At 43.5% G+C, this 576716-nt stretch overlaps 3 protein-coding genes, 1 long non-coding RNA gene and 2 other non-coding genes across 19 annotated transcripts; 5 read left to right on the forward strand and 1 right to left on the reverse strand.

Moving 5' to 3' along the window:
- Window positions 1-12296: 12296 nt before the first annotated feature.
- LOC137377284 (uncharacterized) lies at window positions 12297-36887 on the reverse strand. Its single transcript, XR_010976383.1, has 3 exons — window positions 36786-36887; window positions 16326-16520; window positions 12297-12638 (listed from the first exon to the last, which is right to left on the reverse strand). It is a non-coding gene; the product is annotated as an uncharacterized lncRNA (long non-coding RNA).
- A 50896-nt stretch (window positions 36888-87783) lies between these two features.
- On the forward strand, window positions 87784-297506 carry LOC137376993 (oxysterol-binding protein-related protein 8-like). Of its 8 annotated transcripts, none has more exons than XM_068046065.1 (23): window positions 87784-87945; window positions 88800-89194; window positions 211673-211820; window positions 222668-222741; window positions 230402-230482; window positions 233405-233506; window positions 234375-234578; window positions 236654-236738; window positions 251615-251786; window positions 256799-257033; window positions 257632-257816; window positions 260933-261014; window positions 262883-262981; window positions 263730-263826; window positions 264818-264916; window positions 268179-268276; window positions 268754-268843; window positions 274375-274511; window positions 277282-277467; window positions 283004-283139; window positions 284935-285049; window positions 286200-286296; window positions 296618-297506. In XM_068046065.1, exons 2-23 carry the CDS (start codon window positions 89174-89176, stop codon window positions 296751-296753), a joined length of 2679 nt encoding a protein of 892 aa, XP_067902166.1. In that variant the 5' UTR covers window positions 87784-87945; window positions 88800-89173; the 3' UTR covers window positions 296754-297506. The 8 variants fall into 8 exon arrangements, with proteins under 8 accessions (XP_067902166.1, XP_067902165.1, XP_067902167.1 ...); XM_068046064.1 differs by lacking the exon at window positions 87784-87945 and adding an exon at window positions 102006-102072 and having other exon boundaries at window positions 88683-89194; XM_068046066.1 differs by lacking the exon at window positions 87784-87945 and adding an exon at window positions 208102-208208 and having other exon boundaries at window positions 88683-89194.
- Window positions 297507-300609: 3103 nt separating this feature from the next.
- cars1 (cysteinyl-tRNA synthetase 1) lies at window positions 300610-404564 on the forward strand. Of its 3 annotated transcripts, XM_068046073.1 has the most exons (23): window positions 300647-300713; window positions 309978-310220; window positions 312885-312976; window positions 319980-320068; window positions 322104-322200; window positions 324995-325093; window positions 326609-326758; window positions 346324-346464; window positions 347077-347165; window positions 352629-352750; window positions 354823-354935; window positions 356769-356897; window positions 359126-359255; window positions 366489-366592; window positions 380165-380262; window positions 384679-384868; window positions 388070-388138; window positions 389905-389986; window positions 392172-392252; window positions 394346-394413; window positions 396291-396350; window positions 399290-399373; window positions 403656-404564. In XM_068046073.1, exons 1-23 carry the CDS (start codon window positions 300698-300700, stop codon window positions 403788-403790), a joined length of 2481 nt encoding a protein of 826 aa, XP_067902174.1. In that variant the 5' UTR covers window positions 300647-300697; the 3' UTR covers window positions 403791-404564. The 3 variants fall into 3 exon arrangements, with proteins under 3 accessions (XP_067902175.1, XP_067902176.1, XP_067902174.1); XM_068046074.1 differs by lacking the exon at window positions 309978-310220 and having other exon boundaries at window positions 300610-300713; XM_068046075.1 differs by lacking the exon at window positions 309978-310220 and having other exon boundaries at window positions 300621-300707.
- Window positions 404565-437247: 32683 nt separating this feature from the next.
- On the forward strand, window positions 437248-568622 carry nap1l4b (nucleosome assembly protein 1-like 4b). Of its 5 annotated transcripts, none has more exons than XM_068046080.1 (15): window positions 437248-437342; window positions 474817-474850; window positions 480737-480804; window positions 486895-486994; window positions 494963-495104; window positions 497746-497826; window positions 499223-499354; window positions 512017-512088; window positions 522410-522549; window positions 530060-530205; window positions 538355-538380; window positions 539747-539866; window positions 549413-549448; window positions 556858-556917; window positions 561505-561544. In XM_068046080.1, exons 2-15 carry the CDS (start codon window positions 474834-474836, stop codon window positions 561508-561510), a joined length of 1146 nt encoding a protein of 381 aa, XP_067902181.1. In that variant the 5' UTR covers window positions 437248-437342; window positions 474817-474833; the 3' UTR covers window positions 561511-561544. The 5 variants fall into 5 exon arrangements, with proteins under 5 accessions (XP_067902181.1, XP_067902182.1, XP_067902177.1 ...); XM_068046076.1 differs by lacking the exon at window positions 561505-561544 and adding an exon at window positions 567632-568622 and having other exon boundaries at window positions 437249-437342; XM_068046078.1 differs by lacking the exons at window positions 437248-437342; window positions 561505-561544 and adding exons at window positions 443737-443903; window positions 567632-568622.
- On the forward strand, window positions 519116-519246 carry LOC137377378 (small nucleolar RNA SNORA54). The gene has a single exon (XR_010976411.1). It is a non-coding gene; the product is annotated as a small nucleolar RNA SNORA54 (small nucleolar RNA).
- On the forward strand, window positions 523401-523531 carry LOC137377379 (small nucleolar RNA SNORA54). Its single transcript, XR_010976412.1, has one exon. It is a non-coding gene; the product is annotated as a small nucleolar RNA SNORA54 (small nucleolar RNA).
- Window positions 568623-576716: the final 8094 nt, after the last annotated feature.

The raw sequence follows: 576716 nt of genomic DNA on the forward strand, positions 1-576716 counted from the left end.
CAGAGTTTTTCTTAAATGGTGAGAGGTTGGGAAGTGTTGATGTCCAAAAAGACCTGGGTGTCCTTGTTCATGAGTCACTAAAAGCTAGTATGCAGGTGCAACAAGCAATTAAGAAGGCAAATGGTATGTTGGCCATCATCATAAGGGGATTTGAGTACAGGAGTAAAGAAGTCTTGCTGTAATTGTATAGAGCCTTGGTGAGACCGAACCTGGAGTATTGTGTACAGTTTTGGTCTCCTTATCTAAGGAAGGATATACTTGCCATTGAGGGAATGCAACAGAGATTCACCAGATTAATCCCTGGAATGGCAGGATTGTTTTATGAGGAGAGATTGAGAAAATTGGGCCTGTATTGTCTAGAGTTTCGAAGAATGAGAGGTGGTCTCATTGAAACTTACAAAATTCTTACAAGGCGTGACAGGGTGAATGTAGATAGGATATTTCCCCTAACTGGTGAATCTAGAATGGGGGAGCATAGTATCAGAATAAGGGGCAGGCCATTTAATACTGAGATGAGGAGGAACTTCTTTACTCAATGGCTGGTGAATTTGTGGAATTCTCAAACCCAGATGGCTGTGGAATCTCAATCATTGAGCATGTTCAAGATAGAAATCAATAGATTACTGAATACTAAGGACATCAAGGGATATGGGGATAGTAGGGAAAAGAGGTAGATGATCAGCCATGAATGGCTGAGCAGGCCCGACAGTCTGAATGGCCTATTGCTGCTCCTATTTCCTATGATCCTATAATCAATCCTATGATCCTATGACATGAAGAATTCTTGTCTTTGAAAAATTGAAAGAGACAGGATTTTTAATGTCCTAATCTCATACAGGCCCCCACCTACCAGGAATGGGGCTCAGATATTTTGCCACATGGACATTAAATTTTATAATTGTTGCTGGGAAGAAAAGAAAGCCTATTACAAGAGGTTGCCAAGCCCCTGACTGGAAAGACATTTGCATAGTAACAGACAGTGCTTGGAAAGGACAAAGGGGCCACTCCCTGTTACAATTTAATCCACAATGGACTTTTGATTACCAGACATTGAAGGTGGAGAGACTAGCATTCTAGGTTAACTGCTATGAACAAAGAACAGTACAACACAGGAACAGGCCATTCGGCCCTCCAAGCCTGCGCTGATCATAATGCCTGCCTAAACTAAAACCTTCTGCACTTCCAGGGTCCGTATCCCTCTACTCCCATCCTATTCATGTATTTGTCAAGATGCCTCTTAAACGTCGCTATCGTACCTGCTTCCACCACCTCCCCTGGCAGCAAGTTCCAGGCACTCACCACCCTCTGTGTAAAGAACTTGCCTCGCACATCCCCTCTAAACTTTGCCCCTCTCACCTTAAACCTATGTCCCCTAGTAACTGACTCTTCCACCCTGGGAAAAAGCTTCTGACTATCCACTCTGTCCATGCCGCTCATAACTTTGTAAACCTCTATCATGTCGCCCCTCCACCTCTGTCATTCCAGTGAAAACAATCAGAGTCTATCCAACCTCTCCTCATAGCTAATGCCCTCCAGACCAGGCAATATCCTGGTAAACCTCCTCTGTACCCTCTCCAAAGCCTCCACGTCCTTCTGGTAGTGTGGTGACCAGAATTGCACACAATATTCTAAGTGTGGCCTAACTAAAGTTCTATGATGGTCGAATACACAAACAGACTAGTTTAGTCACATGAGTTTTTTTTTATTTGAACATGCCACAGAGAATTTGAACTGAGAAAGCTGTTTGCTCCTGGACTGAGAACATCTCTCTCCTGTCTGCTCCCATCTCTTTCTCATGGAACTGAAGACCCATTGAAGACACATGAACCCCAGGAGAAAAGTCTCCTACAGTGACAAGGTTTAAGAACAATACTGGGCCCCAATGAAAAGCAAGACCTACCTACAAAAGGACTACAGTGAGCTCAAAACACAGTAACAAGAAACACTTCTGATATTGCCTCAAACCTCTCTACTTTATTTTTTTCTTCTCTTTTCTGTCTCTATTTGCATGTGCATATCGCGAATGCATGCTAGCGTGGGACATGGCGTGTATCCTAGGCGTTAATCGAATTAGAGTTTAAGTTTTAATAAATTTCACTTTTCTTCTTTAAACCTAAGAAGACCTGTTTGTGCTCATTTCTTTGCCTTATAATTGGAAAGTGGTGAACAAGGATTCACCAAGGGGGAGCTCAAAACACAGTATGTTTAAAATTAAACTCTATTACAATAAGACCAGGTGAAGGTTGAGAAAGACCCCGAGACACCTTTCTCACCTGGTCGTAACACCTAGCAAAAGATTTTTGATAAAATGTTTCCACATTTCTTCAACAATTCTTTTGGTGATGGATGTAATGTCTGAATAACTAGAACTTACATTACACACATTCCTTGTTAGCAACTCTACTCAACCAGAGGGATTCATATGACCACCAAGAATTGCCAGTGTTCTAATGACTACTCACCTTATCAAAGCATCAGTTCTGTGTTTGTAAACCTTGGTTTCCATAGTGTTTTCGAAATCCATCACATTCCTTTTTAAATACAAAGTGACTCCTGGAAACACAGCGGCCCGCTGACATCATCAGAGGGTGCCAAGCTCCACATATGCGCAGCTACATCTTGCCAGGACTAAGTAGCGCATGCACGGGATTACATAGGCACGCAGCGCCTGCGTCATCGCATATCAGCACCTGGTCCATCTTTTCGCATGTGTGATAAAGCGTCATCAGGTATCCAGACCCCCACTCGGCTGGAGGAAGCGTCTGAATGGGAGACTTTGAGGCTGTAACTCTCCCCCCTCGGCAACTTGCTCCAGGCCTCGACACTTCCTCCCCTCAGCTGCTCGCTCCGGACCTCGCTGCTCCCCCACCCACGCCCACCCCCACTCCCCTGGCCGATTGTTCCTCACTTTGCACCAACCTGCTCTCCGTCCGCTCGCTCCCCGATTCCCCACTCCCCTCCCCCTGCCGCTAGCTCCAGGCCGCGCCGTTTTCCTCCGCTCGGCCATGTGCTCCTACGTCGCGCCATTACCCCTTGTGGCCCGCCTTGCTTCTTCGGGCAGCGCATGGTGAACGATCAAACGTAGGAGCGAGTGGCCGAGAAGAGGGAAGCAGCACAGCCTAGAGCTAGCGGCTGGGTGTGGGGAGGAGCGAGCGGCCGGAGAGTGGGATGGCGCAAGCAGGGAACAATCGGCCAGGGATGTGGGGGGGAGCAGCGAGGTCTAGAGTGAGGGGGGGTGGGCAGGAAGCGAGTTGCCGAGGGGGGAGAGTGGCAAGTGGGGCGGGAGCTAGTGGCTGCGTTTGAGTGAAATCAGTTCCTGGTCAGTCATATAAACGAATCATAATAACGAATTGGCGGCACATTTTATACTGTGCCCGATTTTTCTTTTCCATCAATCAGGGTGCCAATTCACTATCTTCCAATGGAAATTCAATTATAAAATTCCTTTTGTATTTAATCGAATTACTGCAATATTTAAATGGATCTGAGGATTACAGTTAGTCTCCAAGAACTACATAGTAGCATATTACTGGGCTTCCACCCAACTTAATGTAAGGTTATAATAAAAGCAAAATACTGCGGATGCTGGAAATCTGAAATAAAAAGAAATGCTGGAACCACTCAGCAGGTCTGGCAGCATCTGTGGAAAGAGAAGCAGAGTTAACGTTTCGGGTCAGTGACCCTTCTTCAGAACTAGCAAATATTAGAAATGTCAAAGGTTATAAGCAAGTGAGCCGGGGGTGGGGCAAGAGATAACAAAGGAGAAGGTGTAGATTGGACAAGGCCACATAGCTGACCAAGAGGTCATGGAGCAAAGGCAAACAATATGTTAATGGTGTGTCGAAAGACACACCATTAATGTAAGGTTAGTTTGCTAGAACGATCTAGCCATAAGCATTTCCTGTGATAAATTGAGCCGTGCCATCTTTAATCCTGGCAGCTGCCCGAACATCGCAGACACTGATATTCCAGTTGAACAGCCTGCATTTACGCATGTGTAAGTATTGCACCACCTAGTGGTTGTGTTGTCAGCAAAGGCAGCCTTTTAAATATTCTTACAACACACTGCTCAATTCATTGAATAACACTCAGAAATAACACTCACACCCAAGCTTCCGATTAGTTATTGAAGCACAGATGTACCTCTAACTTAAATCATTTCGCTTTTCAAGGTTCTGTCAATTCAGTATCCCCAAAATACGCCAAAACTCATCTGCAGTCACTGGGTATTGTTAGCTTTGCTTTATGTGACATTCATCTTACATTAGTCTAAGTCTTCCATTGCAAAAACTGAGAATGTTTTTTTCTTGCCAGAAATGTTTTCAAGTGCAGTCCACCACTGGAACATTGCTGAATACTTGTGGAGGGAGGGTCCTTCCCCCCCACCCCTCACCTCTCACTCCTAGAATCTTATAAAAGAAACAGAAAATGCTGAAAATATGCTGCTAGCGTGGGAGGAGGTGAATGATTATCTTGAATCATAGGCTGGATTTTGTACTGGAGGCAGGGCTTCCGGCGCCAGGCCAAAAAGGCGGGAGGAGCCTTGGCTCTGCCTTTGTGTACCCACAATCCAACACCCTACCCCAAAGCTGGAGCGATCCTCTGGTCTTTTAAAATCAAAATGTCATGAGCTGGGATCCCAGTCCCTTTAAAGATGGGGATCCCACCTCCAAGAATTGCCAGCCAATCAGAGGGCCTGCAGCTCAGCAGTATCAGCAGCGTCACCAGGAGTGGTAGCCACTGCCAGTACTGCAGAGGTCTCGGACCCAGTCCCAGCACTGGAAACCCGGACCAGAGGTAGATGAGGTGGGGTCGCCAGGGCCAGTCTGGAAGGCCGCAGCGAGAGGGTTGGGGGGGCTCGTGCAGTTCAGAGGAAGGGGGCGTTCTTGGATGGTAAAGTTGTTCCCAGTGGGGGTCCTCCATGGGCCACAAATCGCCCAAGAAGGAGGGACCTCCCCACAAGCCCACAGGGCCAGCAACTCCTGTTGCAAGGCGTCCTCCCCACGTGATGGAAACACCACCCGCCCCTGGGAAGATCCCAGTGGCAGTGGGAAGGGGCCCTTAATTGCCCGTTAATAGGCCACTTAAGGACTTCAATTGGTCTCTGAGCGGAAAGGCCATCGTCGACCTATCCTGCCCTGGGAAGCTCGCTTGACGACAGGCCCTTCGCCCTCCCCATGCCACCCGGCGCGATACTCCGTGCCGCATCCCCCACTGCCTCTGACCCCTCCTCAGGGGACCAGAAAAAATCGCGGCTATAGTTCTCTCACCTCCCCTACAACCATGACTCACATTTTGTTATATATTGTTATACTATCTGTAAAGTGCTAGGAACTAATCTAGGATCTAGTTGTTAAGTGTAAGTGTTCCAGTGGGGCCACATTCACGGCTAAACTGGAGAGTCATGGGCTATGTGACATAAAACCAGTTTCAGCAGGCAGCATGGTGGATGAATGATTAAACAAAAACTCCAGCCTTTACAAGTTTAAAGTGTGATTATTTCCAACATCTGGCAACTAGAAAACAACAAGAAGATGTAGCACATTTATAAAGCAACTTTAATAGAGTAAAATGTTCCAAGATTCCTCACAGGAGAGTTATCAAATAAAATTTGACACCATGCCACATGAAATATTAGAGAAGATGAACAAATGCTTGAACAAAGAGGTATATTTTAAGGAGAGTGTTAAAGAAGGATAGGGGGGTTTAGGGAGGGAATTCTAAAACCTGGGGCCTTGGCAGCTAAAGTCATGGCCGCCACTGGTGGAGCAATTGAATTTGTGAATGTTCCAAGAGGCCAGAATTGGAGGAGCACAGCAATTTTGCAGGTGTGTAGGGCTGCAGGAGGATAAAAGATAGAGAAGGTTGAGACCATTGAGGCATCTGAAAACAAGGATAAGAATTTAAAAAAAGAGATATTGCCAGATCAGAAGCCAATGTAGGTCAGCAAGCACAAGGGTGGTGGGTGAACGGGACTTGGTGCGAGTTAGGATATGGGCAGCAGAGTTTTGGATGAGCTCAAATTTACAGATGGTGCAAGGTGGGAGGTCAGGCAGGAGAACATTGGAATAGTCAAGTCTAAAGGTAACAAAGGCATGGATGAGGGTTTTAGCAGCAGATATGCTGAGGAAGGGGCAGAGACGGTTGATGTTATGGAAGTGGAAGTAAGCTGTCTCGGTGATGGAGAAGATCTGGGGTCAGAATCTCACCTCAGTGTCAATTAAGCCGCCAAGGTTTCTAATCTGGTTTAGCCTCAGCCAGGGAGAGGGAGTTGGTGGCAGAGACCAAAGACAATGGTTTTGGTCTTCCCAATATTTAATTGGAAGATTGGGGGTCCAAGGGGGAGCGACAGAGGTAATGTTGCAGGAGTGGGAAGAGAAACCATTGCAGGCAATTCTCTGGCTAGAAGTGGATAAATAGAAATGGAACTAGGCGAGGGCAGTCCCACCCAGCTGGGCAAGGAAGGAGAGGTGTTGGAGCAGGATGCCTCTAATCACTCTCTCTAGTAACCCTATTTGATTCTCCTTGGAATTTTTTTCATAGTTATTCTTTTGATGGTTGTGAGGTCAGAGACTGTTGTGTAAAACATCTCCACTCAAGCTTCAATCCGTCCTCTGATTTTTCTCTCTCCATCTGTTATTTCTGTCTTGGGATTTTCTCTATCTATCTTTCATTGGCTTTCTATTTTTCCATCTTAGTTTTTTTTTCTCAAAATGCTGTCTCTGATTTTCTTTCTTGCAATATCATGATTGCTTCTCAATTGCGGGACATCACAGCTCAGCCCAATCTGTTCTCAACTGGCAGCCCCACACATGCACTTTTGATAATGATCAGCAGTCGAAACCCTGTCAGATTTTGCTTTGCCAAACTGGACCAGGTGTACTTTGACTAATCATAACAGTCCCCATTGCCCTGACAGGCAGCAGTCATTTACTGCTGCAGAGGACAGCACTATCTTGACAGATTCCAAGTCCATAGTGTTAGCTGCCTGGGCCAGTTGACTGATATCAGAACATCAAACCTCGAATGTTGATAGTTTTGGACTATCTCACAGTTTGGGACGACTGGCAGTTAAATATATATGTTGTGAGGTTTATCAGTATATTATCATCTCCAAGTTTTCCTCCAAGTTAGACACCATGCTGACTTGCAAATATATCGCTGTTCCCTCATTGTCGCTGGGTCAAAATCCTGGAACTCCCTAATAGCATTGTGGGTGTACCTTCACCACATGGAAGGCAGTGGTACAAGAAGGCAGTTCACCATCACCTGCTCAAGGGCAATTAGGAATGGGTAATAAATGCTTATCTTGCCAGCAATGCCCACATGCTATGAATAAATAACTTTTTAAAAAATCAGACTGTCACAGAATGGCGTGTGGGGTATATCATACAGTGGTATAGTGAGGGATGTGCATATATTGAAGTGTGTTTGAGTGTAAGGGTTGTAATGAAAGTCCATATTGTTCATATGCTACAAAGCTATGTTGTCAATGCATAAGGGACTGTACATAGGGAATTTGGATTCAATAGGTATAACAGAGATTAGATGAGATACGTCCTGGTCGTAACTAGAGGTCCTTCTACCCTACTCCTGATGCCTTGTATCGGATAGATGAAAATGGTTACATCTGGCACTTTAATGTTGCAATAAAGGTTACAATATTTTTTTAAAAAGGCAAGGGCCTCTCACAGTTTAGTCAACATTCTGATAGTACTTGGAGACTATGATGGAGATTTTCCTCTTCATCAGTTATATTTGAAGGAAAGCTATTGTGATCAGAATTTTTGTCAGTTAATGAAGCTGTCAGTTTGTTTTGGGATATCTATTTTTTGTGTGAACATCGACATTCATCTGCAATTGTTAATAGTACTGAATTGGGAAACCTGTTTAGGTGGGAGCCAAGCACCATTTTGGAGATTTGCCTGGAGAATAGTAGTGGCAGTATTCGACATTTTGTGTCTTGAGTTTTGGTCAGGCGGAGTTTCATCTCCTCACCTGTTCTTTGGACATATTAGACTTGGCCTTAGTTTACAGTTGACATAATTGCAACGGAACATTCATCACGGACCCCTAGCAGGCAGCCTTGGAAGAAAGCAAGGTCTAACTTTATTGTATTCACTGTGTAATTCATATTGACTTTGATTTGAGCGTTAAATTACAATACAAAAGTAAAGTGAAATCTTGTTTATCGGTTTTTCGTTGTGGTTGTTTGGTGAACAGTATTCTTTCGTTTGATTGATCCTAACCTGGATTGTAACAGGTTGAAATATAGCAGACAGGGTCGCAATGTGGGGTGTGAGGAATATCAATGTTAAAGTGAAGGATGTGCAGTTTATCAGTCAGGGCTTTGAGCTGGCAGCATTGCATTAGGGACTTGGCAAACAGAAGCTCCTGCTGACTGTAGTCTTCTACATTTCTGCTGGCTGAGGCTGTGCTATTTCATGTAGGTGAAACTGGGACACCAGACAACTCCAGTGTGTAAGGCAAGGATTTGAAAGAACAAGCCAGAACTCCATGCATTACTCATGCCCTGCTGTACTGTAACTACACATAGAACAGCTTACAGGAATGAGAGTGTTCCCTGGTACAAATGTCATGAATGGTCACTTAATAAGGTCAGGAGTGGCATTAGCAATGCGGCAGTCTGCTGGCATCTACAGTTTAGGCCCACGCATGAAGAATATTTACTTGAGTGAGGTCCGAGGGCTGATGGCACCTGTGGAGTTGAATCCCTGAAAGAGTTTTCTCTACTAATGCTGCCAGAACTGCACTACAGGAAGGAACCATGCGTCAGTCTCCATCCTATCCCAGAATAAGAACTTCCCAATTGGTTGTATGCACCACAGACATCTGGCTTGAAAACAGGAGATGGTGAGAAAAGATTATGGGTAAGAATGAACAATAGAGGAAAGAGTGTAATCCAGTTTGCTGCATCAGACACTATCCAGCTGAATGCAGTAAAAGTGAGCTGCAATGATTTAACTGTAGCTTGGGATGCTTGGAGCTGAGTTGACAGTTTGAACTGGGAGCTGTGCACTAGAGACTTGCCAAATAGAAGCTGCTCCTGACGGTGATCTTCCTGCATTTCTGCTGGCTGAGTCTCTACTATTTCATATCGTGAAAACTGGGATTACAGGGCAGCTCCAGTCTGTGAGACGAGGATGTGATGGAACAAGACAGAATTCCATGCAGTACCCATACCCTGCTACACCGTAAGTACACAGAACAGAAGATCTGGATAAATGTTGGCAACTCAGTTAGTTATATTTCTGCTGGGTGTGGGTTTCATGTACATGATGTGATTTATTTATGCATGTAACACTAATACCAGTGCTTTGTGTGTGAGTGTAATTGATGCCAGTGCTTTGTGTGTGGATATAAATGATACCTGTGTGTGTGTGTAACTGTATAACTGATACCAGTATGTCACATGAAGTGTGTTAGGTAATTAAAGAATTGATTACACATGGGAACACAGATAATGGCTGAATTTTACCGGCCCCTCAACGCCGTGGGTTGTGGTGCGGGGACCAGTAAAATTCTGCAGGGAGAGGCCCGCCTCGACCCCTGATGTCGGGAAGGGACTGCCGCGTATTACCGGTGTGGCTCCCCCCCCCCACACCCCACTATTCGGCGGGCGGCACCCCAATTACCATATTCAAAATGGTACTTACCTCTGTGCAGCCCACCGCCTCTCAATGTACACTTCCGGATTTTATGTTGAACAGGCGGCCGTCCCGTTACCGTACAGAAAAGCCGCGGGTCATCAGAGGCAGAAGTTTTCTCTACCAAAGGTAAGTTCAGATATCCAGGGGTCTCACTCTGCATTCTGGAAGGGAGGAGAGATGGGGCGGGGGGGGGGGGGGGGGTGGTGGTTGGGGGGAAATTACAGGGGTCTCACTCTGCATCATAAAGGGAGGAAGGAGGGGGACTGGGATTACTGGGGGGAAAGCTCTGCAGGCACGAAGGGAGGTGCTGTGTATCCTCCCTCCTTAAACAGTGTACGCTCTGCATTTATTTGTATTTGTGTTTGTGAAGGAGCAATGGCACCCTCGTCACCCTGTGTGTGGGAGGATGCCAGAAAGGGCAGGAGCGTGAAGGTTATATGGTTGGTGGGGGCAATCGATGCAGCTGGTAGGATCTTGATGTGGTCATGCTCTGCTACTCTGAATGTTGGCCAAGATGGGCACTGCCATGCCACGCCACTTGGTTGATCCATGAAAGCAACTGATGTACCCGTCAACAATCCCTGCCCTGTTAGGAACCTTCGAATACATGCAGGGCTCAACTTTCTTTATCACATGGAAATGCATATGGTTCATCCAACATTGTGTGATCCTCTGCTCGTGATGATCCGTATGTGCTGGAGCCAAAATCAACAGGCAGGTGCGGTCCGCATAGAGGCTCCTGGTCGTGAGCAGCAGCCCCCAAGGTGAGCTCGCCATTACGGTCGTCGTGCATCTACAGGCCCCACATGACGTGCCATCGTATGTCAGAGCACCAGTGTCAGAGGTGATTGTGCATGTAGAGAGGGTGGTGGCACATCTCTGTGCCCTGCTCAAACATGACCTGCAGCCCATGGGCTTCGGTGGACATTCTATGCCTGTGGTCCTCATAGTGGCAGCAGTTCTCCAGCTTGACACCGATGCAATTTTTCACAGGCCCACCGGAGACCTTTGTGGGGTCACACAGTCAGCTGTGCACCGCTGCATCAGGGAGGTCACCGATGCCCTGCACCAGAGGGCCAGTGAGTATGTCCGCTTCAGGATGGAACTTCACAGCCGGGCCCAGAGGCCCAACGGTTTCGGCACCATTGCTGGATAACCAAAGGTTTTAGAGTTCATAGACTGCACCCATGTGGCCATCAGGCATCCGCCACTCTCCCCCCACCCCCCCCAACCTGCCGCAGCCAGGCTACCACCTGAAGACGTTACCATTAAAGGAATCCTCTCAATCTAAGTGAAGCTGGTATGTGATCACCGGAGATGCTTCATGCAAATCTGTGCCCACTTCGCAGGCAGCTGCCATGATACCTGAGTCCTGCACCAGTCTCAGCTGTCACCGCTGTTAACTGAACTGGCTCAGATGGAGGGGTGGCTTCTTGGAGACAAGGGCTATCCCTTGCAGACGTGGCTCCCGACCTGAGAGAACCCACCACTGCTGCAGATGACAGCCACCATTGAGCAGGCGATCGGCATGCTGAAAGAGTGCTTCCAATGCCTAGATAGATAGGGTGATCCCCTGTACTACGGGCCGAAAAGGCCAGCTCCTTTCTTTGCCGTTCGTTGTGCTCTGCACAACTATGCACCCAATAGGGGGCAGGCCTGGCATGATGAGGAGAGACGTCAACAGGTTTTCTCCTCGGACTATCAGGACGCTGAGGACCTACAACAGGAAAGGCACATGGGAGGGCAGATGGCACCCAAGCTCTGCACGCAGGGCTAGCAGTGAGCTAGGGATGTACGGCAGTGGCTTATCAGACAAAGGCTCTCTGCTCCATAGGAACCGACATCAGCTCTGAAAGCCACACATCACCCTCGCTCACCAGTTATGCAGCAGTCCACATCTGCAGCATCCCTGTGTAAACCATCGGCTCAGTCAGCTGCTGCCTCTAATGTCCATGTCACTGCATCTGTGGAGATGCTCATGAGTAATGGTGGCATGGCAATGATATTATTGCATACGTTTGCTCTCCTGAAAGGCCAATGGTGCAAAGGGATGTGACATTGGCACTACATTCTGGCACACATCATTCACACAGGGAAAAGGACACTCATGTTGGTGATGATGAACATTTAGTGAAAGACATATTTCCATTGCTGTGACACCCATGCATTCCCATTTGTGTCAGTGTGTTCTCTGTAAATGCTCGCGAGTGCCCTGAACCTCTTCTTACTGTCGCTGGTGAAAAGGACCTTCTGCCTTTCCCGCACAGCCTGGAGGAGAGTGAGCAGGGAGGCTTCACTGCACAATGGGGCCACCCTAGAGTACCACTCTGCCATCCTCAGCTTTGGTGCGGTCTTTTAAATGCAAATGTGACTCCACCGTGTAACAGCTGTAACTTCTGTCTGCAAGGTTTGTCTTACACCTGTTTGAAAACCAATGCAGGTCTAGTGAGGAAATTTGTGCTGTTGTCATGGTTTTTCAACTATTACACATCGACACATGTTCAAGAACACTTTGCTTCTGCAGCAGCTGATCATAGTTATTGGTGTAATATTTCTAGTTGGCAATGCAGCTAGAATATGAACATATTTTCCTGTTTCTTAACAAAGATCATTTAATGGCAGTTACATGTATTTTCACATAATAGTTAGCAGAGAAATGAATATAGATGCAAAATACATATTACTCTGCGGTTTTACATCAATGATTAGACGCCCATAGTATGTAAATATTCTTCAATTATAGTTTTATTTCTGTTATGTATTTGCTTTTATGGTACATTTAAGTCTCACATCCTGGAATGTGCAAAATTAAGATTATTCATCCAGGCGCAGCACATCTACAAGAAGCAATTTAACATTTGAGTGGAAGAAGAGTATCACATCTTCACAAGACACTGGAACACAGCAGGGTAAGTATGTGACAGCAAAGGAGAAAGTGCTGGGGAAACTCAACAGGTCAGGCAGCATCTGTGGAGAGAGAAGCAGAGTTAACTTTCAGGTCTGTGAACTTAGTCACGGGGGGGCTCGATGACGGCTGCTGAATGCAGGCTTGCTGCCGAGTTCAAAGGGCGCCACCATGGAGCGTGGCGCCCAAATAAAATTCAGCCCAATATCCAGGAAACACATGTTCTAGAAACGAGTAGGTGGATTATACGGGATACCTCTCTGCATGTTGATCCTTCATAGCTCTGGAAAAAGTCATGTTGGGTATTGCTTAATGTGTTTACTGTGCCAATTCAATGGTTCTGCATGCACTGTCCTGTGTTATTACTGCTGTTTAAATGCCAGATAGTGCTGTATATTATAGAGATTTTCTCTCTATTAATATTTAATGTGTGTCGTGCCATTTTATGGTTTATGAGCGTCATAAGCAGGTCAAACTCAACTCAAAGGGCTGCACCTTTACAAACACACATTTGATTCCACAAGTTGCTCTACTTGTCACTTCTCGAGCTGAAGAATCACACTTGAAGTCACAGATTTAACTTTAACAAAGATTTAACAAGCTTTAATAAAAAGACTTCTGTCGAGTTCTTGCTTACTGCTGCTCACTGTGGCTACAAAACCTATCTGACCTTATAACAACTCCTAGGTGTTTTCCCCAAATCACTGAGTTCCTTTCAGTTTCACTTCCAGGTACCATATTGTCTCTAATACTCAAGCCCACACATACAATCACGACACTACTATCACTGTATATGTCAGTTTGGTATTCATTCATACAATAGAGGAGCCCTGGTTTGAATATTAACCTGTTCTGAATTAACAGATCTCAATTAGAGTAGTATTTGGGTCACTACAATTGGCCTCAGTGCCATTCAGTGGAGGGATCATCACCCAAGATTCCCATTATCCAAATACACAATTGAAAAGTGCAAATTAAATGGACATTAAGTGGCAAAGACAGAATTGGTATCTATTCCCGTATTGGTCTCTAATCCCATTTAGGTTTTCCCAACACTTTTCTTGTGCTAGCAACAAAACACCAGTTTCCAAAAGTAAACTGATACCTGCACTCAGTATACATGATGTGCATGGGTTAGCCTGTCCAGGTTTAACAACTGACATCATCACAATATATCAATCATCAGAGAATATATGGGCTGTCACCAACCTCTCCTCCCCTTTCTAATGCAAAGCAACATTTTGGCAAACCACTGCATAGAGTCTAAAATTACTGAATCAGATTTGTTTATAGACTAAATAACACAGGTCTTAGCTGTGGCTTAGTTGGTATCATTCTCACCTCTTTAATAGATTGTGGGTTCAAGTCCCACTCCAAGCCTTGTCACAAAAATCTATCCTGATACTCCACTGCAGCATTGAGGGAGTGCTGCAGTGTCAAAGGTGCTGAGTTTTGGATGAGACATGAAATTTAGGCCCCCTCAGCCCTCTCAGGCTGGCATAAGAGGCACAATTTTGAAGAAGAGCAGAAATGCAGAGAGGCATTCTGTGTAATCCATTTACTGGATTACAAAATACATGTTTGAAACTCTATTGCCAATTATGGTCTCAAGTGACTGAGAAAGGATTTTCAAAAAGTATTTTGGATTGGATCCCCTTCTGCTCCTTCCTTCTTTTACTGATAGCTGTTTTCTTATTGCTAATATTTTCTTGGTAATTCTTGCTCTCATTACCAATTGCTTATTGGTAGATTCCCTATCAGTTGTGATTAGTTGCTGATTTAGGCATATGAAATTTGACCCAATTAAGTGTAAATGTCACCCAGAAATTTATATCTGAAAAATTAATCAGCCAGGGTGTGACTGACACATATATACACTATGTGCAAGATTTCAGTCTTGAAATTTGGCCACACAAAAAGGAAGCTAATCATGTCCCAAATTTTACGCATATTGTGGCCTTAAATGTTGTTAACAATGTACGGAATTTTATCTCATCCACATAAGCGAGAAAGATCCATCCATGGCTTACTAAGGAGATTAATTCTAGTATTAGATTGAAAGAAGAGGCTTATAATGTTGCAAAGAACACTAGTAAGTCTGGCGATTGGGAGTGTTTTAGAAATAAGCAAAAGGCCACCAAAAAGTTGATAAAATGGGAAAAAACATAGAATATGAGTGTAAACTAGCAAGGAATATAGAACAGGTTGTAAGAGCTTTATAAGTATATGAAAAGGAAAAGAGTAGCTAAAGTAAACGTTGGTCCCTTAGAAGCAGAGTAAGGAGAAATTATCATGGGGAATGAGGAAATGGCAGAGACATTAAACAAGTATTTTGTATCTGTCTTCACAGTAGAAGACACAAGTTACATACCAGAAATAGAGGGTAACCTAGGTGTTAATAAGAGTGAGGAAATTATGGTGATTAAAAGCAGCACAGAAAAAATACTGGAAAAACTCAAGGGACTAAAATACGACAAATTCCCAGGACCTGATGGTCTACATCCAAGGATCCTAAAAGAGATAGCTGCAGAGATAGTGAATGCACTAGCTATGATTTTCCAAAATTCCCCAGATTCTGGACCAGTCCCAGCAGATTGGAAGTTAGAAAATATAGCATCACAATTCAAGAAAGGAGAGAGAGGGAAAATGGGGAACTGCAGGTCAGTTAGCCTGACATCAGTCATCAGGAAAGTGTTGGAATCTATTATTGAGGAAGTCTCAACAATGCACTTAGAAAAGCATAGTATGATTAAAACAAGTCAACGTGATTTAATGGAAGTGAAATTGGGTTTGACAAATTTATTAGAGTTTTTTGAGGATGTAAGTCGTAGGGTAGATAAAGGGGAACCACTAGATGTAGTATACTTGGATTTCCAAAAGGCATTTGATAAGATACCACACAAAAGGTTAATACACAAGATAAGGACTTATGGAGTTGCATGGATAGAGGATTGGTTAATGGACAGGAAGCATAGAGTAGGGATAAATGGGGCATTTGCAAGTTGGCAGACTGTGACTAATGGAGTGCCGCAAGGATCAGTGCTGAGACCTCAGTTACTAACAATCTATATCAATGACTTAGAGGAAGAGACAGAGAGTAATGTATCTATGTTTGCTGACAATACAAAACTAGGTGGGAATGCAAGCTGTGAGGAGGACACAAAGAGGCTGCAAAGAGATACAGACAGGTTACGTGAGTGAGCAACAAGGTGGCAAATGAAGTATACTGTGGGGAAGTGGAACATTATTCACTTTGGTCAGAAGAATAGAAAAGCAGAATATTTTTTATAAGGCGTGAAACATCTAAACATTAATTTTCAGAGAGACTAGGGTGTACTCGTACAAGGAATACAAATAGTTTGCATGCAGGTACAGCAAGCAAATAGGAAAGCAAATAGCATGTTGGTCTTTATTGTAAGACAATTGGAGTACAAGAATAAAGACGTCTTGTTACAACTGTACAGAATTTTGGTAAGACCACACCTGGAAGACTGTGTGCAATTTTGGTCTCCATATTTAAGGACGGATATACTTGGCATGGAGGCAGTACAGCAAAGTAAAGTGTGGCTACATGACCCAAACCCGACGACATGTGTGGGGTTTGGGTCGGGTCTCTCTTCCGGGTCCAGCATTCGGGCTCAGGTCAGGTCGGGCTGGACGTGGACACTATCAGGATATTCAAAGCCAGGCTCTCAGTGTGGACAGTTTTTGTAACCCATTGGTCTGTAAAAAATTTAATGAAAACCAACCCTATTTATCTCCCAGATATATGGAATGGGGAGAAAGTTCCAGTCTATCTCTCAGACACGGTCAATGCAGTTTAGCATCAGTCTTGCCATTATTATTTGCTTTCCTCTTGCCACGCGTAATCGGGTACTTGTAATGATGGATTTTGCGGCGTTTTGTAGTCAGAGGCAGCAAAGTCATTTTCAGTCTCTCTGGAACTGAAAGAAACAGCGTTTTGTGAGCATTATGTTCTAGTGTGTGTTATATCCAAGCGCCTTGTGTCAAATAAAAGCGAACAACTCGTAATTAGCAACGCAGGAACCTCGCGAGGTGGGTTGTTTATATCAGATCTAGCATTATCAAATTACTACAAATCCAATTCTGACTTTGTTAGATTTGAGAATGATGACAAATCATGACAATAACTTCTCTAAAAATCAATCATTCAGTAAGTAGAACAATATGAACCAAGAGCACCAATTCTAAAACTCAATCACAAAACCTTAGGGAAACCCCGTATAAACGGAATATACAGCGGAGTTCATAACAGTTAAATTAATCATGTTGAAAATGGCAATGATGCAGAACAAACGTTTACGAAACAGGAGTATCTGAAATCACAACCATACTGATTTCTGAAGGCCTTTACAATGAATCTGTCACTATATTTTTTGCAGGTCCTGATGAAAGGTTATCAGCCTGAAATGTTAACTCTATTTCTCTCCACTGCCTGAGCCACTGAGTGTTTCTAGAATTTTCTCATTTTACTTTTTGAAGGTTTTTTTTTGTTACAGTTTACAGTCACCACACCTCCATCTCCCAGCAGCATGGTTTGAGAGGACATCATTAGGCAGTGATAGGTACCATTGTCAGAGAGGTGCAAATCCATAATTGTTAAACTGAACGACAGTCGAAAGGAATCTCTATTCAAAATGAACTGTTCATTTATTCCATCTCCTTGGGTCTGTTTATTCAGGGCACTGGCCAAAGGCCTGGCTACCCGATCAACCTGACTACATGTGTCGGGTGTGGGTCAGGTCGGGCATTTAAAAAAATTAAAGAACTCTGACCCAGGTCGGGTTTGGGTTGGATGTGGTCGGGTCGGGCCCGGGTCAGGTTTCAATTTTATACCCGAGCCGGGCTTTACAGCAAAGGTTCGCTTGATTGGTCCCTGGGATGAGACGGTTGTCCTATGATGAGGGGCTGAGTAAAGTGAGCCTATACCCCCTGGAGTTTAAAAGAATGAGAGGTGATCTCATTGAAACATTCCAGGTTATGAAGGGGCTTGACAGGGTAGACACTGAGAGATTGTTTCCGCTGGCTGAGGAATCTAGAACAAGGGGGCACAGTTTCAGGATAAGGGGCCAATCATTTAGGATGGAGATGAGAAGAAATTTCTTCACTCAAAGGGTTGTGAATCTTTGGATTTCTGTCCCCCAGTGGATTGTGGATGCACCATCATTGAATATATTTAAGGCTGAGATAGACAGATCTTTTGGTCTCTCAGGGAATCAAGGGATATGGGGAGAAGATGGGAAAGTGGACTTGAAGCCCAAGATCAGCCCTGATCATATTGAATGGTGGAGCAAGCTTAATGGGCCTTATGGTCTACTCCTGCTCCTATTATCTTATTTCTTATGTGCTTATGTTCTTAAAAAATTCCAGATCCAGAGAAAAGACAGTTAGCTTTGTTTGTGACAATGACTCACAAACTGTCTTAAGCACTTATTAAGTTTTCACTATGTTAGTAAATCCACAAAAAATGTTTTAAAGAACTTAAAATATGCTTCCCAGCTCAGGAACTTTGCAATAAGGGGTTTTGTTGAAGGTTGGACCAGGAAAGGGAATGGGGAAAGGAGGGATAATATGAGAGAGTCCATAAGTGGGGGTAGGGAGGAGTTCAATTGCATGACCACTTGTGATGGAAGAAACCAGGAGGAGGAAAGGTACAAGATTGGGACAGGCCACAAGAGCAATGAGACGCAGTAGGACTGAGCAGAAAGGGGGCAGCAGGGGTGCTCAGATTGGTGGGTGTGCGAGCAAGGTGAAGGTGAATGAAGGCTGTAAGCTTTGTCTTTTGCAGCCCAGAAGTTTTAGTAAGGGATGTCCCAAGCACTGAGCTCTGTTATTTAAAATGCATACAGAGCAATGTTCCCTTCGAATAGCAGAGGCTTCGTTAACTCAGTGCTGGGAAAGTCCTTCTGGGAATCTCCTCCACTGAAGTGCAGAAGTCAAGCAACTAATCATGACCAGTAATGTATTTTAAGTTAAGTGCTTCCCGTATACCTTTATTATGATTGTAAAAGATTAAAACTTGTACGACCCAGTCCCAACCATGGCCATGTATGTTGATTCCTCCCTGTGGACAGTGGGAATTGTATGGGGTGTGCACAGCAATAGTGAGTTGGCAATTGTCACGTTGTGGGGTTGGTGATGGGTGGAAGCAGCTGTCACTCATTGAAGCTGCAGGGACGACAGGCTCAATGCTTATAGGTTTCAGATGCTCTGGATTAAAAAATGTTGCAGGAAGTAATTATGAAGTAATTATAATTGTGCAGGAATGTGAATATATTACCAGTCAATATCCTGTGGTGTTGCAATGGACCAAGTGTACTCTCCAGGAGATGGGGTGAAAGGTCAGGGGCAATTGAACCAGATGCATAGATGTAATTGTATCTCTATTTTAAGAATCACAGAATTGTTACAGTGCAGAAGGAGGCCATTCGGCCCATCTTGTCTGCACGGGCTCTCCAAAAGAGCAATTCACTCAGTTCAATTCCCCTGCCTTCTCCCCGTAACCCTGCACAATCTTCCTTCTCAAATAACAGTCTAATTCCCTTTTAACTGCTTCAATTGAACCTACCTCCACCACAGTCTCAGGCAGTGCTCTCCAGACCTTAACCACTCGCTGCATGAAAAAGTTTTTCCCCTTGTCACTTTTGCTTCTCTTAACAAATATTTTAAATCTGTGTTCTCTCGTTCTCAATCCTTTCACGAGTAGGAACAGTTTCTCTCTATCTACTCTGTCCAGACCCCTCATGATTTTGAATACCTCTATCAAATCACCTCTCAGCCTTCTCTTCTCCAAGAAAACAGTCCTAACTTCTCCAATCTACATTCATAACTGAAATTCCTCATCCCTGGAACCAGTCTCGTGAATCTTTTCTGTACTCTCTCCAATACCCTCACAAATTTCCTAAAGTGCGGTATCAGGAACTGGACACAATACTCCAGCTGAGGCTGAACTAGTGTCTTATACAAGTTCAACATAACTTCCTTGCTCTTGTACTCCATGCCCCTATTAATAAATCCCAGGATACTATACGTTTTATTAACTGCTCTCTCAACCTGTCCTGCCACCTTCAATGACTGATGCATATATTAAAGGCCTGCTCAGGTCAGGAATAAAAAACCCGACTCGAGCCCAACAGAACCACATCGGACCCAAGCCCGAACCAGTCCGAGTCCTTCCATTTTTTCCCGCGCCCCGACCCAACCTGAGCCCGACCCAACCACCAGAATGTTCACTTTACCTACCTTCCGATTCCGAATCCGTTTTTCACTTTTTCAGTTTGTGCAGATAAGCAACAAAAACTGTAATTGGACTTGAAAGATTGTTTAAAAAGATGAAGAATGGAGCCACAAAATCAGTGATTGTTTGGTCACGAGTTAAACAGAAACCCATGGAGTTGTGCCCTGACAGGTTGTGCCACACTGTACCAGTATTGCTTAAAATAAACACAGCAATTGCCTGAAGGCTCAGAAAATATCATGATACATTACCTAGACTCCTGTTTTGCAGGTTGAATTACTTGCTGCAAGTTTATCCAGTGAGTCTAGTACTGTACTGTATGTGTGTAGACCAGAGTCCTGACAGTGATCATTTTATAGTTTTTATATAATAATTAATCACTCAGGGCCTTCCTGGTCTCTGCATCTCAGCTGTTCACTGGATAAACTTGCAGCAAGTATTTCAACCTGTAAAGCAGGAGTCTAGGTAATGTATAATGAAATTTTCTGAACCTTCGGGCAATTGTTGTGCTTATTTTAAGCATACTGGTACAGTGTGGCACAATCTGTCTGAGCACAACTCCAGGGGTTTCTGTTTAACTCATGACCAAACAATCACAGACTTCGTGGCTCCAATCTTCATCTTTTTAAACAACCTTTCAAGTCCAATTAATACTGTGTGTGTCCGACCCGGACCCAGATGTGGCCCGACCCGACCTGAGCCTGAAAGCCAGACCCGGAAGAGCGACCCGAACCCGACACATTCGTCGGGTCCCATCGGGTTCGGGTCGGGTAGCAGGCCTTTATCATATATGCACCCAGATCCCTCTGCTCCTGCACCCCATTTAGAATTGTACCCTTTATTTTATATTGTCTCTCCATGTTCTTCCTACCACAATGAATCACTCCACATTTCTCTGCATTGAACTTCATCTGCCACCTGTCTGCCCATTCCATCAACTTGTCTATGTCCTTTTGGAGTTCTACATTATCCTCCTCACAGTTCACAATGCTTCCAAGTTTCGTATCATCCGCAAACTTGAAATTGTGCCCTGTACACCATGGTTTTGGTTATTAATATATATCAGGAAAGCAAGGGTCCCAATACTGGCCCCTGGGGAACTCCACTACAAACCTTCCTCCAGCCTGAAAAACATCCATTAACCACTACTCTTTGTTTCCTGTCACTCAGCCAATTCCGTATCCATGTTGCTGCCATCCCTTTTACTCCATGAGCTATAACTTTACTCACAAGCCTGTTGTGTGGCACTTTATCAAACGCCTTTTGAAAGTACAGGTACACTACGTCAACAGCATTGCCCTCATCAACCCTCTCTGTTACATCCTCACAAAACTCCAGCAAGTTAGTTGAACATGATTTTCCCTTAAGAAATTCATGCTGGCTTTCTTTAATTAACCTGCATTTGTCCGTGTGACTATTAATTTTGTCCCAAATTATTCTTTCTAGAAGTTTCCCCACCACTGAAGTTAAACCGACTGGCCTGTAGTTGCTGGGCTTATTTTTACACCCTTTTTTGAACAAGGGTGTAACATTTGCAATTCTGCAATCCTCTGGCACCATCCCCAAGTCTAAGGAGCACTGAAAAATTGTAACCAGTGTCTCTGCAATTTCCACCCTCACTTCCCTCAGTATCCTTGGATGCATCTCATCCTGTCCTTTAAGTACAGACAGCCTATCTAATACGTTCTCTTTATCAATTTTAAACCCTTCTAGTGTCTGAATTACCATCTGTTTCACTATTGCCTGTGTTGCATCTTCTTCCTTGGTAAAGACAGATGCAAAGTATTTATTTAATACCTCAGCTATGCCCTCTGCCTCAATGCATAAATCCTCTTTATGGTCCCTAATTGGCTCCACGCCTCCTTTTACCACTCTTTAACTGTTTGTATGTCTATTGAAAACTTTGGGTTTCCCTTTGATGTTAGCTGCCAGACTCTTTCATGCTCTCTCTTTGCTTCTCTTATTTGCTTTTTCACTTCCCCTCTGGACCTTCTATGTTCAGCCTGGTTCGCAATAGTATTTTCTACCTGGCATCTGTCACAAGCACACTTTTTCTTCTTTATCTTAATCTTTACCTCTTTTGTCACCCAGGGAGCTCTGGATTTGTTTACCCTACCTTTCCCCTTTGAGGGAACGTATCTTGACTGTGCCCGAACTATCTGTTCTTTGAAGGTAGCCCATTGTTCAGCTACCGATTCTCCTGCCAACCTTTGACTCCAATTTATTTGCCCAGTTCCATTATTACCCCATTGAAGTTGGCTTTCCCCCAGTTAGTTATTCTTACTCCAGATTGTTCTTTGTCCTTTTCCATAGTCAGCCTAAACCTTATGATACACTGATCACTGTCCCCTAAATTATCTCCTACTGATACATGATCCGCTTAGCAAGGTTAAAGTGATACATTCTGTCCTTTTATAGTTCATTTATAAATTCATAAGTCCCTACATCCACCTTTATAATGGAGCCTGCCTATGTAAGCTTATAATATATGCTCCAGACAGTGGTGGCATTACAGGGTCATCACTGGAAGAGAGAGTAAGTATAGTCTTGCATTAGTAGTTTACATAATAAATGCAGAAATAGGAATTTATAATGGATAAAGATAACAGGAATTGTGTGTAAATGTGAGTTTTAATATATCGTATTATAGATAGATGTCATAAAAAGATGGAGAACTAAAAATTGTATAGTGCTTGTTTTCAGGTGTGGGGATTGCAATTACCTCGTGCCTACTTGAGGTGATGCCTCTTGCAAACTTCTAGTTAAAGCTCGCCAGCACTTCTTAAAGCCAGCCTGTACCTCTTAAAGGGGAGGTGCACTTTGGCTGCAGCAGGTGGTGGAACTGTCTCCAAAAGCGTTTCTGAAAAGGAAGATATGTATCTATGGAGCAGTAGGACAGAGAGAGGCCTCCCAGGTTCTCTGATGCAGCACTGGTGGCCTTAGTCCAGAGGTGGAAAAAAGGAGAGATATTGTGTTTCCACACCGGGCCAGGAGGCCCTCAAGGTATACATTTAATTGCATGTGGTGGCAGGTAGCTACAGACATCAATTCAAGGATTCTGGCCCCGAGGACCTAGATGGTGGTCCCTCATGTAGCTGAATGCAGAGCGCAGACCATGCCGGAAGTGACCAGAAATAGATCAGACCATTTACAGCACCCTGGGGCTCCTGTACTACTGACACCTGCGGCACTACAGAGTCCAATTTTGTAGCTGGACTATGTGATCTGATTTATTTTCCAAAAGCTAATTTGACTATTGTAAACAAAGGCCGCAGCTGTACAGATCCAGAAAGATAATGTACATTGGCGCTATGCTTGTTATTTTGTTGCTTGTATTAGATCAGTGAACTGTGATTTTCTGATTACTTGACTAAGTACATTGACCTGATGACATTGAGGTGTCAATAAATCACCCGCTGTATGTGTTATTGTACAACCACTCCTGCACACAGCACAAACAGAACCTGAATTGTGCCCAAACACTGAAACCACAGTTACACATAAACCTTCCATCCACCCACCTAAAAATAAAAGTTTAAATTGGGGCTGTTTGATTATCACAGCCATTTTATCACACATCTGGTTAAATCGCTGTAGGTATTCCATTCTGGGCATAAACAGACAGGTTGAAGAAGAAGGTGAAGAAGCAAGCCTGTTGGCAAATGACTGACTGCAATCTGTTACTGGAACTCAGCAGTACGTTACTGCCTTCAATAGAAGTGCCTAATGCAATGCTACTCTCTGGCTTCGCAATTCCTTGTTCCAGTTCAGTGCTCTGTTACTACAGCAACTCTAGCTGGAAATGTCACTGTGGTCTCCAGGCCAAACATGACCAAATAATCATTCTTTCCTCTAAGTCCCATTCACCCATCAGCCCCGTGCACGCTGGCCTACATTAGCTCCCAGTCCAGAAATACCACAATTTAAAAATTCTCATGCTGATGTGCAAATCACACCATGGCCTCGGCCCCTTGCTATAACTGTAATGTCCTCCAGTCTTACTACACTCCAACATCTCTGCACTCCTCAGTTCTGGCCTCGTGCAATCCTGATTTCCTTATCCTCACCATTGATGCTTCTTAGGCCCTAGGTTCTGGAATTCCCTTCATAAACCTTTCCATCTGCCTACCTCCCTCTCCTCCTTTAAGATGTTCCTTAAAGGCTACCTCTGACCTGGTCATCTGTCCTAATATATCCTTATTTGGCTTGATGTCAAATTTTGTCTGATAACGTTCCTGTGAAGCACCTTGGGATATTTTACTATTTTTTATTCATTCGTGGGATGTGGGCATCGCTGGCTAGGCCTGCATTTATTGCCCATCCCTAATTGCCCTTGAACTGAGTGGCTTGCTAAGCCATTTCAGAGGGCATTTAAGAGTCAACCACATTGCTGTGGCTTTGGAGTCACATGTAGGCCAAAGCAGGTAAGGACAGCAGACTTCCTTCCCTAAAGGGCATTAGTGATGGTTTTTTACAACAATCGACAATGGTTTCATGGTTGCCATTAGACTGGTTTTTAAGTCCAGATTTTTATTAATTTAATTCAAATTTCACCATCTGCAATGATGGAATTCGAACCCACATCCCCTGAGCATTAGCCCATGGGCCTCTGGATTACTAGTCCAGTGACATTGCCACGACACCACCACCTCCCTTTTAACATTTTACTATGTTAAAGTTGCTAATTTGCAGTTTGGGTTCAGGTCACCATAAAGAACACAGGGTTATAAATTAATTTTAGCCCATTTTCAGTGCATTGGAAGTGTGTGCCAAAAGCCAGTGACTGGAGATGTGATTGAAATCAGGCTTCAAACCTCACCAACATATTTTCAGTGAGCTGCAGACACCAATTGAGCATCCAGAGGCTGTTCGCTAGATTGAGAGGACCAATTTGGCAGGCTAACTTACCAGCAGTGGTTCTCAGGTAAGTTGTGGAGTGGGGGTGTTGACGAGAATGGGAGGGCAGCTAGCAGTGACCTGTAGTTGTGCTGTGGAGCCTAGTGGAGTGCTCCTGCTCCCTGCTACACATGAAGGAAAGTTTAAAATAAAGTACTTAGCTTTTTTGGTAGCGGCCTCCATTGCAAGTTCATCACAGTCCTAACAAATTTCCAGGAAAGGTCCTGAAACAGATGTTAGGTCCCATATTAACATATATACCTCTTCTAGAGGGCTACCAAAGATACTTGCAATATTTTCTGACCCAATATTTTCAGTGCCATTGAGGAGACAATACAGGGAAGTTGGTGCTCTTTGCCCCCATTTTGTGTCCGAGAAATAGGATTTAATTATCCCTCACAGAATTTGCATTGTCTGAAGGCAAATCCAGGGCCTCAATTGTAAGACTACAATGCAGTAGCCAAAATGGTGGAAATTCCTATCCACACTGCTCCACATCAGCGAAGATACTCTATATGATTATATAGCGGTATTTTCTACAATGAGTAGACTTGATATCGCTGCCATTTGTATCTCCCATGTATAAGTTAGAACTTACAATAAGTTCCACTGCCTATCCAATAGACCACTAGCATCCTGCTAAAACCTGTAAAATGAATAAATAAACCTTGAGTATTGATACTGTGGCTAAAACAACAGATAGTATCCATCTACTGACCACCTGTCCTGTGTCCAGGGCCACTTAAAGTGGGCTGTGTATAACTGTATGGAGAAGATGACTACTTAATGGGACAAATAGGGTCTTCAACCAATTAACTTAAATGGGGCAGTCTTCATACTGAGTACTGGTACATCTCTTGGACACAATGTAGGGTTACTCCCACTGCAGACACAACTCCTGGGCTTCCTCCAAGGGCAAATCATGTTGCAGGCACATCTGAGACTCTGCATGGGCATGTCTTGGTTCAGGCCCATTTTCCAGCCATTATGCATGGGCATCATATTCCATCGGTATACCCAAGGATGGTCCAAAATCAGGTGCGCTCTAGCCTCAGTGGAGGTGTCACTAAGGGAGAAGGCACTTTCAGAATCACAGAATCGTTACAGCACAGAAGGAGGCCTCCACATTACAATTCTAATTTAGGGCAGAAATCAGGCAGGTGAAGCAGAGGCTAACAGCAACTCCTTCCCTACCCAACCTTGGCAGTTGCACACCCAAAAGCAGAAGGAAGTGGAGCTGGCCAGGGGATGGAAGCAGAATGTCTGGCAGCAAGAAGCTGTTGGCAGGGACCAAATGAATAGTCCCTGTCACTTGGGTAAGTTGCAGGGAGGGGCTTTTGGGAGGGCATTGTTATTGGGAAGGTATTGGAGACCTAAGTTTTCCTTGTGAGGCCAGGAGCAGTACTTCCTGGCCCTGAAATTAGATGCTTCTTTATGTTGCCTGGTGCAACATAAAATGAGATGTATGGAGTTCAGATAGTTGAAGATCTCTAAACAGGTTTATTAGCAGCTAACTAATATAATACAGTACAGAGCTACCTATTTGCAGGTCTTGCCTCTTAGTATTCCAGTTACAGAGAGGGGCTGGAATGCAGTCACATGACTATGTTCTGGCTCATAGCTCATTAGCACACTAAGATCTTAAAGGTACATTACTCTTAAATACAATCACACAACAGGCCCCACAAGGCAATTTTTTTTAAAAAGCTGTTTGGGCCTCTTCTGGCCCTGACTATTCTTTGAATTAGCTTGCCTGGAGGGAATGCTGCATGGTTTCCCACTCAGGCCACAGTTAAAATAGTAGTTAGGCCCCAATTACATCATTGAAGCCCAACTTGCATATTTAAAGAATGACCCTGCCTGCTCAGAAGATTGCGTGAAGGGAACAAAGTATTGGCAGGTAAGTCTCTTGGTCGATTCTAACTGCCCGTCCGCCCACCCAGTTTCCATTGGATCAGCAGGATTAAAATTGATTCTTGTGTTTCTGTGATGGTCTATAACCTTTGCATTTGGCTTGGAAGTCAAATTAGGTGCAAATTTGGACACCATTAATCACAAATATGCAGCTTTTGTTTCATTAGGCCATAAATAGGGGTGTGGTTATCCTGTACTTCCTCCCCTTCACTTATAGGCTGACCTTGTCACATATCGCCACCTTAATGTCTGTATTCATCAGACTTTCTTCAACTCTTCACTTATGGAATGACATTGAATGGTTCAATCGTCTCTCAGATGGAGAAATTTCACAATAGCAGTCAAAAAATTGTCTGCATTTTAAAAATCTGAACCAGCTTTGCACCGGAAGGATAAACTACAGAAGGTGAGCTCATGTTTCAAGAAGTAGTTAGTTCTGCCTTTGTTGATTCCCAAAAGCTTTTCCTACTATGACAACTGTTTGTTTTTCATTCATGTACTTTATGTAAATAAGCAGCTATCAACCTGAGGCTGTATCTTGTCTTAGTGAAGTGCTGTTTCAATTCACTTCCATGAAGAATGGTTATTAATATGGCAATGTAATACTTCAGTAAGGGTTCTCTTTTATGATCTCTAGGTCTTGGTATAGTTGAATAAAATATCACAGGATCATAGAGGACCTGAGTCCCACTTAGTCGAGTGACCAGAAGCAATGAATCTAAGAGAACATCTAGCATTTGTTGTATGATCACTTTAAGAGTGATGTCCCTTAAAGAACTCTGTATGCTAATGAGCTAAGTACCAGGATGTAGTCATGTAACTAGAAGCTGTAGTCACTCTGCACAGCAACACCCTGGACAAAAGGTTCTGTATATAGTTTGCTCTGTGTTGTATGTACTAGTTCAGCTGTTAATAACCCTTCTAGAGATCTTCAAGGAACTGGAATCCACGTAACCCATTGTGATGCTTAAGATAACACAAAGAAACTCATGATAATATTGAATACCAAAAATTGTGACCGACATCCTTTCAAGTAGTCTTGCCTGTTGTTATGGATAAGTGGAAAGGGGTGTGGGAGGTTCCCACTGTTCACTGCCCAACTGACCGCAATTGTGTTTTGTTAAAATGATGCTTTAGCCCCTGAGTGTCTTTAGGGTCAAATAAACAGATACATGACAGGTTTTCTCGTAGTTAAAAAAATAACTATGTATTTTTAAATAAGTCCTAAAAATGATCGCAACCTCACTCACACACACATTCACCCACACATATGTACACAAGAATAGATAGATAGAGAGAAAAGGGTAAGAGGTAGTTTAGAGTCTCAAGTGTGGTAAATGTTCATGGTTTACAGAAGATTATTGAGTCTTCTCAGGAGGAAAAGTTTTTTTAAAAGCTTGCAGGACTGATCATTCACAGTCTTGAACTTGTGGAGGTATTGTAAAGCTCTAGTGGTTGTAATACAGCCCAAAGCTGGTGGTGTGTAGTTTGTTACCTTCACAGGTGATTAGTCGCAAAGTCACTTTGAGATGTCTCTGCTGTGCTGGTTGTTCTCGGTCAGCAGGGTTCGTCTCTTTCCACTGGATCCTTCTCACAGGCTTTCTGTGATGTTGGCTTGATCTCCCTCTCTGTCTCTCCAGAGATCTAACTTTTAAGGTAAAAATCTCTCACATTAGCTTCTGTTATGAGATACATGGCCGTCTCCCCTATTGTGACCACACAATTGTCCAAGATATGATAACCATGGCCATCATTTGATGTTTTAATGGGAATCATTCTGTTATGATGTTGCTGCTTCACTCCTTATTCATATTTGTTTGGTGATGAGCCAGACTGTTTCCAGCATCCTCTGCTAATCCATTCGTGTTGATCAGAGTCATTATTATGCAATAGCTCCTTTCAGTTTCAAAGGGATTTTCCCGAGAGCTATTTCAGATGAATTTAATGAGCCTTGTCCTTGCAGATGAGTTTGTGGATTTCCAGTACAGGGGGGTTGGGTGTGGGGGGGTGCGGAGGTCACCTAGCCACTACTCCATTTGTGTATAAGTGTCCATGTTCTTTTGTTCAGCATTTGACTTTTTAAAATTCATAATTCTTCCATTTCATTGTTTATTTCATCATGGCTCCTTCTGTGCATAAGACTGTACTAATTGCTCTCTTTAGGATGGCATTGCTACTGCTTGCTAGCATTTTACAATTCTCACTTTTTGAGATTTTCTTTCTATTTAGCTTGGTTTGCGATTAAGTCAGGACACTTCCCCTCTGGTCTCCTAAACCAGAGTTCAACACTTGGCTCCAATAATCCTTGGTTCTGACAATTTTTTGGTTACTCCAATATTACCTGCTACCTCTTCGGTACCCAGAAGGCCACCCTCTGGCCTGCACATTTACATTTTCTGGGTTGGGGATTTTTGCCACATTTGGCAGTTCTTAACTATTGTACTTTTTCCTCTGTCTCTTTTACTACAGGAGGACTATTAAAACCTAGAGCTAGAATAAGATTGGGATAGTAAAACAAGAAAGAGAGACTTACATTTATGCAGCACCTTTCTCAATCTCAGGACGACCCAAAGCGTTTTACTGCCAATTAAACACTTTTGAAGTGTAGTCACTGCTATAATGTAGGAAACACGGCAGCCAGTTTGTGCACAGCTAGTTCACACAGACAGCAATGAGATAATCAGATAATCTGTTTTAGTCATGTTGGCTGAGGGATAAATATCGTCCAAGACACATACAGAAGTAGAGATACAAAATAAATATTCGATAACTAACATTGTGATATTTAACACAAGATTAGCAGTCTTCTTCCCTTGTGATTTTAAAACACTCGTCCACTAGTTTCAGCATTCCATTCATAATCACATTATAGGGTGAGGTGAAGTTAGGTGAAAGGAGGCTCATGTGGAGCATAAAAGCCACCTTTTGGGGCAAATAGCCTTTTTATAAATAACAGATCTCACAATATCATTAAGACAGAGACAAACTCTCCAACTTAACACTGCCTTCTCCAAACTCATTTCATCCAAGAGACCCACCTTGATCCCATTTCCATTAAACTCTTGCCCACCCAACTACCTTTCCTAGCCCCCATGCTAACTGGCATTGTAAATAGTTCTCACTCCTCAAGTACAGTCCCTATCCTTTTCAAAATTACTCTGATAACCTGAACAGCAAAAATTCCATCCTCAGCCCCTCTCCTCCCAATCTCAAAACTCTCTTTCTTCTCCACTTCCCTAAATGTGTTGTCCCAGATCCAGACCCATATTTCCCACATCTGCCGACTTGAATGTTTCCAATCAGGTTTCTGCTCCTTCCACAGCACCAAAATGGCCCTAACCAAAGAGATGAGCAAAATTTCCCATGGCCATGGAGCATCATCTCTTCTCAGCCACCTTGACCGCCTAAAGCATTTAATATAATTAACCACCCCATACTCTTACACTGCCTCTCTTCCATGGAAGTGGAACTCGCTTGCTTAATTTCACTTACCTATCAGATTATAGTCAGAGCATCTTTAACCATGGCTTCTTTTCCTCACCCATGCAGGGGATCAGAGAGGCATTTCTGTGGCAGTAAGCGTGACTCCAGGATGATATATTGCCTCCCTGGTGCCAGAGTCAAAGATGACGGAGTGACTGAAGGACATTCTTCTGGGGGAGGGTGATCAGCCAGCGGTCGTGGTCCACATTGGTACCAATGACATAGGTAGGAAGAGGGATGAGGTCCTGAACAGATTTTAGGGATTTAGGAAGGAAATTAAAAAGCAGGATCTCCAAAGCAGTAATCTCAGGATTACTCCCAGTGCCACGTGCTAATGAGCATAGGGTAGGACAATTGATCGATTCAACATGTGGCTGGAGAATTGGTGTAGGAGGAAGGGCATTGGATTTCTGAGGCATTGGGACCGATTCTGGGGCAGGTGGGGTCTGTACAAGATGGACGGGCAACTCCTTAACAGGACCGGAACTAACATCCTCGCAGGGAGATTTGCTAGTGCTGTTGGGGAGGGTTCACACTAGCCTGTCAGGGGGATGGGAACCTGAGGGGTAGCTCAAATTGGAAGGAAGTAAAGCTAAGGGCACTTTACCTGAATGCACGCAGCATTCGCAACAAGGTAATTGATTTAAAGGCCCAAATAGAGGTAAAGGGGTATGATCTAATTGCCATAATGGAAATGTGGCTACAGGGCGATCAAGACTGGGAACTGTATAGTCAAGGATTTTCGACATTTCGGAAGGACAGGCAAAAAGGAAAAGGAGGTGGTGCTGCACTGATAATAAGGGATGCAATCAGTACATTAGTAAGGAAGGATCTCACATCGGAAGAACAAAATGTGGAATATGTTTGGGTGGAGCTAAGAAACGAGGGGCAGCAAACATTGGTAGGAGTTGTTTATAGATGACCAAATAGCAGTGGTAGTGTGGGGCATAAGAGCATAAGAACATAAGAAATAGGAGCAGGAGTAGGCCATTCGGCCCCTCAAGCCTGCCCTGCCATTCAATAAGATCATGGCTGATCTGCCCCAGACTTCAAATCCTCTTGTGTGCCAACTCCTCATAGTCCTCAACTCTCCGATATTTCAAAAATCTATCTACCTCCTTTTTAAATACTTTCAGTGATCTAGCCTCCACAACTCTGGGGTAGAGAAATTCAGACATTCACTACCCTCTGAGAGAAGAAATTCCTTCGCATCTCAGTTTTAAATGAGTGTCCCCTTATTCTGTAACTATGTCCACTAGTTCGAGATTCCCCCACTAGTGGAAACATCTTCTCAACATCTACCCTGTCTAGCCCCCTCAGAATCTTCAATAGGATCACCCCTCATTCTTCTAAACTCTAAGCAATAAAGGCCTAACCTGTTTAGCCGTTCTTGATAAGTCAACCCCTTCATCCCAGGAATCCCTACTGAATCTCTTTTGAACTGCCTCCAATGCCAGTATATCCTTTCTTAAATATGGGGACCAAAACTGTACACAGTACTCCAGGTGCAGCCTTACCAACACCTTGTACAGTTATAACAAGACTTCCCTATTTTTAAACTCCAATCCCCTAGCAATAAAGGCCAAAATTCCATTTGCCTTCTTAATTACTTGCTGCCCCTGCATGCTAACTTTTTGTGTTTCATGCACAAGAACACCCAGATCCCTCTGTGCTGCACTGCTTTGAAGTCTCTCTCCATTTAAATAATAGTCTGCCTTTTGATTCTTCCTACCAAAATGCATGACCTCACACTTTCCTACATTAAATTCCATCTGCCAAGTTTTTGCCCACTCACTTAACCTATCTATATCCCCTTGCAGGTTCCTTATGTCCTCATCATAACATGCGCTCCCACCTATTTAGGTATCATCAACAAATTTGGATATATTACACTCTGCCCCCTCCTCCAAGTCATTAATATAGATAGTAAATAATTGAGGCCCTGGGACTGATGCTTGTGGCACTCCACTAGTTACATCTTTTCAACCTGAAAAAGACCCATTATTCCCAACTCTCTGTCTTCTGTGAGTTAACCAATCCTCAATCCATGCCAATACATTGCCCCCAATACCGTGAACTCCCATCTTGTGCAATAATCTTTTATGTGGCACCTTATCAAATGCCTTCCAGAAATCTAAACACACTACATCTACTGGTTCCCCTTTATCAACTCAGCTTGTTATATCCTCAAAGAACTCTAGCAAATTTGTCAAATATGATTTCCTTTTCACAAAACCATGTTGATTCTATTTGATTACATTAAGCTTTTCTAAATGCCCTGCTATTTCTTCCTTAATAATGGACACTAGCATGGTATTAATCAGGAGATTAGAGAAGCAAGTGGCATGGGTAATTCAGTAATCATTGGTGAATTCAATCTGCATATAGACTGGGCTGTCTATGAGCACTAATGCTGTGGAGGACAAGTTTCTGGAGTGTGTTAGGGATGGTTTTCAAGAGCAGTATGTTGAGGAACTGACTAGAGAACAGGCTATTTTAGATCTGGTAGTATGTAATGAGAAAAAGCTAATGAATAATCTTGTTGTAAAAGAACCTTTAGGGATGAGTGACCATAATATGATAGAATTTTACATTATGTTTGAAAGTGAGATAGTTCAGTCTGAAGCCAGGGTGTTAAATTTGAACAAAGGAAATTATGAAGGTATGAGAGGCAAATTGGCTGAGGTGGATTGGGAAAATACATTAAAAGGTATGACAGTACATGGGCAATGGATAGTCTGTACAGAAATATTACATAGTTTACAGCAACTATACATTCCTTCAAGGCACAAAAAGCCCAAAAGTAAAGGCAGTCAACCGTGGCTAACAAAGGAAGTTAAGGATTATATAAGATTAAAAGAAAAGGCCTATAAAGTTGCCAGAAATAGTACTAAACCTGAGGATTGGGAGGATTTTAGAATACAGCAATGGAGAACCAAGAAACTGATAAAGGGAGAATAGAATATGAAGGTAAGCTGGAAAAAAATATAAAAACAGACTGTAAAAGCTTCTACAGGTACATAAAAAAGAAACGTTTGGCAGAGTCAGGAGAATGTATAATGGGGAATAGAGAAATGGCAGAGAAGCTAAATGATTACTTTTTGTCTGTCTTCACTGAGGAAGAACCAAGAAATCTCCCAGAATTAAAGATCCAAAGGATTAGGGGGAAAGAGGAATTGAAGGAAATGAGTATTAGTAAGAAGATTGTATTGGAGAAATTAATGGCGCTGAAGGTTGATTAGTCCCCAGGACCTGATATTCTACATCCTAGAGTGTTGAATGAGGTAGCTGTGGAGGTAGTGGATGCATTGGTGATCATCTTCCAAAATTCTATTGATTCTGGAGTGGTACCTGCTGATTGGAAGGTTGCAAATGTCACCCCACTATTTAAGAAGGGAGGGAGAGAGAAAACAGTGAATTACAGACCTGTTAGCCTTACATCAGTCATTGGGAAAATGCTAGAATCTATTCTAAAGGATGTGATAAATGGGCAATTGGATAATAATGATCTGATTGGGCATAGTCAACATGGATTTATGAATGGGAGATCATGTTTGACGAACCTGTTGGAGTTTTTTGAGGATGTTACTAACAGAATTGATAAAGGGAAGTTGGTGGACATGGTATACTTGGATTTTCAGAAGGCTTTTGATAAAATCCCCCACAGGAAGTTGGTTAGCAAAATTAAAGCACATGGGATAGGAGGTAATATACTGGCATGGATTAAGGATTGGTTAACAGGCAGAAAGCAGACAGTAGGAATAAGCGGGCCATTTTTGTGTTGGCAGGTTGTGACTAATGGGTACCACAGGGATCAGTGCTTGGGCCCCAGCTGTTCACAATATATATCAATGTTTTGGATGTGGGGACCAAATGTAATATTTCCAAGTCCACGGATGACACAAAACGAGGTGGGAATGTGTGTTGAGAGGAAGATGCAAAGCGGCTTCAAGGAGATTTGGACAGATTTAGTGAGTGGACAAGAATGTGGAAAGATGTGAGGTTATCCACTTTGGTAGGAGGCACAGATATGCAGAGTATTTCTTAAATGGTAAGGGATTAGAAAATGTAGATGTACGAAGGGACCTGGATGTCCTTGTCAATAAGTCACTGAAAGGTAACATGCGGGTGCAGCAAGCAATTAGGAAGGCTAAAGGTATGTTAGCCTTTATCGCAAGAGGATTTGAGTATAGGAGTAGTGAAGTCTTGCTTCAATTGTATACAACCTTGGTCAGACCGCACTTGGAGTACTGTGTGCATTTTGGTCCCCTTACCTTAGGGAGGATATTATTGCCATAGAGGGAGTGCAACGAAGGTTCACCAGACTTGTTCCTGGGAAGACGGGACTGTCCTATGAAGAGAGATTGGAGAAGCTGGACCTGTATTCTCTAGAGTTTCGAAGAATGAGAAGTGATCTCATTGAAATCTACAAAATACTTAAAGGGATAGAGAGGGTAGATGCAGCTAAGATGTTTCCCCTGGTTGGGGAGTCTTGAACCAGGGGACACAATTTCAAAATAAGGGCTAAGCCACAGAGATGAGGAGAAATTTCTTTACTCAGAGGGTTGTGAATCTTTGGAATTCTCTTCCCCAGAGGGCTGTGGAAGCTCTGTCATTGAGTATGTTGAAATCAGAGATTGACAGATTTCTAAATACAAATGACATAAGGGGATAGTGTGGGAAAAAGGCATTGAAGTGGATGATCAGCCATGATCATATTGAACGGCGGGGCAGGCTCAATTGGCTGAATGGCCTTCTCCTGCTCCTGTGTTCCTAAATGTTCCATGCAAAATCACCACTAGAGAATTGGGTGACACTGAATTGAGCTTCTGATCCCATATCCTTTTCATCACAGAGAACACCTACTTCCATCTCTGTAACCTCACCAACCTCTGTCCTTACCTCTGCCCATCTGCTGCTGAGATTCTCATATGTGCTTTTGTCAGCTCCAGACTCAATTTACTTTCATGCTGTCCTGTCCAGCCTCCCATTCTCCGCCATTTACAAACTTCAGCTCATCAAAAACTCTACTGACAGTGTCCTATCCTGCAATAAGTCACACTTACCCATCACTTCTGTCTTTTCTGACCTACACTAGTTCCTGGTCTCCCAATGCTTCAATTCTCATCCTTGTGTTTAAATTCCTCCATAGCCTCACCCCACCCTCTTTCTGTAACCTCTTTTAGCCCTCTAATCCATCCCCCCTAATTTCTCTGTTCCTTTGACTCTGGCCTCTTGTGCATTCTTCCCCCTCACCAACCCCCGCCCCCCACCCCCACCCCCATCACCACTTTACCCCATTGGTCATCGTGTCTTCAGCATCCATTTCTCCCCAAATCGTAGTGAAACACCTCAGGTTTTATTCAACTTATATTTATCTGGTGAACCTTACCACCAAAGTGAGGGAGTTGACACATTCAAAAGAGGAAAAGAGGTGGACAGGAAAACATCTGCTATCCATAAATGGGTACAGAGGAACTGTAATAGTGTGTTGCATGCCTTGCGTTGTGTTATTTGGAAACTGCAGCATGGCACCATTCAAGTGCCCTGGCAAGATTGCTTGGCAGTGTTGAATGTCTGTAATTTGCTAATGGAATCCACCAGCATCACATGAAAAACATTGCTGCATAATTTCTTTTCTTTCTCTGCTTTTCTCACTGAGTGTCATACATTAACACCCAATCAATAATATCACTGATGAATAACTGCTAGGATTCCACAAATGTCAGGGACCAAATACATTTCTCCACTTCAGCACCCACGCATCCTGGCATTAAACAAAAAGATGTTTCTTTCCAAATATTTGCTGTAGGCTGACTGCACTATGTTCACTCAGTTGAGAACAAATTATTCAACAGGATCCAAAACATCAGAGTTCCCCAGAAAATAATTGTCATTTTATTCCCAACAACAACAACTTGCATTTATATCGCAACCTTAACATAGTAAAACATTCCAAAATGCTTCACAGGAGCATTATAAGACAAAATTTTACACTGGGTCACACAAGAGCTATTAGGACAAAAGCTTGGTCAAAGAGATAGGTTTTAAGGAGAGTCTTATAAGAGGAAGGAGGTGGAGAGATTTGGGGAGGGAATTCCAGACCTTTAGGGCCTTGGCATCTGAAGGCATTGTCAGCAATAGTGGAGCAATTAAAATTGGGGTTGTGCAAGAAGCCAGAATTGGAAGAACTCCAAGATCTTGGAGGGCTGAAGTAGATTAAGGAAAAGGGAGGGATGAGGCAACAGAGGGATTTAAAAACAAGGATGAGAATTTTAAAATTGACGCTTGGTCAGACGGAGAGATCAGTAAGCACAGGAGTGATGGGTGAATGGAACTTGATGCAAGTTAGAATATGTACAGCGTTTTAGATGATCTCAAGTTTATGGAGGCAGCAAGGTGAGAAGCTGGTCAGGAGAGACATTAACCAAACCAAAATGACTGGTGTAGAAGACTTTTTTAGGAACAATGAGGGGTCACCCAAAACCAGGAGCAATTCCAGCAACACACAATGACCCGTAGAATGTTAGGCATTGTGCCCAGCCTCGGGCCTCAAGAATGTTAGATGTAGTGCCCCCTCCTAAGCTCCCTAGAATGGGCAGGCGAAGCGCCCAAACATCCAAGAATCGTTTTAGCAATAGCTATGAAATGGATTTACCACTGATTTAGCAGCTACTAGGCTACAGGCCTTTTTTTTGTGCAGAGTTTCTTGGTAACAGATTTCAAGATTCAGTGCCCTGCTCTCATGGGCAGTCCAGAAATTATGAGAGGATCTTTAACATTTGAGCTTTGGACCTGATGTCTTTGTATTGCACTAACCTTTTTTAATCAGTGACTATTTCTCTTTTATTCATTCACAGGATACAGGCGTTGCTGGAAAGGCCAACATTTGTTGCCCTTCCCCACTTGCCCTTGAGAAAGCGATAGTAAGCCACCTTCTTAAACTGCTGCAGTCCATGTTGTGTAGGTACTCTCACAGAGCTGTTAGGTAGCAAGTTCCAGGATTTTGACCCAGTGACAATGATGCAATTGCAGTATATTTCCAAGTCAGGGTAGTGTGGAACTTGGAAGGGAATTTGCAGGTGATGGTATTCCCATGAACCTGCTGCTCTTGTCCTTCGAGGTGGTAGAGGTCGTGGGTTTGGGAGGTGCTGTTGAAGAAGCATTGGTGAGTTGCTGCAGTGCATCTTGTAGATGTTACTGTGGTGGAGGGAGTAGATGTTTAAGGTGGTGGATGAGAACAAATCCAAGCATAGGACTCTACTTTTATGGATAACAATTTGACATGTAATGAGTAAGTGAGTGTATGTGGGAAGGGGTAATGTGAGGGAAAAGGTTCGGCATCAGTAATTACTGTGCATTTCCACTGGAGCCACCATTTGAACATAGGAAAATGACGGTAGGAAAACACCAGTTGGTCAATCAAGCTGTTCCTGAGCATTACAGCTGGAAATCACTGACAAGGATCTAGACAAATTAAAAGGATGGGTTAAGGAACTATAGGTGGCTTTCAATAAAGATAAATAATATTGTAATGGGCATTGAAACAGGAAATATCAAATGTATGTACACAATAAAGAAACATCTGTTCGCAGAGATTCAATAGGAAAGAGATTGTTGGACTCTAAGTGTTACAATTCATGCTTCTAGTGAAACTTCTTTTCCACTCCAACACAAATGGCCAGTTCCCATAGACAGACCCACATTCCCTGTGAACTGAGGCAAGATCCTGTGTGAAATGTAATCTGCTGTAGTGTGCTGTGGTTCAGCAACATACCTGCTTACTGTTTGTAATCTCCCAGACTCTTTCAAGACAGACTAAACAAACATCAAAAATTGGCTGCTACTTCTTAGTTCTGTGAATGACTGTTTAGTTTAGTTTAGAGATACAGCACTAAAACAGGCCCTTCGGCCCACTGAGGCTGTGCTGACCAGCAACCACCCATTTATACTAATCCTACACTAATCCCATATTCCTACCACATCCCCACCTGTCCCTATATTTCCCTACCACCTATCTATGCTAGGGGCAATTTATAATGGCCAATTTACCTATCAACCTGCAAGTCTTTTGGCTTATAGGAGGAAACTGGAGCACCCGGAGGAAACCCATGCAGACACAGGGAGAACTTGCAAACTCCACACAGGCAGTACCCAGAATTGAACCCGGGTCGCTGGAGCTGTGAGGCAGCAGTGCTAACCACTGCGCCACTGTGCCGCCCCACAGAGAGACGATTCAGAAACTATGAACAAAAATACTTAATTTGTGTCACAATTTGCGTATTGAGTCCCAATCTGGTCATCAAGATATATGCATGAGAGACAAACAGGCCATAGAGGTGCAGAGAAGAGCCATAAGGTTGAGCTGTACGACCAGGGGATTAAGTTTTAAGGAAAAATGAAAAAGTTAGTATTATTTAGCCTGGGAAGTAGGCAACTGGGAAGGGATTTTCTATTGATATATGTTATTAAATGGTAAAGGAAAAGATAAATCCAGAATAGTACTTCAAAGTAAGCCCAGGATAAAGAGACACAAGCTACAAGCAATGGAAAAACAATTTAAGACTGGTGTCAGGAATAACCTCTTCACACAAAGAATGGTCCTTGGGTAGGAGAGAGCAGTAAAATATTAGACACAATCAAGATCCAGTTAAATGATATGGTGTGAAGCTGCAAATTTTTCTAAGATGGACCAATTGACCAACTCATCTGTGTTTGTTCTGTGATCTGTATGTGATTGACCATTCACTAAGAGTTTGCCATTAATGTGAAGCTGTTCCCAACAATCTATTAAAGTGATGCATATTGAGGGTTTTGACTATAAATTTAAGAAGTTATTTATGGTATTGAAATCTGACCTTAGTCAAATCAAACATACAAATAAATCAATTTTCCTAAAGGCCCCACTCTCCAATAATTAGTTACCCATCTTCAACTCATGTTGATTAATGCAGCCCATGATAACTTCCTCCTCCCTCCATTTTAATCCTGTATCCATTAATTACAAAATGGATTAGTGAATGGATTGTCCCAGCTTGCAGGGTTCAGCATACCATGCACACAGCTTTAAAGAGCTCTGGGATAAAGATTTATATTTGCACAATACAACTGTGAGAGTTAGTGATGGGCAGTGTGCCAACAGTGCCATACAAGGTGGCATAATTCCGGACATAACTCTAACACAGAAAACAAAGGCAAAGCTTTTTGTTTGTGTTCACAGATGTAAAGAACACATTACACTAGTTCATTTCAGACAGCACAAGAACGTGCTGGTCCTCCTTCTTCCAAAGGGAACTTGGTGTATTTTGCTGTGGCTTCACTGTCAGAACTAACTAATATAAAACAATTGTATCTTTTCCAACTCTTGTTCTCACTGTAGATTGTAGGTGTGCAATTTTCTTACTTGCTGTGTTGTAATGCAACTTTATGTTATACATAAAGTGGCTCCCCAATTGAGCCATCATAAGGACACCCTTAGTGTGGTACGGAGCCACACACACCAGGAGAGTCCCAAGTTCAGTTCTAGATCTGTGCTGAGTTAGGCAATCTCAGGTAAAGCAACAGTTAGGGTGCTACAATTGACCTCAGCGCCCAGACTATGGACAGGAAATATCAGCAAGGGTTCTCTTTCTTAATCACTATTCGTGATTCTCGCCCATTTATTTAGTGGCCCCTGCTGGAAAGTATATATGTACAGATAGTAGCTGAGGACAGACTCAGGCTTAATTGTGGTGCCCCTACACTGTCCAGGCTGAAAAATGGAGAATGGTTAATCTGAACGAATACCAGAGAGCCTACAGGTTTAACACAGCACGAGTTGCTGCCTCTCCCTTCTCTTTTGCCAATGCTGAATATGTTATATGTTTGTGCCATTGAAGTGTACCAATGTACAAGCTGGGAAAACAGCACCTTGGTCCTTCTGGCTGATCCCAAAGTTCACAAAGTATCATCTTATATCTCCTATATTCATCACTTGCTTCTTTTGCCATAAAACAATCCAGCTTTTCTTTGAATTTACCAACACTATCATTCCCACTGTTGTCCTGGGTAGTTTGTTCCACACCCCCTGAGTGTATTAGTTAAATCTAAACTAACTGTTCACCTCCCCACTCCTGAGTTTGAGTCTGTGCTGCCTAGTTACAGAGTTTGTAGTTATCTTAAACATTTATTATTGTTCTGTTTATCTACACCTTTTAGAATATTGAAAGCTTTAATATAGCCTCTGCAAAGCTGCCTTTCCTGCAGTGTAAATATCCCCACATAATCCAACCACTTAATTCCCAGTATCAGTTTGAATACACCCCCCTGTGAAGACCCAGGATGTCCGTACAGTAGAACGGCAACCAGAACTTCACGTAGTACTTCATGGGGCAATGACTCAACATTCTGTATAAGCTAACTGTTACTCCCTGGGACTTAAGTTCTTTTGCTCTGCTATACACCCCAACAGACTACTCTTACTTTCATATTGAAAATCAGACAACATTGAAATCTCAGTAATAGGGAGGGCAAAATATGATTCAACTCCTCCATTGTTGCTGTATAGTTGTCCTACATTTATCTCAAAAATTTTTGTTTCATCAAGTAGAACTGAAAAGTAGTGGGTGGTCCATCCTTAAGTTGAGTAACCAGGAAGGAGCGTAGAACCAAGACCAAATATCAAAATGGAATCAGTAATATCAAGTGATAAAACTGGCATTTATAAAACACCTTACCATGCTGTCAAAATCTTCTTTGAATCATGTCATAGGATATTTAAAACCACTTGAACAGACGGGTGGGACCTCACTTCAATACCTCAGCAAAACTAAAAAAAAAACTAAAACTAAAAAAAACTAAACCCTGGGGGCATCCAACATTGTGAAAATTCATGGCTTCTTTTGTCAGTTCCTGTTTCTGGCTGGAGCAATGCCAGCCAGTCAGAACTGCCAAGAGCTCAGAACCAGGAGATACATATATTTAAAGTTAGTGGTTGCTTGATACATAGAACTAGAATTTTTTCCCTAATTACTTAAACAGGCACATTGCGCATGTCTATTGGTGTGTGTTGTTGTATTTAGTCGTGTAACAGGGACATTCTGGAGAAAGTCTCAGATTCAGGGTAAGGTCAACTAAGAATTGTTTATTATTTACATAATACTATATACACTCTCATTAAGCCTCCTAAACTAGCATCCTACGTGCTACTCTCTCTTCTCCCCAGCCTAATCTCATGTGACCATGACATCATCAATCTTACAGTGGGAGGGGTTGCTCTCACTGTCTTCAGCGTTAACCCTTTACATCCTTATACTACATCAGCCCCCAAGTTTATATCCAAAATTGTATCAAACATATTTACATACTTGACTTATCTGTTACCATCTCTCCCCCACCACCCCCCCCCCCCCCCCCACCCCCCCAAAGTCACTGACTTCACAAATTTAGTCAGTTAGGAGGTTTGACAACTCTCCCTGATCTGATTGTAGTCTGACTGGGACGATCAGCAGTCTTTCTTGTAAGTCTGGATTGCTGACTTGGTTGCTCTTTATTACGGATTGTAGCTTTCTGTTCAGATTGGGTCTGTTCCTCTTCGTCTGGATCTTCCAAATAAATGACTGGCTGTTGCTTTTGGGGAATAGGGATGATAGTTCTCCTATTTCTTCGTAAGTTTCCTTCAGTCGTGTGTATAACATATGATTGCTGGTAGTTCTCGTGTTTATGGATTACTGTACCTTCTCTTTCCAGTTCATGTATCCATACCCTTTGACCATTTTTTAGTTCAGGTAAGTTTCTTGCTCGAAATCTTCTATTATAATTCCAGGTGTGTTGCCTTCTGTAAGAATTCTCCATGTCTCTTACTTTTTCATAGTCCTGGACATTCAATCCTGGACATTCATGAAGCAAGTTCTTCCGCAATATAGGAAGCTGTGTTCTTATCTTCCTGCACATCGGTAGTTCTGCTGGTGACAATCTACACATCAGCATAGATCTATAAATTAAATGTGAAATAGGAAGATCTTCATTCTTTTTTAGTAATGACTTAATGGTTCTTACACTTCTTTCCACCTCGCTGTTCGACTGTGGGTACCTTAGCGAACTCATGTGATGTCGAAATCCTATCTTCGTAGCAGAGTGAGAAAAATATTCATTCGCGAATTGTGGTCTGTTGTCTGACAATAGTTCGTCAGGGATACCATACGTCGCAAAGATATCTTGAAGAGTCTGATGACCGTTTCTGTTGTCATAGAATGCAATCTTCTGACTTCTATCCACCTTGAGAAGTAATCGATGACGATCATGTATGACTTCCTGCTGAACCTAAATAAATCCATATCCATGGTCTAGTTGGAAACTATGTGGTTAACAGGGGTTCATGTTGCTCTGGTCCCTGTAATGTGCATGTCTGACAGTTTTGGATCACGTTCTCAATATCCTTAGATATTCCAGGACAGCCTACCGAAGATTGTGCCGTCGCTCTGCACTTATACCCAGATGGCCTTGGCGTAAACGATCTAAGATCCCTGATCTCAGTAGACTAGGAATGACGAGTCTGTCATTGTGTACTAACAAGTTATCTATAATGAAGTATTTCAGATACTCATAAAAAATTTTCATTGTTCTCCCACCTTGACATTCTTGTGGCCATCCTTGTATGCAATACTGCCCCTTTCAACTACAGTCCTCATCACTTTTTTGAGCTTGGTGTATTTTCTGCAACTTCTTTGTGCTTGCTGGCCAATTTTGTGCTGGATGTTGCAAATATGATTCTACCTCGCATACAAAATTCATATCCTGCTGTGTTGAATGATCTACCATCGCTCTAGAAAGTGCATTAGCTGATGATTGCAGCTTCCCTTGGACATATACTGTCTCATATGTATACTGCATCAACCTTAAACAGAATCTTTGTATTCGTGGAGGCATTTTTGCAATCTCCTTCTCATCGAACAGACATATCAAAGGTTTATGGTCTGTCTCGATGATGACACTCAATCCAACAACGTAGCCGGAAAATTTTTCACATGCCCAAGTAACAGCTAGCATTTCCTTTGCTATTACTACTGTTACAACCAGATGAGGAAGGGGTCTCAAGCTCCCCTTTCACCCCTTCTCTAGTTTGACCGCAACACAGTGATTTAACTTATCACCTCAGGGAGCACTTGCTCCTGTTGCTCTAATATAATTGCAAATGAACCAATCAGACAGATTTTCTTGAGTTTAAACAAGAAAGATGTAAGTTTATTAACCTTATCACTCCAAACTGATTAAAAATTACTAAAATACACTATGCATCCACGCTTACATTCACACAACAGCCACACGTACGCAAATAGATTACAGAGGGAAAAACAGAGTTGGGAGGTTGGAGTAGTGTCCATAATAAAAATGGAATTTAAATACTGTAGCTTAGCCCCAGAGTCCTTAGTTGAAGTTGTAGACCTGAGGTCCTCGCTGGGCGACGTGCATGGTCGGGCTTGCTTCTCAGGCCCTGGGAGGCAGAAGAGGGACTTCATCCTTGTCCCGTGGTTGCTGACTGTAAGGATCTGTAAACCTGGCGCCCACCAGCTGCAGCTTGAGGCTTCTCTAGAGAGAGAGAGAGAGCGAGAGAGAGGGGGAGGGATCTCAGTTACTGTCTGTCTTCTGAGTCACCACTCACAAATTCCAGAGTCGCCCAAGCAGTCATGTGATGTGACCACCTCTTTGTCTAAATTAGAAGCTTCCGGAAAGGTCTTTGAAATTCAAGGCTCTCCTCTCAAGCTGTTCAAACATACTTGATAGAGGGGTTTCGCTCTTTCAAAGTCAATGGGTGTCAATGGCTTTTGACGACCCCCATTGATAAGGTTTCCCAGATAAGTGAATTGGTCTGGCTAGGCTGGGTAATCACATCTATCTCCAGCTTACTCATTTGATTTTATTTATATGCAAATTGTGCATGGCCATCTTGGCTGCTCGCTGTTCTGTTTTAAAAGTTATTTGTAACAATGTCCAGTAAAAGTCTCAGGCAAAGTTCCACACGATGAAATTAATACTTCCATTTGGCATGTGAGGTGTCGTCACACCATGTCTCTGTGTCTGACAAAGCTCTTGACGCATAGAATATTGTTCTACAGTAAACATCAAGTTGCCCCTGAAAAAGAATGGTCCCTAACCCAGTTGAGGGGGCATCTGCTGCTATCGTTGCATTTAGTGTAGGGTTGTAGTGTGCCAAGATGTCCGGTAATATAAGCATCTCTTTTATTCTCCTTAATCCTTGTTCCTGGTGGGGGTTTCCAACACCATGCTTGCTGCTTTCTGAGGAGTTGTCTCAGTTGATCAGTTATCTGTGCTAAGTGAAAAAGAAACTTTGCTGATGAAGGGGCACTGACCTGAAATGTTAACTCTGCTTCTCTCTCCACAGATGCTGCCAGACCTGCTGAGTATTTTCAGCATTTCTTGTTTTTATTTCAGATTTCCAGTATCTGCAGTATTTTGCTTTTATTATAGAAACTTTTCTAGTTGGTTTACCATTCTCAGGAATCTCTGGAACTACTGAACAGTAGTCAGAGTAGGAAATTCTCGAATGGCTCTTGTCTTCTGTGGATCTGCCATTATGCCTTCTCTGCTCACTATTTGTCCTAAGAAATGAAATGAGGTCTTAAAAAATTCATACTTTGTTTTATTCGTTCATGGGATGTGAGTGTCACTGGCTAAGGCATAATATAGTTCCAAGTCAGGATGATGTGTGGCTTTGAGGAAAGCTTGCAGGTGATGGTGTTCCCATGCATCTTCTGTTCTTGTTCTTCTAGGTGGTAGAGACTGCAAGTTTGTAAGGTGCTGTCAAAGGAACCTTGGTGAGTTGCTGCAGTGCATCTTGCAGATGGTGCACACTGCTGCCACTGTGTGTTCATGGTGAAGGGAGTGAATGTTGAAGATGGTGGATGGGGTGCCAATCAAGCAGGCTGCTTTGTCCTGGATGGTGTTGAACTTCCTGAATGTTGTTGGAGCTGCACTCATCCAGGCAAGTGGAGAGTATTCCATCACACTCCTGACTTGTGCCTTGTAGATGGTGGATGGGCATAGGGAAGTCAGGAGGTGAGTTACTCGCTGCAGAATTCACAGCCTCTGATCTGCTCTTGTAGCCACAGCAGGTATGTGGCTGGTCCAGTTCAGTTTCTGGTCTAGGTAACCCCCAGGATGTTGATAGTGAGGGATTCAGCGATGGTAATGTCATTGAATGTCAAGAGGAGATGGTTAGATTCTCTCTTGTTTGAGGTGCTCATTGCCTGGCACTTGTGTGGCATGATTGTTACTTGCCACTTATCAGCCCAAGCCTGGATGTTGTCCAAGTCATGCTCCAACTGGCCAGGGCTATTTCAGTATCTGAGGATTTGCGAATGGTGCTGAACATTATGCAATCATCAGCAAACATCCCCAGTTCTCCACTTCTGACCTTATGATGGAGGGAAGGCCATTGACAAAGCAGCACAGTGGCGCAGTGGTTAGCACCGCAGCCTCAAAGCTCCAGCGACCCGGGTTCGGTTCTGGGCACTGCCTGTGTGGAGTTTGCAAGTTCTCCCTGTGACCGCGTGGATTTCTGCCGGGGGCTCCGGTTTCCTCCCACACCCAAAGACTTGCAGGTTGATAGGTAAATTGCCATTGTAAATTGCCCCAAGTGTAAGTAGGTGGTAGGAGAATTGTGGGGATGTGGTAGGGAATATGGGATTAATGTAGGATTAGTATAAATGGGTGGTTGATGGTCGGCACAGACTCAGTGGGCCGATGGGCCTGTTTCAGTGCTGTATCTCTCTATGGCTGAAGATACTAGGGCCTAGGACACTACTCTGAGGAACTCCTGCAGTGATGTCCTGGGACCGAGATTATTGACCTCCAACAACCACAACCATCTTCCTTTGTGCTAGGTATGAATGCAACCAGCAGAGAGTTTTCCCCTTGATTCTCATTGACTCCAGTTTTGCTAGGGCTCCTTGACGCCATACTCAGTCAAATGCTGGCTTGATATCAAGGGCAAACACTCTCACCTCACTTCTGGAGTTCAGCTCTTTTGTCCAGTGTATGTCCTGCGTCTTGAAGAACTGTTTGAACTCTTTGGTCATGTTCCTCTACTGACTGCCCGTGTATCAGGATATTATCCATGTGACAAATAACTCCTTTGAGGCCTTCCAAGATGTTAGACACAGACCTTTTAAAGATCTCTGGTGAAGGAGTTATTCCAAACGGTAAAATATTGAAAGAGAATCTCCCAAATGGCATTATAAGTGTTGTCAGTAATCCTGAAGTCTCATCTAGGGTTACGTGCCAAAACCCACTATTGGCATCGAATTTTGTAAACATGGTGCTCTGAGAGAGTTTCGCTAAGCTGTCATCAACTGTGGACATTGGGTGAATTTCACGCACTACTGCTTTGTTGAGCTGTGTCAAATCCACACAAATACGTGGAGTTCCATTCTGTTTTGGGATAGGAACAATGGCCGAACAGCACTCTGTTGGTTGTACTACATGAGAGATAACACCCATTCTTGTCATCTCTTCCAATTGGTCTTGAACTTGGCTTAATAATGGATGAGGTACCTTTCTGGGTGTAAAGAAACACGCTGGCCTGGCCCCTTTCTTGAGTGTGATTCTGTGGTCCATCTTGAGTCTTCCGAGCCCTGTGAACAGCTTTGGGTATTCTGCTTGGATGTGATTCTTTGCCCCTATTAGCTTGACTTCGTCTATCTTCTTCATCAAATGTAGGTATAAGCATGCTTTTCTCCTCAGTAAGGAAAATTCCTGATTATGTAAGACATATAAGGTCTCCACTATTTGTCTCCCTCTGTGTTGGACAGTTGGGAACACAGGAACATAGGAGCAGGTGTAGGCCATTTAGCCCATCGAGCCTGCCCCGCCATTCAATATGATCATGGCTGATTATTCACTTCAATTCTTTTTTCCCACGCTATCCTCATATCCCTTTATGTCATTTGTATTTGGAAATCTGTCAATATCTGCTTTAAACATATTCAATGATTGAGCTTCCACAGCCCTCTGAGGTAGAGATTTCCAAAGATTCACAACCCTCTGAGTAAAGAAATTTCTCCTCACCTCTGTCCTAAGTGGCTTCCCCCTTATTTTGAAATTGTATTCCCTGGTTCGAGACTCCCCAACCAGGAGAAACATCTCAGCTGCATCTTTTTTTTTATTCATTCATGGGATGTGGGCGTCGCTGGCTAGGCCAGCATTTATTGCCCATCCCTAATTGACCTTGAATGATGGGCCATTTCAGAGGGCATTTTTTTAAGGGTCAACCACATTGCTGTGGATCTGGAGTCACATGTAGGCCAGACCAGGTAAGGACGGCAGATTTCCTCCCCTAAAGGACATTAGTGAAACAGATGGGTTTTTACAACAATCGACAATGGCTTCATGGTCACACTAGACTAGCTTTTTAATTCCAGATTTTATTAATTGAAGTCAAATTTCACCATCTGCTGTGGTGGGATTCGAACCAATGCCCCCAGAGTATTACCTGGGCCTCTGGTCTCCCAGTCCAGTGACATTACCACTCCGCTACCACCTCGCCGGTATCTACCCTGTCTATCCCTTTAAGTATTTTGTCGGATTGAATGAGAACACATCTCGTTCTTCGACTCAGTTTCTCCAATCTCTCTCATAGGACAGTCCCGCCATCCCAGGAACAAGTCTGGTGAACCTTCGTTGCACTCCCTCTATGGTAATAATATCCTCCCTACGGTAAGGGGACCAAAACTGCACACAGTACTCCAAGTGCAGTCTAACCAAGGTTCTATACAATTGAAGCAAGACTTCACTACTCTTGTACTCAAATCCTCTTGTGATAAAGGCTAACATACCATTAGCCTTCCTAATTGCTTGCTGCACCTGCATGTTAGCTTTCGTGACTTATTGACAAGGACTCCCAGGTCCCTTTGTGCATCTACATTTTCTAATCTCTTACCATTTAAGAAATACTCTGCACATCTATTCATCCTACCAAAGTGGATAACCTCACATTTTTCCATATTCTATTCCATCTGCCATGTTCTTGCCCACTCACTAAGGCTGTCCAAGTCCCCTTGAAGCCGCTTTGCATCTTCCTCACAACATACATTCCCACCCTAGTTTTGTGTCATCTGCGGATTTGGTCCCCACATCCAAATCTTGATATATATTATGAACAGTTGGGGCCCAAGCACTGATCCCTGCGGTACCCACTCATCACAGCCTGCCAACGTGAGAATGACCCGTTTATTCCTACTCTCTGTTTTCTGCCTGTTAATGAATCTTTAATCCATGCCAGTATATCATCTCCTATCCCATGTGCTTTAATTTTGCTAACCAACCTCTTGCGGGGGATTTTATCAAAAGCCTTCTGAAAATCCAAGTATACTATGTCCACCAACTCTCCTTTATCAATTCTGTTAGTAACATGCTCAAAAGATTCCAACAGGTTCATCAAACATGATTTCCCATTCATAAATTCATGTTGACTGGGCCCAATCAGATCATTATTATCCAAGTGCCATTTATCACATACTTTAGAATAGATTCTAGCCAAACATTTCCTTTTTGCATACCTGTAGGAGCTTTTACAGTCTGTTTTTATATTTTTGCTAGCTTACATTCATATTCTATTCTCCCTTGCTTTATCAGTTTCTTGGTTCTCCTTTGCTGTATTCTAAAATCCTCCCAATCCTTAGGTTTACTACTATTTCTGGCAACTTTATAGGCCTTTTCTTTTAATCTTATACAATCCTGAACTTCCTTTGTTATCCACGGTTGACTGCCATTACTTTTGGAGTTTTTGTGTCTTGAAGGAATGCAAACTTTGTGATATTTCTCCAGGCCGCACCTGGAGTACTGTGTGCAGTTTTGGTCTCCTTACTTGAGAAAGGATATACTGGCACTGGAGAGGGTGCAGAGGAGGTTCACTAGGTTGATTCCGGAGTTGAGGGGGGTTGGCTTATGAGGAGAGACTGAGTAGATTGGGATTATATTCATTGGAGTTCAGAAGAATGAGGGGGGATCTTATAGAAACATATAAAATCATGAAGGGAATAGATAAGATACAAGTAGAGAGGATGTTTCCACTGGCAGGTGAAGCTAGGACAAGAGGGCATAGCCTCAAGATTAGAGGGAGCAGATTTAGGACTGAGTTAAGAAGGAACTTCTTCACCCAGAGGGTTGTTAATCTATGGAATTCCTTGCCCAGTGAAGTAGTTGATGCTTCTTCAGTAAACATCTTTAAAGCTAAGGTAGATATCTTTTTGAACAATAAAGGAATTAAGGGATACGGTGGGAGCGCGGGTAAGTGGATCTGAGTCCACGAAAAGATCAGCCATGATCTCATTGAATGGCGGAGCAGGCTCGAGGGGCTGGACGGCCTACTCCTGCTCCTGGTTCTTATGATCTTATGAAAGACTATCCATTGCCTATGTACTGTCATACCTTTTAATGTATTTTCATAATCCACCTCAGCCAATGTGCCCCTCATACCCTCATAATTTCTCTGTTCAAATTTAACACCCTGGCTTCAGATTGAACTACCTCACTTTCAAAAATAATGTAAATTCTATCATATTATGGTCACTCATCCCTGAAGGTTCTTTTACAACTTGCAGTTTGCTTGCAGTTTGCCTTTTACTCTTAGTTGTTTCCCTCCTGGACCTTGCAACTGTGTATCCGCTGGTTGTAGGCAATGTTTCACCAACCATGTCTCTTGGTCTGACAGAACTATGACACTAGCACCTGTGTCCAGTTTAAAATTTGTGAGGTGTCCATTTACATAAATGTCCATCATCCAGAATCCATGATTTGGGTCATTTATTTCTCCTAAGAAATCTCCTGGTGTTTTATCTTCTGGATACTGATGAACTTGATTCACTGCTCTCTGCATGTAAGCCTTTTGCTTTGCACACTTGAGTGAAGAAGTTTTATTCTGGCACATTTTCCCATAATGTCCAGTCTTTCCACAATTGAAGCACTCAGCTTTATTTGCTGGACACTGCTCCCTTCTCTGGCCCTTCCTAGCTCCTCAGCGTTGGTACAGTTTCTCAGTGTCATGCATCTTCTCACCTGTGTGTGTCTTCTTTTCCACAAAGTGTTTCTCAGACTTTGGCTTCACAAACTGTACCTGTCACTGGACTTCTCATCCACAACTTGTCTTCAGCCCGCAAAATGGCCCTATTTTGTTTGCGAACTTCAGTCTATCTTACAATCTGAATGGCCTTTTCAAGTGTAAGGTCCTCCTTCAACCGCAAAAGGTCTGACAAAGATTCATCAGCTATGCCAACAACTATTCAATCTCTGATTTAGTTCTGCCTTTAATTTACCATATTCACATTCTTCTGTCAAACAGTATAGATTATTTAAGTATCTATGGATTTGCCTATCTTCTGCACCCGGTTATTAAATTTGGCCCTTTCCAGGATTTTATTGCTGCAAAGATTAAAATATTTATTAAAAGCTTGAATGACATCTTCAAATTTATCAGCAGCCTCATTTACCCCTTGCCTCACAATGATGCCGTACTTACTGATTATAAAAGGGTGTTGACCTGTTCAACTTATGACTTTGTCTGGAATTGGGGAGCAATCCTAAATCTTAGGAATCTCTTCCTGCAAAAGACTAATTTTGAACCTGACTGGGTCCTTCTAGATCTTGAAAACGTCGTGGCATTCCGAATTTTGAATCCATATTACTTTCTTTGCTTTAGTAAGTCTTTCTAGGGTGTTCCCCTTTGTTTTAAAATCTTATAGACTTGAATGGAGGTCTTCGCGATCTTTTGTGGACTTGCCGCGCTTTCTCTCCGCAGTTTGGTTCAGCAATGGCTGCCGACTCCACCAGACTCCCGAGATCGATTCCTCTACCTGAGTTTTGACCCAGTGTGCCATTAGCGTTACTGGCTCCGTACAAATCTTTCACCCTATCCTGGACCATCTCCTGGCGTTGAAACTCAAACCCGATTGCTGGATTTGGATATACTGATACAGACCCCCATGCTTCTGTGGTGCGGTCTGAGAGGCTGCAGGGCTTTCTCACTGACTGTCTCCGTCATTTGTGCCTATGGAGCATCTCATGAGTTTGTTGCACTTCACTGACTAGATCTGCTGTTTTCCTGGCACTTTTCCACGAGGTAGGGAGATTTTCAAATTTTCTTGGTCGTTTTAACCGGTGCCACCATATTGTGTGTTGTATTTAGTTCCATAACAGGGACATTCTGGAGGAAGTCTCAGATTCAGGATAAGGTCAACTAAGAACTGTTTATTATTTACATGATACTATATACACTCTCATCAAGCCTCTTAAGCTAGTATCCTTCATGCTGCTCTTTCTTCTCTTCAGCCTAACTTCATGTGTCTGTTACATCATCACTCTTACAGTGGGAGGGGTTGCTCTCACTGGCTTCAGCATTAACCATTTATATCCTTATCTTACCATTGGCTCACTCATTAGTGTGGCAATACATCACACAGGCCAGGAAGGACCCAGGTTTGATATCCAGGCTATGCTGCATTAGCTGATCTCAATCAGGGCAGCTGTTAGCCTCAGGAGTCCCTGGGCTAGGAAGAAGAAAAAACAAGATTCCTTCTCCTGCTTACCTTTCAGTGAAATACATGGATACAAGGTTGGGATTTTTGTGGTGCCATCCACAGTCAAATAGCCCACTGCTAACTCACTGTCTAAGGCCATATGTAGATGTCCAACATTTATGAAACCTAGTTCAGAAAGAGCCAGAACCTTCAAGAGAGTGTGTGGGGAGGCAGGGTGGAGGAGAGAAATGTGTTTTTTTTAAACTGAAGTTTAATTGCATAGTTTTGTAAAAATATGCCATTAAATAACCACAGTTAAATAATTACCAGATGAGAGCTTAGGATTTCTCCCAACAATTTTGTTTTATGCTTGCAGTTTCTGAGCCTCGCATGATCTAAACCTGCAATATTACATATGATAGGCTGAATTTTCTGATCACGCACTGGGAGTAGCGGCGGGTATGCAAAATGGTGGTGCTCCCACTTGTCCTGTGACTGCGATTATGCAGTGGGCAGCCATTTTGTATAATGAAGGTGGCCATTCACTCAATCATGTGGTGGGGGCAGAAATGGAGATGGCATTCACAGCATCACCTGATGTAGGACCAGGTGCTGGCGCCATCTTTAAAAGTCTGCCAGCCCTGCATTCATTGTCTCCCTACATTCTATAGAACCTCACTGAAGCAACATATCTGTGCTGTTCCAAAAATGTAAAATGCAGCAAATCACCCCACTGGGCATCCTTCTGATCATGTCAGAGGTCCAAGCAAGGTTGACCCTATGGTTCAGTGATGCCTCCCTGCTTATTCTCCTCCAGGGTGCAAGGGAAAGGCAGAAGAACTTTTCCTAGTGATGGCAAGAAGAGGTCCTCCCGCTTGACCAAGCAAGCCTGGACATATATCACAGAGAAGGTTAGTAGCTGTGGGGTCACCAGATGAACCTGGGCCCAGTGTAGGAAGAGGGTCAATGACCTCCCGCATTCAGCAAAGGTAAGTGGTGCATTCCAAAATTGCTTGCTGTGATCTGGTTGTCATTACACGGTATGCCACTTGGGTGCCACTGCCATTTCAAAGTCAGGGAGGTCATAGCAGATCGCTGGCGGATAACTGGCTGCATAAGTGAATCAAGCCTCCCTCGTTAATACCTCAAAGCAAGTTAGACCAATGACAGGTTAAGTCCGTATGCCAGACAAATCATCCCCCAGGTGTTGATGAAGCATTCATGTTAGTAGAACCGTGATGCTGAACTTTGGCGATGTTCAATATCTGCATCCTTGCTCTTTAAGGAGAAGAGGGCCCATAACAGGAGGGAGACGGCCAGACAGTGGCAGAGTGCCCGACTTGCATCCTTTAAGTCAGGCCGAAGAAAAGGCACTGCAACTAGCCAAGAGCCAAAGAGGATTCACCATCTCAGACGTGGAGCTCAGGGTCTCGGCGCAAGAGAGAGATTATTGCCGATCAGATAAAAATGCAATAGTCATGGTGAATTAGCTCTGGCATGCTATCCTTAATGGGATATGTGTAGCCTAACCCACACATATGTCGTTTGCATTGCATTTTGCAGGTCGCCGTTCACAGGAGACCACAGACCCCAAGTGTCTGATGACAACCTCTGAGGACAAGGAGCACTCAGAGGATGCACCACCCCGTGACTCTCCTGCACTTTCCACCAGCACAGATACTTTCACCCTGGTGGGAATCCGCGCGGCTTTACAATCAGGGTCACAATATAGTGAGAGCGCAACTTGGGCTCGAGCAGCTGGCTGAGGCTGAGACAGCCGAGGCCTCTGACAGAGGACTGTGGGTGGCCAAGCCCAAGCTGAGCCCCAGACTGATGATGAGCCTCTGGTATTTCAAGGAGAGGTAAGGCAGAGATGCCAGAGGCCATGCATAGCCATGAGCAGATGATGGAGGGGCCCATCCGTGCCATCAGTGCTGCCATGTCCCAGGCATATGAGCACATGGCTTCATTCATCAAAATGTTGGTGACCCTCTTGGAGAGCCACATTCCACAGATGCACAATGGTCTGCAAACCCTCGCCTTGGCCACGAGGTCCACTCAGCAGTGGCAGGGCGAGAGAAGGACCAGGAAGCCAGATAATGTTTCAGCTCCTAGTCCTTCTCCGGTGAGCAGGGAGGCTCCAAGGAGCTTTGACAGGGAGGAGGAGAGGATGCACTCCACATCTCAGGTCTCCCTTCGGCAATTCCAGTATGCACACCGGCTCCTCAACCCCTCCGCCAGTGAGCCAAGCTCCAGCCGCCACGATGCCTGAGTGCACTCCTGCACCAGTGCAGGAATCCTTCAAGAAGCTGGGGCCCTCCAGGCATCAAGCACCCAGAGGACACCTGCCGAAGTCATCCCAAACCAAAGGGAATCATGATCAGCAGCCTGCATCCAGTCCAGCTGCTGTCGCAGGGAATGTATCACACAGGAGTACATGCAAACATATTTTAAAAATTCATTGACACACATGGGTATTCACAGGTGAAATAGATATCTCATGCTTAATGTAATTTAAAGTTCTTTGGTGCAAATCTTCAGCCTTCATTGATGGACAACCGCATTTCACCATGGTGTAACTACTGCAATCCCCTCAAACACCTTACTACATTGACAAAGTGACCACTGACATCATTAACATGCCAATAAGCATGGTTGTTTCATTACTCAAATGATGTCACATGGCACTGGCTGTATAGGTTGTTGCCATTCATGCTGGAGGGAAAGAGTGTATGGAGGCAGAAAACTTGATACGACATGCTGAGGGTTTGGTTGCAAGTATATTTATTGCAAGTCATGGATTTTGGAAACGCTCCGTCATAAACCTCTGCCTTGCCTTGCTTGCGCGCTGCTCAAAATGTCTGCCCTCCATCACTCTGCTAGGATCTTCCATGGCTGCTTGGCCTTATCTGCTGAAACAATCTCGAAGTAACTGCTGGGATAGTGGCCCCCATGTAATTCCGGAGCCATCGGGCCTGATTTTAAGTGCCTCTGCTGGCAATGTCAATGGGACAGCAAGTGGCCTGAATATGGCATCAGGTCACTTCTGTTTACGCTGTTGCTACCATTGCCACATTCTTGGTTAGTGTACTGAGTATGGCAGCTAACGAGCCTGTCTGTTTCAGGTAGATGGCCATTTATAGCATGCAAATCAGGGTCCTATGACATACATGGGATCCCTATTGCAACTTTGAGGTTCAAATGGGAGAAGCATGCACCCATTCGTACTGGCCTTAACCATCTCAGATACTCTATAATGTTTCCTTTCAGGCAAAAAGCCCAGGTTTCTCCAGTCTTTCCTTATATTTCAGTCCATTTACACTAGGATCAGCCTTGTGGCTCTTTGCACTGCCCTTAGCGCTTGAATATCTCCCTTGTTTCCTGGTGTCCTGAACTGGCCTCCGTAATTGAGGTGTGGTCTAACTGGAGCACTCTGCACTTTAATCATGATTTACTGAGATTTGTAGCCTACTGTCTTGTCTATGTAGTACTACATTCCATTGACTTTGTTAACTGCTGCTCTGCATTGGCTGTAATTGTTGCATCGACTGAGGCTCCTCGATCACTTTTAATTTTATCCTTAGCTAATTTAACAGAATTCATGAAGTACTTATGATCCCCATTTTCATCTTACACTGGTCTGCATTAATTTCAACTGCCAGTTTTCTGCCCACATACATATTTTGTCCAATGTGTCCTATAATTTCTGAGCTGCCTTCTTCAATCCCTCGCTGATAACACCTGCAAATATGATAAATTTTGCATTGAATTTCTGAATTTAAACCCTGAATTAAGAATACACCGAGAGGGTTACTGTGGCCTGGAGTGCATTGATGGAGTCCCGAAGTCAGAAGTCACTGTGAGGATGGAATTTTCAGGGACTGGGAGAGGCCATGGGCTCTGATAATACTGGGGACAGGAGGTCCCATGATGTGAAAGCATGAGGGAACGCGGAATGACATGTTATGAAGTTCAAGGGAGTTTTGGTTTGTGCAAGAAATGGAGATCCTAGAGCATAATTGTATTGGCCGGAGGTCTTGGGGGGTAAGTTCTGGTACTACTAGAGTGGAGATCCTGGAACCTGGGAGCTTAATCTACAGGCATATGGAAGCACCATTTATATTGTATGTTTACATAAGTTAGGACCCACGCTGAAGTTCGGAATTTGGGGTTATACTCCACCCCGATGTGCAACTCCCCCATAAAAACTGGTTGCACGGTTGCTAAATTGGCCAGGCCTGTTTTGAATACCTTTTAATACAAAGCTTCTACTGATTCAGTGACTGTTGAAGTCTGTCTTTTTGTTTTGTCAGTGAGCACTTCTCTTCTTGTGAATTGAACACCATGAATATTTTATTTCCTTCCATATTTCGCCTTTTTGTTGAGGCTTTCAGTTTGCGAAGACTTTCCTGAAATCTTTCCAATGACTCCTAAATACAATTGTCATCTAATAAGACTGAGAGGATGTCTCCATAGTGCTGCATGAATTTTCTGAAAAGGTCAAATTTGAGCGAGTCAGCATCTACAGGTTCAATGACGTCTCAGGTGGTATGTTCACTACCATCAATGCCTGCGTTTATAGACTATTTCACTCATGCCTGGATTTGGCAAAGAGGATCTGTCTTCACTGCCTCTACTTCATTACAGTAGTAGTGACCACATTATGCCACCTGCTCTTGTATCATCTTAGGAAAATCCTACAGGAAGAAAAAGGGATAAAGATTTACAAGGTACTCCCCAAAAAAAGAGATCTGCATTGCCTCACATAGTACCTTCAGGAACGGGAGAAAATATGTGGAAAAAATAGAAATAGGGAGGTTGATTTTTATTTTTTCTCAATATTAAGATGCAGATCACCGAGGTAACCTCTTTAGACACTGTTAAAGCTTGCTTTTACATTTGCCATAGCGGGGTGCTTGTGCTACCCATTCCTGATGTGCAGGTCTGATGCAGCCAAACCAATGTAAACCTGTCTCCTAAGATCAATGTAAATGCAATAATAATTTATATCTGGGATTTATAATTTTGTGCTTAGTATACAATAAAGATGCCGGCTGAAGATCCAAACTCTTGGGCAGGGCCTAGGATAATTAGAGGTCAGTGTCCTGTTTTAGGGATGCTATCTCTTGAACAGGGACCCAGGCTGAATCTGACTATCTACATCTGTTCACTAATCCAGAAGATGTATAGCAAAGAATCTGGGCAATTTCTTTCAAAACTGGAGACGACGCAGATACTTTCTTTCTCACGAAACACATAGATGCAGGACAGGGAATAATTACTAATCACAGCCATTCAAGCTGATCGTGTACAGAACCTATTTGCCCTAACCATGGCTCATAAGCAGCTCCTGATCTTTCATGAAAAGCCCTCGACAACAAAAATGCCCTGAACAAAACAACAACTTGTATTTACATAGCAGCTTTAACATAGTAAAATGTCCCAAAGCACTTCAAAGGACCGTTATCAAACAAAGTTTGACAACGAGCCACATAAGGCAATATTAGGACAGATGGCCAAAAGCTTGGTCAGAGGTAGGTTCTAAGGAGCCTTAAAGGAGGAAAGAGAGGTAGAGCGGCAGAGATGGGTAGGGAGCGAATTTCAGAGCTTGGGGCCTAGGCAGCTGAAGGCACAGCCATCAATGGTGGAGCGATTAAAATCGGGAATGTGCAAGAGGCCAGAATTAGAGGAGCGCAGATATCTGAGGGTTGTGGGGCTGGAGTAGATGACAGAAATAGGAAGGGGCGAGGCCATGAGGGATTTGAAAACAAAGACAAGAATTTTAAAAATCAAGGTGTTGCTTGACCAGAAGCCAATGAGCACAGGGGTGATGGGTGAACAGGGCTTGATGCAAGTTAGGACATGGGGCAGCAGAGTTTTGGATGACCTCAGCTTTACAGAGGGTAGAACATGGGAGGCCAGCATTGGAATAGTCGAGAGGTAACAAAGGCATGGATGAGGATTTTAACAGCAGATGAACTGAGTGGGCGGAGTCAGGCAATGTTGCAAAGATGGAAAAAGGGTCTTAGATAATCACCTAAGTTGACTATTAAAGAAAACGAAACCACTTACTGGAATAGAATTTGTGGAAGTCAATTACTCCAAAGTAAAAGCCAGTTTACCTCTAGTACATTATCCAAGTGATGAATGGTGCTTTACACTGAGTATCACTGCTGGTGCAAGAAAATTTCTTCCTTTCAAGTACCTGTCAGATCTTCCACATTCTTTGTTAGAGACCAATTATAACACCCCAGCTAAGATCAGCTAACTCAGAACAACATAGAACATAAAACATAGAACAGTACAGCACAGTACAGGCCCTTCGTTCCACGATGTTGTGCCGACCCTTTAACCTACTCTAAGATCAAACTACCTACATACCCTTCATTCTACTATCATCCATGTACCTATCCAAGAGTTGCTTAAATGTCCCTAATGTATCTGCTTCTACTACCACCGCTGGCAGTGCATTCCACGCACCCACCACTCTCTGTGTAAAGAACCTACCTCTGACATCTCCCCGAAACCTTCCTCCAATCACCTTAAAATTTGCTCCCTGGTGATAGCCCTTTCCGCCCTGGGAAAAAGTCTCTGGCTATCTACTCTATCTATGCCTCTCATCATCTTGTACCCCTCTATCAATTCACCTCTCATCCTTCTTCGCTCCAATGAGAAAAGCCCTAGCTCCCTCAACCTTTCTTCATAAGGCATGCCCTCCAGTCCAGGCAGCATCCTGGTAAATCTCCTCTGCACCCTCTCTAAAGCTTCCACATCCTTCCTATAATGAGGTGACCAGAACTGAACACAATATTCCAAGTGTGGTCTAACCAGGGCTTTATAGAGCTGCAGCATAACCTCGCGGCTCTTAAACTCAATCCCCCTGTTAATGAAAGCCAACACCCCATATGCCTTCTGAACAACCCTATCAACTTGGGTGGCAACTTAGAGGGATCTATGGACGTGGACCCCAAGATCCCTCTGTTCCTCCACACTGCCAAGAATCCTGTCTTTAAGCCTGTATTCTGCATTCAAATTCGACCTTCCAAAATGAATCACTTCACACTTTTCCAGGTTGAACTCCATCTGCCACTTCTCAGCCCAGCTCTGCATCCTGTCAATGTCCCGTTGCAACCTACAACAGCCCTCCACACTATCCACAACTCCAGCAACTTTTGTGTCATCGGCAAACTTACTAACCCAGCCTTCCACTTCCTCATCCAAGTCATTTATAAAAATCACAAAGAGCAGAGGTCCCAGAACAGATCCCTGCGGAACACCACTGGTCACCGAGCTCCAGGCTGAATACTTTCCATCTACTACCACCCTCTGTCTTCTATGGGCCAGCCAAATCTGTATCCAGACAGCCAAATTTCCCTGTATCCCATGCCTCCTTACTTTCTGAATGAGCCTACCATGGGGAACCTTATCCAACGCCTTGCTAAAATCCATATACACCACATCCACTGCTCTTCCTTCATCAATGTGTTTTGTCACATCCTCAAAGAATTCAATAAGGCTTGTGAGGCATGACCTGCCCTTCACAAAGCCATGCTGACTATCTCTAATCAAACTATGCTTTTCCAAATAATCATAAATCCTGTCTCTCAGAATCCTCTCCAATAATTTGCCCACCACCGACGTAAGACTGATCGGTCTGTAATTCCCAGGGTTATCCCTATTCCCTTTCTTGAACAAGGGATTAACATTTGCCACCCTCCAATCATCTGGTACTACTCCAGTGGACAGTGAGGACACAAAGATCATCGCCAAAGGCGCGGCAATCTCTTCCCTTGCTTCCCTTAATAACCTTGGGTATATCCCGTCTGGCCCCGGAGACTTATCTATCCTCATGTCTTTCAAGATTTCCAGCACATCCTCCTTCTTAACATCAACCTGTTCGAGCATATCAGCCTGTTTCATGCTGTCCTCACAAACGACAAGGTCCCTCTCACTAGTGAATACTGAAGCAAAGTATTCATTAAGGACCTCCCCTACCTCCTCCGACTCCAGGCACAAGTTCCCTCCACTATCCCTGATCGGCCCTACCCTCACTCTGGCCATCCTCTTGTTCCTCACATAAGCGTAGAATGCCTTGGGATTTTCCTTAATCCTACCCACCAAGACTTTTTCATGTCCCCTTCTAGCTCTCCTAAGTCCATTCTTCAGTTCCTTCCTGGCTACCTTGTAACCTCTAGAGCCCTGTCTGATCCTTGCTTCCTCAACCTTAAGTAAGCTTCCTTCTTCCTCTTGACTAGCTGTTCCACATCTCTTATCATCCAAGGTTCCTTCACCCTACCATCCCTTCCTTGCCTCATCGGGACAAACCTATCCAGCAGTCGCAGCAAGTGCTCCCTAAACAACCTCCACATTTCTGTCGTGCATTTCCCTGAGAACATCTGTTCCCAATTTAAGCTCCCCAGTTCCTGCCTAATAGCATTGTAATTCCCCCTCCCCCAATTAAATATTTTCCCATCCCGTCTGCTCCTATCCCTTTCCATGACTCTAGTAAAGGTCAGGGAGTTGTGATCACTATCACCGAAATGCTCTCCCACCGAGAGATCTGCCACCTGGCCTGGTTCGTTGCCAAGCACCAAATCCAACATAGCCTCCCCTCTAGTCGGCCTATCTACATATTGAGTCAGAAAACCTTCATGGACACACCTGACAAAATCTGCTCCATCCAAAATTTTTGCACTAAGGAGGTTCCAATCAATATTAGGGAAGTTGAAGTCACCCATGACAACTCTGTTACTTCTGCACCTTTCCAAAATCTGCCTCCCAATCTGTTCCTCCGTGTCTCTGTTGCTATTGGGGGGTCTATAGAAAACTCCCAATAACGTGACTGCTCCTTTCCTGTTTCTGACTTCCACCCATACTGACTCAGTAGACAAACCCTCCTCGACGACCTCCCTTTCTGCAGCTGTGATACTATCCCTGATTAGCAATGCCACTCCCCCACCTCTTTTACCTCCCTCCCTATTCCTTTTGAAACATCTAAACCCCAGAACATCCAACATCCATTCCTGCCCCTGTGATATCCAAGTCTCCGTAATGGCCACAACATCGTAGCTCCAAGTACTGATCCATGCTCTAAGTTCATCACCCTTATTCCTGACACTTCTTGCGTTAAAATAGACACACTTCAACCCATCATACTGGCTGCAACTTTGCCCTGTCAACTGTCTAACCTTCCTCACAGACTCTCTGCACTCTGTATCTGCCTGTTCAACAGCTACCCCATCCACTGATCCGTAGCTCCGGTTCCCATCCCCCTGCCAAACTAGTTTAAACCCTCCCGAAGAGCTCTAGCAAACCTCCCGTCCAGGATATTGGTGCCCCTCCAGTTCAGATGCAACCCATCCTTCTTGTACAGGTCCCACCTTCCCCAGAAGGTATCCCAATGATCCACATATCTGAAGCCCTCCCTCCTACACCAGCTCTGTAGCCACGTGTTCAGCTGCACTCGGTCTCTGTTTCTAGCCTCACTAGCACGTGGCACCGGTATCAATCCTGAGATTACTACTCTGCTCGTCCCGCCTTTTAGCTTCCAACTTAACTCCCTATATTCGCTTTTCAGGTCCTCATCCCTTTTCCGAGCTATGTCATTGGTACCGATGTGTACCACGACTTCTGGTTGCTCCCCCTCCCCCTTAAGAATCCTGTAGACTCGATCCGAGACATCCCTGACCCTGGCACCCGGGAGGCAACATACCATCCGGGAGTCTCGTTCGCGACCACAGAATCTCCTGTCTGTTCCTCTAACCATTGAATCTCCTATCACTATCGCTCTCCTATTCTCCCCCCTTCCCTTCTGAGCCACAGAGCCAGGCTCAGTGCCAGAGACCTGGCCGCTGTGGCTTTCCCATGGTAGGTCGTCCCCCCCAACAGTATCCAAAACGGTATACTTATTATTGAGGGGAACGGCCACAGGGGATCCCTGCACTGTGCGCCTATTCCCTTTCCCTCCCCTGACGGTCACCCAGCGACCTTTATCCTGTAACTTAGGTGCCACTACTTCCCTATAACTGCTCTCTATCACCCCCTCAGCCTCCCGAATGATCCGAAGTTCATCCAGCTCCAGTTCCCTAACGCGGTCTGTGAGGAGCTGGAGTTGGGTGCACTTCTCGCAGGTGAAGTCAGCAGGGACACAAGTGGTGACCCTTACCTCCCACATCCTGCAAGAGGAGCATGCAACTGCCCTAGCTTCCATCCCCTCTGCTCAAAATTGACAAAAGAGATTTAAAGAAAATAAAAAAAGAAAGGAAAACCTTACCTTACTAAACCCTCCACACAAGAGTCCTTTTTTTTTGTTTCGAGGAGGAGGATGGGTGGGAGACACTACACATGTAGTGTTTCGGGTTTAGCCACTGCCCGAATATATAAGTTCACTTACCCAGCAGTCCCCGTGTCCGCGTCCGCCGAATCACGAGGTAAGTACTTTATAGCTCAACTTACCTTCCCGGCTGCCCCCTGGCTCGCGCTCTCACCGCTCCCGCTGCTCAAATGGAAGAACAGTCTAGGATTTGAGGCTGGAACCTTATAAGAGTATAGGAAATAAGAGCAGGAGTAGGCAACAAAACACTTTGAGCCTGCTCTGCCGTTCAATAAGATTATGGCTGATCTTTTACCTCAGCTACACCTTCCCATCCTATCCCCATATTCCGTAATTCCCAATCTGTCTAAAATATACTCAAAAACTGAGCATCCCAGCTTTCTGGGTTAAAGAATTACAAAGCCTCACAACCTTTTGAGTGAAGAAATTTTTCCTTGGCTGGAATTTTATGTTCAGACAGTGGCCCCACCCACCGGCTAAAACTTTGGGAGAGAGCCCACCTCCTCCGAGCCTAGAAGCCACACACAAATCTAGCGTGGCCCAGGCCTTAATTGGCCTCAGTCAGGACTTCCGCCCCTTTGCCACTGCTGGGACTGCACCCAGCAAGAAGAGGACGTTGTCCTTCCGGCAGGTAAGTGGGGTTCAGCCCTCGCCAGGGACAACTGGCTGGTCGCCAATAGGTGTGTGGGGTCAGAGTCTAGGGAAGAAGGGGTAGTTTTAGCGGGGACAGCCTATGCTGCTGAGGGGGTCAATCCGTGGGGCACAAGGTGATTGATCACGCCCCCCCCCCCCAGCCTGCAAGGAGCAATTAATTGGCCACTTAAGGGACTCAATACGCCCTGGGGAGGACGGGCCATTAGCCCCTTGAGCCTGCTCTGCCATTCAATAAAATCATGGCTGATCTGATTGTGGCCTTAACTCCACTTTCCTGCCTGTCCCCCAGAACCCTCAACTCCTTTGTAGATCAAAGATCTGTCCAATTCAGTCTTAAATATATTCAATGACCCAGCCTCCACTGCCCTCCGTGGAAAAGAATTCCAAAGAATAATGACCCTGAGCAAAGAAATTCCTCCTCATCTCTGACTTAAAAGGGAGACCCCTTATTTTGAAACCGTGCGGCCTAGTTCTAGATTCCCCCACAAGGAGAAACATCCTCTCAGCAGCTACCCTGTCAAGCTCCCTCAGAATCTTACATTTTTCAATAAGATCACCTCTCATTCTTCAAAACTCCAATGAGTATAGGCCCAGCCTAATCAACCTTTCCTCATAAGACAACTCCTTCAGCCCATGATTTAGCCTAGTGAACCTTCTCTGAATCACCTCCAATGCAAGTATATCCCTCCTTAAGGAAGGAGACCAAAACTGTACGCAGTACTCTAGGTGCAGTCTCACCAATGCCCTGTACAGTTGTAGCAAGACTTCCCTAATTTTATACTCCATCCCCCTTGCAATAAATGCCAACATTCCATATGCCTTCCGAATTACTTGCTGTACCTGCATGTTGACTTTTTTTGTGATTCATACACAAGGACACCCAGATATTTCTAAACAGCAGCAATCTGCAGTCTCTCCCCATGTAAATAATATTCAGCTTTTCTATTCTTCCCACCAAAATGGACAACCTCACATTTTTCCACATTATACTCCATCTGCCAAATTTTTGCCAACTCACTTAACCTATCTATATCTCTTTGCAGACCCTTTGTGTTTTCCTCACAATTTGCTTTCCTACCTACTTTTCTATCATCCATAAATTAGGCTCCAATACCCTTCATCCAAGTCATTAAAGTCATTATTCTGAGACTTCGATCCTAGTTCTAGACTGCCCCACCAAGGAAAAATCCTCCCAACATCTATTATGTCAAGCCCCTTAAGAATTTTAAGCAGGGTTCAATTCAACAATTAGATATCATTGAAGAATGCTGCATGGTTTATGCAGGTAGTGGCCCATGACATTGCCAAACCCCAGAGAATCGGCGCAATTTGTGTAGCACTACTACGCGAATGAATTTCTCCCCCAGAATGTTTCAATGAGATAACCTCTTTCTTCTTAACTCTAGGGAATATAGGCCTAGTCTACTCAATCTCTCTGAATAGGACAATCTCCTCATCCCAGGAATCAGTCTAGTGAACATTGGTTGCACTCACTCTAAGACAGGTCTCCTTCAGTAAAGGAGACCTAAACTGTACACAATATTCCAGTGCAATCTATCTTTATTCATTGGGCCAGTATGGAACTCTCATCTAACTCCACACATTGGGTGGTATTTTATGCTCTCCCTCGTGGCGAATTTGGAGGCGGGGAGGCCATTTAATTGGGCGGGATGGTGGCCAAAGGGGACCCCGCCACCACCCTGATTAAGTCCATGGCGGGTAGGTCTGTGGACAGTCTTCCCGACCTGCTGCCAATTGAGACCCTTAAGGGGCAATTAATGCCCCATTAAGGGCCTCTTCCTGCCACCGCTGGCATTAACCCAGTGGCAAGTGGGCCTGTCGCCACACAAGGAGCATGATATGCAAACACGTGCAGGTTTACTTGTGGTCTCCCAGGATGTCCCTAATTCAAAGGCACTCAGTGCCTGATCAACAGACCCGGCATCGGGAAGTGGGGGGAGGGCCCACTGAGAGTCACCTCCTCCCCTTGCTGCCAAACCCCCTCACCACCTCCCCCTCCCCTGTAACTCCCACCCCATGAAACACCTCTCACCATCACTTGCCTCTGGCCTGGGTCGCTCTGCAATCCTGGGCCTCTGGTGGCTGTTGTTCCTCTGATTGATTGGCAGCTCTCAGCAGGCGGGACTTCCCACCCCCAGGGTCTTGATCCCGAGAATGGTCCACCAGTGGCCTATTAATTGCCTGATTGGCTCGTCATATGGCAGGCCTTCCCCAAAGGATGCAACTCAGGTCTTGAGACCCCCATCACCTCCATAAAATTTCCCCCATTTAATGGCAAATTTCCACACCCAATGAAGTTTCCACCGATCTCAATTAATACTGGGAAGGCATGGGTCCTAGAGTGTGGTTGGCCCAATAACTTCACTGTTAAACCTTGATTGTATTACAATGGTGAAGATTCAACTTTCAGACTATGAAATCTTTGGACAATTGCAATTAATGTGTACTGGGTTTGATAGCAACAAAATTTTTCCAGGTGTGGAGCTCCTATTCATGACTCACTTAAACCTGCAAGATGAGGGAAGTGTTGCTTCTTATGGCTCGGACTGGTGGATGAGTGAATGGATGAAAATGTTTTATGCATGCATGTTTAACTTTATTTTCCTTTGTTCTTTTTTTATTCGTTCATGGGATGTGGCGTCACTGGCTAGGCCAGCATTTATAGCCCATCACTAATTGCCCTTGAGAAGGTGGTGGTGAGTTGCCTTCTTGAATTGCTGCAGTCCTTGGGGTGTAGGTATACCAAAGTATTGTTAGGAAGGGAGTTCCAGGATGTTGCCCCAGTGACAGTGAAGGAATGGTGATATAGTTCCAAGTCAGGATGGTGTGTGGCATGGCCTGCCATATGATGGTGTTCCCATGTATCTGCTGCCCTTGTCCTTCTAGGAGGTAGAGGTTGCAGGTTTGGAAGGTGATGTCAAAGCAGACTGGGTGACTTGCTGCAGTGCATCTTGTGTTGGTCACACTGCTGCCACTGTGCATCAGTGATGAAGGGAGTGGATGTTCAAAATGGTGGATGGGTGCCAATCAAGCGGCTGCTTTGTCCTGGATGGTGTTGATCCTCTTCAGTGTTTTTGGAACTGCACCCATCCAGGCAAGTGGATAGTATTCCATCACACTCATTGTACATGGTGGCCAGGCACTGGGGAGACAGGAGGTGAGTTACTCACTGCAGGATTCCTAGCCTCTGACATGCTCTTGTAGCCACAGCATTTATGTGGTTGGTCCAGTTCAGTTTCTGATCAATGGTAACCCCCCGCCCCCCAGGATGTTGATAGTGGGGGATTCAGCAATGGTAATGCCATTGAAAATCAAGGGGAGATGGTTAGATTCTCTCTTGTTTAAAATGTTCATTGCTTGGCACTGGTGTAGCATGAATGTCACATGCTACTTATCAGCACAAGCCTGGATGTTGTCCAGATTTTGCTGCATCTGGACACAGACTGCTTCAGTGTCTGATCAGTCGTGAATGGTGCTGAACATTGTGCAATCATCAGTGAACATCTCCAACTCTGACCTTAAGATGGAGGGAAGGTCATTGATGAAGCAGCTGAAGATGGTTGGGCCTAGGACACTACCCTGAGGAACTCCTGCAGTGATGTCCTGGGACTGAGATGATTGACCTCTGGCAACCACAACCATCTTCTTTTGTGCTTGCTGTGACTCCAAACAACAGAGAGTTTTCCCCCTGATTCCCATTGGCTCCAGTTTTGCCAGGGCTCCTTAATGCCATACTCAGTCAAATGCTGCCTTGATGTCAAGGGCTGTCACCTTATTTAAAAACAGAATCTCTCAGTCTTCTAGTTTCTACCTGGAGCAATGGGGAAGAGGTGATGGTGATCCTACAAAGCCTCAGTCAGATTAGATAAGTAGGAGCCCTGTCTTCCTAAGCTGAGGTATTATACTCCAGAAAGCTTGTTGTTAAAGCATTATGCTCATGTCAATCTTTACTTAGTCTTGCCTTTATTTTACAAAGTAAAAAAAATTACAAACAAGCAGCTCCTCACTGAAACCTTCATCCAGTTTCAGTAAGTGACTCCTTATATATACTCAAGTAAGACCCTAATTAACACCATCCACCTGGATATGATTAAATACAATTAACAGATTCCCATCTTTTTCCTTAAATAAAACTTAGAGTTTAACATGCACAAATATTTTTAAACAGATCAAAATAAATTCCATAGTCTGGTCAAAGCATTACATTGCGAGACCCTCCTCTAGGACCCCTAACAATTTCTTTGTGCAAACATTTCTTTTTGTAAAAATCAGATAGTTGATGACTTGCATGTACCCATTTAATATTGGAGATTTCCTTTCTCTCCAGCATTTGTTTCAATCCAGCAAGCTCGATCCATAACCCTTATTCACTCACACCTTTCGTAGAATGTACATTATCCCACAAGGAACGATTATTTATATGACATTCAATGGAAATTTTATCTTCAGTAGGCCCCTTACACAGAATCTCACCTAAACGATTTGACAAATAGAACCCCATATCCACTGCCTCCACAAAAGCCCGTGTTTCTGCAGCTAAAGTAATTTTAACAACCCTTTGTATTTTCTTAACTTCCCAGGCTATAGGACAACATTTCTCATTTTTATCCATCAAAAATATTATGAAACCAGCTGGACTCAAATACCAATCAGTAAAATTAGCATGTGAAGCATCACTAAAAATGATTAGTTTCATATTCTTTGGGTCACCAAAGGATGGGAACTTAAGTACGCATTTCTCCAGAAGTAATTTTTTAATGTTATATTTGCCCTTAAAACATTGTCTCGGTCTTCACTATTGAGGATACAAGTAACATCCCAGTATTAGCTGTAAGTCAGGAAATGGAAGGAAGGGAGGAACTCAAGAAAATTACAATCACCAGGGAAGTGGTACTGAACAAATTGTTCGAACTGTGGGCTGACAAGTCCCCGGGTCCTGATGGACTTCATCCTAGGGTCTTAAAAGAAGTGGCTAGTGAGATAGTTGAAACATTAGTTTTAATTTTCCAAAATTCTCTAGATTTGGGGTAGGTTCCGTTAGATTGGAAAATAGTGAATTCAAAAAGGGAGGGAGACAGAAAGCAGGAAACTACAGGCCAGTTAGCTTACTATCTGTCTTAGGAAAAATTTTAAAAGCTATTATTAAAGATGTTATAGCAGGGCATTTAGAGAAATTCAAGGTAATCAGGCAGAGTCAACATGGTTTTGTGAAAGAGAAATCATGTTTAACCAATTTATTGGAGTCTTTGAGGGAGTTACATGTGCTGTGGATAAAGGGGAACCAGTGGATGTATTGTACTTAGATTTCCAGATGGCATTTGATAAGATGCCACTTCAAAGATTATTACAGAAAATAAAAGCTCATGGTGTAGGGGGTAACATATTGGCATGGATAGAAGATTGGCTAGCTAACAGGGAACAGAGAGTAGGCATAAATGGGTCATTTTCTGGTTGACAAGATGTAATGAGTGGTGTGCCACAGGGATCTGTACTGGGGCCTCAACTTTTTACAATTTATATAAATGACTTAGATGAAGGGACCAAAGGTATGGTTGCTGAATTTGCTGATGCCACAAAGATAGGTAGGAAAGTAACTTGTGAAGAGGACATAAGGGGGTTACAAACGGATATAGATAGGTTAAGTGAGTGGCAAAGACCTGGCAAATGGAGTATAATGTGGTAAAGTGTGAAATTGTCCATTTTGGCAGTAAGAATAAAAAAGAAGCATTTTATCTAAATAGTGAGAGATTGCAGAGCTCTGAGATGCAGAGGGATCTGGGTGTCCTCGTGCATAAATCGCAAAAGGTTAGTATGCAGGTACAGCACATAATTAGGAAAGCTAATAAAATGTTATCATTTATCGTGAGGGGAATTGAATACAAAGTAGGGAGGTTATGCTTCAGCTATAAGGGGCATTGGTAAAACCACATCTGGAGTACTGTGTACAGTACTCGTCTCCTTATTTAAGGAAGGATGTAAATGTGTTGGAGGCAGTACAGAGAAGGTTTACTCGACTAACACCTGAAATGGGCAGGCTGTCTTACGAGGAAAGATTAGACAGGCTCGGCTTGTATCTGCTGGAATTTAGAAGAGTAAGAGGCGATTGATTGAAACATATAAGATCCTGAGGTGTCGTGACAGGGTGGATGTGGAAAGGATGTTTCTCCTTGTGGAAGAATCAAGAACTAGGGGTCACTGTTTAAAAATAAGGGTCGCCCATTAAAGACAGAGATGAGGAGAAATTTTTTCTCTCAGAGGATCATGAGTCTTTGAAATTCTCTTCCTCAAAAGGTGGTGGAAGCAGAGTCTTTGACTATGTTTAAGGCAGCGGTAGATAGGTTCTTGATAAGCTAGGGAGTGGAAGGTTATCGGGGGTAGGTGGAAATGTGGAGTAATCAGTTCAGCCATGAACTTATTGAATGGCGGAGCAGGCTCAAATTGCCGAATGGCCTACTCCTGCTCCTAATTCGTATGTTCATAAATTCGTATTCTCAACTTTTGGGTGTTTCATCATAGTACTTAAGTCCAACACATCTAAACTAGCATCAGGTCTAGTATGAGTGCACAACCAGTTTAATCAACCAATCAAGCTCCGCAATTGCTTTGTCTCTTTTTTAGATATATCATCAACTTTCTGTGGTGACCTAGCACGAAACCAGATGGGAGTAACAGTTTCTAAATAGGAATGTTGATTTAAAGTTATTCCAGACAAACTCTGCTTAATATCTAAACCAAAATATTTCAAAGCCCCACAAGCCTGACTCCCAATCTTAAATTCTGCTTTAATCTGAATAACAACATATTTGTCAAATTCTGCAGTACCACCCGTAAGAAATCATCAACGTGCATCATGAAGATGCCTGCAAGTCTCCTTTTATGATACCAATAAAACAGAGCGGGATCTGCTTTTTGTTGAACACAACCAATTTTCAGCAAAACAGATCTCAACGAGAAATACCACACCCTGGAAGCATCATTAGACCAGAGATGCTTTTGTTTAGATTCCATAGTTTTCCTTCTGCATCTGCTGCCTCTTTAGGCAGTTTCAGAAACATTTCTCTCTGAAAAGTATCACCCTGCAAAAAGGCGGCTTTTATGTCAATTGATCTACACTCCTATGAATATGTCGCCAAAAGAGCTAAAAAGATTACTTTACCAGCTGTAGGAGAGTCCACCCTAACATCTGCATCACCCAGTCGCTCTTCAAAAGCCCTCTCAACTAGCCTCACTTTAGCCTTATATATCCCATCTGCAAGGTATTACAGCCAGATGAGGAGGGGGTCTTAGGCTCCCCTTTTGCCCCTTCCTCTTATTTGACCGCAATAGAGTTTATTCCTTTTAAACAGTGGTTGTGTTTACCACCTCTGTGAGTGTTTTACCATTTTCCTTTACTGTGATCATGAAAGAACCAATCAGACAGGTTTTCTTGAGTTTAAACAAGAGGTAAGTTTATTATACTTAACACTCCAACCCAATTTAAAAATATTGAAAATACACTACACATTCACGCGAAAATCACACACACAAATAGATTACAGTGGGAAACAGATTTGGTGGTTGGCTGTAACACCTTGCAGATCGAACATATAAAGCTAAAGTGAGGCTAGTTGCGAGGGGTTTTCAGGAGTGACTGGGTGATACAGATGTTAGGGTGGACTCTCCTACAGCTGGTAAAGTAATCTTTTTAGCTCTTTTGGCGACATATTCATAGGAGTGTTCAGAATAAATGGAACTTAAATACTTTTGTAAAGTGGATGATCCAGTAGTCCTCAGTTGAAGCTGTATTCTTGAAGTTCTTGGTTGGTCAAAGTGCATTTTGACTGGCTTGCTGTGCTCAGGGTTTTCCTGAAGGTAGAATTTGCAGTTGGTTCGGTTCTCTTCCCCTGGTTGCTAGCTGTAGGCGTGAAGGCTCCACCAGTTGCAAACAGTTTTCACTTGATGTTTTCTAGGGAGAGAGAGAGAAACTGGGAGAGAGAAATGGGGAGCAGCAGCCTTCTTCAGGTCCTGCTGATATAATGCGTGAAAATGCATCCACTGTAATTTGCTGTTTCACAGGAACATATTTTGTTTCAGTGTCGAACCTCATTAATCTCAAACAAAACCTCTGCACTCTAGGAGGTAACTTAGCTAGTTCATTTGTATTTAGCAGAGTAACTAATGGTTTGCGATCTGTTTCAATCTTAACTTGAAGACCTAGCACATAGTCAGGGAATTTCTCGCATGCCCAAGTTGCCGCCAGTGCTTCCTTAAGTCCTCCATTCTTTTTATCACCACAGAATGACCCAACTTTCTCCCAAGACTGCAGGAAATAACTGGTTCCACAGAATTTTTTTAAGGTAGCAGACATCTGATCCAACAGGGAGTCTTTTTCCAGGAACCAAACCCCAGTTAGAACCAGGAGCCTGTCCATATGTGACACCCTAGCACAATCTGTTCTGTTATTGCTTTTATGTAGCAATATGGTACCAAACAATCTTAAGTTGAGTGGTTGTAAAACTGTGGGTTCTTTATTTGTAGAGTAACACATTTACAAGAGAGCTCTGTCTGATACGACTAGCTATCTTGCTCAACTCCAACCAACTGATCACATGCTGAATGAAATCACTTCTTGTAATGTTGTGTGGAGTACTTACATTGTTAATGATATCACAACATCCCCCTTTCCTAAAATGGAAATACACAAAAGATAAACTATGTACACATAATGGAATGAAATGACTTTGAAAAATATTTTCGCATGCATTGACTCTGATGGTCTTTAGTCAAGTGCCTCTAAACTGTGCAGGTGGTCTACTGACTCAACCTGATCTTGTCACAGTGTAGCTCGATGGAGAACTAGACTCAGCAGCTCTCTTTGCTTGACTATTGTGTGTATTCTGATAGTCATCGTGTGCTCAATTGTTGAGCTGGTCATTTTCTCTTGCTACGTTCTGCAGATCTGAGTGTGACCATGTTCTCGATGCAATAGGGTTGTCAGGCAGTGTTGTTAGCTAATTCTCTTAGCTGATTTTGGTTTCTTCTTAGCACTGTTGTGTTGAGGGTGGTTATTTCATAAGACCTCGGCTCGTTGCAGACTTTGGATACTTTGGACTGTTTCCCCAGAAATCTTAGGGCAGCAGATATCTGATCCAACAGGGAGTCTTTTTCTAAGAACCGAAGCCCAGTTAGAACCAGAAGCCTGCCAATATGCAACACCTGAGCACAATCTAGCAATTTAAGTGCTAGCACTGAACCAGGGATCTCCAAATTAAATTTCTTCAATCTTCTATATAGTTTGTTAAAGTTAATGATATATTCCTCCATTGAATAACCATCTGTTTTCCAAAATCTATCAAAGTCTGACCATGTTTCATAGATGTTAATAGATCATCTTTCTTGTAAATCTCATCCAAGAATTCTAACAGAAGATCCAACCTTTTATTAGTATCCAACTGACGAGCATCCAGTTCACAAAATATATTACTTCTGATTTTACTTTTGGTAGGAAGTGACAATGCCAAGGCCATACTTTGTTTCCGCTTTGATAGGGACATAACCCGTGTCCACATATCCACATCATTCTTCCATTGGTCATATGATTCAGACTCAGAGAACATCAGAGGTTAATCATACCCTGACAATTTACACTTGCTTTCCACCATTTTCCACAATAGCCACAGAGATTTTAGTTTTCTATGTGAATTTTCTTTTTCTTAGTTTCCAACCTTCACCTTTAGGCAAGCATCCTCTGCTACCATGTTATACTCCATGAAGCTTGTTGGTGAAGGATTATGCTGGAGTCAATTATTACTCAGTTTTGCATTCATTTTGCAAAGTAAAAAGGATTACAAACATGCAGCTCCTCAGTGAAACCTTCACCCACTTTCAGTAAATGTCTCCTTTGGATATACTCAAATAAGACCCTAAATAACACCCTCCACCTGGATATGATTAAAAACAATTAACATAGTTTGCATGACTGATCTTTTCAGGCTCGGTTTCTTGTCCTTTTCCTCCTGTTTGAACAAACCCTTAACAGCCAGACTCCTTTTTATAGCTTAAATGTACTCTGAACTTCACTCTCATATTATTGCCTACTTACAAAGCTTTCAGTGATACAAAAAGGATATTCCTGATCATGCCACAGTTTGATATAACACTGTAGTCCTTGAGGGAGATTTGCCTCGTTATAGATTTGCAAGTGAATGATTGTAAACCTTTCACTTCTGATGAAAGATCATCGCCTGAAACACTGGGAAATTTCAACATGGGTAAGCAGGCGGGATAAGGTGTGGGTTGTACTATCAGTGTGCTGTTAATAGTAAATGAAGATAGTGGACTTGGGTCAAAGTAACAGATGTTTATTTACATGGGTCTTATTTCTAAGGTATCTACATTAACACTGAGCAACAGGAGGTTCAGACTTGTGACATCACATCCTGTGATGATGCTTAAGGTCTATATACATAATCTACCCAGCAACAGCCTATGCATATTATACTACATGAGTGGGTGTTGTGAAATGGGCAAAATTCTGAGTGTGTCAGGAAGCTGAATCCAATTTGCTGACATCTGGGTTTTACTCAGGTGGGACAAGGGGCGGGCAGCCAACCTGCTCCCAGAAGTTGGGGTAGCATTTTAAATATGTTAATAGCTTTGAAAGCATCAGATATAAGCTGTTTTGTGGTTTAAATGTGGTCAGCTGAGTTTCCAAAGACTCAGGAAACCTGGCAGCTGCAGCGAGGCAAGGACAGCTTCAGGGAGAAGGTAAGTGCCTTCACAGCACTCCTTGTGGGTCATGAGAAACAGGAGTGCTTCCTCCAAGACCCCCCCCCCCCCACAGGCTTTTCCACCGTTAGACCACCCCCCACCTGAGACAAATGCCACCCCCTGGATAAGATCCTCCAGGATTAGGGATCGGACACCCCATCCAGGTTTGGGAATTGGACCTCCAGGGTAAGGAATCGGACTCCCTCTCCCCAAGCATCGAGGATCGGATACCCATTTTGGGAACAGACACCTCCCCCTCCCAGGAGTTCAAGATCAGACACCTCATCAGACCTCCCCACTCCACCAACTAAGGTTGGGGATTGGACCTACCTGGTCTGGTGGCCTCTCCCGTGTGCTTCCTGCCTGACTAGAAGCCACACCTGTTAATCAGGCTGACTTCCGGGTGGAAAACCTGTCAATGACAGAGGACCCATGTTGTGGACACCAAAACCCCCGTCCCCCACACCCCCATCCCACCCCCACTCCTAACATGTCGGTAAATAAAAATTCCCTCAATTAACTCGTTCTCTCTCCACACCTGCTGCCTGACCTTCTGAGTATTTTTCAACATTTTCTGTTTTTTTTTCAGATTTGCAGCAACTACAGTATTTTGGTTTTGATTTAATGATTTCGCTTTTAGGTGTAATTTTGCTCCTGGTAATTTTTTTACAGAGAAGCAATTAAGAATTTCTGACTTCCACCAAAGGCATTCCCATCCCCTGCAATTGGACATTCAGGGTTTGGCACCTACATAGTAAGTAGTAGCTCTACGTTGCTTCATACCTGATCCTGGCTATTCATGTGCCTGAATCTCTTGCTCTGTTAATTAAGTGGATCTCTGAGTGTAGCAAATTTGGATTACTTTTAGCAGCATGACTTTGTTTACATGGAAGTGTTTTATTGCACAATTAAGCATGTACAATGTATTGTTGAGAAATTGAGTAGATGGGCTGGCTGTTTTGTCTCTGTTATGACTTTATCTGCTGCATTGTGTATTAGTCAAACAGTGTGATAACAGTGGCGGAAATTGCATCAAAATTCATCCCATTGCTTACATGTGATGTCACTGCAACAAGTAACAATACACAGCTGTTGTGTTCTTCCTTCTTCAGCTGTCATGAAAATCCCTCTTTGAGCTGGGTCTGGCTTTGAGGTTATACCACGTCTTTTCCAAACATTCAATTTGTGACAATTTCATTTTTGGATTGAATTCCTTTTAGCTGTCTGTTGTTGGCACAGACTTAGATGTTAGATAGAAAATGCTTTTGATGTGCGGTCTCACCCTGTGTGGTGGATGTGCAGCTGCCATCTGCAGCAATTGCGTGTACTTTCTTATAGGAATACAACATAAGTTTTGTTGTTTTTGGTATTCTGTGACTTATGAAGTTGCTATCCCAGTGAGTAAAGAACGAGGGATAACCAAATCCAAACAGACCAGTAGGTGCCTTGTTTAATTGCTGAATTAGCGAAGCCAGTTGGGGCTCTGGTCTGGTTGTGACAATTGACCGCAGCATCCCTGATTTAGTGGGAGGAAGTTCACTAGAATTTCCTGTCCTAGTGACTTCCCAGTGGCTCCTGCTGAAAATGCTTTTGAGACAAAATTGAGTAATGTGGTGAAAACATAGGTAATTGTGATTGAAATCAATAAAAAAAACCTGTGATATTTACAAGAGATGTTTAAGTATAAGTGCATCCTTTATAGCCTAGACAATTCCACTTGCCAGATAGCCTGAGATCAGCTTCCTTCCAGTTTTGGCAAGCTGATGTTTTAGTCGGTACACTGGGCTCAACTTACTGTGTGATGAAACAGTGGGGTTTGGGTCTGTACTGGTGTCCGCTGCATGCTGAATTGCTGTGCACTACAGGAAAATGTCAAGAAGACCCCAACATTTCACACAATGGGAGAGGGAAAAATGAAAGCAGAAGGCCCCTAGTGGGAACTCCTATTGATTGATGCCTGCCTGCTCTTTTAGGTAGGGATTCTGCATGGCATGAGGATATGCATGCTATGACAGAGGACAGACAATATCTCTCTAAGCATAAAGAAATGCCACTTCAATAAAAGAAAGAACTCTGGCAAGCTGTATAATCAAACAATGTACAATTCACTGAGTCCAGAAATGACCATGTGTCTGATCTGTTTCAACTTACTGCGCAGTTTCCAACAATCTGAGACATTAACACTTTTATTATTTCTATTAGGCTTGCTCACTTCACACTATCATGAGCTCCACCGTTGTTACTTTATCCAGAGTGTGTAAGAACAATTAAATACTCTAGATTGCAAATTTACCTTTGGGAGCAAGGAGAAACTTTGTGGGCCCTTTGTTCAGGAGTTGAATGAATTGGATAGAGCTCATGGGAAGGCATGTAGTGGTAGGAATGAGCTTTAATTCTGGAACTAAATTTCTAATTTTGTTTGAGTCTGAACTTAAGATCCAAATACTCCTAGGATGCAGTGCATATTAAAGTTCCTATGGCACTATTCAACAAGGAGCAGGATCTAGTCTCAGTACTGCTCATAAAGGAAGATGGAGTATCAGTTCTAACTGTAGTAGGAGATGAAGGGCCAGATTTTCAAAGTGGAGGCAGGAAACAGGAGCCTGCTCTGGTTTTTGGCCTGAAATCTGCTTCCTCTAGGAAGCTGATTCAAATTGCAATTTTCAAGTGGGAAAGCCTTAAGTGGTATGGAGACCAGTTTCCTGCCCTTTTAGAGCCAATAGGATTGAAAAAGGCAGTGGTTCAGATCAAGTATAGGGCTCATGTAGACTCCCAAGGCAGCCAATACTGAGGCTGCAGGGGAGCTGGAAGCCTGGCACGAGGGGCATTGCAGACCCTTGCTTAATTGATACCCACCTGGATCAAATTCTGGAAGCTGTGTGCGAGAGGAGGGAGGTCCTCTCCCTGGAGGGTGGCAGGAGGAGGCCACCATGTCGTCCAGCAGGCGCACCTCTCTATTCAATGTTATCCCCCTCCACCCTCCTCTTCCTCCTCTCTTACCTCCTGCTTCTCCCCCGATGAGCTGTCTCCTTCCAGAGCCTCACTGTGCTCAAGGTCCACACCCATCCGGAGGACCATGTTATGAAGAGCACAGCAGACCACCACAGTGACTGAAACCCTTGCAGGAGGATATTGGAAGGTGCCAACTGACTGATCCAGGCATTGGAATAGCATCTTCAGAAACCCGATGGCCTGCTCAATGATTGGCCTGCTGAACAGGTGGCATTGGTTGTTTCATCTCTGTGTCTTTGTCAGTAGCCATCTCTTCAAGGGATTTCCCCTGCCTCTTGGAGCCAGCCATGCACTTTGAGGGATGGAGTGAAGCACTGAGGTAGATTTGACTGGCGGAGGATGAAGACGTCAAAGCAGCTGCCAGGAAAGTGAGCGACACATAGAGGAAACTCTTGTTGTGGTTACAGACCAGTTAGTCATTGAGGGACTGGAAGCCCTTCCTGTTGATGGATCTCACTGGCCGGTCGCTGGCTGCCTGGATGGCCACATGGGCACAAGCAATGATGCTCTGCACCTGAAGGAATCAATCGATGGCAGCAAACCCCAATGCCCTCGTTACCATCGCAGGCCCATCTGTGTCAAAGTGGGTGTAGTCCCTGCCCTTCTGAAAAGGGCATCCATCACCTGCCTGATGGACCAATGAGATTCCGACTGCGAGATGCCACCTAGGTCCACAGCTGATCCCTGAAACGACCTGGTTGCACAGAAGTTCAGGATGCAGCTGCAGCAACAGTCGCACTATTTTTTTTTATTCATTCATGAGATGTGGGCGTTGCTGGCTAGGCCAGCATTTATTGCCCATCCCTAATTGCCCTTGAGAAGGTGGTGGTGTGCTGACTTCTTGAACCGCTACAGTCCATGTAAGGTAGGTACACCCACAGTGCTGTTAGGAAGAGAGTTCCAGGATTTTGACCCAGCAACAGTGAAGAAACGGCGATATAGTTCCAAGTTAGGATGGTGTGTGGCTTGGAGGGAGACTTGCAGATGGTGGCGTTTCCATGCATCTGCTGCCCTTGTCCTTCTAGTTGGTAGAGGTTGCAGGTTTGGAAGGTGCTACCTAAGGAGCCTTGGTCAGTTGCTGCAGTGTATCTTGTAGATGGTACACACTCCTTCCACTGTGCATCGGTGGTGAAGGGAGTGAATGTTGAAGGTGGTGGATGGGGTGCCAATCAAGTGGGCTGCTTTGTCCTGTCGAGTTTTTTGAGTGTTGTTGGAGCTGCACCCATCCAGGCAAGTGGAGAGTATTCCATCAGACTCTTGACTTGTGCCTTGTAGATGGTGGACAGGCTTTGGGGAGTGAGGAGGTGAATTACTCGCCGCAGAATTCCTAGCCTCTGACTTGCTCTTGTAGCCACAGTACTTATGTGGCTAGCCCAGTTCAGTTTCTGGTCAATGGTAACCCCCAGGATGTTGATAGTGGGGGATTCAGCGATGATAATGCCATTGAACATCAAGGGAGATGGTTAGATTCTCTCTTGTTTGAGATGGTCATTTCCTGGCACTAGTGTGGCGCGAATGTCACTTGCCATTTATCAGCCCAAGCCCAGATGTTGTCCAGGTCTTGTTGTATATGGACATGGCCTGCTTCAGTATCTGAGGAGTCATGAATGGTGCTGAATATTGTGCAATCATCAGCAAACATCTCCACTTCTGACTTTATGATAGAGAGAAGATCATTGATGAAGCAGCTGAAGATGGTTGGGCCTAGGACACTACCCTGAGGGACTCCTGCAGTGATGTTCTGGGACTGAGATAATTGACTCCAACAACCACAACCATCTTTCTTTGTGTTCAGTTTGACCTACCATACGTGAATCAACTGAGCTTTCTTTGCTGCCTCTGCTTTACTTTAATCAGCGCTTCCCATAGCCCTCATGGCCCTCCACATTGTTCGTGTCTTCACAACTCTATTGTACTCCCCTCATGGTATCTTCCCAGACTTTAAAAACTGTTTCCTGAAACTGACAAACCTGTTAATGAGCTCTTTAATGAGCTCAACAGGGAATTAATTGGATGTGGGTGCCCAACCCCTGCCCTCCTCTCCAGTTTAAGTGTAAAAATAGCATCGCATTCTGGAGGCGGCGGGACCCAGCGCTAACCTCCAAAAACGGGATCTTCAAATCGCGCTCACAGCTGTTCCAGCGGGCTTTGAAAATTCGGCTCAAAATCTCAATACTTGCCACATTGGGACATAATATTTCAGTATTAACTGTTTTGGAAGATGCAGTCTCATTATTACCCTCATTAGGAGATGGGACCTCAGTAATATTTCTACTGGGAGAGTGCATCTCAGCAGTATTCAAATAGCGAAATGGAATTTCACTATTACTAATACTTGGAGAGTGGGCCTCACTAGTACTGTATTGCAAGATGGTCAGTATTATCAGAGAATCCTAGAAAGGTTACAGCACAGAAGGAGGCCTTTTCGGCCTATTATGTCCGTGCCAGTATTACTCACACATGGGACATAGGGTATGGGGTCTCAGTGCTCTGAAAGACAGTGAATAGAAAGTTATAGGAAGAGCACAAGGCAGCAATAGAAACATTGTGGGTAAGGCTGGGATTCCAGTTTAAGCAGAAAACTCCACAATTATCCACTTGATTGTAGCCAGAGCATCTCCAACAATGGCTTCTCTGCCCATCCTACTCTGTTACATCTGGAGTCCCTCAAAGATCCAAGCCTTAACCCTCCTCGCCCTTACCTACACAAGCCTTAACCCTCCTCGCCCTTATCTACATAGCAATATCATCCGCTGACAAGGGGTTAGTTTCCACATGTACAATGATGACTCCCACCTCTACCTCTCCAACACCTGTCTCGACTCATTCACTGCCTCTGTGCAGTTTCACTGCTTGTCTCACATCCTGGATGAGTCTGAACTTCCTCTTACTGAAACACTGAGAAGAGCAAAGCCATCATCATTGTTTCCTATTGGAAACTTTGCTTTTTCTCCACTAACTCCAGCCCCCTCCCTGGCCATTGTTTCAGGCTAAACAAGATTGTTTGCAACTTCAGCATCCTGTTCCAGCTCAAGATTAGTTTCTGACTCTATTCCTTATTCATCACAAAGAATGCCTATTACCACCTCTGTAACACTTTTGCCATCAACACTGAAACTCTCATTCATACCTTAGTCCAATGCTTTCCTGGTTGACCTCCCATCACCAACCTGCCAGAAACTCCAGTTTATCTAAATTGCTGCTCTCTGTATCCGAACCAGCTTCAACCTGCATGCCTATCACACCTCACGAACCTACATCGGGTCTTGGGACTCCAATGTCTGAAATTTGTCATTCTTATCCTTATCTTTAATTCCCTTCAAAGCTTTGATACTTCTCCCTCATTGCAATGTCCTCCAGCTCTGCAAACTCTGTTCTACTGACTCTGGCCTCTCGTGCAACCCTCCTCCCTTGGTCCCACCATTGACAGCCGTGCTTTCAGTTGCCAATAACACACTCACTGCAATTGCTTCCCTAAACCCCTCCACCTCTCTGCCTCCCCCTCCTCCTTCAAAGGCCCTCCTAATAACATACCTAATTGACCAGACTTTTTGGTCACCCCTCCTAATCTCTCCTACTTTGACAGCACTTTTTTTTTTAAACTCTCAATTCTGTGAATCCTTGGGATGTTTTCTAAATTAATATTGCTCTATAAACAGGTGTTGTTTTTATTGAGAAAACAACAGTGGAATGAAACTCCAACACCTGGCAACTACAAAAAATCCTGCAATGTTTCAATGCTTCTCTAGTGTCTGAATAACTGAATTGACTTAAAAATTGTAAAAATTCTGAAGGGTTCAATGAAAATCTTACGATGACAAAACAAGAGTCAACAACAGCTTATTTTAACATTTAAACAAAACAATTGATCGTGTATGAATTGGAACCAAGTTTTAACTTGGTTTTCAGAGTAACACCGTTAAATCCATAAAATAACTGATTTCACAAAGGGAAAATGGGAAAACTAGAAAGGGGAAATCCAAGGTGCAGGGAAAACAGAACAGAGCTGACTACAGTTCAATGTAGTGCAGTATTTGAGACTTAAGAACATACAAAATAAGAGCAGGAGTAGGCTATTTACCCCTTCGAGCCTGCTCCGTCATTCAACAAGATCATAAATAATCTATCTCAACTCCACCTTCCCACCCTTTCCCCACATCCCTCGATTCCTTTAATATCCAAAAAAGCTATCAACTTCTGTCTTGAATATACTTACTTAACGACTGAGCAACCACAGCTTTCTGAGGAAGAGCATTCCAAAGATTCACAACCCTTTGAGTGAAGAAATTTCTATTCATATCAATCCTAATTGGCTGACCCTTTAGTCTGAGACTGTGACCCTGTGTTCCAGATTCCCCAGCCAGGGGAAACATCCCCCAGTATCCACCCTGTCAAGCCCTGTTAAGCGTAAGCATTGCTGTCCTCTCCAAGATGCTGAAAGTTGACACCAACCAAAAAAGCACACTGTGTAACCTCCCCCCTATACATGAAGGAAGTTGCAACAATTTCTTTTCCTGATCTTTGCAAGGCCAGCACTTGGAATGCTAATATTGGCCTCAGCACCTCTAGATCTTAGAAGGGAAATTAAACAGCCAGGGCTCCTGTTCCTCATTACTATCCAGTAACTCTTGCTGGGAAGTGGACATATGTGGGTGTTTGATGAAAACAGGACTGGGCTCAGCTGTAATGGCTGCAGAGTAGAGTAACTGAAGAACACCCACTGCCTGAGCTCACATACAAGAATAACCAGTTGAGCAAGCTGTCAAAGGGTAGCCAAAAAAAAAACAAAGTTTGTTTATACATCAGACATACACCTGAATCTGGCCTTGCCACTGAAGTAGAATGGATGACCCCATCAGAGTGCTAACATTCTTCTCTTAGGTAAACTGGGATCAATTCTCACAGGGTGCCCATGCAGTATTAGATGCAGCATGTCTCCCATGCGCCATGAAGGCCCTGTGTAGAGTTTGACCAGGATTCAGAGATGCGCTAGCAGCGGGGGAGCCTGGTAGCATGGGGAACCCGGAAGTTTCAGCGGTGCATTTTTCAGTGGCTTTTTAAGCCAGCCTTGCATTAGCATCAGACTTCTTGGGTTTCCCAACCAATTAATGTGAGTCAATGTGATGATTCTAATGTCATGAGTCTAATTCAGCTGAACTAGTTAAAGGGACACCGCGAAGATGGTAGTTATAAGATTGTCCAAGTGTTTGAATAGAGCTACAAACTGCAGCGATGTATGCCCAATGTGACAAGACTGCAACTCACTTCAGAGATACCGGGCTGTAGCTGATGCTGTGGATCGTAAGGACCCACAGGGAGATTTTCTCCCTGCCGATGGGAAGAAGAAGCCTGCCTGAAAGAACAAGAAGGAGTGGCTGAGATTGCAGAGAAGATTAGCAACAAGAGTGTGGTGCCATGCTCCTGGATACAGTGCCAGAAGAGGCTGAATGGCCTAATCAGATCAGTAAAGGTGAGTATAATGGCACATTCAAGTACATCATGCAGTGTGTATAATCCCAACATCCTTCACTATGACTTCCTAAGCATCCTCCAGCACATCATTCCTCATACCAACTTACCTTGGAGGTGCATCCATCCCTCTCTATCTATGCACCTCCTCACATCCCCATTTGACCATCCACCACTGACACCCTGATCTTAAAGCAATGTCACTCACAACCTATCTCTCACACTGACCCTCAACAAATGTTGCCCATTCATCCACTCAACACATTCCAATACTCTCACTCATAGGTCTCTTTTTTCCTCCTTGCAGGAGAATAGAGCACAGAACACCCAAAGAGAGGTAGAGAATTAGTAGTGGCCATCCAGTCATCTCCATACTGACAGCTGCAGAGGAGGAGGTGCTGGAGATAAGCTGAGGATAAGCAAAGGATTGGCCCACTCAAGGACAAAGGAGGAAAATTATGCGTGGAGTCAGAGAAAATGGGTGAGATTCTAAACGAGTACTTTGCATCGGTATTCACCGAGGAGAGGGACATGACGGATGTTGAAGTTAGGGATAGATGTTTGATTACTCTGGGTCAAGTCGGCATAAGGAGGGAGGAAGTGTTGGGTATTCTAAAAGGCATTAAGGTGGACACGTCCGCAGGTCCGGATGGGATCTATCCCAGGTTACTGAGGGAAGCGAGAGAGGAAATAGCTGGGGCCTTAACAGATATCTTTGCAGCATCCTTAAACACGGGTGAGGTCCCGGAGGACTGGAGAATTGCTAATGTTGTCCCCTTGTTTAAGAAGGGTAGCAGGGATAATCCAGGTAATTATAGACCGGTGAGCCTGACGTCAGTGGTAGGGAAGCTGCTGGAGAAGATACTGAGGGATAGGATCTATTCCCATTTGGAAGATAATGGGCTTATCAGTGATAGGCAACATGGTTTTGTGCAGGGAAGGTCATGTCTTACCAACTTAATAGAATTCTTTGAGGAAGTGACAAAGTTGATTGATGAGGGAAGGGCTGTAGATGTCATATACATGGACTTCAGTAAGGCATTTGATAAGGTTCCCCATGGTAGGTTGATGGAGAAAGTGAAGTCGCATGGGGTCCAGGGTGGACTAGCTAGATGGATAAAGAACTGGCTGGGCAACAGGATACAGAGAGTAGCAGTGGAAGGGAGTTTCTCAAAATGGAGACGTGTGACCAGTGGTGTTCCACAGGGATCCGTGCTGGGACCACTGTTGTTTGTGATATACATAAATGATTTGGAGGAAAGTATAGGTGGTCTGATTAGCAAGTTTGCAGACGACAATAAGATTGATGGAGTAGCAGATAGTGAAGGGGACTGTCAGAGAATACAGCAGAATATAGATAGATTGGAGAGTTGGGCAGAGAAATGGCAGATGGAGTTCAATCCGGGCAAATGCGAGTTGATGCATTTTGGAAGATCCAATTCAAGAGTGAACTATACAATAAATGGAAAGGTCCTGGGGAAAATTGATGTACAGAGAGATTTGGGTGTTCAGGTCCATTGTTCCCTGAAGGTGGCAACGCAGGTCAATAGAGTGGTCAAGAAGGCATACGGCATGCTTTCCTTCATCGGACGGGGTATTGAGTACAAGAGTTGGCAGGTCATGTTACAGTTGTATAAGACTTTGGTTCGGCCACATTTGGAATACTGCGTGCAGTTCTGGTCGCCACATTACCAAAAGGATGTAGGTGCTTTGGAGAGGGTGCAGAGGAGGTTCACCAGGATGTTGCCTGGTATGGAGGGCGCTAGCTATGAAGAGAGGTTGAGTAGATTAGGTTTATTTTCATTAGAAAGACGGAGGTTGAGGGGGGACCTGATTGAGGTGTACAAAATCATGAGAGGTATAGACAGGGTGGATAGCAAGAAGCTTTTTCCCAGAGTGGGGGATTCAATTACTAGGGGTCACGAGTTCAAAGTGAGAGGGGAAAAGTTTAGGGGGGATATGCGTGGAAAGTTCTTTACGCAGAGGGTGGTGGGTGCCTGGAACGCGTTGCCAGCGGAGGTGGTAGACGCGGGCACGATAACGTCTTTTAAGATGTATCCAGACAGATACATGAATGGGCAGGACGCAAAGAGATACAGACCCTTAGAAAATAGGCGACAGGTTTAGATAGAGGATCTGGATCGGCGCAGGCTTGGAGGGCCGAAGGGCCTGTTCCTGTGCTGTAATTTTCTTTGTTCTTTGTTCTGAGTCTCAACATACGACCATTGGAGGTGGAGAGTTGTGGGCTCCCAGATACCTGGTGACAGAATTAAATATCACACAGCCACATGTTAACATAATGTCAGCAGCCAGTGAAATATGATGTGCAGAATGTTGACAGAACACCGTCTTACCTTGACAGTTCTAACTCATGTCTTTAACCTCCCATAGGCCCATCAAGTGTTCCTCAGGAGGAGAACAAAGACTCCTTAGAGCAGGTCACTCACTTTGAGGATGCCCCGTCACAGGATTCATGCAGACTGTGCAACAGATTAGATACACATATCTCATTGGGACTTCCAAGACAGATAGTTGGGCTTTCACATGTAGTTTCACACATCACAAGTGAGCAAGAGTAGGTGGTGGAGTCAGGAAAAGCAGTGCAGAGGCCCCATCGGAGGGCACAAGACTCGCCAAGCTCTGCTTAGCTAGATTCCGGAGCAGCAAAAAAAAATGTGAGTCTGTATTAACCATGAATGCTATGAGGTCCCAGGCATTCGCATTGATGTCTATATCCATGGAAAGGGTGACAGTCTACATGGAGCATCAGACACATCAGCCAAACGCGAGTTACATGCTGGCCCTCACCAATAACTTACACACTCTGAATACTACCTTAAACAGGATTGAGAAAAACCTAGCCTTGATCCTTCAGTGCCCTATTGAATTACAGCAAAGTGCTCTCCAGCTCATTGCTAGTAGGGAAGTGCAAGTGGGCTGGGAAGATGGAGAATGGGAATATGTAAATGGGAACTCTGCTTGAATTGCTTCCACTTCTCACCTGTTGCCCAACCCAGTCAGTGCTCCAAATCCTGTCCTGATGGCTGAGTCTGCTTCTGTACAGGTGCAGGTTGGGCAATCTTTGGAGGGATCCTCACAGGTTCCAAACCCAGAGGGCATTGTTCAAGAGCATCTCAGCAGTCAGAGCATGGATATGAGCAGCTTGCCTCTACCTCTGCTGACGCCACAGGGGTTGCAGAAAAAGGATGAGTAGAGTTTTGCAGTTGCATGAGGGTGTGCACAAGAGACTTCTCACTGTGTTACATTGTTAAGTTTATTTTCAATTTTTCAGTCAGAAAAAAATCATTTGTTTGCACTATTTTCCCATTTTACCCAGTTTTATTTGCTTATGGCAAGTGGCCATGAATGGTAAAACAAGAGTTAAAGGCTAGCAAGCGTGCCTGTGATAGGGATGCTTTGTTGATTGTAGGTGTGCTTTGTATTGGGGAATCAGGAGGCCAAGTGGTTCAGAATGTGGCTGCCAGATGGACACACTTCAATCTAACTAAATCATGCCAAAATTAGGCCGTGCTGGGCATCCCAGCAGCAATTTGCACCGCTACTAGTGCTCTCACCACATCACGTTCCTCCTCCTCTTCCTTATGTTGCTCCTCCTCCTCTGAAGAGGCACTGCATTCAGCATCTTCTTCCTCTTGAATCTCCAATCCTTGCTATAGCGCTATGTTATGCAGAGTGCACCACTATCATTCTCAAGACCTGGGCTGTTGCTGACTCAAAGGCAGCCCCAGATCTGTCGATGCACCTAAAGTACATCTTCAGCATTCTGATTGCATGCTTGATGATAGTTCTCATGGTCATGAGAATCTCTCCTGTGCTTCATTGTTTAGGCTCCTTGTGGGTGTCATCAGCCACGTCTTCAGTGGGTCGCCTTTGTCTCCAAGGAGCCAGTCGCTAACTTTGCTTCAAGGTCCAAAAAGTTCAGGGAGGGTGGATTGGTGTAGGACAAAAGCATCAAGTCAGCTTTCTCGGAACTCTATACACATGCATAATGATCTGCTTGTAGTTGCACATGAGCTGCACATTGATGAGGTGGAATTTCTTGTGGTTGTCAAAAGCTCCAGGCTAATCTGAGCGTGCCTTGATAGCCAGCTACGTGCGGTCGATGACTCCCTGGACCTGTCGGAAGTCGGCCAGAGTTGGCAATGCATGCCCACCAGGCCTACAAATGGCTGCGACTACTTGACGCGATACTCTTATCCTCCTGACGCATTGGTGTTTGGACATGTCAGGAAACCGATCCTCTGCCTGTATACCCTGCACAGGAGGTATTGCCTCCTGCAAGCTGCACTGCTGTTGTCATCGCCTTTCTCCTGTGGAGTGGTAGGTTGGTGTGGAGAAGGCTGCTGCTTCTCTTGCTGTTGTTGTTGCTGTTCATCTTGGTCCTCATCTGGAATCCAAAGTAAAGCTGCATAAGCAGCAGCCATGCTGAACTGTTGTTTGACATATAAAAAGTGTAGATCAGACGAACAAAACTCTACAATAATAGAAATGATCTATAAAGTAGTGGAAATCACCTCCAAAATAGTGACAGCACACTCTCAGAAAAAGTCTTAGGAGAAAAAGCCTTTTACTTAGGCAAGGAAACAGGTGTGAGGTCTCAGTACTGAAAGGACTTTTTGCCTGTCATTTGGTCAGCCCTCTCGAATCCTGCTGTCCTCTTACCTTGCTTTCAGTGGTGAGTTCTAGGAAGCCTGGGACACCTGTGCACCCACAAAGTTGAAAACCCAAGTTAAAACAAGGTTAATTAGCCTTTAACATATTTAAATTGGAAACCCGTCTCTCCCGGGGGATCTCTCACACACAGCCAAATCCACTGCAATTAAAAGCAGAAATTGGTGGATTCCAGCTGGCTTCCCAATGCAATTTCAATTTCAGCCCTTTTAACCACCCACCACTCCCAAATTCACTTGCTCTATAAGGTTAGATTTCCCCCACTGTGTATTTTGGTATCTGTGATACTGGCACCTGCCTGTTTAGCACTACTTCCTGTCACAACATAATCAGAGTTCAGACAGAATATGCATTGTGGGAGAGAGAAATAGGGAGCTTCCTGTTGTGACGTGAGGTCTGAAATGCTGCAAGGGTTTTGTGAATGGTTTATTTATATTTATTTTATTTAGAGATACAGCACTGAAACAGGCCCTTCGACCTACCGAGTCTGTGCCGACCATCAACCACCCATTTATACTAATCCCATATTCCTACCATATCCCCACCTGTCCCTATATTCCCCTACCACCTACCTATACTAGGGGCAATTTATAATGGCCAATTTACCTATCAACCTGCAAGTCTTTGGTGCTGTCAGTTTGTCAATCAATGCTTGATGGACTGTCTGGTCTGATGGTACAGCTTTCAGTTTGTGCTATTTTCTTTTAATGTGCTGGTGGGCAATCAGCTGGGCCACGGCTCACTGAATTTTGAATAGTTAATTTTTAATTGGAATGCATGGAAATTTCTAAAATGTAAACGGGACACCAATAGTATGATTTTTCCACTTGCTCCTGTCTCATAATTTGGAGATACTGATGACTTTTTAAGGTTTTTAGTTAATTTCCATTATCCCAGCCTTCTATCCTTCCACATTGCACTCCTCCCCTATCCTGTTCCTTTCATTTTGGATTTATCAAAAGGTTTATTCATGAACATATATAGGCATATGAAAGGATGCTACACATATGTTTGTCTACTAATATGTATATTTATATATCATGTAAAAGTTCCCCTTCACCAGGTATTCTTTTGTAAAGATATCATTCGGTCTGTGATGCGAGGACACTTTCTAACAACCTTATTGGTTGGCGTGAGCCACGTGACTGCATTATCTTCCCTGTCATTGGTTTCTACTAAACACATGCCTAACAAGATCAATCAGATTAAAGAGTCAGAAGCAATTGAGAAGACGAGAATTGCATTTCTGTTCAGAAAATGTGTGGCTACCTAACAATAGTGACTACACATTAAGGGTATTTCATTGCCGTAAATTACTTTGGGACATCCTGAGGATATGAAAGATGCTGTATAATTGCAAGCTGTTTTCTTCGATTAATGTAAGTTAGCTGTCTGTCAATTATCTTTTTTAAAAATGAACTCTGCCCACACACGAGTCATGAAGAGTATGGGAAAATATATTTTATATAATTAATGCAAATAATTAAGAAAAGGTAATATTTAGAGGAGGGGAAAAGAGAACTATCAAATATTTGCAACTAATTAAATATCACTTCTACAGTGGGAAGTAGAGCAAAACCAAACATGTAAATAACCAAGAATAAGAGTTTTTTGGAGAGAGAACATACATTTACCCACTACTTTACAAAGTTAAATGTATCTTAAGCACGCTTTGTAAGTAGTGGTTCACCGTTTTATAAATTTAACATTTGTGGGGCCTGTATCTTTAAGGATCCGCAAGGGATGTAATATTTTACCTCGTCAGTTCTGTGATATTTTGCTTCAGTCAATTTGCTGGACCACAGCAATGGCTGAACAGCTGTCACTTTCAGGCTGTAGTGGAACCACGGTAAACCTGAAAATCCACCTTCGAGCTCCTGGACTACGCATGATCGATCTACTGATATTGTATATAGTAATTTGCATATATTTATTTATGCAACAGAAGCACATAAATCTTATGTAACTATAATCGGTTTCTATAAAAATAAATGTAGATATGGGTCTTTAAATATTTACATAAATAGACATGGATTCTCCATTCCTAATCCCTGAAGCTGAACTCCTGGCCAGATTTTGCCATGTGCCTTGATTCCTCCCAGTTCTGGCCGTCTGGTGGTATTTCCTGCCACAGGCTCCCAGACAGCTGTACAGCTTTGAGATGCGAATGCTTGTAGCCAGCTTGTACTCCGACTCTCTTCCAATGAAGCTGTCTTTGTCGCCTGTCTTCTAGATTTTTTCCCCTCCATTTGTGCCCGGGAGAGAGAGAAAAGGAGGTGACACTGCTGTGTCAACAACAGAAATTGGAGCTGAGCGGAGAAAAAGGCACAAGGAAAGGTGGCTTTCCGCCTCCAGCCACCCGTCTCTGGGAGAGACAGGAACGGGGAGGAGAGACATTCCCCTGGTGAACATCCCCAGCAGCAGCTAAAGCGAGGTTCCGTCCAGCAACTGTCCTTTCTGTCCTTTGAACCGACAACATGGTTTCAGATCCGTTCGTGAAATGGGTCTTTGGGAACTTTTCAGTGTTTAAGAGTCAGCTTAAGAGAACTGGGATTTAAAGCGGAGTTTCCAGCCAGCTGAGGGTTTTCTTACACATTGATCTGTGAGATGCCTTCCATGTTGCAAGAGGTAAGCTCTATCTGGCCACATAGTAAAATCAAAAACCCGTTCTCGTTCTACAGCCTGATCTGTGAATCAGTGAGCATTATCAGCTCTCTCAGTACCTTACACAAAGTTTTTGCATGCGCGAACGATCCATAGTGATATTCTTTGCTCGGGTTTAAAAAATATGCTGGAGGGTGATGTTAGGGTCAGAGCAATAAAGTACGATGGAGATTTTTTTTGATGCCCTACCCTCACGCATAAATGCTGTTCATTTAGGTGCATTGAGTGAAAGTGTCGGGGAAAGTGAGCTTAAGGAATGATTAAAACCGTGTACTGCGAACAAAGAACATAATACTGCTCCCAGAAATAAACGAAGGAGCTTCGGAGAGATTCCATATATTGTGTTACACAAACACAATGATTCATTCACAACCCGCCTGCGTATGTTTGTAGCCCTCCTCCATTTATCTTGAGCCGAGCCAGTGTTTGTGCCCACTCACTGTAACCCCCATAATACCAATGAGCAGTAGCTGGCAGCCACTGGGCGTCAAACATCTCTACCACAATTGGGTTCACACGCCAGGAATAATGTTTTGGCAGGAATTCACTTTTGCGGTGTTGATTTATTTGGCTCTTGCAAAGAAGCAGGATTGTTGGCATTAGTCCAACATGTTTTGAGTTTTGGGGTGATCCCTTCAATTTCTCAAGGGTGGATGCTTTACTTCAACATGTTGATGCACTGTCAGGTACGGCACGGCTTGGCATCCCATATTTTCCTCCACTGAGTTCACAGTCTCAACCTGGGCATCAGGGGCAGCAAGGGTCCCTTCACAGAGAAGGGGCACACGTCAAGTTGGACTGTTCTTTCGCAACTGGTAATAACTAGTCACAGGTGACATTGCAAAAGATCTGCAATCACAATCCAGTAGATTTTCAATGCAAGTATGATAGTTTGTTTAATTATTGCTTCCCTTAAAGACGCTAGGGGTGAAATTCATTTTGATCGGAAGTTCAAAATGGGCAATAGCGAATAATTAGTGCAAAATGGCCTGTACTGCAGAGTTGGAGGTAATGATCGAATAGTGCAAAATTGGCAGTGCATTTTACACTTGGCCAGATATTCGAATATTAGGCAACAAGCTGCCGATTCGTTACCGTTTCGCCCTGTCGCCCAAATTTGAATTGATGAATTTCACCCTCACTGAGTTACAATGGAGAGCAAGTACACGAGTATCAGCAGCTACCCGATACCGAAGTGATGTTTTTCATGCGTTAAGTCCAGATTGACATGCTGTTTGACCACAGGGAGAAAAACATCACAATTGTCCTCATGCAACGCCCATACTTCTCCTCGGCATGCACTTTCCAACAAAAATTATGCTACCTCACCCAGTGCTATGTGTCAGATCCACCCAAGTTTCAAGCCTGGCATTGTTCTTGACTGTAAATGTGGTTCAGTTCCACACTGGGCGGGTTATTTGCCCGCTGAGTTATTGTGAGTGCAGAAGTACTCAGTTAAAGAGTGAATGGATCAGAAGACAACAGGATTTGATCTATTTCAAAACATGACCATCTGAGTGTTGGTGGCTACAACACAATAAACTTTTTTAAACTGGACTGGTGATCCAAAAGCCTGGACAAATAATTTAGGGAATGGGAGTTCAAACCCCCCTATTGTGAATTCAGTTAAATTAAATATGTAAAAAGAAAGCTAGTGTCAGTAAAAGTGACACTGCCATATCAGATTGTTCATTAATGTTCTGTTAAGGAAGGAAACTTGCCATCCTTTATCCAGTCTTGCCTAAATGTGACCGAGGTCGCACACCAACGTGATTGACTTTTCATTGACGTCTGAAGTGGCCTGGCTGACTTGTATTAGAACCTGTGGTTCAGGAACGACCCACCACCAGTTCCCAAGCAACTCGAGATGAGCAATAAATACCAGGCTTTTCAGTAATGCCCATATTCCAAGAATAAATTTTAAAGAACAGCAAGCAAGACTTTAGTAAGTTATGATGAAAGGTCGCAGAGCTTAAACGTTAACTTTTTCCACAGATGCTGCCAGACCTGCTGAGTATTTCCAGCACTTTGTTTTTATTATAAGCAAGACTGCATGTCTTTTGCTCCTTCACTAAAGGCAACAATAGATTCCATTAACAAGCAGTGCAGAAACTCCTCCATCAAAACCCCGTCCCCACCCCACAGAAGTGCCAGGCTGTGTTTATCTCACAAAGTATCGGGCTATTTCTGCTCCCCCCGCCCTCAACCCCATGAAGTACAGAGTAACTCTCTTTAGTGAATGTAACACAAAGACAAAATACTGTGGCTGCTGAAAATCTGAAACAATGCTGGAAATACTCAGCAGGTCTGGCAGCATCTGTGGAGAGAGAAACAGAGTTAACATTTCAGGTGATGAAACGTCACAGACCTGAAAAGTTAACTCTGTTTTTCTCTCCACAGATGCTGCCTGACCTGCTGAGCATTTCCAGCATTTTCTGTTTTTGTACCTGAATGTAAAGGTCTGTGATTACTCTCCCTCCACAAAATATATGTTTACCTGACCTCCATGTAGAAACACAAGCCCCGATTTTAACACTCAGCATGTTCAGGGTGGGCTGTGGGACTGGGCGGCAAATTCCACGGACTCATGGTAATGAGACCATTTTAACACCCGGGCTTCCTTTCAAAAATGTAAACAGCAGCTACTTAGCTGGGCCTCTCATGGCTCGGTGCTGTTTGCTGCTAACATTTTTCGGCAGCGCGGACTGTGCGTAACTTTTCCACGTTAAAATTGGAGGTCTGAATTATATCCTCAGACCCAGACATTTCAATATTTGTGAGGTCTCCACCTGCCTGCAGCGGGTGTCCTCTACGCTCCCTAAAACATAGAAGTTAAAATTGGAGGTACGAGAACGGAGTGCGAACCTGCCCCCACCGTCAATTTAACAACCTGCTGATTCTGGATGGACAGGGTTACAGTAGTGACTACATTGTTTAGTTGCTTACCACTGAAGTAGTCATGTCATCTTTCCTCTGATTGTGGAAAAATAATCCCATCCCTGCCCCGATCAGGGCACCCTTGAGGTTGCTCTTTATTGTCCCAATGTCTTCAATCACAGTCACCCATTAAAGCTGTGTCTACACGTCACACTCCTGAGAAGATCGCATCGCTAGATTGTGATCTGAGGCAATCTGATAATAGTTTAGCTTCTTACTGCAAGGGATGGGAAGGAATTCCCATAAGTGCTCACATGCAATAGACTGTCAGGAATCATGAATATACCCCCCAACAAGAGAGGAACACCAAGGTGCACAGAGAATTGGCAGAGATAGATAGCACTGGACTAGGAAATGGTAAGTTATTAAGTGGGGTCAGAGTAAGAGGGAAAGTAATAAAGTCCAAATTAGAGTTATTATGTACATTTGTGAATGTGTGGTAGGGCGGCGCAGTGGTTAGCACCGCAGCCTCACAGCTCCAGGGACCCGGGGTCGATTCTGGGTACTGCCTGTGCAGAGTCTCCCTGTGACCACGTGGGTTTTCTCCGGGTGCTCCGGTTTCCTCCCACAGCCAAAAGACTTGCAGGTGATAGGTAAATTGGCCATTATAAATTGCACCCAGTGTAGGTAGGTGGTAGAGAATATGGGATTACTGTAGGGTTAGTATAAATGGGTGGTTGTTGGTCGGCACAGACTCGGTGGGCCGAAGGGCCTGTTTCAGTGCTGTATCTCTAAATAAATAAGGTTGGTGAGCTGCAGGCACAGATAGCTATGTGGAAGCAGGGATAGGCACCAACATGTTGTACCACAGACATCTGACAAAATTATTGACTCAGTGACAGACATGGAGGCAAGTGTATAGCTAATCTAATGCCATCAAAGCACAGCCTGTTTTAAAACACATTTCTCCCTATTTAGTGAGATCTGGCATTGTTTTTGCTTGCACAAGTAGTCAATATCTACCCGCACACTTGACATAGCAATGCAGAGAATTTGGATAGATGTCCATCTGTAAGGAGTGGCCATGATCTCTCCTTCTCCCCCTCTCTGTATGTCCAACCCCTCTCCCCTCTTTGTGTGTCCATCCCCCTTCCCTCTTTGTGTTCATCCCTCTTCCTTCTGTGTGTCCATCCCCCTCTCCCCCTTTTTGAGTCCATCCCCCTCTCCTCGATGCCATCCCACCTCTCCCCTTTGTGTCCATCCTCCATTGTGTTCATCCCCGTCTTCCATCTCCACTGCGTCCCCCCCACCGCTCCCTAGGCTGATGCTTGTTCAAAGGGCTGCCTGACTCCCAGCATGCTCCCTCCACTCCACGCCACGGCTCTGGATGTGTGTTGGCCACTACCTGCTCTCCCCTCAGCCTCTCTCCCTCTTCCCAGCAGCAGCCATTCCTGCTCACTCCTGAACCGTGCAAAAACAGCAGGGGCAGCCTGTCGCAGCGCGCTTGTGACGCGAACCGCCAATCAGTGCTCATCCCACCCAGGCAGTCCGCTATCAGTCACAGATACTGAGCAATCTCAGACAGGTATCTGCCTCCGTTAGGCGCAGGTCCCACCTCCACCTGACATACACTTTAACAGGAGAGCCATCAATCAAAGCCGAGCCACGGCAGCCCACTGTCAGTCCGAGGATTGGCGGGCTGGATGGAAACCAGGGACCTCAAAATTTTTTACCACGGATACTGGTGTCTGGGTATGGATGCATCACCAACCCATGCATAGAAGTATGATGCTTTGGCAATAATGGAGACCTGGCTCAAAGAAGGGCAGGACTGGGTACAAAATATTCCTGTTCAGGAAAGATAAGAAAGGAAGGAAAGTGGAGGTGTGGCAGTTTTGATTAAGGACAACATTGCAGTGCTGGAGAGAGAGGATGTCCCAGAGCGGCCAAGGACAAAATCTATTTGGCTGGAGCTGAGGAACAAAAAAGGTGCAATTACATTGCACTGTGTGGTAAAAAGGCCAATGACCAGTGGGAAAGATGTAGAGGAACATATTTGCAAGAAAATTAGAGAGAGGTGCAAGAATTATAGAGTGGTTATAATGGGGGACTTTAATTATTTGAATATAGACTTTGGCCTCCTTGTCTCAAGAGACAATGGGTAAGTGCCTGGAGTGGCTATAAAGGCCAATTCTAGAGTGACAGGCTCTTCCACAGGTGCTGCAGATAAAATTGGTTGGCGGGGCTGTTACACAGTTGGCTCTCCCCTTGCGCTTCTGTCTTTTTTCCTGCCAACTGCTAAGTCTCTTCGACTCGCCACACTTTAGCCCCGCCTTTATGGTTGCCCGCCAGCTCTGGCGATCACTGACAACTGACTCCCACGACTTGTGATCAATGTCACAGGACTTCATGTCGCGTTTGCAGACGTCTTTAAAGCGGAGACATGGACAGCCGGTGGGTTTGAGACCAGTGACAAGCTCGCTGTACAATGTGTCCTTGGGGATCCTGCCATCTTCCATGCAGCTCACATGGCCAAGCCATCTCAAGCGCCGCTGGCTCAGTAGGGTGTATATGCTGGGGTTGTTGGCCACCTCAAGGACTTCTGTATTGGAGATACGGTCCTGCCACCTGATACCAAGGATTCTTCGGAGGCAGCGAAGATGGAATGAATTGAGAATTCGCTCTTGGCTGACATACGTTGTCCAGGCCTCGCTGCCATAGAGCAAGGTACTGAGAACACAGGCTTGATACACTCGGACTTTTGTGTTCCATGACAGTGCGCCATTTTCCCACACTCTCTTGGCCAGTCTGGACATAGCAATGGAAGCCTTTCCCATGCGCTTGTTGATTTCTGCATCAAGAGACAGGTTACTGGTGATAGTTGAGCCTAGGTAGGTGAACTCTTGAACCACTTCCAGAGCATGGTCGCCGATATTGATGGATGGAGCATTTCTGATGTCCTGTCCCATGATGTTCATTTTCTTGAGGCTGATGGTTAGGCCAAATTCATTGCAGGCAGCCGCAATCCTATTGATGAGTCTCTGCAGGCGCTCTTCGGTGTGAGATGTTAATGCAGCATCGTCAGCAAAGAGAAGTTCCCTGATGAGGACTTTCTGTACTTTGGTCTTCACTCTAAGACGGGCAAGGTTGAACAACCTGCCACCTGATCTTGTGTGGAGGAAAATTCCTTCTTCTGAAGACTTGAACGCATGCGAGAGCAGCAGCGAGAAGAAGATCCCAAACAGTGTAGGTGCGAGAACACAGCCCTGTTTCACGCCACTCAGGATAGGAAAGGGGTCTGATGAGGCGCCGCTATGCTGATTTGTGCCTTTCATATTGTCATGGAATGAGGTGATGATACTTAGTAGCTTTGGTGGACATCCAATCTTTTCTAGTAATCTGAAGAGACCACGTCTGCTGACGAGGTCAAAGGCTTTGGTGAGATCAATGAAAGCAACGTAGAGGGACATCTGTTGTTCGCAGCATTTCTCCTGTAGCTGGTGAAGGGAGAACAGCAGGTCAATGGTGGATCTCTCTGATCAAAAGCCACACTGTGCCTCAGGGTAGACACGGTCAGCCAGCCTTTGGAGCCTGTTTAAAGCGACTCGAGCGAAGGCTTTCCCCACTATGCTGAGCAGGGAGATTCCACGGTAGTTGTTGCAGTCACCGCGGTCAGCCTTGTTCCTGTAGAGGGTGATGATATTGGCATCGCGCATGTCCTGTGGTACTGCTCCCTCATCCCAGCACAGGCAAAGCAGCTCGTAGAGTGCTGAAAGTATAGCAGGCTTGGCACTCTTGATTATTTCAGGGGTAATGCCGTCCTTCCCGGGGGCTTTTCCGCTGGCTAGAGAATCAATGGCATTACTGAGCTCCGATTTTGTTGGCTGTACGTCCATCTCATCCATGACTGGCAGAGACTGGGCTGCATTGAGGGCGGTCTCAGTGACAACATTTTCCCTGGAGTACAGTTCTAGGTAGTGCTCCACCCAGCGGTCCATTTGCTTGCGTTGGTCAGTGATTGTGTCCCCTGATTTAGATTTGAGGGGGGGCGATCTCCTTGATGGTTGGCCCAAAAGCTCTCTTAATGCCATCATACATTCCTCTGATGTTTCCTGTGTCAGAGGCCAGCTGAATATGACTGAATAGGTGTTGCCAGTAGTCATTTGCGCAGCGCTTGGGTGTTCTTTGTGCAGTGCTTCTGGCTGCTTTAAGTGCTACGGATGTTAACACGCTGGGGGCTTTCTTGTAGTTCAACAGTACAATGCGCTTAGCGGCTATGACAGGTTCCAGCTCTTCAAAGTGAGATTGAAACCAGTCTGCATTCCGCTTCACACGTTTGCCATAGGTGGTCATAGCTGAGTATTAGATGGTGTCTCTGATGTGGGCCCACTTGGTCTCTGCATCCCCTGTATGAGTGTTTTGAAGGGCTTTTTCAAGTGAATTTAGAAACTTATGTAACAGCTGTGGATAAGAAATTCTGCTAGTGTTGATGCGCGGGCGGCCCTTCTGCTTGGAGTGATGCAGCTTCTTTGGTTTGAGTCTACCCTTGCTGCACACCAGGGAGTGGTCGGTGTCGCAGTTCACACTGTGGAAGCTGCGTGTGATTTGAACGCAGTTTAAAGAGGCTCGCCTTGTGACGATGAGGTCCAGCTGGTGCCAATGACGTGATCTTGGGTGCCTCCAAGAAACCTGGTGACAGGGTTTAGTGTGAAAGAACAAGTTGGTGATGCAAAGGTTATGATAGGTACACAACTCAAGCAGTCTCTGTCCATTCTCATTCATCCTTTCAATGCCATAGCGCCCAAGGCAGGAGGGCCATGAGTCATGGTCAACCCCAACCCTGTAACATGATATCAGGTTAAATAATTCATTGTCCATGATTGCACATGAAAGATAACCACTCGGGCAAGGCACCGAACCTTAAACCCAATAGGAGTTGCTGTTTTCAGCAGAGGAGAGGTAAACAAATATGAAAGGTAATTATATTAAGTTTTGGGTGATTTCCAGATATTTCTGAGTGGATTAAAAGCTGCCCCGGAGTGATCTGTGCAGATACCAGATCTCAGCAGAACAGCTACTCCTGGATCATGTAGCTCCGCCATTTTGAGAATGAATTAGTTTCACTCCACTGAATAACATGCAGTATTTCAGTGCAGAGAGGAAGGAACAGCAGAACCCAAGGGAAATAAGATCAGTACAGAGGGGAAGTATTGAGAAATAGGTGCCCCTGAACACGAAAAAAGCCACGTCCCGGCCCCAGTTGACTCCATCGCGGAACAGCTCCTCTGCCACAGCTTCAATGCGCCCGCGGGCGGTGTCTGACTCGAAGCGCATCTGCAGTGCAATGTCGGCGAATTCCTGCTGGTACTGGCGCTTGAAGCTGTCTCCCACCTCCCGGAGGACGCAGTGAGCTTTCTCGGCGGCGATGGTGGGAGCTGATGAAATGTTTTATTACCTGCACCCGCTTCCTCCACTCCCTCGCGCCCTCCCTCCCAGCTCCCCCCAAACACCATCTTCCCCTTGCAGCCCCTTCCCCTACACCAGCTCCCCCTCGCATCCCCTTCCCTCCACCCTTCCAACCACACCCCTCCCCCTCACACCCCCTACCCCCCCTCCCCGCAACCGCTTCCCCCCCCCTTCCCCCTTTCCCCCCACCTCCTCCCACCGGCATCCACCTATCCCTGAGCAGGGGCCCTAACAACCCCACTGCCTTGTGGGCGTCTCGGGAGAGACCAAGGCTAAGGGAGTAAACCCTAACAGAAAATCCGGAGCGGAACCCCGAAGGCGGTCATATGTCACCTTTGGCATGTTTCCGGCAGTTCCTGCAGCCATACCGTTGCCAAACGTCGTGCTCTGCACTCCTTTGAACCCCACCAGGAAGGCTGAGAGGGGGGTTTTGATGCTTGGGCAACTCACAACCTCCATACTTCCGCCCAGGCATGCGCCATGGAGAGGTCACTCCATAGTCGCCTCACAGCGACCAAAACAACACAGAAGGCAGCAGTTACGTGTTATAAGTCCAGCTCAATTGGCGTCGTGATTGGGTGCCACGGGTTGCCTTTGTCGATGGGAAAGGTCATCGCATCTCACTGGACAGCTACCACCTGCCTCAAACCGGGCAGCCCCCAGTCAGTAAGGTTCTGTCCCACCACAGTCCACCTGCTTCAATGGGTGCTTCGAGCTCAGGGTCATTGCCCGAAAGTGGACTGCAACACCGCACCAAACAGCACGACAAAAATGGAAAGAAGGTACCAGCCCTTCGTTTTGCAAGCTGGAACGTCAGAACTGTGTCCTGGCCTGTTGGAAGACCTTACACAAATCAACGATTCTCGGAAGACCACCATCATTAACAACGAGCTCAGTAGACTCAAGGTGGACATTGCAGCACTTCATGAGTTCAGACGTGTGAAGGGTTTAAAATTGATAAGGAGGAGGTATTGGATAGGCTAGCTGTACTTCTAGTTGATAAGGCACCAAGACCAGATGAGATGCATCCAAGGATACTGAGGGAAGTGACAGTGGAAATTGCGAAGGCACTGGCCATATTTTTCTGGTCTTCCTTAGATTCAGGGGTGGTGCTATAGGATTGCAAATGTTATACCCTTGTTCAAAAAAGGGTGTAAAAATAAGTCTAGTAACTACAGGCCAGTCAGTTTAACTACGGTGGTGGGGAAGCTTCTAGAAACAATAATTCGGGACAAAATTGATAGATATTTGGGCAAATGTGGGTTAATTAGGGAAAGCCAGCATGGATTTGTGAAGGGCAAATCGTGTTTAACTAACTTGCTGGTGTTTTTTGATGAGTTAACAGAGAAGGTTGATCAGGGCAATGCTGTTGGTGTGGTGTACATGGACTTCCAAAAAGCATTTGATACAGTGCCACACAACAGACTTGTGAGCAAAGTTATAGCTCATGGAATAAAAGGGTCAGTAGCAACATGGATACAAAATTGGCTGAGTGACGGGAAACAGAGAGTAGTGGTTAATAGATGTTTATCAGACTGGAAGAAGGTTTGTAGTGGAGTTCCCCAGGGGTCAGTGTTGGGACTCTTTCTCTTCCTGATATATATTAATGACCTAGATCTTGGTGTACAGGGCACAATTTCAAAATTTGTGGATGATATGAAACTTGGAAGCACTGTGAACTGTGAGGAGGATAATGTAGAATTTCAAAAGGACATAAACAGGTTGGTGGAATGGGCAGACAAGTGGCAGATGAAATTTAATGCAGAGAAGTGTGAAGTGATTAATTTTGGTAGGAAGAATGCCGAGAGACAATATGAAATAAAGAGTGAAATTCTCAAGGGGGTGAAGGAGCAGAGGGGCCTGGGTGTATATAGAAAAATACAGCACAGAACAGGCCCTTCGGCCCACGATGTTGTGCCGATCCTTTGTCCTCTGTCAAGGACAATTTAATCTATACCCCATCATTCTCCTTTATCCATATACCTATCTAAAAGCCGTTTGAAAGTCCCTAAAGTTTCTGACTCAACAACTATAGAACATAGAAAAATAAAAAATATGTGCATAAATTATTGAAGGGCAGGACAGGTTTGCAGAGCATACAGCATCCTAGGCTTTATTAATAGAGGCACAGAGCATAAAAGCGAGGAAGTTATGTTAAACTTGTATAGAACACTGGTTCAGTCTCAACTGGAGTACTGTGTCTAGTTCCGGGCACCACACCGATGCAAAGGCATCAGACAGAGTGCAGAAAAGGTTCATGAGTATGGTTTCAGGGATGAGGAACTTCAGTTACATGGATAGATTGGAAAAGTTGGGACTGTTTTCTTTGGAGAAGAGAAGGTGGAGAGGAATTTTGATAGAGGTATTCAAAATCATGAGGGGTCTGGTGTTATGACCAGTTGAGAAGAGGGTCCAGAGGTTCCCTCTCAGCCTTTGCTTGGTTTAATCGTAACAGGTTTAATTTTTAAAACACCATGTTTTAGCTCCCCCTCAGTGATTCCTTGTTCACTGCTTTCCAATTGTAAGGCAAAAAAAATCAACAAACAGGTTTTATTAGATTTAAACAAGAAAGGTGGAAGTTTATTAACCTTAAACTCTAATCCAGTAAATGACTACGAATACGTGACGCGACCATGCTAGCATGCATACACAATAAACACACACGCAGATAGAGACAGAAAAAGTAGAAAGAATAAAGGGAAAAAGTTTGAGGCAATAGCTGGGTGTATTTACAGTCCTTTGAGTTCAATGTGGAGTCTTTGGTTGCCAGTAACTCTTGCTGTACGTTGGAGCTCGGTGCACACTTTAACTTGTTTCAATGTAGGAGTTTTTTCTCTCTTGAGGTTTAAGCGACTTCAGTGGGTCTGGAGGTTTATGAGAAAGCAAGAGAGAGCCAGCTAGGAGAGAGGCTCTCTTGTTCCAGGTTCAGTTGCAATCTGCAGTCTGTCTTCAAACTGGCCTGTGTGTAGTTCAAAAGCCTGGGCCAGCCGGTTAGTCATGTGACCAGCTGGTTTAACAACTCCTGCGTTTGTGGATTCTCCATCTTAACGGACAGTGGAATGTGAGCTTCCTTGCACCTTCAATGGCTGTTGATCAAAATCCATTTGGGTTAATTGGAGCAGGGAGTAGTTGCTTTGTCTCTCCAAGCAAATGTCTGGTGATCTCTTTAAACAAGTCATTTCTTCACTCGAGCAACAGTTTAAAATTAATGTTCACATGACAAAATTAATAACCTCATTCTTAGCAGGTGGGGGTCTTCATGACACTAGACAGGGTAAATAGGGAATGACTGTTCCCATTGGTGGAGGGATCGAGAAAAGAGGGAACAGATTTAAGGTAATTGGCAAAAGAGGCAATAGCGACATGAGGAAAAACTTTTTCATGCAGCGAGTGGTTAGGATCTGGAAGGTACTTCCTGAGAGTGCGGTGGAGACAGGTTCAATTGAGGCATTCAGGAGAGAATTGGATTGTTACCTGAAAAGGACGAATGTGCAGGGTAATAAGGAGGAGGCGGGGAAGTGGCACTAGGTAAACTGCTCTTTCGGAGAGCCGGCGCAGACATGACAGGCCGAATGGCTTCATTCTGTGCTGTAACAATTCTGTGATTGTGTGATTCTGTGATTGTGTTACAAAGCCACAGAGCAATCAGAAGCAGACTATTTCCCACAGTCCCCCCAATTTTGTTCTTTTCTTTCTTGAAGGTGTGAACTCATTCTGGAGTCCAGTTGCGTGGTTGCTGGGAGCTCTCAAATATTTTTCCCAAATGGTCACATTTTATGTGTGAGCTAAGGTGGTACATAAGTGCCAAGTTAGGAAACAAACTACAGCTGACCAACAGCTTCAAGCAGTCCTGGGATGACGGGATTGACCAATAAGGAGAGATTGAGGTGACTGGGCCTGTATTCTCTAAAGTTTAGAAGAATGAGAGGTCATCTCATTGAAGCATACAAAATTCTTACAGGGCTTGACAGGGTTGATGCAGGAAGGATGTTTCCCATGGTCTAAAACTGGGGGACGCAGTCTCAGAATAAGAGATAGGCCACTTAACACTGAGATGAGGAGAAATTCTTCACTCAGAGGGTGGTGAGTCTTTGGAATTTTCAACCCCAGAGGGCTGTGGAGGCTGAGTCACTGAGTGTGCTTAAGTCAGAGATCGATACATTTCTAGATATTAAGGATATCAAGGGATATGGGAATAGTGTGGAAAAATGGCATTGAGATCAAAGATCAGCCATGATCTAAATGAATGGCGGAGCAGGCTCAAGGGGACGAATGGCCTACTCCTGCTCCTATGTTCCTATGACACAGCCCGAATAAAGCTGGCAATTCAAGTACTGTCTCTATTACAAGTCTATGACCTGTGAAATCAAGTGGTTACCAGGGTTTTTTAATTTATGTTTTAAGTTTACCCAATATTCCCTTATTTATTTAGGAGTTAAAGGAACATGCATGCATGAAAGACTAAGGGAAAAATACAAATGTTGAAAGCACAAAATTTAGTAAGTATCTCCGCTCCTGCTCCTGCACCACTCCTAAAAATGTTCACATTAATGCTTTATTTGCCACAGTTCCAGTATCCAGTGTGCTTTTATTGTTTTCTTTGCCTTCATTGAAAAAAGATGGTCCTGAATTTCCTGTGGTGGTATAACTGGAACCCATTGTTATACCCATTTTGCCAAAAGGAATTTACACCAGAGTTTCTTGTCAATTTTATTAGCATACGCTGGGGTGTAAACAATCAGGGTCTGAGGAAAGTATGGAACTCACGCCATATATTCCTTCTTTATATGAAAATTAACAGGAAATTCCAGACTGATTTTTGGAACTGAAAAAATAATGAATTTCCAAATGACAAGTACATCATTGAAAGTTAACCTCTGCTTAGCATTTAGGAATGGATTATGTTCATTTATACTTTAAAATGTATTTCTGTCAGTAAACTTGGGTAATCTATTACTGTGAGAAACAGTTTTAATTTTTTTTAAATGGCGAATACAAAATAGGATTTGAACTGTACTTTATTGATCATGGCTCACTACAGTCAGGATTGTAGGGAAAAAATTCAGAATCGTGCACATTCCTTTCAAATGTGCCCCACCCCCAAGCACATGTGCCAACTTGTACATTTTGAGAGGAATTTCACTCTCAGTTAAAGCTGGCACACTCACTCCCACATCCTTCTCAGTAAAAGCAGGCCCTCCTCTTTCTTACCTTACATCAAAGCACCAGTCCTTCCTTTTCCCCACTTCTCCATCTTCCAAAAAAACACCACTGGGCTTCTTCATTCTTCCTCATCAAAGCACTGATCCCAGCATTTCCTTTGTCTCCCCTCACACAGGACCACTCTGGTTTCTTCTCCCTCCCCCCTTTCCTTCAGCCTTTGCTTCATATCACTATTATGCCTCCACTTTCACTTTCCCTCCGAGTTGGTATGTATAATAATGATGGTTGGCAGTTGTTCTCAAATGCTGATTTTTTTCCAGAAGTGACTGAATACTGACAAGGAATAGAAATCCTTTCTCTTCAGTACCTCATGGGCAATTGCAGTTATATACCAGGGACTGAACGTGGCACCTTATTTATCTGTATGGCTCAGCTGAAAATCAGGCACTGCTTTTGCACAGCTTTTATTACTGGAGGCATCAAGAAGGAGCATTCATCTTTTTAATAGAGTTGTTTTGCTTGAAAGAGCAGCTGTTTGCTCCCCACATGACAGATTGAGTACAATAGTCATGTGTACAATTCCAAGAAACTATTCTTCTGTGCAAATCAGCACCTTTACAATTGTAGATGACAAACCAATCCAAATTGTCTGAAATGGCTCAACAAATTACGACCACTGACGAAGCCCATACTGGGGTCAAGATCGGCACATGCCACAGGTAACCCTGGAAAATGATGTGATGTAATTATGTTTTTGTGCACTTACACATGAGGTTGGAGTGTCTGTGTGTTAACAACAGTGTGAGGTTGGAGTATTTGTATGTTATGGCAGTGTGAGGTTGGCATGTCTGTGTCAATGGCAGAGTGAAATTGGAGTATCTGTATGATTATGGCAGTGTGAGATTGGAGTGTCTGTGTTAATGTCAGTGTGAGATTGGAGTGTCTGTGTTAATGTCAGTGTGAGATTGGAGTGTCTGTGTTAATGTCAGTGTGAGATTGGAGTGTCTGTGTGTTTATGGCAGTGTGAGGTTGGAGTATCTGTGTGTTCATAGCAGTGTGAGGTTGGAGTGTCTGTGTTAATTGCAGTGTGAGCTGGAGTATCTGTGTGTTTATGGCAGTGTGAGGTTGGAGAATCTGTGTTAATTGTAGTGTGAGGTTGGAGTGTCTGTGTTAATTGCAGTGTGAGGTTGGAGTGTCTGTGTTAATTGCAGTGTGAGGTTGGAGTGTCTGTGTTAATTGCAGTGTGAGGTTGGAGTGTCTGTGTTAATTGCAGTGTGAGGTTGGAGTGTCTGTGTTAATTGCAGTGTGAGGTTGGAGTGTCTGTGTTAATTGCAGTGTGAGGTTGGAGTGTCTGTGTTAATTGCAGTGTGAGGTTGGAGTGTCTGTATTAATTGCAGTGTGAGGTTGGAGTGTCTGTGTTAATTGCAGTGCGAGGATGGAGTGTCTGTGTTAATTGCAGTGTGAGGTTGGAGTGTCTGTGTTAATGGCACTGTGAGGTTGGAGTATCTGTGTGTTAATGGCACTGTGAGGTTGGAGTGTCTGTGTGTTAACGGCAGTGTGAGATTGGAGTGTCTGTGTGTTAACGGCAGTGTGAGATTGGACTGTCTGTGTGTTAACGGCAGTGTGAGATTGGAGTGTCTGTGTGTTAACGGCAGTGTGAGATTGGAGTGTCTGTGTGTTAACGGCAGTGTGAGATTGGAGTGTCTGTGTGTTAACGGCAGTGTGTGATTGGAGTGTCTGTGTGTTAATGGCAGTGTGAGATTGGAGTATCTGTGTGTTAATGGCAGTATGAAGTTGGAGTGTCTGTGTGTTCATGGCGGTGTGAGATTGGAGTATCTGTAATTATGGCAGTGTGAGGTTGGAGTGTCTGTGTGTTAATGGCAGTATGAGATTGGAGTGTCTGTCTGTTCATGGCAGTATGAGATTGGAGTCTCTGTGTGTTAATGGCAGTGTGAGATTGGAGTATCTGTGAGTTAATGGCAGTGTGAGGTTGGAGTGTCTGTATGTTAATGGCAGTGTGAGATTTGAGTGTCTGTATGTTAATGGCAGTGTGAGATTGGAGTATCTGTGTGTTAATGGCAGTGTGAGGTTGGAGTATCTGTGTGTTAATGGCAGTGTGTGATTCGAGTATCTGTGTGTTAATGGCAGTGTGAGATTGGAGTATCTGTGTGTTAATGGCAGTGTGAGGTTGGAGTATCTGTGTGTTAATGGCAGTGTGAGGTTGGAGTATCTGTGTGTAAATGGCAGTGTGAGGTTGGAGTATCTGTGTGATAATGGCAGTGTGAGGTTGGAGTATCTGTGTGTTAATGGCAGTGTGAGGTTGGAGTATCTGCTAATGGCAGTGTGAGATTGGAGTATCTGTGTGTTAATGGCAGTGTGTGATTGGTGTGTCTGTGTGTTAACGGCAGTGTGAGGTTGGAGTATCTGTGTGTTAATGGCAGTGTGAGGTTGGAGTATCTGTGTGTAAATGGCAGTGTGAGGTTGGAGTATCTGTGTGTTAATGGCAGTGTGTGATTCGAGTATCTGTGTGTTAATGGCAGTGTGAGATTGGAGTATCTGTGTGTTAATGGCAGTGTGAGATTGGAGTATCTGTGTGTTAATGGCAGTGTGAGATTGGAGTATCTGTGTGTTAATGGCAGTGTGAGATTGGAGTATCTGTGTGTTAATGGCAGTGTGTGATTCGAGTATCTGTGTGTTAATGGCAGTGTGAGATTGGAGTATCTGTGTGTTAATGGCAGTGTGAGGTTGGAGTATCTGTGTGTTAATGGCAGTGTGAGGTTGGAGTATCTGTGTGTTAATGGCAGTGTGAGGTTGGAGTATCTGTGTGTTAATGGCAGTGTGAGGTTGGAGTATCTGTGTGTTAATGGCAGTGTGAGGTTGGAGTATCTGTGTGTAAATGGCAGTGTGAGGTTGGAGTATCTGTGTGTAAATGGCAGTGTGAGGTTGGAGTATCTGTGTGTTAATGGCAGTGTGAGGTTGGAGTATCTGTGTGTTAATGGCAGTGTGAGGTTGGAGTATCTGCTAATGGCAGTGTGAGATTGGAGTATCTGTGTGTTAATGGCAGTGTGTGATTGGTGTGTCTGTGTGTTAACGGCAGTGTGAGGTCGGAGTGTCTGTGTGTTAATGGCAGTGTGAGATTGGAGTGTCTGTGTGTTAATGGCAGTGTGAGATTGGAGTATCTGTGTGTTAATGGCAGTGTGAGATTGGAGTATCTGTGTGTTAATGGCAGTGTGAGATTGGAGTGTCTGTGTATTAATGGCAGTGTGTGATTGGAGTATCTGTGAGTTAATGGAAGTGTGTGATTGGAGTATCTGTGTGTTAATGGCAGTGGGAGATTGGAGTCTCTGTGTGTTAATGGCAGTGTGTGATTGGAGTATCTGTGAGTTAATGGAAGTGTGTGATTGGAGTATCTGTGTGTTAATGACAGTGGGAGATTGGAGTGTCTGTGAGTTAATGGCAGTGTGTGATTGGAGTCTCTGTGTGTTAATGGCAGTGTGTGATTGGAGTATCTGTGTGTTACTGGCAGTGTGAGACTGGAGTATCTGTGTGTTAATGGCAGTGTGTGATTCGAGTATCTGTGTGTTAATGGCAGTGTGAGATTGGAGTGTCTGTCTGTTAATGGCAGTATGAGATTGGAGTATCTGTGTGTTAATGGCAGTGTGTGATTCGAGTATCTGTGTGTTACTGGCAGTGTGAGACTGGAGTATCTGTGTGTTAATGGCAGGGTGAGATTGGAGTGTCTGTGTGTTAATGGCAGTGTGAGATTTGAGTGTCTGTATGTTAATTGCAGTTTGAGATTGGAGTATCTGTGTGTTAATGGCAGTGTGAGATTGGAGTATCTGTGTGTTCATGGCAGTGTGAGATTTGAGTGTCTATATGTTAATGGCAGTGTGAGATTGGAGTATCTGTGTGTTAATGGCAGTGTGAGGTTGGAGTATCTGTGTGTTAATGGCAGTGTGAGGTTGGAGTATCTGTGTGTTAATGGCAGTGTGTAATTGGAGTATCTGTGTGTTAATGGCAGTGTGCGATTGGAGTATCTGTGTGTTAATGGCAGTGTGAGGTTGGAGTATCTGTGTATTAATGGCAGTGTGAGGTTGGAGTATCTGTGTTAATGGCAGTGTGAGGTTGGAGGATCTGTTAATGGCAGTGTGAGATTGGAGTATCTGTGTGTTCATGGCAGTGTGAGATTTGAGTGTCTATATGTTAATGGCAGTGTGAGATTGGAGTATCTGTGTGTTAACGGCAGTGTGAGATTGGAGTGTCTGTGTGTTAACGGCAGTGTGAGATTGGAGTGTCTGTGTATTAACGGCAGTGTGAGATTGGAGTGTCTGCGTGTTAACGGCAGTGTGTGATTTGTGTCTGTATGTTAATGGCAGTGTGAGGTTGGAGTATCTGTTTGTTAATGGCAGTGTGAGGTTGGAGTATCTGAGTGTTAATGGCAGTATGAGATTGGAGTATCTGTGTGTTAATGGCAGTGTGTGATTCGAGTATCTGTGTGTTACTGGCAGTGTGAGACTGGAGTATCTGTGTGTTAATGGCAGGGTGAGATTTGAGTGTCTGTGTGTTAATGGCAGTGTGAGATTTGAGTGTCTGTATGTTAATTGCAGTGTGAGATTGGAGTATCTGTGTGTTAATGGCAGTGTGAGATTGGAGTATCTGTGTGTTCATGGCAGTGTGAGATTTGAGTGTCTATATGTTAATGGCAGTGTGAGATTGGAGTATCTGTGTGTTAATGGCAGTGTGAGGTTGGAGTATCTGTGTGTTAATGGCAGTGTGAGGTTGGAGTATCTGTGTGTTAATGGCAGTGTGTGATTGGAGTATCTGTGTGTTAATGGCAGTGTGTGATTGGAGTATCTGTGTGTTAATGGCAGTGTGTGATTGGAGTATCTGTGTGTTAATGGCAGTGTGAGGTTGGAGTATCTGTGTGTTAATGGCAGTGTGAGGTTGGAGTATCTGTGTTAATGGCAGTGTGAGGTTGGAGGATCTGTTAATGGCAGTGTGAGATTGGAGTATCTGTGTGTTCATGGCAGTGTGAGATTTGAGTGTCTATATGTTAATGGCAGTGTGAGATTGGAGTATCTGTGTGTTAATGGCAGTGTGTGATTGGAGTATCTGTGTGTTAATGGCAGTGTGTGATGGGAGTATCTGTGTGTTAATGGCAGTGTGTGATTGGAGTATCTGTGTGTTAATGGCAGTGTGAGGTTGGAGTGTCTGTGTGTTAATGGCAGTGTGAGGTTGGAGTATCTGTGTTAATGGCAGTGTGAGGTTGGAGGATCTGTTAATGGCAGTGTGAGATTGGAGTATCTGTGTGTTCATGGCAGTGTGAGATTTGAGTGTCTATATGTTAATGGCAGTGTGAGATTGGAGTATCTGTGTGTTAATGGCAGTGTGAGGTTGGAGTATCTGTGTGTTAATGGCAGTGTGAGGTTGGAGTATCTGAGTGTTAATGGCAGTGTGTGATTCGAGTATCTGTGTGTTAATGGCAGTGTGAGATTGGAGTATCTGTGTGTTAATGGCAGTGTGAGGTTGGAGTATCTGTGTTAATGGCAGTGTGAGGTTGGAGTGTCTGTCTGTTAATGGCAGTATGAGATTGGAGTATCTGTGTGTTAATGGCAGTGTGTGTTTCGAGTATCTGTGTGTTAATGGCAGTGTGAGATTGGAGTATCTGTGTGTTAATGGCAGTGTGAGGTTGGAGTATCTGTGTGTTAATGGCAGTGTGAGGTTGGAGTATCTGTGTGTTAATGGCAGTGTGAGGTTGGAGTATCTGTGTGTTAATGGCAGTGTGAGGTTGGAGTATCTGTGTGTTAATGGCAGTGTGAGGTTGGAGTATCTGTGTGTTAATGGCAGTGTGAGGTTGGAGTATCTGTGTGTTAATGGCAGTGTGAGGTTGGAGTATCTGTGTGTTAATGGCAGTGTGTGATTCGAGTATCTGTGTGTTAATGGCAGTGTGAGATTGGAGTATCTGTGTGTTAATGGCAGTGTGAGGTTGGAGTATCTGTGTGTTAACGGCAGGGTGAGATTGGAGTGTCAGTGTATTAATGGCAGTGTGAGATTGGAGTATCTGTGTGTTAACAGCAGTGTGAGATTGGAGTATCTGTCTTAATGGCAGTGTGAGGTTGGAGTGTCTGTGTGTTTTTGGCGGTGTGAGATTGGAGTGTCTGTGTGTTCATGGCAGTGTGAGTTTGGAGTCTCTGTGTGTTAATGGCAGTGTGTGATTGGAGTATCTGTGAGTTAATGGAAGTGTGTGATTGGAGTGTCTGTGAGTTAATGGAAGTGTGTGATTGGAGTGTCTGTCTGTTAATGGCAGTATGAGATTGGAGTATCTGTGTGTAAATGGCAGTGTGAGGTTGGAGTATCTGTGTGTAAATGGCAGTGTGAGGTTGGAGTATCTGTGTGTTAATGGCAGTGTGAGGTTGGAGTATCTGTGTGTTAATGGCAGTGTGAGGTTGGAGTATCTGCTAATGGCAGTGTGAGATTGGAGTATCTGTGTGTTAATGGCAGTGTGTGATTGGTGTGTCTGTGTGTTAACGGCAGTGTGAGCTCGGAGTGTCTGTGTGTTAATGGCAGTGTGAGATTGGAGTGTCTGTGTGTTAATGGCAGTGTGAGATTGGAGTATCTGTGTGTTAATGGCAGTGTGAGATTGGAGTATCTGTGTGTTAATGGCAGTGTGAGATTGGAGTGTCTGTGTATTAATGGCAGTGTGTGATTGGAGTATCTGTGAGTTAATGGAAGTGTGTGATTGGAGTATCTGTGTGTTAATGGCAGTGGGAGATTGGAGTCTCTGTGAGTTAATGGAAGTGTGTGATTGGAGTATCTGTGAGTTAATGGAAGTGTGTAATTGGAGTATCTGTGTGTTAATGACAGTGGGAGATTGGAGTGTCTGTGAGTTAATGGCAGTGTGTGATTGGAGTCTCTGTGTGTTAATGGCAGTGTGTGATTGGAGTATCTGTGTGTTACTGGCAGTGTGAGACTGGAGTATCTGTGTGTTAATGGCAGTGTGTGATTCGAGTATCTGTGTGTTAATGGCAGTGTGAGATTGGAGTGTCTGTCTGTTAATGGCAGTATGAGATTGGAGTATCTGTGTGTTAATGGCAGTGTGAGATTGGAGTATCTGTGTGTTCATGGCAGTGTGAGATTTGAGTGTCTATGTTAATGGCAGTGTGAGATTGGAGTATCTGTGTGTTAATGGCAGTGTGAGGTTGGAGTATCTGTGTGTTAATGGCAGTGTGTGATTGGAGTATCTGTGTGTTAATGGCAGTGTGTGATTGGAGTATCTGTGTGTTAATGGCAGTGTGCGATTGGAGTATCTGTGTGTTAATGGCAGTGTGAGGTTGGAGTATCTGTGTATTAATGGCAGTGTGAGGTTGGAGTATCTGTGTTAATGGCAGTGTGAGGTTGGAGGATCTGTTAATGGCAGTGTGAGATTGGAGTATCTGTGTGTTCATGGCAGTGTGAGATTTGAGTGTCTATATGTTAATGGCAGTGTGAGATTGGAGTATCTGTGTGTTAACGGCAGTGTGAGATTGGAGTGTCTGTGTGTTAACGGCAGTGTGAGATTGGAGTGTCTGTGTATTAACGGCAGTGTGAGATTGGAGTGTCTGCGTGTTAACGGCAGTGTGTGATTTGTGTCTGTATGTTAATGGCAGTGTGAGGTTGGAGTATCTGTTTGTTAATGGCAGTGTGAGGTTGGAGTATCTGAGTGTTAATGGCAGTATGAGATTGGAGTATCTGTGTGTTAATGGCAGTGTGTGATTCGAGTATCTGTGTGTTACTGGCAGTGTGAGACTGGAGTATCTGTGTGTTAATGGCAGGGTGAGATTTGAGTGTCTGTGTGTTAATGGCAGTGTGAGATTTGAGTGTCTGTATGTTAATTGCAGTGTGAGATTGGAGTATCTGTGTGTTAATGGCAGTGTGAGATTGGAGTATCTGTGTGTTCATGGCAGTGTGAGATTTGAGTGTCTATATGTTAATGGCAGTGTGAGATTGGAGTATCTGTGTGTTAATGGCAGTGTGAGGTTGGAGTATCTGTGTGTTAATGGCAGTGTGAGGTTGGAGTATCTGTGTGTTAATGGCAGTGTGTGATTGGAGTATCTGTGTGTTAATGGCAGTGTGTGATTGGAGTATCTGTGTGTTAATGGCAGTGCGTGATTGGAGTATCTGTGTGTTAATGGCAGTGTGAGGTTGGAGTATCTGTGTGTTAATGGCAGTGTGAGGTTGGAGTATCTGTGTTAATGGCAGTGTGAGGTTGGAGGATCTGTTAATGGCAGTGTGAGATTGGAGTATCTGTGTGTTCATGGCAGTGTGAGATTTGAGTGTCTATATGTTAATGGCAGTGTGAGATTGGAGTATCTGTGTGTTAATGGCAGTGTGTGATTGGAGTATCTGTGTGTTAATGGCAGTGTGAGGTTGGAGTGTCTGTGTGTTAATGGCAGTGTGAGGTTGGAGTATCTGTGTTAATGGCAGTGTGAGGTTGGAGGATCTGTTAATGGCAGTGTGAGATTGGAGTATCTGTGTGTTCATGGCAGTGTGAGATTTGAGTGTCTATATGTTAATGGCAGTGTGAGATTGGAGTATCTGTATGTTAATGGCAGTGTGAGGTTGGAGTATCTGTGTGTTAATGGCAGTGTGAGGTTGGAGTATCTGAGTGTTAATGGCAGTGTGTGATTCGAGTATCTGTGTGTTAATGGCAGTGTGAGATTGGAGTATCTGTGTGTTAATGGCAGTGTGAGGTTGGAGTATCTGTGTTAATGGCAGTGTGAGGTTGGAGTGTCTGTCTGTTAATGGCAGTATGAGATTGGAGTATCTGTGTGTTAATGGCAGTGTGTGTTTCGAGTATCTGTGTGTTAATGGCAGTGTGAGATTGGAGTATCTGTGTGTTAATGGCAGTGTGAGGTTGGAGTATCTGTGTGTTAATGGCAGTGTGAGGTTGGAGTATCTGTGTGTTAATGGCAGTGTGAGGTTGGAGTATCTGTGTGTTAATGGCAGTGTGAGGTTGGAGTATCTGTGTGTTAATGGCAGTGTGAGGTTGGAGTATCTGTGTGTTAATGGCAGTGTGAGGTTGGAGTATCTGTGTGTTAATGGCAGTGTGAGGTTGGAGTATCTGTGTGTTAATGGCAGTGTGAGGTTGGAGTATCTGTGTGTTAATGGCAGTGTGTGATTGGAGTATCTGTGTGTTAATGGCAGTGTGTGATTGGAGTATCTGTGTGTTAATGGCAGTGTGTGATTGGAGTATCTGTGTGTTAATGGCAGTGTGAGGTTGGAGTATCTGTGTGTTAATGGCAGTGTGAGGTTGGAGTATCTGTGTTAATGGCAGTGTGAGGTTGGAGGATCTGTTAATGGCAGTGTGAGATTGGAGTATCTGTGTGTTCATGGCAGTGTGAGATTTGAGTGTCTATATGTTAATGGCAGTGTGTGATTGGAGTATCTGTGTGTTAATGGCAGTGTGTGATTGGAGTATCTGTGTGTTAATGGCAGTGTGTGATTGGAGTATCTGTGTGTTAATGGCAGTGTGTGATTGGAGTATCTGTGTGTTAATGGCAGTGTGAGGTTGGAGTGTCTGTGTGTTAATGGCAGTGTGAGGTTGGAGTATCTGTGTTAATGGCAGTGTGAGGTTGGAGGATCTGTTAATGGCAGTGTGAGATTGGAGTATCTGTGTGTTCATGGCAGTGTGAGATTTGAGTGTCTATATGTTAATGGCAGTGTGAGATTGGAGTATCTGTATGTTAATGGCAGTGTGAGGTTGGAGTATCTGTGTGTTAATGGCAGTGTGAGGTTGGAGTATCTGAGTGTTAATGGCAGTGTGTGATTCGAGTATCTGTGTGTTAATGGCAGTGTGAGATTGGAGTATCTGTGTTAATGGCAGTGTGAGGTTGGAGTGTCTGTCTGTTAATGGCAGTATGAGATTGGAGTATCTGTGTGTTAATGGCAGTGTGTGTTTCGAGTATCAGTGTGTTAATGGCAGTGTGAGATTGGAGTATCTGTGTGTTAATGGCAGTGTGAGGTTGGAGTACCTGTGTGTTAATGGCAGTGTGAGGTTGGAGTATCTGTGTGTTAATGGCAGTGTGAGGTTGGAGTATCTGTGTGTTAATGGCAGTGTGAGGTTGGAGTATCTGTGTGTTAATGGCAGTGTGAGGTTGGAGTATCTGTGTGTTAATGGCAGTGTGAGGTTGGAGTATCTGTGTGTTAATGGCAGTGTGAGGTTGGAGTATCTGTGTGTTAATGGCAGTGTGTGATTCGAGTATCTGTGTGTTAATGGCAGTGTGAGATTGGAGTATCTGTGTGTTAATGGCAGTGTGAGGTTGGAGTATCTGTGTGTTAACGGCAGGGTGAGATTGGAGTGTCAGTGTATTAATGGCAGTGTGAGATTGGAGTATCTGTGTGTTAACAGCAGTGTGAGATTGGAGTATCTGTCTTAATGGCAGTGTGAGGTTGGAGTGTCTGTGTGTTTTTGGCGGTGTGAGATTGGAGTGTCTGTGTGTTCATGGCAGTGTGAGTTTGGAGTCTCTGTGTGTTAATGGCAGTGTGTGATTGGAGTATCTGTGAGTTAATGGAAGTGTGTGATTGGAGTGTCTGTGAGTTAATGGAAGTGTGTGATTGGAGTGTCTGTCTGTTAATGGCAGTATGAGATTGGAGTGTCTGTCTGTTAATGGCAGGATGAGATTGGAGTGTCTGTGTGTTCATGGCAGTGTGAGATTGGAGTGTCTGTGTGTTAATGGCAGTGTGAGATTGGAGTGTCTGTGTGTTAATGGCAGTGTGAGATTGGAGTGTCTGTGTGTTAATGGCAGTGTGAGATTGGAGTATCTGTCTGTTAATGGCAGTGTGAGGTTGGAGTGTCTGTCTTAATGGCTGTGTGAGGTTGGAGTATCTGTGTGTTAATGGCAGTTTGAGGTTGGAGTGTCTGTGTGTTTATGGCGGTGTGAGATTGGAGTGTCTGTGTGTTCATGGCAGTGTGAGATTGGAGTATCTGTAATTATGGCAGTGTGAGTTTGGAGTGTCTGTGTGTGAATGGCAGTGTGAGGTTGGAGTATCTGTGTGTTAATGGCAGTGTGAGGTTGGAGTATCTGTGTGTTAATGGCAGTGTGAGGTTGGAGTATCTGTGTGTTAATGGCAGTGTGAGGTTGGAGTATCTGTGTGTTAATGGCAGTGTGAGGTTGGAGTATCTGTGTGTTAATGGCAGTGTGAGGTTGGAGTATCTGTGTGTTAATGGCAGTGTGAGGTTGGAGTATCTGTGTGTTAATGGCAGTGTGTGATTGGAGTATCTGTGTGTTAATGGCAGTGTGTGATTGGAGTATCTGTGTGTTAATGGCAGTGTGTGATTGGAGTATCTGTGTGTTAATGGCAGTGTGAGGTTGGAGTATCTGTGTGTTAATGGCAGTGTGAGGTTGGAGTATCTGTGTGTTAATGGCAGTGTGAGGTTGGAGTATCTGTGTTAATGGCAGTGTGAGGTTGGAGGATCTGTTAATGGCAGTGTGAGATTGGAGTATCTGTGTGTTCATGGCAGTGTGAGATTTGAGTGTCTATATGTTAATGGCAGTGTGTGATTGGAGTATCTGTGTGTTATTGGCAGTGTGTGATTGGAGTATCTGTGTGTTAATGGCAGTGTGTGATTGGAGTATCTGTGTGTTAATGGCAGTGTGTGATTGGAGTATCTGTGTGTTAATGGCAGTGTGAGGTTGGAGTGTCTGTGTGTTAATGGCAGTGTGAGGTTGGAGTATCTGTGTTAATGGCAGTGTGAGGTTGGAGGATCTGTTAATGGCAGTGTGAGATTGGAGTATCTGTGTGTTCATGGCAGTGTGAGATTTGAGTGTCTATATGTTAATGGCAGTGTGAGATTGGAGTATCTGTGTGTTAATGGCAGTGTGAGGTTGGAGTATCTGTGTGTTAATGGCAGTGTGAGGTTGGAGTATCTGTGTGTTAATGGCAGTGTGAGGTTGGAGTATCTGTGTGTTAATGGCAGTGTGAGGTTGGAGTATCTGTGTGTTAATGGCAGTGTGTGATTCGAGTATCTGTGTGTTAATGGCAGTGTGAGATTGGAGTATCTGTGTGTTAATGGCAGTGTGAGGTTGGAGTATCTGTGTGTTAACGGCAGGGTGAGATTGGAGTGTCAGTGTATTAATGGCAGTGTGAGATTGGAGTATCTGTGTGTTAACAGCAGTGTGAGATTGGAGTATCTGTCTTAATGGCAGTGTGAGGTTGGAGTGTCTGTGTGTTTTTGGCGGTGTGAGATTGGAGTGTCTGTGTGTTCATGGCAGTGTGAGTTTGGAGTCTCTGTGTGTTAATGGCAGTGTGTGATTGGAGTATCTGTGAGTTAATGGAAGTGTGTGATTGGAGTGTCTGTGAGTTAATGGAAGTGTGTGATTGGAGTGTCTGTCTGTTAATGGCAGTATGAGATTGGAGTGTCTGTCTGTTAATGGCAGGATGAGATTGGAGTGTCTGTGTGTTCATGGCAGTGTGAGATTGGAGTGTCTGTGTGTTAATGGCAGTGTGAGATTGGAGTGTCTGTGTGTTAATGGCAGTGTGAGATTGGAGTGTCTGTGTGTTAATGGCAGTGTGAGATTGGAGTATCTGTCTGTTAATGGCAGTGTGAGGTTGGAGTGTCTGTCTTAATGGCTGTGTGAGGTTGGAGTATCTGTGTGTTAATGGCAGTTTGAGGTTGGAGTGTCTGTGTGTTTATGGCGGTGTGAGATTGGAGTGTCTGTGTGTTCATGGCAGTGTGAGATTGGAGTATCTGTAATTATGGCAGTGTGAGTTTGGAGTGTCTGTGTGTGAATGGCAGTATGAGATTGGAGTGTCTGTCTGTTCATGGCAGTATGAGATTGGAGTCTCTGTGTGTTAATGGCAGTGTGAGATTGGAGTGTCTGTCTGTTAATGGCAGTATGAGATTGGAGTATCTGTGTGTTAATGGCAGTGTGTGTTTCGAGTATCTGTGTGTTAATGGCAGTGTGAGGTTGGAGTATCTGTGTGTTAACGGCAGTGTGAGATTGGAGTGTCTGTGTATTAACGGCAGTGTGAGATTGGAGTGTCTGCGTGTTAACGGCAGTGTGTGATTTGTGTCTGTATGTTAATGGCAGTGTGTGATTCGAGTATCTGTGTGTTAATGGCAGTGTGTGATTGGAGTCTCTGTGTGTTAATGGCAGTGTGTGATTGGAGTCTCTGTGTGTTAATGGCAGTGTGTGATTGGAGTATCTGTGTGTTAATGGCAGTGTGTGATTCGAGTATCTGTGTGTTAATGGCAGTGTGAGATTGGAGTGTCTGTCTGTTAATGGCAGTATGAGATTGGAGTATCTGTGTGTTAATGGCAGTGTGTGATTCGAGTATCTGTGTGTTACTGGCAGTGTGAGACTGGAGTATCTGTGTGTTAATGGCAGGGTGAGATTTGAGTGTCTGTGTGTTAATGGCAGTGTGAGATTTGAGTGTCTGTATGTTAATGGCAGTGTGTGATTGGGGTATCTGTGTGTTAATGGCAGTGTGTGATTGGAGTATCTGTGTGTTAATGGCAGTGTGAGGTTGGAGGATCTGTGTGTTAATGGCAGTGTGAGGTTGGAGTATCTGTGTTAATGGCAGTGTGAGGTTGGAGGATCTGTTAATAGCAGTGTGAGATTGGAGTATCTGTGTGTTCATGGCAGTGTGAGATTTGAGTGTCTATATGTTAATGGCAGTGTGAGATTGGAGTATCTGTGTGTTAATGGCAGTGTGTGATTGGAGTATCTGTGTGTTAATGGCAGTGTGTGATTGGAGTATCTGTGTGTTAATGGCAGTGTGTGATTTGAGTATCTGTGTGTTAATGGCAGTGTGAGGTTGGAGTATCTGTGTGTTAATGGCAGTGTGAGGTTGGAGTATCTGTGTTAATGGCAGTGTGAGGTTGGAGGATATGTTAATGGCAGTGTGAGATTGGAGTATCTGTGTGTTAACGGCAGTGTGAGATTGGAGTGTCTGCGTGTTAATGGCAGTGTGAGATTGGAGTGTCTGTGTATTAACGGCAGTGTGTGATTTGTGTCTGTATGTTAATGGCAGTGTGAGGTTGGAGTATCTGTGTGTTAATGGCAGTGTGAGGTTGGAGTATCTGAGTGTTAATGGCAGTGTGTGATTCGAGTATCTGTGTGTTAATGGCAGTGTGAGATTGGAGTATCTGTGTGTTAATGGCAGTGTGAGGTTGGAGTATCTGTGTTAATGGCAGTGTGAGGTTGGAGTGTCTGTCTGTTAATGGCAGTATGAGATTGGAGTATCTGTGTGTTAATGGCAGTGTGTGTTTCGAGTATCTGTGTGTTAATGGCAGTGTGAGATTGGAGTATCTGTGTGTTAATGGCAGTGTGAGGTTGGAGTATCTGTGTGTTAATGGCAGTGTGAGGTTGGAGTATCTGTGTGTTAATGGCAGTGTGAGGTTGGAGTATCTGTGTGTTAATGGCAGTGTGTGATTCGAGTATCTGTGTGTTAATGGCAGTGTGAGATTGGAGTATCTGTGTGTTAATGGCAGTGTGAGGTTGGAGTATCTGTGTGTTAACGGCAGGGTGAGATTGGAGTGTCAGTGTATTAATGGCAGTGTGAGATTGGAGTATCTGTGTGTTAACAGCAGTGTGAGATTGGAGTATCTGTCTTAATGGCAGTGTGAGGTTGGAGTGTCTGTGTGTTTTTGGCGGTGTGAGATTGGAGTGTCTGTGTGTTCATGGCAGTGTGAGTTTGGAGTCTCTGTGTGTTAATGGCAGTGTGTGATTGGAGTATCTGTGAGTTAATGGAAGTGTGTGATTGGAGTGTCTGTGAGTTAATGGAAGTGTGTGATTGGAGTGTCTGTCTGTTAATGGCAGTATGAGATTGGAGTGTCTGTGTGTTCATGGCAGTGTGAGATTGGAGTGTCTGTGTGTTAATGGCAGTGTGAGATTGGAGTGTCTGTGTGTTAATGGCAGTGTGAGATTGGAGTGTCTGTGTGTTAATGGCAGTGTGAGATTGGAGTATCTGTCTGTTAATGGCAGTGTGAGGTTGGAGTGTCTGTCTTAATGGCTGTGTGAGGTTGGAGTATCTGTGTGTTAATGGCAGTTTGAGGTTGGGGTGTCTGTGTGTTTATGGCGGTGTGAGATTGGAGTGTCTGTGTGTTCATGGCAGTGTGAGATTGGAGTATCTGTAATTATGGCAGTGTGAGTTTGGAGTGTCTGTGTGTGAATGGCAGTATGAGATTGGAGTGTCTGTCTGTTCATGGCAGTATGAGATTGGAGTCTCTGTGTGTTAATGGCAGTGTGAGATTGGAGTGTCTGTCTGTTAATGGCAGTCTGAGATTGGAGTATCTGTGTGTTAATGGCAGTGTGTGTTTCGAGTATCTGTGTGTTAATGGCAGTGTGAGGTTGGAGTATCTGTGTGTTAATGGCAGTGTGAGGTTGGAGTGTCTGTCTTAATGGCTGTGTGAGGTTGGAGTATCTGTGTGTTAATGGCAGTTTGAGGTTGGAGTGTCTGTGTGTTAATGGCAGTGTGAGATTGGAGTATCTGTGTGTTAATGGCAGTGTGAGATTGGAGTATCTGTGTGTTAATGGCAGTGTGAGATTGGAGTATCTGTGTTAATGGCAGTGTGAGATTGGAGTGTCTGTGTGTTAATGGCAGTGTGAGATTGGAGTATCTGTGTGTTAATGGCAGTGTGAGGTTCGAGTGTCTGTCTTAATGGCTGTGTGAGGTTGGAGTGTCTGTGTGTTAATGGCAGTGTGAGATTGGAGTATCTGTGTGTTTATGGCGGTGTGAGATTGGAGTGTCTGTGTGTTTATGGCGGTGTGAGATTGGAGTGTCTGTGTGTTTATGGCGGTGTGAGATTGGAGTATCTGTGTGTTTATGGCGGTGTGAGATTGGAGTGTCTGTGTGTTTATGGCAGTGTGAGATTGGAGTGTCTGTGTGTTCATGGCAGTGTGAGATTGGAGTATCTGTAATTATGGCAGTGTGAGATTGGAGTATCTGTGTGTTAATGGCAGTTTGAGGTTGGAGTGTCTGTGTGTTAATGGCAGTTTGAGGTTGGAGTGTCTGTGTGTTTATGGCGGTGTGAGATTGGAGTGTCTGTGTGTTCATGGCAGTGTGAGATTGGAGTATCTGTAATTATGGCAGAGTGAGTTTGGAGTGTCTGTGTGTTAATGGCAGTATGAGATTGGAGTGTCTGTCTGTTCATGGCAGTATGAGATTGGAGTCTCTGTGTGTTAATGGCAGTGTGAGATTGGAGTGTCTGTCTGTTAATGGCAGTGTGAGGTTGGAGTATCTGTGTGTTAATGGCAGTATGAGATTGGAGTATCTGTGTGTTAATGGCAGTGTGTGTTTCGAGTATCTGTGTGTTAATGGCAGTGTGAGATTGGAGTATCTGTGTGTTAATGGCAGTGTGAGGTTGGAGTATCTGTGTGTTAATGGCAGTGTGTGATTCGAGTGTCAGTGTATTAATGGCAGTGTGAGATTGGAGTATCTGTGTGTTAATGGCAGTGTGAGGTTGGAGTATCTGTGTGTTAATGGCAGTATGAGATTGGAGTATCTGTGTGTTAACAGCAGTGTGAGATTGGAGTATCTGTCTTAATGGCAGTGTGAGGTTGGAGTGTCTGTGTGTTTATGGCGGTGTGAGATTGGAGTCTGTGTGTGTTAACAGCAGTGTGAGATTGGAGTATCTGTCTTAATGGCAGTGTGAGGTTGGAGTGTCTGTCTGTTAATGGCAGTATGAGATTGGAGTCTGTGTGTGTTAATGGCAGTGGGTGATTGGAGTGTCTGTGAGTTAATGGCAGTGTGAGATTGGAGTGTCTGTGTGTTAATGGCAGTGTGAGATTGGAGTATCTGTGTGTTAATGGCAGTGTGAGGTTGGAGTGTCTGTCTTAATGGCTGTGTGAGGTTGGAGTGTCTGTGTGTTAATGGCAGTGTGAGATTGGAGTATCTGTGTGTTAATGGCAGTTTGAGATTGGAGTGTCTGTGTGTTTATGGCGGTGTGAGATTGGAGTGTCTGTGTGTTCATGGCAGTGTGAGATTGGAGTATCTGGAATTATGGCAGTGTGAGTTTGGAGTGTCTGTGTGTTCATGGCAGTATGAGATTGGAGTGTCTGTCTGTTCATGGCAGTATGAGATTGGAGTCTCTGTGTGTTAATGGCAGTGTGAGATTGGAGTGTCTGTCTGTTAATGGCAGTGTGAGATTGGAGTATCTGTGTGTCAATGGCAGTGTGAGATTGGAGTATCTGTGTGTTAATGGCAGTGTGAGATTGGAGTATCTGTGTGTTCATGGCAGTATGAGATTGGAGTGTCTGTCTGTTCATGGCAGTATGAGATTGGAGTCTCTGTGTGTTAATGGCAGTGTGAGATTGGAGTGTCTGTCTGTTAATGGCAGTGTGAGATTGGAGTATCTGTGTGTCAATGGCAGTGTGAGATTGGAGTATCTGTGTGTTAATGGCAGTGTGAGATTGGAGTATCTGTAATTATGGCAGTGTGAGTTTGGAGTGTCTGTGTGTGAATGGCAGTATGAGATTGGAGTGTCTGTCTGTTCATGGCAGCATGAGATTGGAGTCTCTGTGTGTTAATGGCAGTGTGAGATTGGAGTGTCTGTCTGTTAATGGCAGTATGAGATTGGAGTATCTGTGTGTTAATGGCAGTGTGTGTTTCGAGTATCTGTGTGTTAATGGCAGTGTGAGGTTGGAGTATCTGTGTGTTAATGGCAGTGTGAGGTTGGAGTGTCTGTCTTAATGGCTGTGTGAGGTTGGAGTATCTGTGTGTTAATGGCAGTGTGAGGTTGGAGTATCTGTGTATTAATGGCAGTGTGAGATTGGAGTATCTGTGTATTAATGGCAGTGTGAGATTGGAGTATCTGTGTGTTAATGGCAGTGTGAGATTGGAGTATCTGTGTGTTAATGGCAGTGTGTGATTGGAGTGTCTGTGTGTTAATGGCAGTGTGAGATTGGAGTGTCTGTGTGTTAATGGCAGTGTGAGATTGGAGTGTCTGTGTGTTAATGGCAGTGTGAGATTGGAGTGTCTGTGTGTTAATGGCAGTGTGAGATTGGAGTGTCTGTGTGTTCATGGCAGTGTGAGATTGGAGTGTCTGTGTGTTCATGGCAGTGTGAGATTGGAGTATCTGTAATTATGGCAGTGTGAGATTGGAGTATCTGTAATTATGGCAGTGTGAGATTGGAGTATCTGTGTGTTAATGGCAGTTTGAGGTTGGAGTGTCTGTGTGTTTATGGCGGTGTGAGATTGGAGTGTCTGTGTGTTCATGGCAGTGTGAGATTGGAGTATCTGTAATTATGGCAGAGTGAGTTTGGAGTGTCTGTGTGTTAATGGCAGTATGAGATTGGAGTGTCTGTCTGTTCATGGCAGTATGAGATTGGAGTGTCTGTCTGTTCATGGCAGTATGAGATTGGAGTCTCTGTGTGTTAATGGCAGTGTGAGATTGGAGTGTCTGTCTGTTAATGGCAGTATGAGATTGGAGTATCTGTGTGTTAATGGCAGTGTGTGCTTCGAGTATCTGTGTGTTAATGGCAGTGTGAGATTGGAGTACCTGTGTGTTAATGGCAGTGTGAGGTTGGAGTATCTGTGTGTTAATGGCAGTGTAAGATTGGAGTGTCTGTCTGTTAATGGCAGTATGAGATTGGAGTATCTGTGTGTTAATGGCAGTGTGAGATTGGAGTGTCTGTCTGTTAATGGCAGTGTGAGATTGGAGTATCTGTGTGTTAATGGCAGTGTGAGGTTGGAGTATCTGTGTGTTAATGGCAGTGTGAGGTTGGAGTATCTGTGTGTTAATGGCAGTGTGAGGTTGGAGTATCTGTGTGTTAATGGCAGTGTGAGATTGGAGTATCTGTGTGTTAATGGCAGTGTGAGGTTGGAGTATCTGTGTGTTAACGGCAGGGTGAGATTGGAGTGTCAGTGTATTAATGGCAGTGTGAGATTGGAGTATCTGTGTGTTAACAGCAGTGTGAGATTGGAGTATCTGTCTTAATGGCAGTGTGAGGTTGGAGTGTCTGTGTGTTTATGGCGGTGTGAGATTGGAGTCTGTGTGTGTTAACAGCAGTGTGAGATTGGAGTATCTGTCTTAATGGCAGTGTGAGGTTGGAGTGTCTGTCTGTTAATGGCAGTATGAGATTGGAGTCTGTGTGTGTTAATGGCAGTGGGTGATTGGAGTGTCTGTGAGTTAATGGCAGTGTGAGATTGGAGTGTCTGTGTGTTAATGGCAGTGTGAGATTGGAGTATCTGTGTGTTAATGGCAGTGTGAGGTTGGAGTGTCTGTCTTAATGGCTGTGTGAGGTTGGAGTGTCTGTGTGTTAATGGCAGTGTGAGATTGGAGTATCTGTGTGTTAATGGCAGTTTGAGATTGGAGTGTCTGTGTGTTTATGGCGGTGTGAGATTGGAGTGTCTGTGTGTTCATGGCAGTGTGAGATTGGAGTATCTGGAATTATGGCAGTGTGAGTTTGGAGTGTCTGTGTGTTCATGGCAGTATGAGATTGGAGTGTCTGTCTGTTCATGGCAGTATGAGATTGGAGTCTCTGTGTGTTAATGGCAGTGTAAGATTGGAGTGTCTGTCTGTTAATGGCAGTATGAGATTGGAGTATCTGTGTGTTAATGGCAGTGTGTGTTTCGAGTATCTGTGTGTTAATGGCAGTGTGAGATTGGAGTATCTGTGTGTTAATGGCAGTGTGAGGTTGGAGTATCTGTGTGTTAATGGCAGTGTGAGGTTGGAGTATCTGTGTGTTAATGGCAGTATGAGATTGGAGTATCTGGAATTATGGCAGTGTGAGTTTGGAGTGTCTGTGTGTTAATGGCAGTATGAGATTGGAGTGTCTGTCTGTTCATGGCAGTATGAGATTGGAGTCTCTGTGTGTTAATGGCAGTGTAAGATTGGAGTGTCTGTCTGTTAATGGCAGTATGAGATTGGAGTATCTGTGTGTTAATGGCAGTGTGTGTTTCGAGTATCTGTGTGTTAATGGCAGTGTGTGTTTCGAGTATCTGTGTGTTAATGGCAGTGTGAGATTGGAGTATCTGTGTGTTAATGGCAGTGTGAGGTTGGAGTATCTGTGTGTTAATGGCAGTGTGAGGTTGGAGTATCTGTGTGTTAATGGCAGTGTGAGGTTGGAGTATCTGTGTGTTAATGGCAGTGTGAGATTGGAGTATCTGTATGTTAATGGCAGTGTGAGGTTGGAGTATCTGTGTGTTCACGGCAGGGTGAGATTGGAGTGTCAGTGTATTAATGGCAGTGTGAGGTTGGAGTGTCTGTGTGTTTATGGCGGTGTGAGATTGGAGTGTCTGTGTGTTCATGGCAGTGTGAGTTTGGAGTCTCTGTGTGTTAATGGCAGTGTGTGATTGGAGTGTCTGTGAGTTCATGGAAGTGTGTGATTGGAGTGTCTGTCTCTTAATGGCAGTATGAGATTGGAGTCTGTGTGTGTTAAAGGCAGTGGGTGATTGGAGTGTCTGTGAGTTAATGGCAGTGGGTGATTGGAGTGTCTGTGTGTTTATGGCGGTGTGAGATTGGAGTGTCTGTGTGTTCATGGCAGTGTGAGATTGGAGTATCTGTAATTATGGCAGTGTGAGTTTGGAGTGTCTGTGTGTTAATGGCAGTGTGAGATTGGAGTGTCTGTCTGTTAATGGCAGTATGAGATTGGAGTGTCTGTGTGTTAATGGCAGTGTGAGGTTGGAGTATCTGTGTGTTAATGGCAGTGTGAGGTTGGAGTATCTGTGTGTTAATGGCAGTGTGTGATTCGAGTATCTGTGTGTTAATGGCAGTGTGAGGTTGGAGTGTCTGTGTGTTAATGGCAGGGTGAGATTGGAGTATCTGTGTGTTAATGGCAGGGTGAAATTGGAGTGTCTGTGTGTTTATGGCGGTGTGAGATTGGAGTCTGTGTGTGTTAACAGCAGTGTGAGATTGGAGTATCTGTCTTAATGGCAGTGTGAGGTTGGAGTGTCTGTCTGTTAATGGCAGTATGAGATTGGAGTCTGTGTGTGTTAATGGCAGTGGGTGATTGGAGTGTCTGTGAGTTAATGGCAGTGTGAGATTGGAGTGTCTGTGTGTTAATGGCAGTGTGAGATTGGAGTATCTGTGTGTTAATGGCAGTGTGAGGTTGGAGTGTCTGTCTTAATGGCTGTGTGAGGTTGGAGTGTCTGTGTGTTAATGGCAGTGTGAGATTGGAGTATCTGTGTGTTAATGGCAGTTTGAGATTGGAGTGTCTGTGTGTTTATGGCGGTGTGAGATTGGAGTGTCTGTGTGTTCATGGCAGTGTGAGATTGGAGTATCTGGAATTATGGCAGTGTGAGTTTGGAGTGTCTGTGTGTTCATGGCAGTATGAGATTGGAGTGTCTGTCTGTTCATGGCAGTATGAGATTGGAGTCTCTGTGTGTTAATGGCAGTGTAAGATTGGAGTGTCTGTCTGTTAATGGCAGTATGAGATTGGAGTATCTGTGTGTTAATGGCAGTGTGTGTTTCGAGTATCTGTGTGTTAATGGCAGTGTGAGATTGGAGTATCTGTGTGTTAATGGCAGTGTGAGATTGGAGTATCTGTGTGTTAATGGCAGTGTGAGGTTGGAGTATCTGTGTGTTAATGGCAGTGTGAGGTTGGAGTATCTGTGTGTTAATGGCAGTATGAGATTGGAGTATCTGGAATTATGGCAGTGTGAGTTTGGAGTGTCTGTGTGTTAATGGCAGTATGAGATTGGAGTGTCTGTCTGTTCATGGCAGTATGAGATTGGAGTATCTGTGTGTTAATGGCAGGGTGAAATTGGAGTGTCTGTGTGTTAATGGCAGTGTGAGATTGGAGTATCTGTGTGTTAATGGCAGTGTGAGGTTCGAGTGTCTGTCTTAATGGCAGTGTGAGGTTGGAGCATCTGTGTGTTAATGGCAGTATGAGGTTGGAGTGTCTGTGTGTTTATGGCGGTGTGAGATTGGAGTGTCTGTGTGTTTACGGCGGTGTGAGATTGGAGTGTCTGTGTGTTCATGGCAGTGTGAGATTGGAGTATCTGTAATTATGGCAGTGTGAGGTTGGAGTGTCTGTGTGTTAATGGCAGTATGAGATTGGAGTGTCTGTGTGTTAATGGCAGTGTGAGGTTGGAGTGTCTGTGAGTTAATGGCAGTGTGTGTTTCGAGTATCTGTGTGTTAATGGCAGTGTGAGGTTGGAGTATCTGTGTGTTCATGGCAGTGTGTGATTCGAGTATCTGTGTGTTAATGGCAGTGTGAGGTTGGAGTATCTGTGTTAATGGCAGTGTGAGATGGAGTATCTGTGTATTAATGGCAGTGTGAGGTTGGAGTATCTGTGTGTTAATGGCAGTGTGAGGTTGGAGTATCTGTGTGTTAATGGCAGTGTGTGATTCGAGTATCTGTGTGTTAATGGCAGTTTGAGGTTGGAGTGTCTGTGTGTTTATGGCATTGTGAGATTGGAGTATCTATAATTATGGCATTATGAGTTTGGAGTGTCTGTGTGTTAATGGCAGTGTGAGTTTGGAGTATCTGTGTGTTAATGGCAGTGTGAGGTTGGAGTATCTGTGTGTTAATGGCAGTGTGAGGTTGGAGTATCTGTATGTTAATGGCAGTGTGAGATTGGAGTATCTGTGTGTTAATGGCAGTGTGAGGTTGGAGTATCTGTGTGTTAACGGCAGGGTGAGATTGGAGTGTCAGTGTATTAATGGCAGTGTGAGGTTGGAGTGTCTGTGTGTTTATGGCGGTGTGAGATTGGAGTGTCTGTGTGTTCATGGCAGTGTGAGTTTGGAGTCTCTGTGTGTTAATGGCAGTGTGTGATTGGAGTGTCTGTGAGTTCATGGAAGTGTGTGATTGGAGTGTCTGTCTCTTAATGGCAGTATGAGATTGGAGTCTGTGTGTGTTAAAGGCAGTGGGTGATTGGAGTGTCTGTGAGTTAATGGCAGTGGGTGATTGGAGTGTCTGTGTGTTTATGGCGGTGTGAGATTGGAGTGTCTGTGTGTTCATGGCAGTGTGAGATTGGAGTATCTGTAATTATGGCAGTGTGAGTTTGGAGTGTCTGTGTGTTAATGGCAGTGTGAGATTGGAGTGTCTGTCTGTTAATGGCAGTATGAGATTGGAGTGTCTGTGTGTTAATGGCAGTGTGAGGTTGGAGTATCTGTGTGTTAATGGCAGTGTGAGGTTGGAGTATCTGTGTGTTAATGGCAGTGTGTGATTCGAGTATCTGTGTGTTAATGGCAGTGTGAGATTGGAGTATCTGTGTGTTAATGGCAGTGTGAGGTTGGAGTGCCTGTGTGTTAATGGCAGTGTGAGATTGGAGTATCTGTGTGTTAATGGCAGGGTGAGATTGGAGTGTCTGTGTGTTAATGGCAGTGTGAGATTGGAGTATCTGTGTGTTAATGGCAGTGTGAGGTTCGAGTGTCTGTCTTAATGGCAGTGTGAGGTTGGAGTATCTGTGTGTTAATGGCAGTATGAGGTTGGAGTGTCTGTGTGTTTATGGCGGTGTGAGATTGGAGTGTCTGTGTGTTTACGGCGGTGTGAGATTGGAGTGTCTGTGTGTTCATGGCAGTGTGAGATTGGAGTATCTGTAATTATGGCAGTGTGAGGTTGGAGTATCTGTGTTAATGGCAGTGTGAGATGGAGTATCTGTGTATTAATGGCAGTGTGAGGTTGGAGTATCTGTGTGTTCATGGCAGTGTGAGTTTGGAGTCTCTGTGTGTTAATGGCAGTGTGTGATTGGAGTGTCTGTGAGTTCATGGAAGTGTGTGATTGGAGTGTCTGTCTCTTAATGGCAGTATGGGATTGGAGTCTGTGTGTGTTAAAGACAGTGTGTGATTGGAGTGTCTGTGTGTTAATGGCAGTGTGAGATTGGAGTATCTGAGTGTTAATGGCAGTGTGAGGTTGGAGTGTCTGTCTTAATGGCGGTGTGAGATTGGAGTGTCTGTGTGTTCATGGCAGTGTGAGATTGGAGTATCTGTAATTATGGCAGTGTGAGTTTGGAGTGTCTGTGTGTTAATGGCAGTGTGAGATTGGAGTGTCTGTCTGTTAATGGCAGTATGAGATTGGAGTATCTGTGTGTTAATGGCAGTGTGTGTTTCGAGTATCTGTGTGTTAATGGCAGTGTGTGTTTCGAGTATCTGTGTGTTAATGGCAGTGTGAGGTTGGAGTATCTGTGTGTTAATGGCAGTGTGAGGTTGGAGTATCTGTGTGTTAATGGCAGTGTGAGGTTGGAGTATCTGTGTGTTAATGGCAGTGTGTGATTCGAGTATCTGTGTGTTAATGGCAGTGTGAGATTGGAGTATCTGTGTGTTAATGGCAGTGTGAGGTTGGAGTGTCTGTGTGTTAATGGCAGTGTGAGATTGGAGTATCTGTGTGTTAATGGCAGTGTGAGATTGGAGTATCTGTGTGTTAATGGCAGTGTGAGATTGGAGTGTCTGTGTGTTAATGGCAGTGTGAGATTGGAGTATCTGTGTGTTAATGGCAGTGTGAGATTGGAGTATCTGTGTGTTTATGGCGGTGTGAGATTGGAGTGTCTGTGTGTTTATGGCGGTGTGAGATTGGAGTGTCTGTGTGTTCATGGCAGTGTGAGATTGGAGTATCTGTAATTATGGCAGTGTGAGGTTGGAGTGTCTGTGTGTTAATGGCAGTGTGAGGTTGGAGTGTCTGTGAGTTAATGGCAGTGTGTGTTTCGAGTATCTGTGTGTTAATGGCAGTGTGAGATTTGAGTGTCTGTATGTTAATGGCAGTGTGAGATTGGAGTATCTGTGTATTAATGGCAGTGTGAGGTTGGAGTATCTGTGTGTTAATGGCAGTGTGAGGTTGGAGTATCTGTGTGTTCATGGCAGTGTGAGATTTGAGTGTCTGTATGTTAATGGCAGTGTGAGATTGGAGTATCTGTGTATTAATGGCAGTGTGAGGTTGTAGTATCTGTGTGTTAATGGCAGTGTGAGGTTGGAGTATCTGTGTGTTCATGGCAGTGTGCGATTCGAGTATCTGTGTGTTAATGGCAGTGTGAGGTTGGAGTATCTGTGTTAATGGCAGTGTGAGATTGGAGTATCTGTGTGTTAATGGCAGTGTGAGGTTGGAGTATCTGTGTGTTAATGGCAGTGTGAGGTTGGAGTATCTGTGTGTTAATGGCAGTGTGTGTTTCTAGTATCTGTGTGTTAATGGCAGTGTGAGATTGGAGTATCTGTGTGTTAATGGCAGTGTGAGGTTGGAGTATCTGTGTTCATGGCAGTGTGTGATTCGAGTATCTGTGTGTTAATGGCAGTGTGAGATTGGAGTATCTGTGTGTTAATGGCAGTGTGAGGTTGGAGTATCTGTGTGTTAACGGCAGGGTGAGATTGGAGTGTCAGTGTATTAATGGCAGTGTGAGGTTGGAGTGTCTGTGTGTTTATGGCGGTGTGAGATTGGAGTGTCTGTGTGTTCATGGCAGTGTGAGTTTGGAGTCTCTGTGTGTTAATGGCAGTGGGTGATTGGAGTATCTGTGTGTTAATGGCAGAGTGAGGTTGGAGCGTCTGTCTTAATGGCTGTGTGAGGTTGGAGTGTCTGTGTGTTAATGGCAGTGTGAGATTGGAGTATCTGTGTCTTAATGGCAGTGTGAGTTTGGAGTGTCTGTGTGTTAATGGCAGTGTGAGATTGGAGTGTCTGTTTGTTAATGGCAGTATGAGATTGGAGTATCTGTGTGTGAATGGCAGTGTGAGGTTAGAGTATCTGTGTGTTAATGGCGATGTGAGGTTGGAGTATCTGTGTGTTAATGGCAGTGTGAGGTTGGAGTATCTGTGTGTTAATGGCAGTGTGTGATTCGAGTATCTGTGTGTTAATGGCAGTGTGAGATTGGAGTATCTGTGTGTTAATGGCAGTGTGAGGTTGGAGTGTCTGTGTGTTAATGGCAGTGTGAGTTTGGAGTATCTGTGTGTTAATGGCAGTGTGAGATTGGAGTGTGTGTGTGTTAATGGCAGTGTGAGATTGGAGTATCTGTGTGTTAATGGCAGTGTGAGGTTCGAGTGTCTGTCTTAATGGCTGTGTGAGGTTGGAGTATCTGTGTGTGAATGGCAGTATGAGGTTGGAGTGTCTGTGTGTTCATGGCAGTGTGAGATTGGAGTATCTGTAATTATGGCAGTATGAGATTGGAGTCTCTGTGTGTTAATGGCAGTGTGAGATTGGAGTGTCTGTGAGTTAATGGAAGTGAGTGATTGGAGTGTCTGTCTGTTAATGGCAGTATGAGATTGTAGTGTCTCTCTGTTAATGGCAGTATGAGATTGGAGTATCTGTGTGTTAATGGCAGTGTGTGTTTCGAGTATCTGTGTGTTAATGGCAGTGTGTGTTTCGAGTATCTGTGTGTTAATGGCAGTGTCAGATTTGAGTGTCTGTATGTTAATGGCAGTGTGAAGTTGGAGTATCTGTGTTAATGGCAGTGTGAGATTGGAGTATCTGTGTATTAATGGCAGTGTGAGGTTGGAGTATCTGTGTGTTAATGTCAGTGTGAGGTTGGAGTATCTGTGTGTTAATGGCAGTGTGTGATTCGAGTATCTGTGTGTTAATGGCAGTTTGAGGTTGGAGTGTCTGTGTGTTTATGGCATTGTGAGATTGGAGTATCTATAATTATGGCATTATGAGTTTGGAGTGTCTGTCTGTTCATGGCAGTATGAGATTGGAGTCTCTGTGTGTTAATGGCAGTGTGTGTTTCTAGTATCTGTGTGTTAATGGCAGTGTGAGATTGGAGTATCTGTGTGTTAATGGCAGTGTGAGGTTGGAGTATCTGTGTTCATGGCAGTGTGTGATTCGAGTATCTGTGTGTTAATGGCAGTGTGAGATTGGAGTATCTGTGTGTTAATGGCAGTGTGAGGTTGGAGTATCTGTGTGTTAACGGCAGGGTGAGATTGGAGTGTCAGTGTATTAATGGCAGTGTGAGGTTGGAGTGTCTGTGTGTTTATGGCGGTGTGAGATTGGAGTGTCTGTGTGTTCATGGCAGTGTGAGTTTGGAGTCTCTGTGTGTTAATGGCAGTGTGTGATTGGAGTGTCTGTGAGTTCATGGAAGTGTGTGATTGGAGTGTCTGTCTCTTAATGGCAGTATGAGATTGGAGTCTGTGTGTGTTAATGGCAGTGGGTGATTGGAGTGTCTGTGAGTTAATGGCAGTGTGAGATTGGAGTGTCTGTGTGTTAATGGCAGTGTGAGATTGGAGTATCTGTGTGTTAATGGCAGAGTGAGGTTGGAGCGTCTGTCTTAATGGCTGTGTGAGGTTGGAGTGTCTGTGTGTTAATGGCAGTGTGAGATTGGAGTATCTGTGTGTTAATGGCAGTTTGAGATTGGAGTGTCTGTGTGTTTATGGCGGTGTGAGATTGGAGTGTCTGTGTGTTCATGGCAGTGTGAGATTGGAGTATCTGTAATTATGGCAGTGTGAGTTTGGAGTGTCTGTGTGTTAATGGCAGTGTGAGATTGGAGTGTCTGTTTGTTAATGGCAGTATGAGATTGGAGTATCTGTGTGTGAATGGCAGTGTGAGGTTGGAGTATCTGTGTGTTAATGGCGATGTGAGGTTGGAGTATCTGTGTGTTAATGGCAGTGTGAGGTTGGAGTATCTGTGTGTTAATGGCAGTGTGTGATTCGAGTATCTGTGTGTTAATGGCAGTGTGAGATTGGAGTATCTGTGTGTTAATGGCAGTGTGAGGTTGGAGTGTCTGTGTGTTAATGGCAGTGTGAGTTTGGAGTATCTGTGTGTTAATGGCAGTGTGAGATTGGAGTGTGTGTGTGTTAATGGCAGTGTGAGATTGGAGTATCTGTGTGTTAATGGCAGTGTGAGGTTGGAGTATCTGTGTGTTAATGGCAGTATGAGGTTGGAGTGTCTGTGTGTTCATGGCAGTGTGAGATTGGAGTATCTGTAATTATGGCAGTATGAGATTGGAGTCTCTGTGTGTTAATGGCAGTGTGAGATTGGAGTGTCTGTGAGTTAATGGAAGTGAGTGATTGGAGTGTCTGTCTGTTAATGGCAGTATGAGATTGGAGTGTCTCTCTGTTAATGGCAGTATGAGATTGGAGTATCTGTGTGTTAATGGCAGTGTGAGGTTGGAGTGTCTGTGTGTTAATGGCAGTGTGTGTTTCGAGTATCTGTGTGTTCATGGCAGTGTGTGTTTCGAGTATCTGTGTGTTCATGGCAGTGTGTGTTTCGAGTATCTGTGTGTTAATGGCAGTGTCAGATTTGAGTGTCTGTATGTTAATGGCAGTGTGAAGTTGGAGTATCTGTGTTCATGGCAGTGTGAGGTTGGAGTATCTGTGTTAATGGCAGTGTGAGATTGGAGTATCTGTGTATTAACGGCAGTGTGAGATTGGAGTGTCAATGTGTTAATGGCAGTGTGTGATTGGAGTGTCTGTGAGTTCATGGAACTGTGTAATTGGAGTGTCTGTCTGTTAATGGCAGTATGAGATTGGAGTCTCTGTGTGTTAATGGCAGTGTGAGGTTGGAGTATCTGTGTTAATGGCAGTGTGAGGTTGGAGTATCTGTTCATGGCAGTGTGAGATTGGAGTATCTGTGTGTTAACGGCAGTGCAAGATTGCAGTGTCTGTGTTAATGGCAGTATGAGATTGCAGTGTCTGTGTTAATGGCAGTGTAGGATTGGAGTGTCTGTGTGTTAATGGCAGTGTGAGGTTGGAGTATCTGTGTGTTAATGGCAGTGTGAGATTGGAGTGTCTGTATGTTAATGGCAGTGTGAGATTGGAGTATCTGTGAGTTAATGGAAGTGTGTGATTGGAGTGTCTGTCTTAATGGCTGTGTGAGGTTGGAGTGTCTGTGTGTTAATGGCAGTGTGAGATTGGAGTATCTGTGTGTTAATGGCAGTTTGAGGTCGGAGTGTCTGTGTGTTTATGGCGGTGTGAGATTGGAGTATCTGTAATTATGGCAGTGTGAGTTTGGAGTGTCTGTGTGTTAATGGCAGTATGAGATTGGAGTGTCTGTCTGTTCATGGCAGTATGAGATTGGAGTCTCTGTGTGTTAATGGCAGTGTGAGATTGGAGTGTCTGTCTGTAATGGCAGTGTGTGTTTCGAGTATCTGTGTGTTAATGGCAGTGTGTGTTTCGAGTATCTGTGTGTTAATGGCAGTGTGAGATTTGAGTGTCTGCATGTTAATGGCAGTGTGAGATTGGAGTATCTGTGTTAATGGCAGTGTGAGATTGGAGTATCTGTGTATTTACGGCAGTGTGAGATTGGAGTCTCTGTGTGTTAATGGCAGTGTGAAGTTGGAGTATCTGTGTTAATGGCAGTGTGAGGTTGGAGTATCTGCTAATGGCAGTGTGAGATTGGAGTATCTGTGTGTTAATGGCAGTGTGAGATTGGAGTATCTGTCTTAATGGCTGTGTGAGATTGGAGTATCTGTGTGTTAATGGCAGTGTGAGGTTGGAGTGTCTGTGTGTTTATGGCAGTGTGAGATTGGAATCTCTGTGTGTTAATGGCAGTGTGTGATTGGAGCATCTGTGACTTAATGGAAGTGTGTGATTGGAGTGTCTGTGAGTTAATGGAAGTGGGTGATTGGAGTGTCTGTCTGTTAATGGCAGTGTGAGGTTGGAGTATCTGTGTGTTAATGGAAGTGTGAGATTGGAGTGTCTGTCTGTTAATGGCAGTGTGTGATTGGAGTATCTGTGTGTTAATGGCAGTGTGAGGTTGGAGTATCTGTGTTAATGGCAGTGTGAGATTTGAGTATCTGTTAATGGCAGTGTGAGATTGGAGTGTCTGTGTGTTAACGGCAGTGTGAGATTGGAGTGTCAGTGTATTAATGGCAGTGTGTGATTGGAGTGTCTGTGTGTTAATGGCAGTGTGAGATTGGAGTATCTGTTAATGGCAGTGTGAGATTGGAGTGTCTGTGTGTTAACGGCAGTGTGAGATTGGAGTGTCAGTGTATTAATGGCAGTGTGTGATTGGAGTGTCTGTGTGTTAATGGCAGTGTGAGATTGGAGTGTCAGTGTATTAATGGCAGTGTGAGATTGGAGTATCTGTGTGTTAATGGCAGTGTGAGATTGGAGTATCTGTGTGTTAATGGCAGTGTGAGATTGGAGTGTCTGAGTGTTAACGGCAGTGTGAGATTGGAGTGTCACTGTTTTAATGGCAGTGTGAGTTTGGAGTGTCTGTGTGTTAATGGCAGTGTGAGTTTGGAGTGTCTGTGTGTTAATGGCAGTGTGAGTTTGGAGTGTCTGTGTGTTAACGGCAGTGTGTGGTTGGAGTATCTGTGTGTTAACGGCAGTGTGAGATTGGAGTTTCTGTCTTAATGGCTGTGTGAGGTTGGAGTGTCTGTGTGTTAATGGCAGTGTGAGATTGGAGTATCTGTGTGTTAATGGCAGTGTGAGTTTGGAGTGTCTGTGTGTTTATGGCAGTGTGAGGTTGGAGTATCTGTGTGTTAATGGCAGTGTGTGATTGGAGTATCTGTCTGTTAATGGCAGTGTGAGATAGGAGTGTCTGTATGTTAATGGCAGTATGAGATTGGAGTATCTGTGTGTTAATGGCAGTGTGAGATTTGAGTGTCTGTCTGTTAATGGCAGTGTGAGGTTGGAGTATCTGTGTGTTAATGGCAGTGTGAGGTTGGAGTATCTGTGTGTTCATGGCAGTGTGAGGTTGGAGTATCTGTGTGTTAATGGCAGTGTGAGGTTGGAGTATCTGTGTGTTAATGGCAGTGTGTGATTCGAGTATCTGTGTGTTAATGGCAGTGTGAGATTGGAGTTACTGTGTGTTAATGGCAGTGTGAGGTTCGAGTATCTGTGTTAATGGCAGTGTGAGATTGGAGTATCTGTGTGTTAATGGCAGTGTGAGATTGGAGTGTCTGTCTTAATGGCAGTGTGAGGTTGGAGTGTCTGTGTGTTTATGGCAGTGTGAGATTGGAGTGTCTGTCTTAATGGCAGTGTGAGGTTGGAGTGTCTGTGTGTTAATGGCAGTATGAGATTGGAGTGTCTGTCTGTTCATGGCAGTGTGAGATTGGAGTCTCTGTGTGTTAATGGCAGTGTGAGGTTGGAGTATCTGTGTGTTAATGGCAGTGTGAGGTTGGAGTATCTGTGTGTTAATGGCAGTGTGTGATTCGAGTATCTGTGTGTTAATGGCAGTGTGAGGTTGGAGTATCTGTGTTAATGGCAGTGTGAAGTTGGAGTATCTGTGTTCATGGCAGTGTGAGGTTGGAGTATCTGCTAATGGCAATGTGAGATTGGAGTATCTGTGTGTTAATGGCAGTGTGAGATTGCAGCGTCTGTGTGTTAACAGCAGTGTGAGATTGGAGTATCTGTCTTAATGGCTGTGTGTGATTGGAGTGTCTGTGTGTTAACAGACAGACATGAGATTGGAGTCTCTGTGTGTTAATGGCAGTGTGAGGTTGGAGTATCTGTGTGTTAATGGCAGTGTGAGGTTGGAGTATCTGTGTGTTAATGGCAGTGTGTGATTCGAGTCTCTGTGTGTTAATGGCAGTGTGTGATTGGAGTATCTGTGTATTAATGGCAGTGTGTGATTCGAGTATCTGTGTGTTAATGGCAGTGTGAGGTTGGAGTATCTGTTAATGGCAGTGTGAGATTGGAGTGTCTGTGTGTTAACGGCAGTGTGAGATTGGAGTATCTGTCTTAATGGCTGTGTGAGGTTGGAGTGTCTGTGTGTTAATGGCAGTGTGAGATTGGAGTATCTGTGTGTTAATGGGAGTGTGTGATTGGAGTGTCTGTCTGTTAATGGCAGTATGAGATTGGAGTCTCTGTGTGTTAATGGCAGTGTGTGATTCGAGTCTCTGTGAGTTAATGGCAGTGTGAGATTGGAGTATCTGTCTTAATGGCTGTGTGAGATTGGAGTCTCTGTGTGTTTATGGCAGTGTGAGATTGGAGTCTCTGTGTGTTAATGGCAGTGTGTGATTGGAGTATCTGTGAGTTAATGGAAGTGTGTGATTGGAGTGTCTGTCTGTTAATGGCAGTATGAGATTGGAGTCTCTGTGTGTTAATGGCAGTGTGTGATTCGAGTTTCTGTGAGTTAATGGCAGTGTGAGATTGGAGTGTCTGTGAGTTAATGGAAGTGGAGTGATTGGAGTGTCTGTATGTTAATGGCAGTGTGAGATTGGAGTATCTGTGTGTTAATGGCAGTGTGAGATTTGAGTGTCTGTATGTTAATGGCAGTGTGAGGTTGGAGTATCTGTGTGTTAATGGCAGTGTGAGGTTGGAGTATCTGTGTGTTAATGGCAGTGTGTGATTGGAGTATCTGTGTGTTAATGGCAGTGTGTGATTCGAGTATCTGTGTGTTAATGGCAGTGTGTGATTCGAGTATCTGTGTGTTAATGGCAGTGTGTGATTCGAGTATCTGTGTGTTAATGGCAGTGTGAGATTGGAGTATCTGTGTGTTAATGGCAGTGTGAGATTGGAGTATCTGTGTGTTAATGGCAGTATGAGATTGGAGTATCTGTGTATTAATGGCAGTGTGAGGTTGGAGTATCTGTGTGTTCATGGCAGTGTGAGGTTGGAGTATCTGTGTTAACGGCAGTGTGAGATTGGAGTATCTGTGTTAACGGCAGTGTGAGATTGGAGTATCTGTGTTTATGGCAGTGTGAGATTGGAGTATCTGTCTTAATGGCAGTGTGAGGTTGGAGTGTCTGTGTGTTTATGGCAGTGTGAGGTTGGAGTGTCTGTGTGTTTATGGCAGTGTGAGGTTGGAGTGTCTGTCTTAATGGCAGTGTGAGGTTGGAGTGTCTGTGTGTTTATGGCAGTGTGAGGTTGGAGTGTCTGTGTGTTTATGGCAGTGTGAGGTTGAAGTGTCTGTGTGTTTATGGCAGTGTGAGATTGGAGTGTCTGTGTTAATGGCAGTGTGAGGTTGGAGTGTCTGTGTGTTTATGGCAGTGTGAGATTGGAGTATCTGTCTTAATGGCAGTGTGAGATTGGAGTATCTGTGTGTTAACAGCAGTATGAGATTGGTTTATCTGTGTTTATGGCAGTGTGAGATTGGAGTATCTGTCTTAATGGCAGTGTGAGGTTGGAGTGTCTGTGTGTTTATGGCAGTGTGAGGTTGGAGTGTCTGTGTCTTAATGGCAGAGTGAGATTGGAGTGTCTGTGTATTAATGGCAGTGTGAGATTGGAGTGTCAGTGTTTATGGCAGTGTGAGGTTGGTGTGTCTGTGTGTTTATGGCAGTGTGAGATTGGAGTGTCTGTGTATTAATGGCAGTGTGAGATTGGAGTGTCTGTGTTTATGGCGGAGTGGGATTGGAGTGTCTGTGTGTTTATGGCGGAGTGGGATTGGAGTGTCTGTGTGTTTATGGCGGAGTGGGATTGGAGTGTCTGTGTGTTTATGGCAGTGTGAGATTGGAGTGTCAGTGTATTAATGGCAGTGTGAGATTGGAGTGTCAGTGTATTAATGGCAGTGTGAGATTGGAGTGTCAGTGTATTAATGGCAGTGTGAGATTGGAGTGTCAGTGTATTAATGGCAGTGTGAGGTTGGTGTGTCTGTGTGTTTATGGCAGTGTGAGGTTGGTGTGTCTGTGTGTTTATGGCGGTGTGAGATTGGAGTGTCAGTGTATTAATGGTAGTGTGAGATTGGAGTGTCTGTGTTTATGGCAGTGTGAGGTTGGTGTGTCTGTGTGTTTATGGCGGTGTGAGATTGGAGTGTCAGTGTTTATGGCAGTGTGAGGTTGGTGTGTCTGTGTGTTTATGGCGGTGTGAGATTGGAGTGTCAGTGTATTAATGGCAGTGTGAGATTGGAGTGTCTGTGTATTAATGGCAGTGTGAGATTGGAGTGTCTGTATTAATGGCAGTTTGAGATTGGAGTGTCTGTGTTTATGGCGGTGTGGGATTGGAGTGTCTGTGTTTATGGCGGCGTGGGATTGGAGTGTCTGTGTGTTTATGGCGGAGTGGGATTGGAGTGTCTGTGTGTTTATGGCCCTGTGAGGTTGGCGTGTCTGTGTGTTTATGGCAGTGTGAGATTGGAGTGTCTGTATTAACGGCAGTGTGAGATTGTAGTATATGTGTGTTATTGGCAGTGTGAGATTGGAGTGTCAGTGTATTAATGGCAGTGTGAGATTGGAGTGTCAGTGTATTAATGGCAGTGTGAGATTGGAGTGTCAGTGTATTAATGGCAGTGTGAGATTGGAGTGTCAGTGTATTAATGGCAGTGTGAGGTTGGTGTGTCTGTGTGTTTATGGCAGTGTGAGGTTGGTGTGTCTGTGTGTTTATGGCGGTGTGAGATTGGAGTGTCAGTGTATTAATGGTAGTGTGAGATTGGAGTGTCTGTGTTTATGGCAGTGTGAGGTTGGTGTGTCTGTGTGTTTATGGCGGTGTGAGATTGGAGTGTCAGTGTTTATGGCAGTGTGAGGTTGGTGTGTCTGTGTGTTTATGGCGGTGTGAGATTGGAGTGTCAGTGTATTAATGGCAGTGTGAGATTGGAGTGTCTGTGTATTAATGGCAGTGTGAGATTGGAGTGTCTGTATTAATGGCAGTTTGAGATTGGAGTGTCTGTGTTTATGGCGGTGTGGGATTGGAGTGTCTGTGTTTATGGCGGCGTGGGATTGGAGTGTCTGTGTGTTTATGGCGGAGTGGGATTGGAGTGTCTGTGTGTTTATGGCCCTGTGAGGTTGGCGTGTCTGTGTGTTTATGGCAGTGTGAGATTGGAGTGTCTGTATTAACGGCAGTGTGAGATTGTAGTATATGTGTGTTATTGGCAGTGTGAGATTGTAGTATCTGTGTGTTAATGGCAGTGTGAGATTGGAGTGTCTGTGTTTATGGCGGTGTGGGATTGGAGTGTCTGTGTGTTTGTGGCGGAGTGGGATTGGAGTGTCTGTATTAACGGCAGTGTGAGATTGTAGTATCTGTGTGTTGGCAGTGTGAGATTGTAGTATCTGTGTGTTAATGGCAGTGTGAGATTGAAGTGTCTGTGTATTAACGGCAGTGTGAGATTGGAGTGTCTGTGTGTTATTGGCAGTGTGAGGTTGGAGGATCTGTGTGTTAATGGCAGTGTGAGATTGAAGTGTCTGTGTATTAACGGCAGTGTGAGGTTGGACTGTTTGTATGTTAATGCAGTGTGAGATTGGAGTGTCTTTGATGGTATAACATTTAAGACATTGTACATGTTGTCGGTGTTGATGTTACTAGTTTTTGTGTGCTGCTCAAGATTGAGCACAAGCTGTTCTGAGAACTAGTGACAAAGTGGACATCTGGACAAGCTTCAGTTCCAGAGAGCAAAGGATAAAGATCTGTGGGTTTGTGCTGAGTATAGAGGCCCATCAGCTTTCATTTCATAGCTAAACTGTTCATTACCTTTCACGTGTTAGCCGTCACTGGGAATCATTTAGTTCTTTTTGCTGGTCGATGAAGAGGTTTGAAAGAATATGAAGTAGTTCAAACAGGGATTACCCTGTTTGATGAGGAACATTCTTGAATCACATCCCAAGGATTTCCCTTGCTGCCTTTAATTGGCACTGTTTGGTATTGCGATTCCATCTTTGTTGCCATTTACCTTTGCTACAAGTGTCTCAGGCCTCTGGTGTTCATATTAGAATCAATTGCACCCCAAAATAAATTAATCACATAATTTAGGCTGTCGCTCCAGTGAGGTACTGGGCAGTGCTACGTCTTTGGAGATGCAGGCTTGCCCTTTGTGATTTAGGTGGATGTTGTAGGTCCCACAACATCTTTCAAAGGAGAGCAGGAAGTTTATCTTGGTCTTGGTCAACATTTGTCTTCCAAATATGACCATCAAACACGGAATAATTGCTTATTCTGTAGAATCATAGAAGTTCACAGCATAGAAGAAGGCAATTAGGCCCATCATGCCTGTGCTTGCTCTTTGGTAGAGCAATCTACAACTGTTCCCACTGTTGCACTCTCCCCATAGCTTTGTATTTTCCTCTGCTAGAAACGTCTATCCAATTCTCCCTTAAAAGAAGCAATAGTTTCTGCTTTAATCACTCCCTGTGGCAAAGAATTCCATGCTTCAACAGCCGTTTATAAAGGAATTTCTCCTAACCCCTCTCTAGTTTATCTTGGTGATAATTTTAAGTTGATGGTCCCAACTTTCCAGCCAGTGAAAATATACTTTGCGTATTCAATCTATTAAAACCCTTCATAATTTAAAGCTCCTCTTGGCCTTTTCTACACTTCTTACCAATTAATTAAATGTGAAGTGTTGGGAGATGTTTCCAAGAAACAAGATAATGTGCTTTGCTTGTCTCACCCTCATATCATTGAGCTGCACCCAAATTTTTTAACAACCTGGCTTATCTCATTAGTGGTCTTCTTGCATATTTTGAACCAAAACAGAATGACCAAAGGGTTTGTGATGCTCCTCAGTCCCCTTGGTACCAGTGCAACTAAAAGTAGGAATTGCTCGCTGCTTCTGAACTTGTTCCCTTCCGTTACCTTGACACCAACCAACCAAATAGAGAGTTCCACAAGGAATGACAGAAGAGATGTATCTAAAGGGCACCTATCAAAACAGTGGAGAGGTAGGATACAAGGGCCTTCAAATTCCTAGTCTCCCACCATAACTTCGGTTTGACATCCAGAGGAAACACTAAACACAGCTATTTGCATCATTTTTCTGGAGGTTCAGCTGGTCCCCAGACAAGTTTACAGGAGGATCCCCATGGAATCTTCAGGTTTGGGACTCGATGGACCAGTCAGCACATGAGGCAGGCCGTGGAGAATTGAATCAGTTTAAATGCCAAGGGCAGATCTCTTATGTAGAGGCTGATACACAAAGTTTAAATGCAAAAAGAGAGAAGCCTATGTTGCATGGATTATTGTATTTGGGGTGTGTCAGAGTTGTCACCCTCAAAACACTTCCTCAGGTTAGAATGACTGGAGAATACAGCAAAACACAATCACACATTTCATCACGTCAACCTTTCCGCAGAAGATAATTCCCAAATGGTTCAGTGGGTAAAACCATGCTCAATGCAGCACTAAGCCATACAGACCACAAAATCCCATGTTCAATTTCTAGTTTGTGCTAAGTTAGCTGAGCTAGATGGGATGCAGTTGGGGAAGTAATACTGGCTTCTAACAAAACTGATATATATATTCACTAAATAATACACCAACTAGCAACAGACACAGACCACCCACCTACCCACCTAATACACCAACAAGGAACTGACACAGAACCTCTCCACAACTAATACACCAACCAGGAACAGCCAGAACCCTCCCTTCCCTCCAACTAATACACCAACCAGGAACAGACAGAACCCTCCCTTCCCTCCAAGTAATACACCAACCATAAACAGACACATACCTCCACCCCTTCCAAATGACATAATTGTAAAACAACCAAAAGACATAACCCGCCACCCTCCCCTCCATTTAACAGACCAACAACAGGCACAATCTTTCTATCACTAGCTGCCTACACTTATCCTACAAGCAACCTCTGAAAAATATTAAAACTTGCATCACCGACTTTTAAAGCAAATATCTTGTGAAGATCTGTCATCGTCATGTAAAACTGTGAAGCAATGTGTAAAATTACAAGGCAGCCTTTGTGCCCCTTTGGAATTCATCATTTTTCATAAATCATAAGTGACTCCTTAGTCAGGGCCTCTTGCAAACCAAGTGTGTCCATAGTTCTGTTGCTTCCCTGGCTCCTAGAAGGGGGAGGTTTCTGTCCATCCATAACGTAGTTTAAAAGTGGCTACATATGTGCTTGGCCTGCTACTTTGTCTTCAGAAAATCTGTCTTGGTTCATAGATTTCGAGTTGGAAGTTTAAATGTGCAGATGTTGTGGGTGAATGTGTACCATTATTGCAATCATATTTTAAAGCCAAGCACCAAATAACCACAAGATACCCAGCATAAAATTAGGGTTTGGGACTGCAGATATAGTCCATGGTTTTTTAAAACATTATTTTTAATTTTACAAATGAATTCTCTGACATAGTTAATCCCACAGTTTTATTATGTATAACTGCAAAGGATTGCACAGCAGATTGTAACCCAATTCTGTTAAAAGCATTTGCCTTCTCTGGGTTTAATTCTGTTGTACACAACATCACAGGCAGTTTGACTGGGAAAAGTTGCAGCTCTGGAATGGTCTTTAAACATCTGTATCATGAGATCTATACAGACAAGTAGTACATTCAGAAACCAGGAGTGGGCCACGATCTTAGATACAAGGCAATGGAAGGTTAGCATCTGTTATTCTCTCCAGCTGTTTCTCAACATATCTGTCTTTTTTTTGTTTGTCATGCCTCTTACTAATTTTGCCTCCATCTGTTGCTTTCTACCTCTTCCTGTATGTCTATTCGTTCTTCCGCATGATTCTCTCTGGCTCTTTCTGTGCGTCTACCTGTACCTCGATATATTTCTGTGTGCCGCTTTCAGTGTATGTTTCTCTCTATGTGTGTCTCTTCTCTTCCTGCCATCCCCATTTCTTCCTGGTGCATGTTCTCTTAGCTGCTGGTGAGAATATTGATTGTGCTGATAGGAGTGCCAGTTTGGCAGAACAGTGATACTGTTGCCTGTCTGTGTTGCTGACTGGGAAATAGTAAGTGACGCAGGACACAGGGAGATCTAAAATGGGAAGAAAGTAATAGAGGAAAAAACTATGGATAAAGAAATAAATCAGAGCAAATTCAGTCATGAGTTTAAAAAAATGATGACATTGGTGACCTCAGTAATTATTCCTGGCCAACCAGAGAAAGATGCTGTGTGCATTGTGAACAGGGAGTGCAATTCCAGGCAGCCTGGCCTGACAGCATTTGCTGTAGGTACCATGCCCATACATATCCCTTGTATCAGTTTACAGTTGAGGAGAAGCAGTATCAAATCCAGAGTTAGTCGTTTCTGCACTGGGAGTTCTTGCTATTTAGTGACTGGGGGCCTTTGACACTGGAGTCTCAAGTGTGGCAGAGGCTTTGCTGTTCAACACTTGCATCAGTAACATGGAGCTAATAGTTGGGAATGCTGAACCGATAAGAGTTAAACAGATCTTCAGTGTTTTCATACCACACTGAATGGTGAGAGAATTTCCTTATAAACGCATAATAAAAAGGAGCTAGAGTAGGCCATTTGACCCTTTCATCATGTTCTACCATTCAGTAAGATCATGGCTGATATTCTACCTCAGCTCCACATTTCTGCAGTACCTCCATATCCTTTAATTCCCTTACCATCCAAATATCTATCGACCTCCCTCTTCAATATGCTCAATGACTGAGCATTCATGGCTCCCTCAGGTAGAGAATTCCAAAGATTCACAACCCCTTTGAGTGAAGAAATGTCTCCTCATCTCAGTCCTAAATGGCTGACCCCATATTCTGAGGCTGTGATCCCATGTTCTGGATTCTCCAGCCAGGGAAAACATTTTCTCGGCATCTACCCTGCCAAGTCCCATAAGAATTTTATACCTTTCAATTAGATCACCTCTCATTCTTCTAAACTCTGGGGAATATAAGACTAGTCTACTCAATCTCTCCTAATAGGACAATCCCTTCATCCCTGGAACCTGTCTGGTGAAGCTTCATTGCACTCTCTCTGGTGCAAATAAGTCCTTCCACAGGTAAGGAGAAAAGCTGCACATGGTCCTCCAAGTGTGGCCTCACCAATGCCCTGTATAATTGTAGTGAGACTTCTTTACTAAGGGATTGAACTATAAACATAATAAAAACAAATGTACCATTTGCCTTCCTAATCGCTTGCTGCACCTGCATGTTAACTTTCTGTAATTCATGTAAAAGGACACCCAGGTCCCTTTGAATGCAAACATTTTCCAGTCTCTCACCACTCAAAATTATTCTGCCTTTTTATGTTCCTATTGAAGTAGATAACTTCACACTTTACCACATGGTATTCCATTTGTCATGTTATTGCTTAATTCACCCAACCTGTCTATAGCCCTCTGCAGCCTCTTTTCATCCTCCTCACTTTTGTATCGTCAACAAACTTGGATAGGTTATTCTCAGTTCTCTCATTCTAAGTCATCAATATACATTGTAAATAGATGAGGCCCAAGTACTGATCCTTGCATTATCCTGCTAGTTACAGCCTGCCAACCTGCAAATGTCTTGTTTATTCCTACTCTCTTGTTTTCTGTCCATTAACCACAGGGCATGGTCGTATAGTGGTAATGTAACTGGACTAGTAATCCGGAGGCCTGGACTAATGCTCCAGGGACATGAGTTCAAAACCCACCATAGCAGCTGGAGGAATTTAACTTCAATAAATTAATAAATCTTGAACAAAATACTCATTAATGATCAGGATTGTCATAAAAAACCATCTGGTTCACAAATGTCCTTCAGGAAAGAAATCTGCCATCCTTAGCTGGGCTGGGCTACTCATGACTCCAGACCCATGGCAATATGGTTGACTTTTAACTGCCCTTTGAAATGGCCTAGCAAGTCACTCAGTTGTATCAAATTGCTACAGAAGAAAGCATTGTGGGTGTACCAACACCACACAGACTACAGCAGTTCAAGAAAGTGGCTCACTCCCAACTTTTCAAGGGCAAATAGGAATGGCAATAAATGCTGGCCTTGCCAGCAATGCTCACATCCCAAGAACGAATTTTTAAAAATCCGCAACCCATATGCTAATGTATTACCCCCAATCCCACGAGTCCTAATTTTGTGTAACTTCTTATGTGGAACCTTATTGAATACTTTTAGAAAATCCAAATACACCACATCCACTGATTTCTTTTATCCATCTTACTAGCTGCATCCTCAAAAAAACTCGATAATAGATTTGCCAAACGCAGTTTCTCTCTCATAAATTTGTGTTGTAATCATATTATGACTTTCTAAGTGCCCTGTTACCATGTCTCTAAGAATAAATTCTAGCGTCATGCCTACTACTGATGTTAGGCTAATTTACCTATAGTTCCCTGTTTTCTCGCTTCCTCCTTTCTTAAATAGTGGGGTTATGTTTGCAACCTTCCAATCCTTTGGAACTGTTCTCGAAACTAAGAAATTCTGGAAATTGCAAAATGTATGCATCCATAATCTCTGCGGCACCAGTTGGCTTTGTGCAGTTGTGTCTGACGTCAGTGGTTTTCTTTCTTGAACTCTTCAACACAAGGAAGAGCAACATCGGAATGGATGTTTGGCTCCAGGCTCAGGACCAGCAAGGGCAAATTGTGGAGGTGGGGGGTGGTGGCGTTTGAAAGGGTTGGTGTTGGGTGTCTGGTGGAGGGAATGACCTAGCGTTCTGCGTGTGGAGTCGGTGGTGGTGGAAAGATCAAAGGAGAAAGTGGTGATGGTGTGGGAGAGGTGTAAAGACGGGTGAGGATGGGTTAAAAATATAAATAATTTAAGGGGAAGAACCTAGAATTCTCTGCCTGAAGAAAATCGGCCATGCTGATGAGCCTCCATGATTGCACTGAAGAATGATTTATAGCCCTGCCATACATGGTGCTTAGCTGAATGACGGCAGGTTCCAACAATGAAAAGCGTTCCCTGCCACATGATTGCACATGGCTCCCCTGTCCACCACCGGAACTTTAATTTTAAATAATAATTGTGTGGGAACCAGAAAAAAGGGAGACAGCGGAAGTGCTGCCATAGGTTTGATACCTAGGCTGTATTAAGTTAGTAGAACAGAAGCTACTATAGATCTCAGTGTCTATGGACTAGGGAGGTTGAGGAAAAATCAACTAAGTGCTTGCTCCTGATCGCTATCTGCGAGCCACACTTCAAAGTGGGTGTGCACTTTGCAAGGGCAGAGATGGGTTTAGCTGTGGTGCCCTCAAAGCAAAATAGGGTGTTAATAATCATAGAGTGATTTTAATTCAACCCACATGGTGGGAACACACAGTTAAAATAGTCTCCGACAATTTCCCACTGCTGCTGCATTCTTGTCTGTCGACACTTTACCTGAGCCCTTTTTATAGGCAATCGAGATGCCATCTTACTCGGACGGGAGACTCATTAATAGATGCAAATCAGGGTCCTACGGTATCATTATATTCCTGGTGGCATTTTAAATGCTGATTGACTGGAGCAGCTGCCCCACTCAGTAAAACCTGTTGGGGAAGAAGTGGAGGCCCTGAGAGGTAACTTACCCTTGTGTCATCAGGAGGAGTAGAAGTGTTCCTTCAGGCTCTGCATGGAAAGTCTGGGTCTCTGCTCCACCTTCCCACCTGTGAGATCTTGCCAAAATAGTCCTTTCAACTCCCGTAACTTACCCGTGCCAGCCGGCAGCCTTCGGGCCACCTGAACTTGCACTGCTAGCAGCTGGTCAGCTGTCTTAATACAGCTGAATTGGGTAGGCACCTGGCCAGTGCGATGTAAATGAAGCCTGAGCATTAAAATAGCCTGGGCATCAAATTGATATTGGGGAGGGGGGCTTTGATGGTCATCCCACCTCCCGTCTGTTTGAAGCCCACTCCTAGTTAAAATCCTCCTCTCCACCCACCACCCCGCACCACTGTGTCAAAATTCATAGGTGAAGATGTTCCACTTGGCCAAGGAGCAGAAAGCTGCTGTTGCCCATAGAGACATACCAAAGCAAGATGCAGTGCTTTCAGGACAGGAGAAAGCTAACAAAAAATATTAAAAGTTAAAGAAGTGATTTGCACCAGTGCACTTGAACAGGGATTGTTTGCGTTGAAGACATTTCAAATTGGACTGGGTTTAAATGGGTCTAAAGTCCCATGTAAACATAAGAAAGCTAATTCCTTCAGGAGAACAGCTCCTTTCACATTTCATGTGGAACAAGATCATTCAGAGTCCAAGTGAGAAAAGACATTCCAGCACTTTAACCCATTAATGACCATTTAGACTATTTATTATTTAATTCTGGGCATGCTATTTATTCAGCAGGGTACGGGTTACTCACTATGAAACTCTGTGGAGTTCCTGTATATTCAGCAGGGTAAGATTCAATACAGTTTTAATAAAATTGCTGCCAGGTTTGTTGGTGTCATTGAATAATGCAATGAGAACAGAACTAATTATACTTCCTTTTTAGTGTCAGTCACAGTTTTCTGCTGTGTAACATCTGTGAGATAATATTCTTTAGACATATGGGCGCTGCACTTGAAAACCCGCTGGGTCATGATCCCAACAGTTCCGCCAGGATAGTGGCACCTACAGAACTCCACCACTGACCTCACCGAAATTCACAGGGTCAGAGGGAGGGACTTCCATGTGTAGGCCTTTGGCAGTTTGGGGGTGAATCTGCTGCGCCCCTTGCTAAGGATTCTGGAAATGCGACTGTAAGCTGGCTAGCCACAGGTGAAGGGGAATGGCGAGTTCCCCTGGTGGAAGAATCTGGCTGCCCTACAGCCCCAAACATTAAAATAAACTTTTATCCCACGCACCCGCCCAGTTTTCAGGGGTTCAGGTCCTGACCTCAGCCTCACTTTGGCCACTATCAGCCAGGCACACCAGATTTAGAGGGAGTCCCTGGTCCTGGCCCTGCCCTGTATCCTTATTTCAACAGCCTTGTAAGAGCAGGTGAAAGCTTCATCCCCACAAGTCCATGAAGGAAATTTGCACTTAAAGCCGGGGCCTGGCCAAGTTTGAAGTTTTGAACGCACCAGAACTATGACTGGAGTCCTTCAGAAGAGCTGTGCAATTTAGACTGCTGTTTGTATTTCCATACTGCACAGCATTGTTTACTTGGTGTCATGTTTTGTAATGTGGAAGTAGGCAAGCAGCAATCATGTAGCAGAACCTGTTTTTTAATGTGATGATTTGGATCTTTGCTGTCCGGAGGTGGCTGCATGAAATGTGTAATCATGTAACTGACCATTGCTGCAGTTTGCATGTGGTTGGGCACAGCGGAAGCAGTTACCAGTAGATAGTTAAGGCTCGCATCTCAAGCATGACTATATAGCTGCAGCATGAGATCATTAGTAGGTAGTCTTGTGTTGCATATTCTGTATGACAGTTCAAATGCCCCTCTCCCCTCCATGCGCTGTAGGTCCCCCACACCCCCCACCTTTGATTATTTTCTCTCCTTTCCTGAAGGCACTGCGGCTGGGGTACCAATACACGGACATCAGAAGTCCCTCCAGTATCTTACTCAAGTGGCCGTTTTTCTTGTTTGAATCTAGTATCCTGTATCCGTATCCTAACACACCCCAAGTTCTTTGCTCCTGTCATCTCTGCCCTTGCTAATCTGTATTGGCTCCCAGTGCAGCAACACCTCAAATTTAAAATTCTCATCTTTGTGTTCAAATCCCTCCCTGCAACACAAGCTAATTTCTCTACCTCTGGACCACAGAGGCTGAATTGTCCCCTACCGTCTTCCTGGCTGCTATCAGCTAGTTTTTGGTAGACTGGGGATCAAACACTGGACCTCTGGATTCTTCGCAGTTCTGATGAAGGGTCACAGACCTGAAACGTTAACTCTGTTTCTCTCTACACAGATGCTGCCAGACCTGCTGAGTATTTCCGGCACTTTCTGTTCTCATTTCAGAGTTCCGACAGCCGCAGTATTTTGCTCTTATTGTGAAGAAATTTGAATCCATTGCCACAAAAATTAATTACCCTCAAGGAAAAGAGAAACTCATGGGTAAAGGGACATCAGGATGATGAGAAAACATTTAGTTTTCTGGAGTAAACTATTCAAGAGAGGGTGAATCTCCCTCTACACTGCTTCATCAATCTTTATCAGCTAAAGTATATTATGGGATAGGTGCAGAGTGATGCTCCCTCCACACTACTGCATTAATCATTGCCAAGCTAGGTATAGTACAGGATCAGGGCAGAGTGAAGCTACCTTTACGCTCTCAAAGGATCCACCTCAAAGCAAACCTCAAAAGTGTACCCCTACTGAACCAGTCTGGTATTTTTCTGTTTCCTACGTCAACCATCCTGAGGCTTTTCTGAGTGAGACAAATTTTAGACAAAGTTTAGTACAATTTAATGCAATTTTGTGCTGTGCGTCCAATCGCCAGGCACCAGATTTGACTCGAGTTGTCCAAACTCATTTCATATAGGACCTAACTATAGTCTTTCAGAGTTCCCTAGATTCAGGAGTGGTCCCTCTGGATTGGAAAGTTGCACATGTCACTCCACTTTTTAAGAAGGGTGAAAGGTGGAACCAAGGAAATTACAGACCAGTTAGCCTGACATCTGTGGTGGGGAAGTTGCTGGAGTCTTTAATCAAGGATAGGGTGACTGAACACCTAGAAAAATGTCAGTTAATCAGGGACAGCCAGCATGGATTCATGACTGGAAGGTCATGCCTGACAAATCTCATTGAGTTTTTTGAAGAGGTGACCAAGGTAGTGGACAGCGGAATGTCTATGGATGTTATTTATATGGACTTCCAGAAGGCATTTGATAAGAGACTGTTAACTAAGGTAGAAGCCCATGGAGTTGAGGGCAAATTATTGACATGGTTAGGAAGTTGGTTGAGTGGTAGGCAACGGAGAGTGAGGATAATGGGTAAGTACTCCGATTGGCAGGATGTGACTAGTGGTGACCCGCAGGGATCTGTGTTGGGGCCTCAATTATTCACATTATTCATTAACAACTTGGATGATGGCATAGTAAGTCATATATCCAAATTTGCTGATGATACAAAGTTAGGCGGCATTGTAGACAATCTAGATGATAGCATAAAATTGCAAAGAGATATTGACAGACTAGGTGAGTGGACAAAACTGTGGCAGATGGATTTCAATGCGGGCAAGTGTGAGATTATCCATTTTGGACCAAAAAAGGATGGAGCAGTGTACTTTCTAAATGGGAAGAGATTAAGTACAGTGGATGTCCAAAGAGACTTGGGGGGTTCAGGTGCATAGATCTTTAAAATGCCACGAGCAAGTGCAGAAAATAATCAAAAAGGCTAATGGAATGCTAGCCTTTATATCCAGAGGATTGGAGTATAAAGACACAGAGGTTATGCTGCAGCTGTACAAAACCCTGGTTAGACCCCACTTGGAGTACTGTGAGCAGTTGTGGGCACCACACCTTAGGAAGGATATATTGGCCTTGGAGGGAGTGCAACGTAGGTTTACAAGAATGATACCTGGACTACAGGGGTTAAGTTACGAGGAGAGATTACACAAATTAGGTCTGTTTTCACTAGAATTTAGAAGGTTGATGGGTGATCTGCTTAAGGTCTTCAAGATATTAACAGGAAAAGACAGGCTAGATAAAAATAAACTATTTCCACTGGTTGGAGATTCTAAAACTAGGGGGCATAGTCTAATAATTAGGACCAGACCATTCAGGAGAGATGTTAGGAAGCACTTCTTCACACAAAGGGTGATCGAGGTTTGGAACACTCTCCCACAAGCAGCAGTTGAAGCTAGAACAGTTGTTAATTTTAAATCTGAGATAGATTTTTGTCAAGCAAAGATATTAAGGGATATGGGCCAAAGGCAGGTATATGGAGTTAGGCCATGGATCAGCCATGATATCATTGAATGGTGGGACAGGCTTGAGGGGCTGAATGGCCTACTCCTGTTCCTATCTTCCTAGGTTCCTATGTTCCTTTGCAGCCAACAGACACAAATTCTATGTGTGAAAGGCAAGTGTTTCATCCATTGCACCAGCCAGTATGCCAAAATATAAGATTTTAAAATGACATCCAGAGGCTGTCATGTGTAGCATCCTAGGAAGTTGTAGAAAACAGAGGTCCATGATTTCTGTGCGACTGAATAAGTAATAAGCATGGTCACTAAGCTTTGTCCCTATACTGCTCCACTGTTCAGGAGAGGGGAGATTTGACTGGAAGCTGTTGAAAGCTGCACCTTTTGCAATCAGGATGTCCATTTATTTTCATTGAAAGATAATGGCCTCCATTTTATTTTAAATGAAATTATTTTGCCTATTAAGAAAAATGCCTGCAGGGAATGGAGAGAGTTCTAATTACAGCTGAACTCACTGCAGGAGACAGCCTTCCACCTACTGGGACATCATTACCGGCAGCTCCAGCCCAATCAAGTTGCTAAAGCAGAAACGCAGCAACACATCTGAGCGAGATTTAATTGGAGACTGGGGAGACGTGGAGGTTCAGAATCAGGAAGCTTTTTGAGTGCACTCTTGCAGAACTGCTGGTCCACATCGTGACAGAATCCCAAGGAACCATTTGTAATTGTGTAAGATTCTTCAATAACAAAGGGCTTTTGCTCACCAGTTTTTGCCACTCTTTACATAGTACTACCAGGCTACTTAACCATGGACACGATTATAGCTCAGCCAAATCCTGCTCATGATTCGTGGGCAGAAGAGAAAGGGGAAAATGTTCTTTTCTTTGCTTTTCTATCCTGGTGAAACTCATGGGTTAAAACCATAGAGAAAAAGCATCAAATTGTTGGTGAGATCCCAAGTGTTTGCAAAGCTGTAGTGTAAATAGAAATAGTTTTTAAAGTTCAAGTTCTTCCACCACTTGCTCTCTTATTCACAACGAGGCATTAGTTTCCATAAGCAGACAAGGGTCCTTACCCACAAAAACACCACATCCTTGTTCAAACTGCGTACAGGCCAGTTACTGTACATGACTCACTGGAGAATACGTGGAATGTACGCCACATTCTCACCTCAGAGAACAACATGTCTCCAGACCAGAACATAACAATTAATACGACCTTGTCAATTTTATTTTCAATTTAAATAATACACAGATACCAAAAGGCACAGAAATGCTTAAATAAAACAATAAAATTAGAATTCATTGACCAGAAATTAATATGCCTTCTTGTTATGGTGATTCCTACTGAGTCTGACGAGCAACAATACATTTGGATGAAATGCTCAGGGTGTCTCTTGCTTCAGGATGAGTCATTGCCCATGAATGGCACAAGATCCATTTCACCCACTGTGCTTGGATGCTTCGAACTCTAAGGCCGGAATTTTACACCACCCCAGCGAGCCAGATGGTAGCAGGGGAGTGGTGTCAAATTGAGCGGGAGGTTCCAGGAGGCCTTCCCAATCTGCTCCCGCCTCTGTCTCTGCCCCACTTTACATTGGGTGGGGGGTGCGGGCGAGAAACAGAGAAACAGGCTGCCCACCCCAGGCTATTTAAGACCCCTAAGTGGCCACTTAAGGGCCTTCGCTTGCCTCCATGGGGATTTTACCCATGGCAAGTGGGCATCCGAGAGATGTGAAAGGCCGCCTGGTGAAACCTGGTGTCCTCTCAGCGCACCAGGGGGAGCCCGGACAAACGGGCACAGGGTGCCCGATTGAGGGCCGCCCCCGCTTCCCCAACCACCCCCAGGACCGAGACGCCCCCCCCCCCCCTTCCCCACACACGGCCACTCTTGCCTCGCCGATGATTGGCTGGCAGCTCAATGAGGCGGGACCTCATCCCTCAGAACATTTACAGCCCGGGCCGGGCGGAAGTGGGTTCGCCACCGACTTTTACGTCAATGGCCAACTCCCGTTCGTCCGACATAAAATCCAGCCCTAATGGTCAGAGCTGTGATTGATGCCAAGGGATTTTATTTTATTTAGAGACACAGCACTGAAACAGGCCCTTCGGTCCACCAAGTCTGTGCTGACCAACAACCACCCATTTTATACTAATCCTACATTAACCCCATATTCCCTACCACATCCCCACAATTCTCCTACCACCTACCTACACTAGGGGCAATTTACAATGGCCAATTTACCCATCAACCTGCAAGTCTTTGGCAATGGGAGGAAACCAGAGCACCCGGCAGAAACCCACGCGGTCACAGGGAGAACTTGCAAACTCCGCACAGGCAGTACCCAGAACTGAACCTGGGTCACTGGAGCTGTGAGGCTGCGGTGCTAACCACTGCGCCACTGTGCCGCTTTTGTTGAAGCAATTTTTTTCAAGTTAATGTATAAATTGCTATGTACTTCCTATACTTCCCCTATAATGCACTCCCAAAAGAAAATAGAGTAAGTTCCATGACTGTCTCCAATGCACATTTATCAACTCTTCAAGTAAGCTATTTTAGTTGTCAAGACAGTATTAACTAATGGTTTCTGAGCACAACTATTTGCTACTTGATGATATTAGCCTATATTAGCCTGTTATTCCTTTGAAAAAATCAATTGCATTAAACTCAATATTTGGGGCACGTTTTTCATTAAAAGCTCGTACAGATAACTGCTGCTCCTGTAGGTGGTTAGATGATGGGTCCGTTCAATGTTAAACATGTTCCATTGACACCCAATAACTGCTATTTTATGATTAAGAGCATATTACCTCGAGATTACTTAATCTAGTCTCTGGCTTTCCAAAACTTATTCAGATTGGGCCCCGGAAGTGCAGAAGGTGTTAGTTTCAGCAGGCATCAAGATCGGCGCAGGCTTGGAGGGCCGAATGGCCTGTTCCTGTGTTGTACTGTTCTTTGTTCTTTGTAGGTTAGGTTACATAGAATTCCAGTGTTTTCTGAAAATTTTCAGCTACCATCTTTTTCACAGTAACTGAAATTTCTAATATCCAGAATAAGGGTTTATCATTTTTACAGTAGTTAATAAAAGCACAGTTAAATTTATTCATTGAATTACCATTTGTATCTTTTAGTAAATTGATTAAAGTTATTACTTGGCTCCAGCCTCTCCCAAAACACCTGGGCTTAGACTTGATATTTTTGCCCAGAGCTATGATTCTGAGTTTAAATTGGACTGGGAAATCTGTCTAATTTCCCTGGATGCATCATCACTAGTCAGCCAGCTGTACTGAGGGAATATTTTTCTTTGCCTGCTTGCATTTTTTGCTCAGTAGCTATTCAAATAATTTTGAAAAACTAGGGTAAATTTTAAAAGCTTTACTGAGGTAAAACATATGTTGAGTATTTTCAAAAACAGAAAGGCTATTATGTGTTAAAAATAACTTCTAATTATACATCAATTATAGCTTTTATAATTTAAGTTTGCATTTTTTAAGTTTCTAGAAATGTATTAAATTAAGTGGGAAATGGACAAATTGGTGGGAGAGAGAAACTGTGGTCAGAAGGAAAGAGATAGATAGCACTTTCTTTCTTTAATGATACTTCAATTCCAAAACTCACCAATTAAATTTTGAAACTAACTAATTTTTCCACCTATGTTTTGTTGACAGTAAAGGTCCCTTACACCTGTGAAACAGGGAGAGAAAGGCACAAATGGAGAAAAAGTCTGTGTGGTACTCTCTGTTCCTAATTTGACTTTAAAAAAAGAACAAGTTGAATTTTGAAAAGCAAAACTATGCCTTTTTGATGGTAACAGATAGGAAGAGGAGGGAGAAAGGAAACTGGTTGTAGTTGAGGGGCCTCTGGTCTTTCAGCACCCATATTTTGTGGGAACAAGAAGGAATGGGGGTAAATGGATGGAGGGTTAAAGGTGAGGTGAGTGGCAGTGAAGCAAGATGAGGATTCAAGGGTTGAGTGAGTCATTCAAGGAGGTAGGGTTAGTGGTGAGACTGTAGGTATGATAAGAAGGGGATTCAGTAGTGGGAAAGTGAAAGGTGGGGTCTGCAATAGGAGTGGGGGGTATGGAAACGAGAATGGTTCAGGAAGGAGATTGAAAGGAAGCCTCTGAGGGCCATACTTTACCCACAAATCCACCACCGAATGCAGCCTACAGCCACTTGTGGCTATAACATGCCAAATGACCTATTATCTGCTACCCTCCTACTCAAATCGAGAGAAAAAGACAGGAAGAAACGCAGCAATAAGAGTTGGGGAGGGAAGCCAAAGAGATGAGAGAGAATAAGCAAAATAGGAGATTCAGAGCGAATCAGACACAAAGACATCAGAGACAGTTGAGAATGAAAGGTCATATTCTCTGACCCAGAGGAGATCATCTAGTGTAAAATAAAGACAGAAATTTTCACTATTGTTACAGGAGCTAAATCAGATATGTGTTCTGCTTGACCTGCGAGCACTTAGTGGGATAGTATAGCACAAGCTTTACTCTGTACCCAACAAGATTGCAATTCTAACCTGGGAGTGCTTGATGGAACAGGGTAAAAGAGTTTAATTCTGCATCTATTCTTTATTCTGCCTGATTGGAGAGTGATTGTGAAACACAGGAACATTACTTGATATCTAGTCTCTGTTTTATCTGACCTGAGAGTGTTTCATGCAGCAGCAACAACAACAATCTGCATTTATATCGCACCCTTCACATACTAAATATGCTTCACAGGAGTGTCTGAAATAAAATTTGACACAAAGCCACAAAAAGAGATATTAGGACAGGTGACCAAAAGCTTGGTCAAAGAGGTAAGTTTTAAGGAGCGACATGAAGGAGAAGGAGGTAGAGAGGCAGAGAGGTTTAGGGAGGAAATTACAGAGTTTAGGGCCTAGGCAGCTGAAGGCATGGCTGCCAATGGTGGTTGGTGAAAATTGGGATGAACAAGTGGCAAAGTGAGATTTATTGTGCCTCTAACTGTTTACTACCTTACATGAAATTATCTGATGATCCAATGTAGGAGGAGTTTAAACCTGACAAAGTGTGTGACTGGACAGTGTAAAGGGGGGCTTCGTTTTCCATCTGATCAGTATTGGCCTGGGAGTGCTCAATAGGATAATGTAGACGGACCTTCAGTGTGCACCTTCCCGATTTTCTGCTTGACTCAAGAGTGCTTGATGATATAAGGCATTCGGTATGTAGTTCACACCCGGTGCTTGTTGCTGATACTCAGCGCCTGCATTAAGAACTCTGACCTTGGTGGCACAAACAATTCACAAGATAAAGTTCTCTTTGCTGATGTGTTTGTCAAAGCACCAACACAGGATTATATTGGTGAGTTTGGAATTCACTCCCCTTTTCCAGAGAACCTCACTGATCACTAACACTGCTCAGTTACCTATACCCTGCAGTTACTGTGATAGCTGCACAGACACCAGATGTACCCTTGTCTTGCCATGTCCTGCCGATCCCTGGCTCATTAATTTGATTCCAATGTAATTTTCTAGGACCAGTTTTGAACTGCAAATGCAGTTCAACAGCAATTAGTGAGTGTTTAATTGTAAAATATTCCCCAATTGCGTTACTGTAAGGAGTGTGAGCGCCAGCTGCACCACAACTCCTGGAACGATCAGAAGTAGAACACTCCTTATTCTGGGTGGGGTTCCCAGCTCAGCTCAGCTCAGTTCAGCTCAGCTTGCAGTTTGCTTGGATCAAATCAACCACAAATAGTCCACGCTGGATTTTATTTTATTTACTTGTGCAGCAGGTGTATTCAGAATGTGGAAAAGAAATGGAAGCTGGGATGACGAGGGTAGGCCTGCAGCTCAAATAGTGAATGGGCAGCATTTGGAAGTATGAAGGTCCAGGAATCAAATGAATTGTCAATGGACCGATTACATCCAACACCTGGCCTGAACAGAAAAAGACTGTCACGACTTTAGAACCCAGGACTGGATACTAAATATTCCTGGATACAAGGTATTCAGGATATATAGGAAAGGAAACAAGGAGAATATTACAGTGCTGGAGAGACAGCATGTCCTAGAGGGGTCAAGGACAGAATCTATTAGGTTAGAGCTAAGAGAAAATAGAGGTATCATTACACTACTGGTGTAGTAGTCCACCAACTAGTGGAAAAGCTATAGAGGAGCAAATTTGCAGGGAAATTACAGAGAAGTGCAAAAACTGTGGAGTAGTGATAATGGGAGGTTTTATTTATCTGAATATGAATGGGGATAGTAATAGTGTACTGGCCAGAGGAAGGAAGAGTTTTTGAAGTGTGTTTCTGGCCCAATAAGAAAGGAGGCATTGCTGGATCTGGTTCTGGGGAATGAGGTCTGTCAAGTGGATCAATTGTCAGTAGGGGAACATTTAGGGAACAGTGATCATGGTATCATAATGTTTAGGTTAGCTATGGAAAAGGACAAGGAGCAATCCAGAGTAAAAATACTCATTTTGAGGAGGACCAATTTCAGTGAGGTGAGAATAGAACTGGACCAGGTAAATTGGATAGTTTGGGTACAGTGAGGTACATTCCCATGAAGGGGAAAGGTAGGGCATGCAAATTCAGAGCTTCCTGAATGACAAGAGAGTAAGATGAAGCAGAAAAATGGTGTGTAAGGCAAATGTCAGGTTGATAACACAAGTGAAAATAAGGCTGAATATAGAAAGTTCAGAAGAGAAGTTAAAAAGGACATGAGAGGTAAAGAGAATATAAGAAGAGACTGGCAGCTAACATAAAAGGGAATCCAAAAGTCTTCTATAGACATATACATAGTAAAAGGGTAGTAAGTAGAGGGATGAGGCTGACTAGAGACCAAAAATGGGATCTATGCATGGAGGCACTGGACATGGCTGAGGTACACCTTACGAAGGAAGAAAATGCTGCTGAAGTCATAGAGAATGAGGAGATAGTTAAGGCACTGAATGGACTAAAAATTGATACAGGGATGGTATGGTGCCAGTGGACTGGAGAATTGCAAATGTCACACCCTTGTTCAAAACAGATGTAAGGATAAACACAGCAAATACAGGTCAGTCAGTTTAACCGAATTTTAGTAGGAAGAATTAGAAAGCTTTTATAAACAGTAATCCGGGATAAAAGTAACAGTCCTCCTTACTCACATCTGGGGACTGGTGCCAAAGTTGGGAGAGCTGTCCCACAGACTAGTCAAGCAACAGCCTGACATAGTCATACTCAAGGAATCATACCTGACAATGTCCCAGACTCGGCCATCACCATCCCCGGGTATGTCCTCTCCCACCGGCAGGGCAGATCTAGCAGAGGTGGTGGCACAGTGGTATACAGTAGGGAGGGAGTTGCCCTGGGAGTCCTCAACATCGACTCTGGACCCCATGAAGTCTCATGGCATCAGGTCAAACATGGACAAGGAAACCTCCTACTGATTACCACCTACCGCCCTCCCTCAGCTGATGAGTCAGTACTCCTCCATGTTGAACACCACTTGGAGGAAGCACTGAGGGTGGCAAGGGCACAGAATGTACTCTGGGTGGGGGACTTCAATGTCCATTAGCAAGAGTGGCTTGGTAGCACCACTACTGACCGAGCTGGCCGAGTCCGAAAGGACATATCTGCTAGACTGGGTATGCGGCAGGTGGTGAGGGAACCAATAAGAGGGGAAAACATACTAGACCTTGTCCTCACCAATCTGCCTGCCGCAGATGCATCTGTCTATGACAGTATTGGTAGGAGTGACCACCGCACAGTCGTTGTGGAGATGAAGTCCCGCTTTCACATTGAGGATACCGTCCATCGTGTTGTGTGGCATTACCACCATGCTAAATGGGATAGATTTCGAACAGATCTAGCAATGCAAAACTGGGCATCCATGAGGCGCTGTGGACCATCAGTAGCAGCAGAATTGTACTCAACCACAATCTGTAACCTCATGGCCTGGCATATCCCCCACTCTACCATTACCATCAAGCCAGGAGACCAACCCTGGTTCAATGAAGAGTGCAGGAGAGCATGCCAGGAGCAGCACCAGGCATACCTCAAAATGAGGTGTCAACCTGGTGAAGCTATAACACAGGACTATCTGCGTGCCAAACTGCGTAAGCAGCATGCGATAGACAGAGCTAAGCGATCCCATAACCAACGGATCAGATCTAAGCTGTGCAGTCCTGCCACATGCAGTCATGAATGGTGGTGGACAATTAAACAACTAACTGGAGGAGGTGGCTCCACAAATATCCCCATCCTCAATGATGGGGGAGCCCAACACATCAGTGTGAAAGATAAAGCTGAAGCATTTGCAACAATCTTCAGCCAGAAGTGCCAAGTTGATGATCCATCTCGGCCTCCTCCTGAAGTCCCAGCAGCACAGATGCCAGACTTCAGCCAATTCAATTCACTCCGCGTGATATCAAGAAACGACTGAAGGCACTGGATACTGCAAAGGCTATGGGCCCTGACAATATTCCGGCAATAGTACTGAAGAACTGTGCTCCAGAACTTGCCGCGCCCCTAGCCAAGCTGTTCCAGTACATTGCATCTACCCTGCAATGTGGAAAATTGCCCAGGTATGTCCTGTACACAAAAAGCAGGACAATTTCCTTGACATTCAATGGCATTACCATCGCTGAATCCCCCACTATCAACATCCGAGGGGTTACCATTGACCAGAAACTGAACTGGAGTAACCATATAAATAGAGTGGCTACAAGAGCAGGTCAGAGGGTCGGAATCACGTGGCGAGTAACTCACCTCCTGACTCCCCAAAACCTATCCACCATCTACAAGGCACAAGTCAGGAGAGTGACGGAATACTCTCCACTTGTCTGGATGGGTGCAGCTCCAACAACACTCAAGAAGCTCGACACCATCCAGGACAAAGCAGCCCGCTTGATTGGCAGCCCATCCACAAACATTCACTCCCTCCACCACCGACGCACAGTGGCAGCAGTGTGTACCATCTACAAAATGCACTGCAGCAACGCACCAAAGCTCCTTAGACAGCACCTTCCAAACCCGCGACTGCTACCAACTAGAAGGACAAAGACAGCAAATGCATGGGAACACCACCACCTGCAAGTTCCCCTCCAAGTCACACACCATCCTGACTTGGAACTATATCGCCGTTCCTTCATTGTCACTGAGTCAAAATCCTGGAACTCCCTTCCTAACAGCACTGTGGGTGTACCTACCTCACATGGACTGCAGCAGTTTAAGAAGGCATCTCACCACCACCTTCTCAAGGGCAATTAGGGATGGGCAATAAATGCTGGCCTGGCCAGCGACGCCCACATCCCATGAATGAATTAAAAGAATGAATCTTGGAGGTTATTAGCTGGAGAAAATTAGAGATAGGGAGGGGTGAGGCCATAGAGTGCTTTGAAAAACAGGATGATATTTTAAAATCGAGGTGTTGCTTAACTGGAAGCCAGTGTAGGTCAGTGAGCATATAGGTGATGCGTGAACAGGACTTGGTGCGAGCAAGTACATGGGCGGTAGAGTTTTGGATGACCTTAAGTTTATAGAGGGTAGAATGTGGGAGGCTGGCTAGGAGTAATTTGTAATAGTCAAATCTAGAAGTAACAAGGGCATGGTTGAGGGTTTCAGCAGCAGATGAGCAGAAGGGGCGATGGCAGGCAGTGTTACTGAGGTGGAAATAGGGGGTCTTAGTAACAGTGCGGATGTGTGGTTGGCAACTGCTCTCAAGCTCAGACATGAAACCAAGTTTGCAAATAGTTTGGTTTTGACAGTTGCTAGAGAGAGGGATGGACTCAGTAGCTCGGGAACGGAGTTTGTAGCGGGGACCAAAGACAATAGCTTTGGTCTTCCTGTATTTAATTAGTGGAAATTTCTGTTCATCTGGTACTGGAAGCTGGACAAGCAATCTGACAATTTAGAGAACGCAGAGGAGTTGTGGGAGGTGGTGGTGAGGTAGAGCTGGGTGTCATAAGCATACATGTGAAAACTAACACTGTGTTTTCGGATTATGTCACGAAGGGGCAACATGGAGATGAAAAACAGGTGGAGGCCAAGGATAGATCCTTGAGGGCACCAGGGGTCACTGTGCAGGAGTGGGAAGAGAAGCCATTGCAGGTGATTCTCTGGCTACGATTAGATAAATAAGAATGGAACCAAGCAAGTGCAGTCCCACCTAGCTGGAAAACAATGGATAGGCATTGGATGAACATGGTGTGGTCAACTCTGTCAAAGACTGCACACTGGTAGAGATGGATGAGAAAGGATAATTTACCTTTGTCACAGTCACACAGATGTTATTTGCAACTTTTGATTACAGCCATTTCAGTACCGTGTCAGGCGCAGAAACCCAATTGGAGGGATTCAAATATGGCATTCCGGGAAAGATGGGCACGGATTTGGGAGGCAACAACACCATCAAAGACTTTGGAGAGGAAAGGGAGATGGGGTGATAGTTTGCAAGCACAGTGGGGCCAGAGGTTGGTTTTCTGAGGAGACAGTTGATGACAGCAGTTTTTAAGGACAGAGGGACTGTACATGAAGAGAGAAACACCGACAGTATCAGCTAACATAGGGAATAGGGTGGAGGGAGCAGGATGTGGGTCTCGGGCATGAGGGGAAATAGGAAAGAAACGAGAGAAAGATGCAAGTTCAGGGCTGAGATGGGGGTTGGGGGGCTATAAAGGAAGTTTGGCCCAGATGGCCTGGGGAAGGGAAGAAAGCAGCATATCGGATGGTTTCAATCCTAGTGGCAAAGAAGTCTATGAGCACTAGATTATGTGTTGAAATCACGGAGGGGGACATTTGGGGAGTTTAATAAGAAGAGTTGAGTTGCACTATCAGAAGAGAATTGCTGGATTGGCAGTCTAAAGGGGAAAACTAGGTTAGTTGGTAGAGAGGGAAACAGGGCTGGATTAGGGGCTTGGGGCCAAGAGAAGCAGATGGTTTTGGGGTGGTAGAAAGGAGGCTTGATTCAGAAGCAGAGAGATGAGTAGCTGGGTTGGGGTCATCAGTGGGGGGGGAAGTCTCTGGGTTAGAGGCCAGAAAGGGAGTGGTTGCATTGGAGTTTTGGGAAGGTTGGGAGCAGCGGGGTTATAGATGGTACGGGGGAAAACTGGGGGGAGGAGCGGGGGGTTAGAAATTCGTCTCTGGCTTTAATTTCAGCCGATAAATAAACGGCTAGTCCCGAGGGACCACCATGTTTAAAATGTTGGTTTTGTCCCATTCAACCCTAAAACGCCCCAGGGCCTCAAAACTGTTTCCAATGTCAGTGCATGGTTGCTGTCTTGTTAACTCAAAAGCTTCTCTTCCTACAGCTCCCCACGAGCCTGTTGTCTTATTTAAATAACTATAATGTGTGTGCTGACCGCAACTTGTCAGGTTTGTTCCAAATAAGCCTGCCCTTGCTCAGAGACACTATCTGTTGTCAGATCGCAACCACTTGCCTACCATGGTGACGCAGCCTTGGTAAGAAATAAAAAACACCTGCCCCCGAGACAATATCTTTTCCCTGAAAGGAGGCTTTGTGTTTCGTTTCTGCCATTCACGTTTAATTGTGCATTAGCTGAGGTCTTGGAGGAGGAAGGCGGTTGTAACGGCGACGCACCAGTTCCACAGATGGTATTTTTGAGTCCTTTCCGTGGTCTGACATCATGAGGACCTGGGAAAGCCACACGTTCAAGTAAGCTTCTGGATGTTTGAAAGGATGTGAATGAAGTTTATGTATCTGGCAAACAGTCATGTGGAGAGAAGTTCTCCAGTTTGTGCGGTTATTGAGCAAGGGTTCAGAGTACTGCGGAGTCTGCACATAATCTGCTGTTCGTCTAAGATCCATTTGATTGGTGGACAGCCCAAGTAACACTGATAAAGAGTTTCTATAATCTGACAGGGCCGCGAGTCAGTTGGAGAATAGCACGTAGTCCATACTTGGGTGATTCATCGATGTTTTGTATGGTAGATGACGCACAGTAGTATATCCGTGCTTGTCTCCAGCTGACGAAGGCTAAAAACAACAGTAGGCTTGCTCAGTGTAACGGGAAAATACCCAAGCTGGTGGGGGACTATGACCAAGGGAACAATTGGAGTGACAATAATGGACGTCCAATCTCTCTACACCTCCATCTTGCACCAGGATGGTTTGAGGGCTCTCTGTTCTTCCTTGAACAGAGGCCCAACCAGTCCCCATCCACCACCACCCTCTTCCGCCTGGCTGAACTTGTTCTCACATTGAACAACTTCTCCTTCAACTCTATTCACTTCCTTCAAGTACAAGGTGTTGCTATGGGTACCCGCATGGGTCCTAGTTATGCCTGTCTTTTAGTGGGATATGTCGAACATTCCTTGTTCCAGTCCTTCTCAAACCCTCTCCCCCAACTGTTTTTCCAGTACATTGATGACTGTATCAATGCCGTTTCCTGCTCCTGCCCGGAACTAGAAAACTTGATAAACTTTGCTTCTGATTTCCACCCTTCTCGCACCTTTACATGCTCCATCTCCGACACTTCCCTGCCTCGATTTCTCTGTCTCCATCTCTGGGGATAGGCTGTCCACTACTATTCATTATAAGCCCACTGACTCCCACAGCTACCTGGACTACACTTCTTCACACCCTGTCTCCTGTAAGGACTCCATTCCATTCTCCCAGTTTCTCTTTCTCCGACGCATCTGCTCTGATGATGCAACCTTCCACGACAGCGCTTCTGATACGTCTTCCTTTTTCCTCAACCGAGGATTCCCCCCAACTGTGGTTGACAGGGCCCTCGATCGTGTCTGGCCCATTTCCCACACCTCTACCCAGAACTGTGACAGGGTTTCCCTTGTCCTCACTTTCCACCCCACCAACCTCCACCATCCAAAGGATAATCCTCCGCCATTTCCGCCTCGTCCAGTGTGATGCCACTACCAAACGCATCTTACCCTCCCGTCCTCTGTCAACATTCCAAAGGGATCATTCCCTCCACGACACCCTGGTCCATGCCTCCATTATCCCCACCATTTAGTCCCCTTCCCACAGCACCTTCCCATGCAATCGCAGGAGGTGTAATATCTGCCTATTTACCTCCTCTCTCCTCACTATCCAAGACCCCAAACACTCCTTTCAGGTGAAGCAGCGATTTGTACTTCTTTCAATTTAGTATACTGTATTCGCTGCTTACAATATGGCCTACTCTACATTGGGGACACCAAACGCAGATTGGGTGACCGCTTTGCGGAACACCTCAGCTCAGTCTGAATGCATGACCCCGATCTTCCGGTTTCTGGCCATTTGAACACACCCCCCTGCTCTCATGCCCACATCTCTGTCCTGGGATTGCTGCAGTGTTCCAGCGAACATCAACGCAAGCTCAAGGAACAGCACCTCATTTACCAATTAGGCAAGCAAACCCTACCGGACTGAACATTGAGTTCAATGATTTCAGAGCATGACGGGCCCCCCTTTTTTATTTTTAGTTATTTTTTCTTTTTTATTTATTTTATTTTAGTTTGTTTCTACTGTGCCTACCCATTTTTTTTCATGTTTGAGCTTGGGTCCAGGACTGTTCATTTTTCTGTCAATTAACACCTCCTCTGTACTAATGCTTTGTCTTTCACCACACTGTTAACATACCGTTTGCCATACCTTTGGGTCAGTTATTCTCTGTGACCTTGTCCTATCAACACCTCTTTTGTTATCTCTTGCCCCACCCCCGCTTTACTTGCTTAAAACCTTTTACATTTTTAATATTTGCCAGTTGTAATGAAAGGTCACTGACCTGAAACGTTAACTCTGCTTCTCTCTCCACAGATGCTGCCTGACCTGCTGAGTATTTCCAGCATTTCTTGTTTTTATTTCAGATTTCCAGCATCTGCAGTATTTTGCTTTTATTATATAATTGGAGTAACAACATTACATACCGAAATTAATCCGCATCATTCAGGCAAATAGTGTGAGACATAACACTTCAGATCACAGAAAAAAATTTCATCTTATTGATTATCTGTAACATAGCTAATTATGCAGAAATGATTTATGAGAATGGTTCCAGGAATGACGAACTTGACTTACGAGGATAGATTGGAGAAGCTGGGGTTGTTCTCCCTAGAAACAAGAAAGTTGGGAGGAGATTTGTTCAAAAACAGGAGGGGTCTGGACAGAGTAGATATAGGGAGAAACTGGAGGGGTCAAGAACCAGAGGACACCAATTTAAGGTGATTGGTAAAAGAACCAGAGATGACATGAGGGAGACCCCATTTTTACGCAGCGTGCTGTTTGGATGCAGGATGCCATAGATTTGGGCCTGAATATTGAAGGGTACATGACATTTAGGAAGGACAGGAAGCTAGGAAAACTTGGAGGCCTGGCTTTGTGCTTTGTTAATTAATGATGGTATTAGCACAATAGAGAGGGATGAGCTAAGTTCAGGAAAACCAGGATGTAGGAGTGGTTTGGGTCGAGGTGAGAAATGATAAAGGCAAGAAATCACTTGTGGGAGTGGTGTACAGGCCCCCTAACAGTTACCACACGGTAGGACGGGTTATAAAGCAAGAAATAATGGGTGCCTGTCAGAAAGGTACAGCGATAATCATGGGGGATTTTAATCCACATATAGATTGGAAAAATCAGATGGTCAAAGGTAGCCTAGATGAGGAGTTCATAGAATGTTTTCGGGATAGTTTCTTAGAACAGCACATTCTGGAGCCAACCAGAGAGCAAGCTATACAAGACCTGGTATTGTGCAATGAGATAGGATTAATTAATGACCTCATAGTGAAGGTGCCCCTAGACAGCAGTGATCATAATATGATTGAATTTTACATTCAGTTTGAGGGAGAGAAGAGTGGGTCTATGACTAGTATTTGAAACTTAAATAAGGGCAATTATGAGGGCATGAACGCTGAGCTAGCAAAAGTGAACTGGCAAATTAGGTTAAGGGATAGGTCAATAGAGATGCAGTGGCAGATATTTAAGGGGATATTTCAAAATACACAGAATAGATACATTCCAACAAGAAATAAAAATTCCAAGGGGAGGACCCACCATTAACTAAAAAAGTTAAAGATTGTATCAAACCTAAAGAAAAAAACATATAATTGCACGAAGATGGGTAGCAGGTCAGAAGATTGGGCAGCAAAGAACAACTAAAAAATTAATAAGGAGGGAAAAATTAGAGTCTGAGAGAAAGCTGGCAAGAAATATAAAGACATAGTAAGAGTTTCTATAGATATTTTAAAAAGAAGAGTTAACAAAGTGAGCATTGGTCTGAGAGAAAGTGTGTCTGGGGAATTAATAAGGGAAAATAAGGTGATAGCAGATGAATTGAACAGGTATTTTGCATCAGTCTTCACCGTAGAGGATACAAGTAACATCCCAGAAATAGATGTAAATCAGGAAATGGAAGTGGGGGAGGAATTCAAGAAAATTACAATCACCAGGGAAGTGGTACTGAACAAATTGTTGGAGCTGCAGGCTGACAAGTCCCTGGGTCCTGATGGACTTCATCCTGGGGTCTTGAAAGAAGTAGCTAGTGAGATAGTTGATGCGTTGCTTTTGATTCTGCAAAATTCCATAGATTCGAGGACGTTTCCATTAGATTGGAAAATAGCGAATGTAACTCCTTTATTCAAAAAGGGAGGGAGACAGAAAGCAGGAAATTACAGGCCAATTAGCTTAACATCTGTCATAGGGAAAATGTTAGAAGCTATTATTAAAGAGCATCTAGCAGGGCATTTAGAAAAATTCAGGGTAATGAGGCAGAGTCAAAATTGTTTTATGAAAGGGAAATCATGTTTAACCAATTTATTGGAGTTCTTTGAAGAAGTAACATGTGCTGTGGATAAAGGGGAACTGGTGGATGTTCTGTACTTAGATTTCCAGAAGGTATTTGACAAGGTGGCATATCAAAGGTTACTGTGGAAAATAAAAGCTCATGGTGTAAGGAGTAACATTTTGGCATGAATAAAAGATTGGCTAGCTAATAGGAAACAGAGAGTAGGCATAAATGGGTCATTTTCTGGTTGGCAAGATGTAATGAGTGATGTGTCACAGGAATCAGTGCTGGGGCCTCAACTTTTTACAATTTTTATAAATGACTTGAATGAAGGGACTGAAGGTATGGTTGCTAAATTTGCTGATAACACAAAGACAGATAGGAAAGTAAGTTGTGAAGAGGACATAAGGAGGCTACAAAGGGATATAGATAGGTTAAATGAGTGGGCAGAAACCTGACAAATGGAGTATAATGTCGGAAAATGTGAAATTGGCCATTTTGGTAGCAAGAATAAAAAAAGAAGCATATTATCTAAATGGTGAGAGATAGCAGAGCTCTGAGATGCAGAGAGATCTGGGTGTCCTGGTGCATGAATCACAAAAGGTTAGTATGCAGGTACAGCAAGTAATTCGGAAAACTAATAGGGTGTTATCATTTATTATGAGGGGAATTGAATACAAAAGTATAGAGGTTATGCTTCAGTTATCTAGGGCATTGGTGAGACCACATCTGGAGTACTGTGTCCAGTATTGGTCTCCTTATTTAAGGAAGGATGTAAATGCATTGGAAGCAGTTCAGAGAAGGTTTACTAGACTAATACCTGGGATGGGCGGGTTGTCTTATGAGGAAAAGTTGGACAGGCTAGGCTTGTATCTGCAGGACATTAGAAGAGTAAGAGGTGACTTGATTGAAACATATAACGTTCTGTGGGGTCTTGACAGGAAAGGATGTTTCTGCACTGTTTAAAAATACGGGGTCGCCCATTTAAGACAGGGATGAGGAGAAAGTTTTTCTCTGAGAGGGTCGTGAGTCTTTGGAACTTTCTTCTTCAAAACGCAGTGGAATCAGAGTCTTTGAATATTTTTAAGGCAGAGGTAGATAGATTATTGATAAGCAAGGAGGGTGAAAGGTTATCAGGGGTAGGTGGGAACGTGGAGTTGTGGTTACAATCAGATCAGCCACGATCTTGTTGAATAGCGGAGCAGGCTCGAGGGGCCGAGTGCCCTATTCCTGCTCCTAATTCGTATGTTCATATGTATGTTGGATCTGGAATGCACTGCCTGAGAGTGTGGTGAAGACAGATTCAACCATGGCTTTCTAAAGGGAATTGCATAATTACCTGAAGAGAAAAGATTTGCAGGGCTACGGGGTAAAAGCAGAGGAGTGAAAGCCAGCATGGACATGATGGGCCGAATGGTCTCCTGTGTTGTAATCATTCTATGATTCTATGGTAAGAGCCCCCTTTTCACAGGAAAAGTTGATCAGCAGGAAGTTTGTTAGCTCCATGGGATACTGCTAAACCAAACCCAAGGAAACTTGTTGATTCCATTGACAAATCTCAGAAAAATATTTGATGGTCACTTGGTTGCCTCTCAGATTTTGTTTTTGGCAGATGCTGGTTTTCTGATGTGGGACACTACTCCACAAGTCCCATTGGTTCTGTAGTCGCAAATGGACTCCTCCGTGTGTGAGTGTTGACAACCTATTCCGCCATGCGGCATCACAGTGAAGCCCAATTCTTTCTTGATCTGATGTCCGTACGCACATATTTTCCAGCAGGGAACTGAAGTCAATTGTAGCTCCTTAACTGCTGGCCTGACGGAATGCGAGGCAGGGATTAAACCTTGGACTTTCGAGCCTGTGTGACCTGGGTTTCTTAGCCTATGAAATCAGTCATAAGAGGAGCAAACAGGACACAGACTTATTGCTGGTAGCAAGTTCAGGCTCCCTTCTATAGATTTCAGGAAATCAATTATATATGCTGTTAACGAAGTGGATTATTTTCATCTGATTCAGGCACTATGCCAAAGATCACCTATTTCCAGCTCCATAAGATTGTTTGTCTCAGTGTACGGACTGCCCACCTATGCCTCTGTCACCTCCAGATTCAACTAGTCCTACACTCTCCTGGCCAGCCTTTCATCTTTCAAACTTCAGTTCATCCAAAACTGTGCTGTTCCTATCCTATCATGCACCAAATCCTGTTTATCCATCACACCTGAACTTGCTGGATTGTGATCCTGCTCCCTAACACCTCCAATTGTAAAATTCTCAGCATTGTGCTTAAATCCCTCTATGGCCTTAGCATTCCCTTCTTTGTAATCTCTTACAGCCCTATAACCACCACACCCCTCCCCTGTTGAACTCGCCATTCCTTTGATTCTGGCCCCATGTGCATCTGCCCACCACTGACAGCTGTAAATTAATTCCTCTAGGTCTCAAGCTCTGGAATTTGCTCCCTAAATCCCTCCAGCTTCCTCTCCTCCTGAGATCCTACTTAAAACCCACCACTTTGACCAAGCTTTTGATCACACTTCCTAATAACTTATTCTTTCACTTAGTCTCTTAATTTTGTCTGATTACACCTTTGTAAAGTGTCCTTTTCTATGTTAAAGGTTCTGTAATATAGTAAATTAAGTTGCTGTTTTGGTTGTATCAGTTTGTGTGTCCAGTAGGGAAAAGTTATCAGCATCCTTTGCATTTATTTGATTTGTTGCCAACACACAGCAACTCGCTCATTAAAATCCCTAAGCCTTCATTTCCTGTGAGACTGGACCTGTATCTGAACATCCACACAGAGCAGGGTTGCAGTCTGATTGGTCACAGAGCCATCAATTTAATGTTTCCATAATTTGTCTTGAAACAGCCTCACCCAATGTACTATTCTGATTCAGATTTGGGCTTTGTCCTGACACACCTTGGCTGCAAGATTCTGTTCCTGTTAGTCTCAAAGTAATTTCAAACATTAGATTAGGTCTATTTATTCAGTCTGTTACATTCATTTAGACCTTTTCTTTGTCACTGACTTGCATTTATATTGTGCTGTGCCTTTGTTCTCCTATGCACCTGCTGCAGGCCAAATCACAAAATGGAACCCAGTCTTCTGGGCGTGTGAAATAGGCTAATAGAAGCAAGTGGCAATGTAACTATAAAGAAACTGTTTTTGTTCGCTCAGTTGTGCCAGTGAACTAATTTAAAACCTGGATTTGGCAGGCCTGGTAATAGCAGCAGGATTTGGCACAAAGTTGGTTTCATGCATCAGTGTCGCCAAGCCCTGATTCTATTTTGTGTAAAGAAAGAACTTGCATTCATATAGCACCTTTTACAACCGCAGGACATCCCAAAGCGCTTTACAGCCAATGAAGTGCAGTCATTGTAATATAGGAAATGTGACAGTCAATTTGTGCACAGCAAGGTCCACAAACACCTGTGTGACAGTGACCAGATGATCTGTTTTAGGTGTTGGTTGAGGGATAACTATTGGCTAGAGTACCCAGAGAGCTTTCATCTTCTTGAAAATCGTGACCTGGGATCTTTTGCATCCATCTGTGAGGACAAATAGAGCTGCTGTTTAATGTCTCAGAGAAATGGTACCTCTGACAGTGCAGCACTCCCTTAGTACTGCAGCAGAGTATAAGCCTAGATTTTGTGCTCAGCTTTCTGGCATGGAACTTGAACCCACAACCATCTGACTCACCGGCAGTGACCACTGAACATCGGCTGACACTGTAATAATGCAATTGCCTTACGTGTTAAACCAATTTAGTATGTTAAGCAGGCAATCAGGATGGGGTAACTGATGAGGTAGCAAATGCAAGAGCAACAAAAATCATGGGGCGACACAGTCCACAGAAGTTGGATCATTTATCTTTGAGACAGCCATTGATATAGCAGGAGTACTGCACATTGGCACCAGCACCACTCACATAGGGTTAATGACAGTTTGAAGAGACTGCACAGCAGAGTAGATCACACACTGTCCTCTCATCCAGGGTGCAACCCATGCATTTACAGGGCTCCTGAGAGTTAGGGCTCATGAGTTGAGCCAGTCCATGTGATCGTCTTTCTGCAACTGGCAGCATAGATCATTCCAGGCTGGCTGAGCTCTTGGCCTAACATATTTCATTTCTCCAAAGGATATTGACCTGAAACATTAACTCTGTTTCTCTCTCTACAGATGCTGCCTGACCTGCTATTTCCAGCATTTTTTGTTTTTATTTCAGATTTCTAGCATCTGCAGTATTTTGCTTTTTTATACTCTATTTCTGCTTGACTGGTCTGTATCAATCTTGCCCCATCGTTGAAAAGTCAGGGGCTGAATTAGGGCCCCGCAACTTTGCCAATTGCAGTCTGGGGCCCTGATCAGATTCAGTCCCCAAAATGCACCTTTGCCTTGTGGGGACCCATGTAAACACCGCCCCTATGTACACCTCTGGGGTTTAGATTTCAGTTCAGCCCAAGCCAATGAAATGAGTATCTTCCATCCATTTATTCTAATGCCCCAACTCAATCAAGCTCCTAATAGTAACTCACCTGCTGACTCCCCAAAGCATGTCCACTATCTACAAGGCACAAGTCAGGAGTCTGATGGAATACTCTCCACTTGCCTGGATGGGTGCAGCTCCTAAAACACTCAAGAAGCTCGACATCATCCAGAACAAAGCAGCCCGCTTGATTGGCACCCCATCCACAAACATTCACTCCCTCCACCACTGACGCACAGTGGCAGCAGTGTGTACCATCTACAAGATGCACTGCAGCAATGCACCAAGGCTCCTTAGATAGCACCTTCCAAACCTGCGACCTCTACCACCTAGAAGGACAAGGGCAGCAGATGCATGGGAACACCACCACCTGCAAGTTCCCCTCCAAGTCATACACCATCCTGACTTGGAACTATATCACCATTCCTTCACTGTCGCAGGGTTAAAATCTTGGAACTCTCTTCCTAACAGCACTGTGGGTGTACCTACCCCATATGGCCTGCAGCAGTTCAAGAAGGTAGCTCACCACCACCTTCTCAAGGGCAATTAGGGATGGGCAATAAATGCTGGCCTAGCTAGCGACGCCCACATTCCATGAACGAATAAAAAAAAGACCGCAATTGTTGACAACGCGATCGGTAGGTGGCGCTGTTTTGGCACATGCGCAGATACAGCATGTGCCACGAAAACGTCACAGCCTGCGACTGTTGCAGCTGCCAGGACTAAAGATGGCGCTGCTCAAAAAATCACAGAGATGAAACCTAACAAACACCGCAGCGCATGCGCAGGGGGCATGAGACCGTCTGCGCATGTGCGCACTGCGGCGCATCCTGATGACGTTCTCCGATGAAGTAGCGTTGTCATGAATTACTTTGTTTCATAAAGGTAGTACTTCTTTAAAAAGCATTTAAGAGCTCGGCACTTAAAGGGTTAATTAAGAATTTGATCATTAGCAGTTCATTAGCATCGACCACCAATTGTTGGTATTAAACCAAGTTAAACACACAGGCAATATATTTCCCAGAGGATCTGTGTCCAGGCATAAAATTACCTAGAGACAGAGTGAAAACTGACAGTGTAGTCTTTCTTAAACCATTTTTAGCTGCTTCTCATCATGTAGAAAAAGGCTCAGTTCAAGACTTGACCTTTAAAGTTACTGAGAGGAGGAAATGACAGCTGCAGAGGAAGGACTTTTCAGGAGGTGCGTGTTGGGGTCAGACTAGGCTTGTGTTGCGTGTTGGGGTCAGACGAGGCTTGTGTTGCGTGTTGCGTGTTGGGGTCAGACGAGCCTTGTGTTGCGTGTTGGGGTCAGACGAGCCTTGTGTTGCGTGTTGGGGTCAGACTAGGCTTGTTTTGTGTGTTGGGGTCAGACTAGGCTTGTTTTGTGTGTTGGGGTCAGACTAGGCTTGTTTTGTGTGTTGGGGTCAGACGAGGCTTGTTTTGTGTGTTGGGGTCAGATGAGGCTTGTGTTCTGTGTTTAGGGCTGGGAGTAATTTGTTTGTGCTCTTCAGTAGCAGTTAAAAAGGCAGGAGAACATCATGCTAGTGACACAATCATGAAGGTTGCCAAACCAGACAGGCAGTGAGATCATTGCTGCAGGACTGAGAGCTGCTTTGCTGCTGATGAAAATCCATTAAAAACACTTTAATAATCTGCATAACTAACCATGATTTATAAGAACGTAAGAAATAGGAGCAGGAGTTGGCTATATGGCCCCTCAAGCCTGCTATGCCATTCAATAAGATCAAGGCTGACCTTCTGCATCAACTCCACCTTCCTGCACTATTCCCATATCTCTTGGTTCCCTGAGAGCCCAAAAACCTTTCAATCTCAGTCCCGAATGTACTCAATGACTGAGGATCCACAGTTTTCTGGAATAGAGAATTCCAAAGATCCACAACTCTAGGGGGTCAAGAAATTTCTTCTCATCTCAGTCTGAAATGGCTAACCCTTTATTCTGAGACTAGGACCCCTAGTTATGGATTCTTAGACAGGGGAAACAGCCTCTCGGCATCTACCCTGTCAAGCCCTCTAAGAATTTTATACATTTCAATGAGATAACCTGTTATTTATCTAAACTTCAGAGATTATAGGTCCATTCTACCCATTCTCTCCTCAAAGGACAGTCCTTTCATTCCCAGAAATTAATCTAATGAACCTTTGTTGCATCCCCACAAAGACAACCCATCTTTTCTTGGGTATGGAGACCAAAACTCCAGATGTGGTCTCACTGAAGCCCTACATTATTGCAGCAATTACGGAAGTGCCAGGTAGTGACTATCTCCAACAAGACAGAATCTATCCATCTCGCCTTGACATTCAATGGTATTACCATCACTGAAACCCCTACTCTCAATATTCTGGGGGTTACATTTGACCAGAAACTGAACTGGAGCAGTCACATAAATACTGTGGTTACAAGAGCAGGTCAGAGGCTGGGAATTCTGTGGCGAGTAACCCACCTCCTGACTCCCCAAAGCCTGTCCATCATCTACATGGCACACATCAGGACTGTGATGGAATACTGTCCACTTGCCTGGATGAGTGCAGCTCCAACAACGATCAGAAAGCTTGACACCATCCAGAACAAAGCAGCCTGCTTGATTGGCACCCCATCCACCACCTTAAACATTCACTCCTTCCACCACGAACACACAGTGGCAGCAGTGTGTACCATGTACAAAATGCACTGCAACAACTCACCACGCCTCCTTCAACAGCACCTTCCAAACCCATGACTACTTCTACCTAGAAGGACTAGGGCAGCAGACTTGTGGGAACACCAACACCTGCAAGTTCCACTCCAAGCCACACACCATCCTGACTTGAAAATATATTGCCGTTCCTTCACTGTTGCTGGATCGAAATCCTGGAACTCCCTCTCTAACAGCACTGTGCATGTACCTGCATCAGATGGACTGCTGCAGTTCAATATGGCAACTCACCACCACCTTCTCAAGAGCAATTAGAATGGGCAATAAATGCTGGCCTAGCTAGCGACGCCCACATCCCATTAAACAAATAATAAAAAAAGAAATGGATGTTTGTTTTCAAAAAACAGATTTTTACATTGTTACGACCAGGTGAGAAAGAGGTCTAGGGTTCTCTTTCAGCCTTCATCTGGTCTTACTGTAACAGGGTTTTATTTTTAAACACACCTTGTTTTGAGCTCCCCCTTGGTGGATCCTTGTTCACCACTTTCCAATTATAAGGTAAAGAAACGGGCACAAACAGGCTTTCTTAGGTTTAAAGAAGAAAGGGGAAATTTTATTAAACTTAAACTCTAATTTGGTTAACGCCAATGGATACATGACGCGCCCACGCTAGCATGCACACATGCAGCTAGGGACAGAAAGAGCAGAAGAAAAATAAAGTGGAAAAGTTTGAGGTAATCTCTGAAGAGGATTTTTTTTGTTACTGTTCTTCAAGCTCGCTGTAATCCTTGATTGTAGGTAGATCTTGCTTTTCGTTGGGGCCCTTCTTAAACCTTGTTCACTGTAGGAGACTTTTCTCTCTTAGGGTTCATCTGTCTTCAGGTGCTTCTGGAGTTCCGTGATAAAGCAATGGAGCAGACAGGCAGGCAGAAGGCCTTCTTCAGTCCAGGAGCATTCTGCTTTCTGCCAGTTCAAACACCGTCTCTACAATTTAAAACTCCCCAAGTTTTCCAGCAGGGTGGTCATGTGACCAACTGGTATAACCACTTCTGGCTTTGTATACTGTGTGTGTCAGGGAATGGCCTTTTGTCTACAAACACTGTTTGTTAATATGCAAAAATGTCTTTCCAGCCAGGGGCCTGGCAACGCCTTGTAACAGGCCTTCTCTTCCTCCCAGCAACAATTTGAAATTTAATGTCCATGTGGCGAAACTAATGTGCCTCATTCTTGGGGGGGGGGGGGCCTGCATGACAACATGTTAAATGAAAAAGGAGCTTTCTATATAGCCTGTTGCAAAAAAGGATGGACTAGTCCAAAATGCAACAAACTGCAGCCCAAGATGAACCACTGGTGATTCAGTTGCAGCTGTTAGCTGGTCTCCTAGCACTGGAGATGCTGGCTAGTATCCCAGTAGGCAGAACATTCCTCCAGTGCAGCTCAGAGGAAATGACTCGTATTATAGTGGTTTGCTGCATGCTGCAGTAGAACATGTTACCATTGGATGAAAGCCAATGACTTTAAGAATGGTGAAGAAGTGGGAGGGCATCAACACCAGCCTGCAGCTTGAGCTCTTTGTCAGCAGCTCATTGAACAGCACAGTAACTGAAAAATCCCTCCATGTCTAGCAGCTGCCCCAGGTTTTCCAAACACGATAAACCAGTTCTGCCTAAAAAGCTTTGGGATTCTTGTCACCTAACACTGCAAGGTCATTAGATTACGACAGGAACACTTGGGCCACACAGATTTCAAAATGGTTTCTAATTTTAATGCCTTAGACAGATGTGTGTGTGCTGGAGAGTTAAATGGAAATAATAAAGGAAGGGCAAATAGGCTGATACCCTGATGTGCATAGCCTAAGCCTTGTCATCTCCCAGGCTATGTGTCCTCGCTCTGCCAGTGATGCCAATAGTGGCATCCTATATTGGATTGAGAGCTTGCAATATGGCTGCATCTTCCCTGGTTCTGCCAGTCTCCTTTCTGTTATGTGCAAGCTGGTCCTGTAAGCAGAGTGGGAGTGGGTTAGTGTGTTGCCCGTGAAAGAACTATGGGCAGCTGAGAGGGAGAAGCAGCAAGTGTGGGCAAGAAGGGGATCATTGAATGAAAGAAAGTGCTTTTAATATGAAATATCAAAGAGCTTGGAAGAAATATGAGAGTTAATCTAAGTGTAACTTTAAAAAAAAACAGAATATCTGTTCCTGTCTTGAAGGCACTAGCAGGTGTTGAGCATAAACAGAAGGAGGTGTAATGAAATGCTCCTTTGTGGTTACAGCAAAGGGGTCAGCAGGCTGGGAGAAGGGGATTGGTAGTGCTGACAAAAATATATGGAGATGCAGGGCTTTATTCAGAGTAAGAGGTGTAATGGGGGGTTATTTTTCAGCTTGCTGCCTAGGGATAAAACTGACATTGCGGATTTGCCGGCAGGTAGAGAAACATTCCAATTTTAATTTGCAATTAAAATGGTATCTATAATGGGTAAGTAATCTGCCCCCCTGTTTTACTGATAAGCAGTGAAGATGAAGATTTTTTTTAACAGCCCTGGTAAGGACATTAATTTTTTTGGCACTGCAGCTAGGATCTGGGAATGGATGGTACTGGTACTGACCTGTTCACCCACCTCTTTCCATATCTACGTCATATACAAATATGTAAGTAATGAGACAGGAGCTTCTCTGATGACTGGTGCATCAGGTGCACTCGAATGTGTGACAGTCATACAAACCTTATGTCCTCAGTCATCTGTTCCTCTTACAATCTAAAATTTACACTTTGGGTTAACTGTTCACAGTTGGGTGGCTGGTAAGGGTCCTGCTCCATTTGCTCTCACTGCTCCTGGACAATAGAGGTGATAATCAATCAGTCTTCTCAATCTTGATCACTAACTATTACCCTTGCTGGAAATTGCATATGTTTGGAGAATTGGGCTTGGCTGCTATGTTTCAAACAGTTGGAATAGCCTACTAACATTCGCTGTCTGGATTCACATGTGAAAGCCGGCCACTTGGCTGAGTCTCTTCAGACTGACTCCTGCACTACTCCAAGTTCAGGATTCAGTTTTACATGATACAACCCCCTTCCCTTATACAGGCCACACTTGTGCTGGCAACTGTCTATAATGGGCAATTTTCCATCACCATAAAGGTACTACATATGACGTAATAAGCGTGCCAGCTATTTTGGACAATTCAGGAAATCCTTTACACCTTGTTGAAGTACCATCACTATAATTACTTAATCCTCTCCATGAATATTTTGAAAGTTCTGCTGATTTCAGGAAAATTGAAGTGTTTCTTTAATATCTTTTGACTTATACTGCAAACTATGCAGAAGCCGAGTGCCTAAGTACTGCAGTGTAGTTAGAGACTAAATAGTGGCTGAGCAATGGGATTACATGCATTTACTCATTGTAGGCCTTGAATTTTGTTGTCCTAACACTCAACATCAGCAACAAATTACATTTATATAGCACCTTTAACATGGCAAAATATCCCAGGGCCCTTCACAGGAATGTTATCACATCAAATTTGACCTGAGCCTCTTAAGGATCTATGAGGACAGGTCAAAGGGGTAGGCTTAAAGGGAGGGGGGAATTAGAGATGCAGAGAGGTATAGGGAGGGAATTCCAAAGTTTATTTGTCTAGACATCTGAAGGCAAAGCTGCCATTGGTGCAGCAGTGAAAATCAAGGGTGCACAAGAGGCCATAATTGGAGGCATGCAGAGATCTTAGAGATTTGTAGGGCTGGAGGAGGTTACAGAGATGGAGATATTGATCCTCCATGTACAAGGTAGAGCTGGAAAATTGTGCCACGATGCAGTTTTGGCCTGGGAACTAGCGCATAACTGACACTGATTGGTTAAGTGATTAGGCACGAAGGTGACTGATGGAATATAATATGGGGATGTGTGAAATTGGCACGAAGAATGGAAAAGCAGAATATTTTTTAAAAGGTGAGCGACTGGGAAATGCGAGTATTCCGAGGGATTTGAGTATCCTTGAAGACGAATCACAGAAATTTAATTTGCACATATAGCATGCAATTATTGCAAGGGTGTTGGAGTGTAAGAGTAATAAAGTCTCACTGGAATTGTTTCAGGCTTTTCTGTGGAGTACTGTGTTTAGCTTTGATTTTCTTATTAAGGAAGGATATACTTGTCATAGAGGGGGTGCAACAAAGGTTCACTAGTTTGATTCCTGGGATAAGAGGGCTGTCATCTGAAGAGAGAAAGGGCCTATATTTTGAGTTTCAAAGAATGAAAGGTGATCTCATTGAAACAGATAAAATTCTTAGAGGGCTTGACACAGTAGATGCTGAGAGGCTGTTTCCCTGGCTGGAGAATCTAAAACTAGGGGTCATCATCATAGGATAAGGGATCGGCCATTTAGGACTAAGATGAGGAGAAATTTCTTCACTCTGGGGATTGTGAATTTTTGGAATTCTCTACCCCAGAGGCCTGTGGAAGCTCAGTCAATGATTCTGTTCAAGATTGAAATGATATATTTTTGGGCACTAAGGAAATCAAAGGGGGTTGGGATAGGGCAGGGCAGTGGAGTTGATATAGAAGTTCAGCCATGATCTTACTGTATAGCGAAACAGGCTCAAGGCATCATATGGCCAACTCCTATATCTTATCAGCTATTCTCAATTTTATCATTCACCACTCATAGCAGGCAAATCCCGTTAACACAAATGCATCTGCTATAAATAGTGGAGACTGCAGTTATATTTGCTGAAGAATTTTAAAAAATAATTCAGCATTGTGCAACTTAATCTCCTCCTGTATTAAGAGGGAATTAACTGCGGCTTCAGAGAGCTCAGCCACAGGATTAAAAACAACAGCTTAACCTGTGTTGATTGTATAAAAGCTCACAATAAAGCACCAACATATCTCCCTGGTTGGTCTGTTACTTCTACTCAAGATTATTAAGATAATTCCCAAATCTCTGCTGATTGCACCAGTTTAGTGCATCCCACACAGATGTAGAATTGCTCTCCCCTTTCATCCATTAATACAGTAAGCCTCTGAAAATTTCACAGGAGAGGGAAAGTCTTTCTGGTCATGTTGAGAAGTTTCTGAGCACTTACATAGACAGGGGCAACTGTTAATATCCTGTCTGCTTTGTAGAGCAATTCACTTAACCTGTACTTACCCATATTACCTCTTGGATCATATCTCTTTCTCGTGTTCTTCAGCTACAAACACACAGTCCTACATACTTTTTCTTTCTCCCTATTATCCTTACTGTGTTGAAATTAAGAAACATCAACATCTTCGATCCTATTATTCTTTTCTAGGACCTCAAAACTGTGGAACTCCTTATGCCTTTAGTGTTCCTTTTTCTACTACAATCTGCACGCTTTGAAAACTCAAGCCTGATTACAGTTTCCTTCCTTGATGTTGTCTTATCTTCTTCCATTGTTGACTCTGAATGATGTCCTACACTGTGAGTCTTAGCACACACATAGTCTTATTAGGTTTCTCAATAATAATTACAAAAACCTTGCCAGTACCTTTCCACAAACACTTCCACAATCTTAGCTAGACAGAATTCCGAGGGTACTTTGTGGTATTTGACTGTCTCAGCCTCTACTAAGTATTCAGTTTTGTTCCCAACCGATACATATCCATTTTTAATAGTTAATTGAGAATAGGATTAACTTCTTTTACTGGTATTGTGCCTAGTTCCATGATCAGGATATTCCTTGTAAGTTCAGAACTTGAAAGGAAGTGAAAGCACGGTATCATCAATAACTTCTATTTCTATCACTCCTTTAAGCACTTTGAGGGGGTGGGGGGGGTGTCAAATTGGTCTTAGGTGGTAATGCAAAATGGGTAATATCGAAACAGTCACCATTCTGCCCAATTTTATTTCCCATTGACTTCATGAACAAATTGCCATCGATAGTGGGGAGGAAGGAGCTGGGAGCAAGCAGTAATCCGATGACAGAATAGCAGAGAGTACCTGTGGGAACATGGCTGGAGAAGATCAATTCAAGTCAGGTTGGATAAGCTGTTGGAGGCATTTCAAAATGAGGATAAGGATCTTGAAATCAATTTGCACATGAAACCAATATTGCTTGGTAAGAACCAGGATAGGAACTGGAGGATGTCATTAAGTCCCTCGAGCCTGTTCCGCCATTCAGTGAGATTTTATTCATTCATGGGATGTGGGCGTTGCTGGCAAGGCCAGCATTTATTGCCTTGTCCCGAATTGACCTTGAGAAGGTGGTGGTGGGCCATCTTTACATTGTAATGTGTATAAGTTTTGTTGGCGTGGTAAGCAAGAGCAGATGCAACTAAAAGATGCCATTGTACTACCTGAGCTTCAGAGCACAGGCATTAAGTGCCATATACATTTATTACAGCACATGGGATGGCATCCACGTTATGTGGTCCTCTCTAATCCAAGATGAGTTACAGCTCTGTTTCTACATTAATTCTTTTTAGTGCGTAAAATTTGTTTTTGCACCAAGAATGGGATTCTGTGTATGGAAGCTAGACCAGGGTCAAGTTGTGATGCTAAATGTACTGTGGTGGTCAAGGTGCTGTGACTAAACCCCAGCCGTATCCTTCCATTGTGATCAGAAATAGAATAGCATTTGGCTGTGGAATCCCCTGAAATTCTGATCTCCCAGTCTTAGTATTCCTGAGGGGTGGCCATGGGTGATTGCAAAAGATCACCTAGCTGCACTGTCCAGCTCCAGTAGCAGGCCAGAGTGCTACACATCAGGGCCTGGCTATAGGAAGAGTATGGCTTGGGAATACAAAGAGACCAAAAGGACAGTGGGGTAACATACCTTGAGATTTCCTTTTATTACTTCTTTAATCTTTGAATTTCATTGTGCTGTCCCCCACCCCCATTGTCCCCCAGCTGTTTGGACACCTGGTGCAGTACTGAGCTTTCCAGGCCAGAAAGTGCTTTGGTCAGTCCCTGATCTGTGGTGAGTTATCTTATCACAAAAAGGGAAACAGCAATTGTTCTCAGCTTCTGTGAGCTAAAGAGGCCAAAAATTCAGATCCAGATCATGATTCTGGTGACTCCTGTGCATGTGGGATGAGGACAGGATCATGATGGCGCCGACAGTTGAATTGTTGACATTCACTATCTGGGCTCACACTTGAATAATAGTGACCTAGGTAAGATACAGGAAGGCCTATCGGATCTTATTTTTGGTTTAAATCAGTTACCTATATTTATGTTAAAAATAAACTCAGTCATATATATTACTCTTATTAGTCATAAATATCCTCACATTTCTTTAATGCTAATTCTTCTTAGAAGGCAGCAAGTGCCAATCAGCAGTCAGTACCTTTATGAAAGAAGGGGGTAGCTTTATTCCAAGAATGTAACCAGTGAAGGAACTTGGGTGGAATCTTGCCACCTTTGCTTTTAAACGTGGACTGGGACCATTTCTGGGTCCCAACCCCAATGGTTTCTGAGGTCTGCCTTGTCTGCGATCTTCCCGGAGGTGGCCAATTAACAGGCTGCCTCTGTGTTTGCCATCCAATTGAGGACAGCTGGGGAGGCTGCGCAGGCGCCAGGGCCAGTGGGAGTGCCTGAGGCTCTGGGTGGCCAGCAGCCCCACCAGGAGTGGTGGGGAACCTCTGAAGACTTATGCATTTTTAAAAATAAAGTGTGGCCATATCTGCCAGGCCATCATATGGAGGGGGCGCCCCTCCACATGATGGCCTGTGGCTGAAGCTGTAGCCCTCTGGCACCCATGGGTCTGGTAAGATCCCAGTGGCATCACCAATTTGCCCCGAAGTGGGCACTTAATTGCTGATAATTAGCTACCTGCCACTGCCAGGTAGGTAGCTGATGCTGGTCTCCCCCCGCACCCCCCCCCCGCAATCTGACAAGATTGCTTGGAGGTGGGAACACATCAGGCCTTCTACCCAATGCGCACATTTCAAAATTTCCCCTCTCTCCAAATCTGCCTTCATGCAGCTGATTGTGTTTTCCTATATAGTCATCAAATTCTACACAGAATCTTCATGAGTTTTGTGAGTGTTCAAAATTATAAAGTATATATTTGGCATTTTTGAAGTTCAGGTCATAGAAGAACCACATCAGTGTGCTAGCTTCCTTCATTTATATTGCTAAAATTATCCCAATAGCAGAATCCCATAAAAGCTGAATGTGAAAGTGTCTAATGAGGACAGAGTAGCTAAATTTTTAATTTGTTTTCATTGAAGGAAACCTCATAGAAAGGGGACATGATTCAAGTCATGGCATAGGAGAAGCCCCAAGGAAATGCACCCCCAATGATTATTTGGCTTCCCACTTGAAGATGTTATTTTTAGATAGTTAGTTCTCACAGTGGCGCCATATTTGTCATGAAATTGGCAATAAAGTGCGAATGGTAATTAACTATCACCCAAGAAGAGTGTGAAACATTGAAGCATTTCAAGGGGGGAAATTCTAAGACTGTTTATACGTTACCTATTCTGACACGAGCAGAATTTCTCACCCACAGCTGTTTCAAAAATTTCGAAATTCACTTGTAACAGCCCTTCAAAACACTCCCACAGGGGATGCTGAGACCAAGTGGGCCCACATCAGAGACGCCATCTATGAATCAGCTTTGACCACCTACGGCAAAAGTGCGAAGAGAAATGCAGACTGGTTTCAATCTCATATTGAAGAGCTGGAACCTGTCATAGCCGCTAAGCGCATTGCACTGTTGGACTACAAGAAAGCCCCCAGCGATTTAACATCCACAGCACTTAAAGCAGCCAGAAGCACTGCACAAAGAACAGCCAGGCGCTGCGCAAATGACTACTGGCAACACCTATGCAGTCATATTCAGCTGGCCTCAGACACCGGAAACATCAGAGGAATGTATGATGGCATGAAGAGAGCTCTTGGGCCAACCATCAAGAAGATCGCCCCCCTCAAATCTAAATCGGGGACATAATCACTGACCAACACAAACAAATGGACCGCTGGGTTGAGCACTACTTAGAACTGTACTCCAGGGAAAATGTTGTCACTGAGACTGCCCTCAATGCTGCCCAGCCTCTACCAGTCATAGATGAGCTGGACATACAGCCAACCAAATCGGAACTCAGTGATGCCATTGATTCTCTAGCCAGCGGAAAAGCCCCTGGGAAGGACAGCATTACCCTTGAAATAATCAAGAGTGCCAAGCCTGCTATACTCTCAGCACTACATGAACTGCTATGCCTGTGCTGGGACGAGGGAGCAGTACCTCAGGACATGCGCGATGCCAATATCATCACCCTCTATAAGAACAAAGGTGACCGCGGTGACTGCAACAACTACCGTGGAATCTCCCTGCTCAGCATAGTGGGGAAAGTCTTTGTTCGAGTCGCTCTGAACAGACTCCAGAAGCTGGCCGAGCGCGTCTACCCTGAGGCACAATGTGGCTTTCGTGCAGAGAGATCGACCGTTGACATGCTGTTCTCCCTTCGTCAGATACAGGAGAAATGCCGTGAACAACAGATGCCCCTCTACATTGCTTTCATTGATCTCACCAAAGCCTTTGACCTCGTCAGCAGACGTGCTCTCTTCAGACTACTAGAAAAGATTGGATGTCCACCAAAGCTACTAAGTATCATCACCTCATTCCATGACAATATGAAAGGCACAATTCAACATGGTGGCTCCTCATCAGAGCCCTTTCCTATCCTGAGTGGCGTGAAACAGGGCTGTGTTCTCGCACCCACTCTTGTTGGGATTTTCTTCTCCCTGCTGCTTTCATATGCGTTCAAGACCTCTGAAGAAGGAATTTTCCTCCACACAAGATCAGGGGGCAGGTTGTTCAACCTTGCCCGTCTAAGAGCGAAGTCCAAAGTACGGAAAGTCCTCATCAGGGAACTGCTCTTTGCTGACGATGCTGCTTTAACATCTCACACTGAAGAGTGCCTGCAGAGTCTCATCGACAGGTTTGCGGCTGCCTGCAATGAATTTGGCCTAACCATCAGCCTCAAGAAAACGAACATCATGGGGCAGGATGTCAGAAATGCTCCGTCCATCAATATTGGCGACCACGCTCTGGAAGTGGTTCAAGAGTTCACCTACCTAGGCTCAACTATCACCAGTAACCAGTCTCTAGATGCAGAAATCAACAAGCGCATGGGAAAGGCTTCCACTGCTATGTCCAGACTGGCCAAGAGAGTGTGGGAAAATGGCGCACTGACACGGAACACAAAAGTCCGAGTGTATCAGGCCTGTGTCCTCAGTACCTTGCTCTATGGCAGTGAGGCCTGGACAACGTATGTCAGCCAAGAGCGACGTCTCAATTCATTCCATCTTCGCTGCCTCCGGAGAATACTTGGCATCAGGTGGCAGGACCGTATCTCCAACACACAAGTCCTCGAGGCGGTCAACATCCCCAGCTTGTACACACTACTGAGTCAGCGGCACTTGAGATGGCTTGGCCATGTGAGCCGCATGGAAGATGGCAGGATCCCCAAAGACACATTGTACAGCGAGCTCGCCACTGGTATCAGACCCACCGGCCGTCCATGTCTCCGCTTTAAAGACGTCTGCAAACGTGACATGAAATCCTGTGACATTGATCACAAGTTGTGGGAGTCAGTTGCCAGTGTTCGCCAGAGCTGGCGGGCAGCCATAAAGACGGGGCTAAAATGTGGCGAGTCGAAGAGACTTTGTAGTTGGCAGGAAAAAAGACAGAGGTGCAAGGGGAGAGCCAACTGTGCAACAGCCCCGACATACAAATTTCTCTGCAGCACCTGTGGAAGAGCCTGTCACTCAAGAATTGGCCTTTCTCGCCACTCCAGGTGCTGCTTCACAAACCACTGACCACCTCCAGGCACATATCCATTGTCTCTCGAGATAAGGAGGCCAAAGAAGATTCTGAATGTGTTAGAGGTAGACTAGAGAATAGGCATTTGCTGAGTAGATGGGAACACTGTAGCCTTTGATGTGTGAACATCACGGGGAGAAAGATCACAACAAAGGCCCCTTTGAGCTGTGCATTTCAGAATTGGGCTTTGCAGCTGTTTCGCCCCTTTAGAGCCAGGTTTAAATGTTATCTCTCCAACCTAAATACTGTGCCACCTGTCAGAGAGGCTGTCGAACAATTCTGTCATGCAGATGTGAAAGGTACCATCACGGACAACTCTGCACATAACACAGCACCAATGCTGGCAGAGACACCAAAGCCCTGGGTTTCCTGGAGTCCATCCAACCACTGGGTGCCAATGATGAACAGCTGTCACAGACTGCATTTAATTTGGGTTGTTCTTTTGGTTACTGGTCCAAGGCAGACTGATCTCTCGCCTTTCCCAGATGGGCTATCAATACATTCCCGGGACAGATTTGTTTGTGCCTTCAGAGTAACTGCACATGTGCAATTATTCTCTTGTTGCTGTATCTGCCCCAAAGTGTAAACAGGGCAGATTCAGCAGTGAGGGAAACAATTATATAATCAAGCCAATTCCAACGGAACATCAGTGAGGCATAATTGTGTCAGTTACCAGCTTCTTGATGTATGTCTAAAATCTGCTCTTTCAACATCGGCTCTGAGATGGTTCTACATATATCAGAGGAAGAACAGAAGTGTCACATACAATGAGGCTGGAATGTGGCTATCTCTCAGTGCATATATATCAAGGGTTTGCCACTGACGATTGGCAGAACACTTGAAAAATAAATGAATTAGGCTTCCCACACCAGATGCAGCACTACCAAAGTTGGTAGTTTCTAGCCATGTATTTGATGGTAACACTGCCTCAATTAAATATGTAAATACTGTCTCTAGAGGCAAAGAATATGTTTACCAGCTTCAGAACAACTTTTTATTAAATTTATGGGTACAGTAGCATACTGATCCAATAAACCAGAGGCCTGGACTAATGACCTAGAGATGAGAGTTCAAATCCCACCATGGCAGCTGGAAAATTTTTAATTCAGTTAATTAAATAAATTTTCAATTAAAAAAAGCTAGTATCAGTAATCGTGACCATGAAACTACCAGATTGTCATAAAAACCCATCTGGTTCACAAATGTTCTTTCGGAAAGGAAATCGGCCATCATTACCTGGTCTGGCCTATATGTAACTCCAGATCCAAAGTAATCCAATCAGAACATGCCTGGGGTGGGAATAATGACAGTAAAATCTTTCCCTTGAAACCTTACGTCAGCCCTATCCATTTGTTCAGGTGGATGTAAATGTTCCATGATTTGAGGAAACACAGGCAAGCCCTCTTAACTGTTACCACCAAAATCAGATATCCAGTCATTTATCGTGTTGCTGTTTGTGGAACATTGCTCTCCAAATCAAAAGCAATTGATCAACTGCTGATTAAAATGGTCATTGCGGAGCTCACATGTGGGCCAGAATGACATGCTTGCCCTCTGGAAGTGAGGGTCCCATTAAGCTTAACAACAGTGTTAGGATTCCTGCGATAGCTTTTATAGTTTATGCCCTCTGTGTTTCAGTCTTGCATTATCTTGTATATTAAATATTTCCCTACCACTCTGTTATCATACTTTGCCATTGGCTCACAGGAGGCATGAGTCAAGCGAGCTATGTTTCAACATTGCCCACTCAGCCTACACCGAGAACCACTGCAGTCCATGTGGGGTAGGTACACCTACAGTGCTGTTAGGAAGGGAGTTCCAGGATTTTGACCCAGCAACCGCGCAGATGTAATCAGTAGCTTGCTGAATGGGGAGTCTTGGACCTCAATATATATCCCAGTGCTGCAAGGTGCCACTTTTAATTTTATTTTAAAGCACTTCCATGTTAGCTGTTTGTCTGCAAACTCATAGGCACCTTATGTCTCTGTAAGTCTGTGTTATCCACAAGTGTGGCTATGGCAACACTATTTTAGCTACATGCACTAATTTTAGTAGAAAACACCTTCTACACATCCATACAATACAGGTAAATGAACTTCATTTATATATTTACTTAACAAACATCTACCACCATTCAGTAACCAAGAAAGCAAAGCACTCACAAGGATCAAACAATACTTGTATACTCTGCTTTTTATCTTACTATTTTAAGAACAAACACACAAAAAGGTTAAAGTACACATGCATATGTCATGCAAGTATGAATATTAATATCACATGGGCGGCACAGTGGTTAGCACCGCAGCCTCACAGTTCCAGGGACCCGGGTTCGATTCTGGGTACTGCCTGTGACCGCGTATGTTTTCGCCGGGTGCTCCGGTTTCCTCCCACAGCCAAAGACTTGCAGGTTGATAGGTAAATTGGCCGTTGTAAATTGCCCCTAGTGTAGTTAGGTGGTAGGGAATATGGGATTACTGTAGGGCTAGTATAAATGGGTGGTTGTTGGTCGGCACATACTCAGTGGGCCGAAGGGCCTGTTTCAGTGCTGTATCCCTAAATAAAATAAATGTCTAGCAACAGTATCTGTTACTTATTTTTAATTTACTAATTAGAAATACAATTAATCACACTCAGATTCTCAATTAGCCACATGTGGCTTGTGGCTAATGGCTAATATATTGGCAACACTGCTGTAGGGCACCAACTTTACTTGCTGTCAAATAGCTGGTTCTATTGGCCTTTGTATTCCTTCCCCCATGGTAAGGCCTTTGTACCCATATCCTGCAAACAATTAACCATAGAAACTACAAGGTTGGGAAATATGAGCTGCAGCTCCTCCTACTGGTTCAATTCCATGGAGCAAAATATTCTCTTGATTTTGTTCCATAACATTTTTGTGGTTTACAAAGACAATGAATAATAATCAGTTGAATCATTAAATTGGCAAGTAAAAGAGCACAGGAATAGGAGGAATTGAAATGGGACAAGACCATTCAACCCCTCGAGCCTGTTTGGCCATTCAATTAGATCATGGCTGATCTGTATCTTGACTCCATTTACCACACCTAGGTTTCATAACCATTAATAGCCTTACCTAACAAAACTCTATCAATCTCAGTTTTGAAATTATCGATTGACTTAGTCTCAACAGCTTTATTGAGGAGAGAGTTCCAGATTTCCACTATTCTTTGTGTGAAGTAGTGTGTCAAATCTTGGGTGCTGGCAAGATTGTACCCAACTGAGAAATTCAGTAACACTTCTATACAAATTAATAGATTTCAAGGATTACCCTCAGTGAATCAATCTGCAGTTCCAATATCTAGAATTACCACAGAATTTACACCATTAGGTACATCTTAGAAGGCCTTGATAGATAAACCACAATTGAGGTTTGGGAAGTGCTCAAAGTGTTGAGGGTGAAGTTGTGCTTTGTATGCTGTTACAATCCCATTAGGGACCGTTAACTTTTCAAAAGAGAAAGTCAAATTCCCAGTTATTACTGAAAGAATTATGTCACAAGATTTCACATTTTAAGCAAAAGCTTTACTGTACAAAAGTTGAGGAAAGCAAAACACTACTAACTTAACACTACAATTTGAAAAAATCTTATACTTTAAACTTAAAATCTTAACAGAACATGAAGACGTATACTTTAAACTCTAAATCTCAACAGAACACTCCTGTTTGACTGTTACTTCCACCCCAAAGGTTCCCCTATACTTGACAGGATCTTGGCTGTTTGTTCACTTCTCCTGGGCCCAATCCAAAGTGTACTACAGCTCTTAGGAATTCACTTTGTTTTTCCTTAATTTCCTAACTATCTTTCAAGGTCTGGGATTTCCTGGGAATTCACCCACTAGTATCTGCTAGGCAATTCTCCAGTTCTCTTCCAACATCGCCTGAATCTGGACTTCCCAGTTTGAGTTTGGGCCTTACTCTGAACAGAAACACCCCTGGTTCCTGATGACATCATTGCTCCTGAGCCCAGCTGCTCCCAAAGCCAACTGCTTTCTCTTGTGACCAACACCCTGTCTGAAGCCAACAACTTTCCAAATGCCAACTGCTTGTCTGTCACCAAGCACACAGATCAAACAAAAATAACCTAACCAAAGGGCATCTCCTTGTATCATCTATCTCCATGGCAATGAGGTACAAATGGTATGTTGCACATAGCAATTTAAACTAATTATTTTCAACTCCAAATCTTCTTTTTGTTCTGGGAAATCATATGGATAATTTAAACCCCTGATTGAGGTAGCTGCAGACACACTGTCTCCATCAAAATGTTCAGAGAGGTTACCATTGTTTAGGGTCTTCACACTTCCCATTATGATCTTACTAAATAAACATGGGCCACCTTTGATTTGTAACCACCCTAGGTTTGTTACCAGTTTCTCAAACCAGGTGTTTTCATTTGTCTTGAATTTAAAAAATTCAATTCCCAAATTAAAAGTTACCTCTAGAAAATTAATACAAACTATGAAACAGGTGATCATAACAGTGCGGACACACTACCATATCACAGACACTTACCAAGGCTGCTGTTATGCGTGGCATGGTGGCCAGTTGTGTAGAGTACCTTTGGCAGAGGCTTGGGAGCACTCCCTGCCTCAAGTCTGCTTCCTCATTTGGAGAGATGTATATTATTCGTGGGGATAAAGGTTTTCAAATAACAATGAGCCATTGATACTGGTGAGGTTGAGTATTGCAGAGGACACCCGGACACTTCGACTGTGTTCCTATGCTAATAGCACTCATTTCACCCCCATTCAATTTTCCATTGTTGTGAGCTGACCCAAAATATTGTGTTTGAGTGAAATTAGTATTTTATCAGGTCTTCATATTGAACCATACTGACATATTAACTATGCACTTTTACTTGGCAAATATCTCATCTGAGGAGATTCTTTTTACGTCTGTCATACACCTAAACCAGCTGTGCAGAAAAGTCTGTGATTGACAGGTGATACTCTCACCTCGGGGGAGTCACTTTGCAACATGCACTGGTGTGGATGAACTTTGCCTAATGCTAGCACAGATCAGGCAGTGCATCCATGTTTTTCAGATACATGCTGATCTGGTCCCAATGCCAGTGCAGATCAATGCACCAGCAGATTTCCAACATGTGCTGGCGGCAGACGATGTTTGCTGGCAGCATGTACTCAGAAATCGAACTTCTAATGTCCAATCTGTCGCTCTCCATCACAACTGTTATTTGTAACCTAATCAGTACTACTTTCTCATGGCTCCATTGAACTCGCCTCCCTTTGTCCTATCAACTCAAAATACACCATCTACTTGATCTTCCTTTCCCCTTTCTACTCACCATGTCAGATCAAGCTCAACACACCATCTTTAGCTAATTCTTTCCAAGGATTTCAGAACCATGGAACTCCTTACCTGCCTCACTCTTTCTCTTACAATCGAGAGGCTTTTAAAACCCAAGCTTGGCCTCATCTAATTACTATCTCTTGATTTACTGCATCTTGTGCTCTACTCTCTTCAACCTAGGTGGCGTTCTGCAGTAAGGGCCTTTCACCCATGATTCTCAAATCAAAAGAAAACATAGGGGCACAAATCTCGTGTTAACCTCATGTATTTAATTGGTGGGTAGTGCAAATTACTATTTAACTATTTGCTTTTATAAAGTATCCTAAATACAAAGGTCAACACGGCATTACAATAATTTAATAATAAAGCTATGTTATTCTACTGCACTACCTACCATGGCAGCTTGTATTTGTTTATTTTGGCTGAGGGGAGGAAGTGGCCGGTGGGGAGGAGGGAGCTGGGGGAGAAAGCGAGTTGCCAAGGGTGGGGAGAGCGGCCAGTGAGGTGGGAGCAAGTAGTGAGTTCGGGTGAAATCAGTCCTGGTCAGTCGTATAAACGAATCACAATAACGAATTGGCAGTACATTTTGCGCTTTGCCTGATTTTCTTTTCCATCGATCAGGATGACAATTCGCTATCTTACGATGGAAATTCAATCATAAAATTCCTTTTATATTTAATAGGATTACTGGAATATTAAATGGATCTGAGGATTACAGTTAGTATCCTGTAACTACATAGCATATTACTGGACTTCCATCCAACTTAATGTAAGGATAGTTTGCAAGAATGATCTGGCCATAACCATTTTCTGTGATAAATTGAGAAGCGCCATCTTCAATCCTGGCAGCTTCCTGAACGTCACAGACACAGATGTTCCAGTTGAAGAGCCTGCATCTGCGCATGTGCAAGTGCTGCACCACCTAGTGGTTGCGTTGTCAGCAAGCGCAGCCTTCTGGGAAAGGAAAATAACTGAAGATAACTGTAACTAAGAATAAAATAAAAGAATTAGTGGCAAAATTGGGGTTAGCATTGAAATCAGGTGCCAAAAAAGCAGTGATAATTGACCAAACTACCCAACATCTGGAATTAGAAGAAGAAGATGAGGAACTAGAAGGTAGTAAGTCAGAGAGTGATGCAGTGGTATCAGCTAAAATTCAGTTACAGTTGAGGAACTTCAACAGGAAACAGAAAAATCAGTAGCAAAAAGAAAACTTGAGGCTGAAAAAGAATTAGGAAAACCTGAACTTGAAAAAGAGGAAAGGCAGAAAGAGAGGGAATTGGACAAAATAAGAGCTCAGGGTATTGGGGGTAATGTGTTGGCATGGATTAAGGACTGGCTAACACACAGAAGGCAGAGAGTCGGGATCAATAGGTCTTTTTCAGATTGGAAAGCCGTAACTAGTGGGGTGCCACAAGGATCGGTCCTAGGGCCTCAACTATTTACTATCTATATTAATGACTTCGAGGAAGGGACAGAGTGTAGTGTATGCACATTTGCTGATGGTACAAAAATAGGTGGGAAGGCATGTTGTGATGAGGACACAAAGAATCTGCAAAGGGATATAGATATGTTAAGTGAGTGGGCAAAAACCTGGCAGATGGTGTTCAATGTGGGAAAGTGTGAGGTAATCCACTTTGGTAGGAAGGATAAAGAGGCAGATTATTATTTAGATCAAGAAAGACTACAAAATACTGCAGTACTGAGGGATCTGGGTGTTCTTGTGCATGAAACACAAAAGGTTAGCATGCAGGTGCAGCAAGTAATAAGGAAGGCAAATGGAATTTTGGCCTTTATTGCTAGGGGGTTAGAGTTTAAAAATAGGGAAGTCTTGTTACAACTGTACAGGGTGTTGGTGAGGCCACATCTGGAGTACTGCGTACAGTTTTGGTCCCCGTATTTAAAGAAGGAGGCAGTTCAGAAAAGGTTCACTAGGCTGATTCCTGGGATGAAGGGGTTGTCTTATAAATAACGACTAAACAGGTTAGGCCTTTATTCATTGGAGTTTAGAAGAATGAGAGGTGATTTTAAGGGGGCTCGACAGGGTAGATGTTGAGAAGATGTTTCCACTAGGGGGGGAATCTCAAACTAGGGGACTTAGTTACAGAATAAGGGGTCACACATTTAAAACTGAGATGCAAAGGAATTTCTTCTCTGAGGGTGGTGAATCTTTGGAATTCTCTGCCTGAGAGTTGTGGAGGCTAGGTCGCTAAATGTATTTAAGGAGGAGGTAGATAGATTTTTGAAATCTCGGGGAGTCAAGGGTTAGGCAGAGCAGGCCCGAAAGAGGAATTGAAGTCTGGGACAGATCAGCCATGATCTTATTGAATGGCGGAGCAGGCTTCAGGGGCTGAATGGCCTGCTCCCGCTCCTATTTCTTTTGTTCTTATGTTCTCATAACAATGATTCGAACATACTATGATGAATATCCACATGACTGGGATAAAGGACGAGACTTTCTTTTATTTGCCACCAGAGAATCACCGAATGAGTCTACAGGCTTCAGTCCTTTTGAATTGGTTTACGGACATGAAGTAAGAGGTCCTCCAAAACTCATAAAAGGCAGATTCTTGCAACAAAAGAATGAATCGTTGATACTGGACGATGCATCTGTGTTCCAGGAAAGGCTCACGAAAGCTTGCGATGTGGCTCAGGAACACCTTAAAGCATTCCAAGCCAATATGAAAAAGTGGGCAGACCAGAATGCAAAAACCATAATTTTCAACCAGGTGATAAAAAGGGTGTAGTTACCATTCCAGGTAGAACCATAAAAAGCAAGGTTCAGTGGCCCATATAGAGTAATCAAAAGAGTGGATAAGGTAGAATACTTGATTGACACCTCTGATCACTGGAAGAAGAACAGGTTGTGTCACATCAATTTGTTAAAGCAATATTATCGCAGGGAGGAGGATAAGCCAGTATTAGGACTGTTGAGAAGGAAAAGGATAGTGAGGATAGGAACAGAGGATCAGGAGTAGGCCATTCAGCCCATCGAGCCTGCCCCACCATTCAATACAATCATGGCTGATCATCCAGTTCAATATTTCCCCACACAATCCTCATATCCCCTTATGTCATTGGTATTGGTATTTAGAAATCTATCAATTTCTGATTTAAACATAATACCTGAGCTTTCACAGCCCTCTGGGGTAGAGAATTCCAAAGAATAAAATAGTGCTTGTGATCTTTTACCTCTACCTGAACAGGTAGATGCAGTTTAATCTCTCATCCAAGAGATAGCCTCTCCAACAATCGAACACTCCATTAGTTGTTTTTCTAACCATTGTCCCAAAGGACCATAGGCATCTCTCTCCATTAGAGAGAGATGGTAATGTATAGCTCCTCAACAGTAGGGCAGGTCGAGGAGGCAGTTTCCATGGACTGCCACAGCTGGTATGGGGATTTTTTTTAATTCATTCATGGGATGTGGGCGTCACTGGTTGGCCAGCATTTAGTGTCCATCCCTAATGGACTTTGAGAAGGTGGTGGTGAGCTGCCTTCTTGAACTGTTGCAGTCCATGGGAGGTAGGTACACCCACAGTGCTGTTAGGGAGTTCCAGGATTTTGACCCAGCGACAGTGAGGGAACGGCAATATAGTTCCAAGTCAGGATGGTGTGTGGCTTCGAGGGGAACTTGCAGGTGATGGTGTTCCCATGCATTTGCTGCTGTTATCCTTCCAGTTGGTAGAGGTCGTGGGTTTGGAAGGTGCTGTCGAAGGAGCCTTGATGCGTTGCTGCAGTGCATCTTGTAGATGGTACACACTGCTGCCACTATACATCGGTGGTGGAGTGAGTGAATATTTGTGGATGGGGTGGCAATCAAGCGGGCTGCTTTGTACTGGATGGTGTTGAGTTTCTTGAGTGTTGTTGGAGTTGCACCCATCCAGGCAAGTGGAGAGTATTCCATCACTCCTGACTTGTGCCTTGTAGATGGTGGATAGGCTTTGGGGAGTGAGGAGGTGAGTTAGTCGCCGCAGGATTACTAGCCTCTGACCTGCTCTTGTAGCCATGGTATTTATATGGCTACTCCAGTTCAGTTTCTGGTCAATGGTAACCCCTAGGATGGTGATAGTGGGGGATTCAGCGATGGTAATGCCATTGAATGTCAAGGGGAGATGGTTAGATTCTCTCTTGTTGGAGATGGTCATTTTCTGGCACTTGTGTGGCGCAAATGTTACTTGCCACTTATTAGCCCAAGCCTGGATATTGTCCAGGTCTTGCTGCAATTCTACACAGACTGCTTCAGTATCTGAGAAATCGCGAATGGTGTTGAGCATTGTGCAATTATCAGCAAACATCCCCACTTCTGACATTATGATTGAAGGAAGATCACTGATAAAGCAGCTGAAGATGGTTGGGCCTGGGATACGACCCTGAGGAACACCTGCAGTGATGTCCTGGAGCTGAGTTGTTTGACCTCCAACAACCACAAACATCTTCCTTTGCGCTAGGTATGACTCCAACCAGTGGAAAGTTTACCCCTTGATTCCCAATGACTTCAGTTTTGCGAGGGCTCCTTGATGCCATACACGATCAAATGCTGCCTTAATGTCAAGGGCAGTCACTCTCATCTCACCTTTTGAGTTCAGCTTTTTTGTCCATGTTTGGACCAAGGCTGTAATGAGGTCTGGAGCTGATTGGCCCTGGCGGAAGCCAAACTGAGCATCACTGAGCAGCTTATTGCTAAGCAAGTGCTGCTTGATAGTACTGCTGACAGCACCTTCCATCACTTTACCGATGATTCAGAGTAGACTGATCGGGCAGTAATTGTCCTGGTTGGACTTGTCCTGCTTTTAGTGTACAGGACATACCTGGGCAATTTTCCACATTGCCAGGCAGATGCCAGTATTGTAGCTGTACTGGAACAGCTTGGCTAGGGGTGCGGCAAGTTCTGGAGCACAGGTCTTCAGTACTATTGCCGGAATGTTATCAGGGCCCATAGCCATTGCAGTGCCTTCAATCATTTCTTGATATTACGTGGAGTGAATCGAATTGGCAGAAGACTAGCATCTGTGATGCAGGGACCTCAGGAGGAGGCCGAGCTGGATCATCAACTCGGCACTTCTGGCTGAAGATTGTTGCAAATACTTCAGCCTTATCTTTTGCACTGATGTGCTGGGCTCCCCCATCATTGAGGATGGGGATATTTGTGGAGCCACCTCCTCCAGTTAGTTAATTGTCCACCAACATTCACGGCTGAATGTGGCAGGATTGCAGAGCTTAGATCTAATCCGTTGAGTTATGGGATGGCTTAGCTCTGTCTATTGCATGCTGCTTACGCTGTTTGGCACGCAATTAGTCCTGTGTTGTAGCTTTACCAGGCTGACATCTCATTTTGAGGTATGCCTGGTGCTGCTCCTGGCATGCTCTCCTGCACTCTTCATTGAACCACAGTTGGTCCCCCTGCTTGATGGTAATGGTAGAGTGGGGGTTATGCCGGGCCATGAGGTTGCAGATTGTGGTTGAGTACAATTCTGCTGCTGCTGAAGGCCCACAGTGTAGAGTCGTAGAGTTGTACAGCACAGAAACAGGCCCTTCGGCCCACCGCGTCCATGCCGACCATAATGCCCATCTATACTGATCCCACCTGCCTGCATTAATTCCATATCCCTCTATGCCTTGCTCATTCAAGTACCTGTCCAGATGCCTCTTAAATGTTGCTGCTGTTCCTGCCTCCACCACCTCCTCAGGCAGCTCATTCCAGATACCCACTATTCTTTGTGTGAAACTTTTACCCCTTTGATCCCCTGTAAACCTCCTCCCTCTCACCTTAAATATGTGCCCTCTAGTTTTAGTCACCCCTACCATGGGAAACAGACTGTGGCTATCTACCCTATCTATGCCTCTTATAATTTTATATACCTCTTATCATGTTCCCTCTCAGCCTCCTTCGCTCCAGGGAAAACAGACCCAGCCTATCCAATCTCTCTTCATAACTCAAGCCCTCCAAATCAGGCAACATCCTTGTGAATCTTTTCTGCACCCCCTCTAGCTTAATCACATCTTTCCTGTAGTGCGGCGACCAGAACTGCACACAGTACTCCAAATGCGGCCTAACCAACGTTACGTACAACTGTAACATGACGTCCCAACTCTCGTACTCAATGCCTCAGCCGATGAAGGCAAGCATGCCATACGCCTTCTTCACCACCCTGTCTACCTGTGTTGCCACTTTCAGGGAACTATGTACTTGCACCCCAAGGTCTCTCTGCTCAACAACACTCCCCAGGGCCCTGCCATTCACTGTATATGTCCTGCCCGGGTTTAACTTCCCAAAATGCATCACTTCACACTTGTCTGCGTTAAATTCCATTTGCCACTCCCTTGCCCACTTTCCCAGTTGATCTATAGCCTGTTGTAACTTAGACAACCTTTTTCACTGTCCACTATACCACCAATTTTGGTGTCATCTGCAAACTTACTAATCATGCCCCTTATATTCACATCCAAGTCATTAATATATATGACAAACAACAGAGAGCCCAGCACCGATCCCTGCGGCACACCACTGGTCACCGGCCTCCAATCTGAAAAACAACCCTCCACTACCACCCTCTGCCTCCTATCACCAGGCCAATTTTGTATCCAATTTACTAGCTCACCCTGGATCCCATGTGTTGGAACCTTCTGGACCAGCCTACCATGCGGGACCTTGTCAAAGGCCTTGCTAAAGTCCATATGGACAACGTCCATCGCCCTTGCCCTCGTCAATCCTCTTGGTCACCTCCTCGAAAAACTCAAATTCGTGAGATATGATTTCCCACGCACAAAGCCATGCTGACTATCCCTAATCAGACCATGCCTTTCCAAATGCATATAAATCCTGTCTCTCAGAATCCCTTCCAATAACTTTCCCACCACTGATGTAAGGCTCACCGGCCTGTAGTTCCCTGGCTTATCCCTGCTGCCCTTCTTAAATAAAGGCACAACATTAGCTATCCTCCAGTCTTCTGGTACCTCACCCGTGGCTAACGGTGATACAAAAATCTCTGCCAGGGCCTCAGCAATCTCCTCCCTTAGGCCTCATGGATACACAGTCTTGCATTTCTAGATCTTCTCGAAATCTATCCCATTTAGCACGGTGGTAGTGCCACGCAACACAATGGAGGGTATCCTCAATGTGAAGATGGGACTTTGTCTCCAGAAGGACTGTGCGGTGGTCACTCTTACCTATTCTGTCACAGACAGATGCTTCTGCGGCAGGCAGATTGGTGAGGACAAAGTCAAATATATTTTTCCCTCTTGTTTGTTCCCTCATCACACTGCGCAGACCCAGCCTAGCAGCTATGTCCTTTAGGACTCGGCCAGCTCGGTCAATAGTGGTGCTACCAATCTATTGTTGATAATTTAACATTAATCTCTTTAGTTCCACTTTCTATTTCCACACACAAGCCATCCTTCTAGTCTGCCCGGTGAGACTGACAGTTTAGTGCCAATTGACGTTGTGATATCAGCCATTTTGTATTATGGGCTTAAAGCTACTTTTACATTCTGCTTCATGTGGTTCATGGATAGATTCCCAGCAGAGGGTCTTATGTAACCAGAGAAACTCCAAAGTAAACTTGCCAAATTTGCTAGCCAGTTACGGGGAAAACAGAAGCCAATTTAGCACCCCTGCCATCTGGGATAAGTTATTAAGTGTTGACTGGGACCTCCCTGATGGTCTGTTTCAGTACCAGGCAGTGCATTTACTTACTCAAGCTCAGATAAGTTTAGAGAAAGGTTGCAACAAAATGTAACATAGTTCCCAGTGGCTAGGATTGGCTGCCAGCAAATGTCTGATAATGCATAATAAAATATTCTCCTGTAATTGTGGACTCTCTACAGTTTGGGATGAGTGTGTTCAGGAACCAAATGGGTAGTTGGAGTTTAGATATAGATCAGCCATCTAATAGAATGGTGGAACAGGCTCGGGGAGGCTGAATGGCCTACTTCTGTTCTTCTGTTCCAGGATGAGAGCCTTTCTGTTGCTGTAACTCCTGGAGAAATGAACATTAAGAATAATCACACCACCAACAGTAACATATTACCAAGAAAGTTATTTATCAATTGTCCTCTGTTTGTGCCTCCCTCCTGTCATTAAGCTTTTTTTTGGTGTGGCTTGATGGGATGAGCGGTGATTGAAACATGATTCTACTGACACCACCCAGTAATCACTGTTAAGTGGGTATGTGTGGTAATTGTGTTAGCACAGAAGTAAACAGCATAGGTTTCATCTGTGTTTGTGGGGTAATGGAGATTGCCAAACAATGGGGTTTTATGCAGGACAGCCGAGGGCCAGCACTAGGTTAAAAATATTAAATAAAAGGAGGCAAGGTAATCGGAAAATAGTGATTAGGAATCACCAAGCTTGCATTTTAAAAGCATGTAGATTGTAGCAAGAAGGAGAAACTAAGGGACACAAGGGGCAGAATTGTACCGCCTTTAAAGATTTTCAGAGGTCGGGGCCGAAAGCGGGTCCTGACCCTGCTGCCTGATGACTGCACGATCTTAATGGAGGAGGCCAACTAAAAGGCCACCTCCAGGATCGCTATCCAATTAAGGACGGCGGGCAGGACATGCACCTGGCTGGGCCAATGGGAGGGCACGTAGAGTTGTCCTGCTGGCAGCCCCACCAGGAGAGGTGGGCACTGCTGGGGCAGGCAGGAGAATGCAAGATGGAACTGCCCTCTGAAGATGCAGGGAAATTTTAAAATTATTTGTGGCAGAAGCGACTCTGGGGTGGGGAGGGAATAAATAAAGGAGGCTTTGCTGACCTGCCGTTGTGAGGCCACCTCCAGGAAGCTGCTGAGCTTCGCCTGCATAGGGGTCCATCCACCACTGGTAAGATCCCGACTGTGTCCCCAATCTGGCCCCAGTGGCCAGTTGATTGGCACTAATTAGCCAACCGCTGCTGCCGGGCAGTTAGCTGCTTCCATTGCTCACCCGAGTCTGGCAAGATCGGCCGAAGGCTGGAATACATCCGGTGGCCAACCCTACATGTCATTTTCCAAACATACCTTCCAACCCCATCTGCTACCAAAGTGCAAGGCTGGTAAGATTCCATCCAAAGAATTCCACAGTTCTGAGGTTAGAAGTAATTAGGCAAAACACTGATAAATCAAAAAGCTAGAGGGGGAGGAAAGGAAAACTTCCAGAGGATGAATGTAAGAATGGGATAAGGGAAAGAGAATAAAAAAACAGTGTTACTCAACCAGTTAAGGACTGGAGAACCTTGTGTTGTCAGTTGTGGATGAAGAGTGTAAGGTATATTCATTAGGATTGTGGGTTATAACAGACTTTTATAGTGTGAGATATATCAGAGAGAAGGTTAAAACTAGGGCACAGTGGAATAAAATGTTTCATTGTCACTCAGCCTCATTCCTTGTTCCTTCTCGCACATATTCTCTCATTGGCTAGTCTTGGACAGGAAGTGTTGTGATTAGGAAGGTGGTCTCAGGCTGCTGTGAGTGAGGAGCCTCTCAGTGAGACTGATGGGTTCATTCAATTAAGTGCATTGCTGTGATGCACGAGTCTTGCCATACTGATTGTGCAGATGCTCAGGTGCGAGCCTAGCTTGCAGTCTGTCAGAGCCAGCAGTAAACAGAGTTAGTGAATGGAGATGGATGCCCTCTGAGCATTGCTGATGCAGCATGTCTGATGGATTCTGAATCTTCCACTGTAGACATGTAACAAAGGAAGGGATTCTGTAGCCTTCCAACATCACCCAGTCAGAATGATGGGATGTAATCAAGTTGTCTTGCTATGTGTAGGAGCCGTTTAGTACAATAATAAAAACAATGGGTGAGGTGGAAAACATGCCTAATACCTCATTTATACCCCTGTCTCTGGAAATAACATGAGAGGAAGCAGTGAAGATGTAGAGTACCACTTTGTGGGATAGTCATTGTCTCATTTCATTGCCTTCCACCAGATGCAAAAAGTCACAATTAAGTAGATGCCATTGTTTTAACATCGTGTTTGTTACTCTTGACTGTGTGCAGCTGTTGAGATATTGCTGCTGGTCTCAGAATTCAGCCTGTCATGTAAATAAAATAAAAATGATCTGGCCTGTCATATTGTGAACTTGCTCCTGCAGCAAACAGGTGGACAAAATAAATGGTCCTAACTCCAAGCATGTACCTGGTGCTGTTGCTGTCATATCGTATCGCTACAAAAATAAATCGTTAAAAATGATTTTCACTAACCTTCACCTTGAGAGAGTTGAGACGAAAGTTTTTCACATCTAGGAACTAAGTTTAAATTCAGTATGGATAGTGGGGTCTAGTTAAATATTGGGAAGACTGAAGGCACTGTTTTCTGTTCAAACTTTACTCCCCAGCTACCCACTCCATCCCTCTCCCTGAGATTGAACCAGTCTGTTTGCAACCTTGGTGCCACATTTGACCCTGAGATGAGTTTTCGACCTCTTATTTGCGCCATCATTAAGACCGCCTATTTTCACTCCATAACATCAACCAACTACACTCTTGTCACAGGTCATCTGTTGCTGAAACCCTCATTTATGCCTTCATTACCCCTATACTCGACTATTCCAATGCACTCCTGGTTTGTCTCCCACATTCTACCTGCCGTAAACTTGTGGTCATCCAAATCTCTGCTGCCTGTGCCTTAACTCATATCAAGTCCCATTCCCCTATCACCCCTGTACTCGCTGGACCTATATTGGCTCCCGTTCAAGCAATGTCTTGATTTTAAAATTCTCATCCTTGTTTTCAAATCCCTCACTACCTCTGTAATTTCCTTCAGCTCCACAACCCTTTGAGATATCTACCATGCTCCAATTCTAGCCTCTTGAGCATCCCTGATTTTAATCACTTCACTATTGGTGGCCGTGCCTTCAGCTGCCTAGAACCTAAGGTCGAAGTTGAAAATATTTTAAACTCCATGGTGATGTGACTTGCATTTTCCAGAAATTCTTCCCAAAGACAACACGAGTTCCCGAATTGTGCATTAAGCCCCAATAAAATCCCTGTACAAACTTACTAGTTTTGTAGTGTTGCCCATTGTGTAAGGCACTGTAGCAGGTGTATGCAAATATTGCGTAGAAAGCTCTATGTTTATCAGAGAGGAAGATGAATTTGATTTCACTTCTGTGTAGACTGTACAGGTGTACCAAATCATTCTATAGTACACTTAACTGTCCCACCATTACTGTGGGTAAAGGCATTATTTGGATATGTGCTACTCATGAGAGGTATAGACAGGTTGGATAGCAAGAAGCTTTTTCCCAGAGTGGGGAATTCAATTACTAGGGGGTCACGAGTTCAAAGTGAGAAGGGAAAAGTTTAGGGGGGATATGCGTGGAAAGTTCTTTACGCAGAGGGTGGTGGGTGCCTGGAACGCGTTGCCAGCGGAGGTGGTAGACGCGGGCACGATAGCGTCTTTTAAGATGTATCTAGACAGGTACATGAATGGGCAGGAAGAAAAGAGATACAGACCCTTAGAAAATAGGTGACATATTTAGATAGAGGATCTGGATCGGCGCAGGCTTGGAGGGCCGAATGGCCTGTTACTGTGCTGTAATTTTCTATGTTCTCTTTGTTTTTCTTTTACCGAGCTATATAGACCAGAATGTTGCAGGTTTCCTCCCCAGTCTGTTCCGTGTCATCTAATCTCAGTGAAAGCAACAATTAGGATGCTAGAATTGGCCTCATTTCCCCTGCCTGGGGCACAGAAATGCAGCAAGGGTTCTCGTTGACTACACTCCACAGCTGGAAACTGCATACATGTGGCTGTCGACTGAGGATATTTTTGCTCGTGTCAGTAAAACACTTGGAAGTGATGGCCATTGTAGTGGTATAAGTTGGGCTCACATTGGAGGAATAGATACAACAACAAATTATATTTATATAGCACCTTTAACGTAATAAAACATCCCAAGGTGCTTCATAGAGACATTATAAAACAAAATATAACACTGAGCGGCATAAGGTGAAATAAGGGTCAAAAAGGTAAGTTTTAAGGAGGAAAGCGAGATTGACAGTCTGAGAAATTTAGGGAGGCAATTCCAGAACTTAGGGCCTATGCAGCTGAAGGCAGAGCCACCAGTGGAGAGGCTGGAATTGGAGAAGCACAGATATCTGAGGGTTGTAAGGCTGGAGGAGATTACAGAGATAGGGAGGGGCGAGACCATGGAGGGATTTAAAAATGAGGATGAGAGTTTAGGTCAACGAGCAGAGGGATGATGGATGAATGGGATTTGGTGCGAGGTAGGACACAGGCAGGAGAGCTTTGGATGACTACAAGTTTATGGAGGGTAGAATTTGGGAGGCTGGTCTGGAGTGGATTAGAATAGTCAAGTATAGAGGTAACAAAGGGCGGCACAGTGGCGCAGTGGTTAGCACCGCAGCCTCACAGCTCCAGCGACCCGGGTTCAATTCTGGGTACTGCCTGTGTGGAGTTTGAAAGTTCTCCCTGTGTCTGCGTGGGTTTCCTCCGGGTGCTCCGGTTTCCTCCCACAGCCAAAAGACTTGCAGGTTGATAGGTAAATTGGCCATTATAAAATTGCCCCTAGTATAGGTAGGTGGTAGGGAAATATAGGGACAGGTGGGGATGTGGTAGGAATATGGAATTAGTGTAGGATTAGTATAAATGGGTGGTTGATGGTCGGCACAGACTCGATGGGCCGAAGGGCCTGTTTCAGTGCTGTATCTCTAAAACTAAAAAAAAAAGGCACGGATGAGGGTTTCAGCAGCAGAAGAGTTGAGGCAGGGGCAGAGTCGGGCGATGTTGTGGAGGTGGAAAATGATAATCTTAGTGACAGTGTGGATATGTCGTTGAAAGCTGATCTTGGGGTCAGATATGACACCGAGGTTGCAACCATCTGGTTCAGCCTCAGACAGTTGCCAGGGAGAGGGATGGAGTCAGTGGTGAGGGAGCGGAGTTTGTGACAGGGACCAAGACAATGAACAAACAAAGAACAAAGAACAGTACAGCACAGGAACAGGCCATTCGGCCCTCCAAGCCTGCGCCGATCTTGATGCCTGCCTAAACTAAAACCTTCTGCACTTCGGGGGACCGTATGGCTTAAGTCTTCCCAATATTTAATTGGAGGAAATTTCTGCTCATCCAGTACTTGTATTAATAGTCTGACAATTTAGAAACAGTGAGGGATAGAGGTGGTGCTGTCAACGTAAATGTGGCAACATGTTTTTTTGAACGACGTCACCGAGATGCTGCATGTAGACAAGTAATAGGAGGGGTCCAAAGATAGATCCTTGGGAGACACCAGAGATATGATAGATTTGATCAGTGGTCACAGATTTCCCAAAAGGGTTGAGGAGTTGCAAGGGGTTGATTGAAGATCAACAGTTTAAATACAACACACAATCAAGATAGACCATTGTAGATATAAGACCCATAACAGATGAAAAAGGTTTACCAGCCCCGAATTAGAAAGACAGATGATGAGGCAGAACAGTTTGATCTTTGCAGCCTGCGGTAATGATCTCTTGCTCTTTGGTCATCTCTCAAGCAGGCTGAGCTGTTCAGCTGAAGATAGCATGGATCCATCTCAAGTTTGAGCTGACCAAGGTGTTAAGCCGAAGCTAGCATAGATCCACTTTGGGGAGCTGTCCTGCGCCTGCCCTTCTTTCCTTCTCAATTGCCCATTTATATACCGTATTTTAGGGGCCGGTGGATTCCTCACATCGATCATTCATTTTATTACATTTATCCATTCAATTGGCCAATTACAGTGGAATAGTTACTCAAGATGGACCCCTCCTAACCTAGGCTCTACTCCCATGAGATTATTCCGTCACTTATCTCTTGTATGGACACCTTGTTACCTTCTCCAATACAGTTTGTTTAGATACTCACATCATGAGGCTCCTTCCAACCTCTTATCAGGCCCAGCCAGGCCTACACAAAGGCCCGTTTCTACATTATGTCCTTGGCCACATAACGAGCCCTTGCGAGAAACCTTATCAATCATGATTTACATTGTTCTGTGTCAGCTCAGGCAGACTGCTGCAGATCCCTTAACTAGAGAAACCTACTTCTTTTATTCTATAAGACTACTATTTCTAACAGAGAATGAGAAGAGAAACCATTGATGGCGATTCTCTGGCTACAATTAGATAGATAAGAAGGGAACCGGGGAATGCAGTCCCACTCAGCTCGACGATGGTGGAGAGGCTTTGGAGGAGGATGGTGTGATCAACTGTGTCAAAGGCTGCAGACAGATTGAGAGGATGATGAGGGTTAGTTTACCTTTGTCACAGTCACGTAGGATGCCATTTGTGAGTTTGATAAGAGTCGTTCCAGTGACGGGGTGGAAACCAGATAGGAGGGATTCAAATATGGAGTTCCGGGAAAGATGGGTATGAATTTGAGAGGTGCCAACAGGTTCAAGGACATTGGAGAGGAAAGGGATGTTGGAGATGGGGTGGTAGTTTGCAAGGATGGAGGGGTCAAGGGTAGGTTCTGAGGCCAGGGGTGATGACTGCAGACTTGGAGGAAGAGGAACAGAACCTGAGGAGAGAGAACCAATAACAATGTCAGCTAACAGGGAAGCCAGGAACGTGAGTTGGGTTAATAAAAACAGAAAATGCTGGAAATACTCAGTAGGTCTTTCATCATCTGTGGAGAGAGAAATAGAGTTAACATTTCATGGCAGGTCAGTGGGTGGTCAGTAGTTTAGTGGGAATAGGGTCGAGAGAGCAGGAGGTGGGTTTCATGGAGGTGAGGTGAGAGTGACTGCCCTTGACATCAAGGCAGCATTTGACCGAGTATGGCATCAAGGAGCCCTAGCAAAACTGAAGTCAATGGGAATTAGGGGGAAAACTCTCCGCTGGTTGGTGTCATACCTAGCGCAAAGGAAGATGGTTGTGGTTGTTGGAGGTCAGTCATCTGAGCTGCAGGACATCACTGCAGGAGCTCCTCAGGGTAGTGTCCTAGGACCAACCATCTTCAGTTGCTTCATCAATGACCTGCCTTCAATCATAAGGTCAGAAATAGGGATGTTCGCTGATGATTGCACAATGTTCAGCACCATTCACGACTCCTCAGATACTGAAGCAGTCCGTGTAGAAATGCAGAAAGACCTGGACAATATCCAGGCTTGGACTGATAAGTGACAAGTAACATTTGCCCCACACAAGTGCCAGGCAATGACCATCTCCAACAAGACAGAATCTAACCATCTCCCCTTGACATTCAATGGCATTACTATCGCTGAATCCCCCTCTATCAATATCCTAGGGGCTTCCATTGACCAGAAACTGAACTGGAGTAGCTAAATAAATACCGTGGCTACAAGAGCAGGTCAGAGGCTCGGAATCGTGCGGTGAGTAACTCACCCCCTGACTCCCCAAAGCCTGTCCACCATCTACAAGGCACAAGTCAGGAGTGTGATGGAATACTCTCCACTTGCCTAGATGGGTGCAGCTCCAACAACACTCGAGAAGCTTGATACCATCCAGGTCAAAGCAGCCCGCTTGATTGGCACCCCATCCACAAACATTCACTCCCTCCACCACCGGCACACAGTGGCAGCAGTGTGTACCATTTACAAGATGCACTGCAGCAACGCACCAAGACTCCTTAGACAGCACCTTCCAAACCCACGACCCCTACCAACTAGCAGCAAATGCATGGGAGCACCACCACCTGCAAATTCCCCTCCAAGTCACACACCATCCTGAATTGGAATTATATCGACATTCCTTCACTGTTGCTGGGTCAAAATCCTGGAACTACCTTCCTAACAGCACTGTGGGTATACCTACCTCCCATGGACTGCAGCGGTTCAAGAAGGCAGCTCACCACCACCTTCTCAAGGGCAATTAGGGATGCGCAATAAATGCTGGGCTAGCCAGCGATAGCCACATCCCATGAATGAATTTTTAAAAAGGGTGATTGTGGAGAGGGCATGAAGGGAGATAAGAGAGGAACGAGGGGAAGAAATCAAGTTCAAGGCTAGGGCAGGGGGAACCTTAGAGGAAGTTTGGCCTGATGGGCTTGGGGCTATTTAGATGAGTTATAGGAGGACAGTTATACCTGTGGAAGTGCAACTAGCAAGAGTCAGTATTTTTTTAAAGAGATACAGCAGGACAGCTGGGGAACTACTTTTTTAAATTATGTAGCACCAAATGTGCACAAATCTATTGGCCTTTCTCTTGCAGATGTAGATAAAAACATTTGATCATTCAAAGTTCCAAACTGCATTCTGTTATCATGTATAAATGGTTCATTATTCAAATCAGTGCTAAAAACTCATAAGAACTGCTGCTCCATGAAGTAAACTGCTTCTGAACCAGAGTAAGATTATCTTATTTGTTGACAGGCTGATGCAAGGTTTGGCAATTCTGTTTTTCAGCCATGGCTGAATTGGTAGCATTCTTATCTCTGAGTCACAAGGTTGTAGGTTCAAATCCCACTCCAGGACCTGAGCACACAAATCAAGGTTGACACTCCAGTGTGGCACTGATGGAGGTGCTGTGTTTTGTTGACACTTTAAACTGAGGCCCTGTCTGCCCTGTTAGGTGTACGTAAAAGATCCCAGGCCACTACTCTGAAGAAGAGCAGGGGAATTATCCCCAGTGTCCTCTGATATTTATCCCTCAATCAACATCACAAAAACAGAACATCTGGTCATCATCACATTGCTATTTCTTGGAGCTTGCTGTGCACAAATTGGCTGTTGCGTTTTCTACATTACAACAGTGACTACACTTCAAAAGTACTTTATTGGCTGTAAAGTGCTTTGGGATGGTCATGAAAGGCACTATATAAATGCAAGTCTTTCTTTGTCTCTCAGAGATTAAACTGCTGATATTGAACGACATTCCCCTCTAGTGACAGAAAATGACATTTCAATTTACTCCACCAGACGCAAGACTTTTTTCAGTCTCTGTCCAGTGAAATTTTAAGTCTGTACTGTAGAGCTGATATTCAAACTGTCTAGTCATTTACAAACAATAGAGATATCTGGGTTAATTAGATCTCTGCATTCATTTATTTCCCCATTTTCCCATCTGCTGAGAATCACTGCCAATATAGTAAGCTCAAGTTTTATAGTCTTGTTGGATTGGATCTCTGGAAATTTCTCTGGACACTCCCTGATATCTCATGCCTCTCTCACCAGCTCAAGGTCTTCTCCACACGTAGAATGACTCATTATCCTGGAGCCACCGCACAGCAAAAGTCACCACTCATGCAGTTTTGGGTTGGGTTAGCTTGGGTTTTGAGTGAGTTGTCGGAAAATATCTAAATTTAAACCAGACACCAAAAATCTGTTTTTTTTAAAAAGTGAGGTCCTTTAAGTTTCATGTGTTCTTGCTGCATTGTATGGAAGCATTGATCAGTTTATAGCATCAGTAAAGCAAACATTAGAGCTCAACCCATAACCCCACCCCTGTTCTTGCATATGGTCAAACCTGGTAGCTTTGACTTATGAATGTGATCAAAGACGAGATTGTTGTCCCTGGCAGTGTAAATGGATTTATGGGCTCTATCCACAGGCTGGTGCTTTTATGAAAAGTACAGGCTGTAACTGGATTAGCCTGAGCAACAGCCAGCTATGTTGAGACTCTCCACACATCACTGAAATTCAGTAGGCATTCATGCCAATCAGGTAAAGTAGGAAAATTCACAAGAATACCAATGTAAGGGAAACAACAAATTTATGTATGAGAAGAGAGTGCTGATTGGTTGGCAAGTGGACTCTGATTGGTAGTGGTGCTGCCATGGAGAATGCACCAGTTTATAGTGACAGACAGTTAACTGCCAAGCTTTGTTTGAAATTTAACCCAGGTAGCTTGACTCTGATTGGTTAAGGCATTGCCCTGAAGAATGAACTAGCGAATGGCTGTCACTTTTCACTGTGTTTTGAGTTTTGCAAGTACGGGCTGGTTGTACCTTGACCATTGCGAACAGTGGAAGGGACATGTTATTTGATATGATTCGCCAGTCTTTGTGAAATACGGCCCATATACATAGCATCACACTGGCATTGAAATTCATACATCACATTATTCATTTATGTGATAGGCAGAAAGTCTTTTTGGAATGATGGCAGCATCCTGTTAGTGGTGAACATCACATGTATTGCTACTGCATAGTAGCAGCGTGAAAATGCGAGCTTCACCTGTTGCTCAAATTTTGGGGATACCTTACCTTTCCAGGGTAATCTGAGGTAGACTGGGCTGAAAATGAAGGCCTTAGGCCCGTTCATAAGTTTGCACGATACACAGCGAGAGATGATCTGATCAGGGTTGCCATTGTCACACAGGATGCCTTTGATTCACCCTATTTCGCATCAAGCATGTATGGTGAGCAAATGGCTTGGGCCCTATTTACGAGGTTGCCAATAAGGCCAATCTTATTGCACGTGGAACTGTAAGAATCCCAACGAGTGTATTGACCTGTGAAGGTAGGCTTGCGGTAGACCGTCGTAGAGAACCCCTTAGCAGATTTCTCAACTAGTATGTCAAGGAAAGGGAGCTCATTTGACTGCTGCATTTCAAAGATGAATTTGAGTGCAGGATGGAGCCCATTAAGACGTGTAAGGAAATTGCTACATGCAGCTGCAGGCCATCATTTTCAGCCCTCAAAAGTGCCCAGTCTACCTCAGATTACCCTGGAAGGGTAACAAGTGAAGCTAGCTGTTTCATGCTGCTACTATGCAGTAGCAACACATGTGATGTTCACCACTAACAGGATGCTGCCATCAAGCCAAAAAGACTTTCTGCCCATCACATAAATGAGTAATGTGATATATGAATTTCAGTGCTAGTATAATGCTAGATACATAGGGTATATGTCCCAAAGACTGGTGGATTGTTTCAAACAACATGTCCCTTCCGCTGTTTGCAACGGGCAAGGACAGGCCATACCCAACCAGTCCGTGTTTGCAAAACACAGTGCCCAACATTAGATGTGATTCCACGATTGGACAATATTTGTTAAATAATCCTTTGTGTGCTAAGAATTACACTGACAACCAATTTAAGATGGTCAGTCAGACTCGCAGTGTGCTGCATTTGCGCTTACTGAAAGCTACATATATTAATACACAGGGCCCTGTTCTTTACAAACATTGTGCCTGTTTCAGCTAAACAAAATAAGTGACAGCCATTTGTTGGTTCATTCCTTCGGGCAATGCCTTGACCAATCAGAGTCAGGCTACCTGGTTTAAATTTCAAACAAAACTTGGCAGTTAACTGTCACCATAAACTGCTGCATTCTCCATGACAACGCCTCACTAATCAGAGTCCACTTGCCAACCAATCAGCACTGTCTTTCTCATACAGTATAAACTTGTTGTTTCCCTTATATTGGTATTCTTGCAAATTGTCCTGATGAGTGCAAGACGAAAAGCTTCGACAAAATATTTCTATTCTCAGCAATACTCAAGTTCTAGACTAGCGAATGACTAAAAGTAAGAAGAACTGACCAATACCTTCACAAAATCTGAAGCAGCCCCAGAAAAACCAATGGCTCAAAAATAGCCTTGAATTAGTTACTCACTGACTCACAAGACAGGCTGAGATAGAAATTTGCAGAGAACCCACTGTAACCTCATAGCAGCTAACAGCACAGAAGAGGACATTCAGCCCATCAAAGCTGTGCCGGCTCTGAAAGTGCGATCCAACTTGTCCCATTCCCCAGCTCTTTTCCCATAGCCCTGCATTTTTTGCACTTTTCAAGCGTATATACAATTCCCTTTTGAAAGTTATGATTGAATCGGTTTCCACCACCATTCTAGAAGCTAAAGACCTACTGCCTAAAATAAATTCCCTGCATCTCCCCTCTGGTTCTTTTGCCCATATCGTAAATCTGTTTCCTCTGGTTATTAGTCATTCTGTCACTAGAAATTTTCCCCCTAACTGTTCCATCGAGATCCTGGAGAATTTTTATCACCTATTTTAAATCTCCCCTTAACCATCTTTGCCTTAAGGAGAACAAACCCAGCTTCTCTAGTCTTTACCACACTTCGGCAGAAGCCTTGGAGAAATGGCCATTATTCTCTGTCTCTGGATTTTCCACTCAAGTTATGGCAGGAAATTATGAACCCCCATGAAATTTCTACCCCACAGACTCCAAAATAAATGACTGGAGAAATCTAGGGCTTAAATATCTCCCTTGTATCTTGATGACCAAAATTAATCGCAGTATTCAAAATGTGGTCCAACCAACACTGTACAGTTTCAGCTCAACTTCTGCATTATTTTGGCTAGATAGTTCTGAATTGTTCATTTGCTATTCTGCCCTTGGGAAGGCCTGAAGCTTAATCTTCCCCTACTTCCTTTCTACTCTTATACATAAGGATGTCCAGGTGGTCTTCTCCAAGGGTTCGCAACTCCTCAGATACCGAAGCAGCCCATGACCAAATGCAGCAAGACCTGAACCACATTCCATCTTGGCTGATAAGTGGTAAGTAACATTTCTGCCATACAAGTGCCAGGCAATGATCATCTTCAACAAGAGACAATTTAACCATCGCCCCTTGACATTCAATGACATTACCATCGATGAATCCCCACTGTCAACACCCTGGGGGTTACCATTGACCAGAAACTCAACTGGATTAGGCATATAAATACTGTGGCTGCAAGAGCAGGTCAGAGACTGGAAGTTCTGAGGCGAGTAACTCACCTCTTGACTCCCCAAATCCTGTCCACCATCTACCAGGCACAATTCAGGAGTGAGATGGAATACTCTCCACTTGCCTGGATGAGCATGGCTCCAGCAACACTCAAGAAGCTCAACACCATCCATGACAAAGCTGTCCACCTGATCAGCACCCCATCCACCACCTTCAACGTTCACTTCCTCACCACAAGATGCACTGCAGCAACTCACCAAGGCTCCTTCGACAGCACCTTCCAAACCCGTGACTTCTTCCGCCTTGAACGACAAGGGCAGCAGATGCATGGAACACTGCCACCTACAGGTTCCCCTCCAAGCCACAGACCATCCTGACTTGGAACTATAGCACTGTTCCTTTACTTTCGCTGGATCAAAATCCTGGAAATTCCTAACCACACTGTGGGAGTACCTGCACCAGATGGACTACAGCGGTTCAAGAAGGCAGCTCACCACCACCTTCTCAAGGGTAATTAGGGATGGGCAACAAATGCTGGCCTAACCAGCGATGCCCACATCCCTTGAAAGAATAAAAAAAAGTTCTGAAATGTTGCTTTGAATTCTGTGCCATCTTGTCATGCAAGCATCGAAGTAGTCTCCAGATTTAAATTCAAAGACCACATGCATTGTAAGGGCCTGCATCATGTAGATAGTTAGGTTACAGTGGTCTTGTGCTAAGCCTTTTCACAATGTGAATGTGGCAAGGCTTTCATTTGTAAATTGCAGCTTAAATATAATTATCCAAGTTCAGAATTGTTATGTGGTGTTAACATTACCTACCAGTTGTCAGCCCAAGCCTGGATGTTGTTCAAGTCTTGCTGTTGGCAGGAATGAACTATTTCATTTCCATTAGAGAAATTGTGAATGAAGCTGAATATTGTTGCGACATCAGCAAACTGCTTCAAGACTCATTTTATGAGAGAGATAAGGTTATTTGAAGCAGCTGTGAGCTGGTTGGGCAAAACATTCTTCCCTGAGAAACTCCTGGGACTGTGATTATTGGCCTCTAACAGCCACAACCATCATCTTTTGGGTCAAAAATTACACCAGCTGCTGAGGTTTTTTTAAAACCCCCATTAACCTCAGTTTTTTCTAGGGTTCCTTAGTGGTACAAAATCTTGCCTGTCAATGTGTTGCCTTGATGTTGAGGGAAGCTGCTCTAACTCCTCCTCTGGCATTTTAGCTCCTGTGGCCATGTCTGGAGCTAAGTAGTTCTAGCAGAATCCAAATTGGGTGTCAATAAGCAGATTATTGATGAGGTGTCACTTTATGGCACTATTGATAACTTTTCCATCACTTTACTGATGAATGGTAAGGATGCTGATGAGATGGTAATTTGCTGAATTAGATTTATCCTATTTTTTGTGGATAGGACATACCTGAGCAACGTTCCACATTGTCAAGTAGATGCCAGTGTCATGGATGTGCAGGAACAGCTTGGGTAGTGAAGTAGCTAACTCTCATGCACAGTTCTTAAGCACAACGTCTGGGATGTTACGAGAACCCAGAGCCTTTGCTGTGCCAGTGCATTTGATGCTTCTTAATATCACCTGGAATTAAGTGAATTGGCTGGACACTGACATCTTATGACGCAGAGATCAGGAGGAAAGTAGGATCATCCACTTGGCACTTTTGGCTGAAGACTTTTGCAAACGCCTCATATTATCTCTTGCAATCATGTGCTGGACTCCACTATGATCAAGGATGGGGATTTACATGGAGCCTCGTTCTGATAGATGCCTAGATGCCCTCCATCATTCTCAACTGAATGTATGTGGGTTGCAGATCACTTAGCTATGTCTGTAACCTTCTGCTTTTGGTTTGGCATATAGATAACCTGAATGTATAATAACCTATGGCACAAAGCAAGTTACATTTATGTAGCGATCATCATGTAGATGTGCTTCTCAAGGTGAGTTTTAGAAGTAGGAAAGGTAGACACCAGTGATGGAATTTAGGGGCATAGTATCTACTGAGAACTAAATTGCCAATTGCACTCTGGTTACACTGATGCTGTAGGACTGAATTTGGGCTGAAGTACATTGTTTGGAGAGAGAGATTCAAGCTGCATTGAACAGTGCTATCACTGGAATGAAAATGCTTAATGGGGTAGTATAGAAGGGGCTTTCTAATGAATACTGCAGCTGACCTGGGAATGCTTGATACTGACACTGGATCCCTGAAATTATACATAGTTCCACAGCACTTGTATCCCTTACCTTGATGAACACCAAAAAAACTTAACAAATTATCTGTCTGTATAAGCTCACGTTTTTGTGGGAATGGCTGTATAAATGTTGGGACAGGATGAAAGCAGATCATTTTATAAATTTTAAGAGGATACATTTTCCTCAGGTGAGTCTTTAGAAGGTTATCAGAGGTAAAGTCAGGTAAGATGACTGTGACCTTTGAGAGAATTTCAGGTTCTGTATATCCCCCAGGAAGATTGGGATATAGTTGGGACAGGTATAAGTGGAGGGACAGACCATAGGTAACCATGGTCTGCTGAAACATGCTTGCTTTGGGGAGTAAACCAGGAATTTGCTAGAGCTTCTCCTGAAAGTGGCACAGTTTGTTTGCTTCCTCTCGGATTTAGCATCTCTCGTGATGAGGGAAAGTGGGTCTACTGTCTAATCAATAGCATGGGCATGTATGAGCCGGATGGGATTTTCTCACCTTCTTCTTTGTATGATATTTTCACATCTATCCAACCATGGTGCACTGTGCTCTTGTTTTCTCAACACAGGATGTAATGTTCTCTACCAACATTCTCACTGTTTGCTTAGTTAAGGTTTTGCCATCTTTGCTATGGGCTGTAGAGAAAGGGTCATTCTACAGCTAATAATGGGCAGGACCGTGCAAATGAAGGTAATATGAGATGGAGATCCTGCTGCTGATCACTCGTCACCAGGAGTCCCTGTTGGAAATTGTCCATGTGTCAATATCTGGTGAGGACGTTTGGTTATTGGAATGGCATTGTCCAAGCTCACACGAAGAATAGGCACATAGGTGGGGTTGTAGAATGGAACTGTCAGTTGTGAAACTGCCTTAATGAGACTTAGCTCATTCAAGAAGAAGTTTAGTTGAGGCCGGGGGGTGGGGGGGGGTGCAGGGGGTGGGGGGGGTGGGGGGGGGGTGTGTGCAAGGGGAGAATTCTTGGAATTAATTTGGAATGTTCCAGAAGGAGTATTTTAGTTCTTTGTAAATTGCTTTCCAGTTGGGACTCATCAGTGCTTTGCTGTATTCTACAGAAAAACCATGCCATGAAAGAGGATCATGTCTTGCGGCGCAGGTTTTCACTCTGTATTGGGTTGGCAACGCCGCAGAAAATCGACCCTCGCAAGTTGATGCGAAATTCTTCGTTTGGAGGATACAGTGAGATATGCCCTTTGACCCCAGGTCTGTTAAGTTTGGTTCACTTTTACTTCATTGTTGATATGCAGTAAGTACAACCCTAATATTGTGCAGAGGAAACTGTGCAAAAAGTCATTGTGGGCTCTGGTATAATGTACGTAGAACAAGTGTCAGCCCAATAATGATGTAACTTCTACTCTTGCATTGAGATGGTACTATCAAAATAACTTAATGGTTCAACCATAGAGAGCAGCACAGCTAAATCGATCCTGTATTCATCAAGTGCATACATGCACTTTCCAGTAGGGGTCACTGGATCACGATCAGCATTGAAACCCATGACTGAATTCTCTCAACCCTCTGATAAAGGTAACGTGGTACTTAGCCACACAGGCCAGAGATTATCTGGGTTTTTCCCTATATCGTACTGAGTTTGCAGATCCGGAACAGCAGTAGGGTCACTGCAATTAATTTCAGTGTCGCTGGGATAGGGACGGGGAAGTTCAGCCAAGGTTCCCATTCCTGATCACAATCCAGAATGTGTGTGTGTGTGTCTATAGTTGAATAGTCTGTCAACATTCACTGTCTAGGCTTACTTCTTAAAATACCAAAGGGCTGCTACCACTTGTTGGACTGTGACCCAGAAAGTCAATGCATTCAGAAGAACAGGGATGTGGGGGCAGAAGCTAGCATATTTGTGGTCAGAGCTGTTTTAAAGCCACATTTAGGTGATGTTACTGTGCTGAACCTGGGTTGATCTGTCTCCAGTCATTATTTGACATGCACTGCACGTGGGTCATGGAAACAATTTATTATTCACAGCAGTACATTCCCTGGGGATCCTAGTCAGCTATTTCAGTTCTACTCATCAGGATACTGCTCATGAGTCAATCTACCATGAACCAATTCACTGCAGGAAAGAAAATGGAGTAACATCTGCTATTTATGTAACAGCCCTCGTAGTACAAATTCTTAATAAATGCTATTGAGATAAACTTCTTCAAAATAGGCTGGATAAATATCTGATTGGGAATGGGGTTAGAGATTTCAAGGCAAACAGAGATACTCAAATAAACCACAGTTACAGCATTTCCTCTGTTGATATGATGTGTAATGGTTATTTAACTGAACTAGTACTCCAGACCCTGGACTAATAATCCAGAGAATGTGGGCTGAATTTTGCCACTAGCCTGACGATCCCACTGTCGAGATGAATTCAGGTTTATTATCTTCACTTTGTTTTCCCTGCCTCCTCCATCTCCCCTTTCATACTTTGCAGCCTCATGAAATTGGACTTGGGAGGGCCAATCAGAGCGACCGAAGGGAAGTGCGGCTGGTAGCTCTACTAAGAATGGTGTGCGCTGCTCAGGCGAAGAGAGGGGGAGAGGGCGCCAATAGATGGAGGCGCTACTAATACTGGAAATGGCAGGCAAATACTACACCCAGAACTGTCAGGTGGATCTGTCTGCAGAGGAAACACTTCCAATTGAAAGCATTTGCCTGCGGATGCGCTGAAATGAAACCTTTATGTTCATTCATTTCATGGCACTCCACCTCCTGATGTGCTCACACCTCCTGTGAGGAGGTGAGCTGCAGACACAGCGGGAGTCCTGTGTCCCTTCAGCAAACTGCCATTGCCTTAGGAAAATGCCAATTCATTGCTATAATGGCCTTAATTGGCTTCCCACCACTGCCAGGCACATTGCCATGTGGCATGCATCCCGCCCCTGGGAAAAGTGGCTTGGGGCGGGAAAACTTCAGGGAGCTGGCCCGACTCACTTTTCAAAATTTTCCTGGACACCTCACCTCCAAACCCACCTCCAAGGGTCTGGGAAAGTTCCTCTGAGTTCAAATCCCACCACGGCAGTTTAAGAATTCAGTTAATTAAAAGGTTTGTGTCATTTAAAGTGACCATGGAGCGGTCAGACTGTCGTAAAGCCTATCTGGTTCACAAATGCCATTTGGAAAAGAAAACCTGACATTTTTACCTGGTCTAGCCTAAATGTGACTCCAGTCTCTCATACAGACTTAGTTGTATCAATTCACTTGCAGCAGTTCAAGAAAAAAACATACTGTCTCAAAGCAATTAGAGATGAGCAACCAATACTGGACCTTCACATCTCAAACTAATTTTTAAAAAGGGCATGGAGGCTGTATTTGAATAGAACAGATGTGAGGACAGATTACCTCTGGAGTTGAGAGTATTTATACAGAATTTGCCCTCAGGACATCCCACTTTCTAACCGGTATTCAGTTCTGAGTACCGATGGGGGAGAGGGTTCCTCTGGAGAATGCACCAAGAGTCATGACCGGAATGTCATGGCTGACTCAGCTGTGCTGGGATGGAGAAAAAGGGACAAGAGGGCAATAGTGGTAGGGAATTCTATGGTTAGAGGAACAGATAGGCATTTCTGTGGTCACAGACGTGATTCCAGGATGATATGTTGCCTCCTTGGTGCAAGAGTCTTGGATATCACTGAGTGGCTACAAAGTATTCTGGAAAGTGAGGGTGTACAGCCGGAGGTCGTGGTCCACGTTGGTACCAATGACATAGGTAGAAAGAGGGATGAGGTCCTGCAAAAAGAATTTAGGGAGCTAGGCAGTAGATTAAAAAGTAGGACCTCAAAGGTTGTAATCTCTGGGTTTCTTCCAGTGCCACGGGCTAGTGAGTATATGAATAGGAGATTAGAGCAGATGAATGCATGGTTGAGGAGATGGTGCAGGAGGAAGGGCTTTAGATTCTTGGATCACTGGGCCTGTATCTGGCGAAGGTGGGATCTGTATAAGATGGACGGGTTGCACCTGAACCAGAACAGGACCAGCATCCTTGCTGAGAGGTTTGCTAGTGCTTTTGTGGGGGGGGGGGTGGAGTTTAAACTAATTTGGCAGAGGGATGGGATACAGAGTGGAAGCACAGTAGGGGGTGATGTACAATCAAATATAAATGTGAAGCTAAGTCAGTCCGGAGGACAGAGTAAATGTAGATCTGTTAAGGCTCAGGCAAATAATGCAAGGCTGGATTGTATCTATTTTAATGCAAGGAGTCTTGATAGTAAGGCAGATGAATTGAGGGTGTTGATTAACACATGGGAATATGATATTATTGCTATCACTGAGACATGGTTGAGGAAAGGGCAGGACTGGCAGCTGAATATCCCAGGGTATAGAATCTTCAGATGTGATGGAGAGGGGGTAAAAGAGGAGGTGGCATTGCACTGTTGATCAGAGATAATTACTGCAGTAAGGAGGGATGATATCTTAGAAAGTTCCTCTAATGAGGCCATATGGGTAGAACTTAAAAACAAAAAGGGGGCTATTACTTGGCTGGGAGTGTACTACAGGCCTCCAAACAGTCAGGCAGTGGTAGAGAAGCAGATATGTAGGCAAATCTCAGAGAGGTGCGGTAATAATAGTAGGGGATTTCAACTTCCCCCATATTATTGCAAAAAGCTTAAAGGGGGTGGAATTTTTCAAGTGCATTCAGGAGAGATTTTCGAGCCAGCACGTAGAGAGTCCTACAAGAGGAGGAGCGGTACTGGACTTAATCCTAGGGAATGAAGCCAGGCAAGTGGTAGAAGTGGCAGTGGGGGAGCATTTCGGGGATAGTGACCATAACTCTGTAAGAGTTAAGGTTGTTATGGAAAAGGACACAGAAGGTCGGAAATAAGAGTACTGAATTGGGGGAAGGCAGATTTCCATATGATAAAACAGGATCTGGCCAAAGTGAACTGGGAGCAGCTTCTTATAGGAAAGTCTACATCAGACCAGCGGGAGTCATTTAGAAGGGAAATTGTGAGGGTGCAGGTGGAGCATATTCCTGTAAAGGTGAAGAGTAGGACCAACAGGTCAAGGGAACTCTGGATGTCAAGGGATGTATGAGGATTGGATAAGGATAAAAAAGGAGACATATGGCAGATTCAGAGTGCTGAAAACAGCGGAGGCCCTGGAGGAGTATAGAAAGTGTAGGGGAGTACTTAAAAAAGTAATTAAGAGAACAAAAAGGGGGCATGAAAAATCACTGGCAGACAAGATAAATGAAAATCCCAAGGCGTTTTATAAGTATGTTAGGGGCAAGAGGATAACCAGGGAAAATGTGTGGCCCATTAGGGATCAAAGAGGCAATCTGTGTGTGGAGCCGGAGGACATAGGTGAGATTTTGAACGATTATTTTTCATCTGTGTTCACGATGGAGAGAGATGATGTAGGTGTAGTGATCAGGGAAGGGGATTGTGATGTATTTTATCAAATTAGCATTGAAAAGGAGGAAGTATTAGCTGTTTTAGCAGGCTTGAAGGTGGATAAATCCCTAGGCCCAGATGAGATGTATCCCAGGCTGCTATGTGAGGCAAGGGAGGAGATAGTGGGGGCTCTGTCACAAATTTTCAGATCCTCTTTGGCCACAGGAGAGGTACCAGAGGATTGGAGGACAGTGAATGTGGTACCATTATTTAAGAAGGGTAGCAGGGATCAACCAGGTAATTACAGGCCGGTGAGTCTAACATCAGTGGTAGGGAAATTATTGGAAAAAATTCTGAGAGACAGGATTAATCTCCACTTGGAGAGTCAGGGATAGTCAGCATGGCTTTGTCAGAGGGAGATCGTGTTTAACAAATTTGAATTTTTCGAGGAGGTGACTGGAGGTGTAGATGAGGGTAAAGCAGTTGATGTAGTCTACATGGAGGCTTTTGATAATGTCCCGCATGGGAGATTGGTCACCCTGGGATCCAGGGTAGTTTGACAAATTGGATTCAAAATTGACTTAATGGAAGGAGGCAGAGGGTGATGGTAGAAGGTTGTTTCTGCGAGTGGAAGCCTTTGACTAGTGGTGTACCGCAGGGATCGGTGCTGGGACTCTTACTGTTTGTAGTGTACATTAATGATTTAGACGTGAATATAGGAGGTATGATCAGTAAGTTCACAGATGACCCGAAAATTGGTGGTGTCGCAAATAGTGAGGAGGAAAGCCTTAGACTACAGGATGATATAGATGGGCTGGTAAGATGGGCGGAGCAGTGGTAAGTGGAGTTTAATCCTGAGAAGTGTGGAGGTCTAACAAGGCAATGGAATATACAATGGATGGTAGGACCCTAGGAAGTACAGAGAATCAGAGGGACCTTGGTATACATGTCCATAGATCACTGAAGGCAGCAGCACAGGTAGATAAGGTGGCTAGGAAGGCATACGGGATACTTGCCTTTATTAGCCGAGGCATAGACTATAAGAGCAGGGAGGTTATGATGGAGCTGTATAAAATGCTGGTTAGGCCACAGTTGGAGTACTGTATACAGTTCTGGTCGCCACACTATAGAAAGGATGTGATTGCAATGGAGAGGGTGCAGAGGAGATTCACCAGGATGTTGCCTGGGCTGGAGCATTTCAGTTATGAAGACAGACTAGATAGGCTGGGGTTGTTTTCCTTGGAGCGGAGAAGGCTGAGGGGGGACCTGATTGAGGTATACAAAATTATGAGGGGCATTGATAGGATAGATAGGAAGAAACTTTTTCCCTTAGCGGAGAGGTCAATAACCAGGGAGCATAGATTTAAGGTAAGGGGCAGGAGGTTTAGAGGGGAGTTGAGGAGAATATTTTCACCCAGAGGGTGGTTGGAATCTGGAACACACTGCCTGAAGGGGAGGTACAGGCAGGAACACTCATGACATTCAAGAAATATTTAGATGAGCACTTGAAATGCCATAACATACAAGGCTACGGGCCAGGTGCGAGGAAATGGGATTAGTTAGGACGGGTGCTTGATGGTCAGCGCAGTTGCGTTGGGCCGAAGGGCCTGTTTCTGTGCTGTGAAACTCTATGACTCTATGACATTAACGAGGTTGGGTAGGGTCCACGATCATGTAAACTGTCTGTGAAAAGGCAAAAAGATTGATAACATGCATGGAGTTTTTTTATTCCTTGCTTTCTTATGTCTTTGTAATACACACGTACCACCAAATGTCTCACCCACCACAGACGTTCCAGTCTCCAAAGCAACTGCTGATCCATATCCCATGTTTTGTGAGTCCAGGATCTGGCCAGCCACAGGGTACTGGGGACACTTACACTCGTTATATACTCAATTGTGTTCTTCATCATAAACTTACGTCAATCTGCAGAGTGTTTTTAGTTCCAAGGATCTCACTGCTGTTTTTAATATCTTGCCCTGTAAAATCAGCATGGGACATTGTGTAGCAGGCTTGGTGTCCTGACTGTATAATTCTGTTGGAGCATGACAGACCATCTATGCTTTGCCAGGTTTGGATAGAGATCTGGATGTGACTGTGGAAGGAAAAAAACTGTTTACTTAAGCAGATGACATTGTTACAAAGGTGACTGGGTGAATGCAAGGCCATTTCTGGAGGTTAAGGAGGTGATTCAACAACTAATTGCAAAAGCTCCCTTTAAAATACCTCTCAGATAATTTGAAAATCTTTAAGGATGAAATTCATCTTGAATAAAATGGACTTATTTTTCATTAAATTAATGATGCATTAACAAAATCATCCTCCGAGAAATCACTCATTGCACTGTTAGCTGATGATTAGTTATGGAGAGAAGCAAGCGGTCATTCTATTGATTTTTGATCAAGCAGGAATTTAATGCAATGCATTGTTTTTTACAAACTTAGGGCTGGATTTTGTTCCCAGCCCAATGTCGCATTCTGTGGTGGGGGGGCTGGAGATTTGGAGCAGCAGCAACCGCCATGGATCCCGATGCTGGGATTGCCGGGCACGATACTCCGGGTGGCGGGGGAGCTCCATGGTGGCTCCCCCCCCCCACCCCGCCCCGCCCCGGACTGCTTTACAACAGAACCCGAGTTAGCATATTTAAATTACATTATTGCATGAATTAAAATGCAAACCGCAGCAATCTTACTTTCAGTTTACAATTCTCAGCACAACAAGCGGCACTCACGCTACTTCACATTCCTGTCCAGGGAAAGCTGGTGCCATCGAGGTGGGTGAACTCTGCACTCTGATGGGTATGGGGGCAGGGGTGAACTCTGCACTCTGATGGGTATGGGGGCAAGGGGTGAACTCTGCACTCTGATGGGTATGGGGAGGGAAGGGGTGAACTCTGCACTCTGATGGGTATGGGGGCAAGGGCTGAACTCTGCACTCTGATGGATATGGGGGGGAGGGTTAACTCAGTACTCTGATGGGTATGGGGTGGGAAGGAGTGAACTCTGCACTCTGATGGGTATGGGAAGGGAAGGGAAGGGATGAACTCTACACTCTGATGGGTATGGGGAGGGAAGGGATGAACTCTACACTGGTGGGTATGGGGGGGAAGTGGGGGAAGGGGTGAACGCTACACTGATGGGTATGGGGGGGGAAGGGGTGAACTCTGCACTCTGATGGGTATGGGGGGAATAGGTGAACTCTACACTCTGATGGGTATGGGAAGGGAAGGGGTGAACTCTACACTCTGATGGGTATGGGAAGGGAAGGGGTGAACTCTACACTCTGATGGGTATGGGGGGATGGGGTGAACTCTGCACTCTGACGGGTATGGGGAGGGAAGGGGTGACATCTACACTCTGATGGGTATGGGGGGGAAGGGGTGACATCTACACTCTGATGGGTATGGGGGGGTAGGGGTGAACTCTGCACTGATGGGTGTGGGGGATGGGGTGAACTCTGCACTCTGATGGGTGTGGGGAGGGAAGGGGTGACATCTACACTCTGATGGATATGGGGGGAAGGGGTGAACTCTGCACTGATGGGTATGGGGGGAAGGGGTGAACTCTGCACTCTGATGGGTATGGGGAGGGAAGGGGTGAACTGTATACTCTGACGGGTATGGGGGCAAGGGCTGAACTCTGCACTCTGATGGATATGGGGGGGAGGGTTAACTCTGCACTCTGATGGGTATGGGGAGGGAAGGGATGAACTCTGCACTCTGATGGGTATGGGGAGGGAAGGGATGAACTCTACACTGGTGGGTATGGGGGGGAAGTGGGGGAAGGGGTGACATCTACACTCTGATGGGTATGGGGGGGAAGGGGTGAACTCTGCACTGATGGGTGTGGGGGATGGGGTGAACTCTGCACTCTGATGGGTGTGGGGAGGGAAGGGGTGACATCTACACTCTGATGGATATGGGGGGAAGGGGTGAACTCTGCACTGATGGGTGTGGGGGATGGGGTGAACTCTGCACTCTGATGGGTGTGGGGAGGGAAGGGGTGACATCTACACTCTGATGGATATGGGGGGAAGGGGTGAACTCTGCACTGATGGGTATGGGGGGAAGGGGTGAACTCTGCACTCGGGTATGGGGAGGGAAGGGGTGAACTGTATACTCTGACGGGTGTGGGGGCAAGGGGTGAACTCTGCACTCTGATGGGTATGGGGGGAAGGGGTGAACTCTGCACTCTGATGGGTGTGGGGGCAAGGGGTAAACTCTGCACTCTGATGGGTATGGGGGGAAGGGGTGAACTGTATACTCTGACGGGTGTGGGGGGAAGGGGTGAACTCTGCACTCTGATGGGTGTGGGGGCAAGGGGTAAACTCTGCACTCTGATGGGTATGGGGGGAAGGGGTGAACTGTATACTCTGACGGGTGTGGGGGCAAGGGGTGAACTCTGCACTCTGATGGGTATGGGGGGAAGGGGTGAACTCAGCACTCTGATGGGTATGGGGGGAAGGGGTGAACTGTATACTCTGACGGGTGTGGGGGGAAGGGGGGAAGGGGGGAAGGGGTGAACTCTGCACTCTGATGGGTGTGGGGGCAAGGGGTAAACTCTGCACTCTGATGGGTATGGGGGGAAGGGGTGAACTGTATACTCTGACGGGTGTGGGGGCAAGGGGTGAACTCTGCATTCTGATGGGTATGGGGGGAAGGGGTGAACTCAGCACTCTGATGGGTATGGGGGGAAGGGGTGAACTCAGCATTCTGATGGGTATGGAGGGGGAGGAGTGAACTCTGTGCTGGGGGGAATGGGTTAACTGTGCACTCTGATGGGTATGGGGGGAAAGGGGTGAACTCTGCACTCTGATGGGTGTGGGGAGGGAAGGGGTGACATCTACACTCTGATGGATATGGGGGGAAGGAGTGAACTCTGCACTGATGGGTATGGGGGGGAAGGGGTGAACTCTGCACTCGGGTATGGGGAGGGAAGGGGTGACATCTACACTCTGATGGGTATGGGGGGAAGGGGTGAACTCTGCACTCTGATGGGTATGGGGGGAAGGGGTGAACTCAGCACTCTGATGGGTATGGGGGGAAGGGGTGAACTCAGCACTCTGATGGGTATGGGGGGAAGGGGTGAACTCTGCACTCTGATGGGTATGGGGGGAAGGGGTGAACTCAGCACTCTGATGGGTATGGGGGGAAGGGGTGAACTCTGCACTCTGATGGGTGTGGGGAGGGAAGGGGTGACATCTACACTCTGATGGATATGGGGGGAAGGAGTGAACTCTGCACTGATGGGTATGGGGGGGAAGGGGTGAACTCTGCACTCGGGTATGGGGAGGGAAGGGGTGACATCTACACTCTGATGGGTATGGGGGGAAGGGGTGAACTCTGCACTCTGATGGGTATGGGGGGAAGGGGTGAACTCAGCACTCTGATGGGTATGGGGGGAAGGGGTGAACTCAGCACTCTGATGGGTATGGGGGGAAGGGGTGAACTCTGCACTCTGATGGGTATGGGGGGAAGGGGTGAACTCAGCACTCTGATGGGTATGGGGGGAAGGGGTGAACTCAGCATTCTGATGGGTATGGAGGGGGAGGAGTGAACTCTGTGCTGGGGGGAATGGGTTAACTGTGCACTCTGATGGGTATGGGGGGGAAGGGGTGAACTCTGTACTCTGATGGGTATGGGGGGGCGAAGGGGTGAACTCTGCACTCTGGGCATGGGGGGAGGGGTGAACTCTGCACTCTGATGGGTATGGAGGGGGCGAAGGGGTGAACTTTGCATTCTGAATATGGGGGGAAGGGATGAACTCTGCACTCTGAATATGGGGAGGGAAGGGATGAACTCTGCACTCTGATGGGTATGGGGGGGAAGGGGTGAACACTGCACCCTGATGGGTATGGGGGGGAAGGGTTAACTGCACTCTGAATATGGGGAGGGAAGGGATGAACTCTGCACTCTGATGGGTATGGGGGGAAGGGGTGAACCCTGCACCCTGATGGGTATGGGGGAGAAGGGTTAAATGCATTCTGAATATGGGGAGAGAAGGGATGAATGCACTCTGATGGGTGTGGGGGGGAAGGGGTGACCTCTGCACTCTGATGGGTATGGGGCGGAAGGGGTGAACTCTGTGTTACGATGTGCTGTTTGCAGGGCTGGCAGCCTTTTAAAAATGGTGCCAGCACCTGCTCCTTCAACTGGTGACACCGTGAACAGCGTTGCTGAGGCCCCCCCCCCCCGCCACATGATTGAGAGGGTCGGCCGCCGTCAATATGTAAAATGGCCGCCCACCACTTAATTGTGGCGACGCGGATCCTGTGGTGGATGGCCACCATGTTCCGCGCCCGCTGCCGCTCCCTGCTGCGGGACTACAAAATCCAGCCCTTAGTGTTTACTTCAAACAGCACAGTGCATTTTTACACTTGTATATTCTTAATTTATCTAAATAGTCTGGCCTGTTATGCATTATTAATCCTTCTGCATCCAGTCAGTATTCAGTAAGGCACCATGAGCTCTCCTGCATCCTGCCAGTATGGAACAGGGTGCTCAGGACTCTCACAACAAATGTGTGTAGGACAATGTCTTACTGATCTTCTTTGACTCAATCTACTTGCACCATGTTTTATTGAACCTGCTGCACCCAGTCAACCGAGGCAGGAGTTTATTGGTCATTGTACATCCAGTTAGCGTAAGACAGTTCATAATCCACTATCCTGTGTGAAGTTTAATGCTGCTCGTGTCTCTATTCTCACTTGCTGCAGGTAATGAAATGGAAACAAATGGATTTTCAGCTCTCACCGATGAAGTCACTTCAACACCCATCTCCAGCAGCAAGGTAGGGACCTGACATTTCTGCCCACCACTGACTTACACCTTGAGTCGGAACAATCCACAGCTCCCAACAAGCATGGGGAGCACAAAATAACAATTTCTAGATTGGGTTCAAATCAATCTGTCACATACTTCTCATTTGAGCCCCCCAAATACTGACCAGATCAACTGCACAAAAAAAATTCATAGACTTGAAATTTCTGCATCAGATGCCAGTTCATTTCCACATCTCGGAAAGTCCCTTATGGTCTCCTACAGATTCAGCTCAGTCACCAGCAGTCAGCTGTGCTGAGGAAAGGCGAAACTATCTCTCTTCCTGCCTTCACTTCAGTTGTTCTCCTTGCAGTTTTAAACCCAATCTGTTTTTCCCCCGTCTGACATGTAGGAAGCAACGGCAACAATAAGTCAGACATGGAGGCCAGTGATAGCAGAAGAAAATGCTCTGAGGTGTAACAATTCTGACTGGAAGATAGTAAAGATGGTGCTAAGAGCCTGAATTTCTATTTCACAGACTTCTCCTTGGATGTTACAATAAACAAATCCAGTTATTCTCGATGGAAAATCAATCACTGTTTCACTTACTTAATTAATCTCTGTTTTTGGTCTCATTTGTTTTAAACCCATCGCAAACACAGCATGGAGCAAACGCTCAGAATTTCTCTAAAAATTAGAGGAAATCATTTTTGCTGTTTCAGTGGAAATATGAGTAAGTAAAATTGTAAAAGCTAATAAATACTTCAGCGAATAGTAGCATGCTTACAGAGGTTCATGCTGACTTATCTGATCTCAGGTTGAGTAGCTGTGAAAGGAGTCAAAATGAGCCTTGATACCTCTGTGTTCGGAAGGTGACCAGTGACGGTTCCTACTCCTGATTGCAATCCAGCATCTACTGCTGGAAAATGTGAGACTATTGGTGTACGCCTGGCTGTGATGCCCTGCTGTGAAAAATCTGTCAGTGATCACTGTCTTAAAATTCAGACATGAAGAATGGGTGAGGTACCACAGGCATGAAGACACCAGCTGATCTCCATTGGGCCCTACCACCACAGGCGCCAGTCTGCAGCCAAATCGATTCACTCTGCTAAGTGCACTGGATACAGCAAAGGTCATGGGCATGACAACATACCAGCTATGGTGCTGAAAACTTATGCTCCAGAATTAGCTGTGCCTCTAGCGAAGCTATTCCTGTAAAATTACAACACTGGCATTTTGACGGCAAAGTGCAAAAATGCACAGTTATGTCCTGTCCACAAAGAGCAGGACAAATCCAATCTATCCAATTAAAGCCTCATTGGCCTACTGTCAATCATCAGCTAAGTGATGGAAGGTGTCATTGAAATCTGACAATTGGCATTTACCAATAATCTGCTCAGCGATGCTCAGATTGTGTTCTGCCACGACCCCTCGTCTTCAGGCCTCATTACAGCCTTAGTCCAAAGATGGACCAAACAGCTGAATTCGAGAGGTAAACTGAGAGAGATTATTAATCCTTCTGCATCCAATCAGTATTCAGTAAGGCACCATGAGCTCTCCTGCATCCTGCCAGTATGGAACAGGGTGCTAAGGACTCTCACAACAAATGTGTGTAGGACAATGCCTTACTGATCTTTTCTGACTCAATCTACTTGCACCATGTTTTATTGAACCTGCTGCACCCAAGACATCAAGGCAGCATTTGACCGAGGCTGGCATCAAGGAGCCCTAGCAAAATTGAAATCGGTGGCAATCAAGAGAGAAACTCTCCACTGGCTGGAGTCATGCTTAGTACAAAGGAAGATAATTGTGGTTGTTGGAGGCCAATCATCTCAGCTCCAGGACATCACTACAAGGGTTTATCGGGGCAGTGTCCCAGGCCCAACTATCTTCAACTGCTTCATCAATGACTTTCCCTCCATCATAAGGTCAGAAATAGAAATGTTCGCTGATGATTGCACAATGTTCAAGTTCCCTTTGCAACTCCTCAGATAATGGGCAGAATTTTGTGCTGCCCTTGGCGGGCACAGAGGCAGGGGTGGCAAACAAAATGGCAGGGGTGGCAAACAAAATGGCAGGGGCACTATTCCCGACATTGCCCGGACCCCTTGTCTTTTTATCTGGGACAGGCAAGGCCAATTAATGTTCACTAATGGGCCACTTCCTGCCTCCACATCAATTTTGTAGAGGGGCCCGCTGCTGAGGGGGGATGCTGCCAGGTAAAGCCTGGTGGCCTCCTAGTGATGTTGCAGGGGGTCCCTCGTTTGGGGGCATTACAGAGCCCCTGAAGGGCACTGCAGCGGCAATTGCCACACCCACCATGGGGAAATCCTGCCCCATCCTCACCAACGATCCCCAACCCTGACCCCATCGCTAGGGCCTGACCGGCCCTGACTACCCCGACCCCACTTACCTCTCCTGGGGTCTTCATCAATTTTATCCATTCCTTGGTACTGCAGAGCGTCCTGCAGTACCGTCATTGTTCTGCCATTGTTCCCAGTGTCACTGCTGGTACTGCAGAGCTGTTGGCCTTCCAATAGGTTGGCAGCTTTTGGAGGCGGGAACTGGTCCCTTAAAGGGACAGCAAGGGCAACAAGGAAGACTGGAAGAGTGATTGTGATAGATTAATAGTCAGGGGAACAGACAGGCATCTCTGTGGCAGCAGACAGTTAATTGCCTGCCCGTCGTGAAAAGTAACGGAGTCCAACGGAGGGCGGCGATAGGTTCACCCCCGCTGCCAGGACCCCTGTCGCTGGAATGAAATCTGGCCCAATGAAGCAGTCCACGCCTGCATGGGCACATTAAGGCTTGGGCTGATAAATGAAAAATAACATTCACACCATGCAAATGTCAGGAAATTACCATGTTAACAAGAGATGGTCTAACCAACTCCCCTTGACATTCAACGGCATTTCTATCATTGAATACCCCACCATCACCATTGATCAGAAATTTAACTGGAACAGCCATGTAAATACTGTAGCTACAGTCAAGAAACAGGCAGTTAGTGCTGTAGACCCCTGTGTGTGTCGCAATCTCCAACAGGTATTCAGTACTGAAAAATTAGGAAGGTGATGGTTCATCTGGGGAGTGCAGCTAGAGCCAAGGCCATGGCACCATGTGTGGCTCAGCTGCAAAGGGGGGCAACAAGGAAGACTGGAAGAGTGATTGTGATAGGTGATTAATAGTCAAGCGAACAGACAGGCATTTCTGTGGCTGCAGATGTGAATCCAGGATGGTGTGTTGCCTCCTTGGTGCCAGGGTCAAGGATATCACTGAGCGGCTGCAGAGCATCCTCATTGGGGAGAGTGAACAGCCAGCAGTCATGGTCCACATTAGTATCAACGACATAGTTAGAAAGAGGGATGTGGTCCTGCAGAAAGAGTTTACTGAGCTATGTAATAAATTAGCAAGCAGGACCTCAAAAGTAGGAATCTCCAAATTACTGCCAGTGCCACGCGCAAGTGAGTACAAGAATAGAAGGATAAGACAGATGAATGGAGGCTGGAAAGTTGGTGCAGGAGGGAGGGCTTTAGATTCTTGGGACATTGGGAGCGGCTGTGGGGGAGATGGGACCTGTACAGACCGGACGGATTGTTCCTGAACAGAGCCAGACTGAGTTCCTTGCGGGATGTTTTGCTAGTGCTGATGGGGAGAGTTTAAACTAGTTTGGCAGGGGGTTGGGGGCCTGAGGGTAGACTCAGTTGGGACAAAATCAGAATGAAAATGGAAGGCAGCAAATTAGTGGATGAGTCTGGAAGGCAGAAGAAACAAAAGTTAGAGAATAAAAAAAGCAGTTTGGCAGTGCTCAAGGGTATCTACTTCAATACAAGGAGTATAGCAAATAAAGCAGATGAGCTGAGGGCACAGTTAAACACGTGACAGTATGGTGTCATAGCTATTACAGAAACATGGCTGAAAGTGGGACAGGAATGGCAGCTCAAGTTTCCTGGTTACAGGGTTTTCAGATGCGATAGAGAGGGGATAAGAAAGGATGGGCAGTGGCAACTTTGGTCAAAGAAACAGCTGTGAGGAGGGATGGTATGTTGGAAGGTTCATCAAATGCTATATAGATCAAGCTAAGGAACCAAAAAAGGGGCAATCACACTGCCGGGAGTGTACTATAGACCCCCAAACAAACAGTCAGAGGGAGCTAGAAGAGCAGATATATAGGCAAATCTCTGGGAAGTGCAAAACAATAGGGCAGTAATAGTCGGGGATTTTAGCTACCCCAATATTCACTGGGATAGTTTTAGTGTGAAAGGAATTGTGGAAGCAGAATTCTTGAGGTGCATTCAGGAGAACCATTTTGACCAGTATGTAGCAAGTCCAACAAGAGAGGATGCAGTTTTAGACTTAGTTTTAGGAAATGAAGCTGGGCAGGTGGAAGGAGTGGCAGTGGCAGAGGGAGAGCATTTTGGTGGTAGTGATCATAATTCAGTTAGTTTTAACATAATTATGGAAAAGGACAAGGATACAACAGGAGTTAGCTTTCTCAGTGGGGGCAAGGAAAATTATATTAATCTGAGGAGTGATTAGAAAGTGGTCTGGAAACAGCTACTTGAAGGTAAATCAGTGTCAGAGCAGTGGGAGGCATTCAAAGGGGAGATTCAAGGGCTTTAGAGTAAACATGTTCCCACAAAGAAAAAGGGTGGCCAAATCTAGGGCCCCATGGATGTCAAGGAGCTTACAGGGTAAGATAAGGCAGAAAAGAAAAGCCTACGCCTGACACCAAGAACTCAATACTACAGAAAGCCGAGAGGAGTATAGAAAGTGGAGGGGTGAATTCAAAAAGGACATTAGGAAAGAGAGGGCATGAAAGAATATTGGCAAGCAAAATCAAGGTGAACCAAAGATGTTTTATCAATACATTAAGAGTAAGAGGATAACTAAGGAAAGAGTGGGGCCCATAAAAGACCGAAAAGGTAACCTATGTGTAGAGGTGGAAGATGTTGGTGTTGTTCTTAATTAATACTTTGCATCTGTCTTCACAAAAGAGGGGGACAATGCAGATATTGTACTTAAGGAAGAGGGATGTGAAGTATTGGATGTGATAAACATAGGGAGAGTTGATAAACATAGGGAAAGTTGATAAATCACCAGGGCCTGATGAAATGTACCCTAGGCTGTTAAAAGAAGCCAGAGAGGAAATAGCGGAAGGTCCATCATTTTCCACTCCTCACTGGATACAGGTGTTGTGCCGGAGGATTGGAGGACTGCTAACATTGTACTTCTGTTTAAAAAGGGAGCAAGGTATAGACCAAACAATTACAGGCCAGTCAGTCTAACCTTAGTATTGGGTAAATTATTGGAATCAATTTTGAGAGACAGGATAAACTGTCACTTAGAAGTGCACAGATTAACCAAGGATAGTCAGCATGAATTTGTTAAGAGATCATGTCTGACTAACTTGATCAAATTTTTTGAAGAAGTAACAAGGAAGAGAGATGAGGGTAGTGCAGTTGATGTGGTCTGGATTTAAGCAAGGTACTTTTGACAAGGTCCCACGTGGCAGACTGGTTAAAAAAAATAAAAACCCATGGGAGCCAGGGAAATGCAACAAGGTGGATACAAAATTGGCTCAGTGGCAGGAAACAAAGGGTAATTGTTGATGAGTATTTTAGCGACTGGAAGGCTGTTTCCAGTGGCGTTCCGCAGGGCTCAGTACTGGGTCCCCTGCTTTTTGTGGTGTATATTAATGATTTGGACGTAAATGTAGGGGGCATGATCAAGAAGTTTGCGGACGACACAAAGATTGGCCGTGTGGTAGATAGCAAGGAGGATGGCTGTAGACTGCAGGAAGATATTGATGGTCTGCTCAGATGGACAGAAAAGTGGCAAATGGAATTCAACTTGGAAAAGTGTGAGTTGATACATTTGTGGAGGTCAAACAAGGCAAAGGAGTACATGATTAATGGGAAAATACTGAGAAGTATAGAGGAAGTAAGGGGCCTTGGAGTGAATGTCCACAGATCCCTGAAGGTAGCAGGACTGGTCGATAAGGTGGTTAAGAAGGCATATGGAATCCTTTCCTTTATTAGCTGAGGTATAGAATACAAGAGCAGGGAGGTAATGCAGGAACTGTATAACTCATTGGTTAGGCCACAACTTGAGTACTGTGTGCAGTTCTGGTCACCTCATTACAGAAAGGATGTAATTGCACTAGAAAGGGTACAGAGGAGATTTACGAGGATGTTGCCAGGACTGGAAAAATGCAGCTATGAGGAAAGATTGAATAGACTATGGTTGTTTTCCTTGGAACAGAGAAGGCTGAGGGGAGATCTGATTGAAATGTACAACATTTTGAGGGGCCTGGATAGAGTGGAGGTGAAGGGTCTATTCACCACAGCAGAGAGGTCAGTGACAAGGGGGCATAGATTTAAAGTGACTGGTAAAAAAATTAGAGGGGAGATGAGGAAAAGCTTTTTCACCTAGAGAGTGGTGATGGTCTGGAACTCACTGCCTGAAAGGGTAGTTGAGGCAGAGACCCTCAACTCATTCAAAAGGAGTCTGGATATGCACCTCAAGTGCCGTAAGCTGCAGGGCTAAGGACCAAATGCTGGAAGGTGGGATTATAATAGGTGGATCCTTTTTCGGCCGGCACAGACACGATGGGCCAAGTGGCCTCTTTCTGTGCCGTAAACTTACTATGATTTTATGATAGCTGTGGGCTGCAAGGAGCTATCGATGGACTGGTCAGGTGGACAGAATAGTGGCAAATGGAATTCAACCCGGAGAAGTGTGAGGTGATGCATTTGGAGAGGTCAAACAAGGAAAAGGAATACACGATTAATGGGAGAATACTGAGAGGTGTAGAGGAAGTGAGGGACCTTGGAGTGAATGTCCACAGATCCCTGAAGGTAGCAAGACAGGTGGATAAGGTGGTTAAGGCGGCATATGGAATCCTTTCCTTTATTAGCCAAGGTATAGAATATAAGAGCAGAGACGTTATGCTGGAACTGTATAAATCCTTGGTTAGGCCACAATTGAGTACTGTGTGAAGTTCCGGTCACCTCATTACAGAAAGGACGTAATTGGACTAGAGAGGGTACAGAGGAGATTTACGAGGATGTTGCCAGGACTGGAAAAATGCAGATATGAGGAAAGATTGGATAGGCTGAGGTTGTTCTCCTTGGAACAGAGAAGGCTGAGGGGAGATTTGATTGAAGTGTACAAAATTATGAGGGGCTTGATAGAGTGGAGGTGAAGAGCCAATTTACTTTAGCAGAGAGGTCAGTGACTAGGGGACAGAGATTTAAAGTGATTGGTAGAAAGATTAGAGAGAGATGAGGAAACACTGTTTCTCCCAGAGGGTGGTGGGGAACACCGCCACCTGAAAGTTCCCCTTCAAGTCGCACATCATCCTGACATGGAAATATATCACTGTTCCTTTATCATCACTAGGTCAATATCTTTGAATTCCCTACCTAACAGCACTGTGGGAATACCTTCACCAGATGGACTGCAGAGGTTTAAGAAGATGGCTCACCGCCACCTTCTCAAAGACAATTAGGGATGAACAATATATGCTAGCCTTGCCAGCGATGCCCATGCCCCATGAATGAATAAGAAAAAAAGTTGTCATACCTACAAACTATAGCCAAAAGCTGGCCCTGATTGGGCTTAGCTGTAATGTTCAGTTTCTGTGTGTGGTGAAGCAGTGCTAAACTAGTCTCCCTTATTTATTTCAGTCTGATTCCAAGCTATACAACAGCTGCAACAAAGACTGTGTATCCCACATCGCTAAACTTGCCAAGAAAGAATCCTTGAAGGTATGTATCTCCAGCTGCCAATGCAGCAGCAAAAGGCTGCCCTATGTAACTTCTTTCACTGTTCCCTCATTTTTGAGATGCAATTATTGATTTCTTTTTTTGTATCAAAATAATGCATTGATCTGACATCTGCTCCACAATGAAGTCATGTATTAGAAAAGCAAAATATTGTGGGTACTGAAATAAAAAGAAAAATGCTGGAAATACTCAGTAGGTCAGGCAGCATCTGTGGAGAGAGAAGCAATTAAAGTTTCAGGTCTGTTCATCATGAAAGGTCACACACCTGAAACATTAACTCTGTTTCTCTCACCACAGATGCTGCCAGACCTGCTGAATATTTCCAGTATTTTCTGTTTTAAGTCATGTATTAGGTTTAGCAGCAGGTCAATCACTCAAAGTTAGGATGAGTCTCAGATCCTCATGCCCCTCACTGTAATATATATGAAATCTGCATTTTATTGTACCATTCTCTGATAGGACAAAGGGAAGTGCAAATGAGAAAGGTCTTTCAGCCCATTCAGATCATCTTTCCTTCCATGGAAGCCTATTAACCCCTTCAGAGAATCTCCCCTTTCACCCTGGAATTCGTGATTTAAGTAGAAATCTTGTCAAATTTTAAGAGGAAGTTAAATAGGTGGTTAAAAGAAATGGGGATAAAGGAATATAGAAACAGGGCAGGCGCATAGGATAAGGACTGCTGCTCATGCAATAAACACTAAAATGGACTAATTGAGCCAAATGGCCTGTTCCTGGGTTGTAATTGCTGTGTAATCTACATAACTCCGATATGCCCTACATTCTTCAGCATAACACACTCCAAAATACATTACATCTCTCTTCTAACCATTTGTCATGTGTTCCCTTAATTTTAAAATACTAATATACCATGCACTTCCCACTATACTACTTGGATAACTCAAACCTCTCACTGTAATATTCTTTGAAATATCCTGTGTGCCTCACTGACGATCACATCATCTTCCTCCAATGCCTCTCCATTGTTGTTCAGCTGGGTGGGACTGCACTCACCTGGTTCCATTCTTATCTATCTAGTTGTAGCCAGAGATTCACCTGCAATGGCTTCTCTTCCCACTCCCACACAGGTACATCTGATGTCCCCCAAGAATCTATCCTTGCCCCCTTCTATTTCTGATCTATATGCTGCCCATCAGCAGCATCATCTGAGAACACAATGTCAGTTTCCGCATGAATGCTGATGATATTCAGCTTGACCTTACAACTACCTCTTTCAACCCCTCCACTGTCTCTAAATTGTCAGGCTCCTTGTCCACCGTCCAGTACTGGGTGAGCAGAAATTTCCTCCAGTTAAATATTGTGAAAACTGAAGCTTAAAAGCTTGGTCAAAGAAGTCCAAATTGTCTTTGGTCCTCTCCACAAAGTCTGCTCCCTAGCCATTGGCTCCATCTCTCTACCTGGCAACTCTCTGAGGTTGAATCTGATTGTTTGGAACCTTGATGTCATATTTGACCTTGAGATGAGTTCATCCACAGATATGCTCCACCACTAAAACTGTCTACTTCTATCTTTGTAACTTTGCCCAAGATCGCCTCGCCTCAGCTCAGCTCAGCTGCTGCTGAGACCCTCATCCATGCCTTTGTACCTCTAGCCTTGACGATTCTAACACACTCCTGCCCGGCCTCCCATGTTATACCCTCCGTAAAATTGTGGTCATCCAAAACTCTGTTGTACATGTCCGAACTTGCGTCAAATCCTGTTCATGCATCACCCATTTGCTCACTGACCTACACTGGCTCCCGGTTAAGCAACACCTCGTTTTTAAAATTCTCATCCTTGTTTTCAAATCCCTCTATGGCCTCACCCTTCCCTTTTCTGTTATCTCCTCCAGCCCTACAACCCTCTGAGATATCTGCATTCATCGAATTCTGGCCTCTTGAGCATCCATGATATTAATCACTCCACTATTGATGGCCGTGCCTTCAGCTGCCTCGGCCCTACACTCTGGAATACCCTCCCAAAACCTCTCCAACTGTTTTCCTCACTTCCTTCCTTTAAGCCGCTTTTTAAAACCTACCTCTTTGACCATATCTCCTGATATTGCCCTTATTTGATTGTGTCATATTTTGTTTTATTAATGGCCCGTGAAGTGTCTTGAGACATTTTTATTATGTTAAAGGCACTATAAAAATACAACTTGTTGTTGTTATTTGTAACACTTTCTGATATTCTCCACATCTTTATCCACGGGGTTCAACCAGAAGTTAACATGAACAGATATTGGCTAAGGATGAGTTTCCATGATGTACTAGTTGTGCAATTCCATTCAGGAAAAAAGGCTCACGCTCAGTTCTTTTCCTTTCCACTAGCTACTCAATGCTGATCATTATTTTTAAGCCCTAGTAACTATCTAAGCAGTGCAATTACCAACTTGACTCCATAATCCAGTCTTTTGCTTAATTACAATATTGAGTTAATGCTATATTTTCAGATGTGCTTTCTTTCAGATGGGATGTTAAATCAATGTGTGTCTGTTCAGATGAGCATAACGTATCCTATTCAAAGATCAGAGCTCTCCCAGTGTCCATCAACATTTTCTCTTGACTGAAAGCATTTTAACCAGTCATTCGTGTCACTTGTTGTTTGTGGGACCTTTCTGTGCACACATTGGCTGCTGCATTTACTATATTGGATGTGAAGTACTTTGGAATGTCCTGAGGACATTAAATATGCTATGTAATTGCAAGGCTGTCCTTTAAAAATGAGGTTGTCTTTTCATTGATGGAAGATTCTAAATGAATGGCTTAATATGTTTCTTCAGTCTCCTTTACAATATTCATTGGTGGAATGTTCCCCAGTGACTCACACGCTGGAGTGTATTCCAAAATGTTTTTTGAAATTAACTGTTTGATTCACCAGCAGGGATGGATTCTATATTTTAAATAGGTTCAGAAGAAAAATTACAGACAGGAGAAGAAGAGGGCCAGCAAGGAGATGCTCAGTGCTTTGAAGGACCCTTCCGTGGTCGTGATGGAGGATTGGCTGAAGGTAGGTCACCCAAGCTGTTGGTGTTCAAATTCATCACGAAAATATCAACTGACAGCCAATCCAAAGAATGGATACAGAGAACCACTTCAACAAGTTAAATCCGTAGTCATCCAAACCATTAGTTTAACAATTAACTCAGGCATTGGGCAGGCAGTCCCTCTCAAATGACAGTCAACCCAAATAATGGATGCTGAGATCACTTCAACCAACTTCAGTCATCAAAACCATCTGTGTTCAAACCCAACTTAACTTCAAGGCACTGGGATTAACCTTAGCCAACAGCCAACTATTTTATCATCAGTGTCTCTTCTGCCATCTCCACGCCATACCACTGTGGTAATATGTGTGCAGTAATGTATTCTTCGAATTTTGGTTCTATTTTTAATTGCAATACCTTTTGCTAATACCCCTGCAGGGCCTGAGGCAGATAAAGGGAAAGTTGGTACATAATACAGCAACTCAATTCATGTATGAAGGGGAGATGTAGACAAGGAACCAATGGCCATTGTTCCAGCCTGCTGGTCAGTGAAGGGCCTGTGCTATAAACGGGCTATGCCCATAAGCCCATAGCATTACAATAGCTGTGATAAACTATATTCATTTCAATTATATTTGAGCGCTTGAACAAGGAAGATTGTCTACACCTGGTTATTTTGCTCAGATATAATTAATGGCAGAGTCAAAATTTGTTTTTACTGTACTTGTTCTTACATCAAAGCTCCTTTATCTAGCACACAAAGGCTAAGCCCTCCACTTCTGCAGTTAGTGTACAAAACATACATTGTTTTGTTCAATACATGTTCAAAATTTTATATTCTCAGTTTCTTTGTACTGCTTGAAGAGCCATGCCCCATAATCTCTATTACAGATCCGAGGTACTCTGAAAAGCTGGACCAAATTCTGGTGCGTGCTCAAACCTGGCATTCTGCTAATTTACAAAACACCCAACAATGGCCAGTGGGTGGGGACCATCCTTCTCAACACCTGCGAGCTCATCGAAAGACCCTCCAAAAAGGATGGCTTCTGTTTCAAACTATTCCATCCTCTGGATCAGTCCATCTGGGCAGTGAAGGTAATGTGTGTCCACTGTACCATAGACTCAGAATCAAGGTCTGACTTGAAATAGAAAAACACATTGGAGTGGATATCCTGGTACCAAAGAAATAGATAAAACCCTCCAAAAATATGCAATACCTATAGAGGGGTTCCACCATACACTTTGGATGCTGGACTAAACTTGGCACCATTGCATTCTCTTACTGTAGCAAGAGAAAAGAAAAGAAACAACTATTAGCACAGTTCATGCAAACACTTGCTTGGGTAATATTGTAGTCCTTTATAAGGAAAGTGGGAGATGGCGTTCCCGAGTGCTATCAGTGAATTTTGCAGGGTAAAGGCCGGCTCGGGTCTGCAAATGAAACCCGACCCCAGACCGACAGAACCACATCCAACCCTGAACCCGACCCAGCCCGAGTCCTTTCATTTTTGCCCGCGCTCAACCCGACCCGACCATCAGTTAATCTACCTTTTTTCACTTTGTTGCTGATCTGCACAAGCTTAAAATAACAAAACCACCTTTCTAGTCCAAAAATTACATTAATATTGGAGCCACTTACCCGAGGTTGTGATAGAGTGAGTTTGACCCGACCCGAGCCCGAATGCCAGACCTGGAAGTGCGACCCGACCCGAACCTGACACGTCATCGGGTCCCATCGTGTTCGGGTTGGGTAGCTGGCCTTTATTGCAGGGATCAAGTTGTCACATTACCAATACTTCTAAGGGGTTGTAGTAGGGTATAAAGGGAAAAATGACTGCCACTGGTCGGCTAGAGGGAATAAATAGGGCATGGACTATCCCACCAGAAACAGTAGTGGAGGGAGAGGGAAATAGAAAATTTTAAAAGGGTATGGCAAAAGAGGAAAATAGGATTAAATGAATAGTTCTTTCTGAGAGATAGTATGGACACAGTGGGGTGAATAGCCAACTTCTAAGCTGTAAATTTCTTATGATTCTAGTTCCCTTCAGTTTGATGCTATTGAAAAAGCCTCTGAAGTTGTAGTTTGGCTTTATTGCATGATCTGTACTATACCTCATGTGTTTGTGAACTGAAATGCTACACATACCCTAACCTAAAACTCAGAACTCACTACCTGGGCATGGGTGGAATCCTGCTTGTCTGATGCACTGCATGATGCACCGAGGTTCATACATCACGACACATCCAGTGATGGGACAAATGGCCTCCTTCTGCGCTGTAACAATTCTGTGATTCTGTGATTTGAGGATTTGATTCATGCCATGGGCAAAATAGTGTTATTTTGCTAGTGTTGCAACTGTTCTTCAATAGTCTTGGATTCTCAGTGCTATAGAATATATCATGTTTACATCGTGAGGCAGATTCAACCTCACCAGTGCCAACAGCTGAATAGATACGCATGCCTAGTTTTCTGAAAGATCATACAATCAGACTTCCAGTACAAAACTTTTCCTGCTGTTTGGGAAGATCTGCACAACCAGATGCCAGATTAAAGAAACTGCATCAATGCCCTGGAAGCTCAGGTTTGATGCCGTGGCTGGAAAAAAATGGTGTTAGTTGTTTAAATTGCTGCTCCAGCACTTCTGCCTCCTCAGGTAGCTGTAGTCATTTTTCTTTTTTTAATTCCTTCATGGGGCTTGGGTGCACCTGAGGCAGCACTGCCACTTCCTTCATATTACTGTACTGCACCAAAGCCAAGGTTGCCACTAGTGACAGTGCTGTAAAATACGGCCATAATAAAAGTTTTAGATTCATGTGCCAGAATGGAAGTTCAACCAGTCTGTGCAACATGAGTCGTTTCATTTTTGGCCCTTAAGGAGAACTTCCAGAAGTCATACGAATGCCTCTCCTCGCTTGAGTGCCTGTTGAGTACTGGCTTTTTATAATCACCATAGATTCAACAGACAAATTAGAAGGGCTACATCTCCAAAGAAAGTCATGCTTCTAACACTACATAAGGTGTCAGAGGAGACAAGCCCACAGCCTACTTGTCCCAAAGGAAAGTTCAGTATCAACTGACGTTTGTGGCCAACTTAATACACAATGTCACCCAACACTCTTTCCCCAAAGCCACTCATCCCTATATTAACTTTAGACCTCGTCTTTTCCAGGGTCCAAAAGGTGAGAATGTGGGATCGATAACACAGCCCCTGCCCAGTAGTTACCTGATCTTCCGAGCTGCCTCTGAGTTGGATGGTGAGCTTATGTCTCGCGTGTTTCTGCCTGAGAGATGGTGAGAATGAATTTAGAGGGTGCACAGTAGAATAGGGCAGAACTGAGAATGACAGTTTATACCTGGAGGAAGGCAAGCTTCATATCTAGGAATGATAGCATCACATGGTCTCCACAGTTATGCATTATAACTCTGAGAAAACTGGGATTGCATGAAGTGAGAGGTGTGTTTTTAACTGCAAGATATCATGTCAATAATCATCTTAAGGGTGTACAAAGGAAAGTGTTTCTGAGAAATCTTAACAAAGTGAGCTTTATCCTCCTCCATAATCCTAACCCATACAATAGTCGGCGGAAGAACTGCACTGGTCATTTTTCTTTTTTTATTCCTTCATGGGATGCGGGTGTCACTGGCAAGGCCAGCAATCTTTTGCCTATCCCTAGTTGCCTTTGAGAAAGGTGGTGTTGAGCCACCTTCTTGAACTGCTACAGTCCATATGGTGAAGGTGCTCCCACTGTGCTGTTGGATAGGGACTTCCAGCATTTTCACCCAGCAACAATGAAGGACCAGTGATATATTTCCAAGTCAGGATGGTGTGTCACTTAGAGGGGAACTTGAAGATGGGGGTGTTCCCACGCGCCTGGTGCCTTTGACCTTCTAGGTGACAAAGGTTGTGGGTTTGGGAGGTGCGGTTGAAGAAACTTTGGCAAATTGCTGCAGTGCATCTTGTAGATAGTACACACTGCAACCACAGTATGCCAGTGGTGGAGGGAGTGAATATATAAGGATGTAGGTGCCAATCAAGTGGGCAGCTTTGTCCTATACTCACTGTGTGTGGTGACACTGTAAGTACGGTAAGAAAAGGATATTGCTTAAAATTGTAGCAAATAGCGACCAGAGATATCTTCTCTTTTCTATCCCCCACTCACCTCCCTTTCTCAGCAATATTCTCTGTTTCATGCAATGATGCACAAATTGGGTTTTAAATATCATTCATCTCCCTGATAGCCTAAATGCAACAAACAGTGTTCAACTCATATGGTACATGCCCAATATTACTTTTCATTATAGAACAGAGGGGTTAACCTTTTTTATTTCGAATAGATGATGCTTCTGTTAAAACAATGGCGAGAGGAATTTGATACACATGTGAACATGTGCTATGAGAACTATATGATAACTACAATTGAATCCCAGTTCCCCTGAGCTGCGTAGGGCTAATCGACCAACTTCCCATTCCTGATTGCTATGCAATCACCACCGCTAAAAGCTGCACATGTGCAGACATTTGGTGAGTACAGGATTGATCTCTGCTATGATATCCTACATGGTTGAATAGCCTGCCAACATGCATTAATCAAGGGGGGTGGTGGCATAGTGGTAATGCCACTAGACTATTAACCCAGAACCCCAAGCTAATGCTCTGGGGACATGAGTTCGAATCCCACCATGGCGGATGGTGGAATTTGAATTCAATTAATAAATCTGGAATTAAAAAAGCTAGTCTAGTGGTGACCATGAAATCATTGTCCATTGTTGTAAAAACGCATCTGGTTCACTAATGCCCTTCAGAGAAGGAAATCTGCCATCCTTACCTGGTCTGGCCTACATGTTAATCCAGACCCACACCAATTTGGTTGAATCTTAATTGCTCTCTAAAATGGCCTAGCAAGCCACTCAATTGTATCAAACTGCTACAAAGACTAATAAGAGGAATGAAACTGGACAGACCACTTGGCATCGATCTAGGCATCAGAAACGACAACAGCAAACCCAGCCCTGCTGACCCTGCAAAGTCCTCCTTACTAACATCTAGGGACTTGTGCCAAAATTGGGAGAGCTGTCCCACAGAAACATTAAGCAACAGCCTGACATTGTCATACTCACAGAATCATACCTTGTAGACAATGTCCCAGACACCACCATCACCATCCCTGGGTATGTCCTGTCACACCGGCGGTCATCCTACTGGACTGGACGTACCCACCAGAGCTGGTGGCACAGTGGTATACAGCCGGGAGGGAGTTGCCCTGGGAGTTCTCGACATAGACTCTGAACCCCATGAAGTTTCATGGCATCAGGTCAAACATGGACAAGCAAACCTCCTGCTGATTACCACCCTTTGCCTCCCCACCCGCTGCCCCCCCCCCCCAACCTCGACTGATGAATCAGTGATTCTCCATGTTGAGTACCACTTGGAAGAAGCACTGAGGGTAGCAAGGGCACAAAATGCCCATCATCAAGAGTGGCTCGGTAGTAGCACAGCTGGCCGACTCCTAAAGGACATAGTTGCTTGACTGGGCCTGTGGCAGGTGGTAGGGGAACCAACAAGAGGGAAAAACCTATTTAACCTCGTCCTCACCTATCTATCTATCGCAGATGCATCTGTCCATGACAGTATTGGTAGGAGTGACCATCGCATAGTCCTTGTGGAGATGAAATCCCGTCTTCACACCATCGTGTTGTGTGGCACTACCACCGTGCTAAGTGGGACAGATTTTGAACAGATCTAGCAACTCAAAACTGGGTCTCCATGAGGCACTGTGGGCCATCAGCAGCAGCAGAATTGTATTCAACCACAATCTGTAACCTTATATCCGTCACTCTACCATTACCATCAAGCCGGGGGACCAACCCTGGTTAAATGAAGAGTGCAGGAGGGCATGCCAGGAGCAACACCAGGCATACCTCAAAATGAGGCATCAGCCTGGTGAAGCTATAACACAGGACTACTTGCATGCCAAGCAGCGGGAGCAGCATGCAATAGACAGGGCTAAGCGATCCCACCAGCAATGGATCAGATCTAAGCTCTGCAGTCCTGCCACATCCAGTCATGAATGGTGGTGGACATTAAAACTACTGACAGGAGGAGGAGACTTCACAAATATCCCCATCCCCAATGATGGAGGAGCCCAGCACATCAGTGCTAAAGACAAAGCGAAAGCATTTGCAACCATCTTCAGCCAGAAGTGCCGGGTTGATGTTCCATCTCGGCCTCATCCTGAGGTCCCCAGCAATACAGATGCCAGTCTGCAGCCAATCCCGTTCACTCCACGTGATATCCAGAAATGGCTGAAGGCATTGGATACTGCAAAGGCTTTGGGCCCTGACAACATTCCAGCAATAGTACTGAAGCCTTGTGCTCCAGAACTAGCCGCGCCCCGAGCCAAGCTGTTCCAGTACAGCTACAACACTGGCATCTACCCGGCAATGTGGAAAATTGCCCAGGAATGTCCTGTACACAAAAAGCAGGATAAATCGAACCCGGCCAATTACCGCCCTATTAGTTAACTCCCGATCATCAGCAAAGTGATGGAAGGGGTCATCGACCGTGCTATCAAACGGCACTTGCTCAGCAATAACCTGCTCAGTTTGGGTTCTTCCAGGGCCACTCGGCTCCTGACCTCATTACAGCCTTGGTCCAATCATGGAAAAAAGAGCTGAACGCCAGAGGTGAGGTGAGAGTGACTGCCCTTGACATCAAGGCAGCATTTGACCGAGTATGGCATCATGGAGCCCGAGCAAAACTGGAGTCAATGGGAATCAGGGGGAAAATTCTCTGCTGGTTGGAGTCATACCTAGCACCAAGGAAGATGGTTGTGCTTGTTGGAGGTCAATCACCTCTTTCTCAGAACATCACTGCAGGAGTTCCTCAGGGTAGTGTCTTAGGCCCAACCATCTTCAGCTGCTTCATCAATGACCTTCCCTCCATCATAAGGTCAGAAGTTCACTGATGATTGCACTATGTTCAGCACCATTCGCGATTCCTCAGATACTGAAGCAGATGCAGGAAGACCTGGACAACATCCAGGCTTGGGCTGATAAGTGGCAATTAACATTTGAGCTACACAAGTGCCAGGCAATGACCATCTCAAACAAGAGAGAATCTAACCATGTTCCCTTGATGTTCACGGAATTACCATTGCTAAATCCCCCACTATCAACATCCTGGGGTTCACAATTGACCGGTTCAAGAAGGCAGCTCACCGCCACCTTCTCAAGGGCAATTAGGGATGGGCAATAAATGCTAGCCTAGCCAGTGATGCCCACATCCCCCAAAAACAAATTAAAAATAAAGCTCACACATGAGTGAAGTATCAGAGGATTGCCAGTGCCTGCGGAACTGCACCTGAGGCAGTATCAGCATCACTGGAAAAGGAAACAGAAAATAAGGAAAAAAACAAAATATTTTTGTGTTTGATGGGAAACTGGTAAAAGTAATGATATAGGAGGTGAGATGATATAAAACAAAAGGAAAGCGCATGTAAAAGTGTAAAGAATATTGTCGATGTAAGGAACTGAGAGAGCTATGAGGAACAGCAAAGAAAGACAAAAAGATGATAAGAACTCCAAAAAAGGAACGTGAAAAGAAATTTCTGAGGGATAGATATCAAGATTAATACAAAAAGTTTTTACAATTATATTAGAAGGAAAAGGCCCTTTAAAAACAGATGTGGGTAATATTGCAAATGAAAAAAGGAAATGATAAACTTATTAAATAATTACTTTGTATCGGTCTTTACAGTAGAGGCAGGGGATAATATACCTGACATTCCAAGGAAAATAATAGTGAATCAAGGACTCAAACTCATTAAAGTTAAAGTAAGCAAGAAAACCATGTTAGAATAATAGGCACTAAAGACTGACAAATCCCCAGGATCCAATGGTTTCGACCCAAGGTTTTAAAGGAAATGAAAAAATTGTAGTACCATATTAGATAGGAGCAAACTAAGGACTACAAGGAATAAAAAGATGGGTTTAGAATGCATGTATGTAAATGCACAAAGTGTGGTGAATAAGGTTGGTGAGCTACAAGCACAAATGTGGCTTAAAAATGGTGAGGACTGGGCACTTAATATTCAAGGATACAAAGTGTTCAGAAAAGATAGGGAAGGAAAAAAGGGAGGTGGGGTGTCAGTACTGATTAGGGAAGACATTGTGGTGTATTGGAAAGAAGGGATGGCCTTGAGGGGTCAAGGCCAGAATCCATCGGTTAGAGTTGAAAAGCAAGAAAGGTATGATCATGCTACTTGGGGTATTCCATAGGCCTCTAAGTAGTGAGAGAGAGGAGCAAATCTGCAGGGAAATCACAGAGATATGCAAGAACAATAGAGTGGTGATATTGAGGGACTTTAACTACCCAAATATCGATTGGGATATTGTCAGAATAAAGGATACGGAGGGATAGGAATTTCTGATATATGTTCAGGAGAACTTCCTTGACCAGTATGTTCTCAGTCCAACTAGGAAGGAGGTATTGCTGGATATGGAGCTGGGGAATGAAGTGGGCCAGCTGGACAAAGTGGCTTGGAGAGATCATTTGGGTAAGGATGATCATCGTATCATAAGGTTTGGATTAGTAATGGAGAAGAACAAGGACTAATCTAAAGTAGAACATCTAAATTAGAAGAGGGCTAATTTCAATGGGATGAGATGGGATCTAGCCAGGATAAAATGGACCAGGAAAACTTTAAAGGAACAAGGAGTGATCTTTAAGGAGGAGATGTTTCAAGTACAGGCTAGGTACATTTCAACAACGGGGAAAAGGTAGAGGAACCAAAGCCAGGGCCCCTTGGATGACAAGGGAAATGGAGCATATGATGAAACAAAAAAAGAGGGTCTATGATTCATGTTAAGTGAATTCTTCAAGCAAGAACAAGACCAAATACAATACGTTGAGAGGAAATGTGAAGATGAAAATAAGACTGGCAGAGAGAACATGAGAATAGAATAAAAGGGAACCCAAAAATCTTATACCAGCATGTAAATAGTAAGCAGGTAGTAAGAAGTGGGGTGGGCCTATTAGGGACAAAGAGTGTTGCTATATGTTTAGAGGCACAGGGAAAGGCCAGAATTCTTAATGAGTACTTTGCATTAGTGTTTACTGAATAAGAGATGCTAACAAAATATCGGTAGAAATGTGGATGGCAGAAGTAATAGATGGGGTAAAAATTGATTGGCAGAATGTACTGGAAAGGCTGGCTATGCTGAGAGTGAATAAGTTGCCTAGCCCGGATGGGTTGCATCCCAGGTTGCTAAAGGAAGTTGGGGTGGAGTTGGCGGAAAGGCTTGCCATAGTCTTCTAAAATTGTCTAGATGCAGGAGGGGTGTCAGAGGTTTGGAAAGTGGCAACTATGACACTCTTGTTCAAGAAAGGGTTTAAGGACATGCCAGTCAGTTTAACATCAGTGATGGGTAAGGTTTTAGAAACAATAATCAAGGAAAGAATTAATAAGCTCTTGGAGAGGTTTGAGTTAATTAGGGAGTGCCAGCATTGATTTGTAAAAGGCAGATTGTGTTTGACTAATCAAATTGAATTTCTTGATGAAGTAACAGAGAAGGTTGATGGGGGGAATGCAGTGGATGTTCTATGGATTTTAATAAAGCGTTTGACAAAGTACTACATAAAAGGCTGGTTAACAAAATTGAGGGTCATGGAATCAGATGGTCAGTGTCAAATTGGATTTTTTAAAAATTGGCTTAAGGACAGAAAACAGCGAGTCGTGATAAATGGTTGCTATTCAGACTAGAGGATGGTGGACAGTGGTGTTCCCCAAGGGTCTGTGCTAGGACCACTGCTTTTTTTGATTTTTATATAAATGACTTGGATATTGGAATATGGAGTAGAATTTCAACATCTGCTGATGATCCCAAACTTAAAAGATGTGGCAAACAGTGAGAATGAGACCAATCGACTGCAACAGGACATAGTTAGGCTAGCAGAATGGGCAGGCAAATGGTAGATGAAATTTAATACTGAGAAGTGTGAAGTGATGCACTTTGGCAGAAGGGATAGGGTGAGGCAATATAGACTTACTGGCACAGTTCTAATGAATGTGCAGGGACAGAGGGACCTGGGGATGCATTTGCATAGATCTTTGAAGATGGCAGGACATATTGAGAGAGTAGTTAGCAAAGCATATGGGATCTTGGGTTTCATAAATACAAGTATCAAGTACAAAAGCAGGGAAGTTATGCTGAGCTTTTATAAAACTTGGAGAGGTTTGAGTTAATTAGGGAGCGCCAGCATTGATTTGTAAAAGGCAGATTGTGTTTGACTAATCTAATGGAATTTCTTGATGAAGTAACAGAGAAGGTTGATGGGGGGAATGCGGTGGATGTTATATGGATTTTAATAAAGCGTTTGACAAAGTACTACATAAAAGGCTGGTTAACAAAATTGAGGGACAAAATTGCAGTTAGGCCACAACTAGAGTATTGCATCCAGTTTTGGCCACCACACTTTCGGAAGGATGTGAGGGTCCTTGAGAGGGTACAGAGGAGATTCACCAGAATGGTTCCAGGGACGAGGGATTTTAGCTGGGGTTGTTTTTCTTTGAGCAAAGGAGGTTGAGGGGAGATTTGATAGAGATGTACAAGATTATGACAGGTTTAGAGAAGGTAGACAAAGCTGATGGTAGAAGAACTCGGGGACACAAGATTTATGATTTGAGCAAAGATGCAGGGGGAATGTGAGGAAGAAGTTTTTTTACGCAGTGAGTGATAATGACCTGGAACGCGCTGCCTACGAGGGTGGTGGAAGCGGAAACGATTAATGATTTCAAAATGAAATTGCATAGGCACTTCAGGGAAATAAATTTGCAGGGCTATGAGGATAGAGTGGGGGAATGGGCCGACTGGATTGCTTCGTGGAGAGCCGGCATGGATCTGATGGGCTTAACGGCCTCCTTCTGTGCCGTTATGTCTCATGACTCTATGAATATCTATGGGTATAGTTTATATGGACTTTCAGAAGGTATTCATTAAGCTTCCATATAACAGACTGTCAGTTAAAATTAAAGCTCATGGAATTGAAGGAAAATTATTGACCTGCTTAGATGGTTGGAGACAGAGTAGTGATAATGGGTATGTACTCCAATTGAAAGGAAGTGACTAGTGGTGCCCTGTAAGGATCTGTGGTAGGGTCTCAACTATTCACTATATTTATTAATGACTGAGGTAACACAGTAGAGAACCAGATATACAAGTTTGCCGATGACAGAGGTTGGTACCATAGTAAGTAGTATACACAGGAGCATAAAATTACAAGAGACGTTGATAGATCAAATGAGTAGGCAAAACTGTGGCAGATGAATTTCAACATGGGTAGTTATGAGGTCACCCATTTTAGACAAAAAGAAAGGATAGATCTGCATATTTTTTAAATACCAACATACGAATTAGGAGCAGCAGCAGGCCACTCAGCCATTCGAGCCTGCTCCGCCATTCAGTAAGTTCATGGCTGAACTGATTACTCCACATTTCCACCTACCCCCGCTAACCTTCCAACCCCTTGCTTATCAAGTATCTATCTACCTCTGCCTTAAAAATATTCAAAGTCTCTGCTTCCACCGCCTTTTGAGGAAGAGAATTCCAAAGACTCATGACCCTCAGCGAAAAAATTTCTCCTCATCTCTGTCTTAAATGGCCCCTTATTTTTAAACAATGACCCCCTAGTTCGAGATTCTCCCACAAGGGGAAACATCCTTTTCACATCCACCCTGTCAAGACCCCTCAGAATCTTATATGCTTCAATCATGTCGCCTCTTACTCTTCTAAATTTCAGTGGATACAAGCCTAGCCTGTCCAATCTTTCCTCATAAGACAGCCCACCCATTCCAGCTTTAGTCTAGTAAACCTTCTCTGTACTGCCTCCAATGCATTTACATCCTTCCTTAAATAAGGAGACCAGTACTGTACACAGTATTCCAGATGTGGTCTCACCAATGTCCTGTATAGCTGAAGCATAAACTCCCTACTTTTGTATTCAATTCCCCTCGTGATGAACGATAACATTCTATTAGCTTTCCTAATTACGTGTTGTACCTGCATACTAACCTTTTGCGTTTCATGCACTAAGACACCGAGATCCCTCTGCATCTCAGAGCTCTGCAATCTCTCTCCATTTAGATAATATACTTTTTTATTCTTTCTGCCAAAGTGGACAATTTCCCACTTTCCCACATCATACTCCATTTGCTAGGTCTTTGCCCACTCACTTAACCTATCTATATCCTTTTGTAGCCTCCTTATGTCCTCTTCACAAGTTACTTTCCTACCTATCTTTGTGTCATTAGCAAATTTAGCAACCATACCTTCGGTCCCTTCATCTAAGTCATTTATATAAATTGTTAAAAATTGAGGTCCCAGCACAGATCCCTGTGGTACACCACTCGTTACATCTTGTCAACCAGAAAATGACCCATTTATGCCTACTCTGTTCCCTGTTAGCTAGCCAATCTTCTATCCATGCCAATATGTTACCCCTTACACCAAATAACCTTTGGCACCTTCCAGAAATCTAAGTACAATACATCCACTGATTCCCCTTTATCCACAGCACATGTAACTCCCTCAAAGAACCCCAATAAATTGGTTAAACATGATTTCTCTTTCACCAAACCATGTTAACTCTGCATGATTTTTCTAAATGCCCTGCATTGTGGGCGGCACAGTGGCGCAGTGGTTAGCACCGCAGCCTCACAGCTCCAGCGACCCGGGTTCAATTCTGGATACTGCCTGTGTGGAGTTTGCAAGTTCTCCCTGTGTCTGCGTGGGTTTCCTCCGGGTGCTCCGATTTCCTCCCACATGCCAAAGACTTGCAGGTTGATAGGTAAATTGGCCATTAGCAATTGCCCCTAGTATAGGTAGGTGGTAGGGAAATATAGGGACAGGTGGGGATGTGGTAGGAATATGGAATTAGTGTAGGATTAGTATAAATGGGTGGTTGATGGTCGGCACGGACTCGGTGGGCCGAAGGGCCTGTTTCAGTGCTGTATCTCTAAAAAAAAATACCGTTTTTAATAATAGCTTCTACTAAAGGGTGAAAAGCTAGGAACAGTGGAGGTCCAAAAACATTCAGGGCCAAAAATGTTGTATACTGGGGAAAAAAATCAAAAATGCTAATTGAATGTCTGCCTTTGTAACTAGAGGGCAAGAATATAAAGGGGAGGCCCAGATGTTCATGTTGGTTTTGACTGATCTCTATATTCAGTATAGAGAGATGTACTCCTGATGTATGGGCCTAACCTCCTCTAAAGCTTCCCCCTGTCCGAGCCCTGAACTTGCATCTTTCTCAATTTCTCTCCTATCTTCCCTCATGTCCTCTCAAAGCTCAGCTTATCCATGCGACCCACCACCTGCTCCCTCGACCCTATTCCCACTAAACTTCTAACCACCCAACTACCCCTTGCTGATATTGTTAATGGTTCTCTCTCTTCAGGTGTATTCCTTCTCTCCTTTAAATCTACCCATCATCGCCCCTCTCCTCAGAAAACCTACCCTTGACCCACCGTCCTTGCAAATTAGCACCCATTGCCAACCTCCCTTTCCTCTCCAAATGTCGCCTCCCAAATCCTTGCCCATCTTTCCCAGAACTTTATGTTTGTATCCCTCCATTCAGATTTCTGTCACTGCCACAGTACCAAAATAGCTCTTAATAAAGTCACAAATGCATCCTAATGACTGTGACAAAGGTTAACCTATCCCTCCTCATCCTGCTCGCACTCTTTGCAGCCTTTGATATAGTTGATCACACCATCCTTCTGCAATGCCTCTCCACTGTCATCCAGCTGGACTGCTCTTGCTTGGCTCCACTCTTATTTATTTTATCACAGCCAGAGTATCACTTTTAATGGCTTCTCTTCCTATTGCTGTACTTTTATCTCTGGTGTTCCCCCAAGCATCTATCATTGGCCCCATCCTATTTCTTATCTATATGCTGTCCCTCAGCGACATCATCTGAAAGCACAATGTTAATTTTCACATGTACGCTGATGACACTCAGCTCTAACTCACCACCCCTCTCTTGAGGTGCTAAATTATCAGACTGCTTCTCCGACATTCAGCACTGGATGAGCAGAAATTTCCTCCAATTAAATATTGGGAAGATTGAAGCCATTGTTTTTGGTCCTCGCTCCAAACTCTGTTCCCTAGCTACTGACCCTATCCCTCTCCCTGGCAACTGTCTGAGACTAAACCATTTATTTGCACCATCACTAAGACTGCCTTTTTTCCATCTCCATTACATTGCCTGATTTTGCCCCTTCCTTGCTGATACCTTCATTCATGCCGTTGTACATTTAGACTTACCTCCAATGCACTCCTGGCTGGTCTCCCACATTCTACCCTCAGTAAACTTGAGGTCATCCAAAACTCTGCTGCCTGTGTCCTAACTTGTATCATGTCCTGTTCACCTATCCACCTCTATGCTCACTGACCTACATTGGCTTCAAATCAAGCAAAGACTTTGTTTGCATCCTTGTTTTCAAATCCCTCCATGGCCTCGTCCATCCCTATCTCCGTAATCTCGCCCAGCCCCACAAACCTCCAGACTTCTAATTCTGGCCTCTTGTGCATCCTTGAGTTTAATTGCTCTGCCATTGCCTAGGCCCTAAGCTCTGGAATTTCCTCCCTACACCTCTGCCCCTCTACCTCATTTAAGACACTCCTTAAAAACAACCTGTTTGACCAAGCTTTTGATCATCTGACCTAGGGTTGTAGATTGGACTTTAAACTAATTAGTGGGGAGGAGGGTTCAATTGAAGGGAAGTTTAAAAAATCAAAAAGAAACGAGAGAGCAGAGGTGTAGGGTAGTAAAGAGGTGAACGGTAATCAAAGTCTGACAGGAAGGGGCAGAAAATATAAGCAGAAGAGTGCAACAGAAATTAGAACCAGAATGAGTAATAATTGCAAAAAGTCAAAGTTTAAGGCTCTTTATCTGAATGCATGCCGTATTTGTAACAAGATAGATGAGTTGACAGCACAAATAGAAATTAATGAGAATGACTTGATAGCTATTACAGTGACGTGGTTGCAGGGTGACAACATTAGGAACTCAATATTCAAGGGTATTCGACGTTCCGGAAAAATAGGCAAAAAGGAAAAGGAGGTAGTGTAGCTCTGTTAATAAAGGAAGGTATCAGTGCGGTGGTGAGTAGTGATATAGGTGCAATAGATCGTGATGTGGAATCAGTTTGGGTGGAAATAAGGAATAGCAAAGGGAGCAAGTCATGGGTGGGAGTCATCTATAGGCCCATGAAGAGCTGCCCCACTGTAGGACAATGTATAAATCGGGAAATAATGGAGGCATGTAAGAAGGGTGCCACAATTGTCATTGGTGATTTTAATCTGCATATTGACCGGACAAATCAGATTGGCAGAGGTAACATGGAAAACGTATTTGTAGAGTGCATCAGGGATTGTTACTTAGAGCAATACGTTGCAGAACCTACCAAGGAACAGGCTGTTTTAGATCTAGGAATGTGTAATGAGGTAGGATTAATAAGAGATATCGTAGTTAAGGATCCTGTAGGAGGTAGCGATCACAACATGGTAGAATTTCAAATTCAGTTTGAGGGTGAGCAACTCAGGTCTCAAACCAGTGTCCTCAACTTAAACAAGGGCAATTACAATGAAGAAAGAGTTGTCGAAAGCGGGCTGGGAAAATAGACTAAGGGGAAGGTCAGTAGATGAGCAGTGGCAGACATTTAAGCAGATATTTCATAACGCTCAGCAAAACTTTATCCCGATCAAAAAGGACTCGATGAGAAGGATGAACCACCCGTGGTTAACAAAGGCGGTCAAGGAGAGTATCCAATCAAAAACTAAGGCGTACAAAGCAGCGAAAACTAGTGGTAGGCCAGAGGATTGGGAATTTTCTAGGAACCAGTAGTGGATGACTAAAAAGCAAAGAAAGAGGGAGAAAATTGATTATGACAGTTAATTGGCAAGAAATATAAAAACAAACAGCAATAGCTTCTACAGGTATATAAAAAGAGAGTAGCTAAAGTGAGCGTGGGACCCATGGAGGATGCGACTTAAGAACTGATAGCGGGAAACAGGGAAATGGCAGATAATTTAAACCAATATTTTGCATCGGTCTTCACGGTGGAGGACACTATAAACATCCCACAGCTATCAGATAAGCAAGGAGCTAATGGGATGAAAGATCTTGTAACAGTCTCTATCACGAGGGACAAAGTATTTGACAAACTAATGGGACTAAAGGCAGACAAGTTGCCTGGACCTGATGGCCTACATCTAAGGGTTTTAAAGGAAGCGATTGCAGAGATAGTGGAGGTATTGGTCGAAATATTCCAGAACTCACTGGATTCCGGGGGGGGGGGGGTCCCTGCTGATTAGAAAACTGCTAATGTGATGCCCTTGTTCAAGAAGGGAGGGAGACAAAATGCACAAAACTATAGGCCAGTCAGCCTAACATCGGTCGTTGGGAAAATGCTAGAGTCCATTATTAGGAAAGAAATAGCAGGACATTTAGAAAAGCTTAATGCAATCAAACAGAGTCAACATGGTTTTGTGAAAGAGAAATCATGTTTGACAAATTTGTTAGAGTTCTTTGAGGATATAACAAGCACAGTTGATAAAGGGGAACCGGTAGATGTAGTGTATTTAGATTTCCAGAAGGCATTCGATAAGGTGCCACATAAAAGATTATTGCACAAGATAGGAGCTCATGGTATTGGGTGTAATGTATTAACATGGATTGAGGATTGGTTAACTCACAGAAGACAGAGAGTCGGGATTAATGGGTCTTTTTCAGGTTGGAAAGACGCAACTAGTGGAGTGCCACAAGGATCAGTCCTAGGGTCTCAATTATTTACTATCTATATTAATGACTTGGAGGAGGGGGGCGGAGTGTAATATATCCAAATTTGCTGACAATACAAAAATAAGTGGAAGGGCATGTTATAATGAGGACATTAGGAATCTGCAAAGGGATATAGATAGGTTGAGTGGGCAAAAACCTGGCAGATGGAGTTTAATGTAGGAAAGTGTGAGGTCATGCACTTTGGCAGGAAGTATCAAAAGGCAGACTATTATTTAAATGGAGAGAGACTTCAAAAAAGTGCAGCACAGAGGGATCTGGGTGTTCTTGTGCATGAAACACAAAAAGTTAGCTTGCAGGTGCAGCAAGTAATTAAGAAGGCAAATGGAATTTTGGCCTTTATTGCTAGGGAGTTGGAGTTTAAAATTAGGGAAGTCATGTTACAACTGAACAGGGTGTTGGTAAGGCAGCATCTGGAGTACTGTGGACAGTTTTGGTCCCCGTATTTAAGAAAGGATATACTGGCATTGGAGGCAGTTCAAAAGCAATTTTCTAGGCTAATTCCTGGGATGAAGGGGTTGACTTATCAAGAAGTCAACAGGCTAAACAGGTTAGGCCTTTATTCTTTAGAATTTAGAAGAATGAGGGGTGATCTTATTGAAACGTACAAGATACTGAGGGGGCTTGACAGGGTAGATGTTGAGAAGATGTTTCCATTAGTGGGGGAATCTTGAACTAAGGATCATTGTTACAGAATAAGGGGACACTCATTTGAAACTGAGATGCAAAGGAATTTCTCCTCTCAGAGGGTAGTGAATGTCTGGAATTCTCTACCCCAGAGAGTTGTGGAGGCTAGATCACTGAAAGCAGTTAAAGAGGAGGAAGGTAGATTTTTGAAATATCAGGGAGTTGAGGGCTATGAGGAGCTGGCACGAAAGAGGAGTTGAGGTCTGGGGCAGATCAGCCATGATCGTATTGAATGGCTGGACAGGCTTGAAGGGCCAGATGGCCTACTCCTGCTCCTATTTCTTATGTTTTTATGTTCTTATGATCTAATATCTCCTTATGTAATTTGGTGTCATATTTTGTTTTATAATGTTCCTGTGAAGTGTCTCGGGACGTTTTAATATGTTACACATGCTGTATAAATAGTAGTAGTAGTAGTAGTACACCTGCCTGGCTGTCTTCTTGATAAGCACTTCTAGATTTATGTCAGATCTATGTGCCTCAGTGTCTCCTGACAAATACTCAACATGCCTGGTTTATTTCCTGATTCATATTTCTGCATATATATGCTGTATATTTCTTGCTTTATTCCTGATGTGTTTTTAGGTCGATGTTGGATGGACGCTCTGGAATTAGCTCTGCGGTGTTCGAGTCTTCTCAAACGCAGCATAGTTAAGGATGGGAAGGAAGGTGATCTGAACTGCTCGATGGATACGACTCACCCAGGATTGTACAGTCTGCTGCGAGGCTTCAGTCCAACCCACCAGGAGCTCTTCCAGTAGGTGCACAGGCACAGATGAATCCATTGACCTATTTCAGTGGGCCTTAGACAGTGAATGTTTTACATGTACATATAAGCTAATGGACAGGGCAGGAGACGGTCTAAGGTATTAGTGCTAATAATCAGCATAGGCTATGGGTAATAAAAACAAAATACTGCATATGCTGGAAATCTGAAATAAAACCAAAAAGTGCTGGAAATACTCAGCAGGTCTGGCAGCATCTGTGGAGAGAGAAGAGGAGTTAATATTTCTGGTCTGTGACCTTTCATCAGAACTGGCAAAGGTTAGAAAAGAATTAGGTTTTATGTAAGTGAAGGAAAGGGAGGTCAGGGAGAGAACCAAGGGGAAGGTGTTTGATAAGGCAGAGGACAGGGAGATTAAATAACAAAGTTGTCCTGGGACAAAGGCAAAGCATGTGTTAATGCTTGTGGTGAAAGATAAAGCATTAGTCCAGAGAGAGAGTTATTGGCAGAATAATGATCAGCTCTGACTATGTGAAAAACAGTTATTGAATTCAATGTTCAGTCCGTAAGGCTGTAGAGTGCCTAATCAAAAGATCAGGTGCTGCTCCTTGAGCTTGCGTTGATGTTCACTGGAACAGGCCAAAGACAGAAATGTTGGCATGAGAGCAGTGTGAAGTGTTGAAATGGCAAGCAACTGGAAGCTCGGGGTCATGCTTACGGACTGAGCAGAGGTATCCGCAAGCATGACCCAATCTGTGTTTGGTCTCCCCAATGTAGAGGAGACAGCATTGTGAGCAATGAATACAGTATACTAAATTGAAAGAAGTACAAGTAAATCGCTGCTTCACCTGAAAGGAGTGTTTGGGGCCTTGGATAGTGAGGAGAGAGGAGGTAAAAGGGCAGGTATTACACCTCCTGCGATTACACGGGAAGGTGCCGTGGGAAGGGGACAAGGTGTCGGGGGTAATGGAGGAGTGGACCAGGGTTTCGCAGAGGGAACGATCCCTTCGGAATACTGACAGGAGAGGGGAGGGGAAGATGCGTTTGGTGGTGGCATCACGCTGAAGGTGGCGGAAATGGAGGAGGATGATCCTTTGGATGTGGAGGCTGGTGGGGTGGAAAGTGAGGAACCCTGTCGCTGTTCTGGGAGGGAGGGAGGGGAAGGGGTGAGGGCAGAAATGCGGGAAATGGGCCAGACATGGTTGAGGGCCTTGTCGACCACTGTGGGGGGCTATGGGTAAGACTGGCTTATGTAAATATGACCACAGTAATTGGTTGGGCATTAGAGGATACAGCTGGTGTGCAGCTTGTGTGTTTTGCACTGGACTTTACAACATAACTGGCGGATACAATCAGTGGGGGAGTCTGGACCATGCAGCTGGAGGTCTCAACATTATCGTGTAGCGCCCAGCTCTCTCGCATAAAATTAATGCTTGCTGTAGGAGCCGGGAGGACTGTGTACTGTGTTTAAATAGGCAGGACATAGACACAAGTAGAATGGAATGGAATAGTATAGAATGTGAATGGGAGAAACTGGTGGGAACATGGTGGGGTGGGGTGGGGGGGGCGCATTGCGGGGGTGGTAAAGTACCAAGTTCCTAAAGTCAGTGTTCCGCTCAGAGGGCTGCAGAGTGTACAGGAGGAAAACGAAAAGCCTGACTTCTAAATTCAGGTGCCTGGAGCCCATGGATTTCATTGTCTCCAAGATTGAGACCATCCATGAAGCTGCCTCAATAGCCACAATTTAGCCCACTTCCACTCCCAAGCCCCTAATCATCTCAACTCATCCCCTCATTCACTTAAGCCCTGATCCCTAGTCATTCTGCAATTTTTCCTTCTGCAGTCTTCCTCGTTACACTCCTACCCAATTTCTGACCCCTCAACTACCTTTCCTGGTCCCCATTCCTGCTAACATCATAAATGGCTTCTTCTGCACATGCAATGTCCATCTCTTTTTCAAAACTATCATCGCATTTCTCAGATAGCCCACCCTTGACCCATCAGTCCTCGATCATTACTACCCTACCTCCAATCCCCTTATATGTGTTGCTTGTCATCTCTTTGTCCATCTCTCCGTCCATGTTCAGATCCCTTCAGTCTGGTTCCTGTCCTGCCCACAGGAATGAGACAGCCCCAGTCAAATTCACAAACAATATCCTGTGTGACTGCAACTGTGGAGTACATGCTTTGACCTCTCCATGGTGTTTAGCATGGTCAAGGACACCTTCCTATTATCCTTCCTGTCAGCTGTGGCTCAGTTAGTAGCACTCTCGCCTCTGAGTCACATGGTTCTGGGTTCAAGTCCCACTCCAGGGCTTGAACACTAAAATCAACTCTGCACTCCAGTGCAGTACTGAGGGAGTGTTGGAGGTGCCATCTTTTATAGGAGACGATAAACCGAGGCTCCATCTGCTTACTCGGGTGCATGTGAAAGATCCCATGGCACTATGTCAAAGAAGAACAGGGGAGTTTCCCACGTGTCCTGGTCAATATTTATTTATTTATACAGCACTGAAACAGGCCCTTCCGCCCACCAAGTCTGTGCCGACCATCAACCACCCATTTATACTAATCCTACATTAATCCCATATTCCTACCACATCCCCACCTTCCCTCAATTCCCCTACCACCTACCTACACTAGGGGCAATTTACCTATCAACCTGCACGTCTTTGGCTGTGGGAGGAAACCGGAGCACCCGGCGAAAATCCCTCAATCAAAATCAGAAAAACAGGTTATCTGGTCACTATGACATTGCTGTTTGTGGGAGTTTGCTGTGCGCGTACTGGCTGCCGCGTTTCCTGTGTTACAACCATGACTGCACTTCAAAAAGTACTTAATTGGCTGTAAAGTGCTTTGAGACATGCTGTGGTCATGAAAGGCAGTATATAAATGCAAGTTTTTTTCTACTACCTCTCCCCTGGATTCCAGCTCCATCGGACTGCCCTTGCACGGTTCTATTCCGACCTCTCCTGCACAGCCAATGCATCTGCAGCAGTTTGCTTCTTCACATCTCCAAAGTCTCCCACGGTTCGATCCTCGGCCCCCTCCTGTTTTTTATTTACATCCTATCCCTAGGTGACATCATCCACAATCATGACCAATCAACAAAGAACAAAGAACAGTACAGCACAGGAACAGGCCATTCGGCCCTCCAAGCCTGCGCCGATCTTGATGCCTGCCTAAACTAAAACCCTCTGCACTTCTGGGGCCCATATCCCTCTATTCCCTTCCTATTCATGTATTTGTCAAGATGTCTCTTAAACGTTGCTATCGTATCTGCTTCCACCACCTCCCCTTGCAGCAAGTTCCAGGCACTCACCACCCTCTGTGTAAAAAAACTTACCTCGTACATCCCCTCTAAACTTTGCCCCTCTCACCTTAAACCTATGTCCCCTAGTAACTGACTCTTCCACCCTGGGAAAAAGCTTCTGACTATCCACTCTGTCCATGCCACTCATAACTTTGTAAACCTCTATCATGTCGCCCCTCCACCTCCGTCGTTCCAGTGAAAACAATCCTAGTTTTTCCAACCTCTCCTCATAGCTAATGCCCTCCAGACCAGGCAACATCCTGGTAAATCTCGTCTGTACCCTCTCCAAAGCCTCCATGTCCTTCTGGTAGTGTGGCGACCAGAATTGCATGCAATATTCTAAGTGTGGCCTAACTAAGGTTCATGAAATCATGAAATCAGCTTCCATATGTATGCTAACAACATAAATTCTGCAACTGGAAGCATGGCAATGGAATTAGTTTAAGTTTAATTCAACCAAGGCTCAGCACAGACACAATATAATGAATGACCTCATTCTGTGCTGTAAATTTCTGTGGTTTTATAAATGGCCTGCCCTTGACTTCATAGCTACCACTGCACTGTCAAACTTGTTATCTGTCATTGAGCTAGAACTTTTTGCAGTTGAACACTGGGAAAATAAGAAATCATTGTTTTTGTTCCCCACCAAAACTCTGCTTCTTTGCTACTCCTGGGCACTAACCAGGCTGTGTTAATGTCAACGTCTTATTCAACACAGAGCTGAGCTTCAAATCCCATGTTCTCTCTGCTACCACGCATAACATCACCATCCTTTGCACTTATCCTCACCCCACCACATTATCACTATATCCATTTTTTTTTGTCATCTCTAGACTTGATTTCTCTGTAATCTTCATGCTCCCCTCTTGTCTTTCACCCTCCAAGATTCCCATTCATTAGAAACAATTCCAACTATATCAAGCCACACTTCCCCATCACCTTGTCCCCACCGATCAACTCCAGCTCCCTGGTTCTCAATGGATCAAATTTACAATCCTTGCCTTCATCTGCAAGTCTCTCTGACCTACTTCAGCTTTTTGTTCCTTGCCCCACTCCTCCCCCTACCAGCATGCACAGGTATCTGGCTCTTGTGCATTTTCCTCCTTCCATTCTACTTTTGGTGACAGATCCTTTAACTGCCTTTGCTACACCAATTGACACACCTGCCCTAAACATTTTCTATAATAAAAACAAGAAATGCTGGAAATACAAAGCAGGTCTCACTCTACCCGTTCTTTTTTCACGTTTGTGCTTTTGGGCCAGGCTGTTCATTTTTCTGTCAATTAACACCCTCTCTGCACTAACGCTTTGTCTTTCAGCACACCATTAACATACCCTTTGCTTTTGTTCCATGACCTTCTGGTCAATTATTCTCTGTGACCCTTTGTCCTATCAACACCTTCCCTTTTGTTATCTCTTGCCCCAGCCCTGCTATATTTGCTTAAAACATTTCTAATATTTGCCCGTCCTGATGAAGGGTCACTGAGCTGAAATGTTAACTCTGCTTCTCTCTCCACAGATGCTGCCAGACCTGCTAAGTATTTCCAGCATTTCTTGTTTTTATTTCAGATTTCCAGCGTCAGCAGTATTTTGCAGTTATTTTACTAAATATTTTCTACTTCTCTTTCTACCTTAAAAAGCCTTCTTAAAACCCATTTATGTAATTTAACAATTCTTTTGATTCTGATTGTTGTTTTTAGACTTCTGTCTTATTTTCTCTCCCACTCTTAAGTCTAAATGTTGCTGAGTTTGTAAACCACATTCAATACAAAGACGCTGATGTGTACTCCAACAAATCAGACCGAGAGAATGATCCTCACCATGAGGACCTGGAGAATGACACAAATGACAAGAGCAGCAGGAGTGAGGAGAGTGACACAGAGCTATCTGAAATCCATGGGGAAATGAGCAGGAAGGACTTATCAGAGACGACGTATGTGGCAGAAAATTCAGAGGACTTTGGAGAAGTAAGAGCTGTAGAGACAATCTCTGTATCATATAGTAATGAGATTTAAGAGGCTGTTTTCCGAGTGACTCTATTGGCCTTGGGAAAACTTCTGAGCATGTGATTCCCAAAGTGACAATCACTGGAGATCAGACTCCCCTTTGGGTGAGTTTGGACTGTGCATTGTATTGGGAAAGCTGCTTGAATATTGTATGTTGTGTTTGATGTGTTCTTTGAATTTAATCATTTTGCCTAACTTATATTTTAAAAAAATTCCTCCTTTCTTGAAGCTAATTCTTACTGAGTACAGCTTCATGGATGCTGAGTCCCCTTTGGTATGTTACCCAAGCTGGTATTCTTAATTGTTAATCTAGACATTGGTTGTCAACAGGTTATTCAACTGCAAAGGCACCACAGCTGTGCCTGATCCTGTCCTATTGAACATGTTTCTGCAGGGGTTGGATGCAAGAACCATGACTTCCAAATAAACCTAGGAAAATTAAACGTATTGCAGTGGTCTTTCTGAATCTGAGACAATGGGGAAGTTTCCCTCATTGGTTCTGAAGAGAAAGCCCATATGTTACTGCCTGCAACATGATCTTTTTTTTGTCGGTCTGTAGATTGGTGAAACCACTCAGACTGAAACGGTAACTGAAGAAAACAGGAGTCTGATGTGGACAGTGTTGAAGCAGCTCCGACCTGGAATGGACTTATCCCGAGTCGTATTACCAACCTTTATCTTGGAGCCTCGCTCATTTCTGGACAAATTGTCTGACTACTACTACCACTCTGACCTACTTTCTCAGTAAGTTACCTTTTTCTGCTCTACACAAGCTGCCCCCAATCCGTTACCTGGATTGTCAAGTCTTTCAAGAGATGCTGCACTCAGCAGTCACTTGCAGCCTATGGATGTGAGCAGCCTCCCATATTATGTCATACTGGAATCATTTTATCATAGTTTAAAGAAATTCTTGAAGGAATCATAGAATTACAGAATAGTTACTGCATAGAAGGCGGCCATTTGGCCCCTTGTGACTGTGCTGGCTTTCTTCAAGAGGAACTCGCCTAGTCCAACTCCCCTGCTTTTTCCCCGTAGCCCTGAAAATTATTTCACTTCAGATAATTATCCAATTCGCTTTTGAAGGCCTCAATTGAATCTGCCTCCACCACACTCTCAGGCAGTGCATTCCTAATTACTCACTGCATTAAAAAAAAGTTTTTCCTCATGTCACCGTTGCTTCTTTTGCCAATCACCTTCAATTGGTGACCTCTGATTGTGGATCCTTTGGCCAATGGGAACAGTTTCTCCCTGTCCAGACCCCTCATCATTTTGAACACCTCTATTAAATATTCTCTCAATCTTCTCTTCTCCAAGGAGAACAGACTGAACAGAACCAGCTTCTCCAACCTATCCATGTAACTGAAGTTCTTCATCCCTGGAACCATTCTCGTGAATCTTTTCTGCATCCTCTCTAATGCCTTAACATCCTTCCAAAAGTGTGGTGCCCAGAATTGGGCACAATACTCCAGTTGAAGCTGAACCAGTATTTTATACAAGTTAATCATAAATTCCTTGTTTTTGTACTCTCTGCCCTATTTATAAAGCCCAGGAATGCATATGTTTTATTAACTGCTTTCTTAACCTGCCCTGCAACCTTCAATGATTTGTGCACATATACCCCCAGGTCCCTCTGCTCCTGTACCTCTTTAAGAATTGTACCCTTTAATTTATATTGCTTCTCCTTATTCTTCCTACCAAAATGAAACATTTCACACTTTTCTGCATTAAATTTCATCTGCCACTTGTCTGCCTATTCCACCAGCCTATCTATGTCCTCTTGAAGTCTAGCAATATCTTCTGCACAGTTCACAATATTCCAAGTTTTGTGTCATCCGTAAATTTTGAAATTGTGCCCTCTACACCCAAGTCTAGGTCATTAATATATATCAAGAAAAGCAAAGGTCCCAACACCGACCCCTGGGGGACCCCGCTGTATACCTTTCTCTAGTCTGAAAAACAACCATTCACAACTCTATTTCCTGTTACTCAACCAATTTCATATCTATGCTGCTACTGTCCTGTTTATTCCATAGGCTCTAACTTTGCTGACAAGCCTGTTATGTGGCACTTTATCAAATGCCTTTAGTACACCAGATCAAATGCATTACCCACATCAAATGCATTACCCTCATCAACCCTCTCTGTTACCTCGTCAAAAAATTTAAGCAAGTTAGTTAAATACGATTTGCCCTTAATTAATCCACATTTGTCCAAGTGACTTATTAATTTTGTCCAGAATTGTCGGTTCTAAAAGCTTTCCCACCACCGAGGTTCAACTGACTGGAGTTGCTGGGCTTTTCCTTACACCCTTTTTTGAACAAGAGTGTAACATTTGTAATTCTCCAGTCCTCCGGCGGCAACCCTATATCTAAGGAGATTATGGCCAGTACCTCCACAATTTCCACCCTTACCTCCCAAGTATCCTTGGATGCATCTCATCTGGTCCTGGTGACTTATCAACTTTATGTATAGCCAGCCTATATAATACCTCCTCTTTATCAAATTTTAGCCCATCCAGTGTCTCGATTACCTCCTCTTTCACCATGACTTGGGCAGCATCTTCTTTCTTGGTAAATAGGGAGACAAACCTTCATGCGTAAATCCCCTTTAAGTCCATAATCGGCCCCACTCCTCCTTTTACCACCCTTTTACTATTTATGTGCCTATAGAAGACTTTTAGATTCCCTTTTATGTTAGCCGCGAGTCTCTTCTCATACTCTCTCTTTGCTTCTCTTATTTGTTTTTTCACTCCCCCTCTGAACCTCCTATATTCAGCTTGCATGGTTCTCAATTGTATTATTCACCTGACATCTGTCATACGCAACCTTTTTCTGCTTCATCTTACTCTCTATCTCTTTCGTCATCCAGGGAGTTCCGGATCTGTTTGCCCTACCTCTCTCCCTTGTGGGAATGTAATTTGACTGTACCTGTGGTATCTGTTCTTTAAAAGCAGCTCATTGATCTGTTACAAATTTGCCTTCTAATCCTTGATTCCAATTTACTTGGGCCAGATTCATTTTCACTCCATTGAAGTTGGCCCTCCCCCAATTAATTATCTTTACTCTGGATTGCTCCTTCCTTTACTGTAGCTAACCTGTACCTTCTGATGCTATGGTCACTGTCCCCTGAATGTTCCCCTACTGCCATTTGATTCACTTGACCCACCTCATTTCCCCAGAACCAGATTCAGCAATGGCTCCTTCCTCAATAGACTGGAAACATACTGACGTAGAAAATTCACTAAACACTATCTAGAAACTCTTTCCCCTCTCTTTCTTTTACACTATTACTATTCCAGTCTATAGTAGGATAATTAAAAGCCCCTCATTATAACTACTGTATAATTCTTGCACCTCTCTGTAATTTCCTTGTAAATACATTCCTCCATATCCTTCCCACTAGTTGTTGGCCTATAGAATAACCCCAGCAATGTAATGGTACCTCTATTGTTTCTTAGCTCTAAAATGCCTTGAAACCTGCATCTATGCGCAACACCTAATCTGGCAGGGCTTAATCCTGACACTGAATATCAAAACTATAAAGCGTTCATTCCCCAATCCTGCCATTCCTTTTGAAATTGACCAAAAGTTAGTCTAGCAACAAATTCCTTGGATCCTTTAACTTCACTGTGCCAAATATTGAGAAAATATAGGTTGCAAGTGCAGCCGACCTTCTTAAAATGGCCAGAACACATGAAAACCTGGTTGTCCAAGGTTCACAATGGATAGCTTAAAATGCTGAAGCTTATTTGAACTTTTCAGCTCAGAGAAGATACCTGGGTCTGGCAGCGTTTGAGTGAATATGTAGAATCCTGTCTGCAGTTACTTGCTTCTGATATCTCCTCTCTATTTTTCCTCTAGAGCTGCCCTGGAAGAAAATGCATACAGTCGCATGAAACAGGTGCTGCGATGGTACCTCTCTGGGTTTTACAAGAAACCAAAGGTAAGGCAGTGTCAAGTGTGGTGGGGGAGATGCCAGGAGAAAGAGGCTAAGGGCATGTGTGGTGGGTACTAGGATAAGGTGCCATTGGGTAGGCAACTGGAGTGATGGTACTGTGCCCAGAGATAGTTGCACTGGAAATTTGTTTTGTAGTTTGCAGCCCCCATTATGACAGCTGGTTGGGACGTCTGTCCATCGGCCTTCCAAAATTTCTCACCACATTTAATTTTGCATTAACCGTGCAAAACCTGGAAATGGGAGTGATGGGCAAGCAGGGCTTAGTAAATGACAGAATATGGGTGGCTGAGTGTTTGATGTTGGAGTTTGTGGAAGATGGGAAAGGAGGACATTGGAGAAAATGAGCCTAGTGGTGATAAAAGCACAGTTAAGAATTTCTGCAGCTGTGGGGTTGAAGTGGAAGGCACCAATGTTTCAGAAAAAGTACATTATTTGGTTGATAGAATGAGAGATTTGAAGCTTAGCCAGGTTTTCCATGGTCTAGTTCAGCCTGAGCAAATGATTGGGAAGGGATTTGAGTCAGTGCCAAGGGACCAGATTTTATGGAAGGGGCTGAAAACGATGGCTTTGTTCTTCCTGGTGTTCAGTTAGAGGATATTTCAACTCCTGCATAATTTGATACACACAGGCAATCTGGCAGGATAGATGTAAATAGTAGGATAAAGTGGCAGGAAAGTAGAACTGGGTGTCATCACCATACATTTTAGAAGCTGCGCCCATACATGTGGGTGATGTCACTGAAGAGGAGGGACAAGGATAGATGCTTGGGGTTTCTGGAGGTGACGGTGTAGGGTGAGGGCAGTCCCAAGGAAATGGAGATGAGACACATAGCAATGATATGGTCAACCGTGATAAACACTGTGAGACGGGAAGGAATAATGCACTGTGATCACAGTCACACAGGATGCAATTTCTCATTGCCAGAATAGTACTGGTGCTGTGAGAAAAAGGAAACTGGACTGTCGATTCAAAGCAAAATGTTGGTAAAGAAGGGCACTGAGCTGGATAATGATATCAAAGAGGAAAGGGAGTTGCAGTTTTTGGAGAGGACAGAAGGATCGAGGATAAACTTTTGCGGAAGAGGTGATGGTGAGGATTTTAAAATGGACGGGGATGGTGCCTGAACAAAGAGAACCATTTCTGATTTTGGCATGCTTGGGGTTAGGAGGGGTCGTTGAGTGATCAGGTATTCAGTGGGAAGGGAGGGGGTCAAGGGAGTAGAAAGTGCTTACGTTAGAAGATATGAGCTTGGAGAAGACACAGGCAGAAAGGGATGAGAAACTACTGATGACAGATTTAGAATGGGAACTAAAGGAAGGTCAAGAGCAGCGGGTGAGAAAAGGGAGAGGTAATCACAGTAATGCTGAACAATGATTGAGCCAGGTCTAGTAACGAATGACTACACCAGTCCTGAAATTTATTACTTTACACCCTGTTACTGCACACACACCCACTATTCATTGCTGCAGTCCTAGTTCAATTGAATACATTGAGAGTTTTAAACAATCTGCCATTGAAAAAGGCCATTTCCATTGAACTGTACATAGACTAACATACCTTAGAACAATGCAAATTTAGGAAATTAGAGTAGCTGGCTGGTGCCTTTTCAAGCTGTTTTATTCTGGTTTACTGATGCCTTTCAACCATGCACATGGCCATGTGCAGGAGCCAGCTACATTCTGATTTGCATAATATGGCCTTCAGATTCAAACTCCAGGGTTACATGGAGCCAAATCCTCACCCTCCAAAGCTGACTTTGAAATTAACTGAAACTAGATTGACAGCCATATTGACAGGCAGGGATGATGGATGGTCACATTTTCTTTCTTCCTCACGCCCTTTGTTTCCTGCAGGGTTTGAAAAAACCATATAATCCTATCCTGGGAGAGACTTTTCGCTGCTACTGGTACCACCCCAAAACCAACAGCTGCACCTTCTACATTGCAGAACAGGTAACCCTCACATTAAATTGATGTATGCTACATCCCTCTCCGTGGAATGCTGTGTAGAGTAAAATACCAATGGTGTCTGTGCCCAGCCTGGCTTTGGATCCTACTGTAGATATTCTGACTTGCATAATGCAATAATCAACCTTTGGAGGGCAATTGTCAAATATTTTGAATCACTACAATGCCTTCTCTGAGAGGAATATCAGGACAACTGTTAGGGTGGAAATAAAGATCATTGACTTGAAATGTTAGCTCTGTTTCTCTCTTCACACATATCACCTGGCCTGCTGGGTATTTCCAGCATTTTCAGTTTTAATTTCAGATTTCTAGCATCTGCAGTATTTGCTTTTGTAAAAGTTAGAGTGGGTCTATCTAAAAGGGATGCCAGGCACTTGTTACGATTGAATCTGTACAATGGGAATGTTGGATAGGCGTTGGAGATAAAGAAAAGTACCATATAGATTCCAAGGAGTAAAAATGTCTGAAATTGTGTCAGGTGAGCATTGGTGATGGGGAGAAAAGTCTTGGGATGGTGGGTGGAGGTAGACAGGGATATCAATGAAATTCTTAGTGAGGAACAGAGATGCCTGCACCAGTGTCAGGGAGAGATGTGAGATCAGGGTGTTACACAAGTTTCGTTTTAGGGGCGGGTGTTGGATTAGAGGCAGTCATATAGCAGTCCCTTCCGTTAAGGAATGTTTTCCAAATGAACACAAAATTCAGATTAACTGTCCTTTCTGCTCCTTCGCAGGTATCCCATCATCCCCCAGTGTCTGCCTTTTACATAAGTAATAGGAAGGACAATTTCTGTATCAGCGGCTCTATCCTGGCCCGCTCCAAGTTTTATGGTAAGATATTTAATAGCAATCAGGATCTTCTAATAAGTATTGTTCTAGTTTATAGCATCTTGTGGGGAGGGTGGTGGGTGGAGGTTGATGGGGGAGAGGGAGAGTGGGGGGAAAGAAAGTGTGTGACAGTCAGAGAAATGGGGAGATTTTGATTGCAATGGAAATGGTTTATGGTATCAGATGGTCTTCTTGAGTGTGAGTAACAGGATAGTCTCAACTACTGTATGTTTTACCAAGACCTTATAAACAATGAACTTCGACACAAATCTGTATCCCAGCTGATAGGTGAAAATTTACTTCCTCTTCTGGCTGTAAGGGTATTGCAGGGATAATTCTACACTGCTAGCATGAAAACCAGGTGCAAAGGGAGCACGATCAGAGATAGGTACACCACGACTATAGCTCCAATTCTCCAATCCCTCATCCAATGAGAATGGTTCCCTCCTGGTGGGGATTGTGGAAATACACCTTATGTGAAATGTGTTTGAGCAGTCCCAATTGAGTATGGGCCATGAGCACTAACCGCCCTATCTCAGTATCAATTAGCAAACTCACAACAAGAAAAAACGCTTTCAGGGATGCTGTTGTGAGCTTGGGGCTGAAACACATTGGGTCACTTAGTTATACTTCATCGGCTGTAAAGCACATTGGGATGTCCTGAGTTCATTAAAGGCAGTATATGAATGCAAGTTTTATTTTTCAGTATGGAGGAAGCTTTAATCTGCCTCCAACCCTTGCTGTAATTGAAATGGAAAGTGTTCCATTCCCTACCACTACCATCCTGATTGAGGTTAATGTTTTTAACAAAATCTAGAAGCTCAGACAAATAATGGCAAAGAGGATCTCAGATTGCATGGACTCCACAACTGACATACTGGTGCCACAGGTCCTGTTAGATTGCTCACTTTTTCACTGCACTATAAATTCTGCTTAGAGCAAAGAGGTGTAAGCTGCTCCATTCTCTGAGAATCTTTTTATTTCTCTCCTGCAGGTAACTCAATGTCTGCTATATTGGATGGGAAAGCACGACTGCGGTTCCTCAACAGATGCGAGGATTACATCATCAGCATGCCATACGCACACTGTAAAGGTATAGCTCCGGCTGCTGTTTGTTTTGTGCCTCTATGATTTGTGGTTTCATACCAGTACAGAACTGGAATGCAGCTCACAAAATAGGTTTGGGGAGGCTCTTCAGTTCATTCGAGCTCATCCTTCTGGAATACCAACCCTACCATCCTCCCATTACAGCCTCTAGCTGTTTCTAGAATGTTCTGGGCAATGGTCTGGGTTCAACTACTCTTGCTGGCAACTTGTTGCAGCTGTCGATCACCTGTGGAAAGAAATACTTCCTGATGCAGGGAGGGTGAGCAACTCAGGTCTCAAACCAGTGTCTTCAACTTAAACAAGGGCAATTACAGAGGTATGAAGGAAGAGTTGTCTAAAGTGGGCTGGGAAGATAGACTACAGGAGAAGTCAGTAGATGAGCAGTGGCAGACTTTTAAGCAGATATTTCATAACACTCAGCAAACATTTATTTCAGTCAGAAGGAAGAACTTGAAGAGAACAATGAACCACCCGTGGATAACAAAGGAAGTTAAGAGTATCAGATCAAAAGCAAAGGCATATAATGTGGCGAAAACGTGTGTTAGGCCAGAGGATTGGGAAGTTTTTAGAAACCAGCAGCGGATAACTAAAAAACTAATAAAGAGGGAGAAAATTGATTATGAGAATAAATTGGCAAGAAATATAAAAACGAACAGTAAGAGCTTCTACGGGTATATTAAAAAGAAGAGAGTAGCTAAAGTAAGTGTGAGACCCTTAGAGGATGAGACTGGGGAATTAATAACAGGGAACAGGGAAATGGCAGATAATTTAAACCAATATTTTGCAACAGTCTTCATGGTGGAGGACACTATAAACATCCCAATAATAATAAATGAACAAGGTGTAAATGGGAAGGAGGAACTTGTAACAATCTCTATCACAAGGGAAAAGGTGCTGGACAAACTGATGGGACTAAAGGCAGACAAGTCGCCAGGACCTGACGGCTTGCACCCAAGGGTTTTAAAAGAAGTAGCTGCAGAGATAGTGGAGGCATCGCTCATAATATACCAAAACTCATTGGATTCTGGTAGGGTAACAGTGGATTGGAAAACTGCTAATGTGACACCCCTATTCAAGAAAGGAGGGAGGCAGAAAGCACAAAACTATAGACCAGTTAGCTTAACATCAGTCATGGGGAAAATGCTAGAGTTCATTATTAAGGAAGAAATAGCAGGACATTTAGAAAAACATAATGCAATCAAACAGAGTTAACATGGTTTTATGACCGGGAAATCATGTTTGACAAATTTGAAGATATAACAAGCAGAGTGGATAAAGGGGAACCAGTAGATGTTGTGTATTTGGATTTTCAGAAGGCGCCACATAAAAAGTTATTGCACAAAATAGGAGCTCAGGGTATTGGAGGTAATGTGTTGGCATGGATTGAGGATTGGTTAACACACAGAAGGCAGAGGGTCAAATCAATGGGTCTTTTTCAGGTTGGAAAGCCGTAACTAGTGGGGTGCTACAAGGATCGGCCCTAGGGCCTCAGCTATTTACTATCTATATTAATGACTTCGAGGAAGGGACAGAGTGTAGTGTATGCAAATTGGCTGATGCTACAAAAATAGGTGGGAAGGCATGTAGTCATGAGGACACAAAGAATCTGCATAGGGATATAGATAGGTTAAGTGAGTGGGCAAAAATTTGGCAGATGGTGTTCAATGTGGGAAAGTGTGAGGTAATCCACCTTGGTTGGAAAAATATAAAGGCAGATTATTATTTAGATGGAGAAAGACTACAAAATATTGCAGTACTGAGGGATTTGGGTGTTCTTGTGCATGAAACACAAAAGGTTAGCATGCAGGTGCAGCAAGTAATTAGGAAGGCAAATGGAATTTATTGCTAGGGGTTTAGAGTTTAAAAATAGGGAAGTACTGTTACAACTGTACAGGGAGTTGGTGAGGCCACACCTGGAGTACTGCGTACAGTTTTGGTCCCTGTATTTAAAGAAGAATATACTAGCATTGGAGGCAGTTCAGAAAAGGTTCACTAGGCTGATTCCCGGGATGAAGGGACTGTCTTATCAAGAGCGGCTAAACAGGTTAGGCCTTTATTCATTGGAGTTTAGAAGAATGAGAGGTGATCTTATAGAAACATATAAGATTTTAAGGGGGCTCGACAGGGTAGATGTTGAGAAGATGTTTCCACTAGTGGGGGAATCTCGAACTAGGGGACATAGTTACTGAATAAGGGGGCACACATTTAAAACTGAGATGCAAAGGAATTTCTTCTCTCAGAGGGTGGTGAATCTCTGGAATTTTCTGCCTCAGAGAGTTGTGGAGGCGAGATCACTAAATGTATTTAAGGAGGAGGTAGATAGATTTTTGAAATCTCGGGGAGTCGAGGGTTAGGCAGAGCAGGCCCTAAAGAGAAGTTGAGGACTGGGACAGATCAACCATGATCTTACTGAATGGCGGGGCAGGCTTGAGGGGCTGAATGGCCTACTCCTGCTCCTATTTCTTATGTTCTTATGCCACAGCTATTGTCATTCTTTCCAACTGCCTGTCCAACATGAAGACATGGATGAAACAAAACTTTCTCAGTCTATTTTGTTCCCTACACACTCTGCTCCATCAGTAGTCGATACTTCTTTAGCCACCTTGCCCCCACCATCTGGAGCTTCCTTCCTCATTTTCTCTATCTTGCTACCTCCATCCCTGCCCTCAGATACCTCCGTAAGACCTTTCTCTTCAACTGTGTATTCATAGCTCCAGATGCTTCCATTTATATTCCTCAGTCATTGTCCCTACTCTGTAAAGTACTCCAAAGTGTCTTTTTGTAAGAAAAGGGTACTGTAGAAATGCAAATTATTGTTGATGTACATCTTGAATTTCTCACTTACAACTCTGATGTTGTGCCCCTTGTCCTGCTTCTGTTGTATTGTTCATTCATTCAACCATACCCACCATTTCTTTCCAATGCCAAACAGCCTTTGCAAAGGCTAAAAAAATTAACTGACCATTTTTGAGCCTTGAGAAAGGCTCCAACATTTTTACGTTTTTGTAAGCAGACACTTATCTTACAGTGACTGCATTCCTTTATTTTTAGTTATGTACTGCATGATCTGAAGCCCTCTTTATTGCACTCCCTCTGCAAAGCTTAGGCTGAACAAGGACCATACAGTGAGGTCATCTCTGCTTTCCACTAAAGCCAGTCCACATGGTTAAATATCATTCACCGTAAGAAAAAAAGTTATGTTAATATTGCCACCATCCAAGTACCAATATTTACCCTTTATGCCCCAGGGCTTTTGTATGGAACACTAACACTGGAGATGGGAGGGAAGATAACCATTGAGTGTGAGAAAACCCACTACAAGGCAGAGCTCGAGTTCAAACTGAAGGTAAGAGGGAGACCTTGCCCAGTGCTCCAGTTTGGCAGCTGTCTGCTATATCACATTAATGTATCCTGTACAGTTACATTGAGATATTTATAAACTGAAATGTGTGTGACTGTAAGGAGAACTATACATGCAATGGGATAGACTTTTGTCTTCACCGCCTGAGTGGTAATCTGGTAGATTACCTGTTTGTTGTAGAACCCATTGATGCAATGGAATGAGAATCCAGTGGGATATATAACAACTGGCAATCTGCTCCATCCGATTAATGCCCACGTGATATTTACACAAATCTATCCTCTATATCCAGGGCTCTTGTAAACAGAGTTTGACAGCTGCCCAAGTACTTAGCAAACATTCCCTGAAATTGTACTAAATCACACCTGCCACATCAGGAATCTTTAGTTCATTCTGATTCAGTGATGCATGCTTTACTGAATTTTACAATTCCAATTGTAATTATCTCCTGTTTACTGGCAGCCTTTCCTGGGAGGCAGTGATACTGTGAACCAGATCACAGGAAAGATACTGCTGGGAGAGGAGGTACAGGCCACACTCGAGGGACACTGGGTAAGTGCTTACAGCCATTTTGGGCTCGGTGTCAAAATCAATTCTCTGTTTTGAATGGCTTTTCTGTTTTCCCAATTATCCCCCATCCGTCTAATGAATCTTGCAAAGGTTCCATGGGTACCGCCCATCCTACTAATTGGCAGTTCTTTCTGTGTGAAACTAGTCAGTTAGTATTGGCAGATTATTGAATTGTGCAGGCATTATGGATGAGTCCAATCTTGTCTTTACTCCTCATCCACACTTGTATTTTCCAGTCCTAGAGCAGAGTTCACTTGTAGCATGCCAACTGCAGCCCCAAGATGACACATTGTGCTAATTCAGCACAGACTGACCTGAGATCTTCCAGTCGGTATAGCTTATTACCAAACCAAACAGTGTATTTTCCACTGGGCTATTATATGTGTCAGCTTTGCTTGTTAGTTATTGGTTAAAGGAATTCCATTGTAGAACAACCTCCTCACCTGTCTGCGTCAATTTAAACTATGGTTTACTTGTTCACTGATTGCCCAACTTCGGAAGAGGGAGGCTGCATTCCTCCACAAACTCTGTCCCTCATGGACGATCTGGAATGTTTCTTCACCTTTCAGAAGTCATCACTTTTTAAGTCATAGTGTTCGCTAACCTCTGGGACCTGGTTTCAAATGGATGAGAGCAAATGAGTGAAAGTCTCATTGGTCTGTTGGTCATATGTGTAGTTCTTGGTAAGCAGGGGACTAAAGCAAAACATGTCTCCTACTTCAAAACTAAATTAGTAATCTCACTCCAAGTTGATGGCTTGTTTTAGTATCCTGTCAAAAGGCTGATAAAAGCCTTCCTTAATATGCACCATTGGGCAAAGTGGTGTTATCTAAATAAGAGATGTTTCTCTTTACAGATATTCAGTTTGGTGAATTTCATTGTACTGTTGTTTAGGGCCTAAGCTTAAGGTAATTGGCAATTTTTGAAACAATATTGAGAAAATGCATCAGTGTTGGGGTATTCAACAAGTTCTTTAATGAGTGTGAAAGAATCCCACAATGCTTCTGGTGTTTATATTTTTGATTGAGCAAATCTACCTCAAAATATACATCGTTAAGTCCAATTATTACACACATGATTTAAAACACAATCATATATTAACCCAACCCCCCTTTAATTGATAACTGAGAATTGAATGCAATTTTATTTTTCCAAATACTGCCAATCAGAGACAAACAAAACAGTATATGACCTAAACCAGACCCTAAACTCCTGCATTACCAGCAGCCACCTGAGTGAGTGGGTGTAAAGAGGAAACTCTCCTTTGGCGACTCCATTGTTACTGCTGGTTATTTATCATTTGCTGGATGCTGCTCCTTACCAAATGAATTGAGGAAATGCCCTATCATTTTGATGCTGTATGTGATAATAGAAGAACACAAGAGCACAATAAATAGACCATTTGGCCCATCAAGCCTGCTCTGTCATTCAATATGAACCTGCCTCATCTTGGGCTTCAATTCCACTTTCCTGTCCACACCCCATATCCCTTGATTCTGTGCGAGACCAAATATCTATTCATCCCAGCCTTAAATGTATTCAACGATAGAGCATCCACAACCCTCTGAGGTAGAGAATCCCAAAGATTCACAACCCTTTAAGTGTAGTAATTTCTCCTCATCTCAGTCCTGAATGGTTGGCCTCTTATCCTGGGACTGTGCCCCCGGGTTCTAGATTCCCCGACCAGCGGAAACAATCTCTCAGCCTCTACCTATCAAGCGCTTTCAGAGTCTTGTATGTCTCAATTAGATCACCTCTCATTCTTCCAAACTCCAGAGAACTTAGGCCCAATTTACTCAGCCTCTCATCATAGGACAACCCCCTCATCCCAGGGGCCAATTTAGTAAATCTTTGCTGCACCGCCTCCAGTGCAAGTATATCCTTTCTTAAATGTGGAGACCAAAACGGCACACAGTATTCCAGGTGCGATCTCACCAAAGCCCTGTACAAACTTAGTAAGACTCTTTATTCCTGTCATAAAGGAAAATACTGTGGATGCTAGAAATCTGAAACAAAAACAGAAAGTGCTGGAAATACTCAGCAGGTCTGGCAGCATCTGTGGAAAGAGAAGCAGAGTTAATGTTTCAGGTCTGTGATCTTTCATCAGAAGTCACAGACCTGAAACGTTAACTCTGCTTCTTTCTGCATAAATGCTGCCAGGCCTGCTGAGTATTTCCAGCACTTTGTTTTTATTTCTTTATTCCTGTACTCCAATCCCCTTGAAATAAAGACCAACATGCCATTTGCCTGCTGCATCTGCATGTTAACTTTGTGCGTTCCTTGTACAAGTACCCCCAAGTCTTTCTGAACATAAAACACTTACCAGTTTCCCACCTTTTAAAAAATATTCTGCTTTTCTATTTTTACAACCATAGTGAACAACTTCACACTTCCCTACATTATACTCCATTTGCCATCTTGTTGCCCAATCACTTAACCTGTCTATATCTCTGCAGCCTCTCTATGTCCTCCCCACAGCTTACCTTTCCACTGAGCTTTGTATCATCAGCAAACTGAGATACATTACTCTCTGGCTGTTCATCCAAGTCATTAATATAGGGTGTAAATAGCTGAGGACCCAGCACTGATCCTTGCAGCACCGCACTATTCACTGCCTGCCAACTTGAAAATGCCCCATTTATGCCCACTCTCTGCTTCCTGTACATTAACCAATCTTCTAGCTATGCTAATATATTATCCCTAACACCATGAGCTATTAATCTTTTATGTGGCACCTTATCGAATGCCTTTTTGGAAATCCAGGTAGATGACATCTTACTGGTTTCCCTTTATCTACCCTACTAGTTACATCCTCAAAAAACTCTAATAAATTTGTCAAACAGGATCTCCCTTTAGTAAAACCATGCTGACTTGTTCTAATCATTCTATGCTTTTCCAAGTGCAATGTTAAGACTTCTTCAATAATAGTTTCCAGCATCTTCCCAATGACTGTTTTCTCTCTACCTCCTTTCTTGAAAAATGGTGTAACATTTGCCAACTTCCAGTCTGATGGGGCCATTCCTGACTCTAAGGAATTCTGGAAAATCATAGCCAGTACATTCATTATCTCTGCAGCTATCTCTTTAGAACCGTAGGGTGCAGGCCATCTGGTCCTGGGGACTTGTCAGATTTTAGTCCCTCAAGTTTCTCCAATACTTTTTCTCGGCTGATAACAATTTCCTCACTCTTTTTAGCCCCTAGCTTACTGCCTATTTCTGGTATGGAACTTGTGTCTTCTGCTGTGATGACTGAACTGCCTCTCCCATTTCCTCATTCTCCATGATGATTTCTCCTGTCTCTGCCTCTAAGGGACCAATGTCTACTTTAGCTACTCTCTTTTTATGAACTTATAAAAGCTCTTACAATCTGTTTTTATATTGCTGGCTAGTTTACTCTCGTATCTATTTTTTTTCCTTTTTATTAACTTTTTGGTGGCCCTTTGCTGGTTTCTAAAACACTCCCAATCGTCAGACTTGCTACTAGTTTTTGCAACATTGTAAGCCGCTTCTTTTAGTCTAATACTCTCCTTAACTTCCTGAGTGAGTCACGGATGGGCCTTTCTTGATGAGATTTTGTTTTGAACGAAATGTACTTTTGTTGAACCCTCTGAATTGTTTCTTTAAATGTTTCCCACTCTTTATTTATCGCCATACCTTCCAGTCTATTTACCCAATTAACCTTAGCCAGTTCTCCCCTCATACCTTCGTAAATGGCTTTGTTTAAGTTTAAGATTCTTGTTTGTGATTGAAATGTGAGACTTTAAAACTTAACATGAAATTTAGTGGTATTATGATCATTTTTTCCCAGTGGATCTTTTACAATAACATTGCTTATTACCCCGGCTGCATTACACAATAAAAGATCTAAGATAACTTTATCCCTAGTTGGTTCTACAACGTATTGCACCAAGAAATTGTCATGAAAACATTCTACAAACTCATCTCCTGGACCACTGTTGCCAAATTGATTGTCCCAGTCTATATGCAGATTAAGATCTCCTACAACTAATACATTACCTTTTTTACACACTCCAATAATTTCCCATTTAATGTTCTGTCCAATCATATAACTACTGTTAGGGGGCCAGTAAACTACTCCCACCAGTGTTTTCTGAATCCTGCTATTCCTAATTTTCACCCATTAATGTCCTTATGTCATCCTTTACTATCAGGGCTACCCCTCCTCCTTTGCCATTCTGTCTGTCTCTCCAAATATTGTGTACCCTGGAATATTCATTTCCCAACTTTGATCTCTGTGTAACCATGTCTTGGTAATGGCAATTAGTTCTGGATCATTTGCCTCTATTCGTGTCACTTGTTCATCTATCTTATTACAGATGCTTAGTGCATTCAGATAAAGGAACTTTAATTTCATTTTTTTACCTCTGTTCCCTGCAATGACCTTATTTGCCGACGTACAATTTTTGTTAAACTCTCTGTCCCTTCCTGTCCCATAATCACAATGTTCTCCCTGTTAGCCTAATTTCTCTGCATTTATTTATTTTATTTAGAGATACAGCACTGAAACAGGCCCTTCAGCACAGTGGCGCAGTGGTTAGCACCGCAGCCTCACAGCTCCAGGGACCCGGGTTCAATTCTGGGTACTGCCTGTGCAGAGTTTGTAAGTTCTCCCTGTGTCTGCGTGGGTTTTCGCCGGGTGCTCCGGTTTCCTCCCACATCCAAAAGACTTGCAGGTGATAGGTAAATTGGCCGTTGTAAATTGCCCCTAGGTGATAGGGAATATGGGATTACTGTAGAATATGGGATTACTGTAGGGTTAGTATAAAGGGGTGGTTGTTGGTCGGCACAGACTCGGCATTGGATCGCCCTGCCCCACCATGTCTGAAACAAAACAACAACCGCGACCAGGCCTGACCTCATCTGTGACTAATTGCACTAAGTGTCTTGCATTGCCCATCCAAAGCGCCGAATAAACTGAGCAACCAGATTGGCCACATCTAACCCAGAAGAGCAAGTTAGGCCAAGATATTGGTCGGAGGGCAGCTGCAGATTGGAAGGACAGATGAAACAAGAGTTTCTATTGACTATTTTTGATGGACCCCTTGAAACCTTCTTGTGGCCACATGGAGGCCACGGACCTCGGTTGAGAACCCCTGCTACACCTGACCTGGATGTCACTGATGGGGTCGTGTCAATAACAGAGGCCTTTACCCCACAAATAATTTTTGCTGCACCTGACCTGTGAGCAGTGTTGACTCTGTGTCTAATCCATGTTGCACGTGAAGAGGGAGTACTTGGTGTGGTCACTAATCTCACTTATATGATTAGCATAAAATTCACAAACTATTTTTAAACTAACAATTAGAATATCAGGAAGTAGAATAATCAGATAAAAACTGCAGATAAAATTTCCAGCACTCTCTTTTTATTTCAGATTTCCAACATCCGCAGTATTTTGCTTTTATAGAATAAGCAGATGATGGTACCAGAACATCTTTGGGAAATATGAGCCTTTCCATGTCATTATGCTATTTTTTCTCCTTTGTGCAACAGGATCGGGACGTGTGTATCCATGACAAAAAAACTGGGCTCGCTGTTATGTTCTGGAGTGTCACCAATGAGATTCGGAAACAGCGTCTAGTGCGTCATGTTGTATGGTTGGAGGAGCAGGACGAATTTGAGTCTGAAAGGTATGTCAGATGGGAGTCAACAATATCACACCTTTAGATAAAGAAAAAGGAAAGTAAATGACTGCTCTGAGGTGAACATCCCATGCAAATTATTATATGAGGGCCATAAATTGGCTACAGGAACTTCCTCTTTCCTTTCACTTTGCAAAGCAGGGTCAATCAGTAAGTCTGAAGCTACAATCTTAACCCAATTTAACTGCTTCTGTTTTGCCCAATTTCACCTCAGAGTCAGAAACTTTTGGGTTCAAGATCTATTTCCAGGATTTGAGGCATGACCTACACTGGTGCTCTAGTGCCCTCCCTAAGATGATGTGTTAAACTGTGAGGACCCTTCTACCTGTTCAGATGGACAGTTCTTGTGTCCTGGAAAGCATTCCTTCCTCAACCAGCATAACTAAAAATAGATTAACTGGTCAATCATCTCATTACTATTTATGTGATTATACTGTGTAGTTCACTGCCATATTTGACTATATAGTCATTGCACTTCAAATTAATTATTTGTACTTGAAATATTTTGAGATGTTTCGGTGAAATGTGATAAGGAGCAACACTTTCTTTGACTTTGCTGAAACAATTGTATTTAGAGCTAGCCAGGATGAGCAGTCCTCCAATGGGATGTTCAGTATAGTGGGACCTGACCTGTGTTTCTGAACTCAGTCAGATCTCCATTTTAAAAAAATGAAAATTAATATTCTGTAAATGAAGAACAGGAAATGAATCTTTCAAGGTTACAGTATACAACAGGCTGTGCTAAGAGGTTGGTTATAATTTGTATCTTCAGTATTGTAAATATGTAGTTGTTATAACAGCTGGCTCCTGTATTATTCTACCCAAAGGCTGGGACCCACCTGCCTCCTATGGTAATATGTTGAATACATCAGCCAGGACTTGGCATGCTTCATTATTACTGGGCTCTATACAGCTCCCACAATTCAGTACAGCTCCCAGGACCCAGTGTTTTGCTTTTTTAAAAAAAATTCGTTCATGGGATGTGGGCGTCGCTGGCTAGGCCAGCATTTATTGTCCATCCCTAATTGCCCTCGAGAAGGTGGTGGTGAGCCGCCTTCTTGAAGCTGCAATCCACGTGGGGTAGGTACACCCACAGTGTTCTTAGGAAGGGAATTCCAGGATTTTGACCCTGTGACAGTGAAGGAATGGCGATATAGTTCAAAATCAAGATGGTGTATGACTTGGAGGGGAGCTTGCAGATGGTGGTGTTCCCATGCATCTGCTGTTTTAATAGCTTCTGTGTAGCTGCCAGGTCTTGACATACCCCTGTGTTGAGTACTATATAATGAAGGACTTGACGTCACCCTGCACTATGGGTTCTATACAGCACAAGGATCTGGCATGTCCCTGTATTAATGGATTCAGTGTAACAGCTGGGAATCCTTAACAATACCCTAAGAAAATCATAGTATGATCAGACAAAGTCAACATGGTTTTACAAAAGGGAAATCATGTTTGACAAACTTATTAGAGTTTTTACTAGTAAGTTAGATAAAGGGGAACCAGTTGATATAGTATACTCTGAATTCCAAAAGGCATTCAATAAGGTGCCACACAAAAGGTTAATACACAAGATAAGGGCTCATGGAGTTGGGGGTAATATATTAGCACAGATAGAGGATTGGTTAACGGACAGGAAGCAAAGAATAGGGATGAACAGGTCATTTTCAAGTTGGCAGGCTACTAGTGGAATGCTGCAAGGATCAGTGCTGGGGCCTCAGCTATTTACAATCTACATTCATGAATTAGATGAAAAGACTGAGAGTAATGTATCTATGTTTAAAGCTATGTGGGAATGTAAGCTGTGAGGAGAACACTAAAAGACTGCAACGAGATATAGACAGGTTAAGTGAGTGGGCAACAAGGTGGCAGGTGGAGTATAATGTGAGGAAGTGTGAGGTTATTCACTTTGATAGTAAGAATAGAAAAGCAGAAATTTTTTTAAAAGGCGTGAAACTTGTAAATGTTGACGTTCAGAGGGACTTGGGTGTAATCGTACAAGGAACACAAAGTTATCATACTGGTACAGCAAGCAATTAGGAAGACAAGTGGCATGATAGCCTTTATTGCAAGAGAAGTACAAGAATAAGGAAGCCTTGCTACAATTGTACAGGGCTTTGGTGAGACCACACCTGGAGTACTGTGCACAGTTTTGGTCTCTATATCTAAGGAAGGATATACTTGCCTTGGAGGCAGTAAAACAAAGGTGCACTAGATTGATTCCTGGAATGAGAGGGTTGACTTGCCATGAGAGGCTGAGTAATTTAGAAATATACTCTCTGGAGTTCAGAAGAATGAGAAGTGATCTCATTAAAACATAGAAGATTCTGAAGGGGCTTGACAGGGTAGACACCGGGAGGTTGTTTCCCCTGGCTGGGGAATCTGGAACATGGGCACAGTCTCAGGATAAGGGGCCCATCATTCAGGACTGAGATGAGGAGAAATTTCTTCACTTAAAGGGTTGTGAATCTTTGGAATTCTCTACTCCAGAGGGTTATGGATTCTCCATCATTGAATATATTTCAGGCTGAGATAGACAAATTTTCGGTCACTGTGGGAATATGGATGGGAAAATGGAGTTAAAGTAGATGATCAGCCATTATCATACTGAATGGAGAAGCAGGCTCGAGGGGCTGTATGGTCTACTCCTGCTCCTATTTCTTATGTTCTCATGAGCTAGCATGCTGCTCTATTAGTGAATTCTTTACAGCAGTGGTATTACAGGGGAAGTTTGTAATCCTTTCTACTATTCTTCTAGGCTGTGGCAGCAAGTGACCAGAGCAATAAAGAACCGTGATCAGGAACAGGCGACACAGGAGAAATTTATTCTAGAGGAAGCACAGCGCAAGGCTTCCAAGGAGCGTAATGAGAAACATGAGGACTGGGTGGCACGACTCTTCCAGCAGGATGTGGTGACAAAGAACTGGCAGTACAAATTCACAGAGTACGTAGCCCTCATCACACCTACTCATACACTGCAAAGGAAAATAAACTTATTAACTCTCCTGCCCACATGCCCTGCTGGTTGGATAAAGCTACCGTCCAATTTCTAAAGTGTCCTATGGGCAACGAATTGCTCATGTTCAATCTCCTGAGCTAGTTTACCTCACTCAGGGCAGAGGTACAGCAGGTATCTGCTGCTGATTTATGCCCAATGACCCCTGCTGGAAAGCATATGTGGGTGGATGTCAGGCGAGGACAGAACTGAGCTGAGCTGTGATGTAACCCCCATTGCTTAATAGCCTGATGACACTGTGCTTGGGTTTTTCTACTTCTGTGTTAACCAGCCTGCAATTTTCCTATTCTCTTTAATGCAATATGCCAGCCTCTCACTCTCGGATCACACATGAAGAAAGGCCATTTGGATGAGGTACTGGGGTCTTCTGGCACGTGGGTGACCCTACCCAAAAAGAATCAGTACCTTCAGATGAGCAAAAGAAAAGTTGGTACAAAAATAAATCAGAACAATAAATGCCCTGGACAGTATTTAAACTGCAGTCTGGTATTAACACCTGACAGCATGGTGTGTTCGGTGTGTCAGTTTGTTATTGGCACATAACAGCTGGCACTACTGATGTGCTTAGAATTTTTTTTGCTTTTATATTTTCGCCCACATTTCTAACACCTGTCCCAGCTCCTTCATGAGCAGCAAGAGTTCCTCGAGTGTGTTCAGGAACTATTTCTGCAGCAGTATGTTTCTGGCCCAACTAGAAAGGAGCAATGCTAGACCTGGTTCTTGGGAATGAGGTGGGCCAAGTGGATCAAGTGTCAGTAGAACATTGAGGGGACAGTGATCATTGTATCATAAGGCTTAGACTGATTATGGAAAATGACAAAGAATGATCCAGAGTAGGAATAATTAAGTGGGGGAAAGCCAACTTCAATGGGGTAAGAACGGATCTGGGCCGAATAAATTGGAGTCAAAGTTTGGCAGATGGCTGAACAAGGGCTACCTTCAAAGAAGAGATCGTTCGGGCACAATCAAGGTATGTTCCTTCGAAGGGGAACGGTAGGGTAAACGAATCCAGAGCTCCCTGGATGACAAAAGAGGTAGAGGTTAAGATAAAGAAGAAAAAGTGTATTTACAACTGATGCCAGATAGAAAATACAATTGAGAACAAGGCTGAATATGGAAGGTTCAGAGGGGGAATGAACAAGCAATAAGAGTGTATGAGAAGAGACTGGCAATTAACATAAAAGGGAATCCAAAAGTTTTCAATAGACATATAAATAGTAAAAGAGTGTTAAAAGGAGTGGGGCCGATTATGGACCAAAAAGGGGATTTGCACATGGAGACAGAGCACATAGCTGAGGTATTAAATGAATACTTTACATCTGTCTTTACAACGGAAGATGATGCAACCCAGGCAATGGTGAAAGAGGAGGTAATTCAGACACTAGAAGGGTTTAAAATTGATAAGGAGGAGATATTGGAGAGGCTGTCTGTACTTAAAGTGGATAAGGCACCAAGACCGGATGAGATGCATCCAAGGATACTGAGGGAAATCAGAATGGATATTGCGGAGGCACTGGCCATGATTTTTCAGTCTTCCTTAGACTCGGGGATGGTGCCAGAGGACTGGAGAACTGCAAACGTTACACCCTTGTTCAAAAAAGGGCGTAAAGATAAGCCCAGCAACTACAGGCCAGTCAGTTTAATTTCAGTGATGGGGAAAATTCTAGAAAGGATAATTTGGGACAAAATTAACAGTCACATTGACAAATGCGGGTTAATTAAAGAAAGCTAGCATGGATTTCTTAAGGGAAAATAATGTTTAATAACTCGCTAGCGTATTTTGAAGAGGTAACAGAGAGGGTTGATGAGGGCAATACAGTTAATGTGGTGTACATGGATTTCCAAAAGGCATTTGATACAGTGCCACACAACAGATTGGTGAGCAAAGTTATAGCTCATGGAATAAACGGGACAGTAGTAACATGGATACGGAATTGGCTGAGTGACAGGAAACAAAGAGCAGTGGGGAATGGATGTTTTTCGGGCTGGAGGAGGGTTTGTAATAGAGTGCCCCAGGGGTCAGTATTGGGACCCTTGCTTTGCCTGATATATATTAATGATCTAGACCTTGGTGGAGAGGGCAAAATTTGCAGATGATATGAAACTTGGAAGCATTATGAATCGTGAGGAGGATAGTGTAGAACTTCAAAAGGACGCAGACAAGTTGGTGGAATGGGCGGACAGGTGGTAGATGAAGTTCAATGCAAAGAAATGTGAAGTGATACATTTGGTAGAAAGAACATGGAGAGACAATATAAAATAAAGGATACAATTCTAAAGGGGGTGCAGGAGCAGAGGGACCTGGGTGTATATGTGAATAAGTCATTGAAGGTGGCAGGACAGGGTGAGAGTGCAGTTAATAAAGCATACAGTATCCTGGGCTTCATTAATAGGATCAGAGGGCTAGATTTTACCTTAGGTGGACTGGAATTCGCCACCGTAAAAGTCAGTGGCGAACCTGCTTCTGCCTAGCCTGGGGATCCATCCCGGGTCCCCGGGTTTTAATTTTTCCGAGGCGGGACTTCCACCCACTTGAGGGAACAAGTCCCGCCTCAGTGAGCTGCTGGCCAATCAGTGGGCTGGCAGCTCTTAGTCCCAGCAGCGACACCGGGAGCGGTGGCCACTGCATGAGCTGCAGCCCAACTGACGACATGGAGCCAGGAGGGAAGGTAAGTTGGGATGCCTCACCAGTGAGATCGGTCGTGCCCTGGTGAGGCTAGAGTGGTGGTTTGGGGGGAGGGGTGGCGTCTTGGGTCCTGGGGGTGGGTTGGGAAGTGGGGGGGGGGGGGGCGCCATGGCAGTCGGGCACAGAGTCCCCCCCCACCCCCAATCGACGTGCGGAAAGGCTGGCAGCGATCAGACGGCCTTTCACATCCCCAGCACGCCTGCTTGCCAGCGGTAAAATACCCGTGGAGGTGGGCAAGGGCCCTTAAGTGGCCACAAGGGCCTTGATTTGCCTCAGGTGGGCGGGCTGTTTTCCACCCCCACCCACCACCCCCCCCCCCACCTGACCGCCGTAAAGTTGACCGGAGGCAGGAGTGGGGCGGGTAGGCCTCCCGGAGCCTCCCACTCAATTTTATGCTGCCCCCATCCTCCCCCACGCCACCATCTGACCTGCTGGGGCAGCGTAAAATTCAGCCCATAGAGTACAAGAGCAAGAAGGTTATGCTGAACCTGTATAAGACACTAGTTCGCCCTCAGCTGGAGTATAGCGTCCAGTTCTGGGTGCCGCGCTTTAGGAAGGATGTGAAGGCATTAGAGAGGGTGCAGCAAAAATTTATGAGAATGATTCTTGGGTTGATGGACTTCAGTTATGAAGACAGATTGAAGAAGTTGGAACTGTTTTTCTTGGCGAAGAGAAGGCTGAGAGGAGATTTGATAGAGATGTTCAAAATCATGAGAGGTCTGGACAGAGTCGATAGGGAGAAACTGTTCCCACTCGTGAAAGGATTGAGAATGAGAGGGCACAGATTTAAAATAATTGGTAAAAGAAGCTAAAGCAACATGAGGAAAAATGTTTTCACGCAGCGTGTGGTTAAGGTCTGGAATGCAAGCCTGAGAGTGTGGTGGACGTAGGTTCAATTGAAGCATTCAAATGGGAATTAGACAGTTATATGAAAAGGAAGAATATGCAGGGTTACGGTGAGAAGGCGGGGAGTGGCATTAGGTGAAATGCTCAATAGGAAAGCTCGTGTAGGCGTGATGGGCCAAACGGCCTCCCTCTGCACTGTAACAATTCTGTGATTCTGTGATGAATGGGTTCCACAAATCCAGCTCCAGCTCAGAATGTGACATGAGAGGTTAGAGTGGCCCACACAGCCTGTATTAGAAATTTACTGAAGGGTAAATGAAGCATTTTTCTCTATTTCTGAAAATCTAGGAAGCTCAGAGTATCATAAAGCACCTCACAAACAGTGGATGTGCCTCAATGACAAGGTTTCCCTTACACTGATGTGGAATTGGGAAGGCCTTGGTGTTGAAGCTAAGTTCATAGTCATTTTGAGCAAAGAACTCACCAGTCTGATAGTGTTTCGGCTTTTTAGGGAATAGAATTTGCATAGCGAGCTATTACAGTTAAAATCCCTGAATCATGCTATAGACCATGGTTGTCCAATATACAGCCCATGGGCCAGAGTCCGGCCCTCCAAAGGTTGCCATCCGGCCTGCAGTTGTAAACTGCCAGAATGTTAGGCACCTTGGCGGCAGCTATAAGTTTGTTAGGATCCTGCTTCCACACAACATGGGAGAGGTGGCGTTCACAGTCTGCCTCTATAAACCAAGTTTATGGTGAGTGGGGAGCAGAGAGTGAGGAGAGATCAGTGGGAGAATGGGGAGTGAGAGACACACACAGAGCGTGGAGAGAAGTGGGGGAAAGGGTTGGGGGGGGGGGGAAAAGAGAGAGAGGAGGGTTGGGAGAGGAAGGGGCAGAGAAAGAGATCATTATCACTCCTGACAGATGGACATCTATCCGGAATACTCCTCATCGCTTCATCAAGTTTGCGGGCAGAGATTGAGTACTTATGCAAGCAAAGATAATGACAGGCATGTCACTAAATCAGTGTTCAACATAGCGACGAGAAAGTAAGTCAATAGTCTTCTCATTTGTCTTCACAAAAATGTCTGTTGTTGTTTTGATAGTAATATAAATTTTTACTGCCTCTATCTTTCCGAAATTTTCTCACTGGCCCCCTATGCAGAACAAAAATTGTAATGTGGCTCTTCCACACGAAAAGGTTGGATACCCCTGCTGTAGACTGTAACACAATTCTACCTGTTACACAACGTATGAACCTTAAGTTTTGATACTGTCACAATACTTGTTCTGTATTTTGTGTGCACTAATGTTACTTTTTAAACCCTACCTGTTGGAAATGTCAACTTATAGTTCTAATGATCCTTTTGCTTAGCGGTAGCATTCCTGCCTCTGAGCTAGAAGGAGCAGAATTAAAACCCACTCCAGACAGTCCTGGCAAGTGAGACTGGAGCTCCAGCTCCGAATTCTAGGTTGATATCCAGCAGGATACTCACGTCTAGTGGGTGTGGTGGCCCTCCCTCATCATATGGGTTGTGGGAGCCCATAAAATCCTCCCACCTTATAGCCCTATTGGCTGGTATAAAGGTGGTGGAGGCCATGGAAAGAGCATTCATGCCATAGCCTGCTAGACTGTTAACTAGCCTGCCAATACTTCCACTACTTCACATTATTCTCCAAGGGAATAGAATGAAGACATCAAAAATAAACAATTCCTAATAATTTTCCCTGATTTTTATCTGGAGTGAGGGAGCCAATATCTAAAAATAGAGCAGCATGGCTGTCACATTTCACAAGTGATGGCCTCCATTTTAACCCAATATAGGTCCATCCCCTGTGGAGATACAGTAAGCCTTGTGAGCATCTTTCACAAAACCCATGAGAGGATTATGCTTAATTTGTGATGCTTCTTTGCTGTTTTTCTCCTTCCAGTACCGGTCCCTGGGATCCAACAAATGACATCATCCAATTTGAAAAGGATGGAATCATCCAGACGAATGTCCGACACAAATCTCCAACAATCAAGTCAATGGATATCACCAGCAACAGCAGTCAAAGACGACGGCAGGTCATGATCAAAATGGTTACATATGCAATAACCTTCTGTACTGAATCAACATAGGAAGGAAGCCATTCAGCCCATTCCGGCAATCTGAAAAAAGTATCCGGTTAATCTCATTCCCCTGACCTTTTGTTTTTCAAGTATTTATCTACTTCCCTTTTCAACACTATTATAGATTCTGCTTACACAACTGTTTCTGGTAGGAGATTCCATGTCCTAAAAATTATTGTAAAAAAGATTTCTCCCTTCCTTTCCCTTCATACTTTGGTAATTATCTTAAATTTATACTTCCTGGTTTCCTGCTCCCTGACCAGTAGAAAAAGCTGTTCCTGATTTCCCACACAATTTTGATTACCTCTATCAGATCTTCTCATAACCTTCTCTGTTCTGGTGAACATAGCTCTAATATCCCTAGCCTTTCCTCAGCTATAGGTTCTCATCCTTGGTAACATTTTGGTCCATCACTTCTGCATCCTCCCAATGGTTTTGACATCCTTCCAAAATAGGACACAATATTTTAACTGCTGTGTAATCTATCGATTTAGCATTTCCATTTTGCTTTTGTTTTAATTTTTTTTTTTACAGCTTTACCAACTTGACCTCTCATTTTTAAAGATTTGTGTATCTGGACTCTAGAGCTCTTCCACTCTTGTTAGTTTTATAATCCTAGGGCTACACGTAGATGACTACGAGAAAATTTTTTTTTTTTTTTTAGGAACAGGTAAGGTCACTAGGCTCAACAAGAGCTTAACAACTGATTCTGAGAATCAATCCCACTTTCTCATATCCCTTACATGTGTTTTGTTTCTGGTTCTGCCTCCTGGACGTAGGCCAGTACTCAATATCTGGACCTAAACTAAGGGCCTGGACTGAGTATTGGCCCCATATCCAGCACTTCCCATCCCCCATTTCCCCTTCAGTACAGTCTCATTTAGACAACTGTCCCCCATTAGCCTCCTTTATTGCCCAGAGATTCAACCATGCCACAGCCACAGTTCTCCCTGTCTCTGCTTGAGTACTCCAACCTACCCAGTACTCCTTGAAAAAATAATTACTGCAAGTTCGGCTAATATTACAGTAATAATACCTCAGATCCAGAGGAATTATATTATTGAAACAAACTAATGTAGAGCAAAATAAACTGAAAATAAATTTAAAACTTTCTTTCTACTGTTTCTTGTCTATTTTTGTGGTTCTACCTTCCCTCATTTTGCTGTCTTTTCTATTTTAACTTCTATATTTTTCCTTATCTCTGTGAGCTAGTATTTTATCTGAATTTTTATCTATGTTTTAAACCCTAGTCTTTTCTCCTGTACCTCCACTACTCTCCACTCATTTGGAACCTGCATTTCCTGAATTCAATCCCTGGTCAACTAAATATCAGTTCTAAATGGAAATCTTTCAGCCAATCAGAAGACTGAATCTTAAAGTTGATCTGGTCCCATCAAATCACAATTTGACTTCCTTTTTTGATTCTCAGAATCAGTTGTTCAGCTCTTGTTGAGCCGAGTGACCTTATCTGTTCCTAAAAAAAAAATTATTTTCTCAGTGGTCATCTGATATCCAATAGAACGTATCAGCTTCTCTGTTTACTTTACACTGTTTTATTCTTTAAATTCTTTTCAATGTCTTATTTTTCTTATGTTAACACATTATTCTTAATGTTTGCACTATATATAGATGTAATTACAAAATTTATATTGAGTATTGTATTGGAGCACCGATAAGTTAGGACACCCTTTCTTTCCTGCATATTGAACTGTAGCTGTTTGCATTGCTGATAAGTGCTTTCTGTTAGTAGGTCTCAGTTCAGGAATATATTGGCTGCAAAACCAGAGACTGCCCAGCACCAAATAGATCACAGAACACAGAGAGCAGTTGTTCGACACCAATACAGGACGACTCATCTGATGAGGGTAGGTGCTCTGTTTCTCTGTAAATTCAGAAAGAGCTCTTCATATTCCAGTATTGGACCAGGTCCTGTGCTATTAGAAGACAATGGCTTTGCCCTGTTTTATCCATTACCTGAGCCAAGTACAGATCATTTCCATCAAGTTTAGGCCGTCCTTATGGAGATCACTTGCCATCATCCCTGTCTATGAGGTTTCCCTGCTAGGAAATGGAGCAGATTGAAATGGACAGGATCACAGTAGGTAAACATATCGCCCATGGTGGAACTGAGCCACGCACAGCAGAAAAGTCCTAGATTTATTCTGTTATGTTAGTTGATGTCAGCCAGGGCAGGAGTTGGGACGGGTGCAGTTGGCCCTGATTTGGGGAAGGGAAATGTCAGCCAGGGTTCATAGACCTGAAAACTATTGAGTGGACCCTCCCTCTCCACATCACCATCCTCCCCCAGAAAATGCATATCTGTACCATGAGTGACAACAAGATCAGGCTGAGTCGTGATGGTCCCACTAGATGGGAATTTCCTCAGGGGTTTTCCAGATCTCCCATATTAGCTTCATCGGAAGATCAGTGGAAATCCTGGACAAATGGTATAAATGGCTCTTTACAGCATTGAACCTTATTTGGGTTCTTGAACAAGACAATACAGTTTCAGAAAGTAGTTCTGGTGCAACAAATTAAGAGGATTTATTAAGTAACAAAATTATACTTTACAACCAAGCGATAGTTTACAAGGCACATATGGCTTTCACTCTCTGGGGCACTCAGATACAGATCGACGCTAGTTCTGGCCACTTCTTACTTCAACACAAGTTCCTTGTGTCAAACCCCACCTGCCGAATGGAGGCTTTGAACTACCGCGGCAAGAGTGGTCCTTGCTAAACAGGTTCAGAACAAGTCAGGGGCCCTGTGCAGCCTCCACTGCTCTGGCCTCAGTACAAACCCCTTATGCATTTGTGGAGAGACACAAACAATGCTGCACATTACCGAGGAGTGTCCCCTCCACAGACTAAATGGTGGACTAATCACCTTAAACTCAGCAAATGAGGAGGCTATCGCTTGGCTCTGGGGATTTGCATTCACTAAATAAATAAATAATACTAAATATTATGTTTTATTGATGGCTTGGAGCTGATGTGTAATGTATATTTCTTTCAGGATTGCTGTGCCCCAGCTGCAGAAAGGGAATGAATGAGCTAATAAATATTCACACGGCCATCCAGTCCATACAGAGGACACAGCAGGAAATTCACAGGTAAAGATGCAGGCAGTTAGTAGCATCCTTTAACACCCTGTAATTATATGAGGGTAAAAAGGAGTAATTTACCCCTGTATGCACGCCAACTTCATGCTGCCTGCTCATTTATATGACAGTAGCCTGCAGCCAGCACTAAGTTGAGTGGCTTCATTCGTGAGTAGGGAGCACAAAATGGACAGGTTAGCATGAGTTCAAGCCAGCCTACACCACTTAGAGCCAGCTTGCACTTCTTAAAGGAGGTGCATTTTGACTGGAGCAATTGCTGGAAGTCGTTCTAAAAGTGAGGTTCACCTTGGAAAGAATGGCAGAATATGGCAGAGAACACGCTCCAATGTTCTCCAGTACAGCACCGGAAGGCTTGTTGCAGGAGGTGGACAGGAGGAGATAAGTCCTCTGTCCTCGGGAACAGGAGGTCCTCCAGACAGACACTGCGGAGGCAGCGAGAGCAGATAGTCAACGCGGTCAATGGCAGCTGTGTAGCCCTGAGGAGCTGTATGCAGTGCCGCAAGAAATTCAGTGACCTCACACAAGTGGTCAAGGTCAGTGGATGCATCTTCAAATGCCATACATATCTCACCAACTGCACCTCTAGCCTCACAAACCCCTCAACACACCACCTCACCTTCTCGCACCTACCAGCAATCTCTGTCAACCACATACTTCACATTCATAGCTTCATCTCACCCTCACTCACTTATCACTGCTGCAAGCCTCACATCCATATCCCACACCTTGCACACATTGCCAGGACAGGCACATCATCTAAATAGATTGTTCCATACTCACTGACATACTTCCCTTGCTCTTGCAGGAAAAGGTGGCACACAGTCATTGGCAGCAATACCAAACTGTCCTCAGCCCTCTGGAGGAGATGGTGCTCACTATCATTGGAGCAGCCATGACTAGGGCTGTGGCCAGCAGCAGGGCTGAAAACATCAAAGATGATGGTATGCTCATACTCAATCCTCTTTCACAACAACCCACTTCCCCCACATCCCCTAACCTCCTCTGAAATACAAATTGCAGATGCAGGCACCTCCTGCTTCCCTCACTGCTTGCCTACTTCTGTGCCTTTCTCCTTTCAGATGCCAAGAACTGCGACCTGGGTAGGCAGTGGTGAAGGAGCAAGAAGTGGAAGAGAATGAAGAGACATCGTCACTCAGTCTCTCACTCTCAGCCACCAGCTCAGATACGGACACTGTGTGTACTGTAGAAGGTAGCTTAGAGGTGGAATCTGCACATGGTGAGACATCGGACACAAGTGGCCTGCAGCCAGGGCAGGGGGAAAAGGTAGCACAGGTGCCAGCTTGCCGGAGGATGAGGTTGCACATGTGTTCTGCTGCAGAGGATGCAGCTGAGGAATTTGGTGGGACAGTGTAGAGAGAAAGGCTGAGGATGTTATTACGAACGACCGCTCAAGTCGCAGCCCCTAATCAAAATATACGATTCTGATAGTGGTGGGAGAAACACACTGTTGATTCAGTCCTGCCCCTCCACAGATCACCTGACATATCATTTTAAACTTTCCAAATCTATTAACCCCTGAATGAGGTGAACCAAACCAGGTGATTTTAGATCAGCAACTTAACTGTTTAATTAGAAAAACTAAATTCTTAAACACTACTAAGATATAAACAACATTTAAAATAGAAAAATTAGGGTCCTCGCAGATTTAAGCTCCTGCCGAAGTGAAATCTTCCAATGTGGAAAACTCCAAGGTTGCTTGAAGTTCTCACAGCTGTCCAATGGGGGAAGAAAAGGTTCTTCAACAGTAGAACAGTCCGTAGTCTAGTTCAGCAGTTTAACTGATGCTCTTCTTTTCCAGCAATGTATTTCAGCAACTGCAGTTCAGTAGTTAAAGGAATTTGGTTATTTTCTTTTAAGAAATTAATCTGGCTTGACATCAGAATTCTGAGCATATAATAAATAGGGTTTAACTAAACCAAGAGAGAGCTCTCTTTCTTTCAGTGCATGCTGGCAGAACAGTCTTTGTGTGTCTGTTAACTGTGTCTGAAAAGCCAGTTTTTTCAGCTAGTTTCAAATGTCAATCGGCAACATTATATCTCATGTCCTTGATCCTGAATGGCTGTATCCTACGGCAATGAGAATGTATTCTTTGACTCAGTCCCTGGAGCTTATTGCCTTAAAGCAGTACTGATCTTGTTACAGCCTTAAAGACATACTGCATACCTCCCGGAAAAGAAAAAAAAACTACAGGATCATATCACCTCCGCCCCTGGCGGAATGAAACGACATTCCTGAAATGCGTTTCATTACAATGTGTAAAAAATGCAATTTGACAAAAAAAGGCTCACATTTGTTCTCACATTTAGATATACAGTCTTCTAAAATGGTAAGATTACAGCAACAAGAACATTTTTGGCTTTAAATTTGCAAAAACGTCATCCCAATTAACCCATTTCAAATTTCTAAGCATAGTCTCCCAGTAGTTTCATGTTTTCCTTTCAAATGTCCCTATTGTCCATCACCTCAACGAAGGAACTGCACAACTAGGTGCACTGACCACTACTGGGTTTCCTATTCTGAGAATTTTCTCGAGTACCCTTTAACCTATGTGGCATCACGTGACACTGGAAAACCCTGTCCGATGTAACAGAAGCTCATTCGTTTCTTACTCTGGGGTGTCAAAGGAATTTGATAGTATCCCTGCAACACATCTGTCTCTTTAAGACACATTGCCCACTCTGTCCATACAGTCCTTTAAATGAGAATTTGGATAGCAGTTTGCCTTCCTTACCGCAGATACTTTTCTAGAATCTTTGCAAGTTTGAGCTGACCCACCAGGTTTAAGCATCAAGACCACCTGAAAATTCCAGCTGTCCTGGCAAGGTTCAGCTAAGCTGCCCTTCAGTATGCATTGTACCTCTGCTTCCACTTGGGGCAGTCTGTCTGGACCTAAGCAGCAAGGATGTTGTTTTAAAGGAATGGCTCCCCTTATACCCACATCGTGTGTGGCTAAGGTTGGACATCCCGGCTTATCATTACAAACTTTTTGAAACATTGTGAAAACCCTGGGTAGGACTTCATGCTGTTTTGTCTCTAAGTGTAAAAGCATATTGTTTAATTTTCCTAGCCATTCTGTATTCACTAATCGGATAGGTGGAAGTTCAATCTAGGAATTTCCTAGGCCTGTTTCTGCCTCATCCTCACTAGCCTTTTCCTTCTCAACAGTCCCTGACATTACCTGAGATTACCTGACATACCTGTACTGGCATATCCTCCTCCCTGCGGTAATATTGTTTGAGCATATTAATGTGACACAACTGGTTCTTCTTCTAGTGATTAGGGGTGTCAATCAAGTAATCTACCTTACCCATTCTTTTGATCACTGTATATGGGCCACCGAACCTAGCTTTTAATGGTTCTCCCTGTGATGCTAACAACACGAATACTTCATCCCCTGATTTTATGGTAGGTTGTGGTTTTCCCACAATTTGACAGGTATGGCATGTCATATAAAAGTGTCTCACATCCTTTGTAAGACCTAGCCAGTAATAATGTTGGCTTATGCATGATTTGGTCTTCCAGATTCCCTTATGTCCTGCAAAAGGAATGATGTGTGCTAACCTTTATAATCCTTGTCGATATTTAGGTGGTTCCACTATCTGTTCAACAACTGTCTAGTCTTCATCGGCAGGTCTATGAGACGGTTTCCATTTCCGCCTCAAAACCCTGTTTGCCATACAGTAGCCTTCCAGAACTCCTTTCGCCTCAGTTTCTGACAGAACCGTCTGTGCTATTCGGTATATCTCTGAATCAGCTTGCTGTGCTGCAATGATAGATGATCTGTTAAACATCTCATTTAGATTATCTAAATCACCAAATAAGGTTTCAGATACTTGGCTATCTATTTGTGGTGCCTCTTTTACCTCTGACAGTGGATCCTATTTAGCCATTGCTCGGGTGACTACACATACAGGAAATATTCCCGGAACTTGTTCCTGTAATTGCTCCGTTTCCTTAACTTCACTTGGTTCCTCTGTAACTATAGGAGAACTGATACTTTTGATCCAGCCAAATCATTTCCTAGGAGTAGATCAATTCCTTTTACTGGTAAACTGTGGACAACACCTACAGTTACTATTCCAGAAATTAAGTCACTCTCTAAGCGTACTTTATACAAAGGTACGGGTATATACTCCCCACCAATTCCATTAACTAAAACTTTAGCATTCAAGGTGCTCTCTGGTGGAAACCTCCTATCTTTCCGCAGCAAGAGTGTTTGGGTTGCTCTTGTGTGCCTCAGTATAATAGGTTTCCTGCTTCACTTACAGGATACGGAGTTACTCTCCCCTTTGACAAAAATTTATTCTAACTCTCAGGTATTTTCTTAACCTCTACACTCTGTTCGGTTCTAGTATCTGGTTTCACAGCTGTCGTTAAAGCTATCGCCTGGTCTGCTATACTTTCAGTCAGAGTCTGTTCCTCTGCACTAGCTTTGTGAACCCCAACAAATCTTATGGGGTTACCTTGCAATTTCCAGCGCTCTGAACGAAGATGACCAGTTTTGTTGCAATGATAGCACTTTGGCTTGCAAACCTCACTTCTACCCTCAGCACCTTCCTTTCTGTGCTGAGGTGGTGATCCTGGGGCATTCCCAGCTGTTCCTTCTTGTCCCCGGCTACGTGCTTTCCTTTCACTCTCCCACTTTCTATCCTTCTCGGGTTTATGAGGGTGACGGACAAAATAGGTTGGCTTATTCACAAGCTCAAAATAGTCAGCAATTTCTGCGGCTTGCTGAGCTTTCAAAACCTTCAGGTTATCTATGAGTTTGCACAACTCTCACAGGATCATAACAATATTGACGGGAGGAATGCACTGTTAATTCAGTCCCACTTCGCCACAGGTCACAGCATATCAATAAATGTTCCCACTTATCGAAACAGCTAATTAGATACTCTATTTGTCCCCCAGAATTAAGCACACCAACTAGGTTCCTTTAACCAACAACAAAATTATCGACTTATAAAACCAAGTCTTAACCAATAATGAAGTAAATCTATATATGAATTGAGATTAAAGCTCCTTATTTTTCTCAAGCCCTCATGTCCACACACATACATCCAGAAAAATACAGTTAACCGGGGAAAAAAGGATTTTGGTTTACAGCTAATAATAATAATAAAATAAAACTTAGTTTGTCACATTCTGTGGAAGTAGGAAGTTCTTTGTTCGGTGAGGTGTCCCAAAGTCGAATAGTTGGATGCCACTCGAAGTCTTTCCAGGCAAGGTTGATGAACAGTCTGTGATAGGTAAGTGTTCAAGGAAATTCAACTGCAGCTGGCTTCACATCGGTCTTCCATTAGTTGTGCAGCAACAGGTCTTCTTAGGTTTTGCAGCAGCAATATAGCAGTAGAATATTTCCTCAGATTTCAAGAGTTCTTAAAACATAGGAGGCAACAGGAACCACACTTGATGCAGGGATTCTTCAGAGACAGGAGGCAATAGGAATCTGCCACATTTGAAATCCAGGGTTTCCTCTCAAGAGATGCAGGATTCCTTTACAGAGAAGTAATACTTTTTCTGGGTCTTCCTCTAATCTCCAGGCAGGTCAAAACCAAATTTCAAATGCCTGCTCTTTGTCCAACTCACTGGCTTTTTAACAATTCAAAAATGAAACTGAAACTTCCAAAATTAAATCACATGCCCAGTCATAAAGTCTCTCGTCACTCAAGGAGTAGCCAAGAGGTCAAACCCCTTGTTGGTTTCCTTGAAATTACTTGCTTTCCTGTTCTTGTGTACAAGTTCAGCTTCCTTTCAAAACACCCATAAAATTCAGCTTTTGTTTGAACTTCCTTTCAAACGTTCATTAAGTTCAACTATTTGCAGGTGTCTCCATGTCCTCTGAAATGTTGTTTCAGTTTTTAAAACACACAGAATCCTAAGCTTTCAATACAAAAAAAACAAAAAGCCTTGTACCAATATGCACACACAAATGCCTGGTGCATTGGCAGGCCTGCCAGAAAGGCTGTGGTCACTGTCAAGGAGTATGGAGGGGTCTGACATCAACCTTGCATGTGACTTTGCGCAAAGCTTGGAGCCCATTCTTTCCAACATGAAAGTGGAGCCAACTTCAGTACCATACTTTTGGATTCAACCATGATGCACCATCTGATGGCCGATGTCTCAGCTTTCCTTGCAGCACAAGCAGAAGCCACCTAACTGAGTGCTGCAAGCTCAACTTGTTGTTAGGCAAGCTCAGACTGCTGCCATCCAGTCTGCAGATACCAGTCTTTAAAGGGGCTTTGCAGGATCTCACCGAAGTCCAGCAATCTATCCTCCAACAGATTGCTAGGATTTCTGAGGTGACACCTCGAGGGAGTCGCAGTGGCTCTATGGAGTACGAACCTGCTGTCCTTTCTCAGGATGTCAGTATTTATCCGCCACCACTGCCGCTCTGGCAGTGCCCTTACTGTTGCCTATCAGCTAACCAGCCAAGATTCCTGACATCCATGACAAGGTGTTGCAGTCTGAAGCTGGGCCTTCTCGGGCCAGAACTGCTCCAGGTCATCCTGCAAGGCCATCTGCAGTCTCCCCCGCTAAAAGTCAGCATCCTTCTGCCAACCATGCTGCAGTACTGTGTAGAAGCACTAGAACAGGCAAAGGCACATGGAAGACAGGCACTAAAGGAATGCACAAGGGTGATTAATTAGTGTCTGGATGCATGGTTTGATTTAGAAATTTGGTTTGAAATGTTTATTTTGTGGTAGCTTTTATTTCTGCATTTAGTTTAGAGATACAGCACTGAAACAGGCCCTTCGGCCCACCGAGTCTGTGCCGACCATCAACCACCCATTTATACTAATCCTACACTAATCCCATATTCCTACCACATCCCCACCTGTCCCTATATTTCCCGACCACCTACCTATACTAGGGGCAATTTATAATGGCCAATTAACCTATCAACCTGCAAGTCTTTGGCATGTGGGAGGAAACCGGAGCACCCGGAGGAAACCCACGCAGACACAGGGAGAACTTGCAAACTCCACACAGGCAGTACCCAGAATTGAACCTGGGTCGCTGGAGCTGTGAGGCTGCGGTGCTAACCACTGCGCCGCCCCATTGTCACCAAGAGAACACTATGATGGTCAGTATCAGAGGGAAGGCAAGGTGTGGGACTTTTGTTGAATGGGAATTGCGTTTGTCTTCACTGGTACTGCAATTGGATGAGACAATCATGGACAGGCCAGCTGGAAAGGGGCTGTGTTGGTTGCTTCCTCCCCCTTAGCTGCTCGCCATATACCTGGTGGCAAGGATTGTGCGCTCACAATGGCGAAATTGTTCAGGATACAGTAGAACACGATGAATCATGAGACATGCTCTGAAGAGTACTGTAGGGTTCCTCCAGAGTGGTTTAAGCACCCCAATGGTCTGCTTGATGACATTACATGTGGCAGCATGGTTGTCGTTATATGCATGCTGCGCACGTGTGAGTTGCGCACCAAAGTCATGAGCCAGTGGGCCAGTCGATAGCCGGTGTCACCAGTCACCAGCCCATAGTGAACTGGTGTTGAATGAAAGCATCATGATTGCTGCCAGAATACCAGGTATTGATCTGCATGATGTGTTGAGTATGGCTGCACACCGGCTGGACTTTGAGGGAATAGTTGTGGCATCTCTGAAGTTACACTTAGCACCCACAGAGTGACGTGTGTGCAATCAATGGCATCCTACACTGTGGGGAAACCACAGTGAAACATCATGCTCGCTCCACCTGCTTCTCCCTGGCAAGAGTGAATGGAATGTCTTCAGCTCTCTTCCATACAGAGCCTCAATGACCTCCCCTTATACAGCAGTGAACTGAGAGGTGCTGAAAAATATCACTTGATCCAGCCTGGAAGGAGCCTGATGCGAAAAGATTCACGGCAATGTTCATCTTCAAAGCCACTGGCAATGCCATCCTCACCCTCTTTGAGGCTGCAGTGGGTGGCAGATTTCAGTGAGCACCTCCTTGGTGAAACAAGACGTCACACACATTGTTCTTACTGCAATTATATGCCTTGGTGAGACTGCACCTGGAATATTGTGTGTAGTTTTGGTCTCCTTACCTAAGGAAAGATATTCTTGCTATAGAGGGAGTGCGATGAAGGTTCACCAGACTAATACCTGGGATGGAGGATTGTCCTATGTGGAAAGATTAAACAGACTGGGCCTTTATTCTCTGGAGTTTAGAATAATGAGAGGTGATCTCATTCAAACATGCAAAATTCTTACAGGGTTCAACAGGGATGACACAGGAAGTAAAGGCCTGCTACCCGACCCAAACCTGACGGGGCCCGACAACATGTGTCGGGTTCGGGTCGGGTCGGGTCGCTCTTCCGGGTCCGGCTTTCAGGCTCGGGGCGGGTCCAGGTTGGGCCAAGTCTGGGTCGGACACACACAGTACTACCTTTTGGTTTGCTGGGAGGAAAAGGGAAGTTGAGTAAGTAAGCATCAAAATTTGAAAAGTCTGCCTGAGTTGGGAGTCTGGGACGTCAAGGAGGGAAACGTGCATCCGGACTACACAGACTCTTGAGTCTGCACAGTGAGTGAGTGAGCGTCTCTGTGATGTCATTGTGCTCATGCTACAGCTTCCTTCCATTCCATCCATCCAAAAGTGGTAAGTACAGTGAGTGCACTATGGATGTAAAACGAATGCTGTCAACTGGAGAAAGTGAACATTCTGGTGGTCGGGACGGGCTCAGGTCGGGTCAGACGCGGGAAAAAAATGGAAGGATTTGGGCCGGGTCGGGTTCAGGTCCGATGTGGTTCTGTCGGGTTCAGTTCGGGTTTTTTTTTCCAGACCCAAGCAGGCCTTTAACAGGAAGGTTGAGGACTCCCCTGGCTGGGGAGTCCAGAACAAGGGGACATGGTCTCAGAATAAGGGGCAGGCCATTTAGCACTGAAATGAGGAGAAATTTCTTCACTCAGAGGGTGGTGAATCTTTGAAATTTTTTGCCCCAGAGAGCTGTGGAGGCTCAATCGTTGAGTATGATCAAGACTGAGATCGATAGATTTCTACATATTAAAAACATCAAGGGTTACAGGAATAGTGCAGGAAAATGGTGTTGAATTAGATCAGCCATTGATCTCACTGAATGGTGGAGTGGGCTCAAAGGGCTGAATGGCCTACTCCTGCTTCTTCTGTTCTTAAGGTCTTCGCTAAGCTTGTGGTGGACGAATTGTTCTCTGAAGACCCTGGGTTTCCGCTGAGAGCCCTTCTCTCCCTCCTCCCCCTCGCTCATCGAGCAGCTTGTCCTCTTCTGTGCTCATTCTCCCCATCATGCTGCACGCCAAGGGGAATAGAAACTACCGCACCCATGACTGGGACCAAGTGGTCTGAGCAGAATCCTTGAAGTGAGAACCAAGGCCTTCACCTATGCCATATCACTTCCTGCTATCTTCAGCAACACTAAATAACAGTACAAACCACCAAACACTTCTAAAATTGCAGAAACAGCCAGTAGAAACCAATCAGCAATTAACCTGAAAGTGGTTTATCCCTTTAAATAGCACTGGTGGGAGTCCTTCTGCTACTGAATGCACATTCAGCTGAGAGAGCATCAGCTGGAGCGTTCAGGTCTAAAATGGTACTGCTCGAGTCAGATCATCATTACAAGCTGATTGGCACCACAATCTGCTTGCTCTGTATACTTCCAGCACACCCTCACTGCCTGCACTAACAACCTACCCAAAATAGTGTCTGGTACAGTCTGCACCAGAAGTGGGCACGCACAACGCAGACACCATTTTAGACCCAAAGTGGCACCTGTAGCACTGAAAATATGTGCTACACAACCAAATTTTGTGCCCTCAAACTCTTGCTGGTGTAGAATTCCATAGGTGCCAATTGGCCATGCTTAATGTAAGAGCTTAGACAAGAAGTACGAATTAGTTATTTAGTCCTGACCTCTCCCAATATCCACATACATATAATTTCCAGCAAGGAATAAAGGCATAGTGATCAGAAGCAGGAAATCTTTCCTTAATTCCAACCCAGAGGCATTGAGGCCAAATATGGTATCCCAACCGCCACCATAACTGATATCAGCAAGCTCAGCAAAGACATTCTTCATGAATCAAGCTAGTTCTATTCTGGAGAGCTAAGTAATTAATTAAGCTATTGAGGATTCTCCCTTAAACATTCTTGACAAAGCAGTTAGGCTGAGACAAACCAGCTCCGGTGGCAGCTAGAAACTCGGGGCCAGGTCTGAACCAACTTGCAGTTCTAATTGAACAGTTAGGCTACAAAACAACTAGTTTGATCAGAATAAATGGATTTCTTAATAAAGGCGTGAATTGTGCTTATTTTCAGGAACCTCGATGCACTGAAGCGGCAAGTCTGCCACAAACAGTACATGTCACAGACCAGGCTCCTGAACCCCCACTACTGGCTGGTCATCTGTGTACTCGTATCATTCCAATTAATTATCAGTTATTTTTATGGGTGAACAGATGGCTCCTTCCTGCTCAGCAACCATTTGAAAAGTGTTGCAGACTGTTAACAGGATCCTATTGGGAATGACTGCAGAATTTCAGTGGCGTAAAATGGGTTACCAAGGCAACCATTCAACAAACATCAGGGAACAGAGATGTTTGGGAAAAATTTTGTGAACATTTTAGCTTTTTGTTCAATTTTCCTCTGGGTGGGACCATATCTGTGGTTATTATTCCTACGCAATCCACCTCCAAGGACATCCAACCCTAACCTAGGCCTTAATGCTGAAGCCAAATATGACTTTTCAAATGTGCAATTTTTTTTCCTCCTCATTTCTTCTAGCTCTCTCTAATCCAACAGCAATTTAGAAACCTTCCTCCCAACAGTATTTATAAACTGAGCAGATGGTAGTATTGTGGTGTTCAACTGGTATACTGTTCTGAATATGAATTTAGACACCCGTCCATGAATATGACAGACTCCTTCAGTATGCCCTACCTCTATAGCAGTCTATACACAAACCAGCAATGTAGACCTTTTGCACACCCTTGTGAATCTTGCCCTAACCTAGCACTAAATAAGATGTTCTTCAGCAGAAAGCTGCAGAGGATTATTACAGGACAGAAATGCCTCCAGGATGGCAAGAACTTATAGGCACGAGTTGCTACTTTCCTCCTTGTGGGCTCAGTAAAATTTCACATCTGTGTAACATTCTATGAATGACATGCACAATACTGTAAACAGGTGCAGATGAATAAAAGCATTTTTAAACCATGAATGTCTATGTTTTTAAACATTTCAACAGCATGAGGGGTCATTTTCACATAGTTCCACTATTGCTGCTAAATCAGCAGTGTTTTCGTTGTTACTCAGTACGCCAATTCAAGGGTATAATGGCATGGATAATGGCCAGCTCTCCAACCCTATGTACATGATGCATATATCTGGTGAGCTGGGGCAGGTACAGAATCCACCGGAAACAGGTGGGAGCTTCATATTATAATAGCAAGGAAGTGATGTAATTCCATCTTACATATCATTTTGTAGACATCACGCTGGGTCATGCTAGGTGCAAGTGCCACCTCCCCCTACCAACCCTGTTATATAAAGAACTTCCGTGCTATATAGGTACTGAGCTGGAAAAATTGCAAAATTAGAACGCCCAGTAAGCTGATTCATTCAACAGTTTTGTGGTCATTACAGCATCTTTTTTCTTTCTGTTTTACCACTTTTTTTTCCTGCTGGTATTCAGGTTCACCTGCTTCTTTTAAGTACTCATCACTACTTGCACCAATAAGTTTCCTGTCTCCCATATTGGAAGAGGAGGAACAACAACGGAGGGAGACCAGGTAGGTTGTCTACACGGGGAGACACTGTACCCATTCATTGGTACGCACACACCAACATCTGCAGGCAACAACAGGAACTTGCATTTTTATAGTGCCTTTAACATAGTAAAATGTTCCAAGATGCTTCACAGGAGCGTTATCAAATAAAATTTGACACTGAGCCACATAACAAGATATTTGAATAGATGACCAATTGGTCAAAGAGAAGGTTTAATAAGCATGCTAAATGAGGAGAGAGGTGGAGAGGTTTAAGAGAATTCCAGAGTTTGGGCCTAGGCAGTTGATGGTGGATCAGTGAAAATCAGAGATGTGCTAAAAGTCAGAACAGGATGAGTGCAGAGATCTCGGATGGTTGTAGGGCTGGAGAAAGTTTCAGTGATAGGAAGGGATTTGAAAACAAGAACGAGAAATTTAAAATTATGGCGTTGCTGAACCGGGAGCCAATGTAAATTAGCAAGCACAAGGGTAAAGGATGAAAGGCATTTGGTGTGAGTTAGGATATGGACAGTAGAGTTTTGGATGAACTCCAGTTTTCAGTGGATGCAAGGTAGGAGGCTGGCCAGGAAAGCGATGGAATAGTTGCTTCTAGAAGGAATAAAGGCATAGGTAAGGATTTCAGCAGCAAATAAGCTGAGACAGGGGCAGAGATGAGTGTTGTTAGAGGTGAAAGTAGGCAGTCTTGGTGACGATGTGGATATAAGGACAGATGCTCAGCTCAGGGTCAAATAGAACACCCGAGTTTGCGAATGGATCAGTCTCAGACAACAATTAGAGAAGGGGGATGGAGTCAGAGGTTCGGAAGTGGAGTTTGTGGTGAGGGCCAAAAATAATGGCTTCAGTTTTTCCAACATTTTGTTCCAAGAAATTTCTGCTCATCCAGTGCTGGATGTCGGACAAACAGCATGTCCAATCAGAGGCAGTAGAGGGGATGAGAAAATGGTAGATAGATTGAGCTAGGTGTTGTAAATGTACATGTGGAACCTATAGCCCTGTAAACTATTTCCCTTCAAGTATTTATCCAATTGTCTTTTGAATGTTTCTATTGCATGATCACAACAAATCAGTGTACAAAAATGTTTTCTCATACCATCTCAGCCTGCACCCCAAGAAAAATATAGACCACCAAGCATTGTCATCGAGGGAACTGAGCTGAATGCCATCAAGCAATTTACTTATTTGGGGGAGCGTGGTCTCATTTGATGCTACCATAGACAAGGAAGTGGGTAATAGGCTCTCAAAAGCAAACAGTACATTCGGCAAACTCTACAAATGAGTGTGGAGCAACCATAGCCTCAGAGCACAGAGCAAACTCAATGTACAAAACTGTAGTCCTCACCACCCTTCTGTATGGCACTGAGTCATGGGTCCTATACTGCCATCATGTACGCCTTCTACAGCACTGCCTCCACAGCATCAAGATTTGCTGGCAGCATCACATCACAAACATTGAAGTCCTGGGAATAGCCAACGTCACCAGCATCGAGACCATCCTCCTGCAAAGTCAACTGTGTTGGGCGGGTCATACTGCCCGGATGGACGACAGTTGCCTGCCCAAGATCATGTTGTATGGAGAGCTGACCACGGGTAAAGGAACAGAGGGGCCCATGCAAATGTTTCAAGGATTCCCTGAAGAGGTCCCTCTCTGTGTGCCACATCGACCATCGCCAGTGGGAAGCGCAGGCCATAGATCGTGATGCCTGGAAATGCTACATCAGGAGGGCTATAGACACCTTTGAGACAATTTCCCCCAGCAGCAACTACACCTTCACTTGTATCCGCTGTGGGAGAATCTGCCAGTCACAGATAGGCCTGACTAGCCACCAGCAGGCCTGCAACCGATGACTACAACCTTCCCAAAATTTTTGTCTGCAAAGTAATGCCAAGAGAGAGTATAACTCCGTTGCTTTTGTACTCTCCCTTTATAGTAATAAAGTCAGGGATACCTTTTTTTTTTAAACAGCCTTCTCAAGTTGTTTTGCCGCTTTCAAAGATTTGTGCACCTACACGTCCAAGTCATTCTGCGCCTGCACCTCCTTTAAAAGTGTTCCATTTAGTTCATATTGTCTCTCTTCATTTTTCCTACCAAACGGTATTATTTCACATTTCTCTGCCGTGTGTCTTCTGCTTTCACCAGTCTCTCTATGTCCTGAAGTCTGGTATTATCTTCCCCATTGTTTACCACATTTCCGAGTTTGGTGTCATCTGTAAACTTTGAAATTGTGCCCTGTATATTCCAGGATATTAATATATATCAAAGCAGTTCCACCAGTTTCATGAGAAACCACTTCCTAAGGTTGGGTGGCTGTTGCTAACGACACAACCTGTCTTTAATACTAAGATGAAGTGTAAGAGCCCTCACTAGTCACACTACACTGACCTACTAACTGCATAGACAGCCCAGTTTGACCCCTTCTCACCTGTCTCCAACGTTACCAATCTAGTGGACACGCTCTCTATTGGCGGTGGTGACGTATTCCTCGTGACGGCCAATGGGCGAATGCATCCGTTTTGTTGGGTTTCCTTGGCTACGTGGGGGGCGGGGAGTAAATGGAACGTAACTTCCGGTCTTTGCTGTCTCTTGCATCAGCATCGTTAACAGCAGATCAGAATGGAAAGAGGTGAGGGTAAGTGAGTGAATGGTTTTTACTGATATGATGGCTTACGACAAATGTATGCTGGCGTATAGCATTGATCCCCTATGGCTGTTCTCATCTTGTGCAACGTCTGTGATTAGGTCTTTATTGACTTGTCAGGGTTGTTGCCACGGGCTGTCCATTATTTGGTCTAAGGGTCATCACCGTGTACCTTCACACCCGATCTCAGCCCTGCTGCGAGTCTGGTCCTCAGCGTCCTTCAAACCTGGGACTGTCTGGGAGAGAGGGAAAAAAAGATCCCGACAGCACCGGTCCGGGCTGTTTTGCAGCCTCAGGCTCTCAGTGAAAGCGAAACTGAACTGGTGATGTATAAAATATATTTGGGTCTTCGTTATAAGTTCTGACTTAATTGACTGGTTCAAGTCTTTGGATTTAATCCCAACCCCTCAATCAAATGTCACTAATACGGTTGCAGCTACGGTAGCATCGTGGTTATCTTAGATTTTGTGATGAATTAATTCACAATCTGAGTAAGGAAATATCTTGAAAATCGTGACCATAATATGATTGTTTTGACATTATTTGTGATGGAGAAGCACCAGTCACAAATCTAAGATTTTGCATTTAAGTGAGGAAAACACTGAAGGGATGAGAAATAAATAAACTGGGTCGAACTGTTCATGGATAAACTGCAGACAAGCAGTAGGAGGTATTCAAAGAGGTATTTATTATAATACAAAACCTGTACATACCCCTAAAAGGCAAAAGCTCCATTTACACATTTAAGCAACCATGGTCAACAAACAAGGTAAGAAGCAATATTAAGTTTTTTTTAAAAAGTAAATTGAAAAGTGGAATAACTATAAAAATTATAAAGGGATACGAAGGAAGTTATAAGAGGTACACAAGGGAATAAAAACAAAAGTTTGCAAGACATCAAAGCTAACCGTTTAAGTTTCCTTAAATATGAGAGAAAGAGAGCGGTGAGGGGTGCTGTGAGCCCAGTAAAGACAGATGCAGTTGAGACTGTAATGGACAATCAAGAAATGGCAGACTTTTTAAATAAATACTGTGTATCCGTTTTCACAGTGGATGATGACAATACAAGGAAATAGAGCTTGGCTACCCGACCCGAACCCGATGGGACCCGATGATCTGTCGGGGTTGGGTCGCTCTTCTGGGTCCAGCATTCGTGCTTAGGTTGGGTTGGGTCGGACACAGTGGCAATGTTGCCTTTTGGTCAGGGAGGGAAAGGGAAGTAAGAGTAAGTTTCATTAATTTCCAGTAGTCGAGTCGGGTATGGCGTAGGAAAAACCCAAAGGGCCCGGGTGGGGTTCGGGTTAGATGTGGCTGGGTCAGGCCCGGGTGGGGTTTAAATTGTATACCCGAGCAGGTCTTTACAAGGAAATGTAAAATTAAGTGAAGGGGAAGAACTTTGTGGATATAATACAAGTTTCAAAAAAGGATAATGGATAAAATAACAAGACCTTATGGTTTCTATCATATCTTCATCTTTGGCCTCCTTGTCTCGAGAGACAATGGGTAAGCACCTAGAGGTGGTTTGTGAAGCAGTGCCTGGAGTGGCTATAAAGGCCAATTCTAGAGTGACAGGCTCTTCCACAGGTGCTGCAGATAAAATTGGTTGTCGGGGCTGTTACACAGTTGGCTTTCTCCTTACACTTCTGTCTCTTTTCCTGCCAACTGCTAAGTCTCTTTGACTCGCCTCTCTTTAGCCCCATTTTTATAGCTGTCCACCAGCTCTGGTGATTATTGGCAACTGACTCCCATGACTTGTGGTCAATGTTGCAGGACTTCATGTCGCGTTTGCAGACGTCTTTAAACTGTTAAAAGAAACAGGTGAGGAAATTGCAGATGAATGTACATGTGGAAGGATGGGAGCGGGCTCAAGTGGTGCACAAACACTGGGCCAGTTTCTGTGCTGTATATTCCATGTAATCCAGAGACCTGGGCTAATAATGAGAGTTAAAGTCACACTATGGCAGTTTGTGAACTTGAATTCAGTTAATGAAGTAAATCTGGAATAAAAAGTTAGTTTCAGTACTGGTGACCATGAAGCTATCGGATTGTCATAAAAACATATCCTGATTTTCCCTTCACCATAAGGACGGAAGTGCGGATGTTTGCTGATGATTGCACTTCCTCAGTTAATGAAACCGTCTGTGACTGCATGCAGCAAGAACTGGACAATGTCCAGGCTTGAGCTGATAAGCGGCAAGTAACATTTGTACCACACAAATGCCAGGTTACGACCATCTCCAACAATTGGCTGTTGACTGGACAGCAAGAGTCCTCCTCGACATTCATTGGTATTACTATTGTCCACACCCCAACTATCAACATCTTGATCAAAAATGTAACTGGATCAGTCTCATAACTACTGTAGCTACAAGAATAGTCAGAGGCTGGGTATTCTGCGACTAGTGACTGACCTCCCGCCTCTCCAAAGTCTTTCCACCACCTATGAGGCATGTCAGAAGTGTGATTTTTTTTTAACATATTCGTTCAAGGCATCACTGGCTAAGTCAACATTTGTTGCCCATCCCTAATGGCCCTTGAAACTAAGTGGCTTGCTAGGCCATTTCAGAGGGCAATTTAAGAGTCAACTACATTGCTGTGGGTCTGGAGTCACATGTAGATCAGACCAGGTAAGGACGGTAGATTTCCTTCCCTAAAGGAGATTGGCGAACCCAATGGGTTTTACAAAAGTCAACAATGATTTCATGATCACCATTAAACTAGGTTTTAATTCCAGAATTTTTATTAATTGGATTAAAATTTCACCATCTGCCATGGTGGGATTCAAACCCATGTCCCCAGAGCATTAGCCTGGGCTTCTAGATTACCCAGTCCGAGTGACATTACCACTATACTACCACCTTCCCATGATAGAATACTGCCCACTTGTCTGGTTCCAACTACACTCAAGAAGCTCAATGTCATCCAGGGCAATGCAGCTGGTTTGATCAGCACCCCATCCACCACCTTAAACTTTCACACTTTCCACTACTGACGCAATGTGGCTGCAGTGTGCACCATCTTCAAGTTGTACTGCCGAGGCTTTTTCAGCATGACCTCCCAAACCTGCGACTTCTACTACCTAGAAGGACCAGGATCCCAGGTGCATGGGAACACCACCACCTCCAATCTGTGTCCCCAAGTCCTTGTACCATCAGTCATTGGGAACAGTTTTTCCTTGTCTGTCTTATCTAAGCCTGTCATAATCTTGTACACCTCTATCAAATCTCCCCTCACTTTGCTTTGCTCCAGGGAGACCAAACCTAGTTTTTCCAATCTAACCTTGTAACTAAAATCCCCCATCCCTGGAACTATTCTGGTAAATCTCCTCTGCACCTGCTTGAGGACCCCCACTTCCTTCCTAAAGTGTGTTGACCAGAACTGGACACAATACTCTAGTTAGATTCTAACCAGAGCCTTAAAAAGATTGAGCATAACCTCCTTGCTATTGTGCTTTATGCCTTTATTTATGAAGCCCGAGTCTCAATATGTCCTGCCACCTTCAAAGATCAATGCACATGCACCCCCAGGTCGCTCTGTTCCTACGCACTCTTCAGAACTGTGCAATTATATTACATTTTGGCAGAAGGGATAGGGAGGGGTGAGGTATCACCTCGCACTTGTTTGTATTAAATTTCATCTGCCACGGCTGTCCATTCTGTTAGCCTACCTATGTCCTGTTGCAGATGGTTTGTATCATCCTCACTGTTTGCCACTTCTCCAAGTTTGGTATCATCGGCAAATTTTGAAATTCTACTCTGTAATTCCAGGATCCAAGTCATTTATATATAGCAATGAAAGCAGTAGTCCAAGCACTGACCTTTGGGAAACACCACTGTCTACCATCCTCCAGTTTGAAAAACAGCCATTTACCATGACTTGCTGAATTAGATTAATCAAGCATGATCTGCCTTTTACAAATCTGTACTGGCTGAAACCCCTCCAAGGATCTGTTGATTTTTTTTCCTTGATTATGGTTTCTAAAACCTTACCCACCACTGATGTTAAACCAACTGGCCTGTGGTTGCTAGGTCTGTCCTTACACCCTTTCTTGAGTACTGAAGAAATTAATGAGACTCAATGATGAAAAATCCTCTGGACTAACGACCTGAATTCTAGGATTTTGCAGGAGCTGGCTGCAGAAATAGTGGATCCATTAGTTTTGACCTTCCAGCATTCTTTAGCTTCTAGAACAGTTCCCAAGGATTGGAAGGTAGAAAACAATGCTGCTATTTAAAAAAGGAGGAAGGGAGAAAACTAGGAACTATAGGCCAATTAGCCTAACATCACTGATACGTAAAATGCTAGAATCTATTATTGGGGATGTGGTATCAGGGCACTTAGAAAGTCATAATATGATTACACAGAGTCAACACGAATTTATGACAGGGAAATTATGTTTGCCAAGTCTGTTAGTTTTTTGTGCAATGTAACTAGTAGGATGGATAAGGGCGAAACAGTGGATGTAGTGTATTTGGATTTTCAAAAGGCGTTCGGTAAGGTGCCACACAAGAGGTTATTATACAAATTAGGACTCATGGGATTGGGGGTAATATATTAACATGGATTGAAGATTGGTTAATGGACAGAAAACAGAGTAGGAATAAATGGGACATTTTTGGGTTGGCAGGCTATAACTAGTGGGGTACCTCAAGGATCAGTACTTGGGCCTCAGCTATTTACAATCTATATTAATGACTTAGATGAGATGACTGAGTGTAACATGTCCAACTTTGCTGCTAATTCAAAGTTAGGTGGAAAGTAAGTGGTAAGGAGGACGCAAAGAGGCTGCAGGGCGTTATTGACAGGTTGGGTGAGTAGCAAGAACATGGCAGATGGAATATAATGTGGCGAAGTGTGAAGTTATCCACTTTGGCAGGAAAAATTAAAAAGCAGAATGTTTTTTGAATGGTGAGATACAGGGAAATGTTTGCATCCAGAGGGACATGGGTGTCCTTGTACATGAATCACAGAAAGTTAACATGCAGGTATAGCAAGTGATTAGAAAGGCAGAAGATATGTTTGTTTTTGTTAGTGTCACAAAAGTGCCTCTGTGTTTTGTTAAAACTATTTTTTAAGGATTCATTTTTGAATGATTGAAGAAATGTTAAACTTCTGGGTTTTCAAAGGGCGTCATGTAAAGGCCACTTGACTTTGGAAAAAACAGTGCCTGGAAATGTTTTTTGAAAGAGGAAACTGAAAGGACTTGTTTCACACCAACATTTACTGGTTGTCATATGACTGAAGTTAAAAACAGAACTGAAACCCTGGTAACTGGAAAGCTATGTTCAGAGAAGTGGCAGGTCAGTTGGTGGACTTTGTGTTTCCAGTTTCACTTTTGAATTGTTTGGAGCTGGGAATGAACTGTTTAAAAGGGGTTGAAGTTTTAAAAAATAAAACTGAAGGACAGAACCCCAGCTCAGCCTAGCCTGCTCCATCTCTTTAAAAAGCCTGCAGAAAAAAGAGAGAACTTTCAAGGAGAGCAGAGAACTTCCAAGGAAAGAAGACCACAACCCAGCTCAGCTTTCCAACACCTCTCGACAAGACCCTGAGAAGTCCACTGTGTCAATGTGTCTCTTGTCGTTGAAGAAAAGCCTGCTAAATTAATTCTCAACTCGAACAGAAAAGAACTGTTCTAATAGATCACAGTGACCCCTTTACGTGTACTCGGAAGCCAGACTGTGCACCAGTTTGGAACGCAACGTTTCTCATCTGCTGTTTCTTTAAGAATGAGCAAATATTCAGCCCAAGTTTATTTTGGTCTGTAATAGATCTCTAAACAACAAATTTTATTTTTCTGGTTAATCGGTGTATATGTGTGTGTGAATGTGAGGGGCTAAGGTAAAAAGGCAACATTAATATTTCAATCTGTGCATTTATGCTTTACTTCATTACTGGTTAAGGCTTGTTTTGTAATAAACTGATAATTTTGTTGTTTATTAAATAAACCTGGTTGGAGTATTTTATTCTGGGGAAAAATAGAGTATATGATTGGCCATATAGGTAAGTGGGAAATTTAAATATATCTTTTTGACCTGTGGAGAAGTTGGACTAGAATAAACAGTGCACTCCTCCCGTCTCAGTCTTAACAGTTAGAAAGGGATTAGAGTATAAGAATAAACAAGTCTTACTACAATTATACAGGGCATCTGGAGTACTGTGTGCTGTTTTGGTCTCCTTACCTAATGAAGAACACACTTGCCCTAGAGGGAGTGCAATGAAGCTTCACTAGACTGGTTCCTGGGATGAGGGAATTGTACTATGAGGAGAGGTTGAGCAGAATGGGCCTATATTTCCTGGAGTTTAGAAGAATGAGAAATGAGCTCCTTGAAATATATAAAATTCTTAAGGGGCTTGACAGTGTAGATACTGAAAAAATCTTTCTCCAAGCTGGGGAATCTGGAACACAGGGTCACAGTCTCAGAATAAGGGGCAGACCATTTAGGCTGAGATGAGAAATTTCTTCACTCAAAGGGTTGAGGATTTTTGGAATTCTATACTCTAGAGAGCTGTAGATGCTCAGTAAGTGAGTATATGCAAGGCAGAGGTTGATAGATTTTTGGGTACTAAGGGAATTAAGGGATATGGGGATAGTGCGGGAAGGTGGAGTTGAGGTAGATCAACCATGATATTATTGAATGTCAGAGCAGGTTTAAAGAGCCAGATGGCCTCTATTTCCTGTTCTTATGTATTGTTTGAGGCAAGGTTAAAGCTTATGAATCTTATAAACATCACTTGGAGTGTCTGTATGCCCCCTTCTCAGTGTCATTACACCTCAGCCAAACATATGGGTGATTAGCTGAGGATGTTAAAAGATCCACATCTGACTTCTGTATACAAAAAAGATAAATTTAAATATTACTCACTCACTGAGCCTTCTCAAGTTGACCGCTTTTGCTGTCAAGTTTTAGTGTAATATGGTTTAATTTGCAAGAATTATTCCTGACTTTTAAGCCCCCACTTCTTTTTGAAATCGCTGGTTTAACATTGTTAGTTACCTTCCAATGAAAAATGATAATTCCACAGCTGCTAAAGCTTGCTAACTACACCCATTTCAGGAAGGAAGGGAGGCAAGTCAATTTACTAAGCACAATGACATTTTTGTGTGGTGGGTGGAGGGAGCGATATACATTGCACGCCTGTTGATGTGATTGGGGGCAGGACTGCTGTTTGTTCAGGGTCTCCAGGAATCTACGACACTTCAAGGTCACTTTCTGTGGCATGAAAATGTAGATTCCATGACAGTTCTGTTCAGAGTTCCAGGGCTTCTCTGCCTCATAATATTTAAAGTACTTCCTCAGTACTGTTTTTAAAATATTGTCTCAAACTGGTGTTTTTTTGTTTAAAAGAATTGGAGGTTTTGATCTGTTTAAAAGCAGCTTACTCTGCTTCACCTGCTGCTTGTTTTGTTTAACACGCTGGTAATCTGAGCACTTTGTGTCTTGGGTGGTAAGGAAAGCTTACCATATATACTCGTGTAAAAGTCAAATTTTTGAGACCAATTTTTGAGGCTAAAATTTGGAGGGGAGGGGGGTCGACCTTTCCACAAGTCATATTTTCTAACTTTTATTAACAAAATAATAGCCACCATGGAGACAGAGTGTAGAGTCGGATGGATGCGCTGGAAACTATGTATCCATTCTGGCAACGTTCACTGACCCATTCTTCAACTTTACCATCTAATTGTGACCACTTGCTAGTCTTTCCCCGATGGCACTTTTATTCTTTGACATCTTCATGAGGAGTTTGGAAAGCTTTCTCCAATCTCCAATATTCTTCTCTGATACTTTGAATTCTCTTGCTGCCACACAATTATTTGCCTTCTCAGCACATGCAACGACTTTTAGTTTAAACTGTGCTGTTTATTTGTTGTTCTTCCTTGGCGCCATGTTGAAAAAATGTGGTGGTCATAGCTGAATATTCAGGTATTTATACTTGTGCATGATTAGAATGTTCTGTCTGCGTTCTAAAAGTTAAGGGCGACTTTTACACGCGACATAGGAAAAATTCATGATACTTTGGCCTAAATTCATGGGTCGGCTTTTACATGAGTGTATATGGTATGCGTTGCAAGTGCAGTTTGATCTGCATTTAACAAATGAGGTGTTTGGGGTATGAACCCTTTCTCAGAAATGCTATCCCCTTAGTATTTCATACCTTGCACACTCTGCAGCTGCGTAACTGTATTCAGCTTCTGCAAAACCATTTGATTAAGGGTGTATTTACATTTCACCTCACACCAACAGTACACTTACAGTGCAAATGCAACCTAAATCCAGCAGGAGAACTTGGCACCAATTCGTCCCAGAGTCAAGCCAGGACTCCACTTCAGATTTACTGTAGGTGGGGGAGAAATTTTGCGGAGATTTTTGGCTTCACCTGCTGTAACCTCAGTGGAAGAGTTATGGAAGCACCAGAAAGATGCTGGTTTTACGCTGTTTTTCTGAGGTTAATGCTGATCGTTACACAAATATTATGGTGGACAAGCTGGAGAACCCCTACACAAATTCACCTGCCAGATGCTGAGTGCCAGTGCAAAACAGAAACAAATGATCTGTTATCTCTGTTTCTCTTTCCATACATGCTGACTGATCTGCTGAGTAATTTCAGCATTTCCTGTTATTTCAAAACGGGAGCTACTTCTAAACTTGTACTGTGAATGTACTTAACGAAACTGAAATTTAAGGGGTTAGATGATCCATATGAGGATTAACAAACTATTTTGATGAGGTGTTGATGATTGGTGTATCTGACACCATTCAGATTAAGAACACCAGGGATTGTTTTCAATAAAGTAATGTGGAAAACTGGGGTGGAAAAGCAGAGAACCATAATTGAGGCAAAATTGGAATCATGGTTCTCTAGGAGCCCTGTATATATTGTTGGTGTGAGCCAGGCCAAAGCTGTTGTATCTTCCATGCCCACTGAAGCCATTTTCTTTACACTGGAACACCTGAAAAATAACCATTTTTTTTTTCTCCCACAAATAACAGTGACATCTCTTTGTGGACCTTAAACTTATGCAATCGCAACCTTTATTTATTTCTAATTTCTGGGTGCTCCCCAATGGAATCCTCATGTGATGTCAGGGTAGATACGGGGTCATCATAGGAATGGTCTGTTGGAGCAATTTGGTGTTGACCCAGGAACAGAGGTTAATAACTGGAGGACTGAAGACGTGAACTGTATGAAATTTTTTTTTAACAAACAGAACCTTTGGTTCTGAAGTTATGTGCGTCCTCACATTGTGTTTTGCAGCTGACTGCTACAGCAAGCTCCTTGGCGTAAGCACTGAGAATGGAATGAAGGCTCTGGATGATCATCTCGCTGCGCGGAGTTATATTGGTGGCTTCACATTTTCACAAGCTGATGTGGAAATATTCCGGTCGCTGCCAAAACCACCTCTTGATCAGTACTTCCACGTGGTGCGGTGGTACAGGCACATTGCAGCAATTTGGGATTGCACCCAAGATGATGCCAAGACCTGTAAACTCCACACATGTGAGTAGTGAACACCCGGGTGGGTGTTCACAGGGAGCATCTGTGCAACCATAGACAGTACGTGCATGCTGGTTTGTTGCCATGATTTTATAAAGCATTGCATTTAAAAATTTTATTTAATCATTCTCTGGATATGGGTATCATTGGCAAAACAAGCATTTATTGCCTTTCCCTAGTTGCCCTTGAAAAGATGGGGGTGAGCCGCATCCTTGAACCGCTGTGGTCCATGTGGTGAAAGTACTCCCACGATGCTGTCAGGTACAGTGTTCCAGGATTTTCACCCAGCAATGATGAAACAATGGCGATATGTGTCCAAGTCAGAATGATGTGTGGCTTGGAGGTGATGGTGTTCCCATGTGCCTGCTGCACATGATGGTAGAGAGTTTGGGAGATACTGTCGAAGAAATCTTGGTGAATTGCTGCAGTGCATCTCTGAGATGGTATATACGGAAGCCAGGGTGCACTAGTAGTGGAGGGAATTCATGTTTAAAGTGGTAGATGGGGTGCCGATCAGGCAGACTGCTTTGTCCTGAATGGTGTCAAGTGTCTTGAGTGTTGGAACTGCAGCAATACAGGGAAGTGGACATGCCTCGTTGGTGATGAAAAAGCTTTGGGGGAGTTAGGAGGTGAGTCACTCACCGCAGAATACCTAGCCTCTGACCTGTTCTTCAGCCACAGTATTTATATGGCTGGTCCAGTTAAATTTCTGGTTAATGGTGGCATCCACCCCGCCCCCCCCCCACCCCCCAGGATGTTGATGGTGGTGACATCAGTGATGGTAATGCCATTGAATGTTAAGGGGAGGTGGTTAGATTGTCTTGTTGGCAATGGTCATCACTTGGCACTTGTGTACCACATATGTTACTTCTACTTATCAGCCCAAGCTTGGATTTTGTCCAGATTTTTCTGCATGTGGGCACAGACTGCTGCATTATCTAAGGAATTGCAAATGGAACGGAACACTGCAATCACCAATGAACATCCCCATTCTGTCCTTATGATGGAGGGAAGGTCATTGATGAAGCTGCTGAAGATGATTGGGCCTTGGCACTGCCCTGAGGAACTCCTGCAACAATGTCCTAGGGTTGAAGTGATTAAAGAACCACAACTCATGCAAGATATGATTCCAGCCAGTGAAGAGTTTTCCCCCTCATCCCCAGTTTTACTAGGGCTTCTTGGTACCACACTCGGTTAAGCCTGCCTTGATATCAAGGACAGTCAATCTCCCCTTACCTCTGAAATTCAGCACTCTAGTCCATGTTTTTATCAAGGCTGTAATGAGGTTTGGAACTGAGTGGTCCTGTCAGAACCTAAACTGAACATCAGTGAGCAGGTTATTGGTGAATAAGTGCGGCTTGATAGCACTGTCAATGACCCCTTCCATCACTTTGATAGTAAGCTGATGGGTGGTATTTGGGTGTTTTGGATTTGTCCTTTTTTTTTGTGGGCAGGATATATCTGGGCAATTTTCATATTTTCTGGCTAGATGCCAGCGTTGTAGCTGTACTGGAATAGCTTTGCTTGAAGCACGGCTAGCTCTGGAACACAAATCTTCAGCGCTATAGTTTAGACGTTCTTGGAGCCTGTAGCCTTTGCCGTAGCGAGTGCACTCAGCTCTTTCTTGATATCCCATGGAGTGAATTGAATTGGCTGGAGTTTGGCATCTGTGGTGGGGGCCTCAGGACAAGGTCAAGATGGATCATTCACTTGGCACATCTGGCTGAAGATGGTTGTAAACGCTTAAGCCTTGTATTTTGCCATCGCATGCTGGACTTGGCCATCTTTAAGGATGAGGATGTTCGTGGAGCCTCCTGTTCCTCCCCCTCCTCCTCCCTTTAGTTGTTTAATTGGCCATGACCATTTGCGACTGGATGTGGCAGGACTGCAGAGTGTTAATCTGATTCGTTGGCTGTGGGATTCTGTTTCCACTGTTTAGCATGCATGTAGTCCTGTGTTGTAGTTTCAAGCGATTCAACTGTAGGTCCCATTCCAACTGAGCACTGCATTTTGTTTTCACCTGATGCCTTTGTATTTACCTTTTATGGCAAAAGTAACTGGATAGCAGCAGAAGCAGAGATGCTGGCATTGCTGCCCTGCCACAATAACTTGGGAAATGTAAGGCTCTTCGCAATATCCCCACCATTGAATAAGTCAGATGGTCTGACACTTACTAGGGATTGAGCATGGGACTTTTTTGGCTATGTGGCTCAGTCATTAAACACAACCACTGGAGCAGCTTTCTCTGTAGTTTTTCAACATAGAAACGCTATTGTACCAGTGAAATGTACAAAACATGTATAGCAATTGATAGCTAGATTTTAGCGTGTTAAAGGCTGTGATGGTAGTATTAATGTAAGTATGTTAATGATCAAATGTCACTTTATATCTGACCACTAAACAACTTCTCTTGATCGACACACCTTGGTTCACATGATGGGAATGACTCAAGATTTCTTTTCTACCTTAATAAATTCTACCAGAAGAGCAATTTGTGTGAGTGTTGTGTTCTTCTGAATGAGCAGCTCTGTGGTGCACTGTCAGACTAGTCTCCAGCAAGTAATTATTTGAAAATTAGACTCTAATCCATTGTACTGCAGCTAAGGATGAATGAGCAACAAACCCTCATCATATGGACCTGTAACTATTAACTGTTCTTTTTTTCAGCCAAAATGAAAAGAATCCAACCACCATGGTCCCCGCCATCAGAAACGAAACAACCCGAGCTACGGCTATACAACAGTTTGACACGTAGTAAGGTCAGTGTTAATAAAGGGGTAGGGCAATATTACAATCTTAGACAAAATAAAGTTGCTCCTGATGATCAAGAGCAGTGTAAGTCTGGCATGCAATTGAATTATAGAACGGTTTCAGCACAGAAGGAGCCATTCGGCTCTTCATGTTCATGCCTTCTCTCTGCAAGAGCAACTCAGCTAGTCCCACTCTCCTGCCCTTTCCCTGTAGCCCTGCAAATTTTTTCTCTTCAGATAATTATCCAATTTTCATTTGAAAGCCATGATTGAATATGCCTCCACCCCAGTCTCAGGCAGTGCATTCCAGATCCTAACCACGCACTGTATAAATAAAAAAGCTTTTCCTCATGCCGCCTTTGGTTCTTTTGCCATTTACCTTTAAATCAGTGTCCTTTGGTTCTCGACCCTTTCGCCAATGGGAACAGTTTCTCCTCAACTACTCTGCCCAGACCCTCATGATTTTGAACACCTTTCTCAAATCTTCTCTCAACCTTCTCTGAGAACAGCTCCAGTTTCTCCAATATAACCATGGCACTGAAGTCTCTCATCCCTGGGACCATTCTTATAAACCATTTCTGCACCTCTCCAATGCCTTCACATCCTTCCTAAAGTCTGTTGCCCAGAACTGGACACAATACTCCAGTTGAGGCCAAACCAGCCTTTTATAAAGGTTCGCCATAACTTTCTTGCTTTTGTACACCATGTCTCTCTTTATAAAGCCCAGGATCCAGATGAAAAGTCATCAACCTGAAACATTGACTCTGTTTCTCTCTCCACAGATGCTGCCAGACCTGCTGAGTATTTCTAGCACTTTCTGTTTTTATTTCAGGATCCCATAGGCCTTATTAACCACTTTCTCAACCTGCCCTGCCACCTTCAACGATTTGTGCACATACAACCCCAGGTCCCTCTGCTCCTGTACCCTTTATAGAATTGTACCCTTTATTTTGTATTGTCTTTCCTCATTCTTCCTACCAAAATGTATCACTTCACACTTTTCTGCATTAAATTTCATCTACCACGTGTCTGCCCATTCCACCAGCCTGTCTGTGTCCTCTTGAAGTCTATCACTGTCTTCCTCACGGTTCACAATGCTTCCAAGTTTTGTGTCATCTGCAAATTTTGAAATTGTGCCCTGCACACCTGAGTCTAGGTCATTAATATAGATCAAGTAAAGTAGTGGTCCTAGTACCGACCCCTGGAGAACACCTCTGTATACCTTCTTCCAGTCCGCAAAACAACCATTCACACTACACTCTGTTTCCTGTCACTCGGCCAACTTTGTATCAATGCTGTCACTTTCCCTTTTATTCCGTGGGCTTTGACTTTGTTGACAAGCTTATTATGTGACACTTTATCGAATGCCTTTTGGAAGTCCATGTACACCACGTCAACAACATTACCCTCATCAACCCTCTCTGTTACCTCATCAAGCTAGTTAAACACAATTTGCCTTTAACAAATCCGTACTGGCTTTTCCTAGTTAATCCACAGTTGTCCAAGTGGTTGTTAATTTTGTCCTGGATTATTGTTTCTAAAGGCTTTCCCACCACTGAGGCCTGTAGTTGCTAGGTTTATCCTTACACCCCTTTTTGAATAAGGATGTAATATTTGCAATTCTCCAGTCCTCTTGCAGCACCCCAATAGCTAAGGAGGATAATAAGGTCACACAGCAACTTTGCCTCATGTTGATTGTCGTCCCTTGAAATAAATAATTCTTGTGCTAAGCCGTCGATTAACAACGTCACCTGCTCCAAGGAGCCTGATGCCTTAAAACTGGCTATAGACGTTTGAATTAAGCAATCTGCGTTTAGTACCCAGTAGTTGTTTGAATGAAACAGTCAGTAAAATTAGTGCCCAATAGATTCCCACATTGAGCTGTGAGACTAAGAACCGTTTGAGTAAATTGCCACACTGTGAGAGAAATGTGGAGCTGATCTATACTACAGAAAAAATACAAGTGGCAAGTTTCAGAAATATACAGCAGATGGGCCAGTAGCTACAGAGAGGAGAATCCTTACACTGTCTTTTTTTCTTTTCAGATGCTGATGTATGATAGTGTATTTCCAGTGTTTTCTGTTCAGTGCTGCTTTTTTATTGTCTACTTGTAAATGTACCTGCGGTCAGAGAACAAAAACTGCTTAGTAACATAATGAGCAGATTAAAATATTGTAATTATTGAGGACCCAACAGACAAACTATACATCAGGCAGCTCCAGAGAGGACTGAAAGCTGCCATGTGACTGAATATTTCTATTATTGAGCTTCCTTCTCAAAGCCATAACTATAATATCGTTTTAAAACATATTCTCCGCTCCTCTTTTGAAGATACTGCTTCATGCTGGTCCACAGTTCCACAACACCAGGTGTCTCATGCGAGTTGCTATTTTTCATACATTAAACATAGACAGTGATTGTTAACACACCTGAGCCCAGTCCTGACGTCCATATGCATAATTTGCTGGAGGAGATACTGGACAGGATAAATAGCAGCAAATCTGCCTAATTTTCAGTCTCCCCCTTACCCCACCGCCAGACCAGATTTTCCATTAACATCAACTAAATTTAACACAACCTGAAAATTGGGATTTCTGGTCCATAAGGCTCACAACGAACTAGAGGAGCAGGCTCCACAAATATCCCCATCTTTAATGGTGGCGGAGCCCAGAATATCAGTCGAAAAGACTAGGCTGAAGTATTTGCACCCATCTTCAGCCAGAAGTGCCCAATGAATGATGAATCTTGGCCTCGTTCTGAGGTCCCCAACATCACTGATGCCAGTCTTCAGCTAATTCGATTCACTCCACCATGATATCAAGAAACGCTAAGGGAACTGAATACAGCATAGGCTCTGGGCTCTAACAACATCCTGTCTGTTGTACTGAAGACTTGTGGTCCAAAACCAGCCACGCTCCCTAACTAATCTACTAATCAACTAATCTACACACTGGCATCTACCCGACAATATGGAACATTGCCCATGTATGTCCTGTCCACAAAAAGCAGGACAAATCCAATCCAGCCAATTACTGCCCCAACAATCTACTCTCAATCATCAGCAAAGTAATGGAAGCTGTTGTTTACAGAGCTATCAAGCAACACATGCTCAGCACCGTTACTCAGTTTGGGTTCCGCCAACAGCACTGGGCTCCAGACCTCCTTACAGCCTTGGTCCAAACATGGGCAAAAGAGCTGAATTTCAGAGGTGAGAGTGACTGCCCTTGACATCAAGGCAGCATTTGACCGTGTGTGGCATCAAAGAGCCCTAGCAAAATTGAAATCAATGGGAATAAGGGAAAACTCTCCACTGGTTGGAGTAAAACCTAACACAAAGGAAAGTGGTTGTGGTTGTTGGCCAATCATCTCAGTCCCAGCACTTAACTGCTGGAGTTCCTCAGGGCAATGTCCTAGGCCCAACCATCTTCAGCTGCTTCATCAATGACCTTCCCTCCATCATATGGCCAGAAGTGGGGATGTTCGCTAATGATTGCGCAATGTTCAGTACCATTCGCAACCCCTCAGATACTGAAGCAATCCATGTGTGCATGCAGCAAGAACTAGAAAATGTTCAGGATTGGGCTGATAAGTGGCCAGTAACATTCGTACCACACAGGTGCTAGCCAATGATGACCTCCAACAAGAGAGAATCTAACCATCTCCCCTTGATGTTTGCTGAATCCCCCACCATCAACATCCTGGGGGTTACAATTGATCAGAAACAAACTGGACCAGCCATATAAATACTGTGGCTACAAGAGCAGATCAGAGGCTGGAAATTCTCCGGTGTGTAACTCCTCTCCTGACTCCCCAAAGCCTATCCCTCATCAAGTGTGTTGGAATGCTGTCCTTGCCTGGATGAGTGCAGCTGCAACAACAGTCAAGAAGATCAACGCCATCCAGGACAAAGCTTGATTGCTATCCCATCCACCACCTTAAACATTCATTCCTTCCACCACCAGCATACAGTGGCAGCAGTTTGTACCATCTACAAGATGCACTGCAGCAACACGCCAAGGCTCTATTGACAGCACCTTCCATACCCGTGATCTCTACCACCTAGAAGGATGAGAGCAGCAGACACATGGAAACAGCATCACCTGCAAGTTCCCCTCCAAGCCACACGCCATCCTGAATTGGAACTATATTGGCATTCCTTCACTGTCGCTGGATCAAAAACCTGGAACTCCCTCTCAAACAGCACTGTGGGTATACCTACACCATATGGACTGTAGTGGTTCAAGAAGGCAGCTCACCACCACCTTCTAAAGGGCAATTGGGGATGGGCAACAAATACTGGCTTTGCCAGCGACACTCACATCGCTGGGACGCATAAAACAAAAAAAACCTCACCAGGTACATTTACCCACTTGGTTTTTGGGGGAGCTAGTAAAATGATTTTTTTTAAAAATCTGATCGATTGATAGGAGCTTCAGTTAATCCGATTTCACTCCACCTGATATCAAGAAACGGATGAAAGCACTGGATACTATAAAAGCTATGGGTCCTGACAACATCCTGGCTGTAGTACTGAAGGCTTGTGCTCCAGAACTAGCCGTGCCCCTAGCCAAGCTGTTCCAGTACAGCTATAACACTGGCATCTACCCGGGTATGTGGAAAATTGCCCAGGCATATCTGGTGCACAAAAAGGACAAATCCAACCGGCCAATACCGCCCCATCAGTTGACACAATCACCATCAAAGTGATGGAAAGGGTCGTCAACAGTGCTATCAAGTGGCACTTGCTCAGCAATAACCTGTTTACTGACACTCAGTTTGGGTTCCACCAGGGCCACATCAAAAAGTGTGATGGAATGCTCTCCTCATTACAGCCTTTATCCAAACATGGACAAAAGAGCTGAACTCTGGAGGTTAGGAGAGAGAGACTGCTCTTGACATCAAGGCAGCATTTGACCGAGTATGGCATCAAGGAGCCCTTGCAAAACTGGAGTCAATTGGAATTGGGGAAAATGATCCGCTGGTTGGAGTCATACCTAGCACAAAGGAAGATGGTTATGGTTGTTGGAGGTCAATCATCTCAGTCACAGGACATCACTGCAGGAGTTCCTCAGGGTAGTGTCCTAGGCCCAACCATCTTCAGCTGCTTCATCAATGACCTTCCTTCAATCATAAGGTTAGAAGTGGGGATGTTCATTGATGATTGCACAATGCTTAGCACCGTTCGCAACTCCTCAGATACTGAAGGGGCCACGTCCAGATGCAGCAAGATCTGGACAACATCCAATCTTGGGCTGATAAGTGGCAAATAACAGTCACGTCACACAAATGCCAGGCAATGACCATCTCCAACAAGAGAGAATCTAACCATCTCCCCTTGACGTTCAATGGCATTACCATCGCTGAATCCTCCACTATCATCTTCCTGGGGGGTTACCATTGAGCAGAAACTGAACTGGACAAGCCGCATAAATGCTGTGGCTACAAGAGCAGATCAGAGGCTGGGGATTCTGCAGCGAGTAACTCACTTCCTGATTCCCCAGTGCTTTTCCACCATCTACAAGGCACAAATCAGGAGTGTGATGGAATACTCTCCACTTGCCTGGAAGAATGCAGCTCCAACAAGAAGCTTGACACCATCGAGGACAAAGCAGCCCGCTTGATCAGTACCCCATCCACACTGACACACAGTGGTAGCAGTATGTACCATCTACAAGATGCACTGCAGCGACTCAGCAAGGCTCCTTCGACAGTACTTTCCTAACATGTGACCTCTACTACCTAGAAGGACAAGAGCAACAGAAGCAAAAGAACACCATCACCTGCAAGTTCCCATCCAAGCCACACACCATCTTGACTTGGAATTACATCACCGTTCCTTCACTGTCACTGGCTTAAAATCCTGGAACTCCCTTCCTAACAGCACAGTGGGTGTGCCTACCCCACATGGACTGCAGCAGTTTAAGAAGACAGCTCACCACCACCTCCTCAAGGGCAATTAGGAATGGGCAATAAATGCTGGCCTAGCCACCGACACCCACGTCCCACAAATGAATTTTTTTTTTTTTAAAACAGCTGCCAGCTTTTTGAATCACTCACTGTACATGCGCTGGTAAATGAATTTCTATTGGCGTATGGACTGAGCCACAGAATCCAAAATCAAAAGTGGATGGATAAGCTTAAAAGAAATCCTCCTTCTGGAGCTTTCTTAAAAATTATTACACATTTTAATATTTTTTTTTTCTTGGCATGTAGATGGTACTGACAGGGCAGTTATTTAGTACCCAACCCTAGTTGCCCTGACAGTAGACTGCGTAGGAGTGGGAGGTTCCCTTCACTGAAGGAAATTAGTGCAGTTGGATTTTTATACTCATCGCTTGATAATATGTAATCTTTTATTGTGATTTCCTAATCCTACCCTACAAATTATCAGATTTATTTACTTTCAATACTTGCCTTGGTGGGCACCTCACAACCTCTAGTTTGCTAGCACAGTACCATTATTATCAGGCTACTGTACCCAACTTCTAAAATATAAAATAAATGCAGGTTGCATGCAGCTCTTTATGTATCATGGGCAATGATTGTGAAACATTCTGTAGAAATTGGTAATCTAGGAATATTTAGAGTCTCTAGCAGACTGTGATAATGGTAACTGTAATACTCCAGCCTCTGGAAACAATTGTAGTTATAGCCTCCGTGGTGGTCCACAGTGGGAAGGAGGCACCATAGCTCACTTTGGGGACTGCACCTGGCTATCTTCACTTCTGTCTATAAAATATTTTCAAGAGCAGCTCCCTTCTATCCTGTTCTTTACAGCCCAGCATTTGTTTATTTCTATTCAATTCCTGGCACCCTCTCTGCCCGATGGGATATCTTTCACATTGTTCACGCGTTTTATTTCGTATTTTGGTTGGAAAATAGGAAAATTTGTCAATCACATGATCACCTTATACACAAATCTATATGGGAATGGTATTTTATTTAATACAGCAGCTATTGTTAGCGAAAGCACTTTTGTTTCTAAGCCTCTTTACATATTTGTCTTTGTCAGGAGATTTTTCGTCCTCAGAATGGGAAACGTGTGTTGTGGTATTGCTGTGGGCCCACTGTTTATGATGCTTCACACATGGGACATGCCAGGTAATCTGCCACATGACTCATTATTCTACTGCTTGCTCTGCGAACTCTTCAGCTCATTTTTATTTCCTTCCATAAACTCTTCTTCTGAACTTATTGTTAGTGTAGTATGACTTGTAATTGTAAATGATAGGGATCCTGCTCCTGATTGCTCTCCAATGACTCCTGCTATAAAGTGATGAATGTGGACAGTTACATCGGGACAGGATAAAGCTTGGTTGTGATGCCTGCTACTGGGGGGGAAAATAGCTTTTAAAAAAAAAAAAAATTTCTTGTTCCATATACACAGTCATGAACAGTGCATGGGTTTCAACAGTTAGTAATAATTCTTATGACCTCAGTGAGACAGTTAACGTTAAAATATGAGATATGAACCCCCAGACCAATTTTAAGAATTACACGACAAGATTTCACGTTTTAAGTCTCTAATTATAAAATCGAAACTAAAAGAAATATATATTAACTAAATAGTACTTCATAAGTAGCTGATACTTTCAATTACAAAGAAAGGCATTTTCTTTACTTATTAAAACTCTTGAAAACCTCACACCACACCTATATGTTACACAGTTCACCTTGATGACGAAATCTTTGCAGTTAAATGTTCCATGCTCCTCCCAGTTGCAATGGATTGGATTTCCCAGAACTTTCTTAAAGTCAGTGTCCACTTTCCTCACTTCTCTGAACACTTTTGACCTGGACGTCTGTGAATAAGGCAATTCCTAGTGATCCTGTTGTTTTTTTACTTCCCTATAAACTTCAGTTTTGATAACGGGTTCACGTCTTTGCAGCATTTCGCTGTATCAGGCTTCCGAGAGCAGGTGTCCCCTCTCCCCCTCTCTCCTTTGAGGCTGCCTCAGCTGGTCGTCTTCATTACAGCCTGCTCTGAAGCTGCAGCTGCTGGTCTCCTTTCTTAAAGCCTGCTCTAAGACTGTGACTGTTGGTCTTCTTTATAGCCTGTCTGCCTTCAGAAAATCTGTTGAATTTATCTGGATTCAAAAGTCAATAACTCATTGTCCTTTTCCAATATGCAAAGTCCACAAGTCTGGATACAGCAGAATCACCCGGGCTTTCCGTTGTTTCCAGGTGTTAGCAGCTGTATTGATTCTGAGGAAGTAAGTGACTCCTTATTTACAATCTGAAAGTCTGGGAGGATGAAACCCATTATTCCCCAGGTGTTGTACTCCTGCAGTCTCTGCTTTTCAAAAAAATGCCTTTGATCTGGGATCTTTGTTGCCTTGGTAATCGAGATTCCTGTTATGTCTTTCAGCAGAGTGGATGTGAGGTCACATGACTTCTCTGATTCCATCTTAAACTACATTAAAAATCTCAGTTTTTAAAACATAATCATTTAACAAAATCCAGCATTCATAACATAGTAAATAGAAATGTGCACAGAGAGGCAATGATGTTCCCTCATACTCATTAGCTGTCCAATGTCATAGTTCCTCTGTGATTTTTGGCATCACTACTATCATTACCCTGCCAGTGTCCAGGACAGCATTAACAAACCTGATGTGACCGACAGGGGCACGCCATCAGCTGGTATTAACACCTGGTGTGTCCCACCACAGTATGCTGTCAGGTGCTCTTCATTTTGTGAGGCTTCTGCCGGTAAATGCATGGCCTGTTGGGCATTGAATCATACAGAATAATGAAGCCCCAGGTTCAATCACCGAATAATTGCTGAATTAGCTGATCTGGACTTGTGATGGAGGTGTTCTACAGTTGGTTTTGGTGTCATCAGGCAAGAGAGTTGGGAGAAATCAGCCAGGGAGTGCTCTCCAATGACTCCTGCTGGAAAGTGCTGAGTGTGGATATTTGCATGAGGGCAGGATCAAACTTGATTGTGATGCTTGCTATGGAGAAGTAGCCTTTTTTAAAAAAAAAACAGCAATCTTATGTGAGCCTCCAACCCATGATATCACCCAGACTGTTGTTATAACTTCCCAGGCCATGCTATGTCTGGCACTGGCACAGCCTGTTGTTTGTCACCTCAGAGCTGAAAATTTTAGCCATTTCCTGTTTCCCTTTGCAGGTCCTATATCTCCTTCGACATCCTGCGACGTATTCTAATGAACTACTTCAAATATGATGTGTTCTACTGTATGAACATCACAGATGTGGATGACAAGGTATGGAAGTGTTTTCACCTCGCTTAGTGTCTGCCCTTCAACAATAACAACGCCTTATTGCATTTCATCAATAAGGTGTGTTCTGCTTCACAGTTTGCCAAAGCCCAAGTTCTCTTTCCACAATGATGCCACGAGACAGGACTGCCCCAGCATTGCCACTTCATTGCTGCCAAAGCTCAGGGCTGTCCCCCACTGCAGCTCTCTCAATCCACTGTACTAAATGCCAGATACTTGCCTTGAACTACTGCATTTTGTGTACTACCTAGTTGTGTATTCTCAGCTTCAAATCATGGTGAATGATAAAAATGAAATAGATAAAAACATATGTAAAATCAAGTTCGTTGTTTTCACAAAATAAGGTATAGATTCATGGAATTTGATCCTCAAAGCTCCAGGAAAGATCCCTCAATACATTTTAATTAAAAAGAGAGATTTTTTTGGTCACTGTAAATCACTGGCTCTGATATAGTCCCCTAAATGGCATAACTCCCCCTCCTCCCCCCCCCCCCCACCCCCCAACCATTGTTATAAAATAGTGTTTCCTCTGATTATTTATGAACAACACCACATCAAATCTTCTATTAGGTTTGCTTAGTATATATGCAATTTCAAATTGCTCAATACAAATTAGCATTGAAATTGTGCACAAAGTAGTTCATCATTGAAATGGAGAGGAAATATTAAATTCTTTCAAACTGAACTCTGGTGGTTGATGAGAGGGCAGAAGGCTTGAATAATTACTCAGGAATCAACAGGCAAGTTGCAGATTGCCTGTGCCCTCATGCATGATCCAGCAGCTCTGGATCTGTAGCAATGGTTAACTCTATTTAAGCCATGGACAAAGTTCAAGGGGTAGCACAGTTTGGAATGGCACCAGGTGCAGTAGAAATAGTTTGTGAAACTTCACCAACACCATCTAGAGGAGGGTTCCATAGGTAGGAAAAAGATTGTGTGAAACTTTGCTTTGGGATTCTGTGCAGAATTTACAGATTGTGGCAGAGGTGAGCTAAGACTGACTGCCCTTGACAAGAAGGCAGCATTTGACTGAATATAGCATCAAGGAACCCTAGCAAAACTGGAGTCAATGGGAATTGGGGGAAAACTCTCCACTGGTTCGAGTCATACCAAGCACAAAGGAAGATGGTTGTGCTTGTTGGAGGTCAGTCATCTCTGCCCACTTGCTTGGATTGGTGCAGCTCCAACAACACTCAAGAAGCTCAACATGATTAGATTAGATTAGAGATACAGCACTGAAACAGGCCTTTCGGCCCACCGAGTCTGTGCTGACCATCAACCACCCATTTATACTAATCCTACACTAATCCCATATTCCTACCAAACATCCCCACCTGTCCCTATATTTCCCTACCACCTACCTATACTAGTGACAATTTATAATGGCCAATTTACCTACCAACCTGCAAGTCTTTTGGCTTGTGGGAGGAAACCGGAGCACCCGGAGGAAACCCACGCAGACACAGGGAGAACTTGCAAACTCCACACAGGCAGTACCCAGAATGGAACCCGGGTCCCTGGAGCTGTGAGGCTGCGGTGCTAACCACTGCGCCACTGTGCCGCCCATTTTTTTTATAAATTAGGACAATGATCCAGGACAATGCAGCCTGCTTGATTGGCACCTCATCCACCACCTTGAACATTCTCTTCCTTCACTACCGACACACAGTGGCAGCAGCATTCACCATCTACAAGATGCACTGTAGCAACTCACCAAGGCTCCTTCTATAGAACCTTCCAAACCCATGACCTCTACCACCTAGAAGAACAAGGGCAGCAGAAGCACGGGAACACCCCCACCTGCAAGTTCCCCTCCAAGCCACACACCATCCTGACTTGGAACTGTATCGTTGTTCCTTCACTGTCATTAGGTCAAAGTCCTGGAACTCCCTTCCTAACAGCACTGTTGATGTTTCTATACCCCAAGGACTGCAGTGGTTCAAGAAGGCAGCTCACCACCTTCTCAAGGGCAATTAGGGAAATGGCAATAAATGCTGGCCTAGCCAGCGACACCCACATCCCACAAACGAATAAAAAAGATTCTGCAGAAACTCTTGTTTTCCTGGTGTAAACATAAAGATCTGGAGAAGGCATGACTGCTGTGTGCTGTTTCAGCTGGAAACTCACAGAGGGCCAAAGGCTGCCCACAGTTATTTTGGAGATCTACACTGAGCCTGTCACCTCCAGATATGCACCTTTCTATCTGCTGATTTGAATGCCTGGTGCTCATCTGAGTATCTGAGAACACTTCTGTCACTGTGAGGGCACTACCTCCAGTCTGTGGTTATATTTTCATTTCAGTAGCTAATATCAATGTATTTCGCTGGTGTATAGATGACAACCCTGCATCCGCTCATACGTAGGAAGGAACAATCTTTGCAGCATTTTACAGTCACAGTTGCATGTTCACTGACTTTAGTTTTTTTATCTCCAAGTATGTATGCAGACATTGTTTGTAGTTGATCTCCTCTCACCTTCCCTCCTGCATGTCTCTCCAGATGTATATCTATATACCAAGATTTTCTGAGTGCCTCTGTAAATTAGCTTAGAGGATTGATGTTTCCCACAAATATCAGAGTTGCAACTATACTGTGAGTGTGGTCGCACAATGCACATAGTTGGTTGGTTACTACTTCCATGGTAGATGAGAGTCCATATTGTCTGTGTCTCTGTCTCTTGTGATGATCCTTTCACTTCTGCACTCATGTGCTGAGCTCTCTGCGCAGTGTTTCTCCATAATACTGTGTGTTCTAATGTAGTTGCTATCACTTTTGCGCAGATTATCAAGCGAGCCCGACAGAATCATCTGTTTGAGCAGTACAGAGAGAAAAATCTGCCTCCTATACAACTTCTACAAGACATCAGAACTGCTCTGAAGGTAAAGGTGTGATATTGAAGTTGCCTTTTGTCACACAATCTCTGTCATGAAAAATGACTGTCACTGCAGTTTTACTGTTTTTTTGAGGTACTTCACACTACAGTCTAAGTGGAAAAGCAATTTTGTTCCCCAGAATTCTCTCTTTGTAGCTGTATTCTTGTCAATTCCAGAGGGGGCACACTGCTTCCGGACCAAAACGAATATCAGGCACCCTGGTATTAACCCTCTGCTGTCTATGGTATAGTCTAGGAGCAACAAGACACTATGAATAGATTGTTTGTCCAATTTCTATTTATCCCTCACTTGGTGAGGATCCTCGTGCCAACCTTTGAGATTATGAACATTATAGTATGTTGACTCAGCAGCATTCTATGCCACTGGATCATTTGATTTGATTTGCTTTCTTCTCTCTAATGAATGTACTAACTCCTGTTGGGTAGTTTCATGATGTTGCTTACTTTGTAGTACTTTGCCCAATTTGCATGGAACTTTGACACTCACTGTTTGTGATCCTTGTGTGAGTCTAAAGTGTGATTGCCATCAAAATATTCAACTGTGGAGGGGCAGTTGATTACGATTCTGTTCTTCAACATACAGAAATACACACTTTCTGGCCGAGGTCACTGAATAATGTTCAGGAACTGGAGCTGTGGCTTTTTTTTTCTTTTTATTAACTTGGGGATGTTCAGGTTAATTGTAGCACTCTACAGCTGTCCAACTTGAAATTGGTTTGCACAGGAATTAAACCCAGAATCATCCTGATCTATTTGATTCAGTACACTATCAATTAAGTCATCTGCGCACCAACTCACTTGATATTTCTAACCTTGTTTCTTTGTAAGATTGATCACAACCTCAGCAAAATCTCTGGTTAAAAAAATCATTGCGCACTTGTAAACTTGAATAGGTTTTAACTTTACTAGCATGAGATGTCATTAGATTATTTAGCTCAGTTGCATTGCTCAGAGGACCCTTTAACCTTCATTTTGTCTTCCCTGGTTCATCATTGCTGAGATTATGTGACTACTAAACTGTTTAGAAGCATAGGACTCGGATTACAGTTGCACAAACTCATTAATTTATGAAGCAGCTGTGGCAGATGCAACTTCAATCCAGTTTTGACAGTGACATGATACATTGATGGGAATTAAAAACTTTAGTCTGGATATAGTTTGGAACTAGTTGGGGTAGGCGAAGAGGAGTATCTGAATAATAGGAAGTTGTACTTTTATTTGCCATGTCTATATCCAACCTTAACCGTGCTTAATACTGTAACAAATACAGGGAAATAATATATAATTCCTAGAACTGTCATCTATTAGCTGGGTGAATGGATGAATTGTTTGATTTTTTTTTTCCCTGTCAATTGGTGGAGGGGAATTAGTGACTAACAGTCACCAAAAATCTGATTTTTTTTGTTGATGGGTGTGCTGTCTCTGCTGTCGGTGACTGTCCGTTAAAGTTGTATCCTGCTCTGGATTACTTCTTATCTTTGCTTTTTTTCACTTATTCCAGCCTTTCTCTGTGAAACTTGCTGAAACCACTGACCCAGACAAGAAACAGATGCTGGAGCGGATTAATCACGCAGTTGAATCATCCCTCAAATCCCTGGAGGAAGCAATGCAACAGATGCGTTCCAGTGAGGAGATTACCAAACGAGCTAAGGTATGGCTCTACCAAGGAGGCAATCATTTAACATTGTCTGAGATCTGAGACACATTGGGTAGAATTGTAAATTGTTATAGTTAAACTAGTAGACATAAGGCTGCTTTAGAGGCTTCTGCGCCTCAACCCCACTTCAGGCTCCGTGTTATTCATAAACTTGATTCAGATATGGTTTTATGTTTAGATGCCTCTGTTAAGGTCAAGATCCATAGTGTACTAGTATGGATTGAAAGAATAGGAGGGGAGAGAGAACTCAGAAATAGCTGCTAGGTGGTTCCATATTTAGATTTTAAAAGGTATAGAACAAAAGAAAGTTAAAGGGAGATAAACAATTTCCAGTTGTGAGGTTAGAGAAAGAATAAAATGGGACAATAATTCTGATGTTGACACAATGGGGGTGTGTGTAAAGAGTAGAGTGATGTATTTAAGTAGGCCTACAAGTGCCTGCAGAGTCTCATCGACAGGTTTGCGGCTGCCTGCAATGAAGTTGGCCTAACCATCAGCCTCAAGAAAACGAACATCATGGGGCAGGACGTCAGAAATGCTCCATCCATCAATATTGGCAACCACGCTCTGGAAGTGGTTCAAGAGTTCACCTACGTAGGCTCAACTATCACCAGTAACCTGTCTCTAGATGCAGAAATCAACAAGCGCATGGGAAAGGCTTCCACTGCTATGTCCAGACTGGCCAAGAGAGTGTGGGAAAATGGCGCACTGACACGGAACACAAAAGTCCGAGTGTATCAGGCCTGTGTCCTCAGTACCTTGCTCTATGGCAGCGAGGCCTGGACAACGTATGTCAGCCAAGAGCGACGTCTCAATTCATTCCATCTTCGCTGCCTCTGGAGAATACTTGGCATCAGGTGGCAGGACTGTATCTCCAACACAGAAGTCCTCGAGGCGGCCAACATCCCCAGCTTATACACACTACTGAATCAGCGGCGCTTGAGATGGCTTGGCCATGTGAGCTGCATGGAAGATGGCAGGATCCCCAAAGACACACTGTACAGCGAGCTCGCCACTGGTATCAGACCCACCGGCCGTCCATGTCTCCGCTATAAAGACGTCTGCAAACGCGACATGAAATCGTGTGACATTGATCACAAGTCGTGGGAGTCAGTTGCCAGCGTCTGCCAGAGCTGGCGGGCAGCCATAAAGACAGGGCTAAAATGTGGCGAGTCGAAGAGACTTAGTAGTTGGCAGGAAAAAAGACAGAGGCGCAAGGGGAGAGCCAACTGTGCAGCCCCCCCGACAAACAAATTTCTCTGCAGCACCTGTGGAAGAGCCTGTCACTCTAGAATTGGCCTTTATAGCCACTCCAGGCGCTGCTTCACAAACCACTGACCACCTCCAGGCGCGTATCCATTGTCTCTCGAGATAAGGAGGCCAAAGAAGAGAAGAAGAAGACAAGTCTCCAAGGGTTAAATTGCAAGGAGAGATTTCACAAACGAGGATGTAATCCCTGGAATCTAGGAAGTTAAGATTTATACAGTCATTATGGCACAGAAGGAAGCCATTCCGTCCATCGAGTCCATGCCAGCTCTCAGTAGAGCAATCCAGTTAGTCCCATATCCCTGCTCTATCCCTGTCGTCCTGCAAGTTTATTTCCCTAAAATGTCCATCCAGTTTTCTTTTGAAATTATTAATCATCTCTGCTTCCACCACCCTTGTAGGCAGCGAGTTCCAGGTCATTACTACTTGCTGCGTAAAAAAATTCTTCCTCAGATGCCCCCTGCATCTCTTACCCAAAACCTTAAATTTGTGTCCTTTAGCCCTTGTACCATCAGCTAATGGGAATGTCCTTTCTTCGTCTACCTTATCTGAACCTGTCATAACCTTGTACATCTCAATCAAATCTCCCCTCAATTTCCTTTGCCCCAAGGAGAACAACCCCAGCTTCTCCAACTTAACCTGGTAGCTAAAATCCCTCAACCCCGGAACCATTCTGATAAATCTCCTCTGCACCCTCTCAAGGGCCCTCACATCCTTCCTAAAGTGTGGCAACCAGAACTGGAAGCAATACTCTAGTTGTGGCCAAACCAGAGATTTATAAAGGTTCAGCTTAACTTCCCTGCTTTTGTACTTAATGCTTCTATTTATGAAGCCCAAGATCCCATATGCTTTGCTAACTACTCTCTCAAATGGCCGATATTTATGATGCCACCGCCGATTTAAATGGGCCGCAGCGATATTCAGAGTGGCTGCTCATTTAAATAGCCATGGCAGACTGCCCACCGTGATGACGCGGGCTGTCCATTCCCGGCAATGGAGCAGCTGCCTTTACACAGGTGCTGACGCCATTTTTAAAGGGCTTCAAGCCCTACATTTTAATTTAAATATTTTAAAGACAGAGTGATCTTAAAAAATCAAATAAATTTGATCTTGCCCCTCTTCCCCCCCACCCCCCCAATAACCATAGATTTAGTTACCTGCCCTCTTTTCCCCTCCCAAAACACTTACCTTGTGTACCTGACCTTCCCCGCACCCCCCCAACAACAAAGTGCGCAACTTTACACTTTACCTCTTCCCACCATTCCCTACACCAATGAGATAACTGTGACTCTGCTCCCCCCCCCCGCCCCCCCCCCCCCCCCCCACAGAGAAACATACCTGCTCCTCCCTCCCCACCAGTGATTCGTCTCGGATCCCCACACAGGGATCCGAAGGTACGGGAGTGCTAGCCACAGGCACCAGTGTCACACTGGAGCAGATAGCGGGAGCGAGAAAGTAGTTTATTTGTTTATTTAAATTAATTTACATATTTAAATTGGGCTGCAGTTGCTGAGCGGCGGGAGGCCTCGTTGCCACCGGCAATATCAGGCCGGGCCTTCCCGGCGTCGATGTCCGTGGAGGACCTCTCCCAGAGGCATTTTCTGGCCTTCCACCCTCCCGCCATGACCTTTGACATTGAGGGATCTGTAACATTCACCCCAATATGTCCTGCCACCTTCAAGGATCTGTGCACATGGACCCCAAGGTTCCTCTGTCCCTGCTCACTCTTGAAAACTGTGCTGTTAACTCTCCTGATCTTTTCTGCCGAAATGCATTACCTCTCGCTTGTCTGCATTAAATTCCATCTGCCACTTGTCTGCCCATTCTGCTCGCCTATCTATGCAGTCGATTAGTATCATCCTCACTGTTTGTTACACCTCCAAGTTTGGTATCATTAGATTTGAATTTTTACTCTGTATTCCAATATCCAAGTCATTTGATCAAATCTTTCAAGATATTAAGGGGAACAGTTAGGGTAGATTGGGAGAAACTATTTCTGCTAGTTGGGAGTCTAGGGCTAGGGAGCATCATCAAAAAATTAGAGAAGGTCTTTCAGGAATGAAATTAGGAAACACTTCTTCATGCAAAGGATAGTAGAAGTTTGGAACTATCTTCTGCAAATGGAAATTGATGAAAGATCAGTTGTTAATTTTGGGGCAAAGGCAAGTATATGGAGTTAGGTCACAGATCAGCCATGATCGCACTGAGTGTTGGAATGGGCTCGAGGGACTAAATGACCTATTTCTGTTCATATACAGGTACAAGGCATTGCTGGATCTGGTTATGAGTAACAAAACTGGTAGATGAGCTAAAATGTGGGTGAGCACCTTAGAAATAGTGATTGCAGTGTAAATAAGGTTAAAGTCCAACTAGAAAGGGGAAAACAATACAAAAACAAGAAAACCATATTGGATTAGTACAGATTTTACAAACATACGTAAGGTAGCTAAGGTGAGGTAGAAGGAGAAATTTGCAGACTGGACATGGAGCAATAGTTGAATGCTTTTTAAGAAAAAGAGATTACAAAGATGAAGTATATTCAATAAAAAATAAGAAAACTAGTAATAGTTTCAGGATAAATAAAATAAGAAACCAATTAAAATTGAACAAGAGGGTCTGTAAAGACTCTTGAAAATAATAATGGGGAAAAAGCTAAAGGAGATGTGAGAAAATAATGAGGTTAAGATAGCATGTAAGGAATTTCTTCATACAAAGTGTCAAAAGGAACGGTTAAGCATTTTACAGACATATCAGTTAAAAAGACCATTGTTAAAAATCAGTGCTCTGGTTTAATGTCCCTTCTGAAAAACAGCATCTCTGACAGTGCAGGACTCCCTCAGTACGACACTGAAGTGTAGGACTCCCTCAGCAATACACTGAAGTGTTAGCCTATCGACATGAACCTAGTTCCTTCTGATTCCAAGACAAACGTCCTGCCACTGAGCCAAGACTGACACCTTGATTAGAAGTGAGAAAACAGAGAAAAGAAATTAAGGGAAGTCTCTGAGTGATTAGAAATGAGTAAATGGTGTTCTACAGATTTCAATTCTGGGACCATTTCTGTTCGCTTTGCGCATCCATCATTTGGATAGAGGGAGCGGTGTCAAAATTTGCAGATGGTACCAAAATAGCAGGTATAGTTAATTCTTTAGAAGACCAAAGGAAACTAAAACAGGATATTGTTAGGATGGCGGAATGCACTCAAAAATTGTAGATCGCATTAACCATCATAGGTGTGAGATATATTTTGGCTTTTTAACAAAACAGTAGTAATTATAGTCTGAGTGGGCTTGGGCTTGGTGCTCTGGAAAAGCAAAGGATTTTAGGGGGACCGGTTCATGGGACACTAAAGGCAGCATATCAAGTTGATGAGGCTGTTGTTTTTAAAAAGAAAGTTAATAGAATTCCAGCTGTTATCACGGAATATAGACTATAAAAGCCAAGAGGTGGTGGCTGTAAAATTGGGCTCCGTAGAACCATTGGTGTCAGTGCAATGGGAGCCCTAAGTCGTGAAAATGTTAGCCGTTCCACTTCCGGTCCCTTGCGGTGCAGCTCAAACAACCCACCATGCTTGGAAGGGTGCTAGTATAGGTGCACCATGCATGTACCAGAAGCGTGCAGTGTGGACAGATCGTGACATCTTTCAGTGTCTTAACATTGATTTGGCACCGACCCTACTGTTTTGGACGTCATGGGTCCTGTTAATGCCCTCTCCTAAAAACACTCAGCAGAGCATGTGTTCAGTTGCACAAGGGATAACCCTCCCACCACCACTTGTGCTTTTTAAAGGCATCAGCGTGGAACTTTGAGGTGAAGTGCCATTGACGTTCTTTTGCTGCTGCAGAGTTAGTGGAAGTACTGTATTGTTGGAGAGTTCTTAAAAGTTGTTGGAGTCAGAAGAGAGTGTGCTGGGCTTTTCCAAGGCGTTCAGTACAGTTTGAAGGCCTGTCAGCAGAAAGCATGCTCTTGCTCATGAGAACTATAGTTGCAGTCCCTCTTGGGCGGCATCACGACAGGGAAATACAGCACACGCAGCAGACGGGAAGCTGCAGGTTCTCTGGGCTAGACTCCTTGAATTGACCTCTGTGGCAATCGGTTCCCATTTCCTTTACAGTATATATGCCTTGAGGGTCCCCTGCGGAAACATGACCTCTTCTTCCCACCTCCTCGAGCACTGCATCAGAAAACCTGAGAACCCTCTCTCTGGCCTATTGCTCCATTGGAACTCAAATCCCTTCTCTCAAACACTTTTTCAAATAGGTCCACCAGCTGCTGCAGCCAGACTGCACCTTCCCTTCGAAGAAGTGCAGGCTAGCTGAAACCTACACTAGCCACGCACATGATCCCCCTGTCATCAAATTTTTAGCCCAATAAATCTACATAGAATCTTAGTAATAGGCTCCACATAATAGGAAGGGGAAAGATATTGAGGTTTTAGAGAGAGTACTGCACAGATTCACACTGATGCTACCTGATTTGAGGAAATACAAATGAAAACATGGACAAATTGGAAAGCATTTATTTGTGAAAGCATCTCAGATTGCAGGTCAATACAATGGAAGTGTTTAAAGCTACAAAAGGATGGTAGATGAAAGCAGATTGTTTCCGAGAGTAAGGGGGTCTAGAGCAAGGGGGCATTTAGAGATTTAGAACAGCATAGAGATTTCATGACACTGTGTTGCGAGACTGTGGAGTTCATTTCCAGGAGTAGTGCCTCAGGCAGAAACAGCATCAACATTCTAGATTAGATTGGATAGGTCAATGAAGTGGATAAAGGGAACTAGGCAGATTAAAGTGATTAAGACTGTTTGCTCGCATGGAAGGTAAATGCTGACACAGACTGGTTGGGCAATAGCCTGTTTCTGTGTTATAACTTTGATGTATCTACCTGTATTGAGAGCTTAGGAATAGCAAGTTCATGTAAACATGATTGTAGTTGTGTCAGTAAAATAGGGAGATGAGATAAGGTTGGCAGCTAATGAGACATTGAGCTTACACTGGTTTGTGTAACCCTAAGCAGTACACTTATCTTAAAAAGGATAAATTTCTAGAAAAGAATCTGAACGGTAGGTACGTTGATCTGAATCATCACATAGTAGTACAGTTGTTGTGGATTATTGCAATTGGCTTCAGTACCTCTTGTCATGCAGGCCCCCACCTGCCAAGAATGAGGCACATTGATTTTGCCATATTAAATTTCAAATTGTTGCTGGGAAGAAGAGAAGGCCTGTGACAGGGGTTTTCCAGGCCCTGGCTGGAATGACATTTTTGCATATTAACAGATGGTTCTTGTAGACAAAGGAGCTATTCCCTGCTCCAATTCAATCCACAAACGGACATGGTCAGACCAGTTAGTCACATGACCACCTGGATGTTGCAGAGTTTTAAACTGAGAGTCTGCAGAGAAATCTGTTTACTCCTGTCCTGTCTGCTCCCATCTCTTTCTCACGGAACTCCAAAATCCGACTGAAGACACATGAACCCCAAGAGAGAAAAGTCTCCTACAGTGAACAAGGTTTAAGAAGAATAGTGGGACCCATCAAGAAGCAAGATCCACCTATAAACAAGGATTCTACAGTGAGCTCGATGACCCGTAACAAAAACTCTTCAGATATTGCCTCAAACCGTTCCACTTTATTTTTCATCTGCTTTTTTCTGTCCCTATTTGTGCATATCACGTATGCATGCTAGCGTGGGGCGTGGCATTATCCCTAGGTGTTAACTGAATTAGAAGTTTAAGTTTAATAAAATTTCACCTTCCATCTTTAAACTTAAGAAAGCCTGTTTGTGCTCGTTTCTTTGCCTTTTAATTGGAAAGTGGCGAACAAGAATTCACGAAGGGGGAGCTAAAACACAATATAAAAAAAACCCTGTTACAGTAAGACCAGGTGAAGGCTGAAAGGGAACCCTAAACTTCTTTCTCACCTGGTCGTAACAGAAATTTGGGTGCTAGCGTCCTGCATTTTATCCACAGACAAACAAGAGAAATTGGGTGTGGGAAGCCAAATTGTTCCCAATTAAAAAAAGAGCAAGATTGATACAGGTTGGGTGTGATTTAATACTAACATGTCTGCAACTGAAGCTAGTAGCTCTCCAAGCCAGGGTGGAGTAACTTGGGATATGTTAAAAGCACTGTCTATGGAGGAGTTGAGGAAAATGCCTGAGCAGTGTGGGATTACTGTATGTGGCAAGGCTAGGAAGTTTGAACTCCTAAGGCTAGTGACCAACCATTTTTCCCTTGAATCTGCAGAAGCAGTGTTAGAAGTAGACCCAGACAGGGTACTGCTAGCAAAGATACAATTGGAATAAAGGAAACTTGAATGAGAAGACAGGGAAAGCGAAAGGGAGAGACAAGAAAAAGAGAGAGAGAGAGAGGCAGGAGAGGGAGAAAGAAAGACGGGGAAGAAAAATGAAAGGCAGGAAAGAGAGAGAGAGAACGAAAGAATATTCCAAAAAGAATGTGAAGGAAGGGAGCTAAGGTGGCTTGAGTTAACTAGGGGGTGTCAGAGTAACCCCAGTGAAAGCATGGCCAATATGGAAGAGCATAATTCAGGGTTGGGTACAAAATTGTTAAAACTCACTCATCTAATCCATAAATTCAATGAGGAAGATGTGGAGGGATTTTTTGTGTCCTTTGAGAAACTGGCGGGGCAGCTAAAATGGCCAGCTGAGACCTGGTCTCTTCTACTGCAAAGCAAGCTAACTGGAAAAGCCCATGAGGTTTATTCCCTGTTGTTAGATGAGAGTTCATCAAATTATGAACTGACAAAAAGTGCTCTCCTCGGGGCATATGAATTAGTACCCAAAGCTTATCACCAAAACCCTGAAGAAGCAAGCTAATCAAACTTATCTGGAGTTTGAAAGAAGTAAACATCTGGCTTTTGACCAGTGGCTGAGGGCTCTTAAAATACAGCTCAGCTATGAGAATCTCAGGGAAGTATTCTGTTAGAGGAATTTAAAAACTCTCTCCCACTCTCAATAAAGACTCATGTAGAGGAGCAGCAGGTTCAGGGAGCCTGGCAAGCAGCCGTTCTGGCGGATGAGTTTGCTTTAATTTATAAGTCAGTTTCTCAGGGAGAACCTTTCCTAGTCACCCCCACAAATCTGAAAAGGGACAAAGGGTGAGAAGGTGATAGGAGACCAAGCAGTCCTGGGAGAGAAAGAAAAGCAGGAGACTCGTGGGGGCCCTCCTCTAGCCAAAAAGGAAGGTGCTGTGAGCAAGAGTGAGACCCGGAGACCTGTGTGCTTCTAATGTAATAAGGCAGGGCATTTAAAATCTGACTGCTAGAAACTAAAGGGAAAACCTGTAAGGGTTAATCAGGGCACTCCTGCTCAATGAAGAAGTGACCCTGATAGAAATCACAGCAAAACAAGCTGTGGCTTGAACTGCAGTAAGAGTGAGACCAAGGAAGTCTACCGCTGCAAGTGCAGGAAAATTTAATAGGATTCCTGAAGGTTATCAGGGTTTTGTGTCTGAAGGGAAAGTAACCCCATACCCCTCGAGTGGGGCAAGCAAGCCCATAGTAATTCTCAGGGACACAGTGGCCACTAGATCCCTTTTACTGGGAAAAGGCCTGACCTTTTCCCCCAGAGAGTGCAGTGAACACCAGAATGGTGGTGAATGGTATTGGAGGGCAGTGTATGTCTGTACCTGTACACCGGGTGCACCTGGAGTATGACCTAGTTTCGGGACCGGTGACCGTAGGGATTGTCACTAGTTTGCTTGTGGACAGGGTTGACCTGCTCCTAGGTGATGATCTGGCAGGGATGAAGGTGGTAGCCCCTCCAGTCGTGAAAGAAAGACCGCAGGAGGTCAAGAGACAGGGCAGTGGCAGGAGACGGACCCCTGCAGTTTCCCTGAATGTGTAGTGGATCAGGACATGATCAAAACAGCTCCCCCAGAGGAGACTGCATTGGCACTGCAGGCAGATGACCATGCGGTCTGCCTTCCTGAGACTTTCTTTGGAAAGTTAGGAGACCCAGGGAATGAATTAAATGGATTTTCCCTAGCTGAGGCGCAGCGAGCCGACCCAGTATTGCGAGAGTTAGCACAGGTTGCCCAGTCTGAAAATGAAGCAGAAGGAGTCCCTGATTGCCACTGTTTCAAGAATGAGGTACTGATGAGGAAATGGAGTTCTCCTCACTGACCTGAGAGTGGACAGTAGTTTACCAGTTAGTGGTGCCACAGAGGTACCGGAGAGAAATATTAAGAAGGGCCCACAACACTACAGTGGCTGTACATGCCGGTATATGAAAGACCAAAGCCCGCGTAAGACAGCAGTTTGACTGGCCAAAACTCCACAAAGATGTGGTAGAGTACTCCAGGAGTTGTCACATGTGCCAGGTTGAGGGGAAACCCCAATCTACAGTGAAATCTGCACCTCTAAGTCCTGTACAGGTATTAGGAGGACCCGCCAGCAGAGAGCTGGTGAACCTAAGTGACCCCCACCGAGAACAAAAGGGGACAGGCAGGCACACGGCTGGCAAAAGGTTAGACAGGGCAGGGGAAAAAGTGACCAAGAGGGCAAGTTAAAAGAAGTCCGGGAGGAATCCCGGATGAAAAGCCCTACTATCCAGTCAGCCAACCCTGAAAAATATGGAAAGTTAGACCCCACATCCTCCTATGTAAATGCAGACACCAGAAACACCCCACTCGAGTTGCTAACAGCATTTGCAGGAACCTGCAGAGATCTCTAGGGGGCAGAGGAACCGTGAGGGTGATGCCTCACCTAGTTGAAGTGCCATAGTGGAGTATAGTAGAGTCTGCACAAATACCTGCGGGCAGGAGTGTCCCAGAGAGCAAAGGGGAGATTAACAAAGAGTCCTCCCCCAAAGTCAGAGAAAAAGGGAACCACCCATCTTCTCAAGTCAGAAGCCTTTGCATGACTTGGCAAAGCACTGAAAGAGAGTTCAGGATAGACCTGCCCACGACTAACTATCTGCCAAAGTGAACATTTTCCCACATTATACTCCATCTGCCAAACTTTTGCCCACTTACTCAACCTTTCTATATCAGTCTGCAACCTCATGTCCTCTTCACAACATACTTTCCTACCTATCTTTGTGTCATCTGCAAATTTAGCCCCCTCATCTAAGTCATTGATATAAATTATAAAAAGTTGAGGCCCCAGCACAGACCCCTGCAGGACTCCACTCGTCACATCCTGCCAATCAGAAAAGGACCCATTTATGCATACTCTCTGTTTTCTGCCAGCCGGACAATCTTTTATCCATGCTAATATGTTACCCCCTACACCATGAGTTTCTACTTTGCGCAATAACCTTTTATGTGGCACCTTGTCGAATGTTTTTTGGAAATCCAAGTACAGCACGTCAACAGGCTCCCCTTTATCCACAGCGCCTGTTACTCCTTCAAAGAACTCCAATAAATTGGTTAAATATGATTTCCCTTTCACAAAACCGTGCTGACTATTCCCGATTACCTTGAGTTTTTCTAAGTGCCCAGCTATAGCCTCCTTAATGATCGATTCTAACACCTTCCCCACAACAGACGTCAAGCTAACTGGCCTTTGGTTACCTATTTTCTGCCTCCCCCTGCACCCCCCACCCCCCCCCCCCCCCCACAACTTCTTGAATACAGGGGTTATATTTGCAACTTTCCAGTCTGATGGAACCTTCCCAGAATCTAGCGAATTTTGAAAAATTAACACCAACGCATCTACGACCTCATTAGCCACCTCTTTTAAGACCCTAGGATGAAGCCCATCAGGACCCGGGGACTTGTCAGCCCACAGCTCCATCAGTTTGCTCAGTACCACTTCCCTGGTGATTGTAATTTCACCAAGTTCCCCTCTCCCACCTCCTGATTTACAGCTATTACTGGAATGTTTTTTGTATCCTCTTTAGTAAAGACAAAAGTAAAATATTTGTTCATTTTGTCTGCCATTTCCTTATTATCTGCTATTAACTCCCCATTCTCACTCTCTAGAGGATCAACGCTCACTTTACCTTTTTCCTTTTTAAATACCTGCAGAAACTCTTGCTATCTGCTTTTACATTTCTAGCTAGCTTCTTCTCATAGTCTAATTTCTTTCTCCTGATTAACCTTTTAGTCATTCTCTGCCGTTCTTGATATTCTGACCAATCATCTGACCTGTCACTCATCTTTGCACAATTATATGCCTTTTCCTGAAGTTTGATGCTTTCCTTAACTTCTTTAGTTAACCACAGATGATGGGTTATCCCCTTAGAATTTTTCTTTATAGTAGGAATGTACTTATTCTGAGTTTTCCGAAATATCCCCTTAAATGTCTGCCACTGCTTTTCTATTGATCTATCTCCTAGCTTAGTAACCCAGTTCACTTCAGCTAGCTCAGCTTTCATGCCCACATAGTTGCCCTTATTTAAGTTTAAAATATTAGTCCTAGATCCACTCTTCTCTCTTTCAAACTGGATGAAAATTCTATCATATTGTGGTTGTTGCTACCTAGAGATGCCTTAAATCTGAGGTCATTAATTAATCCTGTCACATACACAATACCAAGTCTAATATAACCTGCTCTCTGGATGGTTCCAGAACGTGCTCCTCTAAGAAACTAGTTTGAAAGCATTCTATGAACTCCTCAGCCTGGCTACTATTGACAATCTGATTTTCCCAGTTTATATGTAGATTAAAATCACCCTCCCTTTATCACAAGCACCCAATTTTTTTTCTTGTATACTTAGTCCTACATTGTGATTACTGTTAGGGGGGCTGTAGACCACTCCCACTTGTGGCTTCTTTCCCTACTATTCCTCATCTCCATCCAAATCGATTCTACATCCTGATCTCCTGAACCAAGGTCATCTCTAACTATTGCACCAATGCCATCCTTGATTAACAGTGCTATCCCTCCACCTTTCCCTTGCTTCCTATTCTTCTTGAACATCATATACCCCTCAATATTCAGGACCAAATCCTTGTCATTCTGCAGCTACGTCTCCGTAATGGCTATCAGATCATATTTATTTACTTCAATGTGCACTATCAGTTTGTCTACTTTATGAGTGCTACGTGCATTCAGATACAGAGCCTTTAGTTTTATCTTGTTATCTTTGTAAAATATAGTCTTGACTGTTGGTGTGTTATTGGGTTTTTTTTTCTGTCCCTTTCTGCCATTCTCTGACCTTCATTTCCCTTATTACTATTCTGCTCTCCTGTCTTGACTCTACCCTTTGGTTTGCTACATCTACCCAAGCTTGATCCTTCAACCCCACCTTGTTTATTTTAAAGCCCTCTCTACTTCTGTAATTATATGGTTTGCTGGAAGACTGGTCCCAGCACAGTTCAGGTACAGCCCCCACTTACCCCAGTACTGGTGCCTGTGCCCCACAAACCGAAACTCACTTCTACCACACCAGTCTTTTAGCCATGTATTCATTTCACTAATCTTATGTCCTTCTTTGGCCTCCTTGTCTCGAGAGACAATGGCTAAGGGCCTAGAGGTTTAGTTTAGTTTAGTTTAGAGATACAGCACTGAAACAGGCCCTTCGGCCCACCGAGTCTGTACCGACCATCAACCACCCATTTATACTAATCCTACACTAATTCCATATCCCTACCACACCCCCACATGTCCCTATATTCCCCTACCAATACTAGGGGCAATTTATAATGGCCAATTTACCTATCAACCTGCAAGTCTTTGGCATGTGGGAGGAAACCAGAGCACCCGGAGGAAACCCATGCAGACACAGGGAGAACTTGCAAACTCCACACAGGCAGTACCCAGAATTGAACCCGGGTCGCTGGAGCTGTGAGGCTGCGGTGCTAACCACTGCGCCACTGTGCCGCTCCCCTTGTGTGGAGGAAAATTCCTTCTTCTGAAGACTTGAACGCATGTGAGAGCAGCAGTGAGAAGACGACCCCAAACAGTGTAGGTGTGAGAACACAGTCCTGTTTCACACCACTCAGGATAGGAAAGGGGTCTGATGAGGCACCGCTATGCTGAATTGTGCCTTTCATATCCTCATGGAATGAGGTGATGATACTTAGTAGCTTTGGTAGACATCTGATCCTTGCTAGTAGTCTGAAGAGACCGCGTCTGCTGACTAGGTCAAAGGCTTTGGTGCCCTCTGCCAATTGGCATGTGGCTCAGGTAATAATCCAGAGATTATTACCCTTGAGGTTCTGCTTGTCACGTTGTTGCTTCGCTGCTCACACTGTCTAAGCAGCACCTCATTCCTAGTCCTACCTATATCGTTGGTACCTACATGGATCACGACAACTGGATCCTCCTCCTCCCACTCCATGTTCCCGTCCCGCCCTGAGCAGATGTCCCAAACCCTGGCACCAGGCAGGCAACACAGCCTTCTGGACTCTTGCTCTCGGCTGCACAGAACAGTGTCAATCCCCCTCACTATACTGACCCTTACTACCACTACATTCCTTTTTGCTTCCCCCACTTGAATGGCTTCCTGTACCACAGTGTTATGGCCAGTCTGCCCATCCACCTTGCAGACCTTGCTTTTGTCCACACAGGTTGAGAGCACTTCAAACCTGTTTGACAATTGCAAAGTTTGAGGCTCCTCCACTACTGTCTGCATGGTCCCTTTTCCTGCCTCACTCACGGTCACACCCTCCTGTTCCTCACTGCAGACCAAAACAGATGACCCTGTTCTAACAGCTGTGACCGTCCTCTGGAACAAAGTATCCAAGTATTTCTCCCTCTTCCTTATGTTGTGCAGTATTTGCAGTTCGGCTTCCAGATCAATAATCCTGATCCAGAATTCCACTAGCTGCTTACACTTTCTGCAGACATGTTTGTCCTGGATTACCTTGGCGTCCAGGAGCTCCCACAGTTGCAACAGAAAACCTGTCCTGCCATTGTTATTACGTTATTAGTTAATTTACTTTAATTACTTTCTTAATTAACTTAGATTAATTCCTACGTATCATAGAATTTACTGTGCTTATTAAATGCTACAACCGCCTTCAACAAAAATTATACTTTTCTTGATTACACAGATATGTAGACCTTCCGACTGGGAATAGACCTTACCAATGCTAATAAAGCTTTGCCAATTCTAATAAACCTTACTACTATTAGTAACCCCAACAAATACTGATAAACGTGAATAATACTTAAAGCAGCTGATGTATTAAGTTGTCTGAATTTGAGGGAATACATCCCTGCTGGTCTTTTTCATTCTCTCTGTCACTCCGCATGATAAATTATCAAATCCACTTCAGCTTTTAGTTTATGTTGTTACTACCAGGTGAGAAAGGGGTCTAGGGTCCCCTTTCAGCCTTTACCTGGTCTTACTGTAACAGGATTTTATTTTTTAAATAGTGTTTTTAGCTCCCCCCTTGGTGAATCCTTGTTCACCGCTTTCCAATTATAAGGCAAAGAAACGAGCACAAACAGGCTTTCTTAGGTTTAAAAAAGAAAGGTGAAATTTTATTCAACTTAATCTCTAATTCGGTTGACACCTACGGATACACAACACACCCCTTGCTAGCATGCATACATGATACACACATGCAAATAGAGAAAGAAAAGAGCAGAAGAAAAATAAAGTGGAAAGGTTTGAGGCAATATCTGAAGAACATTTTTTTTATTATGGTTCTTTGAGCTCACTGTAGAGTCCTTGATTGTAGGCTTTTCGTTGGGGCCCAGTATTCTTCTTAACCCTTGTTCACCGTAGGAGACTTTTCTCTCTTGAGATTCATATGTCTTCAGTCGGTTTTTAAAGTTCTGTCAGAAAGCGATGGGAACAGACAGGAGAGGCTGTGGCGAGCCAGCCAGGAGAGGTCTTTTCAATCCAGAAACAAACAGCTTTCTGCCAGTTCGAACACTGTCTCTACAATCTAAATCTTCCCAAGTTGGCCAGCAGGGTAGTCACGTGACCAACTGGCATAACCACTTCTGGCTTTGTATACTGTGTGTGTCAGGGAATGGTCCTTTGTCTACAAACTATCTGTTAATATGTAAAAATGTCTTTCCAGGCAGGTGCCTGGCAACCCCTTGTCACAGGCCTTCTCTTCTTCCAAGCAACAATTTGAAATTTAATGTCCATGTGGCAAAATTAATGTGCCTCATTCTTGGCAGGTGGGGGCCTGCATGACAATATACTAATGAATTGTTCAAGTCTCATTTTATTTGATTGAGATTAAATTAAAAGCTCACCAGTGTACTCACCCCGGTTGCTGTCTGTTTCCCTGCTCTCTCTCTCTCATCTGTGATGTCACTCTGATGTCAGTTTTCAATTTTTTTCTTCTTCCCCCCCCCCCCGCTCCACTCCGATATGTTGACGCACTTTTAAAATCTCTGCTCCCACCATTCTCTCTCTTTCTCTCTTGTCTCAGATTTCTTGGCATGCTTTTTAAATCTCTGCTCCCGCTGTTCTCTCACTCTCGCCCTCTCGCCCCCTCTCTCTCTAATGACCCTTGTGCAACTGCTATCATTAAATAGAACAAGAACTTTAAAGTAGTAAAATACCATTTGGCCAAACGAAGCTTGTTGACAGATCAACCCTCACAGTATCCCTCAAATCCTTTTCTCTCTCTCTCTCCAAAATTCATCCTATTGTCTCTTGACTCCAATTATACTCTAAGCTTCAATTAATTTGTTTGGTAATTTATTTCACAACTCTGTGGGAAGGCATGTTGTGATGAGGACACAAAGAATCTGCACAGGGATGTAGATAGGTTAAGTGAGTGGGCAGATGGAGTTCAATGTGGGAAAGTGTGTGGTTGGAAGAATAAAAAGGTAGATTATTATTTAGATGGAGAAAGACTACAAAGTACTGCAGTACTGAGGGATCTGGGTGTTCTTGTACATGAAACACAAAAAGTTAGCATGCAGGTGCAGCAAGTAATTGGGAAGGCAAATAGGATTTTGGCCTTTGTTGTTCGGGGGTTCGAGTTTAAAAATAGGGAAGTCTTGTTACAACTGTACAGGTGTTGGTGAGGCCACACCTGGAATACTGCATACAGTTTTGGTCCCCATATTTAATGAAGGATATACTACCATTGGAAGACAGTTCAGAAAAGGTTCACTAGGCTGATTCCTGGGATGAAGGGGTTGTCTTATCAAGAGCGGCTAAACAGATTTGGCCTTTATTCATTGGAGTTTAGAAGAATGAGAGGTGATCTTATTGAAATATATAAAATTCTAAGGGGGCTTGGCAGGGTGGATGTTGAGAATATGTTTCCACTGGTGGGGGAATCTCGAACTAGGGGACATAGTTATAGAATAAGGGGTCACACATTTAAAACTGAGATGCGAAGGCATTTCTTCTCTCAGAGGATGGTGAATCTCTGGAATTCTCTACCTCAGAGAGTTGTGGAGGCTAGATCACTAAATGTATTTAGGGAGGAGGTAGATAGATTTTTGAAATCTCGGGGAGTTGAGGGTAATGCAGAGCAGACCCGAATGAGGAGTTGAGGCCTGGGATAGATCAACCATGATCTTACTGAATGGCGGGGCAGGCTTGATGGGCTGAATGGCCTACTCCTCCTATTTCTTATGTTCTTATGTCACCCATTAATTGCAAAGTTCCACCTGATGTCCCTTACTCTTTCTATTTTAACCTGTGTCCCCTGGTATTTGATCTACTTAGGGAACGTACAAACTAGGAACAGGAGTAGGGCACTCGGCCCCTCGAGCCTGCTTGCCATTCAATGAGATCATTTGTTGATCTGTTTGTAACCTCAACTCCACATTCCTGCCTACCCTTGATAACTTTTCACCCCCTTGCTTATCAAGAATCTATCTACCTCTGCCTTGAAAATATTCAAAGACTCTGCTTCCATTTGCCTTTTGAGGAAGAGAGTTCCAAAGACTCATGACCGTCTGAGAGAAAAAGTTTCTCCTCATCTCAATCTTGAATGGGAGACCCCTTATTTTTAAATAGTGACCCCTAGTTCTAGATTCCCCTGCAAGGGGGAACATCCTTTCCACATCCACCCTGTCAAGACCCCTCGGGATCTTGTATGTTTCAATCAAATCGCCTCTTACTCTTCTAAACTCCAGCGGATACAAGCCCAGCCTGTCCAACTTTTCCTCATAAGACAATCTGCCCATTCCAGGTATTAGTTGAGTAAACCTTCTCTGAGCTGCTTCCAACACATTTACACCCCTCCTGATATAAGGAGACCAATACAGTAATAATAATACAATGCCAATACACAGTATTTCAGATGTGGTCGCACCAATGCCCTGTATAACTGAAGCTTAACCTCCATACTTTTGTATTTGATTCCCTTCGCAATAAACGATAACATTCCATTAGCTTTCCTAATTAGTTGCTGAACCTACATACTAACCTTTTGCGATTCATGCACTAGGACACCCAGATCCCTCTGCATCTCAGAGCTCTGCAATATCCCATTTAGATAATATGCTTTTTTATTCTTCCTGCCAAAATGGACAAGATCACATTTTCCCACATTGTACTCCATTTGCCAGATCTTTGCCCATTTCACTTAACCTATCTATATCCCTTTGTAGCCTCCTTATGTTCTCTTCGCAACTTACTTTCCTACCTATCTTTGTGTCATCAGGAAATTTAGCAACCATACCTTCGGTCCTTTCATTCCAAGTCATTTATATAAATTGTAAAAAGTAGAGGCTCCAGAACTGATCCCTGCGGCACACCACTCGTTGCATCTTGCCAATTAGAAAATTACCCATTTATGCCGACTCTCTGTTTCCTGTAGCTAACCAATCTTCTTTCCATGCCAAAATGTTACCCCCTACACCATGAGCTTTTATTTTCCGCAATAACCTTTGATGTGGCACCTTATCAAATGCATTCTGGAAACCTAAGTACAGTACATCCACCAGTTCCACTTTATCCACAACACATGTTACTTCTTCAAAGAACTCCAATAAATTGGTTCAACATGATTTCCCTTTTACAAAACTGTGTTGACTTTGCCTGATTACCTTGAATTTTTCTAAATGCCCTGCTATAACAACTTTAATAATAGCTTCTAACATTTTCCCGAAGACAGATGTTAAGCTAACTGGCCTGTAGTTTCCTGCTTTCTGTCTCCCTTCCTTTTTGAATATTGCTATTTTCCAATCTAATGGATCCTTCCCCGAATCTAGGGAATTTTGGAAAATTAAAACCAACGCATCAACTATTCACTAGCAACTTTTTTTATGACCCGAGGATGAAATCCATCAGGACCCTGGGACTTATCAGCCCCCAGCTCCAACAATTTTCTCACTACCACTTCCCTGGTGATTGTAATTTTCTTGAGTTCCTCCCTCCCTTCCATTTCCTGAATTACAGCTTTTTCTGGGATGTTACTTGTATCCTCTATAGTGAAAACCGATGTAAAATACCTGTTCAATTCATCTGCCATCTCCTTATTTTCCCTTATTAATTCCCCAGACTCCCTTTCTATAGGACCAATGCTCACTTTGTTAACTTTTCTTTTTTAAATATCTGTAGAAACTCTTACTATATGGGCTGAATTTTACCAGCCCCCTTGACGCCGTGGGTCATGTCTGGGAGGCGTGTAAAATACTAGTGGGAGCGCCACGACCCAGGATGCCCAGAAGGCCCCGCCGGATATTAGCGGCGGCGAGGCCTTCATCTAAATATTTAAATGAACATTAATAAGATGCAAAAGACCTTACCTGCTGACGGCGGCTGTCTCACACCGATTTTACGGCCGCAGATCACAACTCGCATGCCTTCGGAACTCTGTCGAGGCGAGAAACTGGCAAGGAAGGGGGGAAGACTGAAATTATCAGGGCGGGGGGGGGGAAGTGGTGGGGGGAAAGGGGGAAAACGTTTTTTATTGGCTGTGGGGATGGTGGGAAGGCGCTGAAGGGCAAAAGTGACGAGGTGGGGGGAGTTCGCGATGTCAGCAAAGTTAATTCAGGGTTGCTGGTGCGTAATATCGCAGGGGCTTGGCGGCGGCACTTCCATGTCGGAAAGCCGCAAGTTTCACAGTGCGCCACCGCAGTGTGCTGATAAAATTCAGCCCATTGTCACTATATGAACAATTTGTCCAAATCACTATTGTAAATTACTTTCATAAACTTAAACGTTTCAATTAGGTGAGCTCTTTACTAAAGGAAAAAGGAACCTAATTTTCTTAATTATTCTGCATTACCTAAATTCCTGATACTTGATATATTCTTTCTACTTGTATCTGTGCTCTCTATATAATTACATGACCCGAACTACACACACAGTACTCAAAATGCAATCGGACCTTTGCCTCATACCAAAACAATGCAGCATCTACTGATCTGTATGCTGTCTCTATTAATATAACCTGGTACTGTGCATGCTTGTCATGTGATTGATATAACAATGTTCTTTTACAGGTGCTGCTGGATGAAGCAAAGGATATGTTGTCTGATTGGCTGGATATTCAGTTTGGCAGTCAGGTGACTGACAATTCTATCTTTTCCACTCTTCCCAAGTACTGGGAGGGGGAATATCACAAAGACATGGATGCACTCAATGTAAGTCGTAGTAATGGTAGGTTGCTCCAATTTATTTAAGGCATTAGGATAATTTTGTTTTTAATCCAAAGGAAGTCTACAAGCACTCAATACTGTGTTTTAATGGACAGGTCACAGGCCACTCAGTGCCGTAAAAAAAAAACTAAAATAGAACCTACTTGTTTCAGTATTTCTTTGCACTGAAAAGTTCTTGAATTGACCACTGTATTAAAAAACAAGTGTGAATTTAAATCTGAGTTCAATTCAGCAATTTAGAATTAAGAGTGGAATATATTTTGAAAAAAGTTGTTTTGTAGTTTTACCTGCTGTAAGTTCACTGGTTTTAAAATGTTGTGGAACAGATAAATTTGATATCAGGACATCAATACTCCATATAGGTTTTTCTGTAGAAAGAATCAATCAGGCAGTTCTTTATCATGCTATTCATGTCAGGACCATCAACCCACCACTCCAAAATGTAGGAACTGCACAGTGTCTTTTCAGAACATCCTGTTTGTCATGTCCATGGTGTGTTGTGTTTTTCCTTTCTCTCTATTCTACAGCTCATGTTACGGATGCTCCATTTTTCAAGCTCTCTGCAGTATTTTCTAATTCTCTCTTGTTTTTCTGCAGGTTTTGCCTGCAGATGTTTTAACTCGAGTGAGTGAGTACATTCCTGAGATCGTACAGTTTGTCAAGCAGGTGGTTGATAACGGCTATGGGTAAGTGCTTGTCATTGACAGCTTGTTCCAACCATGTGTTTTCTTTACAATTAATGTGTTAAGTGGGGTAATTGTAGTGAGTGAAGGTATGGTCTGGAGAGAAATTTTACTCAGGCCACAGTTGCATCATTCTATAAAACACAATGAATTCCATTTGAACTATTAAATGGGCAAACTAAACTAATTGTGCATGTACTTTGAGTAAACAAAATAGGTTGAAATTAGGCTTAAAATGTATTTATGATGATATAGTACCCTTACTGGAGAAGAACATCCCAAGTTGCTTCACAATTTGGGGTCAGGTCCAGGTGGTGGAAAAGGACTGATGCTGGGGAGATTTTTTTTGATATATATTGATGACCTAGGTTTAGGTGCACAGGACATAATTTCGATATATGCAGCCAATATGAAACTTGGTATGAAATGTAGTAAACAATGAGGAGGACAGTAACAGACTTTAGGGGGACATAGACTGGTAAAATAGGACTCATGGTGGATGAAATTTAACATGGAGAAGCATGAACTGATATATATTTTGGTAGGAAGAGTGAGGAGGAGTAATATAAACTAAATGATACAATTTTTAAATGGAATGCAGGAACATGGGGATGTTTATACACAAATCTTTGAAGATTGCAGGACAGGTTTAGAATGCTTTTGTGATCTTTGATGTTGATGGAGGAATAGAGTGCAAAAGAAAGTAAGTTATAAAACACTGGTTATGCCTCAATGGGAGCATTCTGTTCAATTCTGGCGCCATACTTTAGGAAGAAGTCAAGGCCTTGGAGAGGGTACAGAAGAGAGTCACTCAAGTTTACCACCAGGGATGAGGGACTTCAGTTATATGGAGAGACTGGAGAAACTGGGGTTGTTCTCCTTAGATGGTTAAGAGGAAATTTGAGAGAGGTGTTCAAAATCATGAATGGTTTTGATAAAGTAAATGAAGAGAAACTGTTTCCAGTGGTAGAAGGGTCAATAACTAGAGGACACAAATTTAAGGTGATTGGCAAAAGAAACAGAGTCAACATGAGGAAACACTTTTTACATAGTGAGTTGTTGTGATCTGGAATGTGTTGCCTGAAAGGCTGATGGGTGCAAATTCAGTAGTAACATTGAATAAATACTTAAAGGGAGAAGATCTACTGGGCTATGGGGAAAGCACAGGGGAGTGGGATTAATTGACGAGCTCTACCAAAGTGCTATCTCTCCCATGCCTGTAACTTGTTCTCCCTGACTATAAGTGTCAAGAAAACCATGGCCCCTCATCACACTAAATAAACACCCCACTGGAAGTGATTAGCAAATTCTGCTACCTCGGGTCCACGGTGACAGACAGTCTGTCTGTTGATGCAAAGCTCAATACAACACACAGGGAAAGCAGATACCACCTTTGGCCGACTCACTAATCGCGCATGGAATAACACCAAGCTGATGGTTTATAAGGCCTGTGTTCTCAGCACCTTGCTGTATGGCTGTGAAACATGGGCAACTTACAGTTACCAGGAAAAGAAGTTGTTCAATTTCCATCCTGCTGTCTGTGGCGCATTATGGGTATATCTTAGCAGGACAACATCATGAATGCGGCAGTCCTCGCAAAGGCAGAGCTCCCAAGTGTGTTAGCACTAATCAGACAGAGACGGCTTCGGTGGATTTGGGGCATCCGCAGGATGGAAGAGGGTCGCATACTCAAGGATGGGTATGGTGAGGTAGCCGGAGCCAGACGCCCAGCGGGGTGCGCAAACTTCCGCTTCAAGGATCCCTGCAAGCATGACATGAAGGCCCTAGACATTGACTATTGAACCTGGGAATTGCTAGCTGCCGAACAGAGAAATGGCGGCACCACTTGTGGGCCGGCTTGCATCAACATGACAACCAGTGGCTGCAGCAGCTTGGCAACAGGCAACAACGCTGAAAACAACAACCTAAAATATCACTTGGCAACTTCACGTGCAGCACTTGTGGCAGAACCTGCCTCTCGAGAATTGGCCTCCACAGCCATCAGCAAAGGTTCGCCAAGAGAAGACACCCCCACCTAAATGCTGTAATGTCACCACATTTTAGGAAGGATGGGAGGGTCCTTGAGCAGGTGCAGAGGAGATTTGCCAGAATGGTTCCGGATTTTAGTTACAAGGTTAGGTTGGAAATGCTCGTGTTGGTCTCCCTAGTGCAGAGGAAATTGAGGGGAGATTTGATAGAGGTGTACAAAATTATGATGGGCTTAGATAAGTTAGAAAAAGAAAAACTGTTCCCTTTAACTGATGGTACAAGGACTAGAGGGCACAGATTTAAAGTTTTGGGCAAGAGATGCAGGGGAAATGTGAGGAAGAACTTTCTTATGCAGCAAGTGGTAATAACGCGGATCTTGAGGGCGGGAAGCGGAGATATCAATGATTTCAAAGGGAAATTGGATGGGCACTTGAAGGAAATAAACTTGTAGGGCTATGGGGATAGAGCGGGGGTGTGGGACTGACTGGATTGCTTCATGGAGAGCCGGTGTAGACTCGATGGGCCGAATGGCCTTCATGACTCTAATTCTGTGACGGTACCATAGTAGAGGTAGTTTTTTTAAACAAAGCTTTTGTGGATGAGGTTTTGGCAACAGTTGCAGTGAGGTAGAAACACAGATGGGCAATGTTTTAGATGTAGAAGTCTTGGTGATGCACTGGTCGTGCTGTTTGAAGCTCAGTTCAGGGTCAAGGAAAACGTTCGAGTTTGGGCAGATCCAGGGAAGGAGATGAGCTTGAGAGCTGGAGTTTTTGGTGGTGCCAAGCTGGATGATTTTGGTCTTGTGTTGAGATGTAAAAAGTTCTTGCTTATTGATAATTTCATGTCAGTTAGTACAGCAACAGTTGTGAATAACAGGCACTAAGGGAATGCACAAGGGTGATTAGTTGTCATTTGTATGTCATACGGCCTAGTTTGATTTATGAATTTGGTTTGGATTGTTTATTTTGTGATGTCTTTTACTTTTGCATTGTGGCCAAGTGATGGTCAGTAACGGAGGGAAGGTAAGGCATGGGACTGTTTTTGAATGGGGAATTGGGTTTGTGTTTACTAGTATCATAGTTGGATGAGTCATTCATGGACAGCTTGGCCAGAAAGGGGCTGTGTTGGTTTCCTCTTCCTCCTTCCTCTTGCTACTCCTCTTCCTTGTCTTCAACTAAAGGGCTGTTCGGGTTTGCAAAAAAGAAACCCAACCCGGCCCGAGTCCTTCCGTTTTTTTTCCACGCCTGACCCGACCAGACCATCAGTTAACTTACCTTCTGTTTTTCACTTTGTTGTTGATCTGCACAAACTTAAAATAACTAACAAAACCACCTTTCTAGTCCAAAAATTAAGTTAGCATTGGAGCCACTTATCTGTGATAGAACGTGTCCAACCTGGCCTGACCCGAGCTTGAATGTTTGATCGGAAGTGCGACCCGACCTGAACCCGACACGTCGTCGGGTTCGGGTTGAGTAGCAGGCCTTTAATGGCAACCACCATGAGTCTTGACACCTGCTCTGCAGTGTACTACAGGGCTGCTCCGGAGGGCTGCAGGCAGAGGAAGCATTGTTTCAGCATGCCAATGGTCTGCTCGATCATGTTTTCATTGTATGCATGCTGCCCACGTGTGTGCACTGGAGTCATGAGCTATGTCATTAGCAGATAGCCCTTATCACCCAGTAGCTACCTTCTGGTTTGTTGTGGTCGCTCAACTCCAGGTTGCACAGTGGCTGCCACAGAATGAAGGTGTCATGACTGCTGCCAGGGTCTAGCATTGATCTGCATGATTCTCTGTATAAGATCACATACCATCTGGATGTTGAGGGTATAAAATACATGTTGGTTATACATCTCAGAGTTGGCACGCAGCACCTGCAAAGCATCATAAGTGCAGTCAGTGGTGCCCTGCACGATGGGGAAGCCTGCGTCCTCGCAAAGCTGTGCACTCGCTCTGCCTGCTTCTCTCAGGCAAGAGAGAATGAAATGTATTCAGCTCTCTTGAAATACAAAACTTCAGTGACCTCTTTTATGCAAACTGGAAGATGTCTGGAAGAAGCCAGATACACACAAGTTCATGGTCACAGCCACAGGCAATGCCATCATTAAACTGCTTTTGAGGTTGCAGTTGTGATTGCAGCAGGTGGCAGATTTCGGTGAGGACGTCCTTACTGAAGCACAGTCGGGCTAACACACTTCATTGCTGAGGTTCAGGTTGGAAAATTGCTCCCCGAACACCCTGGCAGATATGGTTTGACAGTCCTTCTGGTCCTTCCTCCTTCCCCTCTCCCCCTCCCATCCCCTCTCCCCCTCCCATCCCCTCTCCCCCTCCCATCCCCTCTCCCCCTCCCATCCCCTCTCCCCCTCCCATCCCCTCTCCCCCTCCCATCCCCTCTCCCCCTCCCATCCCCTCTCCCCCTCCCATCCCCTCTCCTCCTCCCATCCCCTCTCCCCCTCCCATCCCCTCTCCCCCTCCCATCCCCTCTCCCCCTCCCATCCCCTCTCCTCCTCTCCCCCTCCCATCCCCTCTCCTCCAGCAGCTGGCCCTGCTCTGTGTCCCCTCTGCTCATTCTTCCTGTCATGCTGTACAACCAAATCTTGGCCCAAGTGGATTAAGCAGTATCCTTGAGGTCAGGGCAAAATTCCTCGCACGCCACACCACTCTCTGTGGACGTGAGCAACTTTAAAGATCTCTAGAAACTACCAGACTCTTCTACCATCACAGCAACAGCCAGTATAAATCAACCAGCAAATCCCTGTAAGTATTTGATATTCCCTTTAAATAGCTCTGGTGTAGGGTCAGCTTGCTCAGTTGTTTGTGTTTGAGACATCGTTATCTGGAGCATTGAGCTCCAAATTAGCAACACTGGCATCAAATCTGCTCAGTTTTGGAGATCCATGGACTCCTAACAAGACTCATCAGATGCAAGTGTAGTGTACTGTATTGAACTGGCTGATTTGTATTGTGAGAGCTAAGCATTTGTATACTGCCTTTCTGCTGCCCTCTCTGTTGGGAGGTGTAAATAAAGTTTCAACATGGCTGCTCCCAGTAAAGACCCCATGTAGATTTACTCTGTGAATACCCAACAGTTAAGATGCCACATAAGTGAACCATGGAAGAGAGCTTGTGGAAAAGGATGGCGTGAAAGCAGAAGAGATGAGTTCAAAGGAGGTGCTCACTAAGGAGAAGATATGTTAGAGATTTTTCTTGAGCTCCCAAAATGATCTTGAAATAATAGGTCTTGGCTGGAAAGAGGGTGGAGAGCAAGAGGCGAGGAGATATTGAAGGACAGTTTTTTACTGGAACGGAGGATAAAAATGGAGGGAATGGAGCAAACAAGCTTTGGATAATAAGGGTGAAGATGGGAATGGATTACACTGAGGAAATATTATTTAAGCAGTCTTGGGATATCCTAGCCTGGGACTATGCATCATTACCTTATTCATTTTTAATAATGTGCATGGTTTGTGTTCCTCCAGGTATGTCTCCAACGGTTCTGTGTACTTCGACACAGTGAAGTTTGACAGCAGTGAAAAGCATTCATATGCCAAACTAGTGCCTGAAGGTGTCGGAGACCAGAAAGCACTGCACGAAGGAGAAGGTGAGAATTCTAGCAACAGATACACTTGTGTAGGTCAACTCATGCATGCATGTACACACACAGTTCATTTTTTGAAGGAAAAATTGTTACATTGTATGAAGTTTAAAACTCTTGGGGTCACAGGATATATTCCAGGTACTTACACATATCTATAGTGAAGAGCTTACATAGTTCTTGTAATCAGAACAGTAGAGTGCAAGTCTACTGATGTTATGTTGAGACTGTGAAAAGCAAGAATCTTCTTCTATATAGTGCATCTTATGTCCTCACAACATCCCATGTGCTTCATAGACATTGAATTGTTTTTTGAAGTGCGGTCACTGTTCAATTCCATACATTTTTATTTTTGCTAATAATCTCTTGTGCGCTTTTGAGACTCTATAGAGTGTCCAGGATCCAGTGGAGTTGGTAAGGATAAAACTTGTTGGTCATAATAGGTAATCAGAATGAAGTATTGAAGGGATTTTATTTTTAGCCTAGATCATCAAGATTAGAGTTAAAGGGAGAACTGAAGCAGAATGATCAGCTTTCTTTTTCGGACAACATTCAACTGAACCAGCAGAGGGATGAACCAGAGGGAGAGGGATGGAAAAGAAAGATTGCCAGAAGTTCTGAGATGAGCTTTAGCAAGGGAACAGAAAAAAGGGCTGCTCTCTGGAGCTTGGGGGGTGGGGACGCGGTGGGAGAAACAAAGCACTTAATACTGCTTTTCAGTAAAACTATATTTAGTAGCTCTGATGGTGGTTTTGCAGAAGGTGCAATCAGCGGAAAGTTGACTCCAGATATTTCAGACTGAGGTGGCAGGCATGATGAGCAAAATTTTTAAGAAATGATGTAGTTCAGATCTGATGAAAGGGGAGTAACTGTCACATTGCTTACATCACCTGAAGAGTAAAGCAGCAGTAGTACCAGGGAAAAACAAGAAAGATTCTCAGTGTGTCCCCATTTGGCTGTATCGTGCCAAGCAAGACAGCAGTGATTCACAGAGTATGATTTCTTTAAAGTGTCTACCTTGTCCTATCAATACCTTCTCTTTTGTTATCTCTTGCCCCACCCCCACTTTACGTGCTTAAAATCTTTTCCATTTTTAATATTTGTCAGTTCTGAAGAAGGGTCACTGACCTGAAACGTTAACTCTGCTTCTCTCTTCACAGATGCTGCCAGACCTGCTGAGTATTTCCAGCATTTCTTGTTTTTATTTATGATTTCTTGCATGGTGTTCTGTAGCAGCCAGGTATGTGACAGTGGTCAGAAGAGTATAGTAGTGAGAAAATAGGTACAGTGTAATAATTAGGACTGGAGATGAGGAATAGACCTAAAAGTTTACTTAATTACTTGGCCAGTCAGGATTAAAGCAAGCGAATTGACCAGCTGTTTGAGATCATTCAGGATAGCAGAGGACTTGAGGATAGTGCTGTCTAAATCAGTAGAAGAGGACAAGTGGGTATTTGTTGCTGGACTTTACATTGCAAAGGAAGTAATAGTAGGAGTATGGACATTAGCATAGATAGGCCTTGTTTGACAAACAAAAAAATTGGAGTTATAGAGAGTTACAAAGGTTAGGAAAAGATGAAAATAATGAGGCACGGGTAAAGTGATTTGAGGATCATGTTTGCACAAACTGCTGATCTTTTCTTGGATCCTCCTTCAGTTCTCAAACCTAGAGAGGCGGCATCAACTATTGTTGTGGACTGAGTTAACTGATCTCAACTGGGGTCTTGATGGCGGTGTCTCAGTGTTTCTGGGCTAAGAAGGAGAAAAGTCAACCAGAACTCCTACTGTTGGTTACCATCATATGACTCCTGCAGGATAAGTAATCAGGTGCAATGTTAGAAGAAAGGAAGGTTGACTGTGATGCCTCACATTTGATTAGGTTATACACTCGCTATGTAGGCTCACAGTTGAGATATGACTAACTTGGCAAGATGTAGAAGACCAACCAGCATGCTTGGAACTGTACCCCACAAAAATCAACACCTTGTGGTGGGAGGGAGGCTATTGCTTGGAAGAAATCAAACCATTTCAACCCACTTTCTCATGGATTTGATGGGAAAATATTCTTGACTTCTTAGGTGACCTTAGTATTTCAGCTGATCGACTAAGTGAGAAGCACTCTCCCAATGACTTTGCACTGTGGAAAGCCTCCAAACCTGGAGAACCAGCTTGGGATTCCCCCTGGGGAAAGGTGAGGAGAAAGCACTGGTCCTGCATAAATAACCACTCAGACATATGGTTGAGATGGCGATAGAGGTGTAGAACCGAATCACACTTTTAAATGATGTTCAGTTGATAAAGGAATTGGGACTCCCGGGCTCATTTAAAATAATCCATCCTGCACGTGGCAACTACATCAGTCTGCCAACTCGAGGCCCAGAGAGACAACTAACACCTGTAATATACCTAACATTGTAGCACTGTCCATTCCACAACTCACCTTCAACTGTTGCAGTGCAACAATCCAGTATAACACACAAAATGATTGAATAATACAGCATGGAAGGACATCGTTTGGCATATCACACCTGTGCCAGCTCTCTGAAAGAGCTATCCAATTAGCCCCACTACTTTGCACTTTCCCCATAGCCCTGTAAATTTTTACCTTCAATTATTTATCCAATTTCCTTTCAGAAATTGCTGTTGAATCTGCGTCCACCACCCTTTCAGCCAGTCACAATAACTCGTTGCATTAAAAAAAAATTCCTTGTGTCTCCAGTTCATTTGCCTATCACCTTAACTCTGTGCCCTTCTGTCACTTGAAACAGTTTTTCCTTATTTACTCGATCAAACTTGTTCATGATTTTGGAATCTCTATCAAATCTACTTTTAAATTTCTCTGCTCCATGCAGAACAACTTCAGCTTCTCCAATCTCTCCACTTAACTGAAGTCTCTAATCCCAGGTAGTAAATTCTGGTAAATCTCTTCTACATCCTCTCCTAGGCCTTGACATCCTCCCTAAAATGTGATGCCCTGAATTGAACGCAATACTCCAGCTGAGGCCTAACCAGCGTTTCGTAAAGATTTATAAAACTCCTTGCTTTTGTGCTCTTTTACTCTGTTAATAAAGCCAAGGATCCTATTTTTTTTATGAACCTTCTCAACTTGTCCTGTCACCTTCAAAGATTTACTTACATACACCCCAGGTTCTCTGTTCCTGCATCCCCTTTTAAAATTGTACCATTTAGTTCATATTGCCTCTTCTTATTCTTGCTAACAAAATGTATCAGTTCACATTTCTCTGTGTTAAATTTCATCTGCCTATGTCTACCTACATTTGAGTTTGTCATCTGCAAACTTTGAAATTATGCCCAAGTCCAGATCATTAATATATGTCAAAAAGAGAAGTAATCCTAATATCCGCCCCTGAGGAAACACCATTGTGTACTTCCCCCTCCAGTCTGGAAAAAGAACCATTCACCACCATACTCTTTTTATCATTTAGCCAGTTTTGTATCTACAGTGCCACTATCCCTTTAATCCCATTAGCTTTAACTTTGCTTACAAGTCTATTATGTGATACTTAGTCAAAGTCTTTTTGGAAGTCCATGTACGCAACATTAACCACTCTACTCTTAGCAACCATTACTTCATCAAAGAACTCAATCACATTAGTTAAACACAATTTGCTTCTAACATCTGTTCTGACGTTTATTTATTAGCCGATAATTTTCCAAGTGACAATTAATTTTGTCACAAATTATTGTCTCTAAAAATGTTCCCATCACCGACATTAGGCTGACTAGCTTTTAGTTGCCGGATTTATCCATCTCCCCTCTTCTGAACAGGGGTGTAATATTTGTGATCCTCCAGCCCTTTGGCACTGCTCCCATATTTCAGGAGGATTGGAAGATTTTGGTCAGAGTCCCCACAATTTTCACCCTTACTTCCTTCAGTAATACTTCTTTCAGTAAGCATCTTTTCATGTACTTGATATTTTATGATTGCCAATAACAACAGTTTGTAACAGTTATGGTTGATTCTTGTCTAATCTCATTCTCCTGTTCCTGTTTATCCTGGCAGGGTCGTCCTGGTTGGCACATTGAATGCTCAGCAATGGCTGGTTGCATTCTAGGAGAATCCATGGATATCCACGGGGGAGGATTTGACCTGCGGTTCCCTCATCATGACAATGAATTGGCACAGTCTGAGGTACAGTCACTAGTTTTATTCCATTGTTGCTGCCTTTTTAGGCATGAGCTGCCGAAATGTCCATTGAGTAAATCTCATGAATATTTCTTATGGAATAACCCTAATTTCTGTGTGGAACAGACGGAGCCAAGGTATTCAATTAACCTGAGTGAGCTAAATCAGCCAGTTTGTGTCAGACTGGGACACCAGGTATGGTGAATTGTTTCAGCTTGACAGATAAGAAAAGTTAACCAGAGGAACAGCTAGGGGCTGGATGTTGAAAGGTCAACAACCACAGGTTAAAACCTTTACAGTGTTGATAAGTTGAAAAGACTTGTCTGTGCTTTCAGTGAAAAGAAGTATCTGCACAGGAGCAACTGTGGACAATTGTTCACATCTGACTTGCAAGCACTCCAGGAAAGGGATCAAATGTTTGGTGTCATTGTGATGGATTAAGACTACATTCTGTATTCTGTTGTAAAATATCCCTCTATTGTATCTTGTTTTCATGAAAGTATAGCTTGGCTAAGGCACTGGGATTTTAAAATGGATTTCTGACCATTGTTTCTGATGGAACTTGCTTTGGCTTGAGAGTCTGTTGGTAGATATGAGCTAATTATCTGTCATTGCTGACATAATTTAAGTAGTTGTCCTGCCAGATGAAATTCCATTAGGTTTTGTTTTGTGTCTGAACTAATCAATATCCGCTTCTCTTTCCAGCCACCTGAATGATAGAAAGAATTAATATTGGCATGTCCAGAAAAGATTGTATGCATCTATTGTGAAATGTGTTTTTGAATCGAGGTGTTGGTATATTTATTGCAGCCTTTTTTGCCATACTTTCAGCCATATTTCTACATTACTTTGATTGGATGGAACTCTATTGAGGCTGACCCATGCGTCACATAAACATCAAATAATTTAAAGTATTTTCTAGAAAAGACACAAGAATTTGGAACAAAAACGAAGTGCTGAAAATACTCATTCTGTAGAGAGAGAAATGGAACTAACGTTTCAGTTCTGTGAGATCTTTCATCAGGGATACTTTCTTATCTCAGCTTTGAAAGTAAGAATAAAGCACGGAATAAGCTAAGCATTGTGGGTTTCTTCTTATGCATCTATATATATTGCTTCAATCAATTCAGCTGGTAGCCTGGTCTGACCAAAGAGACCAACAGCATGGTGTTTTCTGCCCATCATTTAAGACAGTACTGTGTGGTGGGAAATCCTTGTGGATTTCCAGTTTAAAAAAGCGCTGCTGTCTTTTAAGGGCCATACGTGAAATTAATTTGGGGCAGTTTTAGAACATTTCCGAAGCCTTGGGTCCACAGAGAAAAAGTGCCCTTAATTTGCTACTAAATTCACAATTTTAGAGAAGCCATAAAACGGCTTGTGTAGGAAATTTACGCAGGTGTAGTTGGGAGGTTCTTCTCTGAGCTTGGAGTTGAGGTATATTGTGGCAATGTAGAAGGAGCTTTAGTGTGCACATGACCTGAACTGAGAGTGCTTGATTCAACAGTTTAGAGGGAGCTTTATTCTGAAACTAGTCCTGTGCTTTATCTGAATGCCTGTTGCTGATTCTTGGTGCCCAATAAGGAAAGTATGCCATATGTAGCACTGAAATGTTCTTTATTTGTTCTTGGGATGTGAGCATTGCTGGCAAGGCCAGTATTTATTGCACATCCCTAATTGATCTTGAGTAGGTGGTGGTGAACTGCCTACAACTGGGTGGCTTGCTAGGCCACTTCAGAGGGGACTTAAGAGTCAATCACATTGGGATGCGTCTGGAGTCACATGTAGGCCAGACCGGGTAAAGACAGCAGAATTCCTCTGTGGAACGGCATTAGTTTGACATTTTTATGACAATCTGGTAGTTTCATGATCATTTTTAATGAGACTAGCTTTTTATTCCAGATTTATTAATTTAAATTATTCCAGCTACCATGATGGGAGTTGAACTCAGGTCTCTGGGGCATTGGTCTGGGCCTCTGGATTACTAGTCCAGTAATGTTACCATTATGCTACAGTCATAATTCATCACTTAGATCAGTATAAATTTCACATTTTTGAAAATAAAAGTGGGAGGAAAAAATGACTAATTGGCATTGTTTTCAATGTAGCTCCTTCCTCCGATGCAAGTTGAATTGAATGTCCCAGCTCAGTTGATGTGGATGTGATCACAGTATTAGGTTGTAGTTGTTACGTTGCATTTTTCCTATATTAGATACTCTATCTGTTTCTCTCCACAGGCATATTTTGAAAATGATCACTGGGTTCGATACTTCCTCCACACTGGGCACCTGACCATAGCAGGCTGCAAGATGTCAAAATCTTTAAAAAATTTTATAACTATCAAGGATGCACTGAATGCGAATACAGGTAATTAACTTCCAACGGCTCAGTCATTTTAACTAGTTTGGTCTCGCCAGTAACAAATAGAATTGCCCAACTTTTTCTTAAGCACAGCTTCCTTGACTGCTGTCATGTGTCTGTTGTGGGCTACATGCAATGGAGAATATGATATGCTGCTTTGCTTATAGAATCATAGAAAGTTTAAGGCACAGAAAGAGGCCACATGGCCCATTGTGTCTGCGCCGGCCAAAAAAGATCCACCTATTCTAATCCCACCTTCCAGCATTTGGTCCACAGCCCTGCAGATTACGGCGTTTGAGGTGCATATCCAGACTCATTTTAAATGAGATGAGGGTTTCTGCCTCAACTACCCTTTCAGGCAAAGAGTTCCAGACAATCACCACCCTTTGGCTGAAAAAGTTTTTCCTCATCTTCCCTCTAATTTTTCTGCCAATCACTCTATGCCCCCTCGTCACTGACTTCTCTGCTATGCTGAATAGACCCTTCACCTCCACTCTAGCCAGATCCTCAAAATTTTGTATATTTCAATCAGATCTGCCCTCAGCCTTCTCTGTTCCAAGGAGAACAACCCCAGCCTATCCATTCTTTCCTCATAGCTGTATTTCTCCAGTTCTGGCAACATCCTCGTAAATCTCCTATGTATCCTCTCTCGTGCAATTACATCCTTTCTGTAATGAGGTGACCAGAACTGCACAGAGTACTCAAGTTGTGGCCTAACCAATGAGTTATACAGTTCCAGCATAACCACCTGCTCTTATATTCTATACCTCGGCTAATAAAGGAAAGAACTCCATATGCTACCTTCAGGGATCTGTGGACATTCACTCCACGGTCCCTCACTTCCTCTACACTTCTCAGTATTTTCCCATTAATCGTGAATTCCTTTGCCTTGTTTGACCTCCCCAAATGCAACATCTCATACTTCTAGTTGAATTCCATTTGCCACTTTTCTGCCCATCTGACCAGACCATCAATATCTTCCTGCAGCCAACAGCTATCCTCCTCACTATCTACCAAATGGCCAATCTTTGTCTGCAAACTTCTCGACCATGCCCCCTACATTTACGTCCAAATTGTTAATATATACCACAAAAAGCAGGGGACCCAGTACTGAGCCCTGCAGAACGCCACTGGAAACCGCTCATTTGCTAAAACACCTGTCAACAATTACCCTTTGTTTCCTGCTACTGAGCCAATTTTGAATCCACCTTGCTGCATTTCCCTGGATCCCATGGGATTTTATTTTTTTAACCAGTCTGCCATGTGGAACGTTGTCAAAACCCTTGCTAAAATCCATGTAGACTACATCAACTGCACTATCCTCATCTATCTTCCTTGTTACTTCTTCAAAAAATTCGATCAAGTTGGTTAAACAAGATCTTTCCTTAACAAATCCATGCTGACTATCCTTGATTAACCTGTGCCTTTCTAAGTGACAGTTTATTCTGTCTCTCAGAATAGATTCCAATAATTTGCCCACTACTGAGGTTTGACTGATTGGCCTGTAATTATTCAGTCTATCCTTCGCTCCCTTTTTAAACAGAGGTACAATGTTAGCAGTTCTCCAGTCCTCCGGCACCACACCTGTATCCAGTGAGGACTGGAAAATTATGGTCAGACCTTCTGTTATTTCCTCTCTTGCTTCTTTTAACAGCCTACGGTACATTTCATTTGGCTGTAGTGATTTATCAACTTTCAAGGATGCTAATCCCATTAATACTTCCTCTCTCGCTATGTTTATCACATCCAATACTTCACACTCATCCTCCTTAACTACAATATCTGCATTATCCCCCTCTTTTGTGAAGCCAGACGCAAAGTATTCATTAAGAACCATACCAACATCTTGCACCCCTACATTTTATCTTTTTGGTCTTTTATCGGCTCTAGGCTCTCGTTAGTTATCCTCTTATCTTAATGTATTTATAAAACATCTTTGGGTTCACCTTGATGTTAGACAAAAGAATAGGAGCAGGAGTAGGCCATTCGGCCCTGCGAGCCTGCTCCGCCATTCAATACGATTATGGCTGATCATCCAAACTCAGTAACCTGCTCCTGCTTACTCCCCGTAACCCTTGATCCCATTAGCCCTAAGAACTATATCTAACTCATTCTTGAATATATTTAATGATTTGGCCTCAACTGCTTTCCGTGATAGAGAATTCCATAGGTTCACCACTCTTTCGGTGAAGAAATCTCTCCTCATCTCAGTCCTAAATGGCTTACCTCTTATCCTTAGACTGTGACCCCTGGTCCTGGACTTCCTCACCATCGGGGACATCCTTCCTGCATCTAGTCTGTCTGGTCCTGTTAGAATTTTGTAGGTTTCTATGAGATCCCCCCTCATTCTTCTAAATTCTAGCAAATACAAGCCTAATCGACCCAATCTCTCTCCATACGTCAATCCTGCTATCCCAGGAATCAGTCTGGTGAACCTTCGCTGCACTCCCTCCATAGCAAGAACATCCTTCCTCAGATAAGGAGACCAAAACTGCACACAATACTCCTGATGTGGTCTCACCAAGGCCTCGTATAATTGCAGCAAGACATTCTTGCTCCTGTACTCGAATCCTCTCGCTATGAAGGCCAACATACCATTTGCCTTCTTAACTACCTGTTGCACCTGCATGCTTACTTTCAGCGATTGGTGCACAAGGACACCCAGGTCTCCGCTGCACATCTCCCTTTCCCAATCTGTCGCCATTCAGATAATCTGCTTTTCTGTTTTTGCCACCAAAGTAGATAACCTCACATTTAACCACATTATACTGCATCTGCCATGTATTTGCCCACTCACTCAACCTGTCCAAATCACACTGGAGCTTCTCTGCATCTTCCTCACAGCTCACACTCCCACCCAGCTTTGTGTTGTCTGCAAACTTGGATATATTACATGTAATTCCCACATCTATATCATTAATATATCTTGTGAATGGCTGGGTCCTAGCACTGATCCCTGCGGTACCCCATTAGTCACTGCCTGCCACTCGGAAAAAGACCCGTTTATTCCTGCTCTTTAGTTCCTGTCTGCCAATCAGTTCTCTATCCATGTCAGTACCTTACCCCAATCCCATGTGCACGCTAATTTCTTATGTGGGACCTTATCGAAAGCCTGCTGAAAGTCCAAATATACCACATCCACTGGTTCTCCCTTATCTATTCTACTAGTTACATCTTCAAAAAATACCAGTAGAATTCCAGTAGATTTGTCAAGCATGATTTCCTTTTCATAAATCCATGTTGACTTTGTTCAATCCTGTCATTGTTTTCTAAGTGCTCTGCTATTACATCTTTTCTAATGGACTCCAGCATTTTTCCTACTACTGTTGTCAGGCTAACCAGCCCATAATTCCATTTTCTCCCTACCTCCTTTTTTAAATAGTGGGGTTACATTAGCTACCCTCCAATCCGTTGGAACTGTTCCAGACTCTATAGAATTTTGAAAATGACCAGGAGTGCATCTACTATTTCTAGGGCCACTTCCTTATGTACTACGGAATGTAGATTATCAAGCCCTGGGGATTTATCGGCCTTCAATCCCATCAATTTCCCAAACACCATTTCTCTACTAATACTGATTTCATACTGTTCCTCCTTCTCACTAGACCCTATGTTCCCCAACATTTCTGGGAGGTAATTTGTGTCCTCCTTTGTGAAGACAGAACCAAAGTAAGCACTTAATTGGTCTGCCATTTCTTTGTTCCCCATAATAAATTTCCCTGTTTATGACTGTAAGGGACCCACATTTGTCTTCACTAATCTTTTTCTCTTCACATATCTATAGAAGCTTTTACAGTCAGTTTTTATGTTCTCTGCAAGCTTACTCTCATACTCTATTTTCCCCTTCTTAATCAATCCCTTTGTCCCCCTTTGCTAAATTCTAAACTGCTACCGATCCTCAGGTTTGCTGCTTGTTCCGGCCATTTTATATTTCTCCTCCTTGGATCTAATACTATCCCTAATTTCTTTTGTAAGCCACGGTTGAGCCGCCCTTCCTGTTTTATTTTTGAGCCAGACAGGAATGAACAATTGTTGTAATTCATCCACGCACTCTTTAAATACTAACCATTGCCTATCCACTGTCAATCCTTTAAGTAACGTTCCCAATCTATCATGGCCAACTCGCACCTCATACCTTCGTAGTTTCCTTTATTTAGTTTCAGGACCCTAGTCTCAGAATCAACTCTCTCACTCTCCATCTTAATGAAGAATTCCAGCATGTTATGGTCACTCTTCCCCAAGGGATCCCGCACAACAAGATTGTTAACTAATCCTTTCTCATTTCACAATACCCAGTCTAAGGTGGCCTGTTCTCTAGTTGATTCTTCAATGTATTGATCCAAAAAAAAACCATGACGTATGCACTCCAGGAATTCCTCCTCTACAGTATTATTGCTAATTTGGTTTGCCCAATCTATATGTAGATTAAAGTCACCCATAATTACAGTTGTACCCTTATTGCATGTGTCTCTAATTTCCTGTTTAATGCCATCCTGTACGTCACCACTGCTGTTTGGGGGCCTGTATATAACCCCATCAATGTTTTTTGCCCCTTGGTGTTTCTTAGCTCCACCCATACAGATTCCACATCAGGATTCTCTGAGCTAATATCCTTCCTCACTATTTTATTGATTTCCTTTTTTACTAACAACACTACTCCACCTCCTTTCCCTTTTTGCCTGTCCTTCCTAAATATTGAATACCCTTGGATGTTCAGTTCCCATCCTTGGTAACCCTGCAGCCATGTCTCCTTAATCGCAACTATATCGTATCCATTTACATCTATTTGTGCGGTTAATTCGCCTACCTTATTGCGAATACTCCACGCATTGAGACACAATGCCTTTAGGCTTGTCTTTTTAACATTCTTAGTTATCGTAGCATTATTTCGCACTATGGCCCTATTTGTTTCTTGCCCTCGATTTTTATGCCTTCCACTTTTGCCTTTTTGTTTCCTGTCTTTCGTTTCTATCTTTGTTTCCTCCTCCTCAGTCTCCCTGCTCAGGTTCCCATCCCCATGCCATTCTAGTTTAAATCCTTCCCAACAGCACTAGCAAACGCCCCTGCGAGGACATCGGTTCCTGTTGCTGGGAGTGTGGCACTGAGAGTAATCGGGTGATTACTACTTTTGAGGTCCTGCTTGCTAATTTCTTACCTAGCTCCCTAAATTCTGACTGCAGGACCCCATCCCTCTTTCTGCCTATGTTGTTGGTTCCAATGTGGGCCACGACTGCTGGCTGTTCACCCTCCTCTTTCAGGGTGTGAGTTCTCACTTAAGCTCATGTTCATCCTTGCAATAGTCCAGCACCCTAGACTGCTGGGATGAAAGTCTCCTCTGTACGCAGGCTATAATGATCACATAAAGTGCATTTGGCCAGTCTCATAGACACTCAGCACAAAATTTCCCTTAATCTGGCATTGAATTAGTGCACTCACTGAGAGAACACAGGGTCGCTGGTGGCTGAATTGGAGTAGTGTCACATTCCTGCACTAATAGGTGCTCTTCTGAGGTATCTTGTTGTGGAATGGTAAAGTGAGCTTTGCATCCAACTGTGCTGTACCTGGATTTGGTAAAGTGAGCTTTGCATCCAACTGTGCTGTACCTGGATTTCATTATCTGGAGACCCTTTCTAGGAAATGTGCATGCCTGAATGCCAAGTAGGAAGTTCAGGCTCAACTGCTGAATGGCTGAATCCCCCAACATCAACATCAACAACCAGAAACATAACTGGATCCACCATATAGATAAATACTGTGGCTACAAGAGCAAGTCAGAGGCTGGGAATTCTGTTGTGAGTAACTCGCCTTCCAACTCCCCAAAGCCTGTCTACCATCTGAAAGGCACAAAGTCAGAAGTGTAATGAAGTACTCCTGACTTGTCTGGATGGGTGAAGCTCTACACCATCCAGGACAAAGCAGCCCGCTTGATCAGCACCCCATGCATCACCTTAGACGTTCACTCCCTCCACCACAGGCACACAGTGGCAGCAGCGTGTACCATCTACAAGGTGCACTGCAGCAACTTGCCAAGACTCCTTCAACAGCACCTTCCAAACTCGTGACCTCTACCACCTAGAAGAACAAGGGCTGCAGGTGCATGGAAACACCACCACATGCAAGTTCTCCTCCAAGTCGCACACCATCCTGACTTCGAACTATATCGCCATTCTTTCACTGTCGCTGTGTCAAAATCTGAGAACTCCCTCCCTAACAGCACTGTGAGTGTACCTGTAATACGTGGACTGCACTGGCTCAAGAAGGTGACTCACCATCACCTTCTCAAGGGAAATTGGGGATGGGCAATAAATGCTGGCCTTGCTAATGATGCTTACATCCCATGAACAAATAAAAAAAAACTGGTATGACCCTCTTTGGCCTTCCCACTGCAGTCAAATTGCTGACAGATCACCCACGAATAAATTTAAAAATTGGTAGCATGACTGATTAGATTAGAGATACAGCACTGAAACAGGCCCTTCGGCCCACCGAGTCTGTGCCGAACATCAACCACCCAGTTATACTAATCCTACACTAATCCCATATTCCTACCAAACTTTCCCACCTGTCCCTATATTTCCCTACCACCTACCTATACTAGTGACAATTTATAATGGCCAATTTACCTATCAACCTGCAAGTCTTTTGGCTTGTGGGAGGAAACCGGAGCACCCGGAGAAAACCCACGCAGACACAGGGAGAACTTGCAAACTCCACACAGGCAGTACCCGGAATCGAACCCGGGTCCCTGGAGCTGTGAGGCTGCGGTGCTAACCACTGCGCCACTGTGCCGCCCTAAGAAGTGGAGAATGCATTGAAAAAACTTGCTATATCCAAATTTAATTTGTGTAATTTACATGTCAATACTCGCACATGTATAATGGCTACTTGATCTAAGTACCAGAGGGTGGCAAGGCTAATGAAACTATACCTAATAAAAGTCACCATCTTTGATGGAGGGGTGAGTATTGCTGAGGAAACAAAAAGAATGCAACTTGAATATGGGCATAGCCAGTTTTTAAAATGTAGTGCTAACACTTTCTAAATTTATTTGTAGGTGGTGCATCACATTGGAAAGTTAATTAAGCTACCAATGAATTCACCACAAGAAACACAGGAATTCAAAAGAAACACTTGATTAAATTATAAGCATTTGCTGTGCAACGTAGATGGCTTGTCCTTCTCAGCATAGTTTCTTCTGTTCTCTGCTGTCATGGTGTGAGTGGTGTCGTGTGATTTCAGGTCGGCAGCTGCGTCTGGCGTTCCTCATGCACTCCTGGAAGGATACACTGGATTATTCCAGCAATACCATGGATTCGGCTGTTCAGTACGAGAAGTTCTTGACTGTAAGTCAGTTTTGTGCTCCCTCATCTCTTCGTAAATATTTACGTGAATTTAGTTCTCATCTGAGGAATCTCGGTGTTAGGGAATTGCATGCTTTCCTCAAAGGAGTTAAGGATAAGCATCAAATGCTTCTAGGTCGGGTGTAGTACAGGCTGGATACAAAGCCTGTATTGCACTGTTCTATTGATCATTAGCTCCAGTCACATACAAAGCCCAGGGTGTGTTGCTGAGCTGTGGTGCTCCCAAAATTCCATAAAGGAGGATAAACAAGTTTAACACTGCTAGGGTGACCGAAATAGCACTGTGTCCCGATAACGTATGGATAATTAATGTACAAATCCAGCAAGTTTTTAAAAATAGCGCGAGGTTGTGTTTGAAGTATGGTTTCTGCAAGGCATACAGCAGAACAGCATAAATTGCCTGGCAAGTTATGGAGATTCCCACTCACAGTCTGTCTCTTCTTCCCCTAACCTTGCTGGCTAATTTGTGTATCAATAACGACATAACGACATGAACTTGCCGTTATTTTTCTCGGAAGATTTAGCCCAATGTGCATGTATAGGATAAATGTGACCAAGGTCTGGGAATCCTGGCCTTAGCTTTCCAGTGTTTGGTCAGTTAAATGTTGAAGAGCTTAGAACAATGTAATTTACATAAGCACATGCAGGAAACCATCATTTTATATTTAGGATTGGTATCAAATTTAATGGTACCCAAGATGAAAGTAGCAGAGAATCTGAATTAAAAACAAGAAATTCTGGAACTACTGAGCAGGTCTGGCAGCATCTGTGGAGAGAGAAACAGATTTAACATTTCAGGTCAGTGACCCTTCTTCAGAACTAGCAAATATTAGAAATGTGAAAGGTTTTAAGCAAGTAAAGCGGGGGGGTGGTGGGGCAAGAGATAACAAAGGAGAAGGTGTAGATAGGACAAGGTCACAGAAAGTAACCGACCAGAAAGTCATGGTGCAAAGGCAAACAATGTGTTAATGGTGTGTTGAAAGACAAAGCATTAGTACAGATAGGGTGTTAACGGACTGAAAATTGAACAGCCGCAAGTACAAACGTGAAAAACAAAAACCAGTGGGTAAGCAAACTGAACAAACTAAGATAAAATAAAATGAACACAAAGAAATATAAAAAAAAAGAAAAATTATCTAAAAATAAAAGTAAAATGGAGCCTGTCATGCTCTGAAATTTTTGAACTCAATGTTCAGTCTGGCAGGCTGTAGTGTGCCGAATCGGTAAATGAGATGCTGTTCCTTGAGCTTGCGTTGATGTTCGCTGGAACCCTGCAGCAATCCCAGGACAGAGATGTCAGCATGAAAGCAACCGGAAGCTAGGGGTCATGCTTTCGGACTGAGCAGAGGTGTTATGCAAAGCGGTCACCCAGTCTGCGTTTGGTCTCCCCAATGTAGACGAGATCATATTGTGAGCAGCGAATACAGTATACTACAGTGAAAGAAGTACAAGTAAATCGCTGCTTCACCTGAAAAGAGTGTTTGGGGCCTTGGATAGTGAGGAGAGAGGAGGTAAATAGGCAGGTATTACACCTCCTGCAATTGCAGGGGACGGTGCCGTGGGAAGGGGACGAGGTGGGGGTAATGGAGGAGTGGACCAGGCTGTCGCGGAGGGAATGATCCCTTCGGAATGCTGATAGGGGGAGGAGAAGATGAGTTTGGTAGTGGCATCACACTGGAGGTGGCGGAAATGGGGGAGGATGATCCTTTGGATATGGAGGCTGATGGGGTGGAAAGTGAGGACAAGGGGAACCCTGTCACTGTTCTGGGAGGGAGGGGAAGGGTGAGGGTAGAGGTGTGGGAAATGGGCTGGACACGGTTGAGGGCCCTGTCAGCCACAGTGGGGGGGAATCCTCGGTTGAGGAAAAAGGAAGACATATCAGAAGCGCTGTCATGGAAGGTAGCATCATCAGAGCAGATGCGTCGGAGACAGAGAAACTGGGAGAATGAATGGAGTCCTTACAGGAGGCAGGGTGTGAAGAAGTGTCGTCGAGGTAGCTATGGGAGTCGGTGGGCTTATAATGGATATTAGTAGACAACCTATCCCCAGAGATGGAGACCGAGAAGTCGAGGAAGGGAAGGGAAGTGTCAGAGATGGACCATGTAAAGGTGAGAGAAGGATGGAAATTCGAAGCAAAGTTGATAAAGTTCAGGGCGGGAGCAGGAAACAGCACCGATACAGTCATCAATGAAAAAGAAGTTGGGGGAGGGGGCCTGAGTAGGACTGGAACAAGGAATGTTTGACATATCCCACAAAAAGACAGGCATAACTAGGCCCCATGCGGGTACCCATAGCAACACCTTTTACTTGAAGGAAGTGAGTGGAGTTGAAGGAGAAGTTGTTCAATGTGAGAACAAGTTCAGCCAGGCGGAGGAGGGTGGTGGTGGATGGGGACTGGTTGGGCCTCTGTTCAAGGAAGAAGTGGAGAGCCCTCAAACCGTCCTGGTGGGGGATGGAGGTGTAGAGAGATTGGACGTCCATAGTGAAGAGGAGGTGGTTAGGGCCAGGAAACTGGAAATTGTCAAAATGACGTAGGGCGTCAGAAGAGTCTGAATCTGAATTCTTGTACTTGTCCTGTGGCTGCAGTACTGATGAATTCTTGCAGGTGGCACTGCTGATAGTGACATTTAATAGCTCCACTATTCTTCCAGCAAAAAAATATTATAAAGGTCTTCTGAAGTCCATGTTCTGAATTCTCCAAGGTCTATGTCTGTTTGGTTGTCTGTCCGTCTGCCAATGCATTGTTCTAAATTGGGAAAAATTGTGTTTGGCTGTGCGTCCCTGTTGTATGACCTGATTGGTCTGGTGAATGAAGCCAGCACTATCGGATAAGCACTACAAAGATGCAATGGGAAAAATGTTAATTTTATAATTGCCTGACTGAAAAACCTGGGATTTACTGCATATTTTTGCATTGCCTGCCATGTAATGAGTGAAAGGTTTGTTTAATTCAAGAGTTCATACTGTATAAAGTTATAGCAGAGATATTCTCGTTAGCTGGAAGTGGCGGTTTTTCTTTTGGTTTCTTTTTAGATGTATAATTTATAATTTTTAGTTCATGTTGCAGCATTCTTTTTATTTCTGTTAACTATTTCCCTGTTTCTTTCTGGGTTAACTTCAACATAAAATTTTGTGAATACTTCATTTTTACCTACTTTTAGGTTGGTAAATGGCATTGCATTTTCCTCCTTGATGATTTTAGGCACACTTTGTGATTGATTCTGGTTTTAAAACCAATGCATAGGAATTCAGCATCTTCCCATACAAATCTTCAATGCTCTCTATATTATTGCTACTTTAAAATTTACCTCTTTGACCTGCTTTTGGCTACTTGGCCTAATATCTCTCTTCGTGGTTGGGTATCAGATTTTGCCTGCTATCTTTCCTGTGAAGCTGCCTAGGATGTTTTGCTACATTAGAGGCATAATATAAATGCAAGTTGTCGTCGTTACAATCCAAGGGTGCACACCCTCCTTTGCTATTTGCATCTCTGCTCTGCTTTCATTGCTCCTCCCCTCACAGCATGGTAGCTTCCAGCTCACTCGACCTTGGCAATCCTGCTCTACCTGAGCCAGCGCCTCCTTGTCTCCCTTGCTGCTGTCTGCAGATCACCTGAGTATCTTGACTCGAGTCTGAAAAAAATATTTTTTTTAATTCTATAACATGGATATAAGATAATATAAGATAATGAGAGCTGGGAAGGAAAATAAACAGGGAGAAAATAAACTAAATCTCTCTAGATTACAGAACAGCACAGCAGTTTTTATTAAATTGTGAAGGGTTTTGAGGGACTGAATATTTCCTCAGGTTAGGTAATGAGTGATCAGTGAGGAAAAAATGATTTACATAAGATTGCTGGAGCATGAAATTCTTTGCCACAAGGGGTGATTGAGGTAAAGACCATTGTATCTTAGGCAAAAAATACATAAATATTTGATGTAGAGGAAGATGCAAGTCTATAGGAAGAGAGTAGGGTTAGTTTGGATTGTTATAACACAGAGCGAGCATAATTACGGTGTACTGAATAGCCTTCTGCTGTGCCATAAATGTCTGTGGTACTTAAACAGAGAGTGGTGAATTAGTTGCACAGACTGCCCAGAGATGCAGATAGTGTGGAAAATAATGATAGAATTTGAGGGAGTGACGAACAAACCAGCCAAATGGACATTAGAGTCTTTTCTGCTCCTATACTTTCCCCTATTCCTGAATGCCACCATTGGCACATTGTTCTGAAACATCTCAAAAGTGCTTCATGTACCATGAATTGCTTTGAAGTGCAGTGTTAATTAGACAAATAAAGCAGCCATTCATAGACAGCAGAAAACCAACATTACTGAGACGAATGAGCTGTTTTTGCTTGATAGTTTGTGGGGAAAATGTTGGCCAAGACAGCAGGTTTACTCCATGTTGCAGCATCACTGATGCTGGGAAGGTGTCATTATAGTGCAACAAGTTTACATGGGTAGTTTCCCTTTATAAATGTGGACATGGGAATTTATAATGGAACTACAAAAATAAGAACAGAATGTACAGTTATAAAATGGGGGCAGAAATACAGCTGCATGCCCAGTTCAATTACCCACTGCCCTCTAGTCCTGCTTCACCAGATGATTATATTTGGTCTTGACTGCCTGTGTGCAGTTGTAGGAAATTCACTACTAATGTTTTTCAAACCATGTGTCTGCACCAAACCTTACTAGGGTATACTTTTATCACACTTTTGTGTCAGCTTTCACCACTTGAAATTTCTAGTTGCACATTTAAAATGAAATTTGGCATGCTGTAATTGCAATATCCCACCAGTGGTCATGTTGTAGCAACTTCATTTGGTATCTCCAAATTCCTCAGACTCGAGGGGTCAGCAATCTTTTATTTTTACCTGAACAGCCTTTACAAAAAAAGTTACCAACAATAAAAGCTATTGGAAGCTGCAAGATGAAATTTCGGCATTAAATTCCTGCATTACAACAGTGACTACACTTCAAAAAGTACTTGATTGGCTGTAAAGTGCTTTGAGACATCTGGTATTGTGAAAGGTTCTATATAAATGCATGTCTTTCTGTCTTCTCTTTCATTTCTAAACCAAATACTTGGCAACTTGCTAAGGGTCTCTGGTAGAATGCAAAAGTTTTATACATACATTCTTTGCAAGTATTTTATTAATTATATATCAGTAGAGAAAAAATTAAAATTAAAATAGACCTAACTCTGAATTATCATGTTTTTTGACTTTTTCTAACTTGAATTTTGTCAGTAAAGTCATCTATAAAACAAACTAGAACTTGAGATGCGTGGAATTAGGACAATCTTTTTCCGCTATCTTGTGATTTTTAAAAGGCTAATAGAACACTCAGAATAATTTATCATCTCAGCTATATTAGAAACAATAATTGTCGCAACCATAAAACCCGTTCCTCGAACCAAAGGCATCATCTATAACCATGGTGCAGCTATACCACTCAAACAGGTTTATTTAGAATGTGATGTTTTTCATTAAAATAATCATTTGAAACTGTAAAGTGCAGCAAAATGATTAGCTTTTTATCCCTATAATAAAAACACAGCTCTTACTTTTCTTGACTTTTTAAAGGCTTTTTTCATGTTAATGTGATCCAACTGGTAAAGGCTGGGAGTTGCAGGTTCTCGACCCCTGGCCTACTCCAAAGAAACTTTTATGAGCCAACCAACTCTACTCAGCTTCCCAAATTCTTCTAAGTTATATACATGTACAATGAATATAAAATCAAAGTGTTGGATAACGATCAACTAGAGTATGATTCTAAAATGGCAACACCATTTTACCTGCACTCTGGTCCAATTATCACTTGGCCTCGAATGCCACTTTACCTGAAGACTACACTTGTTCCTGATTCCTGAGTGCAATGCCACAGGATATTGACTAGTTAAGAAAAATATTTTCAACATCTTGCATCCTGAATGTAATAAAATATCCATGTGAAACTTTATTTTGGTGCCAATTGCAATCTCTGCACCTGTTGGAGGGATTTATGTGAAAAGAACAATTAAGCACTGTTAAAGGGGTGCAGACAGTTCCAGTAGTCATGAGTCCTGAAATAGTAAAGTCAGTGTTTCGAATCATAGAATGTTACAGCATTAAAACAGGCCATTTGACCCATCAGCTGTGTGCTGGCATTTTTCTCCGAGCCACCTAAACTAATCCTATTCTGCTGCTCACTCCCTGCACCCTTATATTCTTTTACAAACATTTATCAAATTTTCTTTTAAAATAATTTGTTAACTCTGCTTCAACAATGCTTTGTGGCAGAGAATTCCACATTTTAACCACTCTATAAAGAATTGTTTTAACTTCCCCGTTGATTCATTTTGTGAATATCTTAAATTACTGCCCTCTTGTTAACATTGTAATGATCAGTGAAAACAATGTATCACTAGTTACAACAACAAAAACCTTAAGTATGAAGATTTCTCTGGTTGCCCCTTAATCTTCTCAGCTCTAGTGAAAAAAGCCTAAACCTATCCAGTCTTACTTTATAACTGTGATTCCCTCAGTCTTGGTAACATTCTGGTGAATCTACACTGCACTTTTTCACTGCCTTCTTATAATTCTTACAGTGGGCTCCCCAAAACAGGAGCACAAACCTAACTAAGTTAGGTTTTATATAGGTTCAGCATTGCCACTTTGTTTCTGTATTGTATGCTTTAAGACACAAAATCAAGGATTCTGTTCACTTTTTAAAATTCCTTATCTACATATGGTGCCCCCTTTAACAATCTGTTGCTAAAGCGATTTTGTCTTTATTAGATTATTGGATTCTTTCTTACCGGTGACAACAAAGGATTAATAGCAATCACTCTGAGTTCTATAGAATGCATTTTTATAGTATAGATATTTTCAACACCTCAGAACAACAGTTTCCTATCCTTTGTCTCAGTATATCTTCAAAGGGCTCTTAGTGAAATATCTGTGACTGAGTTTAATCCATTAGACAGTCAGTTTGAAGTCAGGGTTACTTAGGTAGGCTAAGTACTAGGTGGTGGTGTTTCACCATAAAAGAAATTGCAAGAATCATTTTATGATGAGGGTTGGTGCATGAGAAGCTTCTTTGTTGTTTGGCATCTCGAGATTAATAAAGCTTGTAGCTTCGCTTCTCGTACTGAGTATTGTTCATTAACTTGTTTTCATGTTAGATACATTTTCTGTTGGTTTATAGTTTGAGCCAAAGTCTGTTAGAGTACATTCAGTCCTCCTGAATATGACTTTGCATGATGTGTTTCAGTAGTTGGAGGAAAGTGACCAGGATTCTCTGTTCAAGTTCAGGGTTTCGCTGAATTTTGCTTCATATTGGGCAGATCCAGGCACACTGTTCATCATAGGCATGAGATGGACTTACAGGAGTAGCCAATGATGGGGAAACCAAGGAAAATGCTGACTTACAAATCCAAGATGGCTGTAATGATGTAACAGATGACTTGTGTATCTCTGCACACAGTCCCTTTGCTCCTCCCTTAAAATCTTATCATTTAAGGTGTTTTTCTTTTCTTATTCTTACTTGAAAAATGAATATTGAATTGTATCTGCCACTTAACTGCCCATGCAGCTGGCACATTTCTGTCTTCCTGCAGTCCTGGAGAATTTGCCATACCCTACAATTTGGTGTGACCAAATTTCAGCAAATTTCATTATTGGTCCTTCAATTCCCAAGTCTAAATCATTTTTATATATATAATAAATAAAAGTGGCCCCAAAACATTCCCATGTGGAACACCAATCACCATACCTTTTCAGTGTGAGAAATACTCTTTTACCCTGATTCTTTACTTTCTGCCTTTCAACTTATTTTTGTGGTGACAGCTCCCATAATTCCATATGCTTGTATATTTATCTTAGATCGTACCTTACAAAATGTTTTTCATAAACCTATATAAACTGCATTTGCTTCCTTTTGTATTTTTCAAAAAATTCTGTAAGATTGATTAACTGCAATCCATGTTTTAGGAATCTATGCTGATTAACCTTCATGTTTCTACACATGCTTAGTAGTGTTATTCCATATTATGAACTTGAGTAGTTTACCAACTACTAAACTGAGGCTAACTGGTCCATTACCCCAGTTTCCTTTTTTGCATAGGAGTCTCATATTTGCCACTCTCATGGTTTACAGTTTATTTCATATCTAGTAAGTAGTGTTTTTTTAGGGAGTTCTGTAGTAACGAGGACCAGGGAACTGATATTATTTGACATTAAGATTTTCCAAAAGGTTAATTTAAAGGGTTAAGTCATGGCAGGAGAGCTCAAAGCCGTGGTGTGCTCCTCGTGCTCCATGTTGGAAGCTGGGAACATTTTCCAGTGCCCGGGACCAGCATGTGTGCAGGAAGTGTCTCCAGCTGCAGCTCCTGGAAGCCCGGGTTTCAGAGCTGGAGCGGCAGTTGGGGACACTGTAGAGCATCCACGAGGTGGAGAGTATCGTGGATCGAACATATAGAGAGGTAGTCACACTGCAGACTCAACTCCACAGGCAGGAAGGGAATGAATGGGTGACCACCAGGCAGAGCAAAAGGACTAGGCGGGTAGTTCAGGAATCTCCTGTGGTCTATTCCCCTGCAAAACAGATATACTGCTTTGGATACTGTTGGGGGGGAATGGCCTCTCAGGGGAAAGCAGCAACAGCCCAATTCATTGCACCACGGTTGGCTCTGCTGCACAGAGGAGGAGTAAAAAGTATGGGAATGCAATAGTTAAAGTTGTAAGAGGAATAGATAGGCGTTTCTGTGGACGCAAGAGAGACTCCAGGATGGTATGTTGTCTCCCTGGTGCTAGGGTCAAGGATGTCTTGGAGCGGTTACAGGACATTCTGTAGGGGGAAGGTGAACAACCAGTAGTCGTGGCACACATTGGTACAAATGACGTAGGTAAAAAAAAGGATGAGGTCCTTAAAGCAGAATATAGGGAGCTAGGAAGTAAGTTGAAAAGTAGGACCTCAAAGGTAGTGATCTCAGGATTACTACCAGTGCCACGTGCTAGTCAGAGTAGAAATAGCAGGATATATCGGATGAATACATGGCTGAAGAGATGGTGTGAGGGGAGGGTTTTAGATTCCTGGGACATTGGGACCGGTTCTGGGGGAGGTGGGACCAGTACAAACTGGACGAGTTACACCTGGGCAGGACCAGGACTGATGTCCTAGGGGGAGTATTTGCTAGAGTGGTTAGGGAGGGTTTAAACTAAAATGGCAGGGGGATGGGAACCTTTGCTAAGAGTCAGAGGGGGGGGGGATCAAAGACAAGAACAAAAGGCACTAAGGGGAATAAGAAAAGTGATAGACAGAGAAATGAAGGGCCAGAATCAAACAGGGCCACAGTGGAAAATAGTGGGAAGGGGACAAGTAATGTTAAAAAGACAAGCCTTAAGGCTTTGTGCCTTAACGCATGGAGCATTCGCAATAAAGTGGATGAATTAATCGCGCAAATAGATGTAAACGGGTATGATATAGTCGGGATTACAGAGACATGGCTGCAAGGAGACCAGGGATGGGAAATGAACATCCAGGGGTATTCAGTATTTAGGAAGGACAGACAAAAAGCTAAAGGCGGTGGAGTTGCATTGCTGGGAAAGAGGAAATTAACGCAATAGTGAGGAAAGATATTAGCTTAGACCATGTGGAATCTATATGGGTAGAGCTGAGAAACACTAAGGGCATAAAACATTCGTGGGGGGGTTGTAACCAGACCCTCAAACTGTAGTGGTGATGTTGGGAATGGCATTAAACAAGAAATTAGAGACGCATGCGATAAAGGAACATCTGTAATTATGGGTGACGTTAATCTGCGTATTGATTGGCAAATCAAATTAGTCACAATACCATAGAGGAGGAATTCTTGGAATGTATACAGGATGGTTTTCTGGACCAATACATTGAGGAACTAACTAGAGAACTGGCCATCCTAGACTGGGTATTGTGTAATGAGAGAGGAATAATTGACAATCTAGTTGTGTGAGACCCCTTGGGGATGAGCAACCATAATATGATTAAATTCTCCATCAAGATGGAGAGTGACGTAGTTGATTCTGAGACTAGGGTCCTGAATCTTAGTAGAGGAAACTATGAAGGTGTGAGGCGCGAGCTGGCTATGACGGATTGGGAAACGTTACTCAAAGGGATGACGGTGGATAGCCAATGGCAAACATTTAAAGAGCGCATGGATGAACTGCAACAATTGTTTATCCCTGGCTGGCGCAAAAGTAAAATGGGAAAGGTAGCCAAACCATGGCTTACAAGGGAAATTAGAAATAGTATTAGATCCAAGGAAGAGGCAAATAAAATTGCCAGAAAAAACAACAAACCTGAGGATTGAGAGCAGTTTAGAATTCAGCAAAGGAGGACCAAGGGATTGATTAAGAAGGGGGAAAATAGATTACGAGAGCAAGCTTGCGGGGAACATAAAAACTGACTGTAAAAGTTTCTATAGGTATGTGAAAAGAAAAAGATTGGTGAAGACAAATGTAGGTCCCTTACAATCAGAAACAGGGGAATTTATTATGGGGGAACAAAGAAATGGCTGACCAACTAAATGCATACTTTGGTTCTATCTTCACAAAGGAGGACACAAATATCATATCAGACATGTTGGGGAACACAGGGCTTAGTGAGAGAGAGGAACTGAGGGAAATCAGTATTAGTAGAGAAATGGTGTTGGGGAAATTGATGGGATTGAAGGTCGATAAATCCCCAGGGCCTGGTGGTATGCATCCTAGAGTACTTAAGGAAGTGGCCCTAGAAATAGTGGATGCATTGCTGGTCATCTGCCAAGATTCTGTAGACTCTGGAACAGTTCCTACAGATTGGAGAGTAGCTAATGTAACCCCACTATTTAAAAAGGGAGGTAGAGAGAAAGCAGGGAATTCTAGACCAGTCAGCCTGACATCGGTAGTGAGGATAGTTTTAGAGTCCATTATCAAAGACTTAATAGCAGAGCACTTACTGGTAGAATTGGGCAGAGTCAGCATGGATTTACAAAAGGGAAACCATGCTTGACAAATCTACTAGAATTCTTCGAGGATGTAACTAGTTGAGTTGATGAGGGGGAGCCAGTGGATGTGGTTTATTTGGACATTCAGAAGGCTTTTGACAAAGTCCCACATAAGAGATTAGCATGTAAAATTAAAGCGCATGGGATTGATGGTAGTGTTTTGCAATGGATAGAAAATTGTTTGGCAGACAGGAAACAAAGAGTAGGGATAAATGGGTCTTTTTCCAAATGGCAGGCAGTGACTAGTGGGGTACTGCAGGGATTGGTGCTAGGACCCCAGCTATTCACAATATATGTGAATATATAGGGCGGCACAGTGGCGCAGTGGTTAGCACCGCAGCCTCACAGCTCCAGGGACCCGGGTTCGATTCCGGGTACTGCCTGTGTGGAGTTTGCAAGTTCTCCCTGTGTCTGCGTGGGTTTTCTCCGGGTGCTCTGGTTTCTTCCCACAAGCCAAAAGACTTGCAGGTTGATAGGTAAATTGGCCATTATAAATTGTCACTAGTATAGGTAGGTGGTAGGGAAATATAGGGACAGGTGGGGATGTTTGGTAGGAATATGGGATTAGTGTAGGATTAGTATAAATGGGTGGTTGATGTTCGGCACAGACTCGGTGGGCCGAAGGGCCTGTTTCAGTGCTGTATCTCTAATCTAAAAAAATATATTAATGATTTAGCTGAGGGCACTAAATGTAATATCTCCAAATTTGCAGATGACATAAAACTGGGTAGGAGGGTGAGTTGTGAGGAGGATGCAGAGAGGCTTCAGGGTGATTTGGACAAGTTGAGTGAGTGGGCTAATGCATGGCTGATGCAGTATAATGTGGATAAATGTGAGGTTATCCACTTTGGTAGAAAAAACAGGATGGTTATAAACTGAGAGAGGGGACTATGCAGTGAGACCTGGGTGTTCTCGTACACCAGTCGCTGAATCAGTCGCATGCAGATCCAACAGGCGGTAAAAAAGGCAAATGGTATGTTGGCCTTCATAGCGAGAGGATTCGAGTACAGGAGCAGGGATGTCTTGCTGCAATTATACAGGGCCTTGGTGAGGCCACACCTGAAATATTGTGTGCAGGTTTGGTCTCTTTATCTGAGGAAGGATGTTCTTGCTATAGAGGGAGTGCAGCGAAGGTTTACCAGACCGATTCCTGGGATGGCGGGACTGACTTATGAGGAGAGATTGAGTCGGTTGGGATTATATTCGCTGGAGTTCAGAAGAGTGAGGGGGGATCTCATAGAAATCTATAAAATTCTAACAGGACTTGACAGGGTAGATGCAGGAAGGATGTTCCCGATGGTGGGGGAGTCCAAAACCAGGGGTCATAGTCTAAGGATATGGGGTAAAACTTTCAGGACTGAGATGAGGAGAAATTTCTTCACCCAGTGAGTGGTGAGCCTGTGGAATTCGCTACCACAGAAAGCAGCTGAGGCCAAAACATTGTATGTTTTCAAGAAAGAGTTCGATATAGCTCTTGGGCCTAATAGGATCAAAGGGTATGGACCAAAGCAGGAACAGGTTACTGAGTTGGATGATCAGCCATGATCATATTGAATGGCGGAGCAGGCTCGAAGGGCCGAATGGCTTACGCCTGCTGCTATTTTCTATGTTTTCTATGTTTCCTCTCCACAGAAACCATCAACGCCCAGTGATGTGCATAGTTCTTTAGTGCCATCACTCTTCGATTAGTATCCTCCACTAACTCTTCTGTACCAGTTCTGATGGTTCTGCAATCTTAATTTCCACCTCTTCATGAAAACTGAAACAAAATGCTTATTTAGTATCTGCCATTCTGTCCACTAGAAACTTGACCCCATCATCTATTGTTGCCTGAGCCCTACATTGACTTTTTCCTCGCTACCAATACATCTATTTTTGTTCATTTTTAAATGCATACTTCTTCACAGCCTTTCTAATCCTTTTTGTAGCTTGCTTTTCTTTGTTCCTTGTATTTCTACTGGCGTTATTTTTAATTCTCTGTTGGTATGATGGTTGACTCATTTTTGTTTTATTCTTTCATGGGATGTCGGCGTTATTGGCAAAGCCAGCATTGTTGCCCATCCCTAATTGCTCTTGACAACTTAGTGGCTTGCTAGGCCATTTCAGAGGGCAGTTCAGTCAACCACATTGCTGTGGGTCTGGAGTCACATTTAGGCCAGACTCGGTAAGGATGGCAGATTTCCTTCCCTAAAGGACATTAGTGAACCACAATTTTTTTATATAACAGTTGATGATAGTTCAATCGATGATAGTTAAATCGATGGTAGTTTCATGGCACCATTACTGAGACTAGCTTTTAATTCCAGATTTTTTAAAATTAATTAATTGAATTGAAATTCCATCAGCTGCCATGGTGGGATTTGAACCCTTATCCCCAAAGCATTAGCCTGGACCTCTGGATTACTAGTTCAGTGACATTATTACTATACCACCATCTCCCCTAATACTGCAATACAGTCAGTTGAAGTCCAATGCACATAGCCTTAATGATGAGATGCCTGCAGTTTATTTGTCTTTCTGAGAGCAATGCTGTCTGTTTTCCAGGAGTTCTTCCTGAATGTGAAGGATATTTTGCGTACCCCAACAGATATCACAGGACAGTTTGAGAAGTGGCAGGAGGAGGAGCTGGCACTCAATAACCGGTCAGTATCAACTTGCACATGGGTGGGCATTGGTCAGAGCAATGCGACAGTTTAGGGAAGGGATTTTTGTAATCATACGTTGCTGGGAGGGTAGAAATAATTAAACAGCTACAACTCCATTGATTGCTCAATGAACAAAGCACTGCGTGGTGTACATTGAACCATACAAACCTAAAAATCCCAGTTTTGATTCCGGTTTGTGTTGTTAGCTGGTCTCAGCCAGGGTAACAATAATTGGCCTCGGTGACCCTGCGCGAGGGAGAACAAAAATCAGCCAGGACTTCTGTTTCTGGTCATTTTCCAGTGGGTCCTAAGTGCCTATGTAACTGTATACCAAAAAGGAGTCACTTCTTTGAAAGGAGGGAAGAAATTTGGCCAGGGTTTATTCATATTCTCCCTTTCTACTCTCCTGAATGGCATATTATATTTCTGCAGTGAGTATGGATAATATAAAAAAGAACATTTGTTGAAATCCTTGTTGAATCATTTGAATGCGTAAGAATTATGGCTGTTGTCACATCATCCCTTTAATCCCTAATATGAAATGTTGCTGCATGCCCAACTTTCAAATACACTATGCTGAAGATTCATTAATAAAAGAGCACATTTGTTTATTATATTAGTTTGACTAGATTTCCATGTACAAATTAGGTTGATCTTCAGAATTATTTCCTGATATCTGGACACCGCTCTGACAAACTTGTAAACATATTTGATTACAATCTGTTTAGAAATATATTATTTTCCTGTGTCTGCACCATGGTCAAGTTAGAGATCGTACACTGTAGGCGTCGTTGCTATTTGCTATTTTGAACATTGCCACCATGTCATGGATGTATGAGAGGAGGAATCATTGAAGGAGTGCAGGAATCCTTCCACAGCTGCTATTCCCTCCGTCAGTTGGACAGTCTGACCTGGATTGATATGCATTCCCCCAGTAAAAGTCCAAACCAAGAAATAAATGCCTGGACCTGTTTTTGTTTATCAGTCCCATTATATGCTGGTGTGCATGTTTGTTTGATCAGTTGTTTTCTCACATCTGTGACCCAGATACCATATTGAGGCTTGCCAGAGTCTCATTTTTTGGCCTTGACGGTAATACTTTCATTTACTGAATTGTGTTAGTACATTATCATGAATGATGTGTTCATCCCCTAACTAAGAACATAGGAAGATAGGAACAGGAGTAGGCCATTCAGCCCCTCGAGCCTGTCCCGCCATTCAGTGAGATCATGGCTGATCCACGGCCTAGCTCCATGTACCTGCCTTTGGCCCATATCCCTTAATATCTTTGCTTGACAAAAATCTATCTATCTCAGATTTAAAATTAACAACTGTTCAAGCTTCAACTGCTGTTTGTGGGAGAGAGTTCCAAACCTTTACCACCCTTTGCGTGAAGAAGTGCTTCCTAACACCTCTCCTGACGGTCTGGTCCTAATTTTTAGACTATGCCCCCTCGTTTTAGAATCTCTAACCAGTGGAAATAGTTTATCTTTATCTAGCCTGTCTTTTCCTGTTAATATCTTGAAGACTTCGATCAGATCATACCTTAGCCTTCTAAATTCTAGCCAAAATAGGCCTAAATTGTGTAATCTTTCCTCGTAACTTAACCCCTGTAGTCCAGGTATCATTCTTGTAAACCGACGTTGCACTCTCTCCAAGGCCAATATATCCTTCCTAAGGTGTGGTGCCCAGAACTGCCCACAGTACTCCAAGTGGGGTCTAACCAGGGTTTTGTACAGCTGCTGTATAATATCTGTGTCCTTATACTCCAATCCTCTAGATATAAAGGCTAGCATTCCATTAGCCTTTTTGATTATTTTTGCACTTGCTCGTGGCATTTTAAATATTTATGCACCTGTACCCCCTAGTCTCTTTGGACATTCACTGTACTTAACCTCTTCCCATTTAGAAAGTACCCTGCTCTATCCTTTTTTGGTCCAAAATGGATAATCTCACATTTGCCCGCATTGAAATCCATCTGCCACAAGGATGATATTGTTTACATATATCAGGGAAAATTCCTCAGTCCTGTCATGATGTGATTTACCACCCATTGGAATAGGTTGGATGCATTTTCAGTTGGAAGGGCATGACCATAACTTGAACAACCTGATTGAATAGCAAATGTAGTATACAACTGGACTCTGGCACTCAACCATACCTACCAACAACCTTCTATCAGATGGAGAGTTTTCAGATCCTGAGCACCCCCGAGCTTTTCAAGGATTTCCTCCATGCCAGGTTTAGGGTACGCATTTGTTCTGTAAGTTAACTTTTTGTTTCTGGGAATCCACAATGAATTGCATGATCTTGTCTTCGGGACCAATAGTGCCACTGATCACCACGGACTCTAGGACATCCAGTATTATCTCAAATCTAACAACTCTTGCATTCCCCTGGCTATGTGCTCCCTCAAACTATGTGCCACAGGCTTAGTGTGTTGGTACCCTGGAAATGGAGTGACTGTGTTTGGCTGGTGCATAACCCTGTGGCTTTCTTGGAATCAGTGACTAAAGCATATTGTTATCCACAACTCTTGCCCACCCTCTCTTTCACCCCCACCCCCTCCAGTGTCTTGTCTGTTTTGGTAAGGAATAGCTGAGCTGCTAGATCTCACCAAAGAACTAGGGGGTGGCAGGTTATCGGGGGTAGGTGGAAATGTGGAGTAATCAGTTCAGCCATGAACTTATTGAATGGCGGAGCAGGCTTGAAGGGCTGAGTGGCCTGCTCCTGCTCCTAATCCATACGTTCGTATGAATTCAGCCAAGAAGTCTATAATGTTGCCATTCTCCAGGTGGACTTAATGTACAGATGCTATCTTCTCGGGTGAGATATGGTTTTAGCATATTCATGTGATTGGCAGTTCATGAAGGGTTGCATAGCAAAAACAGCTAGAGAAGATCCTTGGAAAGCTTTCTTGCAGAACTTGAATAAAACAAATCCTTTTCAGAAATGATGGTCTGGTTCCATTGTGAACTAACAGAATCTAGTCTTTTGCTGGATTTATGTAGGCCTATGCTTGTGGAGCCATATTCCACTTCTATTCCTCCAAGCCAGACAAAACTGAACCAAGTAATATTTAGTAATTCTCTGGCATTTATAATAACATCAGTGCCTTGCATTTATATTGTGCCTTTAACAGAGAAAAATATCCCAAGATACTTGACAGGTGTAATTAGAAACAAATAGATGCCAAGCCAAAGAAAGAGATATTAGGAGAGACCTAAAGCTTGATCAGAAGGCTTGGGTTTTAAGGAGGGTCGTAAAGGTGGAGGGGATTTGGCAGGAAATTCCAGTATAAAGGTGCAGCCGTGAATGATGGGACCTGGAGCCAACATTAGTTGGGATGAATGGGTGATAGGTGAGTAAGACCTGGTGTGTGTTAAGATATGAGCAGCAGAGTTTGAGACGAGCTGAAGTTCATGCAGGATCGAGAATGGGAAGCTGTCTAGGAGAGCACGGAAATAGTCTGGACTGGAGCTGATGTAGCTTGGATGAGGGTTTCAGCAGCAGGTGAGCTGATGCAGGGATGGAGGTGGGTGATGTGACGGGGGTGGAAGAAGCTGTTCTTTGTGATGGAAGGTTTATGAGTTGGAAACACAGCTTGAATAGGATGCTGAGACTGCAAACACTCTGGTTTGGCCTGAGACAATGGTCAGGGAGGGGATGGAGTTTCTGGCTTTGGCTGAAGACAGCAGCTTTGATCTTCCCAATGATAAACTGGAGGAAATTGCAGCTCGTCTAAGACTGGATGTTGGACAAGCAGGCTGTGAATATAGAGGAACTGGAGGGGTTGAGAGACGTGGTACTATAGCCACGAGTTCCCTTTTTTCCAACAGCAATCCATCCTGATCAGATTCACAAAGTGAATTACACAAAACATGAGCAACAATCTGTAGTTGATGGACATCATTTGAATAGTAAAGAGTGAGTTTTTGAGTACAACAGCTTTGTAATTAAAATATTAACATATTATGGAAGGTTTGTGTGTTACTGTGGACCCTTGTCTCTCTGGTCAGTATGTTAGCTTGTAAATGAACATGTAACCCGAGAGTGGCATTCTTTTGAACATACTATTTTAAACCAGACAAATGATGGAATTGTTTTTTTCCCCCCCATCTTCCTTCACCATTGCCTCCCAGTTTTATTTGGGTTAAGAAATTGTCCCATTGTTTTATTCACCAGTAAACATCTAAATTGAATTTTCACTGTGGTGTTCATAGAGTCCTGAATTTAGTCCCTCATCAACAGGCTCAATTTCTTAAGCCTTTTCTCATTATTTGAATTCTTGGTATTTCAGTCACGTCTCAATAGTTGTAAAATCCTTTTTTTTAAATGATTTAAAATGGAAAGGAAAGTGCAAACCAAGTGTTATTGTTGTTTAAAAGAAAAACTTTATTTTTTTAATTGAAGCTTTTATGAGAAGAAGACAGCTGTGCACCAGGCGCTGTGCGATAACGTGGATACACGTACGGTAATGGAAGAACTGCGGTCCCTTGTGAGCCAGTGTAACACATACATTGCAGCAAAGAAAAGCAACAAGAAGCTACCAAATCGCATTCTGTTGAGGACCATTGCAACCTACCTCACTGAGATGCTGAAGGTGAGATGGGGAGACACAATGTGTTGCACTGGTCATACTGGCAATTATCTGATCCTTGAACACTGAGGATGTTGTAAAGCTGAAATAAAAACAGAATATGCTGCAAATGCTCCGCAGATCTGACAGCATCTGAGAGAGAAACAGAGTTAACGTTTTCAGTCTGACGAGAAACAGAGTTAATGGGGGGAATTTTATGCTGTCCGCCAGGGTTGATTTGGTGCCGTATATGGTGATATAATTAGGTGGGATATTTTAGAGGAACTAAGTCGGCGGCGGGTTTGCGACATTTCGGGGTTCCACCAGCATGGTGGTGGATTGCAGCTTTGCATTCATTTAAATAACATGAATACTCATTACGATATGCATAGTTACAATTTTTAGTCCTACCTGCCAGATTAAGTGAATGGCGAACGATATTTCCTTGCCTCCTGATTCACGATTGTTTCACCGTGGTGCGCAGCAGTCGGATTTGTGCAGTTGAGTCTCGAGCCTCTGCTCTTCTCTCTTTAACTCATCTGTTAAACGCCACCATTTTAATGGATATTTGCCCCCAGGCCAGCATTGCAATGGGCATTTGCCTCCAGGCTCGGCGACAGCAAGGGTGACTTTCCTTAGGGATGGCAGCAAAGGCATGGGCAGAGGCTACATGGAGGAGCAGGGCAGGGAAGGGTGGGATGATCGGGTGCATCGAGGAGCAGGGCAAGGTAATTGGGGAGGGAAGGGTGAGGCGATCAGGTGCATGGAGAGCAAGGGAGGTTTTTTCTTATATTTGGGAGATGTGATCATCGCTGGCTAGGCCAGCATTTATTGCCCATCCCTAATTGCCCTCAAGAAGGTGGTGGTGAGCTGCCTTCTTGAACCGCTGCAGTCCTTGGGGTGTAGGTACAACAGTGCTGTAAGGAAGCGAGTTCCAGGATTTTGAGATGGAACGGTGATATAGTTCCAAGTCAGGATGGTGTGTGGCTTGGAGGGAAACTTGCAGTTGGTGGTGTTCCCATGCATCTGCCCTTGTCCCTCTAGGTGGTAGAGGTCGCTTGTTGAGTTGCTGCACTGCATCTTGTAGATGGTACACACTGCTGCCACTGTGCGTCAGTGGTGGAGGGAGTGAATGTTGAAGGTGGTGGATGGGGTGCCAATCAATTGGGCTACTTTGTCCTGGATGGTGTCGAGCTTCTTGAGTGTTGTTGGAGCTTCACCCATCCAGGCAAGTGGAGAGTGTTCCATTACACTCTTGATGTGTTTCTTGTAAATGGTGGACAGGCATTGGGGAATTGGGAGGTGAGTTACTTGCCACAGAATTCCCAGCCTCTGACCTGCTCTTGTAGCCACCGCATTTATGTCGCTGGTCCACGGTGACCCCCAGGATGTTGATAGTGGGGATTCAGCTAAAGTAATGTCATTGAATATCAAGGGGAGATGGTTAGATTCTCTCTTGTTGGAGATACTCATTGCCTGGCAATTGTGTGGCTTGAATGTTAATTAACACTCATCAGCCCAAACCTGGATATTGTCCAGGTCTTGCTGCACATGGACGCAGGCTGCTTCAGTATCTGAGGAGTCGCAAATGGTACTGAACATTGTGCAATCATCAGCGAACGTCCCCGCTTCTGATCTTATGATAGAGGGAAGATCATTGATAAAGCAGTTGAAGATGGTTGGGCCTAGAGCACCACCCTGAGGAACTCCTGCAGTAATGTCCTGGGACTGAGATGATTGACCTCTAACAACCACAACTATCTTCCTTTGTGCTTGCTATGACTCCAACCAGTGTAGAGTTTTCCCCGATTCCCATTGACTCCAGTTTTGCTAGGGCTCCTTGATGTTGTACTTGGTCAAATGCTGCCTTGATGTCAAGGGCAGTCACTCTCACCTCGCCTCTGGAGTTCAGTTCTTTTGTCCATGTTTGGACCAAATCTGTAATGAGGCATGGGCTGAGTGACCACGGCAGAACCCAAACTGAGCCTCAGTGAGCAAGTTTTTACTAAGCAAGTGCCGCCTGATAGCACTGTCGCTGACCCCTTCCATCACTTTACTGATGATCGCGATTAGACTGATGGGGTGGTAATTGGCCGGGTTGGATTTGTCCTGCTTTTTGTGTACAGAACATACCTGGGCAATTTTCTACATTGCCGGTAGATGCCAGTGTTGTAGCTGTACTGGAACAGCTTAGCTAGGGGCACGGCAGTTAGTTCTATAGCACGTCTTCAGTACTACACCCGGAATATTGTCAGGGCCCATAGCCTTTGTAGTATCCAGTGCCTTCAGCCGTTTCTTGATATCACGTGGAGTGAATTGGATTGGCTGAAGACTGGCATCTGTGATGCTGGGGATTTCTAGCCCTGCCATCAGGAACATCGCAGCATTCATAAAATTTCACCCAATGTTTCTCTCTCCAAGATGCTATTAGACCTGTTGAGTGTTTCCAGTAGTATTTTTGTTTTTATAATCTGATCCTTCCTTTCTATTACTTTGGTGGTCTTGACTCACGTTTTTTGTTTTCAATTGCTGTTGAGCCTCAATAAATTACTTTCACCTGAAAATAGACAGGCTGCACCATTAGATTTCCTCAACTCGTGACACCTACAATTGTCTCATAAAATCTGTTTCTACGTGTTCTGCATGTCTGTTTCCTTTATTTTTCCAATCCTCCCCTGCTGCTGCCAAACTGCTCCTAGATTATGAGACCACAGAGAGGTGGCTATCCTCTAACACCTCGCCCAAGTGACTATTCTTCATGTGTGCCTAGGCAGAATTAGACATAGCTATAATGCTCTTCCCCAGGTTATTGGACCATGGGTGATATCACAGTCAAATATGATCCTAACAATCGCATATGTGCACTCTCCAGAGAGGGTTTGTGGATAACGATCAGGAGTGGGAACCCTGGCTGAATTTTCCCCACCCTAGCCCAAGGGCACTGATGCCAATTGGAACAGCCCAACTTCTCACCCTGCTACATGTCAACTAATTCAGAATATTTGATCTTCTGTTCTTGTGGGCCAGTATGACATGTGCGTACTAATTGATCCATCAATGGATCTTCATTTGAATGACAAGCCTAACTGATTCAGATCCTGAATGAATTGCACTTTTGAGGAGTGAGTGGTAAATACTAATAACTGCCGGGCTTTGTTGATAGGCCTGGGAGTAGGAAAGAAAGCCTTAAGTTTGATCATCTCATTGTTTTCTTTTATTAACCAGATTTTTGGAGCAATAGAAGGTGAAGAACCAATTGGATTCCCTGTTGGAGGAGGCAGCCAGAATTTAAATGTAGGTATTGGTTCAGTCTCTCTTATAAAAGGGTCCAAATACGGACAATGACTGGGCTCAGTCATTGAGTTTGTGCAAGACTGATATCAATAGATTTCTAAGTATTAAAGATATCAAGGGATATGGGGATGGTGCAGGAAAATGGCGTTGAGGTCGAAGATCAGCCATGATCTAGTTGGTAGAGGTATTCAAAATCATGAGGGGTCTGGACAGAGTAGTTAGAGAAACTGTTCCCACTTGCAAAAGGATCGAGAATGAGATTTAAAGTATTTGGTAAGAGAAGCAAAAGTGACATGAGGAAAAGCTTTTTCATGCAGAGAGTGGTTAAGTTCTGGAATGCACTCTTGAGAATGTGGTGGAGGAAGGTTCAATTGAAGCATTCAAAAGGGACTGCTATTTGGGAAGGAAGAATGTGCAGCGTTACGGGGAGAAGGCGGGCGAATGGAACTGAGTAAATTGCTCTTTCGGAGAGCCGGTGTGGACACTGCACTGTAACAATTCTGTGATCTGTGAATGGTGAAGCAGGCTCAAGGGGCCAGTTGGCCTACTCTTGCTCCTATTTCCTATGATCCTATAAAGTCTTGCTTGCTATCTCTTTTCAGTACAGAAGAATAATTAATTCAAGAGAAGTGCCACAATCAGAGGCTGCTGATGCTTTGACACAGAATAGTAATAAAAATACGTTCTAGATAGAACAAATTTGCATTTATATATAGCTCTTTTCATGACCTTGGCATCACCAAAGTGCTTACAGCCAATTAAGTTCTTTCAAAGTATAACTGCTATTGGGGAACGTGGCTGCAAATTTGTGGACAACAAGATCCCACGAGCAGCAGTGAGATAAATGCCCAGATATTTATGTTTTTGGTGGTGTTAGTTAAGGTATAAATGTTGTCCAGGATAATCCCCTGCTCTTCAAACAGTGTCGTGTATTGTTTTACAACATATATTTATATAGCGGCTTTAACATAATAAAACAACTCAAGGTGCTTCACAGGAGCATTACGTAACAAATTATGACACTGAGCCACAAAAGGAGATATTGGGTCAGATGACCAAAAGCTTGGCCAAAGAGATGGGCTTTAAGGAGGAAAGCGAGATGGAGAAGCAGAGAGATGTAGGGAGGGTATTCCATATCTTGGGGTCTAGGCAACTGAAGGGGAATCCACCAATGATTGAGCAATTAAATTCAGGAATGCCAAAATTAGAGGAGTGCAGATATCTTGGAGGGTTGTGGGGCTGGGGATTACAGAGATAGGGAGGGGTGAGGCCATGGAGGGATTTGAAAACAAGGAAGAGAATTTTAAAATCAAGACCAGGAACCAATGCATGTTCATCTGAGAAGGAAGATGGGGTCTCTGTTTAACATCTCATTCAAATGACGGCATCTGCCAACAGCATGACACTGTCAGCCTTGATTATGTGCTTAAATCCAGGAGTGCGGGCTGGAACCCACAACCTTCTGACTCGGAAGCTGCTACTCAGCTAAGTCTAAAACCTACAGTGTTACTCTTCAGCCAATCTACAATGAGGGTGTTAAATGCTGTGTAATGTTGCTGGGAAGAGATGTCACTGTGTAGCAGACACTGGACGAGCTGTGTGTGATGGGGCCAAGAAGAGATGTCACTGTGTTAAGGACCCAAGAAGTGCCATCATTATGTTAACAGGGTAGGGGTAGATTGTCATAGTTTAATGAGGCCAGGAAGACTGTGACAGAACCACTGGTCAGGTTCTGCTGCCTCTAACTTTTTGTCTTCTACATGCAGGTGGAAGCCACTGTGATGCCTTACCTGAAGGTGCTGTCAGATTTCCGTGAGAGTGTGCGACAAATTGCCCGTGCGATGAAAGGTACAGAACAGTAAATGAGCTTATTGTATTAACATATGTGCTGTGTTTTGCATGGCTTATGGATAACCTCCCAATGCCTGACATGGTCAAATCTCAATTTGGAGAAGCTCCGGTTAGGTGGCTATTGTAGTGTTTCAACAAGGTGCGGTCTGAGCAGAGCACTACAGTCAGAGCATCACTGCCTTGACTTGTGCTTTTACTTGTTTTGGCTGCATTGATCAGCATTTTGTTTACATTGTTGATATGATGCTCTGCAGTGTTGAGCAGCAAGTCTACTAAGACACTGTTTTGATCTCTGGGGCACCCCACTCAACACTTATTCGTTCCCCAACATGACTAACTCCTCTAACTAGTAGGCGTTACTTTCCATCCTTCAACCAATTTCTTATACAATCTCCGGTTCACCCTGAAACTCCATCATTTTAAGCTTAAATAGCCTTTTGTACGTAACTTTGTCAAATACTTTTAGGAAATCAAGAAGTTAGTGTCCATCACACTGGTTGGATATTCTGTTACCAAAAAACATACACCAGGTTACACCAGATGCACAATATTATTGGAACCACTATCAACTGTACATGATATACTAGCAGATGACCATCAGTGAACTTACTGTTTAAAAGCAAACTAAAACATTATCGGTCATAGTGACAAGTGATATAGATGCCACCTGCAACTCTAAATATGTCAAGGGATTAATCTCCTGTCGGCTATTTGGAATAAGTCTTTGCAGTGACAACCCTGTAGGGAAGGAAAACTGCACACTCAAGAAGGAACAAACCCTGTAACTTGGGGATCAGCTTCTCCCACTGGCTGTGGCATGTACCTTCTGTAGGAGGAACTGTAAGGAGGTTCAATGGAGGTAACAAAATAAAGGAGCAACAGAGGCAGTATAACCCTCATGAGGCACTCCTTCATAATCTGTCACAACGTCCCTTTTTTATGAATGCTGACTGTATTTCCAACATTTTGTGTTTTTTATATTGGATGGTTGTGTGCATGGGTCAGGATTGGATGATTCGGAATTTTAGGTGGCCAGGTCATAGTCGCCTTGTCCCACTTGTCCCTGCTCTGTTCAGTTATAGGATTAAACAAGCAATCAGGAAAGTGTTCCACAACATTTCATCTAAACAAAAACTCTCTCCTTTCCCTCCCAAAGTTATTAGTTTAAAAAAAGTTTTAAAAAAACAACTCCTTCAGGGAAGTGAATGAGGGTTGAGGGGGGATGTGACTGAACAAAATACTTATAAAGCAATTTATCATGCCGTAGATAGTCTTCGTGACTTGGTGGGGGGGGTGTGGAGGGGGGGAATCGAAGTTGAATAACAGTCCTGGTTGAGTTATGTGAATCACCAGTTCACGCCCAAACAAGGTTATGACGTCATTGAGTTCTGTTGCTGTTGAGATGGTGTAACTTTGAAAAACTGGCACAAAGCATGTTCATTATGTAGACTGAGAAACTTGAGTCCTCAATACGGAATGGTTATAAAGAGGTATTGGATTGCTCATTAATTTACTGTCCTTTGATCACTATGACCCAGGTGTTGAATCCAATCCAATTTAACTGAATGAGAATTTTGTCTGTTGCTGTTTAGTCCTAAGTTAATTGAGTTTTAGCAGTTTCAGCCCTGGTTCAGTTTGGTGCCAATCCGTCATGCAGAATTTAACACTGCCATGATCATGGACCAGCATGAGTAGTGCTAGCTACAACTCTGTAATACTGATGCAGCAGGAGGCACTCCTTTGAGGTTAGGGTTAAGACATCTTTTGTTGGAGTACTGTAAAGAGAGCTTCACTTTCCATCCAATCCATACTGTACTTCATGGGTTGAAGGGCTATGGAGAACGGGCAGGAAAGTGGAGTTGAGGCCGAGATGAGATCAGCCATGATCGTATTGAATGGCAGAGCAGGCTCGAGGGGCTGAATTGCCTACTCCTGCTCCTAGTTCTTATGTTCATCTGGGAGTGTTTCATGGTGTGGAGGGAGCTTTACTTAATACTAATACAAGGGTTTAAAAAAAGTATTTCCCAAAACACATCTCTCACCTTGGTAGACATGCAGGAAGGGGAAGGAAATAGTTTGGACTGTGACACGTTCTGTTTTCTGGATTAGAAGACAGAAGCACTGTATGATTCTAACACTGTCTGAAATAGGTATGCACTGACTAACTCCTTCTGTGTTACAGTGAGTGAGGTTCTACAGCTTTGTGATGACCTTCGAGACAACATCCTTCCAGAGCTTGGTGTCCGTTTTGAGGACCATGAAGGTACTAAGCCTAATATGCTGAGTCTTGTCAACTTGCAGGTTACCATCTATAGATTTTACAAGTTCTACTTCAGAGTGTGTTATAAGATTTTCACACACTAACAAAATAATTGTGTCCCAACAGCATTGAACGCAATAATCATACCATTTTTCCCAGTACTGGGAAGCTGAGAAGATCCTTCTTTCCTTTGTCTTACCTTCCTATTACGTCCTACAAGTTTTTGAAATATAACTTGTCATCACCTGATCATGAGGTCTTGTTTTTTTATCATCCTCTTTTCAACCTTCATCCAGGCTGCTGAAACATTGTCATCATCCTTCTGCTCCCTCCTAGAAAGGGCCCCATGGTTTTCTTACCTGCTGCATTGCATTTTTTTTGATAATTGTGGATATGCTTGTGTCTTAATTCCAATCTCCAGAAGAACACTTCCTATTGCACTGAAATAAACAATATTGCTGGGAACCTTAGTTAAAAAATCCACCCCCTTCCTGTTGCAGGGCACCAAGGCTAATTGTAATGCTCATAATCACTACCCTAGCTGAATTCGGGTAATTCAGCACAAACGGGGATTAAACCCAAATCGTCTTTACTTTGCTATGGTGTAATTACCCACTGTGCTTTTGGAGTAACTTCATGATGATTTTTAAGAGTTGTTTCTATAGTTTGCCCAGTTAATGCAGTAAGTAGCTGAGTCACATAGATAATAGAGTACCAGATTTAATATGAGGGGCATTGATAGGTTAGATAGGAAGAAGCTTTTTTCCCTTAGTGGAGGGGTCAATAACCAGGGGGCATAAATTTAAGATAAGGGGCAGGAGGTTTAGAGGGAATTTGAGGAAAAAATTTTTCACCCAGAGGGTGGTTGGAATCTGAAATGCACTGCCTGAAGAGGTGGTAGAGGCAGGAACCCTCACAACATTTAAGAATTATTTAGATGAGCACTTGAAACGCCATAGCATACAAGGCTACGGGCCAAGTGCTGGAAAATGGGATTAGGATAGGTGCTTGATGGCCAGCATGGACACGATGGGCTGAAGAGCCTGTTTCTGTGCTGTATGACTCTAATTCCAGTCTGCTCAGTTGGAGCTCTACAGTTGGCTGTAGGGCTGTTGGCAGGAAGAGAAAAAAAACTGCTTGAAATCTTTATCGAGATTATTAACCAGTAATCTGCAGTAGAAAGGTAGAAATTGGATGAATAAATTCATGATCAGGACAATTGAAAAGCCATAACCTAGTTAATTTGGAACATTCTTTTGATTTTGTTCCAGTTTTCTGCTGTTTTTTAGCTAATGTTTAGTATTTGGCTGTCTGGCATAGCATACTGAGCAACAGATTCCGGGATAGCAGTTGGCGTGTTCTAATTTGCCTTAGTTTAAAAAAAAGACTTGCACATATGTTGCTTTTCACAACCTTAGATCACCCCAAGTGCTTTACAACTAATGAAGCACTTTCAATGTGTAGTCACTGTTGTAGTATAGGAAACATGACAGCCAATTTGTGCACAGCAAGCTCCCATAAACAGCAATGTGATAATGCCCAGGTAATCTATTTTTAGTGATGTTGATTGAGGGATAAATATTGGCCAGGACAACCGGGATAATTTCCCTGCTCTTCTTCGAAATAGTGCCATGGAATCTTTTACATCCACCTGAGGCAGCAAACAGGTCTTGGTTTAATGTCTCATCTGAAAGACGGCACCCCCAACAGCACAGAACTTCCTCAGTGCTGTCCTGGAATCTCAGCTTAGTTTTCTTTTTGTGCTCAAGTCTCTGGAGTGGGACTTGAACCCACAACCTTCTGGGGCGGTGAGAAAAAAAAATTAGCAAGGGTTTTTGCTCCTGATTCTCACTCCTGCTAGAAAGTATTATTGGTTTTTAATGAGGGCAGGAACTGAATTGGCTGTATAGGATGCCAATGTTCTTGTGCTTGGACATGAAGAATAGCTACATAAGCTTAAGTTTTGGAAGCCTGCCTATCCCATGGTACTCTACTACAACCAGTTAGCTCCTTCAGAAAATGAGGGAAGGAGAAGTTAATTTGTGTGACTAAAGGCTTAGGCAGAGGTTTACTGATGGTTTGGCCTACTTTTGTAGGGCTACCCACTGTGGTGAAGTTGGTGGACAGAGAGACGTTGCTGCGGGAGCGAGAAGAGAAGAAAAAGGTAAAATGCTGATTTCTGCCATGTTAACAAAGTAAAAGTATCCAATGGAACACAAAACAATGAAGAAGTTGCCTATTAGCCCAGTTTGAGGGTCTGTGCAAACTGTTGCCCATAAAGGGCTGAATTATATTCACCTGCTGCCGTCGCGATCTTGAGCCTGGCAGCTCATTTAATATGCAGGATAGTCCACCTGTCTCCAATCACATGGTGGGGGCAGGCTCTGCGATGCCGGCATTGGCGTCAACTGCCTCTGAGCAGGCACTGGTGCCAATTTTAAAGGGCTGCCAGACCCGCACAGTTGAACCCCATACCTCTCCTCTCCACCTCCCCCCCCCCCCCCCCCCCAACCACCGGCCAATACACTGAAACTTAATTTCTGACCCATTTTCCCACCCCACCAAAACACTTTTGATTTGGCCCCTCTCCCCCAACTGTACAAAGTGTAGAGCTCGCCCCTTCCCCCAAACACTAGAAATGCAGAGTTGACCGCATTCCCCCAACACCCCACTTCATTAAAAATCCTAAGTTCCCCACCTCAGTGGTGCCAGCTGTTCCTGGACAGGAAAGTGAAGGCACATGAGTGCTGGCCGTGGCACGGAAGATCACAGACAGCCGGCAAGATCTCGGTGAAAAGTATGTAAATGCATGCCTATCCTTTATTTAAAGTTGGGTACCATCACCAAGCAGCTGGGGGGCCACCACAGAGCCTCACTGCCGTCGGGAAGATTGGGCACAGTACGATCTCCCCAATGTCAGGAGCTCAACAAAATCCAGTCAAACGTCTGTATTGCCTTACAGAGAAATGTATGTTACAACAGGAGGATTAATCCTTCTTCAACAGGGCCCTACCCCAGTCCCCTTTCAATATTACAAAAGCAAGATACTGCAGTTGCTGGAAATTTGAAATAAAAAACAAAATTCTGGAATCAGGTCAGGCAGCATTTGTGGACAGAAAAACAGAGTTAATGTTTCAGGTCGATGACCTTTCATCAGAACGCCGTTCAATATTATGTTGGGTAGGACAGGCAGACTTTTGTAGCTCGTTAATCGCTTGGACCACTTGATTTTCTTGGAATCTGGCTCAGACTGAGTATCCCTTTTGTAACACGGAGCCAGCCAGGACGTTTCATTGAGCATCAGCCATAGTGGCAGATCAGAGTGACAGGCATTTATGCTGACGAGCCAGCATTTTCTCTCATTCTTAAGTTTCATTAAAGCTGAGTATTTCCCTGGCCCCCACCAATATAGTTGGTGAGTAAAATTTTCCACATTGGTAAACTCACTGACCATAGAGAGCCTCAGGTTTTTTAGGCCTGCAAGAGTCGAACTTCTTTGTTGTTTTGTTTCTGATAATTAAAGATGAAGTAGATTGCTCCTCTTGTTGAGAAAACCACATAGATCAGAATATCAGTACTGAGTTAGCTAAGTGCAGCCAGAGTTATATAATTTATTTGAGCATCTTAAACTAAGGAGCTGTTGATACAGGTTTCTTGCTACTTCGCGCTTTTCACCAACCTTCTCACCGCCACCACACTTGCCCCGTCAACCCCATCCCCGCCATGGGAAATCTTTATACGTTTGTGATCGGGCTCAGTAATTTTCTGCACAGTACAGCACGCTGCTGACACTGAATAAGCTCAAGCATTGAGACTGGCCATTTGGGCAAGTATCAGAAGGCTATGATATCTGTAGAACCACATTCAACGAGAGCCAGTGTTTTCTGGAGAGAAATCAGATGGAAAATATGGCACAAAGGATTGATGTAACATGGAGACACTTTGCATTGTGAGAAACATTGATTTTATTACCTGTTTGTAAATAGAAAAGATTAATTTTATCATAATTGAAGCCTTTTATCTCTGCTGTTTCTTCAACAGATTGAAGAGGAGAAAAAGAGGAAGAAGGAAGAGGCAGCCCAGAAAAAGCGAGAACAGGAGGTGGGGAGTTGACACATGCTGTCACAGCAGCTGCACCAGCCTGTGCAATTGGTTTTACACAACTTGTCTGGTCTGTTCAATCTGTTCTGATGGGCATCATACCACCACCTTCTTGAGGGCAATTAGGGATGGGCAATAAATGCTGGCATTGTCAGCGACATTCATACCCCAAGATGAATTCAATTAAAAGAGGGAAGTAGAGAGCAAGAATCTGGCTGATCACATACATAGCTCAATGCAGATACTTTAATTTTACCTTTATATTGGCTTAAACTCCAACCTTGCAGTGAAGAGTCAGCAGTTTGAGACATTTACATTAAAACAGCACTGGATGTTGGAATCCCAGAGAGCAGCTGACCATAAATGTACTAGGTTTGATTTCCAGTCTACTGAATTAGCTGATCTCAACTGGGGTGTGAGTTAGGACAGTATAATTGGCACTTCCCAGCGAGGGCAGGGAAAATCAACCAGCGGGGCTTCATCTCATTTAAACTCAATGATCCTTCCTAATGAAAAATGTGCATATATGGGTGTTGGGTGGCAACCAGATTATGGGAGGTTGGGATTGTTACATGCTTATGCTTAACTTACAATACCAAAATATGCAACTGAAACTCCTGCCGAAGGTTAATAGCACCCTTAGCATTCTGATTTCAGTTACAGTGATTACCTACCTCATCCCCCTCCCCTCAGGTGCCTGATGCTTGCAATATTTGATTTTTTGGGGGAAGTTCAATCTTTTTAGAAGGATACAGAATCACAGGAAAAGCTCATTCAGATTTAGCAATACCTGCTCATAGTTGACCTCTTGCTTAAATAGTTTAAGTCCTTGTCTTGAATCATTAGCTTTTCATTCCATCAAATATCACAGGATGTATCGTGCTTCCTTGACAATCCTTTGACCTTTAAATAGAAGTCCACTGTCACTCCAAATGCAGATCAATAAAAATGTAGGCTACTTGATTGAGAACAAGGTGACTGGCAGCTCTCCTTCCCCCCTTTGCCTGCAAACTATTGTAGTTGGCTTAGTCCAGGTACCAGTTTATCAATGTAACACGTGCAGATCATGGGGAAATTGGAGATTTTGAAATGTAGCACCATGAAGTCTCTTATGCAGTTTTGTTTGTCTTCCCCATTCTTTCTCCTCTTTTGAGCAGATGTTGGATATCTATATTTAAAATTTTGTTTGCTTGTACTTCCTGTCTCCAAACCTTACTTTTTGCCACGCTGTTTTTGTCACATTTTTATGTCAACATTTCCATTATAAATTCCTTTGTCCATTTATAATGGAATCTCCCTATATAAATCACAATGTTGTTATTACACCCTCCTCCCAATAGCATCTGTTTCATGTCTTCCCAACCCCTCCACTTTTACCACAGAAAAACTTCAATGCTCCAACCAATTCTACTTCTCCATCCTAAATTATCCTAAGTTTTGCTATTTATAAATAATATAACATCAATGTATCATATAAAAGTAATGACAGAACATATGACCGTAAAATGGGAACATGTGCACACTCTGGTCCAGTTACTCTCTGTCTACTGAGATTGCCTCATCTGAAGATTACATTTGGATTTGCTTCCTGCCAGCAACTCCATGGAAGATCAACTCATACTCTGAAATTGTTAGAAACACAAAAATGAAGTGAGTTAAAATAATTCATCTCAAACCAACCCATCACATTAGGGCTTGGGGATACAGATTGAAACTAATAAAATACACATTTAAATCTGATGTCAGGAAGGTCATCTTGACAGAGCAAATCGTAGAATGTGCTTCCAAATATGGTTGTTGAGGTAAACACCTTGGATCATTTAAGTAATAGTTGGACATTGTGACAGGTAGGCTGTAGACTCTTTCTAGATAGATGAGCTGAGATAAGTCGAATGGATTTCCTTTTCTAGCTTGGGTCTTGTCTTTTTTATGTTCCTATATTTAATGGATTGTAGAAAATGCCCTAAACTGCAACAGTATGTCTTTTAGTACAACATAAACTCTTCAGATGAAGAAAAATCTTACCATTAGGTGCAGTTGATTTTTCCAAAGAGTTTGTGATTATAAATATATTCATGTAAAGGATCTAAAAGCCTGGGGTCAGAGACAAGCAAAGTCTAGTCGGACACAACTTCTGCAAATTAAGATAAGTGTGGAGGCTCAAGAGTGAGCAGAAATGTATAGGAAAATTCTAAGGCCCATAATAATCAGAGTCCCCAGATAGCAGGAAAGGGAGTGGCTGAGCAAAGAGGGAGGAACAGGCTGTCATAGGTTCTTTTAAATCTATACAAGCTCTTCTCAGGAGTAGGGAGGGGAGCGGCCTAAGCAACAGTTGAAGTCTGAAGCTTTTCATACAGTACGAGCACCTTTCAACCCTGGAGGTAACAGGGATAAGGAGACAGTAGAGTGGTGGCTGAATTTGGGGAGCAGGGAAATGCCACAGCTGAAATTGTCTCTCCTGGAAGACTAAAAAGCATGAAAACTGAAGCAATGGGAAAGGTCAAGGGTTTTTCTGCACAATCAACTGATCCAAAAGCTCAAACATAATTATTTTCCCTCAGGAATCTGAGAGTGAAGTGAAAGAACCAATGAGAAAGCTCAGAGATGAGTTGTACATCATAAATCAGGCACTGGAATGCATTGCCCAGTGCTGTCTCTACAAGGTAATGTTACGGCCAGGTGAGGAGGGGGGCTCACAGTTGCTCCCCTTTCCCTTCATCTTATTTGACCACAAAAGGGTTTATTCCTTTTTAAACAGTGGTTGTACTTACCACCTCATGTATGTGTTGTGGAGCAGTGCAGTTGTACAAGTGACAACAGAAGCCAGAGCAAACAATTCGATTTCCATTTGCTTCTGCTATAGGGGATCCTGTTGCATAAATGCAGGAGTTGTTAAAGGAATGTTGACTGACTAACATATACTATTTATCTCCCCGCAGGCAGCGAAATTGGCCAAGATGAAAGTCCCTCCCAGTGAGCTGTTCAGATTAGAAAAAGACAAGTATTCCAAGTTTGATGAAAATGTAAGTGTTAAATGGTATGGAGCTGAGTTTACCTACTGCCTTGGGTAGACAGTGTCTAAAATAGGTATATAGACCAGAAAGATCTATGTTCAATCTCTGTACTGAGTTAGCTGATCTCAGTCAGAAGAGTGGTTGGGGTATTACAGTTGTTTCAGCATCCCTCAGCACGTACAGGAACATCAGCTAAGGATGCTGCTCCTGATCATTGTACAATGACTCTTGCTGTAATGTGTATGTGTGGGGGACAGCTGAGAACATGATCGACTGTGATGCCTCCATAACTAAATATCCTTCACAGATAAGTGTCACTGAATTCATCTACTAGTGCGAAAACTCAGCTAAACCTGACCCATTCTCAGTTGATGTTCAGACAGATGTACTCTCTGCATGAATTAGTGGATAGCATTTGGGAGGAGTAACTCTGGCTGTATTTAGTTTCCCCTATCAGCTAACTGAGTGGAGTTAATTTTCTGGTCTATAGGGACCAGATACTCACTTCCCTAATTTGCTGAGTCATTGAGAAAGCATTCATCTTCTCGGGCCTCTTTCACCTCCCCATGCTTTGGATCCAAGCCTGAGCACCAGAACTCCTTGCTGTGGCCATTTCTTTGAAAACTTTAATCAACAATTTTTGCACTTGGTGATGATCTGTTCCATCAATCAAATCTAATGCCTTGATTATGCTGCAAGAACTTGAGTCAAAAGTATCATGACATACTACACTTCTGACACAGCGGGTGGAATTTTCCCAGGCAAGGGGAGACGGGTTTGGATGCGTACAGGGAGTTAAATCCTGTAAGTGTGATGTTGGGTCAGGATCCTGACATCATCCCGCCCTTTTCTAGGTTTCACCAGGGTGGGTTCTGAGGCGAGCGGGGAACCCCTATGAATTGGTCAGAACGCCAAAATTAAGTACTATTTTAACCTTCAATTCTGGATTTCCAAGCCAGGGCACCTGTTTCCACAGTGGTCACTGAGGCGAGTGCGCAGCGGGCAGAGCTTCTTCAGTGAAACTGACAAGCTGAAAAGACTTTGATCAGTGAAACTGAAGAGCTCTGCCAACACCAGGTAAGAGGCTGCTGTTCAAAGCACTTCTCTCTGAGGAATGCTTTCAGTGCTTGACAGGTGATTGCCACCTATTTGGAACTCACTCACCCTCAGCAACACTTCCCTGCTATCATGGGAGAATTTATGCAGTTCCACCTTGCACCTTTGATCAGGAACGAAAGGAGAAACAACACCAGCAGGAGCCCCAGCTGCTTTCTCAGCAGCATGACCCTCCATAGGGCAGAGGGGATGGACACCGAGATCAAGTTGAAAAGAGGTGAGACACCTAACACAGGGTCTCCAGGCAGATGATTAGCTCTCTTGACATGTCTGACCACCAGTGCTTCAGGAGGATCAGGCTATCATGGTAGGTCACTGCTGACATCTGCAACCTTCTGGAACAAGACCTAAAATAAAACAGAAAAAGGAGGCTTATGACAACTGTAAGGTTCAGAATACAGTAGAGAACCAAGGTGAATATGGAAAGTACAGATGAGATGCGATGGCCAAGGGACATACATGATTATATTACCTCAAAATGATAAAATCCTTTCGAGTAGATCCCACAATCATGAAACTCTTCTATACGGCTGGTGTTGAGAGTGCTATCCTTTTTTGGATGTCTCTCCTGACACTGTTATCTTAGGAATGCAGAGAACAGATTGTTGAACCAGGTAGGAAGGGTATTTGATGAGCAGATCTTTCTTAACAAAATCAGCTCGAAGAATTTTGATGAAAGTAAAGAGTGTTATGAAGGGTAGAATCATCCCTCGTCTCAGTATTACTGTTGAACGCGTTCAGGGAAAAGCTACAATCTCTTAGATGCAGGACAGATCGGTTCTTGAACTCATTCGTGCCTTTCTGTATGAACTTTGAACAGCAGCCTGATGAATGGATTAGGATACGCACTCATGATGGGACTCATTGATTATTTTAATGTACTGGAATTCGTTTTTAACATATTTTAATCAGGTTAGACATTTTGTGATAGGGTAATTCTCTTTCTTTTTATTATTCATATGTAATTTTAATGAATGAGCAATGTACTCAATGAATTTCCGTATGGACAATAAACTGAAATTGAATTGAACTGAGATCTAAAAAAGGGAATCAGGGGGCAAAGAGAGAGAATGAGACTAGATTAGTGGGTAACAAAAGGCAACCCAAAAGAGAAACACGAGTAGTCAAAGAAAGTGTGGGGCCAATTAAGGACCTTGTGGAGGTAGAGGACGTGGCTGAGGTATTAAATGAGTACTTTGCATCTGTCTTCACTAGGGAAGAGGGTGCTGCCAATGTAGCAGTGAAGGAGGAGGCAGTGCTGATATTAGATAGGATAAAAATAGTTAAAGAGAAGGTTCTCAAAAGGTTGGCAGTCTTCAAAGTAAAAAAGTCATCCGGTCCAGATGGGATGGGTCCTAGGTTACTGAGAGAAGGGTAAAAGTTGTGTAGACTCTGGATGTAATCTTCTGATCCTTCTGGGAAATGGGGATGGTGCTAGAGGACTAGAGGACTGCAAATATTACATCCTATTTAATGAAAGAAGAGAGAGATAAAGCTGGCAACTATAGGTCAGTCAGCTTAATGGTGGCGGGGAAATTTTAGAGATGATAATCTGGGACAAAATTAATTGGCATTAGAAAGGTATAGGCTTATAAATGAAGGCCAGCATGGATTTGTTAAAGGCAAATAGATGGAGTTCTATGAAGTAACAGTGAGGGTTGATGAGGATACTGTGGTTGATGAGGATATGGGCTTTCAAAGGGCATTTAACACAGTCCCACTTATTAAACTTGAGCAAAATTAAAGCTGATGGGATTAAAGGGACAAGGGTAGCATGGATACAAAATTAGCTTAATGGGACAGAAAACAGAGCAGTAGTGAACAGCTTTTTTTGACTGGAGGGAGGTATACTCTGATGTTCCCAGCGGGTAGTATTTTGACCTGGACTTGGGTATAAAGGGCATAATTTCAAAATTTGCAGATGATTCAAAGCTCAAATGTAATCAACATAAGCAAGAGGATAGTAACAGACTTCAGGAGGACATAGACTGGTGAATTGGGCAGACACATGGCAGATAAAATTTAAAGCAGAGAAGTGTGAAGTGATGCATTTTGGTAAAAAGAATGAGGAGCAAAGAATGTTAAAGGGGGTGCAAAAATAGACATCTTAGGGTGTATCTACACAAATCTTTGAAGATGACAGACAAGTTAAGAAGGGTTTTTTTAAAAATGGATCCTTGGCTTTGTTAATGGAGGAACAGAATACAAAAGCAAGGAACTTGTGCTAAACCTTTATAAATTACTGGTTTGGCCTCAGCCAGAGTATTGTGTTCAATTCTGGACATCACACTTTAGGAATATTGTCACAACTTTGGAGAGGGTGCAGAAGAGATTTACTAGAATGGTACCAGGGATGAGGGATTTCACTTATGTGGAGAGATTGGAGAAGCTGGGGTTCTTCTGCTAGGAACAGAGAAGATTTGATACAAGTGTTCAAAATCATGAATGGTTTTGATAGCGTAAATAAAGAGAAACTGTTTCCAGTGGCAAAAGGGTGGGTAACCAGAGGACACAGATTAAAGTAATTTGCAAAAGAACCAGAGGCGACACAAGGAAACATTTTTCCACAGTCTGGTGGTGGAAGCAGATTCAATAGTAACATTCAAAAGAAAACTGGATAAATATTTGAAGGCAAAAAATGTACAGGGCTTTGGGGAAAGAGCGGGGAGGTAAGAATAATTGGATAGCTCTACCGAAAAGGCACAATGGGCCAAATAGCTTCTGTGCTGTATCATCCTGTGAGTCTGTGGTAACAGGCATCCTCCAGTACTTTGTCCAGGTAGCCAGTATGAGCCTGGGCTTGATAATACAAGCAAAATCTGTGGATTGCATCACAGCTGAGCTCAATCCTGACTGCTCCTGAGAGGCCCTGAGGCTAACTGTAGCAGCACAGCTGCAGTTCTGGTTGAGATGAGACAGAGGCATGGAACTGGGACCTACATGGTCTATTTGACTCAACTACTTACTAAATGCGCCACATTTTTGCTGTGTTACTGGGAAGAAACATTGCAAAACCTTTCAAAGAGATTAAGTGGGTTGGTTAGATTCAATGATAGTGATTAGTTTACTGTGAAGAACAAGCTTGATGGACAAAATAGTCCTGTTTTTCTGCTTTCCTTATACTGTTGATCAGAGTGAGTTCTAAATTCTAAAGTTAGTGTTTATTTTCTTCAAGGGGGTTCCAACTCACGATATCGAGGGCAAGGAACTCAGCAAGGGACAGACCAAGAAACTTAAAAAACTTTATGAAACTCAGGAGGAACTGTATAATGAGTATGTGCAAATGCTGCAGAATAGCAGCACCAACTAAATGCATTAGTGAATCCCTGCGTATCTAACAACAGAAAGAAGCAGCACAAGAAATGACAGGGATTGAATGAAGACAATGAAAAGTCTGTTTATATTCTGAATGAATAAAGAGACATTTTTACTTTTGACAATGAGAAGTGCCATGAGAAATCAACTAATGGAAGCAAATAAAATTGAGAGAGTCTGAACAGCTGACTTTGCTGTTGTTCAACAAAGAATTTAAATTGATGTGATGAGAGACTGGATGGCATAGCATGTTAGCCTTTTATAGTTGGGACCTAGATGGAAAGACATCCTAGGTTAAAGGTATAGAAATCACTTCTGTCCGGCCATGATGAGTTTTCGGCAATGTAACTTCAATTCAATTCCTCATAAAAGGTCCTCATTTGACAGTAATTGGCAATATCACTTAGGCCACAGGATGGCTGGTGTAGAGAAGTGTTAAACTGTCTGGTGCTCTTAAAGATTGGAACTGAATAGAAGGAGCTCGGAGTGAGTGATTTGGACAATGTGACGGAAATGCAAAGAATTTAATTCTGAGCACCAACATCACTCCATGAGTACAAAATTCAAAAAATACAATTTTTGCTTTATTGCTCTTGCCAGTTCTTAGTCATGTCATTGATTGGAGCACTTTGAGGGAGAACATGCGAATGGCTCGATATTTTCCGTCTTTCCTTTTAATAGGCAAGATAAATCAGTTTCTGTCCACCAATTATGTATTTTGCTGTCATTTTAACTAACGCTTCTTTGATTAATAAATGATGCTTCAGTAGTTGATGTGAGTTCTTTGCAATAAGATGTGCTGTTTGTATCACTTTGAAATAGTGTTTTTTCTGCTCACAGAATCATTGAATGGTTACAGCACAGTAAGAGGCTATTTGGCCCATTGAGCCCATGCCAGCTCTCTGCAAGAGCGATTTAGCTAGTCCCACTCCCAGTCCTTTCCCTGTAGCCATTTAGGTGCTTATCCAATACCCTTTTGAAAGCCACAATTTGAATCTGCCTGCACTACTCCTTCAGGCAGTACATTCCAGATTGTAACCACTTGTTGCGTAAAAAAAAGTTTTTCCTCACGTCGCCTTTAAGTCTTTTGCCAATCGCGTTAAATCTGTCTCCTCTGGTTCTTGACCTTTCCACCAATCGGAACGGTTTCTCTCTTTTTACTGTCTAGTTTCTCCTGATTTTGAACACCCCTATCAAATCTCTCATACTCCTTTTCTCTAAAGAGAATAACCCCAGATTCTCCAATCTATCCACAAAACTGAAGTCCCACATCCCTGAAACCATTCTGGTAAATCTTTTCTGAACGCTCTCTGAAGCCTTCACATCCTTCCTAAAGTGCGGTGCCCAGAATTGGACACACTGCTTCAGTTGAGGCCAAACCAGTGTTTTATAAAGGTTCTTCATCATTTCCTTGCTTTTGTACTCCATACCTTTATTTACGAAGCCCAGGATCTTGGATGCCTTGTTAACCACTTCTCAACCTGACATCTCAACCATTTGCATACATATAACCCCAGAGCTCTTTGTTCCTGCACCCCCCTTAGAATTGTACCCTTCAGTTTATATTACCTCCTTATTCTTCCTGCCAAAATGTACCAATTCGTATTTCTCTGTGTTAACCTTCATCTGCCACTTGTCTGCTTGTTCCACCAGCCCGTCTATGTCCTCTTAAAGTCTATCACTATCCTCCTCACAGTTCACAGTACTTCCAAGTTTTGTGTCATCTGAAAATTTTGAAATAGTATATCTAAGCTATTAATATCTATCAATAAAAGCAGTGGTCCTAGTACCTACCCCTGGAGAACACCACCTTCCACCAGTCTGAAAAACAAACACTCATCACTACTGTTTCCTGTCATTCAGCCAACTTCGTATATATGCTGCCGCTGTTCCTTTTATTCCATGGGCTTCAACCTTGCTGATGGGCCTGTTATCTGGCACTTTATCCTTTTGGAATTCCATGTACACCACATCAACCACATTACTCTCATCAATCCTCCCTGTTACCTCATCAAAAAATTCAAGCAATTAAGCATGATTTGCCTTTATAAAAAAAAATGTGCTGGCTTTCCTTAATTAATCCACACTCATCCAGGTAACTTTTAATTTTGTTCCAAATTATCATTTCTAAAAGCTTAACCACCAGCGAGGTTAAACTGATTGGCCTGTAGTTGCTGGGTTTATCCTTTTACCCTTTTTTGAATAAGGTTATAACATTTGCAATTCTCTAGTCCTCTGGCACCACCCTGTAAATAAGGAGGATTAGAAGATTATAGCCAGTACCTCCGCAATTTCCACCCTTCCTTCCCTCAGCATCCTTGACCTCGTGTCGTCAATTTTCAGTACACTCTGCCTTTGTAGTACCTCCTTTTTATCAATTTTAAGCCCATCCAGTATCTCAACTACTTCCTCTATGACTTTGGCAGCATCTTCTTCCTTGGTAAAGTACTCATTTAGTACCTCAGCTCTCTGCCTCCATGCATAGGTCTCCTTCTTGGTCCCTAATTGGCCCCAGCCTTTCTCTTACTACCCTTTTACTGTTAGCTGCTAGTCTCTTCTCATAATCTCTCTCTCTCACTCTTATTTCTGTTTTCACTTCCCCTCTGAACTTTCTATATTCAGCCTGGCATCTATTATACACACCATCTTTCTCTTTCATCATCTAGGGAGCTCTGGTTTTTGTTGCCCTTTCTTCCTCATGTACCCGAACTATCTCCTGTCCAAAGGCAGCTCATTGTTCGATTCAAATTTGATTCCGATTTACCCAGGACAGATCCATTCTTGACCCACTGAAATTGGACCTCCTTCAATAAAGCATTTTTACACTAGATTGCTCCTTTTGCCTTTTCTATAGTTAAACTAAACCTTATGATACTATGATTACTGTTCCCTAAATGTTCCCCTACCGATACTTGACCCACCCCACTCCCCAGAACCAGTTCCAGCAATGCCTCCTTCCTTTGAGGCCAGAAATGTATTGATCAAGAAAATTATCCTGAACACACTTCAGAAACTCTTCCCCCTCTCTGCCCTTTACATTATTGCTATCCCAGTCTAAATTAGGATAGTTGAAGTCCCTCATTATCACTGCTCTATGGTTGTTGCACCTCTAATTTCCCTGCAAATTTGCTCCTCTATATCTTTCCCACTAGTTGGTGGCCTATAGAATACACCCAATAGTTAATGCCACCTCAATTGCTTCAGAACTGTTAACTGTATAGATTCTGTCCCTGACTCTTACAAGGCATCCTCCCTCTTTCTTTCTTTCTCGCTTTCTTTCTCTCTCTCTCTCTAATATTTGCCTAAATCAATACTGTCACCCCTCCTCCTTTCTTTCCTTCCCCATCTTTCCTAAACTCCGTGTATCCAGGAATATTTAATACCCAGTCCTGCCCTTTTTTGAGCCAAGTCTCTGTTGTCGCCACAACATCACATTCCCATGTGGTCATTTGTTTCTGTAACTCACCAACTTATTTACCACGCTTCAAGCTTTTACACACATGCACTGTAAACCTGATTTAGACCGTATTGTAAACCCTCTTAGTCTGACCCGACCTAATACCTTACTATTTCTTGCTCTGGTGCTATCTGTCTCTCCCAATCCTTTGTGCACCATGTTTCTCCCCTGCCAAATTAATTTAAACCCTCTGCAACAGCACTAGCAAACTGCCCCGCAAAGACATTGGACCCAGCTTTGTTGATGTGCAACCCGTCCGTTCAATACGGGTCTGACCTCCCCCAGAATCAATTTCAATGTCTCAGGAATCTAAAGCTCTTCCTTCTGCATCATCTCTCCATCTACACATTCATTGTTCTATTTCTATAATTAGAGAATGACACTGGGAGCAACGAGAGATTACTATCTGTGAGATCCTGCTTATTCATCTCTTTCCTACCTCCACAAAATCTGCCTGCAGGACCTGATCCCTCTCTCTATCTATATCATTGGTCCTCATTTGAACCATGATCTCTGGCTGTTCACCCTCCCCCCTCAATGTTCCACAGTTGCTCAGTGGCATTCTGGACTCCAGCACCAGGGATACAACATACTGTCCTAGAATCATGTCTGTGGCTGCAGAAACACCCATCTGTTCTCTCAACTATTGAATTCCCCATCACTATTACTTTCCCCCTCCTCCCCCTCAGTGGACAGCTGAGTCACCCATGGTGCCATGAGCTTGGCTGTGATCGCACTTCCTAGAGGAACCATCACCCTCACCAGTATTCAGAACTGAACACCATTTGGAGAAAGAGATGCACACGGAACTCTTGCACTACCTGCCTAGTCCTCCTTGACTGGCAGTCACCCATTTCCTCCCTATCTGCATTTGCTAAAGCTGCAGGGTGACCACCTCTAGCAACATGCCATCGACATAGCTTTCAGTCTCATGGTGACACCAGTTGCCGCTCAAGCTCATCCAACATGTGTGGTTGTCCAGGACATGAGAAGCATCCTGGAGTTCCCACATTGAACAGGATGTGCATTTCATGAGACTGCGGTGCCCTGCCATGCCTTTATTTCTGTTAAGTTAGTTAATAGACTAATAAACTTGAAGCTTAAAACACTCACCAGCTATTGGAGGTAAAACTAAAAATAGCAACTCCTCCCTGCTCTGCACCAAATTCCCACTTGCAGCAAATTCTGAAACTTAGCTCTCTGTTCACGATGCACTCAGTTCTGTGAACACTGCTCCCCACTTTGAAAAGTGGAGATCTGCACACAGCAAACTATCCCTCACAGGGTCACCTCTGTCATGAAACTTTTCTTGTGCCCACGCAAGACAACATTCATAAGAAGCCTACGTTTCCAATGTATTGAGGCTAATGTTTGTATGTAAAGTTATATGGAATGGTGGATCCTGATCAAATAAGAGGCAACTTTATTATGACTGGAATATACATAAGATCCCGATTATGTTCCCACTTCAGAACAGAATTAATATCAGCTGCGTCGATCACTTTCATAAACCAGTTTGGTAATTTAGTATATTTAGTTACAGAAGCAGTCAGCAACAAGAAATCATTGAAGTTAATCCAAAGAACAGCAGTTTTGACCAAGTTAATAAAAGGGTTACACAGCCAAATCATCAGTTATCTTCAAAGAACAGTACAGCACAGGAACAGGCCATTTGGCCCTCCAAGGCTTTTCTTTTTATTAATTCATGGGATATGGGCGTCACTGGCCAGGCCAGCATTTATTGCCCATCCCAAATTGCCCTTGAGAAGGTGGTGGTGAGCTGCCTTCTTGAATCGCTGCAGTCCATGTGGGGAAGGTACACCCACAGTGCTGTTAGGAAGGGAGTTCCAGGATTTTGACCCAGCGACAGTGAAGGAACGGCGATATAGTTCCAAGTCAGGATGCTGTGTGACTTGGAGGGGAACTTGCAGGTGGTGGTATTCCCATGTATGTGCTGCCCTTGTCCTTCTAGTTGGTAGAGGTCGCGGGTTTGGAAGAGGCTGTCGAAGGAGTCTTGGTGCATTGCTGCAGTGCATCTTGTAGATGGTACACACTGCTGCCACTGAGCGTCGGTGGTGGACGGAGTGAATGTTTGTAGATGGGGTGCCAATCAAGTGGGTTGCTTTGTCCTGGATGGTGTCGAGCTTCTTGAGTGTTGTTGGAGCTGCACCCATCCAGGCAAGTGGAGAGTATTCCATCAAACTCCTGACTTGTGCCTTGTAGATGGTGGACAGGCTTTGGGGAATCAGGTGAGTTACTCGCCTCAGGATTCCTAGCCTCTGACCTGTTCTTGTAGCCACGGTATTTATATGGCTACTCCAGTTCAGTTTCTGGTCAATGGTAGCCCCTAGGATGTTGATAGTGGGGGATTCAGCGATGGTAATGCCATTGAATGCCAAGAGGAGATGGTTAGATTCTCTCTCGTTGGAGATGGTCATTGCCTGGCACTTGTGTGGCGCGAATGTTACTTGCCACTTATCAGCCCAAGCCTGGATATTGTCCAGGTCTTGCTGCATTTCTACACGGACTGCTTCAGTATCTGAGGAGTTGCGAATGGTGCTGAACATTGTGCAATCATCAGCGAACATCCCCACTTCTGACCTTATGATTGAAGGAAGGTCATTGATGAAGCAGCTGAAGATGGTTGGGCCTAGGACACTACCCTGAGGAACTCCTGCAGTGATGTCCTGGAGCTCAGATGTTTGACCTCCAACAACCACAACCATCTTCCTTTGTGCTAGGTATGACTCCTGCCAGCGGAGGGTTTTCCCCCTGATTCCCATTGACCTCAGTTTTGCTAGGGCTCCTTGATGCCATACTCAGTCTAATGCAGCCTTGATGTCAAGGGCAGTCACTCTCACCTCACCTCTTGAGTTCAGCTCTTTTGTCCACGTTTGAACCAATGTTGTAATGAAGTCAGGAGCGGAGTGGCCCTGGCAGAACCCAAACTGAGTGTCACTGAGCAGGTTATTGCTAAGCAAGTGCCGCTTGATGGCACTGTGCCGATCTTGATGCCTGTCTAAACTAAAACCTTCTGCACTTCCGGGGACCGTATCCCTCTATTCCCATCCTATTCATGTATTTGTCAAGATGCCTCTTAAACGTCGCTATCGTACCTGCTTCCACCACCTCCCCCGGCAGCAAGTTCCAGGCACTCACCACCCTCTGTGTAAAGAACTTGCCTCGCACAACCCCTCTAAACTTTGCCCCTCGCACCTTAAACCTATGTCCCCTAGTAACTGACTCTTCCACCCTGGGAAAAAGCTTCTGACTATCCACTCTGTCCATGCCACTCATAACTTTGTAAACCTCTATCATGTCGCCCCTCCACCTCCGTTGTTCCAGTGAAAACAATCCGAGTTTATCCAACCTCTCCTCACAGCTAATGCCCTCCAGACCTGGTAAACCTCTTCTGTACCCTCTCCAAAGCCTCCATGTCCTTCTGATAGTGTGGCGACCAGAATTGCACGCAATATTCTAAGTGTAGCCTAACTAAAGTTCTGTGCAGCTGCAGCATAACTTGCCAATTTTTATACTCTATGCCCCGACCGATGAAGGCAAGCATGTCGCATGCCTTCTTGACTACCTTATCCACCTGCGTTGCTACTTTCAGTGACCTGTGGACCTGTACGCCCAGATCTCTCTGCCTGTCAATACTCCTAAGGGTTCTGCCATTTACTGTATACTTCCCACCTGTATTCGATCTTCCAAAATGCATTACCTCACATTTGTCCAGATTAAACTCCATCTGCCATGTCTCTGCCCAAGTCTCCAACCGATCTATATCCTGCTGTATCCTCTGATAATCCTCATCACTGTCCGCAACTCCACCAACCTTTGTGTCGTCCGCAAACTTACTAATCAGACCAGCTACATTTTACTCCAAATCATTTATATATACTACAAAGAGCAAAGGTCCCAGCACTGATCCCTGCAGAACACCACTAGTCACATCCCTCCATTCAGAAAAGCACCCTTCCACTGCTACCCTCTGTCTTCTATGACTGAGCCAGTTCTGTATCCATCTTGCCAGCTCACCTCTGATCCCGTGTGACTTCACCTTTTGTACCAGTCTGCCATGAGGGACCTTGTCAAAGGCTTTACTGAAGTCCATTTGACAACATCCACTGCCCTTCCTTCATCAATCATCTTCGTCACTTCCTCAAAAAACTCAATCAAGTTCGTGAGACACAACCTCCCCTTCACAAAACCATGCTGCCTCTCGCTAATAAGTTAATTTGTTTCCAAATGGGAGTAAATCCTGTCCCGAAGAATCCTCTCTAATAATTTCCCTACCACAGACGTAAGGCTCACCGGCCTATAATTTCCTGGATTATCCTTGCTACCCTTCTTAAACAAAGGAACAACATTGGCTATTCTCCAGTCCTCTGGGATCTCACCTGTAGCCAATGAGGATACAAAGGTTTCTGTCAAGGCCCCAGCAATTTCTTCCCTTGCCTCTCTCAGTATTCTGGGGTAGATTCCTTTGTTTATTATTTTTTAGAAAATTGCAGAAAGAAAGCCAAGCACTTATCCAGATGTGAATAGCTACCTGATCCCTTCAGGATATAATCCTTCTCAGAATTATACAGGTACATACACTGCTGTACCTTGCCTCAACAGCTGGGGGAAAAACAGCAATTAACTGGTTGATCAAAAGGGTTTGATTCTTATCTCCGTAAAACTTTTTGAAACACAGTCTCTCACCTTCACAAAATTAGTCTGCAAAGGCACAGATGCTTTAGTTGAACAATGAGTAGCAAACTATAAAACAAGCACATTCATGGCAATCTCTGTTGTTTCACAACTATTGTTCGGGTTTGAGCTATCCTGATCATACTATGTTGTTGATTAATAGATCAGTAGTGCATGTAAAACAACTCATACTTGGATGGACTGAAAGTTTTCTCATTCCTTACCCAATATACACACGCTCACATTTTCCAGATCAATATTGATAATTGAAATGAAATGAGAACAGTGTTAGTGGTAAGCAAGCCACCTGCTAGTGGCAGCTGCACGTTAATTAGGTGGCTTGTTAGCTGGTAAGGAGGGGCTGACTCAGGTCTTTGTAATTTTTACTAGTATAAATATAGGAAGCTTTTGCTAATGCATGAAGTAGCACGAAGTTCAGTTCTATGGAGTACTGCATCCACAGAATACTTAACTCAGGGAATTTGGTGGAGTGAGGGAAGAGGTCCTGTTCTGGTATTTTACAAAACAAGCAGTGGTCTGGGAATGGAAAATGGCAATACTAGAGCTTAAGTCAAGAGGCATTAATTAGGTGATTGGTAGGTGAATTTTAAGGTTTTTTTTCTCTGAACTAGGGCAGTAGTTTAAATTAGGACTGGAAAAATACAAGTACTGTATTACATTTATAACTAAAAATTGTTGAATAAAGACTTTAATAAATAAAATAAGGCTAGTCTAAGGTATGGCAGAGCATGTTGTGAGTCTGGACTGCAGAATGTCTGCAGGAGATGTCTCCATCTTAAATCTCTCTGGCTCAGAGTCATTGAGCTAGAGTGCAAGCTGGAGAGCCTCCAAATCATAAAAGAGGGGGAAGAATTTCTGGACAGTTTTATCCAGAATCAGCCACACCCCTGAGGAACACACAGGATCAGGAAACGGAGGGTGTGACTGTTCGGGAGCTGGGTAGCAGGGATTTAGGGGAGGTTGAGAAAGAGGTCCCAGACACTGGTCCTGTCCAATAGGTACAATGTACTTGCTACCTATGAGAACAAGGAGAAAGACTGCAGGAAGGACAGCCACAATGCAGACTAAGGCACCATGGCTCAGAACGCTGTCCAAGGTGGGGGAAAAGAAGAATAGAAATGTGGTAGTAATAGAGAACTCTATAATTAGGGGGATAAATAGAGTCCTCTGCAGCCAAGAACAAGTATCCGGAAAGATGTGTTGCCTACCTGATGCCAGGTTAAGGGATAGCTCATGGCGACTAGACAGGAACTTGGAAAGGGAGGGGGTAAATACAGTTGGCATGTTCTGTGTTGGAACAACCAAAGTAGGTAGGAACAGGGAGGTGGTCCTGCTGAAAGAGTTAGGCTCTAAACTAAAAAGCAGGACCTCGAGAGGAATAATCTCTGGAGCCAGAAAGGAGTGGAAAATGATGGTCAGAGCCTCCGCTACTTGTTCCCTTGCTTCCCTTAACAGCCTAGGATACATTTTCTCTGGGCCTGGGGATTTATCCACTTTCAAAGCTGTTAAACCCCTTAATACTATGTTAATTTCATCTAATATTTCACACTCCTCCTCCCTGATTGCAATGTCTGTATCATCCCTTTCTTTTGTGAAAACAGATGCAAAATATTCGTTAAGTACCACACCAACGTCCTCCACCTCCACACACAGGTTATCCTTATGGTCCCCTATATGCCCCACTCTTTCTTTAGTTATCCTCTCACTCTATGTATTTATAAAAAAAACTTTGGGTTTTTGTTGATTTTGCTTGTCAATATTTTTTCATGCCCTTTCTTTGCTTTCCTAATTTCCTTTTTAATTTCACCCCTACTCTTTTTATACTCCTCCAGGTTAATAACTCAAAGAAAAAGGTGTAGTGCCAGAGGACTGGCAGATAGCTAATATAATTCCAATATTTAAGAAGGGGGACAAAACATGCCTCGGGTGTTATAGACCAGTCAGTTTAACACGGTGGTAGGAAAATGGAATCCATACTAAAGGACATACTAATAGAACATCTAGAAAAAAGAAAGATAATAATCAATAATCAGCATGGATTTCAAAAGGGAAAATCTTGCTTGACCGACCTTATTGAATTTTTTTGAGGAGGTAACAGAGAGAATAGACAATGGTAATGCAGTAGATGTAATTTATTTGGATTTTCAAAAGGCCTTCAATAAGGTGCCCAGACCTTCTGGGACTGGAGCAGAGCTCTTCCAGCGCGCCGGAGTTTTGAAAAAAAAGCCAACAGTGACGTCAGAGGGAAGCTGCAAGGTGATTGGTTGGTGAGTAGCAGCTCTTAGAATACCTTTTTTATAAAAGGGGAAAGTTGTTTTTTTTGTTGGAAAAAAAACCTCTGGTGATAAGGCGAGTACGACTAAAGTGTTTTTTTTTAAGGACTTTAGATTGAAGTGGGTAGAACAAGGCCCCTAGTGTAATTAGTATTTTTTAATTAATTAAGGGAGTAACTAATTAATCTAAGGGTAAGTCATGGCAGGAGAGCTCAGCCCCGTGATATGCTCCTCCTGCGCTATGTGGGAAATCAAGGACACTTCCAGTGTCCCTGATGACCATGTGTGCAGGAAGTGTATTCAGCTGCAGCTACTGGCTACCCGCATTACGGAGCTGGAGCTGCGGGTGGATTCACTGTGGAGCATCCGCGATGCTGAGGACATTGTGGATAGCACGTTTAGTGAGATGGTTGCACCGCAGGTAATGGCTGCACAGGCAGAAAAGAGATGGGTGACCACCAGACGGAGTAGCAGGTGCAGGCAGGTAGTGCAGGAGTCCCCTATGGCCATCCCCCTCTTAAACAGATATACCGCTTTGGGTACTGTTGAGGGGGATGACCTCCCAGGGGAAAGCAGCAACGGCCAAGTTCGTGGCACCACGGAAGGCTCTGCTGCACAGCAGGGAAGGAAAAGGGTTGGAAGAGCTATAGTGATAGGGGATTCTATCGTAAGGGGTGCAGGTAGGCGTTTCTGTGGCTACATACGAGACTCCAGGATGGTATGTTGCCTCACTGGTGCTAGAGTCAAGGATGTCTTGGAGCGGATGCAGGACATTCTGAAAGGGGAGGGTGAGCAGTCAGAGGTCGAGGTCCATATTGGTACTAACAACATAGGCAGGAAGAGAGATGAGGTCCTGCAAAGTGAATATAGGGAGTTAGGCAGAAGGTTAAAAAGCAGGATCTCTAGGATTGTAATCTCAGGATTACTCCCTGTGCCACGTGCTAGTGAGGGTAGGAATAGGAGGTTCCGAAGAAGGGTCACTGACCCGAAACGTTAACTCTGCTTCTCTTTCCACAGATGCTGCCAGACCTGCTGAGTGATTCCAGCATTTCTTGTTTTTGTTTAGGAATAGGAGGATTAGGCAAATGAATGTGTGGCCGAAGAGCTGGTGTAGGCAGGAGGGCTTCAGCTACTTGGATCAGTGGGATCTCTTCTGATGCAGAGGTGACCTGTACAATGAAGGACGGGTTGCATCTAAACTGGAGGGGGACCACTATCCTTGCGGGGAGGTTTGCTAGTACTACTCGGTTTAAACTAGTCTTGCAGGGGGATGGAACCCAAAGTAGTAGTCTCTCAGATGAGATAGTTGAGGCAAATGTAGAGGTTAAAGCAAGCAAGTTCAGTAGGCAGGCCGGACAGGGAGCGTGGAAGGTATGATAGGCTAAACTGCATTTACTTTAATGCAAGAAGCCTTACAGGTAAGGCAGATGAACTCAGAGCATGGATCGGTACATGGGATTGTGATATAGCAATTACGGAAACGTGGTTGAGGGATGAGCAGGACTGGCAGCTCAATGTTCCGGGGTACCGATCCTTACGGCGTGACAAAGGTGGAGGTAAGAGAGGAGGGGGAGTTGCACTATTGATTAGGGAGGACATCACGGCAGTACTTAGAGAGGATATCCCAGGGGGAATGTCCAGCAAGGCCATATGGGTAGAACTTAGAAATAAGAAAGGGGTGATCACTTTGATGGGATTATACTATAGGCCCCCCAATAGTCAGAGGGAAGTGGAGGAGTATATATGTAGGGAAATCACAGATAGGTGTAGGTAAGAGTGAAAGAAATGGAAGGTGATGCTGATAGTAGTAGGCAGGATTAAATGGGAGCGTATGGGAAGGCACAGGAGTAGCATAACCACTAGCAGGGAACAGCTGGGCTAAATGGCCTGCTTTATGTTCATAGTCCAAAAGAAATGTGCTTCTTAAAGAAAAGGGCGGCGCAGTGGTTAGCACCACAGCCTCACAGCTCCAGCGACCCGGGTTCAATTCTGGGTACTGCCTGTGTGGAGTTTGCAAGTTCTCCCTGTGTCTGCGTGGGTTTCCTCCGGGTGCTCCGGTTTCCTCCCACATGCCAAAAGACTTGCAGGTTGATAGGCAAATTGGCCATTATAAATTGCCCCTAGTATAGGTAGGTGGTAGGGAAAATATAGAGACAGATGGGGATGTGGTAGGAATATGGAATTAGTGCAGGATTAGTATAAATGGGTGGTTGATGGTCGGCACAGACTCGGTGGGCCGAAGGGCCTGTTTCAGTGCTGTATCTCTAAATAAAAAAAATTATAGGGTTGTAAAAGTAGGTGATTTTAACTTCCCTAATATTGACTAGGACTGCCTTAGTGCTAAGGAATCAGATGGGGAAGAATTTGTTAAGTGTGTCCAGGATAGTTTTCTGAAGCAGTATGTGGATGGCCCTACTAGAGAAGGGGCTACACTCGACCTCCTCTTAGGAAATGAGGATGGGCAGGTGGTTGATGTGTCAGTGGGGGAGCACTTTGGGACCAGTGACCATAACTCTATTAGCTTCAAGATAGTTATGGCAAAGAATAGGACTGGTCCTCAGGTTGAAGTCCGAAATTGGGGGAAGGCTAATTTCGATGGCAACAGACAGGAACTCTCAAAGGTTGAATGGGAGAGGCTGGTTACAGGTAAAGGGATGTCTGGCAAGTGGGAGGCTTATAAAAGTGAGATAGGAAGAGTTCAGGGCCGGCATGTTCCTGTTAGATGGAAGGGCAAGGCTGGCAAGTTCAGGGAACCTTGGTTGACGAGGGATATTGAGGGTCTGGTCAGGACAAAGAAGGAGGCATATGTCAGGTATAGGCAGCTGGGATCGAGCTAGTCCCTCGAGGAGTATATGGGGTGTAGGACTAACTTAAGAAGGAAATTAGGAGGGCGAAAAGGGGCCATGAGATTTCCCTGGCAGATAAGATAAAGGAGAATCCTAAAAGATTCTATAAGTATATTAAGAGTAAAAGGGTAGCTGGGGAGAGAGTAGGAACCCTTAAGGATCAGTGTGGCAATCTATGTGTGGAGCCACGGGAAATGGGCAAGGGATTAAATGAATATTTCTCGTCCGTATTTACCGTGGAGAAGGTAATGGAAGCTAGTGAGTTCAAGGGAGGGAACACCGATATCCTGGAGCATATCAACATTACAAAGTAGGAGGTGTTGGAGGTTTTGAAGCACATTATGGTGGATAAATCCCCAGGGCCTGACCAGGTGTATCCTAGGATGCTATGGGAAGCAAGGGAGGAGATTGCTGGGGCCCTGGCAGAGATTTTTGTATCATCATTAGCCACGGGTGAGGTACTGGAAGACTGGAGGATAGCTAATGTTGTGCCTTTATTTAAGAAGGGCAGCAGGGATAAGCCAGGGAACTACAGGCTGGTGAGCCTTACATCAGTGGTGGGAAAGTTATCGGAAGGGATTCTGAGAGACAGGATTTACATGCATCTGGAACGGCATGGTCTGATTAGGGATAGTCAGCGTGGCTTTGTGCATGGGAAATCATGTCTCACGAATTTGATTGAGTTTTTCGAGGAGGTGATCAAGAGGATTGACGAGGGCAGGGCGATGGACGTTGTCTACATGGACTTTAGCAAGGCCTTTGACAAGGTCCCGCATAGTAGACTGGTCCAGAAGGTTCGATCACATGGGATCCAGGGTGAGCTAGCAAATTGGATACAAAATTGGCTTGGTGATAGGAGGCAGAGGGTGGTAGTAGAGGGTTGTTTTTCAGATTGGAGGCCAGTGACCAGTGATGTGCCGCAGGGATCGGTGCTGGGCCCTCTGTTGTGTGTCATATATATTAATGACTTGGATGTGAATGTAGGGGGCATGATTAGTAAGTTTGCAGATGACACCAAAATTGGTGGTATAGTGGACAGTGAAGAAGGTTGTCTAAGGTTACAACAGGATATAGATCAACTGGGAAAGTGGGCAAGGTAGTGGCAAATGGAATTTAACACAGACAAGTGTGAAGTGATGCATTTTGGGAAGTTAAACCCGGGCAGGACATATACAATGAATGGCAGGGCCCTGGGGAGTGTTGTTGAGCAGAGAGACCTTGGGGTGCAAGTACATAGTTCCCTGAAAGTGGCAACACGGGTAGACAGGGTGGTGAAGAAGGTGTATGGCATGCTTGCCTTCATCGGCCAAGGCATTCAGCACAAGAGTTGGGACGTCATGTTACAGTTGTACATAACATTGGTTAGGCTGCATTTGGAGTACTGTGTGCAGTTCTGGTCGCCGCACTACAGGAAAGATGTGATTAAGCTAGAGGGGGTGCAGAAAAGATTCACAAGGATGTTGCCTGGTTTGGAGGGCTTGAGTTATGAAGAGAGATTGGATAGGCTGGGTCTGTTTTCCCTGGAGCGAAGGAGGCTGAGAGGGAACATGATAAGAGGTATATAAAATTATGAGAGGCATAGATAGGGTAGATAGCCACAGTCTGTTTCCCATGGTAGGGGTGACTAAAACTAGAGGGCATAGATTTAAGGTGAGAGGGAGGAGGTTTACAGGGGATCAAAGGGGTAAATTTTTCACACAAAGAATAGTGGGTATCTGGAATGAGCTGCCTGAGGAGGTGGTGGAGGCAGGAACAGTAGCGACATTTAAGAGGCATCTGGACAGGTACTTGAATGAGCAAGGCATAGAGGGATATGGAATTAATGCAGGCAGGTGGGATTATTATAGATAGGCATTATGGTCGGCATGGACGCGGTGGGCTGAAGGGCCTGTTTCTGTGCTGTACGACTCTATGACTATGACTCTATAATAGACTAATGAATAAGGTCAGTGAATGTGTAGTCGGGGACAAGTGGCAGAATGGGTTGCTAGCTGACTTCAAGACAGAAAGTAAAGAACGGGAGTAAAGGGCAGAGTGGCAGAAAGTGGGAAGTGGTGTTCCAAATGGATCAGTGCTGGGACCACTCCTGTTCACAATTTACATTAATGATTTTTACTTTGGAATCAAAATTTCTAAACTTGCAGATGACACCAAATTTGTGAGGGGTGGGCGGGGGGAGGTGGGTGGAGGGTGGCAGGTGGTTTGGAATAGTCAATACTGAAGAGGACTGCAACAAATTATGGCAGGATATTAATAAACTTGCAGAGTGGGCAAATAATTGGCAAATGAAGTTCAACACAGATAAATGTGAAAGTGCATTTTAGTAGGAAGTATAAGGAGGTCTCTTATTACTTGGAAGGTGTGAGACTGGGTGGGGTAGATGAACAAGGGGATCTCTAAGTGCAAATACACAATCACTAAAAGTTGCACCACAAGTTAGCAAAGCCATAGAAAAAACAAACTAAGCACTAGGTTTTATTTCCAGAGGGACAGAATTGAAAATTAGGGAAGTTATGCTAAACCTGTAACGAACTTTTGTTAGACAACACTTGGATTACTCCGTGCAGTTCTGGTCGCCATATTATAAAAAGGATATAGAGGCACTGGAGAGAGTGCAGAGAAGATTTACAAAGCTGATATCAGAAATGCGTGGGCATACATATCAGGAAAGAATGAATAGGCTGGGGTTCCTTTCTCTTGCAAAAAGAAGGCTGAGGGGTGACCTGATAGAAGTCTTTAAAATTATGAAAGGTTTTGATAGAGTGGATCCAGAAATAATGTTTAGTTTTTGACCTGTTTTCTCACTCCCATTCCTTAAGTTGTCAATCCTTACTGGGGTCTGGTCCTACAGGGGTTAGCCATCTTCCATTAACTTATCCAATTTACAATTCTTCATATATAAATCTAAATATGGGGGAAGGGGAAGGATTGGATAAATCATCAATTAACCTAATTCTATCATTACCCAATATCCACACATTCACACTTTCCAGATCAATAATGAGAATTCTGGTTGATTTTTTTCCACCTTCCTAGCCCAGATCAACTGAAGCAAATTGTAGCTTCCGAAGTTGCTTCAGCTGAGATCTGCTAACTTCAGATCCGAAAGTCAAACCTTCTCAGTTTGATGAGCTCAGTATCACACGAACTGTTGCCTTTACATTTTGAGCCAATGGCAAAGATTTTTGTTGTATTTACGCTGAATCTTTGCGATTTTAAGTTGGCTGCCGGCATATACCTGAAATTAGTATGAAAATGATCATGAACTGTAGGAACTACTACTCCTCATGTACTGAACAATGAGCGCAGTGAGTGAGGTTGTTGCACCTGGTGCCAGACTCATTACTGAGGATTGGACATTGAAGGTTATGTAAACCTGCTACTTAATTGAGAAACCTTGTTGATGTAGAATTGGCATTTTGAAACACTAGAATTTCAACCAAGAAACCAGAGATACCTTCAATAATAAGATTCAGGAAATTGTGCACTATATTGGGCCTATAGGGTCTTAAAAAGAGTGAAGTTTCAAAAGTCTATGTCAAATCCATTTTGTATAGGAGAGAGGGATGCCAATCCAGTCTGCAGTCAACGTTTACCAAACTTCAAGAGGACCTCCATCAGACGGTTTCAGTACTCCAATGGAAATGCTAGGTTAAGGATGGAATTCATTTTGTTCTGTTGACATGCCTAATTTAGGAGACAACCCTTCTGCGGACATTCAGGTGTATGACTCTGCAGAAGCCCTTTGATAAAATTGGTCTCTGGTGAGTGGGTCAAGAATCTATTGTAGCCTCACTAAAAGTTGCAGTAGTTTAAGGCCATCTCTGAAATGGCCTCAAGAACAGACAGAATTCCTGCAGGGTTCACCCAATCAAAGGTGGTTGCAGGCCACATTCCAAGTTCCCTCTGCAACAGGCTTCCTTTGCACGCCACTCCTACAGGGAAGCATTTTCTAAAGACAAAAAGTGGTTGATTCCTGGCAAATAGATGGGGAATGTTCATTGTGACTTTGCACCTGTGCAACTCAGAGTTTGCCATAGCAAAACATTGATTTCCTGAGCACCTTATGAGAATGGGTAAAAAATTAATAATTTACACTATTTACACTCTACTACAATCAGCACCTCCAGCCCCCTTTTTTAAAAACTCATTCATAGGAAATGGGCTTCGCTGTTAAGGCCAGCATTTATTGCCCATCTATATATTCCCTTGAGAAGGTGGTGCTGACTGCCTTCATGAACCGCTGCAGTGTAGATACACCCACAGGACCCAGGATTTTGATCCAGTGACAATGAAGGAACAACAATATATTTATGTCAGGATGGTGTGTGACTTGAAGGTGGTAGTGTTCCCATATGCTTGCTGCTCTTGTTCTTCTAGGCAACAGAGGTCGAAAGTTTGGAAGCTGCTGCAGATCCACCAACATCAAGCCGGTGTTCATTTCTGACCACTGCCTCTTACTGGCCAACTGTCACTTACAATACAACCAGCGGGTTGGCAGGGGGACACGGAAGCGCAAGGCTACACTGCTAACCCCAGAGAACGTTGAGGAACTCAAAAGGGATTACAAAGGTTGGAGAACCGTGAAATCCCTCTTTGAGTCTCTGGTGCACTGGTGGGAGGCAATCAAGGAGAACATCAAGAGGTTCTTTATCTTCAAAGGTGTTCAGAGGGCAAGGGAGAGACAGAGAGAAATGTCCCGAATCCAGGAAAGAATGCAAAATCTGCTCCGGCTGCAATCAATGGGTGTTGAAGTCAAGGAGGATCTCCAAGAGGTGAAGAGCCAGCAGGCCTTGTTCTTTGCCACGGAGGCCTCCAAGATTATCCTCCAGTCCAGAGTCCACTCCATTGAGCAGGATGAGATGTGCTCGCATTTCTTCTTCCAAAAAGTACACAGAGAGCTCCGTGATCAGCAGCTTGAAGGAAGAGGATGGCTCAGTAACATCTTTGCAGTCCGACATATTAATGATCAGAAAATCCTTTTATACTGGGCTGTACGAGGTGAAGCACACAGACAGCACGGCCTCCCAGTCCTTCTTGTCATCTATCATGGAGGTCTTAGATGACCACATGCAGGAGAGACTCGACAAACCACTAACTCTGGATCAGCTGACAGACGCCGTCAGGTTCTTCAAGACAAGTACAACACCCGGAAGCGACGGCTTACCGGTTGAGTTGTATTCGGCCCTGTGGGACTGGATCGGCTCGGACCTGCTGGAAGTATACAAGAGTATGCTTCTGGCCGGCAGCATGTCAGAATCCATGAGGAAAGGTATCATCATCCTCATCTACAAGCGGAAAGAGGAGAGGGCGGAAATCAGAATTGGCGGCCCATCTCACTGCTTAATGTTGACTACAAGATTTTGTCCAAAGTCATCGCCAATCGGGTCAAGTCTGCTCTGGAGTTGGTGATTCACCCTGACCAGACCTGTACTGTACCCAGCAGGAAGATCTCTGATAGGCGATCGTATCCCTGAGCAGCGCGAGACTATGTACGGGACAGGACACCTGCCTCATCAGCTTGGACCAGGAGAAGGCTTTTGACAGGATATCCCCCACCTACATGATGGACGTGCTCTCCAAAATGGGGTTTGGGGAGGGAATCTGCAATTGGATCCTATTGCTCTATACAAACATCAGTACCGCAGTCTCAATCAATGGGTGGGAATCAGAAAGTTTCCTGATGAAATCTGGAGTCAGACAGGGCTGTCCTCTCTCTCCTGTCTTGTTTGTTTGCTGTATTGAACCCTTTGCTGAGGCTATTAGGAAGGATGTGAGCATAAGAGGGGTGACAATCCCAGTCAGCGGAGGCACTCAGGTCAAAGCCTCCCTGTACATGGATGACGTCGCCGTCTTCTGCTCGGATCCGATGTCCGTTCGCAGACTGATGAGCATCTGCGACCAGTTCGAACTGGCCTCGGGAGCCAAAGTTAACCACGGCAAGAGCGAGGCCATGTTCTTTGGGAACTGGGCCGACCGATCCTTTGTCCCCTTCACCGTCAGGTCAGACTACCTGAAGGTGGTGCGGATATGGTTCGGAAGGGCCAGGGCGGTGCCAAAACCTGGAAGGAGCGAGTAGCCAGGGTACAACACAAGCTGAGCATGTGTGAGCAGCAATCTCTCTCCATTGTGGGTAAGAACCTGGTTATCAGGTGCGAGGTGCTTACGTTGTTGCTATATGTGGCGCAGGTCTGGCCCATACCCCACTCCTGCGCTCTGGCAGTCACTGGAGACGTTTTCCACTTTATCTGGACCAGGTCCAGAGGGACACGATGTTCAAAGCTCGAGATAAGGGCAGGAAAAATGTACCCAACATCGCCCTCATCCTGATGACCACCTTCGTGGGCAGCTGCATCAAGCTGTGCATAAAGGCCCTGTACGTAATCACCAAGTGTCACTACGTGCTGAGGTTTTATCTGTCCCTGGTGTTGCGAAGGATGGGTCTGGTCACATTGTCACGGAACACTCCATCCAGTTGGACCGTGCTGTACCACCTATCCTTCTTGGAAAAGTTTCTGCGGAAAAGCACCTCTAACCACCAATCCATCAGGCAGTGGTCTGCATGGAATGTCCTCAAGGCCCTACGGGAAAAGGAGATGGTGGATCCAGTCGGATGGTTCCCCAAGCAGACTACCAAAGTCATTCGGCAGAATGCCTCATCACCAGAACTTTCAAACAAGCATCAAGACATAGCTGGCTGGTGGTGAGAAGGGCCCTCCCCATCAGAGCCTTCCTGCACGCCCGGAGTCTCACCCCCTCAGCACGCTGCCCTCAAGGTGGCTGTGGTGGGGAAGAGACTGTTGTCCACCTCCTTCTGGAATGTGCCTTTGCAAAGCAGGTGTGGAAAGAGATGCAGTAGTTTTTGTCGAGGTTCATCCCAAGCAGCTCTGTAACACAGGAGTCTGTGCTCTACGGGCTGTTCCCAGGGACGCACACCGAGATAAACATCAACTGCTGCTGGAGGACCATCAATTCAGTGAAAGATGCTCTTTGGTCTGCCCGAAACTTGTTGGTCTTCCAGTGCAAAGAGTTGTCCACGACCGAGTGTTGCAGACTGGCACATTCCAAGGTCCAGGACTATGTGCTGAGGGACGCACTAAAGCTTGGGGCAGCCGCTGCAAAGGCTCAATGGGGAAAGACCACTGTTTAAGGTCCTCCCGCCATAGTGAACCAAGGGACTGAACCATGCGAAACCCCTTGGGCTGTATACACCAAATATGGGTTTGCTGTAAAATGTACATGGCATGTAAAATGGAATGGAAAGGTTGTGAGGCAACTCACTCCTGTATTGAAGAAAACTGATTTCCTTTGCACTTCTTGGAATGTCAACTTGGTGCTGTTGTGAACTGTGTTGTAATGTATTTTTTTTTTACAGATTTTTATGAATAAAGTATATTTTTGGGGGGAAAAAATTGGTGGGTTGTTGCATCTTGTAGACGGTACACACTGCAGCCACAGTGCACTGGTGATGGAGGAAGTGAATGTTTAGGTGGTGAATGTTTAGGTGGTGGGTCGGGGGGTCGGGGGTTGCAGGGGAGGGGGGCAATCAAGCAAACTGCCTTATCCTGGATGGTGTCAAGCTTCTTGAGCATTGTTGGAGTTGCACTCATTCAGGCAAGTGGAGAGTATTCCATCACATTCCTGACACGTGCCTTGTAGATGTGTTGGCAGACAGGCTTTGGGAAATTAGGAGGTGAGTCACTCGTCACAGATTACCCAACCTCTGACCTGCTCTTGTAGCCACAGTATTTATGTGGCTAGTCCAGTTAAATTTCTGGTCAGTGGTGAACCCCCAGGATGTTGATGGTGGGGAATTCAGCAATGGTAATGCCATTGAATGTCAAGTTGGGGTAGTTAGACTCTCTCTTGTTGGAAATAGTAATTGTCTTGCACTTATGTGCTGTGACTAAGAGCATAAAAAAATAGGAGCAGGAATAGACCATATGGCCCCTCAAGACTGCTCCACCATTCAATATGATCATGGCGGATCTTCTGCCTCAACTCCACTTTCTCACCCACTCCCCATATCCTTTGACTCCCTGAAAGACCACAGATCTGCCTATTTCAGCCTTAAATATACTCAATGAAACAGCATCCACAACTTCCTGGGGTGGACAATTCTAAAGATTCACAACACTTTGAAGAAATTTCTCCTCATCTCAGTCCTAAATGATCTGCCCGTTTTCCTGGGACTGTGCTCTGTGTTTTAGATTCCACAGCCAGGAGAAACAACCGCTCAGTGGGCTGGATTTTTTTCTCATCCAATGTTGGGTTTCCTGGCGGGGAGGGGTTTGGAGAATCGGAGCAGCAGCAGCCACCACGGAACTCGATGCCGGGATTGCTGGGCCTGATATTACCGGCGGCGGGGTAGCTCCAAGACTGCCCCTCTGCAACAAGACCCTGGTTTAAATATTTAAAATACCTATCTGCATATATTACCATGTCGCCGCCGCAATCATCCCATCCATTCATGATCTTCAGCACGACGTGCATTTGCTTTCCTGTCCAGGAGAAGCTGGCGCCACCAGGGACGGGAAGGGGTCTCCATTGCATTCTGAGTTTAATGGGGGGAAAAGAGTCAACTCTGCATTGTGTGTCAGGCTAACAGGAGGAAGGATCAACTCTGCATTTTTTTTTCGTTTGGGGCATGTGGGAATTGCTGGCTAGGCCAGCAATTATTGCCCATCCCTAATTGCCCTTGAAAAGGTGGTGGTGAGCTGCATTCTTGAGGCGCTGCAGTCCTTGAGGTGTAGGTACTGCTGTTAGGAAGGGAATTCCAGGATTTTGACCCAGCGACAGTGAAGGAATGCGATATAGTTCCAAGTCAGGCTGGTGTGTGGCTTGGAGGAGAACAGATGGTGGTGTTCCTATGCATCTGCTGCCCTTGTCCTTCTGGGTGGTAGAGTTCACAAGTTTGGAAGATGCTGTTGAAGGAGCCTTGGTGAGTTGCTGCAGTGCATCGTGTATATGGTACACACTGCTGTCATTGTGTGTCAATGGCGGAGGGCGTGAATGTTGAAGTTGGTGGATGGGGTGTCAATCCAATGGGCTGCTTTGTTCTGGATGGTGTCTAACTTCTTGAGTGTTGTTGGAGCTGCACCCATCCAGGCAAGTGGAGAGTATTCCATCACACTCCTGACTTGTGCCTTGTAGATGGTGGACAGGCGTTGGGGAGTCAGGAGGTGAGTTACTCGGCGCATAATTCCCAGCCTCTGACCTGCTCTTGTAGCCACAGCATTTATGTGGTTGGTCCAGTTCAGTTTCTGGTTAATGGTGACCCCCCAGGATGTTCCGAGTGGGGGATTCAGCAATAGTAATGCCATTGAATGTCAAGGGGAAATGGTTAGATTCTCTCTTGTTTGAGATGGTCATTGCCTTGAACTTGTGTGGCGCAGATGTTACTCGTGTGTAAGGATAAGGGGGGAACTGGGTCAACTCTGCATTATTTTAAACTGTTTGCACGGCTGGTAACCTGTTAAAAATGCCGCCAGCACCGGTTCTGGCATCAGGTGACACCATGAACGGTGCGCCAATGCCGCCCCACCACATGATTGGGGGAGTGCAGCCGCCATCGCTATGTTAAGTGGCCACCTGCCTTGCATTCGCGATGGTGCGGCTCCTGTGTGAGGCGGCTGCCATTTTCTGCACCCGCCGCCACTCCTGGTGGCGGGACAACAAAATCCAGCCCAGAATTGTGTATGCTTCAATGAGATCATCTCTTATTCTTCTAAAGTCCAGAGAGTATAGGCCCAATTTACTCAGCCTCTCATCATAGGACAACCCTCTCAACCCAGGAACCAATCTGGTGAACCTTTGCTGTACTGCCTCGCATGCAAGTATTATTCTTCTTCAAATACAGAAACCAAAGCTGTGCACAATATTCCAACTGTGGTCTCACCAAAGCCCTGTACAATTGTAGCAAGATTTCCTTATTCTTGTACTCTTATCCCCTTGCAATAAAGGCCAACATGCCATTTGCCTTCCTAATTGCTTGTTGTACTTGCATGGTGACTTTCTGTGTGCCTTGTACGAGTACACACAAGTCTCTCTGAACATCAACATTTAGAAGTTCCACGCCTTTTAAAAAATATTCTGCTTTTCTGTCCTTATTACGAAAATGAATTATTTCACACTTCCCTACATTATACTCCACCTCCCACCTTCTTGCTCTTGAACTTAACCTGTCAATCACTCTTTGTAGGCTCTTTGTGTCCTCCTCACAACTTAGAATCCCACCTACCTTTGCATCATCAGCAAACTTAGATATCTTACTCTTGGTCTCTTCGTCTAAGTCAGGGGTCTGCAACCTGCAGCTCTGGAGCCACATGCGTTTTGTTACGCCAATTTGCTTTGTTGAATGATAATTTTCTTTAATCCACTGACTGGAGATTTGAATTTATATATTTTTTTAAAGACATTACTAAAAGACCAGCTAAAACAGGATGACTGCTGGCAGCTTAAGATGATCACCTAATTTGCTACACTGTATCCTATGTTGCAAATGACTGTGAGGAGGGAGATGATATGTTTCACAGAATCATTACACTGCAGAAGGACACCATTTGGCCCATCGTGTCCGCACCGGCTCTTTGAAAGAGCAATTCACTCAGTTCCATTCCCCTGTCTTCTCCCCATGACCCTGCACATTCTTCCTTTTCATATAACAGACTAATTCCCCTTTGACTGCTTCAATTGAACCAGCCTCCACCATCCTTTCAGGCAGCGCATTCCAGACCTTAAACACTCCCTGCGTGAAAAAGTTTCTCCTCATGTCTCTTTTGCTTCTCTTACCAAATACTTTAAATCTGTGCCCTCTCATTCTCGATCCTTTCACGAGTGAGAACAGTTTCTCTCTATCTACTCTGTCCAGACCCCTCATGATTTTGAATAGCTCCACCAAATCACCTCTCAGCCTTCTCTTCTCCAAGGAAAACAGTCCTAAAATCTCCAATCTATCTTCATAACTGAATTGGCTAAGAATTTTCAAAAGAAAAATGTAAAAGGGTAAGGACAGGGAAATGGGATTAGAATGGACACAATCAGGTGAACAGCATTTCCCAGCAAGATCCAAGATCCTGTTCTCTTCAGCAAGCAGAGAAATACTGCTAAGTGCTATGTTTGAATCACTGAGTGACTGTCATGTGACAAGCCCCTCCCCATCTGTCATTTTTAAGCTGGTGCACAGGAGAAGCAACTGGACTCTGACATGAGCAGATCCTAAGTGGGGGTCCCTCTCTCTCTCTCCATTCCAGCTTGAAAGCTTTCAAATCCTGCTTGTTGACTGACCACCTTTGCAGACTCCAGATATAATCCGAAACACCATTGGAGGAAATCATCCGCATCTCTATCTCCAAGAGACTCACCGAATCAGTCATCTACCTCTTTAAACTAAGAGCCTCAGGACCACTGAATTCAGCTAGAAACCAGCCGTATCACCAAACTCCACAGACTGTATACCTTTTTCTATGGACTCTAACTCAACCAATCTACCTTTCCCCACTCTCTAACCTATTTGTGTGTGTAAACCTCTAGTGTGTGTGTGTGTGTGTGTGTGTGAGAGAGTGAAAGTTGACGCGTTGTTTATTATTTCATTAGTTTGGTTTAGGTACAATTAAGTTCTCTTTCTTTGTTAACTCAAGAAAACCTGCCCGATTGGTTCTTGTTAGGATCATAGCAAGTAAGTAATCAAACACCTACTGAATTGGCCAGTACATCCACTTTAAGAAAGAATTAAACCTGTTGTGGTCTAACAAGGAGCGAGAAAAGAGGGAAGCCCTTCAACCGCTCCTCACTTGACTGTAACAGTTTCTTTAACATCGCATTTGCAGCTCCCAACCTTTTCCAGCTGGATCCGCATTAATGTGAAAAAGCCTACAAAAATTAAGTTAAGAAAAGTAAGAGCCGTGTTTTTACTGAGGGGAGAGAAAGCTAACCATTCTGCTGCACTTTACGGTTTCAAATAATTATTTTAATGAAAATTATCATTGTACTCTGAACAAACCTGTTCGAATGGCATAGCTACACCATGGTTATAGATAATGCCTTTGGTTCGAGAAACAGGTTTTATGGTTGCGACTATTGTTGTTTCTAATATATCTGAGACAATAAATTATTCTGAATGTGCTATTAGAAGCTTTTTTTAAAATCACGAGAATCATTAGCCAAAAAAATTGTCTTAATTTTATGCATCTTAAGTTATAGTTTGTTTTAAAGATGACTTTACTGACAAAATTAAAGTTAAAACGGTCAAAAAATGCGATATTTCAAAGCTTCAATTTTTTTCCTATAAATAAATACATGTATTTAATTTATTATATATCCAAATTATGCATTCTACCAGAGACACCTGGCAATTTGACAACCATTTAGAAATGCCAAAATTTCATCTTCTGGTTCCCAATTTGATGGAATATGGGTATAATAGGCTTAATTAAGTAGAATTTGGAAAAAGTTAGTGTATTATCCCTTTTAGAGTTAGGGATTGAATGAATGGTCAGTTTTCAGAACTCACTGAAATTCAAATTTAAGAAGGTAGAGTTAAATATTTCAAGGTTATTGTTAGAATAGAATTTTTGTTGCCAGATAAACACACACATTGAAATATCCTATGTGACATAAGTAAGAGGTAGCAATCAACTTAATTAGTTTATGGGGTTGTTGAAACAGACAAATCGGCTTCGGAGGTTGCTTTGGGGTGCCATGGAAAGGGAAATTAACAATAAATGAAAATGGACTTACAGGAACAAGAGGTCAAGTAAACACAATTATAAATATTTTGACCAGATAAAAGCTCATAACTTCAAAAAACAGGGGGTTTCCAATAAAACATTAAGTGGAGAGTTAGTTAATGATACTATCAAATATGGATTTTGAAAGCAAGAAAAGCACACACAGAAATCTAGCATCTATATGCTAAGAGGTCATATGACACCTTAGAAATAGCATAAACATGAAAGGTTCTGAACAAAATACTTAGAGGTGTTACGTTTCTCAAAAGATACTTCTCATCCCATGCCTTACTCAGGGGACTTAAGGTAAAAGTTTACTTTAAATTTTGATGGATATTCTGGATATTCTAAGATAATTTTGCTGTAACATTAGCAAGGTTAAACTTTTGGATTCTATGTTAGAAATAAGAATATGTGTTACATCTCTCAGTAATATTTGATATTGTGATATACTTATCCACTTATAAAGTTTATTGCATGTTAAATTCTTTAATAAATATATAAAAGTTAATAAATTGTCTCAGGTATTCTGTACACAACTACAAGAACCCCCTCTCTGTGTCTCTTTAAGTGGAGAGATACATATTGAAGAGAGTTCCCAGACCCTTATAATATCTGGGATATTTGTGACTTAGCCAGAATTTAAAATAGGCTGTCCGAAAGATGGTAATATTCTCTGTTGGTTTTCTTTCTTTGAGGGAAAGCTGGTACAATTCTTTGGACCCAAATAAGTGTCTGACAATTTGTCTGGTTTGAACTTGATTAAGGGAGATTCATAGGGATGTACTCCTAATTTGGTTTAGTCCCTATAAGGGGTTAAAGTCATAAATCACTTCAGTTGGCGCACAAAAACGTGGTTTTGTTGTTAACAGAATCCTGTACTTCGATGTTAGCTTTTAATGTATATTTTAGATTATTAAGTACGGAAGGAAATTTTCTGTCCGTGGTATTAAGACCCTGATTTAAGAATCTAGAGACGACAAACTATTGATCACGGTTTGTGGATCTTAAATCAGAACTCCCTCATTCTACTTTTGAGGTTTGGAAATTTCCTTGGAAAGTTCTCTTTAAATCCTAATTGAGATTAGGTCCTGACATATTTTAAGTATGCTGAAGCTGCAGCATTACGGTATGCTTTAGAAGAGGCAGACCCTATTAAGCCCACATTAATTTGTACAGATAGTGATTATTGTAAACAGGCTTACAACCAAGACCTGTGTTCTGGGAGCAAACAGGCTATACCAATCCTAAAGGTAAACCCATAAAACACAAGTCATCGTGAGAAGATATTCTCCATTTGCAAAAGGAGAAATGTAATTGTTAGGTAATTCATGTTCTCAGGCATACCACTGGTTCAGTACATTCAAAGGGCAGCAGTCTTGCAGATGGACAGGCAAAACATTCAGTTTGCATTACACCCCCTCGAGAGGGGCCTGCCAGAGTTAATATAATCACTCGGGCAGAACGGGCAGCTAATCAGGATGAGGAACTGATTCAGCTATTAGACCCGAAGAAAGAGAATCCAAAAGAACATCCAACAAATTACTTCTATTCAGAGACCCCGACTGGTATTGTACTGGTTAAGTTGCCCAAGTATGTCCGGGAGGTATCCCAGAGTCACAAACGAGAACAGCTTGTAAAATGAGCTCACGAGGGTATAGGTCAGGCACATAGTGGTGCCTGAACAACATTTTGTAAATTGACTCCTTTATATTGGTGGCCAGGCATGCTTAAAGTCTGTAAAACATATGTGGCAAACTGTCAGCCATATAATTTGATCAACAAATCATCACTTACTAAACCGCCACCATTGTCTCCTGTGAAGCATAATAAATCAATGGAGAAATTCTTTGTTGATTTCATTGCACCACTACCCCCATCAGGGGGTCCTCATCAGGGAACTCCCCTTTGCTGACAATGCTGCATTAACATCTCACACAGAAGAGTGTCTGCAGAGACTCATCGACAGGTTTGTGGCTGTCTGCACCGAATTTGGCCGAACCATCAGCCTCAAGAAAACGAACATCATGGGACAGGGCGTCACAAATGCCCCATCCATAAATATCGGCAACCACACTCTAGAAGTGGTTCAAGAGTTCACCTACCTAGGCTCAACCTGTCTCTCCATGCAGAAATCAACAAGCGCATGGGAAAGGCTTCCACTGCTATGTCCAGACTGGCCAAGAGAGTGGGGGAAAATGGCGCACTGACACAGAACACAAAAGTCCAAGTGTATCAAGCCTGTGTCCTCAATACCTTGCTCTACGGCAGCAAGGCCTGGACAACGTACGTCAGCCAAAAGCGACGTCTCAATTCATTCCATCTTCGCTGCCTCTGGAGAATCCTTGGCATCAGGTGGCAGGACCGTATCTCCAACACAGAAGTCCTCGAGGCGGCCAACATCCCCAGCATATACATCCTACTAAGCCAGCAGCGCCTGAGATGTTTTGGCCATGTGAGCCGCATGGAAGATGGAAGGATCCCCAAGGACACATTGTACAGCGAGCTCGTCACTGGTATCAGACCCACCGGCCGTCCTTGTCTCCGCTTTAAAGATGTCTACAAACGTGACATGAAGTCCTGTGACATTGATCACAAGTCGTGGGAGTCAGTTGCCAGCGATCGCCAGAGCTGGTGGGCAACCATAAAGGCGGGGCTAAAGTGTGGCGAGTCGAAGAGACTTAGTAGTTGGCAAGTAAAAAGACAGAAGCGCAAGGAGAGAGCCAACTGCGTAACAGCCCTGTCAACCAATTTTATCTGCAGCACCTGTGCAAGAGTCTGCCACTCTAGAATTGGCCTTTATAGCCATTACAGGCGCTGCTTCACAAAGCACTGACCACCTCCAGGCGCTTACCCATTGTCTCTCGAGACAAGGAGGCCAAAGAGATGGAGACTACCCCCATTTATGGGGTATAAACATGTTCTCGTTTCTGTTGATGGCTGCACTTCTTTCTGCTGGCTGGTCCCCACAAAAACTGTTTCAGAAACCGCACTTGTCAATGCTATTACTGACATTATTACTGTAGCTGGTGCACCCAAAGTCCTACACTCTGATCAAGGCGCAGCCTTTGTTTCCAAAGTTTTCAAAGACTATTGTGTGCAAAGGGGGATTAGGTTAGAGCACAGCACACTACGTCATCCGCAGTCAGCGGGACTGGTGGAACGTAAAGACCAGGAAGTAAAAAAGCTATTGACCAAACTGTTTAGAATCAGAGGGAATAAGTGGGCCACCATCATTCCGGAAGTATCACTAAATAATGTTCCCATTTGTACATCAGGGACAGTGTTTCCAAGAACACCGTATTATTTAATGTATGGTGTTGAAATGCAGACACCACTTACTCGCGGTTCTTTTATTGCTTCTACGCTTTCAGACTCCTTGACTCGACAGCAACAAATATATTTGAAACAAGAAATAACAGATCAAATTCATGAAATGGATCAGAGGATCAGAGAGAAGAATAGACAAAAACAGATAACTAACAAAGCTTGGCAACCTGTAAGCGGGGAGTGGGTTCAGGAAAGAAAGTTTGACCAGCAACCTGGTTTGAGACCCAAGAGGAAGAAACCTGTTCAAATACATTCTGTTATTAAACATGAACAAAAGACCTGAATTCCAGAGGTGAGGTGAGTGACTGCCTTTGACCATATGTGTGGCATCAAGAAACCCCAGTAAAAGTGAAGTCAGTGGTAATTGGGGGAAAGTTCTCCATTGTCTGGAACCATACCTAACACAAAGGAAGATGGTTGTGGTTGTTGGGGGCTAATCATTTCTGCAGGAGTTCCTCAGGGCAGTGTCCTGGGTCCAACCATCTTCAGCTGCTTCATCAATAACCTTCACTCCATGATAAGGTCGGAAGTAGAGATGTTCGATGATGATTGCACAGTGTTCGCAACGCCTCAGATACTGAAGCAGTCCGTGCCCGCATGCAGCAAGTCATGGACAACATTCAAGCTTGGGCTGACAAGTGGCAAGTAACATTCACACCACACAAGTGTCAGGCAATGACTATCTTTAACAAGAGAAAGTCTAATCCACCTCCCCTTGACAGCCAATAAGCACCATGGATACAAGAGCTGAATATTCGGCAATGAGCAACTCACCTGATTCTACAAAGCCTTTCCATTATCTACAAGGCACATCAGGAATATAATGGAAAACTCCCCACTTGCCTGGATGAGTGCAGCTCCAACAATACTCAAAAAGCTCGATGCCATCCAGGCAAAGCAGTGACTTGAGCTTGGGTTGTCAACACTTGCAAGTGCCCAAGAGTTTCCCCGAATGGGCGACTTGCAGTCTGGTAAATCTGCTTTAAATTTCCAGATATGGTCACCACTCAAAAGATGCTTGTCAGCATCATGCCCCATTCTCTTCAGGCAGCCACAGAGGGCTGGGACTTGTTCATGTGTCAGGAACAGTTGGGAATTGAGAGATTCAAGAATTGGAGGAACAGGGCTCGGGAATCAAGGAGGCACAAAAATTGGAGAAGGCTTGGGAATTGGTGGATTGGGATTTGGGAGAGAGGAGGAATGGGGTGGATGTGAGTACCAGCATTTTCTGCAGAGCCAGAAGCTGGTACAATGTCGTGAGTGGGAACTGTGCTGACAGAGGAGTAACCAGTAAACTGATGAGTGAAACCTGGGGATTTCACTGTGGCTAAGAAGTGAAAGATTGTTTCTTCCAAGGAAGAGACAAAGGCGATTCTTGAATTGAGGGATCCTTCACCAAAGTGGCGATTGAGATAGAGACTAGAACATTACTTCAAAGGGAATAGAATGAAAATTTGAAAAGGAAAAATACAAAAGCATCTGGCCGGGGGCAGAATAGTTTACATGGAGAGTGCCAGCATCAGCACAAGCACAAGGGACTAAACGGCCTCCTCTTGTGTTGTAATTTCTAGCATTTTATGAAAACTTTCCTTTATTGGTTCCATGCCCAGGAGGAAGTTTAGAAATGTTGCCGAGCTAAGTTTAAGAGGTGCTCAAAACACTGAGCTCGCTGCTCTTGGTTCAGTTCAGGCTGTTATGCGCCGACCAGTTTTGATGTTTGACAGGCTTCCAAGTCCGAGTTGTCACCTTCATAAAACCGGAGTCCAAAACCCAGTCCAAGGTGATCGGGAGAGTGATCAAGCCAAACAACTCCATGATTCAGGGTTCACCGTATTCTTGGATGAGCTGGACATACAGCCAACCAAATCAGAACTCAGTGATGCCATTGATTCTCCAGCCAGTGGAAAAGCCCCTGGTAAGGACAGCATTACCCCTGAAATAATCAAGAGTGCCAAGCCTGCTATACTCTCAGCACTACATGAACTGCTATGCCTGTGCTGGGACGAGGGAGCAGTACCCCAGGACATGCGCGATGCCAATATCATCACCCTCTATAAAAACAAAGGTGACCGCGGTGACTGCAACAACTACCGTGGAATCTCCCTGCTCAGAATAGTGGGGAAAGTCTTTGCTCGAGTCGCTCTGAACAGGCTCCAGAAGATGGCCGAGCGCGTCTACCCTGAGGCACAGTGTGGCTTTCGTGCAGAGAGATCGACCGTTGACATGCTGTTCTCCCTTCGTCAGATACAGGAGAAATGCCGTGAACAACAGATGCCCCTCTACATTGCTTTCATTGATCTCACCAAAGCCTTTGACCTCGTCAGCAGACGTGGTCTCTTCAGACTACTAGAAAAGATTGGATGCCCACCAAAGCTACTAAGTATTATCACCTCATTCCATGACAATATGAAAGGCACAATTCAACATGGTGGCTCCTCCTCAGAGCCCTTTCCTATCCTGAGTGGCGTGAAACAGGGCTGTGTTCTCGCACCCACACTTTTTGGGATTTTCTTCTCCCTGCTGCTTTCACATGCGTTCAAGTCCTCTGAAGAAGGAATTTTCCTCCACACAAGATCAGGGGGCAGGTTGTTCAACCTTGCCCGTCTAAGAGCGAAGTCCAAAGTACGGAAAGTCCTCATCAGGGAACTCCTCTTTGCTGACGATGCTGCTTTAACATCTCACACTGAAGAGTGCCTGCAGAGTCTCATCGACAGGTTTGCGGCTGCCTGCAATGAATTTGGCCTAACCATCAGCCTCAAGAAAACAAACATCATGGGGCAGGATGTCAGAAATGCTCCATCCATCAATATTGGCAACCACGCTCTGGAAGTGGTTCAAGAGTTCACCTACCTAGGCTCAACTATCACCAGTAACCTGTCTCTAGATGCAGAAATCAACAAGCGCATGGGAAAGGCTTCCACTGCTATGTCCAGACTGGCCAAGAGAGTGTGGGAAAATGGCGCACTGACACGGAACACAAAAGTCCGAGTGTATCAGGCCTGTGTCCTCAGTACCTTGCTCTATGGCAGCGAGGCCTGGACAACGTATGTCAGCCAAGAGCGACGTCTCAATTCATTCCATCTTTGCTGCCTCCGGAGAATACTTGGCATCAGGTGTCAGGACCGTATCTCCAACACAGAAGTCCTCGAGGCGGCCAACATCCCCAGCTTGTACACACTACTGAGTCAGCGGCGCTTGAGATGGCTTGGCCATGTGAGCCGCATGGAAGATGGCAGGATCCCCAAAGACACATTGTACAGCGAGCTCGCCACTGGTATCAGACCCACCGGCCGTCCATGTCTCCGCTATAAAGACGTCTGCAAACGCGACATGAAATCCTGTGACATTGATCACAAGTCGTGGGAGTCAGTTGCCAGCGTTCGCCAGAGCTGGCGGGCAGCCATAAAGACGGGGCTAAAATGTGGCGAGTCGAAATGACTTAGTAGTTGGCAGGAACAAAGACAGAGGCGCAAGGGGAGAGCCAACTGTGCAACAGCCCCGACAAACAAATTTCTCTGAAGCACCTGTGGAAAAGCCTGTCACTCTAGAATTGGCCTTTATAGCCACTCCAGGCGCTGCTTCACAAACCACTGACCACCTCCAGGCGCGTATCCATTGTCTCTCGAGATAAGGAGGCCCAAAAGACGTAACATGGCCTCCTTCCTCCACCCACTTCAACTAATCAAACGGTATCTTTTCAAATCCCAAATATTTTTATAACTGATATTAACACCCCAATGATAGTCCTCCCTGGTTGATCGGAGCTGTGATCAATTATCAATTCCCGGAGACTCCAGGACAAATCTGGACATTAATAAAACTAAGGAAGCAAATAACTTGCATTTATATAGCGTCTTTCACAAGTGTGAGAAGTCTCACACCTTCCAGCCAATCTATTAGTGCTGGACTGTTGTTCTGTGGATTGCATATTTCAACCTGAATTCTTCAGTTGATCACAGCGTCCCTTCAAGAGCTCTATTTATCGCCGATAAATTAAAAATTCGTTTGCCTTTAAGAGCGCACCACGCCGGCACCCAGCCAAAGCGCGGTTTCTAATTGGCTGTTTCTGCGCGTTGGACGTCAGTGCAGGAGTTGCTCTGGGCGGCGGCCAATGGGAAGCGGCCTCTTTGGTGTCCGCCATTAGCGCGCGGAGGTGACTGAGCGGCGGCGGGCCTGAGCAACCGTTGCGGAGCGCAGGTGAAGGGGAGATGGACGGGTCGCGCAGCCCCAGGGGGATCGGGGGGGTGGGGTGGGGTGACAAGGTGCCATCGGGTGGGGGTGAAGAGTGCCCGTGTTGCGGGGACAAAGCTGAATGTGGATTGTTCGAGGATCTTGGGGCTCTGGGCCCCTCTCGCACACTAGGTCCGAGCTGCGTTTTGCGCTGAACTTGAGGTTTTTCAGTTCAATGCATACTGCGGCCACACTGCAGTATTTCCTGTGCAGTTTTTTTTTATTAAACTAAAAGTAAGCCGCTGTTATATAGAAACCTGTCCAGGACTCTGAATCTACGGGCCTCACTCATTCTGAAGGCTTTTCCTCTATGAAACAAATACTTAACTAACGTGGTCCTGCATCACTTCCTTCAGTAGTTCACCGCTTATAATCTGATCATTTAAAGTTCCCCAAAACGATGTAAAATTAGCTTCTTTATGGCTCATCCAATAGTGTTCAGCAGAACCCTTTTTGCTTAAAGTGTGAATTTTGTTAACTGTCGAGAATGCACCAAGGGCTGCTAGCCAACGGGCACAAATGCCCAGCATTGATATGTTTATTTTAATTGGTTAAAAAATCTAGTTGAATTACTTTGGCCACTTGTGAAATGTGTAATCATGTCAAATGCAATTGGCCGTTGTACTTTCTAATTGAAAATGTGAGCTAATATTTGAGGTCTGTGTGATATCCTAGCCTATTGCCCTTTTTAACATTATATTTAAATAAGAAAATGAATATGCATTTATCTAATACCTAAATATTAGTATTTGTTTGTCTCAGGGATAGTGCTGTTAGGTTGTGGTTTCCAAGTCCAAGATTAAGCACAAGTACTAGGCAGACACTACAGGGCTCAGTTCACTGAGGGAACTGAGAGTTGATGAACTGGAGGCTGAGCTACAGACATTGCAGGGCATGAGGGAGGGGGATAACTACCTGGACACTTTGTTCCAGAAGGCAGTCACAAACCATAGGATAGGCTCTTCTGATTTGGTCAGGGACAGGAGGATGTGACGGCAAGTAAGGTAGGTAAGGGGATCAAGAAGGCGAGTAGCGGAGCTTCAACCCTTGCAGTTGTCCAACATTTGACGTTCTTTTAACTTGTATGGATGAGAGTGAGGGCTGCAAGGTGGATGAGTGAACTGACCATGCCACTGTGATACAGGAAGCCATTCAAGCAGGGGTAGTAAATAGGAATATAGTGGTAATAGATAGTATAGTTGGGAGGATAGACATAGTTCCCTGCAGCTGAGAGTGAGAGTCCAGAAGGCTATGTTGCCTGCCCAATGCCAGGATTTGGGGGCATCTGCTCAAAGCTGGAGGGGAACTTTTAGCGGGAAGAGCAAGATCCATTTGCCATGGTCCACGTGGATACCAATGACATAGATAGGACTAGGAAAGGGGTTCTGCATAGAGAGTATGAGCAGGTAAGGTCTAAATTAAAAAGCAGAACTTCAAATGTAATTAGGTTTGGCATAGGGTAAATAAGGTTAGAAAGTTAAATTTGTGGCTCAAAGATTGTTGTGGGAGAAACAGGTTTAGATTCATGAGGTACTGGCACCAGTACTGGGGAAAGTGGGAGCTGTACTATTGGGACGGTCTTCACCTGAACTGTGCCAGGACTGGTGCTCTAGCGAGTCGTATAACTAAGGCAGTAGAGAGGACTTTAAACTAACTAGTGGGGGCGAGGGATCAAGTGAGGGAAGATGTGATAATTTAGAGAGAAGGCAAGAGACCAAAATAGCAATAAGGGCAATGATAATCAGAGTGTGGCAGGAAGGGACATTGCATACAAACTGAAGAGTGCGCCAACAGATAAGGCTAGAGGTCATGAACTAATTGGGGGGTGGGGGGTGGTGGATTCAGAAATTCAAAGAGAAAGGTCGAGGCACTAGAACAGTAAAGTGTTGTGGGTAAAGACAAGCATAATGGGACAGGCAGTGACAGAGTTTAAGAAAAATTATACATCAGCAAATAAGGTCATTGCAGGGAATTGAAATTAAAGGTTCTTTATCTGAATATGCAAAGCATCTGAAATAAGACAGATGAACACCAGTAGAAGTAAATGATTTAGATCTAATGGCCATTGCAGAGACATGGTTATAAGATGATCAAGGTTGGGAAATAAATATTTCGGATAGACAGACAGACAGAAAGGCAGAGGGGTCGCCTTGATAAAAGATGACATACGGTGACATAGACAGCACCTTCCAAATCTGCAACCTCTACCACCCAGAAGGACAAGGGCAGCAGATGCATGGAACACCACCAGCTGCATGTTCCCCTCCAAGCCATACACCATCCTGACTTGGAACTATATCCCCATTCCTTCACTGTTGCTGGGTCAAAATCCTGGTACTCCCTTCCTAACAGCACTGTGGGGTGTACCTACTACCCAAGGACTGCAGCGGTTGAAGAAGGCAGCTCACTGCCACCTTCTCAAGGGAAGTTAGGGATGAGCAATAAATGCCGGCCTAGCCAGCAACGCCCACATCCCATGAACGAATAAAAAAAGGACATTAGTGAGCAAGGATCTGGCCTCAGATGGTCATGACATAGAATCAGTATGGATGGAAATTAGGAATAGCAAGAATCAGAAAACACTGGAGGGGAGTAGTTCGTAAGCCCTCTAACAGTAGTTATACTGTTGGACAGAACATTAAACAAGAAATTATTGGAGCTTGTAACAAAGGCAATGTAATAATTGCCTACATAGACTGGGACAATGAAATTGGCAAGAGTTTATAGAACATTTTCAGGGCAGTTTCTTGGAGCAGTAGGAATAAAGCTATCTTAGATCAAGTATTGTGTAATGAAGCAGGGTTAATTAGTAATGTCACAGTAAAGGATCTACTCGGAAATAGTGATGATACCATTGAATTCCATGTTAAGTTTGAAAGTGACATGCTCCAATCAAACAAGAATCATAAACTTAAACAAAGCCAATTATGTAGATATGCTAACAACTTGCGAGGGTAAATTGGGTGAGTAGACTAAAAAATATGGAAGTAAATGAACAGTGGGAAACCTTTAAAGAAACAATTCAAAATGTTCAACAAAAATACATTCCATTGAAAAACAAAAACTCAGCAAGAAAGACCCATCCATGGCTCACTCAGGAAGTTAAGGATAGCATTATATTAAAAGAAAAGACTTACAATATTGCAAAAAAAGAGTAGCAAGTCTGAGGATTGGAGTGTTTTAGAAACCAGCAAAGGGCCACCAAAAAGTTGTTGTTAAAGGAAAAAATAGAATATGAGAGTAAACTAGCCAGCAATATAAAAACAGATTGTAAGAGCTTTTATAGGTATATAAAAAGGAAGAACGTAGCTCAAGTAAACGTTGGTCCCTTTGAAGCAGAGACAGAAGAAATTATCATGGTGAATGAGGAAATGGCAGAGGCATTGAACAAATATTGTTTGCCTTCACAGGAGAAGGCACAAGTTTCATACCAGAAATAGATGGTAACCTAGGGGCTAAAAAGAGTGAGGAAATTAAGGAAATGTATGACTCTATGACCTGATGGGCCTACACCCGAGAGAGTTGCAGAGATAGTCGATGCGCTAGCTGTGATTTTCCAACATTCCTTAGATTCGGGAATGGTCCCATCAGTTTGGAAGTTGGCAAATGTTATACTACTTTTCAGGAAAGGAGGGAGAGAGAAAATAGTGAGCTACACGTCAGTTAGCCTAACATCAGTCGTTGGGGAAAATGCTGGAATCTATTAAGGAAATCTTAACAATGCAATTAGACAAGCACAGTATGATTAGAACAAGTCAACATGGTTTTAGTAAAGGGAAATCCTGTTTGACTAACTTATTAGAGATTTTTGAGGATGTAACTAGTAGGGTAGGTAAAGGAGCAACAGTAGATGTAGTATACCTGGATTTCCAAAAGGCATTCGATAAGGTTAAAAAGGTTACACAAAAGGTTAAAAAGCAAGATAAGGGCTCATGGAGTTGGGAGTAATATATTAGCATAGATAGAGGATTCGTTAACAGACAAAGAAAAGAGTGGACATAAATGGGTCATTTTTAAGTTGTCAGGCAGTGAATAATTGAGTACTGCAAAGATCAGTACTGGGCCCTCAGCTATTTACCTTCTATATTAATGACTTGGTTAAAGAGATAGAGTAATGTATCTAAGTTTGCTGCTGATACAAAAGTAGATGGAAAGGTAAGATGTGGGGTGGACACAGGCTGCAAAGAGATATAGACAGGTTAAGTGAGTGGGCATCAAGATGGCAGATGGAGTATAATGTAGGGAAGTGTGAGGTAATTCGCATTGGTCGTAAGAATAGAAAAGCAGAATACATTTTAAAAGGTGTGAAACTTATAAGTGTTGATGTTCAAAGACTTGGGTGTACTTGTACAAGGAACACAAAGTTAGCATGCAGGTAGAACAAGCAATTAGGAAGGCAAATGGCATGTTGGCCTTTATTGCAAGGGGATTGGAGTATAGGAAGAAGGAGGTCTTGCTACAATTGTACAGGGTTTTAGTGAGACCACACCTGGAGTATTGTGTGCAGTTTTGGTCTCTGCATTTATGAAAGGATATACTTGCATTGGAGGAGGTACAGTGAAAGTTCACTAAATTGGCCCCTGGGATGAAAGAGTTGTCCTATGATGAGAGACTAAGTAAATTGGGCCTATGTTCTATGGCGTTTAGAAGAATGAGAGGCGATGTCATTGAAACATACAAGATTCTGAAGGGGCTGGATAGGGTTGTTTCCGCTGGTTAGGGAATCTAAAACATGGGGCACAGTCTCCGGATAAGGGGCCGATCATTTAGGACTGAGATGGGGAGAAGTTACTTCACTCAAAGGTTTGTGAATCTTTGGAATTCTCTACCCCAGAGGGTTGTGGATGCTCCATCATTCAATACATTTAAGGCTGAGATAGACAGATTTTTAGTCTCTCGGAATCGAGGGGTATGGCAAGCTGGCGGGAAAGTGGAGTTGAAGCCTATGATCAACCATGATAATTTTGAATGGTGGAGCAGGCGCAATCGGCCACGTTGGAATGTATTGTTGGAAGTGATGGGATTAAAGCGAGGTTAAGTTAGAGTATTCAGGTTGATGAAATGATTCTATTGCGCCATTTGAAGCTGTGTAGGAAATTCCAACTAACTATCTGTTTTTCCTCTTACTTCCGGCTTCGCTTCCTGCTCCCACACTGTTACCCTTGGTGCCCCCCTCCTATTTCTCATCTACCTGCTGCCCCTCGGTGACATCATCTGAAAGTACAACATTAGTTTTCACATATACGCTGATGACACGCAGTCCGACCTCATCAGTGCCCTTCTCGACTCCTTCGTTGCTAAACTATCAGATTGCTTATCCAACATCCAGTACTGGATGAGCAGAAATTTGCTCCAATTAAATATTGGGAAGACTGAAGCCATTGTTTTTGATCCCTAGTTTAAACTCTGTTGCGTAGCTACTGACAGCATCCCTCTCTTTGGCAACAGTCTGAGAGTAAGCAAGTCTGTTCTCAATCTTGATGTCACATTTCACCCAGAGATGAGCTTCCAAACTAATATTCACATCACTAAGACTATTTATTTCCACCTCCACAACATCACCCGACTTCACCCTGTCTCAGCTCATCTGCTGCTGAAACCCTCATTCATGCCTTCGTTACCTCTAGACTTGACTATTCCAATATGCTCCTGGCTGGTCTCCCACGTTCTACCCTCTGTAAACTTGTCATCCAAAATTGCTGCCTGTGTTTTAAGTGAATGGGACTTGGTGCGGGTTATCACCCCTGTGCTAGTTGACCTACATTAGCTTCGGGTAAATTATGTTTTGATTTTAAAAGTCTCCCCTTATTTTCAAATCTCCATAGGCTCTCCACTCACTATCTCTCTCATGTCCTCCAGCCCCAGAACCCTCAAGATATCTGCCCTCCTCTAATTTGGCCTCTTCAGCATCCTCGATTTTAATTGCTCCACCATTCGTGGCCGTGCCTTCGATTGCCTCAGCCCCAAGCTCTCGGATACTCTCCCTACACCTCTCCACCTCATTTTCCTCCTTTAAAACACTTCTTGAAACCTATCTTTTTGAAGCTTTTGGTCATCTGAGCCAATCTTGGGACATTTTATTACGTTAAGGGCACCATATAAAGATAAGGTGTTAAACCAGCAGCACCACCGAAGCAGGCCAATTTCATATTCTGACTGAGTGACCTTGCTGTGCACAAATTGGCTGCTGTGTTTGCATACATCAGAGACTGCACTTCAAAAGTAATTAATTGATTGAAGTGCTTTTAGATGTTCTCAGGATATCTAAGGTGCTTTATAAGTGCAAACTATTTATCAATTTCTGCAGACTTATTAAAGCACTTCACAACCAATGAATTAATTTTGAAGTGTATCTGGCATTTTGATGGCTGAAGCTACAGCCAGTCTGCTCACAACACGGTTCCACAGGAAGCAAATGGATGACGAGTTAATGTATCTTGGTGGCTTTTGAGGAGGGAACAAATGCCAAGGCACTAGGAAAACTGCCTGATCATATAGTGACATGAAATCTTTTACATCTACAAGCAGGTGAGTCCTCATTTTAATGTAACTGTGTGAAAAATGGCACCTTCGACAAACCCCTCTCTCCTTCCCCAAGTACTGGACCTATTTCTGTTTGTTTAATCATTTGTACAGATTTGTTTTGCTGTGATTTCCAGTTGTTAAATGTTTTTTTTAAAAAAAAAACCTTGCAAAATACAATATTGACAGATTTATTTAAAGTAAAGCCTGTATTTACTTTTTTCATCAATTTTATCCATTCCAAAAGATGTTGACTCCTAACGCTACGGTAGTTCTCTTGGCAATGGTCATCTTCTGATAGCTTGCCGGAGTGGCTTTCAGTCATAAATTGATTTTGGTAGATGATTCAAGCATCAGGGCCATAATCGTTTCATGCTCCTCTGATGTGCACAGTTTCAACAGAGGCAAGTAGAAAGCAATCATGAGTGGGAAAACTGATTCCAGACCAGAATTGTTGATTGTTCTGCTGTCACTCCTGACCTGGTGCTTCTGGGCCTCAGTCTCCTTTGCCAATATCTCTCAGAATCAGAGAATTGTTATAGCACAGAAGGAGGCCATTCAGTCTGTCGTGTCTGTACCAGCTCTCTGAAAGAGCAGTTTACCTAGTGACACTCCTCTGCCTTTTCCCCGTAGCCCTGCACATTCTTCCTTTTCGGACAACAATCCAATTCCCTCTTGAATGCCTCGATTGAACTTGCCTCCACTGCGCACTCATGCAGTGCATTCCAGATCCTAACCACTTGCTGCATGAAAATGTTTTTCTTTATGCCGCTATTGCTTCTTTTTACTGATTACCTTAAATCTGTGTCCATTTGTTCTTGATTCCTCCACCAATGGGAACAGTTTTTCCCTACCTACCCTGTCCAGACCCTCATTATTTTGAATACCTCTATCAGATCTCCTCTCAATCATCCCTTCTCCAAAGAAAGCAGTCCCAACTTCTCCAATCTATCCATGTAACTGGTTCCAGGGACGAGGAATTTCATTCTTGTGAGCCTTTTCTGCCCTCTCCAATACCTTCATATCTTTCCTAAAGTGTGGCGGCCAGAACTGGACACAATACTCCAGTTGAGGCTGAACCAGTGTCCTATACAAGTTTAACAAACGTTCTTGCTTTTGTGCGCTCTGCCCGGTTAATGAAGCCTAGGATGCTGTATGCTCTATTGACTGCGCTGTCAACCTGTCATGCCACCTTCAATGATTTATGCACATATACATCAAGGTTCCTCTGCTCCTGCACCTCATAGAAATTGCACTCTTTTATATTGTCTCATCAGGATCTTGCTACAAAAAATGAATCACTTCACACTTCTCTGTATTAAAATTGTATCTGCCACTTGTCCGCCCATTCCACCAACCTGTCTGTGTCCTTTTGAAGTTCTACATTATCCTCCCAATGTTTCCAAGTTTTGTATCATCCACAAATTTTGAAATTGTGCCCTGTACACCAAAGTCTAGGTCATTAATATGTATCAGGAACAACAAGGCTCCGAATGCCAACTCTTGGGGAACTCCACTACAAACCTCCTTCCAATCTGAAAAACATCCATTAACCACTACTCTGTTTCCTGTGACTCACTCAATTTTGTATCCATGTTGCTACCATCCCTTTTATTCCATGATTTATAGGTTTGCTCACAAGTTTGTTGTGTGGCACTTTATCATGCTTTTGGGAAGTCCATGTACACCACATCAACAGCATTGCCCTGATCAACCTTCTCTGTTACCTCATCAAAAAACTCGAGCAAGTTAGTTAAACATCATTTTCCCTGTGCTCCCTGGCTGACCACTGAACTTTATGTATCTTCAGTTTCCTTCTCATCTCCCCATATGCTCTCTCCAAACTCCTGTCTGTACAGCCCACTACTTGCTCTCTTGACTCCCCAGTAAACTAGCCACCCATATTTCCTTCTTGGTCCACAAACTAACTCATATTGTAAATGTTCCCTCTTCTCATTGTCCCGATCCCCTTTTGAAATTGCTGTCACCACCCCCTCAAAAAAAACTCACTTTAGACCCTCTGTCCTTGCAACCAACTGTCTCATCTTCACTTTCTTTGAAATTTCTTTCCTTCTAAACGTCTGCCCATCTTTCTCGCAATTCCCTGTTTAAAGCTCTCTAATTAGGATTCTGTTTCAAGTGAAGCTTGTCATTGCAAATGCACATGTTGAAGTTATAGAAAGAACTATTTGGGTTTTGGAGCTGATGGTGGAATAATGCAATCTGTCTAAATCTTACTATTTAAAAATTTCAATATGATCTTAAACACAAAATAGGTAGCTGTCGGCCTGAACTTGCGGCCTGAAAGTTGGCGAGATCAGGAATATACTGCAATACTCTGTACTGTTTTCCATGTGTGCTTTACTGGTTAAAAGGGTTCATTGTTCTGTTGGAGGTCAGCTCTCCTAGATACACAAGGTCAAGTTCTGGTTCATAGGAAGCATGTGCTGCCTATGAAAGCTGACTCTTGCACTAATCAAGAAGCATTGAGGGTGGGGAGGGAGAGCCAGAATCATAATGCGTCATATGACTTTCCCTGTGGAATCATTGCAATTGACATTAGTATATAGTTTTTCTGAATGATTTTTGAGGGTTGTTTTTCCATTTCTGAGGAATTGAATCTGCACAATCTTGCCCATGAATTATTTGGTCACTGTTTGCTGAAAGAAAATGTTGTTCTTTCCTAAAAGCATACACTCATGTTAAGCTTGATAGCAAGACCATCAGTTGATCCAATACCTCATCTAAGTGGCCATTCTTAACACATGAACCTATTGCTGACTGAATTTGGGAAGCATTTCTGCAAATCCCAAATCTCACCTGAGGTTCATACAGCAAAGCTTAATGTTAAAATAGATCTTTAAGAACAGAGTCCCGAGGCAGTTTTATAAATGGGGAATTGGGGGAAGAACAGATGCCAAGCCATGGAGACTGAGATTAGGAAGACCAGAAGCTTGGTATAACAATGTGTTTTGAGAAGGTTTCTAATGGTAGATAGAAAGAGAAAGAGGCATAGGGAGTTCTAGAAGATGGAGCCATGGGAGAGGATCCAACGATGGAAGAGCTTGTAAAGATAGGGTGGGATAGGCTGTGGAGAATTTAAAGATGAAGGAAGGATTTTAAATTTATGGCTTGGAGGAAGGAGAGCCAATGTAGAACACTGCAGGACATAATGTAAGTAGCGGAATTTTAGACAAGTTTATTTTTGGAGTTTAAGGAGAGTGAGGAGGGATGATGACCAAGAAGAACATTAGAGAAATCGTTTCTAGAGGTAACAGGAGCAGAGAGAAGGAGTCCAGGGTAGGTCGGCAGTGTCTCAGCGGTGGAAATAAGTCTTTATCATGGCTGGGAGATGAGGTTTGAAGTGCAGTTCTGGGTGGAAGGAGGAGATGAAGATTTTTCCATGGTCTAGTTCACCTTAGTTGGGAGAGGGTAACAAATACAATGCTCAGAGAACATTTTATGGTCCTAAGTGAATGCCTTTTGTTTCAGATCATTTAAAGCAAATAAGCAGTGTTGACAGCGCGGGTGATCATGGATCAAGAGAAGTGTTGGTGGAACTGGGTGTCATCAATATATTTATATATAGGGAAACTGACCTGAGTCTGCAAAGCATGTCATGGGGATGGGGGGCCCCAAGGATAGATCCATGGAAGATTCCAGAAGTGATCGAACAGGAGGAGAAGCCATGCTGGACATGCATTGGCTACATTTAGATAAAATAAGAAACAGAAGCAAGGCCCTCCAGCCTCCTTCGCCATTTCAATAAGATCATGGCTGAACTTCTGTATCAGCACATTCCTACACTATTCCCACATCCCTTGTGTCCCTTGATACCCAAAAATCTATCAAAACCTTATGTAATTGCAGCAATAGTTCCTTACACTTACACACCAACCCCCTTTATAATAAAGGCTAGCATACAGATGGTGGTGGGGATCTGGAACTCACTGCCTGAAAGGGTAGTCGAGGCAGAAACCCTCAACTCATGCAAAAAGAGCCTGGATATGCACCTCAAGTGCCTTAAGCTGCAGGGCTACGGACCAAATGCTGGAAGGTGGGATTAGAATAGGTGGATCGTTTTTCGGCCGGCACAGACACAATGAGCCAAGTGGCTTCTTTCTGTGCTGTGAGCTTTCTATGATTCTATACCATTCGCCTCCCTATTGCTTGTATCTACATACTAACTTTGCGATTCGTGGAGAAGGGCTCCCCACACCCCCCCCAAAATCCCTCAATACCAACATTTATCAGTCTCTCGCTTTTTTTAAGAAACAAATTCAGGTTTTCTGCTTTTCTTGCCAAAATGGATAATTTCACACTTCCCCGTTTAACCTCCATCTGCCAACTTCTTGCCAATCACTTAACCTATCTATATCTCTTTGCATACTCTCTCGGCTTACTTTTTCATCTAGCTTTGTATTGTCAGTCCCCTCAACTAAGTCATTGATATAGATTGTAAACAGCTGAGGCCCAAGCACTGATACTTGCAGCACTCCATTAGTTAGGCAATGCCATCCCGAAAATGACCTGTTTAAGAATAGGAGCAGGAGTAAATCATTCAGCCTTGAGCTTGTTCTGCCATTCAGTATGATCATGGCTGATCTTCTACCTCAACTCTACTTCCCTGCCCGCTCCCCATATCCTTTGCTTCCCTGAGAGATCGACAATCGATCAGTCTTGAATATACTCCACGATGGAGCATCCACAACCCCCTTGGGTCGACAATTCCAAAGCTTCTCAACTCAGAGTAAAGAAATCAAATAATCGACCCCTTATTCTGGATTCCCTAGCCCCTTCAGAATCTTGTATGTTCCAATAAAATCACACCTCATTCTTCTAAACTCCAGAGAGTACAGGCCCAATTTACTCAGCCTCTCATCCTAGGAATCAATCTGGTGAAACTTTGCTGTACCACCTCCAAGGCAAGTATATCCTTCCTTAGATATGGATACCAAAACTGCACACAATATTCCAGGTGTCGTCTCACCAAAGCCAGTTGCAGCAAAACTTCCTTATTTTTATACTCCAACCCCCTTGCAATCCTACTCTCTGTTTTCTGTCCATTAACCAATCCTCAATCCATGCTAATACTAGCCCCATCCAATGAGCCTCAATCCTGTGTATCGACCTCTTGTGTGGTACTTTATTGAGTGCCTTCTGAAAATCCAAATATACTGCATCCCCTGAATCCCCTTCATCAACTCTGCTAGTTACACCCTCAAAAAAAGAAACTCCATTAGATTTTCGAACATGATTTCCCTTTCACAGAACCACGTTGACTCTGCCCAATCATATTGTGATGTTCCAAGTGCCTTGATATTGATTCCCCTCTTGAGCGACTGTCTCGGGCTGGGCAAGTCTTTTTGCAACTGTCAGTGACTAAAACTGAGCTTCCAATCCCATATTCCCTTCCTCAAATATTGCCAATTTCCATCTCTGCAATATTGTGCACCTTGGACCCAGCTGCTGCTGACACCCTCATCCATATCTTTGGCACCTCCAGATGACTTTTCCAATGCTTTCTTGACCAGCCTATCACCATCTGTACTCCACAAACTTCAGCTTACACAAAACTCTGCTGTCTGCATCCTGTTCTGCTCAAACCTTGGATTTAAAATTTACATCCTGATGTTTAAATCCTCTATGGGCTTAGCCCTACCTATCTAAACTTCCAGCCCTCTGAACTCTACATTCCTTTGACTGGCTTCTTCTCTATCACCTTGTTTATATAGTGAATATTGGACTGCATTTTCCTAAATTAGCTTTTACAAATGACTTCATTTTATTGTACTGTTAACAGCTCAGAAGATCTCTGCTGTTCAGGAAGGATTGTTATTGGTTGACTAGATCTGTTGTAATGTCAGACAAATGTTGCGGTTTTTGCTAAACTCACCACAAAACACACAATTTTAAACTATTCGCTCCTCCTTCCAATCTGGTGGGATAAATAAGTAACAAGTTTAAAATGACACATATTTCAAGTTTAATGTTAATTATACAGGTATGGAAGATATGCAATTTGCAACTTTCAGTATTCCATCAACTATTGGCTATGTCAGGTCTGGGCCAGCAGATTTTCCTGTGCAAGTTGCTGATCAGGATACAGCTGGCTTTCAATATACAACGCTGGAGTTGTAGTTTGTCTCTTGTACATACGAAGTAAAATTTTACTTGTTTCTTTCATGCTACTCATTGGCCAGCAGTAGAAAATGGATTGTAACTAATGCTGTGACCAGGATGAGTGTCTGGCTGTTATCATTTTTATCGGTTATTACCCATTAGTTCTGTGTCTTCCTGAGCCAGAACGTTCCTCATGTTTTCTTATCTGTTCATGGGGTGATAAACCATCTTGCTTCTCTCTTATGCTTAATATTGACTCTGTTCCTTTCCTACTTATTTCGAAATACTTTGACATCTTCCTGCATGCGTGGAGCTCTATCGACATGCAAGTTGTTGGCTTGATCATAACTGTTTATGCGGGCGCCTATGGTACCAAATGCTTTTTTCTTTTATTCCTCTCTTTTAAAATGCTGAATGTTAATGTGAGTAAAAGAAATGGAGCAGAGAGGAAATAAAAGGTCTAAGAATTCATGAAGCCTGGAAGGCATGAAACACCAAGAGAAAGCAGCAATATGTGGAACTATGTGCTCATGAGTTCCTGATGGCAGTATATGCCTGTGGAAATGCTTCAAGTTTCAATGTTGAGCAACTGCACCAACATTTACCTCAGAATTTGATTCTGCTTTATAAGAAATAGAACAGAAATTGAGAATGGGCAACAGGAGATTGTGAACTCTGAAATGGGAAAGTCTGGGGTGGGCAGCATGAAAGGACATCTGGTAGCAAGGGTAAAATGACCAGGAAAAATTTTTCAAACTAAATTAAGACATTCTTATACAGAAAAATATGCCTATGGTATGGTTATTCCGCGCTGGTAGGCAAACCGGAAGATTGTAGGAGCTTATAATATGCGAACAAACCATGGCCTTCAATTAGTGTGTGGAGGAGGAACGTTTGAGAGGCAAATTATCAGATGATATACTTTAACATTGTACCAAATACAAACTTGGTGTGTTGTAATCACAATGTATTGTAGTGTATAAATATATTTTTGACTCTGCAATAGCAGCTAGTCAAATATTGAAAAAGAGATAAATGAAAATTCCTAGAGGCTATGAGCTTATTTGTACATTAATATAACATTGATTTTTTTAAAAATGCTAATTACATCTGTTTGCATTCTTTATTTTTAGATGCAGATATGTATCTGCGCTTGTCTATTTTCTTTGAGGAAAATTGTTAAATGTTAGGGCTTTGCTCTGTTCCTAATCATACTTTAAATCTCAAGTAGAAATTGTAGTGTTTCTTTGCAGAGGGAGTAGAGATGTGCCGCAGTAACATCTCCTCTTCTCTCCTTCTTAGGCAGTACCTCTTCCACTCCAGTGTTGTGGGTCCTGAGGTGACTGAATAGTCCAATTCTGGATCCGCACACTCTGCCACAGGTGGTGTTTGGTGAGGCGAGTGGATTGGATGCTCGAATTTTCGAAAGCTCCTTCTGCTCTTTGGACTTGATCGCTACCTGGGCATGTCAACGTTGTTCAAACAGGCTGGCACCTTCGCGGATGTTTCTTCTCCACTTTGGACGGTCTCTGGCAAGAGATTCCCATGAATCAGTGGAGATGTCACGTTTTTTTTCAGGCTTTAAGGACATCCTTGTAACATTACCTCGGCCCTCCTGGTAGCCTCTTGCCATGACAGAGCTTGGAGTAGAAAGCTTGTTTTGGAAGTCTTGTGTCAGGCATGCGGGCGATGCGGCCCGCCCAATGTAACTGACTAGCCATGACCAGTGTTTGGATACAGGGGATGTTGGCCTGAGAGAGGACACTGATATTGGCGCACCTGTCCTGCCTCTGAATTGGCAGGATCTTGCAGAGGCACCACTGGTGATGTCTCTCCAGGGCTTTGAGATGTCGTCTGTACAGTGTCCATGTTTCAGACGCGTACAGGAGAGCCAGTAACACTGCAGCCCTGTAGACCATGAGCTAGGTGCCAGGTTTTAGGTCTTTGTCATCAAACACTCTTTTCCTTAGATGACTGAAGGCTGTGCTGGAGGCAATGCTGAGTTTCATTGTCGATATCTGCTATTGCTGAGAGGAGGCTTCCAAGGCTCCCAGTAACATCTAGCCTTCTGGCAGCTGGCATTATTTTGGAGCAGATTGTCGCCATTTGGGAGCAAAGGTGGACAGACCAGACAAGCTGAAGATGAGGGGTGTTCTACAAAACTGTGATTGCATAATTAAAATTTTTTGTTTTCTCTTTGGTCATGCATCAAGTGTGACCTCAACCAGGACAACAACCGTATGTAGGCAAGAACAGGTAACTCTACTTGTGCCAAAATGCTATAATGTTTACTCAGTGACTTCCCACAGCATGTAAGGGTGATCTATGACTTGAATGGCAGACCATGGGTATGGATGGGCATTTCATGCGCACTGTTGCAAATTGGAGCTCCAAATGTAGTCCTTTCAAAAGCGTCCTTCAGCTCACTGTCTGAGTTTCAAGTGGGAGAGCTAAACATTCCCTTTTTCCCAAATAATTGATCCTTCATAATTATCAATACTAATGTAGGAAAGAGTGAAATATCTCTTCAGAATTATCACAGCAAAGTAGGAAAAAGTAAAATAATTGGTTGTGTTCATGTACATAATTCTTTGTGTTTATTTTCTGAATGAACCACGAGAATCATCTTAATTAATCTCGAACCTCTTCTCTGTTTTTCCATTTTTCTGCAGCCATAGAAATTACCTACACCTACTGAATTATCCCTTCCACGTGTTCCACTATGTTTTTAAACAACGAAAAATCTGCAGTTACGAAAATGACCGTCATGTTGCTTCTCTGTGTGGAGAACACCATGTGATCACAATCAGCTAATCACATAGCTTGCAAAATTTAACCAAGCTTCAGGGAAAATCACAATATAAAGTGCACTGTTCTTCCAAATGACTCTACTCTCTTGTAAGACTCCCTGCTTCTGTTGCTGTCTTTTGCTGAAGATTAGTTCTGCTCCGCTTTAGTGGTTTAAATAAGTTTTTTTAGTTTAGTTTAGAGATACAGCACTGAAACAAGCCCTTCGGCCCACCGAGTCTGTGCCGACCATCAACCACCCATTTATACTAATCCTACACTAATTCCATATTCCTTCCTGTCCCTATATTTCCCTATCACATTTACACATGGAGAACTTACAAACTACACACAGGCAGTACCCAGAATTAAACCCTCGTCGCTGGAGCTGTGAGGCTGCAGTGCTAACCACTGCGCCGCCCTAATGGATTAATGTTTACTGTTTAAATTTAAAGTTTAATGGATTGATGCTTTGTTTAATGGGGACATGGTGTCCCATGCTTGGACCACTTATCCATGTGCATAAATGATTTGAACTCAGGAATTTGGGGTGTGATGAAATTTGCAGATACCAATTTGGGGTTGTGTGTGTGAAGGGCCGCATCAATGTACAGAAAGTCATAAACAGGTTTGTCAAACAGATGGATAAATTGACAATGAATTCAATATATTCATTCTTGGCAGGAGAATTTAGGCTAATTATTCCCTGGAAGGTAAAATAAGTAGTGTAGGCTACCAAATAGATCTTGGAATACAGATACATAAATCACTAAAAGCACCGTGTCGATAGCATACAGAGTGCAAACAAAGCATTGATCACTTCTAGAGGAATAGCATACAAAAGCAGACAGATAATGCTTAATTTATTTAAAATGTTGGTTAGATCAATATTGTAATTGCAGTCTGATCATAGTACCAAAAAGATCCTGAAGCACTGGTACAGTACAGGAAATATTTACAAATCTTCCTGCATTTAGAAGATGCAACTATCTATAGGTTTAGCACGCAAGTTTCCTATTTTCTTTGGAGCAAAGATGATCAAGAGGAGAGGGAGGAAGTGTTGGGTATTCTAAAGGGCATTAAGGTGGACAAGTCCCCAGGTCCGGATGGGATCTATCCCAGGTTACTGAGGGAAGCGAGAGAGGAAATAGCTGGGGCCTTAACAGATATCTTTGCAGCATCCTTAAACACGGGTGAGGTCCCGGAGGACTGGAGAATTGCTAATGTTGTCCCCTTGTTTAAGAAGGGTAGCAGGGATAATCCAGGTAATTATAGACCGGTGAGCCTGACGTCAGTGGTAGGGAAGCTGCTGGAGAAGATACTGAGGGATAGGATCTATTCCATTTGGAAGAAAATGGGCTTATCAGTGATGGGCAACATGGTTTTGTGCGGGGAAGGTCATGTCTTACCAACTTAATAGAATTCTTTGAGGAAGTGACAAAGTTGATTGATGAGGGAAGGGCTGTAGATGTCATATACATGGACTTCAGTAAGGCGTTTGATAAGGTTCCCCATGGCAGGCTGATGGAGAAAGTGAAGGCGCATGGGGTCCAAGGTGTACTAGCTAGATGGATAAAGAACTGGCTGGGCAACAGGAGACAGAGTAGCAGTAGAAGGGAGTTTCTCAAAATGGAGACGTGTGACCAGTGGTATTCCACAGGGATCCGTGCTGGGACCACTGTTGTTTGTGATATACATTAATGATTTGGAGGAAAGTATAGGTAGACTGATTAGCAAGTTTGCAGACGACACTAAGATTGGTGGAGTAGCAGATAGTGAAGGGGACTGTCAGAGAATACAGCAGAATATAGATAGATTGGAGAGTTGGGCAGAGAAATGGCAGATGGAGTTCAATCAGTGCAAATGCGAGGTGATGCATTTTGGAAGATCCAATTCAAGAGTGAACTATACAGTAAATGGAAAAGTCCTGGGGAAAATTGATGTCCAGAGAGATTTGGGTGTTCAGGTCCACTGTTCCCTGAAGGTGGCAACGCAAGTCAATAGAGTGGTCAAGAAGGCATACGGCATGCTTTCCTTCATCGGACGGGGTATTGAGTACAAGAGTTGGCAGGTCATGTTACAGTTGTATAGGACTTTGGTTCGGCCACATTTGGAATACTGCATGCAGTTCTGGTCGCCACATTACCAAAAGGATGTGGATGCTTTGGAGAGGGTGCAGAGGAGGTTCACCAGGATGTTGCCTGGTATGGAGGGCGCTAGCTATGAAGAGAGGTTGAGTAGATTAGGATTAATTTCATTAGAAAGACGGAGGTTGAGGGGGGACCTGATTGAGGTGTACAAAATCATGAGAGGTATAGACAGGGTGGATAGCAAGAAGCTTTTTCCCAGAGTGGGGGATTCAATTACTAGGGGTCACGAGTTCAAAGTGAAAGGGGAAAAGTTTAGGGGGGATATGCGTGGAAAGTTCTTTACGCAGAGGGTGGTGGGTGCCTGGAACGTGTTGCCAGCGGAGGTGGTAGATGCGGGCACGATGGCGTCTTTTAAGATGTATCTAGACAGATACATGAATGGGCAGGAAGAAAGAGATACAGACCCTTAGAAAATAGGCGACATGTTTAGATAGAGGATCTGGATCGGCGCAGGCTTGGAGCGCCGAAGGGCCTGTTCCTGTGCTGTAATTTTCTTTGTTCTTTGTTTGTTCTTTGTTTAAAACAAAATAGTGAATGCTGAAATAGAAACAGGAAATGCTCATCAGGTCAGGAGGGAAGACATCGAATAGAGGCCTTTAAAAATTATGCATGGGTTTGATAGGTTGGACATGGAGAAACTGCCCTTTTGGTTGAGTCCTGAATAAGGGGCATAAATGTATGATGACCTCTTACCCAAAGTGTTGAGAATGTGAAACTGCCACATGGAGTGGCTGAAGTGGACAACATTAATAAGTTTAAGGGGAGGCTTGAGGTATAAGATGGGAGTAGGGGGATAGACAAATATGTGGCAGGGTGGGGAGGAAGTGGGAGGAGGCTTTTGTGTATAAACACAGGCATAGACCAGTTGATCCAAATTACCTGTTTATATTGTAGATTCTATGTAATTAGTACCTGTGTAAGACAGTTAAGTTTTGACTTGCAGGGGTATGCAAATTAACCCTGATGTAAAACCTTAGTCTATAGTAATGCAGATTGGAAAATCTGGCACAGAAATCAGCCTTTGGATTAACTAGCTTCATCTATTTTTCTGATCTACACTTCTGCCATCATGAAGGCATGCAGCATCAGCTGTTCTTTGCTTATAATTCTTTTAACCACAATACTATGAGGATTTGTGTTGGAACTTACGAGCTTCTTTTTATTCTTTATGGGGATGTGGGCGTCGCCGGCAAGGCCAGCATTTATTGTCCACCCCTAATTGCCCTTGAGACGGTGATAGTGGTGAGCCGCCACCTTGAATTGCTGCAGTTCATGTGGTGTAGGAGCACCCACAGTGCTGTTAGGAAGGGAGTTCCAGAATTTTGACCCAGCAATAATGAAGGGACGGCAATATAGTTCCAAGTTAGGATAGTGTGTGGCTTGGAGGGGAACTTGCAGGTGGTGGTGTTTCCATGCATCTGCTACCCATGTTCTTCTGGGTGGTAGAGGAGGTGGATTTGGAAGGCGCTATCGAAGGAGGCGTGTTGAGTTGCTGCAGTGCATCTTTTAGATGGTACACACTGCCTCTGTGTGTCGGTGTTGGATGGAGTGCCAATCAAGTGGGTTGCTTTGTCTTGGATGGTGTCGAGCTTCTTGAGTGATATTGGAGCTGCATTCATCCTGACTTGTGCCTGTGGATGGTAGACAGGCTTTGGGGAGTCGGGAGGTGAGTTACTCACTGCAGAATTCCCAACCTCTGACCTGCTTTTGTAGCCACAGTATTTACATAGCTGGTCCATTTCAGTTTCTGGTCAATGGTAACCCCTAGGATGTTGATAGTGGTGTACTCAGCGATGGTAATGCCATTGAGTTTCAAGGGGTGATAGTTGGATTCTCTCTTGTTGGAGATGGTCATTGCCTGGCACTTGTGTGGTACAAATATAATTTTCCACTTATCTGCCCAAGCCTGACTGTTGTCCAGGTCTTGCTGAATATGGACATGGACTGCTTCAGTATCTGAGGAGTTGTGAATGATGCTGAACATTGTGCAATCATCAGCGAACATCCCCACTTCTGACATTAAGATGGAGGGAAGGTCATTGATGAAGGAACTGAAGATGATTGGGCCTTGGACGCTACCCTGAAGAACTCCTGCAGTGATGTCCTTGGGCTGAGATGATTGACTTCCAACAACCACAACCATCTTCCTTTGTGCTAGGTGTGACGGCAACCAGTGGAGTATTTTCCCCCTGATTCGCATTGACTCCAGTCTTGCTAGGGCTCCTTGATGCCACATTTGGTCAAATGCTGCCTTGATGTTAAAGGCAGTCACTCTGGCCTCATTTCTTGAGTTCAGCTCCTTTTGACCACGTTTGGACCAAGGCTGTAATGAGTTCAGGAGCTGAATGGCCCTGGGGGAACCCAAACTGAGTATCAGTGAGCAGGTTATTGCTGATGCAGTGCTGCTTGATGGCTCTGTTGATGACACGTTCCATCACTTTGATGATTCAGAGTAGACTGATGGGGTGGTAACTGGCCGGGTTGGACTTGTCCTGCTTTTTGTGTATAGGACATACCTGGACAATTTTCCACATTGTCAGGAAGATGCCAGTGTTGTAGCTGTACTGGAACAGCTTGGCTAGGGGCGCGGCCAGTTCTGGAGCACGTCTTCAGTATTTTTGCCAGAATGTTGTCAGGGCCTTTGCAGAATCCAGTGTCTTCAGTCGTTTCTTGATATCATGCGGAGTGAATCGAATTGGCTGAAGACTGGTATCTGTGATGCTGGGGACCTCGAGGCGACTGAGATGGATCATCCACTCGACCCTTCTGGATTAAGATGGTTGCAAATGCTTCAGCCTTGTCTTTTGTACTGATGTGCTGGGCTCTCCCATCATTGAGGATGGGGATATTTGTGGAGCCTCCTCTTCCTGTTCGCTGTTTAATTTTCCACCACCATTCACGACCGGATGTCGCAGGATTGCAGAACTTAGATCTGATCCATTGGTTGTGGGATAGCTTAGCGCTCTCTATCGCATGCTGCTTCCGCTGTTTAGCATGCATGTAGTCCTGTGTTGTAGCTTCACCAGGTTGACATCTCATTTTTTAGGTATGCCTGGTGCTGCTTCCTTCTGCACTCTTCATTGAACCAGGACAGATCCCCCCGGCTTGATGGTAATGGTCGAGTGCAGGATATGCTGGGCCATGAGGTTACAGATTGTGGTTGAATATAACTCTGCTGTTGATGGCTCACGGCGCTTCATAGATGCCCAGTTTTGAGTTGCTAGATGTGTTTGAAGTTCATCCCATTTAGCACGGTGGTCGTGCCACATAACACGATGGAGGTAATCCTCAATGTGAAGACGGGACTTCATCTCAACAAGGACTGTGCAGTGGTCACTTCTATCAATACTGCCATTGACAGATGCACCTGCGACATGCAGATTGGTGAAGACAAGGTCATTTAGGATTTTCCTTGTTGGCTCCCTCACCACCTGCCACAGACCCAGTCCAGCAGCTTATGTCCTTTAGGACTCGACCAGCTTGAGCAGTAGTGGTGCTACCAAGCCACTCGGTGATGAATATTGAAGACAACCATCCAGAGTACATTCTGTGCTCTTGCCACCCTCAGTGCTTTCTCCAAGTGCTGCACAACATGGAGGAGTACTGATCCATCAGCTGAGGGAGTGCAGTAGTTGGTAATCAGGAGATGTCCATGCCCACGTTTGAGCTGATGCTATGAGACTTCATGGGGTCCGGAGTAGATGTTGAGGACTCCCAGGGAAACTCCGTCCCAGCTGTATCCACTGTACCGCCACCTATTGTGGGTCTGTCCTACCGGTGGGACAGGACATACCCAGTTAGCGCTGATGTCTGGGACACTGTCTGCCGGGTATGATTCCGTGAGTATGACTGTCAAGCTATTGCTCGACTAATCTGTGGGACAGCTCTCCCAATTTTGGCACAAACCCCCATATGTTAGTAAGGAGGATTTTAGGGACCACAGGGCTCGGTGTGTCATTGTTATTTCCAGTGCCTAGGTCACTGCCAGGTGGTCCGTCCAGTTTCATTCCCTTTATACTTTTCTCTAGCAGTTTTGTACATCTGAGTGGCTTGCTAGGCCATTTCAGAGGGCATTTAAGAGTCAAACACATTGACATGGGTCTGGAGTCACATTGGCCAGACCAGGTAAGGACAGCAGATTTCCTTCCGTATAGGACTTTGGTGAACTAGATGGGTTTTTACGACCATCGGCAATGGTTTCATGGTCACCATTACTGAGACTAGCTTTTTTTTTATTCCAGATTTATTAATTCCACCAGCTGCCATGGTGGGATTTGAACCTGTGTCCCCAGAGCATTAGCCTGGGCCTCTGGATTTCTAGTCCAGTGACATTCCCAATACACTATCGCCTCCCCACATGTTGCTGTATAAGGGTGCATTTATAATTCAGTCTTGGTGAAGTGATTTACACTACACTGTAATGTTAAATTGACACTGTAAATGTAGAGTAAAATGGAGTAAGAGTTCATGGACGGGGTAGTCCTACAGTGCTTCAGTTCAACACTCCATGGAATGTCAATCCATTGTGGTGCCAAAATTGGTTGTCAAATTGCTTGGAGTGTTGATGGGTGGGCAGAAGAATCCTTCAGACCTGAACACTTTAAACTTACCTAATCTTAAATTGCATGGTGAGGGAGCAGAGATTCTCCCTCACCTCTCTTTAAATACTTAAATCACTAAATTTTGGGAGATATGCTGTGTAACTTCCAGTATGCATGAATGTGCCAGGCCCTCTTCTGAACAAGATAGTAGGAGCTCCTTGCAGAACAGGAGCCAAGCAATGTAAAAAGGTCTCTCTCGACAAATATACCGGATAACTGGAAAAATAAAGGGATTTGCGTTTTAGAGCTCTATTACAAAAAAACACGGGTTAAATTCTTGCTAATTCTTGAAAAAAGAAGATATGGAAAGATGTCCTTTGTTTTAGTTTGACATCCCATATGCGTCCTTGGGATCCCAATGGCTGTCACTGGGATCTCCCTAGAATAGTTCTTTCTAGGCGATGTTAAAGATCACTTTGGGTAGGGTTTCCCAGAAATTTAGCAACAGAGGTTTCAGATAGGCCTTAGAGCAGAAATGTGGCAACAGGGGTTTCGGTTCTTACACATTTGATACGCAGGGTTTCTTCAAATACAGGAGGAAAGAGGAGATAGACATGCTGGATATGCAGGGTTTCTTTCCGAGAGAGATGAGCTGGGTTTTTCTTGGCAGGCAAAAACCAACTGTCTTTTGTGACTATTCAAAGTGAAACCAAAAACATTCCACAAGTCAAGCCTCCTGATCTCTATAAATCTTGACCTGTCACTACTTTGTGAACATCTTCTCCAAGTCAAAGCAACAAGCTCCCTGCTGGTATTTTATCTGAAAACAGGTACCTTCCAGTAAGGGCTTGTTTACAAGCCAAGTCCAGGAACCTGCAGGTAAGTTCTTTATTAAAAAATACCCCACAAAGTTCAGCATCTCTTCAAGCTTCCAGATGAATCAATGTCCTTAATTCAACGAAAAGTCCTTAAAAATTTTACAAAAAATAGAAGCACTATCATAGCACCTCCACCCTTGGCGAAATGAAATGCCATTTTAAATGGGTTTCATTACAAAGCATAGAAAAAAAGATAAACATTTTAAAACACATTATCACACTCATCCCCATTCACTCTTTACCTGTAGTTAATACAATTCTGCTCTGTACCCTCTTTTTATTCAGATAACTCAAAACAATGTTAGATTCTCGATAACGCATCTTCATTACATTATTTTTGCCCCCTATGTGGGTAATCTTTAAGTGATAGTAATAGTAAACTCCATCGGAATAGTCTGGCATTCTGTTTTTTAAATGTTTCCACATTTTACCAGTGTGTCTCTGTACCTGTGGTGGACATAGACTTCAAAATACTTAAGAGCTAATAATAGACCTAGGGTTTCTTTACCACTGTTGAATATCTTTTGTTGTTGATTTAGTTTTTTTGGAACAGTATCTCACTAGCAGTTCTATGTCCAATTCATCGTCTTGGAACAGGACTGCACTGACCCCCAGGTCACTAGCACAATTGTTACCTTGAAGGGCTAAGTGAAATTTGGAGCAGCCAACACTGGTTCACTAGTCAAGTTGGCTTTCAGCTTCTCAAAAGATGCTTGGCACTCTCCTGACCACACTACCTTGGTTTTCTTTTTCTGTAGCAAATCGGTTAGTGGAGTAGCTATGATCAAACTTGGTACAAACTTTCGGTAGAAACCACACATTCCCAAAAACCTCATGACTTCTCGCTTAATCTCAGGGGTAGGAAACTCCACTAATGCTTGTACTTTCGCTGTTTTTGGTAACGCTTGTCCTTGCCCTACTGTATGTCCGAGGTAGGTCAATGTCGGTTTTGCACATTCGCTTTTGGCAAGGTTTATTATTAAATCAGCTGATTGTAATTTTTTAAACAGAGCTTCTTCTTGTTCCAAGTGGTCCTTCCAAGTGTCGGTGTATACCAGCACATCATCAAGGTAAACTGCACAGTTAGGAACACTGGCTACCACTTGGTTCATTAGTCTCTGAAAGGTCGCTGAGGCATTTTTTTAATAGCCTGAATGGCATCACTCAGCATTGGAAAAGACCGTCTGGCATGGCAAAGGCTGATATTTCTTTAGCTCGGGGTGTTAAAGGAACTTGCCAGTATCCCTTTAACAAATCTATTTTTGTAAGAAACAAGACACTGCCCACTCTCAGTGCAGTCTTCCAAGCGAGATATTGGGTAGGAATCTGTCTTTGTTACTGCATTAACCTTTTTGTAATCTAGGCAAAGTCTAGTTGAACCATCAGGTTTAGGCATTAATACTACTGACGAACTCCAGCTGCTTTGGGCTCTATTAGATGGTTTTCCAGCATGTATTGGACTTCTGCTTTTACCTGGGCCTGTATCTGTGGGCTTAGGTATTAGAGAACCTCTTATCCTATGTCCATAAACTAATTCAAAAGGACTGAAACCTGTAGACTCATTAGGTGAATCCCTAGTGACAAACAAAAGAAATTCTAGCCCTTTACCCCAATCATAGGGACATTCATGACCGTGTGCCCTAATCATTTTTGAGGGTCTGATGGTACCTTTCTAAAGCTCCTTGTGTCTGTGGCTGGACTGATGATGAATTTAACTGTGTTATACCCAAGTTACTCATAACTTCCTGAAAAATTTTAGACATAAAATTGGAACCTTGATCGACGGTACATTAATGATTTAGACGTGAATATAGGAGGTATGATCAGTAAGTTTACAAATGACTCTCAAATTGGTGTCTTAAATAGTGAGGAGGAAAGCCTTAGATTGCAGGACGATATAGATGGACTGGTAAGATGGGCAGAGCAGTGGCAAATGGAATTTAATCGTGAGAAGTGTGAGGTGATGCATTTTGGGAGGACTAACAAGGCAAGGGAATATAAAATGGATGCTAGGACTCTAGGAAGTACAGAGGGACCTTGGTGTACTTGTCCATAGATCACTGAAGGCAGCAGCACAGGTAGATAAGGTGGTTAGGAAGGCATTTGGGATACTTGCCTTTATTAGCCAAGGCATAGAATATAAGAGCAGGGAGGTTATGATGGAGCTATGTAAAACACTAGTTAGGCCACAGCTGGAGTACTCTGTACAGTTCTGGTTGCCACACTACAGGAAGGATGTGATTGCACTGGAGAGGGTGCAGAGGAGATTCACCAGGATGTTCCCTGAGCTGGAGCATTTCAACTATGAAGAGAGACTGGATGCTCTAGGGTTTTTTTTTCATTAGAACAGAGAAGGCTGAGGGGAGACCTGATTGAGGTATACAAAATTGAGGGGCATAGATAAGGTAGATAGGAAGAAACTTTTTCCCTTAGCGGAGGTGTCAATAACCAGGGGGCATAATTTTAAGGTAAGGGGCAGGAGGTTTAGAGGGGATTTGAGAGAAATTTTTTCACCCAGAGGATGGTTGGAATCTGGAACGCACTGCCTGAAGGGGTGGTAGAGGCAGGAACCCTCACAACATTTAAGAAGTATCTAGATGAGCACTTGAAATGCCATAGCATACAAGGCTACGGGCCAAGTGCGGGAAAATGGGATTAGAATAGATAGGCTTGATGGCCGGCGCGGACACGGTGGGCCGAAGGGCCTGTTTCTGTGCTGTATAACTCTATGCTGTTTGTGGGAGTTTGCTGGCTGCATGTTTCCTGCATTACAACAGTGATTACACTTCAAAAAGCACTTCATTGGCTGTGAAGCGCTTTGAGACGTCCGGTGGTCATGAAAGACACTCTATAAATGCATGTCTTTCTTTCTATAGTCTGAAAGCTCAATTTTTGTTTCTCAATCGGTACTCAATTTCTAGTGAAGAACTGGGTTAACTTCTCTACCACGACCTGAGCAGAAATTGTTCTCAAGGGAATGGCCTCTGGGAACCAAGTAGCCATATCCATGATAGTATATATTGGTGTCCCACTTTTGTTTTCGGTAAAGATCCTACACAGTCTGCCAACACCTGACTAAATGTTTCCTCAATAACTCGTATAGGAATTAGAGGTGCCAGTTTTATGGCAGGTTGTGGTTTTCCCACAATGTGGCATGTATGGCATGTTTTACAAAACTGCACCACGTCCTTGGAAAGACCTGGGCAGTAAAAATGTCGACTTCTACTTGATTGGGTCTTCCAGATACCCACATGTCCCACTCTTGGAATTTCATGCGCTCTCCTTAATAGTTCCCTGTGATACTTTGGCAATACCACTATCCAATGATCCACTGTACATTCTTCGTCCGCAGGTCTGTGAGGTGGTCTCCACTTCCTCATCAGATTCCCATTTATAATAGAATAGCCTTCTGGAACTTCTTTTGCTTCAGCTTCTGTTAGAGCTGATTGTGCCACTTTATTTAACTCTGGATCAGCTTGCTGAGCCGTGATCAGACAAGACTTACTAAACATTTTCTTAGAATTATCTAAATCGCCAAAGAAAGTTTGATATTTGACTGTCTGTGGTGCCAATTTTACCACCGACAATGGAACTTGTTTAGCCATTGTTTGGGTTACGACACATGAAGGAAAAATTTCTGGAACCTTTTCCTGCAACTGTTCTGTCTCTTTTACTTCACTTGGTTTCTCTGTGACTACTGGAGAAGCTGCAACTTTCGCTCCAGCCAAATCCTTCCCCAGGAATAGGTCAACTCCTTTACAGGCAAACTATGGACAACTCCTACGGTTACCATTCCAGACATTAGGTCACACTTGAGGTGCACCCGATACAAAGTTACGGGTGAATACTGTCCACCAATACCATTCACTAAAACTTCATTCAGTGCGCTCTCTAGTGGAAATGTTATGCCTTTCCCCAGCAAAAGAGTTTGGGTTGCTCCTGTATCCCTAAGTGTAACTATATAGGTTTACCTAAAATAAAAGCAAAATATTGCGGATGCTGGAAATCTGAAATAAAAACAAGAAATGCTGGAACCACTCAGCAGGTCTGGCAGCATCTGTGGAAAGCGAAGCAGAGCTAACGTTTCGGGTCAGTGACTCTTCTTCGGAACTGACAAATATTAGAAATGTTACAGGTTATAAGCAAATGAGGTGGGGGTGGGGCAAGAGATAACAAAGGAGAAGGTGTAGATTGGACAAGGCCACATAGCTGGCCAAAAGGTCATGGAGCAAAGGCAAACAATATGTTAATGGTGTGTTGAAAGACAAAGCATTAGTACAGATAAGGTGTTAACGGACTGAATATTGAACAGCAGCAAGTTACCTACCTCACTTGAGGGATAAGGAGTTACTTTTCAACAAGAATTCCTTATAACACTCAGGCACCTTATTCACAACCCCTGCACTCACATTGATTTTTGTATTTGACCTTACAGCTTCAGCGTGATCTGTCCTGCTCTCGGTTAGGGCCCCTTTCTCTACATTGGTTTCGTGTACCCCAATAAGTCCCATGGGTTTACCTTGCAACTTGCAGCATTCTGCACGAAGATTTCCCACCTTGTGACAATGGTAACACTTAGGCTTGCAGACCTCACTTCCACCCTCAGCGTCTTCCTTTCTGGCCTGAGGAGGAGATCCTGGAGCACTCCCAGCTGTCCTTTCTTGTTCCTCGCTACTTGCCTTCCTTTAACCCTCCCAAAGTCTTCCAGGAAAATTAGTTCCCTAAGGTTCTCGTACGTGGCTTCCATCTTTAGTGCCCATATCCAACGATCAAAATTAATTTGCTTTACCCTCTCAAATTCTATATAAGTCTGCCCAGTCTCTGGCGGTTCCAAAATTTCCGCGTGTACGCTTCAGGGACCAACTCCTACGCAGCAAGAATAGCCTTTTTTGCCATCACGTAATCTGAAGAAGCCTCCTCAGAAAGCATGGCACAAACTTCATGCCCCGCAAGGATTTGTGTTATTGCCACAACTATTTACCATATTTATTCATGACTTAGATGATGGAAAAGAAAGCCACGTGTCTGAATTTGCCAATGACGCAAAGATAGGAACATAGGAAGATAGAAACAGGAGTAGGCCATTCAGCCCGTCGAGCCTGTCCTGCCATTCAATGAGATCATGGCTGATCCCCGGCCTAACTCATATACCTGCCTTTGGCCCAGATCCCTTAATATCTTTGCTTAACAAAGATCTATCTATCTCAGATTTAAAATTAACTACTGTTCTAGCTTCAACTGCTGTTTGTGGGAGCGAGTTCCAAACCTTTACCACCCTTTGCGTGAAGAAGTGCTTCCTAACCCCTCTCCTGAACAGTCTGGCCCTAATTTTTAGACTATGCCCCCTAGTTTTAGAATCTCCAACCAGTGGAAATAGTTTATCTTTATCTAGCCTGTCTTTCCCTGTTAATATCTTGAAGACTTCAATCAGCTCACCCCTTAACTTTCTAAATTCTAGCAAAAACAGGCCTAATTTGTGTAATCTCTCCTCGTAACTTAACCCCTGTAGTCCAGGTATCATTCTTATAAACCTACGTTGCACTCCCTCCAAGGCCAATATATCCTTCCTAAGGTGTGGTGCCCAGAACTGCTCACAGTACTCCAAGTGGGATCTAACCAGGGTTTTGTACAGCTGCAGCATAACCTCTGTGTCTTTATACTCCAGTCCTCTGGATATAAAGGCTAGCATTCCATTAGCCTTTTTGATTATTTTCTGCACTTGCTCGTGGCATTTTAAAGATCTATGCACCTGAACCCCCAAGTCTCTTTGGGCATCCACTGTAATTAACCTCTTCACATTTAGAAGATACCCTGCTCGATCCTTTTTTGGTCCAAAATGGATAACCTCTCACTTGGCCACATTGAAATCCATCTGCCATAGTTTTGCCCACTCACCTAGTCTGTCAGTATCTCTTTGCAATTTTATTCTATCATCTAGACTGTCTACAATGCTGCCTAACTTTGTATCGTCAGCAAATTTGGATATAGGACTTAATATGCCATCATCCAAGTCGTTAATGAATAATGTGAATAATTGAGGCCCCAACACAGATTCCTGCGGGACACCACTGGTTACATCCTGCCAATCGGAGTACTTACCCATTATCCCCACTCTCTGTCGCCTACCACTCAACCAACTTTCTAACCATAGAACATTACAGCGCAGTACAGGCCCTTCGGCCCTCGATGTTGCGCCGACCTGTGAAACCATCTGACCTACACTATTCCATTTTCATCCATATGTCTATCCAATGACCACTTAAATGCCCTTAAAGTTGGCGAGTCCACTACTGTTGCAGGCAGGGAGTTCCACGCCCCTACTACTCTGAGTAAAGAAACTACGTCTAACATCTGTCCTATATCTATCACCCCTCAACTTAAAGCTATGTCCCCTCGTGTTTGTCATCACCATCCGGGGAAATAGACTCTCACTATCCACCCTATCTAACCCTCTGATTATCTTATATGTCTCTATTAAGTCACCTCTCCTCCTCTTCTCTAACGAAAACAACCTCAAGTCCCTCAGCCTTTCCTCATAAGACCTTCCCTCCATACCAGGCAACATCCTAGTAAATCTCCTCTGCACCCTTTCCAAAGCTTCCACATCCTTCCTATAATGCGGTGACCAGAACTGCACGCAATACTCCAGGTGCGGTTTCACCAGAGCTTTGTACAGCTGCAGCATGACCTCGTGGCTCCGAAACTCGATCCCCCTACTAATAAAAGCCAACACACCATATGCCTTCTTAACAGCCCTATTAACCTGGGTAGCAACCTTCAGGGATTTATGTACCTGGACACCAAGATCTCTCTGTTCATCTACACTACCAAGAATCTTCCCATTAGCCCAGTACTCTGCATTCCTGTTACTCCTTCCAAAGTGAATCACCTCACACTTTGCCGCATTAAACTCCATTTGCCATCTCTCAGCCCAGCTCTGCAGCCTATCTATGTCAAGTAGTGAAGTATTCAGAAAAGTGCAAGCACATCTGGTGTCAGGTATGTTTGGCGCAGACGTAGCCATCATTTTGAGGTCATTTAAGTAATTATTCAGGTCTCCAGCATAGACTGGATTCTGTTTTTGGAAATATATAGATTAGACTGATTGAGCCGGCTGATTTTCATTCCCATTCATACACTGAAAATCTACCCCAATGAGTTTAATTCCACTTGATATAATTTAGCGCTAAAACCTCACTGACAATACAAAGATATGAAATTTGCCCTCAACTCCATGGGCATCTACCTTAATTAACAGTCTCTTATGTGGGACTTTATCAAATGCCTTCTGGAAGTCCATATAAATAACATCCATGGACACTCCCCTGTCCACTACCTAAGTTACCTCTTCAAAAAATTCAGTGAGATTTGTCAGGCATGACCTTCCCATCATGAATCCATGCTGGCTGTCCCTGATTAACTGACATTTTTCTAGGTGTTCAGTCACCCTATCCTTGATTATAGACTCCAGCAACTTGCCCACCACAGATGGCTAACTGGTCTGTAATTTCCTTGGTTCCCCCTTTCACCCTTCTTAAAAAGTGGAGTGACGTGCAGTTTTCCTATCCAGAGGGGCCACTCCTGAATCTAGGGAACTCTGAAAGACTATAGTTAGGGCATCTACAATGTGCTCGCCTACTTCCTTTAACACCCTCGGATGGAAACCGTCAGGTCCTGGGGATTTCTCACTCTTTAGTTCCATTAATTCCATTAGGTGGCATTGTAAGCAGTGTTGTTGGAGCTGTAAAATTGAAAATATTAATAAATTAAGTAGGGAAGATCTTTGGCAAATGGATTCCAGTTGAGGCAACTGTGAGTCATTCACTTTGGACCACAAAAGGGGTAGATCAGGGTACTTTCTAAATTGGCGGGAAGCGAGCAACCGTGGAGGTCCAATGAGACTTGGGGTCCCAGGTACATGGATCATTAAAATGTCATGAACAGGCACAGAAAATAATCAAAAAGGCTGATTGAACGCTGGCCCAGGATACAAGGGGTAGAAGTCATGCTTCAGCAGCACAAAGCCGTGGTTAGATCACACCTAGAGTAATGTAAGCAGTTCTGGGCCCCACACTTTAGAAAGGATACTTTGGCCTTGGAGCAAGAGCAGCTTAGATTTATCAGAATGATGCCTTGACTCCAGGGGTTAAATTATGAGGAGCGATTACACAAACTAGGGCTGTATTTCCCTTGAATGTAGAAAGTTAAAGGGTGATTTGATCAAAGTTTTTAAGATATTAACGGAATAGGTAGAGAGAAATTATTTCAACTGGTTGGTGAGCCTAGGACTAAGGGAATTGTCTAAAAATTTCACACTTTTCAGGAGTGAAATTAGGAAAGACTTCTACACACAAAGGGTGGTAGAAGTTTGGAACACTCTTCTGTAAATGATAATTGATAATTGAGCATTAATAACATTGTATTTATATATCTTTAACATAGAAGAAACATCCCAAAGCACTTTGGGGATAACGGGGAACTAATGGACCTCTCTTATCTATGTTCAAATTTTGGTGTCCAGTTAAGAGCAGTTAACTGGCTCTTGCAAGTTAAGTTTGAATTGCCATAAGTTTAAAATCATGGATAGTCAATTGCTGCATGTTTTGATGAGACCAGAATTTCCTGATTACAAAATCAAAATACTGCGGATGCTGGAAATCTGAAACAAAAACAAAGTGCTGGAAATAGTCAGTCATTTACGGCATAGAAGGAGGCCATTTAGCCCATCGAGTCCTTGACGACTCTGAGCAATCCAGTCACTTCCACTCCCCCGCTTAATCCCTGTCGTCTTGCAAGTTTATTTCCTTCAAGTACCCATTCAATTTCCTTTTGAAATCATTGTCTCTGCTTCCATCACCCTCGTGGGCAGCAAGTTCCAGGTTATTACTACTCGGTGCGTAAAAATAGCAAGTTCTTCCTCACATTCCCACTGCATCTCTTGCCCAAAACCTTCAATCTGTGTCCCCTAGTTCTTGTACCATCTGTTAACGAACAGTTTTTCCTTGTTTGACTTAGCCTGTCATAATCTTGTACACCTCTATCAAAGCTCCCTTGCCAGACAGCATATGTGGAAAGAAAAACAGCTAAATATTCACAGACCTAAAATTTTTCTCTCCACAAATGTTGCCTGACCTTCTGAGTATTTCCAGCATTTTCTGTTTTTGTTTCAGAATTTCCTGACCTGTTTTCAGCTCAACATGCTGTTAAACACAGGACAATAAAAGCAGGTTTTGATATCTTGGTAAGGGCCTTATCTGTAGGTCGCTTGACCTATTCACAAACAATGTCACAAGCTGGTTGTGAGACCTTTTATAATACCTGGTCCCATGTTTCTTCACTAGTCACTTTGTGGTTTGTGGTGGCCTACCTCTCTCATGGGACTGCTTTCCCAGGTTCTATTAGAATTCCAGAATTTGCTTCAGAAGTCCCAGAACTCATTACTGTTATACAGGCTAACCACAAAGAGATAACCTTGCTGTACCAATATGAGAAAATGTCAAGTTTTTTGCAGTGATATCACTGGACTTACAACAGTGGTATCTTAAGATTGTTTTAAAAGTATATCAAAATTCCGAATAGTTTAAATGGCACACTGTTTCTCCAGCCTTCAGTATTTAGACATTTGACCCTTTTTTTGTATTTGGCACGGCTGTGCTTTATGAAATATACGTGTATGAATTAAGTGTTTGTCACCTTTCTTGTTACTAGTAATGAAATGTGTCCAGACATGACGTGCTTAGATATGTACAGTAAACGTAAAAGTTCACCAGGTGAAGTTGGTCAGAAAGAGAAGCTAGAAATTGTCCTTTCAATTGTCTCTATAATTTTGCTCCTCACTGTTTAGTGCTCGTTCAGCATGAAGCCTTTTACATCTTTCTGGGACCAGTTCAGCAATGACTGGTATTTCAGTCACCTTTGCAAAGGATGTAGTTGGTGACGAGGTCCAGTATAGTGAATTGCTGCCTGCTAATGCAGGTAAAAACAAGGTTTTTGTCCTCTGTCAAATAGAGAAAGCTTTAGTATTTTAAGTTAAATTTCTGAAATGACTAGAGTTAAAGTGCAAGCTGCCTTTCCCTACCAAAATTAAAAGTGGCATTGGAACCCAAATATCTGTGGGACAGATCATTTGATTTGGAATTTAATCGATATAGAGAAAGATAGAAAGAACTTGTATTAAAATTGCATTTCTGTAGCATCTTTGATAACCTCAACGTCCCAAGTACTTTACAGCCTGTACTTTGGAAGTGTAGTCACTGTTGTAATGTAGGACACACTGCAAGGTTCAATAAATAGCAGCGCGATACTGACCAGATCTATTTAAAATGTTTGTTGGGGGATGAATATTGGCCAGGACACCAGGGAGAATGCCCCTGCTGCTTTTCAGAATAATGTCCTGGGATATTTGATGCTCACTTGAGACAGCAAGCAGGGCCTTGGTGTAATGTCGCAATTGAAAGATGACACCTCTGGCAATGCATCACTCCTCTAACTGCACTGGAGTGTCAACTTAGATTATGTGCTAAAATCAATGGAGTGGGGTTTGGACCCACAACCTCCTTAAGGCAAGTGTGCCACTACTGAGTCAAAGTTGATTTTTTTCTAAACATTAAGGGTGGGGTGGGGAGCACCTTGTGTGTATTTATCTTTCCCTTTTACTCTTGTTCTGTTCCTTTATAATTCAATGAAATTTTTCTGCAGTATCTTCCAGTTCTGACAAAGGGTGCAAGCTGAAATGTCAAGTTGTTTGTGCTCTGCACAGACACTTTCAGATGTACATTGTGTTTCCAGTATTATCTGCTTTTGCTTAATTTCATTCATCCATATTATTTGGCATTTTGTTAATTCTTTTTACCAGGCATAACTTGATTCACAATGAGAAATAAAATGATGGCAGCACTCAGTGGGTCAGGCAATATTGGTGAAGAGACAAGTTTCAGTTGTGTTGCTTGAGTGTAAAGTAGATGATTAAATGGCAGAATTGAGAACGTAACATAATGTGAGAAATCAAAAGAAATTAACATTTGAGATTTATAGGTACGTAAGACCTGGATGAGAGTGAGCTTGATTGCTGTAATTTTGTCTTTAAATTTGATTGTTGTGACAGCTCCTTTTATTCATTGGCATTTGGGTCTGGACTATATGCGGGCGGCGCAGTGGTTAGCACCGCAGCCTCTCAGCTCTCTGTACTGCCTATGCGGAGTTTGCAAGTTCTCCCTGTGACCGCGTGGGTTTTCACAGGGTGCTCCGGTTTCCTCCCAAAGATTTGCAGGTGATGGGTAAATTGGCCATTGTAAATTGTCACTAGTGTAGGTAGGTGGTAGGGAATATGGGTTTACTGTCGGGTTAGTATAAATGGGTGGTTCTTGGTCAGCACAGACTCGGTGGGCCGAAGGGCCTGTTTCAGTGCTGCATCTCTAAATAAAATAAATAAGTATATTGGAGATTTTTGTAGGCATCTTCAGTTCAGTTTTCTATGAGACTTAACAAGCATTGTGTCTTGCACAAATTTTATTGCTTCAGAGTCTACAAAGCCATCATCTAAAAGTCATTTGGATTAAGACTGCAAGAAGTACGTTCCAAGAAGATGCAACACCTTTTCGATCATTTTGTCATAATTTAGTTTGAACATAATATTTACCTCCTTTTTGAAAAATGGTGATGGACTATACCTAAAGTAGTCCAGTGGCACAACATCCTGCTCACAGCATTCATAAGAGCGCAAGTTTTGGTTCATGAGGTAAATATTATGTTCAAATGCTGGAAATCTGAAATAAAAACTGCAAATACTTGAAATATTTACCAGGTCATGCAGCATCTGTGGAGTGAGAAATGCTGTTCACACTTCAGGTTAATGGCCTTTTCGTTTCGTGGACTGCTTTTGGAAACTGCCCTCCTGCACCAGCTCTGCGACCAGTGGTAATGAGCTCCCCCAAAAATCTTTAGGTTTAGTTAGAGAGGGGATGGATGACCTCTAAAAACTTGGCACACATTTAGTTAAAAATGGAGGTGTTGGAACTGTTTCATTTAGGATAGCAATGACAGGTGGGAGAAGTGAAAAGAGCAGTATTAAGTATTGGCAAATGAAGTGGGAGAGAAAGCAATAGGGTAAAAAATTTAAAAGGCTGATGAAAGTGAATTGTTCTGCTAATCTTGTAATCAGTATTAAAGGTGCCTGCTTAAACAGAAATTCATTCTCAATGAAAAGAGCTTGTAGTTATATAGTACCCTTTTAATGTCCTGATATCAGTGTTTCGCAACCAGTGGATTACTTTTGAAGTGTAAACATGGCAGATGATTTACACAATGCAAGGCTCTATAAAGAGCAATTAATAAATAGTCAGTTAATCTGTTTCCTGGTGGTATCGGTCAGAGCTTTCTTAGTTTTTGAGATGAGCAGTAAATGCTACTCTTGCCAGCGCAACTTACATCCTGTGAATGAATTAAAAAGAATGCTCAGTTTACAAATATTTCCCAGTTAGTGCGAGCCAAGCTTCTATTCTGCCCTGTGTTTTGTAACTGTGTCAACTGTTTATGTAACCAAATAAACTAATCAAACTGTATACGATGCCATTACAAGGGACATATAGGCTTGCCTGTAGATCAGGGTTGTCCAACATATGGCCAGCAGGCCAGGATCTGTCCTGCCAAATGTTTCCATCCGTCCTGTAGATGCAAACTGTTCCTGGGGCTGTTCCTCATCCTTACCAGAGGTTCTGTGATTGGAGATGGGAAACTTCCCATTGTGTTCTTGCAGACTGGCCTTTTTAAAAACATTGCGCTGCCAGTTTCACAGCTCAGCTGCTGAAGCCGGAAAGCACTTCTCAGCTTTGACAGATTCGGGGTTTCCTGACTTTGTGAGAAGCCCAGCGGAAAACCCCAAATCTGTCCAATGTAGGGAAGCGCAGCTTTCAGCAATGAAACTCAGCAAACTGTTTTTAAATAAACTGACCAGCCACAAAGCTGCTGTACTGAGTGCTTCCACTAATTACAACTGTCAGAGAAAGGTGGGGAAAGCGGGGGGTGGGAACGAAGGGGAAAGCGGGGGGTGGGAACACGAAGGGGGAGCGAGGGTGGAGGGGAAAGGGAGTGGGAGAGGTGGGGGGAAGAGACGAGAGAGAGAAATATCAAGATCACTCCTGAAACATGATATCTATCCAGAAAACTCTGCATCGCGACATCAAGTGTGCGGGCAGAGACTGACTACTTATGCAAGCAGAAACAATGCCAAGTATGTGACTAAATCAGTTTTTAATATCTTGAGAAAGTAAGTCAATAAATTAGTCTCATCGTTTAAAGCTTCACAAAAATGCACATTTGTTGATGTTTTTATGGGTAAGATAAATTTTTAATGCCTTTACCTTTTGAAATTTGCTCACTGGCCCCCGCCGCCGCCCGAGCAAAAATTGTAATGCGGCCCTCCGCCCTAAAAGGTTGACCAGTCCTGGTCTCAATGATAAATTAATCAGTTTAACCAATTGAGAACTAACTATAGTGGACTACTGCAGAGCATTGATGATGAAGCAAATGGATCTGACCATGGAATGCATTGTACTCTTGTCATTTCTGAAAAACCTTTTTCTATAAACTTTAACTTTATGCTTTAAACTCTACCAGTGGCTGAATGATTGCGCTAGGCATATGATGGCTGTTGCTCCTGTGGAATCATAGGACTTCAAGAAAGGAGGAGAGAAAATTTGCAAGAAAGCAGACTACTGATGGGTCATTGTGCATTCTACACAGCTATTTTCTATAGTCTCTTTGAGAATGCTGTTGGTGCCCTCTTAATTTGTAACTCACTTTCACAAATTATTCCAGATTAATAAAAGAAGCATTGAAAAGTACTTTTATTTTTCCAGTTTTTGTTGGGCATTTTATGATCAAGGAATTCAGTGTGATACTTGCAGTCAGAGCTGCTGTATTACATTTGTATTAACAATGAGAGAGATTCTAGATTTTAATATTCCTAAATTCCAGTTTCCCTGTTATACTCAACATCCAAGATACATCTGTTGAAACGGGCAAAAATGCTGCCTTAGAGTAAATATATCTTGTAATATGATGGAATAACTTTAGTCCTTTTTAACTGTTATTTAAGTCATCTTTAGTAATTATGCAGGACACTGCTCTGATCTTTCTAACGTTTAAACCAATTTTCCTCTACTTCAGTTTTACTGGTTGAGGCCAACAATCCTAGCCAATGTTTCACTGAAGCGTCACTTTCAGAAATGGGAAAACATGCAGATCTATGCCTATGGCTTCCTCACAGTGAAATGCTTAAATTTTCTCACTGCTATGGGCTCAATTTCCTGCCATTCATAGTCAGTTTTCCCTCCCTTAAGTACCCTGCTTGTTAGATTGCATTATGATTGAAGATGGTATCTTGAGTAATTGCATACCTGTAAAAGTAACGCACTGAACTTTTCCCTGTTTTGTTTTCTAGGTGGATCAACTTAAAAGATGGCTGATAAGAACAGGTAAGGTAAATTGGCGCTGTTGCCTTGGACACATGTCTTCATACAATATGGCGTTCAATTTGTGAAAGATGAAAATAGCAGGCAGTATTCCCCAGAATGTTACAGAACTTTATAGTTGGATAACTGTGCATGATCAAATGTCATTTAGGTTGTGAAATTCAATAAATTAATTCATGTTACAGTACTGAAGTGATTTGCAAGTTAGTCCATTGCCTGTAATTTCCCCATACAGGAAATTCTTGCTTTCAATCATGAGCACTTGGCAAGTGGAAACTTGGTACTTAACCCAAGGGAACAGGAAAAGAAAGAACTGTAGGACCAGTTTACTGTTTACTAGGGCCTTTCTCACTTGTATGAAAGCCAAGATCCTGCCTCTCAATAGCATTTCCTTACTGCCTTTTGCTGATGGAAGCAGATAGAATAGCACTGAATCATAGCTCAGCTAACATCTCGCAACTGGGTACTGTTAACTTACCTTCCGTTTTTCGCTTCCTTGCTGATCTGCACAAGGGAAAGATAATTGTTACAAAACCAACTTCCTGGTCCAAAAATTACATTAACAGTGGAGCCACTTACCTGTGATAGTGTGTCCGACTTGGTCCGACCCGAGCCCGAATGCCGGACCTGGAAGTGCAACCCTACCTGACCCGACACACGTCAGGTCCCATCTGGTTTCGGTCGGGTAGGGTAACAGGCCTTTAGCAGCAAGTCTGTTGAGGGCTTCAGAGGAACGGGGTGGTGTGCTGCAAATTACACAGTGTAACTGCAGTTACACCCTTAGTGTTATTAACGGCAGTAACAGTTCCTGAGGTTTTATGAGTGAGCTCAAATGCTAATCATTCCCCTTAAGTGCTGTTGACTTTGATAAACACAGCTAACATCTTGATTTTACCCTATAAAGTGCTTGACTAGAGATAGTGATAGAATTTTGTATTTATGATCATCTTTGCAAGGAACTAATTGTATGTTGTTCATCTGACTGCATTGATGTTTTTAAAAGTGTAATAAAGAAATCGGTTCTTGCCTTTCCATTTATAATTTAAGAATTTTTTTGATTTCAAGAAACCAGAATGGAGCAGCAGTTGGTGTAATAATGGTTGGGCCCAGGGTGTGCTTTGTGTTTGTGTGGAATCCATGGCTCGAGTCCCTGACCGTAGTAGAACATAATTTGGATCACTTATTTATTTTCTGATTCTGGCACGAACAACAGAAATCTCTATAATGTCCAATTTAAAAATGCAGCATTCATTTGGATATATAACGAGATCTAATACTGCCATTTTATTTATGATGAGACAGATATGGCTTCCAGCTGATTGGCAGGAAAGACATTTGTGGCCATCCATATCTGACCCTACACATGGCACTCTGTCTTGATAAAATTGCAATCAGAGGTTTAAAGGATTTGGTCAGTTCCTAGGTCACAGCAGGAATACAGCAAGTGAATGTTTGTGGGAGTGGATTAGTGAGCACAGAACATGGAAATGGGACTGGGAAGCAGAGTGATGAGATGGAGTGGCAAGGAGAGGCAACAAGAGGGCATCAGTTCATGAGAGGTGGCATAAGTGAACATTGGCGGAAAGGCTGATATTTAGTTTTAGGGTATGTAGAACTTGGGGGTTAGTGTCAGCTAACCTGAAGTTTGAGCTTGGAGATTCTGTCACGTAGTAGGTAAGTTTAGGCAGGATGGGATAATGTTAAAAGGAAGGAAATGTTACAGTTGCAGGGTATGCATTATGCGGATAACTTTTAGCATAGATGTTCCTTTTGTGTAGACTGAGAATCATGTTCCCTTTGTGTAGATTGAGAATCATGCCTGTGAATTTTTGGTGCATCTCCATGTGGAGTTAGCTGTAGCTATCGTGTTGGTCTTGAGTGATTTACAGCAGGGGGCTGTGATAATAGTGATATTAATATGTGAGTTGCCTGAAAACCAAGGCATTTGTTTCAAGTCACTTGTTGTGGAGCACTGAATACATCCACGGCTGCTGTACCTGGTTGGAATCTAACCTACTTCCATGGCTGGCCTGTCTGGTTGGGTACCTCCCAGTACCACGCGCAATTGAGTATAGAAATAGGAGGATAGTGCAGTTGAATGTGTTGCTGGAAAGATGGTGCAGGAGGGAGGGCTTTAGATTCCTGGAGCACTGGGACCAGTTGTGGAGAAGTTGGGGCCTGTACAGGCCAGATGGGTTGTACCTGAACAGAGCTGGGACAAATTTTCTTGCGGGGTGATTTGCTGGTGCTATTGGGGAGGGTTTAAACTAACTTGGCAGGAGTGTGGGAACCAGGAGATAATACAAGAGAGGAACACGAAGGTGCATAGAGAATTGGAAGAGACAGCATTAAAGTAGGAAATAGCAAAGTATTAGGTGGGGTCAAAGTGAGAGTGTTAGACAGTACTAGAGAAGGGAGTAGTTCCATATTAGATGGGAGTGGACGAAGAAGGACTATGAGGAATGCAAAGACAAGATTACAGTGCATGTGTGTAAACGCACCAAGTGGTGAATAAGGTTGGTGAACTATAAGCACAGATAGCAGTATGGGGATATCTTTGGCCTTCTTGTCTCGAGAGACAATGGGTAAGCGCCTGGAGGTGGTCAGTGGTTTGTGAAGCAGCGTCTGGAGTGGCTATAAAGGCCAAATCTAGAGTGACAGACTCTTACACAGGTGCTGCAGATAAAATTGGGGATATGATGTAGTGACAGTAACGGAAATGTGGCTTAGAAATAGCGAGGACTGGGCGCTTAATATAAAAGGATATAAAGTGTTTAGAAAAGATAGAGAAGGAAAAAAGGTAGGTGGGGTGGCAGTCCTGGTTAGGGAAGACATTGCAGGGCTGGAAAGGGAGGATATCCTTGAAGGGGCAAGGACAGAATCCATTCAGTTAGAGTTGAGCAAAAAGAGTATGATCATGGTACTAGAGGTATTCTGTACGCCTCCAAATAATAGACAGGAGCAAATCTGCAGGGAAATCGGAGATGTGCAAAAACTAGAGTGGTGATATTGGGGGACTTTAATTGGACAAATATTGATTGGTATAGTTTTAGAGTAAAGTGTCAGGAGCGGGGAGCAATATCTAAAACGTGTTCAGGAGAACTTCCTTGATCTGTAAGTTCTCAGTCCAACTAGAAAAGAGGCATTGCTGAATCTGGTGCTGGGAAATGAGGTGGGCCAAGAGAACCAAGTGTCTGCGGAGAGCATTTGGGCAAGGGTGATCATTGTATCATAACATTTAGACTAATAATGCAGAAAAGTGAGGAACAAAATAAAGTAGAATGTCTGGATTGGAAGAGGGCTAATTTCAACATGATGAGAAAGGGTCTAGCCAGGGTAGAATGGAACCAAAGACTAGTAAAGCAAGCTGGATTGCAACAAGGAAGATGCTTCAGGTACAGGCTAGGAACGTTCCAACAAGGGTGAAAGGTAGGGAAACCAAGAACAGGGCTTCTTGCTTGACTAGGGCGATAGAGATGGTGATGACACAACAAAAGAGGATATATGATGCATGTCAGGTGAAGTCAAGTGGGAACCAGGCTATATACAATAAGTTGAGAGGGGAAGTGAAGAGGGAAATAAGACTAACAAAGAGAAAATATGAAAATAGAATGGCTGTCAACATAAAAGGGAACCCAAAGATCTTCTACCAGCATGTAAATAGTAAACTAATAGTAAGAAGCGGAGTGGGACCTATTCAAGAGAGGGTAATATATGCTTAAAGGTGCAGGGCAAGGCTAGAATACTTCGAGTACTTTGTATCAGTGTTCACTAAGGAAATGGAGGCTGACAAAATATCAGTAGAAGCAGAAAGAGTAGAGGCAATGGACAGGATAAAAATTGAGAGGGAGGAGGTACTGAAAAGGCTGGCTATGCAAAGGGAGGGTAAGTCACCTGATCCGGATGGCTTGCATCCCAGGTTGCTAAAGGAAGTGGGGGTGGAGATAATGGAAGGGCTTGCAATCTTCCCTGGTTACTGGAGAGACGCCAGAGGATTAGAGAGTGGCAGATGTGACACCCTTATTCAAGAAAGTGTGTAAGGACAGTGTGAGCAACTATAGGCCAGTTAGTTTAACATCAGTGGTGGGTAAGGTTTTCGAAACAATAATCAGGGAAAATATCAACAGGCGTTGAGAGGTTTGAGTTAATTAAAGAGAGCCAGCATGGATTTGTAAAAGGCAGATTCATGCTTGACTGATCTCATTGAATTTTTTGATGAAGTAGTGAAAGAAGGTTGGTGAAGGGGATGCATTGGATGTTGTTTATTTGGGTTTTAAGAAAGCATTTAATCAGGTACCGCATAAAAGGATGGTTAACAAAATTGAGGCTTAAAAAATTGGCTTAAGGATAGAAACAGCAAATTGTAGAATATGGTTGCTTTTCAGACTGGAGGATTGTAGACAATGGTGTTCCCCAAGGGTCAGTACTGGGACTCCACTGTTTTTTTTTGCTATATATAAATGACTTGGATCTTGGAATAAAGAATAGAATATCAAAATTTGCTGACACACCAAGCTTGGAAGTGTGGCAAACAATGAGGATGATATCAGCACCCTGCAACAGGTCATAGATAGGTTAGCAGAAAGTTGGCAGGTGGAATTTAATGCTGGCAAGTGCGAGATGATGCGTTTTGGCAGAAGGGATAGGGAGAGGCAATATATACTTAATGGCACAGTTCTAAAGAGTGTGCAGGGACAGTCACCTGGGGGTGCATGTGCATTGATTTTGAAGGTGGCAGGAAATAATGAGAGAGTTGTTAATAAAGTTTATGGGGTCTTGGACTTCATGAATCAAGGCATTGAGTACAAAAGCAGGGAGGTTATGTTGAACCTTTATAAAACTCTGGTTAGGCCCAAACTGGAATATTGTGTCCAGTTCTGGTCGTCACATTTCAGGAAGGATGTGTGAGGGTCCTTGAGAGGGTGCAGAGGAGATTTACCAGAATGGTTCCAGGGATGGAGGGTTTTAGTTACAATTATTGTTGCTAGGACTGTCCTTACACCCTTTCTTGAATAAGGGTGTCACGTCTGCCAATCTCCAATCCTCTGGCACCTCTGCTGTATCCAGGGAAAATTGGAAGATTAGGTTGGAAAAGCTGTGTTTGTTCTCTTTAGAACAAAGGAGATTGAGGGGAGATTTAATCGAAGTGTACAAGATTATGACAGGCTTAGATAAGTTATACAAGGAAAAATTCCAATAATAAAAGGTGCAAGGACTAGGCGACACAGATTGAAAATTGCGGGCAAAAGATGTAGGGGAATATGAAGAAACATGTTTTATGCAGCAGCTGGTAATGACCTGGAACTTGCTGCTCACAAAGGTGGTGAAAGCAGAGATGATCAATGACTTCAAGAGGAAGTTGGATGGCCGCCTGAGAGAAATGGACTTGCAGGGCTACAGGGATCGAGCCGTGGAGTGGGACTGACTATGTAGCTCCATGGAGAGCTGGTGCGGACCCGATGGGCCGAATGGCCTCCTGTGCCATAAATGACTCTAAATTCCTCCCAGTTTGTATCCTCATTGTCATTATTGCACTGCTTAAACATGCAAGTATTCAAGAAATCGCTAATAATGAGGGTGGCAGGATAGAAACCTTTTTGGATGCTGAACTTAAATGGTTTTGAAATTAGGAATCGAGTATAATTTTTCACTCCTGATAGGTTTCCACTTTTTAGACCAAGCTGGTACGTGACTTTGATTTTGAAGAGCAGTTTAACATGGGTTTTATGTTGGAATGAATTTCATGGGCCACTACCCATGCTCTCTGCATAAACTGCTTGCTCATGATAAAAGGGAGGCTTGGTTTAAATCCACTTCGCATTGTATTTGATGGCTCTCCTGCATTACGACTGATCCATAGTCCATCTAACAAACTGTTTTGTGTTTCAGTAAAGGGGATGATGCTTCTGTGGAGCCTTTGGGGACGGATAAACTGCCAACTGAGAACAAAGGAAAAGGTACAGTTCTTGTCAATGAGAACTTATTTAAATGTTAACTGATTTTAAAAATAGTTCAGGAACCTGAACTTTTTAAATGAGATTAAAGATTGTAAAAATGAAATATTATCAGTTCTTAGTATTTCCTTTCATTATGCAGTCTGCTCTTGTGTATATCTGGTCAGTCCTTCAGCTTGGGGTTTCATTGTAATGCCATATTAAATCCCCTCACTGTCTGCAGAGTCTCTTCACCACCACTGAATCTAACTAGTCTGTAACATTGCATAAAATGTTTTGGTTTTGAAAAAACAAGCACCTTTATGGACATCAAATAATTTAGACTGAAGTAGTTTATGAATGTTTTCTGTTCTTACACTGCCCATTAAGTTCATATATCAGTAAAAGAGCAATCTAACAATTAAACTTTATTTAAGCTATGGCTTTGCTTGTCTTATAAAAGTATGTGTACTAATTGTGTTTAGTCATTGCAATCTTAAATTTTCCAATGTTTCTAATGATTTATGATGGGAAAAGATTAAGTAGGTTCTGCGTTGTTTAAAGTGTTGGCTTTTGGTTGCTGCTATATGGTGTGAGCCAAGTGAAATTTAAAGTTTCCCTTTACTATTTGTTTGAAATATAGCCTCAAAACAAGCTGTCGCTACACCACTAGTGGTAGTCTCTCTTTAATTAAAAGCAAAATGCTGCGGATGCTGGAAATCTGAAATAAAAACAAGAAGTGCTAGAAATACTCAGCAGGTCTGGCAGCATCTGTGGAGAGAGAAGCAGAGTTAACGTTTCAGGTCAGTGACCCTTCTTCAGAACTAGCAAATATGAGAAATGTAAAAGGTTATAAGCAAGTAAAACGGGGGGGTGGATCAAGAGATAACAAAGGAGAAGGTGTAAATAGGACAAGGTCACACAATAGCTGACCAGAAGGCCGTAGAGCAAAGGCAAACAATGTGTTAATGGTGTGTTATACCAGTTTGTACTAATGCTTTGTCTTTCAACACACCATTTAACATATTGTTTGCTTTTGCTCCACGACCTTCTGGTCAGCTATTCTGTGACCTTGTCCTATTTACACCTTCTCCTTTGTTATCTCTTGCCCCACCCCCGCTTTACTTGCTTATAACCTTTTACATTTCCAATATTTGCTAGTTCTGAAGAAGGGTCACTGACCTGAAACGTTAACTGCTTCTGTCTCCACAGATGCTGCCAGACCTGCTGAGTATTTCCAGCATTTCTTGTTTTTATGTCTCTCTTTAATTTCCAGCATTTCTTGTTTTTATGTCTCTCTAATTGTCTGACTTCCTAGTTTAAGTGAGACTGCTACATTTCTGTCACTTGTGGCAAAATTTTGGTGAGTTTTGCTTTGCGTTCATGCCGACTGGTTATTGGATTGAAACTGTCCAAACTGATTTCCTTTAGATCCATCATTCAAATAATTAGAAACATTGGAAGATTTAAGATTGCAATGACTAAACACAATTAGTACACATTCTTTTATAAGACCAGCAAACCTATAGCTTAAATTAAGATTAGTTGTTAGGTTTCTCTTTAACTGATACATGAACTTAATGAGCAGTGTAAGAACATGAAACATTCATAGAAGACAGAGGGTATCAGTGGATGGGTGTATTTCTGAGTGGAGGGATGTGACTAGTGGTGTTCCGCAGGGATCAGTGCTGGGACCTTTGCTCTTTGTAGTATATATAAATGATTTGGAGGAAAATGTAGCTGGTCTGATTAGTAAGTTTGCGGACGACACAAAGGTTGGTGGAGTTGCGGATAATGATGAGGATTGTCAGAGGATACAGCAGGATATAGATCGGTTGGAGACTTGGGCGGAGAAATGGCAGATGGAGTTTAATCTGGACAAATGTGAGGTAATGCATTTTGGAAGGTCTAATGCAGGTGGGAGGTATACAGTAAATGGCAGAACCCTAAGGAGTATTGACAGGCAGAGAGATCTGGGCGTACAGGTCCACAGGTCACTGAAAGTAGCAACGCAGGTGGATAAGGTAGTGAAGAAGGCATACGGCATGCTTGCCTTCATCGGTCGGGGCATAGAGTATAAAAATTGGCAAGTCATGTTGCAGCTGTACAGAACCTTAGTTAGGCCACACTTAGAATATTGCGTGCAATTCTGGTCACCACACTACCAGAAGGACGTGGAGGATTTGGAGAGGGTACAGAGGAGGTTTACCAGGATGTTGCCTGGTCTGGAGGGCATTAGCTATGAGGAGAGGTTGGAAAAACTCGGATTGTTTTCACTGGAATGATGGAGGTGGAGGGGCGACATGATAGAGGTTTACAAAGTTATGAGCGGCATGGACAGAGTGGATAGTCGGAAGCTTTTTCCCAGGGTGGAAGAGTCAGTTACTGGGGACATAGGTTTAAGGTGCGAGGGGCAAAGTTTAGAGGGGATGTGCGAGGCAAGTTTTTTTTTACACAGAGGGCGGTGAGTGCCTGGAACTTGCTGCCAGGGGAGGTGTTGGAAGCAGATACGATAGCGACGTTTGAGACATCTTGACAAATACATGAATAGGAAGGGAATAGAGGGATATGGACCCCGGAAGTGCAGAAGGTGTTAGTTTAGGCAGGCATCAAGATTGACGCAGGCTTGGTGGGCCGAATGGCCTGTTCCTGTGCTGTACTGTTCTTTGTTCTTTTGTTCTTTATTCATAAACTACATCAGTCTAAATTATTTGATGTCCATAAAGGTGTTTGTTTTTTAAAACCAAAACAGTTTCCAGTTCTTTTACCCTCACTGGAACAGATTTGATCACAGATTACAGTGTAAATAGTTAGTATTTTGACAGCATAAGTGATTATTTCTGATTTTATGTGGAATGTTTCCATGAGACTTGTGCATCTTTTTCTGCTGGAAGTGAGAGATCACAGGGTACAGTTGGTCCTTTTCCTTGTTTTCTCTCACTTTACCTTCCACTTTTGAAGGCATTGGCTTCTGGGTACATTCCATGTATAGTGGCAGCTCTTCTGTAAGTTGACCAAGCAATTTTTGTGCTGATGAGTGTCGGTGAGCTATTCGACTACGGAGGGCATCACTTTCCAGCAGGGGTCACCAAGGAATGCTAGTCAGCACAAACACTAATTTCACTCCACCCTCTCTTTCTGGGGCAAAATGTACTGTTCATTCCCTGCCACCAACATACTACTGGGTTAACTGGAAATAAACTAGAATTTCATGTTTTCCGGTTTAAATGCTGTAATCTTAGTGCTATCCGTTAACATCTCAATTTCATCCAGGCTATTGAGGGAATAGATTACCTTTTTTTAAAAAAAAAACAGGAATTAGTGGTTATTGAATTTTCCATACTTTTACACAGTAAAAGGTAGTGTGGATGCGCAGTATTTGTTATTTTACTGTGTCAGGAAATGTTGGATGGAAGGTGTTTGCTGGAGTATGCTCTGTCTTAGAGTGGACAACAGCAAGGAATGCAGATCCCTTTAGAAGGAGTTGAGGTAGCTTGAGTTGCTAAAACATTGGCTGTAATAAATTGTGCAGCTGCATTCTGCTTTATGTACAGCGTAAAAAGAGAAAATGAGCCAATATATATGATGGGTCACTGACCTGAAACGTTAACTCTGCTTATCTCTCCACAGATGCTACCAGACATGCTGAGTATTTCCAGCATTTCTTGTTTTTATTTCAGATTTCCAGCATCTGCAGTATTTTGCTTTTATTGTGTATATATAAAGGGCATTACTTGAACTGTTAACTTGCCTTTATTTTTCAAATGCCTCTTAGCAATCCTGGCATTTTCTGTCACGTTTTCCTGCATTTGTAGTTCTTTTAATCACAAACACTAAAAATGTATTTTAAATTCTGATAACATGAATAATAAAATTGCTAGTGTAAAGAAAAATTAGTCTTTAAAAAGTGCTTCTGTCACTGACAAAGCTGTTTCTGATTACTATCATCTGCCTATCACCAGAGAGCCCCACTGCTCTCACCATCTGCCTGTAGATAAAATGTTTTCCCCAATTCATTTACTAATCAGCTGTGAAAACTCCATTCTCTTTTCAAAAGCATAGTGCTGGAAACACTCAGCAGGTCTGGCAGCATCTGTGGAGAGAGAAAGAGAGTTAACGTTTCAGGTCTGTGACCTGATGAAAAGTTGCAGACCTGGAACGTTAAGTTAACACTCTTTGTCTCCACAGATGCTGCCAGACCTGCTGAGTGTTTCCAGCACGTTCTGTTTTTGTTTCAGATTTTCAGCAATCACAGTATTTTGGTTTTATTCCATTCACTTCTCCCCTCGGCTGCACCTGTTTCAGTGCTGTTGAACTGGGGCCCCCCTGCCCCGATTCTGCCTTTGACACCTCATTCCTACTAAATTGCTTGCTGTTTTCCACCTCTGCCATTCCTGTGGTACAGTCCCCATCTTAGTTTTCCAAAATCAAAACTTGATGCATGGCTAATGTAATGAATCATGGACCGATTTGACTCTGCCATTACCATGTCTTGCTTCGTGCAGCCAAAACTGCTACTACAGGATCATTCTGGAAGGCAAGGGCAACCTCAGGCTTTTCTCCATAACTGGAGGAGGAGATTCAAGAGTGTGCGGTCTAGGTTGCAGAAGGTGCATTCGGCTTCCAGTGGTGAGGCAGAGGTGGGCATGAGTGGAGGGAATCTACGAGAGGCAAGAGTTGGAAGAATGGAGAATTTGGGGGAGGGAGGTCGTCAGGCATGATGAGGTTATAGACAAATGAAGGTACTTAAACTTGAGCTGGAGAATTTTTAAATTGATGACAGTAGTTGGGGGGAGTGCAAGAGCCAGTGTAGGTGATCAGGGGCAGGGTTGATGGATGTATGGGACTTGGTGTAGGCTGGGATATGAGTAGCGAAGTTTTAGATAAGCTGAGGTTTTCAGAGGGTAGGGGATAGGGAGCTGATAGGACAACATTGGAATAGTCAAGTCTGGCAGTGATGAAGGCATGGATGAGGGTTTCACCAGCAGATGGTTGGTCCAAGGCAAAGAGGATTGATGTTTTGAGACACTAGCTGAAGCTTTTTGAACCCTTTGATCTATAACAAGTACCAGTGTATAACTTGTGGCCATTAATTAGATCCACTTGAACTCAAGTAGCTTCAGCAGTAGCTAGTGCCACAAAGTCACATCTTTCTAGACAGATGCATTCCATTTAACAATGTTAATTCAGAGTTGCTCAATTGAAGCGATCTGAATTCACATTTTTGAAGACTACATTCCCAATTTATTATTTGCTTTGTTCAACTTAATTTTTCTTCATTGCAAAACAGCTTTAAATTGACAGGAGTAGAAAGTACATTTGACAAAGTCATTATCACTGACTGCCATCACATTATGTTGGTTACTTCCTCAATACGTCTGTTCTCTTCCATGTTGGAACATACAGGACCCTGTTTGGGCCTCATCTAGGATACTTTGTCTAGTTTTGCTCCCATTACCTGAGTGAAGTAAAGACCCTAGAAAAGTTTGAGTGTGTCACCGATACCTAGCTTAAAGGCCCTCAGCCTTCCACAATAGGCTTAGAGAGCTGGGACCTTTTACTCTCAAAGCATATACTTTGGGGAGATTTGATTGAGATCTTGAAAATATTATCGTCACTGATTTCCTGGAACTCCTTTTGATCACCTTTAGGGGTTGGGAGGCAGATACCAGATTTTCTTCCCTTCCTAAATTAACCTAGTGTTTTTTTTTAAAATGTTACTTACATGAGATTATGTAGCTGACTGGATGGAATTGGGGAATGTGATCAGTGCAACTTGAATGCACGGGGCAGTCTCTGGACCAGGTGGTTTCCTGCAAGATATTTTTGTATGTGCCCAAGAGGAGTATCCAGATTAATTTGACTTGGGGCCTTTTAACAGAGTTTGAGCATTGAGCAAAATTATCAATGTAGAGTTTTTCGTTGATTGCAATACATTTAAAAACCAGACAATATATGGTACGACCAAGATAAATTGTGATGTTGTGCTATATGTGATTTCTGCCAATTCACTACCTGTTGTATCCAGTAGGAAGGGTTTGGAATGGGAGCCATTTGTGATTTTTGTCAGTGCTACCACTTTATTTTGACCCCATCAATCCTCATGTGTTTCAGCAAAATTGACAGCCCAGGTTATGCAGAACCCACAGGTCTTAGCAGCTTTACAGGAAAGACTTGACAGTGTCACACACACTCCTTCCAGCTACGTTGAAACGTGAGTACATCTGTGCACACATAGTAAGATTGTTTAAAAGTTAAGGTTTGTAATCTCTAGAAGCATGTTCTTTGGTTGCAGCCATTGAAGCATTATAACGTATCCTTAGTACTTGTTTGAATTCCAAACAAGTTTGAAACTAGTTTCAAAAATTTGAATTTCAGCTACTCTCCTCTGCCATTGCTTATGCGTAGCCTGGGACCTGGTGTGTGTCTTTTTTGCAATGGTCTCATTGTGGCCTAAAAATAAGAGATTCACTAATTGGGAAACTCACTGAGCCAATATATCATGACTAACACAACATAAAATACTACACCATGAAAGGCTTTGCGCATAATTTATAATATTTTCATACTATATAAAATTTAGGGTGGAAATACCTTCATTCATCCCGCCTCATGCTTTGCTTTTTTTCAATGGATTGCATAATTATGAAGTTTTTTTTCCTCCCATGGTGAATTTTTAGTTGTTGAAGCTGTTGGTATTCTGCACCCACGAGGGTTTTTTGAGCCTGTGAATGAGCACCTTGAACATGCTCTGGATCTGATTGACAAGTATTTCTGCGTTCACATTTGGACTCAATATCAAGACAACTCTAACAATTGTTCCAGCCTGAATACAAACATCATATTCATCATTTTTCTTGCTTGTCCAGCATTTGTAAACAAACAATATAACACTCAGGCCTAATTGTAGGATCCTTTTGTACCTGATGACTGTGTAGGTGGGTGTTCTTGGTGTTGCAATTTCACATGAGCAAGGTTCAAACTAAAACTCCCATGGTGCATCTCTTGCACATTTGTTCACATTAGCTGGAAATCCACAAGTGAAATGTCCAGTTCTGGGACTAGGTAGTCCTGTGCACAGGCAGCTTGTATGAATGTTTAAAATTAAATGACTAACATTTTGGATAATTGATGATTTCTAATCAAGAGCAAAGCTTTATGAAGGTGAAACTTTGGAACACAAAATTAATTTCCCTATACCCTACTGTACACCCAAGTTGCTTTTCCAGCACAATTTTTTATTTGCCTTACAATTGTAAGACAGTTACAATTTTAGAAATTTCATTAATCTGCATTATTGGGCGGGGAAATTCTTCTCACATTCATTAAAACAAAATGTAAGCTTCCTTTTTTCCAACTTCTCCAAACCGTTAACACTTCGAGTCAAACAATTTGCATTTATCTAGCACCTTTCATATCCATAGGACATCCAAAAGTGCTAAACAATCAATGAATTACTTATTGAAATATCATCTTTTGTAAGTAAATGTGGACACAACAAGGGCTACAAATAGCAATGAGATGGATGATTATTTATCTCCTTTTAGTGGTGGTTGTAGAGTGAATGTTAGCCAAGACACCAGGAGAGTAGCCTGCTTTTGGAGAAAAAAATGCCTCCTCTTGTACATCTGCCTGAATAGGCAAGAGGGACCCTAGTTTAACATCTCATTTGAAAGATGGCACTAATTAGAACTCTATGCGACCAATTCCTCTAGGAACCAATAGCTCCAAGAATATAACATGTTTAGTATATGATGTTCTCTACAATGTCATGCGCCAATGCAACACTGAAGGAGTTAGCTAAAGAAATAGGGCTGGATTTTCAAATCAGGGTCCAATGCCCAGATAATTTCTGGGTCCCGACCCCGCGCTCTTTCTGCGTCACTCATGCGATGCAATCTTCAAATGCTAATGCCCTAATTGGGCCATAGGTGATTTCAGTGCTCAATTAATAGCGCTGAGCTCTGCGAGGAGACGAGAGCTGTCTGTTGGAGCAGGAGCCTCAAAAGCAGCTGGCAGCCATGATGGGGTCTGCCGCTGCCTTGAACAAGAAAAAAGGTAGGATTCGGAGGGCCAGAAGCCGCAGCATGCAGAGAATTGGCCAAATGGCCAGGCAAATGGAATAGCGCCCAATCTCTTAGTTATGCACTTGGCAAAAAATTCTGTTCCTTATGAAAAGATTTGCCGCTCCCCACATTGAGCATGACAGCTGTGCACTAACGTGCACCATACTGTTAGGGTTGGCGATTCCTGCTTTGAAATTTGCCTCCTGTTCTTGTCCAGCCTGTTAACAAGCTCCTGAAGGAGACGAGTGGGTTCCCTGTTTTTTTTTCCCCTCCCACCCTTGCCTATGAAAATTGAGTTGGGTCTGCGGTGTCGTGATCCAACTGCACCCTCCGGGAGCGCAGTTTTCACTGCGTGCCTGCACTCCTGCTTGCCCTCTACTGCAATTGAAAATCCGGGCCATCAAGTTTTTAAAAAAAAAATAGGTATAACAGGGTGTGCTTGGAGCGTCAGCATAACTAAACCAGGATCAAGATATTTCTATTACAACTCTTAATATCTCCAGATACTTTTTTCACACTCATTATAAAAATTAATTCTCCCTAAGAACCAAAATGTGACCTTGTGTGCAAATTAATCTATGGTAATGATTATTGTTTTATTGATTTATTTAGAGATACAGCACTGAAATAGGCCCTTGGGTCCACTGAGCCTGTGCCGACCAACAACCACCCATTTATACTAATCCTACATTAATCCCATATTCCCTACCACCTACCTACACTAGGGGCAATTTACAATGGCCAATTTACCTTATCACCTGCAAGTCTTTGGCTGTGGGAGGAAACCGGAGCACCCGGCGAAAACCCACGCGGTCACAGGGCGAACTTGCAAACTCCACACAGGCAGTACCCAGAATTGAACCTGGGTCCCTGGAGCTGTGAGGCTGCGGTGCTAACCACTGCGCCACTGTGCCGCCCTGTTGAAGTACACAATGGCAACAATCCTGGTTAACACCGTATGTTATCTTTCTAATTGAACTATGCCACTGACAGACTGTATCTCATGCTAAAATGGTGAATCTTGTTTACTTAAATTTAAACAAGCCAGAGAAAACAGCAAATTTTACTAAATTGCAGCATTTCAGTAAAAGTCCCTCTTTCAAAATAATAAATGTCTTTAATCCCTTGCATATGTCTTTAGTATATAGCCAGATGCTTTTCGAGGTTTTACATGAGACTGGATGCTTATGGAGCACTCTACTGGCTTCAGCTGATTAGCTGCATTCAACTTGTTAACTGCCTGGAGAAGTAGAAATACACAATCATTTCACTAAATGCAATTCTCCTTCTCTCTGCTTTTGTAGTCCACACTGAGACAAAGGAAGAGCAAAAAAGATACTGTTCACAATTTAAACCATCAGTCACAAATAGGTTCGAAGACACAGTGGCTGTCTACCCTACCAATTCATACTCCAGCAGAAATTAACCAAACTGTTAGACCTTATTTACAAGGCCCTCAATGGGATTGTTGCAAAGTTACAGACAGATGTATAAGTGGCCTGGTTTCTAATACCTCACTGGACTTGGCAACTACTCATGCAGAAGTGTATGTTGGGTAGTAATTAATTATACTGTCCTGACAGTTTGTTATGGAGTCTCCTATTCCCCATGCAGAGATGTAAGCACAACAGGAACTCTCTGAGCATGCAATTGCATAAGCCATTTTAAAGTGACTATAGTACCGGCTAACTAAGTGCCCATAAAGGAAGATTAAAACAATGAAATGGAAAAGGATAGATCTCTGATCTGTCATCTGCCCTCGTTTCATGATGCTTCTAAAAACTGCAAGGAATTTTTAAATCTCTGAAGAACTCATTGTATTTGACAGATGTTCCTGGTAATTTATTGCCATAATTAAATACTGAGTAATACTGTAACTTCTTGTTCATTGGGGTCAATTTCCACATGCACAGTAAAGACATTAAGTTCTACCTCTCCACCACATCATTGTGTTGTCAGATGGTCTGTCCAATCTCCAGTTAAACATTGGGAAGACGGAAGCTACTGTTTTCTGTTGCCACAAATATCCCCCCTCTGGCCATTGTTTCAGGGTGAAACAGATTGCTTGCACCCTGGCGTCTTATTCAACTCCTAACTGACTTTCTCTCCCTATTTCCAACTCTTAACATCATCCGCCTCAGCCCATCTGCTGCTGAAATACATGGATTGGTCACCTCCAGACTCAACTATTCCAATGCACTCCTGGCTGCTTTCCATCCTCAAACCTCCATAAATTTCAGCTCAAGCAAACCATTTCTGCATGTGTCCTATCTCACACCAAGTCCAACTTGTCCTCACCCTTGAACTATATTGGCAAAAATGCTTAAGAACTAAAAATTTTCCCCTTGTGTTTAAATCCCTCAAGGACCTTGCCCCTCCCTATCTCTATAATCTCTTCTCGTCCTATGATTCCTCCTCCCCCAAACTTTCAGTTCCTCATTCTGCCCCTTTGCACATGTCCTCCATCCCTCCTGGACCTTGGCAGCCATGCATTCACAATCTAGAGCCCTCCGTAAATCCCAGCCTGTCCATCCTGTCTAATCCTTAAAACCAAACTTTTGGCTACCCCTGCTAATGTGTCCTTCTGTCACAGCATCTGATTATACCTCTGAACTGCCTTGATATCTCTTTTGAAGACATTAAGTTATGTCCCTGTATGAGTAACTTCTCCCATTATATTACTTGAGCACAAGTCAGTAGAGCTGCTGCATAATGGTAAAAGTCAAGAGTTTATGTTGAAGGTCATGTACCAGTATGGTCACAGGCCTGATGCCTAGTCTAAACCAAGTTGAGTAATATAAGCCAAAATGGGATGGGCATTTGTTGGGGTGGGGGGCGGGGGTAGAGTGGAGGGGTGGTGTTGGTTTACAGTGAGGGTGCTGCAAGTACTCTGAAAAGCTATAGGCAAGAGCGGTGAAAACCAACCAGGGTTCCATTTCCTGTTTGCTTTCCAGTGGTACTGCTGGAAAGTGCATATTTGGTAAGAAGGGATCAAGCTTGGCTGTCATGCAGCCATGATGTTAAAAATAACCTGACTGTATTCATTGCCTAAGCTCATGTAAAGAATGACCATTTGTGAGAGTTTTTGGAAGGCTACCTGTGTTCATGAAACCGTACACCAACATGAGTCATCCTCTCTGGGAGAGGAAAAAACTGTAGTTGAAAACTAGTTGAAGCAATGAGTTTTAAACAATAGTTACATGTTTGGCTTCTCCAATGTTGATTCACTTTATTTGTATTCTGCTCTTGTCCGACATGTACAGGATAAACTGTTCCAATAAATTTGTTATTTATGAAGAATATCTATCAGGAGTTCTTCAGGAACCTTTTTTTTTAAAAAGATAAAGAACCACTTCCATTTCAAGTACTGTATCAGCATAAAGCAGTGGTTCTTGAATTGTGGTCAACGAGGGTCCAAAATGCAAGTCACTGACCCGAATGCCACGACCAAGCCCATATGAGAGAACAGACCAGAACCCTTGCATGACGTTGCACAATTAGACTGGCTCCCATGTGCGTGGCAGAAGTCGTGATGAGCATGAGCAATAACAATACAGTTTTAGAAGCAAGATTTTATTAACAATTGATATTGTTCGATATAGATGTAAGATAACTATGAGTTTTTCAGAAGACGATTGTGATTTTATAAGTGTTTCAAATACATGTTCTCTTGTAGTATTAATGTTTATAGTATGAAAGTGTTTATACTTTTGTTTCTGGCATGAATTAACTTAATTATGATAAATCATGCACATGAATTTATTACATTTAGCCAAAAAACCAAAATATTTATAGTTTCCATAATTTTCCATGAATTGAGTTTTTTTGTGGTGGCAAGTGAAAGCAGGTGGGGTAGGACTGGTAGGTGGACCATGGGGTCTTTTGCCCCATCTAAGTGGTTTGTGGACGACAAAGTTTGAGAACCGCTGGCATAAAGCATCCCCAGCCATTTATTGCAGATTCAGTGTAAAGTTCACTCAACTCTGCTCCAACAACGTGCCTCAGTGCAAATATCCTGCTGGGTGAGTGTGATATCTTATTTTCCACACCAGCGACCCTGCAACCTTAAGTGAAACTGTTAACTGTTGAGTTATGGTCAGTTTTGTGCTGTGGTTGGTTCCCACTAAGCAAATGGATTGCGACTGCCACAAACATTCTACGTGTAAGGTGTTTATTGCAGCAGATGTGCTGAGGTAGAGCAACGACAGGCAATGTTAGAGCTGCAAGTAGGCATCTTTATGATGGTCAGAGTATGGGATTAGTAGTTCTGCTCAAGGTCAAACGAGACACTAAAGTTGTGAACCATCAGACAGTAGGGAGGTGGTTGGAGAAATGATACCAAGTTTGTGGCAAGAACTAAAAATGAGGGATTTATTTTTTCCCAGTATTTAGCTGTAGGAAATTGCAGCTCATTCAAGAAAGTTTCGGACAATCTGCCTGCCACCACAGAGTCAGTGTAAGGTTTGAGGGGTACAGCTGGGTGTCATCTGCACACGTAGAAACTGACCCCATATCTGTAGATTTCACCAGTGGGCAGCATACAACTAAGGAAGAGGGGGGTGTCCTGTGTAGATCGTTGGCACCTCTCGTGTCTCCAATTTAGGAGTGACAAGAGAAGCTATGACTACAACTCGATTGATCAGTGGAGCCAAGCAAGGGCAGTCCCAACCAGTTCGGCAACATTAGAGGAGAATGGTGTGGTCTACCTGTTAAAGAAGGAAAGGCATGTCCTTACATACACATTGATTACAGCTGTATCAGAATGCTGCAGATCTGTAATACATATACTTAAAAATGTCTCATTCGTTCCTGATGATGAAATTTTGGCACAGAAGCTTTGCCTTTCCTGCTCTTTCAGATGACCCTTGATAGCCCAGATAGCCAACTGAGGATGAAATGTAATTAAAGTTTCTATGTCTTTGCACTGTTCGTAACCTGTTGCTTGTGACTTCTCTTGCGTCAGGTTCCATTCCAGTGCCACATCAATGCAACAAAAACCGTGGGCTGAAATCTGATCTGCAGCTTGGCCTGGTCAGAGTTGAAACATTTTTATTCTTTTGTATATTGGATAGCAGAACAGGTCAGCCAGAGGTGACTGTAATCAGAGCAGATGTCTCATGAAATTGATCCTTCTGATTGCTGGTATCAAAACTGAAATCTTGCATATTCACTGTTCAGATCCTATTTCCTCAGATAACAAACTGAAGGTGAAATGTAATTGGGAAGTCATAGTCTGTGCACTGTTAGCTGGTAGCAACACTTTCTGTTTCCCTGCTGTAACAATCTAACAGACACATGGCCAAGACTTGTAGCTCAACCTAGACTGAGTGGGGAACATGTTCCTATTCCGAGAGAAAATATAGTGAAGTTACTTTTAGAGCGAGATAGACTTTTCCTAATCACCAATTGAAAACTTTATTTGAAAGATACATATCAAATCCTGAAAATTCTGAAATGGAAGTATCTCCTCTTTTTCCACCGGTTTCCTTTCCTAAAGCTGTTGATTGCTTGCTAGGGTATGGTCCATGCCCTTTGGCACTCAGTGAGCATTAGCAGGATGTTGACTGCAGAGAGCATTATAGCTTGTGATCATCCAGTATTCATGCTTGCTTATTTCAGGAGTAGTGGTTGGACGATTGAGTGGGAGCCCTGGCTAGTTTTACCCTCTTACTCTGGGGTGCTGAGGTCAATTGCAGCACCCTTACTAGGGTTGCCAACTCTCCCGCATTGGCTGGGTGTCTCCTGGAACTGAGGATCGATCTCCTGGTGCTAGTGGATGTAAGTGGATATAGAGTAGTAGTTTTTTTTTAAAAAAGAATTTGCAGCACATTTATAGAAGTTGTACTATTGCTTTAATTTTTAGCATGAGCATTGACATGGCTGAGAGCAAGTGATTTAATTGGAATCACTAAATGTGTTGGTGGTGTGAAGGAGCTGAATTAACAATGTGGAAGTTGAGGTGCCACTATTAATGCTTTGGAAATTAGGTAATTCAACCCCCTCACACTGTTTAAATTCAGGGTGTGGGAGAAAGTACATTCTCTAATTACTAAAGGACAGAGGACATTGTAAGCTACATTTCCTGTTTGTTATCTGATATTAACTGTTTTGCACAGTTTACCCAAAGCTGTAAAGAGAAGAATAAATGCCTTGAAACATCTTCAGGTCAAGTGTGCCCATATAGAAGCCAAATTTTATGAGGAGGTTCATGAATTGGAACGGAAATATGCAGCCCTTTACCAACCGTATTTCGAAAAGGTATGAGTGCTTAAGTGATAAGGTATTTGTACATTGCTTGTAAAGTAACCCCTTAACTGTCTTTGGCCACCGCTCTGGCATTTGGTAAATATATTAGGATTTGTTTGTAACCATATCAATTTTATAGATACCACAAATTTTTGTATTAAATGTATTTTTTTATCTTTGCTTTCATGTGTTTGTCATTTCTCCATTGTGTGTAGATGTAGCAATTTAAAAAAAAATTACCTTTCTGCTTATTAATATGAGCGATGTTAGTGCTTGAAAAATTTGCTTTATAATAGTATAACAAAGTTAGGTTAAGCATCAAGGTTCAAGTATGGCATTGCAATATTGTAAGTTTTCAACCTGGAACATTGAGGCTATTACTCAAAGGAAGACTGACCTGTATTTATATAGGACTTTTCACAACCACTGGATGTCTCAAAGCACTTTGCAGCCATTGAAGTACGTTTGAAGCGTAGTCACGACTGTAATGAAAGAAACGCGACAACCAGTTTTGCACACAGTAAACTTCTGCAAACGGCAGTGTGATCAGATAATCTGGAGTTTTTTGTGATGTTGATTGACGGATAAACATTGGCCAGAGCACTGGGGATAACTCCCCTGCTCTCCCTCGAATTAGTGTCATGGGATCGTTTACATCCACCAGAGCATGTAGATGCGACCTTGGTTTGACGTCTGATCAGAAAGATGGCACCTCTGACAGTGCAGCACACCCTCAGTACATATGGTACGAGCACAAACCAACAGTCTTGTTCCCGATTCCTTTGGGTAGCTTGGGATGGCTCAGTTTATCCCTTGGATGCTTTTGGGGATACCAGTTGCTGTCCTGGGCTGTTATCATTCCATATTCAGTTGTCCATTTCTTGCCCTAGCTTAACTTACCTTGCACGTACGTTATCTTGTTTAGCATTCTCCAAAGAGCAAGTCAAGGCACGCCTAGCTGCCTCCTTATGAACAGCAACCCCAACTGCCCCATCTTCCCCTCTCGCTGACCAGCACATGCGCAGGGGCCTAATCTTGTCACAGTTACATTGTGCCCTTTTCATCAAAACTCATCCTGATATGTCCCTCATTCTGCTGGCACCTCCTCCTTTGAGCTCCTTGCCTGATTATACCCTTCACACCTCCTTTTAAAATCTTCATTCTTTACCACCCACCCAAGCCCCACACCAATTTCCTCACTCAGCCTCTACACTGAACGACTTCTCTTCCTTTTGTCATTTCAACCTCCATTTCAACTCGCTTTGTTATCTCTCAGAATTCACTGTCTTCCTGTCCTCCCTCAATCTGTCCTGCCATATAAACTCTTCTACCCATATTCACAATCAGCCCCACCCTGGAACACCAGTATTCATACCTGGTGATTTTTCTGTAATTTAGTAGCATGGTTTATTTGGACAATCTGATAATGAAACAGCCCATACCAGCCTACATCAGCGCCTGGATAACGTCCAGACTTGTGCTAACAAGCAACAATTTTAACTTTTGTGCCAAATAATCATCTCAAACAAGGGAAAACCCAGCCATCTCCCTGTGACCCTTAACAGCACCACTTTTGTCAAACCCCTCTTCCAGCAACATCCTGGATTTGCCATTGATTAGCTATGACAATAATATGGCTATGAGCAGGGCAGAGACTGGGTACCCTTTAGTGGGTGAGTGGCTCAGGTTCTTCAAGTCAGGAGTGTGGTGAAACTATTAACTCACTTGAATAGGTGCAACTGCAACAATAAAGAAGCTTAATCATCCAGGACAACAGTTTGTTTAATCCCTACTCCTGCCCCTGGACTTAATATCCACCCCTCCATCACTGGAACAGTATGTACAATCTGCCATTCGCCAATGCCATTCAAATGCAGTGTCCCTCTCCTGCAATCTTGAGGACTGTGGAAAATGAGAACAATGTCACAACAGCACCATCACCTCCAAGCAACACATCATCCTGACTTGGACACTTATTGTCATTCCTCATTGTCGCCGGATCAGTATCCTGGAGCTCCTTATATAACAATGTTGTCGGAGCAACATTAGCACTAGGGCTGCAGCAGTTCAAGGAGAAGGCCCACCACCATCTCCGAGCAAGGAATGCACCTTACCAGTGTCAACCAACATCTCAATAACAGAAAAATACATAATTAGGATTTCTGAAAGAAATGTTATCAAATGCACCACGTGACAATGTTTTCTTGGCTGCTGAGGCTAGTAGATTGGGGTAATCTCTGGAGGGTGACAGATCTGGGTTGAAAAGTCCATATGTGGTGACGGGCAAATAACTGTATTCGCCTTATGGTGTTTGAGAGCAGGGATTATTCATGCAGAACTTTGGCTGGGATCAATTCATGGTAATGTAGACAATGCAATATCTGCAAGAAGCAAGCTTAATATATAAATGGCCCTTTCTCATTCCATGCTATCTTGCACTCATAAGAATTGGTACTGTATATTAAAAACTTGTAAAGGAGAAATATACTTTTACACATGTTAATGTGTTGTGATTTTGCTGTTGTGTGGGAATGTACTAGATCCAAAAGTACTCTTGCATTCCATCTGGTCATTTTTTAAAAAATCATGCTTTCTCATATATCCCAATCATTTGTAATCTGTTTGTGGCTCATAGTAATTTTTCTTTTCACAGAGACGAGACATAACAACAGGGAATGTAGAACCTACAGATGCAGAATGTGAATGGCACAGTGAGGAAGAGGAAGAGTTAGCAGTAAGTTTCATTTAGTTGTGGAGATATGTTAAATCCATTACTGTATTCACAGATCTGCCCAACAGTGGCATTTCTGCGGGCCTGTTCTCCGATACAGCACAAGCGATATGTAGAGTAAGAATGCGCTCACTTCCCCAACTTTTTGCTCATGGTTTCAAATGCATTTATTCTTCTCATTTTGCTTTTCTCAGTCTCACTGCTGAGGACTGAACAGTGCAATATGTTAGACACTAGTCTTTCACCTCTGTGACCTGGCTGTAAATTCGGGAACAAACATCCTCGCTGCTGTAAGAATCCTAAAAAATTAATCTGGGCAGTTTGTTCTAGATGGCGCAAATGCACTTAATATAGCACTAACTGCCAGTAAATAGTAAAAATCAGCCAAAGCCACAGTATGTCCGATGTGAGAAATAGAAAATGTAATTTTGGTGCAGCAAGGGACACTATTCTGATATTGGGCTCAAGTACAATGGTGGAGCAGTGTAAAGGAAGCTTTGTCCAATGGCTGCATTTGCTGGCAACACAATTTCTAGGTGGTGCAGTACTGGCACATGTGCAATTGCACCCTCATTGACTGAAACATTGATGCCTGCGACATCCCGGGCAGCTGCCAGTAAGAAAAATGGCGCTGTTTAATTTGACGCAAAAAAACAAATTGAACCCAAATCCCTTCAGCTCTCAATAGCCACAATCACCGCCTCCACTCCCTCCTGCGATTGCTGCCTCAATCACCGCATTCGGTTTTCTGCTCACACACGAGCCTGACTGCTCGCTTCCTGCCTCACCGTGCTCGCCACTCGCTCTCCTCTTTCCCCCCCCCCGCCAACAACCCCCACATCTGCTGACTGTCCGGGCAGCGAGAGTGGGGATGAAGCGGCGAGCAGTCAAGTGTGGTGGGATGGAGCGGTGAGGAAGGGGTGGCAGCGGCAATCGTGGAGCAGGGAAACTGAAACAGGTGATTGAGGCAGTGATTGTGGGAGTGGGCGGGGAAGAGAAACGGTGATTGCGGGAGGGAGCGGGGAAGCGCAGTGGCGATTGAGGCAGGGTTAGTGGGAGGGTGCAGGATACTGTTGGCGGTGGGTTGGAGGCAGTGGCGATCGCAGCCATTGAGGGGGGAGGTAACACTTGTACTTCATTATGTAGTGACATCGCTGTGCACATGCACAGATTCAGACTGGCAAGCTGACAAATATTCGGATGCACTGATGACATTGGCGATCGCTCTGCACAAGTTCTGCGTTGTCAGGAGACACTCTGTTCTGAAAATGCACCCTTCACTAGTCAGTGAAACAGCTTCTAGTCCAGTTTGCTTTATGATCATTGCAGCATGATGAACTGATACAATTATCCTGTTTTGGAATGTACTGATTAAGATTAAATGTGTTTGTATAAATAGGAAGAAATGAAGAAAAAAGCAGCAATAGAGGAAAAGAAGGAAGAATCTGAACAGGAGGAGAATCCTAAAGGAATTCCTGAATTCTGGGTCACGATATTCAGAAATGTAGACATGCTGAGTGAGCTTGTGGAGGTGAGCAAGGGAAGGATATCATTAGCATGTGCTGCAGAGTATTTTTCTTCAATTTTATTTTCCCTTTTTAGGCAGCAAAACCATTTAGCTGTGGATTTCATTTTCAACTCTTGACTTTTAATGCTATGTTAGCAGTGAGGTACTTCTATGAAATAGAGACAGTTTCACATAAATGTTCACTCATGTTTCATTAAAATGCATATATATAGGTCACAAACATTGAACAGATCTAGTGCCTGATCATCGGGTTATAACCATGTTATAAACTTTGTGGAGATCAAAAAACCAAAAGCATCAAATTTACCAACTGACCCCAACAGAAAAAACAAACAGGCAAGCAAGATTCCACTCCTATAAATTTACTCCAACAATCAAACCAAATTCAACATAAATTAAACATGTAATAACAGACAAATCACAATCAATATTATATAGTTTACAGATTACGCGTTGAACTGGGCAAATTACGGGCCATACCCAACCAGTCCGTGTTTGCAAAACTCAAAACACAGTGTCCAACATTAGATGTGATTCTGTGATTGGATAACATTTGCTAAATAATCCGCAATGTGCTAAGAGTTATGCTGACAACCAATTGAAGATCGTCAGTAGGGCTTGCAGTGTGGTGCATTTGCATGTGTGGTTCATTCCTCAGGGCAATGCCTTGACCAGAGTCATGCTGCCTGGTTTAAGTTTCAAACAAAACTTGGCAGTTAACTGTCAGTCACCGTAAACTGGTGCATTCTCCATGGCAACACCTCTACCAATCAGAGTTCGCTTGCCAACCAATCAGCGCACTCTTCTCATGCACTATAAATTGTTTTCCCTTTGATTGGTTAATCTTGCAGATTGTCCGGATGAGTGCAGGACGAAAAGCTTCGACAACATGTCTCTATTTTCAGCAAAAATAAATCTCTCAAATTTACTAGGCAGTCCTCTCAGCAAAGATGGCACCGAACAGCCACAAAGTTCCTCAAAACTCTAAGCTACTTGAGGTAGATTTCCAGCTCCTGTCCTCCCAGACGCAGACACAGATATAATGCATTCTCGCTGATAGGGAACATTGCAGTCTTCCTTTCAGTGTTCCGGTCTTGAACATCCTTGTCCCTGCTCGTGACATACTTGATGGCATGGTTCCACCAGTATTTTTAAGTCACCAAAAGGAGCTGCTGCAACTCCAATTTGCCAATGGCCAGTTCCCAGAATCAACTTTCTCTCTCTCTGCAGCTTGTTTGCCAAACAAAAACCTGCAGCCTGCTTGAACTCTGCAATGTTGAAATCTGAGCTTGGATTCCTCTGGTCAAATGACTGTCTAATCTGGTTCCAACAAGTTTGAATTTCCGCAGAAACATGAAGTTTTTAGTTTCACTTTTTTAAGTTCGAGTCTGTCCCAAATAAAACAAGCTTTGAGACCAGAGTCAGAGGACCCAACCAGAATTCAACAAGTCATCTGTTGCAACAGCAGTCTGCACATGCTGCTCCACTGGTTATGCGAACCCCAAACTCCATCACAGCTAGCATTGCTATACATCATGCTACCATTATCATCTTCTCTTGGGCACTTCATGATAGTGCCACATCAGGAATTACTTTTTTTTTCTATCCAGGTGCTGATTGATTTCGAAATGTTTTTCTCTTGTCTCCCCCTTGCATATACTTTGTGTTTAATCTCTGCATCATGTACCATCCTTTAGCTAAGTTGGTAGCAAAGGACCCTGTGTAACCAATTGCGAAGAAGTCAGTCCATGAATCATGATCTCCAGTTTTTTGTTTCATTGCTTTCATGAAGTATCTCCCTCTGGTCTCAGCCGAAATCAGGGAATCATGCATAAGAGACGCGATATGGACAGAAGATGACCTTGTTTATATGTTTTAACTTCATATATATTTTGAGTCAGAGTTAAATATTTATACGCTAAATAGTAATTTCCTCAGACTGGCGATAGACTCTTAAGTAACATAGCCTATCGAGCTTAATATCCAAATATATGTATGGGGGATGGCAGTGGCATAGTGGTAGCTTCACTGGACTAGTATCCCAGAAACCCAGGGTATTTCTCTGGGAACATGGGTTCAAATCCCACCACAGCAGAAGGTGGAATTTCATTTCAATTAATAAAATCTGGAATTAAAAGCTAGTCCAATGATGACAAAGTTCTCCTTAATAACATCTGGGGGCTTGTGCCAGAGTTGGGAGAGCTGTCCCACAGACTAGTCAAGAACAGCCTGATATAGTCATATTCCCAAATCATACCTGACAGACAATGTCCCAGACACTGCCATCGCCTTCCCTGGGTATGTCCTGACCCAGCAGAGGTGGTGGCATAGTGGTACACAGTTGGGAGAGAATTGTCCTGAGAGTCCTCAACAGCGACTCCGGACCTCATGAAGTCTCATGGCATCAGGTCAAACGTGGACAAGGAAACCTCCTGCCACCTACCGCCCTCCCTCAGCTGATGAATCAGTACTGCTCCATGTTGATCACGACTTGGAGGAAAGCACTGAGAGTTGCAAGGGCGCAGATTGTATTCTGGGTGGAGGACTCCAATGTCGGTGGATCAGATTAAAACTCTGCAGTCCTGCCACATCCAGTTGTGAATGGTAGTGGACAATTAAACACTAACAGGAGGAGGAGGCTGCACAAATATCCCCATCCTCAATGAAGGGGGAACCCAGCACATCAGTGCAAAAGAAATGGCTGAAGCATTTGCAACCATCTTCACCCAGAAGTGCTAAGTGGTGGTCCATTTCTGCCTCCTCCTGAGGCCCCCAGCATCACAGAAGCCAATTCGATTCACTCCACGTGATATCAAGAAATGGTTGAAGGCACCTGGCAACATCCCAACTGCAATACCAGAGACTTGGGCTGCAGAACTAGCCGCACCCTACCCAGGCTGTTCCAGTACAGTTACAACACGAGCATCTACCCGTCTATCTGGAAAATTGCCCAGGAACGTCCTATCTACAAAATTCAGGGCAAATCCAATTCGGTCAATTACTGCCCCATCAGTCTACTCTCTATCGTCAGCAAAGCGATGCAAGATGTTATCGCCAGTGCTACCAAGGGCCACTTAAATAGCAATTACCTGCTCATCGATGCTCAGTTTGGGTTCTGCCAGGGCCACTCTGCTCTTGATTTCATTACAGCCTTGGTTGAAACATGGACAGAAGAGCTGAATTTAAGAGGTAAGGTGAGAGTGATTGCTTTTGACTTAAAGGCAGCATTTGATCGAGTGTGGCATCAAGGAGCCCTAACCAAATTGAAGTTGATGGGAATTGGTGAAAATTCTCCACTGGTTGGAGTCATACCTAGCACAAAGAAAGATGGTTGTGGTTTTTTTTTTTTAAGAATTTTTTAGAACATTACAGCGCGGTACAGGCCCTTCGGCCCTCGATGTTGCGCCGACCTGTGAAACCATCTGACCTACACTATTCCATTTTCATCCATATGTCTATCCAATGACCACTTAAATGCCCTTAAAGTTGGCGAGTCTACTACTGTTGCAGGCAGGGCGTTCCACGCCCCTACTACTCTCTGAGTAAAGAAACTACCTCTAACATCTGTCCTATATCTATCACCCCTCAACTTAAAGCTATGTCCCCTCGTGTTTGCCATCACCATCCGAGGAAAAAGACTCTCACTATCCACCCTATCTAACCCTCTGATTATCTTATATGTCTCTATTAAGTCACCTCTCCTCCTCCTTCTCTCCAACGAAAACAACCTCAAGTCCCTCAGCCTTTCCTCGTAAGACCTTCCCTCCATACCAGGCAACATCCTAGTAAATCTCCTCTGCACCCTTTCCATAGCTTCCACATCCTTCCTATAATGCGGTGACCAGAACTGCACGCAATACTCCAGGTGCGGTCTCACCAGAGTTTTGTACAGCTGCAGCATGACCTCGTGGCTCCGAAACTCGATCCCCCTACTAATAAAAGCTAACACACCATATGCCTTCTTAACAGCCCTATTAACCTGGGTAGCAACCTTCAGGGATTTATGCACCTGGACACCAAGATCTCTCTGTTCATCTACACTACCAAGAATCTTCCCATTAGCCCAGTACTCTGCATTCCTGTTACTCCTTCCAAAGTGAATCACCTCGCACTTTTCCGCATTAAACTCCATTTGCCATCTCTCAGCCCAGCTCTGCAGCCTGTCTATGTCCCTCTGTACCCTACAACATCCTTCGGCACTATCCACAACTCCACCGACCTTAGTGTCATCCGCAAATTTATTAACCCACCCTTCTACACCCTCTTCCAGGTCATTTATAAAAATGACAAACAGCAGTGGCCCCAAAACAGATCCTTGCGGTACACCACTAGTAACTAAACTCCAGGATGAACATTTGCCATCAACCACCACCCTCTGTCTTCTTTCAGCTAGCCAATTTCTGATCCAAAGCTCCAAATCACCTTCAACCCCATACTTCCGTATTTTCTGCAATAGCCTACCATGGCTTTTCCCTGATCCTACCTACTTATCAAACGCCTTACTGAAATCCATATACACCACATCCACTGCTTTACCCTCATCCACCTGTTTGGTCACCTTCTCGAAAAACTCAATAAGGTTTGTGAGGCACAACCTACCCTTTACAAAACCGTGCTGACTATCGCTAATGAACTTATTCTTTTCAAGATGATTATAAATCCTGTCTCTTATAACCTTTTCCAACATTTTACCCACAACCGAAGTAAGGCTCACAGGTCTATAATTACCAGGGCTGTCTCTACTCCCCTTCTTGAACAAGGGGACAACATTTGCTATCCTCCAGTCTTCCGGCACGATTCCTGTCGACAATGACGACATAAAGATCAAGGGCAAAGGCTCTGCAATCTCCTCCCTAGCTTCCCAGAGAATCCTAGGATAAATCCCATCTGGCCCAGGGGACTTATCTATTTTCACACTTTCCAAAATTGATACCTCCTCCTTGCGAACCTCAATCCCATCTAGCCTAGTAGCCTGAATCTCAGTATTCTCCTCGACAACATTTTCTTTCTCTACTGTAAATACTGACGCAAAATATTCATTTAACACTTCCCCTACCTCCTCTGATTCCACACACAATTTCCCACTACTATCCTTGATTGGCCCTAATCTAACTCTAGTCATTCTTTTATTCCTGATATACCGATAGAAAGCCTTAGGGTTTTCCCTGATCCTATCTGCCAATGACTTCTCGTGTCCTCTCCTTGCTCATCTTAGCTCTCCCTTTAGATCCTTCCTGGCTAGCTTGTAACTCTCAAGCGCCCTAACTGAGCCTTCACGTCTCATCCTAACATAAGCCGCCTTCTTCCTCTTGACAAGCGCTTCAACTTCTTTAGTAAACCACGGCTCCCTCGCTTGACAACTTCCTCCCTGCCTCACAGGTACATACTTATCAAGGACACGCAGTAGCTGCTCCTTTGAATAAGCTCCACATTTCGATTGTTCCCATCCCCTGCAGTTTCCTTCCCCATCCTACGCATCCTAAATCTTGCCTAATCGCATCATCATTTCCTTTCCCCCAGCTATAATTTTTGCCCTGCGGTATATACCTGTCCCTGCCCATCGCTAAGAACATAACCGAATTGTGATCACTATCACCAAAGTGCTCACCAACATCTAAGTCTAACACCTGGCCGGGTTCATTACCTCGTACCAAATCCAATGTGGCATCGCCCCTGGTTGGCCTGTCTACATACTGTGTCAGAAAACCCTCCTGCACACACTGGCCAAAAGTGACCCATCTAAGGTACTCGAACTATAGTATTTCCAGTCAATATTTGGAAAGTTAAAGTCGCCCATAACAACTACCCTGTTACACTCGCCCCTGTCGAGAATCATCTTCGCTATCCTTTCCTCTACATCTCTGGAACTATTTGGAGGTCTATAGAAGACTCCCAACAGGGTGACCTCACCTCTCCTGTTTCTAACCTCGGCCCATACTACCTCCGTGGACGTGTCCTCAAACGTCCTTTCTGTCGCTGTAATACTCTCCTTGATTAAAAATGCCACACCCCCCCCTCTTTTACCATCTTCTCTGTTCTTACTGAAACATCTAAATCCCGGAATCTGCAACATCCATTCCTGCCCCTGCTCTACCCATGTCTCCGAAATGTCCACTACATCGAGATCCCAGGTACCAACCCATGCTGCAAGCTCACCCACCTTATTCCGGATGCTCCTGGCGTTGAAGTAGACACACTTTAAACCAGGTTCTTGCTTGCCAGTGCCCTCTTGCGTCCTTGTAACCTTATCCCTGACCTCACTACTCTCAACATCCTGTACACTGGCACTGCATTTTAGGTTCCCATTCCCCTGCTGAATTAGTTTTAAACCCCCCCCCCCCCGAAGAGCACTAGCAAATCTCTTCCCCCCCCCCCCCCCCCACCTCCAGGATATTGGTACCCCTGTGGTTCAGGTGAAGACCATCCTGTTTGTAGAGGTCCCACCTACCCCAGAAAGAGCCCCAATTATCCAGGAAACCAAAACCCTCCCTCCTGCACCATCCCTGCAGCCACGTGTTCAACTCCTCTCTCTCCCTATTCCTCGCTTTGCTATCACGTGGCACGGGCAACAACCCAGAGATAACAACTCTGTTTGTTCTCGCCCTAAGCTTCCACCCTAGCTCCCTGAATTTCTGTCTTAAATTCCCATCTCTCTTCCTACCTATGTCGTTGGTGCCTATGTGGACCACGACTTGGGGCTGCTCCCCCTCCCCCTTAAGGATCCCAAAAACACGATCCGATGGTTGTTGGAGGCCAATCATCTCAGGCCCAGGGCATTGCTGCAGGAGTTCCTCAGGGTAGTGTCCGAGGTCCAACCATCCTCAGCTGCTTCACCAATGACCTTCCCTCCATCATAAAGTCAGAAATGGGCATGTTCACTGAGCATACGCAACTTCTCATACTGAAGCAGTCTGTGTCCATCTGCAGCAAGACCTGGGTCTATATGCAGCAAGACCTGGACACCATTCATGCTTGGGCTGATAACTGGTGCAAATGTTAATTACCACTTAAGTGCCAAACAATGACAATCTCCAACAAAAAGAAATCTAACCATATCCCTTTGGCATTTAGCGACATTACCATTGCTGAATCCCCCACTATCAACATCTTGGGGGTTACCGTTGACCAGAAACTAAACAGCCACATAAATACTGTGACTTCAAAGCAGGTCAGAGGCTGGGAATTCTGTGGCAAGTAACCCACCTCCTGACTCCCCAAAGCTTATCCACCATCTTTCTTTTTCTTTTTCTTTTCTTTTGGGCCTCCTTATCTCGAGAGACAATGGATACGCGCCTGGAGGTGGTCAGTGGTTTGTGAAGCAGCGCCTGGAGTGGCTATAAAGGCCAATTCTGGAGTGACAGGCTCTTCCACAGGTGCTGCAGAGAAATTTGTTTGTTGGGGCTGTTGCACAGTTGGCTCTCCCCTTGCGCCTCTGTCTTTTTTCCTGCCAACTACTAAGTCTCTTCGACTCGCCACAATTTAGCCCTGTCTTTATGGCTGCCCGCCAGCTCTGGCGAATGCTGGCAACTGACTCCCACGACTTGTGATCAATGTCACACGATTTCATGTCACGTTTGCAGACGTCTTTATAACGGAGACATGGACGGCCGGTGGGTCTGATACCAGTGGCGAGCTCGCTGTACAATGTGTCTTTGGGGATCCTGCCATCTTCCATGCGGCTCACATGGCCAAGCCATCTCAAGCGCCGCTGACTCAGTAGTGTGTATAAGCTGGGGGTGTTGGCCGCTTCAAGGACTTCTGTGTTGGAGATATAGTCCTGCCACCTGATGCCAAGTATTCTCCGAAGGCAGCGAAGATGGAATGAATTGAGACGTCGCTCTTGGCTGGCATACGTTGTCCAGGCCTCGCTGCCGTAGAGCAAGGTACTGAGGACACAGGCCTGATACACTCGGACTTTTGTGTTCCGTGTCAGTGCGCCATTTTCCCACACTCTCTTGGCCAGTCTGGACATAGCAGTGGAAGCCTTACCCATGCGCTTGTTGATTTCTGCATCTAGAGACAGGTTACTGGTGATAGTTGAGCCTAGGTAGGTGAACTCTTGAACCACTTCCAGAGCGTGGTCGCCAATATTGATGGATGGAGCATTTCTGACATCCTGCCCCATGATGTTCGTTTTCTTGAGGCTGATGGTTAGGCCAAATTCATTGCAGGCAGACGCAAACCTGTCGATGAGACTCTGCAGGCATTCTTCAGTGTGAGATGTTAAAGCAGCATCGTCAGCAAAGAGGAGTTCTCTGATGAGGACTTTCCGTACTTTGGACTTCGCTCTTAGACGGGCAAGGTTGAACAACCTGCCCCCTGATCTTGTGTGGAGGAAAATTCCTTCTTCAGAGGATTTGAACGCATGTGAAAGCAGCAGGGAGAAGAAAATCCCAAAAAGTGTGGGTGCGAGAACACAGCCCTGTTTCACACCACTCAGGATAGGAAAGGGCTCTGATGAGGAGCCACCATGTTGAATTGTGCCTTTCATATTGTCATGGAATGAGGTGATGATACTTAGTAGCTTTGGTGGACATCCGATCTTTTCTAGTAGTCTGAAGAGACCACGTCTGCTGACGAGGTCAAAGGCTTTGGTGAGATCAATGAAAGCAATGTAGAGGGGCATCTGTTGTTCACGGCATTTCTCCTGTATCTGACGAAGGGAGAACAGCATGTCAATAGTCGATCTCTCTGCACGAAAGCCACACTGTGCCTCAGGGTAGACGCGCTCGGCCAGCTTCTGGAGCCTGTTCAGAGCGACTCGAGCAAAGACTTTCCCCACTATGCTGAGCAGGGAGATTCCACGGTAGTTGTTGCAGTCACCGCGGTCACCTTTGTTTTTATAGAGGGTGATGATGTTGGCATCGCGCATGTCCTGGGGTACTGCTCCCTCGTCCCAGCACAGGCATAGCAGTTCATGTAGTGCTGAGAGTATAGCAGGCTTGGCACTCTTGATTATTTCAGGGGTAATGCTGTCCTTCCCAGGGGCTTTTCCGCTGGCTAGGGAATCAATGGCATCACTGAGTTCCGATTTGGTTGGCTGTATGTCCAGCTCATCCATGACTGGTAGAGGCTGGGCTGCATTGAGGGCAGTCTCAGTGACAGCATTCTCCCTGGAGTACAGTTCTAGGTAGTGCTCAACCCAGCGGTCCATCTGTTTGCGTTGGTCAGTGATTATGTCCCCCGATTTAGATTTGAGGGGGGTGATCTTCTTGATGGTTGGCCCAAGAGCTCTCTTCATGCCATCATACATTCCTCTGATGTTTCCAGTGTCTGAGGCCAGCTGAATATGACTGCATAGGTGTTGCCAGTAGTCGTTTGCGCAACGCCTAGCTGTTCTTTGTGCAGTACTTCTGGCTGCTTTAAGTGCTGCGGATGTTAAATCGCTGGGGGCTTTCTTGTAGTTCAAAAGTGCAATGCGCTTAGCGGCTATGACAGGTTCCAGCTCTTCATTATGAGATTGAAACCAGTCTGCATTTCTCTTCGCACTTTTGCCGTAGGTGGTCAAAGCTGACTCATAGATGGCGTCTCTGATGTGGGCCCACTTGGTCTCAGCATCCCCTGTGGGAGTGTTTTGAAGGGCTGTTACAAGTGAATTTAGAAATTTTTGTAACAGCTGTGGGTGAGAAATTCTGCTCGTGTTGATGCGCGGGTGGCCCTTCTGCTTGGAATGATGCAACTTCTTTGGTCTGAGTCTAACCTTGCTGCACACCAGGGAGTGGTCGGTGTCGCAGTCCGCACTGTGGAAGCTGCGTGTGATTTGAACACTGTTTAAGGCGGCTCGCCTTGTGACAATGAGGTCTAGCTGGTGCCAACGACGTGATCTTGGGTGCCTCCATGAAACCTGGTGACAGGGTTTAGTGTGAAAGAACGAGTTGGTGATGCAGAGGTTATGATAGGTACACAACTCAAGCAGTCTCTGCCCGTTCTCATTCATCCTTCCAACGCCATAGCGCCCAAGGCAGGAGGGCCATGAGTCATGGTCGGCCCCAACCCTGGCATTAAAGTCCCCCAGCAGGAATAGGTGTTCGGTGTTGGGGATGCTGCTAATGATATGGAGTTGTTCATAGAACTGGTCTTTAGCTTCAGGTGCGGAGCAGAGTGTTGGAGCATAGATGCTGAGTAGGTGTACTGGACCAGAGGTGGTGAGCAGTCGGATGGACAGTATGCGTTCCGAGCCATTTGAGGGAGGCTCTATCATGCTGAGCAAGGAGTTTCTGATGGCGAAGCCCACTCCATGCTGTCTTGGTTCTTCAGGATCCCTGCCCTGCCAGAAGAAGGTGTAGTCTTGCTCTGCTAGAGAGCCACTCGCGGGGAGGCGAGTCTCCTGAAGTGCTGCAATGTCCACATTGAATCTACTGAGCTCGTTGTTAATGATGGCGGTCTTCCGAGAATCGTTGATTTGTGTAAGGTCTTCCGACAGGCCAGGACACATAGTTCTGACGTTCCAGCTTGCAAAGCGAAGGGCTGGTACCTTCTTTCCTTTTTTCATGTTGTTTGGTGCGGTGTATCAGTCCACCTTTCGGGCAATGACCCTGAGCTCCAAGCACCCATTGAAGCAGGCAGACTGTGGCGGGACAGAACCTTATTGACCGGGGGCTGCCCGGTTTGAGGCGGGCGGTAGCTGTCCAGTGAGGTGCAATGACCTCTCCCACCGACAAAGGCAACCCGTGGCGCCCAGTTTCTACGCCAATTTATCTGGACTTATAACCCGTAACTGCTGCCTTCCGTGTTGTTTTAGTCGCTGTGAGGCAACTATGGAGTGACCTCTCCATGGCGCATGCCTGGGCAAATTTATGGAGGTTGAGAGTTGCCCAGTCGTCAAAACCCCCCTCTCGGCCTTTCTGGTGGGGTCCAAAGGAGTGCAGGACACGACGTTTGGCACCAGTATGGCTGCAGGAACTGCCGGAAACATGCCAAAGGTGACACATGACCGCCTACGGGGTTCCGCTCCGGATTTTCTGTTAGGGTTTACTCCCTTAGCCTTGGTCTCTCCCGAGACGCCCACAAGGCAGTGGGGTTGTTGGGGCCCCTACACAGGTGTAGGATGGTGCCGGTGGGAGGAGGGGATGCAAGGGGGAGGGGTAGAGGGAGGGGGTGGGGGGGGGGGTGCAGGGGAAGGGGGTGCGGGGTGAAGATGGTGCGAGGGGGGGGGCGGGCTGGGACGGGGTTGTGAGGGGGTGAGCTGAGAGGGTGGAGCAGGGAAGGGGACGGGGGTGGGGGGTGGTGGAAGGGGGGGTGGAATCTGGTGCAGGTAATAAGCCATTTCCTCAGTGCCCACCATCGACGTCCGGAAAGCTCATCCACGTCCTTCGGGAGGTGAAGCATCATTTGGCAGACTTAGAGGTGATTACATTTGCTAAGGGTTTTTTTTTCTGCAGTGTCAGAAGTCAGAAATGTGATGGAATACACTCCAGTTGCCTGGATGAGTGCAGCTCCAACAAGATCAGACACCATCCAGGACAAAGCAGCTCGCTTGATTATCGCCCCATCCACCACCTTCAACATTCACTCCCACCACCACCAACGCACAGTGGCAACAGTGTATAACGTATACAAGATGCACAACTGCAACTCACCATGCCTCCTTCGGCACCACCTTCCAAAACTGCGCCCCTTCCATCTAGACGTGCAAGGGCAGCAGGTGCATGGGAACACCACCACCTGCAAGTTCCCCTCCTAGCCCCACACCATCCTGACTTGAAACTTTATCGCCATTCCTTCACTGTCGCTGGTTCAAAATCCTGGAACTCTCTCCCTGACAGCACTGTGAGTGTACCCACACTAGATGGACTGCAGAGCTTCAAGAAGGCAGCTCACCACCACCTCCTCAAGGGCAATTAGCGATGGGCAACAAGACACCCACAATGCTTGAAATGAAAAGTAGTCATTCTTCCCTTTTGGGATTTATTCCCAACCCTGACTTCGACAGCTGCAACAGACCAGAGGATAGCTAAATTAAACAAATTAGAATTTGTTGAATACGTGTAAATGTGGGAAAGTTTAAATTTTTCAAGTTACATTCTACCTCCTCTACTCTGCTGTCCATCTTGCAGGTGTGCAATAGTTTAAAATTCGGTTCCAGTTCCTCTTGCTAAGATCATGTTGATTTCACCATGTACCCAGCTTAAGTGGTCTGTCAATCTGACAGAACCAGAGTTCTGATCTGCAGTCTGAGCTGTTACCTACTTAGGCATTCACTTCAAGAATCCATAGCAATTGCACTTTCTAGATTTAAAAGGCCAGGTATACACTCTATTTTATGTGGAATGATATTCTGCCCTTCTAAAACAGCGCATCCTCTGACTTGCTCTGATCAAAGTGTTTACATAGTCTTGCATAGTATTTGCAGCACAGAAACTGGTCATTTGACCCAGCAGGTCCCTGCTAGTGTTGATGATGCACATGAACCCTCATCAAATCCATTTCCAGTTCCTGAGTCCAAATCATTTATGTAAATTGTCTTCCCACATTTTGCCAGTCTGGGGTTAATTTAGGAAAAACTTTTTATTTTGAGGGGGTGGGGGACATGGGATGTAGACACCACAGCATAAGAAGAAAATGCCAGACAGAAAAAGTTGACCTGTAATATCTTCTTGTTTCTTTAGGTTCAGGTATTTAACTTACTTGGTTCTGATTTGCATTTTAAATGTCTTTTTCTACAGGAGCATGATGAGCCTATCTTGAAGCACTTGCAGGATGTCAGAGTGAAGTTTTCAGAGCCCAATGAGCCTATGGTGAGTATTTGTAAAGGCTGGGTTAGAGATGGAAAGCTAAAGGATTTGGGGTATTAAAATTAATTTCTAAGCTGGGAAAAGCTACTAATGCTGAAAGTCTGAAATAAACAGAAAATGCTAGAAATGCAGAACAGCTCAATCAGCATCAGTGGCCTGGGTGTTAACAGGAATGGTGCTGTGAAGTATCAAAAGACACTCGATACTGAGACGGCTGAGGGTACAAACAAGCAAAGGTTTATTCAATATAAGTATGCATACAGGGGATGCAGCTTGCATGAACCGCTCGCGAGAGACTGCTAGACGATCGCAGTTTGCTTCCATTTATACACTATTGCAACAGGTGCCTGTGTGCCAGTACACACGTTGTTCCAAGTGTTCTTTTTTTTTCAGCTCACAATGTGAGCTTATCAAAGGTCATTAAGACAAGACAAAGGGTTTGTTCAATCTGTGCTAAACTGATCAGGTCTCGACCCTTTTGTTGATCAGGTCTCGATGAAAAATGGTGGGAAGGGGACAGGTAATGTTACAAAGACAAGCCTCAAGGTTTTGTGCCTTAACACGCGGAACATTCGCAATAAAGTGGATGAATTAATCGCGCAAATAGATGTGAACAGCTATGATATAGTTGGGATTGCGGAGACATGGCTGCAAGGTGACCAGGGATGGAAAATGAACGTCCAGGGGTATTCAGTATTTAGGAAGGACAGACAAAAAAGCAGAAGGCGGTGAAGTTGCATTGCTGGTTAAAGAGGAAAATAATGAAATAGTGAGGAAAGATATTAACTCTGACGATGTGCAATCTGTATGGGTAGAGCTGAGAAACATTCGGGCAAAAAATATAAGTGGGCGTTGTATACAGACCCCCAAACTCTAGTGGTGATGTTGGGAATGGCATTAAACAGGAAATTAGAGACGCATGCGATAAAGGAACATCTGTAATTATGGGTGACTTTAATCTGCATACAGATTGGGCAAATCAAATTAGTCATAATACCGTAGAGGAGGAATTCTTGGAATGTATACGGGATGGTTTTCTGGACCAATACGTTGAGGAACCAACTAGAGAACAGGCCATCCAGACTGGGTATTGTGTAATGAGAGAGGAATAATTGACAATCTAGTTGTGCGAGACCCCTTGGGGATGAGGCGCGAGTTGGCTATGACGGTTTGTGAAACGCTACTTCAAGGGATGACTGGGGATAGGCAATGGCAAACATTTAAAGAGCGCATGGACGAACTGCAACCATTGTTTATCCCTGTCTGGCGCAAAAGTAAAATGGGAACAGTAGCCAAACTGAGGCTTACAAGGGAAATTAGAGATAGCATTAGATCCAAGGAAGATGCATATAAATTTGCCAGAAAAAACAACAGACCTGAGGTCTGGGAGCAGTTTAGAATTCAGCAAAGGAGGACCAAGGGATTGATTAAGAAGGAGAAAATAGATTACGAGAGCAAGCTTGCGAGGAACATAAAAACTGACTAAAAGTTTCTATAGGTATGTGAAGAGAAAAAGATTGGTAAAGACAATTGTAGGTCCCTTAGTCAGAAACAGGGGAATTTATTATGGGGAACAAAGAAATGGCTGACCAGCTAAATGCATACTTTGATTCTGTCTTCACAAAGGAGGACACAAATATCATATCAGACATGTTGGGGAACACAGGGCTTAGTGAGAGAGAGGAACTGAGGGAAATCAGTATTAGTAGAGAAATGGTGTTGGGGAAATTGATGGGATTGAAGGCTGATAAATCCCCAGATCCTGATGGTATGCATCCCAGAGTACTTAAGGAAGTGGCCCTAGAAATAGTGGATGCATTGGTGGTCATCTTCCGAGAACTGTAGGAATAGTTGCTACAGATTGGAGAGTAGCTAATGCCCCTCTATTAAAAAAGGGAGGTAGAGAGAAAGCAGGGAATTATAGACCAGTCAGCCTGATGTCGGTAGTGGGGAAAGTTCCAGAGTCCATTGGAGAACACTTGTATAGCAGAGCACTTGGAGAACAGTGGGCAGAGTCAGCATGGATTTACGAAAGGAAATCATGCTTGACAAATCTTCTCGAGTTCTTCGAGGATTTAATTAGTAGAGTTGATGACGGGGAGCCAGTGGATGTGGTTTATTTGGACTTTTGGAAGGCTTTCGACAAAGTCCCACAAGAGATTAGTGTGTAAAATTAAAGCGCATGGGATTGGGTGTAGTGTGTTGCGATGGATAGAAAATTGTTTGGCAGACAGGAAACAGAGTAGGGATAAATGGGTATTTTTCCGAATGGCAGGCAGTGACTTGTGGGGTACCACAGGGGTTGGTGCTAGGACCCCAGCTATTCACAATATTTCTTTCTTTGGCCTCCTTATCTCGAGAGACAGTGGGTAAGCGCATGGAGGTGGTCAGTGGTGTGTGGAGCAGCGCCTGGAGTGGCTATGAAGGCCAATTCTAGAGTGACGGGCTCTTCCACAGGTGCTGCAGAAAAATTTGTTTTTCGGGGCTGTTACACAGTTGGCTCTCCCCTTGCGCCTCTGTCTTTTATCCTGCCAACTGCTAAGTCTCTTCGACTCGCCACACTTTAGCCCCGCCTTGATGACTGCCCGCCAGCTCTGGCGAACGCTGGCAACTGACTCCCACGACTTGTGATCAATGTCACAGGACTTCATGTCGCGTTTGCAGACGTCTTTGAAGCGGAGACATGGACGGCCGGTGGGTCTGATACCAGTGGCGAGCTCGCTGTACAATGTGTCTTTGGGGATCCTGCCATCTTCCATGCGGCTCACATGGCCAAGCCATCTCAAGCGCCGCTGACTCAGTAGTGTGTATAAGCTGGGGATGTTGGCCGCCTCGAGGACTTCTGTGTCGGAGATACGGTCCTGCCACCTGATGCCAAGTATTCTCCGGAGGCAGTGAAGATGGAATGAATTGAGACGTCGCTCTTGGCTGACATACGTTGTCCAGGCCTCGCTGCCATAGAGCAAGGTACTGAGGACACAGGCTTGATACACTCGGACTTTTGTGTTCTGTGTCAGTGCGCCATTTTCCCACACTCTCTTGGCCAGTCTGGACATAGCAGTGGAAGCCTTTCCCATGCGCTTGTTGATTTCTGCATCTAGAGACAGGTTACTGGTGATCGTTGAGCCGAGGTAGGTGAACTCTTGAACCACTTCCAGAGCGTGGTCGCCGATGTTGATGGATGGAGCATTTCTGACGTCCTGGCCCAAGATGTTCGTTTTCTTGAGGCTGATGGTTAGGCCAAATTCATTGCAGGCAGCCGCAAACCTGTCGGAGACTCTGCAGGCACTCTTCAGTGTGAGATGTTAAAGCAGCATCGTCAGCAAAGAGGAGTTCCCTGATGAGGACTTTCCGTACTTTGGACTTCGCTCTTAGACGGGCAAGGTTGAACAACCTGCCCCCTGATCTTGTGTGGAGAAAAATTCCTTCTTCAGATGACTTGAACGCATGTGAAAGCAGCAGGGAGAAGAAAATCCCAAAAAGTGTGGGTGCGAGCACACAGCCCTGTTTCACGCCACTCAGGATAGGAAAGGGGTCTGATGAGGTGCCGCCATGTTGAATTGTGCGTTTCATATTGTCATGGAATGAGGTGATGATACTTAGTAGCTTTGGTGGACATCCAATCTTTTCTAGTAGTCTGAAGAGACCACGTCTGCTGATGAGGTCAAAGGCTTTGGTGAGATCAATGAAAGCAATGTAGAGGGGCATCTGTTGTTCGCGGCATTTCTCCTGTATCTGACGAAGGGAGAACAGCATGTCCACGGTCGATCTCTCTGCACGAAAGCCACACTGTGCCTCAGGGTAGACGCGCTCGGCCAGCTTCTGGAGCCTGTTGAGAGCAACTCGAGCAAAGACTTTCCCCACTATGCTGAGCAGGGAGATTCCACGGGAGTTGTTGCAGTCACCGCGGTCACCTTTGTTTTTATAGAGGGTGATGATATTGGCATCGCGCATGTCCTGAGGTACTGCTATATATATTAATGATTTAGATGAGGGAAGTAAATGTAATATCTCCAAATTTGCAGATGACACAAAACTGGGTGGGAGGATGAGTTGTGAGGAGGATGCAGAGAGGCTTCAAGGTGATTTGGACAAGTTGAGTGAGTGGGCAAATGCATGGCAGAGGCAGTATAATATGGATAAATGTGAGGTTATCCACTTTGGTAGCAAAAACAGGAAGGCAGATTATTATCTGAACGGCTATAAACAAGAGAGGAGAATATGCAGCGAGACCTGGGTGTTCTCGTACATCAGTCGCTGAAGGTAAGCATGCAGGTCCAACAGGTGGTAAAAAAGGCAAATGTTATGTTGGCCTTCATAGTGAGAGGATTCGAGTACAGGAGCAGGGATCTCCTGCTGCAATTATACAGGGCATTGGTGAGGCCACACCTGGAATATTGTATGCCGTTTTGGTCTCCTTATCTGAGGAAGTATGCTCTTGCTATAGAGGGAGTGCAGCGAAAGTTTACTAGACTGATACCTGGGATGGCGGGACTGACTTATGAAGAGAGATTGAGTCAGTTGGGATTTTATTCGCTGGAGTTCAGAAGAGTGAGGGGGGTTCTCCTAGAAACCTATAAAATTCTAACAGGACTTGACAGGGTAGATGCAGGAAGGATGTTCCCAATGGTGGGGAGTCCAGAAGCAGGGGTCATTGTCTAAGGATACGGGGTAAACCTTTCAGGACTGAGATGAGGAGAAATTTCTTTACCCAGAGAGTGGTGAGCCTGTGGAATTGGTACCACAGAAAGCAGTTGAGGCCAAAACATTGTATGTTTTCAAGAAGGAGTTCGATATAGCTCTTGGGTCTAAAGGGATCAAAGGGTATGGGGCGAAAGCAGGAGCAGGTTACGGAGTTGGATGATCAGCCATGATCATAATGAATGGTGGAGCCGGCTCGAAGGGCTGAATGGCCTACTACTCCTATTTTCTGTGTTTCTATTCTCTCGGCAAATATTCGTGCCACTGTATTGGCCAAGCAATCCTTAGTCACATAAGCCTCAAGCCATCTTGTGAAGTGATCTATCACAACTAGACAATACGTCTTGCCTCTGCCAGAAGGCAGTGGCCCTGTAAAGTCTGTTTTGGGGTAGGCAACTCTTTGGCTATCATTTGTTTCTTCGCCAGGATGAATGGCATCTATCTCTCAAGTGTCTGTATTATGTTACCCTGTCCGTCCCATCTTTGTTCCTGTACTATGGGGGCCATTGCCATTGTTGCCACAGTCTTTCCCTCCATCGGTGGACCGTGGGACTCTGTCCGTTGTTCAGAGGGGGTGGTTCCACCCGTCGTCATTGTCATACCACACAGCTTCCTGGTCTAAACTATTCTGTTCAATGTCGTTTCTGTCTGACGTGAACCATGATCTGGGTGCCTGTATGGCACCGACCTGAGTTCCTTTGTCGGTATGTTCCCGTATCCGTTTGCTCAGTCCTAAGTAGCTACTGATTATGATCATCATCCCCTTATCTTCCTTGCTGGGCATACCACCAGATGTTTAGCTTCTCCGGTGGATCCTTGAGGTTCCAACCCTTTTTCTTCATTCCCCTACAGATGGGTGAGGTAGGCAAAGGCTTGGAGTCTTGATGGAAAATCCAGAAGTCTGGGTTTCCCTGCATGCTGTGGAACGTTTAACTCCACAGCCTGCAACATTTGTACCTGACAGGTTCCCTGTCCAGAAGTCAGCCTGATTGACAGGCTTGGCTTCCAGTTGGGCAGTGAGGACTTTGAACAGGCAGTAGGATCCACAACCTGGATTTTGAACGGGGAGTGGGGGTTTGGTTGGTGGGTGGATCTGATCCCTGATATCGGGGATCTTTGTATGGGAATGGTAGTTTGATGGGGATAGTGCTTGGAGCACTCATGCTCCACCTGGCCCACAAACAGTGCTGTAAAGGCACCTGCCTTCTCCCTGAAGCTGTCCTGGCATCCCATCAGCTGTTGGGTATCCTGAGGCCTAGCAAGTCTGACAACTGTTAAACATGCAAAGCAGGTTAAATCAGAGATTGCCACCTTCATTAAAATATTTATAATGTCAATCTCCTTCTGGGAGCTGGTAGGCTGACCATCCCTTGTTCTGCCTCAGTTAAATCCAGAAGTGGGGTTGTGTTTCAGATTTTTAAAAATTTTTACACCTGACCCAACCCACCTGTTCGTTGTCAAAATTCACCCTATCAATCAAAAAGTCTGGCAATGATCTCTGGTGTGTGTAATCCCCTCATTAGAACTGAAGACTTAAAAGATAAGCAGGCATTTACTAATGTTTGAAAATTTGGGGAAAAGAATCATCAGAGATTACAATCTCAGAGGTAGTAAATGGATGAAATGATCTGGAGCCTGCTTCTAGATCGAAAAGATCGTCCGTAAATAAGGGAGACACTAAGGACAAAAGAATGTGCAAACAATGGAGGGTGAAAAGTTATGGGAGAGGTCCACATCAAAATGTAAGAAAATCAGGAAATTAAATGGGGGAGGGGAGACTCAAAAAAAGCAGCATATTGCAGGATCTGAAATTGTAACAAAATGCTTTGAATCATTAGCTAAGTCTGAGAAAGTTCTGTCAAGGCTATTTGTGGAATGTTATCAAATTCGAATTCCTTCCAGAAAAATGCAATCACTATGCATCAAGGTGTGTCCACCTTTTTGGATGTTATTTGAAATCAGTAGGTGCAAGAATACCATATTGTGGTGTTCTTGGTTTTTTGCAGAAGGTGATGTACTGTTTGTTTAGTTCTGTCTAGAATTAGCTGATCTGTGGTGCAACAAATATGTAACTTGCAGAGGGACAGATGTCTCCAAAAAAACCCTCAAAAGACCACTAGAGGAATGTGGCTGGTGTATTTAAATAGATCTCTTAACTCTATCCTGCAGTTATATATTGAGTAATTACAACAATACAAAAGTTGCTAAATGGACCTACAGATAATACGCGAGGGTCCTAGTCAGATATGGAGAATTGTTGATGTTGTCGAGGGAAAAAAGGTGATGGAATACTTTGATCATTAACCTGTGAAACGTAGCTGATATTTGGGTGCATTGTTCGTAACCTGTTCCTAGTTACCTTCTTAAATTGGGTTCCATTCCAATGCTACATAAACTCCACTCAAATGAAAGGCAGGTGGAATCAGTGTAACCTGACCTTTTCCAGAGCTGGAAACATTGATATGGATTCAGAAAAGTTATGCATGTTGACTCCTAAAATTTGAGAAAATGGATGGAGAAGACTGGGGGCATCAGACTGGGTTATTAAAGGGGAAAAAAACTCTGCCCTTCTCTTCCTTTTCCTTTCTCTGTACCCTGCTGTTCCTTTCCCTCTTTTCTGTCCCCACTCTTGCTCTCCCTCTGACTGCACACTCCACTCACTGTCCTGCTGCACCATGCTTTATCTCAGCATACTCCATTTCTCACCTTGCTCTTTTCACTCTCCTGTTGCACTCTATCCATTTCTTTTACACTTTCTAGGCCCCAGTTCTCTTGCTCTGTTCGCATGCGCTCTTCTCTCTAGCTGTCACCCCTACCACTCACTTTTTCCTGCCCATGAGCCCACGCTTCTTCCATCTCTGCATGCTGCTTGCTCGCTTTCTCTGTGCACTGGCTGTTCACACTGCTCCCCACGTGTCACTTAATCTTTTTACCTTTGTGTGCCATCTGCTGTTGCACTTGCTCTTTTCTGCTGTCCAGCATACTCTTTCCGCTCCCATTTTAGGTCTCGCACAATTGTGTTCTTTACTTCACTCAACAAGTCATTCCCACCCTAGCTTCTTGTGCATTTGCTTCATTTCTTTGTCTTTCTCTGTGCATATACTTTGCTGTCTGTCCTGATTCCCTCTCTATGGAAGTCATACTCTCTTCCCTCCCTCTTCTTTCTGTCTTTGTATTTACTCTCTGCCAAATACTGAGGCAAGTTTTTTTTATATCTGATCTCTGGGTGGCGCTATAGTCCATTTTGTGAAAGATTCAGCATGTCCTTTAGCTTTGTTAGTCACTTCAAGGAACTAACCTGCTGTGGTGAAGGTGTTTTGCTGACCCTCAACAATTGGAAGGTGGCAATAAATCTTAATTTTTAACAGTCTACTTGGAATTCCATATCAATTTTTCTATGACTGCTTTTATCAATTGGACTTTATTTAATTAATTAATTATCACCCAAGTTTTCAAATTTAGATTCCCAGGCTCTGGAGAGTCCATGAATGGATTCCAGAGCACTAATGCAAACACATGAATAGGGGGAAAAAAGCATTTCAATAGTATAGTGCCTTCTGATATGATTGAAACAGTTTAAAGTTTTTCACACGGATTATTACTTTTGAACTATGATGCAAGATCTGCTAGAAATAGATCCTGAACAAAAATAATGCACTCTGCACTTTCTCAGTGGGTGCATGGCAAGGGAAATGAGTGTGCACACGTATTGCCTCAAAGACCTGTAACTACAAAAGTAGAAACTTAAACGCCATCACCAGCATCAAAGCAATAAGTGGATATCTTGATCTTCCACTGAACTATCATGTTGGACGAGGCTTGGGATATCAAGCCCAGATTAAGCACTGCAATAGAAGTGTGATGTCACCCCTGCTATCTTACGTATGGGTGCAGCTATTAGCATCCCACAATTAGATTAAATTGATGAGAGAAACATTGTACAAGAGAAAATGTGAGCGACACAAGTTTCAGCTTGCAAATTAGGAAAACAGTTTCTGTGCCCACAGATTTGAGTCCCAGAACTATCTGAGGCTGAGAGTGAACAACCTCAATTTAATTCAGTTACATTCACACCACACAAGTACCAGGCAATGACCATCTCCAACAAGAGAGAATCCAACTATCTGCCCTTGATATTCAATGGCATTACCATCATTACAGAATGTACATAATTGCTCTGGAGAGAGAACAGAGGAGATTTACAAGAATGTTGCCAGAGCTCGAAAGTTGCAGCTGTGAGGAAAGATTGGATAGGCTAAGGTTGTTTTCCTTAGAGCAGAGGAGGCTATGGGGTGACTTAATAGAGATGTACAAAATTATGAGGGGCCTAGATAGAGTAGACAGGAAGGACCTGTTTCCCCTGGCAGAGAGGTCAGTTACCAGGGGGCACAGATTTAAGGTGATTGGTAGAAGGATCAGAGGGGACATGAAAAACTTTTTCACCCAGAGGGTGATGGGTGTCTGGAATTCACTGCCAGGAACTGTGGTGGAGGTAGAAACCCTCAATTCTTTTAAAAGGTACCTGGACATGCACCTGAAGTGCTGTAATCAGCAAGGCTATGGACCAGGTGCTGGAAGGTGGGATTAGATTGGGCGGCTAGTTTTTTTTTTGGCTGGCACGGACACGATGGGCTGAATAGTTTCCTTCTGTGCTGTCAATTTTCTATGAATCCCCCACTATCAACATCCTGAGGGTCACCATTGACCAGAAACTGAACTGGACCAGCCTTATAGGTACTGTGGCTACGAGAGCAGGTCAGGGGCTGGGAATTTTGTGGCAAGTAACTCACCTTCCGACACCCTAAAGCCTGTCCACCATTTACAAGGTAAAAGTCAGGAGTGTGATGGAATACTCTCCACTTGCCTAGATGAGTGTAGCTCCAACAACAGTCAAGAAGTTCGACACCATCCAGGACAAAGCAGCCCGCTTGATTGGTGGGCTTGATTGTCCAGCACCTTCAACATTCACTCCCTCCACCACCGACGCACAGTGGCAGCAGTGTGTACCAACGACAAGATGCACTGCAGCAACTCACTGAGGCTCTTTCAGCAACACTTTATGAACCTGCAGCCTCAACACCCAGAAGGGCAAGGGCAGCAGATGCATGGGAACACCACCACCTGCAAGTTCCCCTCCCAAGCCACACATCATCCTGACTTGGAACTGTATAGTTGTCCCTTCACTGTCGCTGGGTCAAATTCCTGGAACTTGCTTCCTAACAGCACTGTGGGTGTACCTACACCACATTGACTGCAGTGGTCAAGAAAGCGGCTCACCATCACCTTCTCGAGGGCAATTGGGGATAGGCAATAAATGCTGGCATAGCCAGCGACACCCACATCCCATGAAAGAATTTTAAAAAGTTACGACACCCATATCCCATGAAAGAATAAAGAAAGTTATCAGTCAAGTATGAAAAATTTCTGTTTAATGGAATCACTTGTCTTGGTGAAGGGAGACATTTATCATCTCTCCATGTGACCAGCACATCCTTTCCTTCAACATAAAAACAGCCCGCATGTATTCAAGCTTTGAGCCTTTGAGGGGTGAAGGATAGAATGAATGTGAAATAATTTGCTATTTTAAGATTATTCTTGTTTTAATAACTGTTCTCTCCCACAGAGTTTTACATTAGAGTTTCACTTTGAACCAAATGATTACTTCACAAATTCTGTATTAACCAAGACCTACAAGATGAAGTCTGAACCTGATGAGACTGACCCTTTCTCCTTTGAGGGTCCAGAGATAGTTGACTTTGTAGGGTAAGTGAAAAGTCATTATTGACCTGATGTGTTATTGACAATGAATTTTGGCATTGGCAGCATGTTAGTTTGGCTGTGACACGAAATAGCTAGTCCATGCAGTAGAACAGTAATATTGGCACACTGTGTAGGCTGCAGATGTGTACCTCAAGTTCTCCCATAGGTCCAAAATGGCAAGGCCCAACCAACCCCAAATTTATTCTTACAAATTTTATTCCACTGGTAACTCAAAGACTCCTTCAAAGGGAAGAATGGGAGGGGATCTCATAGAAACCTACAAAATTCTAACACGACTGGACAGACTAGATGCAGGAAGGATGTTCCCGATGGCAGGGGAGTCCAGGACCAGGAGTCATAGTCTAAGGATAAGGGGAAAGCCATTTAGGATGGAGATGAGAGATTTATTCACCCAGAGAGTGGTGAACCTGTGGAATTCTGTATCATGGAAAGCAGTTGATGCCAAATCATTAAATATATTCAAGAAAGAATTAGATATAGTTTTTAGGGATACGGGGAGAAAGTGGGAACAGATTATTGAGTTTGGATGATCAGCCATGATGTATTGAATGGCGGAGCAGGTTCGAAGGGCTGAATGGCCTACTGCTTAGAAGGCTAACTGTCTGTTTCATTGATTTTTTCCTCCTCCAGTTACTTCATGCTCTTTACCATCTGAATCAAGTATTTGGATAAATACTTGAAGAGAAATATTAAAATGGCAGTAGAATAGCTAGCTCTGATGTAGAGCCAGCAATGCTGCAAGTGTGTTTTGCTAAGTGACGTTTTTCTGTCCTGAAATTTCTTTGACCCAAGTGTGCCCCTCCGAGTAGTGTAAACTAAAGTTTCTGTGTCTTTTGCACTGTTCGTAACCTGTTACTTGTATCTTGTCTTGCATCAGGTTCCATTCCAGTGCTACATTAATCCCAGCATTATTATGGGTTAGATGCTCATTCAGCCTCTGACCTCTTCAGAGTTGGGAACATGTTTCTGCCGCTGAGTTGAAACTACTCTGCAGTTCCTACTTCTCTGGATGCTCATCGTTCCGAGGAGCTTGGGAGGTTCAAATTTTTTTAATTGGTGTATTTTCAGTTTTTATCAGCAGATGTATTTCGACCCGAACATAGTTCTTATTCACAGGGGGTGATGGCGTAGTGGTAATGTTACTGGACTAGTAATCCAGAGGCATGGACTAATGATCTAGAGATGCAAATACAGATCCCACCATGGCAGCCGGTGGATTTTAAATTCAATTAATTACTAAATCTGGAATAAATAAAACTACTCCCACCACTGGTGACCATGGAGCTACCAGGTTGTTGTAAAAACCCATCTGATGCACTAATATCCTTATGCAGTCTGGCTGACATGTGACTCCAGACCCCAGCAATGTTATTGACCCTTAACTGCCAACTGACATAGCCTAGCAAGCCACTCAGTTGTAACAAACTCCTACAGAAAAGTCCAAAAAGAATAAAACCAGACTGACTACTGGGCATTGACCTGGAAGCAACCAAGGTGCCTTGCCCAGTCGACCCGACAAAGACAACCTCACTTAGGTCTGGGGAAGTGTCAAAATTGGGAGCCTGACATAGTCATACCTTACAGTCAATGACCTCAGATTCCATCACTATCCCAGGGCATGTCCTGCCCAACAGAAGTGGTGGCACAGAGTTATATAGTAGGGAGGGAGTGCCCCGGGAGTCCTCAACATTGACTCCGGACCCGATGAAGTCTCATGGCATCAGGTCAAACATTGGCAAGGAGACCTCCTGCTGTATGCCACCTAACGGCCCTCCCTCAGCTGATTAGTCAGTACTTCATGTTGAACACCACTTGGAAGAAGCACTGATGGTAGCAAGGGCACAGGATGTACACTTCAATGTCCATCAACGAGTGGCTCGGTAGCACCACTACCGGGGGACTTAACTGCCAGACTGGGCCTGAGGTGAGGCAAGTAGTGAGAAAGCTGACGAGGGATGACCTCGTCTTCACCAATCTACCTGTTGCAGCTGCATCTGTCCATGACAACATTGTTAAGAATGACCACTGCACAATCCTTGTGGAGATGAAGTCCCAACTTCACAGTGAGGATACCCTGCATCATGTGTGTGTGGCACTGCCGCCATGCTTAAATGGGATATATTCAGAACAGATCTGGCAGCTCGAAACTGGGCATTCATGAGGTGCTGTGGGCCATCAGCAGCAGCAGAATTGTATTCAACCACAATCTGTAATCTCATGGCCCAGCATATCTTTCATTCTACCATTACCATCAAGCCAGGGGATCAACCCTGCTTTAATGAGTAGTGCAGGGCAACATGCCAGGAGTAGCACTAGGCAAACCTAAAAATTAGATGCCAACCTGTTGAAGCTACAACACTGTACGATGTGCATGCTAAACAGTGAAGCACCATGCGATAGGCAGAGCAAAGCACTCCCACAACCAATGGATCAGATCACAGCTCTGCAATCCAGCCACATCCAGTCATGAATGGTGGTGGCTCCACAAACATTCCTGTCCTCAATGATGGGGTGAACCAGCATGTCAGTATAAAAGAGGAGGCTGAAGCATTTGCAATCATCTTCAGCCAGAAGTGCAGAGTGGATGATCCATCCTGAAGTCCCCAGCATCTCGGATGCCAGTCTTCAGTCAACTCGATCGCTCCATGTGATATCAAGAAACAGCTGAAGGCACTGGATATAGCAAAGGCTATGGGCCCTGACAACATCCCTGCTATACTACTGAAGACTTGTGCTCCAGAACTAGCCATGCCCCTAGCCAAGCTGTTCCAGTACAGCTACAACACTGGCATCTACCCAGCAATGTGGAAAATTGCCCAGGTATGTCCTGTCCACAAAAAGCAGGACAAATCCAATCCGGCCAATTACTGCCCCATCAGTCTACTCTCAATCATCAGCATTGACAGTGCTATTAAGTGACCCTTACTCAGCAATAACCTTACTGATGCTCAGTTTGTGTTCTGCCAGGGGCTCCAGAACTCATTATGGCCTTAGTCCATAATGAAACAGAGAAGGCTGAGGGGAGATCTGATTGAAATGTACAACATTTTGAGGGCCCTGGATAGAGTGGAGGTGAAGGGTCTGTTCACCTTAGCAGAGAGGTCAGTGACGAGGGGGCATAGATTTAAAGTGATTGGTGGACAAATTAGAGGGAAGATGAGGAAAAACTTTTTCACCCAGAGGGTGGTGATCGTCTGAAACTCACTGCCTGAAAGGGTAGTTGAGGCAGAAACTCTCAACTCATTCAAAAGGAGTCTGGATATGCACCTCAAGTGCCTTAAGCTGCAGGGCTACGAACCAAATGCTGGAAGGTGGGATTAGAATAGGTGGATCGTTTTTCAGCCGGCACAGAGACAATGGGCCAAGTGGCCTTAAACTTCCTATGAATCTGTGGACAAAAGTGATAAATTTCAGAGTTGAGAGTGACTGCCCGTGACATCATGGCAGCATTTCAGTGTGGCATGAAGGAGCCCTAGCAAAATTAATGTCAATGGGAATTGGGTGGGAAAACACTGCTGGTAGGAGTCATATCTAGCGCAAAGGAAGATGGTTGTGTTTGAGGCCAATCGTCTCAGTCCCAGGACATCGGCTGTTAAAAGAAGCCAGGGAGAAAATGGCGAATGCTCTGAGTATTATCTTCAAATCCTCACTAGATACAGGCAAGGTACCAGAGGATTGGAGGTCACAAGCGTTGTACCATTGTTTAAAAAGGGTGCGAGGGATAGACCAAATAATTATAGACTGGTCAGTCTGATCTTGGTGGTGGACAAATTATTAGAATCAATTCTGAGATAGGATAAACTGTCACTTAGAATGACATGGATTAATCTGGGATAGTCAGCATGGATTTGTTAAGGTAAGGTTGCATCTTACGAACTTAATTGAATTTTTTGAGGAAGTAACAAGGAGGATTGGTGAGGGTAATGCAGTGGATGTTGGCTACATGGATCTTAGTAAGGCATTTGACAAGTTCCCACATGGCAGACTGATCAGGAAAGTAAAAGCCCATGGGATACAGGAGAATGGCGCGTTGGATCCAAAATTGGCTCAGTGACAGGAAACAAAGGATAATGGTCGGGTGATTTTGCAAGTGAAAGGTGGTTTCCGGTGGCATTCCATAGGTCTCCGTGTCGGGTCCCTTGCTGTTTGTGGTATATATTAATGATTTGGACTGAAATGTGGGAGGCATGATTGGGAAATTTAAAGATGACTCAAAAATTGGCCATGTAGTTGATAGTGAAGAGGATAGCTGTAGATCCCAGAATATCATCAATGGTTTGGTTGAGTGAGCAGAAAAGTGGCAAATAGAATTCAATCTGGAGATGAGAGATAATGCATTTGGGGAGGGCAAACAAAGCAAGGGAATACACAATAAACGAGAGGATATTGAGAGGGGTAGAGGAAGTGAGACACCTTGGAGTGCATATCCACAAGTCCCTGAAGGTGGCAGGACAGGTAAAGTGGTGAAGAAGGCATACGGAATGATTTCCTTTATTGGTTAAAGTATAGAATACAAAAGCAGGGATATAATGCTGGAACTGTATAAAACGCAGGTTGGGCCACAGTTGGAATATTGTGTACAGTTCTGGTCACCACATTACAGGAAGGACATAATTGCACTGGAGAAAGTACAGAGGAGATTTACAAGAATGTTGCCAGGGCTTGAAAGTTGCAGCTTTGAGGAAAGATTGGATAGGCTAGGCTTGTTTTTCTTAGAACAGAGGAGGCTGAGGGGTGACTTAATTCAGCTGTGCAAAATTGAGGGGCCTAGATCATGTAGACAGGAAGGACCTGTTTCCCCTAGTAGAGAGGTCAATTGCTGGGGCACAGATTTAAGGTGATTGGTAGAAGGATTCGAGGGGGACATGAAAAACCTTTCATTCAGAAGGTGGTGGGTGTCTGGAATTCAGTGCCCAGATCGGTGGTGGAGGCAGAAACCCTCAACTTGTTTAAAAGGTACCTGGACCTGCACCTGAAGTGCTGTAACCAGCAAGGCTACGGACCAGGTGCCGGAAGATGGGATTAAATTGGGCGGCTAATTTTTTCAGCTGGTGCAGACACGATGGGTTGAATGGCCTCTTTCTGTGCCATAACATATCTGTGGTTCTATTGCTGCAGGAATTCCTTCGGACAATGTCCTTGGCCCAACCATCTTCAGCTGCTTCAACAATGACCTTCCCTCCAGCAGGAGGTCAGAAGTGGGAATGTTTGCTACTGGTTGCACAGTGTTCAGTACCATTCGAGATTCATCAGATTCTTGAAACAGTCTGAGCCCGTATGCAGCAAGACCTGGATAATGTTTAGGCTTGGGCTAATAAGTGGCAAGTAACATTTGAGCCACACAAGTGCCAGGCAATGACCATCTCCAACATCTCACCATCTCCCCTTGATGTTCAACTGCATTGCCATCACTGAATCCCCCATCATTAACATTCTGGGGGCTCACCACTGACCAGAAATTTAACTGGACCAGCCATGTAAATACTGTGGCTGCAAGGTCGGAGGCTGGGATTTCTACAGCAAATAACTCACCTGACTCCCCAAAGCCTGTCCACCATCTACAAGGCACAAGTCAAGAGTATGATGGAATACTCTCCATATGCCTGGATGAGTGCAGCTCCAACAACATTAGAAGCTTGACACTATTGTGGAATTAAACTGACCACTCTTGAGTCAGTGGGATTTAAGCAAGCAAAGCCCTTTATTCAAACATATGCAAGGGAGCGATCCCTGCTAATCCAAGGATCCTCTCAGCAATAGAGTTTACTGCATATATATAGTTCTTAGCTTCCCAGTTTTACTATACAATTCTGTGACATCATCAATCATTAACCACTTTAGTCCATTACATACATCTTGTTAGTAACTGGATCCATGAACAATACAGGCCTTGCAGATGTTCCCTACTATCTTGGTCTCCGACCTTGAGTCTGGGTTAGTTCCTTGGTGACTTAGTTGCCTGTCTGGCCTTCACTCACCCTTATCTTCCTTCACAGAATACCATCTTTACACAGACTGCTAAGGCTATTATTATTGCTACTAATTTTGCAGCCCAGGGCTGACATTGGTCAAGTATCCCATCGTACTTAACTTCGCTATAGTGATCATTTTACGATTATTTGTTATGCTCTGCTACTCTCCCTATTGAGCCCAGTTAAAAACTAATCCCTTTTGTACCACTTCAGCACCATCCAGGACAAAGCAGCCCACTTGATCGGTACCTCATTCATTCCTTCCACCATTGGCGCACAGTGGCAAAAGTGTGTACCATTTACAGGATACACTGCATCAACTTCCCAATCCTCCTTCGACAGCACCTTCCAAACCCATGACCTCTATCACCCAGTAGGACTAGGGCAGCAGATGTATGGAAACATCACCACATGCAAATTCTGCTCCAAGCCACCCACCATCTTGATTTGAAACTATATTGCTGTTCCTTTGCTATTGCTGGGTCAAAACCTTGGAACTCCCCAACAGCACTGGGTGTACCTACACTACGTGGACAGCTGTGTTTCCAGAAGGTAGCTTACTGCCACTTTTTGATGGGCAACAAATGCTGGCCTTGATGGCGACACTCGCATCCCACAAAGGAAAATAAAATTCAGACGCTGTGATGAGAGGAAAACATATCATCCCAGCATCTGTTTGGGAAGGCAGTGCATAATGCCAACTCGTTTAATTGATCAGGGTTAGAATTAGTCTGAGGCAGTTGATGCAGAACAAAAACTGGGGCACACATAAGGGAACATCAGGTGCTGCACCTGTTGAATACCTAACCAAATATGCTATTTGTCAAAGCCTGCAAGTGATATATGCCATAACTCTCATTGAGATGATTCATTTCTAGCTATGGATGGTAATATTTTGTACTCTACTGAAGTTAGCACTGTCTGTAAATGATATTTGTAAGCCAAGACTAAGTATTTGTGTAATATGCCACAATATGAAGACCACACTTTACCCATGCACCACATGTAATGCTGTACAGTACTGATCATGAGACATAAAGACCAAATCTGGCTTCCCAAAAAACCCTTCAGATTTAGTGTGGATTCTTTTCATCAGTTGTACTGATCAATTTATGCTGTTTTCAAATGTTGATTGAGAAACTGTTAAATCCAAATTTGGTTGCCTAGTTCCCAGTGCTGCTCAGATGCTAAATGACACTGCTGTCAGACACAGCAGAGCAATGCTCAAGCAGGCATAAATTTTAGGAGTACTTTTAGCAATAACTGAACATTGTTTATTGGCCTTTATTAATTCAAGGGATGGTTGTATACATCAGTTTTGTTGGAGAAAAGAAGAGTGAGCCTGGCTTTGGGAAGGAGAAAAGAAGGAATGTACAAATTATAGAAATACCAACCCTATCCAAGGAACTTGCTAATTAGAAAATTAAACTCAATAATTCAAGTATTATAAATACTTGTTTTACAGGCAAATAGTTCTGCTTTAGCTTAGAATGAGACTAATTATTGCCCTTTTTCCTCAGGTGCACTATTGACTGGAAGAAAGGAAAGAATATAACCGTGAAAACTATTAAAAAGAAACAGAAGCACAAGGGCCGAGGGACTGTCCGCACCATCACCAAACAAGTACCTAATGATTCCTTCTTCAACTTCTTTAATCCAGTAAAAGGTGAGGAGAGATTTAAAAACATCCAAGAGGCAAAATACCAATTCTAAAAATTGATCAAAATTGTTTCACAAAACTCTGGTTCCTTTTGATGCTAGATAAACCAGAAATAGTCCCTGTACATGCAGGTCTATCTGTTTGGTAAAAACATCAATTTTTTTAATGTATTTCTCTCACTCGTGGCAAACTAAAATTTCCGTCAGCCCCTCAAACAGAAATCTGTATCTCTATGCTTTATAATATAGAGGTTATTATAGCCCAAGTCTATTAACTGAAAATGCGTTACTGGAGAATATGCGAGATGCCAACTTCATTCTCTCATCACCCCAAGAAGTTGAAAAATCCTCACACCCTAGATCACTGAGTGTAAATACTCTGTCACAGTATTTACAATATAAATGCAAAAGTAGAAAGATCAGCAAGATACTAATACAGTACAGCAATGGCCAGATTTGCATGTCATATAGACTGGGTTAACTGTTCAAATGACTGAGATCCTTTGACCTCTTCTCAGCATGTTCTTGGAAAAATGGTTTCTGATGGAAAATTATACAAGGTAATTTCTGAATTCTTCTGTGATGGAGAATCGAAAACTGAAGAATATGAGAGGGTCTGCAGATTATATGATGCAGGTGCAAAGTAAATGTTGAGCAGGTCAACAACTATAGTGACATGATGGATGGAGGGCCGGAGGACCTCCTGGGTGGAGGCTGATCATGTAGAGGATGGAGGTGAGTAGGGCAGTGCAAATATTGAACAAGTCCACGTGAGCATAAAGTTGGGTTCCTCAAAAAGGAACCTTTGAGTTGACTGCGAAGGATGATTGAGCCGCGGTTTGGGTGAGCGTAATGCTAGACTAATGCTCCGAGCACATTTGTACTTGGTGTGTGCTTGTGTATCTGATCTGAGTTGATGAGACGACCCATTTTAAGGCAGTTTTACTAAATGCAGTTCAGTGTTAATGGTCTGCAAGCTAAGCATTTAGTCCTATAATGAAACCTGTACTGAAGTAAATGTCAGCTAGTAGGATGCAAACTGACAAGCTAGAAGCTACCGTTTGATGCTGTCCTAACAAATGAAGTGCATGTATTTTGTATTCTATTCAAAATCTTGAACCATTTGGCCATCCTATTGCACACTGCAGCCGCAATTCCAAATATTTTAAACACCTGTTTTTTTAAGAAAGTGCTGCATTTGCTGACAACACAGCAACTAGGTGGCGCAGTATTGGCACATGCACAAATGCAGCCTCATCCACTGAAATGTTACTTTCTGCGACGTCAAGGCAGCTTCCAGTAATAAAGATGGTGCTGCTCAATTTATCACAAAAAACAAATTAAGCCCAAATCCCTTCAATGGCTGCGATCGCCACCTCCATCCCATCCCCAACAGTACCTCGCTCTCTTTTGCCACGGTGCTTCTCTTGGCCACTCCCTTCCACTGTCTTCCCTCATCTGCTTCTTCGGGCGGGACAGCGGGGAGGGATCGGCCAAGGGGGTGGGGGGGGAAGCAGCGAGGCCTGGGGGGGGTGGGGTGGTGGCGGTGAAACAGGGTGCGAGCGGCAGAGGGGGAAAGGCGAGGCCGGTAGCGAGTGGCTGAGGGAAGGCAGCGGCGAGGCGGGAAGCGAACAGCCCCGTTCCAGCACGTGATGATGTTTTAGAATGCATGCACGAATTAGTCCTGGCAAGCCGGGTGCGAACATAGGCTGCACAAGAGCAGCACCATACTGGCAGGAAGAAATTGTTCTGCGCTCGGAATGCACTGGCGCTTGGCTCCATTGTCAGGAGTCATGTTCAGAAAAACACAGCCAAGGCTTTTGATTTATTGTTTCAGTTGATGAAAAAGCACTACGTATTTGCCTTCATTTGTGATTAGATTTGCATTTGGTCAATGCTTTTCTAAAACTTAGTACGGATTCAGAATTATGTTCAATGCAGGGGGTTAAGAGGATGCAAGCTCTTGTGGAGGATATATTTAGTATTTGAGGTAGTGTTTAATGCTTTCTTCCCAATATAGGACATATATTTAACTCTTAATTCTTAACAGAAATCGAAGGCCAAGGGATCAGTAATAAACTGTTACTGTTGAAATTTAAAACAGAAAATGCTGGTGATACACAGCAAGTCAGACAGCATCGTAAAGGGAAAGAACAGATTATGGTATTTCAGATATGTATGCTCTGTCCATTCAGATAAAGGATACACACTGGAACCATCACCTACCTTTTCTGTTTCTGCTAACTGACTTGTTCTGTATTTCAAGCATTTCTCTTGTGTTGTAATTGAACATCTATTCAGGACTTGTCAACACTTTTCTGATATTGCTAAACAGAAACATTGATGCAATCCAGAAGTTTGCAGCTGGTGGACCTGTGTCCAAATCTGCAGCTTCTATCCTTTAGTTTTAGACCTCCATGCATTTGGCCTATGTGCAAACCTTTTGGGCTCAATTTCTCACTTCCACTTGATTGACGGTGTCTTGTTCCCCAGCCTGAAGAGCTATGAAATGTGAATGGTATAATTCAAGGCTGGGCTGAATATTGCATTATGCCTAAGGTTGGATGCTGCAATAATATTTACTATGTTATATACAACAAAACTAGTGGAATCTGTTAGCAAGTAATTGTGCTCTTTTTCTTAATTAAAAAGGAAATCCTTTTTATGATTCTACTTGTTCCATATTCCCCCATTTTATATTGAAGCATGTATGTATTTACTTTGAATATCTGGCCTTCTGAGTTCCACAAGGTTGGATCTATCTTCCTGCTGGGCTGTCTCTGACATTATTGATGGAGAACATCCTAAAATGACTCTTATTGCAGTAAGTCATGGTTCTGTGGCATTGGACTGCCCTGAGAGTCAATCGGCACATTATTAGCTTAGTGCCTTTATATTGGTTTCTTTCCTATCAAATTATAGGAAATACCGGAGAGACAATGTTGAATGGTGTGAAATATGGAGGGATCTGAGATTTTTAAACTGGAAAATTTAAATATCAAGATTAATGCCAAATCACCTATCAGATTACCAAATGTGATTGTCGCAGTGTTTGAATTAATGTTCTGTTAGCCACTGAATTGGTCTTTTTTCTTGAACCTAAGTAAAATATATACAGAGGTGAACATACCTTGTCATTCTGGATTATGTACCTTATAATCTGCTACAGCAGCAGGTTTTGATACCAGGCCTGCTTGTATGAGTGGCTGCAACCCAAACAGAAACGAGTTGCATTGGATAGGTGACCTGATCACTACAATGTAGGCATACCATCTTACTGGAAGATAAATAGCAATGTCAACTCTTTACAAGCCAGATTTACACAAGCAGCAGGCTTTTCTCAAAAAATATCAGTTTTCTTGTGCAGTCCTTCATTCAGTTTAAAAAGTTGTGGCTCTGTGCACTTGGATTTATTTTTGCACAATTAACCTTGAGAGGGAATTTTGCAGTAGCCTGTGAATACTCCCAATTGTCGTCTTCGGCCATTATTGCCAATAATGGGGAATTTTATTTGAGGAAAAATTGGATAGGCTGGCATTTTCTCTGGAACTGAGGAAACTGAGGGGAAATTTAATCAAGGTGTATAAAATTGTGTGGGAGACCTAGATAGTGGATAGGACCATTGCTGCGTCTCTGGGAAAGAGCACAAAGACTGGAGCTAGTGGGAGACCACCAGCTCTTGTAAGAATGGGAGAAATCTCATGTATGATTGTTCTGAGTCCTCTTTTGTAACAGAGACCTCCTGATATTGTTGTTTGTTGCCAAATGTACCTTTTTCTTATTAACTGAACTTCACAGAATTTTTATAATTGTACATTAAGTTTATTGCTGTGAAGACACAGTTTTAACATTGGAGCATGTCGTTTTGTAATTTGGTTTGAAGATGTTGGTAACACTGGTGCTGCAGAGCCTAAATGCTCCTGAATATAGGTGCACTGTAATGAGTCATCAATGAAAGACACAAACGCCCTAATGCTGTAGAGTCTCCCACCTACCAACCAAAGGTTGAGATATAGTTACGTTTTGCAACTGCTCAGAGATAAACTTAGAGAAGTCAGTAACCGGGGGACATAGTTTTAAAGTAATTAGCAGAAGAATTAGAGGGGAGTTGAGAAAATTTTTTCACCAAAGGGTGACTAGGGTCTGATACACTCTGCCTGGTAGAGGCAGAAATCATCATCGTGTTTAAAACAAAAATTCGTGGGTGTGTACTTGAAGTGCTGTAACCAGCCGGGCTACAGACCAAGAGCTAGAAAGTGGGATAAGGCTGTATCGCTCTTTTTCAGCTGTCAGACACAATGGACTGAATGGTTGCCTTCTGTGCTGTAAACTTCCTCTATTATCCAAACTTGCTGCTGGGCCGTTCATCCCATTGCTATTTGTGGGATTCTGTAATGTGCTAAATAGTTGCCATGAAGTCACTGTACTTTGAAATAGCTCATTGTGAAGCACTTTGAGACATAATCAGGTGTCTTTCAGTGCAGATCTTTAGTTTCTTCACTTTTAGGAGTGAGAAATGTAGTGGGTTAGCACACTATTTCTTGGACCAACATATACAGCTCAATCTAATGGGATAAGAGCTCTCCAATTGGTTAATTATAAGGATTTGCATGGAGTAATATGGAGTAGTGTTAGCTAGTTCATAGTGGACATTGGCAAATGACACACAGAATAGTTCAAAAATTGATTATCTCACTCAAGGTATATAATAGCTTGTATATAAAACAGAACCATGTTCATAGAGCTGGCAGTCTTATAAGGGTTGATTAAAGCAAATGATGCATGTGTATCCTGGAGCAGAATAAAAGGGGCTTTCCACCACACCTGAACTTGCTGTACCTCATTTCAGAGTGCATGATACTGATTCAGGCTGCCCAAAAAAGGAAACTGCATATTATTTCCTGTCATTAACAGAAGTTTCTTTGAAGTGATTTACTGCCTGAAAGAATTTATTGAAATGACACTCCTTCAGAAATCAATATTTGTCTATGGTGGGAATAAAATGAAATGGCTTATACAGCACCGTACATCAATTTGTAGTATTGATTTTTATTGGAGCCTAAAATGTGTGGCTCGTGAACAGGCTCTTAATGAGTCATCAGTGAAAGACACACACACCCTAGTGCTGTAGAGTCTCTCCCACCCACCAACTAAAGGTTGAGGTACAGTTACCTGTTGCAGCTGTTCAAAGATAAACTTTTACAACTGTAGCACTGTCATGAACAATCAGATTGGAATTTTTCTGGGAAGGGTACAGTGACTATTAGAGTGAGATACTATGGAAATGCAGAATGATGTAGTTTAATCATTTTAAATGGTTTACAATAACTGACTATATACATATTATTTGCCTACCCAAACTGAACAGAATCCAAAAAAAATTAACATCTTGGAAGCTTATGGGTGTTGAGTTTTTTTTTTCTGCCAATCACAGTACAATTCCTGTGTTTTTCAGAGAGTAATTAACACCCACTTGCACAATTCAATGACTATTCTTGGATCAAAGAATTAAAGCTGCCAGCTGTACTATCTGGGTGTCATGGTATATACATGTGTGCACAAAAGACTCTAAGCTGCAGAGTTCATTCACTTACCTTGTAAATCTGTTGAGATTGCAAAAATTGCTATAGGGCAGGGTGAAAACTACATGTAAGCATTTACAAATCATAAAAATGTAGAATTCACCTTTCAACCTGCTTGTTCAGTTGCTCCCTGTACTGTCCAGCTCAGAAGAACACTCTGTTCTGAATCAATTTGATATTTTCTACGCAACAAATCCTATGGCCTGATAAAGAAATTTCTAGTTATAGGCTGGCGCCATGTAATTTAAATGACCCATAATTCAATTATTTTTCCAAATGTTTACTTTCTTAGTTTGAATTAATAGTATTGCTGAATTAGCAGCCAGATTAAGGTTATCTAAGTTCCTTTCATATAGGGTCCTCATAGGCCAGGGGAGCCTGATCAAATCAGTATGGACTGGATTTGAACCCACCACGGAGATAAAAGGCCAATATCTAATGCACTGCACCACCTGGACTCCAATTTTTAATGGAATTTATGTATTCATTTGTAGAAAGCTTTTGCATATAAGAAAAACAGTTTTAAAAGTATAACCTAAATGAGCATTATCCAGAACGAATGAACTAAAATACTTCGTTTTTTTTCTAAAACATATTAAAATCTAATTTAACTGCATTTACAAAAAGACTGAATTGAAATTCCCCTTGAGCCAATAGTGAATTGGCTACTATAATAAAAACAAAAAGTGCTGGAAAATACTCAGCAGGTCTGGCAGTATCTGTGGAGAGAGAAGCAAAGTTAATGTTTCAGGTCAGTGACCCTTCATCAGAACTGGCAAATGTTAGAAATGTGATAGGTTTTAAACAAATAAAGCAAGGGTGGGGCGAGTGATGATAGGACAGAGGGTCCCAGTGGCGCAGTGGTTAGCACTGCAGCCTCACAGCTCCAGCGACCCGGGTTCAGTTCTGGGTACTGTGCAGAGTTTGCAAGTTCTCCCTGTGTCTGCGTGAGTTTCCGCCGGGTGCTCCGGTTTCTTCCCACAGCCAAAGACTTGCAGGTTGATAGGTAAATTGGCCATTGTAAATTGCCCCTAGTGTAGGTATGTGGTAGGTAGGAGAATGGTGGTGATGTGGTAGGGAAAATGGGGTTAATGTAGGATTAGTATAAATGGGTGGTTGTTGGTTGGCACAGACTCGGTGGGCTGAAGGGCCTGTTTCAGTGCTGTATCTCTAAATAAAATAAAATAAAACTGACCAGAAGGTCATGGAGCAAGGGCAAACGGTATGTGAATGGTGTGTTGAAAGACAGAGTTAGTGTTGAGAGGGTGTTAGTTGACAGAAAAATGAATAGCCCTGGCCCAAAGCATAAATATGAAAAAAAAAGTGGATAGGCACATGGTTAAAAAAATGAATGATGAAACAAACTAAACTTTAAAAAAAATAATAAATTCTAAAAAGTAGTATATAGACATGATCTCAGTACCTTTTGTCTGCCTTTCCCAACAAATAATGCACAATATGAAGCACTGGCTAAAAGTAACTTGTGGACTTAAAGGGAAACAAACCATTGCTTCCTGACCCAACAGGCTCTGAGTCTATTCCCACAAAACAGAAATAACTTTGTTCCAATTAAACACCACTTTTTTTATATATCCCTGTGGAGGTACTCCACCAAATGAGATTATCCATTTCAGTAATCTTGCCACTTTACACATTTAATGAACCCTCCCCCTCCTTAATAACATGTTTCCTCTTGTCAGCTTTCACACCCACTGAGGAATGTTAGAGCTTTCTTAAGAATGAATAAGACATTCCCCTAGCAACGAGGGGAATGACAGAGGTGTAAGTGGAATTTGATCAGCCAAGCCTTTCCATTGAAATGATAGGAATGCAGTCGGCCTGTAAAGTGCTTGAGAAATACTTGAACAGGGGTGTGTGTATTTAACATGCCTGCAGTTACAGCAGTGATAAAGTTGTCAGCCAACAGGAAGCAGCAGTGCTTCAGTACTGAGCCTCACTAAGTAGGAACTACATTAATCTCACAACTTGTTAGCATGATCAGGCACATAGCCTGCTTTAATGCTAAGGTTATTCATTCAGGTACAAATCAGTAGATTCCGATGAAAGAATATGTTAAAACATATTGGATGAATCGATTTCACTTGTTTCCAATGAAGGAGCTCTTGCTCCCATTCTTAAAGGCTACATTACAGGAGCTGTTCATTTAGAAGCTGGTCGAGGACCAAAAGTCAGGTGTACTCATCTAGATTTAAACCATAGTTTAGTTACTGAACAATTTTAATAGAGTGGTGTATTTCAAAGAATCTAATTGAATTGAATATAGATTTCAAAACAAGCATAAAGGTCACATCCTCAATTTGGATCCTGATCCCAGCCATAACTTGATGGGGGTGGGGGAAATGAGATTGAATTTGTTAATTGATTAGGTCCTAAGGTCTTTAAGGATAGTTTCAACCCTGGTGTGTAGGTGTTATCAGCTCAGTATTAATTGCTGTCTGATTTTTTATTAAACTTCTTAGTTTGTGCGTCTTGCCCAGCACATTGGTTCCTTACCCCAAGACGACTTCCAATGCAGAGAAATAAACTGACTTTATTTTCTCTTATATTTTTCAGTTTCTGGACATGGTGAGGCAGAAATGGTGAGTACTTTTATAGTGCATCTGAGGATAAGGGATGGGGGGTCCTCAGCAGTAGGATGAAAATGCTCCTTAATTGCAATTAAGTGTTTGCTTTAGGGATATTGAGTCAGGCATGCTCTTTTCCCTTTATGGTCTTCTCTCTGTCGTGCACTTTCTACATTCTGCCCTCAGGCCGCAGAGATGTGTGAGAGATTGGTGGAGGTGTGATCAGCCTTCTGACAGGTGCCTGGCCTCTGCCTAGGGTCTCGCTGTAGCAGTGCTGCTGAGATCCAAAAATCCAATAATGTTGAGCATTGAGTTCTGTTTCTGAATATTTATTAGTCCAATATACAGCATTACTCTAAATGACACAGTCCATTGTGGCTGTACACATCAAAGATCTGTCCCATTTAATTTAATTGCGTGAATATTTCTTTATGGGAATTTCTAACTTGCCTACATTGTATTCAATTTAAAATGGCTGCTGCAGATGCATTGTGGGAGCATTTTTTGTTGTATGAATGGAAATGTGAGAATACAATGAATTACTACTAGACATGCATATCAGGGTAAATCATTGCCATGTTTCCCAGTTGATAAACAATAGGATTGATCAGTAGGCCATCAATTGCTTGTACATCTGTCCCATGGTCTTTGGATTTGTCTTGTCATGGGTCCTACAAGCAAGGTTCTTAAAATTTACTCATGTCCTGAAGGGCTGTGAAGTACTTGGGCTGGTATCTGTTGAACAAATCTGAGACCTATTTGTGATTGACTGTCAATTATGTAGGATACCTTCTCAAATTTATTTTGTCTCTATGCACTTCAGAGCAGAGTCAGAGGTATAGCTGTGGCTGGTGTAATTTTTTTTTCAGTGTAGTTCTACTTGGGTAGTTCATGAGTTGGTGGTCAGTAGAGCACTCAATAAACCTCCAGTTTCAAGTGAAACTGTAATCCCAGTGTCTGGTTCAAATGAAGCATTTGAGACCTCCTAGAGCTTAGACATTTGTTATTTTGAAATGCGGATGGCAAATTGAATATTGTAAATTTTATTTTTTCTTCATCAATAAATGTAATTAGCAATTCTAACCAGAGATATAGTCTGGCAGTTGGGAGAGATTAAGTGAACACACTGGTGTTTCCATACATGTCTTCTTGATGAGAGATCATTGCACATTCTGCAAACAGATTCCCAGATGAGTTTGCATAGTCATGTTTTGGTACATGAGCGAAAACTTGCCTGTGGGAGTGGATATTTTTTTACCTTATGTAAAAAAAACTTTTTGTTTGGAGCTTGAATCATAGCAAAAGTATCACATCATACTGGTAATTAGATATATTGCACAGTTCGGAATAGTTGCTAACAACGTTTTCTCTTGTTTCCTAGGATGAAGATTCAGAGTTTAATTTAGCTACAGATTTTGAAATTGGGCACTTTTTCCGTGAACGGATAGTCCCTCGAGCAGTTTTGTATTTCACTGGAGAAGCTATAGATGATGATGAGGATGTGAGTACATTGCTAACTTGTGGCCAGTTATTTTTGATAAGTTTTCAAAACAAAAGCAAAGTGACAGATAAAGAAGAGTTGAGAACCTTCAAGGATTCCATTTGAGTACTTCCTTGAAGTATTCACTAGTCAAACACCATGCCCTGCAGTGATAAATGACCTGTGCAGAGCTGAGGACCTATACATAAAAGATATTGGTTCTACATAATTTAAAAGGGTCAAAACAAATGAATGTCCTCGGATAGGTGATGTCTATCAGAATATTAAAGCAAAGGACAAAGTTTGATCAGTGTTAACAATCAGTATAAGTAAATTTATGAATACTGTAGAGGTTACACCAGATTTGAAACAAGCTAAAGTATCAATATTGGAAAAAGAGAACAGTTATGATCCGTGTAATTGCAGACCTATCAGTTGAACTTGAGAACCCCTTAAAATAATGGAATGATCATTGGGGACTAACTTGAATATCTGTATAAGAATCTAATAACTAGGAATCAAAATAGCTTTTGATTAAAAGATCCTACCTGATGAACCTCCTTGACTTCTTTGAAGATATCTCTACTTGGGTTTCCAAAAGCCTTTGATGAAATTGCTGATGAAGGATGGACACTGGAGGAGAAATAGCAGGAAATCAAGAGTGAAGATAAATTGGCTGAAGGAAGAAAGTACTAATTAATTATTAGGAGACTAACTTAAGGAATGCAGGATGAGGGTAGGCAGCATACTGAGTGGAGTTCCCCAGTGTTCAGGCTGGGGAATAAACTTTTGCTAATGATATCAAGCACAGCATAGGGGTGGGAAGGAGAGAGACATAAGGGCTGTTGGACACAGTGAAGCTGGCAAACTAAACATTGAGTCTCTGCACTGTTCATAACCTGCTGCTGATGATTGTTAACTTCTGGATCCATTCCAGTGCCACATCAATTTATCAAAAGCCATGGGCTGAAGGCTGATGCATAGAAAGTTAGCATGTAGGCTCAGCAAGCAATTAGTAAGGCAAATGGCATGTTGGCCTTTATTGTAAGGGGACTGGAGTACAAGAATAAGGAAGTCTTGCAACAGTTATACAAGGTTTTGGTAAGACCACACCTGGAGTACTATGCACAGTTTTGAACTCTCTATTTAAGGAAGGATATGCTTGCCTTCGAGGTGGTACAGCGAAGTTTAACTAGATTGATTCCTGGGATGAGAAAATTGTTCTGTGATGAGAGGCTGAGTAATTTGGGCCCATACTCTCTGGAATTCAGAAGAACAAGGGGTGATCTCATTGAAATTTAGAAGATTCTGAAAGACTTGATAGGGTAGACACTGAGGTTGTTTGCACTTGCTGAGGAATCATAGAAAGTTTAAGGCACAATCTAGAACATGGGGGCACAGTCTCAGGATAAGGGGCTGATCATTTAGAAATGAGATGGGGAGAAATTTCTTCTCTCAAAAAGTTGTAAATCTTTGGAATTCTCTACCCAGAGGATTGTAGATGCTCTATCATTGAATATATTTAAGGCTGAGATTTTTGGTCAGTCAGGAAATCAAGGGATATGGAGAGTGGGAATGAAAATGGGAGTTAAAGCCTAAGATTAGCCATGATCGTATTGAATGGCAGAGCAGGCTTGAGGGGCCTTATGGTGTACTGCTGTTCCTATTTCTTGTGTTAATTTCTTATAGCTTGGTCTGGTCAGAGTTGAAACCATTTTCTTCTTTATACTGGGTAGCAGAATAGCAGACAGCAGCTAGATATCTCATGAAATTGGCCCTTATGATTGTTGGGAGCAGAGGTTAGCATTCACTTAAGACCTTACCAAAATCCTTGGGTGACCATCGAAACAAAAATTGAGCTTTCAGACTATAGAAAGAAAGACATGCATTTATAGAGTGTCTTTCATGACCACCGGGCGTCTCAAAGCGCTTCATAGCCAATGAAGTGCTTTTTGAAGTGTAATAACTGTTGTAATGCAGGAAACATGCAGCCAGCAAACTCCCACAAACAGCATAGAGTTATACAGCACAGAAACAGGCCCTTCGGCCCATCGTGTCCGTGCCAGCCATCAAGCACCAATCTATTCTAATCCCATTTTCCAGCACTTGGCCTGTAGCCTTCTATGCTATGGCGTTTCAAGTGCTCAACTAAATACTTAACTGTTGTGAGGGTTCCTGCCTCGACCACCCCTTCAGGCAGTGTGTTCCAGATTCCAACCACCCTCTGGGTGAAAACATTTTTCCTCAAATCGCCACTAAACCTCCTGCCCCTTACCTTAAATCTATGCCCCCTGGTTATTGACACCTCCGCTAAGAGAAAAAGTTACTTCCTACCTACCCTATTTATGCGCCTCATAATTTTGTATACCTCAATCAGGTCCCCCCTCAGCCTTCTCTGTTCTCAGGAAAACAACCCCAGCCTATCCAGTCTCTTTACAGCTGAAATGCTCCAGCCCAAGCAACATCCTGGTGAATCTTCTCTGCACCCTCTCCAGTGCAATCACATCCTTCCTATAGTGTGGCGACCAGAACTGTACACAGTACTCCTGCTGTGGCCTAACTAGCGTTTTATACAGCTCCATCATAACCTCCCTGCTCTTATATTCTATGCCTTGGCTAATAAAGGCAATGTGATAATGACCAGGTAATCTGTTTTTATGATGTTGATTAAGGGATAAAACTGGTCATGACACCAGGGATAACTTCCCTGCTCCTCTCAGAATAATGCCATGGGATCTTTTACATCATCTGAGCAAGCAGATGGGGCCTCGGTTTAAATGTCTTGTCTAAAAGGTGACGCCTCTAACAGTGCAGCACTTCCTCAGCACTGCACTGGAGCATTAGCCTTGATTTGTGTGCTCAAGTAACATTGGCTGGGTGTCTTTAACTTGTGTTAGATCACTTTGTACCAAGCACTTAACAGAAAATCTGGGATTAGTTTGAGCAGGGAATGGATACATATCTGGAGTTCTGAACTGGTAGTCCAAGGCAAGGGAAGACTGCTCCTCCTGGGATGAAATGTTTAATCTGGGAAAGTAGTGCTGAGATGTAAATTCTTGATTGAAGAAAGTGTTGATAGAAGGAATAATTGCAAATTAAAAATCGTTCTGCTGTATTTCAGGTTTTGAAGCTTTATCACATAGACAAAAATTATATTTCAAAGATTGAAAACCTAATTAGTTAAATAAAATACAGTACAGATGGCAGGGCAGGTGATGTGTTGCAGCTGTAGCATGTGTGAATCGGTGGATATCTGTGAGTCACAACAACGATAACTGCAATAAGTGTCTGCAGCTCGAGTTAATCTGGAGTCTGAGCTTTGGACTCTAATGCATCAGAGAGGGAGAAAGTTAGTTCAGGAAACAGTCAGACTCCTTCGGTTAAGCACTTCAGATTTGATCTGTGGTGGTGGGCAGGAGGGTGTGGTGTCTACGAGTGATGCAGGTATAGGAATCCAGCAGGTAGCATAGCATTAGGAACACATCAGTCCTTGCACTTGTTCAACAGGTACGAGGTTCTTGCAGCCTGTGTGTACGAGACCAGGAACTGCAGCAAGGGTGATCAAACTAAGCACAGCACCATGGTACAGGGGGCCATTCAAATTGGGGTTAGTAAAAAGGAATGTAGTAGTAGTAGAGGACAGCATAGCTTGAAGGATAGACGCTATTCTCTGTAGCCGAGAGCATGACTAGTGCCAGGATTAAGGACATCTCCTCGGGGCTTGAGAGGAACTTGGGGTGGGAGAGGTAAGTTCCAGTTGTTGTGGTCCACAAAGATACCAGTGACATAGATAGGACTAAGAGAGGGGTTCTGCTGAGGGAGTATGAGCAGCTTGAAGCTAAATTAAAATGCAGAACCGCAAAGGTAGTAACCTTTATTACTACCTGAGCCACAAGATCAGAGAGTTGAATGCAAGGCTCGAAGATTAGTGTGGGAGAAATGGGTTTTAATTTATGGGGCGCAGGCACCAGTACTGGGGAAAGAGGGAGTTGTTCTGTTGGGATGTGCTTCAGTTGAACTGTGCTGGGACCAGTGTCCTGACAAATTAAATAACTGGGGCTGTAGATAAGGCTTTAACTTAAATTAGTTTGGCGAGGGTTCAAGTGATGGGAAATTTAGAAAGTTAAAGAAAGGACAAGGTAATAGCGCAAGTTAGCAATATAGATAATGATAACCAGAGTGTGAACGAGAGACCGTGTACAAACATAAGAGCATACTAAGAAATAGGGTCAGAGTAGGGAAAAATGGTAAAAAGATAAAATCAAAGGCTCTTTATCTGCACAAAGCATTCATAATAAGATGGATGAACTGATGGTACAAATAAAAATATATGGCTACAATCTGATCGCCGTTACAGATATGTACTTGCAAGACAACCAAAACTGGTAACTGCACACTTAGGAGGGGAATTTGACATTTCAGAAGGATAGACGGAAAGGAAAAGGAGGTGGGGTAGCTCTGTTAATGAAGGACCAGATCAGTACAGTAATGAGAAATGATCTTTGCTCAAAGATCATGATAAAGAATTGGTTTGGGTAGAGATAAGAAATAGTGAGGGAAAGAAGTCACTGGCGGAAGTAGTCTTTATGCCCTCTAACAGTAGCTACACTGTAGGGGAGTATAAATCGAGAAATAATGGGGCTTGTAAGAAAGATGCTGCACTAATCATGGCAACTTTGATCGTATAGATTGGACAAATCAAATTGGCAAGGGTAGTCTTGAGGACGAGCTCATAGAGTGTATTCAGGACAGTTTCCCAATGAGCTATGGAATCAAACGGAAGAGACTATTTTAGATCTGGTAATGTGCAATGAGACGGGATTAATCAATCTCATAGCGAAAGATTGTGTAGGGAAGAGTGATCGTAACATAGTATTTCGCTTTCAGTTTGAGGGTGAGAAACTTGGTTCTGAAACTAGTGTCTTAAACTAAAATATAGGCAATAACAAAAGTATGAACCACAGTTGGCTAAAGCGGACTTGGAAAACAGATTAAAGGGTAATACGGTCGATAAGCTGTGGCAGACATTGAAGGAGATATTTCAAAGTTCTCAACCGATATGTTCCATTTGACGAAGTAAGACTACGAGAAGGATGACCCATCCATGGCTAACTAAGGAAGTTTAGGATGGTATCAAATTGAAAGAAAAGGCATACGATGTTGTGAAGATTAGTGGTAGGCCAGAAGATTGGGAACATTTTAGAAACTAGCAAAGGATGACCAAAAGAAGATAGAGGGAGAAATTAGTTTGAGAGTAAATATAAAAACAGGCAATAAGAGCTTCTAAAAGTATATAAAAAGGAAGGGAATAGCTAAAGTAAATGTTGGTCTCTTAGAGGAAGAGACTGGGGAATTAATGATTGGAAACAAGGAAATGGCAGAGACTTGGAACAAATATTTTGTATCTGTCTTCATGGTAGAAGATGCTAAAAGCATCCCAATAATAGTAGAAAGTCAGGGAGCAAAAGAGAGTGAGGAACTTAAAACAATCATTTTCACAAGAGAAAAAGTACTAGGAGAACTAATTGGACTAAAGCCTGACCAGTCCCCTGGACTTGATGACCTGCATTCCTAGGGTCTTAAAAGAAGTGGCTGCATAGATAGTGAATGCATTGGTTATAATCTTCCAAAATTCCCTAGAATCTGGAAAGGTCCCAGCAGATTGGAAAACTGCAAAAAAGGAAGGAGACAGAAAGCAGAAAACTATAGGCCAGTTAGCCTAACATCTTTCATTGGAGAAAATCCTGGAATCTACTATTAAGTAAGTAATAAGGCATTTAGAAAATCGTACGGCAAACAATCAGTCAGTATGGTTCTGTGAAAGGGAAATAGTGCTTGACATACCTATTAAAGTTCTTTGAAAATGTAGCAAACAGCATACATAAAAGGGAACTAATGGATATAGTGTATTTGGATTTCCAAAAGGCATTCAGTAAGGTGCAACATAAAAAGTTATCCCAAGGCGCAGTGGTTAGCACCGCAGCCTCACAGCTCCAGGCACCCGGGTTCGATTCCAGGTACTGCCTGTGTGGAGTTTGCAAGTTCTCCCTGTGTCTGCGTGGGTTTTCTCCGGGTGCTCCGGTTTCCTCCCACAAGCCAAAAGACTTGCAGGTTGATAGGTAAATTGGCCATTATAAATTGTCACTAGTGTAGGTAGGTGGTAGGGAAATATTGGGACAGGTGGGGATGTTTGGTAGGAATATGGGATTAGCGTAGGGTTAGTATAAATGGGTGGTTGATGTTCGGCACAGACTCGGTGGGCCGAAGGGCCTGTTTCAGTGCTGTATCTCTAATCTAATCTAATCTAATCTAAGGTAAGAGCTCATGTTGGGTAAATTTATTAGCGTGGATAAAGGTTCAGTAACAGGAAACATTGATCGCAAGTCGTGGGAGTCAGTTGCCAGTGATCGCCAGAGCTGATGGGCAGCCATAAAAGCGGGCTAAAGTGTGGCGAGTCGAAGAAACTTAGCAGTTGGCAGGAAAAAAGACAGCAGCGCAAGGGGAGAGCCAACTGTGTAACAGCCCCAACAACGAATTTTATCTGCAGTACCTAGAGCCCGTCACTCTAGAATTGACCTTTATTGCCACTCCAGGCGCTGCTTCGCAAACCATTGATCACCTCCAGGCACTAACCCATTGTCTCTCGAGACAAGGAGGCCAAAGAAGAACAACAACAGGAAACAGTGTCGGGATAAATGGGTAATTTTCATGTTGGCAAATTAACTAGTGGGGTGTCACAGGTTAGTGCTGGAGCCTCAACTATTTACAGTCTATATTAGTGACTTGGACGAAGGGACCGGATGTGTTGTAGCCAAATTTGCTGCTGATACAAAAATAGGTGGAAAAGCAAGTTGTGAGGTGGTTAAGTGAGTGTGCAAAAATTTGGTAGATGAGCATGTTGTGGAAAATGAGGTTATTCACTTTGGTAGGAAAATTGGAAAAGCAAAATATTTAAATGGTGAGACTACAGAATGCTGTCCAAGATATCTGTGTTTTCATACATGAAACATAAAATTAACATGCAGGTACAACAAGTAATTAGGAAGGCAAATGGATGTTAGTTATTGCAAGGGGGTGGAGTATAATAGGGTAGTCTTGCTACAGCTGTACAGGGTGTGGGTGAGACCACACCTAGAGTACTGCATACAGTTTTGTTCTCCTTATTTAAGGAGAGATGTACTTGCATTAGAGACAGTTCAGAGAAAGTTCACGAGATTGATTCCTAGGATGAACGGGTTGTCTTATGAGGAAAGGTTGAGCAGGTTGGGCCTTTATCCATTAAAGTTTAGAAGAATGAGGGGTGATCTTATTGAAACATAAAATTCTGAGGGAGCTTGACCGGGTAGATGCTGAGAGGATGTTTCTCCTCGTGGGGACATCTATAACTAGGGGGCATAGTTTCAGAATATGGGGTCGCCCTTTTAAGACCGAGATGAGGAGGAATTTCTTCGGGTTATGAATCTTTGGAATTCTCTAATCCCCCAAAGAGCTGTGGAGGCTGAATTCTTGAATATATTCAAGTTGAATTATAAGTGTCGAGTTATGGGGAACAGGCAGGAAAGTGGATTTGAGTCCAAGATCAGGTCAGCCATTATCTTATCGAACAGCGGAGCAGGCACGAGGGGCCAGGTGGCCTACTCCTGCCTCGATTTTGTATGTTTAGTGACCTGAATGTAGTGCAGATGAAACACTGACTTTAGTAGAAAGCAGCCCACATTGCTCATTCCTAGTGCCTGGTTATTGAGTGGGTCTAACTTGCCTTCCCTATCTTCTCAGCCAAGGAATGTGTCAGAGTGTAGGAAAAACTACTTTGGTGTTGGGGACAGAGTGGGTCAGAGAATAAAAGTCTGCTTCAAAAAGAAATGCAGTTCGCCACGATGTCAGATACTAACTTCCTTAGAATGTGTCTTTAACATGATGAAACAGCTCAAGGTGTTTCATGGGAGGCAATGATGATTGAGCAACACTGGGAAGAAGAGTTGGTGGACAAGTGGGCCGAGTTAAATTTTGAGAAAGATAGAAGGTGTAGGCTGAGAATTTGAGTGCAGGGGACATGAAGCTGAAACCACTGCCACTTGATGGCAGCAGATTGGGGGAGATCACGGAGGGGGGCAGGGGTTGCACATTGTAAAGTACCTAATTATTGTGAATCGTATTATTTTGTCCTGATAATTTAATTACTTGGGTGCAATAAAGGCTGCAAAATGAGGGCGAATGGTTTTGTGATGTGGAATGGGAACAAGTGTTGGGAAATTGTAAGCAAACAAGGAGATGCAGCAGACGAGGTTGTATGACTGGTAGCAAAGTCATTAGCATACAGTAGGCACACTGATGCATCTAAGGGTGAGATCTATTTTGGCCACAACTTAAAATAGGTATTCAGCTCCCCACAACTTGGCTCCCAATAAGTGCATTTGTATTTAAATATAAACTCTATCTTACTGTTAATTTATTAATTGCCCATGAAAAAAATAAGCTTTATATAGTTCTACTAAATTTTTCTCTGTTCAGTTTATGCTGCTTATTGTATTGCAGTTTATCATTTAAATTATTTTCCTTTTGACATAGATTATTTATTACTTTTATTTATTATAAATATTAGCATCTCCGTACATCTTTGATTTCAAGATATGTTTTCCTGCACCAGGAGATGCAATAATTTTCTACATTAAGATGAAGGCTGACTCTGTCGTGAATTATAAGGAGTATTATGCCTCCTATACCATCTACTGATACTAATCTTGCCTGAGGCAGTTGGACTTTACGCTCTTGTAAAAAAAAAGTTTAATTGTCATCTGTCCAGTACTATTTAAACATCTAGATTAGTATGCTCACTTGCAGCTGTAATCTGTGTTCCATTGAAAGGAAACTTAGTGTTGGGTGAGTGTGGGATGTTCATATACTTGCCCAAACATGAGTTTGTAAAAGTACAGAGAATGGTTTCCTTGGGGTCCGTCTTTAAATTTTACACTGATATCAGTCTTTTTTTTTAAATTGTAAGCTTTGCTGAGTTCGCATTCTGTGCATTTTCTTTAGACTAGGATAAGATGAGGGCAGACAACTGCTTTTACAGTACCGCAATTCTAATCTTTATACTTTGCTTCTACTTCAGTTACAGCTTTCCCAGTGATCACTCACTAGATAGGTCATGTATCGGGCAAACATCCCTAAACACAGTAATTGGCCATTCTGATCTGGTAAACTTTCAACATCACACTTCCAACGTATTAGTTTTAGTTCTGACATCGTGGTCTCATTACCACCGTTCACAAACGTACAAACTTTTTATATTCGAATACACTTCAAGCTTATAAAATAAAATTGGTTAGAAGTAAGTTGCACTTAGAAGTCAACATTAATGTACAGAAAACAAGTTCTTTGTTGCTGAGATTCCTAGTAAGCAGCTTTATTGCATGGGAAGATGTCGAGCACAATCCCTCGGGCTTCAATCTCCATTTTATTGGAGTTACGCATAGAGTTCCAAAATTATATCTGTGCATAAGCTTGTTTTCAATATTAGACTTGCATTTGGTTTTATGAGAAATATGCTAATCTTTTATTTTCCAGTATGAGGTGGAGGAAGGAGAAGAAGGTGAAGAGGAGGTAAGAAAATGTACAGTAACAGCTTTATTTCTTTGGCATGTTGTAGCTGCCACACACCCTTTAAAGTTTCCTTTTCTCTTCAGGAAAATGTTGCCTTATTTATTTTGCCTTCAAAAGAAGACAACTGGTGAAATTATCCTACATGTTTTCTTTCCAAATTTCAGGTGGACTAACTATAGCAAGTCTCCCTTGTTTAGGTTTTTCATTTTTTTGATTATTTAAAAAGAAAACGCAGATTTCACTGTCAAGCCCCTCTTCTCTGAATAACCTGGTCATCTTACTAGAGGAAATATAAAGCTCATGTGGGTATAAATGCTGCTGCACTCTTTACCCCAGAATAAAGTTGATATAACTGGGATTGATCGATTGTTCTACCACTTGGCAGATAACTTGGTGATGTTGGGCTAAGAGCAAGTTTGTGATTGCCTGATGTATTGTTGCCTGGCCCCAGTGAAATTAGGAACACGGTAACAGGGCACTTGGAAAATCACAGTTATTAGTCAACACAGTTTTATGAAAGGGAAATAGAGTTTGGTAAATCTATTGGCGTTTTTTGAGGATGGATCAGGGTAGATAAGAGAACTAAAAACAAGAAATGCTGGAATCACTCAGCAGGTCTGGCAGCATCTGTGGAAAGAGAAGCAGAGTTAACATTTCGGGTCAGTGACCCTTCATTGGAACTCCGTAGGAAAGAAAGGCAAAATACTGCAGGTGCTGGTGGCAGATGGAGTATAATGTGGGCATGTGTGAAATTGACTACTTTGATAGGAAGAATGGAAAAGCAGAATATTTTTGAAAAGGTGAGATTAGTAAATGCTGGTATTCAGAGGGACTTGAGGATTCTTGTACATGAACCACAGAAAAGTAACGCACAGATACAATAAGCAATTAGGAAAGCAAATTGTTGTTTATTGCAAGGTGTTGGAGAATAAAAGTATAACCGTATTGCTGCAATGATAGAGTTTTGGTGAAAGCACACCTGGAGTACAATGTTCTGGTCTCCTTACTGAAGGAGGGATATATTTGTCCTAGGGGTCCAGTGAAGGTTAACCAGATTGATTCCTAGGATGAGAGGGCTGTCTTATGGGGATAAATTGAGTAGAATGGGCCTATATTCTGTGGAATTTAGAAGAATGAGAGGTGATCTCAGTAAAATATATAAAATTCTTAGTGTTGACAGTACAGCTGCTGAGAGACTATTTCCCACTGATTCAGGTTTCGAATCTTTGAAATTCTCCACCCCACAGGGCTGTGACTATTGATGAACATATTCGAGAATGAGGACGATAGGTTTTTGAGCACTAAAGGAATCGAGATATATGGGGATAGGGCGGGAAATTGAAGTTAATGTTGAAGTTCAGCCATGATCTTATTGAATGGCAAAGCAGGCTCAAGGGATCGTATGGCCCTCTCCTGTTCCTATTTATTGTGTTGTTATAAGACATGTAATGCTATCCTAGACAGCCCAACTGAAACAGTGTCTTTCCTGCAGGCTCTGCTCTCTTTTCTTTGATTTGGAGCAAATCATATTCAGGAAGCTGCTGTAGGTAAAGTAATAGCTCGGCATGTGGCTGTGCAATAGGAAATGGACCAGTAGTGCTAGGTTTGCATTTGTTCTGGACGTGCATCTTGTAAGGAATGGAGCAACAGAGCTGGGCATGTGGTGGCATTTGGAAATTGAATAATGGTGCTAGTGTGCAGCTTCACTTTAGGGAATGGAAGGATAGCATTTGTGTGCTGGAGTGCTTATGCGAGTGGAAGATTAGCACTGGGTATGTGGCCATATTGTAGCTATTTGCATTTTGTACAAAGGCATTGAGTTTGCATTTCATAAAATCACAGCACAGAAGGAGTCCATTATGCTTGTGTTGGTTAATCATTTAGCCCTACTTTCTTGATCCTTCCCATTTTTTAATCCTTTTTTAACTGTATATCCATTTCCCTTTGGAAAGTTACTGTTGGATCTGCTTCCACTACCCTTTTAGGCAGTATGTTTCTGTTGACAAAATATGTTGAACAGATCAAATTTATCTCACTGCTGATTAATTGAATTCTTTCACATCAAACAGAAGTGATCAAAATAAACTGGTAGTCTACTTGCGTCTATGGAGAAAAAAAATGGGTGGTTTGAAAGCCTGGTGAGTGCAGTGCCCCACCCAAGCAGGCACCGAATGCACAGATCACACAAGTCCAGTGTTTTTTTAGGAAACTTCCACAGAGCAACTCTTTTCCATTGAAGGGGAAATTCCATTATGATTTGTGTTTTCTTTTTCAAGATTATTAATTTAGTCTTAAAAGGGAAAAATCTGTGCTTGATCTGATGGTTTTCAAGTTTTTAGTATTTCTGCAGCTGTTTACCATTTTTAGTATTGAAGAAAGATGCAGCTTTTGCCACTCCATGCGCAGTTTGAACTACTGAGTTGTGATGGAGAAAAGCAGACAGTTGCCTGTAAAGATTAACCCGTTTGTAGCACAACTTCAAAATGCATTTAACTTAGAAGTAAGTCGAAGAGACTTAGTAGTTGGCAGGAAAAAAAAAAGACAGAGGCGCAAGGGGAGAGCCAACTGTGTTAACAGCCCCGACAAACAAATTTCTCTGCAGCACCTGTGGAAGAGCCTGTCACTCTAGAATTGGCCTCTATAGCCACTCCAGGCGCTGCTTCACAAACCACTGACCACCTCCAGGCGCTTATCCATTGTCTCTCAAGATAAGGAGGCCAAAGAAGAAGAGAAGATCCTAATCAAATATTTTAGTATTTTTCCTGAGCTATATTTTTTCAGGTTGCAGAAACTTCATGGCTTTCCTGTATAGTTGATATTAAAAGTTCATTTTCGTTTATACACCAATTTGTGAAGAAATCTAGTACCCATTTTGTGCACATATAAAGTGAACTCACCACTGGCTAAGCTGGTTACATCAATAAATAGCTGACAGACCAGGGATATTCCAGTTTCGAGCCTAAACTTGTGAATTGGCTACTCTCAGCAGTAGGGGTACTACAGTTGGCCTTTGTGCCTATGGGCTAAAGAGGAGGAAATAAGTCTGTATTTCTGTTCCTACTTGCTATTGTGTCCCCTGCCTAGAAGAACACATTTGAGACTGCCTGATAGGATTGAACTCTACTGTAATGCCCCCTCCAAGAATAGCCTGCCACACTCACTGAGGCTGTAGATGCCTGTGAAAATGTACCGCAGCGATTGGAAACCTGTGATCAATGGTGTACCACAGGGATCGGTGGTGGGACCCTTGCTGTTTGTAGTGTACATTAATGGTTTAGACATGAATATAGGAGGTATGATCAGTAAGTTCGCAGATGACTAGAAAATTGGTGGTGTCGTAAATAGTGAGGAGGATAGCCTTAGATTACAGGACAATATAGATGAGCTGGTAAGATAGGTAAAGCAGTGGCAAATAGAATTTAATCTTGCGAAGTGTGAGGTGATGCATTTCGGGAGGACTGACAAGCAAGGGAATATACAATGGATGGTAGGACCCTAGGAAGTACAGAGGGTAAGAGGGACCCTGGTGTACTTGTCCATAGATCACTGAAGGCAGCAGCACAGGTAGACAAGGTGTTTAGGAAGGCATATGGGATACTTGCCTTTATTGGCCGAGGCACAGAATATATGAGTAGGGAGGTTATGTTGGAGCTGTATAAAACGCTAGTTAGGCCACAGCTGGAGTACTGTGTATAGTTCTGATCGCCACACTATAGGAAGGATGTGATTGCAGTGGAGAGGATGCAGAGGAGATTCACCAGGATGTTGCCTGGACTGGAGCATTTCAGCTATGAAGAAAGACTGGATAGGCTAGGGTCGTTTTCCTTAGAGCAGAGAAGGCTGAGGGGGGACCTGATTGAGGTATACAAAATTATGAGGGGTATAGATAGGGTAGATAGGAAGAACCTTTTTTCCCTTAGCGGAGGTGTCAATAACCAGGGGGCATAGATTTAAAGTAAGGGGTAGGGGGTTTAGAGGGTGTTTGAGGAAAATTGTTTTCACCCAGAGGGTGGTTGGAATCTGGAACACACTGCCTGAAGGGGTGGTAGAGGCAGGAACCTTAACAACATTTAGAAGTATTTAGATGAGCACTTGAAACGCCATAGCATACAAGGCTACGGGCCAAGTGCTGGAAAATGGGATTAGAATAGATTGGTGCTTGAGGGCCGGCATGGACACGATGGGTCGAAGGGTCTGTTTCTGTGCTGTAAAATTCTGACTTTATAAGTCCAGAGGTGGAGTTTTGTGGGGTGGGTGGATGCGGAAGTGTGGCACTGGTGTACAGAGAAGTTTTGTTTTAAATATGGAATGCAGAATACAGATTTATAAACCAAAATCAACATTTTATACAGACCTCCTTAATTCATCTTAATGTCATCTGTCCAGAATACTCCGCACCACTACAAAAAGTGTGCGAGCAAACTTTGACTAAATCAGTGTTCAACATAATGACCAGAAAGTAAGTCAATAAATTGTCTTCTCATTTAAAGCTTCTTCATAAAAATGCAGCTTTGTTGTTTTGATAGTAAGATAAATATTAATGCCTTTATCTTTCTGAAATTGTCGCACCATTCTCTTTCCTCCCCTCCCCCCCCCCCCCCCCCACCCCATGTAAGACAAAAATTGTAATGTGGCCCCCTGATGGAAAAGGTTCAACAACCCCAGTCTAGCTACACATTGATTTTCCCAATTTAATATTTTTGTGCATGAAAATCTGTTTGCTACCCATAATGGTTTTACTTAATTGGGTGGCGCAGTGGTTAGCACCGCAGCCTCACAGCTCCAAGGACCCCGTTTCAATTCTGGGTACTGCCTGTGCGGAGTTTGCAAGTTCTCCCTGTGACCGTGCGGGTTTTTGCCGGGTGCTCCGGTTTCCTCCCACAGCCAAAGACTTGCAGGTGATAGGTAAATTGGCCATTGTAAATTGCCCCTAGTGTCGGTAGGTGGTAGGGAATATGGGATTACTGTAGGGTTAGTATAAATGGGTGGTTCTTGGTCAGCATAGATTTGGTGGGCCGAAGGGCCTGTTTCAGTGCTGTATCTCTAAATATAAATATAAAATAAATATAAAATTGTTAATGAGAGCTAATGGAATTTTCCGTCTTGCTGCTCGGAGAAGTGATAATTAATCTAATTTCTTCCCCACCAGACTGAGGCAGTACAGTTTAAGGATGGGATCTTGGAGGAATTGGGTCCATATCTTTCCACTCCATGGCAGCATCTTGTATTGGTACAAAGTGCCCCACTTGCAATTTCATAATTTTCATTCACCTATGCGAGACCAGAAATGAGATCCATACTGTAATGAATGAACTCAGAGACTCAGCAGAGAGTGCATAGTGGTGACTCATAAAATCGAAGTGGTATACACAGTGTCTTGTATCCTATTCAGGAGACTTTCAGTGTCACATTTGCATTTGTTGAATAGGAAACTGTTGTTAATTCCATCATTTTCATGTGTTCGAGAAGCTGATGATGTTTGGTAATTGGAAAATCTTGATGCATTTGGTGAATTTTCGTCCAGCATTCTGCTGGCAGCACACTAATTTTGAAAAAGTATCATACGAACATACAAATTAGGAGCAGGAGTAGGCCACGCGACCCCACGAGCCTGCTCCGCCGTTCAAGAAGTTAACGGCTGAACTGATAACTCCACATTTCCACCTACCCCCGATTACCTTCCATTCCCTTGCTTATCGAGAATCTATCTACCTCTGCCTTAAAAATATTCAAAGTCTCTGCTTCCACTGCCTTTTGAGGAAGAGAATTCCAAAGACTCATGACCCTCTGAGAGAATAAATTTCTCCTCATTTCTTTCTTAAATGGGCGATCCCTTATTTTTAAACAGTGAACCCTAGTTCTAGATTCTCCCACAAGGGGAAACATCTTTTCCACAACCACCCTGTCAAGACCTCTCAGGATCTTGTATGTTTTAATCAAGTCGCCTCTTACTGTTCTAAATTCCAGCGGATGCAAGCCTAGCCTGTCCAATCTTTCCTTGTAAGACAGGCCACCCATTCCAGGTATTAGTCTAGTAAACCTTCTCTGTACTGCCTCCAAAGCATTTACATACTTAAATAAGGAGACCAGCATCACTGTACTCCAGATGTGGTCTCACCAATGTCCTGTATAGCCGAAGCATAACCTCCCTACTTTTGTATTCAATTCCCCTCACAATAAACGATAACATTCTATTAGCTTTCCTAATTACGTGCTGTACCTGCATATTAATCTTTTGCGATTCATGCACTAGGACACCTAGATCCCTCTGCATCTCGGAGCTCTGCAGTCTCTCACCATTTAGATAATATGCTTTTTTATTATTCCTGCCAAAGTGGACAATTTCACATTTTTCCACATTATACTCCATTTGCCAGGTCTTTTCCCACTCGCTTAACCTATCTCTATCCCTTTGTAGCCTCCTTATGTCCTCTTCACAAGTTACTTTCCTACCTATCTTCGTGTCATCAGCAAATTTAGCAACCATACCTTCAGTCCCTTCATTCAAGTCATTTATATAAATTGTAAAGGTTGAGGCACCAGCACAGATCACTGTGGCACACCACTCGTTACATCTTGCCAACCAGAAATTGACCCATTTATGCCTACTGTCTGTTTCCTGTTGGCTAACCAATCTTCTATCCATGCCAATATGTTACCTCCTACATCGTGAGTTTTTATTTTCTGCAATAACCTTTGGTGTGGCACCTTATCAAATGCCTTCTGCAAATCTAAGTGCAATACATCCACCGGTTCCGCTTTATCCACAGCACATGTTACTTCTTCAAAGAACTCCAATAAATTGGTTCAACATGATTTCCCTTTTACAAAACTGTGTTGACTCTGCCTGATGACCTTGAATTTTTCTAAATGCCCTGCTATAACATCTTTAATAATAGCTTCTAACATTTTCCCTAAGACATATGTTAAGCTAACTGGCCTGTTGTTTCCTGCTTTCTGTCTCCCTTTTTGAATTAAGGAGTTACGTTCGCTATTTTCCAATCTAAAGGAACCTTCCCCAAATCTAGGGAATTTTGGAAAATTAAAATTAACACATCAACTATCTCACTAGCCACTTTTAACACCCTAGGGTGAAGTCGATCAGGACCCAGGGACTTGTCAGCCCGCAGCTCTAACAATTTGTTCAGTACCACTTCCCACGAATGATAATCTGGATTTTGTATAGTGCTGCTCATTCATGAACATTCTGTAGTCTAGTTGAAGACCCTGATGTCAGTCACTCTAAATGGCAGTGTAAGAGCAGGGAAGTAGTCATTATTTATGATAGGTTTTAGGTGTTGAAATGCTTTGGAACCTATGAAGCACTAGTGTGGTCCACTTCAATTTGACTGAATAAATGGCCTCAAATGCCAGTTTCACTTTAATAACCTGAAACTTTCTCTTAACAGGATGATGATGATGTTGAGGAGGAGGGGGATGAAGATGATGATGCTGAGATTGATCCTAAAGTGAGTTTCTATTAGATGGTTTAAATTTAATTAGCAGTCACCTTGGTTTTAATCTTAAACAGCAAACAGCTGTTGGTGCTGGAAATCTGAAACCGAAACACAATGCTGGCAACGCTCAGCAGGCCAGTCAGCTGGCAGATGCTGACTTGCCTATAACCTGTTTCTAGCATTTAATGTTTTGGTTTTTCATTTTAATCTACTTTTCTCTTTTTCTCCCTTCTGCTGTGTAGATATCCTTGAATTTCAAAGTGTTAAATTTCTGATACATTGAGTAATGAAATTTGTTTCACAAGCAGTTGAATTTCAGTGTTGATCTTAAATTGTTCTCATGTTTGTTGTTCTGCTTTGTAAATTGCATTGCTAATTGTTTTGTTTTCAGAGTTGCCATTGAACATATTGATAGGATGCTTTAGATAGCTGGATCCAATCTGAAGCTGTCATTTTCATTCCAGTCCTTTTCACAACTTCTGCATGGTTCTAAGTTAATTAGTAAAATTTAATGCCTTCAAGATTTGGCAAGCAGATAGTGCCAGAAGGAAACTGAAAAGTGACACATAGGCTTAATTAATTACTTCCTGATCTGTTTAGGTACAGCCAGCTTGCATAAAATGCAATTGAAACCACATCTTTTTCTGGATTCCTACATAATAAACGGATTATGATCTAATTCAAGGCCTAGCTGTAAAAGTACAGCATGTTGACCTTGTTTGGCTAAAAAGCTTTATGTATAACTTGGGTCAAAACCAGTTACTCTTACTGGCCATCATTCCAAGGCAGCCAGCCATCAGCTGGAGTTGAGCAATAATTTTCTGGCGTTTTTTTTCCTGTTTGTTCTTGGTATGTGGGTGTCACTGGAAAGGCAGACTTAATTGCCTATTTCCTAATGGCCCTGAGGGTCAACTACAGTGTTGGGTTGGATTCTTGTGTAAGCCAGACCAGGTAGGAGACATTAGTGAATCAGTAAGGTTTTAGACTTTAAAAAAACAGCAGCTTTTCAGGGTTATTTTCTAGTCCTATCTTACTAGCAGATTTATTGCAATCAGTTTCACAACTTGCAATGGTGGGATTTGATATCAAAACTTCTGGGTTATTAGTCCACTCCCATAACCACTCGGCTACCATGTCTTAGCATAGAACGTACTCATTAGTTTGTGTAAATTATTGGAATGTTTCCCTAGTATGTGCTGAGCTGAACATTAACAGGCATGCTGAAATATACTGCATGTTAATTTTAGTAAATAGCACCATAATTCACTCGTGCTTTAAGATTCAAAGCTTTGTGATTTTTTTTTCTGCTTGCTAGTCCTTATGTGCTGCTGTAGTATCCATACTTGCAAATCCAAGGTTAAAACAAAGGAAGTAGCATGATTTAAGAGGTAAACCATTGTCTCCTTTGTTTGTAATCATTTTCTGCCTTTGGATTTGTTGCGGTGTGCTGTTTGTCACAGTTACTCATTCCATAACTTCAACATAAAGATTAATAATAATGGCCTTGAAGAGCTTGGTGCTTCAAAGCAGTTTTATAAGTACATGGTTCCTTACTTCACTGCACGTATTTGCTTGTGTAGTCCTCAAATTCAGTCACTCTGTGTAATATTGGCTCCTACTTCCAAGAATGTTTCAGTATCTTTTTGAGTTCTTGTAGTTTGATCTTTTTCCTGAAAGCTTTATAACAGTTTATCGGACAAAACTAGAAGGTCTTTTCAAAAGTCTGCCCACGGCATTAAAACAAATACTTCAAAAATTGGAAGTGTATAATTTTAGATAAATGATTACTAAGTTCTGCATCTACATATCCCATTTTATATAGTCAGTCCCCAACCTAAAGCACCCCATTGTTCGTCATTTCCTAACCTAAATCGCTAATGGGAATCTAAGATCGGCCAAATAATGAATGTCTTGGTACAGTAGTTAAAATGCTGAATAAATGCCTCGAGTTTATAGTCCTATTTATGTTGCTTTCCTGTGCCCTTAAAATAACTATTATAGTCGTGGGGCAGAATTCATGTTAGTTAAGAGAGAACATGCTGATTGTAGGAGTAGTAACCGTATTAATGCGAGGCTACGGCTCAGATACTTCATGTCTAAAATGACTAAATCAGCAAATTTTCTGTTAAAATTTATGTTTTTAAATTTGCCACAAGTATGTCTCAGGAAATGAATTTTTCTCGTGCTGACAGATTCAACTTGCACAAAATAATTTTTGAGCTGTTTCCCAGTTTTATAGTGAACGCCTCACCAGCCTCAACCACATTCTATCAATGCTGTCGAAGGTGTCTTTAGAAGTAGATATTCAGAAATGTCAATTCTGGAACCTAAGAAATGGTAATTTCACCTTCCTTCCTGTTCACAGTGTCCCAAACTGAATATGGATCTTTTAAATTGGTAATCTGGTAGAGCACTGTGTGAAAGGTGAAAGCAATGTATTTTTGGAAGTAGAATTGAAGGCATTGATGTGGAAGTTTAAACTTTTAGGGGTTTAAAGAGGAAAACATTACCTCTCAGAAGTTGGGGGAGTATAAAGTTAAGTCATTACTTTAAGATGCCAAAGTTAGTAACCAGCTTTCAGATTTGTTTTGTTTTGGAATCTAATTTAAGTAATGTGCCTCTTGTCCTGCTTCTAGCTAACTTTTTTCTTTAACCTGATTCCACAAGCATAACTCCACTGTTAATCCATCGAATCATTATGTTCCTTACTCTAGCTGTTGACCATCTTTATTCATTTCATTGAAATGTGACGCAGTATGTTCTAGGCGATTTGACGAGATTAAAGGTTCCCTAATTAGTTACAGATGCTAATGAGAAAGCAATTAAAATAATGTTTGTACCATGAGCAATTCCTGACTGAATTTGAATGATTTCTGAAGTGGTACAGGTTTTTGCCTTCCCTACGGTACAATTCCTTTTGCAGTTGCTTCAGTCTTCCCTTGGCCACTTATCCAGATGGATTTTTTCTGTGGTCTGTACATGGGACCCACTTGGTTTCCTGTATAACAATTAAACTACAGGTAAACACGTCAGATTTTGGTGGGGGCAAGTTCAATCTATTCTGTTCACTAGTCATTAAAAGCTGGCAAGTGCTCTTGTGCCACTGGGAATGCACAGGGCAGGGCTTGTTTATAATGTTTGTCATCTTTTAGGAGCAGGTAATGCTAGAAGCAAGGAATGTCATCATTAATAGAATCATAACTATATTGTTGCTCTATTGCATTAAATAATTTTCTTATCTAGTTCTCTGTAATTCTGATTTGTAGCTCTACAGACTTCTGATATGCGTGTAGCAAGTTAGCTGACATTTGCAGATACCTTGAAGTAGAACTGTAACTAATATTTGGATAAAATGAAGAAGCAGACAGCGTAAGAAATCCCTGGATGAAGTTCCGACTGTCCACTCGTCTGTAATCATCTTCTTTAAAAATTTTAAGCTCCTGCTCTGTCAATGTTATCAACCAGCTTTTTTTCTTCGAAGTTCCTTATATGACATCGTAGTGCCTTTTACAATTAGTCTCAGGTCCGTCTACCTGTCACAGTCAGCAGGTGTTCGTATGGCTTGTGTCTTATAAGAGAATCATGATCTGCATTTAAACTACAGTTCAGTTACATAACCAGATTTTTAATCTTTAAGGCTAACATCTGATGGAAATGAATGATGTGTCAATGGTCACACGACTGTCACTTCCTAAAACATACTATTAAATTGACAGTGCAGTTATAGAGCTATACCTTCCTGAAACACTCCTGGTTATATGGACATTTCTCCTAAAACTTTATTCGCTGATGGCATCTGGAGTTGGACAGCCGTCCTTCCCTGAAACACTGTACCGATACTGTTACAGAATTCCTGTTCTTCTTTGAGTGCACTGTTTAAACAGAAATGGGATTTACAATCTACTGTTAATTAAAAGTAACAATTTGAATTATCCTTAATTTATTTGAGCACTTAATTCACTTTTCAGTGCTACTTACATTAGATAATTAAAATTTTTTTAAACAGTGTTATTGTATTTTCTGAGTGCACTAGAGCACTCACCATGCAAGTTTGAAAATAGCTTGTTCAAAACAGTGATGTAAAATTTATGACATTGTACAAGTATAACTGCTCGTCAAAATGATGGTTCTCCAGAACTCTCCTGGCTTTCTGATTAGCTGTTACTGCATTTAGAAACTGCCTTTCATCTTCGTATGTTGCTGGCTAAAGGAATTACAGTGTATTTTCTTCCAAGATTGGGTTAAGGGAGGTCATTGAGGGCTGCCATATGTTCCACGTGAACTATTACAATTCACTAATCGTAAGTTAGTATGGACATATTATAATATAGCATCACTCATTACAATTGATAGATTATTTTATAGTACAAGAAAAATATAATTTGCATAGCCCTAGTGATCAATGTTGGTATCCAAACTGACTAGGCCTTAGTTATCACTGTGACTGTCCCCAGCATACACAATACCTTCTACATTGCTGTGCTATTCCGGGTCAGTACCTGGCAGATTTGGATACCCTTTAGAGTTTGCCTAGCCCTGATTATTTAATTTCAGTGACATTAATATTGCCTATTTTGTTCTGAATTTTCCCCTGCTTAGGTATAATTCATATCTCAGTAAAACAATTGTACGTTTCTAGGTAAGGGAATTTTCTGCCTTATTTCTATGGTCACCCTCTGCTTAACCTTGCTTTTTATCTTTAGTTACAATTGAACTCACTTTGTAAGGCTGAACCAATTTGATTTTTTTTAAAATTTTATTTAGAAATTCAATTTTTTGTCTTTCTAGTTTGCGTTATTTCTCAGATACTGTATTGTATAATTGTAAGCTTCAGATTCTGTTCATTACAGTTCCACAGTACAGCCTTGTAAAACCTTTCATACTAAAGGTTTAAATCTTTTTGAAAAATCAGTTTTAAAAAAAACCTTTTTCATGAGCTAAAACTAATGAATATGATGCAATCCATTTAATACATTAAGGATTAATGTTAATGTGAAATGCATTCAAATTGGTAATAAGGTCTTTCTTAAATAGAATTTTAAAAATCAAATTGGTTGGTTATGAAGACCTGAAATGAAAACGGTAACAGGGAGATTTTTTTTCTCAACTCTGGTTCTGTGTATAATCTTCACTGAACTTCTTTCTCTTTTTATGTTGTTGGAGAGATCCCAGTGTAGTAATATACTGAAGCAGCTTCGCTGAAGCGTTTAGTTTAGAGATACAGCACTGAAACAGGCCCTTCGGCCCACCGAGTCTGTTCCGACCATCAACCACCCATTTTTACTAATCCTACACTAATCCCATATTCCTACCACATGCCCACCTGTCCCTATATTTCCCTACCACTTACCTATACTAGGGGCAATTTATAATGGCCAATTAACCTATCAACCTGCAAGTCTTTGGCATATGGGAGGAAACCGGAGCACCCGGAGGAAACCCACGCAGACACAGGGAGAACTTGCAAACTCCACATAGGCAGTACCCACAATTGAACCCGGGTCGCTGGAGCTGTGAGGCTACAGTGCCAACCACTGCGCTGCCATTTCTGGTACTGGTACACAGGTCTTCACTATAGCTGATGTTGGGGCCCAGCATGCACAGTCATTTCTTCATGTCACATGGTTTGAACCAAATTGGCTGGACACTGGTGTCTTTAGGGACTTCAGAAAGACATCAAGTGAGAGTGCCCATTGAACACTTTTGGCTCGAGACACTTTTAAATATTTTAGCTTTGCCTCTTGCACTCTTGCCCAGGCTGTTATACATGAGAATGAGGACATTCATGGAGTCTATCCACCACCATTTTCAATTGGATATGGTAGGGCTACATAATGGTTAGCACTGTCTGTAGCCTGCTGTTTTTGGCATTCATCTTGCAAAAGCTGAATGTACAATTGCATTCCTAGCTTGGCTTCTCATAAGATATGCCTGGTACTGCACCGGGCACGCTCTTCTCACTCCCCATCATATCATGGTTGTCTCCTGGATTGATGGTATACAGTTTTGTTGCTGATGGACCATAGTGCCTCTTAAATGTCCATTTTTTGGGCTGCTACATCTGTCCTTAGTCAGACCACTTAGCATATGATGAAGCATGCCCTCACTCTGAAGACAAGACAAACACTGTGGTGGGCACTCATCAATGCTGTCACAGACAAGTGTCTCTGGTACATTGGTGAGGATGAGGTAGCATAGGATATTCCTTCATATCTACTCCCATCAGCTGACTTGTTCAGGATTTGATCATTGGATGGAGGATTTGAATGTCCAGAAAGGTTTATTTTGTAGTAACAAAGTATTTTTTGTGCTTTTGATTTCCTCATTGCTTCTTGCAAGTCATATTCATCATGGTGGAGTATTGATTCAGCAGTTCAGGATGCAGTAGGAGTTTCCTTGATCTTTTACTTGTGACTTCATCAGGTCCAAAATCAATGCTGAGAAATCCAAGGACCACCCTCATCTGACAGTATGCCATGCTGTCCCCACTTCTGATTGGCCTGTGTTTGTGATGGGACAGGACATACCTAGGGATGGTGAAGGATGAATTTAGGATGTTGGCTGATAATTATGATAACTGTGGGATAGTTCACCCAGTTTGACCACCAGACCCAGGAGGACTTGGTATTCTTCTCTCGATCTGATGTCTCAGTCGTTACTGTCCAATAATTCTCTTCTGGTTCTGTTCTGTTGTGTTTGTTCTGCAACTGAGTGGCTTGTTTGACTGTTTAAGGGAGCATCAAGAGCACACACATTGCAGATCGCGAGTTAGGTGTAGATTGGACCAGATGAAGAAGTAGCATGGAGAACATTAATGGGCCAGTTAGGTTTTTACAACAATGCTGATCAATTTTTCTGAATTTAAATTCAGTTTTATTAGATTAATTCAAATTACAATTTATGACTGTGGGATTTGAACTCTGACATTGAGTTACAAGGTCTGTATCACTACACAACCATTCACCACCAACAAGTAGTGTTAACCCCTTAAAGGTCCACATGCACAGTGATAGATCAAATTAATTCTGTCAGTCATTTCATTGCTAATTTTACTGACCCTATAGCATCTATTTTCATTATATTAGAAATTCTTGGATAAATAGGAAATAGACAAAGGAAATATTAAAGACAAGGATGCACATATCAATTATATTACAGCATCCAATTCTAGATTTATTGAGGCTTTTAATATTTGTTTGGCAAAGAATTCAATTTCCAATCTTTCCGAAGTTGGAATAGCCCAAATAGAAGCGTTCAAATTTCACACTGGCCACAGGCTGTCACATTAAGTTTGGTTTTCCTGCCTTCATCCTTTTGAATGAATGTTACATGAGTGAGATGTATGTTGTGAAGTTTCACCGTTGCGTTAAACTGAATTTGAGGTGTAACAGGCTTGCTGAGTCCTCTAGATCAAGTGTTAGATCATTAGCTCTTGGTTCGACTCCAGGGTCAGAGGTGCATCTGTGTGGAAGTAGGACAGCAACTCCTTTTCTGAAAACTGAGATTTCTATGTGCATTTCTCCCTTTGCCTGATCCTGTAGGTTCTGCAGTAGATGCAAATGAACTGCAGAAAACTTGTTCTGATCAACCAACATTGATTTCTGGCAATGAAAAGAACCAGATTTCCTCCACCCTTGCAGATGGGGTTCATGATCCACCCAGAGCTTGAATACTTTTGGCTAAATGCATGGTTATTGCAACATGTTGATTGCTAGATCACATCTTTCTTTAAAGGTTGAGACCCTGTTCAGTTTCATTAAAAACTATCACTGTTGGGGTTTAAAGTGATAGAGATTTGCAGAATGATGCATGGCTAAGTCTGCTCTCAGCCTCGTGTCAGATACATTATGGTCTAAAATGTCTTCAGAGATTGAACTCTGTCTAAATTTCATTTCTACTGTTACATATGACCACTTTCATGAACCATAAGCAGCCAGTTCGGCAGCTTCTCACATCTTGCTTAATGCAAACTGTCTGAAAATTGTATAAATAGATCTCCCTTTAATTTCTAAATGGTCCCTTAATGTATATGGGCGATTGACCTACGATTCAAAAATCTTTGAACATGTAATTTGTAGTTTTATCATCTGGGACTAGGTGACAGTTGATGAGCTGCAGGATGAGAGTGTTTGATTTTTATCCCCAAGTTAGTAAACAGTCCATAGACTTCTTTGGCTTCTCTTAATTAGAATTCTACTGACAGTGTCTCTATTAGCTATCCATCACCAAATCTAGCAGTACCACATCAAAATCAATCTGGCCTTGCTGTCCACTGCCAAACGCACCCACTGTTGCAGTCATCCTGGAGTAGAAAGATAACCCCAGGTTCTTTTCTCCACTACCAGCCATCCTTTTGAACCCTTTCCTCTATCTCATCCACCCTTGCTTCCCAACAGCAAGTATGAAGAGCTCATATACTTTTATTAAGCTAGAAACCATTTGTTCAGTTGCTTTCCCCCATTGGTCTTACCCACCAAGTCAAACCTCCCAAGCCAGGCTCCCCTGCCCTAGCCCTTAGTCAGCATCTTCCTCGCATATCTCCACATGCCCTCTTCACATTCATCTCGTTCATGAGACCCACCTCCTGTGCCATTGATCCCATTCTGACTAAACCGCTGACCACCCAACTTCCCTCCTGGGCTCCCATGCTTACTGACCGTTTTTCCTCTCCTCAAGTACTGCCCCCTGCCGTTCAAAGCTGTCATTACACTGTCCTAAAAACAAGTACCATTTCCTTTCCAACCTTACTTTTCATGTTTTTGAGCATATTGTTTCTTGAATCTCCCTATCTTTCCTGCAACACCAAAAACCAAAGTCACAACTTACATCTCTGTGACTATTACTATGGTATGTTATCCTTCATTGGCCCCTCTGTACCAGTATAATGTGGTACAATATCCTCCAATGTCTGTCCTTTAGCTCAAGGAGACTGCCCTTTCTTGGTTCCACTCTACCTATCCAGTCATAGCCACAGCATCTCCAGCACTACCTTCCCTTCCCACTCTACACTGTTGCCTCTGAAGTTCCCCATGGATTTATCCTTGGTCCCTCTTCCTCATCTATATGCTACTCCTTGGCGACATCATTTGCAGACACTGGGTCAGCTAGAAAACGCTCATTTGCTTCTCTCAATATCTTCATTGTCAATTTATCTAACATTGAATATTGGATGTGCAGCAATTTTTGTCCAGCTAATCACTGGGAAGACCCAAACCACTGTGTTTGCCACTGATTCCATTCACATCCCAGGATGAAGTCTCCGGCTGAACCAGACCATTCACATTCTCTGTGCCCTATCCAACCCCAGATCCTCTCGGTCACAAGTTAACCTAATTTCAATGTCATGACCTAATTCCACTTTTGGCCCTGCCTCAGCCCATTTGCTGCTGCAACCCTCAGCCATATCTTTACCACCAGACTCAGTTATTCCAATGCAGTTCTGGCTGGCCTGTCCTCCTCCCACCCTAAATTTAACTCATCCAAAACTCTGCTGTCCTATCCTATCCCATACCAAATCCCAGTTGTCTGTCATTCCCGTCTTTGCTGATCTACAATGGCTCCCATTCCCTCAACGTCCAATTTACAAATTCATATCCTCAGTTTAAATTACTTCATGGCCTTGTCCCTCCTTATCTCTGACATCCCCCTTGCCCCACCTTCGCAACCTCTCCATTCCTTGGACTCTGACCATTGTCCAGCCTCCCCACGGTCTGTTATCTTCAAGCTCCTTAACTATAGAATTCCCTGTCTAAAGCCCTCTGCTTTCCCATCGCTCCCTTCCTTTCCTCCTGCAAGATCCATCTTAAAACCCACAACTTTGGCCAAGATTTTGGTCACCCTTTCCCAAATTTCCTTTGGCGTAGCATCCAATTTATCTGGTTATGCATATGTGAGGCAGTGTACTACAAAGGCACAATATAAATATAAGTTGTACATCAAGTGCCCCTTATGCTCAGTGGTACTTGAATGATTACTTATCTCAGAGTTGTCATTCTTTAACTAATGGCAATGCTTAAACACCAGTATGCCACCCAACCAGCAATTAAGATTCTGCTGGAATCATCATTCTTTTAGGGCTGAGTTTGAAGAACATCATTTTAGAATAATGTAGGTTGAAAAGAGCTGAGCTATTGTGCAGATCCTGGATCTTAATACAGAATCAGAGCATGGAAAAGAGGAGTTTTTGAGATGGGGACAAAAAAATTAATGAGTTGATATTGGACAAGTTTCTCCAGTGTGTGAGGAATGTCATCATTCCAAGAATGGTGAAGACCCTGCAGAATAAGTCATCTTACTTTTCTAATGCTGATATTTCTGCAAGGAAGTGAAACATAACTTTGAAGCTAAACTTGAGCAAAGCTACATTTCTCCACCAGAGAACTAAATTGTAGGGAGTATTTAATTCATTAGCAAATAAAATTGAACTTCAGATATAAGTTCGGCTTCTTGCTACACTGGACTTGGTTTTAAAATGGGGTGGATTGTTAAGTTCCCCAAGGAACCTCTTCTCTCTCCCTCTCATCTCTCCATTTGGCCTCCTAACATTTGCTGATACTAAAACCCAAATGATCAGTATGTCCCTGATGCTGCTACTAACTTTTCATCCATTCTTTTGGTGGGATTCTTACAGTCCAGACACTTGTAGATAAGGTGTGTGCTGGAGCTGCAGATAATACACATGCAGTGAAGAAGCTGTCACTGACCAGATTTTTTTTCTCTTTTCCAGAAAGAATCCAACCAGCCTGCTGAATGCAAGCAGCAATAGGAGCGTGGTACCAACGAAACACCACTGCCTAGAGATTGATGCCATGTGATAAAGTGTATCTAAAATACTCTTGTGCAGTTGAGGCAACCCCTCCCCTACTGCAGCACAATCTTATTAAGCTAAACACTATGTTTTAAAATGCATGGGTTGCTCTAACTTCAGATTTCTTTTTCCTACTTTTGGCTTACTTTTACAGTGAAAAATTACAAAATTCTTTACTTCAAAAATACAGAAGGGTTTGAGACTGTAAGGTAAAGCAAGCATGCACTCTGCAGCCTAAAACGAACACTGGTATTTTGAAATGTAGTGAGTGTTACACGCTTGTCACTTGCAAATAGGGGCAGTATTGCTCAGTGAGTCAGTGGTGATTTTCATGGACTTCTGAGGTGCATCTTTCCTGTGCTGCCCAATGTTTGTGAGCAGCCACTTGGTTTATAGTTATCGCATTTCTTTTGCCATTAATATTTATATTTAAATACATTTCAAAAGCTTAATTTTCTACCCGATCTGACCGCGCGGTGATCATTGCTGTTTTAGTCCAAAATAGTAATGGTTAACCAAAAAAAAATATATATATATATATATATACAAGGAGGCTGCTCTGAAATGTTGCTGTCACTGACTTATTTATTGCTGTTACACAGAAGTTAATCAGCACGTGAAAAAAATACTATTACCTGGGCACATTAGCTCCAGTTGAAGTCGCTTCATCTCCAGAAAAGATGCACATTAAGATGTCGTGGGAGTCATAGTCAGTTTTCCTGTGGAAGTAAAATCTTTAACACAGATCTATTTTTTTTTATTAATTGAGTGTCCAGCGCACAGCACTGTGTCCAGGCATAGAGTGCTCCAGCCTTACCTTGTTCTACACAGTTGTAATGTACCTTAATATGCTGTTTTCAATTTGTACAGAATAGCCAGAGTATTCTAATAAAGTTGTGCAACATTAAAATGTTTTTGTTTTTGTTAGTCATCTGTTATCACCATGTTGAATGTGAGAAAGTAATTGTTTAGGTCAACATTTCTGTTATAACCAGGTGGGAAATGGCATAGCCAGTTTCCACTGGTCACCTCCCAACTGACTATAGATGGTGTTTTTGTTTAGACTAGTGTTTCAGACCCTATGTTTTGTTGGCCAAATAGACAGTGACCGGTTTTCTTGCATTTAAAACAGATGATTAAATATTTTAATCACACGAAATGTTCACAGCACCACCCACGCACACATTCATTCTCACTTGCACACTCAAGAAAAGATAGAAGGTAAAGGGTAAGAGGTGCTAAGAATTAAAGGTTGGCTGTTTTCAGGAAAAATCTGTGGGATTGTCTTGGAAGGTAACTTTTTAAAGTTGCAGGCCTGTTTTTTTTTTAAAAGAGATACAGCACTGAAACAGGCCCTTCGGCCCACCAAGTCTGTGCTGACCAACAACCACCCATTTATACTAACACTACACCTGTCCCTATATTTCCCTATCACCTACACTAGGGGCAATTTACAACGGCCAATTTACCTATCACCTGCAGGTCTTTGGCTGTGGGAGGAAACCGGAGCACCCGGGGAAAACCCACGCAGACACAGGGAGAACTTTCAAACTCCACACAGGCAATACCCAGAATCGAACCCGGGTCCCTGGAGCTGTGAGGCTGCGGTGCTAACCACTGTGCCGCCCCGCTTTGCTGGCTGTCTTTCCCTTGCTGGGTCACTGAAGCCTTTTGGCAGTCAACACTTCAGTTCAAAGTTGGTGCTGGTATTTTCTTAGTTCAATTTTCACAGGTGGGAGTTGTTCAAAAGGCACTGTTATATCTCTGCTGCAGTTGATTGCCATATTGTCTCAACAGGGCTCAGATGTCTTAGCTGGAATTGATCTCCCTCTCTCAGACTTGTGCTGAATTCAAGGTGGCTTTCGCTGTTTTCTCTGAGGCTGGAGATCTCATTGATCTGATGACTCCCTTTGTTCTCCAAAAAAGTTACCTTTATAGGTCAATTCATAAAATGTTACTATCACCCATATGACAAGGTTTTTGGTTCCTATGGGGCTATACAATAGCTTCTGATTTCAGCTCATTTTGATATGTGGAACGTTCACACTTTTTATTGTAGTTCTTGTAGCTGGAGATGAAGCATCTGCTAGTGACTTTGTTTCAGCTCACATTGTGGATAGCTTATATCCATGTGTAATGAGCTGTTTAATTTCAATGCAGACAGGGTTAATGAGTTTAAGTTCTAACACATGAATGTGTATTTCAATGCAGGCGAAGATCTGTCACAGAATCATGTGACTTTGTCCTCCATCTTGTTGAAGGCAAGTATACCAATCTTTTTAAATTCTATTTTTTTTATATAACTGCGGTTTCTTTTTGTATTTCCATTGCAGCACTTTCCGTGAGCATAACATTTGGGCTAACTGGACAGTTTTTTGTTTTCGTAGATTAAAAATGAAGTACTTCATAGGCAGAGTGCAACATTTTTAATGTAAAAATGCAAAATTAGCTTGAGTGTCTGGGTTTACTCAGATGGTGACGAAACCAACATGAGGTACCTACCTACTTCACCACATCCTATCAAAACAATCTGTTAGAGATTTCTATCAAAGAAAGATTTGATCAAAGTGGCCACTGCATAGTCCTTGTAAGATACTGTCTTGTCTCCACAGCAAAGAAATCTTCCATCTTGTGCTGTAGCATGGCCATTGTGCTGAGTGCAGGTTCAGGACTGGGCTTCCAGGGGTTTCTGAAGGCCATCAACAGCAGCAGAATTGTCTACCACCACAGTCTCTAGCCTCATGCTCAGCATATGTCTCACTCCTTGATTGCCATCAAGCCAGGAGACAACATTGGTTCCATGTGGAGTGTAGAAAGATGTGCCAGGAACAACACCAGACATACCTTAGGATGAGGTACAAATCTAGTGATGTAACTACTCAGGAATGCCTGTGTGTGCAAGCTAAAAATAGACAATAAAGCTAATTCTTCTCGCAACCAAGGGATCACAACCAAGTTCTGTAGCCCTACCACATGCAATAGTGGCCAACCATGCAACTAACAAGAGGCTTCATAAACCTTCCCATCGGTCATGGTGGAGCCACTGCCCTAGCCCAGCTGTGACGCTAGCAACTACATGACAATGTGGAAGATTATCCAGCTATATCTGTGAAATGCAGGACGTCAATTATACTTATTTTATCCCATCAGCTTGTTCCACAATCATCAGCAAACCATCTTCAGCTATTTCAGCAATGACTTTCCCTCCATTACAAGGTTAGGAACGGTGCTAGTTTATGGTGTTCATCTCCATTTTCAATTCATCCCATAATGAAGCAGTCTACAGCAGGCTTGGCTGCTAAATAGCATAGAAATTTACAACACAGAAGGAGGTCCTTCGGTATATCGTGTCTGCCAGCTCAAAGATCTGTCCAGCCTAATTCTACTTACCAGCTCTTGATCCATAGGTTATGGCACTTCAAGTGCATATCCAAGTATTTTTTAAATGTGATGAGGAACTCTGCTACCACCATTTCAAGCAGTGAATGCCAGATGTCCATCACATTCTGGGTGAAAACAAATCTCCAACTGTCCTCTTTAATCCTTCTGCCATTACTTTAAATCTATGTACCCTGGTTATTAACCTTTCTGCTAATGGCAATTGGTCCTTCTTATCCACTCTATTTAGTCCCCTCAGTTTATACATCTCAAATCTCATCAGCCTCCTATTCCAAAGAAAACAACCCCAGTCTAACAATCTTTCCTCAGCTAAAATTCTCCAGTTCTGGCAATAATACTTGCTGTACCTCTCTAGTGTGATCACTCATTCCTGTAATGCGGTGATCAGAACTGTATTCAGCGCTGTGACTTAACTAGTGTTTTATATAACTCTAGCATAAACTCCCTGCTCTTATACTCTTGGCCTTGTCCAATAAAGGAAAGTACCCCATATGCTGCCTTAACACATTATCTACCTGTCCTACTTTCAGGGATCTATGGACATACACTCCAACATCCCTTTATTCCTCTTCAGTATCTTACCATTTATTGTATTTCCTTGCCTTGTTTGCCCTCCCCGAATGCATCATCTTGCACTTCTCTGGTTTAAATTCCTTTTCCCACTTTTATGCCCAAATGACCAGTCCATTGATTATCTTCCTGCAGTCTATGGCTTTCTTCCTCGCTATTGACCACACAACAAATTTTTGTATCATCTGCAAACAACTTCATGCACCCTACATTTATGCCTAAATCATTGATACATGATATGAAAAGCAAGGGACCTAGTACTGATCCCTGCAAAACCTCACTGGAAACAACCTTCAAGTCGCAAAAAACATCTGTTGACCATTATCCTTTGCTTCCTTCCTGGATCCAACTTGCCCTTGGATCCCATGGGCCCTTCCTTTAATGACCTGTCTGCCATGTGAGACCTTGTCAAAAGCCTTGCTCAAATCCATGTAGACAAATCAAATGCACTACCCTTAACAATTGTTACCTCCTTTTTTAAAAAAAAAGTTTGTTAGACACAACCTTCTCAATGCTGGCTATCCTTGATTAATCAGTGCCCTTCTAAATAATGATTTATCCTGCCCTCAGGATTTTTTCCAACAATTTGCCTCAACACTGAAGTTAGACAGTCTGGCCTGTAATTACGCATCCATCCCTTCCTTTTGAAACAACGGTACAATGTTAATAGTCTCTGGTACCATGCATGTAGCCAAAGAGGATTGGAAAATGATGGTCAAAGTTGCTGCTATTTCCTCCCTTGCTTCTCTTAACAGCCTGGGATATATTTCATCAAGGCCTGGTGATTTATCCACTTTCAAAGATGCTAAGTCCCTTAATATTTACTCACTATGTTTATTCCAGTATTTCACACACCTATTTACCTGCAATCTCTGCATCATTCCCCTCTTGTGAAGGCGTAAAATATTCAAAAAGAACCATGTCCACATCTTCTGTCTCCATACACGTTACCTTTTTGATCTCTAATTGGCCCTACTCTGCTCTTGGGGTTTGTAAAATATCATTGGGTTTTCCTTGATTTTACTTGCAAATATTTTTTCATACTTTTTTTTTTAAATTCACCCCTGCCGTTTTTAATAATCCTCTAGGTTTTCTGAAGTGTTTAGCGCTTGGTATCTGGCATAAGCTTTTTTTTTTGACTTATTGTACTCTATGCTCTTTGACATCCAGTGGGTCTAGATTTGGGAGTCCCACCCTTTTTCTTTGGGAACATGTTCTGAATGCTGTCTGCTTGAATGCCTCCCACTGCTGTGACACTGACATACCTTCAAGTAGCTGTTTCCAGTCCACTTTTGCCAAATGATGCTTCAGCTTAGTAAAATGGGTCCTTGCCCAATTTAAAACTTTTACTCTTGGTCTGTCTTTACTCTTTCCCATAAATGCACTAAATCTAATTGAATTATGATCACCGCCAACTTTCCCGCTGATACCCTTCCACCTGCCCAGCTTCATTTCCTAGAACTAAATCCAGAACTGTTCCCTTCTCTTACTGGCTAAAAAAAGTTCTCCTGAATGTATTTTAAGAATTCTGCGCCCTCTACACCTTTCACAATAATTTTATTCCAGTTAATGTTAGGGTAGTTGAAATCTCCTAATATTACTGCTCTATTGCTTCTGCACCTCAGCAATTTGCCAACATATTTGCTCTTCTATCTCCCTCTAACTGGGGATCTATAGCATACTCAGCAGTGTGATTGTCCCTTTTTTTGTTCCTCAGTTCAACACATATGGCCTCATTTGATCCTTCTAGCATATCATGCCTCCTCACGGCTGTGATTGTTTCTTCAAACAGTATTGCAACCCTTTCTTTCCACCCCCCCCCCCTTTTTATATCCTCCTCTCTATCCCATCTGAAAACCCTGTAACCAAGAATGTTGAGCTGCTATTCTTGCCCTTCTTTAAGTCATATTTCAAGAATAGACACTTGGAAGTATATCATGGCCATCGGTGCCCTCGGTGAAAGGTGTAGAGGGCGCAGAATTCTTAAAATACATTCAGGAGAACTTTTTTAGCCAGTATGTAAGCCTAATTAAGAGAAGGGGACAGTTCTGGATTTAGTTTATCTTATTCATCTATCTTATTCATTAGACTTCCACCTTGGAAGGCTCTGCAACCACTCAGTGACATCCTTCTCCCTGGCACAGGAAGGCAACATACTATCCTGGAGTCACATCCACGGCCGCAGAAATGCCTGTCTGTTACCCGAACTATTGAATCCCCTACCACTATTGCTTTTCTGACCTTCCTCTTCTAGCCTTCTCCCCCTGACCTTCAACAATATCATAATTGCCAAGCATTTTGCAGTCAACATCTTGGTCACCATTGACCTGGACCTGCCACATCTACCCAAAAGTTTAGGTGAGAGGCTAGGTTGTCTCCAACAAATGGTTCATATCTTGACCCTTCAAAGTCTCTACCACAAGGTCCAAGTATTCACCTCTCGCTGGTTACAGCCACAAAAACAATCCAGATGCTTGACAACATTTAGGTCAGAGCAGTTGGCTGATGCTGATCTACAAGATACACTGCAGCAGTTCAATAAGCCAGTACCTCACTTTCTTACCACTGCCAAAGACAAGGTGCAATGTCAAGAGCACAACATCACATTCAAGTCGCACACTATTCTGACTTGGCCACACCACCATGCCTTCCTCATTGTTGGATTAATATTATGGCAGTCCCTACCGAACTCCATCATGGGAGCGTTGTCAGCACCAGGACTGCAATAGTTCAAGCAAAATGCTCACCACCAGTTTCTTAGGGCGGCCAGGAATGGGCAATGAATATGACCTTGTCAACATCATGAGAATTAAGGTAAATTTGTATATATATATTTGCCATGCACAATCAAGGAATAATAAATTAAGACTGTGTTAAAGGAATGAAAGAATCGTTGCAGCTGGTTGGTCAGGGTGTGGCAGTTTCCCCATTACAGGCAGTGATAGGACTGTAGTAGCGGCTGGAAGGAGCTGCATTGACTCTTTGCAATGGCTGTAACTTGGGCTGGTTGCCATCCCAACTCTGTAGCACATCAATGAAAGCTATTTACAGACTATTTGTGTAATTACACAGCAACAGACGCCATCCAATGAAATCAGATATATAAAAGTTATGAATGGGGGTTCGTACTGAGGTCATGCATTCATGAATATGGAAAGATTCTGAAGGAGCCCGCACATTATCTTATGCTGGACGAATGTGTAAATGTTTTGCATGATAACTAACTGCAATAATCCTTTTGTGTTTTGGGAACTTTCTGGAACAAGCATGCAAAACAGTACACTTGTCAGATATTGAAAAATGCATTCTCATGCTTAAAAATCTAGTATGCAGCTCTGCTGTCTCAGTTTGTAAATTCATTGCCCCGCTGGAACTGAGTCTTAAAGAGCTGGAAGAACGCCAGGTACAATCCCTAATCTGTACTGTATGAATATATCTCAGCAGGTGGAATGTTTACTATAATTGGCTCACAGATTCCTGCTCTCAATCACTGTCAAGTGACCCCATTGGAAAGGTGAGTGTGAACATCAGGATCTGGCTCATCTGCCAATTCCAAGCTCGTTCTGTACCCATGGAACCATACACCAGCAAGTGTTGGGGTCTTCGAGGGAGGAAATTTGTTGAGGCAGTGAAAGGGGGAAAAAAATCTAAATTCGTAAGTTGCACCAACATTCTAACTGATGTGAATCCAAGTGTAAACTAGTTTTATTCTAGTTATTCTATTATATATGATGTGGCATAATTATGCTTGTCACCTGCCTGGTTTGAGACATTTTAAAAATGCAATTATTTGCCCAGCTTCACATCTTGCTGTGTTCCACAGTCAGGCTTAATTGGTAGGATTTTCCAAGTGGCAGTTGAAGATGTCAGCATTAGCAAGGAAAGCAGATATTCCAGTCAATAGTCTGACCTTTGCCTTCCTTGCAACTATGGAAAACATTTACTTTCATATGAGGTCAGACGGCAAGCTCTACAATCTATCAAGGCTGAAAGCGAAGACAAAAACACATCACTTCCTGATCAGAGAGCTCCTCTACGCTGATGATGCTGTGCTAGTTACTCCCATGGTAACTTAGCTGCAAAGACTCATAGACTGTCTCTCCCATGCCTTTAACTTGTTCTCTTTGACTATAAGTGTCGAGAAAGTCATGGTCATGGGTCAAGGTGTTACATCTTTGCCGCCTGATCACATTAAATAACACCCCACTGGAAGTGGTTAGTAAATTCTGCTACCTTGGGTCCATGGTGACAATCTGTCCCTTGATGCAGAGCTCGATAAATGCATAGGGAAAGCAGATACCATTTTTGATCGACTCGCAAAACGCATGGAATAACACCAAGCTGACCCTTAGAACCAAGCTGATGGTATATAAAGCCTGTGTTCTCAGCACCACCTTGCTTTATGGCTGTGAAACATGGGCAACTTACAGCTACCAGGCAAAGAAGCTCAATAATTTTGATCTTCACTATCTGCGGCACAGTTTGGGTATATCCTGGTAGGATAAAATCACAAATGCGGCAGTCCTCTCAAAGGCAGAGCTCCCAAGTTTGTTGGCCCTAATCAAACAGATGGCTTCGGTGAATCGGATACGTCCACAGGATGGAAGACAGGTGCGTACCCAAGGACCTTCTGTACAGTGAAGTAGCTGGGGTATCCAAAGCTCCCCTTCAAGGATGCTTGCAAGTGTGACAAGAAGGCCCTAAATGTTGACTATCGCACTAGATAGATGGAAGAATGCCAACCAAATTCCTCCCCCAACCAACACCAGTAAAATCTGTAACTGGGCATTTGAATCATTGCTGTGTATGAATCTTGCAGTGTGCAGAATTGCTACTGTATTCACCTACTTAACAAACAGTAACAAAAAGTAACTCCTTGCCAGTGAGAAATTTCTGAGGTGATGAAGTGCTGTGCAAATGCGAGTCGTTTTTTGCTTTCCTCCAAACAGCCACAACTTTAGACTTAACTTTGAGGATGATAATAAAGCTTTTCATTCAGTTTTGCAGCAGGGCATATCAAAGCAGTGGCTACCCT

This window comes from Heterodontus francisci, chromosome 14, assembly GCF_036365525.1.
Source record: "Heterodontus francisci isolate sHetFra1 chromosome 14, sHetFra1.hap1, whole genome shotgun sequence".
NCBI classification, from domain to species: Eukaryota; Metazoa; Chordata; class Chondrichthyes; order Heterodontiformes; family Heterodontidae; genus Heterodontus; species Heterodontus francisci.

Excerpts from the sequence above, each read along its gene's own strand:
- LOC137376993 (XM_068046065.1), top strand. The coding sequence starts at position 89,174 with ATGCCTTCCATGTTGCAAGAG. Across the intron at positions 236,739-251,614 it reads AGCTGCCTCTGAGTTGGATG|GTCGATGTTGGATGGACGCT; the intron begins GTGAGCTTATGT and ends ATGTGTTTTTAG. Across the intron at positions 261,015-262,882 it reads GGTTTTACAAGAAACCAAAG|GGTTTGAAAAAACCATATAA; the intron begins GTAAGGCAGTGT and ends TGTTTCCTGCAG.
- cars1 (XM_068046073.1), top strand. Across the intron at positions 320,069-322,103 it reads TCACACATGGGACATGCCAG|GTCCTATATCTCCTTCGACA; the intron begins GTAATCTGCCAC and ends TTCCCTTTGCAG. Across the intron at positions 380,263-384,678 it reads GAGCTGGCACTCAATAACCG|CTTTTATGAGAAGAAGACAG; the intron begins GTCAGTATCAAC and ends TTTTAATTGAAG.
- nap1l4b (XM_068046076.1), top strand. Across the intron at positions 495,105-497,745 it reads ACCAACCGTATTTCGAAAAG|AGACGAGACATAACAACAGG; the intron begins GTATGAGTGCTT and ends TTCTTTTCACAG. Across the intron at positions 538,381-539,746 it reads GACATGGTGAGGCAGAAATG|GATGAAGATTCAGAGTTTAA; the intron begins GTGAGTACTTTT and ends CTTGTTTCCTAG.